The sequence below is a fragment of the Oryctolagus cuniculus genome, chromosome 11, assembly GCF_051225735.1.
Source record: "Oryctolagus cuniculus isolate XC-2025 breed Fujian yellow rabbit chromosome 11, ASM5122573v1, whole genome shotgun sequence".
NCBI classification, from domain to species: domain Eukaryota; kingdom Metazoa; phylum Chordata; class Mammalia; order Lagomorpha; family Leporidae; genus Oryctolagus; species Oryctolagus cuniculus.
This window is the reverse complement of record NC_142877.1, coordinates 8388331-8941386: the sequence shown is the minus strand read 5'-3', so window position 1 is coordinate 8941386 and position 553056 is coordinate 8388331. Positions and strand designations below refer to the sequence as shown.

Here is a 553056-nt window from a genome sequence, read left to right as displayed (position 1 = left end):
TTCTGGAGCACTTGGGCCATCTTCTGCTGCCTTCCCAGGTCTGTTAGCAGACGGCTGGATTTGAAGCAGAGCAGCCAGGACCTAAAGCAGCACTCCAATACGAGATGCGGATGTGGCCAGCAGGAGCCTAACTCTACACCACAGTGCTGGTCCTACCTACATGCAGTTGGTTCACTCCCCAAGTGGCCGCTATGGCCGGTGCACTGCGACGATCTGAATCCAAGAGCCAGGTGCTTCCTCCTGGTCTCCCATGTGGGTGCAGGGCCCAAGGACCTGGGCCATCCTCCACTGCCCTCCCGGGCCACAGCAGAGAGCTGGCCTGGAAGAGGAGCAACCAGGACAGAATCTGGTGCCCCGACCGGGACTAGAACCTGGGGTGCTGGCGCAGCAGGCGGAGGATTAGCCTAGTGAGCCGCGGCGCTGGCCAAATCCTCTTAAGGTCTCTTTTCCTGCTGCTCCCTTTCCCATCATTGTCTGTGCTGCTCTAGAGGTTGAAGGTGCACCCTGCTCTTGTAAGATGTGATATCGAGCCGGCTTTTGACTCTCACCCTGGAACTTCTTTGATTCTTGGACGAGTTTTGCAGCCCCTTGTCTTAACTATTTACTGCTACATCAGATCACCCATAATAAACAGTTTTGCACATGCTTATGATCTTACAGTTTCTTGAGATCAGGAATCTGGGCACCTCTTTCCTGCTCTGTCCTAAGGCTTCAAGGTTGCAGCCAGGCCTGGGATCTCATAAGACTCAATCAGGAAGAAGCACTTCCAGACTTGCTCCTGTGGTCTCTGGCAGGATTCACCTCCCTGAGGGTGGTGGCTTCTCTGCTGCCCTTGGTCAGAGGTCACCCTATTTCTTGTCAGGCCTGTCTCTGTAGTGTGGCAGCTTGCTTTTTCACAGTCAGCCGGTGAGACGGTCTATTTTAAGTGTTCAAAAATGTGAGTTGTGTTTCTCTTGTTACTCTTGATATTTTATATTTATTATTTTAAAAATTTCATTTATTTATCTAAAGGCAGATGACAGGGAGAGGGATAGGGAGAGAGGGAGAGAGAGAAAGCAAAAGAACAAGAGAAGGAGAGAGCGAGATATTTTCTGTCTGCTGGGTCACTTCCCAAATGCCTGTAATGGCTGAGGCTGAGACAGGCTCAAACCAGGAGCCAGGAACTCCTTTCAGACCTCTCTCTTGGGTGGCAGGAACCAAGTACTTGGGATATTATCTGCTTCCTCCCAGACTGGTTAATATCTGGATCAGAAGCAGAGGCAAAACTTGAACCCAGCACTCTGATAGGGAATGCCGGCATCTCAGGTGGCAACTTAACCTGCCATGCCACAATGCTGGCCCTGAATCTGGAGTTTGAATTCTAACTTAGCTATTTACAAACAATATGATCATGAACAATATTCTGAGTTTGTTTTTTTCTGAACACAGATTTGATCTATTGTAGCCACAATGTCACATGGTTGTCATAAGCATTAAATTAGAAATCACATGTAACATATTTGGCATGGTATCTGGCATATCTTATTAATTCTTTTTTTGTGTAATATTGACAATAACAACAACAATAATAAAAGCAAGAATTGCTTTAAAAGATTATATAGTGTCAGTCATTGTGTCAGCAAGTTAAGCCACCGCCTTTGCCACTGGCTTCCCCTATGAGTGCCAGTTTGAGACCCAGCTACTCCCCTTCCAGTCCAGCTCCCTGCTTTCTTGGGAATCTACTGGACACAGGAATACCAAGGAAGGCAAATACATAGAGAATTAAGTGACCTGGGTTTAGGGCACTGGGATTTGCATATCAGCTTGTTACCCATGTGAACTTAAGCAAACTTTTAAATATCTCTAGGTCTTGGTTATCCCAGCAGAAGATGGCCCAAGTACTTGATCCTCTGCACATACCTGGGAGACCTAGAAGAAGCTCTGGGCTTCTGGCTTTGGCATGGCACAGTCCCTACCATTGTGGCCATTTGGGGAGTGAACTAGTGGATGAATGATTTCTCTTTCTCTCTCTCTGTAACTCTGCCTTTCAAATAAATAATAAAATAGTCTTTTAAAAAGCCCCGCCAGATTCAGGCCTTTTTCTGCCACTGTACAGTCCTACACACTGTATTTATTTATTTTTCGAATTTGTATTTATCTCATAAATACATTATGAACATAGTAATTCTTTCCACCATACCTGCCCTCCCACCCATTCGTCCCCCCACTTTCTGCTACCTCTCCTGTTTTATCCAAGAAAAAGAAAAAAGAAAAAGAAAAAAAGAACAAATAGAGTAAGAGAACTGTTCCTCAACAGTCTATACAAGGGCTGTTCTATGTTATTGCTTTCCAAAGATGATTTCACTTTTTTCCCCTTTCTCTTTTTCCTTTCTTCCTTACCCTTCTTTCCTTTTAGAAACTTAATTGTCTTTAAAGAAGAACCCAAGGATGGTACATCTTTTCTGAGCCCTTAGATATAACCATAACTCTTGACATGATCTGTCTCAGGTATGGAAAGCCTTTTGGATCCACTAGCTTGACAACACCATAAGCAAAGTGGAAGTTCTCTCCTCCCTTCAGAGAAAGTACATCTCCTTCTTTGGTGGCCCCTTCTTTCCACTGGGGTCTCACCCACAGGGGCCTTTCATGTTGGACATTTTTTGCCAGAGTGTCTTGGCTTTCCATGCTTGAAATGCTCCCCCTGGGATTTCCAGCCAGACTGGAGTGCCTTAAGAGCTGATCCTGAGGTCGGAGTGCTACTTAAATTGATTGTCATTCTATGAGTCTGCTGTATGGACTGCTTCCCATGTTGGAGCCTTCACTCCTTTTTAATTCTATTATTGTTTCTATACACTTAGTCCTATTTATATGATCACTTGATCTTATCTGTATGGTCACTTTACCACTTAATCCTATCAATTTGGTCTTTATAACACTTAAACTACTATTTTTATCAGCCAGCTTAAAGGATTTTAGGGTCCTATGGCAAATTGTTTAGCTGTACCCTTAAAAGTGAGTCCATAGGAAAATATGTAGGAATATATTGCTTTGCAGTTATGAACTTCATACATTTCAAAATTACAGCTTTAGGATCTTGGTAATTCTTCCCACCGTGCCTGCCCTCCCACCTCCTTTCCTCTTCTCATTCTTATTCTTTACTAAGATCTATTTTCAATTAACTTTATACATATATGATTAACCATGTTACGTATAGAGTTCAATGATTCATATGAAAAAGGAAAATATTATAAAGGAAAAGATAACAAAAATATAGAATAAAAAGCTGTTCCTCAACAGTCAAGAAAAGGACTGTTCAAAATCTTTGCTTCTCAAAGTGTCAGTTTCATTTCTACATGTTGCCTTTTAGGTGCTCTAATAGTTATTGCAGGTCAGGGAGAACATAGAGAATCGTTGCTTTGAGACTGGCTTATTTCGCTAAGTATGATGTTTTCCAGTTTCATCCATTTTGTTGCAAATGAGAAGATTTTGAGTTTTTTTAACTGCTCACCCTGTATTTAATGCAGACCATCTCCCACTGTCATGCAGAACTTTTTCTTCCCACATAAGGGTCCTTGACAGAAGCAAGCAGTTCACAAGAGTAGTGGTAACGGCTGGCCTGCTAAGTTTTAATGGAAAAGACACTATGTAGCTGTATTTCATTAACAAATGTGTAACTTTATCATTCATTGTCTCCCCTCAAATAGAAGACGCTGGTTTTGTCTGAATAGGATATGTGCACTCTCCCCTCCCTGCCCGGCTTACATGCTGTCCAGTGTGATAGGATTAGGAGGTAGCACCTTTAAGAGGTGATCAGTGCCCTTGCAAAAGAGGGAGCCTTCTTCCTCCCTTCTGCCGCAAGAGCACACAGCTGGAGGGTGCCATCTCGGCAGCTCTCGCCAGACACCGAATCTACAGGTGCCTTGATGGTGGATCTCTCAGCTTCCAAAATGGTGAGCAATACATTTCTGCTTTTCTATTACCCAGTCTTGGGTGTTTTTAACTGATCCTGGCTCCTGCTGTGTGAGAGGCACCCCTGAGGGTCAGGCCCTGAACTGCAGGCTGCTTAGAGCATCATTGTCCTTGTCTTCCACAAACGTCCAGTCTGATGACCATGCTGTGCTCTGCCTGCTGTGTCCTTTGGAATGGAGATCCCAGCTGTCCCCAGCACCCATTGTTCCCTTGAACCTTTACGAACAGGACTCGGGTTTTGTCTGGAATTACCGCAGCCCACTAAAGACTGTACCTCCCAGCCTCCGTTGGGCTGCAGGCTGGTCAGCAGAACACAGCGTTCTGTTCCGAGTGGTACGGACCTTCAGAGGGCTGTGGTGTTTCTTCGGTCTTCCCCTTCCCAGCCGCTGCAGTGCAGAACTGAGGGGCTGAAGAGGATCAGCTGTGCTAGGCTGTGAGCAGTTCTACGTGGAGGAAGCCAGTCTGCCAGGCAGAAGAGCCTGAGTTCCTGCTGCCACATAGCTGCCCTGTCAAGCCAGATGCCAGCACTTGGCCAGTTTCCTTGGAAAAGATTCTTTTCTTTAAGCCGTTATAATTTTTGTCTTTGTTACATCAGCTGGATCAGTTCTCTGATTCATACGGTGCTAAATGCCATGCTTAGAAATATGATTGGTTAACTCTTTAATCTTTGAGGGTAACAGAATCAAACTGTTTAGATTTCTATAATAAATGCTTATATGCTCAGGGCAGTATTTGAAACAGTATGTTTGTAACCCATGGAATAATAAAAATAATAATTATATATATCTTACCATCACTACAAAGTCTAAAACATTGTAAATCAAGGGAGACTTCCCTGTCACATCCAAAATGCTTTGGGATAAGGTTCAATGACTCACAAGATTGCAAGCTTCCTTACTCAAATTTGTATCCCTGGCACACAGCCTCATGATAGGAAAATAGAGGTGTACAATTAATGTCTTCTGGACCAATAATTGACAAGCAGAACAACCTGCATCCAGGTCTGGGTGGTTGTATGTGCCCCAGTAAGTGGTTTAACACCTCCAGGCCTGAATCATCTCATCTTAATCCCAAATCATGTGACTTCTAAAATGATTTCTAGCTCCAATATTTGATGATGCTCTGTGCTTTGAGGCAGTTTTCTATATCTTAGAGGTATTTTTTTCTTTGGTCTTTCTTGGGAATTTACTGGACACAGGAATACCAAGGAAGGCAAATATATAAAGGATTAAGTGACCTGGGTTTAGGACACTGGGATTTGCATATCAGCTTGTTACTTGTGTGAACTTAAGCAAACTTTTAAATATCTCTAGGTCTTGGTTAACCCAGTTGTAAGTTGGGAACAGTATGTAGCATGAACATATGTTGCTTTTACCTGTCTCTTAGCCACCATTCCCTCCAGCTGGTAACAAAGGCCCTGCTTTCTCTCAGAAATGTTCTTCCCTTCTCTATCTCTGGTTTGGCAGGTGCAGATTCCTTCCTTGCTCCAGGGCTTGGAACTCTGTCCATCTTACCAGCTCCTTCCAGATCGCTGTGATGTGGTCATATCCCAGATAACCAGGCCTGGACCCCAAGTATCCCATTTCTCCCTTGGTGAATGCTTCAGGAGTGTGTGAATATGACCCCAAATCTGGGCCCCAGCTCTGATTTTTCTGTTTAACCACAGAAATTTTTGGATCATTCCCCACTATTGGGAAAAAGGACCCTTGATCTGTTTGCTGTATGAAGTCCAAGAACTGCTGGGTGTCCTGTGTAGATGGAATGCTGGCAAAAGGGAAGCTGATGTTGGGACCATTAGAGCTGAGAAGTGGACATGGTGAGTTCTGCACCCATGGATTATGGAACTTTGCAGCTTTCTGAGTCAACACTTTCCACCTAAAAGTGATTTTTCAAGTATTAATTTAAAATTTTTAATATTTATTTTTAACTAGGCAGCTTAAGCTGAAGTCTAGTCCCTTGAATCTGAAAAAAAAAACGTTACTGAGAATAGTTCCTACACATTGAGGTTGGGGATTGTTAGAAAAATTAGACGAGGTTCCCCATAGGAAGTCTGGATCTTTGTTAGCTGCCTTAGTTCTTAGATTGGAAAGAGAAAATGCAAACTCTTTTTATTTTTCAAGTATTGGAACCCACTTGAAAAGGGTTTATGATGACTACATAGGTCTGTAGACCTACCACACTCAACACATAGGCCTGCTTTGTCTGTGGGTACCTGCTTGTCTTGTGTTCCACCCTGGGGGACACCCATGGGCAGAGTACAGCCCCTTTCTAAGACTGTTGTGGGCAAAGCAAGGACAGCTGTGGTTAAAGCATGGATTCTGAAGCCATGGAAGCCCAGCTACAAATTCTCCAGTCATTCATCGTTTGTGTGACACTAGTCAAGGGACTTCACCCCTGTGCCTGTTTCCTCTTCAGTGAATGGAGATAAGGATGACACTGTGAAGGTAGAGGGGTGAACGTGTGTGACGGTGAGTCCGGAGTCTTGCATCAAGCAAGGATTTAATTCATGGGAGCCTTCACTTCCTATCATTCATCTTACATCATATTCTAGATTCCTAGATTGCAAACTCTCTTGTGACAGGATTCTTATCTGCCTTGTTTTCTTAGTTTTATCTCTAGCCCCCGCCTGGGAGGGCACAGAGTAGCATAGGATTGAAATGTGCTGGCTCTTTTTTCTCTATCAAATCCTTTTGGCTCAGCTATTACAAGTCACCTGCTGCCTGGATGCCCGAATGCAGCCTGGCTCCTCGTTTGATCCATTCTCTGCTAATTCATGTCTGAGCACATGGTCATTGAGCATCTCTCAGGGGCTGGGCACTTGGGATACAGTCAAGGAACTCATCGTGTGTGGGGCGGAAGAACAAATGGCAAGATCCTTTGTGATGAAGAAGGTTGAATACCCTGGAGGAACCCAGAGCAAGGTAGAGGACAGAACTTGGCAGTGGGCATTCTCTGGACTTGCTCCTCAAAGAAGACATTTTTTTAAAAAAAAGATTTATTTATTTATTTACTTGAGAGGCAGAGAGAGAGAGAGAGAGAGGAGATCTTCCATCCACTAGCTCACTCCCCAAATGGCCGCCACGGCCAGAGCTGGGCTGATCTGAAGCCAGGAGCCAGGAGCTTCTTTTGGGTCTCCCATGAGGGTTCTGGGGCCCAAGGGCTTGGGCCATCTTCCACTGCTTTCCCAGGGCATAGCAGAGAGCTGGATCAGAAGTGGAGCAGCTGGGACTTGAACCAGCACCCACATGGGATGTTGCACTGCAAGAAGCAGCTTTACCTGCTATGCCACAGCCCCCAGAAGACCTTTTTTAATGAGGGCACATTTGAGCAGAAATGTGAATGAAGTGAGGGGTGAAGAAAGATGTGCCATCTTGGGGAGGGGAGGCACAGCAGGTGCACGTGCCTTGGGGCTGGAACTTGTATGGTTTGCTCAAAGAACAGTGCAGCACCAGAGTAGCTGAGCGTGGTGAGTAAGGGTTGAGAGATGAGGTAGAAAAGCTAAGCAGGAGCCTGCTGATCCCGGACCTCGGTGATTCTTTATATTTTAAAGAGATCTTTAAGAAACGTACATTTGATTTTCACATCAGTATTGACATCGCATCAGTAATCACAACTCCCAGTTGTTCTGTGCATAAAGTCTTGCATGGATTAGGAACCTATATGTAGCCTCCATCAGAGTCAATTTTTTTTCTTCAGTAATGCTGATTTTTGAGAAATTTAAAAATGCCTCCTGCATGTTGCCTCAGGGCCTTTGTATGTGCTGTTAACAGTAATATTCCCTTCTATCTTTTGATCCTTTGACCATTCAACACTTGCTTGACTGACTCCTTCCCAGGGGAGCCTTCCTTTAGCTTATCTGAAAATAGGTCAGCTTCTTTTGCAATGCATCCTTGGGATTTCATTTTTCTTCCTTGAAGCACTTCTTTACCACTGCAAATAACTACCAAGTTGAACACTTAATTTAATACCTTTTCCTTCTGACTGTAAGCTTCCCAAGAGCAGACTTCCAGGATGGCTTATTTAGCCATGTCCTCCACTATTAGGAAAGTTCTAGAAAAGAGCACTCAGTCAACATCCATTTATTGAATGAATGATTATTCTGAGGCAACACCCATATAGACCACCTGAGCCTACCTGGGCTCACCTGTATCCCCACCTGCACCCACTTTCACTCACCTGCACACACACACACGCAGGCCACCTACAGGGTGGTTTAAAACTTCAGAGGCAGGAGTGGTAGGTCTTGGTGGGGAGAGGTCAAGGAGGTGTTTGACAAAGTTCCCCAGAGGTGATGTGCTTGGATAACCAGGGTAGGAATTGGACAACCTGTAGTGTGGAGCTTGGGTGAAAATCTCTTGGGTTAGGGGTGAGGTAGGCCAAAATCTGATGTTTAGCATAGGAGAGTTTACACAATGAGAAAACACAGAAACATGTGTCTCCCCAAATGTGACCTCCTTGGATGGAGCGGGGAGAGGGATGCGGGGGCCTGTGAAGCAACACACCATATTCAGCACTGGGGTGACCCCCCCGCCCCGCCCTGGTGCTGTCAAGCCTGTTACAAGGCCTCCTTGCTGAAGAACTGACCTTTTAGTTTATACCTGAGTGACATCGGCTGCAGCATTTCCTGTAATGAGAAGGTGCGTGAAAAAGAGCGTCTTAAACCCTTCCTATCACGTTTAATGAGAGATGAGTTTTTCTCTACACTTTGTTAGCGAAATGCTTCAGACGTGACTTTTAAGTCAGAAGGGAAGCTTCTCCCTTCGTGTCCTCCTGGGGCTCTGCATCCCCCAGGCCAGATGAGCCGACAGGGACGGTGCGGTGAGGCAGATGAGGGTCAGCGACCACTCTGGCACGCTTGTCCCCTTCCTCTCTCCCCTGTGCCCAGGCTCTCAGCACTGGCTCTCGTCCACAGCCCTGGAGGTGCCCGTTGCTGGCTGTGGTTGCACGGCTGCCGTCATCTGCCCATCTTGGGGAAGTGGCAGAGTGAGGCTCAGGAGGGAATGTGTCCCAAAGGTCTGCACGTGAAATGCTGTGAGGAGCATGCAAGCATTTGTAGATCCCAAATCATGGCTGTTTGACTTCTGGATGTGTGTCACCATTTTCCTCTAAGAGGACCCATGAAAAGAGTATCCAGGACTTAAAATATCCACTGCTTCATGTGAGATTATCTAAAGCACCTTTTCAACTGGAAATAATAATAATATAATAATAATAATAATAATAATAAAACCCTTCCTTCTTATCTGGATTTTGTTAAAGCAAGAAAAAAGGTGTTTGCTTGTTCTTTATTTGTTGCCTTTGGGTCTGTTCCTACTTAAACTCATAAGCACTTCATAAATCTTGCATCTGCGTAACGTGATCGTGCACTGTGCTTTTCAGCCAGAACATTTTGTTTTCCAAGGGATGTGGCACCGAGTCCCGTAGTGGCGGTGCTGGGAAAGGGAGGAGGCCCCGCGCCCTGAGCCCTGGCCGGAGGGGAAGGGGTTTCAAAGCCGCATGACTTACTTTCAGTTTTGACTTCTTTTCCAAATTTCTTCATTCTGGCAGATTTTCGGAGATCCACTTCTTTCCCCAAAATGGAGGTGTCTTTGATTTCCTCCTCTGCCCCCCACCCTTTCCTCACACACCCACGGATTTTATTGAAAGTCCAACTTTTCTGTTAGTACCTAGTCAGTATTTTCTTTGACTTGGAATATGGAGAATGAGTTTATACTACCTAAAACCCACTTTATCCTAAAAGGAATATGAGGTGGTACACACCTAAGGGCAGCAAACATAATGAGGTAATAATAAATACATAAAAAATGAAGATCAGGGAAAACAGAAATTAAAATATAAAATCAAGAGTATATAAAACAAGATTTCAGTAATCATAACATTGAGCTTATCTATAGCTGAGCTTCAGGTTTGGCTCCGAGATTCCTGGTAGCCAAAGAGAAAAGGAGGTGGGTATCACAATTGGTGTCATAATTTTCATTAACCAAGAGAATCCAAAGCATTATAAGTCGTTGATATGAAATGCATTTCACACTCCTGAATTTGGAAGGGAGCCTCATGTAGGGCCATGGAGGGAGAGATGAGTTAAGAATGTACAGGATGGTGATTATCATGGCTAGTGTCTCATAGCGTAACAAATGCAAAGGGCACCGTTAAAACAGCTCGGTAAGTGGGACTCCTTCAAGTAACTGTGTTTAAGGACAAGGCACACCCATAGAAAGACTATTAGGAGAATCTGCTCTGTGGCACGGCTACACAGGGACGTGTCATGTCACTTCTATGGAGATTGTCCCTTGTGGTGGCCATCAAAAGACATAATGAAAACCATTTATCTGGATTGTGGAAAGTGCAGGCTTGCTGAGGTCTCCCCTGGGAGCACTGAGCTCACGTGCAATTCACAGGGACACATCTAACCTCCTGAGTAGATCAGTGGCTTAGCTGACGGCGACTGCTTAATTTAGGCATGATATGATGAGGGTCTCCCAGGCGGAGGATTGCTCGGCTGGCTGTGAGTGACGTGCCTCTGGGGTAGGGCCCAGAGCTTCTACTGTGCTTCGGACAGGATGTTAAACACCTTGTCAGGCCTCTGTTTTCTTAATCATTATTAATGATGATAATTAAAATAATGACAATATTCAAGGCAGAGGCAATCAAAGACAGGGATGACCTGTAGAGTTGAATGAGGTGTCATAGAAAGCCAGCCCAGGTTGGAGATGTGGGGTTCTGTTTCTGGCTTTGGCTCAAATGTAATAGGCAACCTCGGCACTTCTTTTGTGTTCTTGGTTTTCCCCATTGTTAAGTGAGGTCTTGTGGTGGATCTCAAACTGTCCTCTCCTGGCAGGTGGGATCAGTAAAGCATCACTAGGGAACTAATTTGCAATGCAATCCTATTCCAAGAAGCCCCTCCCTAAAGCTGCTGATCCTGAGCACTGTGGAAGCCCCACGATTTGTTTCTAGCAAGTGCTCCTGGTGATTATGGTGCCTGCTGATGCACAGCACTGGGCCTGTGGATTAAATTGTCTTCCATGCGTGTGCTAGTTTGATATAAAAATGGATGTAGGGTGGGAATTCAGTATAGCAGTTAAGATGCTCATTAGGATACCCACGTCAAACTACCTGGGTTTGGTGCCCAGCTGTGGTAATGCAGACCCTGGGAAGAAGTGGTGATGGCTCAAGTGTGCCTGGTTTCTTTCTTTGTCTCCAAGTTTCTTTTTCTTTTAAGAGTACCCATCAGCTGGCACCGCGGCTCACTGGCTAATCCTCCACCTGTGGTGCCTGCACCCCAGGTTCTAGTCCCAGTTGGGGAGCTGGATTCTGTCCCGGTTGCTCCTCTTCCAGGCCAGCTCTCTGCTGTGGCCCAGGAGTGCAGTGGAGGATGGTCCAAGTGCTTGGGCCCTGCACCCGCATGGGAGACCAGGAGGAAGCAGCTCAGCGTGCTGGCTGCAGTGCGCCAGCCGTAGCAGCCATTTGTGGGGTGAACCAATGGAAATGAAGACCTTTCTCTCTCTCTCTCACTGTCTGTCCAAAAAAAAAAAAAAAAAAAAAAAAAGTACCCACCAGACTGGATTAAGACCTGCCTTAAGGGCCTTGGTTTAACCTAATCAGTTTTAAAGTCCCTATCTCTTAATATAGTCACACTCTGGTACTGTGGGGTCTAGGGCTTCAACAAACAGATGTTGGGGGTCAGTGGGTGGTTGAGATGGAAGAGCACACCGACTTTAACCTCGGCAGATTACCTAACATCGTCACTAGGCCACCAGGCTTCTGGTTGTCCAGTCTACGTGTGTCGTGCCTGCATCTGCTGGCCCCATCCACATGGCCAGTTCAGCCACTCTCTTGGTCACATTTGCACTATTCCTCGAGCAGGAGAGAGGGACAGAGAGAGGATGGGAGGAGGGGAGGAGGGAAGATAAAAAATAGATTGATGGGCATAGCAAGCCCATGTATCAGGGACATCCCCTGACCAGTTCTTATAGGAGGCTGAGTGAGAACATCTCCAAAGAGTTTGCAATCTCTTTGAGTTCTGTCCAGGGAGCAAGTTCCCAGCCCCTTGTCTCTGGGATTCCTTCACGTTCTCTGAGTGTTCTTTCATTTCTCTCCCTCTGGGGCTATGCATGTGAGTTTGCTGCTTGCAGACCCTTCCCAGGAACCCACAGTTCCCCCAGCAAATAAATCTATTTGCTTTGCCTCTTTCTCCCTGAGTCTCTTAACAAATGGAAAAACATACTTTACCTAATCACATGTTCTTTTTAATTTTTTAAAAATTTGCTACATTCCTGGGTCTTAGCTTTGAAGCTCAAAAGGTGAAACTTTGACACTTTCATCCTTTAGACGTTCTGCAGTAAACCCAGATGGGGGCAAGTTATAGCAACCTCCACTTCCAATCAAGAAGAGCCATGATGTGGGAAAAATTACCAGGAATTAAACACACCTCACTTAACATATCAAAATACTTACCTCCTACATGAGCGTGCATACTTTTGCTTAATAGGATTCCTTCTACCAACAAATAAGACTATATCCCTTGAAAGAATTGAGCTTTCATAGTGAGAACCCAGTAGCTTTAGTTTATAAGGCAAATTCAGGATGCAGAAAGGGGGGAGGGAGCTATTTGAGTTTAGCTGACCATTGTGAAAACAAAAGTAGTTCTTTCAGATGCAGTGTCTGAAATATGGTGCTAAAAATGGAGTATTTCAATATACGAGCTACACTGATATCATACAAACATTATGAATTCTCCCAAGCAAAGTAAGAACATTTTGAGTGCAGAAATGAATTTGTGATTGATAAAAAGGAGGCCAAATGAAGAATGATCTGTAATATTTATCTGAAACCCAACAAAAGTGGTATCTAAATTCTGGATTTCTTTAGTTTTGTTAGTTGTGAATCACTGTAGAAAGAATGTGTGTCTGAGTTACATATGAAGCCTATGGATTATTATATCTTTAAAAAAAGATGAATTCTCTAGGATGGTTTTCTTCTTATGATCAGTTGGGCCTTATATGTTGAGATTAAGGTGCTAAACATATGGTTTCTCATTGTTCCTCATGAATCTTCATTTTCCATTGTCACTTAGCCTTTCCCTAGCATCTATCCTATCTTCTTAGTGTTGCCCAATCTTGTTTTTTTTTTTCTTCTTCTTATTTTCTTATATTCTGTTCCTATTTTCTTCCTCTTCAGAGAGGAACTAAAAGAATCATATATATATAAAATGTATTTTAACAATAAAGGATACCATGCAGGTACTTGCTTCGGCAGCACATATACTAAAAAAGGATACCATGCAGGCTAATATCTACAGATGTAGGACAAGCAGAGCCTGATCATTTTCAAAGCTCGCATCAGGAGGCCCAGGGGGAGACTGAGCTCTGGCAGTGGTTTCCCACAGCGGTGACTTTGCCTCCTAAGGGACGTGTGGAAATGTATGGAAATGCTTTGGGCCCTCACAGCCAGTGCGAGTGGTGGGGGTGTCAGCTGCCCATGATAACGAGTTATCCAGCCCCAAATGTTCACATTCCCAAGGTTGAGAAGCTGGGTCTGTTTTGATCCTCCCCAAATTTGAATGTATGGCAGCATTTTTCATACCAAACAGAAATAAACTTTTTTTTTAAGTCAGGGAAAGGGGCTAGCACTAGCCACCATGGCTGAGTGGAAGCCACATGCTATGAAGTATGTCACTGTCTGCCATTTCTGGTTATACACAAAGCTCACATCACTTATTTCTGTGCTGATTTCATTTCCCTTGGGTAAATTCTCAGGAGTGAGATGGCTGGGTCATATGGTAGGTCTATATTCAAATTTCTGAGGTATCTTCATACTGTCCTCCACAATGGCTGTACCAGTTTACATTCCCACCAACAGTGGATTAGGGTACCTTTTCTCCCACATTCTTGCCAGCATTTGTTGTTTGTTGATTTCTGTATGAGAGCCATTATATCCGGGATGAAGAGAAGCATCATTGTGGTTTTGTTTTGTATTTGCCTGATGGCTAGTGATCCTGAGCATTTTTTCATGTGTCTGCTGGCCAGTTGGATTTCCTCTTTTGAAAAATGCCTGTTTAAGTCCTTTGCCCATTTCTTAATTGGGTTGTTTGTTTGGCTGTTGTTGAGTTTCATGGTCTCTTTATATAATTTGGTTATTAATCCTTTATCAGTTGCATAGTTTTCAAATAATTTCTCCCATTCTGTTGGTTGCCTCTTCACTTTGCTGATTGTTTCTTTTGCAGTGCAGAAGCTTCTCAATTTGATATAATCCCACTTGTCAATTTTGGCTTTGACTTCCTGTGTCTCTGGGGTCTTTTCCAAGAACTCTTTGCCCGTGCCAATGTCTAGAAGGGTTTCCTCAATGTTCTCTAATAATTTGATGGTATCAGGTCATAGATTTATGTCTTTGATCCATGTTCAGTAGATTTTTGCATAAGGTGTGAAGTGTAAGTTAGGGGTCTTGCTTCATACTTCTGCTTGTGTAGATCTAGTTTTCCCAGCTCTTGTCCTTGCTCCAGGGATTGATTTTAGCTCCTTTGTTTGTAAATTGGTTGTAAATGTGTAGATCAGTTTCTGCAGTTTCTATTCGGTTCCATTGGTCTATCCATCTGTTTTTGTCCCAGTACCAGGCTATTTTGATTTTAATTGCCCTGTATTATGTCTTGAAATCTGTTTTTGTTGTATAAGATTGCTTTAGTTATTCAGGGTCTCCTATGTTTCCATATGAATTTCAGCATCATTTTTTCTATATCTGAGAAGAATGTCTTTGGAATTTTGGTTGGTATCACGTTGAATCTGTAAATTGCTTTTGGTAGTTGGACATTTTGATGATATTAATTCTTCCAATCCTTGAACAGGAAGATTTTTCTATATTTTTGTCTTTTATTAATTTTTAATGTTTTGTAATACTCATCTTAGAGATCTTTGACACCTTAGTTAAATTTATTCCAAGGTATTTAATTTTTTTTTACAGCTATTGTGAGTGGGGTTGATCTTGAAGTTCTTTCTCAGCCCTTGTGTTGTCTGTGTATACAAAGGCTATTGATTTCTGTTTGTTGATTTTATATCCTGCCACTTTACCAGACTGTTTAATGAGTTCCAGTAGTCTCTTAGTGGAGTCTTTTGGATCTCTTATATATAGGATCATGTCATCTGTAAATAGGGATAGTTTGATTTCCTCCTTTCCAGTTTGTATCCCTTTGATTTCTTTTTCTTGCCAATTGGCTCTGGCTAAAACTTCCAGGACTATATTGAATAGCAGTGATGAGAGTGGGCATCCTTGTCTGGTTCTGGATCTCAGTGGGAATGCTTCCAACTTTTCCCCATTCAATAGGATGCTGGCTGTGGGTTTGTCATAAATTGCCTTGATTGTGTTGAGGAATGTTCCTTCTATACCCAATTTTCTTAAAGTTTTAATCATGAAATAATGTTGTATTTTATCAAGTGCTTTCTCTACATCTATTGAGATAATCATATAGTTTTTGTTCTTCAGTTTGTTGATGTGATCTGTCACATTGATTTTTGAATATTGAACCATCCCTGCATCCCAGGGATAAATCCTACTTGGTCCAGGAGACTGATCTTTCTGATGTGTTGTTGAATTCAATTGGCTGGTATTCTGTGGAGGATTTTTGTATCTATGTTCATCAGGGAAATTGGTCTGTAGTTCTTTTTCTCTATTGGATCTATTTTGGGGTTAAGAGTTAAGGTGATGCTGGCTTCATAGAAGGAGTTTGGGAGGCTTCCATCCATTTCAATTGTTTTGAATAGCTTGAGAAGAATTGGAGTTAGCACTTCTTTAGATGTCTGATGGAATTCAGCAGTGAAGCCATCTAGTCCTTGGCTTTTCTTTGTTGGGAGGATCTTTATTACTGATTCAATTTCCATCTTGGTTATTGATCTGTTTAGGTTTTTTATGTCTCCATGGCTCAATTTATGTAGGTTGTTTGTGTCCAGGAATCTATCCATTTTTTCTAGGTTTCCTGATTTGTTGGCATACAGCTCTTTGTAGTAATTTCTGATGATTCTTGTTTTATTTCTGTGGTATCTGTTGTTACATTTCCTTTTTCCATCTCTAATTTTATTGATTTGGGTCTTCTCCCTTTTTTTTGGTTAGTTGGGCCAATAGTGTTTCAATCTTGTTTATTTTTTCAAAAAAAAGCAGCTCTGTATTTTGCTGATCTTTTGTATTTTTTGTTTCAATTTTGTTTCTTCTCTAATTTTAATTATTTCTTTTCTCATACTAATTTTGGGTTTGGTTTACTGTTGTTTTTCTAGGTCCTTGAGATGCATTGCTAGCTCATTTAGTTGGTGCTTTTCCAATTCTTTGATGTAGACACCAATTTTTCAATTTCTATTTTGATTTCTTCTATGACCCACTGTTCACTCAGGAGCATGTTGTTCAGTCTCCGTATGTTTACATATATTCTAAAGATTCTTGAGTTGTTGATTTCCAGCTTTATTCCATTGTGGTCAGGAAAGATGCCTGGTATAATTTCAATTTTTTTTGAATTTGCGGAGACTTGCGTTATGGTTTAGCACATGGTCTATCCCAGAAAAAGTTCCACACATTGGTGAGAAGAAGGTGTATTCTGAAACTGTATGATGAAAAGTTCTGTAGATATCCATTAGGTCCATTTAGTCTATAGTGTTCATTAACTCTTTTGTTTCCTTGTTGATTTTCTGTCTGGTTGACCTGTCCATTGCTGAAAGTGGGGTATTGAAGTCTCCCATTACTATTGTATTGGAGTCTGTGTCTCCCTTTAGATCCCTTAACATTTCTTTTAAATAGCCAGGTGTCCTGTAATTAGATGCATATAAATTCTGATAGTCACATCTTCCTGTTGAATTGATCCCTTAATCATTACATAGTGCCATTCTTTGTTTTGACAGTTTTTGTGTCAAAGTCTATTTTGTCTGATATTAGGATGGCTATCCTAGCTCTTTTTTAGTTTTTATTAGCATGGAAAATCTTTTTACATCCTTTCAAATTTAGTCTGCATATATTTTTGTTGGTGAGATGTGTTTCTTGTAGTTAGCAAATAGATGGGTCTTGTTTTTTAATCCATTCAACCAGTCTGTATCTTTTAACTGGAGAGCTGAGACCATTTACATTCAAGGTGAATATTGATAAATAACGACTTTCCCCTGCCATTTCCCCATACATATTCCTATTGTTTACTTTGGATTTCTTTTGTATTTTTACTGGGAGATTTTCTGCTTCCACCTTATTTCATAGTGATGACCATGTTTCTGTGTCTCTGTGTAGCACATCCTTAATTTTCTAATGCTGGATGGGTGGTGACAAATTCTTTTAATTTCTGTTCGTTATGGAAGGTCTTTATTTCACCTTTATTCACAAATGAGAGATTTTCAGGGTATAGTATTTTAGGTTGACAGTTTCTTTTAAGACTTGGAATATATCACACCATTCTCTCCTAGCTTGTAGGGTTTCTGATGGGAAGTCAGCTGTGAGTCTAATTGGAGATCCTCTGGAAGTAATATGGCATTTCTCTCATGCACATTTGAGAATCTTATGTTTCACTGTGGACAGTTTGACTACACTGTGTCGTGGTAAAGATCTTTTCTAGTCACGTGTATTAGAAGTTCTATGTGCTTCCTGTACTTGTACGTCCCTTTGTTTCTCCAAATTAGGGGAGTTTCCTGTAATTATTTCACAAAAAAGGATTTCTAATCCATTATCTCTTTCCATGCCTCAAGAACTGTATACCATAGATCTCCAACAATGTTTTATAGTGTTATAATTTCTCCTTGGTTTTGGCCTGACTACGGTTTCCAGAGATTTGTCTTCTGTCTCGGATATTCTTTCTTCTGCCTAACCAAGTCTGTTGTTAAGTCTTTCCACCACATTTTTATTTGATCTATTAAATTCTTCATTTCTATTATTTCATTTTGTTTCCTTTTTAAAATCTCTATTTCAAGGGGAAAAGTTTTCATTCATGTCATATATGGATTTCTTTAGCTCATGAATATGATTCTGATTACTTCTAAGTAACCCTATGATCAATTTCTTGAATTCCATTTCCAGCATTTTTTCTGTCTCTTCATCTTCACATTCTGGTTTTGAAGTGCTCCTGTGTTCATTTGGGAGCACCGTATTATCTTCCTTATTCTTATTTCTTGTGTTTCTGTGTTTATTTTTAGGCATTTGTGGAGACGCTTGCTGGTCTTTCCCCACTGTGATGGCTTTTATGGATTCTATCTTTGGACTATGCCTCTGTGGCTTAGTGGTGTGTCTGCTCTTTCAGCGAATGCCCAGAGCCATGTGCTGGGTGTTGCCTGGGAGCTTTGTTCAGTGCTCCGGGGTGAGGGGAGTGTCCAAGGTGACACCCAGTTTGGGAGTACTAATCTTCTCTTTTTTGTTATCAGAGGGGAGGGCTTAATCAGCTCTGTTGGTGTAGTCTCATGCTCACCTCTTCTCCAAGGAGGCCAATGCCCAGGGTCTAGCCTCAGTGGGGACAATATTCCTCCACGCTGCCACAGGAACCACACAATGGATCTGTTCAGTCCTCTGTGTGAGCACAGATCCCACAGCAATGACTCTCACCAGGCAATCAGAGAGCCACCCACAGTGACTGCTCAGAGACCCAGCCGCACGCTGTACCCTCCTGTGCAGCCACAATGTTTTCACAGTCCAACTCAACACAGAAGGCACCCACAGTGATGTGCACCCAGCTCCCTGTCAGTTCTTCAAGCCTGACTCAGGCATTTGCTATAGCTGGTTGCTGGGCACACAGACACAAGCTGGTGCACCTGTTACGTATATCCAAAATGGTCTCAGCTAGATAGAGGTCACCAGTGCTGGTGGGTGGCAGAGAGAAATGTGCCTCCCTCCACCTTTTTTTCCCTCTAGGTTGGAAGTACACTGTCCCCCACTGGGCTCTAAGCCTGACTCACTCCAGGCTCATCCTGCAGCTTTATCACCAGTGACTTGGACTGCTGCGGTCTGGTCTCACCTCGCTCTCCAAAGCTGGTGATGAGGCTCTCGGCTGCTGGGGTCCTGAGTTATGTACATCCATACCCTCCACATAGATCCACATGTCCCTCTAATTTGTGTGGAGTTTTTTCTGCACTGTTCTCCCTAACTGTTATCTGACATTGTACTCTCTCTACTTTTTTTTTTTTTTTTTTTTTTTTTTAGCTATCTTCCCCTAAGCTGTAGCAGTAAGCTCCCTCCCTGTCCCAGCACCTTGGAATTGGTTTTTCGCTGTATACCATCTCTTCACCTAGGTAGATGATTTATTTAACCAGTTCTCTTCTGTTGAAAGTTTCAGTTGTTGCTAGTTTTTTACTGTTTTGAATAAAGGGGGTAACATACGCCTTTGAATTAAAAAAAAAACTACCCCCATAGAACTTCAAAAATCTGAAAAGCTATCAAGGAACATGGAAATGCAATTATGTAAGAAGGGGGAGGGAGGTAAGTGAAGAACTTGCTTTGGGTGAAAAGATTTAAAGAGGCACCAAAAACTCTTATGGAGATAAAGTGGAACATTTAGGGAAGAAAAAAAAAAAACTAATGCAAAGGAAAAAAATCTGACAGCACGATGTGCCAAATATCAATCTTTTAAATAAAGGCTGGGTCTGTTATACTGATTTCCTGTTAGCCTTAGGCTCCAACATGGCTCGCCATAGGGCTGTCACTGATCTCGTCCAGCTCTAGGGAGGATGTAATTCCTGTCTGGAAGGAGAATTCAGAAACAATTTTTTTTTTTTAATGAAGATGGTGGTGCTCATAGGATGCTATCTGTGATGTGTTTTCCTCTGAAACGTGGTGAGTGTGTTGGATACAAAAATGGATGCTTGAGGAAGACTGCTTGATTTTGAACTAACCCAGTGGTTGCACTTGCTGTGCAATCTTAGCCAAGATACGTAAGCTCTCAGACCTCACTTTCCCACTGTCCTCCTCAGAAAGGATGATTCATTGTTCTTGTCTCCTCTTTGTTAGGAGAGTATACTGAGTCCTTTAGACCCGTGTCTGGCTCGAGAGGAAGCCTCAGTCAGCGTTGCTGTTCCACTGCTGCACTGTGCGCTTGGAGCTTGGACCCGCCAGCTGCCGGCAGCCGCAGGTGTGCGTGCTCCCTTCTGTGGGGTGCTGTTAAGTCTTTAAAAAACAGTTGCCAAGGGGCCTGATGCTGTGGTGTACAGCTTTAGCTTCCACCGGAGATGCGGTGATCCCATATGAACACTGGTTCGAGTCCTGGCTGCTCAACTTCCAGCTGTCGGCTCATGCACCTGGCAAGTAGCAGAAGATGGCCACAGTGCTTGGGCCCCTGCCACCTGCACAGGAGGCCTGGATGGAGCTCTAGGTTCCCAGCTTCAGCCTAGTCCAGCCCTAGCCATTGTACTCATCTGGGGAGTGAACCATCACATGGAAGCTCTCTCTGTCTCTGTTTTTCTCTACCTCTGCCTTTCTGCCTCCAAAATAAATAACATTTTAAAAACTGAAGAAAATAGTATTAAAAATATAGGCAGTAGTTTAAAATTCAGCTTCGCATAAGTGAATAAAATTTTAGGGTATGGATGTGTCATGCAGTATTTGGGACATACTTAAACAAAAAGAAAATATTTGCTATTTTCCTGGAATTATGAGACCTACCCTAAGAGTTACATGTTTTTATGAAATTCAGTTTTAACTGGGCATTGGTTTTCTCTTTTTCTCATTGGACCACAAAGCTTCATAGGTTTGTGCCTCCTTTGTGACCTCTGTAGGCATTGGTGTCAGGGACACCAGGATGGGGGATTCCAAGCAGAGGAAACAGACCTGTGTGTAGGCACTGATCCGTGTTGTTTTAAGCTCTAGGTTTGAGTCCTTCACACAATAAAACCGTGGGAAGGAATAAAATCCTCCAACGCTGTCTTTGCCCCACTGAGTGAATTCCTGAGCACGTGCTCACAATCAGAAGAGAACCAAATGAGCTCAGAGCACCGTGTGAGCGTTCTGCATCCCATCACGCTGCTGGAATGTGTTTAGATAATCAGGCCCGAGACCATCCATGGATAAGAAGTAGCATCTCTCAGGGCCAGGCCGTGAAGGATGGCGATGGTTTCCTCCCTCAGCTTGGGAGACCTTGCCCTGGCGAGTGGGAGCGTTGCAGAAAGAACTGCTCATGTCGCTGCTGGAGGGAAGACAGCTGCCAGAGCCAGCTTGCTGTGTGCACAGGTGGACGCTTCCCCTCCTGGTGTTTACTGGGCGGGACTGTGCAGGCCTTGGCAGGAGAGGGCGGCAGTCAGCTCCAGCATGGTCTTCCAACCTCAGCACCACTGCCATGGGAGCTGGATCCTTTGGTAGTGGGCGTTGTCCCCTGCTTTGTAGAATGTTCAGTAGCATCTCTGGCCTCTACCTGCTGGATGCCAACAGCTTAGCCCTCCTGCCCCTGCCTGCTCATCACTGGTATGTCAGCCAAGAGCATCGCCACACCTTGCTCAATGATTTCTGGGAGGCAGACTCACTCTCAGTTGAGAAACACTGTACTACAAAGATCTCCACAAGGATGAATTAGGCCACAGGTGCCTATGGACCTCGTGGCAACTTAACTGTTTGAATCAGGTTTTAGAAAATTGGTGGCAGTGTTGGTAGTGGTGGCTGGAACTTTAGGGGCCCATCTAAAGAGCTCAAATTCCATGAACGAAGTTGCTGACCAAATAAAACTCTTCTCAGGCAGGATTTGGGCTAAGAAAACCCAGCTTGCCACTGTTCAAATAGAAAAATTAGCTTAGTCATTATTTTCTTGCTACTAATGGTTGAACTTGTTCCTTGTGCCCAAATTGGAAAGGTCAAGTCTTTGCACACTTTTTGAATTCTCTACGCAGTTCAACTCTGTATCCCAGACAAGCACTTCATAGACCAGTGCTCGGCAGGGATGATTTTGCACCCTCTTTAGGGGTCACATGGCAATATCTGGGGACATTTTTGGCTGTCACAACCTTGGGGATGGAAGTACTACTGGCATCTAGTGGTAGAGGCCAGGAGTGCAGCGAAACATCCCCTAAAGCACAAGACCGTCCCTGGCAACAAAGGATTTTCCAGCTGCAATCCTCATAGTGCTGAGTCAGAGAAACCTGACTGCAGCAGGTGGACTCCGTGGCTCACCACTTCCTGAGCAATCCAGGGGAGAACCTGCCCTGTACTCTGAACACTGAGGGGTTAATAGCACTTATCCTGGATCTGTAACTGGGACGTATCTGCCTGTGGGCTCTACAGAGGGGGATTTCCTTTTCCTTCTATTTGGCGCTTGTGCTCAGAAATAGCAAGACCAGCAGTTCTGTGAGGGTGCGGGTGCTCGGTAGCCTTTCTCTTCTCGCCCTGGGGGTCTGGGTATTTTGAAGAAGTCTACTTGGGTCTCCAGTTTGTACCTGATCCTCATCTCTGATGAACGCCATCAGATAAAGAGATTCTTTTAACACATTGTGGACATGGACTAAGGAAACTAAGTCTGGGGAGAGGTAAAAGCTAGGGGCAGCACAGGCAGAAAAACAGGCCAACTCCATTTCAGTGTACAACCCTACGTCATCTCAGCATCACTATCGAAACACCGTTCCTGATGTTTGTGGGCTTATAGCCGTGAGCCTCCTTTCATCACCTGTGTCTGAGTCAGTCACCAATGAAACCTCCACTCCCTCCCCCTCTTGCCTCTGTTCCCTTTGAAATATATTTGGTCCCACGTTTTCTCCCAGTTCTCCCCGTCTCTCTTCCTTTGTGCGTGTGTGCATGCGTGTGCCCACAATTGTAGTTTCAGTAAATAAAACGGCTGCTTGATAACGTGGAACGGCCCAGCGCTTAACTCTGCCCTTGGAGATCCTTTACATCAAACCAGCGATCAAAAAGTGGAGCAGATAAAATTTGTCATCAGGGATTTCCTACAAAAGAATTACAGTGGAGAAATGGCCCGATCGATACTATGGATTTTCACTGCAGGGGCTGGTGGTCCAATTGCTGTGAGACACTCACACAGATAAAAGGGCATGGCTGCCACTCCGTCACAGACTGCTGACTCAGCACAAAGCGTGTCAGGTATTTATAGGCCTGCGCGGTACAGAATTATCACCTTGCAGTGCCCGGCTCGTGTTCCCTCTGAGATTGCCTTCCTTTATGGGATTGCTAAATGCAGGTGAATGGAAAAATGATGGCTAACAGCTGTCAAAATGCAACAGAATGAAGTACTTAAATCTTTTTTTATCCATTAAAAGGGTAACAACCGTACATATATCACGGCAGAGACGTTGTAATGATATTTGGGGGCTGGTAAACGAGAGGGCAGTAAACAGTATATGTTCTGATCACACGGCAGAGGAAGTAGACTCGGGTAAGGGACATCTTCTCTGAGCCTTATAATTACTTTAATGGCCGAACATTACCTAACCAAAGGAAAACAAAATTGCATTTGTGTCCCCGTCTTTCAGAGCCTCACTCTCACTTTCTGTTGGCATTCAGAAGACATTGAACTGATCCCGAAAACACCTGACCGTGCTCCTTGCATCCTGAAGCCACTGAGGTTTGTTTCTGTCTGCTTCATTAAAGCACGTGGAATAATAAGCACTTGTGTGTGCATATCCCAGCTGTAGGGTCTGGGAGGCAGAACATTCTCTGGTGTCTCCAAGCTCCACCTGAGCTGGAGGAGGAGCCATCTAGTCATCCCCGCTCACTTCGGGGCACCCTGTTCCAGGGTCCCCAGCGGATGCCTGAGACTCAGATGGCGCTGAATTCTAATTCCACTATGCATCTCCTCTCCCATAATATTGTGCTGGTCTCATCTTTCTCTGGATGATGGTGGTGCGAGATGATACAGTTCCGACGCGATGAGATGAAGTGAGGTAAAGCATGCAGGCACGGTGGCGACTGTGTAAGGGTTACTTGAGCACCAGTACTGTCACTGTCGTGTGGTGACGGTCCACCTGATGGTAACTGAGTGGCTACTGAGTGACGATGGGCAGATGCTGTATACAGCGAGGATGCGCTGGCCGAAGGGGTGATGCACGTCTTGTGCTGGCTGGCACATGATTTCATCATGTGACTGAGAGTGGCACACAATTTAAAACTTAGGACTTGCTTATTTCTGGCATCGTCCATTTCATATTTTTGAACTGTGGTTGACCTCATCTAGCTGAAACTCAGAGCGAAGGGCAGACAGCTGGACCTTTGCTCCTTTCTAATCAAATGTTTTCCAGAAAAGTTCTATCAGCAGGCTGTTCCTGTCTGGTAGCCTTAGCTGCCCCTTGTGTAGTTGAAGTGAGCATGTTTGCCCCAATTTCTGCTCAAGGAAGAATCCTGCCAGTCCACCTAGTCCCAGCCATGTGGTTTTTGTCTTACTTTTGCATTTGCTGAGAACCATTTTCTGTAAAGATTCAAAACACCGCTCAGGGTGGCCTTTAGAGCCTGGCTTGTCTGCAGTGCTTTGCTCTGCTTTCCGGTGCTCTTCTTTCCCTAATGCATTTTATTTACATTTTCAATGAGCCGTTTTTGGTGAGCTTGAGTATTAAAAGAAGATTTTCCTCACTCTCCTCAATATTTAAAAAGTACTGGGAATCAATAGGGAAATGAGCCCACAATTTAAAAATTCATCAATAAACAGGTATCTGTAAATTCCTTCATGCTTCATCCCGGGGCACCTGTGGTGGTGCGGGCCTTGTGTAGGATGCCGGAGAAACGCCACGAAGGAAACGGCCTTGCGAGGGAGAAGCTTATGGAAAGGAGGACAAGGAAGATATTATTGAGCAAATACTTAGCGCCAGGTGTTCGGCATACGTTACAGCAATGCAGAAAGCAGCTCCAAAATGCTAAGCCAGCTCCCAAGAGCTAAAATGACTTGTGAGAGCCTCAAAGTCGTGTCCTTACCACCCCCACTTTACAGATGAGCAAACTGAGGCAGCAGAGGGATTGATTAATGTGCCAAGGCCATCTGGCTGGTGTGGGGAGACAGGCTGCCTGACTCCCGCTGTGCTGCTGAGTCTGGAGGCTTCTTTGTTCCGTTCTAATGATAGTCCCAGGAAGTGCGTGTTCTTACAAATAAGAGTGAAACTCAGGAATGTTGAACGAGTCGTCCAGCCAGTGAGTTGAAGAACTGGGCTTTAAACGTGAGGTCACCCCCTCCACATTCTCTGTCAGTTCCACTGTGTCATTTTACAGAGGACCTGCCAGCTAGCCAAGGTCCCGCAGCTTCTAAGTTTCGGAAGACAGAGCACAGGAAGTGCAAGCCGCAATGTGCAATCCGGGAAAAAGAATTTAATTTCAGGAAGTGTACAGTGCCTGCAAGGAACATTAACAAGACTTTTGTACCCAGATCATCCCTGGCCGGTATCAGGTGGGCCTCAGCACTGTAACCCACACCTCCGGAACTGTCCACGGGGAAATCATCTTTGTGCCTGTGTGCGAGCTGCCGTGGACTGGGAGAAATCACGGCTGCTATTGCAGCCGTGTTGTGTGGAAGTTTACTGTCACTGGCAATAAACACAGATGAAAGGAGGGGGGAATAAGAAAACAAAAGGGAAAAATAGAAGCAAAAAAGGCACCGGAGTGAAAAAAATATCCATAAACTCGTTGTTTTTTGTCTCTCAGTTGCTCTGATGTGCACAAAGGAAATAGACGGAATAAAATCACATCTCAGGAACACCAACATAAATTCCCCCTTGCTTTGACAAGTACGTAATTTTCTTCAGAGATGCTCTTCACGTCTGGAGAGTTATGAGGCAATTTCATTCCCATCTGACAAATTTACAAAGAAACATTAGAGAGAAGGGATTAGGAAAGCGAGAAATCTTTATAGACTTTTTCCTCGGGCTGTGTTTCCCTTCCATCTTTTGGCTCTTCCTTGAGGACCATGCATGAATGACTCACACAGTGTGGACCTCATAACCAAGACACTTAGGGGCGAAGCAAAACATGAAATGTGCTTTCCATCAACTAATTGTATTTACATTATTGGGGGACGGGTCTGGGATTGGGGGATGAGGATCCAAGGTACTCTTTGGCAGACATTTGAATCAAGTCCCTAAGGTGTGGATTCAAAGTGGTTTTCTGTAAAATTGGACAGTGTGAAAGAAATGCAGAGGGAGAGGGGGGAGAGAAGGGTGAGAGGAAAGGAAGAGTAAGGGAGGATGAGAGGGAAGGAGAGGGGAAGAGAGAGGCAGAGAGGGCAAGGGAGAGGCAGAGAGGGCAAGAAGGGGAAGGGGAGAGAGGGGAGAAGTGTGGGAAAGAGGGAGAAGATGAGAGGGAGAGGAAGGGTTGGGCAGGGAAGCGGGGGAGACAGAGAGAGAAGGAGGGAATTTAAGAATCCTACTGAGTTGTGAGGAAGATATGCATTCCAGGGTGCATAACAATTAAGAACTAATCATAGCAAAGTAAACATTTTTTCCCCACTGTGGGATTGTAGATTCTAAGACAACTTGGCGTTCTCTCTTCTTGAAATGTCTCTATTGATAATTTCACAGCGTAGCTTTTAGAGAGAGCAGCCATCCCAGAGTGCCCAAGACTGTGCTGGTTGTAGCACTGAGCAGCTCCAAGCCCAGGAATTCTTTGGTCCTGGGAAAGTTGGGATAGTCACCCTACAAGTGATTATCGCACTTCTCAGGTTAAGTGATTTTTTTTTTTTTTGCAGTTAATGTTGTAGAATTTGCAACCTTGAATTGTCACTTTGGGAGACTGTTAACTAGCAAAATCAGTATACACACACATGTGTGCATTCACACATGTACATTCACACGTGTGTGATTCCAATAATTTTGAGATTCCACAAAGAGTCTTTGATGGAGGTCACCATGAGGGCTTGGAGCTTTGAAGGAAAGATCATCATAGTCTCTGGAGTTCTGGAAATGTACCCCTCTCCTGGAGTTCAGATTAAGCATAATACAATGCAGATGCTGTCAGATACAGAGCTCAGATGACAAATGTTTTATAACTGGGACTTAGGGAATGGGGAAAAGTAAGAGATACATAGCTTCCAAAGCCTGAGCTGAGAGCCACAGAGCACTCGTAATGCTACATGTGTCATTTGGCAGGAGAAAGGTGAGACATTTGCGTGTGTATTGGTGTTGTCTGTTTTCCAGAGGCAATCTAGATGCACCCATGACTCACTGGCCACGTGGAAAGCCCGGAGTGGAACCTCACCTGTGTCGTTCATTGCTCCTTCCTGTTCTTAAAGTCTTCCCACTGGCAGTCACTGTGAGAGTCACTTATGTTTAAAATACTCTGTTTAGTTACACTATTTTCCTCCTCTAAAGTGGCAAGAATATCTTCATCTACCTTGTTAAAAAAAACGGTACCTGTATTGCACTGGACTGCTCAGAATCTTCAGGACAGAATAGAAGCCCAGGTGTTTTGTTTGTTTGTTTGTTTTTTGTCTGAAAAATCCACAGAGATCTTGTATTTTGGGGTCTATGCTTAACATCCTAAATTCAAGTGTTGAAATTTAATTTGGGTTTGATCTCTCTTGTACCGCTTATAACCAAACTCTCTTTTCAGTCCGCCTGCTAAGCATGTAAAGCCAGGCTGTCTGAACCACCAACGGCTACTTTGGCCTGAATGTAGAGTGATAAACAGTGGTAGGGTATGTTCATATAGAGAGAGCTTGGTCCAGAGGAACGTGCCACTGTGAGTTTTCAGAACTACCTACCTCTGTAAAACCCACCCTGTACTTTATAGAAGACAGTCTATCCCAATATAACCCATGAGATGTGCAGATGTCTTTTTGCTTACAAGCAAACTTAAGTACAGTGTTGCCAAGAAATTAGATTGATCGTGATGAGAGGTATAAAAATTTAAAATATCCCCCAGTGGGGAAAATTTTTTCTTTTTATTTCTGCATTTGAATCTTTTAAATACTGTAACTTTTGGAGGAAAGTTATTGAGACATAAAAGGAATATTTGAACTGCTTTGGAGTTTATGATAACCACTGTATAATACATTATCTTGAAAGCCTTTATAGTACGCAGTTACAAACTTCCAGGAAATCTATTAAAATGCAGCATTAATTAACATAAACTTTTTATAGTGTTACTAATATTCTGCAAACAACTAAGAGTTTAAAAGCCCTTTTTAACAGGCGTTCTTTGCTGCCTATACCCTGCAATCAGAGTGAATTATCAGAAACACTAAAGGAATGGAGAGAATTGAATTTTCACTGATTGTTCTGGATGGGAACTCACCCTGGGTACGTCTATAATTTGAACAAGTGTAAAGACAAGACACCTGCCAGTTTGATTAGTGCCTCTCTGTAAGATCATGTAACTGACCCAAACAACACGTGATGCATCCACGTGCATTCTTCCGAGGACTGATACATAAGATCTGAGATAACTTCAGAAATCAAAGCAGTTTCCTGGAGTCCTAGGAGCTGGCGTTTGTCCGTGTCCTCTTCCAGGACGGGTGTGGTCTCCCAGGGCTCCAGACTACATTTCAACACTTACAGGTGTGTCAAGCAGCTACAGAAATTGCAGCAGTCCTTTTGTTTTTCGATGTCTGGTTCCTGGTTTCTCTGGCAAATCTCCGAAACCTGAATCTTGACCTTTCTTAGAGTGATGTTTTTCATTTTTGTTTTGAATCCCAAAGGGGAGGAGCCGTCTCTGTCTCCGTGCCCAAAGGGCAAAGCCATCTTTATCCAGGACTGAAATGGGGAGGCACTGGCCCTTCCTTCTCAGCCATCATGCTTTCCCAGCTGTCCTTATCTAACTGTGCTGCTCCCTCTTTGCAGAGCCATTTCTTGTTTATAAATTCTAGACTTGTGACTCTGATCAAAGATCCCCTGTTCTCCCAGGTCTTTGGTGTCGTCTAGGTAGGACTGAGGATGTGCATGTCAGTGCATAGGTTTAACCACACTCCCACTTTCTATCTTCTACAAATAAAATATTTCCCAGGTCCTTTGGATACATAATCCTTCAAAAGCTTTGTCATTCTGCTTTTCCCTCTTCTCACAACCTCACCTGATTCTCATCCAGGATTCTACTGTGACAGTCACAAAGCAGATTACTATGCACAGACATTATTTTCCATGCACATTTCCTCCATGAAGTCTTTTGTTGATCTATTCAAGAGATATTTACTAAGTGTGTATTACATGCTTGATATACCAGTAGTGCTGGTGAACAAGAAACATGAGCTCTCTCCTTTTGTAGTTTGTCATCTGCTTAGGTCAGCCAAACAAAGGGCAAGCAAACAAATGAATGAGAAAATGCTAAGTCCGTGGAGGAAGTGAACTGAGATGTGATTGAATGTGACTGCCTGATGGAGGTAGTTGACGTAGGGTGGCTGGGATGTCGTCAGTAAGGAAGTCCCATCATAGCTGGAGCTTCACAGATGAGAAGAAGCTCATGATATCTAGACCTGGCAATCTAGTGTTCCAGGCAAATGGAATAGCAGGTGCAAAGGCCATGTGGAAGTGAGCTGGGCATGGTCAGGCCAATGCATCTGGATCAGGGTAAACAGAATATATTAGGGGTGGGAAATAGGTAATATCTGTGATAATACCAGCTACCATTTATTGATGTGAGCATTCAACATACATTACTTCCAAACCTTGCAAAAAGCCATGAGGGGAGATGGTTGTTACCATATTTAGTAGGTGATTAAACAGAACCTCAGAGATAGAATGTGACTTGTCCAAGCTGGTGCAGCTAAGAATTGTCAGAGCTGGAATTCAAGTGTAGGTTTGTCTAGTTCCAACATTTATTTGTTCAACAAATAGTACTTGAGTACCTACTATGTGCCTTGTACCTATAGGAGCTGCAGATTCAGTAATGGACAAAATAAAATTCTGGTTTTTTTGTGGGGCTGACCTCCAGCAGAGGGGTCAGAAAAGAACTCAGAATTTAGGGTGTCAGGGAAGACCCAGGAAGAAAGTTAAATCAGGGAAGAAAGGGTGGGAGGGGAGGTGATGGGAACGAGGGTGCTCTGTTACACAGGAGTTTCAGAAAAGTTCTCATCAGTGAGAAGAGCTCTGAACAAGAACAGAGAAATACAGACAGGCCAACAAGTTCTTCTTGAAAGATGGTGCAGGCAGAACAAGTAGCAAGTGGAGAGATTCTGGAGGGGGCATGTGTGTGCCTGTTGGAAGAGCAGCAGGAATATGAGTGTGGCTGGATCCAAGTGGATGTGAGAGTCGGTGGGTATCCTATGAATGCTGGCTTTTACTCGGTGTGAAATAAGAATCATTTAAAAGTACTAAGAAATATAGAGATAAGAAAAGTTTGGTTTGAATGTAATTAATCTTGACACCAGTTTTTTAGAAAACTTTTATTTAATAAATATGAATTTCCAAAGTACAACTTTTGGAATTTAGCGGGTTTTCCCCCCATAACCACCCTCCCACCCGCAGACCATCCCATCTCCTACACCCTCTCCTATCCCATTCATCATCAGATTCATTTTCAATTATCTTTATATACAGAAGATCAATTTAGTATATACTAAGTAAAGATTTCAACAGTTTGCACCCACGCAGAAACACAAAATATAAAGTACTGTTTGAAGGCTATTGCCATTAGTTCTCATAGTACAACACATTAAGGACAGAGATCCTACGTGGGGAGTAAGTGTACAGTGACTCCTATTGTTGATTTAACAATTGAAACTCTTATTTATGATGTCAGCGATCACCTGAGGCTCTTGTCATGAGCTGGCAAGGCTATGGAAGCCTCTTGAGTTCACAAACTCTGACCTTATTTAGATAAGGCCATAGTCAAAGTGGAAGTTCTCTTCTCCTTTCAGAGAAAGATACTTCCTTCTTTGATGGCTTGTTCTTTCCACCGGGATCTCACTCACAGAAATCTTTCATTTAGGTCCTTTTTTGCTGTAGTGTCTTGGGTTTCCATGCCTGAGAGACTCTCATGGGCTTTTTAGTCGAATCCAAATGCCTTAAGGGCTGATTCTGAGTCCAGAGTGCTGTTTAGGGCATTTACCATTCTATGAGTCTGCTGTGTAACCTGCTTCCCATGTTGGATCATTCTCTCCTTTTTAATTCTATCAGTTAGTATTAGCAGACACTGGTCCTATTTATGACACCAGGTTTTAAAAATAAAAAGGCTGTGGAGGTGGAGGGCAGAGGCAGCAAATGAGGTAATGTGCTAATTCAGCTGGGTATCACAATGGCTGAGATCAGGGTTATGGCCATGGAGATTGAGAGAGGGGGCCAGATTTAAGATATATTTGAACAGTACAGCCAACAGATTTTCATGTTGATTTGGCCGTGAGGTGTGAAAGACAAGTCTAGAATGATGACACCATTTACAGCCTGAATTATGAGGAGGATAGAGTTATGATTTATTAAAATGGACAAAACCAATGAGTGTGATCATATTTTGGAGGAGAAATAAGGAACTCTGTATTGCTCTCACATTTTTCTTTTTTTAAACTTTTATTTAATATAAATTTCCAGTTAAAGTGGATTTTCCCCCCATAATCACCCTCCCACCTGTAACCATCCCATCTACCACTCCCTCTCCCATCCCATTCTTCATCAAGATTCATTTTCAATTGTCTTTATATACAGAAGATCAATTTAGTATATACTAAGTAAAGATTTCAACAGTTTGTACCCACACAGAAACACAAAGTAGAAGGTACTGTTTGAGTACTAGTTATACCATTCATTCACATAGTACAACACATTAAGGACAAAGATCCTACATGGGGAGTAAGTACACAGTGACTCCTTTTGTTGATTTAACAATTGACACACTTATTTATGATGTCAGTAATCACCTGAGGCTCTTGTCATGAGCTGGCAAGGCTATGGAAGCCTCTTTGTTTGCCAACTCTGATCTTATTTAGATAAGGCCATAGTCAAAGTGGAAGTTCTCTCCTCCCTTCAGAGAAAGGTACCTCCTTCTTTGATGGCTTGTTCTTTCCACCGGGATCTCACTCACAGAAATCTTTCATTTAGGTCCTTTTTTGCTGTAGTGTCTTGGGTTTCCATGCCTGAGAGACTCTCATGGGCTTTTTAGTCGAATCCAAATGCCTTAAGGGCTGATTCTGAGTCCAGAGTGCTGTTTAGGACATCTACCATTCTATGAGTCTGCTGTGTATCCCACTTCCCATGTTGGATCATTCTCTCCTTTTTAATTCTATCAGTTAGTATTAGCAGACACTAGTCTTGTTAATGTGATTCATTTGACACTTAATCGTATCATTATGATCAATTATGAACTGAAACTGATCACTTTGACTAGTGAGATGGCATTGGTACATGCCACCTTGATGGGATTGAATTGGAATTCCCCAGGCATGTTTCTAACTCTCCCATTAGGGGTAAGTCTGATTGGGCATGTGCCAAACTGCACATCTCCTTCCTCTCTTATTCCCACTCTTATATTTAACAGGGATCACTTTTCAGTTAAATTTAAACACCTAACAATAGTTGTGTGTTAATTAAAGAGTTCAACCAATGGTACTAAGTAGAACAAAAAGATACTAAGAGGAATAAAGTAGTAAGTTGTTCCTTGACAGTCAGGACAAGGTTGATCAAGTCATTGTTTCTCATATTGTCCATTTCACTTCAACAGGTGTCCTTTTAGGTGCACAGTTAGTTGTCACCGATCAGGGAGAATATATGATATTTGTCCCTTTGAGACTGCTTATTTCACTCAGCATGATGTTTTCCAGATTCCTCCATTTTGTCGCAAATGACCAGATTTCATTTTTTTTTACTTCTGTACAGTATTATAGTATTCTATAGAGTACATATCCCATAATTTCTTTATCCAGTCTACTGTTGATGGGCCTTTAGGTTGATTCCATGTCTTAGCTTTGTGAATTGAGCTGCAATTAACATTGAGGTGCAGATAGCTCTTTTATTTATTATTTCTTTTCTTTTCTTTTATTTCAATTTAATTTCCTTTGGGTAAATTCCAAGGAGTGGGATGGCTGGGTTGTATGGCAGAGTTATATTCAGGTTTCTGAGGAATCTCCAAACTGACTTCCATAGTTTGCCCTCATGTTTTATCCCATTTCTCTGTTTATACTGTCATGGCTGCCTTTTCTTTTTATTAAGTGTGTCAGTTGATGTGCAGACATTATTTGACCCAAGGAATGTCAACTTTTCTTTTTAAAAAACTTGTCAGTAATGTGTGCTAATGTGTTTATTAGCTTTGTTCCCTAACAAACACTCTGTAAATTTCAGAGTCTTCCAGTAACAAACATTCATTTTTATTAAACCAAAATCCTAGTTATTGTGGTTCAGGTCAACTCTCCTCCATCTATCTCTTTGTTCTTGAACTTCTACCTACACATAGCTGCTTGTGTTCTGTCACCCAGAGCGCATGGCCATGGAAGAAGTAGGAATGGCACTGCTCCCACAAGTGGCATGGCTATGTATTAGTTGTCATCCTGACCAGCTCAAAACAAATAAGCTAGATCCAAAGTAACAAGCAACAGCATCCAAAGAGGACGAGAGCCCACAGTCCTTGAAACTCAGGGAGGGATAGTCCTGGCCTGAGTTCCTAGTAGCCAAGCAGTTCTTAGGAGCAGCTTTCGCTTTGCCAGTGTATTTCTCCCATTATGACTGTGAACTCCTTGATGGCTGGCCCACATTTACCCAATCTTTTATTGTCAGGACCTGGTGCAGTCCTGTTCACTAGACCCATTTCTGGGTGATTGGTTGAGATGCTTGTAAGACAGTTTCTTTTGAGAACAGTCAATAGAGGAATGGAGAAAATAAATAAAGTCCCAAGGTGCCTATAGAAGCTAGGGAGACTACATGTGTACCTGCTGCTGTGGAGTTGAGACACATGGGTTTTTAAGGTTTTTTTTTTATTTATAAATAGGAAGATTTCATGTATTTCATTTACACACACACACACACACACACAATTTTAAGAGCATAATGATACTTCCCATTCTACCCTTCCTCTCTCCCACCTTTCTTCATTCTTTTCTAATTTTCCTTTTAATTTCTACAATGACATACTTTCAATTTTCTTTATAATCATAAATTTAACCCTCTACTAAATAAAAAAAGTCAACAAGTACTAAGCAGAAAAGCCATTGTTCCCCAGGAGTGTAGACAAGGGCTATAAGCAATGATCAAGTCTCAGAAGGAAAGAACCCACCTAGAATGTGGTAAGTATCCCTCTCCTATCTATGTTCACTAGCTAGTAGAAAAAAAAGACTTTATCTATTTGAAACTGAGACACAAGCAAGACACAGAGAACACCTTTCTTTCTTTTGCCAAAGATAACTCCTGAAATTTTGTTTTTAATCCTCTTGTGTCTTCATGAAGCCAAGTCTTCATACAGGAAACCCACAAACCGAGAGCCACTTGCATGCTGTTTGGGTCAGGGTGGGAATATAGGGAAGAGACATTTATGCAAACTCCCAGGGGATTCTGTCTGCTTGCAAACCCAAATCAAGCCCACACTTCTGCCAGGGGGTGGGTCTTGGGCTCACGGAGGGCATCCAAGGCCTGGGTTATTAAATACTCCACCCCATGAAGGATTCTGGGTGTTCTACCAGTGTTGAGACTGGGATCAGCCAGGAGGTAGGTTCAAAAGAGTGGGCCCCAGTAAGTCCAGCATGAAGGCACTGTTCTCTTGGGTCAGCACAGCAATTCTAAAATTCTACTTACAAGTATATTGACAATAAATTCTGTATGTGCCACTATGGAAAATTCAGGAGCTTTTACATGAAAATCAGAATGTCTGGCTTCTTCTAAAGTGTGGAAATCCTGCCAGTATGGGCCACATCTGCCCTACCACAAGCAGCTATGAAACATCTATCTGCTCACTTTATTTATTTGAGTGAGGGAGAGAGAGAGAGAGCGAGCACACAAGAGCAAGCGAGGGTGAGCATGAGCAAGCTCTCATCTTCTGGTTTACTCCCCAGATGCCTTCGAAGGCTGATGCTGGGCTGGGCAAGAGCCAGGAGCTGGGAACTGCGTCTTGGGTTTCCCACATAGGTGGCAGTATCTCGACTGCTGGAGCCATCATCTGCTGCCTCCAGGGGTATGCACCAGCAGGAAGCTGGAGCCAGGAGCTGCAGCTGAATGTTGAACCCAAGTACTTTGATGTGGGGCATGTTTGTCTCAGCCGCTAGGAAGCCTGACCTCCTGCCCGTTTTATTGGAGACGTGCTCTAGCTCACCTCTGTCCCTGTCCAGCCCAGCACACTCGATTGTCTCACCTGGATGGCTCTTTGAGACAACTGAGAGTGGACTCCTTGTCTATATATTTATGTACAGTGTCCACGGCCATCAGATACACTGCTATAATGCTTCAGATATCATCTTTAATTTAAAGAGCAGCCTGCCCTTTAGATAATCAACTTTGGCTTTTTAAAACCAGAATTGTTAATTATCCTGGCAGTATTTTCTCTGCTTTAGACCTGATAAAGTCACTGTTAAAGGATGTGATTATTTTGTGGGTTAATCTAAAAAATACCCTTTCTCCCTGTTTCCTTCTTTGGTATTTTCTCTTCACTTATATCCTCCTTGCCAACCAATCCAACAAGCAAGAAACCCTTCAGGTGTTTGGGAGCTGGAAAATATTCCAGGAAATGCTGAAAGTTTGCCACGCTGTTAGAGTATAAAAGCTCAGTGTTCAATCCAAAGGCTTTGTGTAGTTTTTTTTTTTTTCCAGTGCAAGTTCCAAGTTAAATTTTTGGATGCTTTATCTTCTCTACATTTTAATGAGAAGATTTTGCTAAGGATTTTTTTAAACAAAGGCATAAAAGTTTAAACCCTTTGCACAATAGAAGTGAGTACTGAAGTGATGTGCTATTTTCTATTTTTTTGAAATACACCAGTGTTCAAATAATTAGCAGGAGCAAGAGTATTGGACAAGTAAATATGGAGTATTATGCTCACCAGTAATAACTATGTCTATTAGAGTTGCAAGCCATGCAGTATCATATGGATTCTCTCCTCCCACTATGTCATTTTGTAGGTATGTGTGTATGTGAGCCTGGGTATATAGTAAACTTTTGGAGTTAAATCATTTTTCCATTAGTTTTTGTTGTAATTACCAAGATTCTTATTGTAATTTCTGATTGATCTTCAATTGGCACTGCCTTGTAACACTTCATGTTGAAAATTCTCTGCCTGTTAGCCTCTTTGTTATGTAGTGAATGATTTATCTATAAACTTTCAACACCCAGGAGTTCAATATGCAGAGGGATAGCTGTGTAAAGGGAAGAATTCTCTATAAAGCAAACAATATGGTGGTGGTTTCAGCGTTTAGGGAAATGAGTCACGGAGCAATCGTACTATGTATGGTTATGTGTTAATTTCTCAGTTTATTTCACATCTGTCCTCCCACTGGATTGTTGTTTCTATGAGGGCAGAAATCACACCTTCGGTGTTTTGTTTCTCTTTAAAAGTAATTCAAAGCATAGTAAAATATGCAAAACCTCAGATGTACCATGTTCGTCACTTCAACGTGTGTGGCTCAGTGGCATGAAGCAGCTTCACACTGCTGTGCCATCGTCACGTCACCACCGTCAGTCCCCAGCACTGTTCATCTTCCGTAACTGAAACTCTGTGCCCATTGAACAGCAATTGCCTGTTACCTCTCCCCCAGCTTCTAACAACCCAGCTCCATTCTGTCTGTGAATTTGACCACTGCAGGAAACTCATGTGAGTGGAATCCTGTGGTTTTTGTCCTTTTGCAACTGGCTCATTTCATTTAGCCTCAGTCTTCCAGGTCCAGGTCTTTCCGTGTTTCGCATGTGCCACAAGGTCACTTTATTTTGATACCCAGAACTTAATTCCATGCTTGAGTGTAGTAGGAAGTAGCAGAGAACCCGTTTTGTGAGTGAATACATATGAAAGAAGAAGGGAGGGAGCCAAGGAGGGAGGAAGAGTCATCTATCATATTCCTCTTCCTAGTTTTGGGACTAGGCCCATAGTAGGTCCTCAGGTACACTTTGTCCCTGATTTCTGACACAGACACAGGAGGGCCATTAAGATACATATTGGGGCCAGCGCCATGGCTCACTAGGCTAATCCTCTGCCTGTGGCGCCGGCTCCCCGAGTTCTAGTCCCGGCTGGGGCACCGGATTCTGTTCCAGTTGCTCCTCTTCAAGTCCAGCTCTCTGCTGTGGCCCGGGAAGGCAGTGGAGGATGACCCTGCATGCAGGTGCTTGGGCCCTGCACCCCCATGGGAGACTAGGAGGAAGCACCTGGCTCCTGGCTTTGGATCGGCGTAGCGTGCTAGCCGTAATGGCCACTTGGGGGGTGAACCAACGGAAGGAAGACCTTTCTCTCTGTCTCTCTCTTTCACTGTCTAACTCTGCCTGCCAAAAAAAAAAAAAAAAAAAAAAAAAAAAAAAGATACACATTGGAACAGGAAACAGTCGCCATTCTCTCTTGCATATATGCTCAGATCCCACGTAGGAAAAGCAACTCTGTGGCGTATTTCCTTGGGCTTGTAATTTGGGTTGCTCTGTGCTCGCGCGCTAATTAACTAGCTGGTGATGTGCTGTTTGTCTTTTCGTCTGTCTCTGAGCTTGTCAGGAGTCAGTGTCAAGCCTGGTGAAACCGGGGGTCACTCTGATAATTAAGGTTTGGAGGGCTTCTTGCCGACCCCATCATGTACCAATCGCTTTCTCTGCCTCCACTGATGGGTGGCTGACATATGACAAAACAGTGGCCTTCTCTCATATACACAGCAGCAGGACACTTTCCCACCTTTTAATGGCTGAGTGAATTTCATCTCAAGCAACCCTGACAAAATGAAAGTGTACTGTCAAAGTTGCTTGTGAAGATGACTGTGTTTAGAAAAGAAGAAAAGTCTTGGTATATCAGAATTGCCACACACACACACACACACACACTCACACACTCACTCTGTCACATGGGGTCTCTATTATTAGCATAGAAACGCACAAATTACAAAGCTTTTTGAATATTTAAATGGTATAAGGAGAAATGGTTTGGAATTCTATATTGTTTAGTTCTATATTGTTTAATTCTATATTGTTTATTGATCTGTGTCTTATCCTTTAAGGAACAATGATGGTAGAGGAGCGTTGTTTCCTTAAAACTAACAATTTCTCCATATTCAGAGCCAAAAAGAATTCCAAGTCTCATGTGGAGTAGGGGAGGAGGGCTCTATACTTCCCTGCTAAGGCTTATCTTGTGCTTCCTTGCAGCTTCTAAATGCAGTGTGACCTGGCACCAGGAGACACCGTAGCCTCCTAAGACCCACAGAATCAGAATCTGCATTTTAGCCAGAGCCCCAAGCAGCTCACATGAAGACAAAAGTTTGAGCTGTCCTGGCCTAAGTCACCTAGCCTTGTGTTTCTCTGGCTTCATATTATTCTTGTTTGAATCCCAGAGGAGCCAGAGTATGGTTAAAACAGACAAAATCACAAACCTGAGGATTCTAATGAGCAACCATGATGGAGCACCGACTTTAGCCCAGTAAATGCCATTAGTCCTTTGAGAGCCGGGGCCTTCTCTACTTTATTCTTCCTTAGGAAGGTGCTTAGCATACAGTGGGAAATTACTTATTTGTTGAATGGTTTAGTCTCCCAAAACCTAGGTTTAACTTATATGTTCACTGTGTTTTCATGTCCTCATTTGTTCTCTCAGTAGATATCTCTCTTGGTAAAGAAGGCTCTGAGATGGAGTCTAGGGTGTGACATGTTCATTCGGAATCAGCACCTGCCACACCCAGAGTGAAGAAACAGGTTGGACAGAAGCCGAAGTTGAACTAGGATGCAGAACTACAACGCCTTGGCCTCCCAGTGGGGAGCTCTGGAGTGGGTATTGCTCCTGAGATGTCCTGGGTGGGGCCACAGTTGCAGGACTTTCCACCCACACTTTGCTTGGTCACTGGGCTGCCATACGAAGGGCATGACCTTGGGGAGGGGCGTTTTGTGCACATGCAGTGCTGGAAGAAGCAGATAGGTGGTAGTCTGCTGACCACACTCTCAGAGCTGGGCTACAAGTCCTTGTTTGAAGGTAAATCTGAGTTGCCCATCTCTGTGTCTGCCTAAGTGAATAAGAGACAAGTAGAAGGATGGACATTTAGCACAGTGGTTATGATGCTGTTTTGAAACCCACATCCCATATCAGAGTGCCTGGGTTCAAGTCCTGGATCCACTTCTGATTCTGGCTTCCTGCTGATGTCACCTTGGGAGGCAGGAAGTACTTGGGTTCCTGCCTTCCACGTGGGAGGCCTGGATTGAGTTCCCAGCTTCTGGCTTTGCCTGGCCCAGCCATGCTCTTGCATGCAAACATTCAGGGGAGTGGATGGAAGATCTGTCTTTCTCTGACTCTCTACCCTTTGGATAAATAAAAATAGATACCCAAAAGTAATAGAAAAGGCAGGTAGGTTTAGGGAAATAGACTCTAGAATTTGTCTAACTGGACTAGCTACTCCTTGAATGAGTTATTCATGTTCTTCGTGGGTCAATGTTCTTATCATAACACAATATTAATTATATTGAGCTGACAAGGCAGTTGAGGAATGCAATGAGAAAAATGGATTTAAGGTAAATATGGGCTCTTTTCAAAAAAAGATTTATTTGAAATACTTTTTTTTAATTTTATTTATTTTTTGACAGGCAGAGTGGACAGTGAGAGAGAGAGAGAGACAGAGAGAAAAGTCTTCCCTTTGCCATTGGTTCACCCTCCAATGGCTGCTGTGGCCGGCGCACTGCGGCAGGCACATCACGCTGATCCGAAGCCAGGAGCCAGGTGCTTCTCCTGGTCTCCCATGTGGGTGCAAGGCCCAAGCACTTGGGCCATCCTCCACTGCCTTCCCAGGCATATTAGCAGGAAGCTGGATTGGAAGCAGAGCAGCTGGGACTCAAACTGGGGCTCCTGTATGGGATGCTGGCATCCCAAGTGATGGCTTAACCTGCCACACTACAATTCTAGCTCCTCCTAGTGGGCTTTTAACTCAGGTTAGTTATTATCATCCATATTATGATAATATCTTATATCATATAGAATTTGAAGTTAAGACATTAAATAATATAAGAATAAAAGGGAGTCCTCTTTTGCCTATACAAGAACACACTGGGAAGATGTAGTGTCATTGAGAGGGAGGACAGTTCTATCCACATGGAATTTAATATATTTTCCTCCTTTTTGCCTCCTCACACGCTGGATGAAAGACATTTGTTTGCGGCCTATGTGCATTTTTCTTTTGTCAGAGCCGCAAGAACCTTGACTCTTGCCTTTAAAGGACATCTTTTGGGAGACAATGTGGTGATCAGATTTGTAATTTGTCCTCTTAAGGGATCTTGGGCTCCTCGTCAGCTGTGCCTGCTCTGTGTAACTCAGCCATCTGCTGACTACTTTCGGGTTTCTCAAGGGCTGCAGGAACACCACTGATGAGTGCAGTAGTGAAGATGTAATGCCAGGTTTAAGCAAGGTTGGTTACATTTGTAAATGAAAAATACTCAAAGCTTTGTTTGACCAAATCGATGCAATAGATCTTAGGAAGAGTAGAACTCTAGCAGAATTTGGAGCTTTCATGAAAACCCCCACGCCAGTGACTGTTCAAGTTCTGAAGTTAAAGGTGCAGTGTAGGCTGGCTATGATGACTACCCCTGGTTCTTTTTGACAACCTCCATTCCCCTCAAGCTAATAGAACTCAAACTCTGTGTACATTAGAATGAGGGTCTATTTTGCATAGACACTAAAATGTGGTAACTTAAAAAGCAGGAACATTTAATTTCAATGTCACAGAAGTAAATGTACATATATTATATAATTATATATGAAATATAATTGTATGTGCATCTATTATGTATGACGTAGATATGAGAGGATATTTTAAAAATTCATGGAAAATATATAGTTATGAAAAAATTTTGAGTCAATTTCAAAATGGTTTTGCACCAAAACATATTTATCTTGTTTTTAAAGATTTATTTATTTATTTGAAAGTCAGAGTTACACAGAAAGAGAAGGAGAGGCAGAGAGAGAGAGAGAGAGAGAGAGAGAGAGGGAGAGGGAGAGGGAGAGAGAGAGAGAGAGAGAGAGAGAGAGAGATCTATCTGCTGATTCATTCCCCAACTGGCCACAATGGCTGGAGCTGTGCTGATCCGAAGCCAGGAGCCAGGAGCTTCTTCTGGGTCTCCCATGTGCGTGCAGGGGCCCAAGGACTTGGGCCATCTTCCACTGCCTTCCCAGGCTTTAGCAGAGAGCTGGATTGGAAGTGGAGCAGCCAGGACCCAAACCGGCGCCCATATCGGATGCCAGCACTGTAGGCAGCAGCTTTACCCGCTATGCCACAGCACCAGCCCTCATATTTATCTTTTAATTCCATTTTACACAAACTTTTTGGTGTATATTTTTGTGTATATGTGTATATAAATATATTTTTATATGTGGCGGACCCCATGACACAGCAGATCAAGCTGCCACTTTGGGGCATCTGCTTCTCATCTCAGGGTTATTAGGTTTGTGTCCTGCCTCCTCTTCCGATCCAGCTTTTTGCTGATTTGCACCCTGGGAATGCAGCAGGTGATAGTTCAAGGACTTGGGTCTCTCCTACCCACTTGGGCATCCTGGTTCCTAGCTTCAGCCTGACCCAATCCCTGGCTGTTGGAGGGATTTGGGGAATGAGCCAGCAGATGGAAGATCTGTCACTCTGCCTTTCAAATAAATAAAATGAATAAATAAACTATAAAAATGCATGTATGTATGTGAATACAAAATGTATAACATATCCGCACAACAGCTGAGGGCCCTTGTGGATTTACATCAGACCACATCTTCTTTGGCTGGAAACCTCCAGTGCCTTTCCATCTCACTGCAGGCCCTCTTATATCTGGCTTTCCCTTGCTGCTGTTGATATTTTTATATTTTTTATATTTTTATATATTTGATATTTTTATATTTTTGATATTTTTAACTAGTTAGTTGAAGTTTAGGCGAGCTGGAACTTTTGTATCCCTGGAAAATAATGCTGTCTCCTTAACTGTCTATTTGATACACCCACCTTCCCAAGATGCACCTGTTGCTTCTGGGACCAGGACACATGCTCAGACCCCTCCCCATTTGCTTACCCAATTGGGGTATCACCCCCTTTTCTATAAAGGGAGGTTTAAGGTGGGATACAGCTCTGTTCCTGCCATGGATGTGGCTTAGAGGTACTGCTCCTGTCTTTCTCTTTCCACTCTGGAACCTACCTGGATCCATCACTCTTCCACCGCGGGGCTCAGATGGACCTTTCCCACTGTCCCACTCTCTGCCTCTTGGACGGGCCTTCCCAATTATAGGTGCCGTTTTCAGTCTTTCTTTTTCTCTAGTTTGTGGGCAATGCTTTGGTTACTCATGATGGGTATTTCTCAGAGCGTGGTGGCCCACACTTGTGTGTGAATGTAAGTTTATTCCCTCAATGCCAAATAAATTCTGTTTCTTTTTGCACATTGTCTCCACTTACTATTTCTATTTCTGCAGGAGGCAAGAACCTGGATCAAAAAATAATGTATTCATTGCACACATCATGGCCGTCTCATCCCCCCTCCTGCTCAGACACATCTGCTGTCCTCTTTACTATTCCCACCTCAAGACATTTGTTCTTGCCCTTTTGCCTGGAAAGCGATTTCCCAAGTATATGGGCAGGGCTTGCTCCCTCTCTGGTGGGTTGGGGAGAGCTCTGGGGCAGTTAACACCTCTGTGAGCATCCTTTGGCCACTGGTCGATGGAAGTTGGGGGTAGACACCTTGGCTGTTTTGCTCCTGGATGGGATCAGTGGGGCACTGCCGTCTCCCAGAGGTCCCACCTGCCATACAGTAACCTGCTGCAAATTCAGCTCACGCTGGCTACCTTCCCTCGCCTGCCTCACTTTCCTCACTCCATTCACTGTGCTTCCTGGGATCACGTCCCAAACTCAGCACTCACACCTACAATTTTCCTCTCAGCTTCTGCTGGGGGAACGTGCTAAGACACCCCTTGTCCTTCCTTTCTCCTGCCCCTGCCAGCATTTGTAGTCTGTGTACCGTGCATCTGTGGTTCTAATGCCCGGTCTGCCTGCCAGTGTTACCAGCATCATCTGGGAGTTTGTTGGAGATGCACCTTCTCAGGGATCTCTGACTTTGACTTGTGTGTGTCACCTGAGGGTGGGGACTTGTTACATGAGACTGCTGGGCTCCATCCCCTGGGTTTCTGATCTATTAGGACTGGGTGAAACATAGAAGTTGGTGTTTTGGAGAAGTTCCAAGGTTTGTTACTCAGCGTTCTTTAGAGAAACTTTAGAGCCAATAGACTACGCATGCAGAAGAGAATTTATGATGGGAATTGGCCCACTCAACTGCAGGTGCCAAGTCCACGATCGGCTGTCTATAAGCGACACCGACCTGGAGTTATTTGACTTACTTACAAATAGAAATTGACAAGAGACCAAAATTCAATCTGGACAAGGTTTATTGGGGGCTTCAGCTCCAACACAAGGAAGCTGTCAGCTTGTGAGAGGTTCCACCTACTGGCTCTCCAACTGGGGCTGAGCAGGGTTTTTTTTTTTCCAGGCTGCAGAGATGTGGCTGCGCTCTCTCCATCATGGCCCTCAGCACACGGCACTTTGATGGAAACCCTGCTTGGTGTTTTGACAGGTGTAGTTGCTTCTTTTGCACGTGTCTCTCTCAAAAGAGCAGTGTTGCTCACTCCCACCTCTCCTGGAAGTCAGAGGTTGTGCAGGGGTTTTCTGGGTATACGCATGGGTTGGGGAAGTCCCTACCAGGGCAGTAGGGAGTCTTTTACAGTTAGGGTCTGGATGCTCCTTGCTGCTGATCGGTTTGAAGCTGAGTGGAATGAACTGTGGTCAGAGATGGATATGCGTTGGGTGGGAGTGGCTTGATTTTCTGAGTTCTGTTTCTTTCCTGTCTCACAATCTGGGGACCCAGGAAAGCTGGTGGCACCATTCATTCTAAGTCCAAAGCCCTGACAACCAGTGGAGCAGATGGTATCACTCCCAGTCTGAGGCTGAAGGGCTGAGAATTGGGGCTGGGGCCACTGATGTAAGTGCAAGAATCTGACTTCAATTCAACCATCTCAAAAATCAGTGTCTCTACAGTCAAGGGAAGGTCAGTGGCCCAGGTTGAAGAAAAGAGAGAATTCAGGCTTCCTCCGCCTCTGTGTTCCATTGGGCCCTCAAAGATTGGATGATGTCTGCCCACGTTGGTGAGGATGATTCTTTATGCAGTTTTCTGATTCAGGGTTTTTTTTTTTTTAAAGATTCATTTATTTTACTTTATTTTTTTTTATTTTTTTATTTTTTTTTATTTTTTGACAGGCAGAGTGGACAGTGAGAGAGAGAGACAGAGAGAAAGGTCTTCCTTTGCCGTTGGTTCACCCTCCAATGGCCGCCGCGGCCAGCGCGCTGCGGCCGGCGCACCGCGCTGATCCGATGGCAGGAGCCAGGAGCCAGGTGCTTTTCCTGGTCTCCCATGGGGTGCAGGGCCCAAGCACCTGGGCCATCCTCCACTGCACTCCCTGGCCACAGCAGAGGGCTGGCCTGGAAGAGGGGTAACCGGGACAGAATCCGGCGCCCCGACCGGGACTAGAACCCAGTGTGCCGGCGCCGCTAGGCGGAGGATTAGCCTAGTGAGCCGCGGCGCCGGCCCATTTATTTTACTTTAAAGTCAGAGTTACACACAGAAGGAGAGGCAGAGAGAGAGAGGTCTTCCATCCTCTAGTTCACTCCCCAGTTGGCTGCAATGGCCAGAGCTGATCCAAAACCAGGGGCCAGGAGCTTCCTCTGGGTCTTCCACACAGGTACAGGGGCCCGAGGATTTGGGCCATCATTTATTGCTTTCCCAGGCCATGGCAGAGAGCTGGATCAGAAGTGGAGCAGCCAGGATATGAACTGGCACCCATATGGGATGCCGGCACTGCAGGTGGCAGGCTTACTGCAATGCCACAGCGCCGACCCCTCAGGTGTTAATCTCTTTTGGAAAGACCCTCACAAGTGCTCCAGATATTGTTTATTACCAGCTATGTGATATTCCTTAACCTAATCTTGTTGTCACACGATTAACCATCACACCAGGTGATGCAAATGTTGCTGACTCAGGAGCCACGTTTCGAGAATCACTGCTCTTAATTAAAGTATTTATTTTTATTTACAGTTAGTCTGTCTCTCACTGAACTATAAGCTCATGATGGCAAGGATTTTAGTCTCTTTACTCTGCTGTCTGAGGTCACTGCCTGACACAGAGTAAGGAGTCACTTTATAGTTTTTTTTTTAAAGATTTATTTATTTATTTGAAAGGCAGAGTTACAAAGAGGCAGAGGCATAGAGAGAGAGAGAGAGAGAGAGAGAGAGGGAGAGAGACAGAAAGAGAGAGAGAGAGAGAGAGAGAGGTCTTCCATCTGCTGGTTCACTGCCCAAATGGCTGCAACGGCTGGAGCTGAGCCAATCTGAAGTCACGAGCAAGGAGCTTCATCCAGTCTCCCATGTGGGTTCAGGGGCCCAAGCACTTTGACCATTTTCTAATGCTTTCCCAGGCCATAGCAGAGTGCTGGATTGGAAGTGGAGTAGCTAGGACTTGAACTGGCACCCACATGGGATGTCAACACTGCAAGCAGTGGCTTTATCTGCTACACCATAGTGCCACCCCCCCCCCCACTTTATAGTTTTTGAATGGATTTATGTTAGTTACACATAAAGTTTACCTGAACCAGTGAAGTGATTAGCATAGACAACAGGCTTCGAGTTTGTTCATTCATTTCCTGTTCTTCAGAACTGTTGCTTTACGTTTGTCCTATGCATGCTGTCAACATTTGTGACAATATGGCTTATATTGTAACTGTTGAGAGAAGCCAACATTTATTGAAGACTTAGTAAATAGGAGACATTGAGCTAACCACTAAAATGTGTTGTGCAATATTTTCCTTACATCAACCCTAGGATGAAGGTATTACTTAATGTCCATTTAACAGATGAGGAAATTGAAACTCAGCTTAACTGACTTGTCCAGTATCACTCTGTGGGGTGGCTTGAGGTGCCAGAATTCAAATCCAGTTCCTAAAAGTCTTTATTCTTAACATACAGCTGTTAAAGTTCTACTTCGGGTGCCTTTTTGCTTTGTGGCCCACCATAGCTGTCCACAGCTGAGTGCTCCTTTGTAACTTGATCCTTGACTTGACTGACTTTGACTGAGTCACGTTTCCAAATCCAAAGTGACACGAATGTCCCTAACTGAAATAGAATTCAGCCAACTCATAAGTATTTTTAGTCATAACTATAGGCCTAACGTTTTCCAGACAGGATATTCTTTGTGTAGCATATTTTATTTACTCCTCATTCAGACCATCATATGGAATATGTGTGCAGTAGTTAATTGTGTGTATTCCTTCCAAGGTCGTTAACATTTGTGTCTATGCTCAGGCCCACCACCCTGCCCACTGCCATTGACTGTCAGTGGATCCTGCCTCAGGAGACCGTGGCAAGAGTTCATGGGTCTTCCCTTTCAGCACAGCTCATGGAATCTGCCTTTATTTGACCTCTCGGATCCGTACTCGCTCCCTTCAGACCACTTTTTCTTGTGGAGGCGTTTGTGTTCACTGTGCCTTCCTGTCTTCATCGAAGAGTGTGTGTATTATGAGGACCGAGAAGCTGAGATGGGCCATGCCGTCACGCCAACTGCACTTGAAAGAAGTCAGTTCCTTAGATTTTTATAGATGTGGCTCTGTGATCACTTGACTGTCTTTATCTCCTGTGGCTCCTGCACCACATTCACACGAACATTTTTCTATTTTAACTTAGATGTCCTCTTAAAATGTAGAGAAAGTAGTTTTTATCTCCTCCATGTTGGTCAAATGGCCTTCTGCTAATGATGCAATTAGTGAAACTATACAAGACAAAAGGGGAGATCTTTCAGTTTTACAAAGTCAATGAAGTGGTAAAATTTGCCACATTTGCTGTATGTGCAAAATATTTCGCATTGCTCTACTGTAGTAATGTGTTTTTTGACCGGCTACTGTAGTTGCTGAAGCTAAATTATAATAATTTGATGACTGTGTGCAAGATGAATTCGCTGAAATACTGCCTTCCCAGTGCCTGTCACATTTGGTTTGGAATGGGAAAATGCTCTCTGTCACCCTTGGTCATACCCAGAATGTGTTCTGAGCCAGAGATTTCTTTACCCTGCTTCTGTCTGCTAGCTTTGCTATAGAATATCCCCATTTTCCCCCCTTTAGAGTTTTGTTTCCTAGTAAACAAACTACAAAGCCCTTTCCTCTTTAAAGAACTTTCTTTTCCTACCTAGTTGAATCCTGAAGGTTACCACTTCACCCAGGGAAGGTGTTTATCCCTGCATCCTTCATGTCCTTCTGGGTTTGTGACATCTCACTCACCAGTGCATGTTTCAGATGATTGTAAAAAAATTGCTGTTGAGTTGAAGTCATGCCATTTGCCTGGACCAATCTCTACCCATCCCATTGGTTTGCTGGAGCTGGCTTGTACTGGTTCTGGAGAGCAGTTTGAATACATGTCTTTCTCCCTTCTGTGTTCAGAGATATCAAGGTTGGCTATCGAGGGAGTATTTACACCATGGAAATTGGCCAATGCTGTCCATCAAAGCCAGTTATTAAACACTTTCTAGCAGAGTGCTGCTCCTTCCTCTGTGTTTATCTCCCTCCCTCAGGCCACCCTCCTCATTTATTAAATACTTTGGTTTCTGGATCACTTTTTTCCTTCCAGTCTGTCAACACCCTCAGAGATTCTCCTATCTCTGTTGAATTAGTGGGTGATCAGTGGGCAAGGGCCAGGGTTACTCAATATCCTGCCATGTGAGGGATTGTGCAGCACAAGGGAAGATTGTTCCACATCCTGCACAATTTCCTTGCATCCTGTGAGACAGTCAGGTGATTGAAAAAACCTGATTACAATGATCTGGACTAGGACCGAATTCCATTTTAAATATAGTACAAAGTATTCTTTGTACCATTTTGACACACTGTGCACAAATTGAAGGATAGAATCATACTCTGTTTTATTTGGACATTCACCAAAAGTCATTCATCATTTAAAAAATCATGTCCCAGACGGCAGTGGTGCCCTGGCATTTGAATTACCTATTCAGCCACCTTATCAGACTGTATTTGAAACAATTGCATTCAGGAGATTCTGCATGTTAGTATGGACATTAGATTATTTCATTAGGTCTTCTAACACAGTTGTGCCTCAGTTATATGAAAATATGTTAATTACTACGTTACATCTTTCATTGTCCTATTTATAATAATGTTGGGGCTTTATGATGAGTTTTTTTTAATCATGCAAGTATGAAGTTTATTTATTTCATCTCAGGGTAGCAAAAGGCTGTTTTGGGTTGGATATTGTTGAGAAGATCTGTGGAAGTCCCCGGGAGCAGTTTTGATTTCCCAGTTTCTAGTGGTGACCGCTTCTGCTGCATTTTATTCCTAAGGATTTGCTTTGAACAAACTCAACATCCAGATGATCCCCCTCTCCTGAAATCTCAGCCGCATATTTGAAGGCAGCCGTGGATCTTTTCAATACTTTCCTTCTCTTACACGTCTTATACCTGACCTTCTGTCTCACAGAAAGTTTCCACAATCTAGACCTCGCCTTTTCCTCCTTCCTGTCTCCTTATTGATGGTTGCATAGTATGCCAGGGACACATCCCCTCTGTTTGTACACTTATGTTCTTTTCTAGTGTTTGATTTTGTACGCAGTATGGTGAATCGTAGTACATACATATTTAATGGTAACCTGGAGGAGGAATTTTTTACTTCCTTTAAAGGATTTTGATACTACTATCAAAGCTGCTTTCTTGAACTCTGGCCAGTCCTACTCCATGAAAAGAAAAGTATATTCACTTAGTGAAACAGGCAGTGTGTTTACAGAGGTGTTTGTCATTCCTTCAGGGCCAAAACTATATCTGTTTTTCCAGCTACCAATTTCGCTTTTTTGTGGTCCTGTACTGCTACCTCCCTTGTCCAGGTCACCTGAAGTCATGCAGTGGCCTCAGAGCAGTCTCCTGCCTTGGCCCTTGCCCTGCCACAGGTTATTTTCAACCCATGTCCCTCCTCTTCTCAAACACTTGAATGCTTCTGCCTCCCCTAGAGTAACACCCAAACATACCCTGGCCCTATGCTCTTGCCACTAGCTCTCCTCAAACGACATCTCCCCCACCTGCTTCTCACTCCTACTAAGCCACACGTATCTCCTCAGGGCCTTGGCACTTGCTTTCTTCCAGGTCTGGCCTACTCCCAGCTACCCACAGGGCTCCGATTTCCACTGCCTCTGCACATGGGTCAAGGAGGACTCCTCAGCCGCTCTCTATAAACTGTACTCCTTTTCTTTCCTCTGATTTACTTTTCTCCATAGCTTTTATTTACTGCTGCCCTTAATAAGTACAGGGCTTATTCTGTTTTGTTTCTCAGCTCTAGTACCTGGCATATTCAATCAGGCTAGACAGTAAATAGTTTAGACTCTGGGCCACACAACTCTGTCGACCTTACTGAACTCTGACACGTTAGCATGAAAGTAGTGATGGGAAGCATACAAATAAATGAGTGTGACCATGCACCAATAAAATTTTATTGATGGACATAGTACATTTGAATTTCATATGATCTTTACATGTGCGGAAAATTTTGTTCCTTTGTCTTAAAAAATGTAAGAACTATTTTTAGCTTCTGGGTCATACACAAAGAGGTTGAGGGCTGGATTTGATCTGCAGGCTGTGGTTCTCTAACTCCTGTGCCAGGTACTTACAAATTGTTTGTTTTGTGAATGAATAACTAGGTAAGGGAAATATACACCATAGCAAATATACCAGGCACGTATCAAAACCCATGTTTAAGCCCAGGCTTTTGGACACGTGGAGTCCAGAATCAAATGTGCCTTTTGACTATGCATGTCTTACTCATTCTAACTACCTTTCAATAGACAAAGGGATTAATGTTGCAAAGTGGTAAAACAGGCTCTGGGTTAGCCAGAGTCTGGAAGCTGTGGGTTAGCCTGTAGAACACCCCACAGATCATCTCCAGTTTATTGTACCCATCTGTAATGCACAGAGGAGGCGTGGGAAGGTTCTGTGCATTCTCAGCTGCAATGGACATCCCAGCTTTCTCTTTGACTTTCAGAGTTTATCTTAATTGAACTCGCAGCACCGCCTTCGTCTTTTTCTGCAAACTCTGTTTGGAAAAATAGACCTTAAGACCCCAGTAAGAGCACTCAAACTCCTTGTAGCAAATAACTTAAACATAACAAATTGAAGCTTACAAAAGTCGGAATTGTAAAACTAATAGGGCTGTTAAAGCCAGCTTTCCTGAAAATTACGAATTGGTTGGCCTGTTTCTTATAATGGCAGATAGTGAATCTTGATCGTTCATCAGCACGCATGTCATAAATTAGGTGCTGAGAGAGGCTGCAAAATTCTTTATGGCATCACAGAAAGCTACCGGAGCTGCCTTCAAATCACATTGTTAGATTCCACTGGTGCCAGCACGGATCCGGCAATGAAAGTTTTAAAATTGTAACAAGTTGTCAAATGTTTATCAACGGAATTTTATGAAGGACTAAAAAGTTATGTACGATACTGCACAGACCATTAGGGGAATAATAATAGTAATAAAGAGACTTTATTCTCATCAAGACTTATGTGGCAGCCAGCTTTTCTCCCCAAACTTGGTTAATGGAGGTTGGGAGAGGCAAATAATTCAATGCTGGAAGTAGAACAGCTTGAAGCATTAGATGGAATGTCTGTATTATGTGTTGAACAGAACAGAATGGATATGTGGGGCTGTATCTCTATAGATATGTAGATCTTGCTGTGTATTTATGGAGAAAGATATTCAGAATTGAAACACAGCCTTAACAAATGCCATGCCGATTGTGTTTTATGGGTTCTGTAGCGGCATGGGAAGAAGGTGAGCACTGGGATTAGCCCGGGCTGCCTTCACTTTCCAGTTCCTTTGCCTAATATTTTGGTGTCTGCTCTACACTGACACTCTCTCTTGCAGTAAAGGAGGGAAAGTAATATAACCTACCTTATCGGATTTTTTTGTAATATTTTTTAAAAATTTTATTTATTTATTTGAGAGGTGGAGGTACTGAGAGAGGGAGAGAGAGAGAGAGGTCTTCCATCTGTTCACTCCCCAGATGGCTGCAATGGTCGGAGCTGAGCCCATCTGAAGCCAGGAGCCTGGAGATTCTTCTGGGTCTCCCATGTGGGTGCAGCGGCCCAACCACTTTCCTCCACTGCTTTTCCAGGCCATCAGCAGGGAGCTGGATTGAAAGAGGAACAGCCAGGACACAAGCAGGCACCCACTTGGGATTCTGGCACTGCAGGTGGAGGCTTAGACCACTATGCCATAGTGCTGGCTCCAGCTTTTTGTAATCTGAAAAAATACAGCATTTGTTTGTCACAAGTCTTCCTACACTTACAGCCAAGACCAAAAATAAAAATCCCATCTAGTTCCCTTATTAGTTGTGTGACTTTGGCCTGGTCACCTCACCTCTCCCCAGCCTTGGTTTCCCCACTTATTTAGGGAGTAATACTTTCTACTCGCTCATCTTGTAGCTTTATGTGAGCATTAAAAGAGATCTGAAAAGATCCTGGTATAGAGACAGCCACATGGTCTGGTTCATTACAAGTCCCATTTCCTTTTCTTTGAGGGTATATTCTTAAAAAAGAGGTGAAGTAAACTGTATCTTTGGAGATACAGTTATTTCATAATAACTAGGTTTTAAAATTTTATTTGAAAGGCAGAGTGACAGGGAAAAAGAGGGAGGTACAGGGGGAGAGAGAGAGATAGAGATAGATAGAGAGAGAGAGAGAGAGAATGAACCCTCTTCCATTCACTGACTCACTCCCCAAATACCTGCAACATTGGGGGCAGGGCTAGGGTGAAGCCAGGAGCTAGGAACGCCATTTGGATCTCTTAAATGATGGCAGTGGCCCGAATACTGGGGTCATCTTCTGCTGCCTCCCAGGTGTATTAGCAGGAAGCTGGATCAAAAGCAGAGGTGGGATTTGATCCCAAATACTCTGATATGGGATGTGGGTATCCCAAGTGGTAGCTTAACCTGTTGTGCCACAACACCTGCCCTAATAACTATGTTGTAATAAGTCACCACTAACATGGCTTCACGAGGTTTTAGAAACTTAATGAACATCACACATTGATATGTCTACTCCATTAGGCTGCAGGAAGCGTGCGTGATTCATACAGACTCCACTACTAGACTACAGGCTCCGTTACAGCAGGGAGTTCAAGGCCTTTGTCCACCTCTGTGTGCCCAGCATGCTTGTCTTTGAGCAAATAGGTCTTCAGCAGGGAGAAGCCATAAACAAACTCAACAATCCACATTCCACTTGTTCCCCTGCACCAAAGCTGGGTGTCTACTTGTCAGAACACTCACAGAAGTGAGGGTAAAGGCAGTAGTGGGTGACCAGTGGGACCTGATGCTCTTCCCTCTGCATCCTGCTAGTGCATCCCACAAAGCAAGCCATCAGAATGCAGGCGTGCAGCCTCCTGGAGCCCCAAGGAGAGCGCAGAGGAACAGAGAGAGTGTCTGCGGGTGTGCAAACCTTCTGGGGCCACCTCCAGCCTGGAGGCTCCTTGAGGTGACTCATTGAGTCACAAATTCTAGAAGCATTTGTTCAACACCGGTGGCACTGCACTGTGCTGAATGCTGTGGCATTCACGCACACGCACACACACCCCTGTTCTAATGTGGCAGGTAATTTATTGGGTATCGCCGTGTGTTTTGTTCTTCCTGATGTATTTCCCCTGCCATGCAGAGAAGGGAGCCGAGGCTTTGAATTTGCCTGGTTGAATTTCAACAAGTCTGTTTAAATGCCTCATTTAGCATTTTACAGCAGCTTGTGTGTAGTAGGGCCAAAGGCACAATTTTCCAAGCTTAAAATCTGAAAAATCTAAAGTCGTTTGAAGGGCACCGTGCTGGAAGGGGTGCAGAGGAGTACTTGTGGGAGGCGCTGGTGTGAGCAGATTGACCCGGGGGTCCGGAGAGCCTCTTCGAGGCCTGGAAGGGGACTTGGGTTTGCGTTGTGGCTGGTTGGATGGCGCTTTCCCTCTTGTGTGGTGTCCTGGAAGCAGCTGAATCGTACAGGAGCTGCCTGCAGGGAACTCCATCCGCGGACACCACTTTTGAGGGGGATCGTGGTGTGCATACTTGGGAGAACAGCGGCTATTGCTGACAAGATCTTTTTTCCCGTGTGTTCTGAGCTGCGTCCACTTCCTGGGGTTCGTGCATGACTCAGGTAGGCAGAGAGTCCCCTCCCAATGACTGAGATTGACTTTCTCAGCAGCCCAACCAAGGGGGCTCGGAACAGATTACACTTAATCTGGAGAACTAAAGAAATGTCCCATTTTACGTACTGGATGTCGCTGACTAAAATTTACGTTTTCACTATGTTTACATTTGTGGCAGCTACTTTTACAGACCACCTACTAAAAGGAAAGCCCCCTGCTAGGTGCTTTTATTCTTTAATTCATTAGCCAATTCAGTAAATAGTTATTGAGCACCTATGTTGTGTTAGAACTCTGCTTAGCCCTGGGGGTATCAACAACGTCCTCTGTGGCATTTAAATTATTGTGGGAAGTGACAAGAGATGAAAAACTAAAGATTTTCAGCATTTCACATGCTACTCACACTTCTGATACCAGATGCATAGTTCCCCCAACCACTCCTCATTTTGAGAGCCCCTTGCTAAATTGGGATTCCAGCACCAGTGTGGCTGGCAATCCTGTTTCAATGGTTAATAGAGGCAGCTGGGTGTGGGTGTTTGCAATGGCAGCCAGCCTAACGCCTAGTTGTCCTGCTCATGACCAAGGGGTCCATCACCAAGGAGACTTGTTTATACCGGCAGAGCCGCTGTGGCTCCTTCCTGGCCCATGTGCTGTTCATGCCTCCATGACTGTGGCTCTGGCTCTGAGAGCCTGACCTGTGTCCCCCAACCACCCCACAGCATCCTGGGGAAAGTCTGGCCTGCAGTAGCCCAGGTTCTTTCAATGGAAGATGTAAATTCAGTCGACTTCCATGACAGAAAATATGTGCAGAGATCTTTACTTAGACCCTGGGCAGGGAGAGTGCAGTGGGTTAGAAGGGTAGCCCTAGGGGCAGGAGATGAGCAACTAGCAGTACATGTGTATGAGGGACTTCAGATAGTTTTAAAATCATTTGTTTTGGTGTAAGATCTTTGAAATCCATGCATAAGTTTTTCATCATACACATTTTCTATGAACTTTTTGAAGATTCCTCAGATAAGGGAATAGGGTGGGGGCACTTTAAGTTCTCCGGCAAACACCTCTGTGCTCTGTGTAAAGGAAGCAGATGGAACACAAGGAGATGGGAGGTGCCTCTGAGGTCTCTGGGGTCACCAGCAGGAGCCAGTGGGGGGCTGTGGTGCAGGCCTGGAGATGGCCCTGCTTCTGGTGGCAGAGAATTAAATATGTTGTTACAAGTGGATGCTGGGCAACATAAAATAGTGAGACGTCTTCCAAAAACAAAACCAAAAGGCAGCAGTGGCGGGCACGTAGCCTCGCTATTAAAATGCTGGTTAGGATGCCTGTGTCCCATGCTGGAGTACCTGGGTTTGATACTCGGTTCCAGCTCCTGACTGCAGATTCCTGCTAATGCAGACCCTGGGAGTGGTGATGGCTCAAGTAGCCGGGTCCCTGCTACTTATGTGGGAGACTTGGCTTGAGTTCCTGACTCCTGGCTTTGGCCCAGACTCAGCCCCAGGTATTTCAGGCATTTTGGGGAGTGAAACAGTGGACAGAACTGTTTCTGTTTGTCTACCTCTCAAATCCATAAATAAAATATTTTTTAGAATAGTAAGAATGCACTGACCTGCAAGCAGTTGTCCAGGGATATCCTGTGATTCAATTCAATCCTGAAATGATCTAGCTGGTGCTAGTGTCAAGTCTCACAGGTTAAGAGCTCCATCCCCAAGACTGAGCTGCCCACTTTCAGATGCCAATTGCGTGTATAGTTTGCTATCTATACTAGCTACCAGGTTAGCCTGGCAGTTTTCTGGGTGCTGGTAGAAGATGTAAGATTACTGGGTTAGAGACAAAAGACTTTATTACTCACATCATAGTGTGCAGCATGAGCTTTGCATTTGCTCCTCAAGACCTGGGTGGTGAAGGAGTTGTCCCGGTAGATCCTCTGCAGTGGGCTGTGGCACAGGTGGGGAATCCTGAGTTTAAGAGATCCCATCTTCAAGGGCCTGCAGGAAACCTGTGCCGCCTTTGTCCTGGTCAGGAAGCACACCTGTCTCCCACCCCAGAGCGAGGCACCATCTCTGTCTTCCAAGGCCGTTGGCTGTATGAAGTTAGGGAAGATGTTCCAGGACACAGACTGTCAGGGCCTCTGCTTATGGGACACGCGCAGTGCCATGGAGAATGGCCTCCCAGCTGAGCTCAGCTCTTAGCTCTATGCAGCATCTTTATCAGTGGGCCAGGTTAGATATTGGAGTTCCAGTTAGATATTGGGGTTCCAGGTTAGATATTGGGGTTCCAGTTTTCCTGACTGTTTAGAGTTCAGGAATGAGGCAAGGGGACTATTGATCATCAAAGATGAGTGAGAAAATGATCAGGGGGTAGGAAATTGCTAAGTCAAGACTGTAAGTTTTAACATTCTCTTGCTTGTAATTTTTTAAATAACTGTTTCTGCACGGCCTACCATGTGCCAAGGCACTGAGCTACAGGCCTACTGCTGATGAGAAAATAGATGGGCAGAAAGTCCACAGGGCAGGCTACAAAGGGGTCAGAGCCCGGAGGCCAAGCCTGTGGCTAGGTTGGGTTTCTCAGCCTGGATGCAGATTGGAATAACCCAGGCAGCCTCTAAAACTTTCCTATGCCTGGCCAGAATAGTGAAATCAAAATCTCTGGGACTGAGGTTCAGGGATTTAGTTAAAAAACAACTCCCAAGTTTATTCTGATGTGTAGCCAGGATTGAGAACATGGCTGTGGGTGAATGAGTGAACATGCCAGTTGTCTCCTGCCCTGGCTGTCATTCTGCCTCCATCAGTTGATTCCATTATGATGGTTTCTCAGCCCAAGCTGCTGTATCCTTGACTTTGTTCTGTGAGGGGCCCCGTGTTCTCTGTGCTGGGACTTGGGTCTGTATTCCCAGGGAAAGGTCTGATTCCAACATGAGATGAATTATTCTTGTTATAGAAAGTGTGAAACAATTTTTCCCCAGCCCCAAAGTCTAGGTTGGATATCTTAACATGCCTTTCATCTGGGCACAAAAGCATTTTTGGGTCTTTGGGAATTGTCCCAGACATATGGCTTACTAGTAGGTTTTTTTTTTTTTTTTTTTGACAGGTAGAGTTATAGACAGTGAGAGAGACAGAGAGAAAGGTCTTCCTTCCATTGGTTCACCCCCCAAATGGCCGCTGTGGCCAGCACTGCACCTATCCAAAGCCAGGAGCCAGGTGCTTCCTCCCGGTCTCCCATGCGGGTGCAGGGCCCAAGGACTTGGGCCATCCTCCACTGCTCTCCCGGGCCACAGCAGAGAGCTAGACTGGAAGAGGAGCAACCGGGACTAGAACCTGGCACCCATATGGGATGCCAGTGCTACAGGTGGAGGATTAACCAAGTGAGCCATGGCGCCGGCCCCTGATTTACTGGCAGTTTATGTTTGTGTAGACATTGGGGTAGGAGTGGAAGCTGGTGTGGGGAGCAACTTGGACTAGACTAAGTTACTGGAATTAAGACTTATTCTATGCATCTGCTCTCCCACAATATGGTGCTGGGAGAGGAGTAAACAGCTTTTACAGAGCTGCCTCCAGTTCGACCAGTAACCTGCAGGAGCTGATCCTACTCCTGATTGGAGGAGAGCAGTGTGCTCAGCGTGTGGGTAGCAGAGTTGGGATTGGTGGAAGAGGACTATAAAGGAGGAGAGAGACAACATGCACCAGGAACATCTAAGGGGAACATCCGGATAACATCTGAGCAGCCCCCGAGAGAGCTGGCCGGCGGTGTGCCGCTCCCCTGCGGAAGTGGGGAAAGTGGCAGGGGGCCCGCCCCTCCACGGAGGTGGAGGGATGGCAGCCAACCCAGGAAGAACCAGCAGCAAACCCGGAAAGGGCCGAGCAGACAAAACAACAGCGCAGGGTCCTGTGTCGTTCCTCCACGAAGAGGGGGAGCGACAGCTGGACTTGGGACTGAGCGGAAAGTGGCTTCAACATCCAGTTCCAGGGTGCCCCGTGCAGGAGTTCAGGTGTCATTTGTGCAGGAGTTCAGGTGTCATTCATGCAGGAGTTCAGGTGTCATTCGTGCAGGAGTTCAGGTGTCACTCGTGCAGGAGTTAAGGTGTCACTCGTGCAGGAGTTCAGGTGTCATTTGTGCAGGAGTTAAAGTGTCATTTGTGCAGGAGTTAAGGTGTCACTCGTGCAGGAGTTCAGGTGTCATTTGTGCAGGAGTTCAGGTGTCATTTGTGCAGGAGTTACGGTGTCACTCGTGCAGGAGTTCAGGTGTCATTTGTGCAGGAGTTACGGTGTCATTCGAACAGGAGTTAAGGTGTCACTCATGCAGGAGTTCAGGTGTCACTCATGCAGGAGTTCAGGTGTCATTTGTGCAGGAGTTCAGGTGTCACTCGTGCAGGAGTTAAGGTGTCACTCGTGCAGGAGTTCAGGTGTCATTCGTGCAGGAGTTCAGGTGTCACTCGTGCAGGAGTTAAGGTGTCATTTGTGCAGGAGTTACGGTGTCATTCGAACAGGAGTTAAGGTGTCATTTGTGCAGGAGTTCAGGTGTCACTCATGCAGGAGTTCAGGTGTCATTTGTGCAGGAGTTACAGTGTCACTCGTGTAGGAGTTAAGGTGTCACTCGTGCAGGAGTTCAGGTGTCATTCGTGCAGGAGTTCTGGTGTCACTTGAGCAGGAGTTCAGGTGTCATTCGAGCAGGAGTTCAGGTGTCATTCGAGCAGGAGTTCAGGTGTCACTCGTGCAGGAGTTACGGTGTCACCCGTGCAGGAGTTCAGGTGTCATTTGTGCAGGAGTTCAGGTGTCACTCGTGCAGGATTCAGGTGTCACCCGTGCAGGAGTTAAGGTGTCACTCGAGCAGGAGTTCAGGTGTCACTCGTGCAGGAGTTCAGGTGTCACTCGTGCAGGAGTTAAGGTGTCACTCGTGCAGGAGTTCAGGTGTCATTTGTGCAGGAGTTAAAGTGTCATTTGTGCAGGAGTTAAGGTGTCACTCATGCAGGAGTTCAGGTGTCATTTGTGCAGGAGTTCAGGTGTCATTTGTGCAGGAGTTCAGGTGTCATTCGTGCAGGAGTTCAGGTGTCACTCGTGCAGGAGTTAAGGTGTCACTCGTGCAGGAGTTCAGGTGTCATTTGTGCAGGAGTTAAGGTGTCACTCATGCAGGAGTTCAGGTGTCATTTGTGCAGGAGTTCAGGTGTCATTTGTGCAGGAGTTCAGGTGTCATTTGTGCAGGAGTTACGGTGTCATTCGAACAGGAGTTAAGGTGTCATTTGTGCAGGAGTTCAGGTGTCACTCATGCAGGAGTTCAGGTGTCATTTGTGCAGGAGTTACGGTGTCACTCGTGCAGGAGTTCAGGTGTCATTCGTGCAGGAGTTCTGGTGTCACTCGAGCAGGAGTTCAGGTGTCATTCGAGCAGGAGTTCAGGTGTCATTCGTGCAGGAGTTCAGGTGTCACCTGTGCAGGAGTTAAGGTGTCACTCGTGCAGGAGTTCAGGTGTCACTTGTGCAGGAGTTAAGGTGTCATTCATGCAGGAGTTCAGGTGTCATTCGTGCAGGAGTTCAGGTGTCATTTGTGCAGGAGTTCAGGTGTCATTTGTGGAGGAGTCAGGTGTCACTCGTGCAGGAGTTACGGTGTCATTTGTGCAGGAGTTAAGGTGTCACTCGTGCAGGAGTTCAGGTGTCACTTGTGCAGGAGTTAAGGTGTCATTTGTGACGTCTGCATCCCAAATGGAAGTGTCTGTTTGGAGTCCTGGCTTTGCCTCCAGTTCTAGTTTTCTACCAGTGTAAACCCTGGGAGGCAGCACGTGATGCTCAGGCATTTGGGTCCTGCCACCCTTGTGTGAGACACAGATCGAGTTCAGGCTCCTGGTTTCAGCCTGGTCCAGCCCCCATTGCTGTGGTGGGCATTTGAGTAATGAACCAGCAGATGAGAGATTTCTATCTGTCTGTCTCTGCCTCTTTGCCTTTTAAATGAATAAAAAAATACACAGTTATAAAATATCGAAAAATATAAAAAATCTGGCTCTACCTTAGCTGTGTGAACTTTTCAAGACCCTAATTTCTCCTTGCCGTGAAGGGGATGAACCTACTTTCCCATGGGTTTGCTTAGCAGATTAAATAAGATGTCTAAAAGAGCACCATGTGTAGGTACATAGTTAAGATTCAATATAGTTGAACTTCTAAATTTACTTACTCCTGAAATCAACCCCGTGAGCACGAACTGTGGACTTGCCCTTTGGGGGACGAGGACAGTGCAGCTCAGAGAGCGCAGCCAGGACCAGGGAAGGTCCTTACCTGTTACATTCTGAGACAACAGGACCCTCTTGGAAGAATGTCTTTGAAAATGAAAGTTCCGTTGTGACCACTTAATAGTGAGTACACTGGGTGCAGTGTCTTCCAAATGTGATGTGTAAGAGACTCTCTGGGGAGGCAGCTGACCTGCAGACCCCCAGCCCATTCGCAGCAATTCTGGTCCTGGCGTCAGGGCTCTCCTCTTCAGTGTACAGTCGGCCGCAGATGCTCTCAACAGGGATTGGTCAACCGCATGACAAGAAGCAGTGTGAGAATTCCTGTTAGGAGCAGCTTCTTGGGAGAGCTGGGCTTTGAAGTGAGCCTTAAATAAAATCTAGGCAAAATAGACATGGGCAAAGAGGATAAGAGAGGACATTTTGTTGGAGGCGGTATGTTATGAGCAAAAGCGGGAAGACACGAATGGTTTATATTTGCAGAAATAACCACATTAATATACGTAGTCATTCAAATTTATTGGTTTTACTGGACTTTAATAAGGTAAGTATTTTCTCATTTTCATGACCTTTTTTCTGGCAAAGAAGCTTAATTAACAAATCTTTCCATTTCTTGAAGGTCTTCTCTCTGGCCCCATGTCTCTTTTGCTGAGCGGTGTACTGCGGTGTATTTAGATTTTGATAATCTACACCATGCAGAATGTGAAGCCCTGAAAGGCAGGCAGGAGCGAGTGTTCTCTTGATTAATGGTGAGGCCATTTAGTTCCAGCAAATCAGCACCTCCCAGGGACAGGAAATTTGGGGTGGATTCCCGCAGCTGCTGTTGTAAACTGAGAGTTAAGGTGGCAGTCTAGGCTGTGAGTAGAAAAAAGTGTACTCCCCTATCCCTGTTCCACTGAAGTTTATTATAATGAAAGGCACCCTTGCATTAAACATTAAGAATTAGTGGCTGCAATTTTTAAAAATGGAATTTCCTACTTCTCTTGAAAAGTTGGAAGACTGGTAGATCATTCAAGGCACTTTTGTCTGCAAGTAACCGATAAAGCCTTACTCAGACCTTCTCAAATAATAAGAACATTTGTTGTTTCCTTCCACATGAAGTTGCAAATATGGCAGCACAGGGGTGGGTGGCTCCTCCTTCAGATGCCCTGAGCGCTGCATTTCTCTCTGTCTCAGGCAGGATGGAGCCAGCAGTTTCCAGCATCACAAGAAGACACACCTCTGCAGAAGAGAACTGTCTCTTCCTGTGTCTTTCTTTGGAAGTCCAGTCATCGAGCTGGCCTTCCTTCACATGTCCTGGGCTAGGAATAAGTCACATGCCCAACCTTATGCTAATCAGAGATTCTCTTAATTGACTTTGATCAATATGGTGAATAGAACGGAAACAGGACTGACTTTCCTTGAGTCGTGTGCAGGAAACAGGTTCCGTGGAGAAGAGACTGGGGAAGATCCTGGGAGGCAGTCCACGGTATCCAGGCCTTTCTGGTTCCATAGTTCTCTCACCAAGAAGTGTGTGGAGCGGGGTCCATCTTGTCCCTGTAAAGGGAGGTTTAGGTCTCCATTTTGCCGTGGTGCCCCTCCCATCGATCTTATCATGTGCTCTGTTGGCCTCACTATTAGGTTCCCTGCAGAGTTTCTGCAGGCATCTGAGTGGGGTGGGTTCGGGGACTGTGCACACTTCAGGCTAGCCATTCTTCTGGTGAGTGGTGTTTTCCGTCAGCACCCTCCAGCATGCTTGCATAATCAATCAGAGAGATTGTTTACTGGCTCCTCTGTCTCTTTGCCCATTAGGCGCTTCTTGTCAACCTTCCAAAGGATTGATCTCTTCTTTCCTGTTGTGGCCAACTCACATTTCACTTTTGGTGATGTTCTGATCCTGTGGGCCACCAGGAAAACACACACAAAAAAATCCTTGGTCCTGTTCAAACAGCTGTGAAAAAGTCTTCAAGAATTTGAGTCTTCCAAAAGCTGGCTCCATAATGAACTGTCTTAGTGAAGAGAGAAAACATACAGTGTCAATCATGGCCAGTGACAAGGTGCAGTTAACCCGGGATCAAATTGCAGCACGAAGGCTGGGGCCAGATGGTCCTGTTATCCTAACAAAGGGATTCGATGGGAGGTGTCCTTCAGAAGGGACACAGCTTCTACATAGAGCTCCAGAATGAAACAAGACAAGGGCGAGCTCTTTGTGGTTTCCAAACAGATATTATAGAGTGGGGAAACTAATAAATGGTGTTTTAAACAGTCATTGCAGTTCTTAATTGGTGACTGGTAAAGCACACGTATGCTATCAGTTTTGATAATTATTGAAGCTGTAGCTACTGGAAAATTCTAGGATGAAAATAATGTAATCACGCAAGATCTCCACTAGGAAATTCAGAATCTTAAATAGAATGGGGCCAATTCATAGAACTGGGGATAATTCAGTAAGAATTTTTAAGGTTCTACACATGCTTCTTCTAAGTGTTAGGGATATAGCAACAGACAGATTGGTTAATGTCTTTGGTCTCTTTGGATTCCATCCTAATGGAAAGAGAGATTTAATAGTAATAATTTTAAAAAGTAACCAGCACATAGAAAAGGCAAAGGTAGAATGATGGATGCTATGAAGGAAGTGGAAAGAAAGCCACATGTTACACATTGGCAGGTGGGGAATAGAAGTGGACGAGATGCTTAGTAAACCCTCCACAACTGGTCTTGCAGAGGAAGTATCCTGATTTGTGGAGCACGCTAATTTCTGTGGTATAGCTACTCCCACCTTGGCAGATTTCATGCTGTCAGTGTGAGCAGGAGTTGTGGGAGGTCACACAGTAGAGGACAGCCCCAGCACACTTCGGGGAGGGTGTTATTCTACTTTCACAAAGGACCGTCAGGCAAGGACTCTTGGAAAGTGGTGCTTGGGCCATAGTGTGAATGATGAGCCTTCCCAGGCCAAGGTGACATGTTGCAAGTACCGTGCCTTAAAATGAAAAGTTTATTTTCCAGGGGAAGAGAGGATGGTGGGGAGCTGAAGTCTAGAAACTGAAAATGGAGTGGTAGATGGGAGTAAGTCTTGTAGGGCCCCAAAGGCCCCTTTTAGACATTTAAATGCCATTGTAATTGTGATGAAAAGTTGTATGAAGTTTATACAGGTGATTCTCAATATCTGTTTAGCAGCAGATCACATTTAAGTTTTCATGGGAGTTTTCATGGGAGGAGTGCAGTGTATGGTTGTCTCAAAGCAGGAAATGATGGAGAAAGGGAAACAGCAACTCTTGGTTTTTCAGTGTAGCTTTTGACTTAACTTCCATCTTCTCAAAGCTGCATGTGACCAATTAGCAAGATGCCTGGCATACATTCAGTACTAGTTAGATGGTAATTATTGTTGATACTGCACCAGATTAATTTGTATATGAGTCTCAAGGAAAGTCGGTGGTGTCTGAGTCACAGAGCTAGGACATCACGGAGTAGGGTTGCAGTTTGTGGAGCTCAAATGTTGCAGAAGGTGTGGTTAAAACCAGTCGTTCTGTCCAGCTTTTGAAATTGAATTCAGGTTGTACAGATATCAGGTTGACATCCCTCAGGGGTGAGACTTGGCCAGATTATAAACCATGCATAAGTCCTAAATTAAAGGGTATTTATTCATTGTCTCTGCTCAGGGACTCACACTCAGCCACCGAAGCAGACCACCATCTGGCACCTTCACCCAGGACATTTTAAGTGCAAGGGTATGAAAGAACAATTCCTCATGGGTCTTTCCCTGTTGCTGTTGTTGGTTTTTCCTCCTCCTCCCTTTGTTAACTGGTGAATGGGAATACTTTTAAAGGGAATGTAGCACAAATAGTGTAGGATTATTTGTAGTGACAGAAACAGAACATTGATGGTTTTAGTAGGTAGAATTTGTGCAGTGCCTACTACATACATGTGCAGTGTGCTGAATACTGTGTATATTTAGTCATGGCCCCATGTGTCACTTTGCATCTTATTTCATTTGTGCTGCTATAACAAAATCCCAGAGACTAGGTAATTTATAAAGAACAAGAATTTTATTTTCTCATAATTCTGGAGGTTGAGAATTCCAAGATCATGGTGCTGGTAGATTTGATGTCTAGAGAGGCCCCAATCTCAGTTTCCACAATGGCGCCTTGCATACTGCATCTGCCAGAGGTGAAAGCCACTTTGTCCTCACATGGCAGAAGGCAGAAGGGTAAAAAGGGCCTGCTAGCTTCCTGCAGCCTTTAGAAGGTGCTCAGCCATTCGCAGTCATTAATCAAGGGACAAACGACTGCTTGTGCCTGTCTTGCTGATTGATATCTACCTCTGTAAATGGTGGATAGCAATGCATGTTTCGTGAGGATTAAAAATAGGCATAAAGGATTTAGAACAATTGCTCACAGATAGTAAGTGCTTAATAAATGTTAGGGAAGTTTTTTTTTTTTTTTCCTCATTTGAGGATCTTACCCTCACTAGAGATGTGGGATTAGGAGAATAGTACCTGGGACAGAGACTCCAATTTCCCCGCATTGCTGACAGATTGTGAGCCCTTCTCTCTAAGGACGGGGAAGGTGGGGTTACTCAGCTTCTCAGTGCCCAGTTTCTTCACCTGTAAATGGGAGTATAAGGTAACCTGTGATGTGTTGGGAAGCTCCTTTGCACACTTAACACAGATTTTGGCACATAATAAGTTTCAGGATTAAATTCAGCAAGGAGGGGCTGGAGTTGTGGTATGGTGGGTTAAGCTGCTGCCTGCAATGCTGGCATCCCATACAGATACCAGTTTCTGTTCTGGCTGCTCCAAATCCAATCCAGCTCCCTGCTAATAGTCTAGGAAAAGCAGAGGAAGGTGGCTCAAGTGCTTGGGCCCTTGCCATGTGGGAGACCCAGATGAATCTCCTGGCTTCTACCTTGCTCAGTCCTGGCCTTTGTGGCTAACTGGGGAGTGAACCATCAGATGGGAGATCTCTGTCTCTGCTCTCCCCATCTCTGTAACTCTGACTTTCAAATAAATATATCTAAATAAATAAGTAGATAAATAAAGCATGGAATGTGGTATGCTTAGCACAGTGTCTAGCATGTAGAAAGGGCTCCATGAAGGTCAGCTGTCACCACTGGTTCATTGTCTCCATCATTATCATCATCGTCATTACATCTAATCTCATCCATAATTCTGCTTGAACATTGCAGTGAATAACACATATTGGTTAACTAACACAGTTAATTTGAGAAACTACAAAAAAGGAGACCTTATCTCAAAGAGAGTATTTTGCCAGAAGTTGAATGCATAGACAACTCTTTTATGAAATTATTTCTTAATAGTTAATTCTCAAGGTTTTACACTTAATGATAGCTAAATATATTAAAAATTTGCCTCACAGGCCTGAGTGATTTAGGATTTTGATCAACCTTACTTGTTCTGGCAATGAATTGATTCAGTTTAAATACTTTGTCTAAAAGTTATTTGGTCTGGAAAATACCAATCTAATTCCCTTTCAACTAAGAAAATTATAAAGAGAGAGATCTAATCAGTGAGTAGAATATAGCCTTAGAAAATGTGTATCAGCATACCTTACCGAAAGTAGAATAAATCTTGAAACTTTAATATCCCCCTTTCTTGGACCTAAATAGGCCCCTTTGGAAAACTATTTTATTGTTTCTCATTAAATTAGAATTGTGCTGAGGTGCCACTATCTACCGTGTCCTATTATTATTAATGTAAAAGAGAAATCACTGCATATTCAGCATTTCCCTGTTTAAAGTCAACAGAAATCCTCCCCACTTTTGTGCTTAACCTGGCTCACTTTTAAAAAAGTTCCTTTTTTCCCATTTACATCTGCATTTAAAGATAGCAATCCTTTCTAGTGACAATTAAGGAAATTTAATGTATAGGTTTGCTCCTGCTCGACTGAATTACCAGCTCTTGCAGAAACTTGGAAAGAGTCACAGAGGCAAGCAGTGTCTCATTAACCTGAGGGAGGCTACAGTCATCTCTGGGAAACAGAATTTTGGAAGCATCATTTTTCAAAACACAAGGAGCTTGATAGTACCCAAGAGAATTCACTCAAACTTTTGGTCCGTAAGTGAGATGAAAGCTAGGTGATGGTTGGTTCTTCAGGCCTTGCTGCTGTTTAGAACCCTCTTCCTGTTCATAATATTTCTCAACAGTGCTACGCTGCAGTCTTGTTGACTCATTTAAGAAGCAGACACAGTGACAAGGGGCCATGCACTGGTGGACAACAACACCCAGCTGACCCAGAAATGTGCGATGTTTGGGCCCAGGGACCACATCTCACCTGGCTGAAGTTGCTGGCATCTGTTACACCATGCTTCTTTCTCCAGTTCCCGTTCATACTTCCTGGCACTTCTTGGCTCTATAGATGGAGTTTTCAATCTGCATCAAAGGCAGGAGCATATCCTACAGCTCAGATCCTATATGCTGTCCCCAGTGTATCCCCCAGATGCGTGTGTTCAAATGTAATCACCTGTATTATAGTGTCTACAGGTGGGGTCTTTAAAAGTGAGGAGGTCATGAGGAGGGGACCCTCATGGATGCAATTAGGGCCCTCATACGTGGGTTCATTTCCTGCTGTCCCTTTTCCCATATAAGGACGCAGCATTCATCCCCTCTGGAGGACTCAGTGGTCAAGGGGCCAACGTGGAAGCAGAGACTGGGCTCTCCCAGTGAACGGGCCCACACCTCCATCTTGGACTTTGCAGCTTCCAGAGCTGGGAGGAACAAAGCTGTTTATATCCAGTATCAGGTATTCTGTGTGTAGCTGCAGCAACTGAATACCATAGCCTCCAGGTTACCAAAAGCACAGAAAATAAACAAACTCTTTTAGCCTATCAGGGAAATCAGCAAAGTTCTCAACAAGGTTTCAGTAATAATTAGAAGCTCCTAATGATATCTCCCTTCTCTGACCCTTCACCTCAGCATGCTCTGCTCTCTGTCCTGTTCACTTGATGTCAGCCACGTGGACCTCCTGGCCACGGCATTCATGCTGCTCTTTTGCCTCTTTATGGCTTTTGTTCAGAGGCTGCCATGATGGTGTGGCTCTCTGTTGGTACCTTTTTTAATAAATATTATTTATAAGGCAGAGTTATAGAGAGGCAGATGCAGAGAGAGAGAGAGACGTCTTCCAGCCACTGGTTCACTCCCCAGATGACCGCAATGGCTGGAGCTGCGCCAATCCAAAGCCAGGAGCCAGGAGCTTCTTCCAGGTCTCCCATTTGGGTGCAGGGGCCCAAGGACTTGGGCCATCTTCTACTGCTTTCCCAGGCCATAGCAAAGAGCTGGATCGGAAGTGGATCAGCCAGAACTCAAACTGGCGCCCATATGGGATGCCGACACTGCAGGCAGTAGCTTTACCTGCTATACCACAACGCTGGCCCCTGTTGGTTCCCTTTTAAAACTTACAGGATATTCCTCCATTCTAGCACTCACTAAGCCCTTTCCCAGCTGTATTTTTCTACCAAATTCCTTATCCCGATCCAACATACCAAATATTCAATTTTTCATTCATTGTCTGTCTTTTCCAAATTAAACCATAGGGTTCATGGTGACAGTGGCTTTGTGTTCCTTGCCACTGTCTTGCAGCGTAGGACAGTGACTTGAAAAACACACTGAACAATGAAGGCCTGAGCACAATGGGTGTGGAAGGAGGCCCAGGGTGCTCTGGGAACTGCCAGTAACTAGAAGCCAGAGCTGGAGTTGGAGGTCAGAACAGTGAGCGATGAGAGTGGAGCAGTAATGACCGTGCACTCAAATAGGGAATCAGAAAGACCCCCAGATCAGTGAGGGGCCAGAAAGCAGGGAGAGGACATTGCACATGGTATTTTCCAGTCACTGTTTTGCAAAGAAGCATTTGTTTTGCAAAATAGTGTTCAGCTATTAATCTTCAAGAGACTGAGAGTGTGACGTTTTACAAAATGACTAAAACAAAAATAGAAACGCTCAAGGATTTGCTTGGATAGAATTTTAACAATCTTCAAAGATTGTAGCTTCACCTGGTCTTCCCCCAAGATACTGGTTTGATTTCAAGCTGTGTGAAGCCTTGGAGAGCTGACCAGAGAAGAAGTTAAAACAATAAGGAAGCTCTGGCGCATGACCACAGTGTCGTCCCGATGGGGTCAGGTTCTGGCTCTGCTGCTTGCTTGTCCTCCCTGTGACCTCAGAAAAATTTCTTAACTTGTCTGAACCTTTTTCTGTCATCTGAAAAATGGTATGAAATATACTGATTATTCCAAGCTGTTGTGAACATTGAATAAAAAATTAAATGTATACCAAATACTGTATATAGTAGTAGGAATTGAATATATAGAAGCCATATTTATTAATTATGCATTGTCAATGATCATGCAAATTAATGTACCTCATTTTTAATGAATATTAAAGGTTAACTTGCTTTCACAAGAAACTATGAGGAGGCAGGCATTGTGGTCCAGTGGGTTAAGCCACTGCTTGAGACATCACAAGGTGAACCAACAAGGGTTGGTTCAAGTTCCAGGCTTACAACTTCCTGCTAATGCAGCTGGGAAGGCAGCTGATGGCCCTAAATACCTGGGTCCCTGCTACCCATGTGGGAGACTCAGATGGAGTTCTGGGCTCCTGGCTTTGACTTGGCCCAGTCTTGGCTGTTGTGGGATTTGGGGAGTAAACTAGCATATGGAAACTGTCTCTGTCTCTGTCTGTGTCTCTGTCTCTGTCTCTCCCTCTATCAGTCTGCCTTGCGAATAAATACATAAGTAAATCTTAAAGAAAATGACTAAAATATAATGTTGTTGCTTTTTGTCATTTTTTAGTATATTCCAAGTGAAACAAAATATGAAATATATGCAATAACATTGAAATGTTTTATTTTTCCTATTAGTATCTCAATAGGACTGTGTTTTATTGCATTAGACATCCACAGGACAATGGATGACCCAGAACATGGCGAGGTGTTTCTATCTGTTGCACTTTCCAGGGTCATGGCTGCTTTGCTGGGGATATTTTCTTAAGTTGTAGACCCCAGTGCTGTCAGTGCCTCTCTTGTGGGGAATCAGAATCTGCTCTGAGACAAGGGAAGAGCATCTCATCATTTTCTTGAATCCTGTGAGTACTATGGATGGCACTTTATTTAATATCTACAGCATGTAAATAAGTTTCAGAGGCATAAAAGCTTCAAAACTAAACGAAAAGGAAAATTTAATAACCAGCAGATTTTTAGATTGTGCACTAAATAATCTGCTTTTCATTCTAAGAAAGGGGAGGAGGAAGGGAGAGTTTAACAGACATATATAACAAATTAAAATCCAGTATCTGGGGGATGTAAATCACATTCCATGAACCGAGCAATGTGGTTCTCATCAGATCTCCTCCAGCCAGGCTCTGCCGCCAGCTGGTGCCTCAGTCGACCCCCTGTGAGGCAGGGAGATTCTCCTGATAAGGGGGCAGAAAACGACACTCAGGGCACGCTCCTCCCCACCCTGTGCCCAGCCCAGTTGGGGTTATAATGCCGCGTCTGTAAAGTGGTGTGTTTGCATGTATCCATCTAGGCCTGGGGTAAAAGGAGAGAAGAATATAAAGGAAAATAAGGAATTCATAGAACTATGCTTATTTCGGGGTCTGCAAGCCAGAACTGGGACCAGAGCGTGGAGAGCAGCAGTTCAGCTGGGGGTGATTTTGGCCTCCAGGAGATGCAGGACAGCATCTGAAGGTGGTTTGTAGTGGTCACACTGGGGAGTGCTAGTGGCATCTAATAGGCAGAGACTGGGGACACAGTCAAACAGCCTACAATGCACAGGACAACCCCTGCTAGGGCTGAGAAACCCTTGTATAGGGTTCAGCTCTCACTGTTGGTGGGTTTGACATGTTAGTCACGTGATTAGGCATCTCCAGGCCTTGGAGTGATAAGCTGGTGTTTCTACTATAATACCCACTAGCTCTGGCTCCACTGGGAAGGTTTAGTTTCTTTCTTTTTTTTTTTTTTTTAAGATTTATCTTATTTTATTTTTATTTAAAAGACAGTTTCAGAGAGAGGTAGAGACAGAGAGAGAGAGAGGTCTTCCATCCACTGATTGACTCCCCAAAATGGCTGCAATGACCCGAGCTGAGCCGATCCAAAGTCAGGAGCCAGGAGCTTCTTCTGGGCCTCCCATGGGGATGCAAAGGCCCGAGGACTTGGGCCATCCTCCACTGCTTTCCCAGGCACATTAGCAGGGAACTGAATCGGAAGTGGAGCAGCCAGGACTCGAACCAGTGGCCAAATGGGATGGGGGCACTTCAGGCTGGGGCTTTAACCCACTGCACCACAGCTCTGGCCCCCAGGGGGAGGTTTCGTTTCAGCATTGTTTTTCTCAGGAGATGATGCCTGTGCTGTGAATTCATTGTGTGCTCCTCATTGATGTCTTTCTCTCTCTCACCTGTCTATCTATGTAAATATTTATATTTGGTGGGAGATCAGTGAATCGGCAAGGATCTCTGGGTGACTGGTTCAGACACATGGCCAGTGGAAGGGTATCAGTGGTGGAAAACCATTCTGTGTCCCAGGAGAGAGACATGAGTGCTCTTTTTTCACACAGATACAAACTTACATCCCACAAAGCTAGTCTGTGGATGAATCACAAGCCCACACCACAGAGTCCCTTCTTCCCCAGAAGTGTCTCTCTGGGCAGGCATGCTGGGAAGGGAGGGTGGATTGTCGCTGCCTCTGTCTGTGCAGCACCCGGGTTGTGGTTAGATGCAAGACTTCAGTCTCCAGGCCTGTCACTCCATCACTTTGTAACAGCATCAAGTTTGCTTTAAAAAATTCATGATGTGGGTTCAGAGGAAATATGTTAGCTCCAGAAAAGTTTGTTGAAGATTGTATTAGATAGACTCTTTTTAATGGACAGGCTATGTGCTTGTGCATTTATACTTTTTAATAGTATATTTTGTGGAAAAAAAAAAAAAGTATGGGAGCTAGAGATTTTTCAGCAAATTTCCCTAAGCTGTTGTTGTCTCTGAACATTTTATGGGAGGAAGAATTTTGTCCTTATTATGCTTGCCTGGATAATCTGTTAAATTATATTTTAAATCAGCATTTCCTCAAATTGAAGAACAAAATATGCTGAAGTCCATCATGGAGTATTACACATGCAATTTACATAAAAGTTACAAAGAAGTCAACACTTCTGTAGACCTAGGGTGCTGCCTGGAGAGACTGCACAAAACCATGGCTGAGATGAATGCTTTGGTGTGCAGACCTCTGTCTCTAATTATACAGAAGCAGCAAAGACACCCGAATGAATAGACTCAGAATCAAATCATCCATGTGAAATAAAATGGAAGCTTAATGTGAAGCTGCTGATACAGCGATTTTAATTAAAACTCTTTTGTATTTTGAGCTTAAAGTTCTCAATTTCAGTATCTTGATGTTTTCCAAGTTATCCTCAAGAATGCAAGTGGCAGCCTAGGGCACTGCGGGGATTCAGAATGGCAGGGTTGCTGAGTGGTTGGAAGTCTGGGGTCCTGGCCAGCCACGCTTATCAGCCCTGCTTCCCCGTCTCCATCCAGAACTTCTCCAGGGAATCAGCTCTGTTTATTATACTCCTGTTCAAGGTTTGTGTGAAGACTGGAATCTATGGCTAAAGAAGTTGAAAATCTATTGGAATAGCTCTTAAAGGTTCCCAGCTGGAAGGACTGTTGCTTTTTGTTTCCTTTTTAGTGCACCTTGCTGCTCCTTTGCCTCTCTATGGCTTTTGTTCAGAGATCGCCTTGATGGTGTGGCTCTCTGTTGTCCCTTTTTTTTTTTTTAAAGATTTATTTATTCATTTGAAAGGCAGAGTTATAAAGAGGCAGAGAGAGAGAGAGAGAGAGAGAGAGCGAGCTATCTTTTATATGCTGGTTCACTCCCCAAACGGCTGCACTGGAGCCAGGAGCTTCTGGGTGTAGGGTCCCAAGCACTGGGCATCTTCCACCCCTTCCAGGCCATTAGCAGGGAGCTGGATTGGAAGAGGAGCAGCTGGAACTCAAACCTGTGCCCATTTGGGATGCCGGCGCTGCAGGCAGAGGCTTAACCTACTACACCACAGCACTGGCCCGTCTACTTTTATTTGATAGAAGGTTACACTTAGTCAGATCAGCTCCTAACCAGAACCTACACACACTTTGCAATTTCCTACCTCCCTTTGTTCCTCCCTTCCTTTCTCCTTTATTTTCTTCCTTGGAATGCATATAAGCAAACCTCAAAAAAATTCACGGAAAATGGAATGAGGAGATAAGTATTTTGGTGCAAAATGTGAAATCCATGCAAATGAGGCATCTTCAAAAAGTTCACAGAAAATGTGTGCTATGAAAAAAACTGTGCATGGATTTCCATTTTTTTTTGCACCAAAATAAACTTATCTTTTCATTCCAGTTTTCCACAAACTTTATGAAGTTCTCTCAGGTCTGTTGAGTATCAAATTCAGTAAGGAAATAAATACATACATGAAATAATTTCAAACAGTGGAAAATGCCAGGAAGGAAATGAAACATGATCCAATAGGAAGAGCCAGAGCAGAAGGTCGACACTGTTTGGACTGTGCTTTGAGCAGGAAAGTGATATAAGCTACTAAGATTTATTTTATTTTATTTTTTGATGTATAATTAATCATTTATTAATTAATTTTTGTTTCTACCTAGAAATCTTTTATTTAAGGTATATAAAATTCATGTGTTTCATAAATACAAATTTAGGAACATAGTGATTCTTCCCACCCTGCCCTCCCTCCCACCTGCACTCCTACCCTTCTTCCTCCTCCCTCTTCTATTCCCATTCTTATTTTTTACTAATATCTATTTTTTTAAAAAAATCATTTATTTTAGAATTAGACAAATAGAAACAAAAGTCCCATCTGCTAGTTCACTCTCCAGATGCCTGCAAGAGGTGGAATGGGATGGACCTGGAACTTGATCCAGGTCTCTCACCTGGGTGGGAAGAACCCAAATACTTGAGCCATTACCTGCTGCCTACCAGGTGCACATTAGCAGGAAGCTGGAATCAGGAGCCGGAGCCGGGTATCAAACCAGGCACTCTGATGTGGTACATGGGCATCACTAGGCCAAATGCCTGCCTCATGATAGCATTATTAATTTTTATGCCCAAGTTGTTCCAGATTGAATGCATGAGAGTCATTTAGAAAGGGCTCCTGTGTCCTTTTGACAAACCCCTCTGTTATTTTGATACCGTGAGGTATGGTCCACCTCATCTTTTAGTTTTCCTATCCCAGTGCAAGAATCGGTCATTTTCCTAGCAATTCCTGTTTTTGTTTTTGTTTTTTTACTGGAGAATGGTACTTAAAAGCCAAGATTTGACCTCTAAGTGTGCTCATTGCTACGGAGGCCCCTTTGCTTCTTGGTTCTCCCAACGGGCAGAGTTAGTAAATACCAGCAGAGTATTCTTTTCTTTGCTTCACAATCCTCAGCCAAACTGTATATAGATTTACTTTTTTTTTTTTGTTATTGATTGTTTCCTCCATTAAGATCTGAATTTTATGAGGTAGGGAATCCATCCCTGTATACTAAAACACGTCTTAGGTAGATGTGACAAAAGGGAACTTGTGAGGCGGAAGTTACGTGTGCTCAGTGACACTTGAGAATTCCTCAAAACTCCCATAGACTTCAGAGCTTTATCAACCCACATGAGCCAGGTTTACCTCCAGCATTGAAGGCATTGCCGCTTCACTCTCTGAACTGTAGACATGCATCTTTAATCAAGGGAAAGCAGGGTTGCTCATGCTGAGGATAAAAAGTGAGTCCTACCCTCCCCCAAAGAAACAACAGACTCCTGTCTTCCCTCTCACATTTCTGGCCATGTGTTCCTTTGGTAACATATCGGTGGAACATTCCACACTATTTAAATTGTTCCCACTCTCACACTCTGTCTTTTGTTCTGAACATGTGTAGATGAATTTAAGGAAGTTAAAAGCCTTGTGGCAGCTATTTGAGTGCATATCCAGGGTCTCAGCAGAGATCTTCTCGATGAGGGTGAGTGTATAAATGATTGTGCGAGGGTTGTGTGTCCTTTAGATTCAAACCTCCTTCCCAGGAGAGGACCAAGGAGAGGAAGGGTTCTCACAACCTCGTTTGTCCTTTCATTTCCTTAAGGACAAATTTTATTGCTCTCTCCAAGTGTTCCTTATCATTTTACTTGAACTCTCCCCACCATGGCATTGGTATTAGAACCAGAGTTAAAAATTCAACCACAGCTGTATAGTTGGTACACTACCTCAGAGAAGAGATTGTGGACTTCATTATTTCATTGGAACTTTGAGAAGGAGCAGCTGTGAACTGTTTTTAAAAACACAGGAACTGTTCAAGCTCTCAGCTTATTTATTGCCAAATCTGCAACTTCTTCTCTTGCAGAGTTTTCATTTTCCCATTTTCCTCAATTCTGAAAATAGTGATTTAGAAAATATTTCCTTTAGGTTTATGCTACTTGGGGTATCTTTATGGAAGACAGAATAGTATAGTAATCTTTAAACAGGGCTGGGACCACCTCATTCTTTGTTATGCTTCTAAATATTCCTATGAAATATTTGGTTCTGTAATTTCTACTTCCTCTAACTGTGGAATAAATAATGGAGTCACAGAGTGCAGATTTTAGATGATCTCTTAAGACAGAAATTGGACATAGTTATCAGTACCACTGGAGGACCCGTATACCACCACACAATCATGTGTAAATACTTATACAGTCTGGGTGTTTATTCATGTATAATAACACAGATAATGTACAATTTATAAAATAAAGAGTGTACACACAAAATATAATCTTATAATATCTTGGATAGGCCTTTAGATTGCTCTTTTTGTTTCTTTTTTTGCCCCAATTCACATGGTTGAATTCACATGTGGCACAACTCCAGATATGTGCCTCCTGGGAAAGTTGTGAAGAAGAAATGAAATTTTGTCTGATTGGAAAGTCGTTAATTCTTGTAAATGATACAGGAGATGATATGGAGGCGATGGACTTGGATAGCAATGAGGAAGAGAATGAAGAGGGTGCTGTGGACTTGCAGATTTTAAACTTACTCAGCTTCCTTAGATTATTACTGTATGGCTTTTCATACAAAGAGGATGAAGATGTCAATCAGAAGATCATATTCTTTTTATCAATCTAAATTAAAATAGTATAAGACTATAATACCTAGTACTTAGAAACCTGCAATTCATCTTACTTAAGATCTCACAAGCCTGATACACTCTAACCTGAACTTACTGACTTTGATAGCTTAAACCTTAAACAGATGAGTATATCCCAAAGCACTCTGTCTCCATTGATGACAAAGATCAGTTAGAACATAATTTTGTTATAAGACAATAAATCCAAAGTGAACTTTATTTCCCTAAGTGGTTCCTTAGGAATGTGATATGTTGAAAATGTATACACGTGAGAGCAGAAAGCAAGGGGCCACTGTGAGGACAGAACATTCTAGGTCAAGGATTAATGCAGGACTCTTTTTTTTTTTTTTAATTTTTGACAGGCAGAGTGGACAGTGAGAGAGAGAGAAAGACAGAGAGAAAGGTCTTCCTTTTCCGTTGGTTCACCCCGCAGTGGCCACTGTGGTGGCGCACTGCGGCTGGCGTACAACGCTGATCTGAAGCCAGGAGCCAGGTGCTTCTCCTGGTCTCCCATGGGGGTGCAGGGCCCAAGCACTTGGGCCATCCTCCACTGCAGTCCCGGGCCACAGCAGAGAGCTGGACTGGAAGAGGAGCAACTGGGAAAGAATCCGGCACCCTGACCAGGACTAGAACCCGGGGTGCCGGCGTCGCAGGAGGAGGATTAGCCTAGTGAGCCGCGGCGCCAGCCTAATGTAGGACTCTTGGTAGAAAGATGCAAGAAGTCTTTTCTTTCCTCAGAAAACAAATAGTATGGCCAATTCTTTGCATATTTTCAGATAGTAAATATTTTTCAACATAAAAATATGCATTATCATAATCAGATGAGTTTTTTTTAAGGATTTTATTTATTTATTTGAGAGGTAGAGTTACAGACAGTGAAAGGGAGAGACAAAGGTCTTCCATCTGCTGGTTCACTCCCCAGATGGCCACAATTGCCAGAGCTGTGCAGATCCAAAGCCGGGAGCCAGGAGCTTCTTCTGGGTCTCCTACGTGGGTGCAGGGGCCCAAACACTTGGGCCATCTTTTACCGCGTTCCCAGGCCACAGCAGAGAGCTGTATTGAAAGAGGAGCAGCTGGCACTAGAACTGGTGGGATGCTGGCACTGCAGGCAGAGGATCAACCTACTGCATCACAGCGCTGGCCCCAAGATTTTTTTAAAAGTTAATGAAATATCAGTCACATGCTAAAGAGAAAGGTCTGATGATCCTCCGCAGACTCATCATCCAGCTTCAACAGTTAATGAAATTTTGCCACATTTTTTTCCTCTTTGCTTCACTAAAGCCCCTCAGCCACACTCCTCTATTTTTCTCTGGTATATGTGGGAGTCTTGAAAAACTTCATGGAAATGTGTAGTATGTAAAAACAATGCATAGATTTCAAAATGTTTTTGCACCAAATAAAACTTATTTTTTAAATTCTGTTTGAAGTCCCCTTATAGTTTAAAGGAACTCCCAGGTGCTGTATATTTTCACTGTAAATTATTCAATTCTGTGTTTACTGAGTAAGAGTTTAAAAAATGTAACCACAAATTAGCAAAAATTTCTTAATGTAATCAAGAACGAGTTATAAAATCCTTGTCAATGGCAGGGGTTTTTAAAGTTATTCGCAGACCTCTCCTGCTCGAATGAGGTGTTGCCTTGGCACTTCCTGCTGAGTACCTCATTCTGCTCTGGGTTTGGCACACAGGTTCTGGCCTGTCATGTGACAAATGGCCAGGTCAAGATGCATAAACCTTCCTGTGAGTGGCCAGACAATAAGCGTGTTCAGGATTCTTGCCCATCATTAGGTCTCTGTCATGGCTACTTAACCCTGATGCTGTGGCTTAGAAGCACACATACATATAGACAATACATACAACAGGTGGAGCTCTGTGTCAATAAAACTTTATTACAACACGCTGGATTTGGATTTTGACTAGTGTTTCCTGACTCTGGGTGTAGATAAGGTAATCTAGCTCTTACCCAAAGAGATTTTGCAAACCCTGGGATCATTAGCACCCTGAAGATTTGCATGTGTTGTGGCTGAGTAGTGATGTGTTAGAACTCAGAGCACCTGGGCTTCCCTGCACAGGAAGAGGGATCTCTGACTCTAACATCTGGCAAATCCTAAACAGGCCACTTCTTGTTGGTTTCATAGCTCCTCACAGATGAAGACAGAGGCATCTCCTCCTCTGGCGTACCCAGGTCACGGCAGGACCAAGTGGTCCTCCTCTGGCATAGCCAGGTCACGGCGGGACCAAGTGGTCCTCTTGTGGCGTACCCAGGTCACAGCGGGACCAAGTGGTCCTCCTGTGGCGTACCCAGGTCACGGCGGGACCAAGTGGTCCTCCTGTGGCGTACCCAGGTCACGGCGGGACCAAGTGGTCCTCCTGTGGTGTACCCAGGTCACGGTGGGACCAAGTGGTCCTCCTCTGGCATACCCAGGTCACGGCGGGACCAAGTGGGACCATGGGTGTGGGAGCGCTCACTGGGCCAGATGGTGCTGCTCAGATGCATGATGTCTTTATCCCCTTTTTGTTGAAAGTCTGGAATTTTGTCCACCAGTGAGTCTTAATTGTATTTTTATTCCTCACCTTCTGCTTTTCTGGATACCAGACACATAACAGTCATAAGCAAGCTCTACATTTACTGAGCACTTCTACCTATATGCCAGGAACAGCAGTACGGAGAGTTTCATATATCTCATTACATTTGATTAATCAGGTATTATTACCTTGATTTTAATGGTGAAGAAACTGAGACTGAGGAGGGTTAGGTTACAGCCTAACACCCAAGGGGAGTAAGTGGCAGAGGTAGAACTTGAACCCACCTCTGTCCAAGCCCATAGCCTTTGATCCATGCTTCTGGTAACACAGTATGTTGTCACCTTCACTTTTTGCGTTATTACCAGCTAGCATTTTTGTGGTTTACATCATGGCTTTCCATCTATGTCAGCCCATTAAGTTTTTTTTTTAATTTGTATTTGACAGATAGAGTTAGACAGTGAGAGAAAGAAACAGAGAGAAAGGTCTTCCTTCCATTGGTTCACCCCCCAACTGGCCGCTATGGCCGGAGCTACGCAGATCTGAAGCCAGGAGCCAGGTGCTTTTCCTGGGCCATCCTCCACTGCCTTCCTGGGCCACGGCAGGGAGTTGGACTGGAAGAGGAGCAACCAGGACTAGAACCCGGTGCCCATATGGGATGCTGGCACCACAGGCAGAGGATTAACCAAGTGAACCATGGCGCTGGCCCCAGCCCATTAAGTTTTGACTATAGAGAATTCATGAACTCATTCACATCACCACCCCAAGTGACTCCTACTCAAACTGAAGAACAGAGCTGAGTTATCCTTTATAAAAGAGATCCTCAGATACACAGCAGATTCATAGAATGACAAATGTCCTAAATAGCACTCTGGCCTCAGAATCAGCCCTTAAGGCATTTGGATCCGGCTAAAAAGCCCATGAGAGTCTCTCAGGCATGCAAAGCCAAGACACCGTGGCAAAAAATGACCTAAATGAAAGATCTCTGTGAGTGAGATCTCCTTGGAAAGAAGGGGCCATCAAAGAAGGAGGTACCTTTCTCTGAAGGGAGGAGAGAACTTCCACTTTGATTATGGTCTTGTCTAAATAATGTCAGAGTTTGTGAATTCAAGAGGCTTCCATAGCCTTGGCAGCTCATTACAAGAGCCTTGGGTGATTACTGACATCATAAATAAGAGTGTCAGTTGTTAAATCAACAACAGGAGTCACTATGCACTTACTCCCCATGTAGGGTCTCTGTCCTTAATGTGTCGTACTATGAGAATTAATGGTAAAACTAGTCTTCAAACAGTACTTTATATATATATATTGTGTGTGTGTGGGTGCAAACCGTTGAAATATTAGTATAGAGTTGATCTTCTGTATATAAAGATAATTAAAAGTGAATCTTGGCTGTGGGGGCCATTGGAGGGTGAACCAACGGCAAAGGAAGACCTTTCTCTCTGTCTCTCTCTCTCTCACTGTCCACTCTGCCTGTCAAAAAATAAAAATAAAAAAAAAGTGAATCTTAATGAAGAATGGGATGGGAGAGGGAGTAGGAGATGGGATGGTTTATGGGGGGGGGTGGTTATGGGGGGAAGAACCGCTATAATCCAAAAGTTGTACTTTTGAAATTTATATTTATTAAATAAAAGTTTTCTATTTAAAAAAAAAAGAGAGCGCCTCAGACTGGGCCAGGTACTTGTGCTGTGAGCTCTAACTACTCCACCTCTGTTTATTTTGTTACGCATATTCCACTCCTGTAACTGAAGTGCTGTCCTGGAGAAAACTCCACAAGAGCAGAAACCGTGTTGCCCTGTTCACCTTTCTGTCACAACTCTGGCCTGTGTGTGCTCCATACAGATCTGTTGAGCAAATGGGTTTCTAAAAATTGTGAGGATTGAAGTTGTATGATTTTGAGTGAGATTTGCATCATAGTGGGTTTATAGCATGTGAGTTGAGTTAGACATGTGAACCATCTAGTGGGAAGCTGGTGGAAATTCCAGAGCAGTGACTATGCTGGCCAGGGTGGCCTTCTAGATACCAGGCCTACTGCTGGCTGCTTAACCTGACCAGTTCTGCTTCCTGTGCAGAGAAACTGGGGAGGCAGCACAGGGCTGGGAGTGCTCAGGCCATTGTGCTCTCTCTCTGGAGAAGAGAGAGACTCTCTCCTACTTGGGACTGTGGGAAGTATATGTGTGTGTGAACACATGCATGTTTATTTGTGTGTGTGCACATGTGGGTATGTTACCTCCTCATGCCATACAAGGAAGGGCCATAGTACAGTGATCATAAAGGAAGGGAAAGAAGTATTGCACACTGAGATGTCTTCAGAGGCTTAATGGGTCATGTTGATGTGCGACGAGTTAAGAAAGGGAGTGACGAGGGTTTCAGTGATCTGGAGTCCAGAGTCAACCCAAACGTATTAAAATTCACCAAGTGAAAAGAATTGCTTTGTAGACAAGATACAGGGAGGCACCAGGCTGCCTATGGAGTTCAACTTTGCGTGTCCCCAGAAGAGGACAGCAGCGGATGGAGGAGAACTGTGTGCAAGGTGGTGAGTCGAGGGTGATCCCTCTCTGCTTTTCCATCCCTAGAATTCACATACCCTATCTCAGGTCTACGACAGTGGTATGCAGAACCCCACCAATTATACGTGCTACCGTTTTGTAGAGATTGTGTCCTAAAATTTTGGTTCTATGCACTACGAATGAGAGGTGGGAACCTAGTGAAACAAGATAATGTTTTCTTTTTTAGTGTACCCTCTTGTGATATTTCTAAACGCAGGTGACTCCCTTCCAGCTTACCAAATTCTAAACAGATCATCGGAATAATTCTGATGTTCCCGGGCGCCTTTTTCACAGATATTCCTCTGTTAATTCCTGAATTGGCTTCCAGGGTATGTGCAGGTCATTCTGCTCATATTATCTTTAATGAAGCTCTTTGCCATTTCTTATCAGCGGAGTCTGGATAGGTGATGCCATGGCATCTGAGGACCCTGTGTGGGCACCTGTGTTAATGTCAGGCCGTGTTAGAGTCACAGAGTGTGCAAGAGTCACTCACTGGACTGGACCTCCATTTTGGGTTTAATTATCTTACCCATTGCAAGCTCAGCTCTTTGTTTGCCATGGTCTATAGGGTAGAGAGAGTGTTGATTCAGTTTCCTTCCAGTTCTTCCAAAGGCCCAGAGGTTAGACTGTTATGAGACTACTGAAGCCAAAGGGCCTTGTAGCAGGACCAAGATTACAGAGCTGGACGAAATTACCAACTAATCCAGCACTTGCTTTTATGCATACATCCAGAGGCATAAAATTAATTGAATCAACCACTCGGAAACACGGGTATTTAGCAGGTGTGAAAGCAGAGAATGCTTAAAGATGAACTCCTGGAACTGTTTTCTTGCTCTATGTGTGAAAGGATGTGTAGGGGGAAGAAGAAATGAACACAGAAGCCCAGTCCTCCCTGGGGAGGGTAAATATGAAATAATGCAACAAGGGCTGGAACACACCCTTTCCTTCTCTAAGCTTGTGTCTTCAGCAATGGGAAGCATTGAGGAGGAAGGGATCCTTTCCCTGGGGAGAAAGGAGTGGGGGGAATGGAGGCCTTGGGGCTTCACGTGGTAGTCCTCCTGATTACTGACACCGCGTGCTCAGAACAGCCCACAGAGCTACAGCCACCAACTCCCGTATTTGTCACTGTCACTTCCAGAGCGCTCGGCATTGTTCAGGAAATTGTATGTGTAAAGTAGAGCTGCCTGCGCCCAACTTCGACAAGGGAGCAGCCTGGCAAGGGGGCTTGAGACTGAAACAGAGGCTTATATGTCCTATTATGTGCCCCAGCAAGAGTCATAAATAATTGTGACAAGTTTTTTTTCCCATCCCATGTGACAGTCCTCGACTCTGCCTCCTTTCCCCACTCCCCTCTGCCTCATAGACTAGACCTGCCAGGCTGTGTGATGATGGATGTCACCAGGCAGCAAATGACAGCTGGATAGATTTTTTAGTTGGTGCTTTAGAGGGAATCAGATATGCTGTATAAAGCAATAAAAAAAGCACACTCACAAGGTGGATTAAAAATAGCTAGCACAGCAGTAACCCACTTTGTTGTTTATCAAAAGTTAAATCTCACAAGGTAAGTCCTAGTGATATGCTAATTTTTCAGGCTCCTGTCAGAGTGACACTGAGGACAGCTACTAAAAGAAAAAAAAAAAGGATAAAGGATGTTGACCATTTCTGTGTGATATTTTTGTTTGTCTAATGAGACAAAAACACTTTCTTCTTTTAATGGTATCTAAGGAGAGAAATGGGCTCCTGGCACCGTGCCATATTGCTGTGATTTTTGTTTTTATTCTTAATCTTGAATTTTCAACGTAAAATTGGAGATATATAAGGTAGGGAATTATTGAGCCCCTATTCAATTAAATACCTTTTTTTCTTTTAGCTTTGCTCATCTTCCTCCCCGCATTCTATTGATCCAGATTCTGTGTAACAAATGGTCTGGTTTCCTAACCACCTTGGAAACGTCAGGTAGGAGTCAACGTAAGTTCTTAGTGTATTTTTGTAAAGAATTGCAGCCTGCTCTGAATTATTCAGACTTTCATCTCAGGCAGGCGGGCTTGGCTACCCGGTGTCTTGCTGGCTGTGTGGGCCACTGGGACGTGGTTCAGTGAAATACCCCAGTCCCTGACCCACGGCCCTGACAGGCTGAGTCGCGCTTTGTCCTTGCATTTCTGTCTGGCCCTGCACCAGGTGGGAAGAAGCTGCCATGTAATTTAAAAGTGCTCTGTCTAGCCCATCACGACTGCTTTCCCCTCTGATTTTTCTGATGAATCACGTTAGGAAATCCATAGTTTTCATGCAGAAGTGTGTGGCAGAAAGAGGGAAGGCAGCACAAAATGTTTATTAAAAAAATGTCTTTCCGTGGGGGTCCCAGCAAAGAGGGCCACGGAGTGGTGCCTGTATCATTCAGATCTGGGGACAATGCAGTTCTGGTACCATTACATTTTTTGTCATATCAACTCACTCGTGTGTTACTAGGTGTTGTTTATTACTTTGATTGTTGTCGTCTATTTTCTATGGCTTTATCACTGAATAGGTTCATTTTTTTTCCCCCAGCAGACATGAATTGATGAGACAAATGAGTGCTGAGAAAACATAATTAAATGGTCAAAGGGCAGGTTTGGAATTCCTGCTGCATGGGTTCAAATCCCAGCTCCTCTCCCTCCCTGAGTGACCTTGGTCAAGTTATTTAGCCTATTTTTTGCCTCTGTATCTTGAGTTGCAAAATGTGGATAATTATTCCCCCATAATAGAGTTTTTTTAGGACTGAATAAATTGAATTGGCTTAGTAAATAAATTTTTGCGATAGGTGTTGAATGAAGATTACTATTGGTTACAATAATAATTATTTAATTATTATAATTAATACTGAGATAATTTTCCTCAGGCCACCTGCATCTTTCACTTCAAATCTTCCCGCATTTAATGTCTGTGTGTTAGATGAGTGGATGTAAGTTATTGTAGGAATGGAGTCCTCTTTAAGAATAAATAGTTTTTAGCATTGATTCCTAGATTTATCGTTGGTAAATCCTCTCAATATAGGGAAGAATATTCTGTATAGCATATCACTGGTACTATTTTTAAAACTATTAGCTCTGCTTCACTGGAAAAGAACCTTCAAGAGATGTTGATGTGGACATGTCTGGTAGTGTACTGGAACACGGCTGATTGAGTATTGGACTGACTGGTAGAGAACCTGAACGTGACTGGTAGAGCATCCAGACATGGCTGGTACAGTAACTGATACATGGACACCTGGTGGAGTACCTGGCAGACAACCTAGACGTGGACAGTGGAGTACCTGGGCATGGCTGATGGTACCTGGATTCCTTACTTGGTTCACTTTCTGTTCTCTCTCTCTTGCCACCACATAGCAACCACCTACAGACCTCCTTGAGTTGTGGACTTCAGTCCTATGCAGGCTCTCATCTGCTTCTAGAATCATTAAAAATATTTGGTTTTGGCCTTCGATTCATAATAAGGAGTACATTTCACAAGTCACCCAGAGTATGCATACATATATAACATAGGGGTTTATGTTTTGTTTAAGCAAATGTCCAATGAAACATTAGTTATCTTTGCCACATGGGCATTTTCTATTCATTTTTATTTCGTTTTTAAAAGTTCTTCTTTTGACCAGGATTGACCAGATTTTTCTGTAAAAGGTCACTTTGTAAATATTTTCTGCTTCGAGGGCTCCAAGTGCTTGTTGCAACTACCCAATTCCAGGGTTGTAATTGAAGGCAGCTGTAGATGAAACAGGATTGGATATGCACTACTGTGTTTCAGAAAAAATAGACACTGAAAGTTGTTTATTTATTTATTTGAAAGAGAGATCAAGAGAAGTAAACAGAAAAAAGAGATCTCCCATCTACTGGTTTACTCTCTAAATGCCTGTAAGAGCTGGGTCTGGGCCAGACCAAAGTCAGAAGCCTGGAACTCCATCTGGGTCTCCCACATGGGTGGCAGGGACGTGAGCCATCGCCTGCTGCCTCCCAGGGTGTGCATTAGCAGGAAGCGGAGCTGTGGTTTGAACCCGGGCACCACAAAATGGAACCATGGGCATGTCAAGCTGTGCCAAATGCCTGCCCTTGGACCCTGAAATTTGAATTTCATATACTTTTCTTGTGTCACAAGATCTTCTTTTGGTTCTTTTCAACTACTTAAAAATGGAAAAACCATTCTTAGCTTGCAGACTACACAAAAGATAGACAGTAGGCTGGATTTGGCTGTGGTCCACAGCTTGCCAATTCCTGCTCTAGTCTACAAATTGATTTTTATGACCCATAAGCTGCAGAGCACTCTTCTGGGACAAGCAGGGATGCAGAGTGTGCTGCTGGAGAGAAAGCATCGGTCTCACGTGGGTTTGTGAGACCCCAGAGTAGTCAGTGGTGCCTGCTGTTCACAGAAGTCCTGTGACTGTGACTGCCAGGCTTCACAGCTTCCTGAGAAGGGTGCAGCAATCCCAGCTGTTGGGCCACAAGACTTTTTTTTTTAAGATTTATTTACTTATTTGAAAGAGTTACACAGAGAGAGAAGGAGAGGCAGAGAGAGAGGTCTTCCATCCACTGGTTCACTCCCCAAGTGGCCGCAACGGCCGGAGCTGCGCCAATCTGAAGCCAGGAGCCAGCAGTTTCCTCCAGGTCTCTCATGTGGGTGCAGGGGCCCAAGGACGTGGGCCATAGCAGAGAGCTGGATCAGAAATGGAGCACCTGGGACCCAAACTGGCACCCATATGGGATGCTGGCACTGCAGGCGGCGGCCTTACACTCTATGCCACAGCGCCGGCCCCGGCCCCCACAAGACTCTTATTTTGCAAAAAATCTCTGGCATTTAAATTCTGAGGAATGCACGTCGGGGAACCCTAATTCAAAGTATGAGTTTGAGAACACCGCTCCCTGTCAGAGGTGGCTAGTATTGGACATAGACATCACAGCTTTGCCAGTAAGAAAGGTCTTTGGCGATTATAATTTCCCAGTTAAGGAACACATTTTGGGGCCTACAGTGAACAGAACACTGTGTGAATCACATTGAAGAAATGATGATCCCAATTCTGTGTTCTCAGGGAGTGGATAGTCAGATTTGAACTTGGTGATAGGCAACAAGCAAAAACTAGTGTGTTCTCAGTCAGACCAAAGGCCTAGGTGTGGGTGATGTCATCGTAGGAGATGATAATGATACCTAAAGGCATATCATAATTTCCCAATTTTTTCACAAGTGTCATTCCAGTGGATTTTAACAACAGTGGTGTGAGTTGGAGGGGATTGCCAGCACATTTTATAGGCAGAGAATTTGCGTGTCTTGTCCAAGATTATCCTGTCAGTGAGATGCCAAGTCAAAGGTCCAGGTCTTCTATAGAATTCTTGGAGTTACACCAAAATTAGTGGGAATATTTTGAGGAGGAAAATTTTGAGTGATGTGTGGAAAGGACTCATGGACATGGATTTTTGAGAGAATCTGGAGGCTGCACAAATGTATGCTTGCATGTATGTGTGTGCACGTGTCGGTGTGTGTGGTTATGTGTGTGCACATTTGTGTGCATATGTGTGTGTGTATACACATGTTTACGTGTGCATGTGTGTGTGTGCTCCCATATAGGTGTTGATTTTGAAAAAGGCACAGACATAGACATGAAAGTCACACATACTAAAGAATCACGAAGCCCTTTAACAGAACTGTCAATAGTGCCAAAATTAAAACAAAATAGCTAATCAGCAAAGTAAAGCTTTAAGCCCTAACTCTCAAGTTAAGTCTTGAGGTCAAATGTAACTCCTAATAGGACTCCCAGCACCTGCTTCCTCTCAGAACTTTTGGAAGCCCCATTGTTTGAGAAAACATTTGAAAACATAAGTGCTATCAACTCCTTTGGCACTAGGTTGGATTTAGCCAGCAGATTTTGAGAGAAGCAAAGATTTGTTCATGTGTGGCCTGTCCCCTAAAACTCATAGATTACAAGTCCCTTCATGATTCTGTTTTCCCCAAGAGAGCTTTCACCAAGATCACTTTGTTTCTTTAAAAAAAAAAATTTAACAGCTGTGAAAAATAAAATTACCTAGTTTGATAGGAGGTAAATAAAAGAGGCCCAGTCAACTCAAGACTGTAATTTGAGAAGGCACCATTGTTTAGACTCTATGAGGGTGGAAACAAGAATAAAAATGAACTCAGGTCGTGGCATTATTTCCAATTAAAAAATGGAAACCTGCTTTGAGAGACCGTGCTGCATATTTACCTCCTGGCTCCAAGTGCTGGGGCTTAGCTGTTCCACACAGCAGCTGCAGCTCCATTAGTGCTCATAGGTGTGATTGTTCTTACTGGCGTGTGCTTATCTTCTACAGTTTTGACAGCGGCCTTTGGTGCATCCGTTACTCTGTTTTCCGGAATTCGTAATTAGGCCTAAGAGCATCTGACGTACAGAATTAGCAGCACACTCTGAGATGCCGAGGGGAACAATGGTCCCTTTGTCACCCAGAGAGCCTTCCTGAGGGCTCTGACTGAAGCTGCCACCACTCCAGTATTTTAGGTTATTTCCTGTATGTCACATGTTGCAACCCGATGTCATCTTGTTTACGTGTCCTCCTACTTGTCTGCCAGCTATGTCCCCTCCACGGCATCTGCCAAGACTGGCAGACCACAGTCCATGGCCCGTGTAGCCCTCTGCCTGTTTCTGTGTGGCCTGTGAACTAAGGATGCTGCTTCGGTTTTCAGACGCCAGAAAACAATCCAACATTGTGGCGCAAGAAATTCAAATTTCAGCCTCCACAGGGAATGCTTTGTTGGAACATACCATGACCACCATTCCTGTGTTGTCTGTGGCTGCTTTAGTCCGACATGGAGTAGACTTGAGTGGTTGAGACTAGTCTGTATGGTCTAGAAAGCTGGAAGTCGTTCCTCTTGTGCCCTGTACACCAAAGGTTAGCCACTCCTGGTCACTGGTCAGTGTTCCGTGAATGTGGAGGAATGGACAAAGAGCAGAGCTTGCTGAGAGTTTTTACCAAAAGACCTTTCCCTGCCACCAAAAATAAGAAGGAGGTGACCCAAATTCAACAAAGAGCTGGACCAAAATAAACGTGAACTCTGAGCTCTCACACAATGATGCAATAAAAGGGAGGATGCGCAGGGCGGAGTGGCCTTGCTCCCAAGTTTGGCTCCACATTTCTTGCAAAGAGAAGGCCGAGAGCCTTCTCAGGAATGTCACTGCCGGGTCTCGGGCTCTCGTTTCCAGGAACTGGATGCTGCCAGTGATCTTTCGGTCTGATAGATTTTCTCCAACCCAGTTCCTCTCCCTCCTGCTTTTTACCTGCAACCTGACTAAAACCTGAACTCCGATTTTTACCACCCCAAACTTGGCTAACCTCCTTTCCCCAAAATGCCAGCCTCTTAATCCTTTTCATAAAAAGGTCTGTGTCACCCAGAGAATACATTCAAAAGAGCCCATGGCACCAAAAGACGATCTGAAAATAACAAGGGGAAAAATGTACTAAACGCATCTGCACACACACAAAGTTGCCAGGGAAACATGACAGCTCCTTGCAAACTGCCAGCGCCATCGCATTTAGAAAGAATTGACAACAGCTGACCTCTGTCCCCGCCTCTCCTGCCTGCCTTTTACCAGGCTCACAGCGACTTGGGGCTTGAATGATACTTTTGATAGGCAGATTTTCAGATCCTGTGCTTGTCAGCCTGGACGAGGGGTCCTGGTTTACAGCTCGACTAAGAGCTAGAAAACCTTTTGTGAGCGTCACCTCCATTATGACCCAGTCTGTGCAACTGAAAGGTGCATTTTCACCTCCTATGGTCCTGAGGAGAAAAATGACATATTTTGCTGCATTACTTAAATATTCCTGCGGAACTCCAAATTAAAAATATCCGTTAATGGTTTATTTGATCTCTTCCTAATTATTGCCCATTGCACATTCGACAAATTATTTACACATTTTAATAATTGCGACTTTCTTTGGAAGTGGCACAAAAACAATTACTTTTTCGAAATTCCACTGTGTCTACGCTTTTGAAACGACATAGCCATTAAAAACAGTCTGTCGAATTAAAGGTTGGGCAATTAATTAAGTGCAAATTCTGTAAAACCGGACCAAGGAGAAAATTCATCAAACCCATGAAATATGACCTATCTTGTCCAAAAGACAAATATGTTTAAACAAAAGATGAAAATTGATGACAAAATTACGGGTAGCAAAATGCACACGGAGCAAATATAAGACAGCTGTGCTTGGTTCCAGCCTGTGGGGTCTACTCTCACAGCATTCATGATTCATTACCATCACCGTCTTGTAAAACTTTGCGGAGTTAATCTCCGAAATACTCTATCTGGGGTAATGAAAGTTCTCAGTAAGGGCTTGGAAGCCCACTCTATTGATGACTTGCTGGCCTTGAGAGGAGCTCCATTAAATGCGATGGAAGTTGGGGATGGTAGCCGAAGGGTGGGTCTCCCTGGGACAGTTGAAGCTCCTGTCGCCTATGTGGTCATTCCACTCTGTTTCTGTCTGGATTGTCCGGTATGGTCTCCCTTCCTCCCTTCCTCACACCACCTCTCAGTATTGAAAGTGCCCATCCCTCTTTTGTCTCGAAAAAGACTCTGCCCATATTAAGACTTTGGCTCCTAGCATGAGCCACAAGCTCTGTGTATGATTTCTGGCAGGGGTGGGGGATCTTTTGTCCACCAAGGGCCATTTGGATATTTAAAACATCAAGTGCGGGCCATGCAAAATTATCAACTTAGAAATGAACCGGCTGTAGATTTATTGAATTTCCAGTCCTGCCTGCTGTGGCTTTGGCAGAGCCAGACCATGGGATTTTGTGGGCCTTATACAGCCCGTGGGCCAGATGTTCCCCACCCCTAGTTAGGTGCTGTCCATCCAGCAGGGGCCACCAGGACACAGAAGAGTGTTTCACCTGGGGTGTACCCATCATGAGGCCCGGACTGGATACTAGACTCCGGCATTCAGGTTCACAAATCAACAGCAATGCTCGTGCAAAGCGGGCGGAAGGGGGAGGTGGGTTTGTGGACTGTGGGGATTGTTACAGAACCAAGGCTGTTATTTCCATATTAAAATGTAATGGTCTCATTAAAGTTAAAACCACTGTTAAAGTTGATTGAGTAAATTAGTTAATTAACCATAGCATCCAGAGCCTTCCTCAGGGGCATACCTCTGTTCTTCAAGATGCAGTACAAACGCAGACTCAGCTCCTAGGATCTTATCCAGGGCAGTATGATAACACTGTCTTAGACTGGCTTATTGCAGAATCTGTTAAAAAAAATTAGAAGCTAGAAGGTGAGGGTGTTACTTGGTGTTAAAAGAAGGTGGAAATAGCTTACCAACGAGAGAAGATGTATTTTATTTTTAAGCTGAAATCTCTGAAGATTTTCTTGATTTACAAAAACACCTGATAAGCGATTTGTGGAGCCTTGCGGCTGGCTCACCAAGGTGCCTGCTTCTTGTGCATATTCTGCCTCCCAGAGATGTTGCCCCAAGGCTGGTGGGAACATTTCAGGAGCCTTTTTTGGGAGCGGTTTTGGGTAAGTGACTCTAGATCAGGGTTGCACTGAGTTTTTGTGAGTGAAAGGGGGAGCATTTAGGAAACATCGCCAATTTGTCTGCCCAAAGCCTAACTTTGAAGTTCTGGTTTGCAATACAAAGGTAACCCTTGACACAAATGGCCAACCAAACTGGTTTTTAAAATTTTTTTAAAGATTTATCTTATTTATTTGAAAGGCAGAGTTACAGAGAGAGAGAGAGAAGACACAGATGGAGCGAGTGAGGTCATCCTTCTGTTGGTTCACTCCTCAAATGGCTGCATCGGCCGGGTCTGGGTCAGGCTGAAGCCAGGAGCCAGGAGCTGCCCCTAGGTGCAGTGGTACAAGCGCATGGGCCATCCTGCACTGCTTTCCCAGGCACATTGGCAGGGAGCTGGATGGGAAGTGGAGCAGCCAGGACCCCAACCTTTGCCCATATGGGATGCTGGTACTGCAGGCGACAGCTTAACCTGCTACGCCATAACTCCGGCATCCCAAACTGGTGGACAGTAATAATAGCCAACTTCCTACAGTGGTTATAATGGTTCAGTACTTGAATATATATATATATATATATATATTCATATAAAGTGCTCAGAAAGATGTCAGGCCTGAGCTTAGATCTCAGTGAGTATCAACCTTATTATTTCTGAGCATAGAGAAAGAAAGTGAAGGGACAGGGATGGAGAATGTCCCAGAGATAAGAGGCTGGACCCTCCCCCAGCACATCACTCCCATGCAGGCTTCTGTTTGGATTGTGAGTCATTAAACATGTCAGGGGTGCCCAGACACTGAGTAACAGGAACCTAGGTTTAACTTGATAATAATAATAATAATAATAGTAATAATAAATTTGCCTTCCTCCAGCCCAGTCCATTGCCTGGTCATAGTCTGGAGAACTGTGCTGGGATGTTGGTGCTATTATCGTGTTCAGCACTTTCAAAGCCAAACATTGTAAGGCCCAGGTGTAGAGGAACTGGAACCAAGGCAAACCAATAAACCAAGGTTGAAGATGACTGGAGTCATTTCCATATTCTTTTATTTTTTTAACATTTTATTTATCTTATCCATATCCTATTTCCCCTAGTTTCTGTCTATTTCCAAATTCTAATCTGTCAATCTGGTGATTGCCACTATGACTTGGTGAAAAGTTGGGAGGGGAACTGTGGATGACAGATATTTGGAAAGGGAGATATTTTATTTTTATTTGACAGGTAGAGCTATAGGCAGTGAGAGAGAGAGATAGAGATAGAGAGAAAGGTCTTCCTTCCGTTGGTTCACTCCCTAAATGGCCGCTATGGCCAGAGCTACTCAGATCTGAAGCCAGGAGCCAGGTGCTTCTTTCTGGTCTCCCACATGGGTGCAGGGACCCAAGCACTTGGGCCATCCTCCACTGCCCTCCCAGGCCACAGCAGAGAGCTGGACTGGAAGAGGAGCAACTGGGACTAGAACCCGGCGCCCATATAGGATGCTGGCGCCGCAGGCGGAGGATTAACCAAGTGAGCCACAGCGCCGGCCCCATTTCCATATTCTTAATTGAATTTGGTACATGTAGCTACACACTGTCAAAGTGCATCTTTATATTTTATATTCACAGTAGTTTCAGTCTGCCGCCCAAAGGAGAACTTGTAGGATTTGGAAATAAATAATTTATTTGGGATGTAGAGTGTAGAAAACAGACAAAGTGACGGGAAGAAGGGAGGAGAGCCCATTTATAATTTAAAAACTATGTAACCATATAAACTGGCTTCCAAGAAGTAAACCAGGTCAGACTCATTATTTTCTAGAATGATTGGTTTGGAATGAAAACCAGATTATGAGACACCTCCTGAACTGATGCTCAGCAAACTTGGGGGGGGGGGTTGACTGCATTTACTGGACGCTTATGTAGTGGCTTAGAAAAGCCAGCGGTAAGGCGTCTGTAAACTCCAACATGGCTTTCAATACTCCCAGGTGCTGTAGGTGCCATGCACGTCCCCCTTGCTGACGTGGTGAAACTGAGGCACGGAGAGGCTAATAGACCTGCCCACAGTTAGCAAGCTGGTAAGTGGTAGTGTTCAAACTTGAAATGATACAGTTTGACTTCAGAGCCCAAAGCCTGGTCACTGTGCCACCCAGCCTCTGTTTATTCTAGTTCCATTCTCTGATAGTGGCAAAGCCCTCTTCTATCTGTGTGCTAACTTAAGAGAATAGCCCCGGAATCAGGTGGCTTGGGATTTTGGTCCCAGCTCTTTTGTTATTGTAGGCATAATCTTAGAAAACATCACTGAAGCCCCAGAGCTTTCCCTTCTCTGACATGGAGATCGCATGGTTCCTGGGTGTGGGGAGGCAGCAGCCATCTTGCCTGTGTCCCCCAGCTCACGTTGGAAGTGCCCTGCTGTTCAGAGAGCAGTCACTGTGCCTGCTTATGGCCTTGTACTCCATTGTCTCTGCTTGAAGGCTTTCTGTAGCTCTAAGAGTTACAAGGGCATGGGAGGGCTGCGGGTGCTGGATGTGACGCACCCAGAGCACAGTTCTGTGTTCCACACAGTCTCAGGCTCCCCGGCTGGGGTGAGTTCCAGACACCACAGGTAACCAGCTCACTGCAGCACCCTCTGTTGGCTTGCTTCCCACCCAGCCACTTCCCCGATCCTTTACTGTGCTCCTGCCTTGACTTCCCAGATAAGTAACTTTCACATCCTCCAAGTCCTCCCTTGAGGACTCAGACACAGATGCTAACTTTCAGGGTTGTTGTGAGCATTCAATGAATTGTTTGCAAACGGTGCGTATGTCTGGTGTGTAGCAACAACCCAGGTAACCCTGTTTTGTTGTCTATTATCACTGTGCCCATATCTGGGAATTGTACTGCAACTCTGAAGCTGTAACATGATATGATGCCGTCTTTTGATGTTTGACTGTTGACAGCTTTCAGGCCTCATCTGTCTTTCTTCCTTGTCTGCTCCACGTTTGGGCAAACTGATAAGAAAGACCAGGGAATCCCTACTTTAGGGAAAGTTTAAACCACTCCTGGGAACCTTCGTGTGGGCCCATCCTTTAACCACCATAAAAATCCCAAGACAGTCCCCTCTCCCTGCCCCCTTGAGGAGTCTTGGATCTTTTTGGAAGCCAGCCCTGCTCCCCCCAGGAAGCCTCACTGTGGCAGCAGTAAGCCTGTTCACATCCTCTTGGTACATGTGTGGTGCCAGGCGTCTTGACATCAGAGTTTTGGGTCAAGTCCCTCCCATTTCTGTGAAATGGTCTCAATAGAAACGGGTCTTCCGATCCCACACAGCTCCACTGATTCCCTCAGGTAACAGGAGCTTCTGGAAGTCTTAAAAATCGATGTTTCTTTAAGGAGCAGTCCACGCAGCAGTGCTGAGGGACTGCCCAGGCTCTGAAGCTCCAGGGCCGAGACAGAGGGCTGAGTCCTGGGTGTTGCTGCCGACCGGGGCACAGATCAGAGAGAGGGAGCTCGCCATGACTTTCCCTGCAGCAAGAATGAGGAGATCGGAGACCCCCACACAGCCTCTGTGTGAAGGAAGCGCACTCTTCGGAGCATTGCGACACACTGGGTGCTGTGGTAGACTAGGATCTTCATGAGTGTTCCAGGGTACAACCTACATCATAACTTGCAGGCAAAACGTTTATTTGGAGCTTGGGCCAATGAGTGGGCTAGAAATACTGATGCCCCCAAATAAAACAAGAACATAAGTGCTCTAAATTCATACTCCACAGGCTGTGAAAAAAGAATCTCCATTTTGTTTTTCAGAATTGCTGAGCAGGTTGACCAAATCCAGGGCAGTGAATTACATAACGTGCCTTACAGCCTCTCCAGCCCTCTATTTATAGCAGTCAAGTGTTGGCATGTATGTGAAAACCCAGACAGTGTGACTCATGATCTTGTGATGTTTAATTTTTACCTGTAACTTAACAAAGATTTCCTCATGAAAACTTCATGGGTAATGAGAAAAACTCTTTCCAAGAATATAAAATCTTTTTTTTAAAGATTTATTTATTTATTTGAAAGTCAGAGTTATACAGAGGGAGAAGGAGAGGCAGAGAGAGAGGTCTTCCATCTGCCTGGCTCACTCCCCAGTTGGCCACAACAATCCAAAGCCAGAAGCCAGGAGCTTTATCTGGGTCCCCCACGTGGGTGCAGGGCCCCAAGGACTTGGGCCATCTTCTACTGCGTTCCCAGACCATAGCAGAGAGCTGGATCGGAAGTAGAGCAGCCAGGACTTTAACCGGCTCTCATATGGAATGCAACACTTCAGGCGGCGACTTTACCCACTATGCCACAGCACCAGCCCCAAATTCACTCTGTTGGTTAGTTTTAACTAATGCAAAATGCCACTTAGTATAAACATTTAAATATAATTAAGGCTAACAGTCAAGAATACTGTACAACTAGTTTCTGGAAACAATATGGATTTATATATTTAGTATATACATGTGTATGTATCTGAAGCATGAATGAAGTTAGAATGTTATGAATAGATTTAGTCGAAAAATTGCTTTAGAACTAATGCATTCGTTCACATGGAGATTACAAAGAGAATGTTCATGAGGGAGACACAGGAGTCATAATTCAGAGTCCTTGTTAAATTGAAATCGTGAGAATATTTGGCAAAGAGAAAACGGCCTGAATCTCAAGGTGTTCAGAGTCTCTCATTGTGAGATCAAGTGAGAGTTAAGTTATTTTTAAGGGAAAGAAAATGGGAAGCGACTGAAATAAAAGCAACAAGAATTTCCATTCCCTCTGGGGCAATGAAGTCTGTGTTCCACACACATTGCCTCAGCATTGCCCTTCTACACGCCCGCAGTGTCTTACTGCAGGGCTGTGGGTCTTCATGGAGGGATTTCTCTTGCCATGGGAACGTTGGGCCTTTGCTTGTGGCTGAAGTTGGTGGGGAATTATGTCAGCATCATAGCCCCTTCTATGGGAACCTTTGTTTTCCTTTAATTTATGCGAGAGGTAGCAGACAGGCACACAGAGCTCCCATGTGGTGGTTCACTCCCCAAATATCTGCAATGGCTGGGGCTGGGAACTCAACCCAGGCCTCCCATGAGGGTGACAGGATCCAATTACTTGAGCCATCATCTGCTGCTTTGCAGGGTTTACATTAGCAGGGAGCAAGATTCAGCAGTCAGAGCTAGGAATTGAACCCAGGTGCTCCCATGTGGATGTGGGATGCGGGATATGGGATAAGGGGTGCAAGCATTTTGCCTGGCATCTTCATGGCAAGGCCAGAGGCCCACCCGGGTGAAGGAGGCTTTTCTGTGTGCTCTTTTCTGCCTCCCAGAAGGGTTCCGTAGCACGGAGGCCAAAAGCAGCTGCCTTCTCCTTCTTGTACCTGTTAGGGCAGGGCTGCCCCTCTCTGTTCACCACCTCACTTCCCCATTCTGCTCATCATGCTTTCTGGGATCACTTTCCCTTTACATCCAGGTTTTGGTTTCTGCTGGAGGAATCCAACCTAAGACACTTTCCAGGAATGAGTTGGTTTGATGTCCATTTGTTGCATCATCCGTTCTTCCCCATAGTTCAGATACCAGCTGTGTGTGTCCAGACAGCGTTATGAAATGCCAGAAACTTCTAGTTAAGTGGACTCTACTTAGAGAGAGAGGGACGTTAGAGTGAATGCCGAGTTTAACTTTGTGACTTCAACTATACACAAGGTTTTTAAAAACTTGATAGAGAGGCCGGCGCCGCGGCTCACTAGGCTAATCCTCCGCCTAGCGGCGCCGGCACACCGGGTTCTAGTCCCGGTCGGGGCGCCGGATTCTGTCCCGGTTGCCCCTCTTCCAGGCCAGCTCTCTGCTGTGGCCCGGGAGTGCAGTGGAGGATGGCCCAGGTGCTTGGGCCCTGCACCCCATGGGAGACCAGGAAAAGCACCTGGCTCCTGGCTCCTGCCATTGGATCAGCACGGTGAACCAACGGCAAAGTAAGACCTTCCTCTCTGTCTCTCTCTCTCACTGTCCACTCTGCCTGTCAAAAAAAAAAAAAAAAAAAAAAAAAAAAAAACTTGATAGAGAGAAAGATGCATTTACCTGGCCAGGGCCGCCATGCTACGCAGTAAATGCAGACCCCAGCTGGGGCAGGAAGTGGGGCCTAGAAGCTGGAGCATCCTCAGGCCGTCCGTACCTTTTGTAAAACATATTCGTGTGTTCAGTGTGATTCTCACATTCAAAGATCCAACATGGTTCTGTTTTTCATGCAATGTGGTTTCTAAATGTAAGCCAACTGCTTTCTGATGTGCCTCACTGAAGGCACAGTGCTTCTTCCAACACTGGAGGAAAACTAGCTGTGATGGGCTGACTCATGGAGGCCCAGTAGGTCCATCTGCAGCACCGGGCTTTTTAAAGTGAGTTTGAAAGATCATTTTCCTACAAATAATCTTTGTTCCAGGCTCTGACTTTTCAACCCGACTCTCATAAGGTGTGACTGCATTCACATTACGGTGCCACATGGGAAGTGCTTTCTGGAAGGGGCGTGCTGAGGAGATACTGCGGGGACACAGAAGCAGACAGGACAGTGCCAGCTGGTCAGATCAGGGATGATTTCTCAGAGCAGGTAACGCTTGGGCTGGGCTTTAAATGACAGACATTTGCCTCATGTGTGGAGGAAGGAAATAGTGTAGCTCTTAACATTCTACCACAGAAATGTCTGCTTTGCCTTCCTTAATCCCAGGACACAGTTCCTGTGGCTTTTACTTTAATTGACAATATAGACTATCTGTAGTGTGGAAGCTTTTGGGAAGAGGAGACCAAGATTCACTCCATCTAATGCTTATTTGAGATAGCTGATATTTGGACAAAACAATTCAGTGGCACTTTTTCCTGCCTGTTGGTTTTGTCTCCGAAGGATGCATTAGCTAATATTGATGTGCGTCTGTGTTCTCTGGGAGGCAGACATGGAGGCAGCCTTGGAGACAGGAGACTCACCAGGGGGACATGCTCACAAAGGACCATGGAGAGGGACCCGGGGTGATGTGAGGCAAGTGTCAGAGTGGAGTGCAGTTCCCATCCTGTGAAGGGGAAAAGGGAAAAGAGAGGCTGGAGGGGAGTCTCTGGGACTGCCGGGCATCTCTGGGGATGTTGGCAAATGAACTCATTTGCCAAAGTTGCTCATCAGAGGTGTCCCAAGTCTCCAAGAAATAGGCCTTCCTCTGTGCCCACTGCACTCAGTTGCTGGCCTGGACCTGCCTCCCAGCAGTAGGAAGTGTGGCCCCTTCAAGAACATTGGCAGTGGACATCAGAGAGCACAGTCTGCGTTGTTTGGTCCGGTATGGTTCCTGTTGTCAGAGATATGAGCTGCTACTTGAAGTGCATAGAAAATTGAATGGGACCAGCGCCACGGCTCAATAGGCTAATCCTCTGCCTGCGACGCCGGCACCCCGGGTTCTAGTCCTGGTTGGAGTATCAGATTCTGTCTCGATTGCTCCTCTTCCAGTCCAGCTCTCTGCTGTGGCCCAGGAGTGCAGTGGAGGATGGCCCAAGTGCTTGGGACCAGGAGACCAGGAGAAGCACCTGGCTCCTGGCTTCAGATCAGCATGGTGCGCCCGCCACAGCGCACTGGCCGCAGCGGCCATTGGGAGGTGAACCAATGGAAAAAGGAAGACCTTTCTCTCTCTCTCTCACTGTCCACTCTGCCTGTAAGAAAAAAGAAAGTTGAATGAACAGATAAGTGGAAAGTGTGTGTTATCAAACAAGTAGGTGTGGATTTCAAAATTTTTAAATTTCATTGTCCATGAGCAGTCCCCTCATATTTCCCGTATCTAAACACATAGCACAGAAGGCACTTGAGATGATTTCAGGTAGTGCAGTAGATTGCTTAGCGTGAAAATTATTTTCTTTATAATTCTCTTTTAGTTCTGGTTGAGGAAACTTAGGTCAGTGCTATCATTTTATAATCCTGCTTTCAACAATAAGCATGCCTCAGGCTTATAAACTTTCTCAGGTTATAATATCCAGATCAAATGGAACCATCTTGTTTTGTTTTCACATGCATTGACCATTACTGGTTTTCCCAGTTTATTTCTACTGATGTCTAATGATACTGGCTTCCAATGCATGCTACTGAAATCAGTTTTTAAATTTGGGGAAAATAAATTGAATTAAGTCTATAAATTGGAATCAGTTTAGAGAAAATAACAGGTAACTAGAGAAGAGAGAGCAGGTGACCATGGGAAAATTGTGAAATGACTGGAATTTGGGTAACCCTGACACAGGTCAACTGAAGATAGCATGCTTGGTCTGTGTTTCTCATCTTGACGTAGAAAATGCCTTCACTCCCTCCCTATTTTAAGCTATACATTTCCTTCTGGACAGGGTCACTGAGAGGACTGTCCAGTTTTACAGCATTTCTGTGGTTTTGCGGTGGAAGATACTGTTAGTTCTCTTACTCCTCCTTCAAACAAATCCCCAGAGGACAAATCTGGCTTGAATTCAGTCCAAACGGGTTGCAAAGTATCGCCACTTAGTGAAGGTATACTGTCCAAGAAAGACACGTCTGCCTGTCATGGTGCTTGCCTTACTTTCTGGAATTCTTCGGGCTGAATTTGCTGCCTTTGTGTCCTCATCTGTCCCAGTCTGGCACCTGAATGCACATGTCTCTCTAATTCCTTCAGAAGACTTTGCTATTTAAAATGCTTTTTAGTGATTTGAGCCATCCCTGGGTCTTAGGGCTGCCTAAGTCCATCAACATAGACGGACTCCTTGTGTCGGGGAGAATAAACCAGGCGGTGCTCAGCGTGAAACTACCCTTGGATTTTGTGGCTTCTCAACAATAAAGGTTGATTCCATGCTCCTGGTTCATCTCCCTTCCAAGCCAGTGTGGGGACGGTGGGGGTGGGGTCTTCTTTCGATCTCCTCACTGGGAGAAGCTGCATAACGGAGGCGTCAGCACCTGACTGCTGCCGGTTGCGACGGCAGAGCAACAGAAGAATGTGCTGTTGAGTGGTTTTCTTCTCAAGGTACTAACATGGAAGTCATATAGCTTCTTCTCCTCCTTTTCCATTGGTTAAAACACATCTGAAGGACATGTTGAAGTTGAAGGGGGCAGGGAGGGATGTGTAATTTCACCATTTCCTCGAAAGGGGAAAATGGCACCGTTGGTGAATAACCTTGAAGAGTACCTCCCACTGGGAGAGATCACTAAGACTTTGTTATATGTTCTAAGGTTTCTGAGTCAGCCTTGGGTCCTGCTTGCCTGACCTTGCCTGCTGTTAGCCATTACTTTTGCTTCCTGAGACTCTCATCTAACATTGTTAATTTTGTTTGAACTCACATAGGACAACAGCTATTGTCCTCCTCCCACCCATGCACTATTAAAACAATGTTCTTCTTTGAAGCAGTTTTTAAAAAGACTACTCATCTATCCATCCAGCCATCCATCTGAGAAGGTACTTCCCCAAATGTTCACCGCAGCTGGGGCTGGGCTGCAGCCAGAAGCTGGGAAATCAAGCCAGATGCCTAGGTGAGTGGTGGAAATTCAACTGCTTGAGCCATGTCTGCCGCCTGCAAGCATGTGTCCCAGTAGGAAGCTGGAACCAGGAGCTGGGACTCAAACCTAGGCCCTCTGATGTGGGACGTGGGTGTCTTGACTGCTAGGTCATTGCCCTCTCCTGTAGCAGAGTTATTGCAGAAAGCTGCTTCCGATCTGGTAGTCTGTTGCTTTGTTGGCTGCTGTGTCCTTGGTGCCTAGAACAGACCATAGAGCACAGCGGAGGCCCAAATATCTGGTAGCGAGAACATTCCAAGACTGAGTCCGGGTGTTTTGAGATGCCTTCCTGCCAGGTGGAACTTCCTGCTGCAGACACCCTTTGGACACCCTGCGGTCGCTCAGGATCCCCTCTGTTGCCTTTCCCTTTATGCCACCTCCTTTCCCTTCCAGAGTTGCCAACAGAGTTGCCATCGGATTCCTTTACTTGTACCTGGAGTGAAAGTGTTGCTTGGTTTTTAGATTCTACTCTTGATTTCTGTCCTGTGATCTAAAACACTTCAATTTTCATGCTCAGAGACCCCTATGGAGGTCACAGAGGGTTGGGACCCTCCTCACCATGAGCTGTGTCACTTTTTTTTTTTTTTTTTGAAAGCAGCAATAATTTCTGTTAGTGCTTATTTTCAATAGTATTTCTTCTTTTTGCCAAAGTATATTTTAATTTGAATCCTTTGGGCCAAGATTTGTTTTTTCGAAATAGATACGTATAGCAACAAACGGTTCACTCCTTTTTCTTACTGAGTGGTATTCTATTAAGTGGGCTCTATTCTACCTGGATTATCCTCTCACCAGTTGCTACATACTTGGATTGTTTTCATTTTGGGCTATTATAAATGATATAGCCATATATTTTCATTTCTACTTAGTGTGGAATTATTGGATTATATGATGAGTTTGTATATTTTTAACATTTTAAGAAACTGCTGATCTGTTTCCCAAAGTGGCTGCATCACTGCACATTTATACCAGTCACAGAGGAAGGCCCCAAGTGTTCTACGTGCTCACCAACGACTGGTATTGTCCCTGCCTGTGGCATCCTTATTTTAAAATAGCATTTTCAGCAACATGTTTGGTAGAAAACACAGGAGGATTTTGTAGTCAAATTCATTTAGGAAATGTTTATGAACTACCTCGCTCTATTTTCAAGACATATTAGCATATTGAAAGCTCCAAAAAGTTCCTCAATAAATGAATCCACTTAAATTTGTTGATCCAGCACCCAGAACCTATTTGACTACATAGCACATTTTCTCTTACAGATGTATATCTATTAACATATATTTACATGAAAAGATTTGAAATCTTTAAGGTGTGATTTCAATGGGAGGAAGCAATAGAAAGGAGAACTTTTCTGTGAATTCCAAGCCTTGCCAGATGTGAGTGTTTATCAACTCCTCAGCAGAATATCTGGTTCTACCCAAAACATTAGCATAGATCAGATATTGGCAAACTATATCCTGTGGGGTAGCACCCTTTATAAATAAAACTTTATTAGAACATGGTCATGTTCTTTCATTTACTTGTTAGAATTTGGGAAGTGAATCACTAGATGGAAGATCTCTGTCCATCTCACCCTCTGTAACTCTGCCTTTCAAATACATAAAATAAATCTTAAAACATCTGATTTAATGCTACAAAGGCAGGATTGGGTGATTGTGGCAGGTGCTATGTGGCATGCACAGCCTAAAATATTTATCATCTAGCCCTTTACAGAAAAACTGTGCTAACCCCTGGCCTGACGATAAGGTGACTTCTGTAAAAACTACATGAACTCAGAGTACATATTTTTGCTTCATCTTAGTAAGTTCTTGTTTTTCCAGTTAATACAGTGAGATGCTATCTCTTTATGTATTAATAATTCTGACTTTAGAAATGACACCAAACCACTCAACAACTTTTCTACTCAAAGAAAGTAGAAGAGGGAAACTCCCTAAAAAGCCATACTTTAGCTCATGAGAACTGAGTTTCCCTTCAGCTATTCTGACCCTAACCTCCAAACACATCACAGCTTCCTATGGAATTTTCTCATGTTCTTTCCATGTAGTACCAAGTTGTCCTGCGAAATAAAAACGTTAATTGCCACATACTCCTCTGTATTTCATGACATCTACTACGGTTCATGGCACGGTAGTCTCCCTTATTCATAATTTTTCTTTCTGTGGTTTTGGCCATGTGAAGTCAGCTAGGGCCTGAAAATATTAAATGGAAAATCCCAGAAGTAAATATTCATAAGTGTAAGTAAACTTTATTATTGCAATTGTTATAATCGTTCTATTTTATTATGCCATTTCTGTTAATTTCTTACTGTGTATAATTTATAAATTAAATTTTATCTTAGCTATGTATGTATGTATGCATGCATGTATTTTATTATAGGTATGTATGTATACATAGGAAAAAGCTTAATATATATAGGGATCTGTGCAGTTGGGGTTCAGTCATCCACCAGGGGTATTAGAACTTATCTTTCCCAGATAAGGGACACTGCTATAATTCCTGCTGAATTACATAGACAGTTTCTTTACAAAGTGGCTAAGAACAGCCTACATTGGGCCTTGTGGCTTTGGATTCATTCCTCTCAGGGAAATGGATGGATCTTTTGAAAAGAGGCACCACGTTTTTGATGTGTGTCATTTCATAAGGATGTTAAAGTGGATCATATAGATACCTGGCTATAATTTCTCTCTTTCAAGTTTTGGGAGACAGAAAGAAACTGCCTTATCATACAAACCAGGGATCTTTGGTCTCACAGTGGATTTGCTTGTGGTTGCAGGAATTAATTTTGATTTCTGAGTTTTGCGTCTCCATTCATTCATTCAACAATTGATAGAACCTACTGAATACACAGCAGAGGGTAGAAGGCAGGCAAATTAGACAAAGGCTCCCTCTTTATGGGGATGGAAAGTCCAAAGGCTAAAATGTAGGATGAGAACAGGTCTCAGAACTGTGTGGTCGTTGCCTGTTATATGTGCTTTGTGAGAATGCAGGGTTGACAGGAGGGGTCAGTTGAGGAGATAGGGTGACCTGGGTGTCATAGCCGAGGACCTCGCTCGAGCCCTGAAGGATGTGATGGGCCAGATCTGTCTGGGAGGGGAGGTGGCATTCCAGGTGGAGGGAGCCCCCATCAGGGAAGGATTTTAATCTGTGGTCCCACCTTGGATTCCGACCTTTTTCCATTGGTTCACCCCCAAAGTGGCCACTACGGCCAGCACGTTGCAGCCGGCATGCTGCGCTGATCTGAAGCCTGGAGCCAGGTGCTTCTTCCTGGTCTCCCATGTAGGTGCAGGGCCCAAGGACCTAGGCCATCCTCTACTGCCTTCCCGGGCCACAGCAGAGAGCTGGACTGGAAGAGGAGCAATCGGGACAGAACCAGTGCCCCAACTGGGACTAGAACCCAGGGTGCCAGCACCGCAGGTGGAGGATTAGCCTAGTGAGCCGCGGCGCTGGCTTTTTTTTTTTTTTTTTAAAGATTTATTTATTTATTTGAAAGTCAGAGTTACACAGAGAGAGAAAAGGCAAAGAGAGAGAGAGGTCTTCTATCCAATGGTTCAGTCCCTAACTGGCCGCAATGGCCAGAGCTGCGCAGATCCGAAACCAGGAGCCAGGAGCTTCCTCCAGGTCTCCCACGTGAGTGCAGGGGCCCAAGGACCTGGGCCATCTTCCACTGCTATCCCAGGCCATAGCAGAGAAAGATCGGAAGTGGAGCAGCCAGGTCCTGAATCAGCGCCCATATGGGATGCCGGCACCTCAGGCAAGGGCATTAACCTGCTGTGCCACAGTGCTGGCCCCCTTCAGTAAGTTTTTTTTTTTAAGATTTTATTTATTTATTTTACAGGTAGAGTTACAGACAGTGAGAGGGAGAGACAGAGAGAAAGGTCTTCCATTGGTTCACCCCCAGATGGCCGCTACAGCCGGCACTGCACTGATCCGAAGCCAGGAGCCAGGTGCTTCTTCCTGGTCTCCCATGTGGGTACAGGGCTCAAGGTCTTGGGCCATCCTCCAAAGCCCTCTCGGGCCTCAGCAGAGAGAGCAACCAGGACTAGAAACCGGCGCCCATATGAGATGCCAGCACCGCAGGTGGAGGATTAACCAAGTGAGCCATGGTGCCGGCCCCATTCAGTAAGTTTAATTTCAAGTAACTTCACCATTCTGGGTCCCAAACCTCTCCTCTCTTAAATGGCAAGAACAATTTCAACATGAGTGAAATAGAAAGTCATGGGAAATCTTGGTAATATTTTCATCAGAAGTGATGGGAGAAAAACAGCTTTTTATGTTAATTCGACTCATTAAAATCTTGGATAAAGATGCCAGATGGAATCTTGGTGGTCACTCAAGCATCTTTGCAAAAGAATATTTGTAAAGAGGTAGGGTGGGGGCAGATTCCATTCCATATTTCTGTCATTTCAGTCAAATATGGCAAATCTGAAATGTTCCTTTCTACCAAACTGAGTGGAAGAAACATTCCCAGTGATATTTTTATATAATGTATTGTGAGTTGAAAATGTAAAAATAAATAAAAAATTCTTTTATTACGTAATTTTCCCCAAACCCAACTGTACTAATTAAGCTTCCATGAATAAACATATTCATAAATAGTCATGTTTGATCAAAATCAAATATAGGGCAAACACTTGTGTTGATGCACTGCTAAATCAAAGTTATTAAATAACATTTGTGCTATACTCTGGATTCCATCCACTAAAAAATGTTTCAGGGGGAAATGTAAAGATGGAATGTTATTTGAAGACGAATTATATCCCAGTACTTCCAGTTGATTCCAGCTCAGTGAAATGCAAATTTTATGAATTCCAATCCATCAAATAGAAATTTTACTATAAAAGGTTTTCATGGAAATAATAGCTGTCAACTATCAATTAATGCACACAGTCCCATTTTCCTTAAGTACTGTATTGAACTTTAATGAAAGGTTACTTATTCTATCAAATTGCTTTATACTTTGTAAGATTAAACTTAACCAAAAATTAACATCAGCATTTCGTGAAGAGAGCAAGCAAACAAACCCACCTAAATGACAGGGGCCTAAATGTTGTTATTGCATGCTGGGAAATACACTAGCACACACATGAAATAAAGGCACAGAACTCAGTGTTTGAACCCAGGTGATCAGAAAACTTAACCAATTCTGAACCGTGTACCTCTCATGTGTCTTTGCCTCCTTACTTGGAGCCATGGGTGGTACATGGACATCATTTTTACCTATGTCCAGAGGGCACATGCTCACCTTGGTAGCAGCCAGCCAGCAAGGGATCCATTGGCTTGACCAGGAGCTTGAACCCACATATGCCAGTTCAAACCTGAATCCTGCCACTCACCTGCTGTGTCACCCTGGTCTAGTGGCTTTGTTTTCTGAGGCTTACAGTCTCTGTAAAATGAGAACAAAAACCTCATCTTTAGGGGTAGGTGTTTAGCACGGTGGTTAAGCTGCTGCTTGGGATCCATGCATCTCATTTAAGTGCCTCAGTTTGAGTCCTGGCTCCACTCTTGATTCTGGTGTCCTGCTGATGCACACCCTGGGAGACAGCAGGTAATGGCTCAATACTTGGGTCCCTGCCACTCGTGTCTTAGAGACTGAGTTCTGGGCTCCTGGAGGTGGCCTAGCCCAGCACCAGGTATCGTGGGTATTTGGAGAGCAAACCAGCAGATGAAAAATATCTCTGCCTTTCAAATAAAAACCAACCAAACAAAAACCCTGATCTTTGCGGATGACTGAGTGTTAAGGAGAAAAGCATAAAGACACAATTTGGAGCATAGCAGGTGTCCATTAGGTGGTAACTGTTCTTATTGCAGAATCAGCCTCGGAGTGGGTAAGGATGTCAGTATCCTAAAGTAGAAAGTCACTGCCCACCCACATCAGAGGGGAAGGTCTTAATGAATTTTTGTAGGTTTGTAAACTGATTCTTAGATCTTAGGGAAGTAAAAAGACACATGGGCTATAATGAAGAGTGATTGGCAATAATTCCTATGACCCGAGCGTGCTCTATACCCTTTGACAGTTCCCTAAACACAGCATTCAAATTTTCCTCCTAAAACCATCTGCATATCCATGTGGATTAGCATCGAGTGATGCTAAATACACGAATAGAGCAGAACCGGGAGATTTGCATTCTCGTCCCAAGTCTGAATACGTGTCCTTGGCTAACCCTTTCTGCCTCGACATCAGGTTCCTCATCTATCAGATGAGCAGTGGGCAGGTGGAAGTGGGCAGGTGTGAATGCCAGGGAGACGTGGGGGCTGTGGCCAAATGGTGAGCGCATGTCTCTCCCGTAGGGCTATCTCCTCGGTTAGCCTTGCTGGAATCAACCTAGTTTGAAGTGTTGGAAAAGTTCATGGAAGAGGTGTATTATGGGTTTAAGACCTGTTTTGCACCCAAAGAAACTTTTTATTTCCCACACACTTTTCAAAGAACCTTTCTTTTGCTATATTTACAAGAAAAATGAGAAATCTTGATATGCCAAGTAATTAGCAGTGGTTCTTTTGAAACGCTGTGCTGTTCCAAGAACTCTCAGGTTTGAGGGCTGCCTGTTTAGAACGCTGGGCTAGATGTTTTCAGAAAACCCTGTACAGATCTGCACTTTGATAATTTTAGGGAAGTCTCCGTTTTCTCTGTCTCCTGTAATCCTGAAAAATGATTTACAAAACCCAAATAGATTTTGGCATGAACTGAGCTTAAATTGACTGCTTTCTATCATGAATTAATATTAAGCAGAGTTTGTCAGATGCTAAATATTTGTTTTAGGAATACGCACAGCCTCCACTTTCATCTGCCTGTAGCTCTAATCTCTGGCCTGTCAGTTGCCGGATATAGCGCTGGATAAATCATGCTCTTTCCAACAGACAGATGCCAGGGTGGCTGTATACAAATGAGCGATGTGTCAATGAACGCCCGAGTTTGGGTTACATCTACTATAAACATCGACATTCCTTTGCAATGAGCCCATTTGCTGGGTTAAGCAGTTACAGCTTTGGAAGGTTTGATGCTTCTGTGCTCAATCAGAGTCTAATGATTTCAGATGTTTGCAGTTAATGACCCATTAGTTTCATTGGTAGAGCTCCTTCAGAAAGGTTTAAGACCTGGGTCGGAACCACAGATGAGCTTTTCTCCTTGGGGACAGCAAGCAGCAGCAGCAAAATGGTGAGAAACTGAATTAATGCTTGTATTCACTGCTTCTCACCCTTCCTTCCACACACACTTGCTTTCTCTGTAAAACATTAGCATCGACCAGTGTCTGAGAAAAGAAGGAGATGGCTGAGAGGAAAAAGAAAGAAAAATTATTGCTTCGTGTTCCTCCAGTTAAGACGTGATCTTCTGAAAACTGGGATTACTGCTGGTACCAAGAAGTGACACTCTTTCTCGGTGTCTGCCCAAATCTCTCTCTCTCTGGGCTTTCGTCCTGTGCGCCTGTGTTTTATTAATTATGTAACACATCGGCCATCTTAGAAAAATGATTAATGGTGCTTCAGATACATGGAAATAAATAAGCCAAGCTTCAATATATGATTATGTAGGCTTGATATAAACCCCAGGGTAGCCATCTTTTACGAAGTGAGTGTAAGGAGTTTAACACCAGCCCAGCGCTACAGTACTTAAAATCTGGCAGCACCGTGAGTTATCGCCAGGCACTGGATGCTGCGTTAGATGAATCTGTAATTTGAAAAGTTAAATTAACCCTGAAATATATTATTTGTTGTCTGTTTTCCACTCAGGAAAGAGATCCCCATGTAAACAGACTTTCTCTTGGTGTCTGATGTAAAGAGTCATTCTGAGGTGAGCTAAGCTCAGATACTTGCTAAATTTATGGGGGCTGTAATTTCTCACAGCACAGAGTCAGTCTTTGGAGAAAGCCACCTACCACCACCACCAAAAATTTTTTGAAGAAAATGCGGATGCTTTCTATGTTGCTTGTGATGTTATCCAACATTTTTAGATGCATTCATTGGCTTCTGTGGTCATTTCCAGTCACCCCACTAGACCGTAAACTACATGAGTCTGGGAATGTGGCTGTCTAGTCCATGGCTCTATCCCCACTGGCTACAGGACTCCTGCCACAGAGCTGTTGCTCAGTAAATGTTCATTGAATGAATGCAGAAAGGAATATATATGGTTCAAAGAAAATGACTTTGGGATTCTGCCTTGTCCTGGGGAATACATGAGAATATGGGATACTGGGTCTAATCTTAACCTGAGGAGACTGGAAAGGCTTCTCTGGGGAAGTACCATTTTATCAGGACCTGTGGGATGAAGAAGAGTGGGAGGGCATTTGGAGCAAAGGGAAGCATGTGCTAAGGTCCTGAGGGAGGGGGAACTTTATGTTTGATAGACACCAAGCAATCCAAGTTGGCTGCAGCAGAGTAAGGAGGGTGAGAGCCCTGTGATTGGAAAGAAAGCGTTGGGTCCAATTACAAAGTCTGTGGAGGGCAGTTTCTGTTTCTATCCTGAGAGAAATAGGATGTCCTTGAAGTGTCCCAGGTTAGCAAAGTGATCAAGCTTAGATTTCTAAAATTTTAATCAAATGAATTAGGAGTAAAATTATTATTTTTTAATAGTCAGAGGAGTCTGTCTTTAGTTTTCCTTGGATTACTTTACAAGAAAGAAAGAACCCAAATGATTCTTAAAGTCGGCTAAAAGAATAAAGAGCTGATGGTTGGGAGAGGAGACAAAAGGTCTGACGAGTCCAGTCCTATTCCAGGGGCATTTTTGAATGAGCCTACTTCTAAAAGCAGAGATTTTTGTATGTCTGACTGGTTTTGTTTCAGATTAAATAAGGAATTCTAAAGTGCCAGGTGTTCAGAATGAAGTTTTTCTCTTTGCTTCATTTGCATGGATCGCTTTTGCAAATTTAAGAAATTATTTGGTTGATGCATTCTTCCTTCAGTTGTATCACAAACTTGCCGCAGCACCTCGTATGTGTCATGCCTTAGCTGCTAAGGCTAGACACGAGCATAACAGTATTCTCTGTGAGTCATGTAAGTGGGGCTCAGAAAGTGTTCGAAGAATGGCTGGGTGATGAGTGAGATGTTCTCAGTCAGGAGTGGATATATAAATATCAGAACCTGGTCCTTGTTCAAACAGGTGGAAGACAAAGAGCTCGGGAGAAAACCCCACCAAAGCATAAGAGGAACGGATCAGAGAAGACACCAGTGAGAAAACATTTGACTGGAGCTTCAGGAATGAATAGGAGTTCCTGAGCAAAAAGCACCGTGTCAGCAATGGCCCATATGCATAATCGCCCACATTTTAGTCATCTTGCAATTTAATAGTGTATTAGTTCTTATTTAATTAATATATTTATTTAAATAGACTTAAGCATTTTGCCTTATCTTAATTAATACTATGAAGCATAGGTTCAACATGTTAAATTTTATCTACATATAAGGAAATGAACATGCTATCGATTGTCTATTCAATGTCTATTTTTCCACTTCTGTTTTTTCTAACAGAACCTCAAATGGGTGATGGCTGCCTGCATGCCATCACCTGCTTCAACGAAAGCTGATTCCACTCCCAGCTCAACAACTAGAACCTAGTAAGTCTAAGCCATTATAAAAATTGTGGTCCCCTCTCCAGTGATTGATTCTGGGGAGGCCACATGACCCAGCTCTGGCCAATGAGAAGCAGGAGAGATGTGTTTGGCATTTAGCAGGAAAGAGTCTCTTATTCTTAAGGAGACACCAGAAGAAGGTGTTTCTGCATCCCCAGAGCTGCAGAAATTCACCTTTCCACCATGACGAGAGGCAGCTTGCTGGTGATGCTCACACTGTAGGATGGCAGAATGGACACATGGAGTCATAGATCCACTCTGCTCTACTTCCATACCTCTCTCTGTGTGATACCAGGAAAGACCAGAGACTCATTGTTTCAGGCTTTGCAGGCCAAAAGGCAAAACCAAGAGCATTATTTGCATACTTATGTGAGTGCAACAAGGGGAAAAATGAACTTCCAATTTTTTTATTAATGAAATTTGAAATATAATTATAATAGCATATTTTTAAATGCTACAGATCTACCAGTGAGACAGATAGGGTTCTTTTCTTTGTAGTTCTCACTCTCATCAAATTGTAAAAACATCCTTGAATGGCAGACCATGCAAAACCAAGCCAGGGGCCAGGGGCCAGATCTGACATAGGCTCTAGTTTGCCAACCTCTGTTTTAAGGCAGTTTTTATTTTCTAGTTTTTACTGGTTGAAAATTATTTTTCCTAAATAAATTCTGCTGTTCATAGCCATGGTCATCCTAAAGTGCCAATAGCCAATAAACATTTCTTTGTGAATCAGCCCAAACCATCCTCCATCCAAGGATGAGCAGCAAACTTCGGAAAAGAATAGTTTACATTCATTAGATGCTTACTGTGTGCCCACTATTGGATTGCAAGTATCTGGTGCGTGTGAGCTAATTTAATCTTTGCAGACTCATTGAGTGGGTAGTAGTATCTCTGCCATTTTGTGGATGGAGAAATGATGTCACATTCTGTGCTAACAAGAGGCTGGTTAGTAAGTCTCTACTGCTCTGAGGCTCTGCTCTGGTCTTTCATTCCTATTTATGTGCAAATGAACCATATACATAAACCTGTTTCTGATTCAAACTTCTTAAACTAACTGGCACATTGTGGGGAAGTCGGATACAGAAACAGATGATGCAACTTTAAAAAAATTATCATTATGTTTCTTTATGGTTAAAGAGCATCTGGAGCAATTTAAGAAGTTAGAAGGGGAATAAGATGTTTTACAACATAATATGCCCCAGGATTGCCATACAAGTGGGAAACGTGTTCGTTGAATAATATCTCCATGCTTGGCTCTTTTAGTGTGCTTTATCCATATCTCACCAACATCACTGTGGTGACGTGGGCTCTTTATTTACTTAGTTTTGTAAAATTTTCTTTAATTCTAGTATTCCCGGGAATAAAGTAGCACTCCAAATAATAATTCACACTAAAAATGGAGAAATCGCACCCTCCACAGGGAGAGAACAAAAATAAAAATGTGAATCATTAAAAAGCAAAAAAAAAAGTGTGTAAATAAATCTGGATAATTATGCATCACCAAAGAAAAGCCGACTCCAAATGGTTCAGCATTCTCATCAGCAGCCTCTCTAATAATCATTGTAAGACTTTCAGTTGTTTCTTTTGAAATAATGAGCAGCACACATTGGAAAGAAAGTATATACATGGGCAACAATTTTATCTAAATACCGAACAAAATGGAGTGACTCACCTTAAGGTTTGCTGTTGAACCCTGTATAGAGAAAATTTTAATTTATAATCTGTCCCTTCCTTTAAGAGGTTAAGCAAGGGGAAAATACAAAAAAAAAAAAAAAAAGTTGCCTTTCTAACTAGACAATACATTTCACCCCAGCCTCCCCTGATGGTGGTCCCATCTGAAATGAACCCCTAACAGTAATGCTTCAATAATTAACCAAATTTAAAGACAATAATTAGGAATCAACTTTGTCATCCTTAAAGCTGTGTGGCTGCCATGAACATTTCTGTAGCTTTCCAATTACATTATAAATCAAAAGCAATCCAAAAAGACAGTGTGATAATGAAAATGCAATAGCTGCATCAGAAATTCAGGTATCAACGTTCTTTCTCTTTGCCGTCCCTCTGTTAATTTATTTTCTCAAGCAACGTAGCCCAGGACACATCATCAGAATGGGTGTCCTTTTACCGTTGGAAATGATTCTTGTTAGCTTAGCCAAGACAGAGCAGAGTGTGGAGTTTCTTTCTGTTCTTCTCACACGTCCTTCCTTCTCTAGAATTTATTTTGAAAGTCCAGAAAAAAGAAAAAAAACATGGATGGTGAAGAAAAGACTGAAAGGGCATTATGCAAAGCAGATGTAAAACAGCCTCTGTAATATCGCATGCTGCTATTGATCCTTTATTTCTGTCTTTTTTTGCCTGTTAAGCCAATCCATCTCGTTCTGCCCCAGACTCGTATCTTTGTTTCCTCTCAATTATGGTAGTTCAACATAAAATTGGATCATCTCAAACATACTTACTGAGAAATAGGAAGAAAGATAAGTCAGATTTTTACTTTTACTTTTTTAAAAGACAATGTTTTTTTCTGTTGGAGTAGGTTAAATTGCTCTACTGTTTGAGCACATTCTATTTTTCTGCTCCTTTAAGAAGTCATCTGTGCTTCTGCTTCTTGGGTAGTGGCATCTACTTCATAACACAAAGAGTAGCTCTAAGTTTTGCTGCATATACATGGCTTTCTGGAATGCTTACACATTTGTGTATCATGTTCAATGCTGGACGTCCTTAACTCTCTATGCTGGACAGAACAAAATCATTCTTTCATCTCCACTTACCCAGATGCTTATTTAAGGATATTATTATGTATAAATGACATTGATCATGAAGATTTTATTTTATGTATTTTTTAAATATTTATTTATTTTAAAGGCAAAGATATGAGAAATAGAGATGGGGAGAGACAAAGAGTAAAAGATTTTCCATTCACTGGTTCACTTCCTAAATGGCAGGAATGGCAGGAACTGGGTCAATCCAAAGCCAGGAGCCAGGAGCTTCTTCTGGGTCTCCCATGTAGGTGCAGGATTCCAAGTGCATGGACCATCTTCCTTTGATTTCCCAGGCGCATTAGCAGGGAGCTGGATTGGAAGTAGAGCAGCCGGGACTCAAACCGGTATCCACATCAGATGCCAATATGGCAGGTGACAGCTTTACCCACTACACCACAGTGCCAGCATCAGTCATGAGGATTGTAAAGTCCATTTAAATTGGATACCTAGTAGGAAGGATCTCAGCCATTCTTGCCCTGTGATCTTGCAGATTTTTAAACATGATCCACTCTGTCTCTCTTTGCCCAAGGCTCTGACCCACTCTGGAGCATCAGACTATTTCAATCAAATCCTTTGGTTCGTCAATGCATCAATAGCTCTGTACTGAGTATTGGCAATATCCCAGGAACTGTTCTAGGAACCAACAACACAATGATGTCCCAGACTGGCAGGCTTCCATGGGGCTTTAGTAGGAGCAGCTATGAATAGAAACTCTCAAAAACCTGTGCAAGTGAAAAGTATTTTGCTGGAAAGTTAAGGAAGCCATCATTGGAAACTGCAATACCTCAGGGTATTTGCAACTAGAAGCTATTCCATTAAGTTGGAACCACTGTTTTACCTTCTCTGAGTGCACTCTGCTCTTGGTCTTCTCTTTTTCTCTAGAGTTTTCTTCTGTCTGAGATCCCCTTCTATCAAGGGGATACTTGGCAGGAAACAGCCACCATAGTCTTGACTTGACGCAATCCGTAGTCCTTGAGCTCAGTCCATAGAGGACATTCTTGAGGGGGACTCAGACGGGTCACGTTTGGTCCACGGATGTCACCGCCTGGGCTAACCATCCCTTTTTGGTGCAATGTGCGATGGCCACACCGCAGACCTGTCTGTGGTCTTTTTCTCTGTACTTGTACCAGACTCTTAGGGCAGGAAAATGTGTGCAGGGAAGGGAGTCGGGAGGTGCCCTTAAATGTGTCTGCAAGCCGGGTGACTGTTCATCTGCAACCGGGGAAGCATTACAGACTCAGTTTACTCTTTTCCTTTGTTGTCACAGTTGTTAGATTGTTCTATGTGTTGTGCAAAGCACACAGTCTGTGTCGCTGGCCCTGTGGGTTCCAGGAAGGATGAAACATGAGTAGAGGAGTTTCCCTCCCTCCATCTTCCCTCTCTCCCTCTATTTTCCCTCCTTGCTTCCCTCCCTCCCTCCCTCCCTCCCTCCCTCCCTCCATCTTCCCTCCTTCCCTCCCTCTCTCCCTCCCTCCCTCCCTCCATCTTCCCTCCTTCCCTCTATGCCTGCCTCTCCCCACCCTTATTTTATTTTACTGCATATTAGGATATTTCTAAAGCACATTAAATTCCCAATATTACAAAAGTAATATATGTTCAATGGAGGGAATTTGAAAAATAGAAAAAAGTCATGAAGACGAAAATGAGGCTCCTCATATTCCATTAATGGCATATCACCACATTTACATGGGAAACAAAAATGGAACCTTATTCAACATGTTTCTTAAAAGTATCTTTTAAAACTGTAATACCCGGAGCCGGCGCCGTGGCTCAATAGGCTAATCCTCCACCTTGCGGCGCCGGCACACCGGGTTCTAGTCCCGGTTGGGGCGCCGGATTCTGTCCCGGTTGCCCCTCTTCCAGGCCAGCTCTCTGCTATGGCCAGGGAGTGCAGTGGAGGATGGCCCAGGTGCTTGGGCCCTGCACCCCATGGGAGACCAGGAAAAGCACCTGGCTCCTGGCTCCTGCCAGGATCAGCGCGGTGCGCCGGCTGCAGCGGCGGCCATTGGAGGGTGAACCAGCGGCAAAAGGAAGACCTTTCTCTCTGTCTCTCTCTCTCTCACTGTCCACTCTGCCTGTCAAAAAAAAAAAAAAAAAAAAAAAAAAAACTGTAATACCCGGGCTGGCGCTGTAGGCTCAATAAGCTAATCCTCCGCCTTGCGGCACCGGCACACCGGGTTCTAGTCCCAGTCAGGGCGCTGGATTCTGTCCCAGTTGCCTCTCTTCCAGGCCAGCTCTCTGCTGTGGCCCGGGAGTGCAGTGGAGGATGGCCCAAGTGCTTGGGCCCTGCACCCCATGGGAGACCAGGAGAAGCACCTGGCTCCTGCCCTCGGATCAGCACGGTGCGCCGGCTGCAGCGCACTGGCTGTGGCGGCCATTGGAGGGTGAACCAACGGCAAAGGAAGACCTTTCTCTCTGTCTCTCTCTCTCTCACTGTCTACTCTGTCTGTAAAAAAAAAAAAAAAATTCCTCAGAAATTTCTATCTACCAGAGATAGCCAGTAGTACAGTTCAGCCTACATCCTTCCAGATTTTTGAGATGTGTATACAAGTCTATATTTTTCTACATAATCAATAAATGTCACTCTCTCATAACCTTTTAAATTTCAGCATGGATTTCTATTAAATAGATAAACCACATAATTCAATTAATTTTAATGGACACTTAAGATAGTTCTGTTTTTTCTTTAAAATTACAATTCAAGTTTGCATAGTTGCTCAGATGTTGACCTACCACCAGGAGTGGGCCAAAATGTTCTATTTTCAGTCAAATAGGAAAAAGATCAAATTTGGTAATTAAGTGCCCAAGACAAATACAAAAATCAAATGAAAGCTGTAGCAAACAATCCAAAAAACCAAGAAACAGAACCTCAGGCCTCTGATACCTGGGAAGTTCCATGAGGGAATTAGAATCAAGACTGTGAGATGCAGTGCTGATGCTGCTGAAAACAGAACAAAAGGAAACCCTGGACTTCCTGTGAAGGGGCGTCTGGGAGTACAGCGGTCAGATCTGATGGTGGAATGCCCAGGTTTCTGGGACCTCCCTGTGGAGGGTGTGACTGCTGCAGCTGCCATGTAGCCTGGACTTCTCAGCAACAATTCATTGCTTCGTGCTGCCAGTCTGTGCACCGGCAGAAGGGTGTTTCCTGGAGGAAGCTCGGCATTGTTACGTTTCCACTGGGATGCAGCCCAGATCACTTTCTGGAAGACCAGGGTGATGTTGCTCCCCAGTTTATGATGATTAATTTTGTGATTTTTCAACTGTGACAGTGGGAGTGGGTACCCACACAACCATTCTGTTTTTTTGCTTGCAGTCCAGTATTCAATCAATTCCTTATCAAGTAGACTTCGTGTTATACCACCCAACTGTAGGCTGATATAAATGTTCTGAGTGTATTGAAGGTGAGCTAGGCTAAGTGTGATGTTTGGTAGGTGGATTAAACGCATTTTCAACTCAGGACCGTTTCAATCTGTGGTGTGTTTATTGGATGTATCCCATTATAAGTCGAGGGCCATCTGTAGCTACTTTGTGAAAACGCCAAATACATAAATTCTAACTTGAATAAAACATACATGATTAGAAGGAGAATGTTTGTTATGAAAGGATTGTTCACCTTTGGGCATGTAAACACAAACATTGCTTTAGCTGAGCTTTGACCTTAAAATCATTGAAACGGTATCTATGGCGTGCACTTTAAAATATACCACTTGTGGGTGTGATATTTAGCCACAAGCATTTAAGAAAAATTAAGGATAAAATTTTATGTTTGTGTCTTTTTGTCATCCTTTTACTCTTCATTACTTGAATAATCTTAAGAAAAGCTACCATCAGAAACAGCTCCCAATCAGTTGTCCTGGTTTGATTTTGTGATTTCAGAAAACCCAAGCAAGGGTCCTGAAAACATTGTTATTTATTTTTCCCTCTCATCACCCCACTCACCTGCGAGTCCTTGAGTGATTTATCCCCAGTATATTGAATCTTTATTCTCCCTATGAGCCTTTATTCACTATAATAAGCTCCTGAAAAAAAGACTATAAAAGAAATATTAAAGGAAAGGAGAGAAAAGAAAAAGTCCTTAACAAGAACTCCCTTTAAGCCAGTCAGACTGCAAAAGAACCCAGGGACATTAGGGGTTCCTGAACTGCAAAACATATTTTCTAGTCTTATGCATTCTAAACCTCTCTGAAGCTCAATATGGCTCCCAAATATACCGATAGCATTAGAAATAGCATTTCCAATAAAAAATGCATAGCAGAGGAGGACATGAAATAACATATTTCTCTTTGAAACCAGGAAAATGCACCATATTTGTCTGGAAATGTGTATGTGAAATTTAAACAACCCCTGAAGACATCCATCCTATTTTTTTGAGTTTGTCCTCCATTGAAATTCTACTCTCCCAAAGTTTGTGCTGCCAGCTCCTAACTTCGCTCTCTGCCTCTCGTCTGTTTCCCTCAATTTCCTTCCCTTTATGACCCTTTTCGGTGGCGCCCCTTGATTTATGGTCATTTGTGTGATTGCACTGCTTTGCTTTATGGCAGTTTATGTCATCCTGGTCTTGTCATAAATGACTACCATAAAGTGAGGTAAAATATCATAAAACATTAGTGAGTCCCTGATACTCAAGGTTCTTCAGAATAAGCCCTGACAGGTACCAACCGTAGGAAAACAAATTTGACCATTTGAAAGGTGCAGCATGTGTTAAAGGAAAATAATAATAATAAAAAAAGTCACTGAGGTTTGCTAAACTCTTTCTGTGTGCCAATTACTGGGTTAAGCTCATTTCATACATTATGACTTAGAATATTCATGACTTCCTTTCTGGAAAAAATTATGATCGCCCCCATTGTACAGATGAAGAAACTGAGGCATGGAACCCTTCAGCACAGCCGATGAGTGCTCCAGACTCTGACTCGGGAGCCTGAGCCCTTGGCCCCTGTGTGACTCACCTGGGTGCAAATAAGGAGATGAGCTGATTGACAGGTGGGAGTTAGCATTTGGTAGACGGTTTTCACGGCGTGTAAATTCTTGTCACCTCCAGACCCTGGTACTCTTTGTGCTGGCTCACAAGCTTCTGCGACACACTCTGATGTGGCTCCTGCGTTTTCTGACCTCCCACATTCTCGACTCTCCAAGTTATTTGCGAAGCTGTTTCCTCCCTGTTCGCTCAGCTGGCCCTGACCTTGTACATGACGGTTTGTCCCCCAACATTCACGTGTTGGAAGCTGGGTTTCCAGTGCAGCGGTGTCGGGAGGAGGATCTGATGAGAGGTGACTGGATCATGTTGCTTTCGCAGGAGTGGGTTAGTGATTGAGAGACTGAGCTCATAGGAAGGCGAGTTCAGTCTCCTCATGTTCCCTTGCTCTCCTGCTTTCTGTCCTCCTCCCTCCCACCTTCCACCCTGGGGTGATGCTGCAGAGACCTGGGCAAGAAGCCGGTGCCACACATCTCCAGAACTATGAACCAAATGAGCTTCCATTGTTCATAAAGTACTCAGTCTCGCGGATTCTACCGTAGCTGCACAACGTGGACAGTACGTGGCCCTTCCGTGTCCCAGTCTGGCCAGCACTTCCTCGGCCGGAAGCTTCCGAGCTCCTTTGACTCCTCCTGTTCCCAACAAGTGAGCCCCGCCTTTGCCACCTCAGAGGCACGCCCCTCCTGTTCCCGACGCTTTTATGTTTTACCCTCTAGTAGGTGGGTCCTGCAGGCCGCTGTCACACTTCCCTGCGTTGCTACAGATCAGTTCCTGCAAACACTCCCAGACCCCAGTTATGCAGCGATTGAAGCAATCAGTCTAGGGTGGGATTATGTGTGTGTTTTCTTAAAGATTTATGTATTTATTTGAAAGGCAGAGCTACAGATGGAGGGAAGGAAGCAGGGAGGGAGGGAGGGAGACAGACACCGACAGAGACGAAGAGAGAGAGATCATCTGCTGGTTCACTCCCCAAATGGCTGCAATAGCTGGGGCTGGGCCAGGACAAAGCAAGAGTCTGGAACTCCATCCCAGTCTCTCTCATGGGTGCAGGGGTCCAAGGATGCAGGCCATCTTCTGCTGCTTTCCCAGGCACGTTATCAGGAAGCTGGATCGGAAGTGGAGCAGCTGGAACTCAAACCAGCCTCCATATGCGATGCTGACATCCCAGACAGGGGCTTAATCCTGTGTGGCACAGCTTAGGCCCTGGACTTGGGGGTATGTTAGTCTCTAGGAGTCACTGCACTGGTTCCTTGTGTCCTGTCTCTGACTTTGCCCTCCCTCATTGGTCTGCCCCTGAACTGGGTGAATTCCTTTCTAATTTAGAGTCTTCACACCACAGCTTTTCTCCCTGCACTGTCTTCCCACTCCCTGGTGCTGGACCTGTCCCTGCGCTTCACTGTGACCTCCTCGGGCTAGTTGATCCTCCACTCTGTCTTTGTTCCCCAACCACTGTAATCTTTCCTCCTGGATCTCGTTTTGTGTGGTGATTTGTTTACTTATGGATAAACTGTTTTTCCATCTGGATTGTCAGCTCCATGGGGACAGGAACGAGCCTCTGAGGTCCACAGCCATACTCCTGGCACCTGGCACAGGGCCCAGAGTGTTGTCATCGTAGATGCTTGTCGAATGGGTACTTGCAGCTTCTAAGTGGAATTGGGAAGGCTGGAAGGACAGATATGTACAACACACTTCTATTGCATATGCTATAGCATGAGCAGTCACATTGCTGGCACGACACGTATGTTCATGGAATACATAGTGGTTGACTGTATTATGGCAACTCACAGAACCTTGGCTCATCAGTTAAGACAGCTGTGTCCTGAGAGGATGGAGGTAGCCTAAGAAAGGAGGAATGGATCATCAGACAGATTAGCACAGCGGTTCCTACTGTCCATTCAATTATTAACAGAAATATTTGAGCATCTTGATTAAAAGATTAACAGGAAAAAGAAAATAAAAATAGGAACCAGGAGGAAAAATAGAATCTGTGTATTTCTTTGTTTGCCCCTTCATGTACTGTCTTCTCCAAAGAATCTCTCTAGGTTTCCTCTGTCACATCCATAGTGAAGTGTAAATTGTAGTTTCCAATATAAACGGCCATTTTCAGTGAGTTTTTGCAAGGAAGAAAATTTCATTTGAGACTGAAATTTGGCATGCCTTTGCCTCTTCATGCTGGGAACTATTTTTTGTCTTTACAAAATGTGATGAGACATAAATCCTGTTGCTTTCATTTCTAAATGGTACTCTACCAAGCTGAAAATGGACTGGGAAAATAGGAGTGCCTCCAGACTAGGGCCAGCCTTCGCGATCCTCGTTTACAGAATGTGCTGTACTACAAGGGAACAATCAGAGCAGGGTCCTATAAAAATGGGAAGCTATTTTTAACTGTACTCAGTTTCCATCCCCTTCCTCTCTTTGCACATTTCTTTTCGCCCTGGCACCGCTTGCTAACTCTGGCGCCACCCACAGAGGAGCCTGGGATACCCAACAGCCAGCATGGGATGTGACGCCGTTGAGAAGGCTGGCAACTCAAGAGCATATGGAGGATTTCAGACGGGTTTCGAGGGATGTTTGGCTCAGGGTGTCCCATGATTGGGAACACCACTAGCACGTGGAGAGAGCCGGTTCTTCGTTGTGTCCCCTGCCTGGCAAGATGTTTGGCATCCCGAGGTTCCCAGAATGACCTGCTAATTGATGCTCCCAAGTCACTGTGACAAATAAAATGTCCCTCCCACCATTGTAAACATAGTCTTATCTGTGTTCACTGAGAACCATCCAGAGGGTGTTTAAAGTTTTCCTAGCCATCTCAAGATGAAAATCCCCAGTTTGTACCTGTGATAAAATGTCAAGGACAAATCCTTTGGTGTTCTTAGGTGGTACTAAGAGCAACTGCAATCGTGAGCACCCTCTCAGCATTTATCACATCCTGGGGACATTCAAAGCCCTTGTGTGAGTTTGTGTCTGTGTGTTGTCCTCCAGGAAGCACCAGTGCTCCAGTGAGATCCGCCCAATAGTTTGGACGAACGTGTCCAAAGACCACTCAGAGTCGCCCTTATAACCCGAAGGTCAGATAACACTGAGATCACGGCAGGAGTCTGTGCTGACCCTGAAGCCTGCTCCTGCCTTTACTGTTCCATTTGCTTTTCTCTCTTCATCTTTTTTCTACTATGTTATTAGTATTTTAAAAGATTTTCTTTTTCAATAGCCTTCTGCTCTTTCAAAATAATTTCATTTGTAATAACAACTGAATTTGTTACATAATGGTTACAATCAAATTTAGATGGTCTGGTTTGGAACATTTGCACTTGTCGTTGATGTAGGGTTGGTGGAATTCACTTTGTGGTGGGAGGGGACCTCAGAGAGATGGTGTTGATCCTTACAGTAGGCATGTGACTGTTAATCATAGGAGAAATGGTTTGCATCAAGATGTTATGGTTGGCCGGCGCCGCGGCTCACTTGGTAATCCTCCGCTTGCAGTGCCGGCACCCCGGGTTCTAGTCCTGGTTGGGGCGCCGGATTCTGTCCCGGTTGCCCCTCTTCCAGTCCAGCTCTCTGCTGTGGCCCAGGAAGGCAGTGGAGGATGGCCCAAGTGCTTAGGCCCTGCACCCGCATGAGAGACCAGGAGGAGACACCTTGCTCCTGGCTTTGGATCGGTGCAGTGCCGGCCATAGTGGTCATTTGAGGGGTGACACAATGGGAGGAAGACCTTTCTCTCTCTCTCTCTCTCTCTCTCTCTCTCTCTCTCTCTCTCGCTGTCTAACTCTGCCTGTCAAAAAACAAACAAAAAAGATGTTATGGTCAGAGTAACTAACAGCACTTTCAAGGTGAATTCTAATCAAAAAGATGCAGGGCAGATGCTTGGATCCTGGCCTTTGGAATCTGAGACGGAGCTGCTGCTTTGTGGGCAGCTCCCTGTGGCATCTTCTGGTGAGGACAGCAGGGATCTCGCATAATGTTTAATGATATGCTCCCGTGCTCCTGTGCTGTCTGCATTTGGGGACATGCAGGGATGAAAAAGCCCTGCAGGAGATTATCCCCGGTGCTGCAGAGGGACACACGAATGTGCCTTGCCCACTAGCACTACTGACACTTGAGTGGGATGACTGTTGTGGGAACTGTCGCGCTGTAGGGTGTTCAGCCACATCCTTAGCTTCTGCCCACTAGATTCCAGCAGTGTCCCCAAGTGCTGAAAGCCAAAACTCTTTCCTGATGCTGCCACTGTCCTCTGGGGGTAGAATTACCATCTGGTTGAGCATCACTGTATTAGAGTTTTACATTGAAAAAAAAAAAGTTTATTTGAAAGGCTGATGACAGAGAGAGAGGAGAGAGAGTGAGCGAGCGAGCTTCTACCCATTGGTTCAGTCCCCAAATGCCTGTAACTGAAGGGGCTGGGGAGGCTGGAGTCAGGAGACGGGAGCTCAGTCTGGATCTCCCTGGTGGATGCAGGGGCCTAACTGCTTGAGCTGTCACTTGCTGTCTCTCAGGGTGCCCATTAGCTGGAAATTTGAATCAGGAGCAGAGCTGTGACTGGAACCAGGCACTCTGATATGGGATGTGGGGGTCTCAAGCAGAATCTTAAGTGTAGGACCAAGTGCCCACCCTATAATAGAGTTTTGAGGCGAATGTTTGGGGCCTCAGAAGGATTACTGGTTCCTTATGGTCAAGAATTAGTATGATCTGGCAAATGCAAGGAGTCCATGATCTACTGCAAATCATTGATATTCAGTGCATGTTTGATGGTTGAAAGATTAAGTAATTCTGCTTAACATGGAGGAGCACCATCGGGTTAGGGCAGTGGAATGGCAGGAAGCAGTGGTGGGTGATGAGGGATTTGTCAACAGGAAGGCTTGCCACACAAAGGAGTGGCACAGGCTTGGACCAGAGGTGAGAGAATGGGGCTTTCAGGCATCCCAGGGCTGCAGACCTCTCACTACTCACCGTTCTCAGGTTATGGGAGGCGCTGGGAAGAAGGGTAGGCTATAAACCCAAGAAGGAAGCTTGGGGTCCAGATTTTGGAGATACTTCAATATTATCCGTCATGATATTGAAAATATTTACCAAGAACAATGACCAGCCTTAGAGAGAGGAAAACTGATGCTGGCTGTAAAAACCCTGTATTGAGAAATTTTAGCATTGGGACAATGTGAATTTCTAAAAATCTTTATATTTTTGTTTACCAAGAAGTCTTATTAAAATATCAACATATGCTTACTGGGAAAAAATAGACTGTAAAGATAAACCATATGGAGGAAATGAAAAGCATTCATGGTTCTCCCATCTAGAGTTCATCACAGTCAATCATTTTGCATTTATATTTCTATCCCTGCCAACCCCAGGAGTGAGCTGGGGACAGGCTGTCCCTGCCCCCTGACATCCATGTAGGATTGGTAAACTCGGGCCCCAGCCTGGTAGAAAAACCTGATGCTCTCCCCAGGATTTCTCTGCATCCCTTATACAATGGTTCCAAGTTCACTTTTCTGCTGAACTGTACTCTTTCTTTGAAAAAAAAAATTATCTTTATGTATCATATACACTAACTCTGTTTTGTACCATATTGACAGGAATAGAACTCAATGCCTTCCTTAAATTTCTATAAATATTTTTTTAACTTTTATTTAATGAATATAAATTTCCAAAGTACAGCTTATGGATTACAATGGCTTCCCCCCCAATAACTTCCCTCCCACCCGCAACCCTCCCCTTTCCCTCTCCCTCTCCCCTTCCATTCACATCGATTCATTTTTGATTCTCTTTATATACAGAAGATCAGTTTAGCATACATTAAGTAAAGATTTCAACAGTTTGCTCCCACACAGAAACATAAAGTGAAAAATACTGTTTGAAAAAAAAAACAAAAAAAAATAAAAAGAAAAATACTGTTTGAGAACTAGTTATAGCATTAAATCACACTGTACAGCACATTAAGGACAAAGATCCTACATGAGGAGTAAGTGCACAGTGACTCCTGTTGTTGACTTAACAAATTGACACTCTTGTTTATGGCATCAGTAATTACCCTAGGCTCTTGTCATGAGTTGCCAAGGCTATGGAAGACTTTTGAGTTCACTGACTCTGATCATATTTAGACAAGGTCGTAGTCAAAGTGGAAGTTCTCTCCTCCCTTCAGAGAAAGGTACCTCCTTCTTTGATTACCTGTTCTTTCCACTGGGATCTCACTTGTGGAGATCTTTCATTTAGGATTTTTTTTTTTTTGCCAGAGTATCTTGGCTTTCCACGCCTGTAATACTCTCATGGGCTTTTCAGCCAGATCCGCGTGCCTTAAGGGCTGATTCTGAGGCCAGAGTGCTGTTTAGGACATCTGCCATTCTACGAGTCTGCTGTGTATCTTGCTTCCCATGTTGGATCGTTCTCTCCCTTTTTTCTTCTATCAGCTAGTATTTGCAGACACTAGTCTTGTTTATGTGCTTCCTTTGGTTCTTAGTCCTATCATTATGATCAATTGTGAACAGAAATTGATCACTGGGACTAGTGAGATGGCATTGGTACGTGCCACCTTCATGGGATTGAACTGGAATCCCCTGGTATGTTTCTAACTCTAAATCATTTAGTCATACAAGGCATTTTTGCATATATCAGACTGTTCTGAAGGTTTATATGAATAGAGGAGGCACCTATCAAAGCTAAACCATGTCAGAAATCATATACTTTTTTTGTAGTTTTTTTTTAACTTTTATTTAATGAATATAAATTTCCAAAGTACAGAATATGGATTACAATGGCTTCACCCCATAACATCCCTCCAACCCGCAACCCTCCCCTTATCCACTCCCTCTCCCCTTCCATTCACATCGATTCATTTTTGATTCTCTTTATATACAGAAGATCAGTTTAGCATACATTAAGTAAAGATTTCAACAGTTTGCTCCCACACAGAAACATAAAGTGAAAAATAATGTTTGAGTACTAGTTATAGCATTAAATCTCAATGTACAGCACATTAAGGACAAAGATCCTACATGAGGAGTAAGTGCACAGTGACTCCTGTTGTTGACTTAACAAATTGACACTCTTGTTTATGGCATCAGTAATCACCCTAGGCTCTTGTCATGAGTTGCCAAGGCTATGGAAGACTTTTGAGTTCACTGACTCTGATCATATTTAGACAAGGTCGTAGTCAAAGTGGAAGTTCTCTCCTCCCTTCAGAGAAAGGTACCTCCTTCTTTGATGACCCATTCTTTCCACTGGGATCTCACTTGCAGAGATCTTTCATTTAGGTTTTTTTTCCCCCCAGAGTGTTTTGGCTTTCCATGCCTGAAATACTCTCATGGGCATTTCAGCCGGATCCGCATGCCTTAAGGGCTGATTCTGAGGCCAGAGTGCTGCTAGGACATTTGCCATTCTATGTGTCTGCTGTGTATCTCACTTCCCATGTTGGATCCTTCTCTCCTTTTTTTATTCTATCAGCTAGTATTTGCAGACACTATTATTGTTTATGTGATCACTTTGGTTCTTAGTCCTATCATTATGATCAATTGTGAACAGAAATTGATCACTGGGACTAGTGAGATGGCATTGGTACATGCCACCTCGATGGGATTGAATTCGAATCCCCTGGTATGTTTCTAACTCTACCGTTTTTGGTAAGTCAGCTTGAGCATGTCCCGAATTGCACATCTCTTCCCTCTCTTATTCCCACTCTTATATTTAACAGTGATCACTTTTCAGTTAAGTTTCAGCACTTAAGAAGAATTGTGTATTGATTACAGTATTCAACCAAAAGTATGAAGTAGAACAAACAAACAAAAAATACTAAGAGGGATAACATATTAAGCTGCTCATCAACAGTCAGGGTGAGGGCTGATCAAGTCACCATTTCTCATAGTGTTCATTTCACTTTAACAGGTTTCCTTTTTGGTGCTCAGTTAGTTGTCACCTATCAAGGAGAACAAGTGGTATTTGTCCCTTTGGGATTGGCTTATTTCACTCAGCATAATGTTTTCCAAATTCCTAACAGGGATCACTTTTCAGTTAAAATTTAAACACCTAAGAATAATTGTGTGTTAATTACAGAGTTCAACCAATGGTACTAGAACAAAAAAAAAATACTAAAATGGATAAAGTATTACATTGTACATCAACCGTCAGGACAAGAGCTGAATAAGTCACTGTTTCTCATAGTGTCCATTTCACTTCAACAAGTTTCCCCTTTGGTGCTCAGTTAGTTGTCACCGATCAGGGAGAACATATGATATTTGTCCCTTTGGGACTGGCTTAATTCACTCAGCATGATGTTTTCCAAATTCCTCCATCTTGTTGCAAATGACTGGGTTTCGTTGTTTTGACTGCTGTATAGTATTCTATAGAGTACATGTCCCATAATTTCTTTATCCAGTCTACTGTTGATGGGCATTTGGGTTGGTTCCAGGTCTTAGCTATTGTGAATTGAGCTGCAATAAACATTAATGTGCAGACTGTTTTTTTGTTTGCCAATTTAATTTCCTTTGGGTAAATTCCAAGGAGTGGGATGGCTGGGTTGAATGGTAGGGTTATATTCAGGTTTCTGAGGAATCTCCAGACTGACTTCCATAGTGGCTTAACCAGTTTGCATTCCCACCAACAGTGGGTTAGTGTCCCTTTTGCTGACTCTTTCAGCCAAAAGAATCACTGTTTTGACCTCTGTGCAGTCTTCCTATCTCTTAGCCTTTTTATATCCTCTCTTCTGCTATTCTTCCTCTGTTTCCTTCTAAGACATGAAATTTAGCTCTAACTTTCATTGGCTGCACTTTCACTGTTCACACCTTGGGTTGAAGCATTTTCTTAACAAAACTGGACTCCTGTGGATGATTTATGCTGTAGGCTGGTAGGCTGTTACATTTTGAAAGTTTTGTGTTTATATATATATATATATATACACACACACACATATATAGTACATATATGTAGTATACATATAAATATATAGTATTATATATAAAAATATATATAGTATTTATATATAATACTATACTAGTATTATATATTACATATATATAGTATTTAAAATACAAAAATACTTTAAATGTGAAAAGATTGTGTTATATTGCTTTAGGATATTTTCTAGACAGATTTTTTTAAACTATAAAAACTAGAGGTACTTTAAACCTGACTCAGATTAGCCAATGGGAGCAGAGAGAAAGCAGTAAGCAGGTGCCCTGGCGCTGAAGAAGCAGCTAGAGGGCTAGAAAGTGCAGAGTCATTCAGCAGGTGGCCCAGAGTGCTGAGTCATCGCAATGCCAGCTGCACCAGCAGGCGGCTTCAGGGCGCACGGCTCCCAGAGCCGCCACAATGTCCCTGGGCTCCTGTTGGATGACATTGCAGCTCCTTGGGTCCTGGATTTGAGACAACTCCTGTCTCCTTTACTTCCCTCTGTTTGCTTACAATCAGCTGTGCCACTCTACCAGGAAAGTCAGTCTCTCGAGGACTTCTGCTTGTATTTCTGTCAATGTGAGGGAGGGCAGGAGGAGAGGCACTTGCTCACCTCTGGGGGTCAAGCCTGACTTTGCTGAGGTGGGTGAAACCTTTGAAAGTTCACTGTTCCAGGAACCTGGGTTCTTTGGGCACATCGCAACCCACAGCAAGGTGTGGCACAGAGTTCTGTGTGCAAGAAAAATGGCTTGTAAGACCAGATTTGCCTTTAAGTCCCCAGTGGGTAGATAATCAAGATTTCATCCAGACAATGAGAAAAATATTTGAACATGAAGGAGCATTTCCAGTGTTTCTTTCTCAGGGAGAACACTTTTGAGGCTCTTCCTCCCTCTCCTCCCCATACAAGGCTGGCTTTCCTTTTCTTTCTTTCTTTTTTTAAAAGATTTTATTTATTTATTTGAGAAGTAGAGCTACAGACAGAGAGAGGGATAGACAGAGAGAAAAGTCTCCCGTCCGTTGGTTCACTCCCCAAATGGCTCAGTGGCTGGAGCTGAGCACATCCAAAGCCAGGAGCCAGGAGCCTCTTCTGGGTCTCCCACATGGGTGCAGGGGCCCAAGGACTTGAGCCATCTTCCACTGCTTTCCCAGGCCACAGGTTGAGAGCCAGATTAGACGAGGAGCAGCCAGGACATGAACTGGCACCCATATGGGATTCCTGGGCCACAGGTGGAGGCTTAGCCTACTGTGCCATAGCACCGGCCCCTGTCTTTCAAAAAGCAAACCTATTTATTTGTTTTCATCTTATTTGAATGAGAGAGAGAGAGAGATCTTCCATCCACTGTTCACTCCCAAAATGCCTGCAACAGCCAGCCAGAGCTGGTCCAGACTGAATTCAGGAGCCAAACACTCCATCTGGGTCTCCCATGTGGGTGGCAGAGAGCTGCGTTCTTGATCCATCACTTGCTGCCTCCCAGGGTGCCTTAGCAGGAAGGGCAACAGTCAGGACCTGACCAGGCACTCGGACGTGGGATGCGGGCGTCTCGAGCAGGGATTTAACTGCTGCGCCAGACACCTGCTCCACAAGCCTGACTCCCAGCCCCTTTTCCCAGGAGCCCCCAGCACCCCTGCCCACTTCTATCTGTGGCCATGCTGCATTGGATTATAATTGTCTTGATGATTTGTCTGTCTCTGTCCTGAGTTCTTGGATCCCTGTAGGCAGGGCCTATGACTCATTCATCTTTATATCTCCAGTGTCTAACAGATGACTTCCACAAAGCAGGCGCTCAATAATTGCAGAGCGAGCAGAGCAAGTGCACGAACACTTTCACTCCCACGGCTTAGCCCGTCCGGTTGTTAAGGTGTGGACAAGAACTCCTTTTAACTTGAATATAGGTTTTCTTCCCCGAAGAGCATATTGATAAAGGACAGCTCGGTTTTCTTCAGAAGAAGAAAAATGATAGAACAGGCCTCTGTGCTATATTTCAAACTTATGTCAACTTTTCTTGAAAAAAAAAAAAAAAACTGTCTGTCCACCAGCGCTTGGATCATTTTTCAAATTTCATGTCATCCTCTTGCAGATGCTGCCCATCCGTCATCGCGGGCAGAGAGTATCCATCATGGGCCGAGCGGGATCGTTTCCACAGCTGTCAGGGAGTGGACACAGCAAAGGTGCCCGTGGTGGCTGGACAGAGTTGTCCAGGCCTGATGGTGAGGGAGCTTCCAGGGGACGGAGGGCATCCGGGGGTCTGTCTCCAATGGCTTCATGCAGTCCCCGAGTGAGACCTCTGTTCTCCCCATCGATATCACAGCCAGGTAAGAGTTATTTACAGAGCGAATGTTTATGTCAAAATGAAGTCCATCTTTCTCATGACTGCTTTCCCATAAACATGGTCATGTATATAGTTTATAAAAAAGTTTAAAAAATGAGTGATGTTTCTTTGCCAAATGTAGAAAAGCATAAGGAAGAAAATAAAAATCCTACATTATTCCACTAGGCAGAGGTGACCATTATTAATATTGTTTTGGTGCATTTTTCTTCTAATCATATTCACACACAGTTGTGCCTGCAAACGCACACAGAGAAACTGTGTGTGTGTGTATACAGTTATTTGTGAGTAATTCTGTGTATTCTTTATGGAGTTTTGTCTCTTGCTTTTCTCACTAAATTATATTTTAACCATTTTCCTGTGTCATTAAGCATTCTGTGAAACATGTTTCTTTAAGGCTACATTAGATTTGATTTTATGGATATGCCATAATTTATTTATCTATTGTTAGACATGCTGATTGTTCTGGCTTTTTGCAATGTGGTATTTTATTTATTGCATTTCCCCTGTCTTTTAGCTATTCTGTGTTTATCATCTATATAATTCTCAAGAATCATAATCTTATCTTTTTATTTGGATGTCAAAGATAGGTAAATGGATTTTTTTTTATAACTCACAAAGATTCAAACTACAAGAAGCTTTTTTGTTGTCTCCTAAATCAGTAAGAGTGATTATATATGTTCACTTTTATAATATAGATTAAATTCTGTCAATTAAGTGAGTGCGCCTGTATTTCTTTCCTGTTTACGGATTTGTTGTGAGTTGATGTACAAGTCCTCGTTTCACATGGGAAGGGCTACATTGAGCCTGAAACGAGTACAGGAGATTTCCTTGGGAGGGAGGCCGTGTGAGGGACGGCCCTGCCGGATCAGAATCCCTGCTTTGCCGTGGCTTGCTGCGTAACTGGAGGCATCTTTTGTCACTTTGAGAGCCTCAGCTTTCTCATCTACGCGCTTGTGGGATGTAATAGCACGAAGTGCTGTTGGCTGGGGCCCTGTGAAGACGAGCGTGGCAGGTGCTCATTGTGAGACGCGTCGCACAGGACACGGCAAAGGCCATCACTGTGCTCTCTCCTGGTTTCTATCTTCAGACAGGTCGGGTGTTAGATGTTTCTTCTCAGGATAAGGATAGAGACGTGGCAGGGCCCTGGCCTATTTGACCAGGCAGTTTGAAAGGCAGTTCTTTTTGAGTAACCTGATGTCTGATTTCTCTTTTTAATTGTTCTTAGCTTATTGAGTTGTAATATGCACATCATGAAATTTGCCAATTTAAGTGCACAATTCAATGTTTTTTTTTTATTGTTTTTTAAGATTTATTTGTTGTTTACATGAATGGCAGGGTGACAGAGAGGGAGGAGGCGAGAGATGTATCTTCCACCTGTTTCAAACCCTAAATGGCCACACCAGCTAGGTCTGGGCCAAGCTGAAGGCAGTCTCCCCCTTGGTGGATGGGCCCGGTTACTTGGGCCATCGTCCAGTGCCTTCTCAGGTACAGTAGCAGGGACTTTGATCAGAAGTGGAGCAGTTCAAGTCCTTCACTCCAATAGGAGATGTCAGCGTCATGAGTAGTAGCTTAACCCAAGATTTCACAGCCCCTGCACAGTTAAATGATAATAACTTTATGGATATGTGCAATCATCACCACCATTTAATTTGTGAACATTTCCACACTCCCCAAAAGGTCCCTCAGACCCATTTTCCGTCACTCTGTGTGGCAGTTGGTATCTACGTTGTCTTCATAGACTTGCCTTTTCTGTACACTTCATAAAGATGGAATCATATAATATATGGCCTTTAGAATGCAGCTGCTTTCACTTAATGTAGTATTTTTGAGATTCACCCAGCTCATCCTATGGATTTGGCCTTTGTTCCTTTTCATTGCCTGCTAGTATTCTGTGGAGTGGATAGACCATGTTTTGCTAATCCATTCACCATTGATGGGCTTTTATATTGTTCCTATTTTTTTCTATTATAAATAATCCTGGTATAAATATTCACACATCCATCCTTGTCTATCTGGGTTTTCAATTCACTTAGATTTATACTTAGCAAAATTGCTGAGTTGTATGGTAATTTATATTTAACTTTCAGATAAATTTTCAAACAACTTCCTAAAAGTGGCACACAATTTCAAACAATTATCCTGCATTCTTGAACATTCTATTTATCAAAAGCCCAAAATATACTCATATATTCTCATCAAACCAGGATCTTTTGATTACACAAACAAGGAGAATATCTAAAAGACAAAGTACCATATAAATATCAGTCAGTATCTGAGCACCTTCTGGAGGTAAGACCCTTGCTACTTGAAATGGACTCTCTGTACATTGATAATTATCAGATGAAATTCTTGTTATCCTCTTTCACAGATCAGTCAGCAAGAGCGATGAGGATCGGTGAGGTTTTGGAGCAGTGCCGTGACTTGCAGTAGCGGTGTCGGGATTTGAACCCAGGTTCATTTGATCCCCAGACCAGCACTATACTGATTTCCAAAGCAAGAAGTAATCCATAAGCTTAACTGGGGTGAGAAGTGCCCTTCACTGACAAGAATTTTAAAATAACTGATTGTGGGCTCCCATTTCAGAGTGCCCGCATTCACATTTTGGCTCTGATTTTTTTAAAGATTTATTTATTTATCTGAAAGTCAGAGTTACACACAAAGAGAAGGAGAGGCAGAGGGAAAGAGAGGTCTTCCATCTGCTGGTTCACTCCTCAGTTGGCTCCAACAGCCAGAGCTGTGCCAATCTGAAGCCGGGAGCCAGGAGCCCCCTCTGGGTCTTCCATGTAGGGACAGGGGCCCAAGGACTTGGGCCATCCTCTACTGCCTTCCTGGGCCATAACAGAGAGCTGGATCGGAAGTGGAGCAGCCAGGACTCGAACTGGTGCCCATATGGGATGCCGGCACTTTAGGTGGCAGCTTTACCCACCATGCCACAGTGCCGGCCCCATGGCTCTGATTTGGTTCCAGTTTCTTGATGAAGCACACCACAGTAGGTAGTGAGTGGTGGCCCAAATATTTGGGTCCCTGCCACCCACATTGAGACTTGCATTGAGTTTCAGGCTCTGACATTGTCCTGGCCTGACCCTATTGCTATTGAGAACATTTAGGGCACGAACCAGTAGATGGATGATCTTTCCCTGTGTGTCTCTCTCTGCCTTCCAAATACAAATGAATAAAATGAAAATAGCTGGTTGTTAATGGCCCCAGAGATATGCTTTCTCTCCCTTAACCACAGACTGTAGTCTTCACTAACACAGATGGAAGGAGAAAGGCCTGTCCGCTGTGCTGTGCGTGTGCAGAGAGAGGATGGAGCGAGGAGGAAGGTGGTCAATGCGAGGAGGTGGCTGCCCATGGTTAAGCGGGCTTCTGTTTTCATGCCTGGTTCCAACACACACCTCTGCCTTTTTCTACCTGGGTGACTTTGGGTGTGTCGGTCAGACTCGCCGGGCCTGTTTCCTCATCCATTCATGCAGGTACCAACTGTACTTCCCAGGGCTGCTGAGCATGAGAGAATAGGAAGTATTTGAAGTATGGCCTCGCAGTATGGGTGCTGTCACCACTGTGCCGTCCCACCAGGTACTGAGAATGGGTCCCTTCTTTCTGTCTCAGTACCTTCAGGCTGCTCTACCAGCACTCTGTAGACTGGATGACTTTTACACTCCGAGTTCTGGAGCCTGGCATGTCCAAGATCAGGATGCCAAAAACAAGAGCCCACTTCCTGGTTCCCAGACAGGTGTCCTCGCATGCTGGGAGTTGCCCTGTGGGGTCTCTTTTGCAAGCGCATTCACCCCATTCATGAAAGCCCCGCCCTCCTGGCCCAATCACTTAGCAAAGACCCTGCATCTGAGTACCATTGCCTTATGGGTTTGGATTCATCAGCACGTGGATTTAGGGGACACAGCCATCCAGTCTCCAGCACCTCCTCACTGCCACCTTCCCTCTCTTGAGTGGCTTGTGAGTAACCTGAGGTGTCCAAGACAGGATTAGCCCTTTGGGAACAGGCCTGAGGGGGCTCAGCAAGTGTTGGGGGCACATGCGTGAGTCACTGTTGCAGGACGGTGCACACGTAAGGAGACAAGGTGGCAGGTGGAGCCGCCCCGTCTGCCTGAGCAGGCGATGGGTGGGACAGCTCCCGTCCCCAGCAGAGGGACAAGCTCACTTTGCACAGGGTTCCCTCCTGAGGCAAGTGCTGCGCATGGACTCCGTCAGGGCTGCCTGCCCTTCCACGTGGCCCCACCTTCTGACTTCCTGTTCCAAAATCCCTCCAACCTCGTGAACCTGCCCTCAGCCATGTGACTCTCATGCCTTCCTTCCGGGAGCAGCCTAGTAATCCTCTCTCCATCCAGTGGTTCTCAACCTTGGCTGCACATTTGGGTCATCTAGGGGAACACAAAGAGATAATGATGCCCACGCACTACTTCCAGGAGATTTTGATTTAACAGGAGGGGCCCAGACATTGGGATTTTTAAAAGCCACTCAGGTGATTCTAATGTGAAGCCAGATTTGAAAATTACTGCTTCTCGCCGGCGCCGCGGCTCAATAGGCTAATCCTCCACCTAGCAGCGCTGGCACACTGGGTTCTAGTCCCAATCAGGGCGCCGGATTCTGTCCCAGTTGCCCCTCTTCCAGGCCAGCTCTCTGCTGTGGCCAGGGAGTGCCGTGGAGGATGGCCCAAGTGTTTGGGCCCTGCACCCCATGGGAGACCAGGAGAAGCACCTGGCTTCTGCCTTCGGATCAGCGCGGTGCGCTGGCCGCAGCGCCCTGGCCGCAGCGGCCATTGGAGGGTGAACCAACGGCAAAGGAAGACCTTTCTCTCTGTCTCTCTCTCTCTCATTGTCCACTCTGCCTGTTAAAAAAAAAAAAAAGAAAATTACTGCTTCTCATTACAAATAAATATCAGGTCACTCCCTACCACCCAGGGGAGCTGGAACTGTACCTGGCTAATACTGGTTTATGGGAGATAATTGTTATATTTTCAGGATTAATAAATAGTTTTATGTAAGCTTTCAATTTAATTATATATTTTTAAAGACATTTATTTATTTGAAAGTCAGAGATACACAGAGAGAGAAGGAGAGGCAGAGAGAGAGAGAGAGAGAGATTCCATCCGCTGGTTCACTCTCCAACTGGCCACAACAGCCAGAGCTGCGCCAATCTGAAGCCAGGAGCCAGGAGCTTCCTCTGGGTCTCCCACACGGGCACAGGGGCCCAAGGACTTGGGCCGTCTTCTACTGCTTTCCCAGGGCATAGCAGAGAGCTGGATAGGAAGTGGAGCAGCTGGGACGCAAGCTGGCGCCCATATGGGATGTCGGCACTGCAGGCGGCAGCCTCACTGGCCACGCCACAGTGCTGGCCCCATACATTATATTTACAAAGATAATAAATTTCAAAATCTCTAATTGTTTGTAGATTTCACTATTACCTATGCCCTGAGGTTGCCCACATCTGTCGGATCTGTGTTCTGTGGTATGGTGCTACTAGACAGGGACACACTACATTGCTTCATTTCCCAGCTTCATGTTCAGTCATGCTACTGACCCGTAGCAGGAAACTGTCCATTAAAGGAGTATTTACATCACGGACATTAGCAAGTGCTCCAAGTTGAGACTTTGTGTATTGTTTTGGTGGTTAGCAAGACTTAAGAAAATGACAGACAAACCCTTAATAATGTGGATTAAACTTAAAAATGTGTTTTATATGTAGAATATTATCAATAGCATAAGAAACTGGGGAAATATTCTTCCAGGTTTTGAAAGTTATTATTTGATTTGATTAAGCAAAAAAACAGCCCTCATCATGGATGGATAAGTGAAATTCCAACATACATTTTTGTATTTTCACTTTAACTTACTCTTTGCTGTAAACAAAAACATTAGCCAATAATTATGTCCCGACTACACTCATTTATCAGTTGTAACCACAGGTTGACGATGGATACAAGGGCTGGGGAGAAAAATCAATGAAAGCATTATGTGCGAATCAATTAACTCTATGGAATTTATAATAAAGAAGTATTGCATATTTTATTATTTGTAAATTGTGTGCAATACATCCTTTATATCAGCAAAATTTTGACAAACTTGTATTTGTGAAGCATTTACCAGCCTATCACTGTTGCCCTCCATTCCTTAACAGAACTGTATATCCCGACTCACTCTCCTTCCCCTGTTCTCTTGGTGAGAGCGTCCTTCTAGAAATCAGATCAGAGCCCACTGCCCCTCATGCGGAGGGTACCGGGGATCTGGAGAGACAGACAGAAGTCAGCTGACACAAACTGCCTGTGCTTTCCTTGTTACTGGATTTCAGCTGTTCTGGGAAGCCAAGTCAGTTCTTCAATCCCTCCTTGACTATACATTGTTCCTAAAGATGAGTATTTAAAAAAGTTCATTGAAAAAATGAAGCAAAAGATAAGTTTATCTATAAGAATACTTAAAATCCATACATATTTTTTTTAAGATTTTATTTATTTATTTGACAGGTAGAGTTATAGACATAGAGGGAGACAGAGAGAAAGGTCTTCCTTCCGTTGGTTCACCCCCAAAGTGGCCATTACGGCCAGTGCTCTGCGCCAATCCGAAGCCAGGAGCCAGGTGCTTCCTCCTGGTCTCCCATGCCGGTGCACTTGGGCCATCATCTACTGCCCTCCCAAGCCACAGCAGAGAGCTGGACTGGAAGAGGAGCAACGAGGTCTAGAACCTGGCGCCCATATGGAATGCTGGCGCCATAGGCAGAGGACTAACCAAGTGAGCCACAGCGCTGGCCATGAGCCGTGGTGCCGGCATGCATAATTTTTTCATAATACACATTTTCATGAACTTTCTGAAGACCCACTGTACATGTGAAATGTTGCAATAAGAACAAAGTATGTGAAACACGTTATTTCCTTCTGTTTTACTGATTGTTCACATGGATAGTGAGGAATGCATCCACATAGGCACTGCCCACATCTTAAAACCTCTGAGAAAATAAGAACTACAAACACCTCTGTAAAGCCTGGGTTTCTTGGCACACCCTAGGATGCTATCCTGGTTCTAACAAGGATGTTATCCTAACGAGCCATTCCCAGACTTAATGGCTGAAAATAAAAATAATAAACATTTATTCTTTCTTTTTTGACAGGCAGAGTGGACAGTGAGAGAGAGAGACAGAGAGAAAGGTCTTCCTTTTGCCGTTGGTTCACCCTCCAATGGCCGCCGCAGCAGGCACGCTGTAGCCGGCACATCGCTCTGATCCGAAGCCAGGAGCCAGGTACTTCTCCTGGTCTCCCATGGGGTGCAGGGCCCAAGCACTTGGGCCATCCTCCACTGCACTCCCTGGCCACAGCAGAGAGCTGGCCTGGAAAAGGGGCAACCGGGACAGAATCTGGCGCCCCAACTGGGACTAGAACCCCGTGTGCCGGCGCCGCAAGGCGGAGGATTAGCCTAGTGAGCCGCGGCACCGGCCATAAACATTTATTCTGTACAGTGGTCTGCAATTTGGATAGGGCTCTATGCGTGAGGCCTGACTTTAGTCCATGTAATGTGAGTTGGGGACTTGGCTGAGAGGAGGAGGATCTGTGTCCAACCTGGGTCTCTCCCATGGTTGGCAAATTGGTGCTGGCAAGCAGGTGTGAATCCAGTGTGGTTGAGGACTTTGACTCTTCCTCATGAGGACCAGGCTTCCCTACGTTATGGTGGCTGGGTTCCCAGGACAACTGTATCAAGGTAGGAGGTCGCATTGTCTTTGATGACCTAGCCTCAGAAGAGACACACAGCATTATTTATGCCGTACTCTATTACGTGAGGCCGACCAGAAGGCCCATCAAGTTTGAGGGAAGAGACGTGGACTCCACATCTCAACAGAGCAGTAGCAAGTTCTGGAAGAGCAGGTAGGGCAGTAAATACTATGTGGCCATTTTTAGAAATGATAAGCCATCACAGATGGAAAGGAAAAGAACTCTCTGCAGAGTGAGTATGCATGTCCTGTTTTGTACAGTAAGTCACCAGGACATGCTCCAGGATTAATCCAGAATCACAACGTGCAGGAGTGGAGTAATGGGGTTCACCTGAGGTGAAGAAGGAACCATGTTTTTTTTCCCTCATAACAGAAGTATCTAAATAACTAAATAATTAGTAATTCCTTTGGTCATTTTTCGAGAGTCACTGAGTATGTGAAACAATGGAAGGTTTCCTTCAGGGAAAGCTCTAGAGATGGCCGATGGAAGTGTGGAAAGGCGAGAGTGATACCGTGTTTGCAGAGGAATAGCTGTACATCTCTAAGATTAAACTCCAAGTCTGTGTGATGCATTCAGTTCTCCATCTGCCTAGAGGCTGTAAGCAGTCAGCGCTCTCCATATCATCTCCCGTGGAATGGATAAAGACAGGTTGTTCACATTAAAATCTAAATAAAATGTGCCAAAGATAAGCACATTCCTCACACTAGGCAGAGATGAAGTTCTAGTTGCAGAGTATGTTTCAAATACCTTCTATTTTTTAAATGAGAAAGAGACCAAATATTGAGTAGACTCAAGACTCCGAGATAAAGAGATAGGCTATTCCTTTTGTTTGATTAGTGAGAGGGCCTGACATGGCTAGGAGTTAAACTCCAGAAGGACTTCTTTAAGAAAACCACCCATTACTAGTTAAAAAGGGAAAGGAATGTTGAATGTCTCTTTAAAAATATTTTGATATAATTTCTGACTTAAAACTTGCAAGAAAGTACAATGTATTCCCAAGTAACTTTTACCCATATCCCACCAGTTTAATATTTATTACTTTTTTAAAAAAGATTTATTTTTTATTTGAAAGTCAGAGTTACACAGAGAGAAGAGAGGCAGAGAGAAAGAGAAAGAGAGAGAGGTCTTCCATCTGACGTTTCACTTCCAAATTGGCCACAATGGCCAGAGCTGCACCGATCCAAAGCCAGGAGCCAGGAGCTTCTTCTGGGTCTCCCACGTGGGTGCAGGGGCCCAAGGACTTCGGCCATCTTCTACTGCTTTCCCAGGCCATAGCAGAGAGCTGGATCGGAAGTGGAGCAGCCGGGTCTTGAATTGGCACCCATATGGGATGCCAGCGCTTCAGTCCAGGGTGCTAACCTGCTGCGCCACAGCGCTGGCCCCAATATTTACTACACTTTTTTCATCTTATTCTCTTTTTAATATATCTGTACCTTCATCTCTGTATGTTATAGACCTATATGGGTAGATCAATGGACATATTCTGATTGAGCATCCCTAATCTGAAAATCTGAACTGACATATGCCACAAGTGAAAAATTCCACACCTGACCTCATGTGATAGATCACATTCAAAACATAGGCACACTAAAAATATTATATAAAATTACCTTCAGGCCATGTCTATAAGGTATATGTGACACATATTTTGTGTTTAGACTTGGATCTCATCTTTAAGATATCTTATCACATATGTGCAAATGTTCCAAATCTAAACTGAAAATTAAACTGAAATTTAAACTTTTAGATAAGCACACTCAACTTGTGTATAGAGATAGATAATCTGTGTACATTAAATATAAATCACATATATAATTTCTTTCAGAACCATTTAAAGATAAATTGCAAGCATGTCCTAACATAATTCAGTTTTTACTAAAAACAAAATCTCAGATTCTCTTACATAATACAAATGTAACTAGAAAATTAATATAGGTATACTGCTATTGAATGTGCAAATATCATTCACATGTCCCCAATAATGTCTTTACATTAAAATCAAATTGAACCTCATGTGTTCTTTTATAACAAAATGAAATCTAAGGTCAAATATAGGGTTGATATCTTGATAGGTTCAGTTTCCTCATTGTAGCTGAAAAATGGGTCAAAGGCATGTCAGTTCTTGGATATATTCACAAACTCACAGGTAATCCATTTGTAGTGACTTCGTGGGCACGTCCGTCTGTATCCTGGAACTCTTTCTGTTTTTGCAGTCAGGGAAGGATTTCTTCTGAGTACTTCTAGAAGATAGCACCATACGTGGTACGCGGTCAACACTTGGTAAATGTTTCTTAGACAATTAAATCTACAATGCAACCAGTTTCTGTGTAACTGAGACAAAGATATTTCAAGGCTAATTCATCTCAGGCTTGAATTTTCTACTAGAAAATTGGAGACTTAGGAGGATGTACAAAAAAAAAAAAAATCTTTGTATTACTTAGATACCACTGGGGGAGTTGTGGTGCTGTTGATAGTAATTGTCACAGTCGCCGTCAAAACCCTCGACGTTCTAACATGCGGCTGACAATGAAAGATTTTTCTCTTGAGCAGAGCAGTCCTTCTGCTAGAATATGAAGATGTCCTTCCAGCTCAAACTGAGGACTTTTTTTTTGTAAACTACAATCAGTGATCTGAGTGTGGATAGCTCATGTGGAAGGTGATCTCAGTAAACGCTGGTAGGAACGTGGAGGTGAGAGACAGGAAAAACAAACAAAAGATGAATTATTAAGCAAGTCAGGATTGTGGGTAATCATGGAGACAGCATAGGAGACTGGTACTGAGTTATTCCAACAGAGGATCAGAGTGCAGAGCGTCTTTACCCACACATCCAATTATCGCTTAACACTCTTCCGAGGGTACTAAGTCCATGCAGATCCAGCCCACCGCAGGTGAAGGGCCAATCAAAACATTCTCTGGTAGCCTGAAGAGACCCTCTTGCAAGGAGTCCCAGGTGCTTGTGTTTGGGATCTGTCCTGCACACATACACAGGCACAAGTGCTTGCCTAGGGCTGTGGATGGAGCCCCCTTAGCATCTGCTCCGCTTTCCATTCTTACCATTTGGAGTCAGGTTTAAGATAATGATAGAAGAATTTGTAAATATGAGATATTTGTTGTAAGAGTCAAGCTTTTCTTTCTTTAATTAAATGAACAGGTAAAAATCTTCCTACAATTAAGCCACCCCAGCATCCGGCAGGAAGATTTAAAGGTAACTGCATCTGCCTTATAGTAGGAGGGAGCGTGAAGCTAAGTCAGTTGCTCCAGGGAATGAGTAAATTAAGTGCTGATGACACTGACAAGGCAGCAAACTACCTTCACTGATTATTTTAATTTTCTCTCTTTTACAGTCACCTAAACACCCATAGCAGTGAATTCAAAGGTAACTAAAAAGTTGTTTTGCACATTTCTAGAAGAATCATAGAGTCACACATTAGTGTACAAAAAGACCTCTACCAAACCCAAGAAAGAGCAGTTGGCCCTAGGTGTGTGCTATGCATGTGGGGGCCCAGGAGGGAGTATTTCCTTCTGCATATGATTGTGTCTGTCAGAGGGGAAGAAAGAGAAGAGTTTACAAGTAGAACCCTTCAGTAAAAACGAGAGAGAAATGTCCTAGCTGATCCCAGCCTTGTATGAAAACATAAAGCCACAGTGTTGCGTGGTAGGAGAGAATGACAACTTCAGGAGAGAGAAAATGAATGGAGAAGGGATATGTCTCTAGTTACAGCCTCTTAAATGCCCACTCTATCTGAACTAGGAACTCAACTTGCTTGGAAATTTAGGCTTCAAAAACCAAGATAAAACCAGACAGCTGAAAGGTGTTTTCAAAACGATGAATTGGTTGTTGAGTTTTCATTGGGATTTAACTAAGTCAGAAATGATGATCAATGTTAAAAAATTAATAAAGCAACAGTTTGAGTTGTGGTGAAGGGTCTTTCCAGGAGAAAATCAATCTAACAAGATGCTACGTAAATTTACTTTTCTGTTCTCACTGTCCAGGGACACACAGGGAGTATTTTGTCAGAGGAATAAGGCTCTGGAGGGAGATGCCTGAAAGAACAAAAGTAGAGACTCACAGCCTTGTAACAGATGTTCTGAGCAGCACTACTCACAGCAGCCAGGAGCTGGAGCTATTCGGATAAGCACACTGTGTGATGTCTGTATGATGGAGTATTATTCACCTGTGAAAGGATGGTGTTCTGGTACACGCTACAATTTGGTTAAATTCAGAAACCATTATGTTAAGTGAAATAAGTCATACATAACAAGTCACATAAAGGATGATTCCATTTATAGGAAATGTCCACAATAGGCAAACCCACAGATTTTGGGGCGGCGGATTCTGTCCCGGTTGCCCCTCTTCCAGGCCAGCTCTCTGCTGTGGCCAGGGAAGGCAGTGGAGGATGGCCCAAGTGCTTGGGACCTGCACCCCATGGGAGACCAGGAGAAGTACCTGGCTCCTGCCTTCGGATCAGCGTGGTGTGCCGGTACAGCGCGCCAGCCATGGCGGTCATTGGAGGGTGAACCAACGGCAAAGGAAGACCTTTCTCTCTGTCTCTCTCTCTCACTGTCCACTCTGCCTGTAAAAAAAAAAAAAAAAAAAAAAACAACCCATAGAGACAGAAAGTAGATTAGTGGTTGCCAACAGCTAACTGGAGAGGGGGATGAGGAGTGACTTTTTTTTTTTTTTTTTTTTTTTTTTTACAGGCAGAGTGGACAGTGAGAGAGAGAGACAGAGAGAAAGGTCTTCCTTTGCTGTTGGTTCACCCTCTAATGGCCGCCGCGGTCGGTGCACTGCAGCCAGCACACTGCGCTGATCCAATGGCAGGAGCCAGGTACTTTCCTGGTCTCCCATGGGGTGCAGGGCCCAAGCACTTGGGCCATCCTCCACTGCACTCCCTGGCCGCAGCAGAGAGCTGGCCTGGAAGAGGGGCAACCAGGACAGAATCTGGCATCCCGACCGGGACTAGAACCCCGGTGTGCCGGTGCCGCAAGGTGGAGGATTAGCCTAGTGAGCCGCGGAGCCGGACATTTTTTTTTTTTTTTTTTTAACAGAGAAAGCGAGGTCTTCCAACTGCTGATTCACTCCCCAAATGGCCACAGTGGCCAGAGCTGAGCTGATCAGAAGCCAGAAGCCAGGAGCTTCTTCCAGGTCTCCCACATGGGTGCAGGGGCCCAAGGACTTGGGCCACCTTCTACTGCTTTCCCAGGGGCATTAGCAGGGAGCTGGATTAGAAGTGGAGCAGCTGGGACTTGAACCAGTGCCCATATGGGATGCTGGCGCTGCAGGCCAGGGTTTTAACCCTCTGCACTACAGTGCTAGCCCTAGAAGTGACTTCCTAGAGGGTATGGGTTCCCTTTCTGGGCGATGAGAATGTTTGCAACTAGATAGCAGTGATGAGAGCACAGCACTGTGAATGTTCCAAATGCCCCGAACTTGTACACTTTGAAATTATCGACTTTATGTCTTTTGAATTTTAACTAAAACAAAAAAGAAAGAAAAGGCAGGGAGAGAGAACCAATAGAAGGGCAGTCTACAAAGCAGCTGACCCAACACACTTCAGAGTTGACAACATAAACAAAACCAGTGAAGGACTGAGGGACGCTCACAGACAGCAAGATCCTAGGGATTCCAGCTAAATGTCTTCTGGGGATCCCGGAAGACAAGGGAGATGTTGGGCAAAAAGCACAGGAAATGGAAAAAAAGTATAGATTTTAGTTTATGATAAGATATCAGCATTAGTTCACTCACTGTAACCCATGGCACACACTATTGTAAGAAGTCAATAAGAAGGAAAACTGGGCGCAGGGAGCATGCACATTCTCTACGGTGTCTTTCCATTTTTCTGTTACGAATAGCCTGGAGGAGGAGCTGCGCTATGATCTCATCCTATCTTGATTACATCTGCAAGGACCTCATTTGTAGATATTCCTCACATCATATTCATAGACACCATGGTTAGAACTTCAACATGTCTTCCTGGCAGACATAATTCACCCCATAACGGAGCGTTTATTCTTTCCCTCCTATGGTAGACACATAAAAACGTTTTCAGAGACCAGCATGATCCCATGGGTGGGCATTTGGAATGAATGACGTGTAGTTTTTTAAAATCTCAGCAAACTTAGGAGGTAGGATCCTAGTCACGCCCCCTCACTTTTTACTCCATTGTGCAGGCGATGGAAGTAAGGCCCAGAAAACATGAGCCAGTTTTTCCTGTGATGCACAGTTGGGAAATGAGGAATTGAAATCTAGACTGTTTTCAAAGTTCTTCCTCACTCCGCCAAATTGTTCTCAGCCTAGACAAGTTTTTAATGACTCCAACCAGGAAACTGAAAGCTAACAGGTTGCTGACTGGAGGCTTCCGAAACATTCTCGTGCCCCTCCATATGGGTCTGATGTCTTCCTGTCTCGCATCTCCTGCCTCTGTCCTCACTGAACCAGGGGCTTGTCTCACACCCTGGTTTCCAAGCCTTTCTCCCCACCTCCCACCACTCTGGCTTTCAAGTTTGATTTACTGATTTCTACTTGTCTAAATGATAAAATCGAGAAAGCTTTTACCAAGTAAGTTTATCATAGAAATGTAACTATTGCAGATATTGTGCAAAATGGTTCTCTCTTTTTTGAAAAAAAAAAATCCAGGCAAATACATTGGTGTCATTAATTTGAATACTAAGTACAACGTTCTGCTTGAAAATCCACACGATGAATAAGAAATCATAATTCTGGCAAGGCAGAGGCATCCTTCAAAGCCATCGTTTGGATAACCCGTTGACGGTGCTGTGATAGTTGCCCATTGATGGCTGATTTAGAGTCTAGCACGTGTGCCATTACCTTTCTGGAGGATATATTTCATGCATGCTCGCATTTTACCAGCAATCCCTGACTCTGAAATGGACTGGGTTACAAGGTTCATTGCATCTTTGGAATTCAGAATGTTGATCACACCCTTATAAAGAACCTACTGTGTGCTTGGCTGTGGCAGCAAAGCATTAAGAAAAGGCAGCTTAGGGTCCTTGCTTTCAGTTTAAATGTGATGGATGTGATTCATTGAATAGCTGGTCTGAGGTATTTAGGCCTCTCTAGGTATCCTGCCCTTGGCCTTCAGTTCCTCTGACACAGGCTAAATGTACTGACCCTTTTTTTTTTTGGCTATGGGGTTGATCATATGACTTGATTTTGACCAATGAGATGTTAGCAGATACTACAATGTAGACATTGAAAAGTTCCTGTGCAGTTGGGCTTGCCCTCTGCCAGGGGTGTGAGAAGAGCTCTGTTAGGTACTGCTGTCCTTCCTCCCAGCCCTGGGATCCACATGTGTGCTCACCTCCTCCTGCTCCGAGGACCTATAGCATGGGCGCAGGTGCCACAGTCAGTGCACAGGGGCCCAAGAGAAAACATATCCTGTGGTTGCCTTTTAAAAAATATTTATTTATTTAATTGATCTGAAAGGCAGAGAAGGAGAAGTTAGGGGAGGGAGAGAGAGGAGTCCTATCTATGGGTTCACTCCCCAAATGCCCACAATGGATAGGGCTGGGGAAAACTGAAGCCAGGAGCAAGGACCTCAATGCAGCTCCTCCACATTGGTGTCAGGGGCCCAAATACTTGAGCCATCACTTGCTGCCTCCCAGGGTGCACATTAGCAGGAAACTAGAATTAGGAGTGGAGCTGAGAGTGAAGCCCAGGCACCCTGATATGGGATAGTTGTGAGACTGTTATGCCTGACCAACCACCCTCCTTGCTATTCTAAGTCACTGGGATTTGATGTTGCCATCAATGATAGAGATGAGGAGAACTCTCCCTCTATACAAATTGTTCCTAAAACCTGTCTGTAAGTACTGGGGCAGAATGACGTTCTGTCAGTTCTGCATCCTCTACTTCATATGCAAAGTTTCCTATTAGTCCCTCCAGCATCACAAGGGAGCCTTGAAAAGATGTATCTGGCGTCTTTGATGAAATGGTTGAGGCATGGCTCATTTTTATGTTTTTAGGGTATTGGTGTTTGTCATTTTTATCCATGCTCATACTAGTACCTTTATGAAATAGAAAGTATGTGGGTGGCTTCGTTTTTTTCTCTTTTCTATAATGCATTCTTGTGGATTTGTTATGCTCTGGGAAGTGAGTTGAAGGGTCTATGAAAGAAGTATAAGTAACATGTCATTTGGCCAGGGCTAGTTGCAGTATAGTCTAGGAAACTGACATTTCTGTCTTCTCACAGTGCTCAATAAGTTAGATAAGAAGGGAAAAATGGGTAATTAGTAGGAAAACTACAGATGTCTTCCACACCAGGGAGTCACAAATCCAAATGCCTACAAGGACTGCAAGATACGGAAATGAGTGCTTCTTGCCATTGGCAACACCAGAGATTGGTGAGAATTATGAAAAATTTAAGAGGTTATCTCCCACCAATAGATGTATAGCTTTGAAATTTCTTAAAATAATCATCTGTGGGGGCTGGCGCCATGGCGCAGTAGGTTAATCCCCCACCTGTGGCACCGGCATCCCATGTGGGTGCCGGTTTTAGTCCTGGCTGCCCCTCTTGCAGTCCAGCTCTCTGCTATGGCCTGGGAAAGCAGTGGAGGATGGCCCAAGTCCTTGGGCCCCTTGCACCCACGTGGGAGACCCGGAAGAAGCACCTGGCTCCTGGCTTCGGATCAGCGCAGTTCCAGCCATTGTGGCCATTTGGGGAGTGAACCAATGGAAGGAAGACCTTTCTCTCTGTCTCTCCCTCTCACTGTCTATAACTCCAACTCTCAAATAAAATAAATAAAATATTTTAAAAAAATAAAATAATTATCTGTGGAATTTGAGTTTTCAACATCCTCCTTGGATGATGCCTGTTACAATTGAAAAATATGTTTCAAGGGTCAGTCATTGTGTATTCATTCTGTAAGATTAATAAACATTAATTTACCATCCACTTTCTCGGGATTTTCCAGGTTGTGGTGTGTGGGTCCCATTCTGTGGTTATTGTATTCAGAAACCACAAATTCACATGTGGCACAAATTGTCTAAGCTAACTAGGTGATGTGTTGGCACGATATATATGACTTTAAAAAAGTTGGTGGGGCCCTTCATGAATCATAAAATACAAATTCATTTAACTAAAGAGTCCCTAGTTTCATGTGACCTATTGTTTTGCATTTTCTCACTCATCAGGTATTTAAAAGCAAAATCACTATTGTGTGAAGGTCTTGATAGTTTTTATGCTACAAAGAGTTCTCACAGGTTGGGAAAGTCTACTGGGCACTGGGGAGTGCAGAAATGATGAGATGAATGTTTCAGAGGCTCAGAGTTTAGGAAGCTCACAGCATAGTAGGGGTGAAGGGTAGTCTAGACATGAATCCCAATTCAAACTTACCTAAGGGAGAACAGGCCTGCATTGGTTATTTGGCCAAAAAACTCAGAATTAAGCACTTAGCACATCCAACTTTGCCTGGATCCAGAGTCTAAACTGTATTTTCAAGAGTTCCATTCTCCCTGTTTCTTGGTTTCACTGTTGGATTTTCTCTGGTCTTCATCCCTCCCGTCGAAGCTCCAATAAGCCTTTACAGAAATTTTTATTTTAGCCATTGATGGCCAACTTTTACTCCCACCTTCCATTTCTTTTTCCTCTTGGAGCCACTGACTTTGTTCTAAGTGGCTGAGTGTCTTAGAGATGGCTGCTCCAGCTCTAAATTTGGGGGTTGGCCTTGATTGTCCAAGCCAATTGTCTTGGTCCCATTCCCTTTTCTATTGATTTAAGGCATGAACATAAGCAACATTCAGGCAAGGAAATGTGAAGTGAAATCCAGGAAAGCTTTTCTTTTCATTAAAAAGAAATACAATTAGGAGACCTTAAGGTATGCTACCTCATAGCCCTAGCCCAGGCAAGAGAAATATTAATAAGGCATGGATTCCTGAATGATGTAGAGGAGACTAACAATTCCAAGAGCAGTCCCAAGTCTAGACTCCTAGCTGCATGATAAAATAATTTTCCATATTTTGAATTATGTAAGGTTTTATGTTATTTGCATCAAAAGCACCTTGGATATGGACTGGGCCTTGGGCCAAGTATTGAGGACAGGAAATATGTAGGGAATACCCTCTGCAGCTACGATGCTTACCCTCTACTGGGGCAGAGGTGGCTATCTTACTCCAGTTTATTAAACTTCTCCCTCTCTGTAAAGTTAACCAAACTGCCTAAAGGGAGTGAAGGAAGAAAGACATGAGGGAAAACTCAATATGTTATGCACAGAGTGGTCCCTGATCAAATGCTGTGGCCTTGCTGGGAGAATCAGAAGCCCTTTGAGCAAATGTCTCTTGTTTCCCAGACACAAATTTACAGTGCATGGCCCTCCCCTGGTGGGCCAGGAAGTCCATCCCTCCCACGAAGGAAAACACACTTCTCCATTCCCACTTTTAAAACTCCAATTATGGGCACAATGAGGATCAGTGGAACCCCACCAGCACTAACAAAAATAAAGCACTTAGCTCATGCAATCTTGTCTCTTTATTTTCAATATCACTTACAATGTAAGCTTTTTTACAAAATCAAATCCTTTCTCACCAATGATATGATTTTCCCTGAAAAGGCTTTGAAGTATCCCGCCGTTATCACTTCTGTACACAAACATTAGCAGAAGCCCCGCTAGGCAGAAGGACAAAAATAATTGTTGAGCCTTCGTTTTAATTTAACCTTTTGTGAATTCCTACTTTAAAAAAGTTCCTCTTGACTTAGTGGCATCATATTGAGATAATTTATGAGGCAGTCCATTCTTGTGAAGACAGCAAATCCCCATGAATCTTTTCCCCCATGAAAGACTGTCTTGGACCCTTCACCCCTTTTAATTTAGGTTTCTTGCTCTCTTTCTTTACCATTTGCATGGGTCCTTTTGTCACCTTAACATTCTTGTCTAATGGTTTCTGTACAATTAAGGCATTATGGAGGTGAGCGTTAATATGTCTCTGAAAATTTATGAAGACCATATGTCTTGGTGTTTGCAAAAGGATGTGCCAGAAATGGGTTAGGATGCAGGTGCTCTGCTCTTCCAGTTGATATGGGAGTGAAGTTCATGATCTTTCATATTGGTGGTGGGAGTAAGCAGAGACCATTGTCAGGAAAGTGTGACGAGACGTCAGTAGCCAGCTGGTATAAATCAGGAGAGAAACAGAGTTGAAGCTGTGTTAATATCAGGTTTGGCATAAGAGTGGCTAAAAACAGGAAAAAGCACTTGATCTAGTGGTTAGGATGGCTGCTTCCATGGCCACACATGAGTACTTGGGTTCAAGTCCCAACTACGATTCCTTACTCCATCTTCCTGCTAATGTAGCCCCTAGAAGGCAGTGGTTATGATTCAAGTAATTGACCTCTGTTGCCCACATGGGAGACCTGAATTGTGTTCCTTGTTCCCAGCTTGGTTCCAGCCCAGCCCCAATCCTTGTAGCCATTTGAGGAATGAATCAGTAAATAGGATCATGCACTCTCTCCCTCACTCTCTGCCTCTCTCTCTCTCTCTCTCTGGTACATAGATGAAAAAATTTTCTTTAAAGTATGGTATTTGTAGAGCCTTTGCTGATTTATTAGCCATGTGACTATGTGCTACAGCCTTTGTAATCTTTAGTTTCTTCATTTGTGAAGTAGAGGTACATTAGAACACAACTCCTTACTGAGGTTCACCTGGCTCACCTGCTCTGGCCCCTACCTTGGTCTCAGCTCTGTCTTCAGCTTTTCATTGGGCTCTCACCACACTGGCATCTTTCGTACTCTCCAGTGTTATGGCCACTACCTCCCACCCCAGGGCCTTGGGCCATGCTGTAAAGTGCTTTCCTCCAATTGCTCACAGGGTGGGCTCCCTCTCTTCCTTCAGGAGCCGGGTTGACTTTTACTTCTTCACATAAATCCTGATCCTAGCATAGTTCCACAAAGGCAGACTTGAATAGTTTGCTGGGGAGGCAACCCTACAAATCAAAAATGTAGGACAAGAGAGTCAGACGAGATGATATTAATGAGAGATTTACCTCTGTGGGCATCCCAGCCTTATGTTGTTGGGGAGACTGTATAAACCTTCCTTAGAGTGGTCCCATGAAGAGCCAGGAAGCTAGGGTGGTTTTCTACCTGTTCTCACCCTTTGCAGGTAGACAGTCACTCTGGTGGGTGCTGATGGTTTGACATTTCCAGTCTCTGCTCCCATATACTGAGCATGACGTGGCATACTCCAGAGAATGCCCTGTGAGAGGGAGATGCAGGTGCTGGGGCTAGGAAGCTGTTGGTATGAGGGAAGACTGGCTGTCGTGGCTATAGGTGACACCACAGGTGGGCCAAGGGAACATGGGTGGGATTCTATCTCCTACAGTCCTCCATTTTTCTCTGTTCCTCCACTTATCATAATTGGTAATCATACTTTCCTTGTGTATTTGTTAAATTGATGTATCAAAGGGTCCAAGAGCCCAAGAGTGATGGGATAGCCTCAGTCATTCAACACCAATATGGCAAGGACATCAATCACACAAAGCTTTGCCCACACTACGTGAAATTTCTACAAGTAGAATTGCTATGTCTAAGCTAGGAGATTAGATCATGCCTTTGTTAGTAACGTTTTTGAGATTCTTCATGGACTCAAATAGTACAGGTTCAAAGTTTAGGAATGGTGGCAAATTAAGTCCTGAGGATCTCAAATATTTTGAGTCTCTTGTTAATGAACCCGAAAAAATATTTTTTTTCTTTTCTAAATTGCATAATCAAGATGGTTTTGAAGGTTTTGATGATTTTGCGTGCCTCTGTGTGTGTGTATGTGTGTGTTTGGGTTGCACTAAATTCCCATTCAAAACTTCCCTGAGTGCTTTTCTGTTTGGTTGACAAGTGTTCTGATCAACACTTTCCAAATCTCTAGTTTACTCAAAGCCTTCACCCTCTCCAGCCAGGATGTGTGACTACAAACTCAAAAAAAAAGGAGAATTTCACATTGACAAATGTAACACCTATGATGGGAATATGCCGGCGAGTGTCTCTCTCCAAGGTTAACTAGAGACAATAATTACTTTCTCCAGAGATCGCCCAAGTGACATGCTGCTGTCTTGATTTCATTGCTGTTTTACGATGTGCATTTCTCGCCACTTATAAATGAAACAAATGAGGTTAGATGGCAAAGATTACGAAGGGAATTAGCAATAATGAGCCTAGTAACAAAAAACATTATTATAGAAAATTGAGTTGACCTTACTTTCATAATTATTCACCTTAATTGTTTTTTGTAGTGTAATTTGAATGAAATTAAATAATACTAGTATTCCCTCTGCCACTGACAGGGGATTTCATGTAAAGATTAATAATTTTCAAAACTAAAGATTTGGCTGTCATTTCAGAGGTCATTGATGCTATTCCAAGAAGCTACTTGCCCCCCACATGACCGTGAACCAACTCTGCCAAGACTGTGATTTACCCTTGGAGCACCTTAGGTCATGTGCCCTGGGGCAACTACTTCTAATCTTCATGGGATTCATTTCTCTCCTGATCCCAGACCCTTGCTCTTCCTAATTTTCCCACCAGAACATTCTCTGTTAGTTATCCATGGTCACATTTATGTGTGAGGGAGCCAGAATTTTTTGATTAACCAGGTGGGCATAATTTGAATCAGAAGTATAAAATCTTCTTAGGGCCCTCCTTGAAGGCATCACACTCATGACGCTGGGATTTAAAGGTGACTGAATAGAGCACTTTTGACTTTTACCTAATTTTGGACAAGAGTGACTTCAAGATGCATGGGTACTTCCTGTGTGTCAGACACGGAGTCAGGTGCTTCACCAGTATTCCCTCAGCTCCTCCTCCTCCTCCTGACCCCTGGTGCCAGTTCTGTTGTCATTCCACTTTGCAGACAAGGGAAGGGAGGCGTCACAGTTAAGTGAGTTGCATAGGTTCAAGCAAGGGGGAGTTAAGTTTTGTGTTCTTATCCCTGCCCCATGAAGCTGAGCTCTTAGTCAATAGGGTGGAACCAAGGAAAGCCCTTCAGCTGGCAATGCTGGTGCTGGCTATCAGGTAACTCAGGCTCCGTCTCTATGTGCTCACTTCATGTCTCTGCGTGTAACAGACTTCTCTCAACCTGAGTTTACACTTGCAAAATTGGAAAAATCACCTAACTTACTGCTGCCTTTGGTACCTTGGATAGAGTAGTGATTCTCTCCCGGCAGTTCATTGTGGTAGTTGCAGCTCAGGGCCACCCTGCAGTACACAGGGCAGCTCTCCACAGAGGGTGAGCTGGACCAGAAGGTCAGTAGTGTGAGGTTAGGTTTTAATCCCTGGACAAAAGGACCAGAGAAACAAGTCTCACACTAAGTAACTAATTAGTCATTTACCTTACTTAGTTGACAGGGAATCAGTTAACTAGCTAATGATATAGACGCTTTGGATTGAATTGACTCACAATTGTTTCCCAATTAATATCTGATCAACTTATGGATAAAAAAAAACTGTGAATTTAATTATTTTATAAATTGGCCTCTTTGTTTAGTGAAATGACAGTGTGTCTACATGTGCTTGCTTGCGTATGTGGATGTGTGTGTGTATACAGGGATATTGCACAGAGAATGAATAACTTTTGCCTTAAACTTTTATATCAGCAGAGCCTTGGACAGTACATGGGTGATCTGCCTTAACCCTCATCACAATACTATTGCCGTGGTCGACCTCATTCACGGATGAGATTCTGTGGATTAGAGACCGGGAATTTGGCCAATGCTGGCAGAGCTCTGGTCGATGAGAGGCCAGAGCTCCACTGGGCCTGTTCTGGCACCAAAGTCCAAGCTGTTAGCTAGGATGTTAGAAGTACCACCCAATCCACAACCCTTTCATTGATTTTTGCTGTATCCATAAGACACATATATTATTATTTTCCTGAATTTTAAAAATTTAAATAAATTTGATCCCCTCTCCCGCCTCCCCGGAATAACCTGAAATCGTGGGTTCTCCATACTGGCATTTGCTATTTTCCTAATAAATGTTGGGGGACTCACTGCTCTAAAACCACACCTGTATCAACGTGAATGTGTGATGATCAAGCACTCCACAAGTGGAAATTGTAATCATGGACTGTTCATCTCGGGAAGGGCCTCTCCGGTAGTTCTGAATGGCAGAATTTGGTAAGATCAGCAACGTCCAGAGTGAGGATGAAGAAGAAGGTGAAAGGGAATGCTTTCCAGGGCCCCTGCGATGGAACACAGTCACCGGAGCGCGGAGGGCAGGTCAACTCCTCTCTGCTGCGCGCTCGTACACGGTATTCAATTTGACAGAGGACCGTGCAGTAGCTTCCAAGTGGGGAAATGGGAATTAGCAACATTCCCTCTCCAATTACTAACTTCACAGAAATGCAAACAGCTCAGCACAGGGACTCATTGTCTGTTCCCAGGCTTTTGGTGAACAAATACATTTGATAGTTGCGACGACACGTGGAGAAATAGGCCCTGATCGTCAATGAACGCTCGAGTTCTTCCATTTTGCTGTCAATAGGTTTAATAATTGATTGTGGGGGAAAACGCAATAGGGTAAGAACAATACCAGGTTATCTCAAGTGTTCTAGAGGAATGATTTGTGTCAAATTAGGTATTTCTTTCTTTTTTTAAGAGCATACACCGTGCCGTTCACAAGGTAAATTGTTACTGATTCAAGCTTTTTTCTTCCCCCTGCATTTAGCTGGGATAGACCCCTGTGGCCAATCTTCTGTGAATAAAATTGCCTGCCTCTCCTAGGAGTGAGTCAGTCTTTCCATCTGCAGACTTCGAGTGGAAGTGCGGCTGGCGTGGGGTCAGGAACATCGGAACCAGAGTCGAAAGAGAAGGAGGTGGATTCTTCTTCCTCCTCGTGATTAACACACTTTCTCGGTCTTTCCTGGCCAACACTTGTAAGTAATGGCTGCATGGCTAATTGCAGTATTTCCTGCACTTCCCCATACATGTTCAGCTTGTACTGAGGCAACACAAGGAAGTGCTTTGGTGAAGTAGATTCAGAGTAGTCCCATCTTGTGTAATTCTTACTATTTTGATCCCCACCCCCAGTGGCCTCGTGAAGTAGGAAGGATGTTTAACTTGGGGTTCCACAGTATGAAGCCAAGTGCCAGCTTCGTCATAATGTTAAATGCACTCTACTGAATTCTGTGATTGACGTCTGCCTTTGCGGCTGTCCTGTGGCCTTGCGGGACGTGACCTTACACAGGTGTTTAAAAATAGCAGGTATTCAAAAAAAAAAAAAAAAAAAACTTGACTAAATAAATGAATTCTTCCCTCTCTGAACTCTGTTTCTAGAGCAGTTGTTTTCAGCCGGTGGTGATATTGTCCCTGAGGGGACATCTGGCAAAGTCTGGAGATAATTTGATGATCAGCACCAGGATGGGTATGGGAGTATTATTTGGTGGGCAGAGGCCACGGGTGCTGCTCAACACCCTGCAGTGTGCAGGCCGGCCCCACAGCCTCTGGTTTCACTAGCATCTGAGGGAGGAAGCTCTAGAGACATCTCCGACAAACCCAGGATGGGAGAGGACTTCTCTGGGAAGCTAACAAGGCTCCCTCGCACCAGCTCTTCTAAGACCGTGGGATGTGTCCTAGCAATGTAGTCACACGGTCGTGCACTTTTGTTCAATTTGCAGATGTAGGTGGCTACTGGGAGTTTTTGGATTTGATTCTGGGGAAGACCTGAGACTTCATTTGTGTTTAGTGGAATATTCACATGTGGCTATAGTTCTCTTTGTGTTAGATAAGACACTGCTCATTGTACTGGTGGAGGAATGGCTCCCAGAATATTCCTAAGCCCCACTTTCCCATCTTTCTCAGCAAAATAATACAAAGGTGAAGCCCGGGGGTCCTCAGAGGATATTTGTGTTTTCCAGGTGTTCAATGTGAGTGGGCAGTGAAGGAAATACAAGGTAGTCTGTGTAGAAGTTTTCTAATAACCAAATGTGTGAACTGAAGTGGAGGATTAATTTCTCATGAAGCCAAGGCAAGACAGGATTTCTTTCCTGCCTGAAATGCACTTGATAGTGCAGTGTATACAAATAAAGGCACTGGGCATTTTTTAAAAAAATGATGTCAAACAAAGTTTATCAGAATTGCTGAATTGTAAGGCATGAACCTATAGTTGCATTGTGAAGCCAGATACATCTATCTAATATGAAGTTACAAGTTTCATGGAGCCTATTTATAAAAATATGAAGCCAATTTCAATGAGCAATTAACCATGTAAAAGGAAAGCTTAAATTATATTACTATTTTTTATGGAAAATACTTTAAAAATCAGGTTACCAAATTGTAGACAACCTAAAATATGGAAAAGACATATATTATAGAAACACTTCAGGCAGTTAATTGAAAAGATTAATAAGAGCTGTTATGGGGGCCAGCGTTGTAGTATAGCAGGTTAAACATCCTTGTAGCATTAGCATCACAAACAGGGGCACTGATTCAAGTCCTGGCTGCTCCACTACTGATCTGACTCCCTGCTAATGTGCCTGGGAAAGCAGCTTAAGATGGTCCAAGTGCTTGGACCCCTACACCCACATGGGAGACCTGGCAGAAGCTTCGGGCTCCTGACTTTGGCCTGACACAGTCCTAGCTATTGTGGCCATTTGGGGATTGAACCAGTGAATGTTTCTCTCTGTCTCTTCCTCTTGTCTCTGTAACTCTGCCTTTCAAATAAACAAAAATAATCTCCTTTTAAAGAGGTGTAGGGGTTCAAGCACTTGGACCATCCTATACTGCTTTCCCAGGCCATAGCATAGAGCTGGATTGGAAGAGGAGCAGCCAGGAATCGAATCGGCACTGCAGGTGGAGGCTTACCCTACTATGCCACAGCCCTGGCCTCCCCAAAATAAAACATTTAAAAAAGATAAGAGCTGTTATGTTTTCTGGACCTTGTGATGCCAGTGGTATTTTCAGTTTTTAGAATTTATGATTTGTTGTGATTTAAAAAAATTCCTTCTAAATAAATATACACTTCTGTACCTTATTTTATATTCTTATGTTTGTTTCTAATTAGGGTTTCCAAATTGTGTAAGCTCCAGAATCTTCCTCTACTTACAGTTTCACGAACCCCTAACCCCGAACAGCTCACATCTTTATGTCCCTAGACTAGACCTTTCCTGTGAGCTCCTTGGAGTGATAAACTCTCATTAAGTCACCTTGACATCAGCTCTGGGAAACCCGGAGACGTCTTCACACTCAGCATGGCCAAGGTCAACCTCACATACAGCTCCCCTGCCCATGTCCCAACCTGGTGTTCATTCAGTGTTCTCCCTCAATGACTGACACACCTAGGACTCTTCCTTCATGCCTGCCTCTTCCCGCCCTGCACCTAATTCATGGTGTCCTGGGACTGTGATCTTTTAGATGTGTCCTACGTTCACTTATTCTTCCAGTCTCTCACCCCCACCACTTCTTGGGTCCAAGCCACCATTGTTGTCCTCTTAGACTCAGAATCTCCAGCTGGTCACCAGTTGCACTGTTGGCTCCCTTCCAAATCACTCTCCAAGGAGTCATCTTGGCAAAACACAAATCTGATCATGCCAGATCCCCTGTGCAAAATCTTCCATGTCTCCCCGGCACTCTTAAAAATTATTAAGCAATCAAACCAAGGTCTTTAAAATGACCCACATAGCATAGGATGATCTGGCTTCCCCTCTTCTCTCTAGCTTCCTCTTGCATTGCCCCTGGCATTCTTCCTCCTTCTCTCTGGTGTTTTCTTGCTCTAAGGTCTTTGCATGTGTTCTAGCTTTGTCACTTCTACCTGTTGTACCCTCTTCATTCTTCAGATCCGTACACAAACGTCACTCTCTATGGGAATCTTTTCTTAGCTTCCTGCTTGGTTCATATCCACAGGATCTCATTAGAGAGGGTGCATTCAGAGCAACTGTAGCTGCAATTGTATATTTGGATTTGACACTTTTTTAAAGGAAAAGCCGTTTCCCCACTAGATGGTAAGTTTATGAGGGCGGGGCCATGTGTGAGTTCTCTCATCACTGCATCCTTTGCATTTGCACAGAGTGGGCAGGCTATAGACTCTGCTGAATGAATGAATAAATGAATTGTAGGATGAACGTAGGCAGTCACAGGAGATAATTCCCAGGAACGTTACCATGAAGACATCGCACCCCATAATTTTAATGGATTGGATCAAAGGGATTCCTCCTGTGAAGGTCAGTCCCAAAGAGGAGGCTCTTAGATCAGACCAGGCCGCAGTATGGCCGTGGCAGAGAGGCTGGATTTTTTTTTTTTTTTCTGGGAAGAGCAAGATATTTTTAAAAAAATGTTTTTAAAAATATTATTTGTTCTTTCAATACTTTTCTAGAATCCTCGTTTTGTCCTTTGTTTACTCCCCTCCATTGTTTCTCTTGCCCAGAATGCCACACGGCCTTTATCCGTAGATTGACAGATAGACTTGAGGATGCCTGCTGTTTGAAAAAGAGACCCTTGCCATTGAAGCACCTAGAAGACCACAGCAAAGGTGAAAGGAAAATGACACGACATGAAAGCCTCTGGACTCAGAAAGTGTGGAGGGCTGGACGGCAGCTACTGTGGTCTGAACCGTGCTTCTGGAAGGTTAATATGTTGAGGTGCTTCCCTCTCCTGTAGCTGTTTGGAGTTAGGGCCTGTGAGACATGATAAAGGTCAAGTGAGGTCATGAGGGTGGGCCCTGGACGGATAGGGTTTATGCCTTGATAAGAAGAGACCCTAGAGTTCTCTTTTTTCTACTGTGTGAGGACAGAGCAAGAAGATGGCCATCAGCAAAGTAGGAAGAGAGTCCACCCCAGAGGCTGACTCTTGCTGGGACCTTAATCTTTGATTTTCCAGCCTCCAGAAAATGCATATCTATTGCTTAAGCAGCACAATCTGTGGTATTTTATGGAAACCTGAGCAGGCTGGGATGGTTGCCCCAAAGATACTGGATCCTAACACTTGGAATCTGTAAACCTTATCTTATTTGAGGGAGGGGGAGGAGTTTGAAAACGTGATGAAGTTAAGGATGTTGAGATAAGGATGTGGTCTGGGATTACTCAGGTAGGCCCTAAATGCCATCACAAGTATCCTTTTAAGAGACAAATCGGGGACCGGCGCTGTGCCGCAGCGGGTTAAAGCCCTGGCCTGAAGCGCCGGCATCCTATATGGGCGCTGGTTCTAGTCCCAGCTGCTCCTCTTCTGATCCAGCTCTCTGCTATGGCCTGGGAAAGCAGTAGAAGATGGCCCAAGTCCTTGGGCCCCTGCACCTATGTGGGAGACCTGGAAGGGGCTCCTGACTCCTGGCTTTGGATCAGCGCAGCTCCAACCATTGCAGCCATCTGGGGAGTAAACCAGCAGATGGAAGACCTCTCTCTCTGTCTCTACCTCTCTCTGTAACTCTGTCTTTCAAGTAAATAAAATAAATCTTTTTTTTTTTTAAAAAAAGAGAGATGGAGGGAATTACACACACACACACACACACACACACAATGCTAAGATAGAGGCCGAGACTGCAGTTATGCGGTTACGAACCATAAGATTGCCAGCAGCCACCAGAAGCCACAGGATCACCTAGGGCCTCTGGAAGGATTTGGTCTTTTGTTCCAGGCTTTTGGTCCTAGAACTGTGAGAAAATGAATATACGTAGTCATCACATTTGTGGCAAGTTGCTGCAGCAGTTGGAGGAAATGGATACAGAAACAATGTTTTTCATTGCATGCATTTCTCTGTGACTTTTCACCTTTATGGTGGTAAGAACTTACTGGTCTACATCAGGGTTGGCCTTTAAGGAGAGAAGGCAAGGGAGAGCCTGTGGGCTTATTTCTCTGTGGAATTTTGGGCCCAAAATCTTGGCTGGTAATAAAGAGCAAATTTGCTTAGAAGATTAGGAGGTTGGTAAACACTACTTGGAACCTAATAAACCTTAGGGAGATGGGTTCAAAGCTTCAGTTCTTCCCATGATAATAAAATCTCTTATCTAGAGTTAGTGAGCTAGTGAACAACTCCAAATCTTACTATTAGAGGTGACAAATTACATTAAGTGTTCAGGTCTCACTAAAGGGTTGATATTTGGGTAGAGGATGCAATAAGATATCATATATAGGGTGCCGGATTCTGTCCCGCTTGCCCCTCTTCCAGGCCAGCTCTTTGCTGTGGCCAGGGAGTGCAGTGGAGGATGGCCCAAGTACTTGGGCCCTGCACCCCATGGGAGACCAGGAGAAGCACCTGGCTCCTGCCATTGGATCAGCGCGGTGCGCCGGCCGCGGCTGCCATTGGAGGGTGAACCAACGGCAAAAGGAAGACCTTTCTCTCTGTCTCTCTGTCTCTCTCTCTCACTGTCCACTCTGCCTGTCAAAAAATAAATAAATAAAAAAAGAAAAAAAAAGATATCATATATAAACTTATAGGACGTGAGCTTTTGGCAGAAGAAACTGTAGCCACAAAGGCCCTCGGTTGGAAATTACTTGGCATATCTCAAAATGTCCCAAAAAGCTATATAATTTGGTGCATATACATTTATGATTATTGCATGTTTTAGAAAATGTTTTTAATCATTACCTCTTTATTATATGATTCTTTTGACCTTAAATCTGGCATGTTGTTAGCATTGACTTTCTCACTTGAGATATCTTATCCATAGCTTTATTTCCAACTTTAATAGTAGATATCTAGGATAAATCATGCTGCATCTCTTCTATTTGAGAAGGCAGGAGAATGTGAATTGGATTTAGAAAGACTTCCATCAAAATTTTTAATATAAGAATATCCTAGTGCTGAGGAGACACCTCCATTATGTGAACATAATTTACATATACAAAATAACTCATTTCCTGATGAATTTAAGTAACTAAGGTATTACTGTATACGCCATTCAGTATCTTGAAATTTTAGCAACTCTCAATAAATTTTTAAACTAAAGGTCACAGCTTTGTTAAGCCACAAAGATTGCATCCAAAATTTATAGAATGTAAGCAAAAATTATTAATTTATTCAAATAATAACAATGGTTGGTTTTTATTTATACTTGCAGTCACACCATCAGTATGGCCTGTGTTCAGAGTTGCTCCAAGAATGGTTGGAAGAAATGTGATTTAGCAAGATTTCTCAACTGTGCTTATGACCAATATCACGCTCTTGGGAGGGGACCAGCTGTAGTCCAGGCCATAGCCTGTGATTCTGGGGAGGAAGCATCAAGTTTCAGCCCACAGGGAATTGAGTCCCCGACCTTGGCCTCATTAGCACCATGTTCTAGCCAACTGTGCTAATTGGTCACACATGGCAAAAGATTTAGCGATAGGAAACGATGTGAGAGTACAGGATTCTTGTATTGAACTGTTTTGATCTGATGGAGAAAACCTTTTACTTGGGGGTCAGCTCGAGTTTTGTTTTGGATGGCTGAGTTACTTTTAGTTTGTGTGCATTTGAGCAACGAAGATAATGATGCTGATCTCAGAAGATTAAAAAAAATAAGTGTAAGGAAAATAACTTCCATGGGAGTGTGTGTTATGGAGTGCAGCATGCAGTAGTTGTTCAGTAAGTAGTCTTCCATGGATCGGTTTAAATCACTATGGGGTGGGCTGATGATGCCAAACACCATAGCGCTTTGCCCCTGCTTGGAATTTTTCCCTATATTTCTTCATTCCCTCTTATCTTTGGTGACACAGCTAACATGCTGAAGGCACCATACAAGTACAAAGTGACATAATGATGTGATAAAAGTAAATCCTAGTTGAGTAGAGCCCTGTGAGTCCAAAGTGTTAAATCTGCTTAGCACTGCCTGAGTGCATCGTTGCAAGGTGGATTTGGCACCGCAGTCCTCCCTTATGGTGGACACCTCAAGCAAGAACAGACAGGCCGGCGCCGCGGCTCACTAGGCTAATCCTCTGCCTAGCGGCGCCGGCACACCGGGTTCTAGTCCCGGTCGGGGCGCCGGATTCTGTCCCGGTTGCCCCTCTTCCAGGCCAGCCCTCTGCTGTGGCCAGGGAGTGCAGTGGAGGATGGCCCAGGTGCTTGGGCCCTGCACCCCATGGGAGACCAGGAAAAGCATCTGGCTCCTGGCTCCTGCCATCGGATCAGCGCGGTGCGCCGGTCGCAGCGCGCCGGCTGTGGCGGCCATTGGAGGGTGAACCAACGGCAAAGGAAGACCTTTCTCTCTGTCTCTCTCTCTCACTGTCCACTCTGCCTGTCAAAAAAAATAAAATAATAAAATAAATAAAAAAAAAAAAAAAGAAAGAACAGACAGCACAGAGGCCGAGGGAGTGTCTTGAGACCCACCTCTGGGCTTTAAGTCCTTACTTAGTAGCTGTGCAACCTTGAGACTAACATTTAACTTCTTAAACCCTTGGTTTCCACATGTGTGAAGTGGGGGTCATAATTATTCTTCCCTCTGCAGATAATTGTGAGACAAAAGCAGAGAACACAGGTGAATGATTTAGCTCAACATACAGGTGGGGCTCAGGAGTGCTCAGTACACTCCTGTCACCACCCTTGGCACTTAAGTGAAAAGTTCCTGCCACCACCACCTTTTTTTTCCCCTAGGGAGACTGTGAGCCCATGAACATTTCTACTCAGAATGTAAACTTTTCTACACGACGTGGGCTCCACACACACAGGTGGATTTTTTGTAGGAATGGTGTGCTGTGTTCATCTCCTGAAAGGTTAATTGTTGGGGTCTGAGCCCAGCATCAGCCTTGGTCTTATTCCAAGGGTTTCCTGGATCTCTTTCTTATCCTTGGCTCGACCCCTTCATGTCACATCAATTTTTCTCTCAAGGGTGGTGCCCTCTCATGGACTCCGCGGAATCTGTACCTCATTTCCTCTCGGTTCCTGGGGCTGCTGACTCCTTCCAGGGGTTGTACATGTTGTGTTTTCTCTAGGCTATGCCATTTTTTTCCCTGGAAGATTTTCCAGTTCATCCCTCCCACTGCCAACACCTCTGCTCCCTTCTGTGTCTTGCATGGACCTTGTGATCACCTTTTTCTCCCGTACAAATGTTGAGCCTTGCAGTTCCCCATCTTCAGCCACTGCGCTGCTTCCTCTTCCTCATCCTGAGGCCTTTCTTCTCTTGGGGTGCAGATTTCTTAGCCTCATTGCGATTTCATCATCAATGGTAACATTTTAAATATTATGATAATTCTTTCCACTGCCTTTCTCTTTCTCACACACACACACACAATCAAGACATCCATGCCATCAGTAGAGAGCAGTGGTCCTTAGTGAGAGGTTAATTTTTCCTGCTAAATGACATTTTCAAGTTTCTGGAGGTATTTTTTGTCACAAACATGGGGATGCTTCTGGCATCTGGGAAGCAGAGCTCAGGGATGCTGAGAATGCTCTACAATGCCAGGAGAGCCTCACCCCCACCCCCACCCCCACCCCCACCCCCAGCCCCACCCCAGCCCGACAAAAACTATGGGGCCTCAGATGTCAACAGTGCTGAAGTTGAGAAACTCTGATAGGCTAATAAAGTCTTTATCTTAAAAAAGTAAAAATCAAAAGACAAAGCAGGCATAGGGCACTTAACAGTAAATAATAGCCGACGCTTACTGGTCACTGGTTACATGGCAGGCCTTGTGCCATCAGCTTTCCTTCTCTGGTCTCATTGGATCCTTGTACTTCCCCTGCGAGAGAGCAACTATTGTGATCCTCACTGCAGCTGATAAAACTCAGGCCTCAGTTGTGTGAGTAATTTAACCAAGGTCACCTAACTGATTAAGAACAAGCTGACACAAGCCCGCGCATCCCATGGGAAGGGCTTCTTGACTTGGATCCACTGTGGTGAGCACTGATGCATTTAGCACCAGGTGTGCCATGCACTGAAGAGCATGGATGCCTAGACTGGGGTGACTCAGTCTGATGTTCAGGTCAGTGAACCCTCTGAAATATGTGCAGTGTTTTCATGAATATAATTTTCTAGGCAAGCGGATATGGCTCAGAGGACCATAGTCTCTCAAAGAGATCAAAGAGATTTGCGACTGGTAGTACACAGAAAAACCATAAGCACCTTGTTCTTGACTTTCAAGGAAAGGAGGGACACAGATGAAGGCTGTGCTCCTGGAAAGATGGGATTCCTCACTAAGGGAGACACAGCTCTGGTTCAGCCTAGGAACCATCATTGGTTGAGCTTGAACTTCCAAGGACTATTAAATAATGGTCACAAAGCAAACTGAATAAAGCCTAAGGAGTGGGGTGATCTCAGTTGATTTTGCTAATATTGAAAATGTGATGGCTTGAGGTGCTGTTCTCAGAGTATTGACATACTCATGGCACACGCCAGTGTTTGCTTGGCTTCACTGATGTTGTCCTCTGGTTCTCATTGTCCACGAATTCATGGCTCACCGCATCCCCTAAGTATTTACATATTTGCTTATCTGTGTTAATACCCTCAATCTGTTTACCTCCAGCTTTGCTGGTTTAGGAGTCACATGGATGTATCTTTATGTTTTCTGACTATTTCTAGTGTGTAGGACATATGAGATGCCCATCTTTTGTCTATCAATTTTGATAAACATTCTCCTTAGTTGCAATCATTTGTGGATTCTGTTTTCCTCATGGATGGACTTTTCAGCTGTAAATCACTATATATTTATTTCATTTCACACTCATACCTTTGGCTTGCTTTTCTTCGTGTATTGGCTGGGACCTTCAGAACAGTGTCTAAAATAACAGTGATGAGACCTGCTTGTTTTATTGCTAGCTTCGACAGTAATTCTTCTGTATTTCATAACTGCTATAGACTGAATACTTATACCTCTCAGAATTTATCTATTGAAATCCTAATGCCCATCCCGAAGCACTGCATTAACAGGTGGAACGTGGGAGGTGACTAGGTGCTAAGGGCAGAGGCCTTATCAATGAGATTAGTATCCTTAATAGAAGAGACCCGGAAGGCTCCCTTCCCCTCTGTCTGCCATGTGAGGACAGATGAGAGACAGCTGTTCATGGACCAGGAGGAGGGCCCTCTCTCGACACCAAAGATGTTGGCACCTTGATCTTGTGCTTCTCACTATGAGGAATAAATGTTTAAAAGTCACTCAATTTAAGGTAGTTTGTTACAGCAGCCGTTAAGAATGAGGCTTGCATGAGGTGTTTATCCTGTGAAGGATTTTCCCTTCTACTGCAGTGCTGCTAATTTCCTATTATTGTAAAAATCATTTAAATGATTCAATTTTGCATTAAAATGATCCATTTTGCATCCATTAAGGAAATCAGATGGCTTTACAATTTTTTTTTATTTCTCGACAATATATTCTTATTGGACACATTTGAAAAAGAAATGGAGGGGGGGGAAATAGTGAGGAGCGTTGGGGTACCAATAATGCTTTGTTCTTAATTTGTGTGTCAGTTGTGAGTGTGTCAGATGACAAAGAAAACTCATTTATCTGTACACTGAAGTACATTTCTTGGTATATATGTTTAAAAATGTTTATATTTCTAAGTTGGCTTTGCATTCCTGTGCCTTGGTCCATGATATTCTACTTTTCCAGAGAAGAATCCTACCTGAAGGACGCTGAGGTAGGATGTTTTCGCTGCTACCTCCTATGCGCTTCCCACAGCTACCTGCAATGTGCTTTTTTGGAAATACATTGGTTGAAATATATTAACTACTCCAACTATTACCAACATGACCTACTTAGACATAAGGTAGGGGAGAAAAAATATTTAGCGTTTTCCATAAATATATATGTCTCCAGATGTACGTGTTCACAGGGAGTCAGAACAAAATAGCATTGCAAATGTTCCATGAGGTCTCCAGAGCCACAAATCAACTGAACTCCACCAGCAGTGTGTCTTCTTCTGGATCTTTCTATCTTTAGCATTTGAGTCTACCTGTGACCAAACAAAGGAGCCAAGAATCACAGTATTTTGTAATAGAGTTTTCTTTTCCAATATTGAAGAACTGGCAGTCCTCTCTTTGCATGGTTCCAATATGCACAGATTTGAGTTACCAAGTTGCAGTTAATAACTCAAATCTCCCAACAATGTGGTTCAATTTTTAGTTACCATGTTATGTTGAGGATGAATTGTTTCATGGAGTACAAACTTCATGCTGGCTCTTTTGTGTACAAATTACTACATAAATCACAGCTGCACAGCATGCTCTGTGACTGATCATACCACTTCTGCCCAGCATCTCTGTAGCTGGTCACTGTATACTTTTGTGTTCATTCCATCCACAGACAGCAAAGTATGTAGTGGTGCTACCTCCTTGTCTCCCGGTGGTAAACACAAGTGCCACTTTATCAAAGCGAATAATCCAAAGAGAGAATAGATAACAAAGATGAAAGAGCAGCAAGGGAACACAAATTGTAATGCTGGAAGTGAGAATTTCGTGTTAGAGGAACTTGCGGAGGTATTTAACAACACTGAAAGCACTTTTCAAAACGCAGATCCAAACTTGGAAGTTAGAGGCCAACCAAGGCAAGGGGAAGACGCTTACTTTGTATCAAACTGAGAAGAAGTCGAGAACTATTAAAACTACTCTTGATCAGTGTTTCACGAGGAAATAAACACTTTAATTTTCAATGTTTATAATGTTTAAATTATAGTGTATTAAACAAAAATTAGTTTTACTATTTTCTATGCACTTATAAAGGACAATAAGACATGTTTTAATGTTTTGACAAACATTTTCAAAGGTTATAGAGCACTTGGAATTTTTACTGCTAATTATTAAGATGACTTGGCACAGCTGCAGCTGGCACAGGTATTTTTATGGTCCCACACTGCTCTGCAAAGTGAGAACAGCTGGTACAATGTGCTCATTGAAGAAGATCTGGAAAATAGAGCAAGAGGAAAAAAAATTACACATAGTTCCATCCTCAAAGGCACTTTGTGTGTGTGTATTTCCACTACTCATTGGTAAATTTTATATTTGTCTTGCCTATTTATGATTACTCTGCTTAAAGAATTCTATTTCCTGCTTTTTGACAGATTTTATTTTTTGAAACAACTTTAAGTTGATAGCAAAATGGAGTAGAAAGAACACAGAGTTCCAATATGTCCCCAGACATTCACAATCTCCTCCATTCAACACGCTCATCAGAGTGGTGCATTTGTTAACAGTCAGGGAACCTACATGGACACATCATTGACACATGTGGTCCATGATGTACATTAGGGTTCACTCTTTGTGTTGCACATTCTGCAGGTTTGGACAGATAAATGATATGTAGCTGACATTATCATATCATACAGAATAATTTTGTTGCTGTAAAAATCCTTTGTGCCCTCCTTGCTTATTCATCCCTACCTTCCCCCAGTCTCTGGCAACCACTGATCGTTTTGCTGCCTCCATTGTTTGGCTATTTCCTTATTATATGACTTTTCTGCATTGATATTATAGGCTTTATTAACAACTGTTTTAGTCTATGTCATAATCTTTTGAATGTATGCAACATAGCTTATTTAAATTTTAAAATTTAACTATGTTGTTTACAGATTTCAGTACTTTCTTTGGTATTTTGTATCCTTTTCATAGGGTTGATTTCAGAACCACAACTATTGGGTCAGAAGCTCAAACTGGAGCCAACGTATGGAATCAGGTTCACAGACCAGTTTTTTTTTTTTTTTTTTTTTTTACAGGCAGAGTGGATAGTGGGAGAGAGAGAGACAGAGAGAAAGGTCTTTCTTTTGCTGTTGGTTCACCCCCCAATGGCCACCACAGCTGGCGCACTGCGGCTGGCACACCGCACTGATCTGAAGGCAGGAGCCAGGTGCTTCTCTTGGTCTCCCATGGGGTGCAGGGCCCAAGCACTTGGGCCATCCTCCACTGCACTCCCTGGCCACAGCAGAGAGCTGGCCTGGAAGAGGGGCAACCGGGACAGAATCCGGCGCCCCGACCGGGACTAGAACCCGGTGTGCCGGGGCCACTAGGTGGAGGATTAGCCTAGTGAGCCGCGGTGCTGGCCACAGACCAGTTTTGTTTTGCCAGCGCACTTGTTTATTTTGTATATTTTACTTTTAATTGAACCAGTAGATACTGCAGTTCACATACAAATCTAAATTTCCTTTTTCTTGAGGAATCAGGAAATTTGTTCATACCAGGTATTCTCACATGTCAGCAGGGAGCCGAACCTGAGTATCTCCTGACACTGTGAACAGTTGAGTCTTTCACTCCTCATGATCAACCAGTGACTTTTAATGAAGAATGAGCCACATCTTACTGGTTGCTTGATATTTTTATTTATAGTCTATATTTATTCCAGAGGAATTTATAGTCTCTCAATAAACTGGTCTATAAATGTGCATGACAAACTTCTGTAATAATCAATGACTCCGAGTTGTAGAGCATTAAAAAGTGTTTTGATTCAAATTATTCTATTTTACCATTTCAAAAGGTAGATTTTTCTCTGAATCACTACACAGTGAGTGATTTAGCTCTATAAATCATATAGTATTTCATGTTTTTCCTTCTGGTTTGAACTTCATACTAGCCACCAGCAACTCTACATTTTTATTTTTAAAAAAGCTTTTTATTTATTTATTTGAGATGGAAGGAGGGAGGAAGAGGGGAATGGTGAGAAGGAGAGAGGGGTGGAGGAAGGAGCAGAGAGAGGGAGGAGAGAGAGAAAGGAAGAAGAAGCTAGAGGCAAATAGAGAGAGCTCCCATCCACTCAAATACCCATCATAGCAAGAATTGGGGCCAAATCTAAGAGCTAAGAACTCAATCCATGTCTCCCATGTTTGTGGCAGGCGCCCACCTCCTTAAGCCATCATCTGCTGCCTCTCAGGGTCTGTATTGGTAGGATGCTGGAATTAGGAGCCAATGCAGATATCAAACTTATGTGCTACAGTTTGGAACACAGGGCTCTTAATTACTAGGAAAATACCCACCATGCATCTTTTTTTTTTTTTTTTTTTTTGACAGGCAGAGTGGACAGTGAGAGAGAGAGACAGAGAGAAAGGTCTTCCCTTTGCCGTTGGTTCACCCTCCAATAGCTGGCGCACTGCGGCCAGCACACCGTGCTGATCCGATGGCAGGAGCCAGGTGCTTCTCCTGGTCTCCCATGGGGTGCAGGGCCCAAGCACTTGGGCCATCCTCCACTGCACTCCCTGGCCACAGCAGAGAGCTGGCCTGGAAGAGGGGCAACCGGGACAGAATCCAGCACCCCGACCGGGACTAGAACCCGGTGTGCTGGTGCTGCAAGGCGGAGGATTAGCCTAGTGAGCCGCGGCGCCGGCTCCCACCATCCATCTTTAACTTTTTGAAGTATTCTGCATAATCCTGAGATGATTCTGGAATCTCACATGGCAGCTTACTCTTGACCTACTCCACCATCTTCAATGGGTCCCCGTAGCCTCTGCAATGTCCCTTGGGTGGGCAGTGAAGGAATCTGTTAGCTCCTCCCACCCTGGCTCCACTCACTTACTAATTCTACTGTGCCCATCTGTGAATACCTTATGTCTGCTTGTTTTAAAGATCCACTTTAAGTGTAGTCTTCTGTCTCATCCTCCAAGGGTAGCATTTTTTCCCTTCTGTATGTCCAGAGCCTTTATTTGTGCCTCTGGCATGGCCTTTTCTGCCACATCACTTTATAGCTCAGGTGGTTGGGTGGTGATTTATGTCTCCTATAAGACTCTTGAGGGCAATTTTGTTTCACTTAAAACTATGTCTACAAGATGCTTTTAGAATCAATTTGATCCCAGGGTCATTTTTGCTTCCCCCAAAGTTTATGTCTGAGTTAAGCGTATGAACAACATTTGAAAGAATAAATGGGAAATTCTCATACCTACATCTCAGTATGAAGAAGAGAAGGGAAGTTAAGTTTTGAATGACAAGATTAGGATGTTACATGACATCTCTTTGAAATAGGGAATCGAGGTAGAACCGGAAGTGATGACCAGGTGTTAAAATGTTGAGAACACAGTGAGTCAGCTCAGCTACATAAGATCACTCATTCTATTCTGTTGACAAGCTCTGTTTTGGTTTGGATAATAGTTTGGGTGTCCCCCAAGAGCCCATAATCTGGGGCCTTGATCCCCAGAGCCTTATGTTAATGGCGAATGGATTAAGATGGAGAGTTGATCTAATTATTATGTGTAGGAGGTGGGGCCAGTGGGGAGTTTTAAGGTCGTTCAGACACTCTTGGCAGGTGATTCTCCTGAGCTGGACCTAGCTGCCCCCTACCTCCTGGCTTGTAGTGTGATTCTTGCTTTGTACCTGTCCCCCCATCCATTGCCTGGAACTGCCCAAAACCATGAGCCAAAATAAACCTTTTGCCTTCCTAAGTAATTCCTCTCGGTGTTTTAGTTACAGTTATGAAGTGTTGAATAGTACTTGCTCTGATAATAGATGAGAAAGTGTAGGAGAGAAACTGGGAGACACAGGGCTGAACCCTGCGTATGTTTTCCTACTGCGATTCTGTCTTCAGAGAAGTTTCCTCTGACATAATGAGGGCTCTGTCTGAGTATGGAGCATGGATATTTACTGGGAGAAAAATTACATGGAGAAATAAAATACCTAAATAAATCAAAGCATGAAGGATGCTTGATAACAACCAGAAATTTTATTCCCCAGTAATTTATTTCCTATATGCATAAATTTGATAAATATTATGAGAGTTGGGATTATATTGTGCTGAAAGTAGCAAAAGCAGATGCCTTATTTTTCTTACCTTGTTAGTAACAAGTCCAGAGGTGTGGATTACTGACCGTGCAGTCTAGACCACTATGTTTTCCTGGGCTTTTTCCTCATGGTCACAAAACTATTGCTTCAGTACCAGTTTTTTGGTCTGCTTTCAAGGTGGACATAAAGAAGGGGGTGAGGACTTCTGCAGCCTGCATTGTCCTCTTACCAGGAAAGCAAACGTGTTGCTGGAAGACTGCTTGTTGTCTTGTGACCACATGCCTCATGTAGCTACACTCAGCCAGAAAGAAACCTGCAAAGGTCAGAGTTCACTGCACATTTCTGTACTCTGGCGAAGAAAAAGTCATTGTTATTATGCATGACGTGAGAGGGGCAGGTCACTAAACAGTAGAAGTCAGAATGTCATTTTCATATAGCCACAGTGTCAGGGGTCCTCCAACATGGCAGTCTAGGACTTTCCTTTCCTTTAAGCCTCAAAATGTATTCGCCAGGCCCTTCTTTGTGTCCCTCCACGCTGGGCATCTGAAAGTCTCCCCTTTGCTCAGACTCTCTTTGCAACAACTGTCCCTGCTCTCACTTTTCACAGCCGAGAGATCCATCAGGAGGCTTCCAAAACTAACAGCCACCAGCAATGATACGTGTTATGCAATTACACCTGGCATAGAGACACAACTCCAGCCAGTCATTTTAAGTAATTTTTCTTCTCTGTTCTTACCACAAGTGAAAATAAACAATTTTTATTTCCAAGAACTAAAAAATAGTATAGTGTTGTTTAAGCCGTTAGTGTCCAGGAATGTCCATATCAGACAGTTCAAAAGACATGGGGCTCCTGTGATGTGAATCTGCTCTGTTTAAATCTACAGTGGCTTTTCTACTTACTGCTTTTTGAATTCTTTATTTAGTGGAGGGCTAAGCTTGTGATTATAAAGCAGATTGAAGTATCTCATTGTAAATATTAAAAGCAAAATAAGAAAGGAGAAGGAGGGAGAGTTGGACTGAGGCAGGGAGGGTATGGTGGGAAGTATCATTATGCTTTTAAAACTGTATTATATATTGTTCCCTTTATATAAATAAAAAAGAAAAATCTATATTGAAGTATCTTTTTTAATATATTTTTAAAATATTTATTTATTTGAAAGTCAAAGTTACACAGAAAGAGAAGGAGAGGCAGAGAGAGAGAGAGAGAGAGAGAGAGAGAGAGAGAGAAACAGAGAGAGAGGTCTTCCATCCACTGGTTTACTCCCCAGTTGCCCACAATGGCCAGAGCTGTGCTGATCCAAAGCTAGGAGCCAGGAGCTTCTTCCAGGTCCCCCTCATGGATGCAGGGGCCTAAGGACTTGGGCCATCTTCTTGTGCTTTCCCAGGCCATAGCAGAAAGCTGGATTGGAAGTGGAGCAGCCGGGACTCAAACTGGTACCCATATGAGATGCCAGCAATGCAGGTGGCAGCTTTACCCATTATGCCACAGCACCAGCCCCTTGAAGTATCTTTAAAAATTTTTTTAAAGATACATTTACCTATGCATTTGAAAGGCAGAGAGATGGGGGTGGGGTGGAGTGGGGGAGTGGAGAAATCTTCCATCTCTGGTTCACTCTCCAAATGGCTGCAACAACAAGGTCTAGCCCAGGCGGAAGCCAGGAGCCAGAATCTCCATCCTGGTGTCCCACCTGAGTGGAGGGACCTAAGCACGTGGACCATTATCTTCCGACTCTCAGTATGCACATTAGCAGGAAGCTGGACTAGAAGTGGAGCAGCTGGGACTCTAACTGGCACTCCGATATGGGATTCTGGCATCATAGGCAGGACCTAAACCCACTGCCCCTAGCCAGCTTGTTTATTGAAATATTTTAAGGTCAGTTTTTCATGCAACCATTACTTCTGTAGGTTTACCTTACGGCATCTGAGTCAGGAAAATGTGACTGAACGTTTTATTCTCAAGATTTATGGTGATAAACTAGCACCAAACTCTGCCATGACTACTGCTTGTACATGCTATCCACTCACCCATAGGCAAATCATATGCAAATGTACTAACCATATGCCAGTCTCCTTTCGTGATTGTCACTGCCACTCGTAGTTCAGCAAGGATTGTGGTGGATTCTCCTGCCAGCTCCGGAGTGGGTGAGCCCACCTGATCTGAACCAATCAGTAGATTTCATTGCTCTTGGTGATGGGCAGTTTCTGACGTGGTGGCTCCTATGCTCCCACCTCCTGGGTTTCACACCCTGTGGGATCCCCTCCCCTAGAGTATGACATGGACTTAGGACTTGCCATTGAAGAATCCAACATGGAAAAGGCGATGTGACTTTCAAGATGAGGTTATTAAAGACTGACCTGTTTCCTACTGCAACCCCCTTTTCCCGTTTGCTTGTGCTGATGAATCCAGCAGCCTGGTTGGGAACTGTCTCATGGAGAGGCCCATAGGGCCAAGTGAAGAGTGGCTTCTGCTCAGAGCCAATGAGGGGCTGAGGCTCTCGTGCCAACTGCCCGCAAGAAACTGAATCCTGCCAGCAGTCACTGAGTTAGGATCTCACCCCACTGAACCTGGAGATTACTGGAGTCCTTGCTGATTCCTTGATTGCAACTCATGAAGGGGCCCTGAGCTGCTGGACCTAGTTATGCCATCATTGGATTTATGACTCATAGAAACTGAGATAATAAGTGCATGTGTCGGTCCGCTGCTGAGTTTTGGGGGTCATGTGTTATGCAGCTATAAACAACAGATACACATTTGGTTATTGCAGTTGGTTCAGGTATGTGCATGTGAGCACCTGAGCCAACAGTAAGCTGACCCTCGACTTTTCTTCCACTGAGGGGAGAGAGAGAGAGAGAGAGAGAGAGAGAGAGAGAGAGAGAGATTATTCTGTGCCAGGTATGGCACAGAAGCCACTCTGTGGAGCTATTGTTTTTATCTTGTGACTTTGTGGGGAGAATGTGTCTTAAAAGAACGCTAAGACAAATCAGGAAGCAAAGCTGAGAGATGGAGAGGTACCAGGTTCTGGGGACATCATTTGATTACCTTCATGAGGCTGTGTCTGAAGCCAGTCCTCTTACACTTAAGTGAGCAGGATTCTTTTTTACTTAAGTCAGTTTCCATTTGCTGCAACCCAAAGAGCTTGACCTGGTACAAATTGTAATTACAACCTCAACTGTCCGGAGAAGAACTCATCACCCTGAAACAGATGCCCCAAGTTTTATCTCAACTGATACCGTGTGGAGCATCTGTTTATAGCTTTACAGAAAGGGAGAAAAGATATGTGCGAGTTTGTGAGTTCAGGTTAAAAAAGTAATTGGAAAGTAAGTAAGTACAAAAACATCTTCAATCAAAGAAACATTTTGTAAGCTGAAATATTGTTCGTTTTTATGATGGTACATGTATATCTTCATATATAAAACCTCACTATCATTAGGAAATGTCACACAGAATAACAAACACACCTTTTCCAATCTGGTTGTAAATATGCAGAATGGAGTTTATTTCACCAAAGCATTACACGCTTCCAACTGATAATATATCAATAAAAGCTCTCACTCCAAGATGTCATTAAAGCCACATTTGTTCATTTCTATTTATTACAAGGGAAAAAAAGCAAAATGAAAAAAGTGGATTTGAGTCATATTTCCTGTGAGTTCATCATTTGCTGGCATATAACACTTGTGAATTTTATTCAATTCATTTAAAATGATTTCTCACATGCAGCCAGAAAGTTAAGGGCGTCAAGGAATTCAAAATGATCAGCAGGCATCCAAGATTTCTCAGGAGACAGATTTAGAATCACAACTAAGGTATGTTTTCCTTAAGGAACTGTATCTTAGAAAAATTAGCTCTAATGAACCAGGATTTTTTCCTAATAAATTCAGCTCATTTGTGTTTTGGAATCAGTACACTCAGATGACCCCCTTAAGATAAGGTTTTTCTTTTTTCTTTTTTTTTTTTCTTTCTTAAGAACAGGTCAGATACAGGCCAAGATCTATGCTGCGCCTTTCAGATGCTCTCCGAACTCATTCTTCTTTTCCTGTTTATTTCCTAACTATGTATGATTACGAAGAAGTCAGCTGGGCTACAGCAGTGGGCACGGACATAAATCTTCACCCAGGATTTGGACTAAGCCCTTCAGTGGTTGAGAATACCCAGATAATTTTCAGAGGAAGAGGAATTTAAAAAAAGAAAAAGAAAACTTAATAATGCTGAAAGCAAAACAAGGTGGAAAGACTCCTCTCAAAATCTCCAGTTGTCCTTGGGGCTTGAAATGCCATGAAAACCATATTCTTTATAAGGATCCTGACCTTTCGAGGGTAGCCTTTGATGAGTCAGATATCTGTCTGCCTTTCATTTAATTTATTTTAAAATATTTATTTGTTTATTGGAAAGTCAGAATGAGAGACACACAGAGATCTTCTAACCATTGGTTCACCCCCCAAATGGCTGTAACAACGAGGTCTGGGCCGGGCTGAAGCCAGGAGCCAGGATCTCCACCTTGGTCTCCCACGTCGGGTGCAGGGCCCCCAGATACTTGACCTGTCCTCTTGCTGCATTCCCAGCTGCATTAGCAGGAAGCTGGATTGGAAGAAGAGCAGCCCAGGCTAGAATTAGGACTTCGATGTGGGGTGCTGCCATCACAAGTGTAGACAACCCGCTGTGCCACCACGCTGGCCCCTGCCTTCACTTTTAGCTCACCTGAGGAGAGGGTTCACGACCTGAGAACCTGGTGGTAGGGCACATGGATGAATCTGAGCCCAGCCCTACACAGCCACTAGCCTGCACACACTCGTGAGCCTGACTTCATAGAGGCCTCTCTCGTGCTCCATTTCTCCCTCCTCCCTGGAGAAGCTGGGAAGCTCAACCCCATGTTTCCTGGATTCCCTTGTGTCCAGAGTTCTGGGTTGCAATTCGGCTTCATTCTTTGGCTGTTCTCAGGGGAGCTTGGGAAGGTGACAGAGGGACCTCCTAGTGACTGCGATGGCTGACCTGCAAGCACTCTCAGTGTGGCTGCAGTCCAGCCTGACACCCTGCTCCTGGTTCCGGGTGAGCTCCATGTGTGAGAGGCAGTGGCGATGGCCGTAGCAGTGCTAAGGTGGCAGCACTGGTGCACGACTTGTTTATTTTCTTAGTTCACGTGACTTTTATTTCATCTTCCTGCCTAGCTGGCTAAAATAATAAATAATAAAGTACCATTTTATTTATTATTTATTTTATGATGGTGGTGATATTTATTGAGTGCCCTTTAATGTTAGGCACTTAGATGCATTTCTTTTTATTTTTTAATTTTAATTTTTAATTAGTTTTTTTTAACAGAGTCAATGTAGTATGTAGATACCATTCTAAGAATATAATGATATTCCCTTCCTCTTTCCCTCCCTCCCCTCCTCCCTCTTGTGACTTTCGAACCAACAGTTTCTCCTCCAGTCCTTCTACCAATTTGATAGTTAATTTCTCGGTCCATTGTATAAGGCTCTAATTTTTCAGCCCTCATTTTATCCATGCCTTTACTGCATAAATTTGCAGTGCCAGCAGGGTGGCCAACCTGTCTTGGATTTTCCATTATTCCCCCAGTTTTAGTACTGAAAATCTTGCTTTCTGGAAATCCCCTCCAACCCTGAAAATCCAAGATAGTTGGCCATTGTAAGAGCTGGCCAAGCTGGCTGGGGCATTCTATCTATCCCAGCCCTTCACAGTGGGCCATAGTATATAGCCTGTGCTGTCCAGTGGGATGTTAGCCAACATCATCAAGGAGGTGCCCTTTGGCTCCTCTGTCTGTACCAGAAAAAAACCTCAAGCTATTTTGCTGGAGAATTGTACATCATGCACAGGCCAACAGCCAGCAAGATACGGAGTGAGCCCAGCATGACCAGAAGAGCTGCCTAATCAGGCCCAGTCCAAGTCTCTGCCCAGCAGATCCAGGGTCTCATTAAGTGTTCATTCTTTCTTTCTTTCTTTTTCTTTAAAAAAGATTTATTTATTCATTTGAAAGAGTTACAGAGAGGGAGAAACAGAAAGAGAGGTCTTCCATCTGATGGCTCACTCCCTAAGTGGCTGAAGCCAGGAGCCAGAAGCTACATCTAGGTGTCCTACTTGGGTAGCAGGCTTGGGCCATCTTCAGCTGTTTTTCTCAGGCCATTAACAGGGAGCTGGGTCAGAAGTGGAGCAGCCAGGACAAACTGGTGCCTATATGGAATTTCAGCATCTCAGGTAGCAGCTTTACCTGTTAGGCCACAACTCTGGCCCCAGTGTTCATTGTTGCAAGCCAGTGTGTGTGCATGTATGTGTAAGCACATGCATACACGCATACACGCATAATTTCCAGCATTATTGTAGTAATAGGTAACAAGTGCATGCCTGACACTCAAATCAACTCATTTCAACTCATTACAGCGTACCCACCCTCTTGTCCAAGGCTTTACTTTCTATAGTTTCAGTTACCCATGGTCAACTGCACTGCATAAATATTAAATGGTACAATAACAAAGAGAGAGAGAGAGAACATTCACTCAACTTTTATTATGGCATATTGCTATAAATGTTTTGCATTATAAGTTATTGTTAATTTCTTACTGTGCTTAGACTATAAAGCATCCTCCTGAGCGTATGTATAGGGAAAAACTTAGCCTGCATAGAATTCAACACTCTCCACAGTTTCAGACATCTACTAGGGATCTTGGAACATATTCCCAGTGGGCAAGGGGGACTACAATATATGCTTGAAATAACCAGAGAGATTTCTATTTCCTGCAGTGATTCCGAATTTTACACACAATTGCTCATTTACTTGTCACAGCCGCCTAATGAGGCAAGTGCTGTTGCTATTCCCACTGGACAGAGGAGGTTCAAGGATGGTAACTAAATATTGCAAGTCCATGTAAGTGCCACGCATTATGTGCATCACCCCTCAGTGCTTGATTTTACATAGGACATGCATACACTAGACATTAAGCTATGTACCCCATGCATATAAACATGTACATGTATCTTTTAAAGTACACAGCACCTTAAATTATTACCCTACACAAAGCAGTTTACCATGTGAGTATTATCCAACCTGTTTAATTCTTAATCTTGCAAAGGACATAGTGTTATTGATCATACATAGCACATTAAGTTAAATCAATTATTGACAACATGCTTATCACCTCCAATATTAATTCTTTTCTACCAACTCGGAGAAATCAACAACCCACTCAGGAATTATCCCTTTTTTCACCCAGAGCCCATACATCTCAGAGGTTCCTCTGCAGAAACCAAGCCTGCATCTGATGTGAGGGCCCCAACCCTCACGTGGCTCATGCACTCCCCTTTTTAGTAAGACATCTCAGTGGACTAGTGAGTAATCGGCACAGTTGCTTCTGGATGTAACCAGAAAATAGCGGGGCTGGAAAGCAACCTGGGATGGCTGGACTTGACAGATGATGCTCTTGGCTCCCAGACTGCACTGACTGACTCAGTTCCCACATCTAGGGGCAAAGCAACATTTCCCCTGGAAAGTGCCCGTGGAGGACAGGTTTAGGAGGCCTGAGGGGCTGGGAGCGGAGGCCCAGGATTCGTGCCGAGAACCTGCAGCTTGCCTGTGAGGGCGGTGCAGCCTCTTCATCTATTGCGATTGGACATGGCCTCATCTTCCGATTTGCTCTTTTCTTCTGCGACAGCGTATTAAACGACAATCTCCAAGAAAGACCCACTCATCTGAACAAAGAGAATTCGCCTCGCTCGGGCCTTTCTTTGATTTATAACCAATTCTCGTTGAGCATGTGGACCCAACAATCAGGAGATCGCTGACTAGCTCGAACAATGAACTTGTTAGTTAACGGAATTAACAGTGTGTTGTTTCACTGTGATGACAGTAATAAAACAGGAGACGTGGAGCCGATATAGTCACAACTGAATCGTAATGGATGAGATATTTACAGCAAAGCTGTTAAAACATTGAATAAAATATGGGAAGAGCAAAAGCAGATGTGTTTTTATTCTTCTGAGTTGAAGCTTATAAGGTAAAAAGATAGTTTGAGTAATAATCACAGGTTCTGATTCACAATGCATTAATAAATATTCATACGACACCAGCCGCTGAAACTTCCCAGACACAGAAATAAAGTGAGAAAGCCTGCTCTTGCCTTGCACTTCGCCAAGTTCAGACTTCCAGACACACATGTCAATATCTCCATTAGGTTCTTGTGAAAGTTCTCGTTTATCCCACCCCGTTCCAGGCCTTGCGGGTGAAACACTCATCTCTCCTTTTCTTCCTGGTGTCACAGTATTTCCCCCACTCAAACCTCAAGAAAGCAGAAAGAAATGATGGTCTATTAATAAAGAAGAGACCTATAATTTAAGGGGAAGATAGAGGTAGAAGGAAATGAGAATTTCTTTTTTGAATCAGGCATAGGTAAATGAGCTTTCTATCCCACTGGAAATCCACAACCCTATGTGAATCCGAATGGTGGGATGTCTGATTTTTGCAACAGCAAGCAAAACATACTAATGTGCGTTTTCTTCTGTCACTACCCTTGTCTTTGTTTTCAGAGGAGCAGGAGATGTTCTGAGGGCACTGGGGAAGGCTGCCACTCTACCCAGACCTGAAACAATTTGGGAAACCTAATTTGGTGGTGAGGGGGCAGTGAGTGTATTGGGATGCTGGATCCAGGTTATGTGTCCCTGTATTGCAGACAAACAGCTGTTGGAAAAAGGAGGGGGCGGGGAGAGAGAGAGAGATGGGACAGACCTTGGATTTTCTGGGAGAGAGGAAGGAAGGTAGGAGACACAGGGTGCAGAGGCACGGACGCCCCCGGCTGGGGGCTGCACCCTCCCGTCATGAGCACCTCGTTTGCTATCGGAGGCTCCTTGATGAATGACCATGTGCGCTGCAACAGGGCTCGCTGAGGTTGCTATGACATCCTTTGTTCCCCATTTCCCTGCTTTTATTGGCGTCTGTATGGACCTTGGCTGTATGCGGAACCGCAGTGCTTTGTGTTGTTTCCATTTTTCCTGGAGCCTCACCAATGCCTGTGTCCTTTTGTCTTTCCGCATGTCACCGAGGCTTCTCTCTGCGCTCGCTGGGATCTTTCATTTGGGTTCCTTTCTTTGCTTTCCCCAGCATGCTCTCTGTTGGCTCCAAATGGGTTTGGTTGTGGTTTCCCACCCCCTCCCCAGCCCTGGCCTTCTTCTTCTTCTGATTATATTTTTCCTTTCAACTAATTTCATCTCTTCACGCTTACATTGTGTTTCTCATGTCCTTGTGTGGCTGGGTCTTCTCCGAAAACACCCATGTGATGTCCTTGCCACTCGTCTCTGACCCCAACTTCTTTGAAGGCAGAGGTCAGGTGGGTGACTCCCAAGGGGGGAGCAGCACGCCAGATTGGGGGACCCCTAAGCCTTCTCTTACCAAAAACCTTCCGGCCAAGAGAGTTCATTCCTCAAAGAACCTGCTCGCACACGAATCCTGGAGCAAATCCTGCCTGTCAGGAGTCCTAGACAGCATCTGTCCTGGGGGCTCCAGATGTGTTACACAATGGAGACAGAGACCAAAGGAGGGCTCCAAAAATTGTGGTACATTTAACATTTTTATACTTGACAAATTCATAAAGGCTCTGTATGTCATTGTGATATGTGCAGGTAAATTAGCAGATTGATAACATTAATCCATACGCACACTGATAGCCTGGCAAACACGAAGCACTAACATAATCCACCACACAAGGTGTCTGAGAAAGCTTGTGGCGTGTAAAAGCGGATATCCCTTGGTTTATCGGCTAAACCCTGAAGGAGTTGGTTGTTCCACCAGTCATTCTCTGTCTTGCTGCTCTGTGCATGACCGAGAAGGCGTTTCTTCCACACTTGGGGTGCTACGAGTTTTAGAAGGCTCACTTTGTTTTTTCTCTAGTAACTTCAGTACAGGAATTAATATCACCGTGCAATCAACTTTTTTTTTGAATAATATTTGGAATGTGCTGCTTATCTCTATTTCTTTCAGATTTTTCCTTCTTTGAATTGGACAGCCTAAATGTCAGCTTTCCCAGAGCTGAACATCCTGTATCACTTAACCCAGGTGAAAAATGACTGCTTGCCAATGACTTCTACATCTATATTAAGACCATGCTGGTTACATAGCACAGTTAAATATAATATGTTCAAAATGCGGAGTGTGGTAGATGCAGGCGTCAATGGTATGCTTCCTTTGAAAATGCAAAGATTGCAGAAAGTGAGCCAGATATGGCTTCTTAGAAATTTGTGCAAATAAGAAATATATAGTTATTACTTTTTTAGGCATCAGGCTGCACCTAACTTTACTCTGTGTTAAGATTACTTATTCATTGACTAATAAAGATTTCCTGCTACAGATAAGATTTTTTTTTCCTGGATAATTGGTAAATGAATAGAGCCAAAGTCTAATAAGTAAATGATGCATCTGATAAATTGAATAAATGATTCAATATTGTTGGCAGAACTGGGCTATAATTTTGTCCCACTTTAAATCTTCAGTGTACTATGCTCCAAGGACCTCATTCTCAAGAAACGAGGGTTTCTTTATGAATGAAATTTATTTACAGCGAACGAAGCATTTGGCTCAGTTTGTGACTTACTAAGATTGGACAGAGTCTGAATTAAGTCTGTGTAACAAGTTCTAATCCCATGGTCCAGCAGCTGAACCATTCTCCCTTAGCTTCTTCGAGAATTAATTTCTCATTACAGATAAATACATTCTATACCACAAGCTGAACAAGCCAGTGCTAAGCATATTTCCTAACAGACATTTCAAAGATGAAGATCCACTCTTGCATCTTCCCTACAGCCACGCAGCAGGTGGAAAAGGGGTCCCCTCGGCAGGCAGCGGGGTGCCGAACTTCTGCTCGATCAGGTTTTTCTGACCACGCGTGTCGGGGCTGCTCTCGTTAACATGCACACATTCACCATGCAACACTGGGCCCCCAGCTCTCACAATGAACCTGACAACCTGGCCAATCAGCTCCGAGTCTACCATGTTGCCAGGGTAACTAATACACAGTCACAAAAACAGAATGATCACAGTGGGAGAAAAATACAAAATGCAGCATTTTCATAGTTAGAGAAAGAGAAAATGCAGGCTGACCCTAGGTTGCAGGAACTGGTACTTATTTCTCCCTTATGTGAGCCCCATCAGTTGAGGGCAACATGCAGACCTCACATGTGTCCATGTATGTTTCGATCCAGTCATAGAAAACACATGCCTCACCTCTGGAACAGTCAGATGAGAGAAAGATGACAGATTATGGTTTGAGATAGGAAGATGAGAAGGTGCAATGGAACAAGCACCTGCCACACTGTCTGAGCACCTCCTGGTTTTGCAGGCTGTACTCAGTGCATGCCCACCCGCTGCAGCATCTAAATGATGCTACCCCGTGCTCCCGCACATCCATCGCTCCTGCGGGCTCACTGGTCTTTCTGTTTTGTCACGTGCCTCCATGTCACAAGTGCCCAAGTGGTTTGGAAAAACACCTCTCACAGGGGCTGGCAGTGTGGCTTAGCAGGTAAAACCGCCACCTGCAGCACTGGCATCCCTATAGGTGCTGGTTTGAGTCCTGTCTGCTCCACTTTGATCCAGCTCTTTGCTAATGCACCTGGGAAAGCAGTGGAGCATGGCTCAAGTCCTTGGGCCCCGGCACCTATGTGGGAGATCCAGAAGAAGCTCCTGGCTCTTGGCTTTGGATCAGCCCAGCTCCTGCCAGTGTGGCCATTTGGAGAGTAAACCCGTAGATAGAAGCTCGCTCTCTCTCTCTCTCTCTCTCTCTCTCTCTCCCCCTCTCTGTCTCCTGTGTCTCTGACTCTGTAACTCTGCCTTTCAAATAAGTAAATAAGTAAATCTTAAAGAAAAGAGAAAAACGCCGATCAGACGGTGCCCATCCCCTGCTGCCGGTCCCTCCCCGCTTCCCTTCTCGGTGCAGGCACGGTTCTCCCAGAGGCCCCCGGGCCCGGGAAGTTGCTTTCCCTCCACCTACCTACCTTTCTGAAGGCTTTCTGCTACAGTCCGCGTTGCCAGGTTTGCTTTCTGTCCCTGGAACGGGCCACGCTCATTCCCACCTGTGTGAGCTTCTGGGGCTAAAGCAACAGAAATGGCTGCCCTCTCAGATCTGGAGGCTCGGGGTTTGGAATCAAGATGCAAGCAGGCCATGCTCTCTGCAAAGTCTCTACGGGGACCGGTTTTGTGCCCTTCTCTAAGCTTCGGTGTCGCCAGCGATCCTCAGCCTCCCTCAGCCGGTGGACGCGTGGCGGCAGCCTCTGCTCCAGGGATCACATGCAGGGCTCCCGGTGAGTCTCTGTGTCTCTTCTCTTCATATTAAGACACTGACGCTGGTCATTGAATTAAGCCTCATGGTAATCCAGTATGGCCTCATCTTAACTGGATCGCATCTGCAACAGCTCTGTCTCCAAATAAGGTCACATTGACAGGTACTGGCAGTTGGGACTTGAGCACATCTTTATCTGGGACACAATTCAACCCATAACATCACTTTGGCACTTCACCTGCAATATCTTTTCATTACCGCATTCTCTGGGTGCCTCCTTTCCATCTTTTTGGGGTCAGCTAAAAAGCCACTTTCTCAGGAGGCTTCTCTGACCACACACTTCAGACTCCCCACCCCTCCCCACTCCCCACCAGCACTGCACTTGATTTGTTTCTCAGACCTTGTCACCACCTGATGGACAGCTGCCTTCCCCTCATCCGCAGGAACACAAATTCCCAGGAGCACCTGCTCTGTCTGTCCTCCTCACTGCTCTGTTCCCAGACTATAGATGAGCAACTGGGACAAAATAGGCACTTGGTAACTATTGTGCAATATAAAATCCCAATTGGAAAATTTGGGAAATACAGGATACTGTGGAAGGAGAGGTCTGAAGTTGAGGGAGCATCAGATACGTGGCAGGTATTTGGCTGCATATTTAACCACTATTTATTGAACATCTATATCATGCCATGCACTGTTCCCAGTTAGATCTTATGTCAGTCGGTTTTTTCTAGTTTAACTGCAGCACCCAAGAGGAGCTTCTTGGGGCGGAAAAGGTTTATCTTGGCTTAGAGTTTAGAGGTTCACAGATCAGGAAGGGGCAGGCCCATGAGTCTGGTGTCTGGTGGAGGCCGGCCAGTGTGGAATGGGTGTGCAGGAACACTCACATGGTAGCCAGGAAATAGAGAGAGAAGCTAGGCTGTACTTGGCTTAGGTAACCAACTACCTCCTGAGAAGGCCCTCTGAGGACATGCCTCCAGTGACCTAAACCCCTCCCACTGGCCCGCTACCCTAAATCCATCAGTCCTTAAGACTTCAGAGTTTAAACATCTGCATGAGTGTGGGGAGCCAAGTTCTCTTCTACCCAGAACACAGCTCCATCAAGAGAGGCACAAGCCGGCGCCGCGGCTCACTAGGCTAATCCTCTGCCTTGCGGCGCCAGCACACCGGGTTCTAGTCCCGGTCGGGGGCGCCGGATTCTGTCCCGGTTGCCCCTCTTCCAGGCCAGCTCTCTGCTGTGGCCCGGGAGTGCAGTGGAGGATGGCCCAGGTGTTTGGGCCCTGCACCCCATGGGACACCAGGATAAGTACCTAGCTCCTGCCATCGGATCAGTGCGGTGCGCCGGCTGCAGTGGCCATTGGGGGGTGAACCAACGGCAAAGGAAGACCTTTCTCTCTGTCTTTCTCTCTCTCTCACTGTCCATTCTGCCTGTCAAAAAATAAAAAAATAAAAAAAAGAGAGGCACAAATCTTTGCCCTCCTGGGACTTGCAGCTGAGTGAGAGCAGAGCTCCTGTTCGGCACCAGCTGCTAAGTGTGAGTGCGGACTCTGCCCTGGGTACCTGCAGAGCACCTGGGATCTTAACCAAGAACCCACAGGAGGCAAGTCCAGGGATCAGCTGTAGTATGTCCCAATGAGGAGACCACATCAGGGCCAAGTTCACCCAGCTGATGAGCAGGGGATACAGACTCTTTTCCAGGAGCCAGGCTTGGTTCCCCACCTTTGCTCTCCCTTCATGCAACTCCTGAAGAAAACACTGTCTTGTGTAATGCTGGCTGGACGCCCCAGCTCTTGGTCGTCAGCTCCCTCTTCCTGATGATCAAATGAAGCTCGGAGAAGCTACATCACTTATGCACATCACACAGCTAACAGGCGCCAGAGTGGGAGGAAGGTGGCTAGGGTTTGCCTCCATGGGCACCAGCGCTACTTTTGCGCCCCTTGTCCCAGGCCTGTGAGTTTGTTTGTGAGCACACAGAGCAGGGGTGCCCCTTTTATCAGAGTTCAGGTTCTAAGGCCCTTGTAAGCTCTAGGATTCAGAGACGACCAGGACTTCCACATTTAGATTCCCACTAAGTGTTGTCCCTAGGTGACCTGGCTTCCAGGGGCTCCTTTGCTTAGCTTGCCACAAGTTCTGCCCTCCTTCTTCTGACAACAGCATCTCAAATTTCCTTTTAGGGAAGCTGCCTCTCTACAGAGGGAACAGAGCTGGGACTTGAACTTGGGCATCACAAGCGGCATCTTAACTGCTGTACCAAACACTTGCCCCAAATGACGGTTTAGATGACATCCAGATCTAGTTGAGACTACCCAGCACTCAAGTGTCCACAAGGGACAGTCAGTACGGTTGGAGAGAGACAGTCATGAAACAGGACCCCCAGTCCATCCCGCGCCTCCATGATGATCCAGCTTCTGTACCTGCCTGGAAACAGGAGGATACAACCTGGCCATGTCTTAGGACTACTGTGTTTTCTCCTTAACCTCCAGAGTCAACTTGTCTTTAAAGGGAAAATTCATGGGAGCCCTTCCTTGTACCCTTAAATCAAAGTCTTTGTCCCAGGAGTTCTATTGCAGGCAGCCCTCGGAGCTTAGCTGGGACTGTTGACCACACGTCCATGTGGCCTCTGAATGATAGTGGTCTCGGTGTAGCCAGACTTCTTAGGTAACAGCTGCTCCTTTTAGAACAAGCACCAGAGATGGGTGGATGGAAAAGCAGCGTGGCCTTCTTGACAGGCTCAGAAGTCACGCAGCGTTCCTTCCACACGATCTGGTAAAGCAGTTATGAGCCTTCCCAGAGTCAAGGGTGGGGGAATTAGACTACACCTCTTCTTTGTTTACTTTACCTCTCTATCCATCTATCTATGTATGTATCATAAACACACACACATACACACACACACACACACAAAACACATGCGTACTTGCAGAGCTCCCCTCTTCTGGTTCACTCCCTAAATGCCTGCAATGGCTAGGGTTAGGCCAACTGACATGGGGCACTGGAAACTCAATCCGGGTCTTCAACACATGCAGCAGGGACCCGACTACTATGTTCATCAGTGATGCCTCCTGCGGTCTGCATTAGCAGGGAGCTGGAATTGGGAGCAGAGCTGCAATTCAAAACAAGCACTCTGATATGGGATGTGGGCATCCTACCAGCATCTTAGCTGCTGGGCCAAATGCCTGCACCTAAACCATACCTCTGAGGGAATAGTAAGATCACGTTAAAGGCCAGCACCTGGAGCAAGAGCTATTGCTAAAGCCATCTTTGGGAAATACAATCTGCCCCATTCATCACTGTAAATTCAGTCATTTACTAATAATATTCATGGCACACCTGGGGAACCAGCATTGAAAAACCCAAGGTCCCCCCTTCTGGAGCCTGTATTCCAGTATGGAAAATATCCGACCTTGGATCTAAGTGTGCAACTGTATTTCAAGTTTTTTTTTTTTTTTAATTTTTCTTGGTAATTTCATTTTCCTTTGATTTCTTAGCAGGTCTGAGTCGGTCACCACAGTTGGTGCCATGACAGTGGAGCTGCCTGAAGTTCGCAGTCAGCAAGGGTGGAGCTCCAGGTGCTGCAGATGCTTGCGTGGTGGTGTCCCCTTCCACACAGGTTGCCGTGCAGGGTTCTTTACGCCACCACTCAGCTGTTTTGTGAGACTGCTGTGGTTAAGAGTAGATAGTGGGCCTGTGAATCCTTATTCCTGGCCATGTGTACACTGCAAGAAACTTCCAACAGCTGTGGCTGGAGGGAGTAAGAACTCCACTGTGCTCCCCCCCCCCCCAGCCACCACCCCTCTAGGCTGTAGAATCCCCATCTTTTCTGAGAATTCCCGCGTCACCACATGCAGCCAGCAGAGTGAAGGCGACAGTGAGCTAAGTGCCAAGCTGCTTAGTACAATCTAACCCAGCTCCGTTTCTTCCTTATTTTTAGCATGAAAACAAGTATAAATAGAAGCCTAATCCCATCTTTTATTTATTTATTTTTTTCTGATTTCTCTTCTACTTGGGAGGCCACTGTCCTAGACAGAATCAGAAAACGCTTCTTTGTCTCACGCCAGCTGAAGGGGGCGGTGCTTCCGGAAGGGACAGGGCCCCCAGTAATGACACAGCCCCCACACGCCGTCCCCTTCAGTGCCCGCTCTTGAGGGCAAAGCACAAGGCACTGATTTCAGTGCTGGGTCTTGCAGGCAGTGCGGCGTGCAACACTGCTTAAACTGCAGCAGATGCAGAAGGGAAGCTGCTTGTGGCTTCCGTCGCTCGGGAGGGGGCACTGCCCCAGATGCGCGCCTGCGTCGGTGGAAGCTCTGTGCTTTGCACCATCCCACAAATGCTTCTGTCCATCCGCTAGAAGGTCCGAGGCTTCCTCGGGGGAGGCCTTTGGGCTTCGGCTGTCTGAGGAACCGGTAAGGAGTGACTGGGTGATGAGCCATCTTGTAGATGGGCCCAGAGCACGGGACGTCCTCCTTCCTTTCTTGCCAAGGGCCACTGGCATTTATTTCTGCACCGACGCATCAGGGAGCAGCAGGGTTACAGCTCCCAGAATCCATGTTCAACCACACGCGTCTCAGCTGTGCCAGGAACTCAGTCTAGGGCCATCTCAGTCCTGGCTGAATCATTCAAATATGAGCAGACGTGCTGAGAGCGAAGAGCTACATGGTGCCTACCCTGCGCCCGGAACGTGTGCCGCGTGGCTGCCTGGATTCGATTGTATTTCCTCATGGCAACACTATGAGGTGTGTACTCCACCTGTGCCACGTCCCAGTGAGAGAAGCTGGGCAACCTGAGCGACAGAGGCTGAGGCCAGGGACCAGGGAGGGCCCCTTGAGTCTGACTGCAGGTGTCAGGGAGGATTCCTGCTTTCAGGAATGTGTGATTTATCAGCAGAGCGTGTGGGCTGTCTCCACTGCTCCGTGACCCGTCCACACCAGTGCCTCACACCAAGGGTGGCTCAGGTGTGATAGGCAAAATTCTAAGATGACCCTCAGTGATCGTTAAAGTCTTGGTGCCCAGGGTGGTGCCATTGGGAGGTGGAGGAACCTTTAAGAGGCGGGGCCTAGAGGAAGGTCCTTCGGTCACTAGGGGCGTGTCCTTGGAAGGTTGCTCTCTTGTTCTCCTGAGAGGTTGTTATAAAAATCTGAGTGTGGACCCTCCTACTCTCTCTGCTTCCTGACTTACCACCCAATGCTTTCTTCAGTGAGCTCCACCATCTGCTGGGGGCCTTGCGGAGGGTTGCGTCATGCTGTTTGAATGCTAAGCCTCCAAACGTGTGAGCTAAATGAATCTCTTTCCTTCCTACGTAGCTTGTTTCAATATTTCATTGTAGTCACAAAAAGATGACTTAAACACTCTCACACTTAGGTAATTCCCTTTCCTTGAGTGTGGGAGAAACCTGTGACTGTGATGATATTCACTCCTATAAAAAAAGATTATTGCATTGTAATTACAACACTTATTGCGTTGACTTTAAGGTAGAGAGGTGGGGCAGGTGTTTGGTGCAGTGGTTAAGGGGCTTCTCGGGACACTTGCATCCCTCCCAGAGTGCGTTGATTCAAGTTCTGGCTCCATTTCTGATTCTAGCCTCTTACTAATTCATGTGCTGGGAGACATGTGCTCAAGTACTTGGATTCCAGATACCCATGTGGGCGACCCAGATGGAGTTCTCAGCTCCTGACTCTGGCCTGGCCTGGCCTGGCCTCAGCTGTTTGGAGAATGAACCAGTAGATGGAATCTCTCGGTCTGCCTTTCTAATAAAACTAAACAAATAATTTTTAAAAGATGGGGAGATTATCCTGGGTGAGCCCAACCTCATCAGGTGAACCTAGAAGAGATTGTTTTCCAGGAGAGACATTGGGATACAAAGAAGAATTCATCATGAAGGGGCTTCTCCCCTGTTGCTGTGCAGAGGGGTGGGGCCACATGGCAGGAAGGTGGCATCTGAGTTGTGAGTGGCCTCTGGCCACCAGCCAGCAGGGCAATGCAGACTTCCATCTTAGAGCCTTAAGGAACTGAGATTTGCTGACAACAACCTGAATGAGCTTGCAGATGGAGCTTCCCCTACACGCTGCAGATGTGGGCATCGCTCAGCCGGCGTGTTGGTTGTAGTCTGATAAGATCCTGGGCGGAGACCCCAGCCCTGCCAAGCCTGACCTTCTGACCTGCTGAACTCAGAGCCAAGGGATGGGGGTGTGTGTTAGAATTATTGCACCACACACGCCTGCCTGCCTGTTCTGTACTTTAGGTTCACTCAAGTGCCACCAACATGTTTCTTTCTTTAAAACAAGTGTACCGTCCTTAGCACTGTGCTGACCTGGGGCAGGTGCTCTGAACCTGGACTGGGGAGGCTGTGCATCTGCACGGGAGCACTGGCCCTGGAGCCTGAAGTTCAACTGGGCACTGTGTGCCAGGGCCCTGGTGAATTGCTTAGCTGTTGTGTGTGAAATGAGAATGGAAGAATGAGACTAGCTGGGCTGCGGATGAGATGAGGTCTGTCTATAAAGTTCCTGGTGTGTAGTAATATCTCAATAAAATGGCGTGTTTCATGAATTAGCAAGTGAATTTTAACCTCAGTGGAAATAAACAGTATAAAATGTCCAAATTCTGTCTTTACTTTCTGAAGATGAGTTTGTGTGATGCTTTTGAAGCTTTTCTGGGCTACTTGGTTTGAAAAATTTTAACTGCATAGCAGGAATGTCTTCTGGCACCATGAAGTCTTGCAGCTCAGCTGTGAATGGTCTCATTCCATATGATTTTTATTTGAATTCCTTTGGGGAAATAATTTTCTAAAAATTATTTATTTGCAAACAAACACACACAGAGAATCAGAGATAGACAAAGAGGTATCTTCCATTTCTGATTCATTCCCTAAATGTCCACCACAGCCAGGGCTGGGCCAGGCTGAAGCAAGGAGCATAGAACTCGATTCAGATCTCCTACATGGGTGCCAAGGACTCAGGTATTGGAGCCATTGCCTGCTGTCTCCCGGGATGTGCCTTAGCAGTACGCCAGATCAGAAGTAGAGCTGGGACTTGAACATGAGCACTCTGATATGAGATGTGAGTGTCCTGAGTGATGTCTTAACCACCGTGCAAAATGCCTGTCCCCGGGGAGATCCGACTCTTGGTATCTGCAGTCAGAATTGGTTTCTCCTTAGAGGAGTTGTCAGATGTTCTTTTCTGAGCATGGCATGTACTGTATCCAGTAACAGACCCTCCTCGTTTCCCATGAGTGCTGTGGATGGAGAAGCTCGCAGGGACACACACAGCATGCCAGCCAGCTCCCGTGTGCCTGGCAGGCCCACAGGCTCCTCTGGCTCGCTCGGCCACCCTGCTCTCTGTCTGGGAGGCTGACCTTTAGGGGCCACATCACTGATTCCTTTGCTCCCTAGTGCCGAAACAAGAGGGAAGAGAGGGGGCTGGGCCCAGTGCTCTTCCTGTGGGGCTGCACTGTCTGGTTTTTTCTTTGTGAGTCCCCTTTGTCTTCAGGCAGCCCTTTCTGCATGGTTCTTCCTTGTTTCTGGTTCTGGAAACTTGTCCCTTCCAGTTTAGGAAGGTGACAGCTCCTTTGACTTCCCCACGTGGCACCCCTTTGCAAATAGGCCTTGGCTGACTGCCCTGGACTTACCTTAATTTGAGTGTCTCTTCTGGTTTCCTATAGGCCCTTGCCTGATACCCTGAGAACACAAGGTTTTATGAAAACTCAGGGCAGAGTCCATGGGTTCTGAGTGCAAATCTCTCATTAGCGACCACCGTGAGCATGGCCACATCTATTTTGGACATTCAGAGGCTCATTCTTTTGCTTCTTCAGTGGGGCTAGATTCTGGATGATGGACACAGGCAGAGGTGACCTCTGTGTAAATTAGGTATTTGGAGAATATTTGTCTTCAGGGAACCCCAACGTACTGCATCTTGTTTTGAAGCAAGCTCCGGTCTGAATCCATCAGAACAGAGGCATACAGGTGCAGGGGCAGGGCCTCAAACAGGGCAATTTTCAAAGGCTCTGCTCATCTCTGGCGAAACCGAGCTGTCCTTTGAATCCCATTTTCTGCAGATTATTTTGGGAACCTCTAGAAGCGGAGGGTGCATGCAGTGCTGATGTGGAACACCGCTGTTTTGCATATTGACATGCATTTTAACCAGAGAAAGGTCAGGGATGGGGACAGCGCTGCTTGTTGGTATGACAGCCGACATTTACCTGAGCCTTCTCCATACACTGTGGTTTAAAATAATTTAGTAAAATAATTGTCATGATTGATTTTTATTTTCTTTTTGCACCCAGAGTTCACTGTTATTGCTCTCAGGCTAGGTAACTTTCAGAAGCTTAAATTTTCTTTTGATGGAAATTCATTTCTTAAGTTCTGGGTGGATGACAAACTTTGATTAAAATCACAAACTCTTTTACGATCCAGTGGCAAAAGCTGGTGAACCCAATTGCTGCTGACATATTCTTTGACCAACATCTGTTCACTGGGTGACATTAGAATAGCAGAAAATGAATGGTTGGGATTTTTTGAGTATAATCTTCTTACTTGTAAATCACATAGTTTCTGAGGATTTTCATGGGGTCTGCAGGAAAGTTAGCTGTCATCATAATCATAACAGCCATGGAGCTTTGCTTAATCGTTCTTTGCCCACCAACAGATGATCAGACCCTACGGAAAGGAGAAGAAAGGGCCATTCATGTTTGGAATGGTTTCCTACTTCCACTGATAAGAAAAGATGGGTACATTCGGAGACCAACACCTGCACTTAGATCCAAGGAAAGAAAGAAATGCCATAGAGGGCCAGGTAAGTACTTGGAAAAAGTACGAAACTTCAGTTCAACCACAGAAACTTTTATTGACCCCTACTTTGTGCCAGGTGCTTGTCAGAGATTCAAAGATGAGCTCCATATTTTGCATCGACCTGCTTGGCATCTCCCAGGAAGGAAGTAACACAGACTTACGTGTAGTGAGTGTTGGCTGACTTGTCCAGCCACCTGTCCATTCTTCCTTCCTATTTTCCATGGTATCATTGTTCTCCATTCTCGGGCTATCGGTTAGAGAGAGGCCGAGCCCCATTTCTGCTCCCAACTCCAGGGCTGGGCATGTGACCAGGCTGAGCCAATCAGCACAGCCAGAGGTTCAGGTACTCATGCCAGGAGCTAGGATTTCCCCTGTGATGGTGCCTACAGTTCAGCTGGGGAGTGTGCTGTGAAGAGCCAGGCTGGGGGCCTCCACACGTCTATTCCCACTTCCTCCTTAGTAACTAGCCCTCATTTTGAGCAGAGCACTCATTCCCTTGGAATCAAACCCTTGCTCTGCTGTCTTTCCCTTGAACACTTGGCCCTGTGAGTAATCAGGCCAATGAGGTGTAAGTGACAACGCCATGAACACGTCTGGAAGGCCCCTGAAACCATGTAGAGGTGGTGACAACTGTGCTTGCTCTCTCTGCCACCTGGCATGTGGATTTGAAGCCTGGAGCTCCAGCTGCTGCCCTGGGGAATGCAATACATAGTAGGCAGAACAACAGTCTCCCAAAGATGTCCTCACCCAAGCCCTGTGACTGTGTCACCTCCCATGGCAGAAGGAGCATGAGGACCGCAAGCTAAGGATCTTGAGATGGGGAGGTTGCTCAGGTGAGCTTCGTGTCATCAAAAAGAGCAAAGCAAGTGGGAAAGAGACTGAACAAGGAGAAGTGCAGCAGAAGCAGAGGCTGCAGTGGTTTGCCCTGAACGTGGAGGAAGGGCCGCGAGCGGAGGAACCCAGGCAGTTCACGGAGACTGAACAGGGACCAGGAGGAGCTGATTTTCTGCTGGAGCCTTCAGCAAGAACACAGCCTTATAACAACTGGTTGTGGGATGGGTATTGTTGTAGGATCCCATTTCAGAGTGCCTGTGTTCACATTTTGGCTCTCTTTTTTTAAAAAGATTTATTTGTTTATTTGAAAGTCAGAATTACACACAGAGAGAAGGAGAGGCAGAGAGAGAAGGAGAGAGAGAGAGAGAGAGAGAGATTTTCGATCCACTGGTTCACTCCCCAATTGGCCACAACAGCCAGAGCTGCGCCGACCCAAAGCCAGGAGCCAGGAGCTTCTTCTAGGTCTCCCACGTGGGTGCAGGGGCCCAAGGACTTGGGCCATCTTCCATTGCTTTCCCAGGCCGTAACAGAGAGCTGGATTGGAAGTGGAGCAACTGAACTCGAACCGGCGCCCATATGGGATGCAGGCACTGCAGGCAATGGCTTTTCCTGCTACGTCACAGCGCTGGCCCCGCAGACACCTGTTTCTTAGCCCTCTGAAACCTGCTTTGCGTTGTGACCCCCAGAACAGTAGGATAATAAACCTGTGTGGCTTTAAGCTGCCAGCTGATTAGTGATCTGTTCCAGCAACAAGGGAAACTGACAGAGAGATTTTTAATAAAAAAAATATTGTTTTCATTTATTTGAGAAGTAGAGTTACAGAGAGAGGGAGAGACAGAGAGAGGTCTTCCATCTGCTGGTTCACTCCTCAGATGGCCACAATAGCCGCAGCTGGGTGGATCTGAAGCCAGGCGCTTCCTCTTGGTTTCCCATGCAGGTACAGGGCCCAAGCATCTTCTACTGCTCTCCCAGGCCATCAGCAGGGAGCTGGATTGGAAGTGGAGCAGCAGGGACACAAACTGGCGCCCATCTGGGATGCTGGCGCCACGGGTGGAGACTTAGCCTACTGTGCCACATTGCCAGCCCCTGACACAGAGAGATCTTGAGAGGAGAGCCTGTGCTGGTTGGCGAGCAACAGGGTAGGATCGCTGTGCTGTGGTGTAACCACGCGGCGAACGTTTAGGTCACCTGTAATGCCGGCACCCACTCCTGCAAAGGAATGTTTCTCTCTCCCCTTTTAAAGATTGTCTTTTATTATTTGAAAGGCAGAATTACAGGGAGAGAGCGAGGGAGAGAGGGAGCGAGACGAGGGTGGGGCAAGAGAGAGAGAGAGAGAGAGAGGTCTTCTATCTGTTGGTTCACTCCCCAAATGGCTGCAATGGCCAGGCCGGCGCCAGGCGCCAGGCGCCAGGCGCCAGCAGCCAGGAGCTTGATCCTGGTCTCACGTGAGTGCCAGAGGCCCAAGCACGTGGGCCGTCTGCTGCTGCTTTCCCAGGTGCACTAGCACGTGGGCCGTCTGCTGCTGCTTTCCCAGGTGCACTAGCAGGGAGCTGGATCGGAAGTGGAGCAGTTGGGACACGGGGCGGCCTGGTGCCCACATGTGATGCTGGTGTCCAGGCGGCAGCGGAAACGTAGGCGCCACAGCGGAACTTCCGTCTCTCTAATCGCCGACCTCCTGCTTCCCGACTTCCCAGGATGCACCTGGCTCGCCCAGGACCAGGGCGCATGCTCAGACCCTTGATTGTCGCCCCAAGCCAGTACGGCCGGCCGCCTCAGGAGCGAGGCTTTCGCCACAGGCTGCGCTTCGAGGTAGCGGCTCCGGGTTTTTGTTTAGTTTTTCCCCCTTCTCTCTCGCGGGCGACCCTGGGGCGCACGCCGAGGGATATCTCTCCTCGGGGTGGCTCCCGCTCCTCACGGCGCGCCTGTTTGTTCTTCCCGCACCGGTAAACCCCGTGCCTGGCCTGCGTGCCGCTGGCCTCTGCTTGGAGCCTTCGCCTGCGGCGAGGCGACGCCGGACTAGAAATGCCCGCGCCCGCCGGCCCACGGCAACACAGGGAGCCCGGGCCGCCCTCGGTGCTGGTTCTGGACTTGCTTCGTGCCGGAGAGAAATGACGGCCGCCGCTCCGTGTTCTCAGATTCCGCGGGGGTCTGGCATCCATTACAGAGCTGTCCTCCTGTGCGCCGTGGTGCCTGCCCCACGGCCCCCTCCTTGACGGAACTGACCCGCACTCTCGCTCCGTGCCCTGCCCAGACCCCGGGCCCGGGACCGCCTCGATGCCCCCGGGGCCGCCGCCCTCAGACCAGACACTGCCCCGCGGAGCCGTGCACCTGCCGGCCTCCCTCCACGCGCAGCGAGGCGTGCTCCTGTCCCTGGGGAACCGTGAGTAGCTCGAAGTTTTCTTTCGATGGCGGAGACTTCTCTGGGCCGTTCCTCAGTCCAGACCTGGCACACTCAACCAGTAGCCCACATGCTAACCCGTACAGCGCGATGAACGGTTTCAAAAGCAAATACGGGAAGCCATGTTCCCGAGAGTGACGGTGCTTTGGAAAAATAAGCAGGGTGCTGTGACGGAGAGAGAGCAGATAAAGGTGGGGTCAAGGATCTGTGCGGCTGAAACCTGAACGCTACAGAGGCGGCTTTGGGGTGAAGGGTGGGACTGTCTGGGGCACATGGCCAGGAGCTGGATGGATTAGAAGGCCAGGTGGCCGGAGCATCAGGAGGAATGGAGAGAGGTGAGGTCAGGTGGCGCCAGACCGAGATAAGGAATTTGGCCTTTCTTCTAGGTGCTGTGGGAAGCCACGGGGGGGCTAAGTGGAAGCCATCGGCTCCGGTGTGCATTTTAAAGGGCTTGCTCTGGATATTGCTATTTTGAGCATGGGAAAAGCCGACCCACCATATGGCATGGTCCAATTCTGTCACACCAACTTCCGATGGTCCCTCCTGGGGCCTTAAAAATTATATTATAGCTGACTACTAACGTTCACAAGAATTATGATCTAGGACACCAGAGCAATACTGCTTTGCTTTGCGTGTGTGGTTTCTACATCAGATACAGTCTTTGCACGAGGCTGATAAATATGAGTACTTGGGAGTATTTTATGGATCAATGAAATATTAATGGGGCTGGAGGTACTTTAAGTTTATTTATAAAGCTGGGTCATCTATAGGTCAAATACCATTATAGCAAATGCAATTGTAATGAATATCTTTGATAAATTTGGTTTTTAAGTCCCAACTCATGTCCTACTTATTTCAAACAGTATGAGTGGTAAGACAGTAATTTCTTACATGTAACTCTGAAACCCCAAAAACAGCCTGAAGGCCCAAATTGGTTTATTTTAATTTTTAAAAGATTATTCATTTGATGGTCAAAATTGAACTAAATGTATATGAGAATATAGATGGTCTTTATTCACCCTGCTGAGTGGGCACATTCATGTTTCACTGTGGAAATATTGGGTTTAATTTATAGGAACTGTCCTACTTTCTTTGGGATTGTTACTTAATAGATCTGAACTGAATTCCCCAAGGTCCAACGGTACCTAAATTTTGAATAAATTCACCCTGAAGAGTTCCAGATGGGGGTTGTGGAACTCCACAACCATTCAGGGTCACTTCTTCATAACACAGGAGAAAAGCCTTTGAATCATAATTGATAATATTAGAAAATAGATGGAGATACTTAAGGAGTATACATGGAGAAATCACATAAATGAAAATTATATATATGTGGGGAGCAACTCGGACTAGACTGAGTTACTGGAATTAAGACTTATTCTATGCATCTGCTCTCCCACAATATGGCGCTGGGAGAGAAGTAAACAGCTTCTGCACAGCTGCCTCCAGTTCAACCAATAAACTGTAGGACTTGCTACTGATTGGAGGAGAGCAGCGTACTCGGCGTGTGGGCAGCCGAGTTAGGATTGGCGGAGGAGGACTATAAAGGAGGAGAGAGACGGCATGCACCAGGAACATCTAAGGGGAACATCTAAGGGAACACCTGTGCAGCCCCCAGAGAGCCGGCCGGCGGTGTGCCGCTCCCCTGCGGAAGTGGGGAATGTGGCCAGGGGGAACTGCCCTTCCACGGAGGTGGAAGGGATAGTAGCCAACCCGGGAAGAACCAGCAGCAAACCCGGGGAGGGCCGAGCAGACGAAAGAACAGCGCAGGGTCCTGTGTCGTTCCTCCACGAAGAGGGGGAGCGACATAATGGTGCCGTGACTCGGACATGAAGCCTAGGCAGGGTTCAGTGTTGCTCCTCCACGAAGAGGGGGAGCGACATATATACACTTGCTCATCCTGTTAATTTTATAAAAATATTTGGTTTGTGGATGGGGTGAAGATTTGGATTCTCCTATAAATTCTGTGAGATTTAGGGGACTAAGATGGTTTCTTCCTTGCATCTTCAGTATCTTTGCAAACCTGGAGAATAATAGCTACTCAATAAATATTTATGAAATGCAATTATTAAGTCAGCTGAGAAACCTGGGGATCAGAGGTTGGGTGAACTACCCAATTGCTGGATTTGGTGGACTGGAACTCAGGTCTTCGACACCCACCCCAGTGTGCTTTCTCCCTTAGCTGTCACGGTCTTGATGAAATGAAAAGAAATGGAAGGCTTTTCTGAGGTAATCAAAGGGATCTCAGCATAAAGGAGGAAGAGGAATGCAAGGGATTTCTGTTCCAATTAGACAAAGCTAACCAATCTGTGTAAATAGCCAAGGGCCTTGTTTCTAGATAAAAGAAGACTCTCTAATCAGTTCTAATCCAAGAGCATCCTTGGCAGTGAGAGATTGTAAAAGCAAAATATTCACTTTGAAAAATGAAACCCATTAAATTCAGGGTATTGTAATTTCCCATTGTGAGACTGTGGTACTAGCGATTACATTCTATTGTGTCTCTACAGTCCTCGTTACTGACTACAGTTAGTATTATTAACTGAGATTCTGAGAATTTCAGCTCTCTGTAGCTGGGGTGCTGTTCTGCTCCTCATACAAAACAATTTGCATATATCTTAGATTCATCCTTGATTTGTCTGTTTCCTTTATTCCCTGTATGCTATTTAGAGACTGCTTCCAAGTGTATTTTGTATGTCACTTCTCTGCGCATGTGGTCCACATCTGGGCAGCTCTGGCTGATTCTTAGCTGCTCTATCTTCTGTCTGCTCTTTACAAGGCAGGCAGACCACTTTCTTAAAAGGTGGAAACTGTCTTATGTTTCCTAGAAGAAGATCCTTAGAATTTGTATGAGAGCAATTCATTAGGAAATAATCCCAGAAAAGAAAAACAAAAACAAAAAAAACAGAAGGGGGTGGGAATGTGGATATGAGGCCAGGAAGAGAAGGAAGCCAAATTAGCTTTCAACATCAATCAACCTTGGGAAGGTAACTTGTGCTGTATCCCATGGGGACATTTAGAGTGTGGGCCACACCTCAGATTGTTTCAACCAGGAGCAAAGGAGCTAAGGGATTTATACTGCTTGTAGCCATCAGCCATTTGGAAAGACAACCAGTTGGGACATAAATTCTCAGACAGTTCAGGCATTGAGTTTGAAGGAAGAAGAGTATTCTCGAACAGCCCCAGAAAATAAATGTGATAATTACTTCCATTCTACTGACAACAAAACTGAGGTATAGGGTAGTTAAATAAATTGTCCCAAACTGCACAATCAGGAGTGGGAGATACAGATTGTGACCCTGGATGTCAGCCTTTGGATCTGTCTTAACCATGTCTTTAGATAATGCCCTAATACCTCACAAACAATAACAGCAAGTGGTAGTAGCAAATGTGTCAAAGGAAGTCTACAAAATTATTAGCTTATAATTTCCCTAAGTGTCAAGGTTATGAAAGTCAAGTAAACACAAGGAGCTGTTCCAGACTCAAGAGGATAGGGGAGTGAGAACTAAATGTAATGGGTGATTTTGAACTTGATCATTTAATTATTAATATCATCATTAGGAACACTGGAAGAACGTGAATGGGATCTGAGGATTAGATGGCAGGGATAAATCATATTAGGTTCCTGATGTTGATGGTTGATTGTTCACGATTGTAGGAAATACACATAGAGGTGTTTGGGGCATCAAGTCAGCAGCTTACTCTAATAGTTTGGAGGGTAAATGATTCTTTTTTTATACTTAACAACTTTCCTGCAATTTTGAGGTGGCTCTGAAATTAAAAAAATAAATCTTCAAGGAACACGTATTGAAATCTAATTATTTGAATAACAGTTCTTAGCTTTGAGTTTCAAGGTAGATATTTAGAAAGAAGGTAGCCTTGAATGTCAGTTATCTAAACATCAGGAACTAAGGCTTACTGAAAGGATTACCAAGTATAAATTAGAGCGGAGAAGTTTAGGTTATGAATTAAAATGCATTTCTGATAACATAGGAGGGAAATCCTTGGAAATCAGAAGAAAGAACTTAGAAATGTGGCCAGGAGAGAATAGGGCAGGGAATTGTTACAGCCTGAATTCTAGGTCTGAAGTCATCTAGGACATTGGGTCTGGAATGCTAGTTTTTATTTGAAGTTTAAGGACAATGTGAACCCTGTGGAAAGGGACTACATTAGGCGCACGGCATGTCTGACATGGCTTCGGACAGGACAACACCATTGATCCGCCTGGGTAGCGTCACACACAGCCCCCATGCTCCAGCCTGGTAGGAGTGCAAGCAACTATTTGTATAAAAGAGGGTGTGGAAGTGTTGTATGAGCCATTAACCCAGAAGAAGACTGGGTTCAGAAAGGAAGTTAAATGACTAGGGCTGAATGGCCGGGGGACAATGGTAAGATCCATGGCCATTAATGACAGTTACCAACACCCAAAATGCTAGAGGGACTGAGCTGCATCTTTGTGGACACCACCTGGAGTGTCCATTGGGCAGGGAGGCTATGGCACAAGTGGAAGTATGGTCAGTTCAGGGGGCGAAGACTAAAAACCATGAGCAGCAGGACCTCTGGGCCTGCATATGTTGCCTTTCCCAACATATGCAGAGTGGCCTTCCCCTGTACGCAGGTGTGTATGGGAAGGGAGAAACAGCCCTGAGATTGAAGAGAAATTCTGAATGGGTAGAAAATAACCCAAAATAAAATTTTTGAAAAAATAGTATTGATGCCTTGAACTGATAAATGAAGGGATTTCTGCTGTCAGTGGAAATGAAGCTTAAAAAGGGGTGGGTACATGTTAGAGAAAATGATTTATATGCACCATCCCCCCTTTCTTTAAACACTACAGTCATACTTACAAATGTCAGCTTCTTTATAGAAAGGAAAAACAGGACCAAAGCAATGAAGAGGTGTGAGGGTGAGATTAAGGGCATCATTTGCTGTCCTGTTCTGGAGACTGATGGCTGGGTACAGAAAAGAATCAGTATTAAATAAGGCTGGAGCAGAAGTATGCCTGCAAGAAGAAACAGCTCAGGCAAAGGCCTTGAAATGTTTTGGGTCACACAAGGAGGCCAATGGAACTGGAATAGTGAGTTAAGGATGCAGTGACCAAGGATGGGGAAGAAGTAGCTGGGGTCGGATCTTGTAGGATCAGTCATGGTAAGAAGGTCTGGCATTAAGTGCAATGGCACTCAGGAAGGAATTTTCAAAACAAATATAATAGAAACCAGTGTTGTAGCTTAGGAGGCTGGTATCCCATATCAGAGTGCTGGTTCAAGTCCTGGCTATTCCACTTCCAACTCCTTCCTGGTGTGTCTTGGAAGGCAATGAAATGGCCCAAATGCTAAGTGCAGTGAATAATCAGGGAATGAAGTGGGTAGATTCAGGATATAATGTGGAGCTAAAGCTGACAGAATTGGATATGTGTGTGTGTGTGTGCGCACGCGCATCTCTCTCTATAGGCAGAGGGGATGGATAAATTAATGATAATTCCTAAGAATTTGTCTTGAATTAAGTCACTGTGATGGGGGTGGGTGGGGGGTGATAGAACCAAGATGGGAAGACTGGGACAGAAAAGTTGGGGTGGGTTGGGGTTACTAATTCCTTTGCCAATATGTGGCTACTCACTCATCTCTAATCAGTACTAAAGAACATGGATATGTCAAGGGGTAATCTCCTCTTCCAACATCAAGGATGATGGCAAAACATACAATAGAGCAGATATAAAACCACATCCAAGGCCATGTGTTTCCAGTAGAAGGATGTAATTTAGTTGGTAATTTATTAGTGGCACTGTTTACTTTTGCACTTGGGTACCTTGCTATAATTAAAATAGCTTTTGAATTTATCTACTGAGCCCTAAATTAAAGACCCACCAAAAGCTCTACATGATGACATAAATCTTCACCCTCTGTTCTCTTAGATATGGACAACCATGTGCATTTTTTGACACATGTAATGCTTGACATCAGTCAAAAGAAGGTACAAGAGAAATACTGCATGTTTAAAGCTGAACTGAGGGGGAAAAAAAGGCTCAGAAAATTCCATATTGCATAAAAGAAAAAGTTAGATTGCCACCAAAGTGAAAGGAAATCAATGGGACGACTTTGGAGACCCGTTTCAATCTGTTGTTGACATTGTTTTCTGGTAGTAATTTTCTCAAAATGTTAACAGTATTGAGTTTGCCTATTGATTCTATTATTTTTGACCTTGCATTAGTGTGGGCTAATCTTACATGCCATAAAATTTCCTTTCACAGCTAAAATTATTGTATGACTCTGGAGGAAACCTCCAATCAGGTCAGACACCCCCCTCAGGATTTTGATGGGCGTATAAACGGCCATAATGAGTTATGTTGACTTCTAATATGCTTTCATGTTGCTTACATTTTATTAAATGGTTTAAGCAGGGTCATCATATAAATGATCAACATATTGACTAGAAACACTCAAGCCTGGATGAATTGAAGGCCACAGACAGCCAACCAGATTGGTCAGTTTGAATTTGAGTCAATAGCATAAATATATATTTGGCTACAGAGTCGAAGTCGACTTCATATTAATTATCCTGAAAACCCTGCCAAATAAATAGCTCCAAAGTTTCCCACTGGAAGATGTGCGTTCTACTTTCCCAGTAGCCCCCTGCCACACTCCCTCCCCAAATAATGCAAACTGAATAAATTCAGCACAATTGAGGACTGAGTAAATGGGAAACCAAAGGCACTTTGAACGGTTTTCCTGGGAAAAGATGAGATTTATTGTTAGCTCTTGGTAGGGGAAATTTGGCAGCTAGGTTTTTAAAGGGCTTATCAAACAGAGTCACCACATGCCATTAACATCCCACCCATTCCCCCACTACCACTTCCATATCCCTCTATGGGAGGGCAAACCACACCATGCTCCCTACCCCACCTCTTGCCTGGGCTGCTGTCACTAAGTCTGCATGCAAAGAAACTTTGGGATTTACGGACACAATGCTAATGGGTTTGCCCACAAACACTTAGAGGAATATTGTTAGAGAAGTTAATTTTCCTCTTAATGATTTAATTATATGCTACAGCTCTGCTATACAAGGATAATAATGTTCCTTGCTTTCCTGCTGCTGCTGATACTGGAGATTTTTGGGTAAGAATGACTTTGTTCTCCTTTAGAGGGGGGGACTGAGTCATTAGGAAAGAGAGGAACATTTTTCCTATGCTACAAATAACTATCCCCATTCATCTATGAGGGAACCAGAGGGATCTGTGAGGTGACAGTGATGAGCAGTTTTAAATGCACTCTGATGTTCATTTGCTTTGTCTTGATTGATCCCATGTAATAATATTAGTTTTAATTTTCACATAAAGTTCAGTGAGGCCACTTGGCTTTCCCAACACAGAGAAAATGGATGAGGCAGGAACTTCAGTTGGGGTCATTGACTCCCAAACCCAAGTTATGTTTTCATAACCTGAGCCTACTTTTTTCATGGCTTAAAAGGCTCCCTGGCTCCCCTGAGTGCACATCATTGTGTTCTACCTTACAATTAGAATCAGTCTGCAAAGGGCACTTGGTGCCTCACTGTGTGGTACAGACAGGTGGGGTTCCTTGGAGTCAGACCCTGAAGTAGAACTGGAAATTAAAGATGCTGATTGGAATCAATGCCTATAAAAGAGGAGGAAAAAGCAAGACAGGGCAGAAGTTGTCCTGATAGAACCTCTGCCTGCCTCACGGCAAGCTCTGGGGCTGGTATTGCCCATCAGAGTGTCCTGTATTGGGCAGAAATAGCCAAGACTTTATGATCCCCCCTCCTCAATCACTGTGGGAGCTACTGAAGAACAGAGGCTGAGCCCTGTTGGCATTCCTGTTCCCCCAGAACAGACAGCCAGGGCTGACTGCTGACCACATGGTTGTCCCTTGGGCACCATGACCTTCCCTGAAGGCTGTTCCTGAGCTTTGCATCTCTGTGTCTACCACACACTATTTTCTGGTATACCTATGGAAATACTAATCACTCGAGAGATACGGAAGGGAGAAGTGAAAAGATTGTATGGTTCTTGGCCAAGACATCTCAGTTGATATTCTGTATCTGTCTTTCAGCAGCTGGGCCACTGGGAGTGGTTAGATACTTACACCTGCAAGTCAGTCCAACCTGTAAAACAGGAATAATGATGCCAGTTTGTTGACTTATGATGAGGACCAGCAGTAATTTCCATAAATCATATTCAGTGAGTTGTGGATATTATTATGAGCCTCTGGAGAAAGCACATATTCAGACCTGGCCAGTAGTCTCCCTATTGCCTACCATTGTGCATGTCTTCTCCGCCTGCTTATAAGTGCGCTCTTCCTACCCAGCACACCCGGAAGCACCAGGAGATTCTATGCACACTCGACTGCTCTCTGGGCCCTTCACTGTAATATCCCATCCAGAATGCTGGGCTTGAAAGAGAGGACTCCCATGACTTTGGAGCATTGCCAGCAGTTGTATCATCAATGCAAGAGTCCTTCGCTGGACTTCACTGTGGAGGCGTGGTGAGAAATCTGCCTGGGACTCATCTCCTTTGCTCTGGGTAGAGGAGGCCCTAGATGACTGTGTGCACCTGCCTGCCTGTGCTCTCTGGACTCAGGTGAGGGCAGAAGGAGATGCCTCCCTCAGTATTATTGGTTGTTTATTAGGTGCCATCCACCCAGTCATGCATTTCACACTGAATCTTTATGACACTTTGAGGGAGGTAGAATCCCTTGCCACATTTTAGTGAGAGAACAGAGGCTCACAAAAGATGAGAAACTTTTCAAGCTCCTCCAGCTAGTGCATGTGGAGCTCAGAGTTGAACCAGGGCAGTCTGACACCAGGCGCAGAGTGTGAGGCAGATGGGGAATGGGAGGGGAGCTTAACACATTTCACTTCTCAGGAAGCTGTGAGGTTTCACAATTGCAGTGTTGGCCTCAGTGCATGGGGACAGGAGTCTCTTTCCCTCATTTTCTCTCCTGAGGCTAAATTCATCTCCAAGTCTCATTTTTCTCTTAATCCAACTAATTCGGACTTTAATTTAATCTTTCTCCAGATTAGATTCCTCAGCCTGTGTGTTAGAGGTACTTGTGTGTTTCAGACACATGAGAAATTAAGTTCACAATTACAGAATCTTAGATGGAAGACATTACTAGCAATCTGCAACAGTTCTCAGTCATAGGACTTCTCCCTTGGATGACTATCAGTTTTTATTTAACTGAAAGGCAGAGTGACAAAGAGAGAAGTGGGTGGAAAGAGAGGGAGGGAGATGAGAGGGAAGGGAGAGAGAGAGGTCCTCCAGCCACTAGTTCATTCCCAAGCTGGCTACAATGGCATCCGGATGGGCCAGGCCAAAGCCAGGAACCATGTGGTTCCTCCATTTGGGTCTCTCATATGCATTACAGGGAATCAAGTACTTGGGCCATCAGCTGCTACTTTTCCAGGGACATCAGCAGGAAGCTGGATCCACCCTCTGATGTGGGATGCCAATATTGCAAGCAACTGCTTAGCAGGCATAATGCTGGCCTCTGGCTATCAGATATATGTTCCCTGTCTTCAGCCTTGATGTCTAGGGAATCAATGATCACCTTTACTGAGATGAGATTGTTTCACATAAGGTAATCACTGAGTGTAGATTTCTTTCTTTAAAAAAAAAAAAAAGATTTCATTTATTTATTTGAAAGTCATAGTTATACAGAGAGAGGAGAGGCGGGGGGTGGGGGTGGGGCGGAGAGGGTCTTCCATCTGCTGGTTCCCTCCCCAATTGGCCTCAATGGCTGGAGCTATGCCGATCCAAAGCCAGGAGCCAGGAGCCAGGAGCTTCTTGCAGGTCTCCCATGCGGATGCAGGGGCCCAAGGACTTAGGCCATCCTCCACTGCTATCCCAGGCCATAGCAGAGAGCTGGATCAGAAGTGGAGCAGCCGGGTCTCAACCTGGCATCCATATGGGATGTCAACGCTTCAGGCCAGGTCTCAGACCTGGAGGCGAATTATTTATGTCATCACTCTGGGAATGGATTTTCTCTCTCCCACTTCCCATTTCAGCCCTTGCCATCTTGTGGACAGGGACACACTCCCTGAGATAAGAAATGAACGGGAGGAAGATGGAGCCCAATGCTCTGTGAGTGTGATTTCTTCTTTCTTTCCCATTCCTCTGCAAGAATATTTAAAAGTCCACGTTAACCCGCTGTACCACAGTGCCAGCCCCTGATTGTAGGTTTCTAAAGCCAGACTCTCTCGGGTTAAAAATTCCACCTCTATTATTTATGAACTATAAGACGTGATTTTAGTTAAGTTTTTAAGCTTTGCTTAAAACTCTCCATCTGTAAAATGGGCATATTTCTTATCTCATGGAATTATTAAGAGAGGTAACGAATTAAAATGCCTGACACAGTGAGTACTCATCAAATTCTTACTACTTTTACATAGTTTTCCATTAAGGCTAAAGGGATAGATTTGAGCTTCTATTTTAATTACACAGTAGGATGAGTTCTTGTTATTGCTTTGTTTCCTTTTTATTTTATTCAGATCATGAAGAGCAGCACTGACTGGTATCTGCTTTCAGCTCTCGAAGGTTTATTTTCAGAATGATCTGTGGTCTTGAAGGGGGAGGTGACGGAGAGTCAGACCGCTCTTGCACCTGCAAAGAGGTCCAGGTAGACTAGATTCCTCAGTGGGAGCAATGGAACTTCCTTCCTCCATGGAAAAGAGGCACCAAGTGATAAACCAAGCGCTGTCTTTGAATATTTCCCAGTGTATTTGTCCCCAGAGGAACACGCCTCGGGGAGATTTATTGTTGGAAGCTTTTAGCCTCGAGCTTAATTTCTAAAAGAATGTATTTCCCTAGAAACAGAGTAGCTCCATTTGAAAGTCATAGGTGCCCCCAAGCTCTGCTCGGAAGATTACCTCAAGTTTCATTTAATACCAGTCTCAGACCTGGAGGCGAATTATTTATGTCATCACTCTGGGAATGGATTTTCTCTCTCCCACTTCCCATTTCAGCCCTTGCCATCTTGTGGACAGGGACACACTCCCTGAGATAAGAAATGAACGGGAGGAAGATGGAGCCCAATGCTCTGTGAGTGTGATTTCTTCTTTCCCATTCCTCTGCAAGAATATTTAAGTCAACAACATCACCTTTCTGGAACACCTGGTCTGTCTTCCTCTTGTAGCACCAGGTTAGTGGCAGGCCTCTAAGGGCCAACTCTGAGACCACGATCAGAGCAATATGGTCATTATTGGTTCCAGGACCTCCCAGGATACCAAAATCCAGGGATGTGCAGTCCCTTACATGAAATGATGCAGTGTTTATATATAACCCCTGCACACCCTTCCATACACTTTATTTTTTAAAAAAGATTTATTTATTTATTTATTTCAAAGTCAAAGAGAGGGAGGGGTAGACACACAGAGATTCTTCCATCCACTGATTCACTCCCCAGATTGCAGCAACAACCAGGACTGGGCCCGGCCAAAGCCAGGAGCTAGGAGCATCTTCCAGGTCTCCCATGTGGGTGAAGGGGCCTAAGCACTTGGGCCATCTTCCGCTGCTTTTCCTAGGTCATTAGCAGAGAGCTGAATTGGAAGTGGAGCAACTGGGGCATGAGCCAGCACCTATGGGATGCCAGCACCGCAGTCAGCAACTTTACCTGCTACACCACAAAGCCGTCCCTTCTGTATGCTTTACATCATCTCTGGGTGATTTATAATACCTAATACAATGCAAATACCATGCAACTGGTTGTTATGCTGTATGCAGGGTCTTCAAAAAGTTGGTGGGAAATGTGTACTATGAAAAATATATGCATGGATTGAATTTTTTTAATTAAAATAAATTTGTCTAAAAATTCCATTTTTCCATGAACTTTTTGAAGTACCTTTGTATTGTTTAGGGAATGATGACAGGAAAAAAAATTGTGCAAATGTTCAGTGCAGATAAAGCTTGTTTTGGAATATGTTTGATCTGTGGCTAATTGAATCCAAGGATGCAGAACCATGGGTACAGAGCTGTCTGTAGTTTACACTGGCAGTAAATCCAGAAAACACTAGTAGAGGATTGGAAAGTTAGACAGATGGAAAGGCAGCTAGTAGAGGGTGTGTTACTAGTCACATTACCACTCCAGGAAACTGGTGTTTCCTGCTGGAGAACGCTGGTAGGCAATGTGGAATCTGTACCTTCAGTGAGTCTCGCAGTGGGTGAGGGCATGGGGTATTGATCTACCAGTTGTCGGCTTCAGTAGACAGAGAGGACCTGAGGGTCGGAGAAAGCTCTCTATGAAAAAGGGCATGAGGCCGCAGTGCCTTAAAGGGGCAAGGGGCTGAGCAGAAGTGGGTGGGCACCAATGAAAATGGCCGCAGGTACTCGCAATGGACTGAATCCTTGGCTTCTAATTTGTTTTCAGTCTGTTCAGGCTCTGTGCTTGGTGCAGAGGTGACACACAAGCAAGATCCAGCTCTGCCCGGAAGGCACTCAAAATCCTGGGAGGGGTGAGTGAGGGAGCTGAGGGAGCTCGTTGAGCCAAATAATTTCAAGCCAGTGAGATTAGTATTATATGAAGTTATATTTATGTACCAAATTTGTGAAATCGTGCTAGCTGTTGACTAAGCTCATGCCTGTATTAATGTATTTGATCTTCACTGGAACCCTACAAGGTGCATGCTATTGAAATCTGGTTTTGATTTAAGGATATGGAGGTAGAGAAACAATAACTGACCAAGGGATGGGCATTGTGGTGTAGCAGGTTAAGATGCTGCTTAGGACACCTACTTCTTGTATTAAAGTGACAGTTCCAGCCCTGGACACTGTACTCTTGGATCCAGCTTCCTGTTATTGTGCCTTGGAGGCAGTGGATGATGACCCAGGTGACCGAGCTTTGCTACCTACGTGGGAGACCCAGATAGAGTACCAGGCTCTTAGTCTAGCCCTGCTTGTTGTGGACATTCAGGGAGTAAACCAATGAATGGAAGATCTCTGTTTCTCTGTGTCTCATCTGCATCTATCCTTCTCCTTTTCACTCTGCCTTTCAAAAACAATTAATATTTTTAAAGGGAAACACTAAGATTTTCAGCTTGTCTCTGGTAAAGTCAGGATTTGAACATAGGCTGTCTGGTTCCAGAGTTCTCTTTTCATCTACTTCTCTCTACATTATATATATTTTGACAGGCAGAGTGAACAGTGAGAGAGAGACAGAGAGAAAGATCTTCCTTTGCCGTTGGTTCACCCTCCAATGGCCGCCGCAGCCAGCGCGCTGTGGCCGGCGCACTGCGCTGATCTGATGGCAGGAGCCAGGTACTTATCCTGGTCTCCCATGGGGTGCAGGGCCCAAGGACTTGGGCCATCCTCCACTGCACTCCCTGGCCACAGCAGAGAGCTGGCCTGGAAGAGGGGCAACCGGCACAGAATCCGGTGCCCCGACCGGGACTAAAACCCGGTGTGCCAGCGCTGCAAGGCGGAGGATTAGCCAACTGAGCCGTGGTACCGGCCTACATAATATTTTCTTAACATTAGCACTATAAGTCCTTGTTCTGGGGGCTGTCTTGCGCATTGTAGTATGTTTTGCAGTATCCTTGGCCTCTAGAAAAAGCCAGTAGTACCTTCCCCAACACCTCCCACCTCTGCCCCAGCTGTAACAGCCCATTATGTCCCCAGACATTGCCAGATGTCCACTGAGGTACAAATGGCCCCATAGCTATCTATTACAAAACAATACGTTTTTACTGGGAATGTGTTTAAAGAATGGACAAGAAAATTCCTTCTTTCTTATTTACTTAATTTTTCCTACAAAATGAGGAGAAAGTGGTATTTTGGAGCTGGTGGCATTTGTAAATCAACAGCAAATTTTCTGTGCAGAGGCAATAGAAGTAGGAATCAGCCTACCAAGTTAAGTAATTTTGTGTTTTTGAGTTCTGTGCTGGGCATTTTTGCTCTTTGCACCTTGTTGCGCACATTCCAAACAGCTGTTTTTGTGATCACATATTTCAATGTTGTCTTGAAACTTGATTAACTGAAAAACTAGTGGAAAGACCATTAGATGAAAGGGACAATGAGTCCATAGGGAACTGTTTCTTTTATTGTTTCCCACTTTCCTTGGGCTATTTTATTTGTGATTTTTTTTCCTGAGTCCCATTGTAAATCACCCTCAATCAATTAAATAAATCCTGTTTCTCTTGCAAGCCTGGTGATTCCAAGCTTTATTTCCCAAATCCTCCTAACCCCATTTTATCCATGTGGCTCTGTGGAGATGGTCCAGTTTGAAAACTGATCCTTGAGATTTGGGGTGTTCTGGGTGAAGACAATGGCTGTAACTTTGGCATTAAAATGTCCTGATTTGTCTCTCTGTTTTCTTTTGGCCAGAATACTCTAATTCAGTCTTCTACAAATTTGACTTTTCAGCTAATCTATGTGATCAGAGAAGCTTCATTTTAGCATTGCAAGTGTGAAGAGTCCAATTTTTCAACTGGCCGTGGAAATAAAATCCCACGATTTGGAAGCTTTCTTTTCAACAAAGCATTTTCATGTGCCTTGTGTAACTTACTGCATAGTACTTTGTTAATCTGCTTCCAATTCTCTATTACCAATGCTTTTTTTTTTTTTTTTTTTGACAGGCAGAGTGGACAGTGAGAGAGAGAGAGAGAGACAGAGAGAAAGGTCTTCCTTTTGCTGTTGGTTCACCCTCCAATGGCTGCCGTGGCTGCAGCCAGTGCATCACGCTGAACTGAAGCCAGGAGCCAGGTGCTTTTTCCTGGTCTCCCATGCGGGTGCAGGGCCCAAGCACTTGGGCCATCCTCCACTACACTCCCGGGCCATAGCAGAGAGCTGGCCTGGAAGAGGGGCAACCGGGACAGAATCCGGCGCCCCGACCAGGACTAGAACCCGGTGTGCCGGCGCCACAAGGTGGAGGATTAGCCTATTGAGCCACAGCGCCGGCGACCAATGCTTTTAATAGTCCCTGATGATGCTCCTAAAACAAATAGTCATCCTGATGTCTCAAATTCTATTGGTGTGCATTTGTGAGGGGTGAATTGCCACTGTGGTCAAGAGCATAGATTCAGGGGTCAGATGGAACTGGATTGGCTCCTGCCTGCATGTTACTTGAGTTTGAACAAATGTGGCAGACAGAATAATGACTCCACAGAAATGCCACCCTGTTTTAATCCTTGAAACCTGTGAACATACTTCCTAACTTGGCGAAAGGGAATTCTCAGATATGAGTGAAGGATCTTGAGGTAGAAAGTAATACTGGATTATCTGTGGGGGCCCCATGTCATTACAAGAGAAATCAGTCAGACAGAGATTAGCGATGCTATACTGTTGGCTTTGGAAGTGCAAGAAGGGCTCACAAGTCAAGGAAGAGAAGCAGCTTCTGGAAGCTGGACAATGTAAGGAAATAGCTTTTCTACTCTAGCTTCCAGAGGGGTGAAATTCCTCCCACACCTTGATTCTAGTCCTGTGTGACCCCTTTAAGACTTTATTTTTCCCAATGAGTAGGCTTAATTCCAGATAATATGGAAGGAGGAGAATGAAGACCAAAGAGCAGACTCTGGAAGGATTCTTGGCTGGGTTTACTGTAAATTCACAGTTAAGAATGGTTGAATGAAAACAACAATGAAACAGTGAGCCACTGGATGATTTTTCCCCCTTTTTTACAAAAGTTTATTTGTAAAGATACAACAGGCTTCAGGATGACACTTCATTCTAGCTATGGGTGACATGAGATGCTATGGCATGGAATGCGGATGTTTAAATAGAATGAAATCAATGTCACCATCACTTCAGGTACAAGGAACAGCTTACTTTTGCTGATTTCTTAATTCCACCTGTGGCCAAGGGACCCTTCCCCATTTTTAGCTTCTTGAGTTTCTTCTGCCCCTCCTTTTGTTTTTGCTTAAAAGCCTGGTCTTTGTCCATCTCCTTGGCCTGCTCCTTGTGCTGTTTCAGGGGCTGCTTCTTGCCACCTTCCTGTCCAGACATGGTACCTGCCATCCCTTCCCCAGATACTGCCACCAGAAACACCATTTCAGGCTTTTGAACTCCAGAATTATAAGATACTGAATTTGTATTGTTTTAAGCCACTAGGTTTGTGCTGATTGGTTATACCAATAGTAGGAAATTAACATAGCAAGCCATGCAATCTCTCTAAACCACTGCTTGGTCATGTTGAATGTGGGTTACTGACAATGTTTATCCCCTAAGGCTGCTGTGGGTGCAAATTAGGGAAATGCTCAGCTGAGTCCTGGGTAGAGTGCACCTGCTTGAAGGTACTGCATTAGTCATGGGTGTTTGATTTCACCATTTAGTAGCAACCCACCATCCTGCCTACTATTGTATTTCCAAAATACCCATTTGTGATAGTTTTGTGTCAACTTGGCTGGGTTCTGGCCCCCAGTTATTGGGTCAAACACTATTCTGGCTATTGCTGTGAAGGTATTTGTGGATGTGATTAATATTTATGGGTGACTTCAAGTAAAGTGGATTACCCTCCATGGTGTAGTTGATCCTTATCCAGTGAGCCCTGGAGAGCAAGACTGAGCTTTCCAGAGAGGACCCCGTTCAGTCCTAAGATTGGAACTTAAAACCCTGTTTTCGGCTGGCTGGCTAGTCCTACAGATTCAGACTCAACAACTACATCAACCTTTACCTGAATTTCCAACCTAGTGACGTGTCCTCCAGACTTAGGTCTACGAGCCCCCACAATTGCCTGAGAAAATGTCTTAAAATTGTCCTTCCCCATTCCACTGCTTCCATTTCTCTGGTGAACCCTGATTCATACACCACCCAAACCAAAAACAATGCACCAGCACAGCAAAGAGCTCTAAAAAGAAAGGGGTGGTAATGACAAGCACCAAACAGTAAAGCTTCCTCCTCATTTTGCTAAGAACTTCGCATTTTCTCATTGACATTTAAAGGGACTACACCTCACTTGTTTTCTTTACCTTTCAGCCAAAAACCTGCAACTAAAATTTGGTAATAACACAGTTGCTTATGATAAAATGTTAGCAGAATTGGGGTGGTTGTGAGCAGGAGCAGGGGGAAGAGGAAGAGGAGGGGGAGGGGGAGGAAGAGGCCTTCATAATGAGGTTTAACTCCAAACTTGAATGTATTACCATTCTAATTTGCATATCATTCCTTCTCTGTTCTCTTTGAATGCCCCCTACCTTATCCTTATCACTTAAGGGCTCACCTTAGAACTCCTCAGTGTTAAAGCAGCTAATTATTTAATGCCTTCACCGGAGAGTATCTGTTTTGATTGACTGGGGCTATGCTGCTACTATATGGGTTATTGATAATTTCAGTACTGCTCTTGCCTAAAAGTAATAACTAGTGAACAATATACAATAAAGAATTACTCGGGGGCCAGCGCCGTGGCTCACTTGGTTAATCCTCCTCCTGTGGCGCCGGCATCCCATATGGGCACCGGGTTCTAGTCCCGGTTGCTCCTCTTCCAGTCCAGCTCTCTGCTGTGGCCTGGGAAGGCAGTGGAGGATGGCTCAAGTGCTTGGGCTCATGCACCCACATGGGAGACCAGGAAGAAGCACCTGGTTCCTGACTTCAGATGGGCGCAGCGCTGGCCGTAGCTGCCATTTGGGGAGTGAACCAACGGAAGGAAAACCTTTCTGTCTCTCCCTCTCACTGTCTGTAACTCTGTCAAATAAAAAATAAATAAATAAAAATAAGAATTACTCAATTGTCCAAATTGTGAAAGCTCATAAATGTGCAAATGTAACATAAGCTATCAATATATAGGAAACAAGAGGTAAATAATCTTTATATGTTATTCCTTTTCTTGGATATACTTTTAAAATTTTCTAGCCATGCTTCTCAGGATTAATATACTGTGTTTCTTATTTACTTTTTTCTTAAACAGGAGGTGAATGTGACCATTTTTTATTAGAAAAATATTTAGATTTTCTCCTCTGAACATAAGTCCATGTGCCTCACTTACTAATTAACATAAAATTCTTCTCTATAAATTATTTTTCTATTGGCCGTAGAAGAAAAGATCAAGTCATTCATGCTGGATCGTTTTCTTCCAATTTCATAGAGAAATTCATTTGCCAAACACGAGGATTTGATCAATAAACAACTTGAAATCCCTGGGAGGCCTTCAAAGGGATTTGGGTTGTCAAACACTGACTCAGGATTTGTTCTAATAGTTGTTAAAAATTACATAAACATAAGTTTTCTTTTCTTAACCTCATTCAACCAAAGAATCAGTAGTAGAAGAGATGACTCGGACCTGTTATTGATTAGTTGCTATACATGCTCTTCCAAAGAAGTTAATCAACAAGGTTGCTGACAATATCAGCAATGTCTTGCTTCTCTCTTGGAAATTATTGCTTACAATTGCAGAGTTGTGCCATACTACTCCTTCCTATCAATAAACTATAGAGGTGAGCTTTTTTGCTCCACACTAATTTTTCTATGAGCCTGGGAACCACTCCTATCTCAAACGTAAGGGCTGTAGTAGAGACAAGCAGGTCTTCTAGGCCAGGAGAGGGAAGTCCTTCCCAAGCACACTTTCCAACCTAAGTGTCTGAATGGTAAAGGTCTTGTCCATCTTGATAACCTGAATTCCCAGCACCAAGGGTAGTACTGGCCCCGTGAACTCTGTATAATAGAAGATTTTTGATATAAATCCAAGGTTATATCCTAGAGAAATTTGGGAGAAATGATTTGATTTCTTCTGTATGTTAAAGTTACACAACCGGAAAAGCACAATTTATAGTAAATGAAAAATCTTTTATCAATGATGATTATTTAGTTTGTGATGGATGTTGAAAGTACAAAAGAAGAAAACAGAAAGAATGGATATGTGACAGCTATTTTCAGAGAACTTAATAAGATGAGCCACATTTACAGATCTTGGATATATAACATTAATTCTGTTAATACTGCCCCATACCTGTTAAATAGTACTTAAGATAAATTACATAAATACTCCATTCAGTTAAGAGTAAATACAAATGACTAATAAATATTTGAAGTTGTTTATTATTAATAAGAAATAGATTCACATTAATATAACTTTCTACCTATTCTATAAACAGATTTTTAAAAATACTCAAAGCTGAGAAATATGTGTGAATCTGCTTGAGGAGGGTAAGCTATAGACAATTTCTACTTCTCACTGTGTGCCCAAGATAGAATTATTATTTGTCTTTTTTTAAAGTTTTATTTATTTGAAAGGCAGAGTCACAGAGAGGCAGAGGCAGAGTCAGAGAGAGAGAATCTTCCATCCACTGGTTCACTCAGCAAAAGGCTACAATGGCTAGAGCTAGGCTGATCTGAAACCAGGAGCCAGGAGCATCTTCTAGGTGTCCCATGTGGGTGCAGGGACCTAAGCACCTGGGCCATCTTCCACTGCTTTCCCAAGCCATAGCAGAGAGCTGGATTAGAAGTTGATCAGCCAGGTCTCAAACTGGCACCCAATATGGGATGCAGGCACTGCAGGCATTGGCTTTACCAGCTACACCACAGCTCCAGCCCCTACTATTTGCTTTATCTCTCTCCTGATGTAGCCCCTGTGGGGACTAGTCTATCAGTCTCAATTTTTAGGACCTTCTCATTAAATTTATCTCTTGGGTCTCTTTATCCCTTCTTGCCACTGTGCATTGGTTGAAGCTACCATGTCCCATCCTGGCATTTCTCCCTAACTTTATTCCTAAAGATTAGCAACTTTCTTCTTTAGACAGATGAATCTACTTCCTTGTTGGAGCTCTGCTGGCTAAGGGAGAAGGCTGCCACACACAGTGATCAACTCATTCTAGTTTACCTGGGATTTTCTCCATTTTAACACTAGAAGTCTCTGAGAAAACTCCTCAGGCCTGGGTAGACTGGGAGAATTGGTCATCAAACTGTGAAATTCAGCATGAGATCCTGTGCCCCTCTTTTCCTAGTGTATGAGTTTCCTAAAGCTGCTATAACAAAGTATACCAATTAGTGGTCTAAAATATCAGAAATAGGATCAGGTGTTGTGGTGTGGCAGGTAAAGCCACTGTTTGGGATGCCTGTATCTCATGTTGGAGTTGCCTGGTATAAGTCCCAGCTTCTTCTCTTCCAGGTCAGCTTCCTGCCAATGAGCATTCTGGGAGGTGATGGCCCTAATACTTGGGTCCTTACCACCCATGTGGGAAAACTGGATAGAGTTCCTGGATCCTGGTTGCAGGTTGACCCAGCCTTGGCTATTGTGGGCCTTTGGGAAGTGAACCAGTAATGGAAGATTCTCTCTCTCTCTCTCCCCCCCCCCCCCCCGCCCCGTCTCTCTCTGCCTTTCAACCAAATAAATAAATCTTTAAAAGAAAACCCAGAGATGAATTTTATCCCAGCTCTGGAAGCTGCAAGTGTGAAGTCAAGGTGCCAACAGTGTCCTGCTGTAGGAGAGATGGCTTCCTTGACTCTTCTAGCTGCTGCTGTCAAGGACAGCAGTGCTCGGTGTACCTTGGCTTGGTAGATGTATCACCCCTGTCTTTGCCTCCCTTGTCATTAGGCTGCACCTCTCCTTCTGTGTGGTGTCTGCATTGAAATTTCCCCCTTTTAAAAACACTAGTTGTATTGGGCTGTGTCCTATCCTGGTGACCTCATCTTGTTTAAATTGGCAAATATATATACATACACACACACACACACACACACATATAGTAGGAACACAATTCAATTTCTAATGCTTAGTTTTGCATTCTTTCATTTTTGGACAATGAACCCTTACTGTAAATCATGAAAAGTAGTAAGTACAGAACTGAGACACTTGTACTTCATCTACTAGGCATCAGTGAGCCATTGATGACTTCTGAACAAAGGAGTGACATACTGTTAGTGTCATTTTAACAACATTAACATGGACATAGTCTGCATGATGGATTGGCTTAGGATGGAAACTGGTTATTGAGCTCATGAGAAATCTCCTGGGCCTAGTGCCCAGCTACAATCTTTGCCTTCTTCTGAGCTCAGCCTTTTGTTCAGGAAACATGTCTCGTACCAGAAAGGTGTGTAGATGAAGGTGGTGTACAGATCTCCTTGCCAGTGCTCAGAATTTGGATCCAGTTGGCCTCCTGCTGGAGGATCCTCTTCTGTACACCCTCTTGTGAAAAACTTCCTTATTAAATAATTGTTAAGAAACCCATTTCCTCATGCTCAATTCGTATGCTGATTTCTCCCTGCTTATCTTGGATCTCTGAGTGTTGATATTCCCTTTTCTCCTCTACTACTTGCTCCCATGCGTCTATCCAAACAACCTTCAGCCTGGAATATGCCTATTTTGAATTTGGACACACTTCCATAATGCCTTCTTGATCTTTAAGATGTATTTACATTTTCTTCCTTGAAAAATTCCTTTGACTTTGATTTTGGCATCTTGCTTTGATCTCAAATTTAGAACTCATAAGCCAGTCATGGGGAGGGGGAACTTGGTACCTACTTCCTTTGGCCTCTGTCCTGTGTGTTAACTTAGCCATTCCTCTCTGCAGACATGGCTTTGAGCTTTGACCCTGTGAAGGGATTTTATTCTCTCATAGTAAACTCTTACAGTAATGACTGGGTAGTTGAAATACCCAATACCAAAATTCTAGCATCTTAGCCTGTTTCATAGCCATCTCTTAGACAATCTCCTCGTTTATGCCTTAGAAATTATAGCCTTAGGAACTAGCTTTCTGACACTAGCTTGTTGGACAAGGGTGGAGACCCAGCCAAGTCAAGTCAGATAGGATAGTCCACCCCCCCCCCCCCCAAATTAGAATGATACAGGGACTGGAGGAGTTAACTGGAATGGGGCCCTCACTGGATGGTCTCACATATTCTGTGTCTATGGTTGCTGTTTTGGAGTTTCCATGATGAGTGACCAGTGTTGAAGGCAGGGATCCATTATCCAGGAATGAGTTTGGACAGGGACTTGAATGAAGTAAGGGAGTAAGCCACATGGGTTTCTGGGGAAATAACACTGAAGGGAATAAGTGTGATAGTCCTGAGGTGGAATGGAATGGTAAGAATGTTTTATAGCTACAGAAGGAGGAAAGGAAGAGGCAAAATTACAGGGTCCAAGATGTAGACAATGGCCAGATCAGGAGGTCTCTGTGATCATGGTAAGGGCTTCTTTTTTTCCTTCTTCTGCTTTTTTACTTTTTTTCTTTTGAGAGGCAGAGAGATCTTCTATCCACTGGTTTGCTCCCCAAATGGCCACAAAGACTGGGGCTGGGCCAGGCAAAAGTCAGGAGCCAGGAGCTGCTTCTGTGTCTCCCACATGGGTGCAGGGGCCCAAAGACTTGGGCCACCCTTCACTTCTTTCCAAGGCACGTTAGTAGGGAGCTGAAAGAAATAGAGCAGCTGGGACTCCAACCGGTGCTATATGGGATACCAGCACTTTGGGCAGTGGCTTTAACTTGCTGAACCATGGTGCCAGCCCCCATGGTAAGGACTTCTAAGTATGATGGGAAACCATGGACTCACATGGCCTGATTTTTATTTTAAAGGGGTTATTCTTGCCACCATATCAAGAAGAAATGTTGGGGAGAGGGATGAAAGAGTGAGAAAAATGAGATGGACCACTTGTACATTCTGTGAGGCCTTTAAGTCTCCCCTTTGTTTTCTCAGACCATTCTTAGGATGTACACACATAATTCTTTATTGATCAGTTGAATGGATTTCTATTCCTTGCAACCAGATTTCTCTTTGATTAGGACAGCTCCTAAGAGCCTGAAATACAGAAGGAGTAATACATAAGAAGAGGAAGGGATGGCTATAAAACATGCAGTGGTGATACTCTTATAGGACCTGAGTAGGTATTATTTGTAACTGGGTAGAAAAAACATAGTTCAATTTATGATAGAAAAACTCATTCTACAGCAGCAGCACTCAATGGGGGATGATTTTCCTGCTTTTCCAGGAATACTTGGAAATAACTGGAGACTTTTTGATTGGGAAGATTGTGCTATTGGCATCCAATGAGTAGAGGCCAGGGATGCTGATAAACATCCTACTATGTATAAGATGGCCCCACAACAAAGGTTTTTCCAGTCCTAAATGTCAGCATTGTTGCGGTTGAGAAACACTGCTCCAAAGTATTGTGGAAGCAAGCATAATGTGTTCAGACAGAAGTATAATTATCAGGAAGTTCTCCTGGAACTTCACGATCTCCCCTCAGTTGAAGGAAGAGACAGGGTAGTGAAAAATATGCTTACCAATTCAGATGCATTATGAGTCAGCTATTGTGGCCCCTCCTCCCCAGTCTCTGCACCTGCCTGGAAGCAGCAGTCTTCTCTGTGAGATGACCAGACTTCCAGGTAGAGAATGAAGGCCTCCCCCAGATGCGTTTCATAACATTTGGGAAGGGACTTCTTGCAAATGTGCATGTTCCCATTTTTTATCCCTTTGTTTTAGTTTGGCAGATAAACTCCAAATATTGCCAAATTGCCATCAATGATTTTCACAGAGGATTTGTGCAAATAAGGCCATCAGATTGTTGCCCAGTACTTGTTGTTTATCTTCATAGTGAGTGTAAGAAAAACTCCTTGCAAGACTAACTTAACAGTTTTTCCCTTTCTGTCACAGGGAAGCCTTAATGTACTTACAAATTCAATTCACTAAATAAATGTTTGTTGAATTCAATTGCAAATCAATCCGTTTTGATTCTTGGTGAAAAGGAGAGAGAGAGAGATTGACTGATGGACTGATTTCAAGGTAATTCACTATCTAACTACCCCAGTGTAGAATAAAGGGTGGGAGTGACCAGGATACCACCATGAGAGTCATACTTCTTAGCTTTATTACTTTCAGAACCTCCATTTATTCTGTTTGTGTGGGAGACTAGTATTATCTCACCACATCTGTACAGCCACTTGGAAGGGAATGGGGGTTGTTAACTGAACATATTTCAGGCATATTTAATCAATCCTTGTTACATGTTCTTACAATCATCCTTTCCCCCCTTACCTTTGAATTATGGTCATGTATTTGATGAATATTTATTAAGCACCTACTACATCCCAGGCATTATTCAGGGTAGTTGAGTTATAATAGAGAACAAAGTAGACAAAACTCCCTTTTCCCCTGGAATTTGAAATCTAGCAGGTGAGGCAGTAATCCATTTAAGAAATAGTGAAACTAGTGAATTGCTTAGAAGAAAAGTGGAGGAGGAAAGAGAACGGTGTAGATATGACTAGGATGGGAAGGAACTTAGTTTCAGATAGGTCATCTGGGAATGGCTGCACTGAGAGGTGGGCCTTTGAGAGAGGACTGGAGGTAACTGAGGAAACAAATTCTAAGATTTCCTGGAGAAGAAAATTCCAGAAGGGTGGAATAGCATGTATGTATTAGTACTCCAAGAAAGAGCTGATGTTCTGAAGCACGTCTACTTGATGTGCCTGGAGTCAGTGAAGGGGAGATAGGTAGGTAATGAGGGACATGGAGCTGGAGGTTTCACAGGTGGTGGTGGGGATGTTGCCTTCTAGGACTAGTGGACAACAGAGGATTCCGAGTTGAGGGGTCCCTCGATAGAGGTTGTGTTCTAAAGGATTATTTTGACTGCTGTGAAGTTAATGAGATGTGGGACAGACAAGTGAGCAGTCTGTTGAGTTACAGGACAAGGAAAGATGTTAGTACGTTAGACTAGTGATATAAAAGTAGACAGAGCTGTTTGCTTACACAGTGTTTTGTTTTGTATTGGTCTGCTTACTTGAGTTTCTCCATTTTTTTTTTTTTTTTTTTTTTTTTTTTTTTTTTTTTTGACAGGCAGAGTGGACAGTGAGAGAGAGACAGAGAGAAAGGTCTTCCTTTTTGCCGTTGGTTCACCCTCCAATGGCCGCCGCTGCAGCCGGCGCACCGCGCTGATCCTGGCAGGAGCCAGGAGCCAGGTGCTTTTTCCTGGTCTCCCATGGGGTGCAGGGCCCAAGCACCTGGGCCATCCTCCACTGCACTCCCTGGCCATAGCAGAGAGCTGGCCTGGAAGGGGGGCAACCGGGACAGAATCCGGCGCCCCAACCGGGACTCGAACCCGGTGTGCCGGCGCCGCAAGGTGGAGGATTAGCCTATTGAGCCACGGCGCCGGCTCGAGTTTCTCCATTTCTAGCAATGATTAGTAATTCATGACGACCATTGACATTTCCTTCACTTTCCTGAGTTTCTGGAGTCCTGTCTGTTCCCAGGTTTCCTTATGATCAAATAGCTCACCTGTGATAGACTGCTACTCTTCATCTTCATATTGATTAATTTCATCTTCACATGCATCGCCTGCATTCCACCATATTCAGCTCAGTTTGCACATAATGAGTCATTTGCAAGCGACAGGTTTTCATTACGAGAGTCGTCTTTGGAGCAGGAGGTGTTGGGCTAGACTCAGGTGAAATGTTTGCTCCGTTCTGCTTAGCACTCTCTCTCCTGAAATGGGATTTGATGGGTTTCCTTGAGCCCAACCACTGTCGAAATAATTACAAAGCTGTTTTCTCTTATTTATTTGCCAATCAACTGGGAATTGTGTTATTGTTTTACAAGAGAAATGTAATTCTAGCAGTCACTACTTTTAAATGAAATGATAACTTTGATACATTGTGATTATCTCACATTCCCACCAAGGACAAAGGACCTTGGTCCCATGAGCCTAGGTTCCAGACAGCATGGGGAGGGGGATCCTCACTGCAGTTACCCTGAATGAACTCTTGTGTATGGCAGTGATTGCTAATTCAAATACTTCCTCCAGTCAATTAGCCAGTGTACCTGGGTGAATCAGCAGGTGTGAAAAAGCAGGAAGTAGGGGGACCAAGCCACACTGTGTATTCAGTGAGAAGCCAGAGCTGTACCACTTGCTGTTTGTCTTCTTGGAATGTGGTCTCAGAAATGACACATTTCCCAAACAGAAGCTGAAAATATGAGTTGTTATAGAATTCCAATTTTTAAATCGCTTTTCACTTTCAGAGCGACCAAGTAAGTTTTTTAACCAGATAAAATCCAGGTTGTCTAGCTGGTAACTCTTGGGTCACAAGGACATCTTGGGACTCCCTGTGTAGGTCATCCTGGCTCACTTGCTGCCCGTGAAGACACTCGTGTAGGATTATGTACAGCTGGGTCTTGCATAGCTAACAGCAAGACATCTTCCTGGGGGAATGGAGGTAGGGTGAGTGTAATCAAGTTTCTGTGACTAAACACCACAGATGGAGTGAATTCCAAACAGCAGAAATTTGTTTCCTGTAGTTTTAGAGTCTGGGGATTTCAAGATCATGGCATCGGTGGAATCAGTCTGGTTCACAGAGTGTGCCTTTCACTGTGCCCTCACATGGACAAAGGCCTGAATGAGCTCCCTTGTGCCTCTTGGATAAACTCCCTTGGACATTCATTCTATTAAAAGAGCTCTTCTGGGGCTGGCTCAGTGACGCAGTAGGTTAATCCTTCGCCTGAGGCGCTGGCATCCCATATGGCTGCAGTTTCTAGTCCTGGCTGCTCCTCTTCCAGCACAGCTCTCTGCTATAGCCTGGGAAAGCAGTGGAAGACAGCCCAAGTCCTTGGGCCCCTGCACCCATGTGGGAGACTGGAAGAAGCACCTGGCTCCTGGCTTCAGATCAGTGCAGCTCCGGCTGTCGCAGCCATCTGGGGAGTGAACCAACGGATGGAAGACCTTTCTCTCTGTTTCTCCCTTTCACTGTCTGTAACTCTACCTCTCAAATAAAATAAATAAAATCTTAAAAAAAAAAAAAAGAGTTCTGCTTTCATGACCAAATCACTCAGAGGCCTCACCTCCTAATTTTAACCTTCACCTATGGAGTTAGGGTTTCCACAGATGAATTTGGAGGTGACACGTTCAGACTGAAGCAGAAGGGTTTTGAACAGGTGGACTGTGGGGGTGGGCTGAGCACTGAGCCCTGACCTGCAAACACCCATAAACTCTAGGTTCTGTACTGTACTGCCCACCAGCTAGTCATTGCTAGTAGAATTTGGACTCAAGCTTCTGACTCCAAATCCTCTGTTCTTTCTGTTGCACTCCCAATATTGCCATGTAGGGAATATTTTATAAGTAGAAAACATATGGCTATTCTTACCAGTGTTCACTTACGGTGTCTGTGTAGACAATTTATTTAGTTTCTATCAGCTCTTTTCCTTAATTTGTTTAATGACATTCGAAGTAAGATTACCTTAAAGGATTATTTAGGAATTACATGCGAGAATATACACAAAGTGTGTAGGATGCTCTCTAGTCATTTATTGTCTTTATGGTTACTCATCCTGGGTGAAATGACTCGTCTTGGGACAGTCACATAGGTATCTGCACTGATGGTTTCATGGACATAGTTAGACTCTACCACAGGGATTGTGGGCCTCCAATTCTCCTTACCAGTGTGACCTGCAGGTGAAGTTTACTCAAAGACTTAAAGGCTATAGTCCTGATCCTACTTTTCTTCAAAATCCAGTAAAAGGCATTCCACTGAGTTAGGCCTGGAGCATTACCTGGCTTTTTTGTTTGTTTGTTTAGATTTGTTTTATTAAAATAAAAGGCAGAGTTATAGAGATAGAGAGGCAGAGACAGAGAGAGATCTTCCATCTGCTTGTTCACTCCTCAGGTGACCACAACAATGGTTAGGGATGCACCAGGCCAAAGTCAGGAGCCAGGAGCTTCTTCTGGGTCTCCCATGTACATAGCAGGAGCCCAAGCACTGGGGCAATCTTCTGCTGCCTTTCCCAGGCCTTTAGTGGGAGCTGGATGAGAAATGCAGCAGCCAGGACACGAACATCATCCGTCCATATGGGATGCCAGCATTGCAGGTGGCGGCTCTACTTGCTACGCTGCAACTCTGGCTCCCATCACCTGGCTTTTAAAGACATTCTTTTTAGGTCATCTTTGCTTGACCACATGGAACTGCCACCATGGAACTCAAGAGAAAGAACACAGAATCTGAGTGGAATCCAATCTGCCCCACAGCTGGTCTGCTCTGCAGCCAAGGCCCAGGCGCATTAACCTCCGAGACTAGCACTCTAGTAATTCAAGCAAAACTCTCTTGAGCTGTTTGTCTCAGTCCCTCACTGTCTCATCACTGTCCTTTTAAACTTATTTTATAAATCTTTAAAAACATCTTCATTAATGCTGATAAGTATAAAAGTTCTGCTAATGAGACAGGGATCTTAGAAAAGGGAACCCATTATTTCCGAGGTGAAAAGTGACTTCAAGGAGAGCTTGCACATACCAGCTTCAAGTCCTGAATACTGAGGAGCATTTAAAGTGGGTAGGCCTTACAGGAGGTCTTTGGAAGCACAGATTCTGATGCAGCAGGGGTTGGCGAGAGCCCTGGATTGATGATTTCCTTACAAGCCCCTAGGTGACCCCACTGCTGCTGATGTGCAGACCAACTTGGAGTTGCATGTCCCTAAAGATATCCATCTTTCTCCCCACTCCCTCTCTTCATCCTCAGTTGTATCTGTTGCCCTTCAAACTTCAAAAAATCCATAATAAATGAGAAATCATATTTTATTCAATATATTTAATTTTTGTTTCACTTGAAAGTGACTACATTTCACTTATATTATGAATTATGAGTTTTTTGTGTCTGTGTGTGTTTGTATGTATGTAGGGGGTGCTTTTATTAGGAAGCAAATTACCATTGAGAACATGATTTTTGTGTTCCTAGATCTCAGTGGCCAAATAATAAATCCCATACTGGGATTATTATTATTATAATGAAAATATGTTCATTTAGAATATTTTTTGTCAAGCACTACACTAGCAGTATTTTGCTTGTGATAACAGTAAGAGTTGGGCACTGTTGCACTTAATTGCTTTACGTGACCAATACAGAAAAGGAATGAGACTCTGAGGAACTGGTCCAGGATCACAGAGCAGGAATATGGTGGAGAGAGCATTGAACCAAGGCCTGGGGTACTTCAAAACGTACAGTCTGGTGGAATTCAGGGTAGTGCCAGTCCTGCAGATGGGTATGCTGTGTCCTGAATGAAAAGAACAGAGGGAAGAGTCTTGTGAGCATCCACCCAAAGGCTCCTGGTCTTTTCTTGCTGCTGGGTTTCTCAGAGGATGAACTGTTTCAGGAGGTTCTCTGGAGTATTGGGAAAGGTTATGCTTACTCCTGGCCGGGAAGGGAAGGGAACTGAATTGTTGAGAAGAGGTTCTTGAAAAGCATGGATCAATCTAGAGAAAAATGTATGCAATGGTATTTCCTTATTCTGAATCTTGCAGAAATGTAAAAGACCTCTGAAATGTAGCCTAATTGCTGGAGTTCTTCTATACTGAGGAGTAAGACAGGGACTGAAGTGACAGTCTGATCAAGCCCTGACTGAAGATTTGGCTATTGGAATGGGCGTCTGGCTAATCAGGTGGTCTCCTAAGTAGAATCAGGCCTGCAGTGTGGGTAGTAAGGATCTAGGGGATGTCAACTTCAGAGAACTTAGGAAGAGGGCTCCCTCCCAACCAGATATGAGAAAGTGGTGAAGCTCTGGCTCCCACAATCAGCCTGAGAGCCCATCACCAGCAGCACTTCAAGGAAATGCATCATGGGCTCTGGAGCCAGACTCTGAGTTTCAAATTCTTCATTGGTATATGGTGCCATCCTTGCAGGCTGTTGTAAGAGTTAAATGGGAATTTTTTTTTATTGTTAGTAGGCTACAGATAATCCCTAGTTTTGTTCACTATAATATTCCCAGACCTAATGGTTTTTAATACAAAGAAGGAACTGAAAATATATGTCCTTCCCCACATAAACACTTGATACATGTCCTGGCCTAGAGTAGGAATTCAGATCCTTGCTAATAGAAACAGGGAATTTCACATACAGGGGAGACTTGTTAAAACTGGGTATGCTGTGGTACTGGTACAGGAACAGATGGATAGACCAATGGAACAGAATAGAAACACCAGAAATCAATCCAAACATTTACAGCCAACTTATATTTGATCAAGGATCTAAAACCAATTCCTGGAGCAAGGACAGTCTATTCAATAAATGGTGCTGGGAAAACTGGATTTCCACGTGCAGAAGCATGAAGCAAGACCCCTACCTTACACCTTACACAAAAATCCACTCAACATGGATTAAAGACCTAAATCTGCGACCTGACACCATCAAATTATTAGAGAACATTGGAGAAACCCTGCAAGATATAGGCACAGGTAAAGACTTCTTGGAAAAGACCCCAGAGGCACACGCAGTCAAAGCCAAAATTAAGAATTGGGATTACATCAAATTGAGAAGTTTCTGTACTGCAAAAGAAACAGGAAAGTGAAGAGGCAACCAACATAATGGGAAAAAAATATTTGCAAACTATGTAACAGATAAAAGATTAATAACCAGAATCTACAAAGAGATCAAGAAACTCCAAAACAACAAAACAACCCACTCAAGAGATGGGCCAAGGACCTCAATAGACATTTATCAAAAGAGGAAATCCAAATGGCCAACAGACACATGAAAAAATGTTCAGGATCACTAGCAATCAAGGAAATGCAAATCAAAACCACAATGAGGTTTCACCTCACCCCGGTGAGAATGGCTCACATACAGAAATCTACCAACAACAGATGCTGGCGAGGATGTGGGGAAAAAGGGACACTAACCCACTGTTGGTGGGAATGCAAACTGGTCAAGCCACTATGGAAGTCATTCTGGAGATTCCTCTGAAACCTGAATATAACCCTACCATACAACCCAGCCATCCCACTCCTTGGAATTTACCCAAAGGAAATTGGATTGGCAAATAAAAGAGCTCTCTGCACCTCAATGTTTGTTGCAGCTCAATTCACAATAGCTAAGACCTGGAATCAACCCAAATGCCCATCAACAGTAGGCAAGACACTGTGGCACAAACAAACAAACAAACAAACAAACAAAACCTAAATGAAAGACACTCTGGCAAAAAATGACCTAAATGAAAGATCTTTGTGAGTGAGATCTCCTTGGAAAGAAGGGGCCATCTAAGGAGGTACCTTTCTCTGAAGGGAGGAGAGAACTTCCACTTTGACTATGACCCTGTCTATATAAGATCAGAGTTGGCGAACTCAAGAGATTTCCATAGCCTTGGAAACTCATGACAAGAGCCTAGGGTGATTACTGACGCCATAAACAAGAGTGTCAATTGTTAAATCAACAACAGGAGTCACTGTGCACTTACTCCCCATGTAGGATCTCTGTCCTTAATGTGTTGTACTATGTGAATTAATGGTATAACTAGTACTCAAACAGTACTTTACACTTTGTGTTTCTATGTGGGTGCAAACTGTTGAAATCTTTACTTAATATATACTAAATTGATCTTCTGTATATAAAGATAATTGAAAATGTATCTGATGTGAATGGGATGGGAGAGGGAGCAGGAGATAGGAGGGTTGCGGGTGGGAGGGAAGTTATGGCGGGGGGGAAGCCCCTGTAATACAAAAGCTGTACTTTGAAAATTTATTAATAAAAGTTAAAAAAAAAAAAAAAACCTGGGTATGCTGGGGCCGGCACTGTGGCATGGTAGATAAAGCATTGCCTGCAGTACCAGCATCCCATATGGGCACCAGTTCAAGTCCTGGCTGTTTCACTTCTGATCCACCTCTCTGCTGTGGCCTGATGGCCCAAGTCCTTGGACCCCTGCACCCACATGGGAGACCTGGAAGAAGCTCATGGCTCCTTGCTTCGGATCGGCGCAGCTCCTTCTGTTGCAGCCATCTGGGGAGTGAACCAGCGGATGGAAGATCTCTCTCTCTCTCTGCTTCTGCCTCTCTGTAACTCTGTGTTTCAAATAAATAAATAAATAAATCTTTAAAAACAAACAAACAAAAAACTGGGTGAACTTAGGGAGACCCAGCAACAAGAATAGAATGCCTCGATGTTAGCTAACATTTAAAGAATGTTTGCACCGTGTCAAATGCTCTTGGAACTAAGCACTTCACACAAGTTAATACACTAGTTTTCTATACAATCCTATGAGGTACAGGGTACCTTTATCACCCCTCCCATTGTGCAGATTAAAACACTGAGGCACAGGGAAGATAATTATCTCAGAGCTAGTAAATGGCAGAGCTTAGACCTAAAACCAGGACTTTTGGCTCCAGAGTCTGCATTCTTGACCTCCATCTACCATTGCTGCTTATTGAAGATTGACTATTTTTATTTTTATTTTTATTTATTTTTTTAACAGGCAGAGTGGACAGTGAGAGAGAGAGAGAGACAGAGAGAAAGGTCTTCCTTTTGCCGTTGGTTTACCCTCCAATGGCCGCCACGGCCGGCGCGCTGCGGCCGGTGCACCGCACTGATCCGATGGCAGGAGCCAGGTGCTTCTCCTGGTCTCCCATGGGGTGCAGGGCCCAAGCACTTGGGCCATCCTCCACTGCACTCCCTGGCCACAGCAGAGAGCTAGCCTGGAAGAGGGGCAACCGGGACGGAATCCGGCACCCCAACCGGGACTAGAACCTGGTGTGCCGGCGCCGCTAGGCGGAGGATTAGCCTAGTGAGCCGCAGCGCCGGCCAGAAGATTGACTTTTTAAAAAAGATTTATTTATTTATTTGAAGGCAGAGTCATGGAGAGGCAGAGGCAGAGAGGGAGAGGGAGAGGGAGAGGGAGAGGGAGAGAGATCTTCCATTCACTGATTCAACTTTCCAGATGGCTGCAACAGCTGGAGTTACACCGATACAAAGCCAGGAGCCAGGTGCCTCCTCCGGATCTCCCACGAAAGTGCAAGGGACCAAGGACCTGGGCCATTCTCTACTGCCTTCTCAGGCCACAGCAGAGAGCTGGATTGGAAGTGGAGCAGCTGGGACTCAAAACTGGCACCCACATGGGATGCTGGCATTGCAGGCAACAGCCCTACTCACTATGCCACAATGCCGACCCCCCCCCCCCCACCTTTTTTTTTAAGATTTATTTGAAGCCAGAGTCACAGAGAGGCAGAGAGAGAGACTTTGTCTTGACACAATGTTTTGCTATGATGCGCTCACAGAAGAGCACTTGCCTCTGAACTTGCACCTTTGGCCACCACTGATTTCCATTCTCCAGATGCTCTGGGTCTTGGGGAAGAGAGCTGCATTAGCTGGGGAGTTGAGTTTCTGTGAGACTGAGAAAGACCATGTGGGCTATGCAAAAATTATACTTTTTAATACTCAAGCAAAATTAACATTTATTAAAATTGTATTTTTTCTAACAGAGCAGTTGTATTCCTGACCATTCAATGGAAAGATCATACATAAAGAAAGCAAAAGATGAGTAGTGTTTAACAACTTTGGTATTGAAAGAACAATTAAGTAAATAATTTTTTACATAAAACAGCTGGATAAAAGTTGGTATTCTGATGTTTTTAAATTTTTCTTTATAATATTTATATTTTAAGTTTTAAACATTTTGTTATTTGTATATATTATTTGAAAGTCAGAGAAAGAGAGATCTTCCATCCAGTGGTTCATTCTTCAAATGCCTGAAATAGCTGGGCTGGATCAGGTAAAAGCCAGGGACTGGGAACTCAGCCTGTGTCTCCCATATAGGTGGTAGGGATGCAAGGATTTGAGCTGTCACCTGCTTCCTAACAAGGTATACCTTAGAAGCAAGCTGAAATCAGGGGTGGAGCTGGGACCTGAACCCAGGTATTCCAATATAGGATGTGGCATCCCAAGCAGTGTCATAACTGCTGTGTCAAATCCCTGCCCTTTTAACCTTTTTTTAATATAAAGTTTTATTTTTGTCACTCATATGTTGAGTTTTTTTGTACATTTTTATACATATTTCTTTTTAAAACTTTTAAATTAGTTTTTAACAGATTCATTATAATTTGTAGATGTAAGAATATAGTGATATTCACTTCCTCTCTCACTTTTCCCCTCCCACCCACCATTTCTTCCTTCTTCCTTTCCTTTTCTTTGTGTGTGTGTGTGTGTGTCTGTGTGTGTGTGTTTTTTTAGTTTTTGAGATAACATCTTTTAAATTTACATTATGGTAAAAAAGCTTCATCCAACACCTAAACATCCCTCACATTTTAAAAAAGATTTATTTATTTATCAGAGTTAGAGTTAGAGTTAGAGAGAGAGGGAGAGAGAGAGAGAGAAAGAGAGAAATATTCCCTCTGCTTGTTCAGTCTCCAAATGGCCACAATGGCTGGAGCTGGGCTGGTTTGTGAAGTCAGGAGCCAGGAGCTTTTTCCGAGTCTCCTTTGTGGATGCAGGGACCCAGGCACTTGGGCCATCTTCCACTGCTTTGCCAGGCACATTAGCAGGAAGCTGGGTCAGAAGTGGAGCAGCTGGAACTTGGCTGCGGCTTTACCTGCTATGCTATGTACCAGCCCCCATCTGTTACATTTTGATGATAAAAATATGTAACTGTAAAGAATTTTTCACTGGTGATGATAGTGAAACATTGGTTATGGACTCCCTGGGACAGCTCTATAGCAATGGAAACATCTGGGCAGTCTGCAGCCTTCTTTCCCTTGCTCCATGTGTGCCTCCCCAGGGCTCTGGATCCTGCCCTTCCTGTCTTTCAGGTACATCAATCTGTTTGTCATCTCCATTTTCATCTCATTCCCCTCCATCAACTTACTCTCAGCAGCCTTTGGACCAAAGTGTCTACTATCCTAGAAATATTTCTTAACTTAAATGTTTATTGTTTTAAAATCATTTGCCATTTCATAAATGATTGAATTCATTCCAATTTATTCATTGACTATGCCATTGTATTTGTATCATTGCCTTATCATTCTTTTTTTTACCTCTGACTTTTGTCACTAGATTGGATTTATTCATTTTCTGTGTTTCTAGAGCAGTTTCATATTTACATACATATTTTTCCATTTTTGGGTGTTTTAAGTTATATATATGAGAATTACTTTTCTAACTACATCTTGAATCCATCAGTTTCCCTTGAATGGGCCAGATATCTCAAGAAGCTTCACTTCTGTCTTCCAGTCACACTTCCTAAGCTTCTAAGTAGTGATCTTTCAGAATTTCAATCTCAGATTCTTAAGAAAAATATTCAGATTACTCAATTATTTTTAATTTTTAAAGTGGATTTTATGAGAGGGCTCATTTGTCACACTTCAGGAGTGTTGACGCCTGGCTATGGATGTATCCAAGGACCAGCGAAGGATCAGATTGAATTCTGCCATAAAAAGTGATATTTTTTCCTTTTTCCTGTTGTAAATTTTAAAATTTATTTATTATTTTTATTGTGTATGTTTATTCATATTGTATATATTTAATGTGATATCTGCAATATAGATATACATGAAAAATAATCACTAACGGTAAGCAAATTAACATATATCATCTAACTTTTTTTTTTTTTTGCTTGTTTGGGTAAGAATACCTCACATCTACTCTTTTAAAATTTTCAGCATAAAATGCAAAATTATTGTCTCTAGCGCCTGCCATATGTTGGATCTCTAGACTTACTCATCTTGTTTACCTGCAAGTTTATGTGCTTAGGCCTACATCTCCCATTCCTCCTCATCCTGGCACCCGGAAACCGCTGTTCTACTCTCTTCACATGAATTCAGCTTTTTGTTTTAGATTCCACAATTAGACTTTACATATGTTGAGCTTATTTCTTGTTCTCCAGTCTTTCTCGTGTGTCATTTTCCTCCGTCATAGGTTCCTGGCTAATTTTTCCATGGTGTATCTTCAGGGCATTCAAAGTGAACCTATGGATGTTAAAGTTCCTGATTTCTTACATGTCAGCAGATGTCTAAGTTTGATTAATTGCAGAGTTCTAAGTGCGCAAAAACTATTCCTTTCAGATCCACTGTCTCTGGCCTACACAGTCTCAGAGGTCTCGGTTGTCAGTGAGATCTCGTGACAATCAGAATTGTCCGGTTTATATATAAACTATTTAGCTTTCCAGTGTTTTTTCAGACTTTTGGCTTTTGTTCGGAAATTTCATCATTGTGTGAATGAGGGTGGGCCTCTTCTTTCACTGTTCAGGGTTTTGACGTGGCTTGGTGTTCAAGGCTCAGCCAATGGAAAGACATTTTTCATTCTCACCTCCAGGGACCCCCTCTACCCCCTTCTTCCACCTCCTCCTTCCTTGTTTTTTCTTTTCTCCTTCTAGAATTCCTTCTTGAGGAATAATGAAAAACTGGGCTATGCCTTCTATCTTTCTTTTAATTCTTTCTACATCATTTTGAGCCAAGAACATCTGCCTGCTTCAAGATCGTTAACTGTGTCTTCAGGGACCATGTTTTCCAGATGAAGTGACGTTTCCAGGTTCCAGGGACCAGGGTGCCATCTCTGAGGGCATTGTTCACTGTTGGCAGGGGCCCTGTGGACACCAAGGCAAGAGTTCTCTGTGTCCTCATCGCTGTTCACTTCCTTCTGCTTCCCCCCCCCCGCCCTTCCCAGCATTCCCAGCTCTGCCCTCCTCGCTGTTGCCCCCTCTGCCGCGGTCTGCGGTATCTTCCCCTTTCCCTCCATCTCCACTCTTCGCTCCTCTCCCTTTTCTCTTCCCCTCTGCCCCTATGTTGTCTGCACTTTGCCTCCTGTCTTTCTCTTCTGGCTTCCACCTGCCCCTCCGCAGGCCCATTTTGCTCCTATCAAAGGCTGTCTCAGCCTCCTGTCTCCACAGCCCTAACCAGATGCTCTCCCCACCACCACCCACCCCACGTCAGGTATCCTTCAGCTTTTCTGACTTCCAGACACTGTTTTCTGTTCTTGCTTTCTAGTATCTTGAATTCATTGAATCATAAAAAATTAATTCCTGAAATTTCACTAAATTTTAGGGTGGAAGAGTGATAGTTTTTATGATTCTAATACCTAGAAGCACCTCTTTACTATATTTCTTTAGACTGTGAGCTCCCAGTGGCAAAGAATCTACCATATTTGTTTTTATTTATTTAATGCCCAGCACATGGTGTTTCTCTTACATGTTTATTAAATGCATGTCATTGCAGATGTTTTTAAAAATGAATTGCATATGGTTGTTTTAAATGATCACCTAAATTAATTAGACTGCCATGTCCCATGCTCAGAGGGTGCTGAGAAATCCAGTGATTATCTGGGCAAAAATTTGAGGATAGTGCTCAACTGTCTATTGGTCGTAGTTGGCTGAACTTGACAGTGGCATTAACCCTTTCTTAGGAGAGCAGATTGGCAGTGAGTAGCAGCTTTGTGGCTTTTTGGTATGCAGCTGTTCACTTTCAAAACTTAATTTAAAACAATAAAAAATGTACCTCGAAATCATTTTCTTTTCCTATTTATTTAATGTGATTTATTCTAAATGCATTTCATATCACCATAAAGTATCGCAGCTCAACCACCACCTGTTATTTTGTAGGGGAAATAAACAAGACCTCTCTCGTCAGATGAGTTAATTACACTGACATATTCACTCCTCCCCAGAGATACCATAAACTAAAATGCTGCAAAGCTTTAATTCAAACAAGCAGGCTGGAAACAAGAGCTATGCAGTGGTGTAATTTTCTCAGGAAGAATCAAAAGCTCAACCTAGATTTGATCTTAGAGGGCAGGATAGCTTGAATTTATCAAATGGAGGCCCAGCTAGGGTCACACAACGAATCTGTAGGTGAGTCGAGCTTGAACCCGTTTCTCAATATTTTGGCGTTGTTTTCCAACCTTTGTGCTTCTGAACATCGTGTGTTCATGTTCCTTACCTGCCTCATGCGGTCATTGCTCCTTCCTCCCAGGCACCTGCATGTTGATAAATGTGCACAAAGAGGCCCTTGCAGCACAAGGGCCACAGTGTGCTTGTCTCCTCTTGCACCCTGTTCTGTAAAAGACCCCACTGCAGTGGGCACAGTGGCTTCCATCTCCCCTGGACCCCAGGCAAGCATGTGAGTCAGGAGGCTATGTGGTCTCTTGGCCCTGGGACCTGAATACACACACGAGGGAAGGATCATCTGAAGAGATGGGAGACTCCGGATAGGGAAGGGAAAGAAGTAAGGCAGGGCACGACCATAGATGACCGCCAGCCTCAGCCGGATCCCATAGGGAGCTCTGGGGGGTATTAATCACACTTCAGACTTTCTTATCAACTGGTGGCACACTCCCCCTCTTGCTGCTCCCTGACTGAGAGACCCTTGCCAGGAGAATAAGCTGGTTCTTTCCCCTGTGAGCAAAGTATCTTCATAGCCTGGGGCAGCTCCTTACCAAAAAAGTCACAGATCCCAGACTTAGGAGTTTGGCTTGAGGTTTTTTTGACTTTGCAGTGAAAGTGATAAACAGTCAGTAAAAACTGCTCTTTCTCAATATCTCCATATATCCTATCGGTTCTGTTTCCCTGGAGAATCCTGACTAGCACGGGTGGCTGCATTCAGAAGTGCAGGATCTATCTCTAACTGAGTGGCTTTGTTCCCTCTAAATGTGGGGCTCTCTAACAAAAATTAGGAGGTGGAGGATGGTTTCTGGGAGACAATTAGCATTCTCTGCTACACATAATGATTTCTGGGAACCTTTGACCAAAAGTAAATTAAATGAATGATTCAGAGCTAAATAAGCAGCTTTATAAACAGTCTTTCCACTTAACTTTTAACAAAATAAATTTTATTCAATATGCAGTGGAAGAAGGGCCATGCTTTGTGCAATGCTGGGCAGCTCCATTCACCGCTGGGCTCTTGCAACCTAGTAGCCCTGGAAGGAAGTTATTGTAATGTACTCAACATAGCATAGGAGTGGCTGGGGTTACGGAAATCTTAAGAGTCATGCTTACTTTGGTCATGTAGTACTGCAGGTCTACAAGTCAAATGATAGTGCACCCTAGGAAAGTGGTGTTTGTAAACTGACTGCTTGGGAGGTAGATTGATAAATCCACAAACCAATTTATTCATTTACAGCAGGCAATAGAGCTGGCACAATAACTCAACCAGTCCCTTTCCCGGTATTGACTTACCTGAGAAGCCAAATTAATTATCAGAAGGTTGCTGTGCTAAGTATGGAATTAGAAAGAAAGGAAATTGGATGGTCTTAAGGGATTGCTCTTACAGGCTTGGATAAGTCCTGATAAATTGCCTCTAAAGAGAAAGGAATGTACCGCTTACTGAGAGTGTGGCTCAGGCCTAACCACCTTCTCCTTGAACTCTGATATTGACGCAAGTTTATCATCCAAGCCTTTTGGTTTACACTTGTCATTATCATGTTACCTGACTTTTTAAGAAAATCTGAAGTGTGTTTTACACTGACATGATTTAATAGTGCTGTGTTCTGTGTCTAGGGAAGTACCTTCATCTCGTGGACAAATGGGAATCCTTTATCAAAATAATTCCCTCTTTTTGATCTTTCTCTTTGTTCCTTGGTCTGTCTCATTTTAGCTCTCTTTCCCCCCCCTTTTTTTTCTCATCATCATAGCATATGTCTTAGAAAGCCGGGAATATGTGCTTACAAAATATACAGATAGGGCCCAGTGTTGTGGCATAGCAGGTAAAGTGGCTGCTTGCAATGCCAGCATCCCATATGAGTGCCGGTTTGAGTCCCGGCTGCTTCACTTCCAATCCAGCTCCCTGCTGGTGGCCTAGGAAGGGCAGCTGAGGATGGACCTAGCTTCAGCCTGGTCCAGTCACAGCATTGCAGCCATCTGCGGAGTGAACCAGTGGATAGACTATCTCTCTCTGTGTCCCTCCTTCTCCCTCTATATCAAGAACATGCAGATAAAATCACACCCTCATTTCATCATGGGTGTAAGAACCCACATTGCAACCAAATCCTGGTCCTTTCAGTTGATGGATGCATGATCTTAAACCAACTTGCTTTGCCTCAGCTTTCCTATTTATAAAATGGGACTAGTAATAAAATGCATGTCGGAGAGTCAGTGTGAGGAGCAGTTGAGTGTGTGGGGTGATTTAGAATGGCATTCCTCAAAGGAAGAGGGTTATGAGAAGCCCTGAGAGCTCCAGGGACCAAGGACCCACAAATCACAAGCATTGTTACCAGAATATCGAGAGACCACTTATTTGCCTTTCCAATGTGTTAGCCTTGGTGTTAATAGGGCCACAGCAACATCAGGTAGAACTGCTGGTGCTGTGGTATGGATCATGGTGGGCACCAGCTATATCAGTAGCCGAGTTTTTCTTTACAGTGATGTACTTGAAGGGGGAGCATAACCAAAACACCAGTGGAATCAAGCAATGATGTTTCTTCATTTAATGAAGTCTTGATATGTTTAATTTTTGTGTGTTGAAATGGAAATATGGACAAAGCCGGTCTGTTGTTTGAAGAATCATGATGGTTGTCTCTAGGCAAGGTGTTTGTATGATTGGCTTGAGAGCTGAAGTAGCTGCAACATGGTTTTTCCATGGAAGAATGGCTGACAAATTATTGTTATTCAGATCTCAAGATGTTGCAGAGATTTTTTTTAAGTAATCAAAACGAGCTATTGTTGCAAGGAAGACAGCTAATGAAATTTGTTGCCAATGATAACATTATTTTCAAGCAAAAATTGGAATTTTGAAAAACTTGAATCCACATTCTGAGCATCACAGCTCCCCAACCTTAAATGCTTTTCTGATGGGAATGCTGGCGATATGAAATAAGTCAGCGTCCTTCTTAACTTGGTAGGTTGATGTTTTCCAGTGTATGCTATTACACAATCATGTATGAGTAAAAGATCCACTTACATTGCAAGGGAGAGTGTGGAATATTTATTGGTATGGTTTCAGATTCCACATTGCAGCAACTTTTTAAAAAGTGGTTTCTTGCTGAATTTTGATGTAGTATCAAAGTATACCCATACTTACCTCAGAAACTTCTTAAAATATTTTATTTTCCAACCATGCATCTGGGAGGCCAGATTTTCCCCTTATACCTGCTTCAAACAGAATGACATAATATGACAAATTAAATACAGATGATATGAAAATGTAGTTATTTTCTAGAACTAGAAGTTAAGCATATACTTCTCATTAAGTATTTGTAAACTATAGTTATATTTATACAAGTGTATGTTATTTATGTTAACATATACTACATTTGCTATCTTTTATTATTATCTTGGCATGAATTTTATGAACACATATTTTGAAACTCTCGTAGTTTTAATTTCTAATATTGTAAACCACATAAGCAAACATACCTTGGGAAGTTCAATAATTTCTTATAAGGGCATCCTAGGACCTAAGAATGGAAGAATCACTGGTTTAGAACTTAACTCTTTTATAATATAGTCATTCATACTACACCTACTTATTGCCAAATTATATATAATTTTAATTATAATCAACCTTTATTGAGGATTTATTAATCTGGGCTACAGACAAATATGCTATTCACTTTGAATGTATAACACAATTTTTAATAAAATGCAATGAGATGGGTACAATTGCTAGATTCATTTTTAAAATTATTTATTTATTTATTTAACAGATAGAGAGAGAGAGAGAAAGGTCCTCCTTCCTTTTGTTCACCCCCGAAATGGCCGCTACAGCCGGAGCTATGTTGATCCGAAGCCAGGAGCCAGGTGCTTCTTCCTGGTCTCCCATTTGGGTGCAGGGGCCCAAGGACTTGGGCCATCCTCCACTGCCTTCCCGGGCCACAGCAGAGCTGGACTGGAAGAGGAGCAACCGGGACTAGAACCCGGTGCCCATATGGGATGCCAGCACCACAGGCGGAGGATTAACCAAGTGAGCCACAGTGCCGGCAAGCTAGTTTTATAGATAATGAAAATGAGGTACAGAGAGGTTAGGTTACTCCACACAGCTGTGGAGTAGCAGAGGACAGTCTGACTCCAGAGATTCTGCCCCTCATGACTTTCCCACACACCAGTGAGATGTGTTTATATAATGCCTCCATTTAAAATTTCCAGGTCCCCCGCCAACTTGATTGTAGGACCAAAGTCCATTCCCCCACTTAACCCAAACAAATCCTTCCAGTACCTTCTAGGAACTCCTGGAAAGGCACCCCTCATGGGGCCACCCACAGTTCCATGAGCAGCCCCCTCTGTATTCTTCTCTCTTCCTCTTGCTAATTAGTGATCATAGGGAATGCACCAGTAGCAGGAATTCCCCATCACTCACCCGATGATTCCCTTTGTGTGGGAGTCCCCACCTCAAACTTCTGGGACACCAGCAAGCACTGGGTTCTATCAGGAGCAAACTTAGGCTTAGCAGAACACATGGAAAATTGAAAATGTGGGGCCATGTCTTCAAATGCTTTTTCAATTTCAAGATATCAAGAGCACAGTGTTGGGCCAGGAGCATGGGGTCTCTTACAGTTTTCTATAGAAAGGGGTTCTGCACTTCCGGTCTGCACCCCTCTAGCCAGAAAGAATCAAACCCACTCAAGAGAGATGGAAGGTGCGGATGCTGTGACATTCTCTCCTACTGCTTTTTCCTCCTCATTTGAGCAACAGAAGCAAAGCCCTTGAACACCTGTTGTTGTGCACAGGTGAAGAAGGCTTAGACTACTGGGTGCTGTTCACTCTTCACAGCTGGACCAACCAGGGGCTGATACTCAGTTGTGGAAATTGATATGTGGAGAGAATAGAGAATTCAATTTTTACTAGTTATTAAGAGAATGAATATTCATCAGGACTCCTGGTTATAGAGATTTATTGTCTTATCTCACTAGACCATGAGAAGGGTGGAGTAGACTAGTTTCAGGTGCAGATCCAGGGCCTTTATGCAGTCTGGACTCCCACTCACAGTCTTATCACTGTTTGTCTGAGTGGCCTTGGCTTTGGACCTGGAGCCATCCATAGACCCACCACTCTGATCAAGGGATATGGTGAAATCATTGCCCCAGAATGTGTCCATTCACGTGGTCAGGAAGGGAGAGGATGTTAAGACCAGCATTCATTTCCAGAACAAGACAGGAGAATGGCAGAGGAGCCGTTTACTCCAGGGGCATGTAACTGATCTGGACAGAACCCTTGTGGAAAAGCAGTGATGCTGCCGAATAGCCCTTTGCAGAAATGTAAACCTGAATGTTGGTAAACATTTAGAACAATGATGGCAAGTGCAGGAGATTCCATTTGCAGATATCTCTGGTTTATTAGGAAGGTAAATCCTGATGTCTTTATCTCAATAGCAAAAATCAGAGCTCCAGAAAAAGGAAGGTAAAACCAAGGCAAGCCTGCTTTCCTCTGAGAGACCTGTGGTGTCATCTGTGGATCATGTTCATGTTTGTGTAGGGTTTTAGAGATCTTCTCAGGGCTTACCAATGCCAGAGTATGATAAGACAGTTCCTCTTTCCAAACTACCTTTCAGAACAAAGTTGATCCAAATAAAGATAAAAAACAAGCCATGACCTAGACATTTTATCAGTCAGATCTCTATATTGCATGATTGATTTATTGCCAAAGCACATCATGTGACAAATGGCACAAGTACACAAGACAGGCACATGAATTGTGAAAGTCAACCCTCTTCTGTGAGCTGGTGGTCTGAAAACGATGAACTGAGTGAGGAATTAGCATGTTTCTGTCTACCTGAGTCCTTTGTTTTGCACCAGATGTAGTGTCTGCAGGAAATGAGCACCCCAAATGGAGATGAAATGGAGGCTGAGAGTGTGGGGTGGGTCCTTTTCCTAAGGGTGGGCAGAACCAATGAGAATTGGCTGATTTGCAGTGATTCAGTGATTTCTTAAAATTCTTTTCAAGGCTGACCTGTTTCTAATTCTTTGAACCGATAGCCTGAAAGGTCATTAATCTGGGCTCAGCTCAAGATGCTCATGCCTAAGATTTCAGTTTCTTAAATGCCAAAGGTATATCGGATTGCTGTTCCAAAATGTTAGTATTTCTGTTCAGGTGTGCAGTGGTTGGTAAAGAGGTACATCAGCCTTTTCCTTCCTCATGGAAGCATTCCCCTAACCAAAGAAGCCACCTGTGTGTGTTTGGCTGTTTGGATCTTTGCCATGGATGAAAAAGACAAACCAATCTCCTACACGTACGTGCTTGTTGTCAAGTGCAGGGACAAGCAGGTATGTGTTTGCTGAAAGGTTGACAGCATCAAGGCTACTTCCTGGAGCCAAGTTGGAGGAGCGTGACAGTGCCGATTTACTCTGTCACTCTTCTCCCCCTCTCCAGAGGGTGGAATCTCAGTTCTCTGCTGTCACAAACATGACATCTTTTGGTTCTCCTTTTTTTCTTTCACCAGTCTCGTTCTTGCCTCTCCCCAACTTACCTTTAACCCCCAAGCACCAGCTGTGCCTAAAACCTCTCTCTATCCTCTTGCCTAGCAGACTTCCAGGTTTCAGTGTAGAGGTTCCTTCCTCAGAGCTCCCTACCTGACTTCCCAGGCCTGAGGCAGGGACTGCCCTCCAGTGTTCCCTGAGTAGCTGGTGCTTGCTTCAGCAACACACTGAATTTCACCCCGTTTACTTGTCTGTCTTACCCTTTTACTGTCTTTTCTTCTTCTTTTACCTATTTCTCCCTCATTGCTTTCTTGTTCTCCCCATTCATTTCATTGCATTCTCCTTGTACATCAGAGATAAAGAATGCAGTCTCTCCAGATCCACTGATGAGTCCCCCTGCCAGTGTCCTGAGAGGCTAGCCATGGAGCTACGCAGACAGGTTCTTGGGAGATCAGAGGCTGAGAGGAAAAGGGTTTGGGGGTACTTTCCCCCCATCTGCCTCCCTTCCATGTGCCCACATGGTGAATGTGTCATTCCAACATACACTACAGGTCTTCTCATGTGTCCCTTTCCTGAAGTCACCTGTTTGGGCTCTGGGGACACTTTTTCTTCTTGTACTTGCAGAGCTGGAGCTGTTCACAGTTCCCGTGTTTACAGTTTGGAAGTTTGGGTGTGTCTCACAGTGCTTCAACACTGTGGCTGTCTGTGTGTGTTATTCAGAGTTCCCCATACTACACAGTTCATCCTACTGCCATTCATTGCTGATCTCATTGCCCTGCCTTCCTTTTGAAACCCTGACTGAACCATCACTACCCCGTCCTCAGCAGTCACTGCAGTTACAGCTGTGTCTTCTATGCCGCTGTAATTCTTAACTTGAACTCAGGGCATCACACGCATAGGAAGGGTGTTGGGTAAATGCCACTGCTGAATCCGGAGCTCCTAGGAGAAGATGGGTCAAAAGTTGTGAATGCCAGGCAAGCACTCATTTCCCTGCACATCATAAAGATGAGACAGGATCACAGTTATTACAGTGGAACATTCTCTCCCTGTTGCGGCAGCAAATAGCCATTATATGTTCCAATGAAAGACTCAGGAATGGGTATAAAAATAACCCACTGTGCACCTCAAAAATTGAAAGCACATTCTTTTCCTTTGAAATGAGATCAGCTTCTGGAAGCTTTCACTCCAACACCCATCCATCTAAAACTTCTCTCCACGGACATGGGTAAAATGCAATTTGTTTCATAATAAGTCTCAGGAGTTTACTTTAAAGACATGATTACCCAGAAGGCAATGAGAACTGTCTACAGTTTCATCTGTTTCAAGAAGATTTCTATCCTAAAGAAAGACAGGATAGTTCCAAAGTTTCACTGGAAATTCTAGCTTGTGAGTTATACAGAAAACGACAATCTTGCATATTTGTGGTTTGCCCTGGGTTGGACCTCATTCCCCCAGTCAGAGTGCTCAAATATAGTGCATAAGACATCCCCTCTCCCTGCCCATCACAGAGCTGGTGCTGTAGCGCAGCAGGTAAAGCTACTATATAGATGCCGGTTTGATTCCCGGCTGCTGCACTTTGATCCAGCTCTCTGCTAATGTGCCTGGGAAAGCAACAGATGATGACCCAAATACTTGGGCCCCTGAACCCACATGGGAGACCTGGAAAAAGCTCCTGGCTCCTGGCTTTGGATCAGCCCAGCTGTGGCTGTTGTTGCCATTTAGGGAGTAAACCAGCAGATGGAAGACCTCTCTCTCTCTCTCTCACAGCACCCTGAAGAGGATGCTCATAGCATCTCCATTTTAAAGGTGCAGTTAGTGAGGTTTCGCAAGAATCAGTATTTCCTTTGCAGCCCAGGTTCTTGGTCACTGTGCCTGCTGCCTTCTAAGCCAACCCTGTCCATCTGGGGTGGGAGAAAGAGGAGTAATCAAGCCAGTGTCTGGGATGCCTCTCCACATGAGTACTTAATTCTGTCCTTACCACAGTGTGCTGTACAAAGATAGAAAAGTTAGGCATAAGTTATATTTTCCTACAAACCACCTCCCCTCTAAGGTCCTTAAAGAGCATGGAATTTTACTGAATCACACTTTGGGGCTGCTCACAACATCTCTGATTTTCTTTAATTCCCTCTGTGTCAGGTTCTTATGTAGGACTTCACAGAAAAGGAAAGACCTGCCTTCAGCAAGTTGTTTTTCTTGTCTAAGTCTTGGTTTCCCCTAGATGGAAATGGGGAGAATGGGTACATCCTAGTTTTTAAATGAAATTTTAATGTGATGATGTGTGTAGAACACTTGGTTTATTACCTTGCATGTAGGCAGCACTCAAGAAAATAAAAAAGTTGCTATTTGATGTTACTGTATCTTGTTTCCGAAGAGTTGAAGCTATTATTGGATGAGCTTTAGTCAAACCCTGGTCAAAATACCACAGAAGTGGAAAATAAGCCTTCACTTATTAGCAAATGGTCTGGTTTCATTGTATAAACCCTGAAGTGTCTGCAACAGATAACAGCTCCTGCTAGTTCATTACAGTCAGATGGATCGGCAGCCCATCTAAAACTATTGTTTTTGGCAGATGTTCCTTAACATTTTCCTGGGTATATAAATAATGATCCCATACAAGAAGTAACTTCCTTTAGTTTCCTTCATGTATATTTCACAAACGGTTTGTTTTGGCAGATAACCCAAGAAGTTGCCTTATCATAGCTACAGGTGGTTTATTAAGACTTCATTTTGGTTAGGGAGGGCACCTGGTGGTACCTTCCTTAAACATCTTCAGGCCATAACTGGGAACTATTAGATGATATTGGCTCTTGACTGCCTATTCTGTGTTTGGGGGCAGGTTTAGAACCAGATTTGGGGTAAAATTTTGGAATTCTGGCTTCAGAACTGGGTTGCCCTGTGTCTTCCATTCCAGCTTCTTGCTGCTGCCTTCTCTGCTTCTCAGACACTCTAAGAATAAAGTACATTTCACCAATGATGTGAGATGGAACCAAGTGCTGAAAGGAGGGGTGGTTTTGAAGCGCTGTCAACTAGGAAAGACGTGTCCAATAGTGAGGGAGCTTGGAGAAAGGAAAGGAAGTGGCACCTTTTTTGTGCCATTGCACTTTTTCTGTTGCTATAACAAAATAATTGAGACCAGGTAATTTACAAAGAATGGAAGTATGTATGGCTCACATTTCCGGAGGCTGGGAAGTCCAGGAGCGTGGTGCCAGCATCTGCCTGGCATCTGGTGAGAGCCTTCTTGGTGCATCCCAGCATGGCAGAGGGCAGCACATGGGGAGAGAGAGGTCCCTCTTCCTCTTATAAAGCCATGGCTGCCATCACAAGGGCACTGCTCATGACCTTATCTCATCCTGCTTACCTCCCAAAGACCTGTTTCCAAATACCATTAACATGAATCTGGGGATTAACTTTCCAATACACAGGATCAGCATTGGCCAGCATTGCCATGCAGTTATCTGAGTGCTGGTTCAAGTCCTAGCTGCTCTGCTTGGTGTTCACTCCCTGCTAATGTACCTAGGAATGCACAGAAGATGTACCAAGTACTTGTTGGGCCCGTGCCACCCATGTGGGAGACCTTCATGGAGTTCTAGGCTTCTGGCTTTGGCCAGGCTTAGCCCTGGTTATTGCAGCCCTTTGTGGAGTGAACCAGCAGGTAGAAGATCAATCAGTTTCTTTCTGTCTCTCTCAAAATGTCTTTAAAACAAGTAAAACAAATCTTATAAAAAAGGAAGGAAGAAATAAAACTTTTAAAAAAAGTTTCCAACACATGAACTGCTGGGGGACACACTCAAGCCATAGCATAAGGGCAGCAGATAGAAGGGTAGACTCACAGGATTGGTTAGTGGTCAGGTACATCTCTGGGACAGGGGGCAGATTTCCTCCACTCTGGGTGCTGTGTTAGCAAGGGACTGTATTCATTAGCACAGAGGTGTGCCCACTATTGTAGGGACCCAGTGTGACTCTGGCTTAAATCAGAGAAGTCTATTCTCTCCCTAAATCGGAGGCTGGTAAGGAATCCAGTCAGGTACCCAGCACTTTCTTTCTTATTGCTCCTCAATTGTTGGGCAACTTTTTGTTTTTCTGGCTCCAAATGGTTCACTACCATGTACAAATTTCAGCCAGGGGAAGAAGTAAATGGAGAGGGAAGGTCATGGCCTGGAATTTGCACAGGGCACTTACCTCAGAGCCCTAACAAGGATGTACCAAGCCCCTCAGTCCCAGAAACCATAAATAAGGCACATCCTGTTTCTGTCTCCAGCACAGAAGGCCAGCTAGCATTTTTCAGAGGGCTATGAGCTCATTTCCTTGCCCACGAATATTCATTACATTTTGAGGAAAGCATAATCATTGTTGCATGTGTGCATTGTTGTGTGTGAAAAACACTGCGGAGTGCTGATGTGACAGCAAAGGAGAACCAGGCAGACTCTCCCATCAGGGGACTTAAGTCTGCTGAAAAGCAGCAATGAGCATATTCAAAAAGTGATTAACTTGTGGCAAGTGTTTGGGAAGAAAGAAATTGGAATGCTTATCCAGAGAACAACCAGAAGGATCGCCTTCAGAGAGATGGCTACCAAAGCTCTTTTATCAGTGTTGTTATAAAGCTGACCCTTGAGAGGTGAGCCACGTGAAACTGAAGCTGTTAGACTACTAGATGGCCGTGAAAAAGGAAAGAGCCACAGCTGTGTGCAACAGTGTGGACACAATTAAGCGAAAAACAAATCACCTAGGACTGTATACCCTGTGATGTCATTTCCCTGAAACTGAAATGCAAACAAAACTGAGTTATGTGTCATTTCAGGGTGTATGCATATGAGAAAAGAAACAAATGCGAAAGGGTGGGAGAATGATAAATACAAAACCCTGCACAGTGCACCCTTGAGCAGGAGAGGGGAGGAAAAGAATAGCAGGCTAATCAAGCTCTAACTTCCAAGTTAGGTAGGTTTGTGAGTTTTAGTTTTGTAACATACATGTTAAATGTGTATTTGAAACTATCAAATGCTGCCTCATAGCACATTTAAAAAACACCAAGGAGAGGCCTTTAGCTGAAGCACCTGCCAAATCTAGGCAGGAGGTATAAATGGAGATGTGAGCATGGTGTGTTCGTGGTGAACAGTAGAGCACCTGCCCCACCTACAGGGGTGTCCTCCCTTGATCTCAGCTCACAGTTGCACCCCAGAACTTCCGTTTTTTTCTTATGAAGGCTGAAACCTACATTTTTGAAAGAAATATCCCAATTTCCAAATACTGGCAATGATTCCCAATTTTGAGAACTCTGTAGGGGCAAACAGTACCTTTGGGGGACATATTGAGCCTCAGAAATAGACAAACTTTATTGCTACCACACTGCCCTACTCTGAAGGCAGACAGACAGGTAAGCAGCCCAGCCCTCCACCTCCCCAGAGTGTCATTTGCAACCTGTCGCTCTGCTGGGGCCTCCACATCTCTCACCTGCAAGCTCTCACCTCTAAGATTGGAACCTGTGAAGCTGGTGTGACCACAGCTGGGACCCGGTGGGCAGCACCTCGCTCGGTGCCTGTGCCGGGGCAGCTGTCTCTCCCAGGGGTCCTCCCCCAGCCTTGCAGGGCTGCCTTTGTGGAGCACTTGTAATACCCCTATTCTCCCTAAAGGGCCTTGGGGGAGGCATGGTTGTACTTACTTCTCCAAGACCACATTCCCCAGATCTGTTTTCTGGTGCCTGCTGTTGGCACTGAGTGCTTTCTGTAGAGGAACAAATTAGTTTGTATTTCTCTTTAGGAAAAACAGTTGCAACTGAAAGACTTTATTTCTACCAGTGGTTCCCTCACCCTTGGCCCCCCCGCCCACACACCTTGAAATGGCCAGCTATTTTCTCATTAACCCGGTCATTCTCAACAAGGTGCATTTGGCATCATTTGGGGGTACGTTTGTTTCTCACAGCTGGGATAGGGATGCTACTGAAATGGGAGAAAGACAACACTGTGTATGGTTGGCTGGCGGGTGGAGGCCAGGGACGCTCCTAAGCATCCTACCATCCACAGGACGGCCTCCTCTCCCCACCCCAAAACCCCAACAGAGAGTTCTCTCTCTAAACATCTCAATAGCTAGTAGCGCTGTGGCTGAGAAGCTCTGCCTCTACAGCATACCCCCACCAAAAGGAACCAAAAGACAAAGATAAATAAAGCTGTGCACCTTGCATTCCTTGTGAATTATGAAAGGTGTGTGGGGGGTGGGTGTGGTGAGGGGTGTAACGAACGTGAATGTACAAACCTGCCCTTTAGCTAGAGCTGGGATTTGTGGCCACTGTTTTGGTTTTTATTAAAGCATAATGCTCACGAGCAGAAGAGGAGATTTGTTATTCTTAGGACAGTTGCACACCAAAGCATGCTATTGTATAATCTGGCATTTTCCCACTAGGGAGCTATGGCACATTACTCACGAGTGACAGAACCAACGAGCTTCATCTCCCACGAGGCTGGCACATCTGTTTAAACGAAGCAGGCGCCACGCGGCTCCACCCCCGCCTCAGCCCCGGGGTGGAGCGTAGGGGTGAAGGTGAGCCACTTTTCGGGCACAGTGAGGGGGAACTAGGCATGGAAGCTCTGTTGAGGCCCACGCCAGAGAGGGAAACGTTGAGTCTCACTGAGTTCTAGTAGTGGGACCACAGGATGGGAGGCAGGTACGTACATTTTATTCTAGATTCCAAGTGGCTAAAATGCCAGCAGGGAAGTCCTGGCTCTTCCTGTGCCTTGGTTTCTCTGAAGATCTGTGCACATCTGGGCTAAGAGCTTGGACTTGGGAGTCAGTTGGGGGTCAGTTCGAACGCAACTCTAGAGCTTACAGTGAGTCCCTTTGGCTCTTGACATCTATTTGAACCTCAGTTTTCTTATCTAAACAGTGGGAATGATAACACTGTCTCATAAAATCACCATCAGGATAGAAGAGACGAGGATTATTAAGCATTTGGTGCTTTCCAGGCAAGTAGCCAAGATCCAGCAACCTTTGCTACCAACGCATCCCTGTAATACTCAAAGATCAGAGGAAGCTAATGTGTCTTCCTTTGCATCTCACCAAGCAGTTGTGAGCTAAAATAAGACTGTGGCTAGAAAAACACTCAGAAAATTAAAAATTCAATTTCAATGTAAAGTCATGAAATTAGTGGAAATATCAGTATAAAGAGTTATAGTTTTTATTGTGTTGATCTTGAGAAAACAGCAAAACAATTACACACTATAATTATAGCCAGTTACGTAGGGAAGCAAATTAGTACTGCTTAAGCTCAAACCTTCCGCTTAAAAATAATAAAAGAGAAAGAAACCAACTTTAGTAACAAAATATCCACAAGTCCCAGCCCAGTGCTGTTTTCCCACAAGGTTAACTTGCCAGAGTTTGGCAGCCTAGTCAGTGATGTCAGCATCAGAAGGAGCATCCCTGACCTGCAGCCATAAATCTCAGTTTCTTTGTCTGTGAAATAGGCAGGATGACCAAACCCAACTCCCAGGGTGGTGCAGAAGAATGAGACCGTGCATGTAATGTGTTTCAGGGGCACCCCTGGCACACAGAAGCAGTAATCATCACTCTCCTTATTAACAAACAATAGAGATGATGCCGGTGCTCGTGCTCCTCCAGAATCTGACATAAACACAGGGCCGTATGTGGTCACTTAGATGTTAACAGGATCTCAATGTTCTGAGAACTACTGGCACTGAAGAATTCAACATGACGTCTGGCTCCTGGATATCACTGGAGAGGGTCCAGATAGACTGGTGACATCCATTTGTAGCTGTAGAAACAGGAGAGCTGTCTGTAGATCTAGAGTTGTGCAGGGATAGAATTCTACAAGCTGAAGGCCCTGAGGCTAATGTTTGTTTTGCACTTTGAGGATTTGTGAACATATAGGGTGGACCATGTTGTGATGGCCCCAAACCAGCAGTTCCCAAGCTATGGCCTGCACCATCGTTATGTGACAGGCTTGCTAAAACACAGGATGCAGGCAGTACCCCTCACTGGGTCTGGCTGGAGCCTGCCAGTCTGCATTTCTAACAAGAGCACAGCTGATGTTGATATTGCTGAACAAGGGACCACGTGCAGAATCCCTGTCCCACAATCTCTCTCTCTCTCTCTTTTTTTTTTAAAGATTTTATTTATTTATTTGACAGGCAGAGTTACAGACAGTGTGAGAAAGAGAGACAGAGAAAGGTCTTCCTTCCGTTGGTTCACTCCCCAAGTGGCCACAATGGCCGGCGCTGCACCAATCCGAAGCGAGGAGCCAGGTGTTTCCTCCTGGTCTCCCATGTGGATGCAGTGGCCCAAGCACTTGGGCCATCCTCCACTGCCCTCCTGGGCCACAGCAGAGAGCCGAACTGGAAGAGGAGCAACCGGGACCAGAACCGGCGCCCATATGGGATGCCGGCGCCACAGGCGGAGCATTCCCTGAATGCCAGTAGCAGTTGTGACAACCAGGAAGGTCCCCAGAGTTTGCCCAGTGCCCTCTGTGGGGTGAAACTGCCCCTGGTTGAGAGCGTCTACTGTCAAGTGAGAGTCTAAATCTAGCCATGGTCACTCCTTGCAGTGATACCATGATTACTACTACCTCTGCTGGGCTTCTTCATCCATGTCGTGGGTACAGGAATGTCAAGGGCCCAAGCAGGAGTCAGGAGAGAATGTGGGGAGAGCATTTAGTACCATGCCTGGAACTCGCTGAGCAATTGGTCAGTGTGAGTCATTACTTTGAAGCCCACCACATCAGATCTACTTAAAGCAACTTTTTCTCTTTCTTTTTTCCAGCAACGATTTTTCACATAGAAATAATCAGCTTGGCTTCTGGTTTAAGTAGACTTTGAAGACTAACCATGAATAAGCAGTTTTAGAAATGTGCATTCAGGGGTGGGTGTTTTGGCACAGCTGGTTAAGCTGCTGCTTGGGATGCCCACATTGCATATTGGAGTGCCCCACTTCTGATCCAGCTTCCTATTAATGTGCCTTAGAAACAGCAGATGATGATTGAAGTGCTTGGGCCCCTGCCACCCAGGTGGGAGACCTGGGAGGAGTTCCTGGCTCCTTTCTTTGGCTGGGCCCAACCCTGGTTTTACAGGCATTTGGGAAATGAAACAGTGGATAGAACATCTCTTTCTCTCTCCCCACCCCCATCACTCTGCCTTTCAAATATGTGAAAATAAATAAAAAGTCCATTCAGACAAAGGACTCCAAGCAGCAGTGCCCTCTGCAGAGTTCCCAAAACTAAGGTCCCAATGCCATCTGGGTGAGTAGCCTTCGACCATGGGCTTGGGGGTAAGGCTACCAAAGCTTGTTCCATCTTGCGGAGCCCCCCTCTGATTTGGTGGTACAGGTGACAGAAGGAGGATCTCTTTCAAGTTTTTCTATTCCAAACAACGATCTGATCATGCCCGTTTTCTTTTCCAACTTTGCTCTAGAAGTGAACTTTGGAATCTGGAGTTCTGCTGCATTCTAAGTTCCCAGCAAGTGCTGTGAAAGAGTGATATGTGCTGGCACACACAAGGGATCACAGATTTCTCTTTGGCTGTCAGCTGTTGAAATTACCCAGCAATCCCAAAATGAATTTCCACTAATCTGACAGTTTTGCATCCCCTGATGTGATGCACTGTATATTCAGCGGTCAGCAGGGACTGTTTAATTGCAGTTAAGCCTGTGCTGCTCATGGTAGCATTGAAAACAGAGCAGTGTATAACGTGGTTAAACTTTCCAACTCTTCAGGCCCAGATGGGTGGGAGGAACTCATTTTTTGGAAACTTTCTACCTGGGAGCGCTTATTAATTAAGCTTTATTGGCTAAGCAACTTCAATTTTTTCACTTTCAAGATTTATAGATGCTAGAATCAAAACTAAAAAATAAATCCCTCTAGGAGGCAGAAGGGGTGGGAGTATCGTATGAAACTGATGATTTCAAGAGAGGAGACACAATGATAGAACACACCACATTTTCTGAGGATTTACAACATGCTAGGTGCCTTGCAGATATGATGTCGCTTTGCTCTTGAAGCATTCCAAAAAGGAGGGACAATACTTGTTTCATTTTACAGATGTGGAAACTGAGGCTTAAGGAGGCTAAGGAACTGCTCAAGATCAGTGGATGTGGGGCGGAAGCCCAAGTTTCTCTGATTTTTTTTTTTCTACATTCTTACACTCTGCAGATTTCCTCAGAGGGGCTAGACATCTTTGGATTTAAACTGCTTATATGTTACAAATGGGGAAACTGAGGTCCAGACTCTCCAAAGTGAACTGCTCAGAATTAAGTTACCCCAGATTCAGGAAATGAGCACATGCTTATTAAAATTATTAATCATAGTTCAGGGTTTTGCACCTTATAAAGTGCTATAGCAATCGTTATTCATATGTAATTTTGTTTTTCAAACAATTCTGCTAGATGAACTGATAACCCCAAAGAACAATATTTTGTAAAGTGCTTCTTTTCACAGTTGAATTTAATGAATTGTCTCTGCAATACAGTCACAAAAGTGGTACTGGAAGGTGCAGTGAACATCCAGCCAGTAAAGACTTAAACAGATACACTTGTTCAGCAGATATTAAGCTTCTGATATGTGCCAGACATCGTTCCAGGTGCTGGAAAGATATCTTTGAGGGGCTGGTGCTGTGGCACAACAAGCAGGTTAATCTGCTGCCTGCAGCACCATCATCCCATAAGGGTGCCGATTCGAGTCCCAGCTGATCCATGTCTGATCCAGCTCCCTTCTAATGTGCCTGGGGAAGCAGTGGAAAATGGCTCAAGTGCTTGGGCCCTGCACCTATATGGGATACATGGAAGAGGATTCTGGATCCTGGCTTCGGCCTGGCTCAGCTCTGGTTGTTGCAGCCATTTGCGGAGTGAACCAGCGAATGAAAGATCTCCCTGTCTCTCCCTCTCTCTCCCTCTCTCTCCCTCTCTCTCCCTCTCTCTCCCTCTCTCTCCCTCTCTCTCTGTAACTCTGACTTTCAAATAAATAAATAAATTATATATATATATGTATGTGTGTATATATATATGTGTGTGTGTATATATATATATACACACTATAGCTTATATATAATATATAATATATAATATATATATATATATATATATAGGACTTAATCTCACACTCAGATATGGGTTGCAATGTCCCAAGCAGTAAGTGACTTAACTTCAATACCAAATGCTGGCCCCAGTACATACAGTGTTGATGAATCTCAAAACTATTAGGCTGAGCAAAAGAGCATGCTACATGATTGTTCGTATAAAATTCTCTAAGATGCAAACTAAAATATATATAAGCTATATATATATATATATAGTTTATATATATATAGTTTATATATATATATACACTATTGCTATAGCACTTTATAAGATGCAAAACCCTGAACTATGATTAATAATTTTAATAAGCATGTGCTCATTTCCTGAATCTGGGGTAACTTAATTCTGAGCAGTTCACTTTGGAGAGTCTGGACCTCAGTTTCCCCATTTGTAACATATATATATATATATATATATCCTTGAGCAAAATAGTCATAAAGTCCCTGCTCTAAGAGAGCTTACAATCCAGAGGGCAGAAGCAGATGATGATTAATAAGATAAATAAGCAAAGTATGTAAGATGTCAGGTGGTAAATGTGAACCAGTGAAATAAAGTTGGGAAAGGAAGTGCTGGGGGAAGGGGTCAAGGTTATGGAGAAGATGATATTTTAGCAAAAACATCAAAGATACAGGAACAAGCTTTCTGCATGTGTGGGGAAGAGCATTCCAAGCAGGGGGAGCAACCACTGCTAAGTGCTTGGCACAGGATGTGTGTGCTGTGTTGAGTTAAAGGAATTGTAAGGAGGGCAAATGGATGAGAAGTCTGATGATGTTTGTGTTATTTTCTTACAGTGTTTTATTTTAAAAATGAAGGTGGTGTTGACATTCAGTGAAATACACAGTTAAAATAGACAGTTTGGCAAGTTTTGACATATGTATAACACCACCACTACCCCCACAGTCATGATGTTGCACACAGCCGGCAGCCCCATGAGTTTCTGGGAGCTCCTTAGGAATCGTGCCCTCCTCAGACTTTCCCATGGTCTCTGCTCACCACCCTACCCTACCCCAATGCAACTCCTGATCTGCCTCCTGAAACTATCTTTATTTTAGTTTGCATCTTAGAGAATTTTATATGAGCAACCATGCAGCATGCTCTTTTGCTCAGCCTAATAGTTTTGAGATTCATCAACATTATATGCACTGGGGCCAGCATTTGGTATAGAGGTTAAATCACTGCTTGGGACACTGCAACCCATATCTGAGCGTGAGATTAAGTCCCATATCTGCTCCCAAGTCCAGCTTCCTGCTAATGTGCACCCTAGGAGGCACTCAAGGCTCAAGTACTTGAGTCGCTGCCACCTATGTGGAAGACCCAGATTGAATCTCTGGTTCCTTGCTTTGTCCTGGCCATTTCTGGTTTGTTGATGGTGAGTATTTGGGGCGTGTTTGGGAGAGGAGCCAGTGGGTAGGAGATCTCACTTTTCCTTTCTTTGCCTTTCAAATAAGTAAAATTTTTAAAAGTATGTATCAATAATTTATTTCTGTACATAGATATGTGTTCCTTGACTATACCAGAGAGCTTCAAAAAATTTGTAGAAATATATTTGTCAGTGAGCTGTTGGGCCATTTCTGGTTGGGGCTTTTACAAATAAAGTTTTATTAACATTCCTGGAGAAGTCTTTGTGTGGGCTGATGCTTTCATTTTGTTTCCATGGTGACTAGCAATGTTGACAATTTTTTTATGTGTTTATCAGCCATCCATGTGTCTCCTGTAATGAAATACCTGTTCAAGGGTGGGCCTTTGGCCGAATGATTAGGACCCAAGTTAAGATGCCAGTGTCCCATATGGGAATACTTGGTTTCAAATTCCTGATTCCAGTTCCTGCGTCTAGCTTCCTGCTACTACAGATCCTGGAAGGCAGTGGTGATGATTTAAGTAGTTGGGTTCCTGCCACCACCCACATGGCAGACTCAATTAAGTTCTGGACTTCCAGCTGTAGTCCAGGGCACCTCCAGCAGTTACAGGCATTTGGGGGAAGTGAACCACACTGGGAGCTCTTTCTCTCTGTGTGTCTATCTCTCTGTCTCTCAAATACATTTTTTTAAAAAGAAATATGCCTGTTCAATTTTTTTGCCTGTTTTTTTTGTATTGGTCTGTTTGCTTTCTTATGATTATTATTTATATAATCATAGTATAAGTCCTTTATCAGATATATGATTTGTAAATATTTCGTTGCTATCAATGGTATGTCCTAATCATTTTCCTAATATTCTTTCACAATTTTGATCATATCCAATTTATTTTTTTCTTTTTGAATTGTGTTCTTGTGTTGGATATAAGAAATCTTTACCTTTGATTATTTTAAAAATTGATCTTTCTCATCAACTAAAATAAAATGAACTTTAAAGCTTAATTATAACGTGCTATTTCAGAAGCCAGGTTATTTATCAATAAGTAGCCATCTGTAATGATTTATTGATAAAGAAATTCAAAAATATTACTTCTGTGACCCTTATTCTATGAAGGTACTTCAAAAATTTCATAAAAAAAGGAAAAATAGAATTAAAAAATAATTAAACATAGAATTAAAAATTTTGGTGCAAAAAATTTTGACATTTATATATACTAGGGGTCTTCAAAAAGTGGATGGAAAACTTATATAGAACTTTGCAGAGATTTCAGTTTTTTTGCATCAAAATACACTTATCTTTTAATTCTCTTTTCCATGACCTTTGTGAAATTTGAAGTATCTTTGCACTTCTAAGGGCTTCCCCTTAACTGCATGCATGCCCAGTTCTCATGGCAGCTTGGAAGACAGGTAGTTGTACTTTGGTGGGAAGAGCTTTGGTGCTGTAGACCTGCGTTTTCTCCTCTACTCTACCACTCATCAGAAAGCCAATTCTGGGCCAGTTGGATTCTCTTTTTTAGCTCTAGGTTTCCAATTGCAAAAGCAGGGAGTTTCTAGATTTTTCTGTACTATCTAATCCTATGTTAACAGTGAATGAAAACTCTTCGATAGTGTGGGACTAGAGTTAGGCAAGACATGTTATGGAGATGTGTACTCTCAGTGTTGTGCAAGTTAATCTTGTATTAGTGCAACCCGAGTGGCAGACATTTACATGATACTGAGTATGGGGAGCCTTCTTCAATTTTAGACTCACATACCTCTCAGCTGTGCCCAAGTCCTGGCCCTGACCTTCAGTGATAGAAGTGGACAAGGCCTGGATAGGGCCAGTGGTGAACCAGCCCAGTGCTACGTACATTTGTGTATGCATTCATGTAACCTGGTTGTGGGGAGCAAACCGGACTAGACTGAGTTACTGGAATTAAGACTTATTCTGTGCATCTGCTCTCCCACAATGTGGCGTTGGGAGAGAGGTAAACAGCTTCCGCACAGCTGCCTCCAGTTCAACTGATAAACTGTAGGACTTGCTCCTGATTGGAGAGCAGCGTACTCGGCGTGTGGGCAGCCGAGTTGGGATTGGCGGAGGAGGACTATAAAGGAGGAGAGAGACGGCATGCACCAGGGAACATCTATGGGGAACATCTAAGGGAACCCGTGCAGCCCCCGAGAAAGCCGGCCGGCGGTGTGCCGCTCCCCTGCGGAAGTGGGGAATGTGGCCAGGGGGAACTGCCCTTCCACGGAGGTGGAAGGGATAGTAGCCAACCCGGGAAGAACCAGCAGCAAACCCGGGGAGGGCCGAGCAGACGAAAGAACAGCGCAGGGTCCTGTGTCGTTCCTCCACGAAGAGGGGGAGCGACACTGGTAATTTTGTTCATTCTGATGTAGGAGATCTGAGATAAAGCTTGAGATTCTGCTCCTCTAACAAGTTCCCTGGTGATGCTAATACTGCTGGTCCATGGGCTATGCTATGAGTAGAAGGAGGTAGGACACACTAGCTTTGTCTAAAGGACCCAGGCAATTCAACAACTGCCGTATTAAAATTCAGTCCCAAAGTGTCCAAATGTCCCATTTTGTCAAAAGAAACACAAAAGCCTGGGATATAATATAAAGTATCCTTATTATTAAATATTGGGCTAATTAGGATTTACAAATCATTGTGGAGTCAAACAGGGCAACCAGAGAGCCAAGTTTGTCCCCATGTGAAACTGCTTTGTCACTTTAGCTATAAATCAAGTTTCAGGAGTTTTCCTAAAATTAAACTGAGAGAAAACGGAAAAAGAATTAGCAGGATCTGAGAATAAATTTAGCAACTAAGCCAATATCCTCACCAAAAACATTAGTCTGGAGATATAAGGAAAAGCTTGGCTAGGCTGGGTTTGAGTTCTTGGGTACCCCACCTGCAAAGCCAGCAGGAAAGAGGATGCATGGGCTCCCCCACTCTCCCCTCCCATCCTCTTTCTCCAAAGCTATTTATTTTTGTTTTACTTTGCCTCTAGCTATCACCTCCTTTCTCTCTGCTTGTCACCTCCTTACATGCCCAAAGTCCTCAAGAATGGGAAACTATTTTGCTTGTCAACCCAGCATCCAGTTTTTCCCCTTCTGATATTAACCCATTTTACTTTGGGGATTCACTCTCCCCACACTTCTAGCTCGAGGGAGTTAACAGACAGCATCCACCCTGCATCCCATGGGCCCTGCCCAAGCCTGGTGATCAGGGTGCTCTGTCATGCAGGCTCCAGGGATTGGCTTCGGAACAGTACACACCTCTGCAGGCTTGCACTGTTTTTTAGGGTTTTTTTTCTTTATTATTATTATTGTTTATTTATTTTTGCCTAGTCTGGGTGATTGGGAAAATGGAACTCTATCCTCACTTACCTTTGATAAGCTGGCAAGGATATTAGCAAACATCTACCCAGTGTCTGCTCTCTACCAGGCACTGCTTTATCAACATGCTTTTATTTGAATGATCTCCTTTTAACCCTCGCAACAATGCTGTCTTGTCTGTACACTTATTGTCCTCATTTCACAAATAGGAAAGCTGAGGCACCGAGACGCCAGAAGTCACACAGCTTGCCAGGAGTGGAGCTGGGATTTTAATCTGGCAGCTCTGGGAGACTTTGTTCCTGCCCAGTGGTATGTGAGGCTGGAACTGCTGTGGTCATTTTTGTAAATTCACAGAGAGAACCTCAATGACCATGAAGGCAATGAAGGAGAAAACAGGGTCCCAACGCCAGGGTCTATAGTCCTGGATTGGCCACTTCATGCCCAGATTCACCCTTTGGACGTGTCAGTTGTGGTACTTAAATTCACCATCTTTTTGGGTGAAGTTGGAATTGAGTCTTTTTGTTTGTTGCAGTTTTTATATCAGAAAGATCATGATTAATACAAAGTGTGACCTTGGGCAAGACACTTCTTTTCTCTAGGACTCCATTTTTTTCTCTAAATTAAAGGATTCATCAACATTCTCTAATTGGATGTTTTCTGAAACATTTTTTTCAGCCTTCATCAATCTCACACAGGCCTTTGTTTCCATTGAGCTTAACTATTTCAGGGAGGAGGGAAACTGTCATGGAGTGTTTCTGTCTCAGGTGCAAATCCCAACTCTGTTATCTTGTTCATTTTCTGTCTCCTGCTACCTTAGCATAAGTTCTATAAGAATGGAAATTGTGTCTGATTTTCTGACTACTGTATCCTTAGTACTTTGAGTATGACCCTAAAATATTTCTAAAAAATTTTTATCTATTTGAAATATAGAACAACAGATAGACTAAGAGAGATCTTCCACCTAATAGTTCACTCCACCAAATGCCCACAAGAGCTGGGGCTAGGCCAGGCAGAAGCCAGGAACCCAACCCTCAATCCAGGTCCTTTTCTTGAGTCACAGGGACCCAACTATACAGCCCACAGCACACCTGCTGCCTCACAGGGTGTGCATTAGCAGGAAGCTGGACGGGAAGTAGAGGGAGGATTCAATCCCAGACATTCTAATATGGGACATGGGTATCCAGGTGATATCTTTTTTTTTTTAAACATTTGTATTTTATTTTTTTGACAGGCAGAGTGGACAGTGAGAGAGACAGAGAGAAAGGTCTTCCTTTGCCTTTGGTTCACCCTCCAATGGCCGCCGTGGCGGGCGCACTGCGGCCGGCGCACTGCGCTGATCCAATGGCAGGAGCCAGGTGCTTCTCCTGGTCTCCCATGGGTGCAGGGCCCAAGTACTTGGGCCATCCTCCACTGCACTCCTGGGCCACAGCAGAGAGCTGGCCTGGAAGAAGGGCAACCGGGACAGAATCCGGCACCCCGACCGGGACTAGAACCCGGCGTGCCGGCGCCGCAAGGCGGAGGATTAGCCTAGTGAGCCGCGGCGCCGGCTCAGGTGATATCTTGATATCTTTTTTTTGTTTTTGTTTTTTTTGACAGGCAGAGTTAGACAGTGAGAGAGAGAGGCAGAGAGAAAAGTCTTCCTTCTGCTGGTTCACTCCCCAAATGGCCACTACAGCCAGCGCTCTGCGCCGATCCTAAGCCAGGAGCCAGGTGCCTCCTCCTGGTCTCCCATGGGGTGCAGGGCCCAAGCACTTGGGCCATCCTCCACTGCCCTCCCGGGCCACAGCGGAGAGCTGGACTGGAAGAGGAGCAACCGGGACAGAATCCGGCACCCCAACTGGTACTAGAACCCGGTGTACCGGCGCCACAGGCAGAGGATTAGCCAAGTGAGCCACAGCGCCGGCCCAGACAGTATCTTAAGACCTGCAGCATCACAGGGCCTGCCCCTCAGAATGTTTGCTTATTTACACACATAATATATATTATATATAAATTAATTACTAAACTCCTATACTGTACAGCTTTACATGGCATGAGCATGGTTTTCAGTCCCTTCTCTAGCATGAAAATGGTTAAGAGACAATTGTCTCTGCTTCATGGTTCTCTTTTTTTTTGGCTTTGCAGACAGAAACAATAGATTAAGAAAGTAGAATATTCTCTGAATAAAACACTGGCTTTTAATGCTTCTTAAAGCCTGTAACTTGCGATCACTTCTAAACTCATGGTAAGCAGTTAAGTTCTTATGATGGATGTATTTCCAGTTTTAAATGATATAAGAGAGGTCTATGTCTGAACTAACTTCCTACTTTACTTATATTTCAATATCTTAGTAGAGCTATTACATGAAATTGATCCCTTAGCTTTAGGAAACAGGATGTGGCTGACACTGTTAAATGCTATTATATAATGCACCATTATTTGTCATTTTTTGTCATGACATCCAGCCCAAGCTTCTCTCTTGCTAATAAACCTCAATTTTGTTTTGGGTGGGAATACGCTCTAACCCAGGCAATAATAAGGCAATAATAGCTGTAACTTAAGTATTTCCTACCATGTTCCCAGCCTGGTTCCAAGTCTGCAATATGAATAGATGAAAACAGTGGGTTGGGATTAGGATCTGCTGGTCCTGTTATCACTGCTCTTGAACTTGTGCAGCCAAGTGTGGCCGTGAGGCTCCTCTGCCCGGAATGAGGCAGGGCAGCAGGAGGACAGGATACCAAGGTGGACTCTGGTTCCAGCTTTGCAACCTTAGAAGATTTACTTAGTGTCAGTGGATAAAGTTTTTTTTTTTTTCTCTCCCCTCCTAAATCTCTGAAATGGGGATAATAATACCTACCTTATGGGCTTGTTAGAAAGTTGGATGAACAAATGCGTGATTCTTTGGACCCTTCCTTTACTTGTGCTCCTAAACTGAGGCAAGTCTGCTCTTCCCCCCATGCCCACGCTGACGCACACACCAGGGGAGATTAGTCAGTGTCTGGAGATGCTCTTCTTTGTCCCAGCTGGGGTTTGTGTGGGACTGGTGGCTCTGACATCTAGTGGCTGAAGACAAGTGGTGAGGCTGAACATCCTTCAATGCGCAGGGCAGCCCCAAAAGTCAGAATCATCTGACCCCATGTGTCAGTAGCACAAAGTTGAGGAGCTCTGGCCTAGACCTCAGCGTCACTCAGAAAATGTGAATGGCTTGAGACCTTCCAGAGCACAAACTCCTGAAGGGCAGGGGCCCTTGCCTGCTTTGCTCTCTGTCCCATGGTTGGCAGATAACAGTCGCTCAGTAAATATGTGTTAAACCAATGAATGGCACATAGGATGACGCTTGGGAAAGCTTTGCCCATGCTTCTCTGGTTCCTTCGTGCGTTGGTCTCAGTCATGACACACTGACAGTGGCACCCATCACACTGATGGAAGAGGGGCAGCGTAGAAGGAACCTGAATCTTGGATGATCTTGCTGGCCACCACACTGGCTGGGACAACCTGATGCCAATGTCTTGTCCTGTCCCCAAATCACTCCCGATCTGGTAAGCCATTGTTTCCTGTAACCTTCAGGCAAAAATATGCCTAACTGACAACCAAGACAAAAAGCCTTGGGTCTTAGGCTACAGACATCATTTTAGTCTCTCAAACCCTTGAAAAACAAAGCAAAACAAAAAAACCCTTGAAAGAAACAAACCCATTGGTTAATTTCTTTCAACAGGCTTTGCTGATTATTAAATATGCAGAAATCAGCATCTTTGTACTTGGCAAGTAAGCACCAATATTTAAGAGGTGACACTCAGTGATCTATTTAAAGCAGAAGTATCAAGGCCGTTGATCTTTCATTGTCTGTCTGTCTGTCATCATTCTATCTGTGGAAGTGCTTGGTAAGTAGCAAATTTACCCTGGCATAAATTTTGGGAGTCTGTCCTAATAAAAAAAACAACTCTTGTATTTAAAACAAGTTTTTTGAATGCCTATAGCATGCTCTGGGGTAAAACAGAGGAAAAGACAGAGAATGGTTTTGTGTCCTCATGGAACAGACTAGAAGGAAATGTGGATTTTTTAGGTGTGAATTCCCAGGGTAGTGAGCACACAAGTCTAAAACTGGGAATCTCCCACTGTGTTGGGGATCAGGAGATTTCTTGAGGAAGTGAGGTGTGCACTGAGATGTGCAGAGGTTGTGTAGTACAGTGGTTATGTACCCGGCTCTGGAATTAGACCATGAGCTCTGAATCCACCCTGGACTTGTTCCTCACTGTGTGAACTTGAATGACTGATTGCTGAAAGCCTTGATTTTGTTGTTGTTGAAGGAGGGAAAAGTAATAATAACCTTTTAAGGTTGAGGTAAGAATTAAATGAGATAATATATGCAAATAATGCACACAGTAAGCCACAAGTATTGTAAGGCTTCCAGAAGTGTAAGCTTTTATAAGTATTAAAAATTAAGTGGGCTAGCACTGTGGCTTAGCAGGTTAAGCCACTGCCTGCAGTGCCAGCATCCCATATGGGTGCTGGTTTGAGACCCGGCTGCTCCACTTCTGATCCAGCTCTCTGCTATGGCCTAGGAAAGCAGTAGAAGATGGCTCAAGTCCTTGGGCCGCTGCACCTCTGTGGGAGACTCAGAAGAAGCTCCTGGCTTCTGGCTTCTGATCGGCGCAGCTCCGGCTGCTGCAGCCAGTTGGAGAGTGAACTAGTGGATGGAAGACCTCTCTCTCTCTTTCTCTCTGCCTCTCCTCTCTGTGTGTAACTCTGACTTTCAAATAGATAAATAAATCTTTAAAAAAAATTAAGTGGTGAGGGAAAAGGAGTAGCACATGGAAAATTATCTTATGGTTTGATAAAACTTACTCCTAGTTTATCTTTGCATGGTGTATGCCTCTGGAAACTGGGGCCTGTGTTTGTACCTGAAGTCCTTTTGAGCAAACCCTGGGCACTATCTCTAGGATCTGTGTGTCTCCCTCTTGGATGGGTCAGCCTCCTTGTGGAATTACGTCACCAACCTGCAGAACCTCCTTCTTGGTGTCCTTACAAGGGGACTTCAAACCCCTCATGGAAAAAAGGATTCAAGGATGTTTATTTGGGTGTAAAAATTTGAAACCAATGCATATTTTTTTCACAGCACATATTTTCTGGAAACATTTCGAAGTCCCACTGTATTATAAAGATTATTCAAACAGAAATCCATGTCACTGTATTTTATCCTTCATGTGGGTAAAGTTGGAGACATTAGCTATTGGATGGCTTGAGGTTCCCCAAATACCAGCTCATGTGAAAGTGATCTGGGGCTGTGAAAAGTCTTCCTTCTGGTGTGCTTGTGTATTTTCTCTCACTACAAGTGTGAGACACACAGTTCTGTGTGGTCTTCTTTCTGACCTCTACCAGGCAAAGTCAACTTCAGTGATCAGTGTCATTGCAGCCCTGATGTAATGATGATATTTGTCCTCTTATTATTTTAGCCTTCTTTTCTCATCACAATTCTATATTTAATTGTCCCATTTATATGAGGGGATTTGAAACATTCTTGGAAAAACCACATTATCTTTTCATTCCATTTTCCATGCACTTTTTGAAGTGCCCTTCTATTTTACTGAATTTAGTGAGCTTCCTTACATTTTAGGCAATGGATGGGTTGCAAATAAAAGCGAATGTGTAATTTTGTGCCTTTGCAATTATGCTTTTGTGCTTCTGAAATTAACCAACAGAGACAGTACTGTGGTGGTGGTTTTGTCATGTACACTGATTTGTATTTTATATACACGTATCCATGTGGGCATTTTGATGTATTAGACTTACAGATATAGGTGTAAACATGAATTCTCAGCTGGAAAAAATAGGAGCATCCAGTGAAAATTTGTGGCTAGATTTAAATCCTGGGGCTGTTCTCTGGAAAGGATACATTAGTGCAAGGTAAATTTTACCAGGAAGAACTAAACCATATTTCTTTTATAAACTGTGCAGCATTATAAGAGAGTTAAGTTTAGATTACTTTAGAATACTTGTGGTTCAGATTCTATGATTCAGACACAATTGTTTCTTTTAAAATTACTTCTCATGACCTCGATATAATTTCAAGGGCATCTAATGCCTAAGGAGTCAGATCAAAGATGCCACTTGAAATTTCAAAATATGATACTAAGTTATTCCACTGTAGCCTTCTGGCAGCAGAGACAAGAGGAGTGTTTCAGTCTTTGAAAACTGGTCTGCCATCTCATGAAGAGCGGTGTGAAATTGAACTTGCAATTAAAAAATAAGCAGCATTTCCCCCCATCCTGCCCACAAAACCTCTCAACACGACTAGATCGAGGGTCATCAGGAAACAGAATGAGGAGAATGCTGCAGTGTTTCAAAGATGCCTGGTAGGAATATTTCTTAATTGAGCCGTGCGTTCGAGCTGTGTGGAATTGTTCTTATTAAAAATTAAATAAGAACAGCAGAGAAGTACATGGGAGGCTCTTCGAGATTACAGCTTCGTGAGATTTACTTAAAAGGCTTTCATTAGGCACTGGGGGTTCTGTAGCGTATTAAAATCTCACCTATACACAATGTATGGTGCTCTGGCTTTTAGCCCCTTTTTGTAGGAAATAGCAAACACTGGAGCTTAAAATGAGAATAGGAGAAGGATATGTTCACAGTGTGTGTTGAAATAAAGGTCTACATTTCCAGATTACTAAATAATTAGCCCCTTTGTTCTCCTCCCTCCCCCCTTCTCCCTCCCTGCCCACCCCCCACCCACCTTCCTTTTTTATTTCCTGCCTTTTGTCAATGCAGGTTAGTACAGGTCCTGTCTGTAGGTTGGTTGCTTATTTTGTTATTCTTTAAAAAAAAATCAATTTTCTGTCTTGGATGAATGAAGAGAAGGTTTTCAGTAGGGCTTCTCAAACTTTAATGTACACACGAGTCACCTGGGATCTTGTGATTCAGTAGGTCAGGGGTTGGGCCTGAGGTTCTGCATTTCTTTTTCAAAGAAGCTTTTTCTAACAGGCACATAACAATTGTACTTATTTGTGGGCTACCTTGTGATGTTTCAATGCGTTTATACCTGTGTAATGTCCAGTCAGGATAAATACAGCTATCTCCTCAAACATTTAATTCTTTATGGTGAAAATACAAAGAAACCTAAAGAGCTTATGAAAACATTTAGAATCCTTTCTTCTAGTTTTATTTCCTACAAAGAAATATGCAGTGCATTAACATTGCCCATTGTCACACCACACTGTATTAGAACCCCAGAACTGCTAGCTTCTGTCTCGCTGTTACTAGCTACTCACTGATCAACCTTTCGCCATCCCTCCCCCAGCTGTTTTTCTCAGCTTCTGATCATCACCATCACACTTTGAGCTTCTATGAGGTCACCCTGCTTTAGGCTCCACATGTGGATGAGTTTGTGCTGTACTTGTCTCTGTGCTTGCCTTATTTTACATGACATAATGACCTCCAGTTCCATCCATGTTGTTGCCAAAGACAAGACTTTGCTAATTTTTTTTTTGGCTGAGTAATATTCCATAATATACCACATTTCCCTTATCCATTCATTAATGGGTGGACACTTAGGTTGTTTCCATTTCTTGCCTATTGCAAATAGTGCTGCAATAAACAGGAGTGCAGGAGTCTCTTCAAGAGACTGATTTCGTTTTCCTGGCATAGTATCCAGCAGTGGGATTGCTGGATCACTTGGTAGTTGTGCTTTTTGGGTTTTTTGAGGAACCTCCATGCTGTTTTCTGCAGTGTCTATACCAACTTAGATTTACACCAACAGTGTGCAAGGGTTCTCTTTTCTCCACATCCTCACCAGCATTTGTTGTTGTTTTTGTTATTATTATTATTTTGTCTTTTTAATAATAGCAAATCCAGCTAGAGTCAGGTAAGATTTCATTGTGATTTTGATTTGCAATTCCACAATGATTGGTAATGGTAAGCAATTTTTCATGTATCTGTTGGTGTTTGGTACCGTAGTTAAGTTGCTACTTGGGTTGCCTGTTTCCCATTTTGGAGTTCCTGGGTTGAACTCTTGGCTCTGCTTCCAATTCCAGCTTCCTGCTGATGTGCACCCTGGAAGGCAGGCAGGTGATGGTTTAAGTAGTTGGGTCACTGCCACCCACATGAGAAAACAGATTGATTTCCAGACCCCTAGCCTTTGCTTGTCCCATCCTTGGATGTTGTGGGCATTTGGGGAATGGACCAACAGATGGAAGATCCTTCTGTTGTCTATGGCCACACCAACCTGAATGCGCCTGATCTCATCTGAACCTTCTGTCTCTGTCTTCTTAATAAATAAATAGAAATTAAAGTGAAGAATTATCTGTTTGGATCTACTGTCCATTTTTAAGTTGGATTTTTCTTTTGCTATTGAATTGTTTGAGTTACTTATGTATTCTGATTATTAACCCCCTTTCAGATATATAATTTGAAAAATTTCTTGCCATTCTGTGGGTTACCTCATCATTCTCTTGATTGCTTCCTTTGCTATACAGAAACTCTTTAGTTTGATGGAATGCCCAAATGCCTGCCCCTGAAATTTCATTTATCTATTTTAGCTTTTGTTTTCTGGACTTTGGGGTCTGTTCCAAACCATCATTGCTCATTTCTATGCCTCAAAGGATTTTCCCTATTTCTTACAAGTTCCCAGGGAAGGCCCTTGCTGCTGACCTGCAGATTATTCTAAAGTAGCAAAGAACTGCATTATTCTATAAATTAAATTAGATTCATATGATTCCTGTACATGTATATGGAGTTAGGGAATGGACTGACTGTGGGAAGATGGGGATTAAAAATAAAGAAGGTGAAGAAGAGTTAAGGAAAAGGAAAACAAAAACAAAGACTGTGCCGTACTCACAAATATAAGCAGTCTAATTATCCCTGTTGGTTCAATTGGATGATTTATCATTCCTGAGTAAGTGATGTCTATAATGTGAATTTTGTCATCTCTTTATAATGTGACTTAGTTTTTGACAAATCAATTGGTGTTCAAAGAAATGAGCTTTTCAGGCACTGAATATGGAACACCTCTCTCTCCCTCCCTTCCTCCCTCTCTCTCTCCCCCTCTTTCTCTCTCTCTCTCTCTCTCTCTCTCTCTCTCTCTCTCTCTCTCATGTCCCTAGTGCTGCCAGTCAGAGCAGTCTGCTCAACTGCTCAATGGAATTCAAAGATAAGTTTATTTTGGTGCAGAAAAATGTTAAAATCCTTGCATACAAAAGATCTTTGAAAAGTTTAAGACAAATGCGTATTATGAACAACTTATGTGTAGATTTCAATATACTCTGCATCAAAATAAACTTAGATTTTAATCACATTTCCTTGCATTTTTTGAAGTCCCTTTGTGTATGTGAGGCTTCACAAATTTTCCCCAAGAATACAAAGAATCTTTTTATTAAATGTAACAGTTTTGCTACAGGTAGAACATACGCTAAATATGGTATGTAACAGAAATTTCAACATTTTGAAGCTCAAAATATGCCACAGCCACTTACCTCATTTTGGGACCAAGAGTTTAGGACAAATTTCTTCAACAGTAAGATTAAATGAAAAGATGCATTGTTGGATAAATGCTGCTTGCTATTTTTTCCTGTTTGAATTTTATTTTCTAATATTTTATTTCACAGCAAATATTCTTTTGAGTTGTTTCTGGCTCATACAGCTCATGATAGTTGTCTTGCCATTTGGTGATATGCATCAAGACTAAAAATCAAAAGTGAGCATATAGCCTATTTTAGCAAAACACAAGGAGCCTTTCATGGATTGTAGAAGCAGTGCCGTCCCAGTGACCCATCATGGGAGTCTCTTTCCAGGAAGTGGGACAGTGTGTCCTAGTCCCTCCTGTGTCCCCATTGCTTCAAGCTGGCACAAAATGTGGGCTCAGCGAACACTGGATGGATGAAGGAAGGGGGAATGAATGAATGAATGAATGAATGTGGCATTTCTCACTCAATGCCAATGGCTTTAAAAACTGATTCTTCGTCGTTTCTATGGGAAACAAAAACAATTTTCTGTTGTCATGTATCAAAATCCTTTGTTCAGTTTGCAATATCCTTCTTTGTAAAAACCTGAATCCAATTCCTCTATTATCACAAGGCTTGAGTTTGCACAGACGGTGATAGAATTGAGGCTACGGTGTAGGCTGTTGGTAGAATTTGTAAAGGGGGAGAATTAACTGTACATCCTATATGTATTTGCAATAAAGTCAGCACTAGAAGTCTTTTGTTCTTATTTAATTGTTGCAGAGTCTGCCTGGCTAAAATGCTCTTCAAAAGTTGTCAGTTATAAAAAATCAGAGGACTTGAGTCCTGGCATTCTAAAAGCTGCCCAATTTAAGACCATTGAAATTCACATAATATTAATTCCAATCATGTCTCCACAGTGGACTTTTGCAAGATCTAAGTAGACCACAGGCTAAGACTCGGGATAAATTATATATATATATATATATAATTGTATATATAATTATATATATAATTGTGTATATAATATATAAACACACATGCATATATATGTATATAAATATGTGTATATGTGTCCATGTATTCAAACACAGATACACATTAGTATATACCATACCAGCATATCCAAATTTGCAACAAATATGCAGAATACTAGACTGAGTTACCAACTATTCCAAATTCTGGGTATTATAATCCTTTTCTTAGTATAACTGACATAATTACTGTTTTCAATGAAATCAGAGATTTTCTTTATGCAATCTATTTTTAAGAAAGAGATAGATATGTGCAATCTTACAGCACACACATACACCTATCACATAATTATATTCTTTCTGAATCTTCATACTCTGGCTGTGATTTCCTTTATGTCTTATTGGGGATTTCATCCAGCAACTGAATGACTAGAGGGAAAAAAATAGAAATTTTCTGTCTGTCAAAAGCATTAGTGTGGTTGGATTACCATTAGCTTATGTACGAGCAGGATTTTTTTCCTCATGCATTTCTCAGAGCTGTACCATCTCCCCATACCTTTTGGTTGCAGATATTCATTTTACAGTTTCTACAGTTGTTTTATTTATCTCTTTGTGTGCGTGTCTCTCTGTACATGTGGGTCTGTGTCTGCGTGTGTGTATGTATTTTGCCACCCCAATGTTCACCTGTTTTTGGTAGCACAGCTCCAGAAGTAACACTGGGGCTCTACTACCAAATCATTGTCCCTACCACCCTGTCAGCACAAGTATTTGGGTGTCATGGGCCCCAACTAGGGTTGTTAGATAAAATATAGGACATCGATTACATAACAGTTTCAGGAAAACAAATATTCCCAACATTGCATGGAATATGTCACTTTGAAAATAATTCATAGATTCATTGCTTACCTGAAATTCTAATTTGCCTATGCATCCCATGGTTTTATTTACTAAATTGGGCAACCAAAATACCAGTCCTCAGCACCAGACCTGAGTCCAACTTGGCCTAAATTAAATCAGCATCTCCCATGGCCCTTGAGAGCCAAGTGTAAGACTTTTGTTGGGAGATGGAGAGAGAGAGATGAAATTTTCTTCCTTTGGATCTGGGTCTGAGGTGTCATGGTCTACAGCTGTTGCTGCATCCACACTGAGATCAGCATGGAAGGAGGGTACGATGATAACTGCACTCTTTTTTTTTTTTTTTTACGATTTATTTATTTATTTGAAAGGCAGGCAGAAATACAGAGAGAGAGAGAGAGAATAACTGCAATCTTGATTGAGTACTTTCTATGTTCTGGATGTTCTTGTAACTGAAAAATACTAGCTCATTATTTTGTTTGCTGTCTTGTGCTTGACTCTGAAGGTGAAGGTTACAGTTAGATTTATTAGTTTGAACCATAACAGCTTTTCTGGTGCAACTGATCAGTTTTCTCCCAACCAGGTGTGATGGCTAAGTGATGACACCAGGGACCCAGGCTCCTTTGCTTAGCCATGATCCCCAGCATGTGGTTTTCATCTTCATGACCATGAGGTGGCTGCTGCTCGCCCAGGCATCCTCTTTATGAGGTCAGAACAAGGGGTAAGAGCCAAATGGCAGTCTCCCAGGGAGGCTCTGTGCTCTGCTTAGGAAAAACCCTTCTCCATATATTGGGTAAGTAGTTAGATATTTTTTGTATTTGCTACAGTTATTGAGCAAATTGACTAGTGAAGCATTTGGACCACAGAAATGGTGGGAAACTTGTTCAAGGTTACACATTAGTGTATTAGGGTTCTTCAAATAAACCAGTTTGTTGAAATCTTTACTTAGTATATACTAAGTTGATCTTCTGTATATATAAAGGTAATTGAAAATGAATCTTGATGAAGAATGGGATAGGAGAGGGAGTAGGAGATGGGATGGTTGCGAGTGGGAGGGAGGTTATCCAAAAGTTGTACTTTGAAAATTTACATTTATTAAATAAAAGTTGAAAAAAACACATTAGTGTATTAGGGGTCTTCAAAAAAAAACCAATAGGGTGCTTGTGTGTGTGTTTGCATGTATATTTGCATATATATGTGTATGCATGTGTGTACATGCACACAGAGAAAATATATTTACACATATTTAATGGTACTTCAAAAAGTTTGGAAAATGGAATTAAAAGATAAGTTTACTGCAAAAAAAAGTTTGAAATCCATGTACATAAATGGTCTTCAAAAATTTCATGGAGGATACATATTATGAAAAAAAAGCAGGCATGGGTTTCAATTTTTATGCTTTAAAGTAAACTTACTCTTAATTCAATTTATCCATGAACTTTTTGAAGTACTGCATATATATAATGTTACAGAGTAATAAAACCAATAGGAGAGAGAGAGAGAGAGAGAGAGAGAAGTCTTGAGGAGTTGGCTCACACAATTGTGGAGCTGGCCAGCCCAAAGTCTGCAGAGCAGGCCAGTCAGCTGGAGACCCAGGGTAGCGCTGACGTAGCCACTCAAGTTGGAATCACAATGCCCTCCTTGCCAGTGAGCTTCAGTCATCTTTCCCTACGACCTTCAGTGATGGGATGAGACCACCGAGTTGTGGAAAGCCATCTGCTTTCCTCAAAATCTAGTGGCTTAAATGTTTAGCTCATCCTAAAAATACCTTCACAGAGACACTTAAGCCAGTGTTTGGCCAAATATCAGGATACCATGGCCCAGCCAAGTTGGCACCTGAAATGGACCAGACAGGCTAGCAATGGAGTCCTGGCACTGCCTAGACTGTTGCTGTAGGCCACCCTTCCCATGACTCACTCAGCTTCTTTGAGGACAAAGCATCACATGAGGGGAAAGTGAAGTTATTGTGCATAGGAAGACTGAATAGCAGCATATCGTTACTCACTTTCTTTACAAATCACTTGATTTTACCCTTTTGTTTGAAAATAAAGCACAGATATTGAAAGAATTATATAGCTTAGGCAAATTGTAAGCTGGACACCCCAGAATAAGTCATCACTCACCTCAAGAAGCAGAACTCTGCTGGCTATCTCAGAAACCCCTTCCTGTAGTTCATCCTGATCCCCTTTCACTTCTGTCCTCCCAGAATAACCATGCTCTTGACCAGGGATTGGCCCAACACCCATTTTTGTGAAAGAAGCGTTATTGGCACACAGTCGCATGCATTCATTTACCTATTGTTTATGGCTACTTTCATGCTACAGTGGCAGAGTGGACTGATTCTGACTGTGAAACATTGATGTATCTGATCAAATCAATGCTTTTTAAGTATGCTTTGCCTCGTCTTCATTTGGCTTCCTGGAGGTTCATAAGGATAGGCAGATGAAGGCTCGATTCGTTATCAGTTTTTAAATATGGAATCAGATCTCTGCTTCTCCCATAGGAGGCCAACACTTTTGTTCTATTATTATTGATATTCCTATTAATGTCATTGTAGCATTAGGAGATACATGATAGATTTTGAACCATGAAAGTTATTATCACATTTCTGCCAGTGAGAGCTTTTTCAGGTTGCTTCCTGTATCCTGCAGACAGGATGCTGAAGTCTGATAGGCTTTGGCTATTCCCACTTGAAGTCTGCAATTCATGGGGCCCTGCCTTTGTTTTTAAAGATGTATTTACTTATTTCAAAGGTAGAATTACATCAAGAGATGGACACACACACACAAACACATGCATACAAGGAGAGAGAGAGAGAGAGAGAGAGAGAGAGAGAGAGAGAGTGAGTGTGAGTCTTCCATCTACTGGTTCACTCCCCAAATGGCTGCAATGGGCAGGGCTGGGCCAGACTGAAGCCAGAAGCCAGAAGCCAGGCGCTTCACCCAGGTTTCCCACATGGTTGGCAGGGCCATCTTCTTTGGTTTCCCAGGTGCATTAGTGAGGAGCTAGATTGGAAGTGGTACATGAACCAGTGCCCTGTGAGATGCCTGCATTGCATGCAGTGGCTTAATCGGCTGTGCTATAATATTGGTCCATGAGGGTCCTGATCTTCACCATGATTTCCCACTTGTGGCAATCATTTGTGCCCTTTGTTCTTGGTATTCAGTTTTGCTGGATATAGAATCCTTGGCTCACTTTCCCCTTGGATATTTCAAGTATGGTAGTCCATTTTCTTCTGGCATTGATTGTTGCTGTCACAAAGTCTGAAGACATTTTTTTCTTTGGAAATAATTCTTCTTTACCTGAATGTCCAAATGGTATTCATTTTGCTTTGAGTAGATTTTGGAGATTGCCATTGCTGGTTAGTAATCTCAGGTATGTGGTGAGTCCTGCAATATGCAGTTTAAAACATGGAGATTTTTAATTTTAGGGGAGTTCTCTTAAATTATGTTACTGTTGAATGTGTTCTGTTCCCTTGTTTTGGTTTTCTTCTTTAGAGAGTCCCCTTTTCCATTCATTTTTGGTTCTTCTGTGCATTTCTTCAATATTTGCCACTTTTTCCTGAATTTTAAAAAATCTCTTTTAAACCTTTTAGTTAGGTTCACATTCTTTCTATCTATTTATTTATTTATTTATTTATTTATTTATTGACAGGCATAGTGGACAGTGAGAGAGAGAGACAGAGAAAAAGGTCTTCCTTTGCCGTTGGTTCACCCTCCAATGGCCGCCGCGGCCGGCGCACCGCGCTGATCCGATGGCAGGAGCCAGGTACTTATCCTGGTCTCCCATGAGGTACAGGGCCCAACCACTGCACTCCCTGGCCACAGCAGCGAGCTGGCCTGGAAGAGGGGCAACCGGGACAGAATCCGGCGCCCTGACTGGGACTAGAACCCGGTGTGCCGGCACCGCTAAGTGGAGGATTAGCCTAGTGAGCCACAGCGCTGGCCCTCGGTTGACATTCTATATTGTGTTGATTCTCTCATATTTATCATGATTTTAACTTTGTATTTTTCCTAGTTTTGATTTCATTTTTAAAATTAAATTTCCTCTGTTCTTTTACTTCGTGTCTTAGTTTACTAGTTCTAATTGACTCTGTGTTTTCCAGTCTTGGCTAATTTCACCATATCATGCAGTAGGCTGTAGTTCTGATCTGTTTGAGGGCCCGTCTTCCTGGCATGCTTTCATCTTTGTAAACATGTTTAGGCTGCTTAGCTCTCTCTTTTCTCTTGTGGTGTTGCAAGGGATCTGACCTCAATATTTTTTCTGTTGTCATTTTTTTTTTTTTTTTGGACAGGCAGAGTGGACAGTGAGAGAGAGAGAGACAGAGAGAAAGGTCTTCCTTTGCCGTTGGTTCACCCTCCAATGGCCACCGTGGCTGGCGCGCTGCGGCCGGCGCACTGCGCTGATCCGAAGGCAGAAGCTAGGTGCTTCTCCTGGTCTCCCATGGGGTGCAGGGCCCAAGCACTTGGGCCATCCTCCACTGCACTCCCTGGCCACAGTAGAGAGCTGGCCTGGAAGAGGGGCAACCGGGACAGAATATGGCGCCCCGACCGGAACTAGAACTCGGTGTGCTAGCGCCGCTAGGCGGAGGATTAGCCTGTTGAGCCGTGGCGCCGGCCTCTGTTGTCGTTTTGATATGAAATTCGTTTTCCTAAACTTTGAGAAGGAGATATGGTTCAGGAGTATTTTTCTCACCTCACAGAGGCTCCTTTTCTGTATTTTCCACACCACGTTTACAAAGAGAGGGGTTTGCTTCCTTAGATCTTTCTGGCTCTTAGTCTAACCCCTCATCCTCTCACTCTTATCTGAACCTTCAATTTTTATTCTTTTCCAGATTTTTCCTCTGTGTGAGGCCTGGACCTTGAGGCAAACTCTGGCTGTAGCATTGAGGGCACATTGATCCAGACAGCTCCCGCCCCTTTCAGAACTCACTCTGGCCTCTTGTCCTCACTGGCTCTGAGTATGCGCAGCACTGCCACTTGTGCCTGCTACCTTAAACAGGCTCACTGTGCTTCCCAGCGAGTCCCTCGGGGCAACACAAATCTTTGATTTTACTATTTTGTTGCTGTATTTGCTTTTTGGAAGAATTTCAAACAATTAAAATACTACTCTGGTCCTGCTACTGCCATCTTCCCCAGTTTGCGCTTTCTCCATACTAATTATTAATGCTATGTGACAAATGACCACAAGTTAAGTGACTTCAAAGGACACTCATGTATGATTTCACAGTTCTGCGGTGGGATACACTGGGTCCTGTGTTCAGGGTCTCACAAGGTAGAAATCAAAGTGGCTGGCTGGGCGGGACGCACCGAGGAAAGGCTTTCTCCCACAGCTTATCCGTGCTGCTGCTGGAGTGGGGTTCCTGGGGTCTCTGCTTTCTGGCTGGCTGTTGGCTGGCAGCCACTTCTGGTCCTACGGATGACTTTCTGGTCCTCTTGTGGCTTCCTCCATTTTCAAAGTCACTGAAGGGGCTTTGAATCCTCCTGGTATTTGGTAATTCCCATTTTGCTCCCAGCTGTAGAAAGCTGTCCCCTTCCGTGTGATTCTGTTACATCTCTGTAGACAGTCTCCCCATCTTAATCCTCACATCCACCAAAATATCCCCTTTCCGTGTTAAGTAGCAGCAACATTATCACCAGAATCACACCAGGGGATGCAGGTTGTGCAGGTCATGTTAGGATTCTTCGTGCCACATCCTCATTCACCTATTTTTAAAAAGCTGTTTAAAATGATTTATTTATGTGATTGAAAGGCAGAGTGCAGAGAGAGAGAGAGAGAGAGAGAGAGAGTCTTCCATCTACGGTTCACTCCCCGAATGGCTGTAACATCCAGTGCTAGGCTAGGCTGAAGCCAAGCACCAGGAACCCCATTCATATCTCCCACATGGGTTGCAGGGGCCCGAGTACGTATGCCATCTTCTGCCTTCCCAGGCACATGAGCAGGGAACTGGATCAGAAGTGGAGCAGCTAGAACTTGAATTGGCTCTCCAAAATGGGATGCTTGCATCGCAAGCAGAGGCTTAACCATGGCACCACACACTACCACCTCCAGCATTCCCTTAGTTTTAATCCCAAGAGTTTACTGAGTTGCTACTATGTTCTAAGTCCTTGAGCTAGGAATACAGCAGTGTACAAGACGAGCGTGTTCCTGTCCCTAAGAGTAGAAAATGAATGCTGGGTGTTTAATGAATGAATGGGTGGGTGGATAGACAGATGTACGAAGGTCTAAATGTACACTCAGAGGAAAGCATTAGAAGACTGAGACACAATATTATTGAGTATGTTTCAAAGGTCCATGTATCATCTTCAATGGAAATGTTGCTCAATTTGTGATGAGGAGACTAATTCATCAGTATATCTGTTATCATTGACTGATGACCTCACATAATAAAAGACCTTGACTTGTGTGTATGTGAACAATTAGTGGTATGGGTAATATATCACACAGAGTATATGGGAAGAATCAGGAGATATAAATGACAGTTACATGGCTTGGTTGGTGCTGCTCATGGTTCCTTTGTTCTGCTGCTGAGCACAGACAAGGAGACAAGGTTGCAGTCCTGGTTGCCAGAATGACTTCAACCTGCCCATTCGGCTTGGAGGAGATTTCCCATTGCAAAAGCCCCTGACCTTTGGTTGTTGACCATGCAGTCTACTTCTGACCTTCCCCATTTCTTGATACTTTCAGGAACATCAGCTGTGTAGGGACTCATGTACACTATCAGAGAATGGTCCTACTCATAATTTTTGCATCATTTTCTCATAATTCTTTATTTCCCAGTAGGTTTCTAACTCTGTATCCAGCCCCTAATGAAATAGAATGATAGTGATCAGTTTCACAATAGATGCTACTACACATGGGACCCTATTTACTTATTCAGAAATATATGTCATAAAGATTGAATGAGAAGCTAATGTTCAGAGCTGGGAAAAGCAATACTGTGTATTAGGGAGAATCAGCATTTGTTAGCATAAGTAAGATTCAGTCTTGATTATAAGTGTCAGTGTGTTAAAAAAACATTGACTAAACCCAGTGTGAAATTACAAGTCTGTAATGCAAATATATTTGGGGAAATGCAAACACATTTATCCGTGCATTAATTCATTCATTCAACAGCAATTTGTTGAGTGCCTAGCTTGTGTCAAGTGCTCTTGTAAGCACTGGAGATACAGTGGGGAAACATGTAGACAGTGCATTGCCCTTTGAGAGCTTCTGTTCTAGTGCAGGGAATCAGCAGGTGCACAAACCAAAGACATCGTTCATTGTCATTTATTAACAGACATAATGACCCTAATGTTGGCAAAGAAATTTGGTTCAGACAAACTCGGAAGGTTTGTAATAGAAATATAGAGAGTTGCACTGTTTGCATATAAATTTGTTCTTTCTTCTGTGGATATTTGTAAGAATTGTTTCATCTGTGTTGGTTCACACATTTTTTTATATGCATTTCAAGATGCCAAGCCATCAGTTGGTGGAATCGATTTACATTGGTACTCAGTAAATGTTTATTGAATGCATGAATATTACTGACCTTAATTTTTATGCAAAAGAATTATTGTTGTAGAGATATTTTATAGATGTTTTTGAATTATGTACTTGCAATTTTATCCTAGCATGAGTGAGGGATTATAGTATCAGAACTATTAATAACACTGCTACAATTTAATCTTTTGGTCTTGGCTTAATTGTCATCTCTTTAGAGAGGTTTCTTTGATCTTTCTGTCTACCAGGTATATGAATTGTTACCTAACATTGCATCCCTTTTAGTTTCTTGAGATTTATCTTAATGCATGAATATATTTTTATTTTTATGTGTAATCACTTGTCACCTTTCTTCCTTGCTATGTTGTAAACTCCAGAAGGGGAGAGGTCAAATCTGTTTTAGCCATGTATCTAACCTTCATTATGACTGGCACACATCAGTCCCTCAAGAACATTTGTTAAAGGAATGAAATCTGTTGCCCCCTCCCTGCTTCATGCCTCTCTCCTTTCATTCAATTTCCTTCTATTCATTCAATGATTATTTTACCTATTCTGCAAAAATTCATAGAGCTAACAATAGCAGATAATTTATTTGCTGAGATTTATAATGTAGCTCAGATACCATGGATGCACAATAGTGGTGATCCTAAAAGATGAAGACAGGCACAGTCTTATCAAGTGTGCACTCTGGAGCAGGCCGTATGTCAGGCTCTTTCCATACATTACTCTCTAGCCTTGCTACAACCTTGCACAACGAGAGCATTGTCCTCACACGACAGAGTAGACTCTTACTATACAAGATCAAGTACAGGATCACACAGTAAAGAGATGGGTAGATGTATAACTACAATGAGAAAACATCAATCTGAATCACAGCCTGTGTCTTTCAACCACTCTTTGCCATCTCAAATTAAAACATCAATTTATAAAGAATCTAGTTGTCTGCATTTCTATAAATGGGAACATTGGTGTTTATAGTGATGTTGCTCTTGTGAGTAATGTTGTATCTTTTGTTCTTCCATCTTGAACATAGTCTTAAAGATAAGAACTTCATCTCATCATTGGAACTTTCCACCCTTCAAATTTCAAGGGATAAATGTCCTCAGAAGAGTTATAGAATGACACCCTGGGGCTCCTAAGGAACACGAGACTCGTGACTGCATCCCACATTGTGTTGTTAGAGGCCACTTCTACCTCCCTAGCTATTCTCCCTTTTCTCCTAGGCATGTGGCCATGTGGGGAACCTGCCTTCCCAGCCTTGGTCCACACACGCTGGGAAAACTTCTCCCTCAACTCCAGAGTTAGAACAGAGGACTGACACCCAAGTGACCATGAAGTTGCATTCTTTAGCCATAAGGATGAGCTGAAGCTCAGGGTAATCTGAGCTGTCCTTAGCTGATCATAGTAAATCCTGTGGCTTTTGTAGGTGCTACCAAAAAGAGACTCTGACATTCTCTGGATTTTTCAGTGAAAAGGTGGGATCTAGAGTGTAGCTGTTGTCACTAAATAAAAAGAGCCCAGGGCTTCTGCAGGCCTCGGTGCACCATGAAAGTGAAACCCATTCAAGGCAGGGATGACAGACAGAAAGACTGTGATTCCAACTTACATTGCTAAAGCTCTGGGTCCATGTGTGCCTGAGTATTTTTTTTTTCCCTTAAGCTAGTTTGAGTTTTCTGTCACCTGAATCTGAAAGAATCTTTTAGAAATATTTATTTGTTTACTTGAGAGAGATCTTCTGACTACTGGTTCACTCCCCAAAAACCCCCAACAGCTGGGGTTAGGTCAGCCTGAAGCCAGGAACCTGGAACTCAATCTGTGTCTCCCAAGTAGATGGCAGGGACTCAATTACTTGAGCCATCACCAACACCACCCAGGGTTTGCACTGGCAGGAAGCTAGAGACAGGAGCCAGAGCAGGGCATTGATCTCAACTACTCTGATGTGGGACACAGACATAGTAACCTTTCTGTTAAATGCCCACCTTGAGAGGACTTCATTTAGCAAAGCCAGAGTGGGGTGATGACATATGACAAGTCATGCTTGCCGATGCTGACGACGCCAAGGAAAGCCTGAAAATTCAGGGACTTAACAACAAGGTGGGGCGTTCCTGCCTTACATCACAGTTGGTAGGGGTTCAGGGGAGCCCCTCATGGCTGTTCCCTGAATATTGATGCAAGTTCCCGCCTGCTTCTGTCCTTGAGCTCTGCATTTGGAGCAAGTAGCCTCTGTGGGCACCGTGGCAGAGTGAGCAAGCCAACCTCAGTGCAGACTGCATCCTTTCCAGGCTAAATCTGCTGGCCACAGCCCAGCCACGCAACCCCACCCTAGCCACAAAGAGACTGGGAAGTGACAGGGGCACTTGGTGACTGATTACAGCTTCCCCTACAGCTGCTCTCTGGAGAAACTCGCTGCTCTCGGGGTTTCCTAATCTCTAGTGAGAACAGAGGTTGTGATTTGCAACCATCCCAGCAATATTCCTGAAGGTGCACTGGGGAGAACGTGCAGAAGGCTTCCTCCTGCGTGGCTATCAGGCAGCTCTGATGTCACCACAGCGCTTCTGTTCACATGGAGAACAGGGCGCAGCCTGATGGTGGCCCACAGACGTCAGCTTCTGCCACGCAGAGAGCTGCTTTGAAGTCCCCCCACGTGAGGGTTCATTCAGCCCAGCACACAATTCCTGCCCCTTACGTGAAGAGTCGCCCTGATGTCCCAGGATTCTCCCACACAGATGGAGTCCGATTCTTCATGCTGCCTTGGACTTCATGGGCTGCTTGGCTACTGCTCCCTCCTTCCTTTACTCTCCAGCGCGCCACAGGAGAAGTTAACTGGCCTTTAGCCTTGGTGGACACATGGATCTTTCTGGTTTCTCACTGGTTTTGTTTGCTTGCTTGTTTGGTTTTTTACATGATAGTGCCCTCCTTTCTTGTTCGCTTCTTTTCTTTGAGTGATACTCACCAGGCACCTAGAAAGTGCCAGGTATTGTGCTGAAAGCTGGAGATATAGAGGTAAATGAAAACTATACCTTTCTCTCCAGCAGATCAAACTGGCTGCTTTCTTATATCCCTCCCTGTCGCCCTCCCTCCTTCTTTCTCCCTCTTTCCTCTGCTTCCTTTTTTTTTTCAAAGCACAGTAATCACTATGTTCCTAAATTTGTATTTATGAATTGCATGAAGTTTGTATACCTTAAATAAAAGGTTTTAAGGTTAAAAATATTTTAAGAAATAATTTAAAAAGCCACCTATTTCAGTATGCATGGTTTACTCCCAGATTATGGCATTTTCCTCCTTTCTTATTCTCCTGCTGTCTTGGCTTGCACGGTTCTGCCCCTGCAGTAGCACTGTGCACCCTATTCTTAAGCCAGAGCCCAGGAGGAAGTATGATTCCCTCTGTGTTCCCAAGATTCCCCACAAACTCCCCCTTGAAATCCCTCCCTCTGACCTTCCTTTTAAACTGGGTGCCAGTGGCAACACTGCTCTCTCCTTGTTGCCTCCCTGCATCTATGTAGAGATATCCAACAGCGATTGACTGGGTTTTTATTAGTTCTCTGGGTACACTTCCCATCTCTCAAGGATCTCTCATCAGGGGTTCTTTGCCAGTAATTACTGTAGCACTGAAGATTTGAAGGAGTTTCCTCTTAGCGCTGAGTGATGGGATTTCTTAATATGACTGCTTTTTATTTTTGGAGGGGAAAATTAAATTAAATGTGCTGCTCCATACTAGCCTTATTTAGTCTGCAAAAACATTGGAATAATTTTGTTAAAATGAGCAGCCTTTTCGATCATTCTGTCGAGTCATAAGAAAATGAAAAGGCTGCTATGTATTTATCATTTCCCTGTGGATATTTGCACAGAATGGGTCAGACAGGAGTGACAAGGGCAGATAATATATACCTAAGGCCAGGGATACCAAGAAGGCGGCATTCTTTGGGGTGGGCAGGCCAAAGCCTTTGGACCAAATAAAACCACTGGCCTCTTTTTGTAAATAAAGTTTTATTGGAACATGGTCATCTTATTTGTTTGCATGTTTGTGGCTATTTTGTGCTGAAGAGTTGAATTGTTGCAATAGAGACTACATAGCCCACATATCTTAAATAGTTACTCTCCCGCCCTTTGCAGGAAAAGTTTGCCAACCTTTAAACTGGATGAACATACTCTCAGGACTTCCACTTTTTAAATTGTTTTGCATGGTAATGCCGTGTTTGCCTGCACAGTCATGCCATTTGTTGGCAAGCATAACTGCGGGTTCACACATAAAGAGAAAAGCTTGTTAACAAGTGGGTGGTCCATCCATACTCTGTCATTCATATTTTGCCCTTAGTTGGCAAAGAAACAACTAAGATAATTGTGGTGTGGCAGGTTAAGTCTGCAATGCCAGCATCCTATATTGGAGTATTGGAGTGCCAGTGTGAGTCCCAGATGCTTCACTTTTCATCCAGTTCCCTGTTAGTGCATCAGAGAAGAAACAGATAATGGCTTGAGTACTTGGGCCCAGATGGAGTACCAGGCTCCTGGCTTCAGGCTGGCCCAGCCCTGGCTGTTGTGGTCATCTGGGGAGTGAACCAGCAGATGGGAGATCTCCCTATCCTCCTCTACCCCCTGGCCCCATCACTCTGCCTTTTAAATTAATAAATAATTTTTTTTTTGCTCACAGCTTAAGAGTAATTTTGGCATGATCTCTAAACCCTGAGTTATTAGGAAGGTGCTTGTATATGAGTGTAGTCCATCACCTGCCCAAGATCCTTTCTAACAACCTAGTCTGACCTCCATACACCACTGTGCAAGAATAATTACCATTGTTGGGAAAGAAGCCTGAGAAAAGGATTTCAGCATTCATCTTGGAGTTGCCAACATCTTTATCTGTACAACAGGACTCCAAATGGTTAATGAAAAATGGGATTGAAAGATAAAATGAATTTTCCAAAAACTTTTGAAAGTCCACTCATGTATCAAAATATCAGGTTGAAGTCATTTGCAACAAAATGGAGGAATCTGGAACACATCATGCTGAGTGAAATAAGCCAGTCCCAAAGGGACAAATACCGTATGTTCGCCCTGATCGGTGACAACTGACTGAACACCAAAAAGGAAACCTATTGAAGTGAAATCGACACTATGAGAAACGGTGACTTGATCAGCATAGCCCTGACTGCTAATGGACAACTTAATACATTATCCCTCTTAGTAGGTTTTTTTTTGTCTGTTCTACTTAATATGACTGGTTTAATTCTGTAATTAATACACAGTTATTCTTAAGTGTTGAAATTTAACTGAAATGTGATCCCTGTTAAACATAAGAGTGGGAATAAGAGAGGGAAGAGATGTACAATTTGGGACATGCTCAAGCTGACTTGCCCCAAATGGTAGAGTTAGAAACATACCAGGGGACTCCAATTTAATCCCATCAACGTGGCATGTACCAATGCCATCTCACTATTCCAAGTGATCAATTTCAGTTCACAATTGATCATAATGAAAGGACTAAGAGTCAAAGGGAGCACATAAACAAGTCTAGTACCTGCTAATACTAACTGATAGAATAAATAAAGGGGAGAGTGATCCAACATGGGAAGCGAGATACTCAGCAGACTCATAGAATGGCGGATGTCCTAAACAGCACTCTGGCCTCAGAATCAGCCCTAAAGGCATTCTGATCCGGCTGAAAAGCCCATGAGAGTATTTCAGGCATGGAAAGCCAAGACACTCTGGCAAAAAAAAACCAACAACAACAACAACCTAAATGAAAGATTTCTGTGAGTGAGATCCCAGTGGAAAGAACAGGTCTTCAAAGAAGGAGGTACCTTTCTCTGAAGGGAGGAGAGAACCTCCACTTTGACTATGACCTTGTCTAAACAAGATAAGAGTTGGAGAACTCAAAAGGCTTCCATAGCCTTGGAAACTCATGACTGGAGCATAGGGAGATTACTGATGCCATAAACAGGAGTGTCAATTTGTAAAGTCAACAACAGGAGTCACTGTGCACTTACTCCTCATGTAGGATCTCTGTCCTTAACGTGCTGTACATTGAGATTTAATGCTATAACGAGTACTCAAACAGTATATTTCACTTTGTGTTTCTATGTGGGTGCAAACTGTTGAAATCTTTACTTAATGTATACTAAACTGATCTTCTGTTAAAAAAAAAAAAAAGAAGAAATTATCAATTCCCAACTTGACTCTCACTGGGATTAAACATGACAATAGGTCTGATCTGATTTCATCATCATTTAAAAAATCATCTATTATTTTTCACTTTATGTTTCTGTGTGGGAGCAAACTGTTGAAATCTTTACTTAATGTATGCTAAACTGATCTTCTGTATATAAAGAGAATTGAAAATGAATCCTCATGTGAATGGAAGGGGAGAGGGAATGGGAAAGGGGAGGGTTGCGGGTGGGAGGGACGTTATGGGGAGGAAGCCATTGTAATCCATAAGCCGTACTTTGGAAATTTATATTCATTAAATAAAAGTTAAAAAAAAAGATAAAAAAAAATCAGGTTGAATGCCTTGAATATGTACTATGTTGTCATATTATATTCCAATTATTATATTTCAATGTTTTTATATTATATTTCAATAATCTTGAAAAGCTACCCTATGTGAAAATATAAATTAAAAATAACTTGAGAAGCTAAAAAAAATAAAAAAATTCTTTTCCATATCCCTTTTGATCTTCCACATGATCCCTAATTCTAACACACAGGTTGGAGATTACCTAGGGCTGACATTGAAGACATGATTTATTTTAATTTAGATGCTAATGTGAATTTTTAAGCTAAGACCGTTTTAGCCTCTGGTGTATGGCACTTAACAATTCCTATAATGTCATGCTGAAAACTTATAACTCCATGACTATTTATGTCAAAACCCTGGATGCTTTAACTGAAAATCAGTTCTACAATTAGATAATAGGATGCACACCATTCTATTGTTTCATTTGAAAACTGACTTAAAGATGAGAAAAAACAAGGAGCATTCTCCCGCTCCCATTTTTCAGAAGGCAAATATCTGACGATTTCCTAATATCCAAAGTATTTGCAGTGTGAAGTTAAGTGCATTCAGGGACATTGAACTCACCTGTAAAAAAATTCCATGGTGAGTTGTAAATTGTTGCTCATTAACAGGAATCAGAAATAAGAGCATGTAGAAAAATAGCCTTTTCCTTCAAGTTATTTGAAAGAGTTAAAGCTAATACAAGCATTCAGAGCATGGAGTTATCTGCCTGGGCCACGGTCAAATGAAAATAAGAGTAGGGAAGGTTGATGCTGATGAGTCCTCGCTGTGGGCAAGAACTGTGTTTGTGGCTTACACCCTTATCCGTTACATGTGTTCCAGCACTCTTTGAGATGCCAGATACTTAAAGCCATTTTACAGATGAAGAAATGGAGAATCTGAAAATTAAGCCTAGGTCCCTAACTGTAGTCCATTGGTGGTTTCTAACTGGAGTTGATATTTGCCCTCCCCCTACCTCATCCAAAGGGGTGCTTGGCAATGCCTAGAGAGGTTTCAGGTGGCAATCGGGTGAGGGAGGAGCAAAAGGCATCCAGCGGGTAGATGCCAAGAGGCTGCTAACATCCTACAGCATACGGAACAGCCTCCATAACCAAGAATCATCTGGTCTCAGACGTCTCGGAGCCGAGATTGGGAATGCTCAGGAGCTTGCGTAATTAAGAGAGGGTTCCAAGTCTTTAAATCTAGAAGATATCACAAAGGGATCCTAGCTAAGCATTTTGTGGCTCCAGTCATTCATCTTTTCATAAACCACCTCTTTCCTCCTCTAAGGTGTGTTCCCCCAACAGCCAGCAGTTCCATATCGTGTATGCACTTGTTGAGAGCGCCCACAACTTTCCCCCAGGTGAGTCCCATGGTCCCTCTCGTGGACTTGCAACATGATCAACACAGGCAAATACCTTTAAAGAACAGAAATACCATTGCTGTCATTCAGTAAGTTGCTCTCCTTTATCCTTCTGTTATTCCATGTTAAAGTCTTAACCTCTTGAGAGAATTTCCTTTGTTTCCTGCCCACAGGAAATAAAGACAAGTGGCAAGTCCAGTTCTTTCCAAACTTCGTGCATAGTTCTGGTGGTAGTTTCACAGGCAATGCAATAGGTGATGCAGCAGGTGATGTTGATGTCTTTCCCCTGTCCCTGAGCTTGGTTTTCTCTGGCCTCAGTCCTGTAATTCAGAGTCCTTTTTTTTTTTTTTTTTTTTTGGGCAGGCAGAGTTAGACAGTGAGAGAGAGAGAGACAGAGAGAGAGAGTTGTAGACAGTGAGAGAGAGACAGAGAGAAAGGTCTTCCTTCCATTGGTTCACTCCCCTAATGGCTGCTATGGTCAGCGCTGCGCCGATCCGAAGCCAGGAGAAGAGCTTCCTCCTGGTCTCCCATGTGGATGCAGGGACCCAAGCACTTGGGCCATGGCAGAGATTGGACTGGAAGAGGAGCAACCGGGACTAGTACCTGGTGCCCAACCGGGACTAGAACCCAGGGTGCCGGTGCCACAGGCGGAGGATTAGCCAAGTGAGCCATGGTGCCAGCCCAGAGTCCACTTTTAAACCTCGCTTTGCATCAACATCTAGTTTATCTAGAGCTAAACCAAGACTGCAACCTTCTCCTTCGAACTGCACCCTCCAAAGGGTTTGACTCTAAATCCCTGACCTCAATCCAGGTTAGAATTTCAGAGCACATGATCAACAGTGCATCAAGCTTATTGCATCTTCCATATCCAGTTCTACTTAAGGCATGGCATTATTTGTAGAACTGAAGCTTTCAGGGAAGCTATTAAGAAAATAGTGTTTTAAAAAAATCTTCTCCAACTTTTGGCACCTTGCTGTGATGTTCCTGTTGCCTCTGAGAAGTGATTTTCATGCTGAGTGTACAGCAGACCAACATACACTGAGTGCCATGCTGTGGGTATGGCGTGGTGCCAGGCACTGCAGGGAGTTGAAGAAACATAAGGAAAATTTCTACCCTCAGGGACTTTGAGCTGTGGCTGGGTAAATAGGACATATGCACACACATGGAAAAATGAGAGAACCAAACAAGAGGTAAATGATAACATGAAGCAGTAATCCACAGGATGGCAAGAAGTATATCTGCTTTTTTTAAAAAAAGATTTATTTATTTATTATTTGAAAGGCAGAGTAGGCAGAGGCAGAGAGAGAGAGATACCTTCCATCCGCTGGTTCACTCCCCAAATGGTTGCAATGGCCGGAGCTGGACTGACTTGAAGCCAGGAGCCAGGAGCTTCTTCCAGATCTTCCATGCAGGTGCAGGGGCCCAAGGATTTGGGCCATCTTCTACTGCTTTCCCAGGCCATAGCAGAGAGCTCAGAAGTGGAACAGCCAGAACTCAGACTGGTACCCATATGGGATGCCAGCACTGCAGACAGCAGCTTTACCCATTAGGCCACAGCACTGGCCCTGATATCTGCTTTATTTTTAAAACAGGTGCATTCCATGGTTAAGGAAGGAGAGAGTTCAAGAGTTTCCATGGGAAAGTGAGATTTGAAGGAGGACATGTATTCTCAGGAAAATTGGAAAATGTGAAAGCTACATGCTAAAGGCTGGAGGGAAAACATTTAATGTGAGTTCAAGGTGCTGTGTACCAGCCAGATGTAGAGTGGGGACTATTGGAGAGTACTCAGAAGTGGGCCTGATGATGTGTTGGGAGCTGGAATTTAGGGGTCTTACATGTCATGTAATGGAATTGGATCTCATTCTTTAGGCAATGGGGAGTCATTGAAGCTTGTATCCAAATTAAAACAGCTTCCCAACTGACCTTGGCCTTTATCCATGGTCTCCATCTAATCAACCATCCAACAAGTAGACAGGATGATTCTTCCAAAATAAAAGTATGATCATGGTGTTCCCTCACTTAAAACCATCAGTTGTTTCCCACTGCACATAAATAGAACCAGCATTCTAAAAGGTTGCTTGTATGATGTAGTAGCCAGATATCTCCAGAGAAATGGAACTAAGAGGAAGTAGATATAGATACAGGTACAGGTATGGTATATGCATAGGTATAGATACAGGTACAGGTATGGGTATATGCATAGGTATAGATACAGGTACAGGTATGGTATATTATAGGTATAGATACAGGTACAGGTATGGGTGTATTATAGGTATAGATACAGGTACAGGTATGGGTACAGGTATAGGTATAGATACAGGTACAGGTATGGGTATATTATAGGTATAGGTACAGGTACAGGTATGGGTATATTATAGGTATAGATACAGGTACAGGTATGGGTATATTATAGGTATAGATACAGGTACAGGTATGGGTACAGGTATAGGTATAGATACAGGTACAGGTATGGGTACAGGTATATAGGTATAGATACAGGTACAGGTATGGGTGTATTATAGGTATAGATACAGGTACAGGTATGGGTATATTATAGGTATAGATACAGGTACAGGTATGGGTGTATTATAGGTATAGATACAGGTACAGGTATGGGTGTATTATAGGTATAGATACAGGTACAGGTATGGGTACAGGTATATAGGTATAGATACAGGTACAGGTATGGTATATTATAGGTATAGATACAGGTACAGGTATGGGTACAGGTATAGGTATAGATACAGGTACAGGTATGGTATATTATAGGTATAGGTACAGGTACAGGTATGGGTATATTATAGGTATAGATACAGGTACAGGTATGGGTATATTATAGGTATAGATACAGGTACAGGTATGGGTATATTATAGGTATAGATACAGGTACAGGTATGGGTATATTATAGGTATAGATACAGGTACAGGTATGGTATATTATAGGTATAGATACAGGTACAGGTATGGGTATATTATAGGTATAGATACAGGTACAGGTATGGGTATATTATAGGTATAGATACAGGTACAGGTATGGTATATTATAGGTATAGATACAGGTACAGGTATGGGTATATTATAGGTATAGATACAGGTACAGGTATGGGTATATTATAGGTATAGATACAGGTACAGGTATGGTATATTATAGGTATAGATACAGGTACAGGTATGGGTACAGGTATAGGTATAGATACAGGTACAGGTATGGGTATATTATAGGTATAGATACAGGTACAGGTATGGGTATATTATTGGTATAGATACAGGTACAGGTATGGTATATTATAGGTATAGATACAGGTACAGGTATGGGTGTATTATAGGTATAGATACAGGTACAGGTATGGTATATTATAGGTATAGATACAGGTACAGGTATGGGTGTATTATAGGTATAGATACAGGTACAGGTATGGGTATATTATAGGTATAGATACAGGTACAGGTATGGTATATTATAGGTATAGATACAGGTACAGGTATGGGTGTATTATAGGTATAGATACAGGTACAGGTATGGGTATATTATAGGTATAGATACAGGTACAGGTATGGGTATATTATAGGTATAGATACAGGTACAGGTATGGGTACAGGTATATAGGTATAGATACAGGTACAGGTATGGGTATATTATAGGTATAGATACAGGTATAGGTATGGGTATATTATAGGTATAGATACAGGTACAGGTATGGTATATTATAGGTATAGATACAGGTACAGGTATGGGTACAGGTATAGGTATAGATACAGGTACAGGTATGGGTACAGGTATATAGGTATAGATACAGGTACAGGTATGGGTACAGGTATATAGGTATAGGTATATTAGTTTATGATGGGAATTGGCTCATATCATTATGGAAGTTAGGACATCTGCTCATCTGCCATTTGCGAACTAGAGAAGTGGGGCAACTGGTGATGTAATTCAGTGCAGGCCTGAAGGCTTGAGCCCCAGGAGCTCTGATAGCTGAGGGGTGGGAGGGTGGATGGCAGTGCAAGAAGAAGGAGCAGATTCATCCTTCTTCACCTTTCTGTTCTATTCAGGACCTCAGTGGATTGGGAGGTTCCCTCCAATGTGCTGAGGGTGATTTTCTTTATCTACTGATTCAGAAGAGGTACCAAGAAAATTTATTCCAGAAGAAGCTCAATCTCTTCGGAAACACTCTCCACCGGCATGCCCACAGTGTTTTGCCTGCTATCTGGACATCCCTTAGCCCATCAATTAGACACATAAAATCAAGCATCACGCATGACCTTGTGTGATCTGACCCCAGCCGCATCTTAAACATCTGTGCTCCAAAATCAAAATGCTCCTGCCACATAGTCTTTTTTTTTTTTAACACATGCATCTTATAACCATCACAGGAGCCATGTACCTGCTGCCCTCTAAATCTTTAAATGATTATTCCTTCTCTGCATTCAGATCTCTGTTCTTATTTTACTTCCTTGAAGTGTGGGGATGTGATTCTGGTGTGTTTTCTCCATTGCTGTTGCTACGATCTTTTTATCTTATGTGGGCTGGTGTGCTGCATTGGGTTAAGTTGTCACCTGGGACAATTACATGCCGTATCAGTGCTGATTTGAGTCCTTGGATGGACCTCTTCTTCTTCTTTTTGTTTTTTTTTTTTTATTTATTTGACAGAGTTATAGACAGTGAGAGACAGAGAGAAAGGTCCTCCCTCTGCCGGTTCACTCCCCAAATGGCTGCCACGGCCGGTACTGTGCCGATCCAAAACCAGGAGCCAGGTGCTCCTCCCTGGTCTCCCATGTGGGTACAGGGGCCCAAGCACTTGGCCCATCCTCCACCGCCCTCCTGTGCCACAGCAGAGAGATAGACTAGAAGAGGAGCAACCAGGACTAGAACCCTGTGCCCATATGGGATGCCAGTGCCTTAGGCCAGGGTGTTAACCTGCTGTGCCACAGCACTGGCCCCATGCATTTTTTGTTTCATAAAATATATGTTCCATAAACTTTTAGGAGACTTTTGTATATTTGAGCTTCAAACAATTTTGCACTGAAATAAACTTTTAATTCCATTTTTCATGAAATTTTTGAATGTCCCAATATATGATCAGTTGGAAGCAGTTGCAGTAATCCAGGTGATTAATTAACAAGGGGTACTGGGAATGATAGGAGAAACTATTCCTATTTACAAACCATTTGTAGGTAGATTTTTTCTTGGTGATCCTTTGGATATAGGTAGTGGGTTTCTGGTTCTTGAGGAAATGAATGGACAGGTAGTATCATTCCCTGAGAGGAGCAGTTCCTGTGTGGAAGGTTATTTCAGGTTTGGATGTGTTGATTCAGGATACCTGAAAATACTTGAACGTTTCCTTTTACAGAGATGTCAGGCTGGGAAATAATAAAGGAATGGGGTGATTGTGGTTTGTTGAATGGGAATGCTATAGGATTGTAAACAAAGGACACAAGATTTGTTTTCCCTCCCAGTGCTTTTTAGCAACCTTCTATATACAACACCTACCCCTGCCAAGGATTAGCTGCAGTCTTAGTTATTAAAAATGTAAGGCCCAGCGTTGTGGCATAGTCGGTAAAGCCACTGTCTGCAAAACTGCCATCCCGTATGGGTGCTGGTTCCAGTCCCAGTTGCTCCACTTTTGATCCAGCTCCCTTCTAATGGCCTGGGAGAAGCAGTGATGGATGGTCCAAGTGTTTGAGCCCCTACTGCCCATGTGGGAGACGTGAATGAAGTTCCTGGCTCCTGGTTTCAATTTGGCTCAGCCCTGGCCATTGTGGCCATCTGGGGAATGAACTAACAGATGGAAGATATCTTTCTTTCTCTGTCTCTGCTCTCTCTCTCTTTTTCTCTCCTTCCCTCCTCCTCACCCTTCCCTCTCTTTGTAACTCTGACTTCAAATAAATAAGTAAATAAATCATTAAGAAGTTTGTAAAAATAAAAATGCAGAGAAAAATCCCAACCTTGAGGAGGCTAATAGAGGAGGAGCAATACCAGGAAGAACCCAATTCAGTGTTCAAGTTCATGGGAAATCACTTTGTCTGCAGGAGAAAACGTGACTTTATAAATCACACAAAAAAATTGAGTGTCATTTAAAATTGTGTTAGATCCTCTGCTCCAAAGAACATTTCAGTACTGCAGAAATTAGTATGAGTGTTGCTGTATTTTATGGCTGTGGGAGATGAGGGGGACATGGCAAGACCAGGTCTTTTTGAAACTCAGAACAAACTGGGGAGGATGTTTCCTGCTCTGTGAAAGAAGAGACTGATCCTCTCCTTTTGCGTTTCTACTGGGAACACCAAGGGGGAAGGGAAGCTGCAGAAATAGCCTAGCATAGTTCTGTGGTGCATTTGGCAGGAAGTTGAGTGTTTTTTTTTTTTTTTTTCCCATGGAGAAGTTAGGAAAAAAGGTGACTTTTATTGCTGAAATTAATTTTATCGCCATACTAACTAGCCCTTTCCTCCCCACTCTATGGCACCACACAGAGATAAGATGGTGAGGAGAAATGCCTTTTCAGACAGCGGCTTCTCACGCTGCTGTGGAATCTCGCAGCCCAATGTTAGGTTTATAAATACATCCTGGAAAACTGCAAAGCTACCAGCAGATACATAAAGAATGAGGAACCTGATTAAGAAATGAGGGTTTGTATTTTTACTGGGTTTTACTTTTAACATAAAGCATCTTTTAAAAAGTTTTATGATTTAGCATTTGTGAATGACTGGATTTTAAGAGAATTGTAATATTTTTTTAGGGTATTTCAGCTCTGTGAGTTATTTCTTATAGATTCAGATAATGACATTATAAATCTTTCTGTGGAGGCAATTACTAAGGCAGAAATGGCCTGGTCCCCATTGGCTTTTAGGTTCAGCTCACTGACATATTACAAGCAGGCTTACCGTGGTCATTAAAACCTGATCTGGGATTTATTGTACCTCTTTAAACTCTCAGTACTTTGAGAAGTATTGAACAGAGAGGAATACAAAGTGAAGTTACAAAGGGGGCCAGCAAGGCAATCAGGAGAAAAGCAGATTTAATTTATCCATCCAAGACCACCACAAGTATCGTGAAAATATCTGAAATTGGAGCATGAAGTTTTTAATAGAGGCAAGGACATGCTTGCTAAGCACAGGTTTCCACCTGAAATAGTTTCAAATATGGTGTTAGAATTGAGAGCTAAAGGACTTGGCTGTGAGATACCCACAAAATGTGAATGAAGACCCAGGATGCTATGGAAGAGGAAGAAAGCTCTCTGGACAGTAATGCATCCACCTCCTCCAGCAACAGAAGCCACTTACAGTACAGGTGGAAACAGAAGTATCTCGTAGATGGTCTGGATTTCCTCATTGTCTTACTTGCTTAGATTCCCTGCCCTTAATCTTTCTTCTTCCCCCAAAATGATACTGGCTTACCTTTTCTCTGAAAAGATGTTGCCCATGGCACTCAAGTAGATGGGTCAAACAGGCACAAGGCATGGGGATGAGAGAAAGAGGACCATCCCTAGAGGCAAGGGCGAGTTCGTCCCAGGGCAGCGCAAAGAGAAAGTCATCCTAAGGAACAGACGGGAGCATCTCACAACAGTCCAGGGACAACCGGGTTAAAAGAGAACAGGCATTGCTGTGGGCTTTTTAAAGACCTCTGAAGGACTGTGGCTCTAAATCCTTTTTAAATTTTACTTTGTTCATTTGAGAAACAGTCAGAGAGATGGGAGGAGAGGGAGGGAGATTTCCCATCTGTTGGTTCACTCCCCAAATGCCCACAACAGCTAGGAATGGGCCAGGCAAAAATCTATGAGCTGAGAATTCAATTCAAGTCTCCAATGTGGGTAGCAGAGACCTGCTGCCTTCCAGTGTGCACATTAGAAGAAACTCAGATATGGGGCGCAGGCATTCCCAAGCAGTGTTTCAACCAAACACCTGCCCCTGACTCTAACCCTTGACTAAAAATCAGGGTTGTCATCCAGGAGTGTGCCATGCATTCCTTTGTAGATTGCTCGTCGAACTACGTGAACTTCTCCTCCCTCTTTGAAATGAGAATACAGAGAAGACTTGAAAAATGCTTTTATCACCTTGTACAGGAAGCAAGCTGGGAGCTGAAAGTTTCGTGTTTATCTCACCATTAATGCTATAGCCTGGCAACTGGTTCATTACCTCTAAGGCAGTGCTTTAGTATAACCAAACAAGCAAAACCTGCAAAATCTCACCCTGTTCTGTGTAAAGCACTTGGCTTCCCATGGCTGGCTCCTTAGTACCCAGGTCTCAGCTCAACTGCCACTGTCATTCCTTCCCAGACCTTATGCGCAGTTCCCTATCCCAAGCACTTCAACATGATTGCCCCTATTGTTTCCTTACAGAGGTCAGCAAACTTGCCATAAAGGGTCAGAGAGCAAATACTTTGGGCTTTGTGAGCCACATAATGCACTCTTCATGGAAACACAAAAGTGGCCACAGATAATGTGGCCAGATACTCCGTTGTGGTTGTGGACTAATGAAACGTTATTTGCAGAAAGAGACTGGGGCTATAATTTGGCAACTCCTGCTTTGACACAACTTATGTCTGAAATTTTTGTGGGATTTAATTTATTTTCAAGATTTCTATGGGTCTCTTACTCCATTAGAATTTGAAATTCATAAGATCAGTGATGAAATCTGAGTAACCTACCACTATGGGTAATGGATATACGTTGGGGGCCTGGCACTGTGGCATAGTGGGTAAAGCTGCCACCTGCAGCACCAGCATCCCATATGGGCACTATTTGGAGTCCTAACTGTTCCACTTCTGATCTAGCTCCCTGATCATATGCTTGGGAAAGCAGCAAAAGATGTCCCAAGTGGTTGGGCCCCTCCACCTGCGTGGGAGACCTGGAAAGTTCCTGGCCCCCTGGCTTAGGCTTGGCCCATCCCTGGCTGTTGCCGTCATTTGCAGAGTGAACTAGTGTATTGGAGACCTCTATCTCTCTGCCTCTGTCTCTCCCTCTCTGTAACTGTGGCTTTCAAATAAGTAATCTTAAAAAAAGTACATATACTTTCCTACTATAACCTGAGCACCTAAAGGCTAGCATATAGTAGGTATTCAAAAAATTATGTTAATACATGAACCAAAATGTTTCTCCTAGGTGATAGTTGTGTTACTTTGCTCTAGTTATTGAAATTACAAAGCAAGTCTATGAAAACTTTGGAAAACAGTATCAATTATTTTGTTTAAAAATAGGTTTATTTGTAGCACAAAATATTGTAGTTATCTTTGTTAATTGGGGATTTTCCTTGGCAGTGTGTTCAAGCCCCTACTTCAGATTCTGTTCAGACTATAATTCAAATCTTTATTCCCCAATATGAGCACATTCTTGTTTGATCAGTTTCATGCAAATATTACAAGTCTGAGTCTTTAATCCATGGTGAACGAAACAGCAAGGAATGGTATGAATTCCAAGGGGTTCAGTCACCCAGTGCAATTTCATTCCTTGTCTCAGTAACCCACCAGCCGGTCTGTGTGTTTGACAATGGCCTGATGTAGCAAGTCTGATGGAGCATTCTTTATCTTGACACACGGAGATGTAAAAATTCTTCTCCTAGAGTCAGAGATTCTTTATTCCCAAGTATGGTGAATTTGGAAGTTGGACTGTTCTGGTTGGGCTTCTGGTGTGTGTGTGTGTGTGTGTGTTGTGGGAGTGCTATCAGGGGGACATCATTCTGACAGAATTGCTTTGTAAAGTTCGCTTTGTGAAGGCTCTTGGCTGAATGTCCTTACAGAAATGCTGCCGTTCGCACTTGGGGTATGGGCTCAGTGTGTGGGCTGGCTTGGAAATCAGTGCTTGGCCTCTTGTCCTGCAACAGACTTGCCAGACTCCTAAGCAAGGGGTCGCTCTAGGGTTCGAGGTGGGCTTTTATCAGAAATCACATGACAGTTAGTTAGATGCCTGCCTTCTCTGGGGCTCAATTTACCACTAAGAAGACAATCCTTAGAATGGGAGAGTTCTTATGAGGCTTCAGGGACATGGGACACCCAGACTGTGCAGCCTATGAGACCCCTGCCTAATGAAGAAGCCTCCTGCAGTCCTGAGCACTCAGCAACAGCCCCTGGGCCAGCACCCTACACATCAGTTTGCGCTTGAGCAGTGATAAGGTTTTGTCGTTGTGGGTAAGCATCTAATCCATTTGGGAGTCATTGACAGACCATAGAGAGTGAAAAATGAAGGAAAGTCTTCCTGGGCGCTCAGCCCACGCATGATTGTCATAGTTATATGTTGATTTTCATCTTCCTGTAACCCTGCTGAGGGGCTGGAGTGGGAGGTGCTGACCTCTCCTTAGGAATTCTAATAGAATTCTAATTCTGTCTAATTCTGATTCTAATAGAATTCTGTGTCCCACTCTGAAATGTGACTCAGAACAGGCATCTCATGATAGGACCCATTCTCCTTGTCATTCTGCCTGGTCCAGGCATAAACTAATGAGATCATCTGTTTAAAGTTTTCTCTGGAGGTGACAAGCAGACATCGAAGATAGGAAATTTTCTTTCCACTAGAGTTGATGGAGCTGAAGCAGTAGACCCTAAGGAGGAGGGGACACGGAGTCATCTCCTCTTCCACACTGAAAGGTATGTTCAAGAAAAGGTAAGCAAGACCCAGGAGGGTCCTACTTCCAACAAGTTTGTGGGAAAATGGAATTAAAGGATACATTTATTCTGGAGCAAGAGTTTTTCCATAACACACATTTTCCACGAATATGTTGAAGGCCCCTTGTAAAATACAGGAAAAGAAAACCTGAATGCCACTGTTTGAACTTCTGAATCCAGCCTTACCCAGACGTGACTGTACTCCTTGCCTCCTGAATGGTGTAAGCCAGTCAGTGCTCCTGTTTGGAGCTTAATCTTCTGATTTGGATTTTCTGTCGTTTGGAACTAAAAGAATCCTGCTAGTATGGTTATCTATTTCCTGTCATTCTCAACTTTAATCTGTTCTCCTAACTTACAGCTCTATAATATGATATAAATTTTTGTTGCAAGAAATACCTTTTAAGTTGCATTTCAAAGAAGTCTTTGTAATTTTCCCCACTCATTTTCTGAGAGTTGAATAAAATGTAACAGTACAGTTCAGATACCCACAGAAATCTCGTATCTCTATATAACTGCTTGTTAATTAGAGAGATGGTAGGGTCCTCTTTTCATGAGCTACTAATTTGTTAGGTTTATTTGGAGTAGACCAAGTATGTGCTTGAAACGAATAATCAAAAAATTAAAAAAAAAATCCCTGGTCGGCTTGGTTAAGAACTACAGGTCTACAGATTCTATGCCTTATTTTATATTGATAGTATTTTTATTGATTCCTGGGTTTGGGCCTTATAAATTATTTTTATTGAAGCATGTTTTTGATAGACACTGGTCTCAGGGAGAATTCAGCTTGGGTCATATGCCAATCACAAAATATTCACTGTGGCCAGAGAAGAAGAAATTTCTGTTTGGTGTAATCTGGGTCTTTTGAGAAATGCAATGAAGTAGCCCACCTCACCCCTATATATAGTGGACCAGGATCTCTCTCGGATAGAAGAAAGCTATCGCCAAAGAAATGGATGCTGAGGAAACAAGATGACTCCATGTCATCCATATCTCTTATCTGATGCTTACGTTTCCTGTGGAATAGCAGTGCATCGTGAGTGTGTTTGGTTTCTGTGTATCATGATCTTTTGCATTCATTGCACAAATATGTAATTCTCATGACTCTGTGCAGTGCATTCTTTTAGCACTATATATTTGAGAATATTTATTTGAGAACACTAAGGCAAACATCTGGTTATATCTGCCATAGATCACCCAGTTAGTGGTAGGAGTAGCTAAGATTAAATACCGAAAGACAGACCCCAGAACATATGCTCTATATGGGACAAGAAACTACACTTGCAGGAAAAATCTCCATAAATAGTTTTCTTGGAGTATAGCCATGTTCATGTGTGTGTGTTTTCTGTGTTTGTTTTCATGTTATAGTGGTAGAGTTAGAGCAGTTGTGATAGAGACCACAAAGCATGAGATATTTATGATTGGGCTTTTAGAGAAAAAAAGTGTTTGCCAACCCCTGTACCAGCCCTCACATCACCTAACATTTTTGAAAGCAGTTTTTTTTTTTTCTTTTTTGACAGGTAGAGTGGACAGTGAGAGAGAGAGACAGAGAAAAAGGTCTTCCTTTTGCCGTTGGTTCACCCTCCAATGGCCGCCGCGGCCGGCGCACCGCGCTGATCCGATGGCAAGAGCCAGGTACTTTTCCTGGTCTCCCATGCGGGTGCAGGGCCCAAACACTTGGGCTTGGGCCATCCTCCACTGCACTCCCTGGCCACAGCAGAGAGCTGGCCTGGAAGAAGGGCAACCAGGACAGAATCCGGCGCCCCGACCGGGACTAGAACCCGGTGTGCCAGCGCCGCAAGGCGGAGGATTAGCCTAGTGAGCCGCGGCGCCTGCTGAAAGCAGTTTTGAGTAATGAAATTCATGGTTCTTGCATAGCCTATTGAATTTCCACATACAGTGAACATCTGTACTGCATTTTGTCTGATGACCATCTCAAACCCATATTTTAGTCTTAAGGAATTTCCCATAACATGTCTCTTAGTGGGAGGTAGAACTCATAGAGTACAAATAAGCTGTGAAGACCAAATATTCATTTTCCTGGTTCCCTTACTGCTAGGTTTGTAACATAAGTCCAACATCTAAACTTGGCCAATCACACTTACCTTGGACCATTAAGCCTGAAATATTACACAAAAAGGAACAATGTAGAGCTCTGATTGTATTAGCAAATGAGGTGCTTAAAATATTTGGATGACTTTTGGATTCTCAGGAAAGGTGCTGCTAACTTCAACTCCGTGAAATAATTCTAGTTTCGTCATTAGTATGTATACTCACTGACAGTTTATCAGGAGACTGATCTTCATGGTTGCTCCCTTCCGGGAATTTCTTTGAGATACGATATTGTGCCTAGCTTTACCTTCTGGTATGTCTCCACTGTGGAATCAGTAGATCTTTTTCATTCTAGCTTTTGTTTAGGCTTCTAAATTTATTTTCATTTAATACTGATGTTTTTTCATTTATATATAAGAATAATATATATTTTTACTGAGTTATTTTACTTGGCCAAATGCTTCATTATCTTCTGAAGAATAAGTTCCATTGATGTTGCCTTAAATATATTTATTTTTATAAAATTCATCCAATTTCTCATTCGTGCCTACTATAAATTTGGAATTATATTTCAGTGTGGGGTAGGGAAGTGTCCTTCCCTCACCTATCAGTTTCATTGACAACTTTAAAAAGTTTATTTATTTGAAATAGGGGGGCGGAGAATGGAGAGAGAGTGAGTGTGAGTTGCTCCCACCCACTGATTACTCCACTTATACCCACAATGTCTTGGATTGGGCTGGACAGAAGCCAAGAGCTGGGACCTCAATTCAGATCTCCCATGCAAGTGGCAAAAACCCAGTTACTTGAGCCATCACTGCTGCCTCCCAGAGTCTGCCTAAGCAAGAAGCTGGTTGGAGTCAGGAGCCTAGGGATGTGGGCAACTTAACTGTTAGGCTAAATACCTGTCCCATCACTGACTGCCTTTATTTTTTTCTTTAATGATTTACTTATTTGAAAGGCAGAGTCAGAGAAAGAGAGAGAAAGAGAGAAAGAGAAAGAGAAAGAGAAAGAGAAAGAGAAAGAGAAAGAGAAAGAGAAAGAGAAAGAGAAAGAGAGAAAGCGCTTCCATCTGCTGGTTCACTTCCCAAATGACCACAACTGCCATGGCTGGACCAGGTCAAAGCCAGGAGCCAGGAGCTTCTTCTGAGTCTCCCATGTGGGTGGCAGTGGTCCAAGTACTTGGGCCATCTTCCACTGACTTCCTGGGCACATTAACAGGGAGCTGGATTAGAAGTGGAGCAGCTGGGACACTAACCAGGGCTCAAGCTGCTATGCCACACACCAGCACCAACACTGACTGTTTTTTATACAGGGAGAGCAAGCCAGCACATAAAACCATGGGACGCTGAAGAAGCAAATGAGTGGATGGGGAAAGGAGGTTGTGCCTTTGTAGCACTTGCTCTATTCTGTCTCGCTCATGCCACCTTCTTTGTTCACTGTCTCGACAGGATTTCTTCTTGAGACTTGTCCACTCAGCATTTTGAACACAAAGGTCTTGAGGCTCTTCTTCTGATGTCTCAGGCTGGCGGGAAAAGACCTTGTGGAAGTATGCTGCAAAGCTCAATGCTCCTATCTGCATTCCTTGAATGACAACTTGACATTCTCTCATCCCCTACACGATTCAGTTGATAACCCACAACAAGGTTCCCTAAGATATGGGAAAGCCCTGTAATGAGGCATATACTGCAATGAGAGGCAGATGGAACTGAGATTCAGGTCATGGTCTTTGATTGTTATATGAGTCTTGTTTACTGTTCATGTAACAGAAAAGAGGGGTGGGTTGTGGTGCAGCAGGTTAAGCAGCCTCCTGGGACACCGGCATCCCACATCAGGGAGCCTCATTTGAATTCTAGCTGCTCTGCTTGCCATCCAGCTTCCTGCTGCTGCACATCCTGGAAGACAGCAGATGATGACTCAAGTGCTTGAGTCCTTGTCACCCATAAGAGAGACCAGGTTGGAGTTCTGGGCTCCTGGCTTGGCCTGGCACAGCCTATGCTGATGGAGACATTTGGGGTGTGCAGAAGTGGATGTAAGATCTCTCTCTCTCTCTCTCTTTCAAATAAATACAATTAAAATAAATATTTTTAAAAGAGAGAAGAAAATGAAGACTTTAAACCACTACATCAGCACTGGGTCTCTCAGCTCCTAAAAATGTGTTTTCTTTTCTTTCCTTTTTTTTTTTTAAAGATTTATTTATTTACTTGAAAGTCAGAGTTACACAGAGAGAGAAGGAGAGGCAGAGAAAGAGAAAGAAAAGGGTCTTCCATCCACCGGTTCACTCCCCAGTTGGCTATAATGGCCAGAGCTGCACTGATCCAAAGCCAGAAGCCAGGAGCTTCTTCTAGGTCTCCCACATGGGTGTAGGGGCCCAAGGACTTGGGCTGTCTTCTACTGCTTTCTCAAACAGTAGCAGAGAGCTGGATCAGCTGGACTTGAACCAGCACCCATATAGGATGCTGGTACTGCAGGCGATGGCTTTACCTGCTACACCACTGTGTCAGCCCCAAAAGTGTGTTTTCAAAACTCTTATTTATTCCACAGATACTCATTGTTGCCTTTTGCCTGGCTGACTACTTCAATGTGATTGCTTAAGAATGGCAGTGAGGCTGCCCTCAGGGGGCTTGTAATCTAGTTGGAGTGACCCCCACAAAAGCTGATAAAAGCAAGGCAATCTGTGGAAGAGTTGTGAACTGCATGTCTAGCTTGGAAGGATGCATGCAGGGCACCCGGGGAGGGAATGTGGGCAGACGGTGGGTGCCGGATGTTCAGGGGAAGCCCCTCAGGGAGAAGTGGCCACTCCACAGGGTAAGCAAGAGCATAGCCCTGCGGGCCACAGAACATGGGAGAGGCACCAGCCAGTGACAGCAGGATAAAGCACAATGTCCATGAGCACGTTACTCAATGGCCACTGCCATCTTGTGAGGCTGATGGGCTTAAAAAGAAAGTGACGAGATCTGGAGACCCCACCTGGGGATGACGCCGCAGTGCCAGGGTGGGTGCCTATGTATGTGTGTGCTCTAGCAGTCAGGTTTTCCTAATGCCATCACACAGCAGCCTCACCTACATGGTCGCTAAATGCTGCGGCAGCTCCGGTTCCAGGGAAACAAAGGGGAAGGTTGCCATAGTAACAGAGGCCACAAGGAACACCGTGAACAGCTCCTCCTCCTGCTCCCCAGAAGGGACGTGGCAGGCGGAAGCAGTAGATGGGCTCTCAGCCAGTGGATTGTCTTCCCAGCTGTGGCCTGCAGGCATTTCCCAGGTACCTCCATCCGTTTGGGAGTCACTCAGTCCTCAGTTTCTGAGCACAGAGGGGAGAGATGGCATAGGTTAGGTGACTTGTAATTATCTTGCCCTTCTTCATTCCCACTGTTCTTTCTCTCCCCATCAACCTTCATCCACACACATAGAATAGGCCTCAACTTGTCTTTGATACCTGGCGCCTGACGACATTTGCCAGACAAAGCTGTAGCACTTCCTGCAGTACTTACTGTAATATGAAAAGTTGCCCAAAATTCTATGACATATCGCTGTTCCCACCGTTGGGAAGAGTGTTTTTTTGAAATATTCATCATGTTCTGATCAATTTGAACAGATCAGGGTATCTGTAAAAAGATAATACTTGACAGCAAATGAATGGAAGCTGTTTTAATTGGACTGAAGTTCCCTTGTGAGAATTTAATGTTTTTTTTATTGACATTTCCAGGAATTCATCCCAGATAAGTTGAAATCTCCTTATGAAATGCCATCCTCTCCTATCTTTTCCTACTCAGAAATTACTCCTATTTTTGGATGTGACTAAAAACTCTTTTAACTTGCAGTTTTTCCACTGTAATGCTCAGCTCTCTTGGATGATTTTCTAGAACTTGGAATACTAGTTAGCCTGTAATTACTCTATTCTCAGTGGTACCTGGGACACAATAAAAAGAGATGGGTTAAGAGCTTAGAATGTAGGGTCAGGTGGAATTGTGTCCTGATGCAGGCTCCTTCACTTACTGTTTCTTACTGTTTAGGTTGGGATCTTGGCCAGGTTACTTGAGTAGCATCAGTTGTTGCAGTTGTAAAATGGAAATAAAAATAGTATCTGTTTCTTTTTTTTAATTTTTATTTGACAGAGTTATAGACAGTGAGAGAGAGAGAGACAGAGAGAAAGGTCTTCCTTCCGCTGGTTCACCCCGCGAATTGCCGCCACAGCCGGCGCTGTGCCAATCTGAAGCTAGGAGCCAGGTACTTCTTTCTAGGTCTCCCATGCAGGTGCAGGGGCCCAAGCACATGGGCCATCCTCCACTGCCTTCCCGGGCCACAGCAGAGCTGGACTGGAAGAGGAGCGACCGGGACTAGAACCTGGCGCCCATATGGGATGCTGGCGCCGCAGGCGGAGGATTAACCAAGTGAGCCATGGCACCAGCCCCAAGTATCTTTTCTTACTGATGATTTAGTGAGTTAGGACACCTGAAGCATTTAGCTCAAGGTTGGGCATAATACCTGCTGCAATGATAGCGTGAGGATGCCCACCTTGTCTGCCCAAAAGGATTATAGCACCTCTGTGTTCTTTCCCCTCTTCCCATATCACACAGGGCAAAGATAGAGAAATAGACTTCATAAGTGATTAAACATTGTTGCTCAGTAGAATTAAACTAATTCTATTAATAGAGTAGTTTATTTCTTCCTTATCCCAATTATCTGTCTCATGTTAGAGAGGGAGGGTGGGGGAGAGACAGAGAGAAAGAAAGAGATTAGAGAGAATGAACATAACTATAGAAAATCCTGATTAGACCAGGTGTATTTACCAGCTCACCATAGTCTGTCAACTGTAAGGCTCTGATGCGAATTTTCAGAAAGGGTGCAATCATTTGGTATGTGGCAGCCACCCTCTACTGCCCTCTTATTCTCCAGTTAGCCAATCCCTTTTATATTCCCAGTTGCCACCAATACCAGGGCTTTCATTGCAGGAAGCAGATGAGAACTTCTCCACCCCACACGGATTTTTCCCATGATACTTTCTAATCTAATACTGCTTGCTTAACAGTGGCAAGTAGCTGGTTCTACAGAAAATATTCCTCAGTAAGGAAGATAAGTGATGCCAACATGTACATAAGTAAATTTGAATATACAGAAAATATTCTCAAAATAGTGACTTAGCCTTTGAAACGATTCAAAGGCTTATCTGGCTAGATCGTATTCTCTTGCTCCTTCAAGCAGGGACATAGATAAGAGCTCAGATCCAGAAGGAAGGAGCTAGGCACGCTCATCCAAAGCAGGATGGGCTTGTGCAGAGAGAGCTCATTCTTGCACTCACTCCAGGTAATACGGGCAGGTCGGTCCATCGCAGATGTCTGCTTCTCTGAGTAGGATTCAAGACCCCTAAGAGGTCTAACAATATTTTCTCTGGGTTGACATATTCCCATGTTTGAAGTGTTTCCCTGATAAATTAAATCACTCTTTGTGGAAAGAGAATGGTGTCTTTACATAGATTCGAAGGGAGTTGAGAGATTCATCGTGGAGACCTTAAAATACCTTGCCTCAATTTGCTTTCCAGTGTGTAAGAATTGTTTTTTCTTTGCTTATCATTAAAAATAAATAAGTGGATCATTTTTGTAAGGCTAAAATAAAAATGTTTGTTGGTGTTTATTGGAACATTAAGGCAGTGATGAGGCATTGCTTATTGAGAATTATGTACAGTAGGAGACACAGATCTGAAGTGTACTGTTCAATGAATTTTGACAAATATAGAGAGAGCCATATAGCCAACACCCCAGTCAAGATGCAGAGCAGAGGTTGGTGGACTGCTACTGTGAGCCACATCAACCCTTTGGAGTGTGTTTTGTGTGCCCTGTGAGTGAAGCATGGTGTTTACAGTTTTAGAGGGCTGTTAAAGAAAAGTACACAACAAAGACCACATGTGATCCTCAAAACCTAACATTTTCAACTCTCTGGACCTTATAGAAAAATTTTCCCAGCCTTCCCTAATACCAGGACCACTCAGTTTCCTTCCAATTCTGCCCGCAGAGAAAAGAACTCTGGTTTCCATCCCCAGAGATTAGTTTGCAGGTTTTTGAAGTTCAAGGAAATGGAATCCCATGAGGGGACTCCAAAACTCTCATGGAGAAATAGTCGCATGATAACATGCAGTTCCCATGAGCCCAACCCCATGTATGGCTTGTTCTCTATGGGGGTCGAGTCCTTTGATGAAGCATTGTGTTCTCACAAGATAGAGAGGCAGAGAGAGAGGTCTTCCATCCGCTGGTTCACTCCCCAAATGGCCACAATGACCAGAGCTGCACCGATCCGAAGCCAGGAGCCAGGAGCTTCTTCCTGGTCTCCCATGTGGGTGCAGGGGCCCAAGGACTTGGGCCATCCTCCACTGCCTTCCCAGGCCATAGCAGAGAGCTGGATGGGAAGAGGAGCAGCTGGGACTAGAACCGGCACCATATGGAGTGCTGGGGCTGCAGGCGGAGGATTAGCCTACTGTAGAAGATTTATTTGAAAGGCAGTATAGCATGGAAAGAGGAAAAGACAGAGAGAGGTTTTTTTTTTTTTTTTTCATTTGCCTATTTACCTTCTGAATGGCTGCAACAGCCATATCTGGGCTGGGAGGAAGCCAGCAACCAGAAACTCCATCTGTGTCTCCCATGTGGCTTGCGGAGGCCCAAGCACTTGTGTCATCTTCTGCTGCCTTCCCAGGTGCATAAGCAGGAAGTTGGATCAGAAGCAGAGTGGCTAGGATTTGAAGTGGTGCTCAGATATGGGATGCCAGGATCACAAGCAGTGCTTAACTTACTGTGAAGCCGCAAGGCCAGCCCCAGTTTAAAAACATTTTCATCACCCCCAAAAGAAGTTCATACCCATTAGCAGTCACTCTTCCATCCGCCTCCTAACTCCTACTCTTCCTGACTCTGGAGAGCCATAGATCTCTTTATGTTTGCACAGATGTCCCTTTCCTGATGTTTCACATAGAGTCATGGAGCGCACCATCTGTTGTCTTTGCCTTCTTACATTTGGCGTGATTTGAGGGTCCACGCAGGTTGCAGCAGACATGGGTTCTTTTCAGGACTGCATAATCTTCCGACACAGGGGTAGACCGTAGTCTTGTTATCTGTCCTTCAGTTGACATCCCTTTGGGGTGGTTTCTGGACCCTTTCTGATAATACTGCAAATGGAGCTGCTATGCACATGCATGAACAGGCATTTGAATACCTATTTCCAGTTTTTTTGGGGCACAAACAAGATCAGTGTCTTTGAAACTGCAGTCTGCGAAGATAAATGGAGCTGTTTGGTGTTTATGATGGTGATGGTGAAAAGCCCTAGGAAGTCTCAGGTGTGTGAATCACTGTGTCCTTTCCCTACACATAATGTAACAGCAGCCAAGTCTCCTTGAGGTTAATATGAAGCAAACATCATTTAAAACTTGCTTATCCATGTGGGACAAAAGTGACCAATAGTTTATTTCAAAGCTCACTGAAGCCTGCTGTAATTTGCTGAATGAAAACCCTCCACTGAGAATCACAGATGCAACACGCTTCTTGTTCCCCTGGCGTTTCCACGTGATGCCCTCGATGCGGTAAAAAAGGCCTCCTTCCTGCCTTCCTTTTCATTTAGGTTTCCAGATGATATGCAGAATGCCCAGTTAAATTTGAATTTTAGATAAGTACCAGAAAACATTTAATATACTATGTCCCAAATGTTGCTGTATTTGTTGCCTATCTGGTATCCAGATTCAACTGAGCAGCCTGTATTTTTATTTGCCAAATCTGGCAACCCCGTTTTTGTTCCCCTGAGAGAGGGTATCTGCTTTGCAGTGATTTTAGGAGGCATTCTGTCAGTGTGGACACCATGCTCACTCGTTTTTCTGTAAGAGAACCATTTCCCTTTTTGTATAAATAATGTAAAAATTTGGAGATAAAGTATCTAGGGCATAAGGAAGGTGAAATGGAGCCTTTACAATGTAAAGTGCTTTCTCCCTGGTCCTAGTTCATTAGTGAAATCTAGTGATTTAAATTACCCAGCTAACCTCTTCCGCTGCTGTAGGATTATAAATCAAGTAGGTGGCTACTACCTGAAGGAGTTGTAGGGTCTTTGCAGCAGGTTCTCATCAAGTTAAGAGGGGCAGAAAATTTCCTATTACTGTGTCTTGCATAAATGGTAATACTTGAACCTCCACTTACAGCATATTACCTCTGTGCAATGCACTTGCTAAAATAAAAGAAACAAAATAGGAACATATTCACTATTTTGCATTACAGAGGAATAAATAAGATGGCTTGAGTCTCTGCACAAATGGGCTGATGCTCTATAATACTCCAAATGCAGCCAGGCAGAAGCAGACTCACTCAGATGCAGAAAAAGTGTTAAAGGTACTTATCTGTCTGTTTTTCTCCCTTATGTTTCTCTGTCTCTGTGCCTTTATTTTGTGTGAAATTTTGGAAGATGAATTCCATTTTCTATTAATTCAATGGCTGTCATATTGTGTTACATCATGCAGCTCGGATCACAACAATGAAATGTTAGGGTTTAAATTAATAATATTGCAACATATCACTTGATAAAGCAGTACGCTTAATCCTATCTAGTCTGCTCAGGTAGCCTGACTTGTGCCCAGTGCCTTGAATCTGCAGATTGCAGTAGAATTACCCAAGTTCAATTGCAAACAACCTGTAATTGGTAGCTGAATACTTGAGCTTCATGGTAGAAAGCATTAATTTAATATGCTGGTGAGATTTAGCAAGCCCAGGTTTTTTGTTTTTTTCTTTTTAATAACACAGTTGGAGGGGTGGAGGAGGGACTTTAAGGTTTCTAGGTAGCATTATCTGGTTCTAGAAATACCCAAAGCAAATGGCTGTTCTGTGTACATGGCTTTACACGCCTTGCAGCTAAGGCCACCTGCAAGATGGGAAGCTGAGGGCAGGCGGGTGAGAGGAAGGGATGGATTGGTGAACCGTTCAGAACCCATTTCACCCCGTGCCCCCCAGTGCCAAATGATGACTGCAGTGTGAAGACACAGCCCAAACTGGTCCAGGCTCTGAAGAGAAGACAACCAGATGCCCACAGAGGCCAAAGCGCGTCAGAAATTCTCCCTGTCCAGAGCAGATTGTTCCAGAGGTGCTTTTCTTTTCACATGCAGATGCTTTTACTGTGGAAACAAGATGAAATAATTAACAACTATTCATTTTAGGGACCAGGAGATGCATTTTGGAAATCCACATAATTACACAGTGGGCAGTGATACAGAGGGGCTCTGGGAGTCACTGTCTTCCTCTTTGCCTGTAAGAGGCTCCCCACCACCCTGGGGAGCCCCTGCTACCCTCCGAAGGCCATATACATTTCAAAAATCACCAGCACAGGGTAAACAAAACAGAGGATTTGTAGGTGGCCTTCATTAGGGTGGGTCGCCAATTGTCAAATTAGTTTCTGCCCAACCTGCAGAGTGCGAATGCAAATCCACCACCCCTGGCGCTGCCTCATTTGCAGTTATTGATTCATGTTTGTGAGTTCAAAAAAAAATAATAATAAAAAGCTGTCTTTGAAGCTTCCTCATCCAGGCTTGGCTTCCTCCGTCCAGGTGGCTCCGAGAACCCTGGCAGTCATTTTGATCTTTGTATTCCAAGCGTCAAGGAGGGTCATCCCAGGTAACTTAAAAGCGAGATACAATCAGAAAGGATTTGGAAATGAAGTCTTTGCCTTGTCACATTAATGCGGTCCTATCAAGTGGCAGTTTATCAAGCGCCACCTCACAAGGCTTTAATGAGCAGGCTGCCTGTTCTTGTACAATACTAATTAATCCCATTTTTTCACACTGCCGTGATTGCTTCATGAAACCCACATTGTTTTATACTCAGTGGCAAAGCGGCTCTTACTGATTAAATCTCCTTGCCTGCGATGGAGCCTGACAACTGAATTATACCTTGCTCAAAATAATAATGGGTATCAGCTAATAAATACGGTTTAACACACACAAAACTATGCAGCCAAAATCACACCACAAAATAGGAGTTTGACTTATAGGCTCAGCAGTGTTTCATTAAACATCTGTATTATAATTCACTGGTTTTCCAACTGATGTAATAACTTAATTGATGAGAACAAAGACAAGCTTATTTATTCACCCAATTGCTTGCTTCTTGACTAACGTTTTTCCTGGTTGTTATTGTGGAAATAAATATGCAATATTCTTTTTATAGAAGTCTAATTTAGGTCCTTTTTTTCCCCTATTGAGAAGTCAGCATCACCATCTGTATCTGACAAGTTCTTGCTGTTTTGCCACAGAAGCAATTTGATCAGATGGGTGGTGGATTCAGACTGGCTGGCCAGGTTGAGAGGGCAGGGATTGGGCCTCCAGCAATCCAATAGTGTGTGTGATAGTTGTCCACAAGTGCCTTCACAGGGGGTGAAAATGTGCTCTGATTGAACACACACATGCATGTGCACACAGACACACACTCAAAAAGCTTACCAGTACCTGAAATGAATTCTACTGAAGCTGGGTTGATTTTGTACATCCCACAGTGACACGGACACTATCATCTCCAGTTTGGGTCCCCCTTGTCTCTCTGTCCCCACTTAAGTGGCCCCAAGGCCAAATACATTTAGTGAGAAAATCACACCCAGCATTTTTTTTTTATGTTCTCTGTAGAAGGTGTGTGTTTGCTGGAGATAGAAGTCAAAAATGGTACGATTTCATCACCCCTGTAGCGTTGGGTTGTGAGTCTTATGGTGTGAGCTATTTAGCAAATATACCAAGAGAATCAACACTCTTGTTTCTCTCTCCATGAGGGAGGTCTTCTAGGCCTGTGCCTCTGTGCTGCCCTTGCTTTGTGAATGTCTTGTTTCAGTCCCACTGCCTTATAAGTGCTTTTTCAGAAACATTCTCAGTCCTAAAGACAGGCCAGTAAACAAGAGAGAGGAGTCCTTGCTCTCACAGAGCCTGCTGGGGGAGGGAGGAAGGATGGAAAAGATAAGTGTAGATCATGCATGGTGTGGATCTGGCTTTGACAAGTGCTCTGAGGACGAATAAAGCATTAGGGACACATACAGTGTGTGTGGTTCACTGAGTAGGCATTTATCAAATATTGATTGTGTCAGCCCAAACTTTGTTATACTGATTCTGCGTTCTTTGGCTGTGTCTACTCTTTCCTTGGAACATGGCTTGAGAAGAAGCAATTCTTTCAAGAAACTTCCCTGGAATGAGCAGTCATCCCCTTGGTCTGCCTTCATCAGGTGTACACTGGCCATATGCAGCTACCACTATGTCTGTACCTCTTTCTTCTGACTCCATATAAATGTCTCATGTGGCAACTGGTTATCTCTTGTTCTTGTATATTTTGATGCAATCAATAGAGAACCAAACAGTTTTCCAAGATCTCTATTTCCTATCTCTTAACACAAATCTTGTTTCTGTATTTCTAAGTGTCTATAAGATACCAATGTGGAGACTACACTGTTGTCTAAAACATTTAAATAATTTCCTTTACTGACCTCTTGTATCGCCATCATCCAAAAGACTCCAATGCAAAACCGACATCCTCCCCAGTCTCTGATGCTTCTGGTGTGGCCGAGGTCCCTCTTCAGACCCCCTCTCTTCAGTTGTGGTGGCTACAAGACCTGGAGCCTCGTTCTTGACTTGACTTTGTAAGCCCACCCTCCTGTTTGTGTTTATTTCCTTCTTTCTTTCCATTCTCTCTGCTTCTCAGGTGGCCAGGACCCCCGTTATCTCTGGCCAGACTTTAATAAAGCAGTTCCGATTCTTGCATCTTGTCCTCTCAATGCAGTCTCCATGTTACTTGCTGAATTGTTTTCAGCAGATCTTCTCCTCCACTTTAGAACTTCTATTGACAATGTGGAAATGTAGGCCAGTATTTTCAGACTGATATATTTTTATATGTTTATCTATTTTGTGTGTGTGTGTTTCCAAATTCTTTTTTTTAAGATTTATTTATTTATTTGAAAGAGTTACACGGGAGGTGGGGGGAAGGGAGGAGAGAGAGAGAAAGAGAGAGAGATCTTCCATCTGCTGTTTCACTCCCCAAATGGCCGCAATGGCCGGAGCTGCGCTGATCTGAAGCCAGAAGCCAGGAGCTTCTTCTGGGTCTCCCACACGGGTGCAGCGGCCCAAGGACTTGGGCCATCTTCTACTGCTTTCCCAGGCCATAGCAGAGAGCTGGATTGGAAGCAGAGCAGCTGGGACTTGAACCCACGCCCATTTGGGATGTCGGCGCTTCAGGCCAGGGTGTTAACCCACTGGGCCACAGCGCCAGCCCCTGTTTCCAAATTCTTATAGATTTAATTAACTTGACAGGGTTTGTTCCACATAAAATTATCTCATTTTGTTACTGTGATATTAATTTAAAATCTCTTATATATTTGATTTATAATTGATTTCTTCCTATTTTTCATGAATGTTTATGTTTATTTATCTTACAATTTTTATTTTATTTATGTGAAAGTCAGAGACACAAATGTGACTCACCCTTAAAACTTATGCAGTGGAGACTCAATTGGGAGATCCCAAGCAGGGGTCAGGAACCCAGGTAGTTCAGCCATCACTTGTTGGCCCAGGGGATCTGCTTTAGTGGGAAAATTGAATCAGGAGCCAGAGACAGGGGTCAAACTGAAACATTCTAATTTGCAACAAAGCATCTTAACTGCTACAATAAATGCCTGCCCCTTCTAGTTTATTTTTAAAGAAACCTAGAAATAGAGATTTTTATGTGAAATCTTATGAGTTTTGATTGTTGACAAATCATTTTGAAAGGTTTTAAACCTTATGCAAACCGAAGATATATTTAATATCCAGTTAATGTTCAGTTTATTTCCAAATTTTAATGTTTGGATCCTGCTTGAATTAGTATCCAGATAGCACAGTCTACATACTGCAATTAGTTTATATCTTTTAATTCTCTTTCCATCTGCAGCTTTCTCTTTCTCTATTTTTCCTCTGAGATTTATTTGGTCTTTCATTTTGCAGAGCTTGTAACAGTCTGGATTTTACTAATTTCATCATCACACTGCAGGTAACAGATTACCTTGGCCCCTGTATTTCCGTAAGTTGATCAGTAGTGGGAGAGGCCTGATCTGATTCCCGGAGCTTTCAGTGGGAGGGAGGACTATTCTGGTAGTATGGTGTGTCCATCAGGAAGCACATCCTGTCCAGTTATAAATATTTCCCCTAGTCTAGCAGCCCTTGGTGATCCTTGACTAGATTCATTCTTCTTTTTCTTCTTGCAAAATGGTGGTATATTCTCATTCAAATGAACTTGTGAAAGTGTTAAGACCAAGCAAATTGCTTTATTAGCTTTGCCTTTATTTCCAGCACCAGCCTAACCTCTCTACCAGTAGGCTTGGTGGGAGCAAATTCTTCCCTTCATTCACTGGCGCAAGGGAACGCACTGGTGCCTGGGAGGGACACACAGACAAGCTGTTTCTGCTTTGGAAAAACATTCACACAAGTAGGAAGCAGGGGGGCCGGCGCCATGGCACATTAGGTTAATCCTCTACCTGCGACGCTGACGTCCCATAAGGGCACCAGTTCTAGTCCCGGTTGTTCCTCTTCCAGCCCAGCTCTCTGCTGTGGCCCAGGAAAGCAATGGAGGATGGCCCAAGTGCTTGGGCCCTGCACCTGCATGGGAGACCAGGAAGAGGTACCTGGCTCTTGGCTTTGGATTGGTGTAGCTTTGGCCGTTGCAGCCATTTGAGGGGTGAACCATCAGACAAAGGATCTTTCTCTCTCTCTCTCTCTCTCTCTCTCTCTCTCTCTCTCACAGTCTGTAACTCTACCTGTCAAATAAATAAATAAAAAATCTTAAAAAAACTAAAAAAAAAAAAAAAAACACACAAGTAGGAAGCAGGGATCAGGTCGGGAGGTAGATATAAGAGCAAATCACAAATGCATTTCCTAAGGACTCAAGATGTCTAAAAGTACAGAGAGGAGATGACTGACTGTGCCCATGAGAGTCACAGATGCTTCTGGGAGGAGAGCATCAGTTCCTAGGAAAGCACACTAGGAGTTTCCTTAAGCGAAGAGATAACAATGACAACAGCAGACATGGAACTACAAATGCATCCTGAGCATTTTGCAAATACTAACTTACTGAATTGCATCTTTACAACAGCCCCATCATTTAACAGGCTAGGAAACTGAGGCCCAGAGTGGCTAAGCGTCATGCTGATAATGCATAGATAGTAGGACACAGAGCATAGGGGAGAATTTTATAGCAAGGTGTGCTGCTCAGGGTTTGCATTCAGGTCATCTCAGAGGACTGTGGTAGCCCACATTTCATGGGGCTGGTCAGCATTTCATGCAGTCCTAGTCCAGATTGGCTTTGTCATGACTTGAGAATCACTGTAGCTTGCCCTTGATCATCACAGGGAATGATATGGTATCAGTGATAACCATGAAATAAAAAGTGAGGCTGACAAGGGGATCTGATTTCTTACCAAGGAATTAGACATGTTGCCAAATCATGCATTCAAAAGCAATTTTAGGGATGGGGTTTTAGCCTAGCAGTTGAGATGCTAGTTAGGGTGCCCATGTCCTATGTTGGAGTGGTTGCTTTAATTACTTGCTGTGGCTCCTGACTCCTGCTTCCTGCTAATGCAGACTCTGAGAGGCAGCAGGGTGACTAGAGTGATTAAGTTCTTGACACCCATGTAGGAGACCTAGATTAAGTTCCTGGATCCCAGCATCAACCCTGACCCAGTTCTGGCTGTTATACACATTCAGGCATTTGGGGAATGAACCAGTGTATACGAGCTCTCTGTCTCACTGCCTCTCAGAATTAAAAAAAAAAATTAAAGAACAAAAAGAGAGTTGGACCTACAAACATGACAGTGTTCCATTAATTATGTCGATTATAATTCACTGATCTCTTAAGTGATTGAATGACTAAAGGTAAGCTTTTCTTTCATCCATTTTCTTCATTACTAAATTAAACTTTGCTCCATTGGCTTGGGCAAAATTAATGTGCACTCTTATTTTTATTTTAAACTCTGAGAAGGGGGATTGTAGGCTCATGTGTCCTACAGTACACCTGAAAAGGAGTTGGAAGGGACTGTTTAAGGTTAGTGGCAGCCAAGTCATGAAATGACGGCAATGAGAGGCCATTTTGTCCATCCCTCTGCCTCTGGGAAATGCCATTTGCTTAAGAGCACTCAGGTTGAAGACCTGCAGTCACTAATAAGAAAATACTTATACTTCTCTTGCCACGAACCCTGGGAAACTGAGTGTGTTCACCTAAATTTGCACTTAACTAAGTCAAAAATGTTAGAGAAATATGTGACAACATTTGATGAACTTCAGGGAGGTAGCAATAAGCTCCTTTCTCCCTACGGATATTCTTCTCATTTTTCAATTTAGGTATTAAAGTTATCTGTGCACTTAAAAAATCAGACTTAGAAGTCTTAAAGGCAAAAAGAATAATTTTCCCCCCTTAGGTAGTTGGACCTGTTAAGAATTTCTGACAAATGTAAAAGAGTTACACTGAAATCATCCAAATCACCCATCTGTATTATTACAAGCTTTGATCATACAAACTTGAGCTGATGTTAAGGGGAAAAAAAGTACCATTCCATTGTTCAGATTTTTTTCCTTGAGTTTGTTTCGTTGATTGTAATTATGATGCGTGAAGTAATGAGCCCATACATGATGGGTGAGACAGAAAGATGATTTATTGTTTGGGGAGCTTTATGCAGGAAAAATATGCAGACAACAGGGAACTCATCTCAAGATGTAATTTATTAGATGCAATTTCACCCAGGTCTTTTCCTTGACAAGGTATGACTGCCTCCTGAATGGCATGGGTTGTTTAGGTATTTTGAGGCTAACAGATGTATGCGAAAGGTTAGATGTTCACTCTACTCACATAAGTGCCAAGGGCAATTTTTGACTTTGGAAACTAGAAAAGGACTGAATAGAGGTTTGGGAGCCATGGGTATTGGGAAGTTGATTAGGGAGAAGCAAATGTGTCTTAATTTAATTAAGACATATTACTGTTGCCATGATTGTTGTGTTGTATTTGGATTCATCACGTCTGTATGGACGGCAGAATACAGCCGGGTGATGTTCACTGCTTCTTTCCTCACCATCAGCTTTGACTGCCTCTGCATGTACATGGGAATGTCCACATTCCAACCAGAGAACATGACTGGGAGACCAGATCAAATGTTCTCAGGAAGCAGACAGTGTACGTTTCCAAACCCCTGTTTCTCCCTTTGTCATTGAAGTGTTCTGTCCTTCCCACTTAATTAATGGATTTGCTTCTGCAGACTTTGAAATGGATCAAGGACACAAGGTAAAACAAATTCATATGGTTTCATACTTAAGTAGACTCATACTTGCTGATTACCTGTGGTTCCAGTGAGGGCGTTTCCTGACACTCTCAGCTCTGTTCCTGGTAATCTGTCCTTCCCTCCATCCCAGATGAAATCCACCCTGAAGGCTTATCAACCCTGACACCACAGCCTCTCACAGAACATCCTCTTTGCTACATGCCTGTAGCCACTGTCAGCACCTAACCAGCTGGCTGAGCTCTTCCTCTCCTCTGCTACTCCATAATCTCATAATCTGCATACCGCATCACAGCCAGAGCTGTGTTGTGTTGGCAGGTTTGACCCAGGTCAAGTGTAAACTCTAACAGTCCCTTGTGCAGGATGCTCCAGTTGCTTCCCATTTCACAGTAAAATACAAGCACCTGCCTGTGGCCACCAAGACCTTGCATGCCCACTTTCTACCTCTGTTCCCTGCACTCTTCAATGACTTTGTGCTCTAACTACATGGGTTTATTTCTGTCCCTCTGCACCATGCCCCTTTTTGCCTTGCCGTACATTTTGCTTAAAACAGTCCATTCAGGGCAAGTGTCTGGTGCGGTGGTTAAAACACTGCTTGGGGCACCTGTATCCCATATCGGAGTGCCTGTGTTCAAGTCCAAGCCGTGCTTCCAATTCTATGTTCCTGCTGATGAACACCCTGGGAAGCAGCAGATGAAGGTGTAAGAACCTGGGTTCCCACTACCCATGTGGGATATCCAGATTGAGCTCTGGGCTCCTAGCTTCAGCTTGTCTCCCCCCCCTGCTGTTGCAGGCAATTGGGGGAATAAACCAGCAGATGAGAAGTCTGGTGTGTCTCTGTCTTTCTCCTTTTCAAATAAAACAGCTTCAAAGAAAAAGAAAACTAGTACTCCTGTGACTGTCTTCATTTCTCCACTCTTGTCTTAAGTCTCCCCGGAAAGGTCTTTCCCGAATCTCCCTCTCCTTTGGTTCCTCACCTTCTGAGAGCAGTCTTTGGTTGTTTTGTACCCTGTTCTGCCTGTACTTCTGGGAATGATGCCTGCTACATGGGAGGAGCTCTAGTACGTGGTGCAAGAAGGAAAGAACAAAGCTAAGGGATGAAGGAAAGTGACCACTGCTGGTCTGTTCTCAGCCATGGCAGCATATTGGAAGAAGCACACGGACATTCAAGCCTGCATTTGATTCTAAACTCTACCACTTGGTTGCTGTCCTTTTGAAATCCTCTAATGGATTAAAAGTGGCTATAAATTCTTGACCACACCTGTCATTCAGAGGTAGACTCTTAAGTGCCTGAGCAGACTGCACCTGGCCATGTGACTTACTGTGGCCAATGGAACATCATTGTCTGTTGAAATGGGTGATGCAAGCTGACACTCGATAATCACCAGCTCATTGGGTTTGGGCCCCATGCCCTGTAAGAAAGCTGGTTTGGGGCCGGCACCGCGGCTCACTAGGCTAATCCTCCGCCTAGCGGCGCCGGCACACCGGGTTCTAGTCCCGGTCGGGGCGCCGGATTCTGTCCCGGTTGCCCCTCTTCCAGGCCAGCCCTCTGCTGTGGCCAGGGAGTGCAGTGGAGGATGGCCCAGGTGCTTGGGCCCTGCACCCCATGGGAAACCAGGAAAAGCACCTGGCTCCTGGCTCCTGCCATCGGATCAGCGCGGTGCGCCGGCCGCAGCGCGCCGGCCGCGGCGGCCATTGGAGGGTGAACCAACGGCAAAGGAAGACCCTTCTCTCTGTCTCTCTCTTTCTCTCACTGTCCACTCTGCCTGTCAAAAATTAAAAAAAAAAAAAAAAAAAAAAAAAAGAAAGCTGGTTTGGCTTATGTGAGAGAGAGCTTGCCGGAGAACCAGAGTTTTCTTACTGATAGCCAGTTGCAACTGCTGACTTGGGAGTGAGACCTTTTAAAATATTGTGGCGTGTCTACCTGTGAAGTACAGTTGTATGAATAAAACTGCTGGAGAACCTGTGCAACCAACACACAGAATTATGAAAATATTATTACATTGTTGTTGTTTTAAGCCATTATGTAATGAGTATAGTTCATCATTCAGGATTATTTGGAGACAAAATTAAAAAATAATCTTCATTATGTTTTTTTTCCTGCCCCTGGATCTTTTTATTTATTTTTTAAGGAATACAAATTTCATAAGTACAACTTTAGGAATAGTTATTCTTCCCACCATACCCACCCTCCCACCCACACTCCCATCCAGTCCAGTTTCCTCCTCCCTCTCACCTTCCCAGTATCATTCTCTCTCTCTCTTTTTTTTTTTTTTTTTTTGACAGGCAGAGTGGACAGTGAGAGAGAGACAGAGAGAAAGGTCTTCCTTTGCCCTTGGTTCACACTCCAGTGGCCGCCGCGGCCGGCGCGCTGTGGCCGGCGCACCACGCTGATCCAAAGCCAGGAGCCAGGTGCTTCTCCTGGTCTCCCATGGGGTGCAGGGCCCAAGCACTTGGGCCATCCTCCACTGCACTCCCTGGCCACAGCAGAGAGCTGGACAGGAAGAGGGGCAACCGGGACAGAATCCGGCGCCCCGACCGGGACTAGAACCCAGTGTGCTGGTGCCGGTAGGTGGAGGATTAGCCTATTGAGCCGCGGTGCTGGCCCCAGTATCATTCTCCATTAAGATTCATTTTTTAAAAAGATTTATTTATTTTATTTGAAAGTCAGAGTTACACAGAGAGAGAAGGAGAGGCAGAGAGAGAGAGAGAGGTCTTTCACCCGCTGGTTCACTCCCCACTTGACTACAAGGGTCAGAGTGTGCCGATCCAAAACCAGGAGCCTGGAGCTTTTTCTGGGTCTTCCATATAGGGGCAGGGGCCCAAGGACTTGGGCCATCTTCTACTGCTTTCCCAGGCCATAGCAGAGAGCTGGATTGGAAGTGGAGCAGCCAGGACCCGAACTGGTGCCCGTATGGGATGCTGGCACTGTGGGTGGCAGCTTTACCTGCTATGCTACAGTGCCAGCCAGCCCCAAGCTTCATTTTCAGTTAACTTTATATACAGAAGACTAACTCTATTAATGTAAAGATTTCAACTATTTGTGCATGCACACATGTGTACACACACACACAAATCTATTTGAGAACTAATTTTACAGTTAACTCTCATAATGCAACTCATTGAAGACAGAGGTCCTGCATGAGGAGTTAGTGCACAATGATTCATGTGTTAATTTAACAATTAACACACTTATGTATGAGAACTGAGCCTCTCCTTGTTTTTCTCCTCTAGCTTGGCAGGTACACTATCCCCCACAGTGCTCCAAGCTCGGCTCCCTCTGGGCCCTTTCTGCAGCTTTATCACCAGTGGCTTGGGCTGCTGCGTCTGGTCTTACTTCACTTTCCAATGCTGGATGCTGGATGCTGGATGCTGGATGCTGGATGCTGGAGTCCTGAGTTGTGGGTGTCCACGCCTTCCACGTACTTCCACCATGTCCCTCCAATTTGCGAAGTTTTCTCTGCCATTTTCTCCCTAGCTCTTCTCTGAGACTGCACTCTGTCCACTTTTTAAAACTCTCTTCTCCTAGACTAGAGCAGTGAACTGCGCTCCACTCTGCCATCTTGGAATTTCCTTGTTCATTGAGTTGTCAGTCGATAACAGGAACTCCGTTATTCTTAGTTCCCTGTGATTATCCTTGCTCTGCACTTGGGTGGTTAAATTTTCCCAGTTGTGAATCTGCATGTGCCTTCTGCTCTCCTGTGGCCATGTAGATTATCCTATGCTCAAGATATGTCTGGGGATTGACCCAATCATGCATAGATGTGGTAAGACTTTAGTCTATTAGACTCCATGCCATTTCTTAGGGTGATGGCGGTAGGATATTGAAGTAGACTAAAAGTGCATGTAATATTTAAAATGATGGCCATCATTTGTTAAACATAGACCATGTGTCTGGAACTCACTGAAGCGTTACACACACACACACACACACACACACACACACACGCTGCCTTCTTTATGTTTGACATCAGCTATATTTTGCAGAGGGGAAGACTGAAGTTCATGTAAGTTAAACAGTTTTCCTTTATATTCAAAGCTAGTACACGGCAAAGCTCAGTATTGGATCCTGAACTGGCTAATTTCAGAAAAACTATCTTCAAAAGGGAGTTTAATGGAGGATGAAGACAACCTGGGGCATTGGGCTACTTAGGAAAGTAGACAGCCAGTGCAGGTACTGTGTGGCTCAGATTCAGTGAACACAGTATCACTTTTAGATATCATAGAACCCCAAAGAGTGTCAGTGCAAGCCGTTGTTCAGAGGAATCAGGAGTCTGTAGAGGAAGGAGGTTGAAGGAGAACCTCAGTGACCTGTGGCTGTCCTAGTCTGTAGGTATTGGGAGTTTAGGCTCTGCTCACAGAGTGTCATATGCATTCTTTGCTTCACCTTCCACTAACTCCCTGAGGTAAAAACAAATGGGATCCCATTACCAGATAAGCATATCAAGTCTTAATAAAGTTATTTACTCAAAACTATAGAATCGATTTTTGGCAGACCTGTGTGTGAATCCAGCACCATGATGCAGTGTTTCTTTCTTTTTTTTTTTTTTAAGATTTATTTATTTATTTGAAAGTCAGAGTTACACAGAGAGAGAAGGAGAGGCAGAGAGAGAGATGTCTTCCATACTCTGGTTCACTCCCTGATTGGTCTCAATGGCCGGAGCTGTGCTGATCCGGAGCCAGGAGCCTCCTCCAGATCTCCCATGCAGGTGCAGGGGCCCAGGACTTGGGCAATATTCTGCTGCTTTCCCAGGCCATAGCAGAGAGCTGGATCAGAAGTGGAGCAGCTGGAACTCAAACCGGCACTCATATGGGATGCCGGCGCCGCAGGCAGTGGCTTTTACCCACCACGCCACAGTGCTGTCCCTGTTGCAGTGTTCCTCAGGCAGAGCGATGCCTCCAGAAGAGGAGAGGCATTCAGGGGAATTAGGACAGCCTTGGGCAGAGGAATGAGCAGGGTGTGTGTGTACTGATTGTGTATGCAGATGTGTACGAGTACAGCATTGGAAACAAGCAAATAATTCTGCAGAGAAATAATAGTAGTTTAGGCAAAAGTTGGGGGAGAGGATAGTAAAACATCAGAGACCCCTATGGTGGGGCAGCATTAAATATAGAAAAAAGGCTTGTGGTGAACATTTCTATTGTACTACTCCAATACCCCATTTCCTGTTCTTTTTGGAATAGCACTCTGATTGGACTCTTGAGAATCGCATTTATTCCACCTGTACAGATGTGGCTGGCCAATCAGAGCCCTGAGCCCTTCAGGACATGGTTCTTATTGGCAAACAGACCCATAAAGCAATCAAGCCAAGGAGTATTGGAATGACACAGGATGAGATATAGGCCTGGAGAGACTGGCAGCTATTTTGATATTGTATGGACCCTGGGAATAAAGCCTACTTGGGGAAAGGCTATGCTGAGAAATGGCAAGACCTGTGCTCTGGGGACAGTGCTCCAACCCAGGGTAGAGTCAGAACTAAACTAGTTCTGCCTGTAGACTTTCCAGTTGCATATGCCAATAAGGCTCCAGGAACAATTAAGCTAGTTTAAGTTAAAGTTTTCTTTTTTTGGCCACAGAGAAAAAATATCTTAGTTTTTAATTTTCAATTTAATAAATGGAAAATTTAAAAATATTTTTGCAAATACACTGGAATTTTTACTTGTAAATCTAACTCATAGAAGCCCAATTAATGGCATACTTGGGGAACAAAAAAGTGTAAAATTTACAGTCACTGTCTTTGAAGTCAACCTACTTGAGTCCTGATCTTGAATCCAGTGGTTTGTTTTAATGATATAGTCAGATTCAGTTACTTTGCAAATATTTGCTGAATGCTTTTCTGTATGCTAAGAATTTATTCCGCTTGAGCATATGAGGCGTTTCTTTTTTAAACAATAAAACAAAACAAAACCCTGAAACTATTAGCTTTGAGATTTAGGACAGGTTGTTTCACCTCACTAAGCTATAGTTCCTTTGTTTGGAAGATGGTAACAATTATGATCACCTCATTGTAAGTGAATGAATGAATGAGTGACACTTTGAGTCATATTTTGTCTCTCAGATAAGACTATTTGAGAAAAGGTTTTTAGCTCATGTGGCATGATTGGGAAACAAAGACACATGTGTCTGCAGAGTAAACACACCCCCGTCTGTGGGGACCTCTGATGAACTCTGAAGGTCATTTCCAAGTGCACAGTACTGGTTAGTACACAGAAAAAGCTGCTGTTACAAGAATTCCAACATTACAATGGCTTTAACCAAGCAGTAAATAGCCTCTCTCTCACAGAGCAGTCTGGAAGGACATCCAAGATCAGCAGAGTGGCTCAGTCGTATCAAGGGCTGGTTTTGTCTTACTCCTTTGCCACCTCTGGGGCTCTGTTGATCTCATCCGCATGGTGTAAATTTCCTTGTGATCAAAAGTGCCTTATGACTATATCTATGCTCCTGCTCTCAGGAAGAAGGAAAGGAGAAAGGTGAGAGACCCTCCTCTCTTGGTATGGACAGGACATGGAACTGGAAAGCATTCCTTTCTCTTGGGCCTGGTTGGCTGGAGCCTAGTGATATGTTACCTCCAGATGCAAGGGAGCCTGGGGAACAGAGTCTTCAGCTGGGTGACCCTGTGCCAAGCAAATGCTATTGGTACTGCTGAAAAGGGAGCGTGAGTGTGGGGGCATCCATTTTACGCTGCCACCCCATATCATCCCATATCTGGGGAAGTAAGCTCATAGTCATTCACTCCAATTCTGTACTTGGTTCTGGGTTGCAGCCATTTCTTGGGCAGCCAAATGGGCCCACATCCATCTGGCCTGTGTGTAAATCTTCTTTCCTTTGCAAAGAGCATTTCATGCGTGGGAAGCACAGAAAGCTAGGGACATTTGCCTCTCTTAGGTGTGTCATTTGCTCCCACATCGTGTGGGGGGGGGGCGGGTATGTGTGTCCTTCCAAAGTCATTCTTCAGCGGAAGGCTACCTCTTTGCAAATCAAAGGCCCACTTATATTTTATATTAGCTTCTGCTTTATTTCATAATTTTTTAAAGGAAACTCTTTCCTCTCACGCAGGAAAATCTAATTATGCAGTGACAGCAGTTGGCTGACTTGGGCACAACACAACATGTCAATTTTCAGTTGCTTACACGGTCTCACAGAAACTGTTAGAAATTGTTTTGAAATCTGGCATACATTTCAGTCATGTTAATTCCTACAACTGTGCCAAACTTGATGAAATTTGGCTCCTCCACGCTCCAGGGAAGGTGGGGAATTGGGAAAGGCAAACTTTTTTTTTTTTTCTTCCTGGCAGTGACATCATCTCTTCATCCTCCCCCTGTGATGAACAGTGTCCTCAGATCAGCCAAGAAGTAATATAACTTTATATTTACAAGACCGTGTGACAAAATGTCTGCCAGAGACTGGAGCAGTGCTATAAAACGATTGAAGAAATACAGATGGCATAATGTTTTTTTTTTTCTTCTAACAGATTTGTGCCAGATGTGTGAATATTGATAATTTCTCTGGGGCTCAACTCAAGGCACAATATAGATTTCTGTTTGACGGGGGAGTGGGAGAGTGAGAACCCATCTCAGCCATGGTATTTACAGGAAATGTTTTGCCTCTTCTTCCAGATCTGTCAAAGCAGAACCAGAAATCCCAAATTTCCAAATAAGCCTCTGAGTCACCCTTTGTCCTGGCCCCAATTTTTATCTCCCCAGTAATTGACAGACTGGAAAATTCGTTTGTGAGAACATGTGGTAGGATTCGGAGAGCAGAGTCTCTCCACTGCTGACAGACCCTGGCAAATATGGAGCATGCGTGGTAGCAGAATATTAGGAAGGTATCTTAGAAAGGTGTCCGTCTCATCTGCTGCCTTCTCCTCTGTAATGAAGTAATACGGATATTTTAACAGAATGATCATTTGCAGTAGTTGCATTGAGGGAACTTGAAGGAAAAAAATTATTTCCAAAGCTTTTCTAGGTTTTTGTTTTATTCTTTCTAGTATTCTACTGTGCCTGAACCCATTTTAAAATACATTCTCAGAGCCAGAAAATTTCAATAAAGCTCAATTTCTTAATCCAACATTGATTTTTTTAATAGCAGGGAGAATCATTGAAAAGATTTAAAAAGAAACAAGAATGTTTATCTTTCCAAGACAGATTCAGTTTTGATCAAATAAGACAATTTCAAAATCAGTATAAAATATTTTTGTATTTATGCCTTGTTGTTTTATGTAAAGTATTTCAAATAACTTTAAATAGTGGAATACATACTATGACGGAGAAAAGATAAGTAGAGGAATTAAAAAGGCAGGGGGGAAGACAGAGTAGATTCTGGGTTGGGAAACAGTTGATGGGAAAAGTTCAGGACTTAATATTTGCTACAGCCAAAACTTAAATTTGTCTTTGAGTTCCTTAGCAGCCACAGCAAAAATGGAAACACCATCAGTTACATCAGAAAGGAGAGACTGCATCAGTTCCTCGGCGGAGGACAGTGTATTCCTAACTTTAGGTCAGAGTACTGGTTTTCACCTGAGGGCTGCTTTTCCTCCTAGGAACGTTTAGCTATATCTGGAGACCTCTTGGTTGTCACAACTGGTGGAGGACTGGTGCTCTGGCATCTGGCGTATGGTGGCCAGGGATGCTGCTCAACATTCCACAATGCACAAAATGGCCCCGTAAAACAAAGGATTATTTATCTGGCTCTAAATGTTAGTCGTCCAAGGTTGGAAAACCCTGGGTTATAAAGTCATTTTTTTCATATGGATGTTGCAGTATTCCCTGTAATACTCCCTCAGCAAGTGGCTTTGGAACAAGGCTGATCTGAGTTTAAATTCATGTTCTGCCACTTACCAGCTATGTAACTTTTGGCAAGTTGGTTAACCTCTCTAAATCTCAGTTTCCTGGAGTCAATTATGTAAATCCTTCAGGGTTGTTATAAGGATTAGCAGGAATAATGTTTATAGGACATCTTGCACCGTGCTTGGCACATAGTAAAAGCTCAATGAATGTTGATCATTAAAATTAATTCCACAGGCAGAGAGGATAACATGGAAGTGTCATTCGCTGAAGAAGGTGATGGTTTAGCGGGGGCTGTGGGATGCATCTCTATTGTGAGCTGTTCGATCCTTCGGCAAACCTAGGAAGGCCTAGAAGTGTGGGTGAAATATACGGAATAACCTTCCGTTAGTCCCAGCCCCATGACAGTTGCAGGCTGAACCCTGATGGGAGCCTGGGGGCCGTTTGTAGTTATTGTTTGAGCGATGCACCATATTCTCTGGAAATCAGACAAGCAGGTGGCAGAATAACACAGGGACCTGTCTGCCTAGAACCTGTGCCTGTCACCTGGGTGTTCACCCAGCCAGCTTCTGATAGACTTGTCATCTAATGCAAGCCATAAAGAGCCACGTTGTGTTCAGTTTTTGGAAACGCATTCAGGTCTCACTGCTTCAGAATCTGGGAGATCGCTTTTGAAATATAAAATAAATATGGGATTCCAGAGTACAAACAAACAAGTTTTTGCTACTATTATGACTTTTAAAAGGTCACTTTTTTGGGATATTGCTAGCTTCCAGGCCAATTTCAAATTCCCATCATTTGAATGTAGGAATACATTTTTTCCAGCGTGCAGCAGCCCAAAATGTTGGTGTTTGTGGTTTGCTTTTACTCCAGGAAGTAGTGCAGGGTCCTAAGTTCACTGTAGCTTATGGCTTCATCATTTACCTCCTTGAGTCCTCTGCAAGAACATGAGACAGTAGAGAAGACATACGGGCTCCATAAAATCTCTCCCTGGATATGACTCATGTCATTTCCGCTCATGTTGCTTTGGCCAGAACTCATCACCTGGCCATTCCTGGGTTCGAGGCTAGGAAACACAGCCCTGCTGGCCATCTGCCACAGCATGGGGGCAGGGTGAACTCTAGCAGACTGCACACCCTCTGCATGATTCCCAGACACTAGTGTGGCTTTGCTAATCGACTTCAGCTCAGCAAAGCGTTTCCATTTTCAAATCAAGGATAAAATACCCATGTCTAGAAACCATCCAGAAGATTTAGTTCAGCCCTTTCCTTTTCAGCAGGAGGAAAAATGTAAAAAGTGGACATGTGACAAGTTTGATAGACTGGTAAAACTCTGAAAAGGCCATTATTCAAATATTTATGGATCCTTTTAGCTAATGGATTCAAATTTATAATGCTGCACTTGTCAACAAGATAATTTTGCAAAAACATTAAAGGCTGAACAGTTCGGTCCCTTCTAACCCTGAGGCCTCTCTTCTCCACAGCAAATGAGCAGCTGTTCTCAATGAAAATGGAACACCCGGGCACACTGGGTTCTTCTGAGACCCACGGCACGTCGTTGCCAGCCTCAAAGCTGTGCCTCCGAGAGGAATTTGGCATGTTATGAGATGTCCAAGACTAGGCTAAGGCATCTATTTTATCAAAAGAAGAAAGAAAGGCAACATGGCAATGTTGCCACAAATACATTTGACAGTAGCTGGATCGCAGCAATGGGAAGTGAATTATAAGCCACTATTCACTATGTAAGGCACTATCTCACATCCCCCAGCGCATCTGGGTTGACATTAAAGAGCATCTGACATGATTTTTGATACTAATATGTTAGCAAAAGAGGGAGTACACTGCATTGTGGGTGGTAGTGGCTATGAAGCAAACTAATAATAGGGTTAAACAGCATTCATGGAAAAAATAGAGAGGTCTAGGAAGCACATATGTTTGGGAATATTTTATACTTGGCTAAAACAAAGTGTACTGAATCAATAGAATTCAACAAAGTTGTCCTGGTGAGCATGATACTTTTAGGATTCAAGACAAAAGTGGACACCTGGCATGATCACCAGAGAGAAGAAACGAGGGTGAAGTTTTGAAAGAGTTTGTTCAGAGAACACATAGTAAAATTGTACATGTTGGTGTGCTGGGGGCCCTTGGATCTTCCAAAATATTCTGGAACTCAAACTGGATTGCTTCCTAGGTGCAGTGTCTACATCCCACTTTCTATTGGAAGACTGACCAGCACGAATATCCCATAAATAATCCCTGACCTCACTTCTGAGTTCAGAGTCAGAAGTTCTTGGAGACCAAGAATGATAGCCACATCCTGTCTGCCAGCCCCATCAGCCACACCTGTGCTGCTGAGAGATACATTTTCCTGGTGACGCCCATGGTCAGCCTGTGCTGCCAGTGGCTGTGGCCATCCCTCCATTCTTTAATGGCCCCTTCTTACTTAAGAGAGAATGATTCGAGTCAAAGCCCAGCTGTGAGGAGCCCCCACAGTGGAGTAAAGCACCCAGATGCCTCCTTACTTCTTCTTCTTTTTTTTTTTTTTTTTTTTTTTTGACTGAACAGCCTTGGAAAAAATTATTTCATCTCCCATCTTCCATTCTAAAAAAAAAAGTTGTGTTGAAAACTTCCCTCCTTCCCCAAAGAATCTAAAAGGCCCTATGTTCCCTCTTAGTAATAGGTTAGGGGGGGCTGGTGCCGTGGCTCACTAGGCTAATCCTCCGCCTTGCGGCACCGGCACACCGGGTTCTAGTCCCGGTCGGGGCGCCAGATTCTGTCCGGTTGCCCCTCTTCCAGGCCAGCTCTCTGCTGTGGCCAGGGAGTGCAGTGGAGGATGGCCCAAGTGCTTGGGCCCTGCACCCCATGGGAGACCAGGAGAAGCACCTGGCTCCTCCTGCCTTTGGATAGGTGTGGTGTGCCGGCCGCAGTGCGGCGGCCACAGTGGCCATTGGAGGGTGAACCAACAGCAAAGGAAGACCTTTCTCTCTGTCTCTGTCTCTCACTGTCCACTCTGTCTGTCAAAAAAAAAAAAAAAAAAGTAATAGTTTAGGGGAAACTCAGTGTCTGACAGGGGGATAATATTAAGTAAGTTTGTGTGTATTCATCTGAAAAGGGGTCTTTTACAGCCATTCAAATCTCTTTACTAAGAGTTTTGATAACCTTGGGGGAAATTTTAATAATTTTGTTAAAATGTTATATTAAAAGGCCAAATAACATATTTGTGTATTTACATAAATGTTGTGCATAGAGAAAATTCTCGAGAACTAATGGTTCATAGGGCAGATTCAGCAGCTGTGTGAAATTCTCTGGTCCTACTACAATGTAGAAATGTTGGGAAGTCACTTGAATATGTAGCTAAATTAGGAATCTCAAGCAGAGTATTCGCTTAATACTGGAGGTTGATGGTTATATAGGAATGGGAGATGAGGGGCTGGTTTGTATGGAGGGGCAGGGCTAGGAATCAGCTTCCTGCATAAAGCCAGAATCTGCCAGTCAGTGAATGGAGAGCGTGAGAAACTCCCCTACCTACCTCCCAGGACCATTGTAAGGTTGCTTACTTATGATTTTCCCAGTGTCATGAGTGGAAAACATTAACAATGGGAAATCAGAATTCCAAGATTTCGGCAAGCATGAATGTGGGGTCCATGATCACATTTTCTACTGGATATGAGAGACAGAAATCAGAATAAAACATAAAATTGGTCTGAATTACCAGGTCCTGGCAGAGGCACGTGTGAATCTACCCACAGGGAGGCATCTTTGACCCAAGGGACTCACTGACCTGACTTCTGAATTCTGAATCAGAAGTTACAAACCACACGAGGCAGTGAACCACCATGGGAAGTGTCAACACCCAAAAAGTGAGAATTTGATCCCTGATAACCATAGACAATGGGATCAACTAAAAGAGGTTTAAACATATGATGTTAAAATATTTAAAGTGATGGAACCATGTATATAGAATTCATAATGAAAGTTTGATAAAGAGTGAGCCTAGAGGAAAGGAAAAGCCCTTAAAGAAATAATAGAAATTATACATGACCATTTGTTGTCATTGTTTTAGTTACTGAGTGCTATGCAGTGTGTTACCCTGAAACTTACTGGCTTAAAAAATAAACATGTATTATCTCATTATCTCTGAATCAAGAACTTGCAAGTGGTTTAGCTGCATTATTCCAGTTCAGGACCTGTCAGGAAGTTACAATCAAATGTGGGTGGGACCTACCTCTTGGTAGGATCCACTTCCAGTGAGGCTCAGCCTCAGGACTGGCAGGTTGGAAGTGATCATGTGTTGGAAGCCTCAGCGCCTCCTGACACTAGCCTCGCCATAAGTGCTTGAGTGTCCTCACAACCTGGAAGTTTGCTGTCCTTGGAGTGAGCAAATAGGTGAAGTATGCGTGGCAACACTGTGACTCAGCCTCGGGAGTCACTCAGCATCACCTCGTCCATGTCTTGTGTGTTAGAATTGAATCACTAAGTCTGGCTCCCATTCATGGCCAGAAGAATTAGGCTCTCTATTTTTAGACAAGGAATATTAAAGACCATCAGCATCATTGAAATAAAAAAATGGTTTTTTTTATAATAGTAGGAGTTATCTGTGGATATAGGGGTAAATGTGATCTTTTTTACCAAAAATTTCTGAAATAAAAATATTTTAACTTTTAAAATGGGAGATAAAACATATATGAGTATAAAGAAGGAAGTTGTTCACTGGAGGCAAGATTATTAACCTTCCTGAGTATTTTCTATATGCTTAGCAATGTTCTAAGTCATTTAAGGTGTTAATTCATTTCCTCTTCACTGCAGTAATCTTATGTATTCACTAATTTTTTTAATCTCTGTTTTTTATTTTTTAATTTTTAAAATTATATTTTATTAGGCAGAATGGGGGAGACACAGAGGCAGAGATCTCAACCCACTGGTTCATTTCACAAATGCTCACAACAGCCAGGTCTGGGACAGGCCAAAATGGAACTCAGTCCAGGTCTTCCATGTGGGTGGCGGAGACCCACCTACTGGAGCCATAACCTACTGTCTCCCAAGGTTCACGTTAGCAGGAAGATGGACCTGGAGCAGAGCTGGGACTCAGATCCAGGTACCCTGCCCCCACATGTGATGAAGGAATCCCAACTGGATTCTTAACTGCCATGCCAAATGCAGGCCCCATCTCCATTTTTAAAGGATAAGCACAGAACACAACTGCTAGACATGTCTGAGAAAAACATACATTTCCATCTACTTCTAGAGTCTTGTGCATAAAACCTTCTCATGCACTGAAGCATACAAAGTATCTCATAAGTGCCGTGGAGCTCCAAATATTTCATGATATTGCCTATCTGTGTTTTGATTTTATAGCCTGCTTCCTGTCTTCTACTCTGTGGAATAACAAAGTGTTCAGGTGCCCTATTGCAAGGATGTTAATTACCATCAACTCAACATGAAGAAGTCAGAGTTGCCCAAAAGGCATTCAAAAAAGCTTAACATATCTACAAGGGCTCCCTGTCTGAGCCCAATCATCCAAAAATTAAATGTATTGAAATTCACAAAAGGATTTGTAATTATTTATTTCTCTAAACAGGCAGAGTAATTACAAAAAATAATGATGCTGCATTGGATGGGAATTTCTTTTCCCTCGCTAGGTGAGCTACCAAAAGGTAGTATCCTCATTTCTCTCTTCCTGAATCTAATCTCAATGCATAGAACTGGTGTCTAACTCTGAGGATTCACAGGGAAATAGAGACATATCAGTTTTTCATTCAATATATTCTTTATAAGCTTCTATATGTGCCTGGAATCATGCTTATAACTAGATATATGGGAGAAATAAGACAAATATGACACTTTCCTTATGGAACATACAGTCAGAAACAACATTCATAAAGATTATTAATGGTTAGAATTAATGTGAATAAACAGGAAGGCTCTCAGCTACCTAAACCATGCTGGATAAACCCAATATATCATACCCAAGATGAGGAAGAACATTGTTTGGCCTGTGATCAAACTAGAATACATAAAGCTGCATTGTTGGAGTAGAAATATACCCTCTTTTTAATGTTATTTTGTTTGTGTCTTAATAAGTACATTCTGTTTTTGCTTCTACTTTCATGATACTGGGAACATTTTTCCTGGTATGTCAAAATCTTATATTTTTCTAAGAGGATAGTTCACAGTATTACCTATAGTGCAATCTAATGTGCAAGACATGCATAGACAAAAGCCACTTAGGAACACACTGAAATATTCAGATTTGTTATTTTGGGGTGAGAGCATTTGTCATGATTTTAAATTTTTTTCCTCTTAGCTTTCTGTTTTTTAAAATACTGTTTTTAAACAAACTCTATGTACTTTAGTTTCTTTTTTAGAAAAATAAGTTGTTGTTAGATAGATGCCAAGTGACATGCTTCTGTTTCTATCTTTGGGGAGGAAAAGATTTGCTGAGAGTGTGCGCATGTTCTAAGGGTGATTTCCTAGGTTTGCCCCTCATTCCAGGGAAGACAGCATGGCAGAGGCAATGGTAGACTGAACACTGTGCTGAATTTTAGTATGAAAGTTGGGCCAATGCAAAAGTGATTGCAAAGGGTCCAGAGAAGATAATAGAATCTGATAGAGGATGGCTCAGTGTTTGACATATTGAAGGTCCATTGTGTGAGTTCAGACAGTGGTCATAATATGGAACAAAGTTTGCTTAGGAAGCCTGATAAATAAGTTACGGTCACTGAGGGTTTAGACAGTTTCATATTTAAAGAGATATTTATGAACTATTGCAGGACTTGGAGTGGCTCTCCACTCCTCCCTGCCCCTCTCATAACAGCCGAGGGAAAGAAATGCGTTCTAAATAAAAATGCGGACACACTTAGGACCACATACAACCTGTTCATTAAAAGTGAATGTGTGAGTTAGCACAAGTTTCAGTTTTATCTCTACCTCTGGTAACTGCCTTAGAAAAGTATCCCAGACGGGTGCAGCTGAATGCTAGGCATCTTGTGACAGAGGGCCTTTGACATAGAAGTGGTGTGAGGCATTTGGATGAGGATCCCGCATACACACCCCAAATCCTTCTCTGTTTCAGGGCTCCGAGTTATGCACTGGAGAGACAAAGGGTAATGCAGCATACTGCTTCTACTATATTTGCATGTTTTGTTTCACTTTGTTTATTTTTAAATTAAAGCTTGTTGACAGCCACCCTGAAGACGACTGCAGTGCACAATTATTCAATTCTGCTATTTCTTCATGCATGCATTATCTGAGATGTCCCGGGGTGCAGTCTACCAATATGCAGGAGCATCTGGGAGTGTGAATACGTACGCACATTGCATGTGTGAGATGAGATTAGACAGCACAATTTTAAGAACATGCGCCTTAAAGAAAGAACTGACCTTATACCACTCACCTCTCCTTACCGGCTGTGTCACACTGTGCAAAAGCCTTACCCCCTTCCAGCCTCAGTTTTCCTCTTCATATGCAAATATTGATGGTTGTCAGTATCATGAGAGAGAGAATATTACCTGGCACCCAGTTAGCATTCAATAAATATTATCTATTATTGCAGTGGACTTTATATTTTATATATTAATATATATTTATGTCATTTTATGTTTTGTTTATATAGATATTATATAGATGCCCACTAATACAAGCCAATGTTTATGAAAATAGTAGTAAGATATGCCTTTGAAGTTTATCCTGTTGCATCTGCATTCTAATAGATTTGCTTATGATTATTTACATTGATTTTTCTACCTGCATTGCCTTGAACCCATTTTATGGAATGAGAATCATCTTTCCTGTATCCCTGACAGATAATGAGAAGGCAAGAAAAGTCTGGAGTGAAGCTGGTTCTTTGTTTGGTCTGACAACCTTTCTTTATTCCCTGAAGCATGGGAGAATTTGCCTAAACTGGTGTGCAGACACCCATCTCTGCCCCAGCCCATCACAGTGGAAGTATCTGTAATCCCTCTTCCTGGGCGTTAGAGACACTTGTATTTCATGTTATCTGCAGACAGGTGTCTTAGAAAAGTGCCTTGGCTTGAAATTGTCTGTTCCATCATCCTGTCCATGGAATAGTACACAAAAAGATTGTTGGGGGGGCACACACACTTTTCTTTAAGTAAATTAGGTTTTCTTTGAAAGGTGTTCTCAGTCTTCCCCATGACAGGTGTGACTCCCAAAAGACACCAAGTCCTCAGAGATAAGTGAGTTCATTCAGTGATAAATGAGCTTCACCCTCTGAGCATCTCCTGGACCACCTGGGGGTGAGATTTCTCTGAGTTCAAGTTTGGCAGAATGAGGAATCAGTGCCCTTATGCCTGTCCCCCACCATGCTGGCACTTCAGGCCTGCTAAGGATGTGTAGTACTTTTAGTGAAAAAAACAATGTGTCCCTCTTCCATAGATGGTTTTAAAGGAAAATGGTTTGATCTTCAGAATTTGATAAGGATAAAACATGACTTCAGTCCCTAAAGAGATTCCCAAGCCATATCAACTTCTGTTGATATTCAGCTGTAAGCTTGCAGTCTAGTTAGAGACTCACTTCCAAATCTGTGATTATGCAGAAAGGCTCACTTCCAACTTGAAGAGGTCCTGTTGTGGAGAAGGATGCTACAATGAGTGCCAAACCTCCAGTTTAGACAGAAATCCCAACATTGATGTTAGAATTATATGAAAATCTTTACTTGCTGTGGAAATGTGAATGGGAAAGAGGACAAGAGCTCAGGAAATGCCAAGGATGGTTTCTGAACAAAAGGAAATCAAAATTCTAGGAAGGAAGCCTTTGACCTAAGTCTGAAGTATGTAGTGTTAGGCCAGGGTGAAAAAAGTGAACAAAAGGATTTTGTAAGTTGAGAATAAAGAAGGTGATGTTTAGAAGAAGGATCCCAATATGTTCAAGTGGTAAAGAGAAACCACTAATTGGTCCCCATGTACTAATATTATGCTCGGTGCTTGCTTAAGAATCACAGGACTCTAAGACAGATTCACATGGTGGTTTGGCTGGAGCATGCGTATAATGGCAGCCTGGGTTTGTACCCAGATATCACGATGTATTAGCTACATCGTCCTAGGCAATTTGTTGGCACCTCAGACCTTTGTTTTTGCTCATGGAATTGTGCCTGCCACTCATGGAGAGTTTGAGAAGGTTCTATGAAGTGGCACATGAAAAACACTTATCTTGGCTTAATAATAAATTCTCAATAAATGCTAACTGGTATGAAATCATGGTTTATAGATGAAGAAACTGAAGTTCGGAGTGATTCAGCAGTTTGTTCAAGGCATCCTTGAGAATTAACCTTACAGTGATTGAAAATCATTTGTTCAAATAATGTCTGGAGCATCTTCCCCCTCCTATGCTCTCTTTACCCTAGATACTGAACAAATAAGCAAAACTCTACAGCAACCTGTGAAATTCCTGAGGGGTCACAGCAGAGAGTAGGGTGAGAATGAGAGTGATCAGGACAGGTCTCCTTGAGGATGGAGCATGGGAACTGAATGTAATGCCCAGTTAGGACAGTAGTTCTTAGCTAAGGGTGACTCTCCTGCTAGGGGGGCATTGGCAGTGTCTGGAGACGTATTTGGTTGTCACGTTGAGGGGTCAAAGAAGGACTACTGGTATCTAGTGTGTGGAGTCCAAGGATGCAGCTAAATATCCTGCAGTGTATAGGACCCACCAGCCCCAAATGTCAAGGCCGACACACTTGAGAAACCCTGACATAGGCTAAGAGCTGGAGGAATGTCCCAGTCACACAGCCAAAGTGCACTGTTTTTGTTAAGACAGACCAGAGGGAAATACCCTCTGACACAGTGTAGCTTGTTCAAACTGATGATCCGCGGGGGTGAGCACAGGTGTTGATGCCTGGGAAGATCTGGAGTTGTGTCTGGAGAGAGGCCAAGTCAAGCTGGGTGGTGCCGCCGAGTCAACTGCATGTGCCTTGGGTGAGAGCAAGGCGGTCTAAGTGGGAAGCATGCATCTTGCAAAGTTGAGGAGGGCTTCAATTCTCAGATCCTCATCCATGAAGACAGCTACCAGCTACCCCCAGAGTTGCTAAACAGTATGCATCTTAAAAGCCTGCATCCTTAAGCTTTATATCTTGGCTATACTTTGTTTCAATCATCTTTAACTCTGTCAGAAAAATATCTCTGGGTGAAATTTTGGTTTGCAACATCTGGGTTGGAGACAGATTGAAATGACCAATTTTTTCACCTGTAAAGAGAGATGTTTGGACACCGTGATTTCTCAGGTCCATCCCAATTCAGCACCCCATGACAGTAAAGGGCAAGATACTCAGGTCGTCCTGGACCACATGGGGCTGTGATGTTAGGGAGATGTCTTCCATCCACCCCTGTATCTTCCACTCCTTGTTTCTCTGCACCTTCTAAACCCAAGCAAGAGTCAAGTCCCAATCCCACTGCCAAGACTCAGTTAAATAAGATGGACGGAAAAGACAAAAATCCTCCTTCGTCCCTGCTGCTCTGTGACTTTGCTTAGCACTTTGAATATTATTAAGTGTTTGAATTTCTTCCTGTGTCTTTTTCACTGAGATGACTGTCTTTCTGTTTCGTTGACAGCTTCTGCAGGACCAAATTGACAGCTCTTTAAAGGCGGCTGACGAAAAGCAGCATTAATTAAGTCATTGCCGGACTGTAATTGTGTTAAGAAGTAAAAATCTAATATGAGAAAAGGTTAGTGAGTCCTCTCTTGTGTCAGATTTTCTACTCCCTATGAATATTAATGTCCTTAATGAAGACAATCTTTGCCTCATCAAGCCGTTGTTCTGCATTCAGGTGCCAAACCCCCGTGCCATTGATTTGTTTTTAAAGAACAAATATGTCAGGAGAGAGTGACTGTCCTGTTTCTTATCAACATCATAGAGGATGCTTTTGTATTCCTGGGAAGAGTTTATAGATTTTGTGTGCATGTACAAGCTCTTGCCAAGCGGAGGGGGCTAGGAATGTGCAGGCAAAGTAAATGAGTTACAGTAATTTAATATGAGTGTTGGGGTTGATAGCATTAGCTCCTTTTCTGTGTGTGTGTGAGCAGTCTTCCTGTGTTAGTGGGGCTACGATCCACAGCCTTGGTGATAAAAATCTGTCCAGAAAAAGAGAGGCCTGCCGCTGGAGCCCTGAAATGAGCCTCCTGGAAAAGCTGGTCCTTCTCGCTGATGCCCCCCCCCCCCCCCCCCCAGCAATCGGGCAGACAATGGCGGTGCTGGTGAAGGCGGGGCCTTGAGCAGCTTGCAGGCCCTGAGCCTCGCAGCTGTGCTGAGCGCTCCGTGTCGCCTGTCCCCCTCTCCCTCACCTCTCCTACTTCCTCCAGCCAAACACAAAATCTCACTTCTCTCAAGAAATCTTGGAAAACAAGGGAGTGACCTTTTACATCTATGCCTGACTATTATATCTATTTTATCTGTATCTATCTATATGTGTTATATATTACCTTTTATATTTGTATTATATCTGTATCTATATATATAAATTTTAATATATTTATACTATATAAATTTTATATCTATATATATTGTATAATCTCATGTCTATATTATATCTGTATCTAATTGTGTATTTATACTATGTATAACCTTATATCTGTATCATATCTATAAACATCTATATTTTATATATAAATTTTTGTACCTATATAAACTATATATGTCTACTATCTATCTATCTATATTTGTATCTATACATCTTTATCTTGAATTCCTCTGTTTCGGAAAGGCCAGGGTATCCTTCCCACCTCTGTCAATATCTCAGTGATTGGAACCTTCCAGTAGTTAGAATTGGGTTGGGTTGGGAGTGAAGAGACTCCAAAGGAGAAGCTTGACTGTGAGCCTGTTGCTTGCCTATCCAGGTCTGTGTTGGTGTGGTGGTTCTGGGGTGGCCCAGGGCTCCAAACCCTCTGCCTTCCTGCTCGCCATCTCTGATCCTCCTTGGCGGGGATGGCTTCTGGGACTGCAGCCGCCAGATTCACTTGCAAGCTTCCAGGTCTGATGATTCTCATCCGGATCATTGTCCTGCCTCTGGTGGTTTGCATGTTCATTTCCTTGTGGGTGGAAGACTGACACCTCCTTTCCTTTCTGGCGGGCAGCCAGGACCTGCCGTTAGCTCCCAAAGTTCACATGGCTCCCTGCTGTGTGGCACTTCACAGCAGAGTCGGGTGCTTGCTTCCCAGCCAGCAGAAACTCATTCGTAACACTTTGTCTTTTAAACAATCCTCTGATTAGGTCAGGCCCACCCAGATAATTTCCCTTCTGTGTGACTCCAAGTAGCTCATTAGTAACCCAGTTACATGATGGATACCCCATCATGTAGACAGGCTGTGTAATGCCAGGACGTGAGAGTCTTGGGGGCCATCTTAGAAAATAGAAATTGAGGCTCATAAAGACTAAGGAACTTAACAGAGCTTCTGAGTGGAGTGGTCTGTGGCCACATGGACATTTTTACGACTGCAGATCCCTTGGTTATTTCCCTGGAGAAGATCATCTCACTTGCCAATATACCTAGAGCAGTTATCCGGGCCGTTGGCTTCACGTACAATGTCAGTTGGATGTAAAATACTAATTACTTCATTCAAGAAGTGTTTATTGAGGGTTTTCTATAAGCTGAGATCTAGATGGGAGAGATTCTGTTGTGATGCAGAATGGAAAAATGGTCTCTCTGGAGCCAAATGGTTCAAATTTGAATTGTGACTATGCTACCAGTTAGGTATGGGACTTTTTGCAACTCACCCAATCTCAGTTTACTCATCTGTAAAATGAGTTTGCTAATAGCAGGATTTAGTTCCTAGTGTTTTTGAGATACATAGCACTCAACCTTTATCATTGTTATGAAACATTTATGTCTATTTTTAATTGCAAACTTTTGGAAGTAAGGGGTGGGGCCTGGATGTTTTTTCATTGTACTTTCAAGCTCTTCCATTAAACACCAAGAAATATCAGAAAATTAATTCCTGTAGAAGATGCTGATAGCACTTTTCTGCCATGAGGCAGATTTTCTCCATCTTAACACAAACGCCTGGGCATTTGGAATAGAGAAAAAAAAAAACCTGCACATTTTCCTACGTCTCTCCAAATGCGCGCGGTGCCGACTGCTAGGCTGTTTCTTCAGAGGGGGAGAATGGAATTGGCTGCAGACTCCTTCCCGGCTGCCAGACCGTGGGAAGTGCGAGAGAATGTCAAAGCTGGCAGTTGACAAACAATGAGATTGTTCCAGAAGGAGGAGGACTGGCCTACACAGTGGCCTTCACAAATGTTTTTCTCAGCTTTTGATGAAGGAGGGGGTGGGGGGAATCCCAGCAAGGTATTCTGGAGCCCTGGGGTCACGCTTGGTGAAAGTTTGAAGTCTCGGGCTGTGCGGACCTTCAGCGTAGGAGAGAGTTCCAGTGTGCAGGTGACACTGCCATCCAGTGTCTCCTCCTAAGAGGAGAGAGAGACGCTGGGAGCAGTGCAAGCCCCGTGGGAGCCCAGCCCTATTTGGTTGTCTTCTCTTCCTGTAAGCAAAACAGTTCTTAGCCTTCTGATCTTTCTCTTAAAAACCTCATCATCATATCTAGGTTCTGCCCCTTAGAAAATATCCCTGCTTGCGAGGGTGGTTCCCTTACCTGTGTATAGCAGTGTCACGATGCACAGACCGTCCTGCAGTTCGCTTTCTCTCCCTTTAACCACGTTTCCGAGGTCCCCTCGTGCCCTTCATGTGATTCTTGCTCGTTCCTTTCTGGCTGCTGACTGTCCTCCACTGAACATCTCTGTTCCGTCTCTGGCTTCTCAGTGTCCTGAGCAGCTCTGCGATAAGCATCCTTTGGGAAAAGAATGAAACCTGGTTTGTCTGTCACTCTGCTTTTGTCATGTGGTGTCAGGGTTAGACATTCTCTGGGTTTTGTTTTTGTTTGTTATGATGGAAGTTTATTTCGTTTACCCAGAGAGTACACATTAACCTTACATCAGGCACAGGGCTAGGTACTGGGGGTATCACACAGTGAGACATTCTCCCAAACAGCTCACGTGGTGCTGTGTATGACAGCGATGTGTACAGGGGATTCTGATGACAAACAGCAGGATGTTGAGTGCAGACGGTGGAGGCGGGAGTGAGAGGAGCTTTCTCAGAAGAGGGTTGCCCATTCTAGTCCTGGGACCGGTCCTCCAGGAAGCACAGGCCCTTCCTTCCCACTTCGTTAGAGACCATGGGTGGATGACGGCTTTGACTCACTTGTCAGCATCACTGAGGGTGCTAACTGGATCCTTATATAAGGCTGTGAAGGGTGAGGAGAGAAGCAATGGGCAAACAATGGATCGTAATTGTTCATATATTAACCATTAACCTAGGATGTGTCTCAGAAATTTTGAAAGGTAGCATATTTTACTATGTATATCAATGCGTGAGTGAATGTGAGAGAGGGACATCTCTCTCCTGGTTAATTTAGTGACTACATTAGTTATGTTTCTAGACATTGAGGTTCCAAATTCTAATTTTATGATTAAAAGTCCTTTTCAATCTTCAGCCCCAAATTTGCTGTCATCACCCTAGGTTTCACTTAGTGTCTGCTGGGTGCTAAGCCTGTAAACAGAAGTGTCTCTTCTTTAATTTCTGCTCATTTTCCCGTCTTGAGCTGTGTGTTTTTCCTCTGAGATGCCAGTAGGTGTGCCCTATGCGACAGCAGTGGGAAGAGTTCAGTTAAGTCCAGGGCCGGGCGTGCAAGGGGGCAGGTCAGAGTCTCTTGGGTCCCACAGTCCCAGTTCTTCCTGCCGCCCACCCTGAGTCTGGCAAATCCCGACATCATATGTGCTACAGTGAAATTATTTCCCAAGCGAGAGAACATCAGAAATGATTCTGCATTGGGAAACTTCCATCTTTATTTTGAAAGGGCTTTAGTGGTTTCTCGCAGTGTGAACTTTCTTTAAAAAAGAAAAACCTGTGATTTTATGGGAGAAATTAGAATATATTCTGTGGTGGCTTTGTTTTGGGTCAATAAATAGAATGGAAGCAAAATCAAGACAAATGTCCTGAGCCGTAGTTTTTCACTTTTCTTTTATGCTCTGGAAAGTTAACTTAAAGCAAACTATTTGTCCCCAAGAGTGGGTGATAGGTATGCGAAAAGTAATTTATTGAAATGTAAATATGTGCATTTTATGCAGACAAGTAATAAAGTCAGGATGAGTGGAAATTTGTTCCTGAAATAGAAGTGCTATTGTTTATTCAATTGACAATGGGGTTCCTGCTCCTCACCAGTTAGATTTTCATGGGTATTGCTTTAATAAATGTCTGCTTAGGTTAAAAAAAAAAAAAAACACACCATCTTCAAGAAGAACATGGAAACATATTGTACTCAGGGATTTTAGAAAAATTTCTTATTTTGAAATGTAGAACAAGAACCTCCATTTCCAAAAAGACAGAATTTTCCCTCTTCCTTCCGCAAGTTCCACGAAAACTCTGGAAACACACCTTGTTCCATGCAGAGAGGTCATCCAGAAGTTCATGAAATGCACATTAAGAAAAACTATGCATGGATTTCAAATTTTTTTGACACAAAAATAGCTTATCTTGTAATTCCATGTTTCTACAAGTACCGGTGCATGCGCGCACACACACACACACACACACACACACACGTGCACACAAAGACTCTGAAAAGCAAGTGGAGAAGGCAGGTCATCACAGGAACCCAGGACTTGGGAATGGCAGAGTGGTGAACCTCCCAGGCTTTCTCAGGGCTTCATGTATCCTCAACTTGGAGCTGAAGAAGCCAGACACCAAGCACAGGGAGACAAAAGCCTGCTCTCTCTGTCCAAAGGACCAGGAGAAGGCAGAGCCTGCTAACAACAGAAAACTTTGAAATAATAACCATTCTACTTCACCCTGGCCCTAATGCATCTGTGCCTGCCAAGGCCAGGTGGGAAACTGAGATCCCCACTCTCACTCATTGTTACAAGGTGTTGGTGTCCAAGAAGCCCAGTGGAGTCTCAGGACTTCCACCACTGCCCAGTAGAAATGATCCCATTACCTCCCCAATGGGATGTCACTGCAGGACCCATAGGAGCAGTCCCCAGGTGCCCCTCCCTCACCCAGTGAAGGTAGTCAGAGGAGCCCAGTGGGGAGCTAGCACTCCCACCTACCCAACAGAGACAGGAGTCCCAGCCTCCTCGTTATTGGTGGCTGAGTGGGGAACCTGGGCTTGTTCCTGGGACGGGAAGGAGGTGGCTATGAAAGGGCACTGAGGGATCCCTGTGGCATTGACCACGCTCTGTGTCTGCATCCTGGCTGTGATTTTGCACTGTAGTTTTACAAGATGTTGCCTCTAAGAGAAACTAGGTCAAGGGTACGAGCTTGCTCTCCGTTGTTTCTCAACAGCTGCATGTGAGTCAGCAACAACCTCAAAATAAGAAAGTGCCGTTTAACAAACGTGGACTGCAGAGGTGAAACGTGCCGTCTGGTCTGCATTCATGGCCGTGTTCACAATCATTTCTTTCTTCACAAAGGGATTCAGGCGAGCCTTCCCGACACAGGGCTGCGAGGGTCTGATGATGTGCCGCTTTAGTTTTTGCTCTTAAGGATTCATTCATCATTTGAGGAAATACCAACATGGAAAGCATTTAAAAAAATCTTAAAAATGGGATACTTGGAGAATCCATATTTTATCACCCTAAAATCAACTGGTAAGGAGTAAATGACAAAAAGGAAAACAAACAAAGACAAAAACAACAAAGAGCATCATTTGTGTCAGGTTCCTATGCAGTGTAACTCAAGGAACTGGCTCCACTGAGAAATCACAGCGATGAGCCAGAGACTACAGCCTCTCTGGGTAATGGAAAGTGGGGCCATATTTCTGTCTGTGTTGCCGTCTCCTTAAATCCCCATGGACGCCATCATCTTTCTGCATTGTGAGGTGGTTTAATGAATGTATTTTCATGGTGTTAGCCTACACTTGCACCACTCTCCATGTGAGGTATTACTTCACAGTTTCTCTTTGTTCTGGTCCAAACTATAAAGTCATTCAGTTTGTATTCTGGTCACCAACCTATTCCGCCTCTCTAGGTCCACACAGGTCACTCAGGCAAGATTCCGAGCCCTCCTGTGTGTGGTTCCAACGCAAGACCAGCTTCGGTGGCACAGAAAGATGCCCCTCGCAGGACCTCTTAGTGCTTCTGTGTGTGCATTGCACAGTCTCGTGGAAAGTCCTCCCTCAGGTCGGCGCCGCGGCTCACTAGGCTAATCCTCCGCCTTGCGGCGCTGGCACACTGGGTTCTAGTCCCGGTCGGGGCACCGGATTCTGTCCCGGTTGCCCCTTTTCCAGGCCAGCTCTCTGCAATGGCCTGGGAGTGCAGTGGAGGATGGCCCAAGTGCTTGGGCCCTGCACCCCATGGGAGACCAGGAGAAGCACCTGGCTCCTGCCATTGGATCAGTGTGGTGCGCCGGCTGCAGCGTGCTGGCCGCGGCGGCCATTGGAGGATGAACCAACAGCAAAGGAAGACCTTTCTCTCTGTCTCTCTCTCTCACTGTCCACTCTGCCTGTCAAAAAAAAAAAAAAAAAAAAAAAAAAGTCCTCCCTCAGAAAGCTGCTATCTCGTCTCTCAAGTGTGAACTGTTTTTGCAGTGGTTGTGAGTTGGTGATGTTTCCAGATTTACTGCAAGGTAGACTGAGGTTTCTCAATTTCAGTTTTGCACGTGGTGACAGTCTGTGACAAAATTTTTACAGATCTTCAATGAAGTAACAGGAAGAAGGGAAACATAGCACGCATTTTACAAGCCACACACTTTCCATTTATACGGCCTTTTATCCAGAGTGTGTTTTTCCTATTTTTATTCCTTAGAATTACTTTTCTTGTATGCACAGGTATTTCTTGTTGATGGTCATTACATCTTGCTTTTTAATTATCTTGCTTTGTAAAATAAAAAGTGGTTGCTGCATGATGGTCTCCGCCTCTTTTCTATGCAGCATATTTGTGATTGAAAACAAATTACCAGGGGCCGGTGCTGTATAATAGGTTAAGCCTTTGCCTGCATTGTCAGCATCTTGTATGGGTGCTGGTTCGAGTCCCGGCTGCTCCACTTCCAATCCAGCTCCTTGCTGGTGTGCTTGGGAAGGCAGTGAAGGATGGCCCAAGTGCTTAAACCCCTGAACCCGTGTGGGAGAACCAGAGGAAGCTCCTGGCTCCTGCCTTTGGATCAGCCCAGTGCCGGCCATTACAGCCATTTGGGAAGTGAACCAGAGGATGGAAGACCTCTCTCTGTCTCTCCTCTCTGTCTGTAACTCTGCCTCTCAGATAAATAAATAAATAAATCTTTTAAAAAAGAAAACAATTGCCAAAAATTTTGCAGACTATCAATTTGAATTTTTAAAAGGCAAACAAATATGATGACTGAGTGAGCTTCCTGAAGTTTCATGGAAACTAGGAGCCCACCTACCCTGCTCATTCTTGGAGAGTCACAAAGCACATTTGTATTTTATAGGCTCTAAAAGTTTAGCTGCAAAGAAACCTTTTTAAAAATTATTTACTTATTTGAGAGGCAGAGGGACAGACAGAGAGGGATCTTCCATCTGCTGGTTCACTTCCCAAATGCCTACAACAGCCAGGGCTGAGCCAGGTGAAGCCAGGAACCTGAAACTTAACTCCGGTCTCCCGTGTATGGCAGGTGCCAGGCAGCCAAGCTGTCACCTGCTGCCTCTCAGTATGCACATAAACAGGTAGCTGGATTGGAAGCAGAGGGGTTGAACCAGGCACTCTGGTATGGGATGCAAGTGACCCAAGAAGCATCTTTTTATTTTTTTAAAGATATATCCATTTATTTGAAAGTTAGAGTCACACAGAGAAGGAGAGGCAGAGAGAGAGAGAGAGAGAGAAAGAGAGAGAGAGAGGGGTCTTCCATCCGCTAGTTCACTCCCCAGCTGGCCACAATGGTCAGAGCCACACTGATTGGAAGCCAGGAGCAGGAGCTTCCTCTGGGTCTCCCACAAGGGTGCAGGGGCCCAAGGACTTGGGCCATCTTCCACTGCCCTCCCAGGCCGAAACAGAGAGCTGGATCAGAAGTGGAGCAGCCAGGTCTTGAACCGGCACCCATATGGGATGCTGGCACTACAGGTGGCGGGCCTAACCCACTACACCACAGCACTGGCCCCAAGCAGCATCTTTACCCGTGTGCCAAATGCTCATCCAGATGCTCTTTTACTTATTGTTAACCCATTCTTAAATCATTCCACTCGAGACTTGCTACATCTTCTCTGCATAATATGTATTTGTTTCGGGGCTGGCGCTGTGGCGTAGCAAGTAAAGCTGCCACCTGCAGTGCTGGCTTCCCACATGGGCACCAGTTCAAGACCTGGCTGCTCCACTTCCAATACAGCTCTCTGCTGTATTGTAGAAGACGGCCCAAGTCCTTGGGCCCCTGCACCCTCGTGGGAGACCCAGAAGAAGCTCCTGGCTCCTGGCTTCTGATCAGTGCAGCTCTGGCCATTGCAGCCAGTTGGGGAGTGAACCAACAGATGGAAGACCTCTCTCTGCCTCTCCTTCTCTCTGTTTAACTGTGACTTTCAAATAAATAAATAAATCTTTTTTCTTTTTCTTCTTTTTTTTTTTTTTTGACAGGCAGAGTGGACAGTGAGAGAGAGAGACAGAGAGAAAGGTCTTCCTTTGCCGTTGGTTCACCCTCCAATGGTCACCATGGCCGGCGCGCTGCGGCCGGCGCACCGCGCTGATCCGATGGCAGGAGCCAGGAGCCAGGTGCTTTTCCTGGTCTCCCATGGGGTGCAGGGCCCAAGCACTTGGGCCATCCTCCACTGCACTCCCTGGCCACAGCAGAGAGCTGGACAGGAAGAGGGGCAACCGGGACAGAATCCGGTGCCCCGACCGGGACTAGAACCCGGTGTGCCGGCGCCGCAAGGCGGAGGATTAGCCTAGTGAGCCGTGGCGCCGGCCAATAAATCTTTTTTCAAATAAATAAATCTTTAATATAAATATATATATCATATATATATTGCATATATATATTTGTTCCACAGTCTACATTTTGGGAAATGCTGCCATCATATTTGAGTGCAGAAAATTGTAGTAGAAGAAATTTATGAGAGTCAGGAATACTTTTATGAAAGTAATGAATTTGGGGCAAGATCATTTGCAACTGAAAAGTTGTCTTTGCTGCTGAAAGAGGTCAAAGACAAATATATAATTAATCTCTGCAAGAGACTGCAAACAGATGACAGCATGTCCCAGGCGGCTGGTGTCAGTGTGTAAAATTGGTAAAGTTCAGACATTAGGGCGTGGTGGGAGTGGGGTAAACAGCAAGCACAAGACCTATTGCTCTTCTTTGGTGGATTGTCATCATGGAAGAAGGTGGAATCAGATCTTTCAGATCTGTAAGACAAATCTGAGACTCAAGTTTTCTCATGAAAAATTTTTCATCTTTTTCAGCATTGACAATTAAGAGCTAAAAACAAAATGTGAACTCTGTGTGTGTGTGTATTATGTAATATAGATATAAAATACGCATTTGGTATATATACTTACAGGTTGCTAACTTACAGCCTATAACCCTTTGTTTGTTAGGAAATTGTTGCTGGGATTCTTTTGCAATAAATATCACAATAGTATCACAATAAAGTATCACAAATAAGTATCACGATAAATAGAGTGAGAAACTGTATTATGTGAAAAATCACCATGATACAACTGGTAATTCTGCACACACTAGGAAGCCATGAATGTTTAGGTTCAATAGCCAATTAGGCCAAGATGGTGCTCTTCTGAATTTCCCTTCCTGAAAGGTCAAATCAATCTCATTTCTTTTTTTGTTGAACGACCAAATCCACCTAGGTCCCTGCCACACTCTTTCTTCCTGTTTCTTTTGCTCTGGGCTCTCCTCCAGCAAATCTTGGCAAAGAGTGATACCCACGTATGCACCTACTTCTGGTGCTGCATCTTGCCGAACATTTGCTGTAGGCAGGCGGCAGATATGGTTCAGCCTCGGAGACTTCTTATCACTGCTGGTCTAGGAGTGGTGTGGGGATGACAGCACTCAGATTTCATGTATGCCCGAGCGTCCATTTGAAACAACTACCACCGCAACATCCCAAGTCCTAGGCAGGCACACAACTCTGGACTTCAGATTAAACAATTTTAAAAATTACAAAACATTATTCTCCCCTATAATTCTTTGGGAATTATCAACACTACCATCTTTAATTGGCATCTGCCCCCCAACTGGATCTGAAAATACTTTGGGTGATTGGAAATGAAAGACTGGCCACTCAGTGTCAACACTCTAAATATTAATTGTGAGAGCTTCCAACACCTAGAAGTTTTCACGCTGGCACTTCCCAGCGGAGGACGATGTTGTTCGCTGTCCCTTCTCCCTGTGACACCCAGGAACACTTGGCAGTGTCTCGAGATATTTTTTTGACTGTCACATCTGAAGGAGGGGCTGCTGCAGGCCTCAAGCTGGGAGAGATAAGAGATGCTGCTAACTCTCATGCAGTGCACAGGATGGTCCCACAACAAAGATTCGTCACGTCCCTCGTATTGATGGTGCCAAGGTTGGAATGCCCGGGTGTGTGCCAGGCTGAGGGGCCACAGCTTTGCATCGGCACCACACAGGACCAGGCTACCTACGGAGACAGGAGGGGGTGGTTCTCTTGTCCTTCAGCACTTGCCAGATGGTGGCATCCTCCAGAACCACCGCTGATGTTAGCCCATCTCGACCTGAATACAGTGCAGGAAATCCCGGTGATGGGTAACGGGAAGCTCTCACCTGGCCGCTGCTTTATAGTTCCCCTTCTTTGTACACATGGGAAAAGATGATGTGTTCCTGGAAGGCAGCTGTGTGCCCTGAAACCATTATGTCAAGAATTTGACTTTTTTTAAGTCCTTAAAAATGAAAAACGAACAAAAACCATTGTCCCAAGCACATGACACCTCACTTTGATTCTCTGTCCAGCTAGTTCCTGGGGTTTGTTATGTCAGGCACAACGAGGAGTGTAGAGAACAAGAGAACCAAGGACTGGCAGGTTTCCCTGCAAAGGGCCACAGAGTGAACACCATGGACTTGCAGGCAGTGTGGTGTCTGTCACCACTACTCACCTCTGCCAGTGTAGCTTGAGAGCCCCAGGACTGTGAGTAAATGAATGGGAGAGGCTATGTCCCAATAAAACTTTATTTACAAAAAACATCCCACTGGCTAGATCAGTCTCATGGCTATAGTTTCCTGGTCTCTGGTCTAGATGAGCGAGACAGGCATCATTCAGGTCAATGTTTGATGAATAAAACTTCATCTGTTTGATGAATAAAACTTCCCCTGGCTTTCTGTGGTCATTTCTCAGAGAACTCCTCCCTACTCCCTATTCACCCATCAGAAATTGCCCCTCTAAGTTTTCTATCTCACCATTCTGCAGTGTGAGCTTCATGGTGCACATGCACCAAACTATCGTGTTCATACTCATATCCTTGTTAAATCTTTTTTATTCTTGCACAAAACCAGTCCTGTCCCTCCCTCCTAGAGCAGTGCTTGGCACAGAGCAATCACCTCGCCCCCCATACTCTGTAAGGAAGCTTACCAGAATGTGCTTAACAGTGGGATTTCAGCTTCTGGGGAGGCATGAAGGGCTCGAGGTTTTCCCTTGGTCACTGTAGACTACCACTGAAGGAACTACTATTTCAAGCAGCTAACATTAAATTATGAGAAGTTTAGGCCAGGCAGTGTTCTAACAATTTATGTGTGTTAACAGTTTTATAAAGAATTAATAGTATCATTCATTTTGTAGATAAGAAAATTCAGAGATTACAAACTTGCCCCAAATCACTAGTCAGTTTGTGATTGAAAGCCAGGGCATCTAATGCTTTCTTAAAATAAAAATATTTCTTTCTTAAAACAAATTTATTTTGAAAGGCGGAGAGCCAAAGCCAAAGTTAAATGATAATGATAATAACAACCCTACTGTCCCCAAAAGCTTCAGAGAGAAATCCTTGAGAAATGAATAAAATTTAAAAATGTGACCTTGCCACCTTTGGCTTGATTTGGGGAACTCAGAATCTGAATCTCCAAATGCCTAAGGCACAGCTGAATGGGGATGTCTTGGAGCTGTTGGGAGGCAGAGCCCGGGCTGGAGTTCTCAACAGGGACACCAGCCCAACACTCCACAGAGTGGCACAGGCAAGTGACAATAGGGCTTTATGGGGCAGTATAATAAATGCTGCCAATTTTTATTGCCAATAAGTACTTATTGCCAATTACATATGTGTGAAACAAGACATCATCCCTGGCCTAAAGAGCTATCAGGCCAGGAGAAGATGAAACAAAGGAATGCCAATGGTTTGTTTGTGTGCAGAGCAGAGTGGGGTGGGGGAGGGGAAGAGCAGGGTTCCAGGGATGGGTGCATTAGTTTCAGGAGTGTGGCAAATAGGATTCGGACTTTATGAGAGGCAGGTGGCCTGAGGACAAGGTTATCATGAATGCCAGTCCTGCAGTGTCATTGAGACAAGCCCTTCTGTGGTTATGTGTGGTCTTAACACTCATGCCCTAACAAAGTGTTTCAGAATATAGAATGGTTTGGACTTCAGAGTATTTGCATATAGATAATAAGATACCTTGGGGATGGAATCCAAACTTGAACTTTATTTATGTTTCATATACACTTTGTATACACCTCCTGAAGGCAATTTTGTGCAATATTTTTAGTGTGCCTATGTTTTTCTTTCTAAACCTGATTTTATTTCTTTAAATTTACTTGAGAAGCACAGGGGGTGGGGGAGACAGAGAGAGAGAGAGAGAGAGAGAGAGAGAGAGAGAGAGGTACCAATAGACCAAGAAAGAGATTTCTAATTTACTAGTTTACTCTCCACATGCCTGCAATGGCCAGGGCTGGGCCAGAGCCAGGAGCCAGGAGCCAGGAGCCAGGAGCCAGGAACTCAATCCAGGTCTCCTGTTTGCCTCCAGAATCTGCATTAGCAGGGAACTGGAGTCAGGAGCCAGAATTGGGAACTGAATACAGGCAACTTAACAGCGAGGACTTCAATTTTTCCAAAATCATACAAGAGAGCCAGATTCCACTCCAGGATCCATGGTTCATGCTGTAAAACACTGTTACTAGAACAGGTGTGACCTGGCTCCTTCCCCATTTTCCAGATGGAGAAAACAGGCTGATAGAAGGGCAGTGACTTCTCTGAGATTTAGACCCTCCTCCGCTTTGCCTGGCTTTCCTCTCCCGGACTGCTAAAAGAATTGCCTTTCTAAACGGAGCTAATGAATACTGGTCAGAGTGTGTTAGGCTAGGAAAGGGCTGGGGAGCAGAGGTGAGAAATTCAAGATATCAGCACAGCCTGGGTATGGCCAACAAGGCACAAGAAAGAGCTGGCTCTGCTAAGTGGGTAGGTGGCAACTTGGAAATGACATTTTCCAGAGAAAAAGGAGATGAAAGAGGTGGAGAAGTAAGGCCATTTTATTATTAATCGTTTCAAATAATTTCAAGCAGGTATTTTCCCCCTAGCTACTAATTTCTAGGAGGTTTTCACTCTTTGAATCACACATTGATAATGGTATTTCAAGTTCAAGGTAGAACATTTGATCACACACTCTGACCTCTAGTCTTGAGGACATATGCTCTGAACTTCCAAAGTCTTCTTCCAGGGGTGGCCATTTGGTACAGCAATTAAGATGCCACTTGGGATACCCACATGTCATATCTGAGTGCCTGGGTTACAGTTCCAGCTCTGCTCCCTTTTCCATCTTTATGCTAATGTGCAGCCTGGGAGGCGGCAGGTGATGGCTTACTTGTTGGGTGCATGCCACCCATATGGGAAACCTGGATTGAATTTGAGGTTTGGCTTCAATCAGGCCTAACCCTGGCTGTGGCAGGCATTTGGAGAGTGAGCCAAACGATGGAAAATAGTGTGTGCTCTCTCTCTCCCTCTCTCTTCTGCTCTCACTCTCTTTCAAATAAAATAAATTTATTAATTAAAAACCTTCTTCCAGAAACAAAGTCAACCATTCCATTAAATAAGTCCCAGATATCCAGGCAGTGTGACCAGAATAATATAGAATTACTTAAAAAGGAGACTTTTTGTGAGAAAATATACTAAGGACATGTAAAGTCACCTGTTTATGTTAGAACACTGAGAGGGGCAGTAAGTGAAGTACTTTGGGGCCACATTGCGGGGAGAGGGCTGTGGGGCTGCCCCTCGGCAGGATGCTACCTTCCCTCAGGCAGCAGCAGGATCTCGCTCCTGACTGAATTCTGGCTTTGAGACAGGCTGGGTTCATGTTGTGTGACTCCCACCTTTTTCACTTGGGACTGCTAATTCTTGACACTAATTTGGATATGATCTTTTATCATTCGTTGATGCTTACTTGGGCCAGGAAAGAATCCATTTTGTTGCCCAATTGAAGAGCTCTTCTTCCTCTTACCTCGAAACTGAGAGGCTTGATCCGCCACGCTTCCCCGGCTCTTGGAATGAAAAATCCCTTATGGGGGGTCTTCAAAAGTTCATGGAAATGCATTATATAAAACAAATACAGAAAACTATGCCTGGATTTCAAGATTATTTTTTTGGCACCATTTTCTGTGAATTTTTGAAGTGCTTTGTATGTTCTCCTGCTTTTCCAGGTCTCAGAAGACCTGGGCTTTGCCTGCCTTCCTGGCTTCACGTCGGTCCTCTCTCTTGGTCTCCCTGGCTCCAGCCTCTTACCTTCTTCCATGTCCGTGAACCAGAAACACCGCTTCCTGCTCCTGCTGTGAGTACTTTGGGGCTGGGATCATCTTCCTTCTTGACTCAGCCTGATCGTTTCCAGTTCATCCTCTCAGTGTCAGCCCTTCTCACCTCCCCTAAAAGGAGCCATCTTCACCTGTCACAGATGAGGGGACTTGGAGGACTTCATGGGAAAGTGGAATTAAAAGTTAATGAGAATTCACTATGAACTTTTTGAAGACCCCTTTTATTATCAAATGCCATTGTTCTCTCCTCTCTAGAACTTACAAAAATTAGAATTAAATATGCATGTGGTTGTTATTTATTTAGAATTCCCAACAGGCTGCCAGTGCCCCATGTGAGTTACCTAAGGCATCTTTAGTGCCCAGTGCAGTGCTTGGCATGTGGTAGTTGCTCAATAAGTTAGAGGATAAATAAATGATGAATGAGTAGATAAATATTTGTTTAATCAGTTGCCTTATCTCACTAATTATGATTTGAGGAAGTAGTAAAAACAGCAACTCAAGCTCTGAATTCTGACATTTATATTAAGATTTACATAAAATATTTGCATTATTTTATGAAATATTGTTTTTACCAGTCTTTGACAAAAAAATTTAAGCAACTAGTCTTAAACATATCAAGATTCTCCTTTATTGCAAAATATCTATCTGTTAAAAGCATATACTATCATCAGAAAACCAGGACAATTTTGTTAGGCAGTATCCCTAGTGTGGTTTTTAGAGCTAGGTTTGCTGGATGTTAGAGAGACAAGAGTTACATGATCAAGTGCAATTGGGAAACTAAGAAAATGTTTGGTTTAAATTTTGTAATGTGCATTATAAAAACCAATGAATGGGATTTAGAATGAGGTGCTAAGTATATCTGACCGCAGAAAATCACCTTGTTTTAGACCCTCTTTTGCAAATGTCATTAAGTGTAAGGGAAGGCGGGTGAATAGTTCATACTATGCCTGCTTTGGGAGAAAGGACTGTTGATTTTGTAGAGAAACTCCACCTTTCCCACAGACCAAATTCTATGGATTATGCTTTTATTCTCTCACTCTTTTCCTCACATGGGCAGCAACTGCCCATGAAACGCCAACTGTGGGTCATGGTTTGACCATCAACACTCACTCTGCCGATAGAGTGGAGGCCTGGTGTTCCCAAAGTCACATTCCACAAGCAGCTCTCACTCGGGGAGGGGAATGGCAGTGGCGTAGGGGTATGTCACAAGGGAAATCAGTGCTTTACATGACACTGGCAATGCAGGAAGTGGAGCAAGGAGAAGCAATGTTGAGATCTAGAAAAATAATCAGATTCCAAAATGCGGCCTCAAAACTGGATGGTTGAGAAAAACTTCGAGGGATTAGCTTCTAGCTGGAGACCATTTTGGAAGATGAAATCAGGACTGTATGTTAGCATGGGGGCTGATGGACAACAAATGACTTCATAATAGTTCATTTCTGAAACCCAGAAGAACAGACCCTGCCGATAGGTCCTCGTGAACACTCTGGTGAGTAATATTTCTGTTCAGTTTAATGACTGTGGGGCATGACTGGTGAATGTGATGGTAAACAGGGTAGTCTTGTAGCCTCAAGTATTTTTAACTAAGCAGAAAGGGGGAATATTTAGGGTATAAAAAGCACATGAATTTTATAATAAAAATAGCATGAGTGTTTGGTAGATGGAGTTTAGGTCTCTCCATGGAATACAGAGTTAAACAGATTACCATATGTTCCCTTCAGGAGCATTTGAAAAATGAAGAGCAAATGTGTTTTATAGAATGATGTTCTTCATAATGCAGATAGCCACTGATTTGAAGCTGCAGCTAAAATAAATATGATACCTTTTGAGTGCTATTCACAGACACTAGTGACCTATCAATTTCCCTATCTCAGGAAAAGCGAACTGGAGGATGACAGCTCTCTCCCAGAAGAATGGTTGATATACATTAAGTGGCTGTGTCTCTGCTTCTGATTATTAATTGTGGCTAATACAGAGCGAGGAGACGTCCCCAGACGATGCAGACACTTCTGGGGCTGGGGAGGTCTGCAGACAGTGGAACGAGGCCCTGCTTTGTTGGTAGGAGTTGCAGATCTGGTTTCTGGGTACACCAATAGACCTTGAGGGCCAACAAGTTAAACTTCAGAGACTACATTTCAGACCTGGAAGGGGTCCTACCAATGTGTTACCATGATTATACGCATTTGCAAGGCCTGTAAAAGCAAACTGTGTGAAGCTCGGTTGGTTAGGATGCTCTCTATGCCATTCCAACTCTCCCTTCCTCATGTTTTCCTTTGAATTTGGTGGCATGGGAATTCTCATCGGCATTTTAAGGTGTGGTTATTGGAAAGGTGAATCGAGGGTGAATTTATGTGGAAGACAATTTATGTGGGAAAGGTCTCCGAAACTTCATGGAAATGTGTATTATGAAAAAATTATGCATAGGTTTCAAAAATCTTCGTACCATCTTAGAATTCCATTTTCCACAAACTCCTCAAGCTCCCTTGTAGGAATAATTGACATGGATTTCTGTCACTTTCATTGATGGTTAAGGTACTGCTAATGCCTGGTGCAGGAATGGATTCAGGAACACTCCTACACCCATGTGCCCATGGAGGTGATGCAAGGGTGGGCAGGTTCTGGTCTAGTGTTAGCACTGCAATACAAACACGTCCCTAGTGTCTGTACGGCACTGGATGGTCGAGGAGAAGTCCCATTTGCAGTGTCAGGAGCTGGACACTAGTCTGGAAATTCCTTCTAAGCATCAGACATGTCCCCTGGTAAGTGGAGAGTTTGATTCTCATCAGCATTTAGTGAAATAGAAGTACTCATTGTTGCCAGTATGCAATTATAAAGGGACCACATGTTATTCTTCTTTTGGATGGAGTTTTTTAAAATTTTCGTAATTCAATTGTTTAAATTTCTTGCTGATCTGACACAGATTACTAATATAGTTGAAGATAAAATAAAACTCAGTACTTAGTATCTCAGTGATAAACTGGTAACTGGGAATCCTTAAGTCCAAGAGTATTTAAGATTAGTCACTATACAGGGCCGGTGCTGTGGCGCGCTAGGTTAATCCTCCGCCTGCAGTGCCAGCATCCCATGTAGGTGCTGGTTCTAGTCCTGGTTGCTCCTTTTCCAGTCCAGCTCTCTGCTGTGGCCTGGGAAAGCAGTAAAAAGATGGCACAAGTGCTTGGACTCCTGCACCTGCATGGAGACCAGAAGGAAGCACCTGGCTGCTGGCTTCATTCAGATCGGCGCAGTTCCAGCCCATGCAGCCATCTGGGGAGTGAACCAACGGAAGGAAGACCTTTCTCTCTGCCTCTCTTTCTTTCTCACTATCTGTAACTCTACCTGTCAAATAAATAAATAAAAGTCTTTAAAAAAAAGATTAGTCACTATACACATAAAAAAACTTGAAATTTCCCTGAAATCTTGCAACTCACATGTGAAAGAAACCTGATAGTGGCTTTGCCAAGTGTGACAATATTCTAAAAATGTATACGACATCACCAATAATGTGTTATAAAGCTCACATAAATATTTGTAAACTATCAATAATAGAAAAAGTTTTGATCAACTATGCTAGGAGAAACACCAAGTTATTTTTTTCTCTATTGAAAAATATTTTATAGAATCTTTGTCACAAAGAGATGATCAAAGAGCATGAAGAAAAAAATGGAAGAAAAATATTTTAGATGTCAGACAGTTAATAAAATATTAAGGTATTTCTCTAGATTTTGTGATATCTATGGTTTGTTAGCTTTTTAAAATTTGTGATTCACCTTGATTTGTTCTCATTCAAATGAATGCTCACATCTTACCTAATTTGATATCAGGGACTTGGATCCCTTGTTTTAAAAGAGGATCCGATTGAATAAACTGGAATATCAACAAAACCTGAATCTTGCTCCATGGCCGGGTGATGCTGAGCACTTCGTCCAAGTTGGTCTCTGTTCCCTCACCTGGAAAATGAGGAGGCAGTAACACCAGCAGGTGGTGTTACCTGCGGAGGGAATATTGAGCGGATGAGTCATCAGACAGGGCTTGCGTAACCACATTTGTGGATGGATGCAGTTTATTCAGAGCCCACAGAGGCTGGAAACATCCTGAAGGAGCCAGGGACCCCCGTGGCCTTAATTAAGCTGCTCAGCACCTGTGTAGAACTTGCAGCTACTGCCCCTGGGGGCCTTGCTGCGTCCAACCACCATGGGTCCCCTCTCCAGGGCCTTGGGAGGATGAGTTGGAAGAGATAGGGTGAGAACAACTTGGCAGTTGTCTCTGAGTTCCTCCCTCCCTTCTTCCCCCCTCCCTCCTTTCTTTCCTTCCTCATCCTGTTCCCCTTTGCATTTTCCTGATAAAATGGGGGGGGGGTGCTGAAGTTGCACTCCTGCTGCCTCTGTGGTTTCTTCCAGGGCAGGGGACAGCGGTCTCTCCATCAGACACCTGTTTTGCAAACATCAAGAGGCAGAAGGCAGAGTGGCTGTGCCTGGCAGGCACTGCGGGGCCCTGGGCCCTTGTGGAAGGCACTTCTGACTCCTGAATCGGGAAGGGTCCCTGAGGCCAAGGCCTTCAGTGGTGGCTTCTTGATTCACCACAACCTGAAGCTTTCCAGGTGCCACAGCTGCAATGCCATTCCAGGACTACAGGGCTGTTCAAGAAGTGACTCCTAGAAAGTGATCCTCCAGGCCTTGCCGTGATGTGTGAGCACTGGGATGCGATGGATTTTCTCTGCAGCCACATCTTGACTGTTCCAGAATGGCAGGCAGATCCAAGTTCCAAGGCAGCTACCTGGAGCCTTTCTCTACCATCTCACCAAATGAGGAGGACCAGAGGGTCACTTGCATTCCAACATGGCTGGAAGTGGCAGGAATTGCCGTTAGCCACCGTGTTTTATATGGAGGAGAGAGAGGTGCTTTAACGGCTGGGACCAAGGCTGACCAGAGCTGTATGCTGTACCTGTATGAAAGTAAAGTGACTTTTGACCTGTATCTCTGGAATCTAAGATTCAACTTCAAGGAAAGGGAAGATGTAAGCCCTCAAGTCAATCTTATGTCACCTGGTGAATGAAGGCTTGACAATTAAAGTGAAGGTTACAGATAGAAAGTCAACTGTACTTCTGTGCACCCCTGACCATACGGACTGAGACCACACACACTAGGGAATAAACGCCACTGTGGGTTGAGTAGTAACAGCTGCTGGTCATGGTGTCCCCTCTGTTCTAACACACACATTCCACTGACTTCCCACCAACACAGTGAGTCAAGATGTTTACTTTCTCCATTTGACACACGGAAGAAATCAGACTTGGGATTTATAGAGGGAGAGCCTCTCAAGTAGAGGAAGAAGTGTGAGAAAAAGAGGTTTGGAAAGAGTTAAATAGTTGGTTGATTGTTAAATGACTGTGTGCTATAAGACCATATTGTCAGGATGGGAGCTGAGCTCTCACAGACTCATAAAGGGAGAGGAGACTCAGCATCTTTCAGAGTGAATGTGGGGTCACCCTCTTCCCTTCCTCGTCAAGGTCATAGTGGCTGCTACGCAAGCCCTGTGTGCCCATCTCCTTCCACGTGGATGCTGCAGAGAGTCCCCCATGAGCTTGGTTGTCCAGGAGCACATGGGCCCACCTCACCTCCACTTATGTTGTTCTTGGAGTGAGCTCAGGGAGATGTGCCCACCTCCATTGCAGTGGAGAGAGATGGGCTGCTCTCCAGAGCAGATGCCTAGGAATGCTTCCTCCTCCAGGGGTATCCTGAGTGGCCACTGCACTGCTCTGGCTGAAGAAATGCAAGATGAGGGTCACTCAGAGCCCCTTCCCGGTCCTGAGTCATTCCCAGGATCAAGGCAGTGCTGGGACTCCATGCACACACAGGGTATTCTTGCCCTATTCATGGAGAACCATGCATTCCCAAACCCCCTGTATATTTCCAGTTTCGTGATTTTTGCCTTATTCAAATTCCTTCTATAGTCGGGCTGTGTCTGCTCACTAATTGTGCTTAACTCATATTGTCCTAAAGTAAAAATATCAATGATATAAAGAATTTAGTGGCAAGTTAAATTTTTCTAAATCTACTGATTCATTCCTTAGCAACTAAAAGTTAAAGGTTTGTTTATTCCCTAGAATGGTGTTGTCCGGTATTCAAGGGATGGGTACTACACGTTAAGAAACCCTTGTGTAATCAACAGTTCTCACACTCACTGTTGTTTACTGATTCCTCTAGCTATTCAGTTACTCACAGAGTGAGTAATTAATGAAATCAATTTTCAGTAGCCATTTACCAAGGGTCTAAGGTGCTCGGGTCCTGTGCTGTTTGCAGAAGGGATGCAGATACTAGTCAGGTGATTCTTTGCCCTGGGGAGTCCGGTGAGGGAGCCAGCCCTGCGAACATGCAGTTCCAGCACAGGGTGAGGGCGGTGTCTCCGATAGGTGTGTAGCAGGGGTGTGGGAGGCCTGGGGAGTTGATTCTCCCGCAGTCAGGTGATGCCCCGAGGGCACACGTGCAGCCCTAGCCCTCCTCCCTCCTGATAGAGTTCATGATGCAATCAGTCCTGGCTGTTGCCAGGTGGTGTGCAAGTCAGCGAGGGAAGGCATCTCTGTTGCGTCAGCTGGTAGAGAAAGTGCCAAGAGGAAACAATTCTGCCCAAAAATGAAGATGCTTCACGCAGTGCTTCCTGCAGCCCTTTCTTTCCCTTCTCCCCTATTTCGTTGGCATGGTTTCTAGCATTATGGAGATTAACAGGCAGGCACTTGACACAGTGGTTAAGGCACCAGCACTCTTTACTGGAGGGCCTAGCTTTGAGTCCTGAGTCCATTCCCAATTCCAGCTTCCTGCTAATATGCACCTTGGGAGGCAGTAGGTAATGGCTCATGCAGTTCGGTCTCTGTCACCCACATAGGAGATCTGGATTAAATTCCCAGCTCCAGGCTTCAGCCTGGCCTAGCCCTGATTATTGCAGGCATTGGGAAGTGAACCAGCAAATGAGAGGTCTCTCTGTCTCTGCCTTTCTACCTTCCATACAGATAAATAAGAATTTAAAACACATAAAATCGATTGTGGGGCCAACGTTCTAAGAGAGACAATCCTACAGATACTAATTTTCCTGTGAGTGTGGCAATTGCAAGGTGTTATGAAAGCATGGAGACTATGCAAAGTCAACTCTGAAAAAGCTAAATGGAAGGGAAGATTCAAAGAATATGAAAAAACTGGTCCAGTGGGGGGGTGCAGGTGGTGGGAAAAGACGGCAGAGGCATGCCAGCACATCCAAAGGCTTGAGATGGGATGAGATTGGCAAGTTTGTGGAGCAAGACGCCATCCTGCACTGGATGCTGGTGGAAGATAAACGCGGGGGATGCAGGAGACGGAACTGGGAGGGGCAGGCGACTTTCCAGATCACCAGGGACCCTGTAGGCAATGTGCTGTCCATCTTGATCCTAAGTGTGAAGGGGGAAAAGTGGAGATTTTAGGCAGGGGAATTTCCCAACTTGATTTACGCCAGGAAACTCTCTGATTGCAGTGTGGAGAATGAATTGGCAAGGGCGTGAACTCGAGCTGAATGCTCCAATCAAGAGAAGGAAAAGTGCTAAAGAAGGTTGACGAAAGTGCTCAAGTGGAGGAGGAAAGCATTCCGAAGGGGTTCTCTAAGTGAATTAATTGCCAAGGTGATCCCCCGGAGAGAGGCAGGGGCGAGGGTGCTGCGGAAACCAATGCCACAGTCATAGTTAGGGTTCCTTTGAGTTCCACGCTCTGGGAAGAGCCTGGAGTTGGGAGCGCAGTAGTGAGGGCTCATCTCCTGCCTTTATTTCCTTGGCAGCTTGTCCCTAGCCTCTCAGTCCTGTATTTTTTTTTTCAGTCACAAAGTGAAGAAAACAGCAACACTGCCCTTAGAGTGTCGGGTTTAAGTGAAGAATTCTTGGAGATTCTGGCGCAGAGTGGGTGCTCAGGAAAGGGTAATATGGGGAGAGAGTGGCACGTGCTCTTTTTCTCCATCGTGCCCGCAGGAAAACAAGCTTTCGCATCAGTTTTTCAGTGTATTCCAGAGAAGCAGCCATACTGTAAAAATATTCCTTCTGATATGCTGCACATTATCGTAAATGGCATTATTCATGGATGTGTCAAAGCCATAAAATAGGAGATTTTGAGACGATCACAGCTGTGAATGATTAATATTTTCATCCCAAGATGCCGCAGAGGTACCGAGGCTATGTTAATTATTACATGCCTCAGCCCCGTACTGTAGGCTTCCTCCCCAAGTGCCTGTTACTTTGCTTATATGCTGTGCAGCTGATGGGACTGGAAAATTCTCCACCCAGAGCACACAGTGGATCGCTGGCAGTTCCTCATGTCTCTCGTAACTGCTTTCTACTTCTGAGGGAGGCGGGGAAACCACCTCAAACCCAGCCGCCGTGATGCGGCTTAAGCAGAAACGTTAGTGGAGAAGTGCCTTATCAAAGACGGCTTTGAGCTTTTCTTTGTGTTTGCAGTTTTTTTTTTTTCCTTTTCCTTAATTTCCTTTTGAAAATTCAGATGCTTCCCTGAAATCATGAATATTTCATCTGCAAACACTATCACCTTTTATGCTATTTTCCATTGGTAGGAAATTTTAAACTCCTCAGAATCGTCTTCCTATTATGATTGAAAATGTATTTTTCCATCTATCAATTGTTTTCTTTAAAAAGCAGCGGCATTTTGACGCAAGGAGAGCAACTTCTCCATGTGAATACTGGTGTGGGCTTCACAGTTGTGTGTCTGTAATGTGAGCAGGTTTACCTCCTGTCTTCCCTCCTGAAACCCCTTTCAAAAATGTAGGTGGATTACAGCAAGCAAGGGCCCAGGACTGAGTCTCATCCTCGAGACGAATTCCTGTATTTCTCTAAGACCTGGCGTGCTCTATACACGGAACCAGTCCCTCCTGTAATTTCTGTAAATCTCTCTGTTCACTTGATTTTGCCAGGATCAGTCTCTGTTGAAAAATCTAGTTGAAGCTGCCAGGGAGTCCACGAAGAGGAAGATCTATTAATTTAATCATTTGTATGAATCATGTCTAAATGATCTCAGCAGAGAAAATGTGTTAGCCATTTAAATCCCATCACTACCTATTATATAATAATTACTGCTAATTCTAGTTTGGATGGGCTGCGACTTGGCTTTCCATCCCCTCAACGTGCAGGGTAAGATGACCTCACCAAATTTAGCTTCTGCAGCCTTTAGGCTCTCTCCTGCCTTCCTCATTAAGGTCTTAATAGCCACACTCCGCTCCCAGCGTCCAGTCTGCCTACGGTCTGTTGTGTGCTCGTAATTAGTATTCATTTGGTGATGGTGGAGTTCACCCTCAGCACAGAGCGGACCCTCATGTTAATCACTGCTGTGACTCCCTCCCTTTCGCTCTGATCTGTCAGCATCGCGTGGCTTGTCCCATACCTAATTTTTTGCCCTTACAGCCGACTGGCACCTCCACGTCGCGCGGTGTCAGAATTAGAAACTTTTGACAGATCTGTAATCACGCAGTTCTCATCAACTCTATGCATGTTAGTCATTTCATTTCCACATTCTAACAGTTAATATGCCTTAATTTCTCTCACTTTGTGAATATTTAATTCCTCCCTTTTCAACATCATTTTTAGGTTGTGTGAATCATTTTCAAAGCCTTTGCTCTTCTCGGAGCACTATCATCTGCATATTTTATGAAATGGCACGGTGGAGTCTCGGAGGGCTCTGGATAAAAATGGAACTGGCAGCCTGCTCATTAGCTGTTTACCTGGAGCCGTGTGAGTCCCCGATAATGGCGAGCTCCCATTTGGATTCGAATTAGGCTTCTCTGACAAATAACAACCAGGAGCTATCTCGGGACGTCCGCCTGCCTGCCTTCCAGTGCTCTCCTCTCCTCCTTGCAGAGAGTGTCTGGAAAACTTGCTGCTGGGGGCCGTCCTAGGCATCTGAGGCCGTCTCCGTTTTGAAGTGGAGACACAAAAGCTTTAGCAAATTAGCACCTGCCAGGAGAGCAGAATTCCCTGGAAAGGACACATTCTAGAGATCGGGTTGTTTGACCTTCTGGAGCTTTGCAGATGCTAGAAGCCAGGCCTCTGTGCGTGGGACTGGGGTGGCCCACGGCCTGGGGCTTAGGGTTTCGAAATCATCCAAGTCCCAGGCAAATGAGGGTGGGCTGGTCATTCTCGCTGTAACTCGCCAGAGGCCCTGCACAGTGTCTCCATCTCTCATAGATGGGAAGGTGCTTGGAGGAACCACTTCTGTGCGTTTCTCAAGGGGGCCCAGGGAAGAGCACAGACCACAGCCCTCGGGGTCCCCTCACCCAGCTGCTTGTTATGGACTAACAGCCTGCATTTAAAAATGGAGAGATTCATATATAAAAACTCGGATTTCCACTTCTGAAAAACCAAAGATGTGGTTCCACTGTGTCCCCCCATCCCCCACCCCATTGTTCATGAAAATAGTTGATCAGCTGATTCTAGACAGCGACTGTCCAGTTAGGTGGAGTGCCTGCTGTCCGGCTTGTCTCTTCCCTGTCTTGCCCCAGCCACATCTGTTAATTCTGTGCCCCTCTGTGGTCTTCGGGAGCATCTGACCTTGTACTTCTGGATAAGAGCTGAAAAGATTGCGGTAGATTCAAGTTCAGGCCTAGTCAGCTGTTTGACCTCAGGCAGGTGAATAGGCATAGTGGGTTTCAGTTTTCTCACCTGTAACTGGGAATGATGAAGATACACTCACACAATAATATGTTGCTGTGCATGTTAAATTATATAAGATATGTACACTGAGGAAATACATACGAACAGCTTAACGTGGATATGGCATGCAGTCAGTCTTTATTAAAAGTGTTTTTCCTTAATATCACTAGATTTAAAGAAAAAGAAACAAAGCTGTTATATAAATATATTAATAGAAATTATGTGAATAAAACAATAAGTGGAAAACATTGTCATTTAGAAAAATACTTTGTATTCTGTAATAATGTATTGTGTAATATGTAAAATAGTGTATAATGTAATATCTGTTGGATCCAATATTGATGCATACCCAGAGCAATTCCAGGTGACCGCCTGGGCCATAAATGAGACATTGGCTGTGCTACAAGAACCAGCGCATTCTTTTCTCAATGTACTGATAATCCTGTGTTCCTCTTTGTGTTACTAAATCCTCTAACACCTATTTGAATTCTACAGGTCTATGCTTTTTATACAAAGTAAATTCCTTTGTAGTAGAATCTGTTTCCTAAAGATTTCCTCTTGCTGAAATGCTTTTATCCGATAGTAGTAGCCTTGTGTCCCTGAGGATTTTATCCCCACGTAAAAATGATATAATATTAATACCTAAGATTTACATAGGATTGTTCTCTTGAGCTGTTCAGTGGTACTGTATGTTCTTAAAGATACGGTATTTGATATTAATGAGGAGCATAACATACCATTGTAAGCACTGTTTTTTTTTAAATATTTTTCCTTTTTTCTGACAGATTACTGTAACATCACATGCTTAGAGTAATTCTAAGGAGATATTTGGAAAGCCTGATAGTTTGTTGAAAAATATTTTTGATTCCAAATCTTTGGGGCCTAGGTTTCACCCTCTAATTGCTCCCTGAAGCTGTCTGGACCCAGTGTCCTCATGCTGTGTATTTTTGAAGAGAGTTAATAAAGGGACTGTTTGCAGAACTGTGGGCAGAGTACAGGAGAGTCACCAGATCCAGGGAAGCAGCCGAGGGCCAGGGCCACAGGGGCGCCTTCGCTGCCTGGGGGGAAGGAGGAGGAGAGGTGAGCAGACACAGAGGACAGAGGGTCACAGCCAGCTGGTTGTGATTCCTCGGGATCACTCCTCCACCCCTGCAGTTTCCCAGTGGAGTTCTCCATTGGCCAAACCCAACGTGAGGCTGAGAGGAAAGGAGGCCTTTGTGGTAGAGTGTACTGCAAGTCTCCCAGGGCAGAGCAGGTGCACCTGGAGCCCAGGGAGCCAGGGAGGGCCCACGGCATCAGATATGGCTCTGAGCGAGTCTTTTCTCTGAGCCTCGGTTTCCTTCCCAGTGAGATAAGGCTGTGCAACACCTACCTCCAAGTGTTGTGTGGGGATGAAGTGGGATGATGCGTGCCGTCACTGGCACGGTTCTCTGACATGTGGTCAGTCTTCACTAGATGACCTGTGCTTTGAATAGAACCATTTTGTTCACAGGGCAAGGTGAGCCAAAGAGGGATTGGGTGCTAGAAGCTTTATGAACTTTGTGAAGTGTTTGAGCCCTGAGAATACAAATGATGATCCCAAAACGAGGGTCGGTTATGATAGATACATCTGTGGTCACTTTTATATGCAGCATAATAATGTGTTAATGAATTAAATGGTGACATGTTCCTATGTAGTTCTATATCATCTACTGAAAGTGGGGTGTGTTTCATATGTGTTACTGGCTCTTACAAAGTTATTAGTTCATCTGTCTCCTGCAATGGTTTTCCTGGGGAAGAGTTTGTTTATAAAGTTTTACTTAGAGATTAAGGCATCCAAATCACCTTTCAAGGTGCCTGGGTTCAATCCCTGCCCCCAGCTATTGACTCTGACTTCCTGCCAATGAAGACCTGGGAATTCAGAGGTGATGGATCAAGTAATTGGGTTCCTGCCACCCATGTGGGAAACTTGGATTACATTTCTAGCTCCCAGCTCTAGTCCAGACCTATCCCTAGCTGTAGTGGGCGTATGAAGAGTCAGCCATCAGATGGAAGTGTTCTCTGTGTGTGTCTCTTTCCCTCTCCCCTCCTCCCCTCCATGTTTCTCTCTGCATCTCAATTAAATAAATTTTAAAAAATCTCTCTGTACACTACCTTCTCAATGTTGTAGAGTGAATATAATATATAATATATACACAATATATTATATATGTTAATAATATATAATGATATATAACAAAAATAATAAATAATAATTAAACATTAGAGTTATGGAGGGATAGCAACTAGGCAGAAACAAAAAACTGGTGGCTTCTAAGTTATGCTGTCTCATATCCTTTTGCAAATAAATGTACATTTTATAGAGAATATTTAACTTAAAATTATGAGCCAAGAATTTTTTTTTTTTTTTTGGACAGGCAGAGTGGACAGTGAGAGAGAGAAACAGAGAGAAAGGTCTTCCTGTGCCATTGGTTCACTCGCCAATGGCTGCCGTGGCTGACGCGCTGCAGCCGGCGCACCGCGCTGATCCGATGGCAGGAGCCAGGTACTTATCCTGGTCTCCCATGGGGTGCAGGGCCCAAGCACCTGGGCCATCCTCCACTGCACTCCCTGGCCACAGCAGAGAGCTGGCCTGTAAGAGGGGCAACCGGGATAGAATCCGGCGCCCCGACCAGGACTAGAACCCGGTGTGCCGGCGCCGCAAGGTGGAGGATTAGCCTAGTGAGCCACGGCGCCAGCCGAGCCAAGAACTTTTTTAAAAATATCAACCCACTATACTCATACTTCATTAATTCCAGAAAATATCTTCGTTATTTTAGCTCCTCAGGGATGAAGACCCATCTTAAGCAATGGTGTCTTAGACTTGGTGAACTGCACTGGGAGACAGTGTGTAACCTTACAGTTCCAGTGTTTAGCAGTGGGACCATCTCCGTCCTGATCCTGGTCCCCATATGGCAGCTGTGGCAGAATGGAGTTGCTCTTAGCTCTTGAAGGAGGCCCAAGCCTCCTGTGACCCATGCCTCCCTAACTCACTGGGACATCATTCTGGGGCTCCCAACTTGGGGTTCCTAGAGCTGTTGTTGAATCAGAATCCACTCTGGAGAAGAACAGAGCAGTGTTGGCAGAGCAAGAGTGAGCAGGGTGAGCCAACGAATGGAGTTGTTGGTTCACTTGAGAGTAATAAAGACGGTTGTGTTGTAACCAGAAGTTGTAATTGGGCAGTCGATGAGCAAGTGGCAAAAACAGTGAACTAAGAGGTGAGGGGCAGCAGGTCTGCTGTGGAGTGAATTAAGTGTGGCAGGTACATGTGAATCTCTTAGGATGGGGAAGGAAAAGGGGACTTCTTGGTACTGGGAGTGTCAGGAAATATCCTCCAGGAACATTTGGTAACCTGTCCCAAAGCAGCAGGTCTCCTGGTCTTCCAACTAATAGTCTGCTTTCAGACTGCATTCTTACTTTGCAGGCACATTTATTGAAGAGGCTATGTTCAGACTGCATATGCAACTACTCTCTAAGAAAACGACTTTCAGAAAAAAAATTTTCCCACTTTTGTTGCGGTTCATGCCAGTAAAAGGCCTGCATAAAAATAGCTACACTGTATTGCTTACATAGAATATTCCTAATAGATGTTTTGGGGACATTAAAATTTCCCCGAGGATTATTGTTTCTGATGGAGGATCCTCCCTATATTAAATTCTGTGTTGCACGCTGGTGCATTCTAGAAAGCAGAGCCCTTTTGTCTTAGATTCTACATCTGAAAATTTGGGGTTACAATAAGAATATTTTGAAGATTCTTTAAGTTCTTTGATTGAAAGACACATTACAAATGTGAGCAATTATTCAATAGTATTTTTTAAAGAAATATAGATCATCCAATCTTGCAAATAAAAGATAATTCCACAGAGGATGTTCTCTATGTCACCTTTCCAATCTGAAATATTTCAAGCAAAGAAGCTTCTAGGCCTCTGTGTCTGTGGCTGCTCCACAATCTAATTGATCTCACTGTCTGAATTGTCCTTTCTTAATTTCACCGCATTACTCATTTACTGTGCTCACTGTTCAGATATCTGCAAGAGGTAGCAGGCTTCCCCCCAGCCTTAGTCAATTAGACAAGCTATTGTTTCTGATTAAGATATCACATCTGAGAGAATAATAGCAATTAGAGTTGGAACAGAGACCCTGTGGGTCGCACAGTCCACTTCTCTGGCAGCTCACGAGAATGTTTTACATTACACTGTAGTTTTATGTGGTTTTCCTGATGTTAGTTTTAAAAACTCCAAACACCCATCAGCGTTAATTATATCCTTGTCCTACATCCCCACTATGACTTAATTCCCTACTTTGCATTGCTGATTCTCATGAATTGGCATTGAATGATGGCTTCTTGATGATATCATCTCATCAAAATACAGGGTCATTGGACATTTGGTGTTTTTAGAAAGGAAACATTATTTGGTGTCATTTGTTTTTTGTTGTGAGTTAGAGGTGCATTTTACGTAGGAAGATTCTTTTGCCAAGATTCCTGAGCGTCAGAATGCCTGCAGCAGAGTAGATCTTTTTGTAGTTGTCTCCTCCTCAAACCAGGCATCTCCATTGCCAGTTAACCAGAGGGTCCTGCTGTGTCAGTGAGAAAGCTCGCTATGTCACAAGCTTTTCTTTGCACCAGGTCCTCCGTCGTAGCAGGTCAGGAGCATGGTCATCGTAGGGGAAAGTGACCCTAAGTTGAGCTTACTAGAAGAAGGAGGAGGAGGAGAAGGGAGAGTGGGAGGGGAAAGAGAAGGGGAAGGGGGGAGGAGGGAGAGGAGGAGGGGGGGGAGAGGAGGAGAAGAAGAAGAAAAGAAAAAGTTGATAGAATGTTGTTGTCCCTGTGCAGTTTAGAGCCTTCCTACATGCTGGCAGTGGGCAAAGCGCTTTCCATGCTGTATGTCATTTAATCCCTAAAGCTACCCAGACCCAGGACTGTCATGACACTCAATTGACAAATGAAGAAAAAGAGGTCAGAGAGGCTTTTACACCTGCCAGTGTCACTGTGCTTGTGGGTCGTAGTGATGAGTAGTAGTTAGGTTTCTATAAATATTTGATATTCAAATCTAATTACATAAATTTTAAACAAATAAGCATTTTATTAATTATACTTAATACGTACATTTTACATATTAAATTTGTTAAATAAGTTGTTCACAAGTTATTAATAAAAATTTAGAAATATTAAAATTTAAAAATAATAATATTATTATTTGCTATTAAAAGCTAGTTTCCTTTTAAAACGTTGATTTTCAAAATGTCTGGAAGCCTTTCCTGCCTTATAGGTGCTGAACTGAATGGGAAATGGATGTGGCTGTTTTTTCTGAATTTACGTTTCCAAACCTGTCTTGTCATTGTAATAACCTGCACATTATCGCAAATCACAATTTTTATTAAATATTTTATTTGTTGAAGTCATCTTATATAAATCCATCTCATCAGGATTTGGTAAATAAATACGGTTTGAACAGTATTAACTTTGTTGACTTTTGTCAAATAAAGCAAGTACATTATTTGTTTTCATTTTAAACAATACAGAGGGAATAAATGATGGGATGGACACATTACTGGTCAGTCTACAGCCTTTATTCCAAGTCCCTGAAATAGCTTCTGCTGATAGTTCCTTGTGTGCTTTTTTCAAAGAAATATTATAAATATTGAAGCAATATGAGTTAAGAGTGAGTGTTTTTAAACAAAACTAGGATGACATTACACATAATGTGCTACAAGTTGTTTCTCTAACTGAAAACAGAATATCAAGAATGAATAAATACTCTAGTGAATATATTTCACTCACTATTTTAAGCCTTGTATGTGTATTAACTCACTTGATCTTCATGATGACCCCGAGATGGAAATTTTCTTATTCCCTGTTTTACACACAAGGAAATGGTAGAACCAAGAAGTTAAATGAACTGCTCAAGACCCAAGTTATTAAAGGGAATGGAGTTGGGATTTGATTATACTTTGGAGAGCTTTCAACATCATGGGACAGCAATGAATGCTATTTCTTTTAACTTGAATATAATAAATTTCACCAGTTTGCAAAATCAGTTCCCTAAAATGAGCATTTAGACTATTTACTTTTCCCCCTATTTTAAACACTATTGCAATGACCATGTTTAAACACACACAGCTTTGGGGTGGGGGGCAAATATTTCTGATTCCAGTTCCTAGAAGTAGAATTTGCTTGGTCAAGGCTGTGTACATTAAACTGAGAGATGAAGGCAACTGTCCTAGAGAGAGTTGTCCAAGTGTTCCTTCCATTCCAGAAGCGTCTATTTAAATCATTAAGCCGTATCTGGCTCTCCCTGAGTTCTTCAGCAGCAGGGAGTTTTGGGCTTTGAGCACAGCTGCTCAAAAGCAGTTAGAAGGATGTATCAGTGAATTCTTGCCATCTGTGGCTCTTGATGTGAGTCAAGAGGATGTGAGAGGTGTGCAGCAGCTATGCACTTCAGCACCACTGTGATATTCACGCCCTCGTTTAGCAGGGGCTGTTTTTCTCCTCCACCTGAACTCCTAACATTTAGACAGTGCTTCTCACATGGAAATGATTTTGTCCCCAAGGAAGTTCCGGCAATTTCATGGAGACATTTTTGGTTGTCACAACTGGGTGGTGGGCAGCTGTTACTGGCACCTAGGAGGCAGAGGCTAATGCTATACAATGTGAACAACATCCCTTTCTGCCAACGGAGGGTTTCCCAATCCAAAATGTCACCAGGTCCGAGATGGAAAAACCCCGATTAGGCTCCAATTCAGTTGTCACCCTGTCTGTGGTACCTTTAGTCCACTGCCCAAGCCAAGAGGAGATGCTCCCTTTTTGGGGCCCCACAGTTTTCCGCACACGTTCTTTTCATTGTAGTGTGCTGTTATTGCCTGGTTATAAGATGTCCCCTGTAATAGATGACCTGCTACTGATGGTTGGCACTGCTGATTCATAATTGTATACTCACCACCAAAGCCAATGCACAATATGCAAGTATTGCCGGGTGTGTAGAAGTATTTGCTGACAGGAAGGGAGAAGAGAGGGAAAGAAGAGGGGAGAAAAGGAGTGAGGAAGGAAGAAGAGGAAAAAGTGAGAGACTGGAAGAAGACAGGAAGGAAGGATAGGACAAAGGGAACAAGTACATATGTGAAGAAAGGAGCTAATTGCATCCTCAGGAAATACCTTGGGAGTGATGTCATACAGCCTGGAAGACGTTACTAAGCCATTTACAAACACTCACTGGGAAGCTGCTGTATTCTAGGCATTGTAATAGGTGCCAGTATGGTGACTCAAACAGACCTTGTTTCTGTCTGCATGGAGTTTGCCCCTCTTGACGAGACAGACGATGTAAAACGCAAAGCGGTTGTGACATAAAGTGAGTCTTGTCAAGGAAGGGTGCAAATGGCTTCTCTGAATTTTCAGCTTTCCTCCCTCCCACGGAGAGCCTTCTGCTCCAGCTACCCTGACCCCTTCCTTTTTCTCCCATCGGCCCTTGCCCTTCCTCTCCTCTTTTCCTGAACACTGGCTGCTCCTTCTACCTGGAATTCATTGTCCACCACCTTCAACTAGTGCAGTCTTCCTTCTGTCTCACAACCCAACTCGATCTCCTTTCTGTTTCCCTGTGGGAAACTTACTCATTCTTCTTTCTAGCTCTCATAGTATCTGTGGTATAACAGTTCAAACATGGGCAGTCACAGACTTGGGGCTTAGAAATGCACACTTAGTTTCCTACAGCTAAAATAAAATTTTTACTCAAAGGAGGCCCTTATTTTCACTAATGGCTAAAAATCTCATCACCACAGGAACTTTCAGATTTAATCAGTAATATTCAGCTTTCTCTTCCTATTTTCCCCATCCACCTTGGTTCTGTAATCAGCAGAGAATTGGAGTCTGATGCCAAAGTTACCCCAGCATCAAGATAGAAGCTTCTAGGGCTCACACCGTCCTCTGACCCCACTGGCCTCCACTGCAGGTGGATTATCCTTTTATGGTGTTTGAAGATCAAGCTTCCTTTAATTTTTTTTAAATTTTTTTATTTTTTGACAGGCAGAGTGGATAGTGAGAGAGAGAGACAGAGAGAAAGGTCTTCCTTTTGCCGTTGGTTCACCCTCCAATGGCCGCCGCGGCTGGCGCGCTGTGGCCAGCGCACCGTGCTGGAAGATCAAGCTTTGGACGCTGCTTCTCACACCTAGAATCACTGCATTTTGTCCAGTTTTTCACCTTCGTGTGAGTCTACCACTCTGGAACGCTTGCTTTCTTCTCACTGCTTTGGCACAAGCTAACAGGAACACATCCTCAGAACTCTGAGTCTTGCTAGCCGGCTGCCTGGAGGCCACGTTTCTCTGGGGCACTGTGCTGCAGCAGTTGCTGAGTAGGGCAGGGCCTCTCTGAGACTTTCATGCTGACTCAGCTTTCCAGGAGAAAGTGAGCTACTTGACCCAGGATTTCCCAAAACCTATCTGGGTCTCTCTCAGCTTCTCCCACCATGGGTGGTTCCCCATGAGGAGAGAAGGAAGAGCTGATTCCTAGACAATGACCAAAGGCTTTGGTCTCCAAAACTCTCCTTCCCCTCACTGTCATTTTTTAAAATTTCCTTTCTGGATGAGAATCAGGCTACAATGTCAGCATAGCTATGCCCCTCTTTTCTGCTGTATTTATGAACCGTAAGTGCTTACCCAGTCCTCTAAACTTTAGCATTGGTGTTTATAATTCTGATAAAACCTTCTTTCGTTTTCTGTCAACCAAGCCTGGCTCTTGAAAATCAGAAGTACTTTGGCTTTCAAGGTATTATTTGTTCTACAAGTTCAATAAATTGCAAATCAGCTTTTTTTGTTGTTGTTTTTGGTCTTTGTATCTGTGTACCTTCCCCTTGAGGGTGTTCATGGAAGTCATAGACGTGGTGAAAGGTGTTGGAAATCCACATATTGAACTCCCCACATCTTGCTGGACTGCAGGGCCTCTCAGTATTCTAACGTTTATCATACTGCATTGCCCGCCTTTGTTTACCCTTCACACCTCACCCGTGAGCTCCTCCAGGAGCAGCTCTTTCATCCTCTCAGGAGCAACCCTCTTGGCGATACAGGCAAGTGCTCAGTTTATCAATAAGCAAACATTTGTTCTGCACCCCTTTGTGCTAGATGCGGGGTCGGCAGTGAGGTCAAGTACTGATCCAGTGGAAGCCAGGCTTTGGAGGTCTTACGTGCTAGTGTGGGAGGTGGATGTTTAACAAATCATCCCATGGTGAATTCAGCAACTCTAACGGCAATCGTTCGTTTTTTTGTTTTGTTTTGTTTTGTTTTTTTGACAGAGTAGACAGTGAGAGAGAGAGAGACAGAGAGAAAGGTCTTCCTTTTGCCATTGGTTCACCCTCCAATGGCCACCGCAGCTGGAGCACTGCAGCCGGCGCACCGCGCTGATCCAAAGGCAGGAGCCAGGTACTTATCCTGGTCTCCCTTGGGGTGCAGGGCCCAAGCACTTGGGCCATCCTCCACTGCACTCCCAGGCCACAGCAGAGAGCTGGCCTGGAAGAGGGGCAACCGGGACAGAATCCAGCGCCCCGACCGGGACTAGAACCCGGTGTGCCGGCGCCACAAGGCAGAGGATTAGCCTAGTGAGCCGCAGCGCCAGCCTCGGCAATCGTTATTATTTTGTTTCTCATTCTAGATTCGAAGGCATGCCATGGGGATTCCTGATTAATTATCTGAGGAAGGGACACTTGAACAGGGACTCGTGGAAATTAAGAATGGAACAGGGAAGGGGAGTGGGAACCACGGCAGTAATGTCTGGGGGAGGAAGGACCTCAGCTTGTTCAGATCACTAAGAGGAGGCCCATTTGGCTGGAAGGAAGAGAGCAAAAGCAAGCGAGAGAGAGAGGGAGAGGGAGAGAGAGAATGAGCTGATGAGTGGATAGGGACCAGACCAACATTTGAATGTTTATTGAATAAATAAATACATGAATGAATGGGCTTAGAGCAGGCTGGAACTTTGACTTCTGCTCTAGTTAAAAACCATGGTTGCCTACAGTCTGTAGTTATGTAATATTGACTCACACAATCATGCATAGTGTAATCATCGAATACCCCAGAGATGGGAGAAGGACAGAGCTGTTGAAAGAATCCATTGCCTTCAGAGCAAATCCCAACTGATTGCATCTCAGCACAGCAAGGTCTCTAAGTGCAGCTGAGGCAGAAGTCTTTGTCCCTTGCCCCTGCCCCCAGGCGGCTTCCAGGCAATGAAGCAACGCTTTAGAAGGAAAGTATTCCACAGCCTGGATCCTGTGTCACAGCAGAGCAAGGCACCTGCTGGGGGAGTGGAATGTTGGTTCAAGTCCTGGAGGGGGACAGGTGGAATCGAAGGGACGCGCAGGACATGCATGTATCCTCAACTGATGGTGAACAAGCGCAAATGAGAAAAGAATTGACTTGGGGTATAGATGTCAGGATGGAGGTGAAACTCTGGGAGGATGGATCCCCAAACCACTGCTTTGCATGAGTAACCCGGAGATGCCAAGGGAACATGGCAGGTACCTGGCCGATTTGGTGTGTGGCAGCCAGCCAGGTGGAACAAGGAGTTTGCCCTCACTTTATTATCATATGGCTCTAATAAACGTCAGATGGGAAAGCTAATCAGACCGATCCCTTGGCCGGGGACTTTTTAAATCAGAGAGAGGTCTGTTTTGGCTCTCCATGTTAAGTAGACCCAGAGACCTGACATTCTGTGTTTATTTGAAATGATAAACTTAATCATGGGCGAAATGTTAAGAGATGACAGAACTGGCCACAGTAAGGTCGCATCGTGTCCCTGCCAAACATAATACAGGCTTTCGCCTTCCCTGGGCTGCCAATCCCTGCCACAGGGGCCCTGCGGCACTTGCAAATGGAGACCAGAGTCTGTCTATGTGATAATTAATCCATGGCGCTCGGCTGAGACTGCCAAGTCTGCCAGATGGCAGTTTGATGACCTGGACCGCCGTTATCTCTAGAGAACGCGCATGGCGTCCTCTCGTTGACTTGTTCTCTGGGAGGAGAACTTGCGCTCCTACAGAGCGAAATGCAAGCGTGGTGAGGCAGCCTAGGCTTCCAGAGCCCGAGTGTTACTGGGAAGCTTTGAGAGCAGATGTGTTAACACCATCGGTAATGTGCAGGGAAGGACTGGAACTCTGACCCTGGCATTGGTGTGCGTCCTGGCCTCACAAGGCTTGGCCTTGTGAAGAAATCTGATGTGTGTTTTGCAAGAACTGATGTCTGTCTTGCAAGAGTGCTCAGGAACACTCCTGTTCATGTTCAGAATCACCTGATTTAAGAAGGCAAGAGAGGCTGCCTCCTAGAAATATCACGAGATTGGGTGGCATGTCTTCCTCTTTCGTGTTTCTTAGGAATGGGCAGGCTGGCGGTTCTTGATCAGTGTTTGCCAGTGTTGCTTGGGTGATGGAGTCTTCTATAGGACTTGCTGAGCTGATGGAGACTCTCCGAACTCCTGAAGGGATGTTATTGAAAGGTTAAACTGGGAAGGGACTTGTGCTGCCGGAACTAAAATGCCCTGCTGTCATATTCACTCAGCCGGGCTCTGCTGTTGAGAAGACGGGCTGTGGGTCATTCCTCACTCTGTGTGGTCTGTCTGTGCCTGTGTCCTTTTGTCTCCTCAAGGAGGGATGTTATTGAAGACGAGGCTGGCGTGACTATCAGGGCACTGACTCTAGGCTGTAAGGAGCAGCACAGGCTATCTGATGTTCTCTAAGCCTCTTGCTTTGAGGAGTCTTGTAGTGAGAACTGCCCATTGCTTTCCCAGCATCTATTCTGCTCTTCCTGTCTTTCAGAGAGATATCTAAGTTTATTCAGGGTGACCGTGAGGCCAGCTAAAAGGCAACATTTCACAGCGAAACTTGAATTTAACATGGCCATGTAATACAGTCTGGACAATAGACGAATGTGAAAACTGGATTGTAGGAGTTAAAAAGAGGACACCTAAATCTTCCTTGTATTTCTCCTACTTCATGTCTTTCTTGTTCCTGGAATATTGATGCAATGCCTGGTGTTCTAGCAGCAATATTGGACTCCCAGGAGGCTCTTAAATTTGAAAGCCTCGTGCTAAGGGCAGAGGAGCAGAAAGAAAGGAGCCTGACCTGCTGGTGGTACGCTGGAGCTGTGGAGCCGTCCCAGAAATGCCGAATGACTGGCTTTGCTCATGTGAGGAGGAAATTGTTCTCTGTCTCATCAGTCACTGCTACTTAGGTTTTCTTTTATATACTTCTGGACTTAATTCCTAAGTGATACAATTCACTATTATGTCAAATGATGGAAATAATACAATTCCCTTCCCTCTGCCTTCGAGCCATTTTTAAGTTCAAGGATCTTGTGTGGGACTCAGACGTTGATGTGTGATGCAGTCCGGGGTCTGGTCTTCGGGGTCATCCTCTATGTGTACTGCGTCCACTGCCTTGTTCTTGCTCTAGTGCAGCCCCAGATCATCAGCCATACGGACCACAGCTGCATCCTCCTTGTTTCGACCACAGAACAACTTTGGTTCTTCTGTCTCTCGCTACTACATCTAACTCAGCAAGACAGAAAGCTTACCCTACTTCCAAATATTTCTCATCTGAATGAAAAATTCTTGAATTTGCTCAGGGCCATTTACTTGGGCCCTAATGAAAGAAATACTGTTCTTGTCACATATGTTTAGCCATTGAGATTTCCATACACCTGTCACATTAACATGACTTTGAGTCTGCCATGAATGTGGTGTCCCAAGTCACATGTAGGCAGATATAAGGTTACATCAATTTGAATCTATTATTATTACAGTTTAGATCATTACAAGTTTCAGTACCTTATTATCGGCATTGATTAGCTTGCAAACCATTTCACAGCAGACAGTTGACTAGTTAATGAGCAGACACGCCATGGTTGACGATTGAAGGAGTAAGATGTTCTTGCAGTAGCCTGCAAATCCCTTTCTTGGAGCTGATTCATATCATTCAGTGTAGGCCAGGAATAGAGAACCTGTGTCCTAGCACATCTAGTGTTGGAGGCCATGGTCATCTGCCAGACCTGTAGTCCACCTTGTCAAACTCACAGGGGTAGGAGTCATTTAAGCCCAAGAGGCCCTCAGCCAGGGAAACTGCTGTCCCTCCTTTTAGTAAAGCATCCGCATGCACAGGAGGGCCATGGTGAGACCAAGAAGTTCCTGCCTGGCATTATACACACAGCTGCCCCTCAGTGTTCCTGGGGCCGGATCTAGGGCAGCCTGCATGTAGCAAAGCCTACCAATGCTCAAGACCCTCATGTAGCATTTGCGTATAACCTACATGCCTCTTCCTATATACTTTAAGGCACCTCCAGATTATTAGTAATACCTGCTATAATGTCTACACATCACCTCTTCATGTAGATTCAGCATAGTACTTGGTACAAGGCAAACTCAAGATTTGCTTTTCAGAATCTCCTGGGATGGTTTTTGGACTCTTGGATCCACATTGGTTGAATTTGTGGATGTAAAACACATACATATGGAGGACAGATTATATATGTACATACACACACACATATACTTTTACATGTAGATGTGCATGTTTATACATAAGTTTATATATAAAAATGGACATTTATATGTACTTATGTTTCTTTTTATTATTGTTAACAATATTTTTATGTTTAGACAGACATTGTTCTTTTAACATTCTTCTTGCCTCTCATAACCTTTAGATAAATAAATTAATAAAATTTATATATGTTTATATATAAATAAATATATATGCTTATGTATATTTTTGAGAGAGAGAGAGGTAACATTCACATACAGTGAAATGTAAGAGTGTGAGCCTATGGATTTTGAGCAGAGTGTATACCCAGAGTGACCACAGCCCCAGGCTAGACAGAGATACCTCCACTGCTCTTGCTGGTTGCTGGATAATGAATTCCGAGGGTTGTTCTGGAGTCTTACACACGTATGCATGCCTGGCGGCCCCTTGGGGTCCTCACGTTGCTGCTGGGGACTTGAACTGGGCAAGACTGGCCAAGGAGGTCAGGGCGGTGTGGCTCCGAAGAGTTCCGCAGGGTGGTAGCCTTCCTCCTGATGGTCTTTTAGGTGGCTACTCTTATCAAGAAACTACATTGGGCTGTTTTCCACTGGAATATTCTGGTGATGGGAACCCGATCATGTGGCCTGCAATAAATCACCCTCATCGCCCCTTGGTATTTTGAAAACTGGTGAAGCCTCTGATTCTTGGCTCCTTACTTTGTATGCAAATGATGAATTATAGAGGGGAAATAGGAAAAAGAAGGCTGTCCCTGGGTTGCAGGTTGGAAGCAAAGTGGATTAGAGCTAGAACACGGCTACTCTTGACTATTTATTGTGACATTGCTCAGACAAATTTGAACCCCAAAGACTCCAAATCTCTGGGGACGTTGTTAGCCTTCTGCTGGAATTATTAAAATGTACAGAAATGTAGGAGCTGCACTTTATAATAATTAATCAGGGTCTGTTGGTTAATAAAGCTCATTCTTTAGTGGCGATGATTCAGAGTATCATCCAAAGGACAGTGTCCTTGTCATTTTGATTAAGAAAGCAGACTTTGCAGGGGAAAGAAGTACAGGAACAGTCGTGCTTCCTCCGTCTCCCCATAAAATAAATATTGAATGAGAATATTAACTCGTTAACCTTGACAACAATTTGTAATTTTCATAAGGGGGAAAAAACTCGCATATTCAGCAAATAAATCGCTGCGGGGATTTCAGGAAAACAAATTGGAGAGAATGAAGAATGCTACCATATGAATTCTGTCATTTTTATGGGCCAGGGTGATTAATTTGTTTGTTTAGGTCCCTCAATTAAGGCCACAAATAGTGTAAGGTGTCGGGAGCAAGTTAACTGCTCCGTCTGGTAAGGGGACAGTCAACTGCGAGTGAGAAGGAAAGGTCGTTTGGGGGAAGTGAGAAACCCGGGCCCCAGTCTGCAGTCTTAATACCGTAAGTCCCACCACCGCTTTACCTGGGGTTAGCTGCTGAAGCTGTAATTTTACTCTATTAATAGTTTAGAGCTTGTTTTAACAGATAACCCCTTTCACTGGGCAACTATGCCGGAAAATCATTAGGTGAAATTAGCAGTACCAGTCACAGCTTTTCCAGGGTTATCTAATTATTTTGAACTCAATTTAACCAGGAATAGAGATAAAATAAATAACCCATGAACTATTTACCTTGCCAGTTAGAAGGCTTCTTTTGTCCATTAAAAAAGAGCGCGAGTGGGGAGAAAAGAAATCAAAAGCGTGTGAGGCAGAACCAAAGCCCTGTTTGCTAATTTTGCAGTCATGTGGGACCCTGGCACATATTTCTTTCCTCCTCTGACCTCTCACACTCTCACCCTCAGGATGTCCTTTGTTGAGCTGCTTGTGTCTTGAGCATATGTACTGTTTCCTCCCAGCTGGCCTGGGGTAAACGTCCCATGTGGGGACTTCGGATGATCTGCATTTTTGTTTGTGAGCTGAGTTTGCGCTCCTTGCTGGCTCAGCTCCCACCCCTCTGAAGGGATTGAGGAGTTAATGTGGCCATTTGTAATTTTGCCTGAACACAGGTGTTTTGAAGGAGAGGCATGAATTAGTATGTTTGTGGCATGGAGAGGGGAGAGTTAAGTGAAATAAGTGGGCATCATATTTTTCTCAGAACAAAACGAGCAAGAGGCAGGGAAACAAGCCTGCAAGTCAGGGGAAGAGCTGAGACCTCTGCAGCACCTTGCTGTAGTGCTGGTGCCAGCGTTGCCACTTCCTGGCAACATGACCTTGACCAAGTCCCTTCATCTCTCAGAGTCTGTTTCCTGTTTTGAAAAAATGGGGTGAATGAATACCTACATTTAGAACTGACATCAAAGCTAGATGAAATTTTTTTTTAAGATTTACTGTTTATTGTATTTGGAATACAGAGTTACAGCAGGGCAGGGCAGGGCAGGGTGAGAGAGAGAGAGAGAGAGATCCCCCTTCTGCTGGTTCACTCCCAAAATGGCCACAGTGGCCAAGTTGTACTGATCTGGAGCTGGGAGCCAGAAGTCATGAGTTTCTTCCACGTCTCCCATGAGGGTGGCAGGGGCCCAAGGGCTTGGGCACATTAGCAGGGAGCTGGATCAGAAGTGAAGCAGCCAGGAATTGAACTGGCAGCCATACAGGATGTTGATGCCAAAGATGGTGTCCTTACCTGGTATACCACAGTGCGGGCCCCAAATGAAACATTTTTTAAATAATGACAATATGTGGGCTGTACTTTTTTGTTTGTTTGTTTTTAAGACGTTAGACTTGGTGAGTAAGTGCACTGTTGTACCATGGGTGGACCCCTAGGAAAGGATATTAGGTAAAAACTGAGGAAACTGGTCAAGTATGGCCTTCAGTTCATAATAATGTGTCATTAGTGGTTCACAAACTGTGAAAATGCGCTTGACAAATATAAGATTTAATAACTAAGGGCCTTTCAGAATCAGCCCTAAAGGCACTCGGATCTGGCTGAAAAGCCCATGAGAGTATTTCAGGCATGGAAAGCCAAGACACTCTGGCAAAAAGATCTCTGTGAGTGAGATCCCAGTGGAAAGAACAGGTCTTCAAAGAGGGAGGTGCCTTTCTCTGAAGGGAGGAGAGAACCTCCACTTTGACTATGACCGTGTCTAAACAAGATAAGAGTCGGAGAACTCAAGGGGCTTCCATAGCCTTGGAAACTCATAACTGGTGCATAGGGAAATTACTGATGCCATAAACAGGAGTGTCAATTGGTAAAGTCAACAACAGGAGTCACTGTGCACTTACTCCTCATGTAGGATCTCGGTCCTTAACGTGCTGTACACTGAGGCTTAATGCTATAACGAGTACTCAAACAGTATATTTCACTTTGTGTTTCTATGGGGGTGCAAACGACTGAAATCTTTACTTAATGTACACTAAACTGATCTTCTGTAAAAAAAAAAAAAAAAAAAAAAAGAAAGAAATTTTCAATTCCCAACTTGACTCTCACTGGGATCAAACATGACAATAGGTCTGATCTGATTTCATCATCATTTTAAAAAAATCATCTATTATTTTTCACTTTATGTTTCTGTGTGGGAGCAAACTGTTGAAATACTTACTTAAGGTATACTAAGCTGATCTTCTGTATATTAAGATAATCGAAAATGAATCTTGATGTGAATGGAAGGGGAGAGGGAGTGGGAAAGGGGAGGGTTGTTGGTGGGAGGGACGGTATGGGGGGGGAAGCCATTGTAACCCATGAGTCGTACTTTGGAAATTTATATTCATTAAATAAAAGATAAAAAAAAAAAAATATCAGTACAACATAAAAAAAAAAAAAAATTAATCTTACAACCTCAGCTTTGTACCAGTATACCGCCTTGATGTTCTCCATTTACAATTTTTTCATGGATAATCACCAAGTATTATGTTTTCTTTAGTATTTACATCAAACTACATTATTTAGATTAACATTGAAAGTTATGGTAATAATTAAAATCTTATCACACTTTATGATATATAAGAATATAAAATATCCCATCTCATTTATTTTGTAAGACTAATTTACTTTTGATTTAAAACACTGGAAAGAAAGGTTCAATGTCTAGAAATAGGAGCATCGAGGTTACTATTTTGGCTTGGCTACCATTTAGTCACAAGATATGTGAAAGTCAAGTAATGAACTTCAATATCCTCATTTGAAAATGAGCAAATCTTACATAACCTCAAATATTCTTTCCACATGAAAACTTTTAATTCTGCTGGTGAAGAGATTGGAGTCCAAATACAATATTAGAAAGTAAAAATCCTAAGTATAAATATCCTAAGTATTCTATTGATGAAACTCAATAATCAAATTATATTCATTGAAATGTTCAGATATCTCTGGTTGATATAGTGTAGATGCAGATTGAGAAAAAAGCTTGCATATTTTCCCCTCATAATAGAGTCATTTCAACTTTTCTTATAAGTAACACTTGGTAAATGAAACTCACCTTTTCTCTAGATCTGTCTAGTAAACTCTTGCCTCAGTATTAGCAACTAGATGAATTCAGTACTTTACCACTTTTTACTAACTAATATTTTAAATTCAGAATGTATCCAATGGAGCAAAACTGGATCACATATAAAAGTAATCCTATTTGAACAATTTTACACTGTCATGCTTGAGAGTGCAAGAAATTACTGGAAAATGAATGTTCTAATTCACTTTTCCCCTAGAAGATAAAATTTGAACACAATCACTTATGAATATCATTTAAAAACTTTCAGTTAATCTTCAAATAAGTTCTGTGGATTGATTTCTGCCCTCTATATGAATGTTCAAAGAGCAATATCATAGGAACTGATTATGTGCAAATTCCTATATCAGGGGTTCACAAATTTTACCAGAACCAGAATGCAGTTATTGCAAGGTTTGGCATTTTAAAACTACATAGAGGAGAGAAGAAAATGACCAGAATTTAAAGGAAAAGGACAAAATATGAATAGAGAGATGGAGATAGAGATGATAGTGAAAGTAATAGTGATAGTGCTAAAGGTAGAGGTAGAGGTACAGGTAAAAGTACAAGTGGAGATAGTTAGGTATCTAGCTAGCTAGTCAAGTAGCTAGACAGCTAGATAACTAACCAGTTAGCTAGATAGATAGAGATATTGTGAGACAGAGATTGTTTTAATGGGGATAGAATAGTTAAGGAAGACTCCAGGTTCAAAAATACTGCAAGCCCTTTGGATAAAATATCACAACAGGGACCTAGAATATTATTTGAGAAGGAAAATTGATTTTGGGTGGTAAGCACAATTATTTTCAAGATTCAGAATAACTCCAGATGAAATAATAACTCCAGATGAAAATGATGATCTGAAGCACCAAAAAGAAAATGAAAACAGAAATGAGCAGAACAGATAATCAATTAGAGGCAATTAGTTACTAGGAATGGTTGTTGTAAACTAGCATGTATAGTATTGAGTTAACTTCAGTTAAACATTCCTTAGACTACTTGCCATGGTCCAAGCATATCTACAGTTATGTACCCATATCTAAAAAATAATCAATTATTTATCTGTTACCAGAAATTGCTTCATCCATTAATTCATCCAACTTGTTTTAGATTTTTTGAGAATTATATTAGCTTCAGCTTCGCAGTTTAATTCCTTCAATGGGACCATGTCCTATTGGGATATATTTTAAGACCAGGCAAACTATTTTCTATGCCAATTCCTGCCCATATTCATTTATACATGGGTTGAAGTAAGTAGTGATACATGGAGTAAAAATATAGAGTGATATTAACTTATAATAAGTAAGACATACTACTGTTAAAGACTTCCTAATTATATATATATTTCTAGATTCAATAAAAAATTAATGGAAAAAATAAAAAAATTCACTCCAGTATGTTATTTGAAAGACCTTATATTCAAAATTTCAATCAACTATTCTTTAATAAAATTTTCCAAAAATGAAAAAAAAAAAAAAAAAAAAAAAAATAACTAAGGGCCTTTGAGTGTCAGTATATGGGGACTCTATCTTGTCTTTGTAATTTTTCTGTAAATCTGAAACTATTATAAAATTTTAAAACTTCATTTTGGACAAGCAAACAACTGTAAATTGTGTAGAGAGTGATGAAGGAGGAGTCAGGCTAAGTTCAATAACGCATCGAGTACAGAACAATGGGTCTAGCTCCCATAGGCGCTCGGAGTGTCAGTGTGGAAGTGTAGAAGACAGCAACGCTCTGCTTTCTGTTGCTGAAGCAAAGCTATTCTTTGGGAAAATTATAATTTCTGAACAAGAGATATACCTAGCACCTTAACAACGTTCAAGATTGTCAAACAGAGACTTCTAAAACCCCTCTTCCTCCTCCTCGTCTTCCTCTCTTGAAGCAATTTACCTAAATTCCTTTTGGAAATGGCACTTAAGTTCTGTGGTTTGTAGAATTGTTGCAGCGATTTGGTGAGACAATTCATGTAAATCTCTTTAAAAAGCTGCTAGCTCTAAATTGCATTATAAATGCCAGTTTTCATAGCTCCCACTCTGCTTAACAATATAGTTCAAATAATATTTAAAATAATACATCAAACATTGGTAAATTGTCCTTTAATTGTAAAAAAATTTAGAGTACTGCCAATTTTTTGATCAATATATAAAGCTGAGGTTAATACCTTTGTACATAAATATTTGCTCCTCAGATAACTTCCTTCAGATAAATTACCAGAAATGGGGTTATTATGAAGTCAAAGGATTGGAATGACGGTAAGCCCCTTGCAGTGTATTGCGAAGATGTTCTGAGATAAAGAATGAACCACTGTACTATCATGCGTCCTGTTAGGTGCTGTTCTTCAGTAGTGCACATACACTTTGGCCTTTTTGTTCCCACTAGACCATAAACATCTTCCTATATTTAAGGAAGCCCTTAATGTCCAGATAGGCCACGCCCCCTCGTCACCCTGCTTAGTTGTTAAAACTGCCAACAGCGTTCTTCTCCATGCTGCCTTGGAGCACAGGTGTCATCTCAGCTCTTCCAAAGACACGCCCGACCTGCCCAGACTCCGAGTGGGCAGCAGGGGCCTGCAATGGTGGGGTTCTGAGCTTCAGGGGCCTGCAATGGTGGGGTTCTGAGCTTCAGATCAGACCCCTGCAAAAGCAGCGGCAGGCGGCTTGAGCAGCAGCCAGCAGGACGGGGAACCAGCGAGCCGAGAGGCAGCCCCTTCTGCTGGACCAGTTCTGCCCATCACCCGAGGTTCATGTGTGGCTGCTCACTCTGAACGTAGTGTCCCAGCTTTCCCACAAATGCTTCGAGTGACCCAATAACATTGTAATAAATTACCTTCTTGCTAAAATCAGCCCAAATATGTCATGGCTGCTTGCAGTGGAGACCCCCTAATGTTTATACACCATTACACCACCCCTCAGAAGGAACTGAGTATTAAAATAGTTTTTATCTCTGTGCATTAGTTAGGTGAAAATCTGACCACTCTTTGTTTTCAAGAATCTGATCATATGTCTACTGTTCACCTGGATTTTGCTCTCGCCTTCATTTTCCCCATAGAATATGCTCCGTTTCCCCTATAATGCATGAAGCTAGCAAATCCCAACAGAGGAAGAGAATATAGAAAGCTTGGTTTAAAACCCTTTATGGGCCAACGCCGTGGCTCAATAGGCTAATCCTCCACCTAGTGGCGCCAGCACACTGGGTTCTAGTCCCAGTCGGGACACCAGATTCTGTCCCGGTTGCCCCTCTTCCAGGCCAGCTCTCTGCTGTGGCCCGGGAGTGCAGTGGAGGATGGCCCAAATGCTTGCGCCCTGCACCCCATGGGAGACCAGGAGAAGCACCTGGTTCCTGCCTTCAGATCAGCGCGGTGCGCTGGCCGCAGCGCGCCGGCTGTGGCGGCCATTGGAGGGTGAACCAACAGCAAAAGGAAGACCTTTCTCTTTGTCTCTCTCTCTCACTGTCCACTCTGCCTGTCAAAAAAAAAAAAAAAAAAAAAACCTTTATGTTGCTTTCTTCCCTCCACATTTTTTGGTTTTCTTTTCTTTCTTCATAGTACAATAGGTAAATATTTCATGTATAATTCCTATGTGATTGCAAATTTTCTGAGGGCTCTCATTCATTCTTTCATTTAATCCTTTAGAAATCCTATGAGACAGATAGTATTGCTATCTCCATTTCATGGATGAGAAAACTGAACCACAGAAAGCTTATTATTTTTTTTTAATTATTTATTTATTTGGAAGACAGATTTACAGAGAGGCAGAGGCAGAGAGAGAGACAGAGAAAAGTCTTCCATCTGCTGGTTGACTCTCCAAATGGTTGCAATGGCTGGAGCTGTGCCAATCTGAAGCCTGGAGCCAGAAGCTTCTTCTGGGTCTCCCACGCGGTGCAGGGGCCCAAGCACTTGGACCATCTTCTACTGCTTTCCCAGGCCATAGCAGAACCCTGGATTGGAAGTGGAGCAGCTGGGACTCGAACCGATGCCCATTTGGGATGCTGGCACTGCAGGTGGCGGCTTTACCAGCTATGCTACAGTGCCAGCCTACCAGAAAGCTTATTATTAACCCATGTAAGATTACCAATCTAGCAAAAGGTAGAAGCCGGGATTATGGCCTCATTACAGAGAAGGAAGTCTGTTTTGTCTCACTAGGCCATATATTTCTTCTGGATTGATTAAAAATTATCAACTATTATGAAACCCCAAGAAGCATGACCACACAAGGAGACCATCACAATCACTGATAAGGCTTTTCCAGAGCCTGTCTGTTATTGGAGATTTTGTTTGAACACATTTATGGGCACAAGATTTCAAGTTCCACAGTGTAGTTGAAATTCAAGATTTTCCAGAGATCAGTGGAATCTACAACTTTTTATATACATCCTTGCTATAGCTTATTAAAATGAGGCAGTGGGGAAAATGCTGAGGGAAGCAGTCATTCATTTACAGCGGGTTTCATTGACTAATGCCAGCGACAGTTTCTATGCTGCTTTTGTTTCTCAAAGTGCTAATAGCAAGATCCTGTCCCTGCAATCCTATTACTGGTGACCGTGGAATATAATCAGGCAGTACCTGCAGGATAAGTCAAAAGATTAAATTAAGTTGGGATTTGAATCCCCACTAAACACAGAATCAAACAAAGATTAGATTTCCGGACCCCAGTCTCCGAATGGCTTTCAAGGGCTTCTCTTAAACAACAACAAAAATATATCATTATTCACTCTGACCACTGGCATGCTAAAAGGAAATGCAGACAGAGAGAGATGAAGGAGGGAGGGACTGCAGCAATATGGACCCTGGTTCTTTATTCCCTAAGCATTTTTGCTTGCTGCAGAGCTTGTTCATTTCCTGACCCACCCTGGAGAAGTCCTGGGTCGAATTCACATGCAGCACACCAAGGACTCCCAGAAATGCGACAATCCCATCTTGATCCATCTGCCCCTGACATTTCAGCATCTGATGTCAAATTAGCATAGGCTCCTTTTGGTTTGGGAAAGCTACCGAGAAGAAAGTCAGAAGAAGCTGTGCGTGTTGCCCATGAAGATGTGAAAACGTTAAAGATAGAGAGAGGGCTGCTTTTTGCTTCCTTAGCTTTCCCTGGTTTTGCTGCTGATGGTCTTGCTGTTTCTGTATATACAACATCATCACTGTTTAAAAGCAGACCAATTATATGCAATTGAGTACTGATGGGAAATACCTGTTCAAGTTCCTCCCTCCCTCTTTCGAGGATTTCCATCAGGAGCCATGTTTTCTGGAACAAATCCTTATGCTGAACTGTTTTTAAAGTTCTCCTGGAAGCTGCACTCTTCTTCCATTCCTTTTCATAAAGAAACAGAGGTTGAATTGCTTTATAATATTAGGAAGCAAGAATGCCTCTGTGCAGTGAAGATGCCAATGGATGCCTTAGGAAAGTTGCAAATCTCTGCACATCAGTAACCTTCAGAGACACATTTGAATCTGATAAATCCAAAGACCTGTCTATTGTGCATTGTATAAATCACTGCTGTCAATTCTTGTAAGGATAACTGAAATTTCTGGATCACAATAGAACTTGGAACATGACGTGCATTGGCTTATTTGATCCTGATAAGAACCTTCTGAGGCAGATTTAATTCTTTGATGAGGACTTAAGGTTGATACAGAGGTGTCACTCATGCAGCTGGCTAGCAGAGGAATTGTTTAAACTCAATGGGCTCCTAACAGTTACATAAAGTCCTGCCTAATCTAAAAACCAACTTATATTATATATTGTCATTTTCTGCCCCCCCCAATATTTACATTTCAAAACAAGCAAGCAAACAGTTTCCGTTATTGGCAGGAAAAATTTATGTCCATTTATTTGAGAGTCAGATTGGCCTACAGTCATCCCCATTTCACCATTATGCTTGCTCCCAATTGTATGCACTTCTGCTCTGCATTTGGTGTGCTGGCTGTTTCCCTTTGATTTCACAGTTACAGTGACTGTCAGTCAAGCTGCCCCACCATTCTTTGGCCAACAGATAGGAACTCAGTCCAAGCTCAACCAAAAGCTTCCATGTCCTGACAATTTGCATCTTGACAGAAGTAACTCACTCCCTGCCTTGTCCATGCAGCACCTTCTTTGCAGTCCTGGATCCTGTACTTCTCTGACCTTGGTCTACAGTTTTCATTTTGGTTTTGTTCTCTGTTATGGTCTCTTCCAAAAAACATCCTCCCCCATTTCTCTCTCTCTCTCTCTAACAGAGAGAGCCAAAATGGCCATTTAATGGATATATCTGTCAAGACAGACAGGTATTGAAGAACACAGAACATTTCCCCATGGGAGTCCTTTACATCCCACCCTAAATTTAAAATAATGGTGAAGGGTTATTTATTGAGTGCTTATCGTTTGTAGGCATTGTGCAAAGTGCTTTATGTGCATTCTTTACCAATGACGAAACTGGTTGACAGAAGTAAAATTCCACCAAAAGGAGGTGGATACTGTTGGAAGAATGTAAAACAAACAGAGCTTCATCTCCAGGTGGAGTTTTAGGAGTGAGAGGATTCACTGGTGCCTCTGACTCAGAATAAAGACTGGAAAAAGGGAGTATCTGCGTAACATTTACAGTTCATTAATGATTTGCAATGTAGACGTCCCTGTAATACTGAAGATCACCTTGTAGGTAGGGATCATGCCTATCTGCCCTGAACATTGCCACCCAGGCTTTCCTTTGGTCTCCCCTCTTTCGCTATTGAGCTCTCCATTCAATGGTCACCTCTCCAGGGAGAACATCCCACCAGGCTCATCTACAATGCTTGCCCCCATCTCCAGTCACCTGCTGTCCCCTTCGTTTTCTTCCTAGCTTATTCCTCTTGCCAGAAATTGTATTCCTGAGGTTGCTTGGGTGTTATGTCACCCCATTAGGATGCAAATCCTGGTGACTATCTTGTTCCCCTTGGTATTTTTAGCATCTATAACTGTTTTTGGCATAGAGCAAACACTCATTCACATTTGATAGAGATGTACACATGTGTTTTCATGAGATTGTAATTCTACATTTACAGCTTCAGAATTGCTGGCTATAGTTTCCATTTTTTCATCTGTTAAATGGGAATGATAAGAGCACCTCTGATTAGAGCTGGCGCTAGGCTTACAGATGTGATGGTTACACAGCATGGTGTTGTGTCCAAGGAGAGGCAAGAGGGGTAGACAGTGGGACACAGGGAAGCCCTCTATGTGCTGTTTCTTCTTTTCCCACCTGCTAATGACAGACTGCATTTGACCCTTGGGTATAAAAATGCAAAACTGTAGTCATGGGTAGAAGGGGTACTTATTTAATATCAGAATTTTAAAACTAACTCAGAAATATAGGAAGTGAGGTATATAGAATTTAATTTCTAACATACTGTATTGATGTAAACTTGCTAGGTTAGGACTCATTGGTTCCACAGCAAACTAAAGTTTAAGAATGTATTCGCTTCACTAAATCAGCCAGGGCCAGTGTGTCTGGGCTCCCTCTACTAGCTTCATCTACTCCCTCTCTGTCTCTCAGCTCTGCTTCCCTCTGGGCTGATGAAACACCTGAGAAGACCACTTCTCTACATCTCTGTCCTCTATAAGATCAAACTCATAGTCTAGCCCCTAGAAATTCTGATGAAACAAGAGGATACCTCCCTCCCTAACACCAGCAAAGTTCTCAGAATTGGATCTTATGGGCCTGGGTTGGGGACACAACCATTTCTATAGTAATCAAACCAGTCCTGGTTTGATGGGATGGGGTTTTTCTGATTAACCAGGCCTGGGTTATGTGCTCCAGCTTGAAGGCAAAGGTGGTGTCAACCACTTGGAACCAGATTGAAAAAGGAAAGGTTCCCTATAGGAGAACTGGAGTCCTGCTACCAAAAGGGGAAATGGAAGTCTGGGCAGACACAATCCACAGACACCCTCTCTGTCCAGGTAGTGCTAAATGGTAGCTTTGAAGGTGATGATTCTGACAACACCACCAATAATAATAATCAAACAGAAGAAAGGGTGACATATCAGAAAACTTGTGTGAGACCCGTCGTCTAGAAATGAGGGGACCAACCATCCAGGTTTATCTGGGGTTTCCATTATTAAACATGGATTAGTCCCAGTCACACAGAGGTGAGCTGTTCACCCTATCCAGAAAGAACTAGTAGACTCATGCCGTGTACTCTGCTTGATGTTGCCTTTGCTTCTTTGACCTTCATGCCCAACCACTCCCTATGCTTTCCCTGAGCATTTTCAAAAGTCCTGATCTAGGTGAACAGTGGGAACTCACAGGTGAAATACTGAGTTTTTAATTGTTTGTACCTCTTTAACCAAACAGGTACAGACAATTAGACAATAACAAGTCTGTATACACTTTAAAGTTGTAGAGCTATCCTATTACACAGTTGCATTGGAAAGTGACCTATCCCTGATGACAGTTGTATGTGAGGTTGGACATCAGAATATTCCCAGATGTCACTATTGACAGAGAAGTTGGAGCAAGCCCACAATTCCTGAATTCAAGTCAGTGTTCTTTCCATTAAGCTCTGCTATAAAAGGTGGGCTGCATCAACAGAAATGCATAAAGAGACTTTGTTCAGCCCAAGAGTGATCTGTTTAGGATCCATACCTTAAAACAGGCCATCCAAAGAGGGATTTGCAAAGGTGTGGACATAACCTGATAAAAACATGTGCACTCATCTGAATTTTAGGAAACTGGTTATTGTCTTCTTGGCTGATCCTCCCCAAGAAAGAGAACAAATGTCCTTGGAAAGTTAGTCCCCTCTCTGCTATTGAGACTGCTAACTATCTATCCCTTTAGAGCCGTCGCACCTGCCATGTCAGGGCTCTGAAGCTGCCCTGCTGCCATGAACCCCCAGTTGTCTTGGCTCCCATCTGCGAGCAGATGAAGGAAGCCTTTCAAGACAAGCCCAAAATATCAATTTAGAGCAAAATAAACACATAAACACACACACACACACACACACACACACACACACCGTGTGAAAAATCTGAACACTTCTATTTCAAAAAGATTGTACATAAAGGAGGATTTGAGTCAGGGAAAAACCAAAGCATTTTGTTTCATAAATAGAATTGGTGTGGGAGTTGATTGTTTTCTCTCCTGAGGGATAAACATTTTAATTTAATAACAGTCAGAAAATGCCTAAATGTTCTTGAGTAAAAAATATGGTGTTCCTAGGAGGGCAGAATCTATTCACTTGCTGAATACTTGGAATGAGGTGTTTCATTACAGTGTTACACAAGAATAGCAACCAAAATTTCTAAGTGTCAAACTTTACTAATAAAAAAAACCACTATTACCACTTATTGGAAATTCTCATGTGCCACATCTGTGTGTCATTTGCTTTGCATATGTCATTCGACATAGCCCTCACATCAAACCTGTGAAGTAGAGAACAGTTTAATCTCCATTTTATAGGTGGAAAAATTGCAGCTAAGGTAAGTTAGTCAACTTACAAGTAAGGGAGGAATTAAAATTCAAGTCTGTTTGGCTTCAAAGCCTATATTTTTATTCATCTGCATTTATCTAGCAGGTCTGTTTGCAACACCTTCCAACAGCCATGCTAGGTAGGTCACAGATTTACAAGAGGGGATGGGATTGAAAAAAGATCCAAAATAGAAAAACAAGTTTGCACTGTATTTATTAAGAGAATGCCGCCACAGCTGAGCCAACAGACAGTGATGTGGTCAGGCCAAGAAAATAAAATTATATGTGTGGAACACACACTTATCCACAGATACACAGGGAGTTTTCACATTAAGTGGAATTTGGTCATAAGTATGGTTGAATGAGTGTTGCTGACCTGTGTAAAGAGTCTAGTTGTTTTACTGTCTGTCTGTCTGTCTGTCTATCTAGCTAAAGATAGATAAAGATATCTAAAGATAGATAAGTAGGTAGGTAGATAGGCTTAGAAGGGCATCACCAGAGAATTTGATGTTGTTAGCTGTTCCATTTCACCTGTAGCATATCTGTTCTGCCTTCATCTTGATCTCATTCCCTAGCCAAAGATAAACTCATTCAAGCCAATTTTTATAAGCAGTTCAAATTCATTTAATAAATAAACACTTATCCTATATTAATGGTAATAATATGTAATAACATGGAGTGATTACCCCATGCTAGGTTCTAGTCTAAGTATACACACACACACACACACACACACACATAGATACATACCGATTAAAATCCTCACTACAATCCCATAAGGAAGGTACTCTTCTTATCCCTAAATTTTTACAAGAAATTGATATACAAATAGGTTAAGTCCTTACTCAAGCTATCACTGCTATAGCAAGTGTTAAAGCTGAGATCTAAACTCTAGTAGTCTGGCTCCAGAACCACACCCTCAGCGTCATGCCATACTACCTCTATACCAGAGAGTGGTATAGAGAGCCAGATAGCAAATATTTTAGACTTTAAAGCCATTGAGTCTCCATCACAACCACTAGTCTTTGTTGTACAACTACAACTGCCATAATAGTACAGAAGTCTGCAGCAACATATAAACAAATAGTCAGGATCTGTGCCAATAAAGCTTTATTACAAAAATAGCCAGTTGGCTGGATTTATCAGACATTGGTCTAGAGTACACACCTTCCATACAATGGCTTGGATTCTTGTTCACATACATAGGTCATTCCAACTGTACTTTCAGTAGAAATTTCCCACGTGTCTTTTGGCTTTTCCACATTTTGATCCTTCTGCTTGAAACATACCCCTTTCCTTTGCAAATTGACAGTGTTAATGACAGGGATCCTTGCTGATATTTCCTTGGGTTTCAATGTACCAGACATAGTGCTTACATCTTTTCTTGCTTATTCTTGTCTTCACAACAACCATATTGGTATTGCTATCCCTGTGTGTGTGAGGAAACTGAGATTAGGTAAACTTCACCATACAGCACAGTGTATAAACAGAGCAGTGACCACAGAATTGTCCGAATCCACAGACCCTCCTTTTACCTACTAAGCACCGTTTACTGAAGTGTGATTTATAGACCATGTACATTAGGATCTTGGGGAGGGGATTGCAAATCTACATTTCACAAGCTTCCTTGGTGATTCTTGTATGTATTCAAACGTAATGACATGTAATGACCATGGCTTTGATATGATGTGACCAATAATTTCTGTCATCCTCTCTTAAAATTTCTAGACTGGACTTGGACTTTTTTTCTGGGTCTTTCCAACTCCGTGTTTGTCCCTTTTGCTATGATTTACTGTATTTTATTATTGCCTGAATAGCTGCCTGTCTCCTCCATTAGTCAATCAACCTCAAAGGCCATGAATAGTACATATAGTTCCCTTTTCCACAGCTATAACCCATTGTGTAGTTGAGCCTCTATGAATATTTACTGACTGAGGGAATAAACTAATTAATAATAGCACTAACTGCATGGACTTTAAAGTGATATTCATAGCTACATTTTCTGTGTCTACTGTGTGATTTGTATTGATTTCCACAAGACTTCTTTGTTTTCCTTTCTTTTGCTAACTATCCTTTTTGTTTGATTTTCAGTATACTTGCTTTCATTTCTGTTTCCAGTTTTGTATTATGTTGACTAACTGAAGAGAGCTAGTGATATGATTGTCCAATAGGAAGATTATCCTAAAAGAGATATTTGCCTATAATGGGTATTTATTAGTACCTGCAATGATCCCAATGAGGAATTATTGGGTCCTCACTTTCAGGGAGTTTTTAATTTAGTTGAATTAAGACCCCAAATGCTATTAAGTAAAAAATAATATATGCAATTTTATGCTAAATGATGTTGTACCAATGTATCGGTTTGTGTCAGTTCAGGCTTCTATAACAAATTATAATATTCCAAGTGTCTTAAAACACATATTTATTTCTCATATATCTGAAGTGCAAAATGAAAGCATTAGCAGATCTAGTGCTTGGTGAGGGTGCACTTGTTGGTTTGCAGATGGTCATCTTCTAGTTGCATCCTCTAACAGAGAGGAAAGCTATGAGTGAGCAGAATCTCTTGTGTATCTTTTTTTAATTAAAAAAAATTTTTTGACAGGTAGAGTTATAGACAGAGAAATAGAGAGAAAGGTCTTCCTTCTGTTGGTTCACTCCCCAATGGCCGCTATGGGTGACACTGCGCCAATCCAAAGCCAGGAGCCAGATGCTTCTCCCTGGTCTCCCACGTGGGTGCAGGAGCCCAAGCACTCGGGCCATCCTTCACTGCCCTCCCGGGCCACAGCAGAGAGCTGGAGTGGAAGAGGAGCAGACAGGACTAGAACCCGACGCCCATATGGGATGCCAGTGCCACAGGCGGAGGATTAACCTAGTGCACCATGGCGCCGGCTCCATCTTGTATATCTTCTAAGGGCACTCATCTATTAATCAGGACTCAATCTTCATGACCTTACTACCTTCCAAAGACTCCACCTCCTAATCCCATCACATTGAGGGTTAGGATTTATACATATAAAATTTGTGGAGATACAAACTTTCAGTCCCTAAAAATTTGTATAACAAAGAAATATTTGTTAAGAACTTAGACCTTCTAGTCACAGTTCCAAGAAGTAGAAAACCTCCCAGTAAAAGATCACAGGAAGTTCATATATTAGAAATATCTTTGGGAAAATGGCAGGGAAAAGTTACTACTTATCAATAGTCACAATGAATGTTAATGGCCTCAACTCTCCAGTTAAAAGACACAGACTGGCTGAATGGATTAAGGAACAAAACCCATCTGTTTGCTGCTTACAAGAAACACATCTTTCCAACAAAGATGCATGCAGACTGAAAGTGAAAGGTTGAAAAAAGATATTCCATGCCAACAGAAACAAACAAACAAAAAAAGCTGGCGTAGCCATATTAATATAAGACAAAATAAACTTTAACACAAAAACTGTTAAGAGAGACAAAGAGGGGCACTATATAATGATTAAGGGATCAATTCAACAGGAAGATGTAACTATTATAAATGTATATGCACCTAATTACAGGGCACTGGTTTATTTAAAAATATGTTAAGGGACTTAAAGGGAGACTTAGACTCCAATACAATAGTACTGGGGGACTTCAGTACTTCACTCTCAGAAACAGACAGATCAACTGGACAGAAGATCAACAAGGAAACAGCAGATTTAATCAACACTATAGCCCAAATGGATCTAACAGGAGGGCAGTTTCAATCATACAAGTAAGAAAGTTTGGTTGATGGTAGTAGAGATCGACAAAAGTAAACAAATGGAAGATATTCTGTGCAAAGAAGGTGGGGAATGAGGCCAAGAGGGTCCTCAAAGATGACTCCCAGTCTTTGGCTTGAGAAGCAGGAGTAGAAGAATATAGGAGAAACACTTTCAGCAGAAAATTGAGAAAGTTCTTTTTAAGACATGTTAAGTTTGAGATGCATGTGTGGTTATCGAAGTGGAGACACCAAATATAAACTAAATGCAGTTAAGAAAACAATCAGAGCCTGGGATAAAATATGGACGTCACTGACCATATGGAGTTTAAGATCAGAACCCTGATGCAATCGCCTAAGGAGGGAGTACAGCTGGGGAAGAGCAGAGACCTCGAGAGCTCTGCCCTGGGACCGGGCAACATCCTGAACCTGTGGTTCTTGCCATGGCCTTCAGAACCAGGGTGGGAAATGACACTTAATCAAATGTTTCCAATGAATTCAATCTTTCCATTGCTATCAGTTAAGTAATTTCTTACCTAATGTTCAACTTTCTTCATTTTATACTTCTGTCATGATGTAGCATACCTTCCATCCTTAGCAATGGATACCACAGGGACTTGTCTTGCCAATACCCACCATGTACATGTACTCTATGTACACATTTGTGGGTGCCAAAGACACACGTCCCTTAAAACACATCCATCAATTGATTCAGACCTTTTAAAACAAAGTAGCTAGAAACAAAGGGCAACCCCGTTTTGTACATACAGCAGCCCAAAGTAAGAGTCCCTAATGAGAACAGCAGCCATCTGGCAAACAAACCATTAAATTGGAGCAAAAATGTCAACATAGGCAAAATATGTGAAGTTGTTGATCATTGACAGACAGCCTGTTGATGGGCATCTATTTAGCTTTCAAAGCAGTCTGGCAGATAGATTAAAAAAATCCATCAGACCTGAAAGGCCTTAACAGGCCAAATTTCCCCAGGGGGGCCTTTCTATATGGTACTTATCATTTTCAGAGCAGTGATAGCTCTGATTGTCCCAGACATCATTAGCCTAAATAGAAGAATGATACCAATGTGGAGAGTCCTCTTAAACACATAATCTGGGGCGCGCGTGTGTGTGTGTATGCGCAGGCACGTGTGCTCGCTTGTGGTCTTGTCCCTGCTACTTGGGCTGTGCTGATTTCCATGGCTTCATTAGAGCTTTTCACTTGGTAATTATCTTCCTGCTGTCACTGGATCCCTTTGTGTGAGTGCACAGAGTGGACTAGCAACACCAGAGTCCATGTGCAAGGCTTGTTTGGAACCGCACCTTCACCCCATTAACCAGCATCTTCTGCTAAGAAAGTTATCTGTGTGCAGTTCCTGGGTCGAACGACACTGGGCCCAGAATGAAGTGAAACTGCTTCCATAGTCACTGGGCTTCCTCACTGAGCCCGTGCCTTTTGGAGAAAAGGTAAAAACCTGAGTTGCCTCCAGCTTGGCAGTTGCTAAAATGAGAAGCCATGCATATGTGGTATCCGAAGAAGCAATTGATTTGTTTCACACATCACCTACCTTCCTCGAAAATTAAAAACACTCACCGACAAAGTGGCAATTGGTCAGGACCTCACGTGGGGGGAAATACAGGAAAAAATTAATTTCAAACTGTGAAACTCAGGCAGTGAGAGCTAATAGCCTGCTTCTGACACACAGCATTCACCTCTTGGTAGACTCCGTAGAGCCAGCATGTGCATGCGTGGGAGTGTGCATGTGTGTGAGGGGCTGGGTATTTCTCTGTTTAATTGTAGTAACCTGGGAAGGCATATGCTGCTGACACTCTCCTCCCTCTCACTCCATGTGCCCAGTGTCAGTATCCTCATCCTACAGGAGGATTTGCTAACCCAGGCCTCCACCATTTCCTACACCAGCAGTCCCGTGGTGATGCAGACACTCTACTGGTGGAAACATAGTAATTAACCACATCCCCCCAAATGTTGGCTGAATGTCTGGCCCCTAATTTGTATACTTTCTGCAGAGGTTTCAGTGTCCTGTGAAATTTATTACCATACTAAAGTCACCTTTTAAATTATGGATCACGATATTGGTATGCTGCTAAAAATGTTCACAGCATTGTAATTTTATGCACTGGCAATAAACATGAAAAATGCATTTTGGGGTTGTTTAACATTAAAAATAATGTTTTGGAAAATAAATTGTAGGAGAAATTTAGTGCTAGGGAAAAGGACCATATTCAGTCCTGGAGATACAGATCCATAATCCAAGAGCGCTTGGATGGGGACCAACTTTGCAGCCCAGATAGGTCAAAAGCGATTAATTTAGCTGGGGTTGGGTATACATGGTGGTGGGATCCACATCTTCCTGCCAACTCCTGGCCTTTAAGGGCTCCCCTTATTGCTCTCTCGACAATGGCAGGGTTTATTTCCAGAGTTGGCAGGTGATTGCTAAGCAATTGGCAGCATTACAACAAATCACTTCTTTCAGAAACAGAAATGATATGGCACAGGCTGGCTTTCTGAAGAGCACATTAGCTTGGTCACTAGGGGCAACAGCTTGTGCACTTGGCTTCACCTGGAGAGTTAATTCAGTGGTTGAAGTCATGGCCATGGTGCTTGGCTGTACTAATGGATGTATGTCTTGTTTTTGGGGCCAGTGACCAACCATGAACAAGTCATCTTGAGAACTATCATGAGTCTGATTAGCCAGGTCTGAATCCCATTGTATGTCTCATTAACAAGTTACTTATAGCTTCTGTTCCTCCTTTCTCCATTTGTAAAGTTGAGATAATCACAGAATGTAGTCCTAGTGTGGTTTTGAGCATTAAAATTAAGAAACACACGCACATACAAAAGTCTGCAAAGGTCACAGTAAGGTACCAGTAATATTGTTGATGATGCTGTTGATGAGAATAGACTAAGCCCATCCTGCATTGCACTATATAAAAATGATATAAAACAGATGATATGAGAAGCAGCAGGAATTGAGCCTAGAGATAATGAATTTCCTTTCTGCTTCTCCCCTCCTTTCTCTGTCTCATAAAATTCCACTCATCTTTCAAGGCTCAGCCTGGCAGGTGAGAATCTTTGCTGTGTAGGCCTTCTTTCCATCCTCACTACTTTACCCCAGCGAAGGAGTGGCTCTCTTCTTGGGTACTCCCATAGATTTTCCCCAGAATTCAATTTTTTCCATTTTACACATTATGCTATATTTAATTGTTTTTGCAACTCTGTCACATAACACTTCAAGCTTCTTTATGCAAGCAATATATCTTATTTATCTATGTGTCCCACCGTGCACAGTGGGACTGCATAAAGACTGCTCACAATAGAACTCATTAAACCAGGTGTCAAACAAATAAGAAAATTCAGGACACATGCACAGGGCTGTCTGACCTTGGCCAAAACTGTTTCTTGAGCCTTCCTGAAAATCAGGATTGGGGCTGAATGTCCATCAAACTTAAGACAGGGGCCAACGCTGTGATGTAGCAGGTAAGGCCACCATCTGCAGTGCCAGCACCTCATATGGATGCTGGTTCGAGTCTCAGCTGCTTTACTTCTGATCCAGCTCTCTGCTATGGCCTGGGAGGGCAGTAGAAGATAGCCCAAGTCCTTGGGCCCCTGCACCCGCATGGGAGACCGGGAGGAAGCTCCTGGCTCCTAGCTTCGGATTGGTGCAGCTCTGGCCGTTGTGGCCAACTGGGGAGTAAACCAGTGGATGGAAGAACTCTCTCTCTCTGCCTCTCCATCTCTCTCTGTGTAACTCTAACTTTCAAATAAATTAATAAATCTTAAAGCAAAACAAAACTTAAGACAAATGTCGAATCCGTACCTGGTTCCTCCCCACATTGGCACAAAATATTAAGAAATAACACCTGCATGAACAGTCTTGCAACCACTGTTGTTTTCTGAGAGATCTGCATTTGGTTTTAGCTGTTACTTGCTGGGCATGGAGGCTGACAGCAAAGTTCACAAGAACAGACCTTCTTGGGAGGGAAGGTCTGTAGAAACACTCCCATTTTCCTTGTTCATGATGCACAGCTAAAAAATTTGAAAAATCTTTTCTAAACTTATAGTGTCCATTTCAATTAGGTGCTATAATGGAATGATATAATGGTATACAAATGATATAAATATTATAAAATGACACAACAAAAATCTTGATAGTTGGATGTGGGTGAAAAGCAACGGTTATAGTACTCATGTTCTGGGGAGTAAATAAACATCATCGGATATCACACTCCAAACAAAGTAAGCAGAGAATGGCTTAACACAGTCATTCTGAAATTTTAGCATGCATGAGAATTGTCCATGAAGCTTGTCAGGACTGCAAATTTCTTGGGTGGTTTCCATACATCAAGATGGGGCCAGGAGATCTGGATGGTTAATTAGTTGCACTAGATGATCGTGTTGAAGGTGGCCTCCAGACAACACGCTAATGATGACTAGTGCAAGGCGAACATTTTGATAATGGAGCCCAACTCTAGAAAATTCTAAGCATGCACACCCCATGTGTTTGTAAGCTTTATTCATTTGTTATTGTATGATATTGCACGTGTTATTAAGAATCACAGGATACCAACTATGCAAGGATGTGAAGGATGTGAAGATAAATAAGTTCCTGTTATTATTTACATTCTCAGTGGATAGCCTTGTGTACCTCTTGGGGTAAATGCATCCCACTTTGGAAAAAGGTGCCCTAAAGTAGTGCTTCTCAAATTTAAATGTACATATGAATATCCTGGAGATCTTGTTAAAATGTAGATTTGGATGCAGTAGGTCTGGGGTGAGATTTGAGATTCTGATCTCTAACAAGCTCCCAGGTGATGCTGATACTGCCAGTCTGGGAGCCACACTTTATGTGGTGAGGATCAATGTGGTAGCTTCTCTATTACTGACCTAAATCCCAACACAATGGCAGCTTTTACTGACCTGGGCAATGTGTAGGTGGTGCATAAAGGCTAAAGATCATCGACCCCCGCATCCCTCCTCCAGATTTCATTCTAGACAACTTGGCGTAATTCTTCTTTTAGATTTCAGTCATGTGAAATAAGTAAAAAATACCCTAAATAAGCTTCCACCACCCCTGGCCCTTTTTGCACTTTTCTAGAAGGGTTCTCTTTCAGCCGATCTCTTAAATTAACAAGACAGCACTCCCTGAAGTCATAAACAATGACTTTCCTGGATGCAACAGTGGGCAAGATTATTCTCCCTGATTAAGCCTTTGACAGGCAGCATCTTTGCAAGGAGCATCATGCCAGGTTTTATTAGTAGATTGGCCCTACAAAGTTTTCTTACCTACAGATGCCCTGGCTCAGCAATCCTTCCCACAGATTGGAGTGAACACGTTTAAGAATGCCATGCTTGGAGCTATCAAGAGTAATAATTAGACAAATTTCCAAATCATAAAGAGATAAGTGTAACATGCTCATCTATGGAGATTATTAAGTGGAAATAGGAAACTTAAATAATTAATTCTTAAAATCATACCAAGAAGGCTAGGTTCTTCATGACGCACAGGCACTGTGATTAGGTTACTGTGACAAGCCCGTTTCAGCTGAGATGGGAATTCTTCAGTGCGCTTATTTAATAGAGCTGAAATGTGTTATAAGGCATGATTTCATTACCATATCCTTCCGATCTGAATGCAGCCAAAACTCCAGAATATGCTGCCTTCTGAGTAATTCCACAGCATGCCATGGACTGAATCCTCAGGTAGAGGTTTCCAGAGGCCTGATGTTCATCCACAGCCAACATCAGAAGCCCTCTTTATGTGTTTTAGTAAAACATGGACCTGTATCGGCTCACATTAGTCACCTGCATGTCACTTATAAATCAATCTTAAGATGCAGCCACGCACTTTAAGAGTCTTAGAAATCATGCAGTAATATATGGAGGTGATATTGTTAATGTTTAGATATGTATGTGTGTCTTTTACCATTTGTGACATGTATTAATCGGCCCTATTTGAAAGGCTCTATTTTGCCAAGCATGCTATTCCCTAGAACCCCCAGAGAAACAATCAAGAACATTTATTTGGAGATAGTTGTTTTTTTTTATAGATTACCTAAATCTGAAAAAACTCCCTGACACAGGCAAGTCATGTAGGCAGATTTCCTTCACAAATGATGGAGAAAATAATAATTACTATCCAGAAGGTTGAGATTCAAATACAATTGATTTTCAGGAGTGTCGTCCAAGGTCAAATTAAATAATACTATGTTTGTTTACTTCTAGATTCTACTTCTTAGCTTTCCCTGCTATTGATATAAAGAAGTATTTCTATCCTCTCTTTCCAACTAGGTTGTGTTGAGAGTGCAATAATGATTAAAAAAAAAAGACAACCAAATAGATGTTGATAGCACAGAAAGTTTGCCATATTGTTCCCATCAAAAAGATGAGGTAGAAGTGTGCTGGAGGGAGTAGAGGGCACAGTCCAGGGAGCACTGCACTGAGTATGCCTGGCTCCACTGGCACTGCGCCCTCCTCTAAGTTATCCACTTACAAGTGAGGTAACTGATAAGCAGAGGAGTCACACACATGGAAGGAGGCTAGATCCATGTCAGGCAAACAAAATCCAAGAAAGTGCTAAGAAAAAATGCATCCAGCAATGGGAAGATTGTACTATTGAGTACTTGCTAGCACTTCTTGTATCTGTTGCTGACTTCAGAGATGAAGAAAATAAACTAAGTAATCACATCTCTTTGTCTGACCTGGCCCTTAGAATTATTCCTTCACAGAGAACTGAAACCGAGTGGGAGAGTCCACCTGAGTCAACTTGCAAGAGGCAGATTAACTGTAGTGCCCTCGTCTTGCATGCAACGTATGTTCGAATGTTTGGTAATCAGCACACAGGCCAGTTATGCCTCTAGGACACTTTTTTGAAGTTCTTTTTCATTAAAACTCATGATGTTATTAGGCATGCTGCCACCACCACCAACAACAATGAAAATCCATAATTACATACACACAGGAGCTACTGGTTTCCATATTTCTTTATAGGTTATTCCTTTAGATTAACATATCAAAATATCTGAGAATATGTTTCCCTAAAGAATCATGGTTAGGTTTTTGTTTTTTAGTTATTCTAGAATTTTCCAAATATCAATGACCACAGAATGCTATCATAGCAAATTACCAGCTTTGCATCATGGGAAACTAGGGGCTCTGCTGCTCCCTAGTGCATGGCCCCTGCCCCTAACACACACACACACACACACACACACACACATATACATAATAGTTTCTCTCCTCTGCCTAGGAGGATTGTTTGAGCAGCAGTGCACTGGCCATGCTCACCAAGACAGCTTCTGTTGGAAATTCTTGCATTAGAGAAGAGTCTCTGAACTTGGAGCCTTAATAAATCTGTTATTCTGGATATCATTATGCTACTAACCATTTTTTAAGTATCTTTTTTCACACCAAATTCTGATAGAGAAGTGCAATGAAACATCCAACTATATGTTAAAAATATGCACCAAGTGCAATCTCAGGTTATGGTGTCTGTACTTCTTCTCAGGGAGAGGAGTTGGGGTTCCTCAGGAAGAATTAGGACATGAGGTTGGACATGACCAAAGGCCCCGCTGGGCTAGGATTTCAGATGCTTGCTCTAATTCGGTATTTGCTGCTGGTTTAAGGTGAGCTGAGTTTGATTTGAGTTTGGTTACTTCCCCTCCCCCTCCAACTTTTACATTTTAGTGAAATTTGTAGATTTATATAAAAAAAAAAACAGTGAAGGTATATAGTGTGTTCCATTTATCCCACACTCAGTTTTCTCTTTTGTAACTGCTTTGTTTTTCAATAATTGATGAACCAGTACTGACACGTTGTTAATGAAAGTCAGTAGTACATTTGGACACCCTTGGTTTTTCTCTTAATGTTCTTATTCTGTGCCAGGATCCCATCCAGGACTCCACACTACACATAGACACTGCTGTGGCAGTGTCTGTCTATGCTGTGTAACAGAATACCTGAGACTAGGTCATTTGAAACTACTAGAAACATATTTCTTACAGTTCTAGAGACTGGAAAGTCCAAGGCATTGGTGGGTCAGGTGTCCAGTGAGTGGTCTCTGCTTCCAAGGAGGCAGCCCATTCCTGTGTCCTCCAGAAGGAAAAGACATTGTGTTCTGTTCGGGCATTGATCCCATCCATGGTGCAGAGCCAAATGCCCCACCTCTTAATACCACCACCTTGGTGATTAGGCTTCAGCGTGAATTTGGGGTGGGTATATACTTGTAAACGATAGGAGGCATTTCCTCAGACTTCGCTTGTTCTTGATGACCTTGGTGGTTTGGTGAAATCCAAGTCATATTTTTCAGATTGTTCCCTTATTGGGATTTGTTTACTGTTTGTCTCCTAATACACTAGCTACATGTGTTGCAGAAGACTATACACAGGGAAATACCATTTTCATCACACCATGTCAGTGGTAAATGCTCTTGCCCTCACTCATCATTTTTGATATTACTCTTGAGCACTTGGCCAAGGTAGTGCTCATGGGGTTTCTCAACTGTAAGATTACTTTCTCTCCCACTCCCTATCCATACTGTGTCCTCTGCAAAATCAGTCTGTGTAGTTGATGCCAGCGAGTGGGAAACTGTGTTCTACCTTCAAGAAGGTTAAGTACTGCATAAATTTTGGGAATAGTTGGAATTCCATGTTGGGGTTTGGTCTGTTATTCCACATCTGTGTGTCTCTGTGTGTGTTTTTATCCATGTAATTATTTGTCATATCAGTGTCAAGTTAGGGGTATTTGTTTATCCTTTGTATTGTAATCCAATACTACTTTATGTATTTTGTGCCCACATGTTTCCAACTTTGGCCACTGGGCTGCAAAATCTGGTGTGAAAGGAGTTCTGTTGGCCTCGCTGCACAGGGCGTGTGATGGTCTTTGTAAGGAGGACGAGCTGGGTTTATTTCACAGGGATTCCTCTTTCCCAGAGCAGGAGTGGGTCCTTGCGGGAGCTTCACCAAGAGAACCTGGCAGTGAAGCCCGTGAAGCCCGTGACTGTAAGGGCTGCCCGTGACCCCTGAGCCCCAGGAGTTCTGGCCCTCATGCTGGTCCACACCCAGCCCCCTGCAAATCATCGAAAACAACCATGTAAAGTTCCTGCCAATGGGGGGCTCCTGCAGCTTGTGCTTCAGGGAGGAAGATCTCCCCCTCTGACTCTGCCTTTGCCGCTTCCCCATTTCCTGGCCATGGTTTGCCTTGAGACATCCTTCTCCGATGGGTCCGAGAATGTGTTGATTTTCAATTCCTCCAGGATAGATGTACTCCTTACATATAAGAGAAAAAGCTAGAAGTCAGGCTGTGTGTTTTATAAAGAGGTATTTGGCTTTGATAGGTGTGGAGATGTTTCTGTGAGGGTGTGTGGGTTCATCACCTGCCTTCAGTGTATCTCATACCCAGCCGGGACACATGATACCCACTTCCTTCTGAAAGAGCTATGAGCATAGACTGTCCATGACTTGTCTGTGGTTCTCCAGTGAGATGGCACTGTTGAGCTTCCGTCTTCACTCTGGTTTGGTGGAAGGTAATTCATGATTTCTGCGGCTCCAGGGATCTATATCCAAGCCTGTCATTTTGTAAAAAGACAGTGACCTTGGGCCAGTTAAGAGAATATGTGAATAAAGATGGTATCCTCAGAGGGACAGATGCTGCTCCTCTGAAGCTCTCTGCCTGCTGAACAAGATGAGCCATCTATTTGGGATAAAGTGTGGATTCTAGAAATTCCCCCAAAGACTGTAGTTGAGGGGCTGGTACTGTAGTATAGCGGGTAAAGCCTCTGCCTGCAGTGCCAGCATCCCATATGGGCACCAGTTCTAGTCCTGGCTGCTCCTCTTCCGATCCAGCTCTATGCTATGGCCTGAGAAAGCAGTGGAAGATGGCCCAAGCCCTTGGGCCCCTGTACCCATGTGGGACACCCGGAAGAAGCTCCTGGCTCCTGGCTTCAGATCAGCACAGCTCCAGCTATTGAGGCCAATTGGGGAGTGAACCAGCAGATGGAAGACTGACTCTCTCTCTCTCTCTCTCTCTCTCTCTCGTGTGTAACTCTGACTTTCAAATAAATAAATAAATCTTTTTTTAGAAAAAGACTGTAGTTGAAGAATGTGTGGCATTAAGCAGTGAGCTTCTTTTAATGTGAGAATGTGAGGCATTTCCCAGGCTCTAACCCTTGGAACGCTGTTTTTCAATCAGTATCCACATGTCACTTATGCTAATAGCCCTTAAGCAGTTTTTTTCTAAAGCTCTTCTGATGCTACTGAACTCAAAGATGCTGCTTAAATGTGAATCCATACAAGAATAGTTTCATGCTCTAGTCATGTGGCTGGTTGTACATTTTCTATCTATACAAAAGTATAACTTTGGGGATCGGTGCTGTGGTACAGTAGGTTAATCCTCCACCTGTGGCACTGGCATCCCATATGGGCGCTGGTTCTAGTCCCAGATGTTCCTCTTCCAATCCAGCTCTCTGCTATGGCCTTGGAAAGCAGTGGAAGATGGCCTAAGTCCTTGGGCCCCAGCACCCACGTGGGAGACCTGGAAGAAGCTCCTGGCTCCTGGCTTCAGAATGGCACAGCTCCAGCCATTGCGGCCATTTGGGGAGTGAACCAGCAGATGGAAGACCTTTATCTCGTCTCTCCCTTTCTCTGTCTGTAACTGTACCTCTCAAGTAAATAAATAAAAATTTTTAAGGTGAATCACACCCACAGATTTATACCTCAGTCACATATATGACCACACCTCCCTGAATGTGCCTGATCTTGTCTGATCTTGGAAGTTAAGCAGGCTCAGGCCTGGTTAGTACTTGGGTGGGAGATTTATACCTCAGTCTCATCTAGTATCACAACAAAGATTCAAAATTTAGGAAAATACAAGATTGATTTGGAAGATGATTCAGCTGAGAACAGACACCTATGAGGATGAAATATAAGACAAGAAGCTTCTGAAATTTTGTTTTATTTTATTTTATTTTATTTTATTTTATTTTATTTTATTTGAACAGGAGTAAGAGATAACACTTCCATCTGCTGGTTCACTCCCCAGATGCCTGCAATAGCCAGAGCTGGATCAAGCCAAAGCCAGGAGACTGTAATGCAATCCAGATCTCCCTCTTGGGTGGCAGAGACACTACCTGCTGCCTCCCACGGTGCACATTAGCAGGAAGCTGGGTCTACAGAGTAGGGACTGAAACCCAGGCTCTCCAAAATGGGGTGGAGTCATCTCAAATGGTATCTTAACCATTCTGCCTCATGCACTCTCCAAGTCAGGCAGGCTTTCCTACGAGGGTATAGATTATCAGGGGAAAGGATGGTATGGTCCATATGAACACGCCAGCTTGAGCCTTCCTTATGTGTCTCAGAACTGAGTTGTGATTCCTTGATTGAAATGGAGTCAACATGAAGATTTCCATGCCACCACATATTTTTGGGGCAAACGCAAAAGGAAAACATGTCCCTTGCCTTCCTATGATTTTGCCTGATATTCATCATTTGATTGCTCACTGGGACTATAACATCTGCTAAAAATCAGAGCTCTTCCTTCTTTTAAAACAGTGGTAGGAAAAAATGGGAATAAAAAATGTGGACATTTTGGTTAATATTCCTAGGTCTTTTAAATCTGGATTCAGGCTACATTACTTTGTGGTCTGTTAGTTCTCCTGGTGAGAAATATGAATTACTGATAATCTGCCATTCTCCATTTTTTGTTTCATTCAGTAAATATTTATTCAACACCTGTCATCTTTGAGATTGTGTGATAGGTGCCAATTTTACGATGCTAAAAAAGATACACGTGATAGTCCAAGCCATCATGGAGATGATAGTCCAACAGAAAGAACATAATAAACAGTGTCTTCTCTTCTAAGTTGACAGTCTAAGTGCATGCTTCAGGCTCAATCCCTCTGCATTTAGTCCCTAGAAATGGTAGGAAAATATAATTTTTAAAGAAATCCATAAGCACACATGAAGATATGAAGTAGATTTCCACTGAAAATGCTCCTTGTCCAGAGGTGGGAAGGCAGAAATAAGAGAATGCATGGTCAGATGACTCAGTGGTCATTCACTGAAGTACCAGGTCAGGATGAATGACCCTGCAATGCTCCCTCTTAAACCAGGAAATAGCTAGGGAGGAATACGCTTGTAGCTAATGCAGAGAATGTGGGAACTTGGCTCAGAGTGGTTGGAAGGGGTGAAACACTCAGAAGAGCAGCTGCATAAATGACTCCAGCCCTCAACTCTCATTAAAATTAAAGTCACAATTTCAGGTACTTCCTCAGTGGGTGACACAAGCAAATGAATAACCTCAGGTACAAAAATGGAGATGGACATTCAGTTATCACCATCTGAGGGAAGCAGAAACCATAAAAAGAAGGGCAGAATTTACAATGGAAGAAACAGAATGAGTAGAGCGACTTCAGAGCTTTCCAGCTATGAGAAAAATCTAAAACAACCTTGGCAAAGAGAGTAAGGACAAGCAGGGAATGTTCTAGGTAGCAAGTACAGCACATGCGAAAGCCCAGAGAAGAAAGCGCATGGGAGTCCTTGGGGAAACTAAACTAAGCCCTCTTGTGTGTCTGGGTTAAGATAGTGAAGTCAGCATGGTGGCGAGAGGCCAGCTGGCAGGTCTTTTAAGTCATGTTTGAAATCTGAACTTGTCATGGGGACAACACTGTCATTTAAGGATTTTAAGCAAAGGCATGAGAAGAGGAATGGTTTTTTTTGATTGATCTGGAACTATAGCTCAGGGGTCAGCAAATTCCCTGTGAAGGACCAGAAAGAAAATATTTTAGGCTCTGTGGGTCATAAGGTCTTACATAATACTCAGCTCTGCGGCTGTAGCGTGAAAGCAGCTTTGAACACATAAATGAGTGAGCATGGATCCATCCCCAAGAAACCCTTATCTATAAACACAGAGAGTGGCCTGGATCATGGGCCATAGTTTGCTAATGCATGATACAGAAGCAATAAAACCTCAGAGAAACCCTCACTCAGTTTCTTCAACTTACTCAGCTGTTGAGGCAGAAGGGGTGTTTTTGTTGTTGTTGTTGTTGTGTTTTTTTTTTGTCTTTTTTTTTCCTTTCCTTTTCTTTTTTCTTTCTTTCTTTTTTTTTTCTGAGTGTAAAAAGAGCAGCATCAAAAAGTTTGGGACTTTTCTTGATTTCTTACACTGAGAGGTTTAAAACTGGAAAAATCTTGCCTCCTTCATCTTGGCCTCATTGTCCCCTGTCACCTGAGTAGCACTTCTCTCACTGCCGCCAGAATGGCTACTTCTGCTGCTGGATCAGACCAATTATTTCCTAAATGGTTTGCATTCACCTACACTTAGAATGCATGGCTTTGAGGGAGGGGGGAAATAATAGTGCTTGGCATTCGTTCTACTCCTCACATCCATTATACGAACAACACCTCACTCTACGCAATTAAAGAGCGTGTGACTGCAAAGCAAGTGTGTATCATGTACATTACCCCTCTGCCACAGACACTATTCAGATATCTGACTTTGAGAGTCCTTGTCTGCCTAGCTAGGTTCTTTTTCCTCGTTAAAAAATATAGTGTAAAAGCATCAACAATATTACTTAAGTAAATCTTCCTATGCATACTCACATCAGTACGTTGCGGAAAATATTTTGGGATTTTTCCCTCCTCTCTTTTTCCAATTTCATTTTTAAATTACCATGGAGACCTTTGAATGCCGGGATGACAGTCAGATCTCGGCCAAGCTAGCACAGTAAGCCTTAGATAACTAAGATAACTGCCTCTTAAAACTTCTCTGGTCTCTCCCAATTCTTTTCATATGTATCAAAATGATGATGGAAATATGAAGAATGATGGTAGTTAACATTTATTGAATGCCCAATCAGCATTATTCTTGAAATATCTCATTTAATTCCCACAACAAGCCTTTCGGGGAGATACTATTAAAATCTCTGTTTTATACCCTGAGGATAATGAGGGTTTGGCAGAGCCAAGCCTTCCTCCCTAGGAATCCGACTGCAGACCCCTCACCCTCCAACACCTCATACTCTCCTAACCTGACTCTCCTGCCTGACTCACCAGGTAACCTTGTTGTTGATAGAATAATTAGGTAACAGTTTCCAAAGTGATACTTTGTTTCTGTATCAGGCCTTTCAGGTTCACATGCATTGTCACATTCTGTTATCTCAAACAGATAAAACAGGTCACAATAGAACTAAAGAGAAACCAAAAATATAATCATATTCAAAGCCTCAGAGACAGAAACCAGTAGAGCTGGGACCTCAATCCAGGCCCTGTAGTGGCACGTGAAATGCTCTTTCAAGACAGTATTGTGGCGCACATAGTCCCTCTTGGGAATTCTCCTTCCCTGGGTAAAAGGATGCCTTCTCTTGGTTAGAAAATTCATGATTTGAGAAGCCCTTGAGGGTGAGCCCTCTACTGTGATGCAGCCCTGGAGGAGGTATTTTGGGTCTAGGGAGCTCCTATATCCCATCCCACAGGATCTGTTTTTAGGAACAGCTGATGCTAGTTTTGCAACCAAAATTAATGCATTGTCTGAATATTTCCAAAATATAAATCTAGAAATATTTTATGTATTGATTCTGTATAAAATTATATCTCAATATAGTATATCACCTGTTCTGTCTAAAGATTTCTTGTTGGAACCCTAAAAAAATTATGCCATGACACTTAATGGAGTAGGCAGATTAAAACCATCTAATTATCAGTGGTACAAAATAGACATATTATATAAATGAGAACTGTGCAGGTATCTGATAGAATAAGAGGAATCCACACCCAAAATTTGGTTTGGATAAAAATAATAATGCCTGGCACTGATGATGCCGCACAAACACCAAGAGGGTAGCAAGAGGTTTATTGCTCGCATTTGGAGGTCCTCTGCGGGAGAACAAGGCCACTTCCCAACAGATCTTCAGTGGCTGGAGAGAACAGTGTCGCTCCCCCTTTTCGTGGAGGAACGACACAGGACCCTGCGCTGTTCTTTCGTCTGCTCGGCCCTCCCCGGGTTTGCTGCTGGTTCTTCCCGGGTTGGCTACTATCCCTTCCACCTCCGTGGAAGGGCGGTTCCCCCTGGCCGCTTTCCCCACTTCCGCAGGGGAGCGGCACACTGCCGGCCGGTTCTCTCGGGGGCTGCACGGGTTCCTTCAGCTAGATGTTCCCCATAGATGTTCCTCGTGCATGCCGTCTCTCTCCTCCTTTATAGTCCTCCTCCGCCAATCCCAACTCGGCTGCCCACACGCCGAGTACGCTGCTCTCCAATCAGGAGCAAGTCCTACAGTTAATTGGTTGAACTGGAGGCAGCTGTGCGGAAGCTATTTACTTCTCTCCCAGCGCCATATTGTGGGAGAGCAGATGCATAGAATAAGTCTTAATTCGAGTAACTTAGTCTAGTCCGGATTGCTCCCCACAGATCCCCCTTTCTTTTTATTTTTTAGCGTTGATACGCGCCTGTCTTCGGTGTCCCGCGGCACACACTCTGCTCTACTTGCTAGAGTTGCCACAGGCTCTTACAAGTCCTATCAGGCAAACCGAATCCGGGTCCTCTCTTCACCATGTTGTGAGGAGGTTTTTAGGCGCTGATGCGTGCCTGTGTTCGGTGCCCTGCAGCGCATGCTCTGCTCTGCCTGCAGGGGCTTACAAAACCTATCAGGCAAACCGAATCCAAGCCTTCTCATTGCCTTATTGTGGGGGAGACTTATTAGTGTTGGTTCGTGCCTATCTTCGGTGACCTGCAGCTCATACTCTGGTCGAGCTTTGCTGGCGCTTACAGCCTTAAATCAGGCAGACCGAATCCAAGCCTCCTAATTGTTGCATTGTGGGGAAGCTTTACTGATGTTAATTCGTGCCTGTCTTCGGTGACCTGCGGCTAGCCGCCCAGGTGCTCATCGCCTCACTAATCGGGCAGACCGAATCCAAGCCTTCTAATTGGCATGTTGAGGGGAGGCCTTATTTTTCTCTATTTCTCTATCTCCGGGCATTCCTACCTCTCCCATTTCACTTCTATCTTCCAGCATTCCCATTTCTCTTTTACTTCACTTCCAAACTTCTGTTTCTCTTATCCCCGCAGCTTCCCGGCACCTCGCCGCTTCAGCCCGCGCGCCTCTCTCATCTGCGTAGCTTCCCGGCTTTGCGCGGCTCGGCTTCGCGCGCTCCGCGGTCTCCACGCTTAACCCTTTCGCGTCTGAACCACGGCCTACGCCAGCGTTCCCTATCTATTCACGCCCCGTGCTCTCTCTGCACGCGGCGGCTTCCGCGAGTAACACAGCGTAGCTTGCGTCTCCACCACTAGCATTCAATCCAAGTTCCCCGGGCTAGCCTGGCGAATTCAACCCAGCGTACGTCTCCGCCCCACGATTTGGCTTCCCGTCCTTTGCTCCCCAGGCTAATCAGACGGATCCCAATCTGGCTTACGTCTCAGCTTCTGGTTTCAACTTTTCGCCCCCTATTCCTGGGCTAACTTGAGAATCCCAAAGTGGCTTTCGTCTCCGCCTCGGCCTGCCCCCCGCGGCTTCAATTTCCCTAACATTTTTCTCTACCCGGTATGTTTCCCCAAGCTTTCCTCCAACAATACTCCTCCCTCATTTCTCCTGGCCTCTCCCCACAGTCCGCATCCGAGTCTGTTTGTTCTAGCTTTCACTTTCGCCTTCGACCTTAGAGATTTCTCCCAGCTTCCCCCCGTAGTCCGTATCCGAGTCTATGCCTAGGCTTTCAATAGCTTCTTCCGGCACCTTTTTCGTCCGGCTTTTCCTAGGCTGTTTGCTAGTCTCTCTCTCCGAAATTTTCCCATTTCTTCCCGTTTCTTCCCTCCTAAGTTTCATATCCGTCCTAGGTTTCCTATCCGAGTCACGGCACCATTATGTCGCTCCCCCTTTTCGTGGAGGAACGACACAGGACCCTGCGCTGTTCTTTCGTCTGCTCGGCCCTCCCCGGGTTTGCTGCTGGTTCTTCCCGGGTTGGCTACTATCCCTTCCACCTCCGTGGAAGGGCGGTTCCCCCTGGCCGCTTTCCCCACTTCCGCAGGGGAGCGGCACACCGCCGGCCGGTTCTCTCGGGGGCTGCACGGGTTCCTTCAGCTAGATGTTCCCCATAGATGTTCCTCGTGCATGCCGTCTCTCTCCTCCTTTATAGTCCTCCTCCGCCAATCCCAACTCGGCTGCCCACACGCCGAGTACGCTGCTCTCCAATCAGGAGCAAGTCCTACAGTTAATTGGTTGAACTGGAGGCAGCTGTGCGGAAGCTATTTACTTCTCTCCCAGCGCCATATTGTGGGAGAGCAGATGCATAGAATAAGTCTTAATTCGAGTAACTTAGTCTAGTCCGGATTGCTCCCCACAAACAGGGAGAAGCCACTGGCTTGGGATTTACTTGGTTGTTGGATAGGGCTGGGGTGAGGGGTCCCTCCCATGGCTTGGGACTTACATGGTTCAAACTTCCCGTCAACACAAAATGAAGGAGCATTGGAGCCTTCTTATGAGTTTGCACAGATGTCGGGTAAAAGAGAAATCTCGGGAGATGATAGGACTTGATATCTGTCAGCAGTCTAATGCCAAAAATGGAGAGGGCACTTAACACAGACCTGTCCATATCCTGCTTCCTTCGTTTGCAGCACTGGTCAGGATGTGTTTTTAAAGACGCTGGTTTCCTTGCTTCTTTTTGCCACCTCCCCTAGCTGTGCACTCCTTGGGACCATTGCTTTATCAGGCTTATTTACCTGTAGACATCTAAAACTGATCAAGACACCTGGCACAGAGAAGTGATCAGTGGGGCCAGCATGGTGGCATAGCAGGTAAAGCTGCTGCCTGCAGTGCTGGCATCCCGTATGGGCGCTGATTTGAGTCCTGGCTGTTGCACTTCCAGTCCAGCTCTCTGCTATGGTCTGGGAAAGCAGTAGAAGATGACCCAAGCCCTTGGGCCCCTGCACCCATGTGGGAGACCCAGAAGAAGCTCCTGGCTCCTGGTTTGGGATCAGCTCAGCTCCAGCCATTGTAGTCAACTGAGAAATGAACTGGCAGATGGAAGACCCCCCTCTTTCTCTTTCTCTTTCTTTCTTTCTTTCTCTCTCTCTCTCTCTCTCTCTCTCTCTCTCTCTCTCTCTGCCTCTCCTCTCTCTGTGTAACTCTGACTTTCAAGTAAATAAAAAAATATTTAAAAAAAGAAGTGATCAGCCGGCGCCGCGGCTCACTAAGCTAATCCTCCGCCTAGCAGCGCCAGCACACCGGGTTCTAGTCCCGGTTGGGGCGCCGGATTCTGTCCTGGTTGCCCCTCTTCCAGGCCAGCTCTCTGCTGTGGCCAGGGAGTGCAGTGGAGGATGGCCCAGGTGCTTGGGCCCTGCACCCCATGGGAGACCAGGAAAAGCACCTGGCTCCTGGCTCCTGCCATCGGATCAGCGCGGTGCGCCGGCCGCAGCACGCCGGCCACGGCGGCCATTGGAGGGTGAACCAACGGCAAAGGAAGACTTTTCTCTCTGTCTCTCTCTCTCACTGTCCACTCTGCCTGTCAAAAAAAAAAAAAAAAAAAGAAAATTAAAAAAAAGAAGTGATCAAAAGCATCCATTAGTTAAGCAAAGTTATAGGAAGCTCTGTGCTAGATACCAGGAATACAGAGATGACAAGTTGCAATTTTCCACTGAAGCCCCCAGGTTTATCACTATGATCTAACCACTAGGTCAGATGGGGTGGCCAAAGTTATATGGCAAGGACACAGAGGAAAAAGATAAGCAAATCGACAGATTACAATATGACATCACAAGCACTATAAAAATCTTCATATTCCCTGCCATTTGAAGTGTACAACTTACCCTGTCCCAAGCACCGTGGTCCTAGCAAACAAGGCCATCAGACTTGGCATCCCTGCATGTCGGCCTAGGCGTGTGTTTTGGAGAATCCAGTGAGAGTCTATTTCTGGCATCCCTATATGGGGAGAGTGAGCAAACAAATACACAGATTTCAGGCTCCATAGGAGCCTCCCAGGAATTTCGAAAATTGTAGCCACTTCTCCTTTTCCCCCATCACTCCACACCATCTCTTATCAGGCACCTACTGCAAATCATAGGTGTGAAACAGTACAGCAACCTAAAAAAAGAGGGGGAAATGCTAACACAATCAAATTTTCATTCCAAACTCTATTTTTAAAAGTGAATCCTATCACTTCTCCCTGCCCATTTTAGGTCTCCACTTCAAATCGCCCCACAGGGCAGGGTCTCTTAAGCTGGTGTTCTCTTGAATGCTAGCTCCACATCAGCTCTGTGAGGACCTGGACTCACTGGTCAGACAAGTCTGAGGAACTGCTTTGTCATGTCCATAGCACATTCCTGACCCTGGGATTTCCTGCATTTTCCAAGCTTGCATGACCACTGAACACTTCTCTGGAATATTTAGCAAATTCTCAGGGAGCTAGTGTTTGCAGAACATGTTCTGGGAAATACTGAACTGAAGGATTAAAGTCTAGACACTGAAGGAAGCTTCGTGTGACTCATCCAGGCTCTCTCAGGCTCTTAAAAAATCTCACCCCTTCACTGCTTCCCCTCTCCTCCATCTCTGCCCTTTGGAATTGAGGTGCACCTGCACGCTAGGTACACAAAGTTCTGTCTTGCGTCTGCTCGTAGCGCTCTTCTGCCTTTCAGCCATACAGCCTTGGCCAAAGTCCTTTGCCTCCTGTAGGTCTTGGCTCATTTGGGAAGTGGAGAGGTTCACACACAAGTGATCTTTAAGCTCCATCTTTCGCCCAACTTGGGATTTCTTTTTCTCAGTTGTCTTTGAGTGCTTATTGCCTCCCTCTAGGCCTCAGGTTTTTTTGGCTGCAAAATGGGGGGAGAGCAGAACATGCCTTGTAGGATTCTGTGAGGAGTGGATCAGGAGCAAGGACTACGAAGACTCGGCGCAGTGTCCTTGGTGCATCCTCCACACATCCCTTCATGAAGCCAGGAAGAAGCCCCATCTACTGCATATAAGGAAGTGAATCCAGAATAACCTAGGCTTGGCCTTCCTTGAAAATGGTACATCCTGTGTGCTCTCGGCTCTGAAAGCCTTTTACTGATTTAAAAAATAATCCGTAAAATGTTCTTAAGAGTATAGTTCAAAGAATGTTAATGTGTTCCAAGGTCAAATAAAAGGAAGGCCAACTGCTATACACTTAATTTTTAAACACCCTAAATAAATACGTGTTTTTCCCTGAGGGCAGAGTCGGCTCTCCTCAGACTCTCACAGGGCGGAATGAGAGGCCTTACGTTATGTTTTCCCAGGAAACTGCACAGAGGGAGCCCAAAGCCCTGTTAAGTGATGGGACTTTGGAAATAATGTTTGCATATGAGACTAACTTGACTGTGTGGGTTTCCTCCGCGGTCAGAGTTGGTGTTCAAAGAGCCAGGTAAGGAGATGGAAGCGCTGCCATCACGGCCTTGGGCGGTGCTGTGGCTCAGCCTGTCCCAGCCAAGCCTGCCTTCTCCCCGTGCCAGAAGGGACCTTTCCTGTCAGAGCCGGACTCTGCCATTCCCCAGCCGCCTGGCCACATGCCCAGGGCCACCTTCCCCTGCTCTTTCTTTTGTCTCACTCTCAGCCAGCCTTCAAGCTCTTTGGAGTCCAGCTCTAAAATCCTTGCCATCCAGACTCCTACCTCTTTTCCCCTGAACTTCCTCCCTTCTTAATTAATTGTAATTCCATCCTTGAAGCTGCTCAGGCCTCAAACCGCAGTCAACCCTGAACCTTTTCTTAGCCCGCATTCCATGTTCCGTCCATCAGCAAATCCTGAAACTCTCCTCTTTAAAGCCTATACAGCCGGCGCCGCGGCTCACTAGGCTAATCCTCCGCCTTGTGGCGCCGGCACACCGGGTTCTAGTCCCAGTCTGGGCGCCGGATTCTGTCCCGGTTGCCCCTCTTCCAGGCCAGCTCTCTGCTGTGGCCAGGGAGTGCAGTGGAGGATGGCCCAAGTGCTTGGGCCCTGCACCCCATGGGAGACCAGGATAAGTACCTGGCTCCTGCCATTGGATCAGCGCGGTGCGCCGGCCGCAGTGCGCCGGCTGCGGTGGCCATTGGAGGGTGAACCAATGTCAAAGGAAAACCTTTCTCTCATTCTCTCTCTCTCACTGTCCACTCTGCCTGTCAAAAAATAAAAACTAAAAAATAAATAAATAAATAAAGCCTATACAGAATCTGATAGCCGACCCTCACCTCCTGCACTCCCACCTAAGCAGAAGCACCATCTTCTTTGGCCTGAAGTCTTTGTTGTTTTTCCAGCAACTTCTTGTCTCCTAATTACTGCCCGTTTTCCTGTAGAGCAGGGCTCTTAACCTTGGTACTACTGACATGTGGGCGCCTGTAATGCTTTGTCGTGGGACCCTGTGGCCATGTCAGGTGTTTAGGAGCGTCCTTGGCTCCTGCCCACCTGATGTCAGTGCCACCAACCCCCCTACCAGCAGTGAGAGTGCTGAAACCCTAGAGCACCTTCCCTTATCCCTCAGCGAAATCTGTAGTCATCTTAGTGGCCGTGGTTGCCACGCTGCCTGGCCTCCCATTAGTGTTCCGGTTCCACTTTCTGCCTCTTTCTGCTTTGCTCAATCTGCTTTAGCAGTGCTGCCAACTGGGTGTGCTCCTACCGCCGAGCCTTTGTACTTGCTGTTTCCTCCACTGGGAAAACTCTTCCCTCGTGTAGCCACGTGGTTTATTCTTCCATCTCCTTAAGGTGGAGCCTCTGTGTATTCATAGGAAGCTGTACATTGCATGCAGCAAAATCGCTGTTTAAGATGACATTTGGCTATTTGGGTGTATGTTCCCACATACTGTTAGATAATAAAGGATTATTTGAAAAAATATATGTAACACATTCCCCACTTTGCTAACAGGAGCACCCAATGTGTCTTTGAAAATATATTATTTACTATTAATAGAGAAAACATTCCCAGGAGGGTAGACACACAAATGTTAGCTGTGCTATATCTCTGTAGAGTAGCTATACAAGCAACTCATTTTCTGAATACCTTACTATATTGCCTAAATTTTCCATTATGAAGCCATCTTATTTTTACAATCAAGGAAAAGCATGAACCTCATTAAAAACAGAACAGTATGGTGATCTTAAGTATTTCTGAATTCAAAGACCAGTTGGGAAAATATGGCAAAGTGGAACATGGCAAGTCTGGGTGTGGCCTGGCCTGGAAACAGTGTTAATGAAAATCAGGGGCAGCTGTTTAGATGCCTTGAGAGAGAGAGGCAGCTGATTAAATGACCTAGAATGTTTACATTTATGGGGACCTTGGCAATCATAGAATATGACACCCTCTTCCTTAATAAGATGGGTGCTCCAGAGAAATCAACTAACCCAAAGTCACGTGGTTAAACAGTGGCAGAGATGGGATTGTTCAATTATTTTTTCATCAAACATTTATTCAGCTTCCACTATATGCTGGATACTAAGGGTAGAACAGTGAAATATAAATATAATCCAGCCCTTGAGTGCAATAGGCAAGAAACACAAGTGCACCACATCCAAATACTATAGCGATGTGGCATCCAGTACAGAAACTGTTGGCCATGTGTGACCCTCCAGCACTAGAAATGTGGCTGTTTTGAGCTGAGAAATGTGCCAGGGATAAAATCCTCACTGGAATTATGTAAAGGATGTAAAACTTCCTTTATGTTCATGTTTTTCATATTGATTATGTGCCAAAATGATACTATTTTGGATACAGGGTCATTCCTCAGTATCCACAGGGGATTGGTTCCAGGACCCGCCCTGTGGATCCCAAACTGTGAATGCTTAAGTCTCTTCTATAACGTGATGTACTATTTGCATAGAACCTGCCCACACCCTCCCATATCCTTTAAATCATCTCAAGATGACTTCTAACACAATGTAAATGCTCTGTAAATTGTTGTTACATTGTATTGCCTGGGGGAATGATGAGGAGAGAAAAAGTCTGTACATGTCCAATACAGACATATTGTTTCAAAGTATTTCCAATCGGTAGTTATTGAAACCAAGAATGTAGAACCTATGGGTATGGAGGGCTGACTGTACTCAGTTAAATGAAATGTATAATTATAATGAATTCCACTTGCTTTTTTTTACTTTTCAAAAACATGGCCACTAGAAAATTTCAAGTATGCATACAGCATACCGTGTGTCACAAGGATACCTTCTCCCAGGGATGTGGGATGTTAGAGTTCGAGTGTGGGTAGGAGACTCGGGCGCGAAGCTCCTTCCTCAGTCTTGGGGCAGAGGAAATCTAGGGAAGGCAGTGCCATGTAAGCTGTGACCTGGAGAGGAAGTGATATTTAGGTCAAGAAAAGAGTGGTGGTGAGGGTGGGGAATAGGGTCAAAGGCAAAACCAAATATTTAGAGAAGATTGCCATTTGCAACATCAGAGTCTTTCATGATTTTCATTTTTATTAAATAGTGAGTTGTAATCCTTTAAAAAAAAAAAAAAAAAAAGGATTTCCCTTCTAATGGAAGACTTTGACAATCCTTTAATTCCAACCCTGAGAGTGGAAGTATGGATTTCAAAGACTCTAGCTTCACCAACATTGTCCTTCCTCCTCTAATTTCTTATTATGAGATAAGCTCATTTCAGGGAAGGGTAAATTCTGCCTAGACCAGAGAAAAATAATGACGTTGAATTAGTTAGATAGATGGCAATGAGTAATCCGCATGAAATTCTTAAATTTGGGCTGAGAAGAGACGTTCGGCATTGGCCAGAGCGTCTTTGAATATGCAATTTATTCTCAGCCAAGAAAATGAATGTGCTCTATGAAATATTTCTGGAAGAACCTTTTAGTGAAAAACAATAGAAATTTGAAGACAGATTAAGGTTTAGTGTCGCAGAAGATTATAGTGTGAACCGGCTGTCCTCACAGGGGTCTGTTAACCGCTGACAAGCTGGAGGAGGGAGAACTGGAAGTATATTTGACATGAAAAATGTGAATTCGCTCTCTGAGTGTTTACTAGCGTTCACAAGTAGCAGGAAATGAGCCATGAAATGTATTGTCAAACATTCAGTGTTCAAAATATAATGCATTACTTTAAGTTGGGCTTTTTGCTTCCCGAGATCCTCGTTCTCAATTTGTCCACCTCCAGGACAGATGAATTGGCCATGTGAGGTGCCCTCCCTGAACTGCAGTGGTAAGCTGGGGCAGGAACTGGGAACTGGCTTTCCGGAAGGCATTTACATCTTCCTTGTCTCTTACTTCCCTGGATTACAGAGGTTCCCCCTCTGCCGATTAGCGGTGGTCACATGACTCGCTTTTCCCCAGCGAGATTTGGGCATTAGTCTAGGAAGAGTGTTCTTCCCACCTGGAGACATAAAAGCCTGTTCTAAGAGGACGACCCTCCACCCCGTTCCTCTCTGTTCCTCCTGCCTGTTTTGACTGATACTGAACTGCTACGTGTGTCGTTGTGGAAACTCTGGAATACTTCCCTTTTGGTTAGAAAATACACACTTTCTTGAGCTCCCCAAGTGCCCCCTTTTGCCTTAGCGTCTTGATCAAACCCAGTGGACTCCCCCCGCACACCTCCCCCCACCATGATTTTAAAGGGGAAAATCTGGCAACAGATTGCAGAGCTTCCGGTTCCGCACCATTCAGTGAATATTTTGTCGCCGCTCCTGGAAGGGCAGTGGTTACCTTGTCACCGCACCGTGAGGTCTCTAGCTGTACACAAGGACTGGGAATAGGACACTAAACAGTAAAGAAGCCTGTGTCAGTGGGACTTCCTTAAGCCACAGTCCTAGCCTGCATTAGCATTGTGCAACACAAGCCATGAGTGTGTGGTGTACCCTTACTCCATTTCTCACAACTCCGTGCCACACTGTTGAGTTTGATACACCAAGCCAAGCAGTCAACCCAGCCACATGTGCACACATTGTGTGTTTCTTTACTGTTGCTAGTGGGGGTCTTTTTCTTTGGTCTTGCTGTGTTTTGCTTGAGGGTCTTGACCTTAGAGACCTGGCTTTGTGTATTCACTCCCAGAATGTGATCTCTTGTTCAGACAATATTTGTTAGAGGAGTGAGTGAATGAAGCAAGGACATTAACTTTATTTATTTATTTTTTTTAGTTTTATATCATTATTACTTTATTTTTTTTTAACTTTTATTTAATGAATATAAATTTCCAAAGTACAACTTATGGATTACAATGGCTTCCCCCCATACCGTCCCTCCCACCCACAACCCTCCCCTTTCCCACTCCCTCTCCCCTTCCATTCACATCAAGATTCATTTTCAGTTATCTTAATATACAGAAGATCAGCTTAGTATACATTAAGTAAGGATTTCAACAGTTTGCTCCCACACAGAAACATAAAGTGAAAAATAATAGATGATTTTTTTAAATGATGATGAAATCAGATCAGACCTATTGTCATGTTTAATCCCAGTGAGAGTCAAGTTGGGAATTGATAATTTCTTTCTTTCTTTTTTTTTTTTTACAGAAGATCAGTTTAGTATGCATTAAGTAAAGATTTCAACAGTTTGCACCCACATAGAAACACAAAGTGACATATATTGTTTGAGTACTCGTTATAGCATTAAATCTCAATGTACAGCACATTAAGGACAGAGATCCTACATGAGGAGTAAGTGCACAGTGACTCCTGTTGTTGACTTTACCAATTGACACTCCTGTCTATGGCATCAGTAATCTCCCTATGCTCCAGTCATGAGTTTCCAAGGCTATGGAAGCCCTCTGAGTTCTCTGACTCTTATCTTATTTAGACAAGGTCCTAGTCAAAGTGGAGGTTCTCTCCTCCCTTCAGAGAAAGGTACCTCCTTCTTTGAAGACCTGTTCTTTCCACTGGGATCTCACTCACAGAGATCTTTTTGCCAGAGTGTCTTGGCTTTCCATGCCTGAAATACTCTCATGGGCTTTTCAGCCAGATCGGAATGCCTTTAGGGCTGATTCTGAGGTCAGAGTGCTATTTAGGACATCTGCCATTCTATGAGTCTGCTGAGTATCTCACTTCCCATGTTGGATCACTCTCCCCTTTATTTATTCCATCGGTTAGTGTTAGCAGGTACTAGACTTGTTTATGTGCTCCCTTTGACTCTTAGTCGTTTCATTATGATCAATTGTGAACTGAAATTGATCACTTGGAATAGTGAGATGGCATTGGTACATGCCACCTTGATGGGATTGAATTGGAATCCCCTGGTATGTTTCTAACTCTACCATTTGGGGCAAGTCAGCTTGAGCAAGGGACATTAACTTTAAATGTGAAAGAAATAGATTTTTCTATTTCACCTGTTTGGTTTTTTTTTTTGGGGGGGGGACAGGCAGAGTTAGAGAGAGAGAGAGAAAGGTCTTCCTTCCGTTGGTTCACCCCCCAAATGGCTGCTACTGTGCCAATCCAAAGCCAGGAGCCAGGTGCTTCTCCTGGTCTTCCATGTGGGTGCAGGGGCCAAGCACTTGGGCCATCCTCCACTGCCTTCCCAGGCTACAGCAGAGAGCTGGACTGGAAGAGGAGCAACCGGGACAGAATCCAGTGCCCGGATCGGGACTAGAACCGGGGTGCCGGTGCTGCAGGCGGAGGATTAGCCTGGTGAGCCGCAGCGCCGGCCTCACCTGTATGGTTTTTATGATCCCCTTTTTGCTCCTTTAACTGGAGTCTATAGGCTATTTTATTCCCCTTCTCTCTTTTCCTTTCTCTCTTACTCTTTAATTAATTCATTCATGTAGTCAGTATTGATAGGAAACCTATTATCTCCTATTCCATGCGCCAAGGAGACAGTGTTTGATGAACTGAACAGAGAACTTACCTTCATGGAGTTTATGTTCTAATGCAAGCTGAGGAAGTCAGAAAAAGCAGCCAATCAGCCAATCATGTCATGTCATCATGTCAGGTTGTGAAAATGCTACAGGAACAAAAATTAAAAGCTCTGTCAAGGTTAGACAGTGATAGAGCTGCCATCACAGATGAGATGGTGCGGTCGCCCCTGCAGGAGGTGCTATTTCAGCAGAGATTTGAATAGAAGAAGTTAAGCCATGCAAGACTGCAGGGAGGAGCAGTACAGGCACAGAGACCTGCACATACAAGGGACACAAGGGGTGGACTTACCCCAACACAGGGAGACAACCCTGGGGAGAGCACCGTGTGGTAGGAGGAGGCTGGGAAGTGAGTTTGGAGACAGAGATCAAGGACTTTCTTTTAAAAAAAATTATTTATTTATTTTTATTTGAAAGGTAGAGTTGTAGACAGTGAGAGAGAGAGAGAGAGAGAGAGAGAGAGAAAGGTCTTCCTTTCATTGGTTCACTCCCCTAGTGGCTTCTATGGCCAGCGCTGAGCCAATCCAAAGCCAGAAGCCGGGTGCTTCCTCCCAGTCTTCCATGCGGGTGCAGGGACCCAAGCACTTGGGCCATCCTCCACTGCCCTCCCAGGCCACAGCAGAGAGCTGGACTGGAAGAGGCGCAACCAGGACTAGTACCTGGTGCCCCAACTGGGACTAGAACCCGGGGTACTAGCACCACAGGCGGAGGATTAGCCAAATGAGCCACAGTGCCAGCCAAGAGATCAAGGACTTTCACTCTCGCTTTCTCTCACTATATGTATTCCCTCCCACCCATTATTATTCTTGTTCACTGTCTCTGCCTATCTTGTCACCATCCACATGTCTGCTCATCACTTGATCCTGTCACATTTTCCAGTCTGCTTTTGGTTTTATTAATTAAATGCCAGTTGCAAGCAGCCAAAATTACTCAAGCTAGTATACAGAGGTGGATTTATAATAAGGATAGTGGGGACTTGGTTTGGAGTCTGGCCCCTGGCCAAAAATCTGCGTGCACTGTTTCACATCCCATCACAAGCATTACAAAGGTATTGCCTACCAGGTTCCTCACAGCAGATGTGGGGCCCAGCTATGCATTGTCCTCTCTGAGGGGTCAGCCCCTTTGGCTGGCTGTGCTTTTAACACATCTGTATCCTTGACCTCAACATCTGCACTTGAAGACCTCTTTATCAGGACCTTTGGCAGAGGCCTTCCTGGGGCACATTTGCAGAGATCCCCTTGTGGAGGTGGCAGAAGAAGCCTTGCAGACATTTTTCTCCTCTCTGACTCAGCATTCAGTATTTTCCTCTGAGAGTCCTTCACCCCTCCCCTCCCAATGGCCCCATGGTCCATTAAGCGGCAGCCTTTGATTCAGGGCTCCTGAGAAGTGAGACGATCCCCTCACATCTATCCTGATCCATTGGACCCTCGGAAGGTGCTGGTCCCTGCGGGAAAACGGATCAGGAGGATTCAGCGCTTCCTGTAGTTTAGCCTCTTGTTTGGAGCACTGTGGAAAATGATTAAAGGCTGGACTGTTGGCTTCCTTAGTGTCTTAACTGGCTGCTCTGATTCCAGGCAGCTCAATTCTTTCAAGACCAGCAAAGTTCTTACACTCTGGTGGTGTCCCATTGCATGCAGACTGCCTTAACTGGCTCATTTAGAAACAGGAGGTTGGGGTTGGCACGGTGGCGTACTGGGTTAATCTACTGTCTGCAGCACCAGCATCCCACATGGGTACCAATTAGAGCCCCGGCTGCTCCACTTAGAATCCAGCTCCCTGCTAAAGCACCTGTTAAAGCAGCGGAAGATGAGCCAAGTGCTTGGGCCCCTGTACTCATATGGAGACCTGGAAGAAGCTCCTGGCTGCTGGCTCCTGGCTCCTGGCTCCTGGCTCCTGGCTCCTGGCTGCTGATCAGCCCAGCTCTGGCTGTTACAGCCATTTGGTGAATGAACCAGTGGATGGAAGATTCTCTCTCTCAATCTCTCTCTCCCTTCCCCCCACCCCTGTAACTCTGCCTTTTAAATACATTTAAAAATAAATCAGTGTATTTTTAAAAAGAAGCAAGTTTATTTCTCACAGTTCTGGAAGCTGGGAAATCCATGATGAAGATGTCAGCAGATTCCGTGCCTGGGCAGGACCTGTTCCTTGAGGTGGTGCCCTGTCTGTGTCCTTGCATGGTAGAAGGAACAAGGCAGCTCTCTGAGCTCCTTCTTAAGGACACTCAGCCCTCATGACTTGATCACCTTCCAGAACCCCAACTCCTAATGCCATCACCTCAAGGGTTAAGATTTTAACACATGATGTTTGGGGAGATACCACCACTCAGACCGTAACAGGTGAAATTTTAAGACAAGCTCTACCTTAGACTCACAAGAGAGAAGAACTGGAAGTCTGTCATTTTATTCTCAATCCTCTTGGCATAATATGGCTGCCTGAAACCCCATACAAAGACTGACTGAACATGGACCTTTTATTTCAAAATTCAAGTCCCTTACTGAAAACAATTACATTGGGTCGAGAGAGGACTTTCATTCTGATCAGCTGTGGCCACAGGCTAGGGGAGTGGGTCCCTCTGCTCTGCAACAGCCGGGATATTAGCATTCAGGTGCAAAGCAGACTGTGTCACCCTCTCGGTTAAAACCCTCTAGTGGTCTTTCATTGCATTCATCACATGTATTAAAAAATTAAAATCCTCCCCGTGTCCTAAAGACCCCTGCCTGATCTCACTTGCCCATACTTGTGCCCCTCTCCTCATTATTTTCAGCCATGCTGGCCCTTGTTCTGTCCCTTGGCCTGAGCTGGCTTGAAGCATGTTCCCATGGGATCTTGGTATTGTTGATTTCTTCTCATAATGCACATCTCAGCTTGACAGTTGTCCCCTTCCAAGATAAGATACCCCTGACCACCCATCCAAAAGTGTCCCCATCTCTAACACAAGTTTTTTTGTTTTTGTTTTTGTTTTTAAAATTCTTATTTATTTGAAAGAGTTACAGAGAGAAGGGGGAGAGACAGAAAGAAAGAGAGATCTTCCATCTGCTGGTTCACTCCCCAAAGGCCAAAACAGTCAGGGCTGGGCCAGGTTGAAGCCAGGAGCCTGGAACTCCATCTGGATCTTCCATGGGTGTGCAGAGGTCCCAGCACATGGGCCGTCTTCTGCTGCTTTCCCAGGTGCACTAGCAGGGAGCTGGATCAGAAGTGGAGCTCTCATATGGGGTGCCAGCATTGCAGACGGTGGCTTAGCCCACTGCACTGCAATGCCAGCCCCTAAAAAATCTTTAAAAAAAAAAAAAACTCCTCTGTTTTGCTTTTGTGTTTAGCATCTCTCATACCGCCCAGTCTCCACCACTCATGAGAAAACCTCAGCTCCACAGGCAGGGATGGGGTTTGTCTTGCTCATTGTTGTATCCTGGTGCCCAGAATTATATCTGGCACAGGGTACATGCTTAATAATATGTGTTGAATGAATAATTGTTTGCTGGATCCCCTCTCCTGCCCATGAGAGTTGGTTAGTGAAGGGACAATTCACAGAGGAAGAAGTCATTACTTCTTGAGTGGGGAAACAGCATTGGTGGAGGGCAGGTGTCTGTGACATCAGACACCTTTAACTGTGCCATATTTCAGAAAGAACTGCCAACAATTGCTAATAAACAGATACCAGGGAGATACGCAAATGCTCTGAGAAATTGGAATTCAAGGTTCATCTTCCCACTGCCTCCAGTCTGTAGAAAGACCCTTGCTCAACACGAGTGATGCTTTTCTTACGAGATTGGAAGGGGCTGAGGATTCCACAAGGAGGTTCTCTGAACTAGTTTATGGAAGCAGAAGTCTGTCTTCTTCCATCCCCATTAATGACAAGTATTTGCAGAGAAATACTAACAATTTAAGAGCCATTACCTTTTTTGAAATGGTTTGTTAGATGTGATTAGCAAAATCCATAGATTGGGTTAGATTAGTTAGCTGGGAGTCAGAGCAGATGACCTGAAGTACTAGGTTTTAATAATTACTTGTAATTTCTTCATTGGATATAAAAATCATCCCACTGACGCTCCCTCTTAGAAATGGGATGCATTGCTTATCTCTGCCTGCTCTTCATTTAGTTTCTGGCAAATGTCATCCCAAATATGCACATATATAAGTGTACACACATACAATATATACCATCCACAAATGTGATATGGATACACTCTGCATGTACATACCAGCTATTCACATTTCTATATCTGACACGGCCCACAAAGGATTTCCCTTCTGTGCACAGAAACTCACAAGAGCCCCGCCTACATTTTTCTGGCAATCTCTGGTCTTTATTTATAGGACTACATCATAAATGTCTCGTGCACATAAATGACTTGTACTTGACATTAAGGATGCATGCAAGTGCCACTCGCTTCAGGGGCGAAGGCATTGCCATTTGTGGAGCAGCTCTCACAGTCCCTGGCCCTGAAACTGAGCTTTCCCTCAACCATTGCTCTGCTCTTTGGAAGCGGAGTTGGAATGGAGGTGGTGGAACACAAGACTTCATGGGTTAACAGGGCCCATTTTTCCTGTGTGAGGCCAATAAATGCTCTCACACTAGTGCCCCCTCCTCTCTGAGGACTAATAATTTCAGTACAGAAAAATAAATGGGATAGCATCTCATGGTTATATCTATGTTAGCATAAAGTGCTTTTGGCTTTCAAGGTGTTCCTATGTCCGAATTCATTGGATCCTTATAAGGACCCTGTGATGTAGACAGAACAGCAACCATAATTGCCCTTTTAGAGATACATAAGAAATGTTCAGAGAGGCTAAGAGATCTGCTTGAGGTCACTCAGCTGGTAAACTGCCAAAGAAGGAAGAGAAAGTCAACCACTTACAAGCTCCTCATCCAGTCATTTTCACTACTCCCTTCACCCTTTAGCCAAAAGGCATATTGTTTCTCCAGTCATTCTCCTAATAGAAAACTCGCTGGCTTAATAGCACATTATGAAACCTGAAGAAGTACCTTTCCATAACAGGGCACAGAAGTCTGGCTTCTGGAGCTACCCAGCCTTATCTGCTGCATTTGGGTCTCAAAAGACCCCGTTGGAAGAGCAGACACAGTTCACTTTAGTTGAGATGACTGCACCAAAATGAAGTTGCACATGAGAAACCATTGGCTTGCATCCCATCGGATTCTGTGCAGAGCTCCATGTGGACCCTCTGCCTGCATGACTCAACTATATTTCCTCCTGCCCATCATCCATCAACATATGCCCTTGCCTGTCCTTACCAGGACTGTGCTTGTCTTACTGAAAGGCATGCCCTACTCTTTCCCATGAGCCTTTTAGGCATGAGGAATGTCTGACTAGCACCCTGGGTGCACCTGGCTCGTCTTGTTTTCAGATTTCTCATACATTTATTTCCTGCTTAGGGACAATGTCCAACTTGGGAAATAGAACTCAATGTGAAGTTAGGGAGACATGAGAAGGAGGAGCAGGAGCCAGGAGCCAGTGAGAGCAGGAGTCTTTGAGGGCTGAAGGTAGCGACCAGTGCAATTTTAAACACTTTAAAAAAATCCATGTCAACTGGATATCAGAAATGAATTTTAAAAATCTCACCCTGCCCAGGGCTGCCAATAGCAAAGAGTCCCTCGGGGCCAAAGCAGTTTAGCCTACAGTGCTCCCTGAACTAAGAAAATCAAGTGTCTAAATCCATATCTTATCCGCCCCTAAAAATGGAAGGATACGTAAGCCAATTTCTATTTTTGGTCAACCCACCGAAGTCAGCCAGATAGGAGCTCCAGTTTTAGTGTAACACTTCTTCCGAGGAAGAGGGGCTTCTATTGTTATGAGATGTACAGGGATACCGTCACGTCCATAATATTGAGAATTACTTGTTTGAGGCCTACCTCTTCCAAAACACGTTTTTTGAAAGTAAAGCTCTGATATTTTTTAGAGAGAATTCATTACGATTACTTTCAGAAGTGGAGTGAGCCCTGCTCCTTTAAGCTGAAAATGGAAGGTGCAAGACAATTGCTCTTGACTTCCTCCCTCAATCAGTGTTTTGTTAGGTGACTGCTTCCTGGCTGTTTGCACTATGAGGCTGTGGGGGATGCTCCCCCCACCCCCTTTCACTAGGGCTCTTTGATGCAGAAAACCAGCAGGAGTGGTGAGGTTTGTTTGCGAGACACTGACAGCTTCGTCCCAGGCAAGAGTCCAAGTGTGAGTGGGTGAGACCAGGTAAGAGGCATGTGGATGCTCAGGCTGACTTGCCCCAAACGGTAGAGTTAGAAACATACCAGGGGACTCCAATTCAATCCCATCAAGGTGGCATGTACCAATGCCATCTCACCAGTCCCAGTGATCAATTTCAGTTCACAATTGATCATAATGAAAGGACTAAGAGTCAAAGGGATCACATAAACAAGTCTAGTACCTGCTAATACTAACCGATAGAATAAATAAAGGGGAGAGCGATCTAACATGGGAAGCGAGATACACAGCAGACTCATAGAATGGCGGATGTCCTAAACAGCACTCTGGCCTCAGAATCAGCCCTAAAGGCATTCCGATCTGGCTGAAAAGCCCATGAGAGTATTTCAGGCATGGAAAGCCAAGACACTCTGGCAAAAAGATCTCTGTGAGTGAGATCCCAGTGGAAAGAACAGGTCTTCAAAGAAGGAGGTACCTTTCTCTGAAGGGAGGAGAGAACCTCCACTTTGACTAGGACCTTGTCTAAATAAGATAAGAGTCGGTGAACTCAAAAGGCTTCCATAGCCTCGGAAACTCATGACTGGAGCATAGGGAGATTACTGATGCCATAAATAGGAGTGTCAATTTGTGAAGTCAACAACAGGAGTCACTGTGCACTTACTCCTCATGTAGGATCTCTGTCCTTAATGTGCTGTACATTGAGATTTAATGCTATAACGAGTACTCAAACAGTATTTTTCACTTTGTGTTTCTATGTGGGTGCAAACTGTTGAAATCTTTACTTAATGTATACTAAACTGATCTGTATATAAAGAAAATTGAAAATTAATCTTGATAAGAATGGAAGGGGAGAGAGAGCGGGAAAGGGGAGGGTTGCAGGTGGGAGGGAAGTCATGGGGGGGGGGAAGCCAATGTAATCCATAAGCTGTACTTTGGAAATCTATATTCATTAAATAAAAGTTAAAAAAAAATGCAGACAGAAGCACATGATGGAATTTTAGCTGTGCAGTCTCCATTGTAGTAACTACTGGCCACATGCAGCTATTTCAATTAAAATTTAAATTAAAAACTAAAAATAAATAAATTAAGTCATGGTATCCCTGCAAAAAAAAAAAAAAGAGGCATGTGGAAGGGTAGAGTATCAACTTCTCTCTTCAAGTGGGAGGGTCCTTCTCTTGTATGTGGGCGGGTCTTGTCTATGAAGTGGCCTGTCAGCCACAAAGTGTGTGATGGGAATGGCTTCTCCATGCAGGAGTGCTGGGAGTTGGGGCCTAATGGGAGGTGTTTGGGCTATGAGTGGGGTGAATACTGATGACAGAGGGCTGCAGGCTATAACCTGGACCCCTTGCTCTCTCTCACCTTCTGCCATGGATAACCTGTGCCAGATGCTATCCCCTGATCTTGAACTTCCCAGCCTCCAGAAGCATGAGCCAATAAGCCTCTCTTTATTAGGTGTTTCCCAGTCTGCAGTATTTTGCTATGGAATCACAGAAGAACTAAGGCAGGTGGCCTCAGACACAACCCAGACTCCAGTTCTGTAGCTTAACAATTTCCTGACTTTGTTGCCTTATAGCCCCATTACCCCTATCAATTCCCTATCTATCTTTTTCATATTCCTTCAGGACCTTGCTCTCTGACAGATAATTTGATTTAACCAGTGGATGACAAAAGTGTGCAAGTGTTGCTCCATAGCTGTCCTGCATGCCCCACCCCAGCACACAGCAGGGACTTAAAGATCAGGCTGTTGGGCTGCAAATGCCCTCCATTCACGCAGTCAGCCGCACAGCCTGTCATGGACTGCGTGCTGCCCAGTGCACGGCTGCCCACTCCCTTGTTCTGTAGATTTTGAAGCTGCCATGCCCATTCTGTTATAAATTATTTGATTTCTCAGCACCTACCTCTTGGTAATCATAAAAATTTGGCAAAATCAAACAAATCATCTCATTAGGACAAGGAAAGGAGCAGTTACTTAAATTCAGTGAATGACGAGTGGAAATTTCAAACCAGCTCCAGATTATTTTTCCTTGATGAATATCTATCATTGCAAAATCTCTATTTTTCCTTCCTTCTTCCCTCCCTTTTCCCCCTTCTTCCTTTCTTCCTATTTTTATTTCAAGATTCACATCATTTGTAAATCTGCAACAAAGTGTTCTTACAGCTAGAAAAAAGAGGATACTGGACTTAAAGAGTTAGAACATAGGATTTGTAACTCAAGGCCTCATGCTTACAAATGTCCTTGAATAAATAATTTAAAATCTCTGTGTACCCTTGACGATTATCTTCATCTTATGGATATAAAACAAACATTCAAAGAAGTTAGCTGGATTGTCCAGTGTGGCGTAAGTGGTAAGTGATGCAGCTAGACTTTGCACACAGGCCTTCTGGCTCCAGACTCTACTTCTTGATCACTATTCTCTAGTGAGAATTAAGTGCGGGTGATGAATACTGAAGAGCTGGATGCTGAACGGATAGCATTTAATCCACGTTGGAGTCAGATGTCTTCTCTACCACCATGCTGAATTTCCAGGTGCACTTCCGGGTCAGCCCTCTTGTTGGCGTTGTCTGCGAAGCCCTCTGGATCAGGGGTGAGTCACCGTCGGCAATGCACTGGCCTCGGGTGCCAAGGAGACCAAGGGAGATGGAGTCGGTGAGACTCAGGAGCCTCCTCCGTGTTTCAACTTGACATTCCCATTTTCATCACTTAGACCCAGTAGATTTTGACCTAAAATTTAAGTTGAAGAAAGCCTTCTACTACTTATACTCTCCACACACCCCATATTTGAAAATCTTTACCAACCTTTCTATGTGTATTCAGTAAGAATCTGAGGTCTTAGAAGTAGCTAAGGAAGGAGAATAGGATTTGGAAAGTAGAAGCAGCCGGCGTCGCGGCTCACTTGGCTAATCCTCTGCCTTGCGGCGCCGACACCCCGGGTTCTAGTCCCGGTTGGGGCGCCGGATTCTGTCCCGGTTGCCCCTCTTCCAGGCCAGCTCTCTGCTGTGGCCAGGGAAGGCAGTGGAGAATGGCCCAACTCCTAGGGCCCTGCACCCCATGGGAGACCAGGAGAAGTACCTGGCTCCTGCCATCGGATTAGCGCGGTGCGCCTGCCGCAGCACGCCGGCCACGGCAGCCATTGGAGGGTGAACCAATGGCAAAGGAAGACCTTTCTCTCTCTCTCACTCACTATCCACTCTGCCTGTCCAAATAAATAAAATAAAATAAAATAAAATAAAATAAAATAAAATAAAATAAAATAAAAAAGTAGAAGCAACATGCCCCTGAGCTGGGCAGAGGATCTGCATGATGATCCGAAGCTGACGCCATTTAGGAGTGGGCTGTCAGAAGCAGGCTGAACAAATTGTCCTCCTTGTCTGGGCCGAGATGCCAAATAGCAGAGTCCTGGTGATCAGTATGGCTGTCGTTTTGCAAGGCAGAGGTTAACACAGTGCTGTTTGGAAAGGGTCCTTTCTGTCTGTGTCCTGCCTGTATCGGTGGATCTCACCATTTTTAACTGGTTTTTAAAGCCATGCTTAAACAAACAGCGATCACTCCCCCTCGATCACCTCTTCAGTGTTCTCTTGCTCGCCGCCATCATCGTTCACGTCTTCTCCTGACAGTCCTGGCACGGAGCCACTGGTGAGTGAAGCTCCTCACTGCCCTGGCTGAATTCTCTTACAAACTTACAAAATGTAGTTCTCACATTTTGAGTAAATACTCGCTCTCCCTTTGGCAAGCTGACATCTCTTCTGAGCCTCTTGCTTGCCACTCTGTTTTAAAACAAGTTGGATTTCCCCCTCGTACGTAACAAGAAGTCTGGATGCAGGTGGTCGCAGAGCCAGGGCATCTCCTCAAGGATATGTGAGGTTGGGATCAGGGTCTCGGAGGTGCACTTCCCTCACTGGTCCTGGTGTTAGATGGTAGCCTTAGGTTTCCCCTGCAGACCCTCACTCAAGGCAGGAGAAGGGGGCCAGGGCCTCTCTTTCTCAGGATGGGTGCAAGTGTGCTCTGTTTCACACCACAGTGGGAATCTTTCATGCTCCTTTGCTGCAGCTGGCAGACTTTGCCTTACACACATGGATCCCCCAGGATAGCAAACGCAAATTCACACATCGATCACCATTGCCCCAGAACATCAGCAGTCATATTGCAGTGGTATTTCTTGTTGTCCTGAACAAGGAGTGATATATATGACTCCCTTCAAACACAAAACCAGTGAGATGCAAAGGCAGGCCAGGCAGGCCTGGGTTTGCATCCCAGCCTTGGTTGTCTTTGAATGAGCTCACCCACATGGACTGCTCTGATCTCAGTTCTCATCTTCCTGGTAGTTCAGTGGCATCTTGTCACCCTGCACTGCTTCCTGCCCAAGCTTGTTCCTGCCGCCCGTCTTGATACCTACCCTTGCCTTGGCCTGAAATGTGCTTCCTTGACTGCCACATGATTGGCAGGCCAACATTCACTTTTAGCTCAAATTTCACCTCCTCTCAGGAGTTCTTTGTACAGAAACCATCTGCATTTTCCCCTCACTCACTCTTGATCACAATACTTTGTTTCATTTCTTCATGGCACTTTCACCGTCTCAGACTTTTATTTGCCTGTTTTCTCTCCATCACTCCTACTGGAAAGTACATTGATGACGGTTTAGATGGTGCCTGACTTAGCGCTCTTGTTGAGCATTTAGATGAGCAACTAGACATGAGTTTGTTGCACACACACACAAAAACGAGCAAATGATTATCACCAAGGAAATGACTGGACTTGTGGGAAAGTGCGTGATTTATTGAAGAAGGTAATTCATTTGTGAAAACATATACAATATGCAGAGGGTATTACAATGTAACAAAGGTCTTAGCTTAACCCCTGCTCTATGTGTGCTGGTCAGGATGTGCTTACTTTGATCTCTTTTGCAGGTGGGTGGAGCAAGTCTATTATTTCAGGGTCCTTGATGCAGCCCTTTGTGCTGTTCTTGGCAGCTATGTTATGCATTCATGACTTAGGACAGAATGGCAGAGCCATTTATATATAAAGAAAAAGAATCCTTCAGTGCTCTTTAGCGTATTGTCTTCCAAGGGAACCCATAGTTCCCATTACCTGCCAAACAAGAGCTAGTGCCAAAGCGATGTAGAAATAAAAGACTCAAAAGAAAGAATGGAAAAACGGGATTAGCATGGAGCAGCACTTCCTGACTGTAGGGGTACAGACAGAACCTTCTGGATACTTTATGCTGGTTTTTTTTGTTGTTGTTTTGAATGAAGACATTGCAGGGACAAAACAAAGCTTCATCGAAAAACCCACCTGGAAAGCAAGTCATTTCATCCACAGAGTGGATGGTCTGATAGAGTGGTATCTTTCCAGCCGTGAACTTTGAAGCATTTCCCACAAGCCAAATGAGATCCTGACAATTCTGTCAGCTGAACAGTTGTCCATTTGTAAGTCCCCTTCCTTGAAGAACATGTTCTGTATATCCTTGCTGACATGCCAAGAGCAAAGTGACATGCCCCCTGTGTTAGAGCAAGAGCAAGGACATCCTGGCTAGTACGGAGCCGTTGTCTGTATGTATAGGAGCTTATTCATGGGCTGCACCATTGTGTTTCAAAATAATGAGGCCACATGTGAGTGGCCTTGAGAGCATGCATGTGTAATCAAGAAAACAAAACAAAGCAACACAATGCACCTTCATTTCTACCCCTCTCTTTACGTAGTCACTTTTCACCTAAGAGAATTTATAAAAAAGGAACATTTTAAACAAAAGCAGTATAAGCATATAATTTTTTTTTTGACAGGCAGAGTGGATAGTGAGAGAGAAAGACAGAGAGAAAGGTCTTCCTTTTGCCGTTGGTTCACCCTCCAATGGCCACCACGGCTGGTGCACTGTGGCCCCGGCGCACTGCGCTGATCCAAAGGCAAGAGCCAGGTGCTTCTCCTGGTCTCCCATGGGGTGCAGGGCCCAAGCACTTGGGCCATCCTCCACTGTACTCCCAGGCCACAGCAGAGAGCTGGCTTGGAAGAGGGGCAACCGGGACAGAATCCAGTGCCCCGACTGGGACTAGAACCCAGTGTGCCGGCGCCGCTAGGTGGAGGATTAGCCTAGTGAGCCGCGGTGCCGGCCAGTATAAGCATATAATTAAAATGGGGCTAGTAATATATTACCTCACATTAAAGGAAAATATTTAAAAGTCAAGTAAAACAAAATCCAAACTGAGTCCATTGCCCTTCTGAGTCTCAGAGCAAGTATGTCAAGAGTTAAGAGCATCCCGTGGGTAGAAGACTCAGCAGATGAGATCAGGATGTAGGGTGTTGCTCTTGTCCCCTCAAAGAAAAGAATAAAATTCTTCAAGGGAGAGAAAGCACAAGGAAGCCACGACACAGGAGTCACTAGATTATGACGGCAAGGTGGTTCTTACTCCACGGGTAGGGTGGGTGCCGTAAGCGGCAGTGAGAAATGGCAGCTGGGAAGAGGTTCATCAGTGCTCAAACCTCAGGCCGTGCAGAGTTGAATTTCAAAAGCTTAAAACCTGACAGTGCTGAGGGTGTAATTGTTAACGTTCTTCCAAATATCTCCATGTAAGATATTATAATCTTGGGGGACATGAAAGAAGAAATGGTGATTTTTTTTAACCAACTGCATTTTCTTTCAGTAATTTGGTGACGTAAATGACATGGATTTTGTATTTGCTTTGGTGCCCTTAAAAAAAGAAGAAGGAAAAGGGGAAAACAAAATTCAGTCTCCTAAGAAGTGGAAAAGTAGTGACACAGGGGCAAACGGAGGATAGGCCATTTTATTCTTGTAGCCACCTGTTCTCAATTCCGATTTTTCTTCTCATGAGAACTCCAGTCAGCTTGTATTTTGATGCCTGCCACTCCACATTCTTCAGGCGACAAGACCATTCTGCAGTCACACCTGCAGTTCTGGACGTGTGGCCTGCAGAGTGAACGCTCTGGAATCAGAGAACTCGTCCTGCTCATGTTCAGTCGGGGCTCAGAGCCTCACCTAGCATCACCCCAGTTCTGTCGGCACCAGTCTTCTTGCATTATTTCACCTGGCAAAGTCAATATAAGGATTAATAATAGCTTTCCAATCTACAAATAAAAGTATGCCACTTTAAATTTTTGGCAGTGAGCTGGCATTTTGTCATTTAATCATTTCACATCATTACACTGCAATATGGAATGTAATGACATGACACTCGTAAATGACAAACACTTGGTCTCTCCTGTACAGGAAGAAATAATGTAATAGGAAGCAAATTATATCCTTAAAGGTGGTCAGAGCTTCACTCCCACAATTTGGGATGAGGAGAGTGGGCAAGGTGAAGAAAGGGAGACTCTCTCCTTCAGGCGTCTGGGTGAGACGCAAGAGGACGGGTGGGTGGCCCCCATCCCGAAGCGGGAAGACTGTTCAGACATCGCCAATGTCGTTGCTTGTGAGGGACCCCCCTGGAAAGATGTGCCCAGTATGCTTGCTGGTGTTGAAGGCCTCTGTGAGATGGGGGTGAGGAGGGAAGCTGAGGTTGGCAGGTGCCAATGTTTTGGTGGTTTGTTTCTCAAGTCTGTGGTAAGTGCTAAAAATAATCAGCCCCTGCCTAATCATTGTTCAGTGTACATCAGGGAGTGGCTAAGGGGGGTTGGGCCAAATGCCCACCCCAGTTATTTTCTAGAAAGCTCCTCCCTCACAGGCTGCCCACCAGGACCTAACTTTTAAAAATACTTATTTTATTTATTTGAAATGCAGATTGCCATAGAAAGAGAGAGAGAGAGAGAGAGAGAGAGAGAGAGAGAGAGAGAGAGATCGATCTTCCATCTACAGGTTCACTCCCCACATGGCTGCAAAGATTGGGGCTGGGCCAAGCCAAAGCCAGGAGCCAGGAACTCCATCCTGGTCTCCCACATGGGTGGCAGAGACTCAAGTACTTGGCCCATCACCTGCTGACTTCTCAGGTGCTTTGGCAGGAAACTGGACCAGAAGCAGAGCAGCCAGGACTTTAGCTGATGCTGCTATGTAGGATGCCAGCATCGCAGGTGGTGGCTTAACCTGCTGCGCCACAGTGCTGGCCCTCAAAGTCTCTTCTCTCTGTAAGATCCTAAAGGCACCCCAGATTCACCACATCCACTGAAAAGTTTGCAATTTCCTGAAACAAACTTCTTTCTCCCCTAGTGTCACTCTCTTATCAAATGATGCCAGCAGCCACCCATCTTTGTAGGCTCCCAACCTAGGCAGCATCCTGGATGGTTTCCTCCTCGACCCCATCATCACCAGTTGCTCACAGGGATATCAGCAGCATGTCGAACACTGGCTCGGCGAGGGTGCTCACAGCAAAGCAGGCTGCCCCACTGGGGCATTCGGATCGAATCCTTCACCACATCCTGTTGTCTCTCTGTCCAGATGACGCCATTTTCTCCTCTGTCCTTTCTGAATGGACCCTCCTCATCCAAGCAACACCCCTCCTTTGTTGGAACAATTGCCTGCACTTACTCTCTGCCACCGTGTTTCCCCCAGACCCCTTTTCCTCCTGGCAACCAGGACATCTGCACCCTCAGGGCTCATCTCTCCCTCACCTGCTGAAGCCCAGCTACACACACCCACTGCTGGAGCACGGCACAGCTGGCTTGCCAGAATGCACCGCGCCCAGGAACCTTAGCCATGCGGTCTCTTCTCACACAATCTCACCCTGCATCTGCTCTGCTCCAGATCCGTTGTTCTTTCTGGCTTTCCCAGTTCTCTTGCTCATGTCAGTCCCTCTTTATATTATATAGGCTTTCGTACCTGCTGGTCCCTCTGTCTGAAATACTCCCTCCCCACTTGCCATAGTCGGCTCATATTCGTCTTTCAGGGGTCAGTGCAAATGTCATCCCCAGGGTAACATGTATGGGATCCTGTGTGTTCGCTGTCACCTCTTAGGGCCTCTGAAGCATACGTGTGTGGGATCTGTGTTTAGGTGCAGGTTCACTGACATAATTATTCAGTAGGTGTCGTCCTCCCTCTGGACTGCAAGTTGCGTGATGGCCAGGGCCTTGCTTGGCTTTGCTGTTGAGTGTATTTCTAGCTGGAACAGAGAATGTCGCACACAGCTGTCCATCAGTCACCAAATGAGACACATTTATTAAGAGTAAATCAGCGGAGGGCCTAGTGTTGTCCCCAGACCACTTGGACACTGCCCTTGCGATGGTGCTTTGTAGTCTTGTTTTTCTGCTGGAAACTGTGATTTATAGAATAATTCTGGACTGAATTTGGATTCCTCCATCACATGGAGATGGGAAAATCATGACGCTTCCTCCACCATCTGTGTAAAGAAAGCTTCTGACAGCCTCCACCCCAGGCTGTATTATTACAAATTTCACACCAGGGGCAAGCAGACTCCAGGAATACACAGGAGTGTGAGGAGGAGGAGGGGGAGGAATCTGTATTTCTGAACCCTGAAACCACAAGCAGTTCTTCGTGCAGGACACCAATGGACATCCCTTCTTTGTGTCCTCGCCTAGTGCATCACAGTGGTAATGTAGGGGAATGGGTATCAACCGGGGCTGCTTTCGCCCCCCAGGGACACTTGGCAATGTCTGAAGGCACTGTTGTTGTCATGGCCTGGTGGGGGTCCCTACTGGCATCTCAGGGCTTGAAGCCAGGGATGTTGCTGAACACCCTCTTGGGCTCAGGATGGCCTCATCACAGAACCCCCTGGCCCCAGAGGTCAGTCGTGGTGGGGGTGGGGGGCTACACTGGTTAGGGGCGTGTAGAAATCTCCCAGCTCATTTCTAACGAGCAGCTGAGCCTGTTTTGGAGTCAGGATTCCGAGGGCACTCACAGGAGGCATTCGCTGCTGGTGTGGACTTGGACTCTTCTGATCTGCACTGTTCACAGGCCAGCAGAAAGCAGCAACCACGGAACAGAGACACATTCGGAAAAGGCAGGAGGGGGGCAGAAGAGTGCTTTGTAAATATTAACCCAGCTGTGGAGGCCACATGTATCTTTGAGTTATGACCTGATAAGCATTTTGAGAGCTTGCCAACTCCATGTTCAAGAAAAACACAGAAAAAAAAATGAGCTGATGATATCCTTGATGCAATTTCCCTTTAAGCACAGCCTCATAAATACCAACTATAGAGTCCAACTGAACTTATTGGAAATTTCCCAAAAACCTTGGAAAATAGACAAGTGCAGGTGGTAAGATATTTACTGAAATGAACTGTCTGTGAATGAAAAATATGTGAGCAAAATAGATATTTTATCTGTCATTTTATTCACAGAAAGAGATCCATTAAGTTTCTCCATTTCATTGTGCCCCTGTTTGGTGAAAGCACTTTAAAGTAGATCTTCATTTTCCTTTTAAAAAATCAGTATGGAAAATAGGGGGCGTGGCACCACCTCCCTCTACCCCTCCATTCCCCTGCCAAAACACAAAAAGTGATTTTTCGAAAGCCTTGGAAGCAACTTCTGAAAATGCCCCAAAATGTCTCATTACTGATGTTCAGTCTGCTAGGTAGAATAAAAAAAATACAGGGAAATTGTTGGTTTGATAGAGATTTGAAAATGATCCTTTTGACATTTTCCAGGCAAGTAGAGTTGGTCACTGCAAACCTATTAATAAGCCACAAAGTCCTACAATGGATCCGTATCAAATAATAATCTGTAAATATTTACTGAGCAACTTTTCACCTGCAAAGTGCTCTGCCTAAGTTAAAGGAGGTATTAAAAAATTTGAGTAAATTATGATTTCTGACCTCAAAGAACTTCACTTTATGGAAGTAGGAGCATTTACATGTAGATAGTTAAATGAATACAGTATTAATTAAATTTTCTATCTCATTGCAATTTAATTACCTTATTCAGCAGAGGAAATGAGTGTATTTAAAACACACACATACAACTTTCAGAGTAAAACAGATAAAGCCTTCCCACCAAATGTTTTCGGGTGTTTCCTGGGCACTTGGGTGCTTGCTGGGTGACCAAGCAAATTGATGACACTTTGCTCATGGTGGGATAGGTGAAGTTTCTCTGCACTGGCATTCATGCTCCAGCTGCAGCATTACCCATGAACTTCTCCACATGACATCACTGGGTTCCTCCCACGAGGGAGGTGCTGTTCTGGTGCCAGCCTGCACGTGCCTGTGAGTGTGTGTGTGTCTCTTTCTGAGTTTGCATCCTATGACGTCATATGGGTGTCCTGAAACTGGGCTTGGTGGGGACGTTTATCTCACGCAGTGGCAGCTACCCATCCTGGCTTCTCTCTTCTAGAGAGCTGGTTCTTGCTTATTTACCAGCACCATTGGGTAAACTGAGAACCCAAGTCCCTGTCCCAAGGAGACATCCATTTCTGAAAGTCTACTACATACATTATAAACTATCAGGGGAAATGCTGGGAAAGAAGGTAGAATAAAATATAAGGCTAGTGGGTGGTGGGAGGCAGCAGCCTCTGCTTTGTGGTTGGTGAAGGCCTTCAGAGAAGGTGGCATTTGAGCCGGGATGTGAAAGGGTGAAAATCTGAGTTCTGTCCTTTAGATATGAATGTTTCCCAAGTCCTTTGTTGACATCCAGGCGGGATCATGAATGAAAAACACTGAAATGAGGCCAGTGAATTGAGAAGCAGCAAACCTAAGTACTCTACAATCACAGACCGACTTGGAAGGAAACACATTGATTGATCTTTGTTATCAGTCACTTGCTTCTGTTGGGCAAAGGTCCAGTCAGGAAACATGAAGTCAGACTTGCCAGGACGAACTGCATCACGGGTCTCAGCAAGCCCCCTCTGCAGGGGCCGATAAAACCACTGATGTGAAGGCTCGCCATCCCCGCCCCCTCTCCATCGCCCTGGAAGTCTCCAGCTCCCCTCTCTCTTTTGGGCAGAGCATCTCTTGCCTCCTTCTTGGCTTTGGACACAGTCAACCTCAAGAGCCTCATGAGTTCACCTGTTACTACAAGGACTTAAAGAGCTTTTATTCTCCTCAGATGCAGTTCTCTCTCTTAAATCCAATTTTACAGATAAGGGAACTAAATTATGAAGCTGTCAAAGCAAATTATCCAGACTTGAAATTCACAAGTGGAAGACCTGGGACTTGAACTCAAGTGTGCCTAGTAGCAACTCAGCATACTTGTCACCACACTTTTCCTTGGTTGACTTAGTGAAAAACAAGGGGAGATTTGCAAATGCTTACATCTAAGTGCTTTTTAAAGAAGCAGTTGTGACCCAGTTGTGAGATGCAGGCTTCCTGCTCTCATAAACTGTTTCATGGTGTCCAATTCCAGTGGGTGCCGAAAGCCTTTCCCAAGACTGCGACTAATTTTCCCGAGGTTAATACTTTCACACCTTTCCTGTGTTTGGGGATCTTTTTCCTCATCTGCTACTTCTGTCCTGATAAAAGAAGTCCATTAAAGGTGAGCTAAAGGCAGTCAAGAGAGGCTTAGGAGAGAAGGCAAGCCACGAACTCACTCATGGAAGTGCTATGGATTTTAACAGCAGTGTCCCCAGTTCAATGTTTCCTGTAGGCCAGAAGCATAGGCATGTTCTATATAGATTAGCTCGGTTAATACAACTCTGGGAGGAAAGTGTTTGAAATCCATTTCACAATTGAGGATAGTGACATAAAGAAAAGCCGTGTGTCATCCATCTGGTCAGACATCCAGGGTACAGTGAGGGTGGGATTCTGACCCAGAGCTCTGCTGTGTTTCAATGCCCCTTAAAGTAATAGGATTTAGAGCATTAAATAGTCACATCTTGACACTGAATATTTTCTTTTTTTTCTTTTTTTTTTTTTTTTGACAGAGTGGACAGTGAGAGAGAGAGAGACAGAGAGAAAGGGCTTCCTTTTGCTGTTGGTTCACCCTCCAATGGCTGCCGCGGCCAGCGCACCGCGCCTATCCGAAGGCAGGAGCCAGGTGCTTCCTCCTGGTCTCCCATGGGGTGCAGGGCCCAAGCACTTGAGCCATCCTCCACTGCACTCCCGGGCCACAGCAGAGCGCTGGCCTGGAAGAGGGGCAACCGGGACAGAAACCGGTGCCCCGACTGGGACTAGAACCCGGTGTGCCGGCACTGCAAGGCGGAGGATTAACCTACTGAGCCGCGGTGCTGGCCAATATTTTGTTCTTTTATCTTCCTTGTTTTCCTCCGTGGTCTGAATGAGAGTATCCAAGCAGGAATATACTGAAGTATTTGAAATTTGGCCTCATTGTAACTGTTTTAAAGCGTAGCAGCTTCTTGACTGTCTGTCTGCAGTGGTAAAGTAAGCCACTCTCTGACTGAGGGAAGAACATGCCCGCCGTCCCTAAGGCTTGTTAATTGAGGACCTACTGCTTGCCAGAGCAAAGCAAGAGGCAGAGTTACCCAAAGAGACACTGCAGCTTCTGGGAAAAGCATTGCAGAGTTGAGACTCACTCTGTCATAAATCCCTTTTCACATATCAATCTTACTGAGAAGAACCTTGAAAATCTTTATGATGCTATGAGGACATCAAAAGTTCATATCTTCTTAGTCTACCAGGCTGGTCGCTCTGGTAAACAAGAGAATGAGGTTAATTTGGACCCTCTGTTCCAGCGGACCCTGTGTTGGCTACTGAGGGTCAGTGGGGGTGCTTGTTGTTGACCAGCATCCTTGCTGGCTTGTCTTGGGATTTAGTTGGAGGTGATAAAAGTTGAACTCACTTATGTGTGGTCTCCAAAGTGGAGCTGTCCAAGATGGTAGCCACTGGCCACATGTGAGCCCGTGATGAAAATCAAATAAGAAACTTAGGTCTTTCGTTACCCTGGCTATATTTCAAGGCTCGATCTCCACATCTGGCTGGTAGCTAGCATAAATGAGTAACACAGAGTGATGTTTCCATCTTTGTGAAAGTTCTATTGGACAGCTGTATTCTAGAGTGAAACTTTATTTTCCTTTAAAAAAAACCTGGAAGCTTAATCATCCCTGAGTTTCTGACATCTTTTCGTTTTCCCCGTGATTTCTCAAACGACACATATAGCTGGGAGCAGCAGTGGTATTACATAGAATTTAAGATAGTGGACTTTGACGCGGGTCAGACTTGAGTTCAAGTCCAGGCTCTGTTATGCATTTTATCTTAGTCAGGTAAACTTCACTGTGCTCACTTTAAGAGAGAAAGAGATCATGTTAGGACTTGCCTCCCAGGGCTGTCGTGAGGATTAAATGAGATACTACCCACAAAGAGTCCAGCCAGTCAAGCATTCAGTGTCATGCTGCTGTTTTTCCTATTGTCAATCATTGCAACTCATCAGTGTGTCCAAGACAAGGATGTTCACACAGTCATCCATAGCCTCTTCTCTTTTCCCAGTTATCTTTAAGTAAGTTGGGTGATGGGACACAATAACTTGGGTCACTGCTTGACTTGAGTAATGCACAGTCTCTGTATAATCTACATCTCTAATTTCCTTTCCCGGAGATTATGAGGGAAATGAGCTCAGCTAGCAGAATCCCAGGGAAGAAGCGACTTGGCCCACTGCGTCATAGCACGGAGTTGCCCTGGAGAGTTGCTGACCGTCAGAGGACTTCCTGTGAGCAGTAATGAACTTGATGACTGAAGTCACTGAGATGTGGAGGTAGTCATTCGTCTCCACTGGAACTCACTTGAGATTTGATCATCTCTGATCATGCATTCATCATCCGAAACTCCTCAGTTAGAATTCTTGAAAGGTAGAATGCAAAGGAGAGAGAGAGAGAGAGAGAGAGAGAGAGAGAGAGAGAGAGAGAATCTTCTATCCACTGCGTCATCACCTAAGTGCCCACAACAGCCAGGCCTGGGTCAGGTCAAATCCAGGAGCCTGGATTTCCATCTGGGTCTCCATTGTGGGCGGCAGGAGCCCGCTCACTTCAGCCATCAACTGCTACCTACCAGGATGCTTTTGCGGGAAGTCGGATCATAAGCAGAGGTGCTGGAACTGAAACTGGTCCTGCAATGTGGGATGTGGGTATGTCAAGTGGTGCCTTAACCCACTGCACTAAAATACCCACATGGACTTCGTATTTTATCCTCAGACAGGCTATACCAAGAGGCCATAACTCTTCAGAAAAGTCATTATAATAGATACATGGACAATAAGCTTTCTTGGGTTTCAAATTTCTGGATATTCGAGTATCCAAAACTTCAATAAGACAGGATATATTTATATATATTTATCTCATAACTGATTTATGGGGAATAATGGATGAAGAGCAAAACTACCTCATTCACTGGCTACTTTTAAATTCCACAGACTTGTGATGGGGAAGAGAAGGAGGCAGCAGCAGAATTGCAGATTGCTTAGGGTCCCCTAGGAAGAAGCTAAGTTCCGGTTCTGCACCTAGCATCTGAGTGGCTCTGAACAAGTCAGGTAAGCTCTCTGAGTCTTCATTTGCTTAGCTGTGAAACAAGGATGAGAACATGTCAGAGGTCTTAGGGTGCTAGATGGCACCTCATCAGCCAGTTCTGGCCAAAATAACCTTGGATGATGGTGGAACTCTTCCTTGTCTGCATGGTTCTGCTATGACAGCTTCTAGACGTGGGTGCCCCGCTGGAGCACTTGAAATGTGGCTAGTGCAAACAAGAAACTGAGGCCAGCGCTGCAGATCACTAGGCTAATCCTTTGCCTGCGGCGTTGGCACACCCGGTTCTAGTCCTGGTCGGGGCGCCGGATTCTGTCCCGGTTGCCCCTCTTCCAGTCCAGCTCTCTGCTGTGGTCCGGGAGTGCAGTGGAGGATGGCCCAAGTACTTGGGCCCTGCACCCCATGGGAGACCAGGAGAAGCACTTGGCTCCTGGCTTCAGATCAGCGCGGTGTGCTGGCCGCAGCTGCCACTGTGGGGTGAACCAACGGTAAAGGAAGACCTTTCTCTCTGTCTCTCTCTCTCTCACTGTCCACTCTGCCTGTCAAAAAAAAGGGGGGGGGACAAGAAACTGAGTTTTTAATTAACTTAATTTGAATTCGTTTAAGTGGTGACATGTAGCCAGAGGTTCCTATCTTGTCCTGCACAAGTCTAGACCAAACGCCTCCATCCCCATGCATTTGCTCTGCACAGACCTCAGAGCTTCAACACAACTCAGAATCCATGGAGGGACCTCGGATCGACTGAGATTGTTTCCCCAGCAAGCAACATAAAAGCTTGCTATCAAAATGAATTTGCTATTGTAACACAACATTTTTTTTTTCATTCTTGGTTTGTGAATCCTGTGTGGCACCTTAACAATAGGGACCTGCTTCCTTCTGAAAGTGCCAGGAGGGTAAATGGATTAAACTTCTGGCTGTCTTCCTCTGCATCTGACTCAGCCAGGAAGTCTGTGTGCAAGGCTGGATGGCTGGGTGTTAACGAGGGGTAGCTCCTGGTGATAACTGGGGGCCCCATCAGCTCCTCCATGCTGGGGGAGCCCTTTGCTCAGAGCCACCCCCTGGTGCCCAAGTGAGCTCCAGCTCTTTGATTTCCATGGCGTCTTCTCTTTCTCTCTTTTAATCTTTCCTACATGGGCTCACCCCTGCAGACAGATTTGAGGCAGAGAGTAATTGTCCACCATGAGTCACTCTTACAGGAAAGGGAGGAAGATGAAGTAGCCAAACGAGAGGGGCAGATGCACGTGTGTTTATGTTTCTGAGTTCTCCACGGTTTGATTAAAATGGTTGTTCTCCTGGCTGTCACCACTGAGTGTGCTTCTCTGTAACGAGGTGCATTAGAGCAGGCAGAATAATGGCCTCGGCTCTCCCAGGCCTGGCAGTCCCTATGACCCGAGACTTGGCAAATGCTTCCCCTTTCATCAGTCAGTGTTCCTGGGGCCGCTCTTCTTCCAGGAAGTCCTCCTCAAGCAGAGGAGAAAGCAACAGCAGCAGCCCCTAGCCCTTTGCTAACCAGTCCCAACCCCCAGCCTCTGTTTGTGTTTGTGGTAGATAATAGCAATTAATTCTTTTATCTACCGAATAAATTAGGTCCTTGCGTCTGTGTACAACAATGCTCTTTCAAAGCTCCCAGGGAGAAGGAGTGTGTCCATGAGCCCTCTCTGTGTAGCACTCCATTAGATAAGTGGGCTGCATCCTCATTTTTCTTACCAAACACTCCTGATGGATTGCACACATTTGCAACGATACACACTGATTTGCTGTCCATCCCCCACACATATCCACAAAGATAATCTGCCGCTGAATAAAGAAGGCTCTTTTTTATCGTGGTATTCATAAACGTGCATCATCACAAGTGCATATGCAGTGCCGGAACAGCAGGCTTTGGGTTCAGCGTCGTTTCTCAGCCAACTCTAGCGGACCCTTACCTTTTTCTATCATGAAGAAAAGATATATAAGGTTAATTGTGTGATTTGTCATTTTATCTCAATAAAGCTGAGGGAGATGGTGATTGAAGAAGCGTGACAGTGTCATATGCATAACTTTTAAACCCTCCAAATTTATAGAAATGGAAAATCATGGACAAATTTGTAGCATGAGCACATTAATGGTAGCAAGTTCTGACTCAACTGTGGTGTGATGGGATGTGTCAGAAAGTAAAGGGCTGTAAGTAAAGAAAATGCAGATCTTGAGACCTGCGGTGGATTTTTATTACTCCTGATCCCCCTGAGCCTAGTAGAATCCATGGCACCACATAACTAGTCAGTAAATGTTTATGAACTGACGTGAATACAACGAAGTTGTTAAACATGGTTCCTCGACTGTTGTGTGAGACATGGTATGGTTCATGGTTCCAAGAGAGATGAGCACTATTCCCATCTTAAAGATAAGGAAACTGAGGTATAGAAGGAATAAGGCATTGGTAAGCCTGTGTTTGGTGAGCTTGAGGTTGATGCCAGCAGTAAACCCCACTAATCCACAGACTCCCGTTTTGTCTCTGTAGCTCAACACACAAAGCATTCGCACAGACGTTTCTGAGGCTTTCTGCTTGCAGATACACTTTTGGAAGTTTCAGAGAAGGGAATGCTGCGAGAGGAGTAGCAAAGCCCTGCGCATTTCCTGTGGAAGAGGTTCTCTGCCGACACCTGTCTCCCTCAGAGTGGGTGATGTGCACACATGTGGACGGCTGTCTTCGTTGTAGAAGGTCGGCCTCCAGAAAGGATTATCTTGACCTTGTGCAGTGCTTCATTTCACCCAAGTTGCTTGCCCTTTTATTTCCAAGATCCTTTTGTATTTTTAATCACCATTTTGATGTGCTAAATGCTCTGAGTGAAAACAGTTAATCAGGCAAATGAAGAAAATGAGTGAAGGACTAGAAAAGTCAATATCTGTGAAATCAGGTAATCTCATCACTGTTGGTGGGAATTCGATGGCTGATACTACTGCAGTGCACCTTGCATGTTGTGTGTGCCTTATCCCCTTTCCAACCCTGTGTAAATAACATTTACTGGGCGAAGGGGAAGTTGACTACAAAATCAATGCCTACTTATTACTATTTTAAAAATATATAGAAGTGTACAGAGTAGAGAAATAAGCATCTTTACCCATAAATTCCCTTTCCTACCTTATCTGGAAAAAAATAACTTGGAGCACCTCGTATAAATTTTTCTCAACTCTTTATTAATGCATACTATAAGAACATGGAAATGGCATCTTAATAAGCCTGCCTTTTAAATGTATCTTGAGTATCTTAAATATATCTCCTATGTAATATGTGCATGACTATCTATGACATAGGTGTGTATATACAGGAGCACTTCAAAAAGTTCTTGGAACATGTGATTAAAATGTTTATTCTGGTGCAAAAAGATTTTGAAATCCATTACTTTTTCATAATACACATTTACTTGAACTTTTTTGAAGTACCTTTCTAAGTGTATGCATATATATGTGCACACATATTTATACACACACATGCACCTATACACACACACATACATGTATAAATACTTTCACATCCCCCATTGGTGAAGTTTTTTCTAGATTTTTCTATGTCACAGACTTCACTGCAATGTTTTTTCAGTACATACTTCTTTCACAATTGTTTGGTAACCCTCTTAGGGAAAGTTCCTGGGAATAGAATTGCAACAGTACATTTTGTCAATTTTAATATTTTAAAAGTAAATACCTTTGTGTGGCATGGCAGGGATGCATCATGAACCCTTGCTTAGAGCATTTAAATCCTAGTGTTAGGATATTGTGGAAAAAATTAGTTCCCAAGCCCAGATAAAAATATAGAGAATGCATAGCATAGTGTCCAGCATCTAGGAAGTATTTTAAAAAATGTTCATTGTAAATGCAAGCAAGCCATTGTCAACATGTGCTGAGACTCCTTGTTCTCTTTACTGCAAATTAACTCTGTGGGAAGACCCAGGCAGACAGGCTGGCTCTGTGCAGGCTGAGAGATAACTGGATGGTGTCACTCACAGCCCCACCCTTGACTAGGAGCTACTGCTGTCTCTGGATGCCCACCCCACCCCCAAACATACACATCCATCACGTGCCACCATGCAGAGTTTATCTTTAGTGCCAGGGTGGCAGCAGCAAGGGGTAGAATCTCTGGGTGAGAGGCCCCGAGTTGTCTTCTGTGTGTGTGGGCAGTGGACTGGGAGTTTGGGGAGGGTTTGTCTGGACTTTCCCAGCAATCAACAGGCAAACACTCAAATGCGGAAGCTGGGGAGTTGATGCGTCTCGCATGTGCCATCCATGCCTGCTCTCAACGTGGTCCCTGCCCCGGTATTTCAGACTCAAGGAGGACAGAGTCAACCCTTGCCCCAAGAAAAATAGGAAGACCTTTATCTCTATGAACCCCTCATCTCCTGCTTTGTTTTCCATCTTTGCTTTCAACAGTCCCACAACACCTGCAGCCCAGATCACAGAGCTTTATCCTCTGCAACCCTGCATGCAACAGTCCTGAGTTCCACTTGCCTGGGGTCCTGGTGGAGACCAGGCTAAACCAGCACATTAACTCAAGATCTGGGCCCAAGAGCAGCTCCACGTGTGTCCCCTTCCTGGATAAAAGAGGCTTGCTCTCAGATCCTTACAGGGCGCAGTGCCAGACTCTGGTGGGGCTGTTGGGGGAATAATAGTAGCAAAGAAGCACATCTTCTGGTATTCTAAAATCACACAGTCCACAGATGTCACAACCTGCCCCTGTGCCTGGAGGCCCTGAATGAGAGTGTTCCGTGTTCTCTGGTTTGATGGTGCTCACTGGTGGTCCAGGTTCCTGCTACGATTTCACACAGTTTATCCCCAACCGTTTCTGGGAGTCAAGAAAGATGAATTTAGTGAGGAACCCGGAACGGGTTCTCTGCTTCTCAGTTGTGGGGGGAGAGTTGGATGAGGGCTGAAGTTGGGGAAGCTCCCATGCGTGTTAGGAAGCCATCTGTATGATCAAAGAATATTCTAGCACCTACATGATGGTCTACAGAAGGCATAATGCGATGCTCCCTCTTATTTTTTAAAATAATTATCTATTTGACAGGCAGAGTTACAGAGAGAGAGGAAGTGAGATGGGGGGTGGGGAGGGAGGGAGAGAAAGAAAAAGAGAGATCTTCCATCTGCTAGTCACTTTCCAAATGGCTGCACTGGCCAGGGCTGGGCCAGACTGAAGCCAGGAGCCAGGAACTCCATCCAGGTCTCCCAGGTCCGTGTAGGGGCCCAAGCACTTGGGCCGTCTTCTGCTGCTTTCGAGCACATTAGCAGAGAGCTAGATCAGAAGTGGTGCAGCCAGGACTCCAACTGGTGCCTATATGGCATGCTGGCATTGCAGGCTGCAGGTTAACTTTCTGTGTCACAACTCAAGCCCTAATATTCCCTTTTAAAGTTGTATGAAAGGGGGAGACACTTGGCTGAGTAGTTAGGGCAGATTGATTGGCAGGCTCCTTGTTTTGGTCTGAAACATGCCTGGTGGCTATTCCAGTTACTTATGGAATGAACCAGCAGTTGGGAGTTTGTGTGTGTGTGTGTCTGTCTCTGGCTCGCAAATAATAATTATAATAACAGTAACCCTTTCCAGCAAGATTATCTGATCCATTTCAAGGAAACACTGGTAAGTCCACATCTGGAACACAACGCTGTGGAGAACCAGTGAGTGGCACACAGGGAGGAAAAAGGAGGAGGATATGAGGGATACAACCAGAGGTTAGGGCTGCTCATTTCTCTACTAAGACCGGGGCATTTATTGAGACCTTAAATGTGTGACAGGTGCTACACTGAGTTGTTTGCACACATGACTCCTTCAAGCCCTGCCATCAGCCTTGTTAGGGAGATAAACGTATTACCCCCAATTTACATCTGAGGAGGGGAGGCTCAGGTGAATCCCCTGGCCCAGTCCCTCAGCAGCTACAGCTGTTGTCCAAGTTCTACTGAAGCGACATGTGTGGCTCTGGCGCCGTGTCAGCCTTGATGTGATGCTGCCCCCATGACTCGCGATCTATCACACTGACGTTGTGTGCAACATACTGGTGCTGGGGCCACCCTTGCTTTGCACCCTCACAAATGTGTTTAGGATGAGGGATGATTCTCGCCTTTGCCACACAGTAAGAAGAATGCCTTATCCTGAGCAAGTGAATGAGCCTGGCTTCCCTGGCTCCCATTTCATTCCCAGCAATGTCCCCAGGGGAGCTTGTGCGTCCCCTCCCATGGGTCTGGTGGAATTACAGCTTTAACCAGAGCTGACACTGTAGAAACAGTAATTGGCAGAATATTCCCAAGGAGCAAAGGACAGTCATTTCCTCAGGCACCCAAAAAGTATAAAGTTGTGAGCTTCCAGAAGCTGATGGCTGGACTGGTCCTGAAGCCTGCACCACCAGAACACAAGTGTAGCCCCACTGCTCCCCTTTGATAGCTATAATCCTGCACATGAAAGCAGGCATAACTCGGAACCATTATTTTAGATGACATCCCCTTTTTAACTTTAAGCAGTGTTCTTTAAACATTTCTAAACTTTCCCAATTCCTCCCCAATACCATGCTATGAATTTGCTTGTCACTGTAAGCTGTACACAAAGAGAGACACATTCGGCAAGCACAAAGATATCAGGAAGTGGTTTTCCTAGCAACAGTAATCATCTGAAAGATCCCAGAACATCCTCTCTATTCATGCAGCATTTCGTGTTTTGAATAGTGCTGACAGGTGAAGTGGATTCATAGTATTTAATACAAAAAAATATCGCTGAGGATTGGTACTGCACAAAAGCTCAAATATCCATACTATTCACAAGCCGCTGAATTCACTGTTTTTATATCTATCTAGATTATTTAGTGAGGCACAGTTGCAACAGAAAATACTCACCTGCTCACCGAATGACTAATCCAGGGTGTATTATGGAAAGTCTGATTCCCTAGACCTCATTCAGGCAACTGGGACACAGCCCTAAATCAAGTCCAGCTCGCTCTATGCAAGACAGTCTCACGGATGGTTTTGAATGATAAAGAGACAGTCCCCTTGCCAGGCCCCTCAGCAGAGGTGTCCAGCTTAAAATAAAAATGAGTCAATGCTGTTGACAAAAATCATCCACCCCCAAGGAACTCTATCTGGTTATTGCCTTAATTCTATCAAAACACTTTCACATCATTCCTCCAGTCCTCACACAGACGGTATCCAAAACAAATTCATTCCTGAAGGTAAAAATACAGAACAAAAAAACAAACAAACAAAAAACAGATCTAAACTCAAGTTGCATCAGACAGTGAGAGAGGGATGAGAGAGAGAGGGAGAGGGAGGGAGGGACAAAGAGAGACAAATGGGAGAGGAGAGAAAGAAAGTGCTTCCAGAGTATGTGGAATAGCTTCATTCACAAGATTCTTTTTATTATTTTTTAAAATTTATTTGACAGAGTTAGACAGTGAGAGAGAGAGAGACAGAGAGAAAGGTCTTCCTTCCGTTGGTTCACTCCCCAGATGGCTGCAATGGCAGGCGCTGCGCCAGTCCGAAGCCAGGAGCCAGGTGCTTCTTCCTGGTCTCCCATGCAGCTGCAGGGGCCCAAGCTCTTGGGCCATCCTCCACTGCCTTCCCAAGCCACAGCAGAGAGCTGTACTGAAGAGGCGCAACCGGGACTAGAATCCGGTGCCCATATGGGATGCTGGCGCCACAGGCGGGAGATCAACCAAGTGAGCCACAGGGCCGGCCCCATTCACAAGATTCTAACCTTTGTAGAGCTTACCTCCAAAGAGAGAGCACTTAAGCAACACAACCTTACAGTCCAGGGGAAATCCATTAGGGTTTTATTATCACCATTATTGTCTTTGTTATCAATAGCCACACACAGTGAACCCACTATAGATCGAAACCTGCGCTAGACATTGAGGGTAAGGGGAATCTCCCTCCAGGTTCAGAGTTAGTTCATGAGGTAGGCTAAGGAGAGAAAGTGCAAAGTAGCAGTTGATGGCTACATGTGCTGAGTTTCAGTCTTCAGCAATAAACAGCTGCACACATGTCCATAGAGAAAGAGGGGCAATGGCTGTAATAGGGCAGTGCAACACTGGCTTTGGAGTCATCGAGTTCTGCATCCAGCTGTGTGACTAAGAGCAAACTTGAAAATATGGCAATTGTGCTTGCCTTATAAGAATGTTGGACAGAATGATTCTGACCATGTCCTTGACACGTCTGAAGCACTTGAAGGAAGCTGCAGTGCACAGGAGCTACCAATCAGAGATCCATCGTTTCATACTCCCCAAATCAACAAAATGTTAAAATCCAACACCTAATATCATCAAGGATGTGGAAACATGGCTACTCTTCCCCACTGCTGTTGGGACTGTCAATGATACACTCAGCTTTAGGGAGAATTTGGTTTTAGCTGATGCTTTTTAAGGTAAATGTGCCCTATAACTCACAAGTTCCACTCAGGTCTATTCATCTGAGAAGTCCTCACGGATACACCCAAGGAGACCTGTGGAAATGAATGTCATCTGTCAACAACTCAGAGATGAGAAAACCCCAACACAAGTAGATAAAACAGTGGTATGTCCATACAACAGTTAGAATGAGTGAGCGAGGATTGTATTTCTCAATATAGCTACAGCTCCTGGACAAAAAGCTGAGCACCAAGATCAGGTTGGGCAGATGAACATGAATAATGTGAGGCCATTTGTAGGACATCCAATGTGGGTGAACTGAAGCCTTTTTTGTAGGGTACATATAAAACATTTTATGATGACATGAAGAGACCATAAGTCAAAAGAACAGGGAACATAGGCAGAGCCTGGCCCATAGACCACAAACATGCTAGCATCAGTAGTTTAAAACTAAGTGGGGTAGGGGCTGGCACTCAGGTGCAGTGGGCTTAAGCCTCCACAGTATCCCATATCAGATGCTCTGCTTCTAATCCAGCTTCCTACGAATAGGCCTAGGGGGCATCAGAAGATGCCCCAAGAAATTTGGGCCCCTGCCACCCATGTGGGAGAACAGGATGGAGTTCCTGGCTCCTGGCTTCTGCCTGGCCCAGCCTGGCTATTGTGACCATTTGGGGGGAAACCCACAGATGGAAGATATCTCTTGCACTCTCTTTCTTTCACTCTGCTTTTCAGATAAACATATAAATCTTGAAAAAGAAAAAGATTTGGGATAGTGCATGGACACTCTTAATATTAGAAAATGTTTTTTAAAAGTGACCTCTGTGAAATGAATAAGGAGGCTGTTATAAAGAGAAAATATTAAGTAAAAATAATGGAAATAATACTCAGATGTGAAGAGTGGTTTTCAGTTGTGGACTGTTTGGTCTGTTAGCAACAGTACACCCAAAGCAGCTGGTTTAATTCCATGTGTGTTCCAAAGTACTCCCCTCTGCTTCCCAAGACTCCTTCTGAGAAAAGTATTTGTCAGACAAATCCAGACAAACAGAACACATACAAGTCACAACCAGCCATTGTCCATCACTCTGGCAAATTTAGCAGAGATAAGAGGAGCAGGAGATTCGAGGTCTCTTCCATGTTTCTGATCCAAACACTCAGGACTTCTGGGGGCCACTGAGTCTATGCATCTGAGCTCCCTCTTGCTCCACAGGGCTAATGCAAGCTGCTACCCTACCTTTGGAGCCTTTACAACTTATTCATGTTCCAAAGATCATGTGACCCTAGTTTCTCAGTGACTCATGAAAACAGAGTGCCTTTTAGGATTTGTGAAACACCTGTCCTTGTTCATGCTCATGAGGTTTATTTTAGAGCTGATCCACGAATGTGCAATTGCATGACCGCAGACCTGTGGACTTACTGAGAAGGGATTGAGAGTGAAAGGCAAAGGTAATAGGTCAGAAGGGAGTCCAGGACCAGAGCTGGCCCCTCTGTGGAAAAGGGGAAGACAAAATTCAGTTCCATTTTGTCCAAATTCCATAGAGTACAAAACAGCACCCTGCTCTCAGTGCTCATAAGCATTGACGCCGAGAGGTAAACACAGAAGATACTGAGAGATAAACCCTTAGAAAGGCTTCTGATCAAAAGTGCATGCATGAGAAGGTGGACAACTAATGGGCAGTTTCAGGAGGAACTAAGTCAAAGAAGGCATTTTGTGATAAATGTGCACAGGAGGGAGAATCGACCAGGGGGACAGTGAGGGTGAGGGTGCAAGGTGATCTGAGAGACTGACCTGCGCTTTACAGCTGCAGGTCAGCTGGACGTTGGAGTTCCTTTCTTCCTCACGCCATTTGTTGAGCACTTGCTAGCGATACAATGGCAAGAAAATCAGGCTTGGCTCTGCCTTTTTAGAGCTTATGGTAGAGTGGGAAATTCGAACACAAATCTAGACTCCTTAATGCAAGTACAAAGACGGAAGTCAGCAGGGAGAGGGGGAAAACGTAAATGACCTCTTTATCTTCAAAAACCCTTAACTAATGTTCAGCCTTTCCTTCCATATGAATTTGGGCAACAAATCCAGTAGAATTAGCAATATCTGTAATTTTGTTCCAATTTAAATTCCAGATTTTTGTATCTCATTACAATTGTTGAAGATGCCCTTAAAATACCATTTGTACTCATCACCACTTCAAAATTACAGTAGTTATTAGACTTTCTACTGGGTCTTGTTATTTAATGTTCTAATAAAGAAGCACATTTATTACTATGCTACATTTTTAAAAAATATTTTGATAACCAATTACATTGAAATCCAAGGTTCTTTGTAATCCTATGTATTTTATATCACGCATTTGATAACATTATTCTGGCTTTTCTAGACTGCTTTAGGGATCCATGGAACAAAATTATTAAGAACCTCTGAACTGATTAAATAATAACTGAAACTGATGACAATTGCAATTGTGACAAGTACTAGAGAGGGGAGGATAGCTGTGCAGTGAGAACAGTGAGGGAGGCCAGGGAAAGCCTCCTTGAGGAAGTAATGTATGAGCCGGGTCATGGAGGAGCTGTGAGTTTGAGTAGCAAAGGATGGAAGAACATTCCAGGGGAAGGGACCAACATGTGCAAACATGCATCAAGGTGGGCAGGGCGGCAGGAGGCCAAGGATGCCGCTATACAGGACAGTGTTTATGAAAGCCGGCTGGAGCGGCGGGCAGAATCAGAGAGCAGGGGCACAAGGCATGGGAGAGGAAACCGAGGTGGTGCATTGCAGGGGCCACATATCACTGGGTTTGGCTACAGGCTAGACTCCCTGTCAGAGAGTCAAAGGGTGAGGCTGCACCTGCCTGTGGAGCTCAGAGCACACACATGTTGACGCATCTGTGATAAAGTTTGGACCTCATCCTGAAGGGAGGAGCAGCCGCTGATGTATCCCCTGATGAACCTGCCCTTAGCGAGCCCAGGCCTGTGGAGCTGGTGCCAGGTTCTCCAGAGTAATGGTGCCCACGTGTGTACAGCTCCGCACACACACACACATGCGTGGATCTGCCATCCTCAGTACTTGCAGTAGACTTGTTCTATAAAGTTGCCCCCAACACTGAATTAGTGGTGTTATTCTCAGGAGGAAATGCACGGTTTGGATCCTCTGAGCTGAGTCACAACACTTTCAGCAACTGGTCAACATATAATCTTGTTTCGTGGCCAACACCGCGGCTCAGGCTCAATCGGCTAATCCTCCACCTAGCGGCGCTGGCACACCGGGTTCTAGTCCCGGTCGGGGCGCCGGATTCTTTCCCTGTTGCTCCTCTTCCAGTCCAGCTCTCTGCTGTGGCCCGGGAAGGCAGTGGAGGATGGCCCAAGTGCTTGGGCCCTGCACCCCATGGGAGACCAGGTGAAGTACCTGGCTCCTGCCTTCGGATCAGCACGCTGCGCTGGCCGCAGCGCGCCGGCCGCGGCGGCCATTGGAGGGTGAACCAACGGCAAAAGGAGGACCTTTCTCTCTGTCTCTCTCTCTCACTGTCCACTCTGCCTGTCAAAAAAATAAAAATAAAAATAAATAAATAATCTTGTTTCGTGTGCATTCTGTTTAATGACACCTCCTTTAGTCGGTGTTGCTTATTCATGATTCCTGAACTCACAGCCAGCAGCATGGGTACCCACTCCTGAACAAGCTTCTCTAACACACATTTTTTCCCTGAAATGTTCAACACAGCCTTTTTGTGCCTCTAACACTAGACCATATTAAATAACAAACTCACCAACACGTAAGCCCATGAAATTTGTGTGGCCCTCAATAAACCAGCAAAAGGACACTTACAGTGTGATGGCTGAAACAGAGGGCTAAGCAGTGGCTTCTCCTGTCTCAGCTGGGAACGGGGGTGTTGGGGGACCCAAATTGCTTGCCACCGTGCAAATTCGCATGACTGTGAAAGTGCTGTGAGTATGGATTTTAGGGTTACAAATACATGGATGATGAAGACCAACCCTATATGTCTCTGTTAGGGGATCAGCTCACACGGTTGAAGGCTGCCAAGACCCAAAGCCATGAGGCAGGGCAGTAGCCTGGGGAGTCCCAGGCAGGAGCTTATCCTGGGCAGAAGGTTTTCTTCTTGAGGGAAACCTCAGCTTTGTCCTTAGGGACCTTCCACTGGTTGGGAAAAGCCCACCCACACCATCAAGGATAATTTCCTTTACAAAGTTGACTGACCGGGGTGGGGGTAGGGGACTAACCACATACAAAATACCTCCTCAGGAACACCTGGACAGTATTGGATTGCATACCTGGGTGCTGTAGCCTAGCCAAGTTGATGCACAAGACTGGCATTATTGATGGCATTGAAAGGAACATGAGATGCAGGCTGCAAGCCATTTGAATTGTTCAGGTGGGAAAACCCTGCTAGCTGGGCCTGCTGTAGGAATGTTTAGAATCCTGCTTTCCCTCCTAGCATTTCCAAGAGCTCTGCACACCCAGCTCTCAGCCCTTGCTCTCCTCAGCCCTGTCCCTCCATGCAGCCCTGTTCCTCCCAGGCAGCAGCAGCCACTGCACTTTGAGAAAGAAGCCCTGGAGCACTCGTAGTAAATTACCCTTGGCCTTTCAGATAGACTTCCTTCAGCATTATTTCCGTTTCCTTAAGATATGGACTAAGTCTGAGAAAGCAGACGTACAGCCATGTTATTGGGAGATTTTTAACTTTAACAGAATATCTGACTTAGAGTAGCTTAAAAATAGTTTGTTTTCATTTTTGCTTTTTGAAACATCTTTAATAAGGACTCTGGAGATAGGTGGTTGCTAGGTTAGTTTAGAGAGGACGTTTGCAAACTAGGACCGACACGTGACCCAGGGGTCAAGTCCACCCTACAGGCTGTTTTTTCTATAGCCCCCAAATTAAGAAGTGTTGCAAAAGAAGCAGTAGCAGCTGAAATAGACACCTTATGTGGCCCACAAAGCCTAAAACATTTACCATCTGGCCCGTCATAGCACAAGTTGAGGACCCCTGGTTTACAAATTGAATCACATCTTCAAGGACTCTGACTTCAACTTCCTGCTCTCCTCCACAGGTGTCTCTTCCCTTAGGGACAGCTCCAAGCAACGTGCCTGAATATGACCAGGCTGAAAGGGAGCAGAACTCTGCCTCTTTACTCCCTCCCTCCCTCCCTTCCTCCCTCCCTTCCTCCCTCCCTCTCTTCCTCTCTCCCTCCCTCCCTTCCTCCTTTCCTCCCTTCCTTCTTTCCCCTCCCTCCCTCCCTTCCTTGCTTCCTTTCTTCCCCTCCCTCCCTTCCTCCCTTTATTCCCCTCCTTCTCTCCCTCCCTCCCTCCCTTCCTTCCTTTCTTCTGCCTCAGAAGGAAAGATCTTTCCCAGGAGGCCCCGCTGGCTGGGACACAGTCACATGGACTAGCTGCAAGGGGGGCTAGGATACAGCATGACGAGTTCTACCCTTCCACTTAGAGCTGGGACTGCCTGTTGGGCTCATGCCTGCCGGCTTCTGCTCCACTTTGCAATGTTGCTCTTCCCCAAAGCTGTTTGTTGCAGCACCAACCTTCTGAGGTGTAAGGACAGGGAACTCCCGACTCTGGTCACAAGTTAGTCAAGGCTAATGGTTCTAACTGACCCGCCCCTCCCCACCCCACGCCATGGGATGTAGAGGCAAGAACTGCCGTGAGATGAGTGGCTGCAGCTCAAATCTAAACTCTTGAGAGTGTTTTATATCTTGATTGGCATGGTGGTTACCCAGGCATAGACAGGTAAAAATTCATTTCTCTGTGACTTTAAAGTTCTGTTCATTTTATTATATGTATGAAATACCTTCATAAAAGAGAGAAAGGCATAACATTACTGCAGAGGGAAAAAGAACACAGGGAACCTGACATTCTCCTTTAGATATCTAAGCACATAAATGCACATACTCACTTTGATGTATCCACGTGTATATCTGTACTGTTGTATAGTCTGTGCCTATATGCATACACACACAGCAACGGTAGCTAGCATAGGTTGGGCTATAAAGACATCTGGTCTGTTGCGAGGGTCAGCAAAGCACGTTAGGGACATCCGAGCTCGTTCTCAGGCAGCCACAGCCTGGAAGAAGCTTTCTCTTTCATCTCGCATCGCCTCTTGTCTGTGTCTCCTGGGTTTGCATGGTCATAGCTAAGACATCCAGCTCCTCCAGCAACAGAGTATGTGGGTACCTGAGAAAACCAAACAGCTGCTCCTTTATGAATCTTCTTTTAATAATCAGTGGAGCTAAAAAATAAAATAAAATCCTTGTAACGGTGACTTTAATTAAGACAGTTTTCTTTTTATGTAACTTCCACCTTTATTTTCCTTCTTGGAACACAAGGAGCTAATTAAAAGTGAAAAAAAATTTATTGTTTGATCAGGAATTCATTTGTTTTGAAACAAGAGAAAACTCTAACATTCAGAAAGAACATATGTGGGTTTAAAATTATTGAGTTCTCTTTCCTTCTTTGGGAGAGGACAAGTGGTCCTTTCTCTGTGAACCCTCAAAGAAAGGATATAGTAGCAACAAGACACAGGAATCAGGGCCCCAAACCATGAGGACTGGGTTTGCAGTTGCAGGATGGGCTTTTGATTGGAATCTATGGGATTCTCTTTTCACTTAACTCAGTGTGATTCTTCTCTGAGAACCTCGTGTAAGTCCTGGTCTTTTGGCTGACTTCTCTCCATAAATGACTTTATTACTTGAGCAGTAAGCTTGTTTATTGAGGAAGATGTGTGTGGTGGTCCCTAATGGAGCATGTCAGCATAAAAGCCCCATTATACCGAGGCAGGCCTGGTCCATCCATTTCACGTGGCACTCTCTCCCGGATTTATTAGTATTAGTGCAGGAAAAGTGAGTGCTCTATGTAGCACAGCCTTTTGAAACTGATGTGCTTCCACCACTAGAGAAGGCTAGAAAAAGAATTCCCTGGGCTCACAGGTGCTGCTACTGAGAGGAACCATAAAGTTCATCCAGTGATGAATGATGTTGAAGTCAGAACAAAATAGCAAAATGTTCTATGTATGGTAAATTCACCGGCGCTCTTTTCCTGGCAATGACCCTAAAAATCAGTGTGTCTATTGGTGAGCAGACTGTTTTCAGTTCTCATTTGTTGATAAGTGGGATGATGAAGATGGTGGGACAGGGGAAAGTTACCCCCAATTCAATTTAGTATTGGAATTTTTTGTCTTGTAAAGGGCCTATCTGTTGGCTCTGCCAATTCTTGTTTAATAATTAGAGCAGGGACCTATATATCCACAAACTGCCTTACACGGAGGTATTTATTGATCTGGAATGTTGATGCAATGAACATACTCCTGCTGTCTTCCCTGTACATTTTCAAGTTACTGTCACCTAAGTGAGAAATGCCGGTGAGGGTGACTTTGGGGCACAACTTCCCCCAGGAAGGAAGGCACATGTTGCAAAGGGAATGAAACACAGCAGCCCAGGTGAAGCAGTGGTTCCTATGGGTTATCTGTACTGAGTCTGGTTATATACTTGGAAGGTGTATTTGATCCCCTGCCAAATCTTTGGAACTACCTGTGAATACCAGATGAGGCATTTGAATTGTCTTAGGTTTGTGATGCCTTGTCTTATCTTTATAAAAAGCTATGATGTATGTTATTTGTTACCCATCAATACGCTACCTACTCCCCAGTCTTACTTAAAATGTACCAGTATTTTTGCTGTGCTGTTGTCCAGTGCAAAGATCATAAAACTTCACCTTAATAACTAAGATTTCTGGGTTAAGTGTGAGAGGTACCTGGCTATAAGTGCTGGTGGACAGTTAACTAAATAATTCAGGAAGATCTTACGGGCCCATAAAATGAAGCACTACAACTCTAGAGTCTTTATCCCCTTCTGTGATCTTAGGAGCACATAAAGAAGCCCTTCATTTGGTGGAAAGTGATCGAAATCTGTCGAACGTGGCTTAGGCAAAACAAAAGGATTTCTTTTTAAAATATTTGCTGTTTCATGGGGTGCAGGGCAGTAAGGCAATTATGTCTCAGGAAAAGGTCTGGAACCCAAACTGAAATGTCAATGAGGTTTTGTTGCAACTCTCAGGGCATCTTCAGCAAAGTGATCCAAGCATGCTGGGCTTCACAAGGCCACTTGGTTCTTTGGGGTCAACATCGTTAGCACTCAACAGTCACAGAGATGTGGCGGCTCTTTGTGTGCTGACAACTGACAACGAAAAAGGAAAGCAAGACTCAGGCCAGGTTAACTACAGACACAAAAGTATCCCCTTCCTACTCTCTGTGCATTGTAACTTCAGCCTGTCTTGACTCCATCAGAATCCGTCTTGCGTGTCGACACCCTTCCCTGCCCCCGAATGGAAGTCCCGTGAGAACAGAATCTTACATTATCTGGGTTGTCGGTATTCCAGCAATGCCCGCTGTGGTGCCTTATAAAGACTTGTCTGCAGCAGTCAAAAATATGCCAATGATCAAAAAATAACAACCATAGGGGCGCAGATTTTAGTGTTATCATGAAGAAGACTTTTATATATTTGGAGTACATTCCACGTGAAAGAAAAAATTAGGGAGAGGTAATGAGTTCCCTGTGGTAGGAGGAGTCCATGCCAATACCAGGCCATGTTGCCGAGGAAACAATGAAGAGTGCATTCGCACATCAGTTCAACAGTAGATCTGTGACCTCAAAGGGCCCTTTAAGCCCAGAAGTTCTATATTTCCATATTCGAGCAGAGCTTTTTAAGAAGCGCTGTGTCTCAAAGAAATGACTAATGGTGGAAACTTGAGGCAGGCGTAAGTTTCCTGTTACAGGCTTCTGACAGGTGCAATCTTGTGACAGCCCTCAAATCACATTACTTTTGCAGCCTCCTTTGTGTCTCATGAGTCTATTCTTAAGCATAGTTTGAATTTCTTCTTGCTTTATTTATTTATTATTATGTTTTGTTGGCACATTCCATCCAAGGGAGACAAAGAGGAAGGAGATTTTAAATTTCTGTCTGGGATCCCTTTAATGTCTCAACTAAGCCTGTTACAATGAGAAATTGTATTAAGTTGGTCTTGTCTTAAGAAAGGAACACCTTCTCTGTTGAAAGCTCTTGCTGCCAGGGGACTCACTGTTACCAGAGCAGTCAACTTTGATTTGTGTATCAATAATGTCGTGTCAGTAGCCAGAGGGTATGGAACAGGGCCTTCCAGAGGCTTTTATTGGTGCTTTTGCTGGAGTATTATTTCAAATTAACTTCAGTCTCTTGGAAGACACTGAACAGTAGAATGCTATTTCCCATTTGTAAACAAAATGGTGAATAATTATGGGAGAAACTAAGACAGGCTGATTTCTAGGAAATGTCACATCTGCAGATCTTAATTTTCTCCAAGCACTGTTGGCCTCCTCTTCCTGTTGCTTGTATCCTCCCAGGTATTACACTGAACAGAACCTGGTTCCAGGGCAATCGGTGGCTTCACAGTCACTCAACAAAATGACTAGAAATTCTTCTGCCATTGCCATACCCAAGAAAAGAGATTGGGAGGCTGAGGGAAACTGCTGAAGCTGAAATAAAATGGGGTGTTTTAAACAGTATAACACAGTGAAGAAATGTTTTGTATGGGATGGCAGAAGTCACAGCCATTGTATAAATTCTGAAAAGTACTGACAAGCAAAAGGGTACACATAAAATCACGTTATTCTGTCACCCAACAAAACCACTGTTTGTCATTTTGTACAGAGGCTTTAAACTCTCTGTGTGTGTGTGTGTGTGTGTGTGTGTTTCCAGGAAAGAGATCTTATGATGTCATCACTTGATGACAAAGGACTCAGTTTGGCGAAATTTTTCTGGAAGGGACCAGGTCCTGGATATTTTCAGCTTTGTTTCCATGAGATCTCTATAGCAGCTGCTTATGTCTTCACTGTAAGATGGAGTCTTTGTCATGGCTGTGCTGCCACAAAGCTATTTGCAAAAATAGGTGATGGCCAGGTTCTGTCCCATGACCGTAGCCCACTGACTCCTGCTATAGGATGATTTTTCTTGAGTGTCACTAATATTTTTTCAACACCATTTTCAATGATAGCCTAGTATATCATTTCATTGATGTACCATAACTTTTTATCTACTTCATTTTTCCTGAACATTGAAGTGTTTTCATATTTTCCATTATTATAAATAATGCAGTAATGAACATCTTATAGCTAAATCTTTCAACATACTCATGGCTATTTCCTTAGTATAAATTAATTAAAGTATCTGTAAAACTAAGGTGTGTACAAAGCTGTCATCGATTGCAGGTTCACTGATGGAATGCAGTTAAGCTTCTGCCTCACAGTTGGGTAATTATTTATTGATGCTTTCCTAATATTGATAGTAAATTCTACATTTAGTTTTAAAAGGGACCCATAAAATTAGTCTCAATAATAACTTTCATAGAGAGACAGGACAGCAATTCCTAATGCAGTGTTTCATATTTCTTTTTGAGTCATCAATACTTTGAGATTATGAAGAAAGCAAAGACTACGTTATGAAGGAAAATGCATATAACCAAAATATTTTTACATACAATTTCAAGGAGTTCAAAGAGTCCGCAGACAGTGAATCTCATGGTAAAAATAAACAAAATCAGTTAACATGAAAATTTACTTTCCTGTAAACATAGACACAAATTTGGTAAGAGTTTATACCCATTTATCTGCCTTCTCTTTTCTAACATACTGAATTCAATGTTCTGTTCTAAATCCCTTAAATCTAATTTTACATATTAGTTTCTGACAGCTAGCGTACCATTTGTGCAATGAAGCAGGAAAAGAAAAAGGGGAAGCAAGAGGGAAGAGGAAAGAGAAGAGGGTGAAACAAGCAGGAAGTGACTGAAGGGGAAGCCAGGAGGGGGAAATGAGGCCTAAAGCGGCTGGTTCTGCCACCACTTCTGAGGATTGAAGAGTAGATAACACAGGGCGCATTAGCACCACACTGGGACATGCCAATCTTTACCACAATGGGAGGCTAAATGTGCCATGGAAGAACAAGAGCTCAGCTTTTCAAGTTCAATTTAAAAATCTGGATTTTTATGTAAAATATCCTAATATTTGAATGGTAGCAATGCACTTTAAAAAAAAAAAAAAGAGAGAGAGAGAGAGCTTTGAGGAGCTAAGGGAAACACATCTTTGAGACTCTGTAGTTCATGGGGGAAGATTCAGTGACCCCTGCTTCAAGTTGATGATTTCTGACATTGCAGCTGGTCACTTTCAGTGCCGTATTGGTGTCTACATGTCCTGTGTTAGACAGTCTGCAAGTTCTGTGTGTTCTCCCAAATGTGATCACATGCTAAAGGAGCATCCTTGTCTTGGTCACTTTCTTCAAGCAGCTATACACAGTGTGCCAAGAGCAAACATATAGAAAGACGCCAGATGTATTGGCTTCTCCGTAAAATACTGCCCCCCCACCATTTCCACCTGCTGAATTTCAGTGGGGGTATAATTCATAAACAGTAAGCAACAGTAAAACGATCCAATTTTCAGTGTAGGGTTCAGTGAGCTTTCAAGAATGTTTGTGCCATGACACATTAAAGATACAAAACACTGAAGTAGCGCGAACAAATCCTTGTGCTTCTGCAGCCGGTTTCCATATACCACAGTGCCAGAAAACCCATGATCTGCTTCCTGTCACTGTAATTTTACCCATATTGGAATTTAACTTAATTAAATCATTCAGTGTGGTCTTTTTGTATCTATATATTTCACTAAGCACAATGTTTTTGAAATTCATCCATGTAAACTAAGGTCCTTCTTTGTTAAACACCAAATAGCATGGAAATTTGTTGTGTACATATACCACAATTTTTTGATGCATTTGCCTGAGGCTAGGCTTTGGATTATTCTGTTTATAAGTTGTTGTGAATAAAGTTGCTACAAGCACTTATGTGTAAATCTGTGTGGACAGATTTTTCAGTCCTCTTAGATAAATACTTAAAAGTAGAATTGCTGGATCACATTCTAAATATGTATTTAACTTTATAAGAAATTGTCAAAAAGTTGTCCAGAGTGCTTGTACCATCTTAAGCCCCCAATTTTAAAGTTTGAGAAGCCACTAGGATGCCTAGAATTAAAGTGACAGACAACACCAACTCCAGGTGCTGCACATCCTCGTCAGCACATCGTGTTGTTCCGTTTTAATGGTACCACCACTGCGTAGAACTCTTTGGCAGCCATTCATGAGGTGAAGTATGTACTTAGCACACGATCCAGCAATTCTACTTCTAAGTATTTACCTAGGAGAAATGAAACTACTACGTGGTGTGGCGGTATATAATTGTGGTTTGCATTTGCATTTAAGTCTGTGATCCAACTGCAGGTTCATTTGGGGCGTGGCATCAGGTAGGAGTTAAGGCTCATCATGTTCTCCATATAAATAGCCATTTGTTTAAGCACATTTTTTGAAAAGCCTATTCTTTTACCCACCAATTTACTTTTGTGCTTTGGTCAAAAATGAGTTGATTTAATGTAAAGGTCTATTTCTGTGCTTTGTAATTTATCCTGTTGGTCTGTGTGTGTATTCGTACATTACACTGCATTGTGTTAATTATAGTAGATTTATAGTAAACCCTGGAAGTAGACAATTTAAGACCTCCAGTTTGTTCTTCATTGTCAAGATTGTTTTGACTATTCTGTGTCCTTCCTATTTCCATATAAAATTTTAAATCAGCTTGTCAAAATCCACAAAACCTCAATGGCATTTTGAATCAGATTGCATTGAATCTATAAATAATTTTAGAGATAACTGACATCTTTCTTTCATTTTTTATAATGACTATGATAGCAAAGATATTTATTAAGCAATTATCATATGCCAGATAGTATTTACATGTGGTAACTTTCATTTAATTCTCACAATAGCCCTATGAGGTGGGTACAGTATAGTTTAGGATCATAATACAGATATGCCACCCATGTGAATAGTTATTCTCATCCATCTTGAAATAAAAATGACTAATATTTATTTAGGCCAAGCAGTGTTGAGCAATTAACTATCATTACTTCATAAAATTTCACCCAAAAAACCTAGCAAGGTAGATATTATTAGTTCCATTTTCCAAATTAGGAAATAGATTCAGAGAGATTGATTGTCTTCTCCAAAGAGTCCAGCCCATAAGTGACACTAAATCCTTGTTCACACCATGCTATGTACTGTAATGTCTATTTTATAATTTTTAACTAATTTGACAAGAGCAGTTTCCTTCTGGGGATTTGTTTTGTTTTGTTTTTGTTGTTGTTGTTAACTAGCAAACAGTAATGGTGTATTTTATAGGGCACAATATGATATTTTGATCTATGTATACATTACAGAAAGATTCAATCAAGCTCATTAACATGTTCATCATCTCACCAGTGTAACATTTGTGTATGTGGTGAGAATGTTATAAAGCTGATTTAACAATTGTGAAATACGCAATGCATTACTATTAACTGTGGTCATGTTGCAGTGCAATGGGTCACTGAACTCATTGTAACTGAAACTGTTCCCTTTCATCAACACATTTCCTTTCCTTATCCCTTCCTTCCCAACCCAGACACTAAAGGCTACCTGTCTACTCTCTGTTCCTATGAGGTCATCTTTCTTGATTCCACGTACAAATACGATCATGCAATATTTGTCTTTCTTGCTTGGCTCATTTTACTTAGGATAATGTCCTTCACTTCCATCCATCTCATTACAAATGACAGAATTTCCTTCTTTTTTAAGGTTATATGGTATTTCATTGTGTAGACATACCACATTTTCTTCCTTGATTCATCCATCAATGGGCACTTAGGTTGCTTCAATAGTTATATTGTGAATATTGTTGCAATGAGCATGGGAGTGCAGGTATGTTTTCAATATACTGATTTCAATTCCTTTGGATATGTAATAGCTTTTTATAACTATACAATGGAAACCTGAGAGAAGCTACTTAGAGAGGTTTCATTTTTTTTTTAAAGCTTGCAGTTTTGGAGGCTAAAAGTCCAAACAGCAAGATGCAGGCTTGGGCAGAGGCCCTGAGGCATAGTGGTGGTGGGAGCACATGGTGAGGCAGGAAGCAGAGAGAGGCTGGGCCCAAACTCAGGCTTCTATCAGGACCTTCTTATGAGAATGACCTTCTGAGGTCACGCCCCCAGTGACCTTCAAACCTCCCCCTGGGCCCCATCTCCTGAAAGTTCCACCAGCTCCCTATAGCGCCACCTGGAGACAGAAGTCCTTAACACATGGACCTTGGTGGGAATACCTAAACTAGTATTCAAACCACATCAAGAGACATAACCAGAAGAGGAATTGCTGAGTGATTTTGTAATTCTATTCTTAGTTCTCTGAGAAATCTGCATACGATTTTCTAAAACAACTATGTAATTTACATTCCCACCAACAATGTACAAGTTCCCTTTCTACACCCTCACCAACAGTTTTCATCTTTTTGAAAATAGCCATTTTAACAGGCACGAGGTGATAACTCATTGTGGTTTTTAACTTTACATTTCCCTGATAATTGGAGATGTTAAGCATTTTTTTCATATAGCCGTTGACCAGTTGCTTCTTCTCTTTCGAGAAATGTCTGGTCAGATCCTTGCCCATTTTTTAATTCGGCTATTTGTTTTCTTCTACTGAGTTGTTTGAGTTTCTCATGCATTTAGTGTATCAGCCCCTCATCAGATATATCGTAACAATATTAAGTCTTCTAACACATGATCATGTGTATCTGTCCATTTATTTATATCTTTTTAAATATCCCTTCCCAGTATTTTATGGTTTTCAGTGTGCAGTTCCTGCACATATTCTATTAAATGTATTCCTACATAATTCGTGTGTTTTGGTGCTACTGTAAATCATAGTTTTAAATCTCACTTGCCAATTTTTATTGATAGTATATAAAAATACAACTGACATCTACATTTTAGTTTTCTTGCCTATGGCTTTAGTAAATTCATTTACTAGTGTTGGTAGCTTTTCTGTGGAATTCTTATGTTCATGATCATACCATCTACAAAAAAAGACAGCTCAAAAATTTCTGTTCCCAGTCTACATGGCTTTTATTACTTTTCCTTGACTTATTGTGCTGCCAAGGACTCCACAACAATTTGAATTGCAGAGGTGAAATCAGACATTGTTGCCTTATCCTCCATCTTAAGGAGAAAGCATCCAGTCCTCCACATGAAGCATGAACAGTGTGTGTTAAGCATGAACAGTGTGTGTTAAGCATGAACAATGTGTGTTAAGCATGAACAGTGTGTGTTAAGCGTGAAAGTGTGTTAAGCATGAACAGTGTGTTAAGCATGAACAGTGTGTGTTTCAGATTGCTCTTGGTGCCCCATTCAGCTTGAGAAAGCCCTTTTGATACAGACTCTGCTGAGAGTTTATATATTGAGTGAATATTGATTTTAGTGAAATTTTTTTCCTGTCTCTGGTTATTAGCATTTTTCTTTCAATTTTCTTCCTTAATATAGTGAATGATATTGATTTATTTTCAAATTACAAACTTACATTAAACCCTAGTTGGTCATGCTGTTATTTTCACAAGATATAATGATGGCTTCCATTTGAAAATATTTAAAAATGTTTATATTTATATTAATGAGATTCATATTTATAGCAATGTTTTTCTTGTATCTCCATCTTTTTGTACCATGGCATTGATGACCTCAAAACATTAGTTGGCAAGTGTTATCCCCTTTATCTTCTGGGTGCATGTAAGATTACTTGTACTTATTCTCTAAGTATTTTATAGAATTTATGAGGGAAATCACCTGAGCCTGGAGGTTTCTTTAAGAGAAAATTTTTCATTACAAATTCAGGTTCTTTTTTTAAAAAGATGTATTTATTTGTTTAAAAGCCAGAGAGAGAGAGAGAGAGAGAGAGAGACCTTCCATCTGCTGGTTCACTCCCTAGACGCCCTGCAAACAACCTAGGCTGCACAAGGCTGAAGCCAAGGAGCCAGGAGCTTCTTCAGGTCTCTCACATGGTGCAGGGGCACAAGCACTTGGGCTCTCTTTTGCTGCTTTTCCCAGGCCATTAGCAGGGAGCCAGATGGAAAGCAGAGTAGCCGGGACTTGAACTGGCATCCTTATGGGATGCTGGTGTCACAGGTGGTGGCTTTAAACACTATGCACAGTGCTGACCCCAAATTCAAGTTATTTAATAGATTCAGGATGATTCTGATGATTCTATTTCTTCTTGTGCCAATTTAAATAATTTGTCTCTGTTAATAAATTTGCCCACCCACTCTAAGTTGTCAAATTGATTGACATAAAGTTGCTCATAATATTCACTTATTATCTATTTAATGTCTGAAGAATCTATAGGGATTCCCCTCTTCAATATCCTGATACTGATAATTCAATTCTGCCATCTGCTTTTCTTGACAAATCTAGCAAAACGTTTACCGGTTTTTTGGATTTTTTTTTTTTTTTACATTTTCACAGGACCAGAAGAATACTAAAATCTTCAACTCGTTTATCTTTTTGTTCATTTATCTTTTTGTTCTATCAGTTTTGCCTCATGTATTTTTTAAACTTTTATTTAATAAATACAAATTTTGAAAGTACACCTTTTGGATTATAGTGGCTTTTCCCCCCATAACCTCCCTCCCACCCACCACCCTCCCATCTCCCACTCCCTCTCCCATCCCATTCTTCATCAAGATTCATTTTCTGTTATCTTTATATACAGAAGATCAAATTGGTATATGCTAAGTAAAGATTTCAACAGTTTGTACCCACACAGATACACAAAGTATAAAGTACTGTTTGAGTAGTAGTTTTATCGTTAATTCACATAGTACAACACATTAAGGACAGAGATCCTACATGAAGAGCAAGTGTACAGTGACTCCTGTTGTTGATTTAACAATTGACACTCTTATTTATGACGTCAGTAATAACCCGAGGCTCTTGTCATGAGCTGCCAAGGCCTCTTGAGTTCACAAACTCCGACCTTATTTAGATAAGGCCATAATCAAAGTGTAAGTTCTCTCCTCCCTTCAGAGAAAGGTATCTCCTTCTTTGATGGTCCATTCTTTCCACTGGGATCTCACTCACAGAGATCTTTCATTTAGGTTTTGTTTTGTTTTGTTTTGTTTTGTTTTGTTTTTGCGACAGTGTCTTGGCTTTCCATGCCTGAGAAACTCTCATGGGCTTTTTAGCCGGATCCAAATGCCTTAAGGGCTGATTCTGGTGCCTCATGTATTTTTTTTTTAAGATTTTATTTATTTATTTGACAGTCAGAGTTACATAGAGAGAGAAGGAGAGGCAGAGAGAGAGAGAGAGAGGTCTTCCATTCATTGGTTCACTCCCCAAATGGCCACAACGGCCAGAGCTGTGCCCATCTGAAGCCAGGAGTTAAGTGCTTCTTGCTCGTCTCCCATGTGGGTGCAGGGGCCCAAGCACTTGGGCATCTTCCACTGTTCTACCAGGCCACAGCAGAGAGCTGGATGGGAAGAGGAGCAGCCGGGACTAGAACTGGGGCCCATATGTGTTGCCAGTGCTGCAGGCGGAGGATTAACCTACTGTGCCATGGCGCTGGCCCCACCTCATGTATTTTGAAGCTCTATCTATAAAGTGCATATATTTTTAGAATATTTTTGGTCTTCTTACTGAAATGACCATTTTATCATTATAAAAGGCCCTTTTTCATCCATGAACTGTACTTCAAATGATATTAATTGACTCACCATAGTTTTCATATTACCATTTGCATAATACATTTTTTATCCATTTTTTACTTTTAGATTGTCTGGATCTTTAGATTTTAAAGGCATTATTTACCGATTCATACTGTTTGTTTTACTTTTTTATCCCTAACATTTTATTGGAATGTTTAAGCCATTTATATTTAATGAAACAATTAATACAGTGGCCTTATTTCTATCATCTTATTCTTTATTTTCTATTTATTCCATGTTTTTCCCCTAGCTTTTCCCCTTTTTTGCCTTCTTTTTGATTAATTCAGCTCTTGAAAACTATTTTGTATTCCCTCCATTGACACTTTATGTCTACTTGTTTTATTTTTAGTGATCTTTCTAGGTGTATTATATGCACCTTCAAATGATCACACTCACACCTCAAATAATAATTACCTAACATATAATAAGAACCTTAAAACAGTATGTCTTTGCAGTTCTTCCACTCAGTCTTTTGTACATGCGAAATGTTGTCATGCATTGTTTACATATGCAGAACACTTAGAGCACATAGATGTGGATTGTTTTCAAGTTGATTATTTGTAACTAAGATTATCTAAAAGAAATGTTTAATGAGAAAAATCTTTCATTCTACATACGTATTGCTTAGATTTCTTGCTTAATGATTCGATTTCCATCCTGCATTATTTTTTACTAGCCTGAAAACTTGTCTTGTGCTGTGCGTCTGAAGGAGACCAGTTCCGTGTGCTCTTATTTGGACGAACACCTTTTCTTCCTTCATTTTTATGGAGTGTTTTCACTGGTTATTAAATCTAGGTTAGCTCTCTCTCTCTTTTGCCATTAAGTGGCAGTGCTTTCTTGTTTGTGGCTTGTGTTCCTGATGAGTCATCAGCAGTGATGCTTAGCTTTGTCCACTTATGTAGGAGGTCTTTTTTCTCTGGATATTTTCAAGATTTTCTCTTTCTCACTGTTTTTCAGAAATCTGATTATGATGTGACTTGATAGGATTTCATTTATGTTTATCTCACGGTGGATTTATGGAGATACTTAGATCTTGGGATTCTTGTATTGTCAAAACATGAGGAAAGGCCTTAAACAATTGCAATGGTAGCAGTATGTCAGAGACACAGGAGCAACCAGAAGAGCTCCCAACAGGCAAAGCTGGAGCACTTTGAGTGACAAAATAAACTCAGTAGAAGTGGGTTGTAGCCCAAAGTACAAGATCACTATCTGTGATGTATGTGAATATAAAGATGTGATTGAATAAATAGATGAATGGGATAAAATAGACAACTCTCCTGTGCGGAAGAATTCCACATGTGATATAGAGACTTTGCCTTCAGCTAGGGGAGGCGTAATAACTCCCTACTCCGCAAACATGAGCTGGGAATAGTAACTTCCTCCCAAAGAACACCAAGTAAAAAGGGGACAGGAGGAGAAAAATCACTTACACTGCAGGAAGCTGCCCACGGTCAACAGTCCAGGGACCAGTCCTGCCGAGAGGTGGCACCCTTGATGTGACATGATGAAAATTACTCTATCTCTGCAGTCTTCCTCCTAGACTTAGAACCCCAGTCTAATCTTGAGGAAAACCCAGTCGAGGGATGCTTTTTAAATAATCTGACCAGTACTCAAAATCTCAAAGACTATCAAAGCCAAGGTGAGTTTGAGGAAATGTGACAGTCATCAAAAACCTAAGGAGTCATAGCTAAATGTGGTAACCAAGAGGGCCCCTGGAGCAGAAAAGAGACATTAGCAAGAAACTGAGGGGATTTGAATAAACTATGGACTTTAGTGAATAATAATATATCAATATTGATCTATCAGTGGGACAAATTAGGTGAACATAAGATGTTAACAGGATGGGACATTGGGCAAGGGTTATATGAGAATTACCTCTAGATTATTGTAGCTTTCTTTTTTATAAAGTGTTTGTTTATTTTCACCTTCTTGAAAAGCTGAGAGAGAGATCTTCCATCTGCTGATTCATTCCTCAAATTTCTTCAATAGCCGGGGCTGGACCAGGTCGAAGCCAGGAGCCAAGAACTCCATCTGTGTCTCCCAATGGGTGGCAAGGGCCCACGCACTTGAGACATCTTCTACTGCCTTCCCAGGCACATTACCAGGACATTGGATGGGGAGCAGAGGAGCAGGGTCTCAAACCAAACTCTGATATGGAATCCCATACAGCAGCTTAACCCACTGTGCCAAAACACCAACCCCTATCCATTGTTGCAATCTTGCTTTGTAAATCAAAGACCATTCTAAAAGAAACACCTTAGAAACATGACACTGGCCTTGAGGCATGAACCTTAGTCTAATAGGAGAAGTTGACAGTAAGCAAAAGATGGCGATAGATGCTCTGGGGAAGCAGGGCATAGGCAGAGAAAGGAGTGTGCAGGGCAGTGGCCTGCTGTTCTTATATGGAGTGGGGAGGACTTCATCTAAAGGTGAGGGTGCATTTGCGGGCTGGCATCATGGCATAGCGTGTTGGGCTGCTGCCTGTGGTGCTGACATCCCATATGGCTCCTGTTCTTGTTCCACCTGCTACACTTCCAAGTAGCTCCCTGCTAATGGGCTGGGGAAAGCAGCGGAAGATGGCCCAAGTCCTTGGGTCTCTGCCTCCCAAGTGGAAGACCCAGATGAAGCTCCTGGCTCCTAGCTTCAGCCTGGCTCGTCCTTGGCCCCTGCGGGCCTCTGGGAATAAATCAATGGATGGAAGATTCTCACTCTCTCTCTCTCTCTTTCTCTCTCTCTCTCTCTCTTTCTCTTTTCCTCCCTCTCACTCTGTAACTTTGACTTTTAAATATATAAATAAATCTTTTTTTTAAAAAAAGTAAGAGAACATTTAAAGAGTAATGTGAAGGATGCAGGAAAGAAAACTATTCCAGTATCAGAAAGAAAGGATTTCTAGACGGTGAGTGAAGGAGATTCAAAGGTCTTGGGGTGGAGCATACTCATCCTAGGACTAGCAAGGAGGCTCCTGTGGCTGGGGCGAAGTGAACAAGTGGGATAACTGAAAGCAAAGAGCTAGAAAGGGAAAGAAAGGAGAGCCACAGTGCAGGGGTCTTGGGTCTTACGGTACTTAGGCATTTACTCTGGATGATGTTAGAAGCCCTTAGACAGTTTAGAAAAGAGAAGTGGCGTGATCAGACCTGTGTTTTAACATTCATCATTCTAGACCCAGGGGAGCATCCAGACTGGTTAGGAGGCTATGGGTGTGATCTAGTCGGGAGGTGACACTGACTGACCAGGATGATAGTTGTGGTGCTGTGAATGTTGGGCAGGTTATTTAGCCACTGGGATTTATGGATGTTTTGGAAGTGGAGAATGACAGAATGGGAGACACCCGTGTGCCAGTAGGGAAAAGCAGGTGTCTGGGGGAAAGAGCTTGGTTTTGGTGAGTTTTTTAGATGCTTGATCTTAGATGCCTTTCTTTTGGTGAGGGCATCAATCAGAGTTCATGGGACAGTCTCATCTGAGGTGTGACATATCAGCATGGGGACAATGTAGAGGGTATTTAAAGACACACGCCTGGATGAGCCTCCTCCGAGGCAAGTGCCACCATGTTCCAAGCATGACTCCTGGTTCTGGGGATTCCACATGAGCAGAAAGAATCAGCTCTTGTAGAGTGGACCTTCTGGTTTTGTGATGCTGTCTCAACTGGGTGGACGTGATGTTGATGCCCGTCTCCAGCTGACTTAATCACATTCCCTCCTAGTGAATGCAAACTGAAGTGCTGGGAGAACATAACTCCAGTACTGGCTGGGCCTGCGCTGATGAAAGAGAGAGCTAGTCTCTGGAGGGCGGGAAATGAGTGAAAGATGCACACAAAGAGGCAAGAGAAGGTTGTCACTTGAGATGAGCTCGGACTGTACTGTCTGTGGTTCCAAGCAATTACCCTCCGCCTTTGGCATCATCAACTGCCCACACTGGTGAGCTTGGAAAAGTTCCTGAACTTTCAACACTTTCCAGCGCTGGAAATAGATCAGGAATGGAGATGGGTGAAAAAATTAGTGGGGTCCAGTTGAAATCTCCCCATTGAGCATACCTTCGGAAGAGTTGTTTTCATTTTGGTCACTCTAGCATTTACTTGATACCAAGGGATATGTTACAAATAAGAACATTTGGATGGGTGTTTGGTCTAGCAGTTAAGATGCTTGCAGTCAGAGTACCTGGATATGATTCCTGCTTTGATACCTTAGCTTCCTGCTAAGGCACACCCTGGGAAGCAGCAGGTGATGCCTCAAGTACCTGGGTCTCTGTCACCCAAGTGGGAGACCTGAATAGGGTTCCCAGCCCTGTGCTGTGGCCTGGCCCATCACCTGCTGTGGCAGGCATTTAGGAAGTGAATCTGAATGGGAGAGACCTCTCATCCTTCTCAATCTCTATCTCTCTCTCTCCTCTCTCCTCTCTCTCCTCTCTCTGATTCTCAAAAATGTAAAAAGGAAAAAAGAAAGTCAATTTAAAGGGCAACATGTACCCAGCCAATTCGGAGAATTAAATGTGATTTTGATATTCCCAGCTGTTTTGCACGGCAGCCTTCTTTGGTGGTACCTTGAGACAGGGAAATCCACTTTCCAGATCACATACCTGGCATAGCATCTTAGGAAGTCCCCCTGGCCCCAATTTCCACGTGGGCAGCCTGGAGCCCAAGCCTGGCCCATGGATTTCTTTCATTTGGTCCACATCGCATTATTAAAATAGAGGAACAACATTTAAAAATCTGGAAAAAAATTAAAAACTAGACCCTTGACTTCTTTTGAAAATCTGGATGATCTGACAGTCAGCAGGCCTGTGTTCTCCCCCCACAGCAGTCAGCTGGAGCTGAGCAGTGGCCGCCCGCTCTGATGAGACAGCGCCCTCACTTCGGCAAGCAAGGGACTCACACAGGTAAGCATGGCCTTCATTCATTTATATCAGTGGTTCCCAACCGGGGCCAATTTCGTCCTGCAGGAGACATTTGACAGTGTCTCAAGACATTTTTAACCATCACACGGGGGTGGGGGGAGTGGGTGCTCCCGGCATCGAGCTGGTGGAGGGCGGGAATTCTGCTCCACATCCTGAGAGTCACAGCAGAGTCCTCTTGGTTGCCAAAAGTCAATAGTACCAGGGTTCAGACACCTGATTTACACTAGCTTCGTGGTGCCTCTAAGCGTGTGCATTTGCAGGTCCAGCTGCCGTCTATTCTCTGAGCCCGGGCAAGACTCATATAAACAATTCCCCAGCCTACAGTCTTCACTCCTCTCGGCTTCCCTGCGTAAAGTGGACAGTAGGGCACAATGACTCTGTTGCAATACTAACACCCAACCTGGGGAGAGTGGTTATGGGCCAGACACCAGACTAAGTGAATCCACATCTAGAAATCCATTTGAGACTCTCAACAACTTTTCAAGGTAGAAACAGTGTTGTGATTATGGACTTTAAATTACAGGGTTGCTGATGACAGAAACCTTTCTCAGCCTTTGGAAAGCTCTTCTTATTGGTACAAACCGGGATTCTGCTCCACATCCTAAAGGTCCCTTAGGAAGTGGGCAGGGCAGCTGGGTTTGAATCCTGGCTCCTAACTGACCAGCCCGGTCACGCTGAGCAGGTGTTAAAACTCTCTGATCCTTAGTTTTCTCACCAGGAAATGGAATACTGGTTATAGAACACATCTTGTTGGATGACTACTGAGACTGAAAGACCTAATGCAATCAAAGTACACAGAACAGCATCCGTCCATAACACACACACAATAGATGCCCATTATCAGAACTGTTAAGATTTTGGTTGCTGTTGTTTGGGTAAACACTCAGGCTATACTAGGTATACTAGTTTATTCCACATAGTCAAAGCATTTCATCCAATTTCTCACTCATTTTCTCTTATTCTCTTCTAGTTCTCAGCTTTTATTTTCTGTGTGTTCTCATTCTCAGACCAACTCTACCCAAGCATTGACAGTTCAGCCATGTGCACTCCATGTCCTAGGAGTTTAGCAGAAAAACTAGGATTCAGAAAAACTCCGAGCTAGTTTCACTGTTCCAAAAGAATTGTCCTTAAACGAACTCTGTTGTGGTCAGGGAGAGGGTTGGGTGAGGTAATCAGCAGCCCTGGGTTAAGTGTCCACCCCTGGGCTGGGGAAAGGGCAGATCCCCTCACCCTGACACATACACACCAATGGACTGAGAGTTGGGGAGATTGGCAGCCCGAAGCAGCACAGGGAAGTGAGTTCACAAAGGAGGAGAATGATCCCAGCAGGCTAAAATGACAGCTCTATGGTTACTCCCATTTTACAGAAAACTATCTCAGTAAGATGAAGTCATTTCACCAGGATACAAGGCTTTTAAGTGTGAGATTAAGAATTCAGACCCTGGCTTCTAAACATCCCGGAACAATTCATTATCAGGAAAACCCATATCAATAGATCAAAAGAAAAATGACGCTGCCATCACAGAGGCTGAAAGGCTTTTGATAAAAGTCAATATTCTTTCTTGATAGATAATCCCTTCCAACATTAAACTTAAAAAGCTATGGGAGAGGGGTCTAAGAAGACGACTTCAAATTGCTGCTAAGGGACTTAGAAGACTTGAAAAAAATGGATAATGGTGGTTTTCCTTTTCCATAAGTAAATCTGTGTCTGTACTATAATTTCAGGAGAGGGGCTATCACTGTCTTTGAAGTAGAAGTTCCAATCCTAATGTTCAATTAAAATATATCAATAAGAACAGCCAAGATTATTCTGCAACGTATCTTAAAACTAAAGTGATTAAAATATGATGGCTGTTGTGCAGAAAAAAAACAGACCAATGGGATAGAATCAACTATGAAATAAATATGGAAACATATTATGCAACAAAAGCAGTATTTAAATCAATCTAAGATTCAACATACGATATTAAGGCATTGGAATTCAATGTGAAAACAAAAATGAAACTCCATCTTCTATACTGCACTGTAGGCCAGATGTTCTAGCACTTGGATGTAAACTATCAAATGAACCCATTGTTACCCAAAGTCATGGAAGAACTTTTCCTATAGTCACGGAACCAAAAAACTCCTTCAAAGAAATGACCCCAAATCCAGAATCCATGAAAAAAAGGTTAATTCCATTGACTCTGTAAACACTGTTTTCAGTGGAATTTTGTCCTGCAACAAGATTTGCTCAAGTCCAAACCCCAGAACCTGTAAAGATGACCCTACTTGGAGAGAGCCTTGGCAGAGGTAATCAAGGTACAATGAGGCCACACTCAATTAGGATGGGCTGTGATCCTACCACTCGTGTCCTCATGAGAGGAAGGGAATTGGACACATGGGGTAGAAGGTCATGTGACGATGGAGTGACGCTGCCACAAGCCGTGGAACCCCAAGGCTTGCCAAGAGCCAGCAGCACCTGGGAGAGACGAGGAAGGCCTTACCTTAGAGTTTTCGGAGGAAACAACCCTGCTGACACCTCAATGCTGGACTTCTGGCCCTGAACTGAACCAAGTTTTGTCATTCCCAGCTACCCAACAGGTGGTCATTGATTACAGCAGGCCTAGAAAACTAACAAGTTTAGAATTCATATGGAAAACATACATCAAAAGTAAAATTCCCTAAAAAGATGGGGAAAATGGTTGCAACTCACAGAAGAAAGTGCTAATTTCCTTGGTGCATAAGGAATTTGTGTAAATTAGTGTTTTTTCAGAAGTCAATCGCTTGATAGAAAATGGACACATGAAACTATGTGATGTGTTCTCATCACTTTGTTGAGAAAGTTCAGAGAAATCATTTGTGTGTAGCACAAATATGGTGCCTAACTGGTGGGCAGTGTCTGACCATTTTTTGTCTACTTTGACTGTGCACTGCATTTTGTCATGTCCTTTCTCATTACTTCAGTGACTAAAATTTTTGTTGGACATTTTTGAGGAGAAGGAGCAAGGGGTAGACTTACATCACACCATGTGGCAAAGCATCATTGGAAAAATTGCCTCAAAATTCCACTCTGGCGTCTTCTGGTTCTCTTTGCTTTTCCTTCTGCTCCGTAGTTCCCAATCCTTCCTCAAACATCTTTCTCTCTTCCTTGCTAATTTAGCTCAGAGTTTGTGTACTTTCAGCCAGCAAAACAAAAGCCACACAGTAAAGGTGGCTCCCTCCTTAGAAAACAGTTCTGGAGCCGACCATTGCTCGTCTCAGGGAGCCTCATCAACCAGGTCACCTTGTCCCCTCCCAGTGCAGTGAACAGGGAGAGACCCAGCTGCTAAGAAGAGGAGGCCTTCCCTAGATGGTCACACATGAAAGAGTTAACACAGCGAGGGTCCACAACAGAGCCATGCCCTCTGTGACAAAGCCGGGGATGCTATGCTGGGTGCCCTACCAATATCATGTGGAAATTCCCGATCCTTGTTGGACCAGGGCTCCAAGAAGGTGTTTGCATTGGGCCCTGCAAAGTGGATCATCCATCCTGACCCAGAAATTCCCAGAGGGCTTCAGAAATTCTGTGGAAAATGTGCATTATGACAAAACCAGGTATGGATTTCAATGTTTTTTAAGCCCCCAAATAAAATTATCTTTTAATTCCATTTTTCACAAACTTGTTGAAGGACTCTAGTATTTAATAAATTGTTACCATTATCATTATTCAAAGCACAACAGCTTTATCTTCCAAGTTGTCCAAGACACAACGCATCTCAAAACTTGATATCCTAAATTAAAAAAAAAAAAAAATAGCAAGTGGGGAAGAGGGGAAAAAAAATAGCTGCATGAACTCCGAAGCCAGGAAAGCTGGCACCATTGCCTTTAGCAAGATGTTATCTGACATCTTTTGGCTGAATGCGTCCTTTCATGGGGTGATTAAACAGCAAATATCTCCGAGCAGCATAATGTTTATTAGACGTTGCTCTGTTAGGGCAGCTTGTGTTTTCCCTGTATTCTGTTTCCGTATTCAAGTGTGTACAATTTGTTGATTTAAATAAAATTTAAAATAAGCCATGCAGCTTGAAGAGCTGCTGACAGGGCCTTGCGGAAAACTTGGGGAGTTTTTTTTTTTAATTATTATTATTATTAGGAAGCAGTTCTGTTTCTGTGTCGTGTTTCTTTGCCTCGTGCCTCTCCCTCAGCCCCCTCCCTGTTCTTCGCACCCAAGGACAGCAACCTGAGAGCTGATATTTTTACTTTTCTGAGTGTTCATCTGGTACTCTGAGTACTTCATCCCCCACGTGGCCAGGGCACCTCTGGGCTGGGCTGTCTCCCACGTTCTAGGAGAGAGGGAGGGAACCTGCCCTGCCAGGGACAAAGGTCGTCTGCACTCCATGCCACGACTCACGCTCATTCCAAGTGTTGGATTTTCCGGAGTGCTGATCATTGCTTCACTCATTATTCTCCTTCACGACATATTTAATGAATGACAAGGTACAGCGAGTGAATACGCTTATATGTCATTGGACAGAATGGCAATGTGGGTGTAGAATAAAAGTACTTGTGATCTTGGCCAAGTCACCAGTCCCTGTGCTTGTGCCCCATGGAAAGCTTCACATGTGGACGCAGGGGACACATGCAAGGAAGTGCGCCACATTCTGGGGAGAAGTGCACCGCCTGGAACCTACGTGCCCATTAGCAAGGGGGTGGCTCAGTAGGGTACGAGACTGAAATGCAATGTGGTGTCAGCCGAAGAAAGTGGATCTTAATGTACCTACCCAAACATACCCTCAGTACATGATTATTCCTTACAGATTTATTTATTTATTTGAAAGCCAGAGCAATACAGAGAGAGAGTGAGGGAGGAATGAGGGGGAGGGGAGAGAGAGAAAGAGAGAGAGATGTCTTCCACCCACCGTCTCCCTCCCCAAATGGTCACAACAGCCTGGGCTGTGCCAGGCCAGTCAGAAGCCTAGAACTCCATCTGGGTGTGTGTGGCAGAGGCCCAAACACTTGATTCGTCTTCCAGTGCTTTTCCAGGCACATTAACACCCGACCGGATCTGAGGTAGAGCAGCTGGAACGCAAACCAGCACCCATATGGACTGCTGGTGTTGAAAACTGGCTTAACCTACTCACCACAATGCCAGGCCCTCATAAGGTTTTTGAAGATTTATTTATTTATTTGAAAGAGTAAGGGCGGGGGTAGAGACAGAGATAGATCTTCCATCCACTGGTTCACTTCTCAAATGGCAACAGCAGGGCTTGTCCACATTGAGGCCAAGAGCTCAGAATTCCCTCCGGGTCTCTCACATGAGTGGCAGGGGTCCAAATACTTGGGCCATTTTCCACCGCCTTCCCAGGTGCATTAGCCAAAAGTTGGATCAGTAGCAGAGCAGCTAAGATTTGCTCTGATAATATGGGATGCTGGCAAATAGTTTAACCTGCTGTACCACAGTGTAGACCCCATCAGCACATGCTTTTGTGGGAAAGTGGCAAGTTACAGAAACATCACGCACCATGGGAGGCTTTTTTTTATTCTTATTATTTATTTATTTATTTATTTTGACAGGCAGAGTGGACAGTGAGAGAGAGAGACAGAGAGAAAGGTCTTCCTTTGCCGTTGGTTCACCCTCCAATGGCCGCCACCGCCGGCGTGCTGCGGCTGGCACACCGTGCTGATCCGATGGCAGGAGCCAGGTACTTCTCCTGGTCTCCCATGTGGGTGCAGGGCCCAAGCACTTGGGCCATCCTCCACTGCACTCCCTGGCCACAGCAGAGAGCTGGCCTGGAAGAGGGCGCCGCAAGGCGGAGGATTAGCCTAGTGAGCTGCGGCGCCGGCCGGGAGGCTTTTTTTAATAACCAAAATATTCTAAAAACAAACAAAAAAACACTTTGTATTTCCTTATAGCTATCATTCACATAAAAAAAATCCATAGGAACTGATTTGGAAAAAGTAGCTATTGATACATGTTACCACAGTGGGGGAAGGGCAAGAGGGAAGGGAGATGCCAAAACTGCATTTTTTAAAGATTTATTTATTTATTTGAAAGCCAGAGTAACAGAGAGAGAGGTTCATCTGGTTCATCTGGGTTCACTCCCCAGATGATCCCACTGGCCAGGGATGGGCCAGGCCAAAGCCAGGAGCCTCTTCCAGGCCTCTCAAATGGGTGCAGATGCCCAAACACTTGGGCCATCTTCCACTGCATTCCCAGGCACATTAGCAGGGAGCTGGATTGGAAGTGGAGCAGCCAGGACTCGAACCAGTGCCCACATGGGATACCACAGTTCCAGGCAGCAGCTTTACCCTCTACACCATAGTGCCAGCCCCCAAAAGATGCATTTGTAAAATCATCCTTTGTATATGACAGGCTAATATTTTAGCTTATTAATTAGATTATAATTAGTGATTAATATTTTAATTAAAATGTAATATGTTAGCTGATACAAAAAATGTGCTATAAAATTCAAGAAATTGATTTTATCTAAGAGAGTATCCAAACTACATTTGGTTCTGCATGTCAGATATATGCTATAGAAATAGAATTTATATAATACAATATCCCAGTATTTCCTCACTTAAAAATTGCAAAGACTATTGGAAAGTATTGTAGGAAAATATGATGGGTGAAGCAAATGCCCATAGAGAGTAAGTCTCACACAGGCCTCAGAGCAAAACCATGACCAAGCAGGGTGGTCCCTAGCCTCCAGGCCATCTATTTACTCAATTCTTTACAAAGTGTGCCCCAAAGACCATGATAATAGAGCTGGAGAAACAGAATCTGCAAACATGAGACTTAGGAATCAGTGGTTTGAAGTCGCTTTGCACACCAGTTTTCAGACCCCCGCCCCCCAACACACACAGTGGGAGGAATTCCCGGCTCAGTGGCCATCCCTCAGGGAGATGGCCCTGCTCCCTAGCACGCTATCATTTTTGTTTGTCACAGCGTGGCCACTGTATTGCTAATTTGTTTACTTGTTTATCTTTCTGACCCAGTGGACTCTCCACGTGACCAGAAACTATGCCTATCTTGCCAAGCCTGGCACATTTGCATCCAATAAATACCCAAGTATCCAATTGGCATCCAATAAGAATCACTAACATCCGTGGATGAATGAGCGAAAGCTGAAAAAGCACATTCCCTTCCGTCCCTTAGAGGAGGAGGCCCCGTGTTGATACTGTACCACCTCTGTCATTCCTGAAATCCCTTTCATAGAAGACAGTAAAGCAAAGAAGTAGAACTGCCACTTACGAAGGGTCCTACCATGTGTAACTGGCTTTAGAAATGTCACTTTCCCAGCCTTCTTTGCTGTTATCATTGCTGCATAAAAAATCACCCCCAAACTTAGGGCACCAAGCATCGACTTTTATGTGTTGTGAGACTTGTTGGGTGACTGAGCTGAACAGGGCACACAGGGCTGGCTATTCTCTGATTCAGAGTCTGAACACTTGGATGGAAGACTGGACTATTAGTGGTGACTTGAAATTATCTGGAGTGTCTTCTTTCACAAGGTTTATGGCTAACACTGGCTGCTGGCAGGGACCTCAGCTGGGTTTGCTGACCACTGCACTCGCCTGTGGCTTGGGCTTCCTCCCAGCATGGCAGCCTCCAGCTGCTTGGATTCTTACAGAACAACCCAGGCTCCAGGTGTGAATGCCTCATCCAGTGAGGCAAAACTGTTTCACTCTTTGTGTTCTATACTCAAAAGGCACACAGAATCGCCTCTGCCACATTCTGTAGCTTACAAGTGACTCACAAAGCTGTTCAAATTCAAAGGAAGAACAATAAGATTCCACTTCTGGATGGAAGGCTGTGGGTGTGCTCTAGAAATGCACAGGGCAGGAGACATTTTCTCTGCCATCCTGGGGAAAAGGCAGCCTAACACACCTGCATAACCATCCTGCAAAGAGGTTGTTGCTAACCTGCTTCACAGGTGAGGAAGGAGCTGCAGAGTTTACAGAATTTTCCGAAGTCTAACAGCTGGATGGCGAATGGCAGAGGAAGGATTCCGACTCAGGTCCATGTGACCCCAGAGCTTCCTGTGGTCACACTCACTCCTGTCAAATCTGGTGGAGATTATATTTGCGTGCTTCTCTCCACCTTCATTGTTTATCACGGATTTGTATCCAGATCTGCAATGCTGTGTCTCCTTGCAATCTACAGGTCACGTCGCTGGGGCAATAGCCCTGCCTCTCAGTAGTTAATAGGCAGCCACCGCAATGAGCCTCTTCTGGAGGTCCAGGGGAATCACTATTAAGAAACCAGAGTTTGATTGGAGTTTGCAGCTTTGAAATGACAGCTGATCCACAGCGATTGTTGACTCCGATGAAAAATGATCCTCCATCTTTGTGACACAATTATTTGGGTATTTACCACCAAGGCCCCTAAATGGGCCCTTTTCGATCAGAGAGTCAGAAATAAGCTGAGGGGGGGTGGGGTAGCTAAATTTAAATGTAACTGCTCACACTGTTTTGCCCTTAGATGGATGGTAGGTCTTTCTCATTATTCACCACACACAGACATGCTACCAAGAGTGATTTGGCAACTTGTGAAGATAAATCACAACCAGGATGGCTGCTGTCACTGTCACGTTGACAACGTGACTCTGGGGGCTGACAGAGTGTGGGAGCAAGCACAGGTCTGGGCCGTGCAGGTGCGAAGTTAGAAAAAGAAGGACCCAGAGAAAGGAAAACAGAAGAAAAGCAATAAAAATTCCACGTCTCTCCCAACATTGTTCCCAAGTGCCATGCTTTCGAGAGAACCAATGTTTCTGTTCGTCTCCAGCAGGTCGCAAGGAAGACAGATGACAGGTTCCCAAGGCAGGAGGGGAGGGAAGTTATGAATTTAACCATCAATGAGAAGAAAGCAGACTCATTGTGTAGCTCAGGAGTAGATGGGGAAAAGTACCAGCTACCCCAAGGATACAAACAGGGTTGTATTTTCCCGATCTGTAAGCTGAGATCATCCCAGAATTGTGTTCATTCTATTCTTTTGCACTCATAAAAGCAACATCTTCTAATAGTACAAATGTTAGCAAAAAAGTCGATAAAAATTTCGTAGTTGTTCCATCCAGACATAACCAATGTAAACATTTCTTTGCTAGCCCTCCAGTTGTGCTTTGTGTATAATGAGGGTACTTCCAAAAGTTTGTGGAAAATGGGATTAGAAGATTTTTATTTATTTTTATTTATTTATTTTTTGACAGGCAGAGTGGACAGTGAGAGAGAGAGACAGAGAGAAAGGTCTTCCTTTTGCCGTTGGTTCACCCTCCAATGGCCGCCACCGCCGGCTCGCTGTGGCCAGTGTGCTGCGGCCGGCGCACCGCGCTGATCCGAAGCCAGGAGCCAGCTGATTCTCCTGGTCTCCCATGGGGTGCAGGGCCCAAGCACTTGGGCCATCCTCCACTGCACTCCCTGGCCACAGCAGAGAGCTAGCCTGGAAGAGGGGCAACCGGGACAGAATCCGGTGCCCCAACCGGGACTAGAACCTGGTGTGCCGGCGCCGTAGGCGGAGGATTAGCCAAGTGAGCCATGGCGCTGGCCAGAAGATTTTTATTTTAAAGACTTTGTGGGTGTTTTAAATTTTCCTTTATATGATAAAGTTTAATATCTTTTCCTTTGGTTATTGTATATAGCCCAGGCTTATTTTTCTGCTGGGCTATGGTCTTTTCACTATTTGTTAAACTCCTTATTTAGTGGAGCCAGTAAGACTTTGACTATAATGGAAATCAAAAATATATCAAAAAAACTAATAAATAAAATATTTAAAAAGCAAAATTGTGTTTCAAAAAAATTTTAGAAGATGTTTATTTTAGTGCAAAAAATAAGCCCATTCTTGTTTTTTTCATAGTATGCATGTTTCATGAACTTTTGGAAGTATCCTCATCCATATTTGCAGACAACTGTAGGTCTGGAGCTACACAGGTGAGCTCAGACACAATCTCGTGTTTTGTGACCTACAGGTTTCCTTTTCATATATCATGAGCTTCTTTCTGTGTCAATAAGTAGACTTCTCCATACCCATTTTAACGGGCACATACTTTCCACTGTCATAGTATTTAATCAGTCCACCATCACTGGATGCCTAACAGTGTGTATTTTTCTTGTTCTAAGTAATAGTACCTGTAAATAACTCTACCAAGCATCCTGACACCTATACCTTTGTACACTTGCTTATTAGAATACATTCCTCCAAAGGCTTATTATGTATTCTTGTAACAAAAGAGGTCTGTCGTTTGAGAACTTTTGACGGAATCATTAAACTCTTGTCTTGCTAACTTGTGCCAAGAATTACCATCCCCAGGTGTTCTCATTCGTTCTGTCCTGGCAAATGTGATGCCTGCCCTGAACATCCCATCTGGAGGAGGACCTGTTCTTATTTTCCAAACCATATTTTTCCTGATATGTAGTCATTTCCTGATATGTAATTATTTCGTATCAGAAAAAAATGTTCATTATTTCTTTGGTTATTTATCTGCCCACTTGTAGACTGCTTGTATCCCTTCCCGCCCGCCATTAAAACGTCAGTGCTTGTTTGTCTCTCTCATCAATGCACCCCCCTTCTGCAGCACCTGCTTGAATAGATTTCAGTTTCTACCTTCATAATACCCACAGTTTTTTTCCCATGTTAAGGCTGACCCCTACTTCCTTTCAACTTTCTCTCTTTATCCATCTTACTGAATTCTTCTTGCTTCCTTAACACACACACATTTTTTCTTCTTTCCTTCACAGGAGCCATTTCTTAGCCTAAAAATATCCTTTTGTTCCTCTCATTCCCAACCCTACTTCTTGCCTGACACTCTTGTTTATCCTTAAACTGCATCCTCCCACTGGGACTGCATGGTTGCTCCTTCTGAGTGTCCCAGGCGCTGCCTGCTTTCTGTCAGTCACCCAAAAGGTTATTCTTGTTCCATTGTCATCTCCTGGTTAGGACCAGCAGCCTAGCACCCAGCACAGTGGCTTGCAGCTTGGCTGATGTGTATTTGATGAATGGTTCAGTGTTGAAGAATTGCTACCTGATACCTGTAAAAGCAACCCATGTCTTTTAACACTGAGACCAAAGTATGAGTTACTCATTAGAGATTGAGAACTATTTGTTTCAAAACATGCGAAGTCTTCTAAGGAATCACTGGAAAAGACAAATAGAAAAGGGGTCACAAACCGTGCAGACAGCTGACAAGGCATCAATATATTTTAGGAATACGCAGGATACTTGGCACCTGACTCCAGAGAAACGTGAATTAAAATTTTACCGGGAGACCATTTTCCTCTTCCAATTTGTAAAAATCAAAAAATTTGAGGATATCCTTAAAGTAAACGTGTGGGAAAGTAGGCCTTCTTGTTTACGAATGGCAGTAATGCACGTTTTCAGCTGCCATTTAGGGCAATTTGGCAACATCCATCACTCTTACAAATGCACTCACCCTTGGCCCCAACTGATCCCTGCTAGGCATTTATTCTGCAAAGTTCCTCCCCTGTGTGAGGCAGGACAGGCATTCAGGGTTATTGGCTGCATGGTTTTTGGTAAGAGCAAAAGTGTAGGAACTCCCTAAATGCCTCTAGACCCAGGACACTTAGTGAATAATTTATGTGTTAGCTTTATACACTTAAATAAATATTTATTTTAAAAATAATTTTTAAAAAGCCAAAGTTATTAACTGATATGTATGTAATGATCAATAAGATCACAGACTAGATTATTAGAGGTGAAGGCAAAGTGAGCAAAGATTGGGTAATATATTACCTTTTGTGTTTTTTTATTTTTTTAAAGAATTATTATTTATTTGAAAGACAGAGTTACAGAGAAAGGTAGAACCAGAGAAAGGGGTCTTCTCTTCTGCTGGTTCATTCCCCAAATGACCAAAACCGCCAGAGCTGGGCTGATCCAAAGCCAGGAGCCAGGAGGTTTCTCTGGATCTCCCATGCAAGTACAGGGGCCCAAGGATTTGGGCCATCCTCCACTGCCTTCCCAGGCCACAGCAAAGAGCTGGATCAGAAGAGGAGCAGCCAGGACTCAAACTGGCAACCACATGGGATGCCAGTGTTGCAGACTGGGACTTTAACCCACTGCGCCACAGTGCAGACCCTACCATTTATGTTTAAAAAAAAAGGAAATGTGTGTGTGTGTTTGTGTGTGTGTGCACCTGTATAGGCCTAGAGCATCTGGTTAGTAAGGAACTAAAGGACAACTGAGGGCAGGGTGGAAGGAAGGTTTCTTACTCTGCATAACCTTTAATGATGAGTTTAGAACTGGATGACTAAATGATCAATTCAAGCACAGGAGAGAGAAAGGACCAAAGAGAAAGAAAGGGAGAAAACCGGGACTAGGGGCGGGGGCAAGGATGAGCACATGAGGTCAGACACAAGCCAGTTAGAAGAAGCTGCTCACGGTGGCAGATTAAATGTCTTCCACTTCCTGTGCCCTTCTTCCCCAGGGGTTATAACAAAGCAGGAGGATGAGAGAGGCAAGCACAAGACTTGTGCCCCTTTCCTGAATTCCTGGTCTCTCTGATTGTTCCGCAGTCATTTCCCAGAGCTGGGTTCAAGCCTGGAGGCCTCATCTCTCTGGATCCCAGGGGACAGATCCCACCACGGCCACGGCCGTGGGGGAGGCATCCACCAGGCTTTCCCTGGCAGTGTGTCTGTAGAGGCAGTCCTGTTCCTGGGGAGGGCTCTGTGATGTGATTGCTGTAGCAGCGACTGTCATAGCTCACTTCAGCAGAAAGGATTAGACTGTCCTGAATATGTCAATCAGATATCAAAGATAAATGAAGTTTGAAAAAATAAAATGTACGATTTATTTTTAAAAAATAGTCTTTGGGAGACACCCAGAATGCACTTTGAAAAATCTAAGGGAAATATGTCATGAAAACAAATCCACTCTCTGCTGTCCAACTTTAATTTTTCACTGATAACACTCCAGTGGGCTGCAGCCCAGCCAATAAATAAAGATTCTCCATCCTTAATGGTCTCCAATTTCCATTTGCTATGATGGAGGGCCTCTCCCAAAGACGTGGCTGCCCCTGCACTCCAGCTCTGCTCAGCCCCCTTCGCAGGTCCCCTGGGTGTTAATGAGCTGGCACAGTCCTCGGACTCTGCCCCAAGGACATCGGATCCCGCTCTTCCAGAAGTGGCGCTCGCCAAGGAGGCTGCTAAGCTGCCTGGACCCTGCTCGCTGGTGGGGCTTGGTGATGTTTGGGGTTTTAATTCACTTTACTAAAATTGCCTTTCATTCACTTGGTGACAGGTAGTTATTTGTTTTCAGGGTTCCATTTGACATTTATTGTTAGCGCAAAACACTAATAATAATAATTAGCGCCTTTTTAGAGTCGTCTGGGGTGTTCGTGCGGCTGTATTGTTACTATAAAACATCCCCATGCGTTGCTGTATATAAGATAGTATGATGGTATTTAAATGTAACAAAGGGGTTTATTATACTCAGGCCAGATTGCAGTATCTCTGAGCCCCCCTCCCTGTGAGCAAGCCAAGACTTAATATCCTCTAAACTTGTCTGCCATGCTAATACCTATCTTTAAAAAAAAAAAAAAAAAAGGAGTAGGAAAGCTTCAGCTCATCATGTGTGGTTTGATTTTTCTCCTGGAAACAGGCAGGCAAATCTAGGGTGTTTGTTCCAGAACGATGCTATCCAATACAGTGGCCACCAGCCGCATGTGACCACTTGCATTTACAATCATTGAAATTAAAGATTTAATTCCTCTGTTGTGACAGCCTCTTCCCGAGAGTTCAAGCAGTTTGTATGGCTCCTGGATACCAAATGGAACAGGCAGCTTCAGAGGATGTCCAGTATTGCAGGAAGTTCTCTTGGCCTGCAGTGCTCCAGATCTTGATGCTAAAAATGTGCCCCAAGGACTAGGAGCATTGGCATGAGGTGGGATTTTGTTTAGAAGCCGTCACCTGATAACCTGTTCTCAGGCAAGATCCACAATGGATGCATTTGCACATTGACATTTGAAATGCACAGAGAACCTAGAAGGGGAATCAGAACACTTTCTGCAAAGTTCCAATAATAAATATTTTGGGCTTTGTTGGCCATATAGTCTGTACTGCAGCTGTTCAACTCTGGTTGAATTGTGACAGAACAGCCACAGACAATATATAAACCAATAGAGGTTAATAATATGAAGAGCGAGGGTGACGAGAATGCTAGTAAGGGAAGGACTTGGAATGGCTGCTTTTTCTCCCCCACTAAATCTGCTCCAACTAAGCAATATGTGGAGAGGCCCCCAGGCTTTGACCTAACACTGCTCGCACCATCTGAGCAGGAATTCAAAAGACCAGAGAAGTGAGCAGCCCTTAAGGGCTGCCCTGTCCCCAACCCATGTTTGCCTTCCACTTGGAAAGTGCATCCATATGAAAACACACACACACACACACCCCTGCTGCAGTCCAGGCCGACCAGTCCAGAAGGGATGTGACCTATGCATACCAGTACTTTTCCCAGTGACATCAACTGGATGTCCTCTCGTTTGTGGCATGTAAGAAAAAGTTCTCTTCTCCACCTTTCTGAAAGGCCTGAAGTTCCTTTTCTATGAGTAAACACGGGAAGACTGGAGAAAAGGACACATTTGTTGATCAATGGGTTATCTCAAAGTTCCCGCCAGATTCAGAATCCCTGCCATGGAAGTAGGATGCACTCTAATTGGTCATTTAAAACTCCAGTTTCATGAATATCTGAGTGGGAGGCAGACAGGTGCAATCAAGGAAGAAGGCAATTTGTTCTTTTTCTGTTTCTATCAAATTCTGGACGAAAAGTATCTCCACTTGATCCACTACCAGGTTCCACCGAGGCTAACATTGAGACCAAGCATGCGAACAGGTAGGGGCAGGTGGCCCTGTGCAATCAGATCCCCCACATTCAAATTTCAGATTTGACATTTGTTATTCTATGGCTTTCAGAAAGCCACAAAAAGGTCCTAAATCTCATTCTACACATATGAAGTATGAAATTAAAATAAAAATGCAACTTGGGGTAGCTGTGAGGAATAAATGAGGTAAGAGCTGTCAAGTGATGGTCCACAATGTGTCGTATCCTAACGACTCGGCAAACAGCTGCTGTAGAAATGATGTCACATCACCTTGAAGCAAGCACAGCAAGTTTTCGTCTTACAGATGATAAAGCTGAATCCCAGAGCAATGAGATAACCTACGTGGGAACACAGAGGTTGTGTAGTAACCGCTTCTGCCCAGACCTGAATGTGGGCATTTCTATCGTCTCTCCCTAGCTGTGCCTTTGATTCTGGAGAACCACTTGAAAGTGTTTTTTGTGGCATCCTTGTCTCCTAGTTTTCCGAACCCTTCTGAACTGCCCTTTAAAGAATTGACCTGTTGCCGAGCCTGGACTTGTCATGCCACCTCCAATGCCACGATACAAATTGGCCTTGCTACAGGACCCTCGCTGTGAGCATCAAGGTGGCAGCCAAGAGTGACCAAAAGTCAACTGGTGGGGCGAATCCGGCCTTCCATCCAATCCAAAGGTCACTTTCTCTTCAAAATCACTCAGAAAATTGTCTCCTTCCAGGGTTGCCTACACATTCATTATTTCAGCCACAAAATCCATTGTGTAAGAGAGTGGACAAACCCGAATTATATTTGCTGCTAAAAATCCTGCAATGCTAGCCTCCACCTCACATGACTGCTGCAGAGTGAAGAATGAAGGAAAAATAAAGGCGTTCTGCAAATTGTAAAGATGAGGAGCCGGCACTGAGGCACAGCAGGTAAAACTGCCACCTGTGGTGCCAGCATCCCACATGGGCACTGCTTCAAGTCCTGGCTGCTCCTCTTCCAGTCCTTCTCCCTGCTATGGCCTGGGAAAGCAGTAAAGATGTGGGAGACCTAGAAGAAACTCCTGGCTGCTGACTTTGGATTGGCCCAGCTCCAGCCATTGCATCCATGTGGGAAATGAACCAGAGGATGGAAGACCTTTTTCTTTGTCTTTCCCTCTGTCTGTAACTCTACCTCTCAAATAAATACACATATCTTTAAAAAATTCTAAAGATGAATAACTCCTGGATTTAACAATTCAACTTGAGAAATTCCTTTTGGAAATAGTTAGACTAGTTTATGGCTAAATAAGCATGAATGTTCATTTCAGCATTTCTAAATCAAAGACAATCTAAATTTTCCTTATGTGGAAGTTGGAAAATAAATTACAGGGTGATCATGGATTGGCCCTAAAGAATGCTGGGGAGATCCCTACTGCTGACTTGACTGTGTTTATTAAGTGAAAAAAAAAAATGGTACAGTCATAGCTTTATAGTCTCAGATCTTCACCTTGCTCCCCACATCCAAAGCATCATCAAGTCCCATCTGCTGTACCCCAAAGTCATCCCCAAGATGTCCAATTCTCACATGACCTAGTGCTTGCCATGTTTACTCCTCACATTGACTATTACTCATTCCTAATTCATCCTCCTGTCCCTTTATTGACCCTGTGAAGTTGTCACATAACAATAACTGAGCTTCTAATAGCACAAATCAGGGGCAGGCATTTGGCCTAAGGGTTAGCCACTGGTTAGGACACCCTTGTCTCATATCAGGCTACCTGGCTTCAATTCCCAGCTCTGGCTCTGGCTCCACTCCTGAGTCCAGCTTCCCGCTAGTGCAGATGCTAGTGGGAAGGGCTGATGCCTCAAGTGGTTCATCACCCACCTTGGAGACCTGAATTGAATTCCCAACTCCTGGCTTCAGCCCTCCTAGCCATTACAGGCACATTGGAAGTAAACCAGTGGATGAGATTTCTCTCTGTCTTGTCTCCCCAATAAATAAATAAAAATTTCAAAATAAACAAGTGAAAACAGATCAGATTGGAACAAAATCCAAAGCCTTTCCTGTGGCCTGCGGGGAGCACAGGCACAGCCTCTGCCTGCCACCACCCGCACTGGCCATCTTGCTGCTCCTTAAACCTCCACCATCATTTCCATCTTTCTGCCTTTGTGCTGGCTGTTCCCTCTGCCAGGTGACTCATTCCCTAGCTCCTGATGGAGCCCGAGCGTTTCGTCTCTGGTTTCTCTTACACCACAGGACCTCCTCACAGGCTCCTGCAGTAACTAAAATCACTGCCCCCGTCCACCATCTTTCTCCATTGCACAAATCATTTATTCTTCACAGCACTTATCGCTCTGTCTTTATTTTACTTATTAATGTGAGAATTTGTTTATGCTTTGTCTCTTCACCATAATGTAAGCCCCAGGAAAGACATGTCGTATAGGCACCTCTATTCTCAGTACCTGGAAAACCACCCACTACTGAAACTCAGTAAGTGTTTCATGAAATAAGCAAAAATAAATCTGTAGGATCACATGCCCTTTATTAATGTTGGCTGTATAGAGAAAGGTGGGATTGTGGATATGTTCTCTATTTTTTTCTATCATTCACATTTTCTGAATTCAAAAGATTAAAAGTTATTCTCAAAATTACTGAAAGCAACTAAATTTAGTTTCTGTTAAATAAAGAAAAGAGAGCTGGCGCCGTGGCTCCCTAGGCTAATCCTCCGCCTTGCGGCGCCGGCACACGGGGTTCTAGTCCCGGTCGGGGCACTGGATTCTGTCCCGGTTGCCCCTCTTTCAGGCCAGTTCTCTGTTGTGGCCAGGGAGTGCAGTGGAGGATGGCCCAAGTGCTTGGGCCCTGCACCCCATGGGAGACCAGGAGAAGTACCTGGCTCCTGCCATCGGATCAGCGCGGTGCGCCGGCCACGGCGGCCATTGGAGGGTGAACCAACGGCAAAGGAAGACCTTTCTCTGTCTCTCTCTCTCACTGTGCACTCTGCCTGTCAAAAAAAAAAAAAAAAAAAAAAAAGAAAAAAAAGAAAGAAATTAAGGGGCTGAAATAGAAATAACCCTTCAAGGAACCAGTAAGAACTGCTCATAGCAAATTTTCCAGTGGAATCTCAACTGATACCAGGTCTTTCTTTTCAAGTCAGTTTTGGACTCCTCTCCAGAAGCCACTGGTATTCAAAATCTAGGAAAAAAAAAAGGATAAAACTAAGTTTACAAGAATAAGCTGCATAAGTTCTTGTGCTGAAACTCAGCAGAATAAATCTAAAGGTAACTTCACTTTCCTTGCCTTCCCAGTGTTCATGGATATTAACATTTTTATTAAAAATTCTTAAATGCCTTATAGGTATAGATGCCTTCTCTTAATGGGTTGCTATTTTAAATCTGTTGTTGAAGTGTAAATCTCTGTTTACCACTGAAGCAATATTGATTATAAGACAAAGGATGTCTTTCACGTGCAAATATTTCTGAGTATGTAAATTCCTGCAGGAAGTAGCTGTCTGTACTTAGCTAGACCTCAAGGAGGTTCTTAGAATTCCAGAGCCCAAGTAGAAAAAAATGATGATGATTTCATCCTGACATGGATGCTTGTGACCCACAATTTATCTGAGAACTTTGACCAAAACTGAGAGTCCTATGTACGCCCTAAACTAAACCTATAAAAAATGAAGTCAGAATGTGTCACAGCAAAGGGAAGTCCTCTATTTGACCCATATGACCATATTTTTTTTTCCAAAAGCATCCAAACTTATAACAGTTAATGGCAAATTGTACATCTGCTTATTCTCCAAATAAGATGTCAATTTAAGGAAATGTTTTAAACCGGGCCTGGTGAATATCACTCTCACAAAAGATTATGATTCTGTGGAACCATTTCATGTGGATAAATGGCCAATTTTATGCAGGCATCTGAAATCATCTTCTACATCCTTTTAAGGATTTTCCAGAAGAAAATATATGTAATATTTTAATTGACTTGCTGGTAGAAGGATTGTAGACTTTGTGGGTAACTTGAAAAGTGTATTTTTTAATGTATCTTGGAAAACTCTGTGGCACTAAACTTAAGGAATGAATTCAAACGTTCCAAAAATATTCATTTGTTTTCTTCCTGAGTTTCCTGAAACAGAGTGCTCAGATGAAATATTTGACTACATGAAACCATTTATTTTGGTAGCATTTCCACCATTAACCTTAGATCATCTCTTAAAGACAGCCAGGAAAGAAACAAATAAACACAGCTCGTTCATCATGAAGCATGATAATCGGACGTTTTATAAACAGAGTGTTTTCTATCCAGAAAGAAACCATGTAATTTTAACAAGGCAGACAGTGGGTGCTACCCAGCCAAGTATAATGAATTCACCTCCAAGTATTTATTCATATTATTGATACTACAATTATCAAATAAGGAAGCCTGAGACTTTTGAATGAGCCAGAGCAGAGGGATGTTGGCTTGGTCTTTACGATGACTCTTTAGGGCTGAAATTTATCCAAGTACAGGGGTTAATTTTGGAATTAAGCAATCCATAAGACCTGACTAATCACCTACTGTGTTCCTAGTCAAGTCTAGGGAATTCAACAGGTGTAAATAATAGACATTGTTTCTGACTTCCGATAAATAATCACAAAAACTGCTTCTTCTCCTCATGCTTCCATAAAGGACTTGAGTTCCCAGGAAGGAACAGTAGTAGAATAATACTGCTAGAATCTTTTTCAATTTCCTCAATTATTGCAAAGTCTCAATGATAAAAATAAGATAACGTACCTTTGTAAACATGGCCTAGAATATGTTCTCTACTGTGGGCCATTTAACCTCAAGACCAGACCCATTCTCTTCTTTCTCCTCCTTCCATCTAGTGTTTGTCTGCAGGTGGGAGACTAAGCCTGTCTTCTAAGGTACAATCTAGGAGTTTATCTTTCTTCCTCCAGTACTGGTGCCTAAAACACATGTGGGAAGCAGTCTCTTCTTTCAGGAAATTGAGTTACCTGAGTCCTATTTTCTACAATAAATGGGTTCTAAACTACAGGCTGGGGAAGAGTGGAGAGTCCAGCTCACGTGAGAACGTGAGCTCCAGGAAGGGCAGGGATTGTGTCTCTTTCATCACCCCTGTAGTGCTAAGATCAGGAACAGAGCCTGCCACATGGTTAGTTGATGCTTAGTAATTATCAGTTCAACAAATTATCTGTTGTTGCAGGGTTGGGCCAAATCCTTCAATCCATTCCATTATACTTTGATCTTCATTTCTCTGAATCTCCTGTCAGTTTCTTACTTGGTTGTGAGTTGGGCAGCAGACAGGTGTGATTTATTGCCCCCCCCCCCCCAAATCACCATCAATCTCAGTGGACCATGAACTGGCTGGAAAACAGACTCTAATGTGCAGTGATCATAGGCCTGCATGCACCATATTATATTGATATTGGTCATTAGTGTAATGGGATTCAATGAGAAAAGAGAGAAATCAGGGGAAACCGTAGGTCCAGAACTTGTGATAATGGTGTATTTAGGCATTTGAGTAAGTAAATGTACTGGGAATCCACTGTCATTGGCTGGGGGAAGGAACCCTGGGCACAATGTTCAGCACAGCCGGCGCTCACTGGAGAGTAGGTGAATGAGTGGTGTAGTGGTGAGGTAAGTAAAAGTTGGCCAGCTGAGCAGAATACAGTAGACATATGATGTCACTGGAGCGTAACAGAGCTGCCTGTGGATTTCAGCTTCCTTCTTTATTAGCTTGATGATTTAGGTATACATTTAGTGCTCCCAGCCTCAGTTTTCTGATCCGACAAAATGGGCACAGTGAGAATATCTTGCTCATAGGAAGGTCGAAGGGATTTTAGTGGACATCATGCTGTGCCAACCAGATTACTGCTGGGAATATCACTGGCTGATAGCTTCAGTTCTCAGCCATATGGGTGTGGGCCCCAGTTAATGTGGGTGCTCTTACTGACGTGTGATGGTTGATCATGGGCATCTCTTTCCCACTTTGTGTGCAGTTATCAACCATTGCAGTCAGCAATTTTTTTCTGAAGGAGAAAGATAGTAAAAACTTGTGGCTTTGCAATCATCTCTATCGTAATTACTCAATTTCACTGTTGTAGTAAAAAAGCAGCCATAGAAAATATGTAAGAAAAAAAATGAGTGTGGCTGTCTTCTAATAAAACTTTATTTACAAAATTAATTGGTATACCAGCAGGCTGCAGTCTGTCCATCGCTGTTGACGTCTGTTCAGTGTGGGACCACTGTGGGAATAGAAAGCAGCTGTTTGCCCATCTTAGACAACCAGGCAGGGGTCACCTCTGTGTGGGGTTGACAGAGGCCTGTGTGGTGACTGCAGCCTGATTGCTCTCTGACATGCCTCATCCTCTTCTCTGTCCCTCCTTCCGTCCCTGGCCACTACCCCCCAAGCTGGGATTAAGTCATATCATTTCCTGCCAGGGATGAGTCAGATCCGCTGAGGGAGGAAAGAAGGCACCCAAGGGTGCCAGGGAATATACCCCCAAACTGGCAGAAGCTGGGTAGTACATGTGGGCTGCATTCTGAGGGTGCTGAACAGGGGAGTGCAAGATCCTGTTAGGTAAAGGAGAGTTCATCATTATGATAGCACGTCCCCAAAATGTAATATCTGACACCATCAGCTACCCTAGAGTTTGTGGAAACTCGATACGATAGCTCTTAGGCATCAGAGAAAGTGGTGATGCATAATGAGAGAAAGAGAAATCCCAGGATTTCCATGGGTGAAAAGATGAAGACGCTCAGAGACGTTAGTGTGCTGGAGCCATGCAAGACAAAAAGCCCCCAGGTATTCTGCCCCGTGAGAGAGCCTAGAGGGCACGGGCAGTGAGGGCCGTGCTGGTGAGAGGAGCACCAGGAAAGCTCAGCAGGCTGTCCGCCATCAGCCCCTACTGGCAATAGGCAATGCCATCACAGTACCACCCAGAGCGAAGTGGCCATAATGAAGACAAGCAAGTTCACACTGGTAGCCTGAGGAGTCTGATTCACGGAGAGCTATGGGGATGGCCTGTAGAAGACAGTGCCTCTACGGGCAAGGTGGGTGAGTAGCCAACATGAGTGTTGGACATGGAGTCCAAGTTGATATTGACACCCAAGTATCATCATAGCACAGATGAAAAATACAAGGGCACATGGAGTTAGGTAGTAAGTGGAGTACTGCCCAAGTTCACGGAAGCTTGTCTAGGTCCCAGAAGCACCCAGTAGTCATTCTCCCAGCTCTCAACTCTATAGTTTTGTGATTGGCACCATCCTGCTTTAATTGTTAGCGGGAGGATGCGAGTTGTCCCAGTGGAAAAAGGCCATGACCCTCATCCAAGAGAGCAGATCACTAGCACCTCTGGGAGGAAAAGTGAAGACAGGACCACTTTTAATAATATAAAGGAGCATAAGTGGCGAATCTTTCCATCTCTCCATTTAAGTCACCACAGAAGTCAGAAGAAGGAAGAAAAAAATAACAAAATAACTGGTTGGTTGACAAAAGTCACAGGAGATAGGAGTGAGAGTGTGGTCTGAAAAGTCGCCACAATGGCGGCCCATTGATCCTCCTGATGTTCTCTTTGTGAGGTTTTCCAAGGCAAAGTTCCCTCGGAACACAGAGCTGCTTATGCAGAGCCTGTGTAAAGAAGTGGATCTGAACTTAAGGGGTGGACTGCAGTGGACACTGCTGCATATCCCAGAACCCCCACTTAGAGATGAAAATCCGGTTTCAGCGGGCACAGGAGAACTGGCACCTGAGAGCTCTGAGCTCTGTCCTGCAGTAGTGCAGTGGGAGACAGGGAGTCTCTCCTAAACTCATTCCTCCTTTCAGCAAGCAACCTGAACTCAGCAACTGATGATGGGACAAAAAGGATCGCCCTTCCCACCCCAGCTCAAGACAATCCTGGAAGGCCATTCAGTTCAGAGCCTTCTGCAGGGTTAGCTGGGGTCAGTATTGTGACTGCAAGCAGCCCGCATTCTGTCTCCTAGTCCTGGTTCCTTCTCTTCCCACAGGTGTTAAAACCAAGACTACTCCCTAATAAGCTTTCACACTAATCTCAGTTGCAGAGTCTGCTTCCTGGGGAACCTGACCTGAAACATGGTTAAATAATGAAAGCTGTCCCTAGGGTGCCTGACATAAAACATACCTCATCGTAGGTGGGTTTACTCCCCTAATATAACTAACAAAATACAAATTTCAATCAACAGTATTAATAATGGTGATAATAACAACACCTGTTATTACTAAGTGCTTACTCAATAGTAAACTAAGTGCTTTACATACATTAACTCATTTTATCCTTTCAACAAGTCCATTATAATCCACATTTTACAGAACAGGAAAGGAGGCACAAGGGAGTTAATTAACGTCCTGAAGTTCACAGCCTTAGCCATTGTGCTGCACCGGCTGGGCTTGGATATGACTCTGAAAGACACGTATTTGTTAGAGGAGTTAAAGATCATCCCTGTGCTTTTGAAGTCCTGTCAGCCTAAGATTTGAACCTTTTAATATGGCAGAGATTTTCCAGTTTTGCAGTTGAACTCCCTCATATTCATTGACTATTTCATCCAAAGTTATTTTGAGAAAAGGAGTAGGTCATTTAAAAAATACATGACCAACAAAACTGGTGCCGGTAACATTCCTGCTTCTTAGAACAGATATCTGGCCGGCGCCGCGGCTCACTAGGCTAATCTTCCGCCTTGCGGCACTAGCACACCGGGTTCTAGTACTGGTCGGGGTGCCAGATTCTGTCCCGGTTGCCCCTTTTCCAGGCCAGCTCTCTGCTATGGTCCGGGAGTGCAGTGGAAGATGGCCCAAGTGCTTGGGCCCTGTACCCCATGGGAGACCAGGAGAAGCACCTGGCTCCTGGCTTCGGATCAGCGCGATGCGCTGGCCGTAGCGTGCCAGCCGCAGCGGCCATTGCAGGGTGAACCAACAGCAAAAGGAAGACCTTTCTCTCTGTCTCTGTCTCTCACTGTCCACTCTGCCTGTCAAAAAAAAAAAAAAATCTGCGGGCATACATGCTTTGTTTCTGAGATCCAGGTCTAGTCCCTCGGTACTGAAGTGGAGCGCTTAGTCCACAGAACCACTATCAGATGACTGACTGCTGTGATAGTTCTTAACTAAGTTCCAGTGAGGATGAGATAATCAATATGTCTGCTATTTCACATCACCAAACTGTACTACCTCACATGTACTCAACTCAGATGAGATGGATACTGGATTTGTATTTATTTTATGTTGCTGGTAACCAGATAACTGCATAACGATTTATTAAGTGTTCAGCGAGGTTCTACTATATGCTGAACACTGTAGCTGGCCCTACCATTAAAAATCCAGTAGTACAATGCATTCTTGAAAGCCTACTTTGTCTAAATACATGGATTTCAAACTTCAGTCATTTCTATACTACATTTAACACTTTTAAAACATCCATATAACATCTGAACTATTCTTTTAAAATTATTTATTTGAAAGAGTTACAGAGAGAGAGAGAGCCAGAGAGAGAGAAGTCTTCCATTCCATTGGTTCACTCCCCAAATGACCACAATGGCCAGAGCTGAGCTGATCTGAAGCCAGGAGCCAGGAGCTTCTTATTCTAGGTGGCTAAGGTGCAGGAGCCCAAGGAGTTGGGCCTTCTTCTACTGCTTTTCCAGGACATAGTAGACAGTTAGGTTGGAAGAAGAGTGACCGGGACTCGAACCAGAGCCCATATGGGATGCCAGCATTGAAGGCTGGGGCGTTAACCCACTGTGCCACATCGCTGCCCCTGAACTATTCTTACCATATTTGTACTCAGCTTCTTTTGCTTAAACAGACTTACTTAAGGAAGTGTACAGCACCACTGAAAGTTATATATTATATATTATAATTGTATATTATAAAATTTTATATAATAATTATATGAAGAGTTATCCATGGAAACCAATATATAACTACTAATAGTTATTTGAGATTAAATGTATATTCTAAAATTCCACCAATGATACAGGTGTCATATTTGGCCTCACAGGAGGAGACAGGAATGAGGAGAAATGTAGAAAATGAATGACTACTTGATGCAGTATGGTGATCTGGTATAGAACATGACCCTAGAACTAAATGGATTTGATGCAGATTTGTTCTGGCACCTAGCACTTACTAGTTACACGATTTCAGAGAAGTTGCTTAACCCCTCTGACCCTCAATTGCCTCACCTGGAAAATGGAGATAATATCGTATGTACCTCATTGGGTTAGGATCAAGATTAAATGAATTAAGTAGCTTAGAACTATGGCCAGGACATCATAAGCACCTCAAAAAGGTTTATCGCTATTGTTATTGTTACAATCTGCCAGTTATCTAAGGGGATTGCATGCAGGGCAAAGGACAGTTCTCAGAGGGCCCCAGGAAAAGCCTCGCAGGGGACGAGATGCCCACCACTCAGACACCGAGCACCATGAGCTAAGTTAGCCTCAAGTTCTTTCTCTGATGAATTCATCTGGTAGACACTCTGTGTGTTTCCTGTCCTCTTGCCACTGGTGACAGCACTTTGAAGTTTCTTTGGAGAGCTGCCTTTTGCTCACTCTTGGTACACAGAGATAGGGTAGGACTGAGTCCATGTCCAGCTCTTGGAGTGGGCTTGTGGGCTGCATGCACTCAGCCATCCACTTGGCCACAGAGAGCAATGTTGGTTTAAATGGAACCAATCAGGACAGATCCTAGGATACTTCAAAGTGTCAGAAAGGCCAGTGTATTGGTTTTCTAGGAATGCTATAAAAAATGGCACAAATTGAGTAGCTTAAACAGTAGCAATTTTTTTTTTACCTCACAGTTTTAGAAACTGGAAGTCCAAAATCAAGATGTTGGCAGGGCTGCCCCTTGGGAAGCCACTAACAAAGGACGTCGTCCAGGCCCCTCTCCTAGCCTCTTGCTGCTCCTTGGCTTGTGGTAACACATCCCAATCTTGGGGCTTTCTCATTGGGTTCTTGGGTGTGTCTGTATTCAAATCTCCCCTTTTAATAAGGGCTCCAGAATGTTAGTTAGATTAGGTCTCAGTCAACTCCATTGTGCTTTGGTGTGACCTCATTTTAACGATATCTCCAATGGCTTTCTTTTCAAGTAAGGCCATATTCTCGGGTATTGGGGATTAGGATCTAGGACTTTTGATGGGACCATAACCAACTCTTAACAGAGAAGTTCTCATTCTGCTGTATTTAAATTGGTAATAGGTAAGTTTCATGTGTCTGGGGATTCCAGGTGGGATGAAATACCGGCCCTGGAAATGGAGCCAACTCAGAGGAAAGAGCAACCGAGAGGCAGACACAGGGTCCTGGTGCCATCACGTGGGCACCTGGACCCAGCTGTGCCTCAGCTTCTCAGCCGTGATTTTTTAAAAGCTAATGTTAGTTAAAATGGGATTTCCATAGCATTGAAATAAAAGGTCCAGGCTAAAATAAAATCTTAAGCCATTTAGTTGTTGTTGTTGTTGTTTTCATTTTGTAAGTTAATACTGGATTTCATAATGGAAAAGGATGGGTTTGTTAAAGAAAGAGAAACTTCAAAACAGGTTTAAGCCAGTTTAGAAAAGCCACCCCTTTTAGACACATCCTTTTATATCTTATGTAGTAGCTGTTAGTGGTTTGTGACATTTCTAGTCTGTCCTGGGTGTTACTAGTACCTGACAGGTCAGGCCTGTCACCTCCATAAAAGCAACGAGCGTCCACAACAGCACACGCTATGGTGTGGAGTCCCTTTGAGAATTACTGATGTCACCCTAGATCTCATCAGCTGCATTTATTCTCTCTTCATCTCTGCCATTCGAGGCTCTTCAAAAAAAAAAGTCTGATGATTTTTACATGAACATAGCTTCTCCTGGCTCCTGTGATTTGAAAACGGTAAACCAAAGCTTAATTCTGGGAGAGTTCATTTGTCCTTAAAGGAAATATAATTAAAATGTAAATCTCTAGGAGGAATACCTAGAAAATTAAGGTCATTGTTGACATTATTAATTAATGATTATCAAATAGTCACTCTAAAAGAATGAGTAGCCTTTGGATTTTGATAGTTTCCATTCTCCTCATTAGGTGATGGTAAAATAAAGATGAATGAATCCTCGCACGGATGAATTAATGATTAAGGCAGTCCAGCACCCAGCCCAGATCTGTATCCGGCAGCTCTCCGCATGCGCCTGTGGCGTTCTCTTGGCTGGCTTGATTCTGAGTAAATGTTCGAATGAGATTAATTCTTGGAGCTTTGATTTCATCAGGAGAAGTCTGATAAATAAAGAAGGAAAAAGACAAAGCCACATTAAATCTCTTCAGCAGTATCCCACTGGGAGTCCCTGGAAGGTGGTATCAAAATACCACTCTAACGAAGTTTCCGAAATACACTTCTGTTATCACACACAAGCATTTTCTAAGGAAGCATCTAATGATGCTGATAAGAACCGTGTACAGGAATCAATGAGGAACCGAGACCTCTTGGTTTAGATTTGGTATGACAGCATTGTGTGTTAAATAAATACCAATAAATTATTAAAACATATTGGCTGTATCGTAACACAGAGCCTGAACAATGTATCATGTCAGCATGTACAGCTCTCGCTCAGGGAAATTCTCTGCTCTTTAATTCAAGCATTGACATCCTGTGCCAGCACAAAGCCTTTTTTATTTGAGATTGACACATGTCTAAAATTGCTTAGATTTTGTGTTGTGCTCTTAATACTTGAAACCGGCAAATGAAATTCTATGCCACTGTGCATGAACAATGCCTTACAAAAAAAAAAAAAAAAAAAAAAAAAAAAAAAAAAAAAAAGACCTCTTAGCCTGAGGGTTCAACTGAAGGATGGGAGACACAAAAAGTGCTTTCACTACGATTGCTTCAAGTTGGGGGAGTAATTACTTTGGTACAGGAAGAGGGAGGGCCATTCCTAACCCCTTGGATAAACAGTATGTTTGTCAGCCCTTAAATTAGATCATTAAATTTAAGATGGTTGTTGTATACGGATCTTTGGTGGTGTCAGCCAAGTGGCTGCTGTGTCATGACGAAGATATGTTAGTCCCCGTCTGCCACCCGTCGGGGAGGGGTTTTTCTCCGACTGTATCCTGACGTGCCTGGGTAGTCGCGGGAAGCCTGATGACCTCTCCCTCTGTAGCTGAGGATAAGCTTCCTGCAGTTTACTTCCCAAGAGCATCCTATGCCTTCTGCTTTGGCTGTGAACCCAGTTTTATTTTCATGGGATTTTCTCAATGTGGCGTTTCAGTCATCAAGTGTTGCTGAACGCTCTTGAAAGTCCCCGCGTTACCGTTGGAGATGGGAAGTCTGGCCAATGCTGGGGCTCCCGGGATCTGTGTGGAAATGTAACCTCATATGGGGCTTTGGCATTTAACAACCCACAGCCACAAGATCTTTCGTAGATTGAGCTTTTGGTGCAATGTTTTTTGCTTCCATCCCAACTGTTGGGAAGAAAAGCAACATTGTTTGCTCAGGATTGGAAATCTTGGCTGGAGAACCAGATGCTGCTGCAGAAGGGCTGCGGACCGAGAGCTCCAGGAGCACACACTCTCCAGGCAGCAGTGGTGACCTTTTCTGCCTGGCTTCTCAGTCCTTGCCCTGTCCTCCCATGCACGGAACAGCTGTCCCAGACTTCTTAGCGTTGCCCCAGGAAGCTGTCCTGTTGCAGGCTTCGGTGGCCTGGCAAGGCTGGTTTTGCTGTCTGGAGTGCCTCTCTGACTGCCCATTGAGAGAATTCCTATCATTCTTTCAGAAGGAGCCCCAGAATCCCTCTGAGGTCTTTGCTGCAGAGGGCAGGGAAGGTGGGAAGCGGCACTCCCAGTCTGCTTGACTCACAGTGAACCTCTGCAGATGGTTTCCACCGCCTCCAGTGCCTGCAGCTTTTCCGCGGAGGCCGATCTGAGCTGGCGGTCGGGAGCTGTTCCTGCGTTCCAGATGCCGGAGGCCGTGCACCCAGACATCTAGCCGTTTACTGTCCATCCAAGCAGCACAGTGCGGGCTGCTGTCCCCGTTGTGCAGATGTGACTCCTGAGCCTCCCAGAGGTGCAGGACCTCGCTGAGGGTCACAGAGCAAGTCAGGAGTCCAAGACTCAATGCCCCTGCCGCTGACCCTGAACACGGCAGACCTCATTATTCAGTTCTCTTAATTGTTTTTGTTTTCTCCAAATCTTGCCCAGTAGCTGATTAATCATTGGCTCTGTGATAAATAAGCAAATATTTGGACCACAAAGCCATTTTTATGCTATATATCCCCTTCCACATTGGTAGACGGAGTGTAAAATGATGTACAATACAATCTTCCAGAAAAGAAACTATTAATGTTGAGGCAGAGAGGGTATTGACAAAATCATAATGATAATAACTGTGAGGACAGTTAACATTTGGTATTTTTGCTCTGTGCCAGGAACTGAGCTAAACCTGGCCTAAGGACCTCGTACAGCTCTGCCAGGAGATGTCATAGATGAGGTTCAGGACAATTAAGGAGCAAATTGCAGATCAAAAGTGGTTGAGTTGGGGTCAAATCTTGAACCCCAAGTGACCCAAAAGCTGATCCAGCAGAGTAACACAGCCACACCGAAAACAAGTAGCTGGTGTACAATCTATGAAATTCTGAAAACATACAGCCTACAATTTAGGTGGTTTGGGTTCTCCCCATGCCTTTCCTACCCACGATTTGGTTGATACAAGGCAAGTGATTTCTCTCTTGGGGCCACGGTTATCTTTACAAATTCCACTCTGGTTCTGAGGCTCAGTAAGCTCAGGGCGAGTTATGCAACAGCCTGCGTGAGCCGCTGTGCTCCTTCCTGTTTCTCTGTCACGAGCCCTGTGACAGCACGGGGATTTGGCAAGTTGGTCACCCTCTGCCTATAGTGCTCCTCCCCCTGGCTCAACCTTCAGGCTCCAACTCAAATGTCACCTTCTAGAGAGAACATCACTGACCTCAAGTTAGCCCCTATCGCACCATCCCACCAAAATTATTTCCTCTATAGAATTTCCAGAAGCTGAAATGATATTAATTTTCTTGTGGTTTTTTAAAGATTTATTTATTTATTTGAAAGAGTTACACAGAAAGAGAAGGAGAAGCAAAGAGAGAGAGAGAGCGAGAGAGGTCTTCCATCCACTGGTTTACTCCCTAGTTGGCTGCAATGGTCAGCGCTGCACCGATCCAAAGCCAGGAGCCAGGAACTTCTTCCGGGTCTCCCACGTGGGTGCAGGGGCCCAAGGGCTTGGGCCATCTTCTACTGCTTTCCCAGGCCACAGCAGAGAGCTGGATCAGAAGTGGAGCAGCTGGGACTTGAACTGGTGCCCATGTGGGATGCCGGCACTTCAGGCAGCAGCTTTTACCCACTACTCCATATCACTGGCCTCAATTTGCTTGTGTTTTTTACAAACTTGTGTGTACACACACACACACACACACACACAGAATATAAGACCATGAATAAGGCTCTGGCTGCCTTTTTCACGTGGTAAATTTATGCCTCAGACAAATATTAATTTATATAAATATTTATATTGGTTTTGTTTTCTTTCAGTGATTTCAAAGAAAACCACCTAAAATTGCAGTGCTTCAACCATCTTTATCAATTTCCAAATACCCTAAATTACCTTTTCATCCCAACCCTTAAAACATACTCCTGTTCTTTGATCCAGAGGAAAAGGGCGATGACCCTCTAATTGCTGAGCCCTTTATCCAGGGGAGCCGGCCTTTCTTAAGCCAGCGAGTCACTGGGATTCAGAAACTGTGTGTTCACACTGGAAACCACCCAGGCAACTCTGCTTGCGTATCCTTGCCTGATGTAGTGTAGTGCAGATCTTTGCATTGCTTTTAATTCCCTTTTAAAGTAATGCATACCATTTAATCAGGGTTCCCTCCCTTTCTGTTGTGAGCGCCATGGGCTGTTTTATAAAACATGAAGGCAAGCAAGAGCAGTTGACTCAAGACCTAGGGAGGGTTCTGCTTACCCTGCAGAGTCTCCTTTGTTTGTGAAACTGCATTGTTTTGTTTCCGTGGTTATATTTAGAGCAGTGCATAAAGAAAGCAAATGGGGGGGGGGGGGATGAAGTGGGATGAATGAGTTTACAAATATTTTAGTGACACAATTAAAAGAGCAGAAAGATGCCATGTTTGAAAAAAAAAAAAAAAGCAATGGGGAAGAGAGCTCACCTGAGAAAATTCAGGACATGGGACTCCTTCAGGCAGTAATGCTGCTTGGCACTGAGCATCGTGCTGTCACCAAGAACTGCCAAGAGTTGAAGGCACATTTCCTAGACGATAGGAAACTACCAAAGAGGAGCCACTTGGAATTTTGTCTCGTAGCTAGAAGGGAAGAGTTTTTCAAGGATAATTTAGACAACAACTTCTTTTTTAAAAACATGTATTTATTTATTTATTTGACAGGTAGAGTTAGAGAGAGACTGAGAGAAAGGTCTTCCTTCCATTGGTTCACTCCCCAAATGCTGCCACACGGGCAGCTGGGCCAATCCGAAGCCAGGAGCCAGGTGCTTCCTCCTGGTCTCCCATGTGGGTGCAGGAGCCCAAGCACTTGGGCCATCCTCCACTGCCCTTCCCGGGCCACAGCAGAGAGCTGGCCTGGAAGAGGAGCAACCGGGACTAGAACCCGGAGCCCATATGGGATGCCGGCGCCACAGGCGGAGGATTAACCAAGTGAGCCACAGCACTGGCCCCGAAAAATATATATTATTATTTCAAATGAAGTAACAGGTGCATTGAAAAATTAATGGCTATCATGACTGGAAGGCTTGTACTGGCACATTTATAAGCACATTACATATAACTCATTTGATTCTCTCATCAGCACTCTGAGCTAGGTACTATTAAGTACTATTGTTATTCATGTAGTCCAAATGGGGGGGGGTGTGGATGAGGCACGGAGATGTGAAGCAGCTTGCCCAGGGTTAAACAGGAAGCAGCAGAACTGACCCTGACAATGACGCTGCCTATCTCCAGAGCCCATTATTTTAGCAACTTCATTATGCCACCTTCCCCCCACCCCAAAAAAATCAATTCTTTTCTAGAATTAACCATATGAAACTTCAAATCTGGGGCATTCTCTGCTTACAACAACTAGCAGTTTCATATGATTCAACCTAACAAAATTATACACAGTAAAACAGGAATCCCTCTTTCTCCTCCCATTGTCCAGAATGGTGTACATCTCGGACTTTCCTTTGCACATACCGGCATTTACACACGTAGATGTATATGATTTGGTGTTGTGTTGATAAGACCTGGAAAATTCACTCCCAAATGCCTCTTGGACAGCCTTGTGCATTTGTATGACTAGATCTGGAGGCCGGGTGTCTGGAAGCAGAATGCTAAATCGTAAACTTTCCTGCAGGGTGTGGCCATTCTCACACTTCTGCTCTCCTGGTATCAGTCTTTCAGAGGCCGGGTGCTAGTTCCTAGGGGGAATGCCACGTTAGCTGAGCCCATGAGGCACAGACGTCAGATGCTAGGTCATAAAGAGCATGAAAGCTTGATCCAGAAAGACTTGTGAAGCAGTAACTGCGGTACGGACCCTCTCTCCTTCCAGAACACAGATATCTGATTTATGAACGTTGCTTCCTGCCTTGGAGAGGTCAGAGATCACTGCGAAGCCTCGGTTTGTTTCTGTAAACCCAGGGAGATGTGTTGATGGGGTGGAGCCACGCCCAGGGGTCTTTGCTGCCCAGAGAAGGAAGGCTGTGTTTCAGTCGATATCCTACACCTACACCGAGTTCTCTCCAGGACTTTGACCCTTGATGACTCAGCTCTCTGGGGTGCCTCTTCCCCTTCAGATGGATTGGCTGTAGGCTCTGGGCTGGCCCCTGTTGCCTTCTCCTTGCTGAAGTGGAGGAAATGGGCCTAAACCAGCCTCCAGACTTGAATGACGAGTTCCACCTGGAGTGAACTGCAGTCAGGCCCGAGCGCCCTGTAACCGAACCTAAAAGTGTTCTCTGCAGCTGAGCAACTGAGCCTGCGCCCATCATAGCAGCTGACCCTTCAGTCAATCCCAATGAAGGCTGCCAGATCATGCCCATTTAAGGCAAACAGCAGACAGCGCCCGTCAGACCCGCTCTGATGCCCTCTCCTGGTTTCCTGGTTATGAAAGCAGCTCACTAGACTGTAAAAGCGGAGGCTTGCAGCCCATCTGTGGCCTGGGATGCTGCCTGGTTTTAGAACTTCTCCTTGCTCAAGCACGGTTCTGTCAAAGGCCTTGATCTCCTCGTTCTTTGACCCCACTGGTTTTAGTCCATGGGGGGCTGCTGCTGACTGACCTTTTGAGTTCATCGGGTGTTCACTGCTGAGACTCAGAGCTCTACTGCCTGCCTTGTTGGAGCCACTTGAGTTCCCTGCTCGTGAGCAGAGACTCCCTCCTCCTGGACACAGTAACACCTGCTCTCCAGTTGTCCACCTGCTCCAGAAACCACACCCCTCTGTTCAGATGGCTTCAGTGGCTCCCGTAGCCCTGACTAAGACACAAGCCCTTCCCGTGACTTGTAAAGTCTGACCTGATATGGCTTCTGCTGCTTCTCAGGTCCAGCTCACACCTCTTGCCTGAGCTCAAAGAGCTTCAGTCTTAGGACCTGTCTTTTCCTTGTGCACCATGTTTATTTCTTCCTGTCCACCCAAAGGTATTAGCCTGCCATTCCTGCCTCCCTAAACTTCCCCTTTGGTTTCCCATGAATAGCTTCATCTTCATATCTCTAAAATTCTGTATTTTTTACTTGTATTTATTTTGTTTCCCCCAGTGAATATTCAGCTATAAAGGTGATCTTTTTTTGTGTATTTCACTGGTGTTTAGAAAGATATTTGCTACTTCTTAGGAACATAGTAAACACTTGATGAAAAAGTGAATGACAGAATGAATGGGTCTTGGATTTCCAGTTTCTAAGAGTTGGTGTTGAGTATTTAGCAGAGCATTGCCTTTGGCCAAGCCTTGCTGGTCTTCAGCGGGCATGCATGTTTGCAGAGGGAAGGAGAGAAACTGGGTAGATCTGAAGGGATGAGCAAGCTCTGTGTTCAAAGACTTTTATTATTACTTTATACTAAAGTGAAATATTTTAAAGCAATGTCAATGACAGTCTAAGGGAAAATACTTAATATTATCTGGAATAACACAGAATGGATAGATTACATACAAGAACAGGCTTGAAATGGTGAATTAAAGCTTGAATATAAAATGAATTTATTTCAAAACAATGTGTTTAGCATTACAGCATTTGTTACTTAAAAAGAAGCTGAGAGATGTGTGTCTGCATTGGCATCATGAAAGAATATAGGAGAAGAACTGGTTATTCCTGAAAGATGGATAACAGAAATGCTTTTATTTCTACTTCATGTGTTTGCAGTTGTTTGAAATTAGCATGCATTACATTCATTGAGTAGGTAAGACACCAAAGGGAAATATAAAAAGCCAGCACAGTTCAATCTGGAAAGAAAAAGTAGAGAGTGACTATTTCTAAAGCAAGTAGAAACAATGATTCATAAACTGGGCAGTGATTAAGAAAACACGCACACGGGGCTTAAAGGTGATGGGCTGCAATCAGACAGTGCAAATCCCTCAACCCCTGGCTCCACGCAGCAGCCTTTGTGGCTTAAGGGGTGCTCAGGAAACAGTTCCTTGAGCTAGTGTGAAGGTTCCCCTTCAGAAAGGAAGCTGAGCAAACCAATGTTTTAATACTGACACATAGCTTCTGTCACTCGAGAGCCCCACTCTGTGACTTATTAAAGCTCTGGGTTCTGTCTTCCTCCTCTGTGTTGGAGATTTCCCGGAGGACTTTACCCCTCTTGCCTCCTTGGGGAGTGCTTGTGAAGTGGCTGCTTGCTTCTCTCCTTCCCTTTGGGAAGCTGACTCTTGGCCAGTCCTTCACTCTCAGCCTTCGAATGCGGGGGCAGAAAAGGCAAATGTCAGAGAAACCTGGAATAGGGACAGGCACACTCCAGAACTGAATCTGGACTGGGGGTGTGCCTGTCCTTGTATTGATAAAAAGGCAGGTGGGGAAAGAAGCTGCCTCTGACGTTAGCTTGTAAACTAGGGAAATTTAGTTCTCACAGTTCCAGAAGCTGGGAAGTCCAAGATGAAGGTGCTGTCACATGAGGTGTCTGGGGAGGACCCGGCTTTCTGGTGTATCCATGGCCGCTTAGTTGTGTCTTCACATAGCGGAAGGGGGCAGCTGGCGCTCTGAGGTCACTGCTTGGTTACTCACAGGTCCCACTCTGCAAAAGTGACAATAAGATGTGTTGACCTATCAGTTTTGTGTGTTCTAGTCCCTTGACCCATCACTCAATGCTAGGCAACCCTTGACAGTCAAAGTTTAAAATATTTTGTGATTCAAAGTTGAGAAAAAGGTAAGATAAAGTTGCAAAGCTGGAGAAGATGGAGGAGGATGAGAGACAGAGATAGAGAAACACACAAGCTGGTGAGGGAGAGGAGGGGGAGAGGGAGAGCGAGGGGGCGGGGGAGGGGGAGGGGCAGGGAGAGAGAGAAACCATGCTGGTTACATGTTAAAGACCTGGGAAGAAAGGCAGTCCAGAGAGTCCAGAGAGAAACAGAGAGAAGGGCAGGGCTGGAGAGGGTGAGAATTCAGAGGTTTGTCAGATGGGAACCTGAGATGACAGAACTGCGGAGAAGACAAATCTGGTTTATATTTTTAAATGATTTTAATGTTTTTTAAGAGAGCTGAGAAACAACTGGAACTTTAAAAAATTTAAGTGTGTTTTATTTATTTGAAAGGGGTGAGGAGAGAAAAGGAGAGACAGAGACAGAGAAAGACAAGCTCCCATCTGCTGGTTCACCCTTGCAAATGCCTGCAACAGTCAGGGTTGGGCCAGGCCTCTGCTGGGAGCCAAGTACTCCATCTGGACTTCCCATGTGGGTGGCAGAGACCCACGTACTTGAGCCATCACCAGAGACATCACAGAAAGGTAGAATATAGAGCAGGTATTCCAGGTGGCATCTTAACCACCACTGTAGGACTGTAGGTATTCTGATATGGTATGAGGGTGCTCCAAATGGCATCTTAACCACGTGTAAAACACTCACCCCAAAATACATGCTTTTTCCAGCACTGGCTTAGGATTTTGTGCTATTTTTAATAGAAGACATTCTTTGTTAAAAAATTGAGAGGAAATTCACTTAAAATAAAATTAGCTGCTTTAAAGTGAGCAATCGAGTGGCATTTAGTGCATTCACAATGTTTGCCATCACCACTTCGATGTGGGATTTTAAATCATCACTTGGTTGGCTTAGCTTGTGCTTCTTTGAATGAGCTTCTAGGAAAGGACGAGGTCATACAGGACCCAAGATTTATTAGGGCTACACTGCATAGGGGCCCTTGAAGAATGCAAAGGATCTGCTCCAGATTGGGGCTGATTTGTTTAAGCCAGGGTTGGCCACTGTGGCCTGCAGGCCAAATTGGGACACACTCATTCATCTTCGTGCTGCCTTGGGCTGCTTTCAGGCTCCAGTCGTGGTGTGGAGTAACTGAGAAGGAGACAGTATGGCCCACAAAGACTAAAATATTTGTGTCCAGTCCTTTACAGAAAAATTTGTTGACCCCGTCCTCCTGTCTGTGAGGGCTGGCTTTGAGAAGGGGCAAAGCCCCAAATCAGGTTAATCAAGAGCAACAAAAATCAACCATGACTTGTTGTGTATCTTGATCAGGTATCTTGCAGTCATCATGTCACTCCTGCTGGATGGGAATAAGCAATGATGAGACGCCACTGAAACACGTCTTATCACGGTTCAGGAGAGCGTGGCTACGAGTGGGGCTGATGACCAAGACACAGGGCTGAGAAACAGAGACAGAGGCTAGGCTGTGGAGCAAGCTCCTCCTGACCCCCTGCAATGTCAGTTATGTTGACTTTGTAGGTCATTGTCCAAATCTGTTAGAATGAGGTTTCTCTTGCTGGCAACCCGAACTCCTACCTGGTTCAGACCCTCATCCTCTTTATCCATTTGGCCTGAGCACTTTCTAGAAAGAGCCACGAATCAAAAAGTATTTCTTGAGCTCTGAAGCCTGCTCAGAACTATGCCAGCCAGTTCAGAAAGAGCTGAGGACCCAGGCAGAAAGGTTCACACCCAGCGAAACAGAGCAGAAAAGCAAGGAGACTCGGGGGAGAGAAACAAGATCAGTCACCCCAGGGCACTCACAGACGTTTGCCCTTGAGAGATGAGCTCTTTGCTCAAACACAGCCACACAGAGAAAAAAATAAAGATGACTACAAGCCAGTTTACAAGGCTGAGGAAGCCGGTGTGCTAGAGATTTTCTTGGGGAGTCTCGGCCCAGGTTCTCTTCCCGGCAGTGCCGGTAACTCACCGTGTGTGTCTTGCTCCTGTCTGTGCATACTGGCCATCCCTCAGCTGCCGTTTACTGAGCATCAACTACAAATGCTAGCACTGGCCTCAAGGCTGGCCTCAGTTTCTCCATCTATAAAAACAGAGAATGATACCAGCCAATGTCTACACTCTCCTCCCTCTCTGACTTTATCAGGAGAATGGATGCCCCCTTGCACTGCGATTCAAGTGCTGCTTCGTCTTTGTATCTGAATCCCATGTCTGGGAACGGGAACAATGATGGCATCTCCCTCATGGGGCTGCAGGGACAGGAAAATGAGTTCATATAGGTAAAGGATTTACTGCAGTGCCCAGCACAGAGTCAGTGCTGTACTCATAGCGGGAGTCTTAAAATTCATGGAAATGCATAATTTGAAAAAGCTATGCGTGGATTTCAGAAATTTTGCTTAGAAATGAACTTATCTCTTAATTTCATTTTTGCATGAACTTTTTGATATACCCTTGTGGAAGTGTCAGTAGCTATTGTTATTATCACCATCATAACCTGTAATACATAATAATTTCTTTTTTTAACTTTTATTTAATGAATATAGATTTCCAAAGTACAGCTTATGGACTACATTGGCTTCCCCCCACCCTCCGATGACTTCCCTCCCACCCGCAACCCTCCCCTTTCCCGGTCTCTCTCCCCTTCCATTCATATCCCAATTCATTTTCAATTTTCTATATATACAAAAGATCAGTTTAGTATACATTAAGTAAAGATTTCAACAGTTTGCACCCACATAGAAACACAAAGTGAAAAATACTGTTTGAGTACTCGTTATAGCATTAAATCTCAATGTACAGCACATCAAGGACAGAGATCCTACATGAAGTGTAAGTGCACAGTGACTCCTGTTGTTGACTTTACAAATTGACACTCCTGTTTATGGCATCAGTAATCTCCCTATGCTCCAGTCATGAGTTTCCAAGGCTATGGAAGCCTTTTGAGTTCTCTGACTCTTATCTTATTTAGACAAGGTCATAGTCAAAGTGGAACTTCTCTCCTCCCTTCAGAGAAAAGTACCTCCTTCTTTGAAGACCTGTTCTTTCCACTGGGATCTCACTCAGAGAGATCTTTCATTTAGGTGTTTTTTTTTTTTTTTTTTTTTTTTTTTTTTTTGCCAGAGTGTCTTGGCTTTCCATGCCTGAAATACTCTCATGGGCTTTTTAGCTGGATCCGAATGCCTTTAGGGCTGATTCTGAGGCCAGAGTGCTGTTGAGGACATCTGCCATTCTATGAGTCTGCTGTGTATCTCGCTTCCCATGTTGGATCGCTCTCCCCTTTATTTATTCTATCGGTTAGTATTAGCAGGCACTAGACTTGATTATGTGATCCCTTTGACTCTTAATCCTTTCATTATGATCAATTGTGAACTGAAATTGATCACTTGGACTAGTGAGATGGCATTGGTACATGCCACTTTGATGGGATTGAATTGGAATCCCCTGGTATGTTTCTAACTCTACCATTTGGGGCAAGTCAGCTTGAGCATGTCCCAAATTGTACATCTCTTCCCTCTCTTATTCCCACTCTTACATAATAATTTCAGAAACTGAAGAGTTGGGCTGGGAAGCGGGCCTCGCTCTGTACTTTACAATAGCTGCCCATTTCTTCACTTGGTTAGAGCTGCCCTCCCCCGATGAGCTACCCTTTGGAGATAGAACCAACAATGATCTTTTGAAATACAATCATGTTAATGGTTTTCCAGATGGACATATTCTCCCTCTTTGTCATGGGCATCACACGCCTGGCTCTGTCTGAGCATAGTAGTAGTACCAGTGACTACTGATTTGGGTGTTCCCTGTGTGCCTGGGTTGTGCTCACCATATGTGTAATATATTACATTTCACTGCAACCCCGAGGAGCAGAGCGCATCCCGGAACTCCTGCTACTGAGGGTCAAAAGGGACCAGTCCACGCTGAGGACTGGCCCCGAGGGACTGTGCTTAGGTATATGTCCGGATGCATACTGCTCACCCTGGTCCTACACCACTTCTTTGTTCAAACCACTACAGTGCACAAAATTTAAATGCCCTTGCCCCAAATGCCCTTTCCAGTCATTTTGACTCAATTAACCAAATAAATTGCATACAAAGAGCCAGTCTTAGTAGACACAATGATCCCGTCTTATTAAAAGTATATATATATATAATATGTTCATGTAACAACAATGCCTATGACTTTCTGAAATATTCATGAGGTTTTCATTTAGATAGAAATGCCCCTTATTCATTTAACCATCAGTTTCCAGATTGTTAACTATTTAGCAGAAAGGTTGGAGTTAGAAGCCACTGCTAATTGATGATCAATTGGGGAGACAAAGCAACTTCGATAATATAATGGAGGTCGATGGGAAGATGGTTTGATTTGCTAAAATGGGATTGACTTGCAGCTTTTCAGTTTATACATTGCATAGAGCAAGATTCACCTAGCATAGATCAGATTTAACCTAATGTTGCTTCCATTCGATTTGATTGAGTAAAACGAGACATTGTAATAGCCTTCCTTCTTCCACTTACCCTGTAAATCTTGCCTTCCATGTTGAAAAAAGATTTTTCTAGGAGTATCTACATTAGTCAAAGAATGCACCTTCTTGGAAGCCTGTCTACCTTCATTAAATGGCTTTCAGAGCACACAATGCAACTGAACAACGTGCATTATTCAAATGGCTTTCAATGTGTATGAGGAAAAAGGAGGTGTGCTCAGGTGGGAGCGATTTTAAGGAGCTCATCTGCACCACAGGAAATTCATTTCTCCTTTGATTCTTATGCCATTTCGCAGGGGGCCTATGTATTTCCAGGACCCATAGAGTTTTTGCGGGGAGTTTTCAGCCACCTAAATGGGAGTCTGGTGAATAGTCCTCACACTTTCAAAAACACAACCAAATGCCTCATACTTTCCTTAGGAACAATACTTTTTTTGCTCCTCCATTCTGACTCCGAGGTGCAGTGAGATGTTTTTACTAAGTGGGATTATTTTCTCCCACGTGGAGTTTTAGACCCTGTGACAAATGTAATGAAATCTGTCAGTCTTTCCTGCTAGTCGCAGAAAACTAGGTGCCGTGTTCCTCTGTCTTATTTGCCGATATTAGGTGAAAAGGGCGGGGGCGAGGGGTGCTTTTAAAATGCCTTGTGACGCTGGCACTTGGATTGAAGACATATGCAATCTCCAAAGAGCTGGATTGAGTAAATGTGGGAGAGAGGAAGCTTTTGCAAAAAGAGCCCCCAGAATCCTTCTTGACAAGCATTTTGCATGCAGTTAAATAGACAAATGTATTCTGCTGCCAGGATTTTGCAGGAATCATACTTGATGTCTGTCACCAAAAAGATTCTTGGGCACTGGTAGAGTGACAAACTATTATGCCTTAGAGCAGTGACTCTCAAACTTGAGCGTGCATCAGAGTCACCTGGAGGGCTTGTTAAGACACAGGTTGCTGGGCCCCTCCTGCAGAGTTTCTGATTCAGGAGGTCTGGGGTGGGGCTGCCGGGCTGCTGCTGCGCTGCTCAGAGCCACTGCCTTAGGGTCATCAAAGATTGGAAGCATGGGGGCAGGCACTGTGGTGCAGGAGGTTAAGTCACCACCTGGTGTGGGGAGCAAACCGGACTAGACTGAGTTACTGGAATTAAGACTTATTCTATGCATCTGCTCTCCCACAATATGGCGCTGGGAGAGAAGTAAACAGCTTCCGCACAGCTGCCTCCAGTTCAACCAATAAACTGTAGGACTTGCTCCTGATTGGAGAGCAGCGTACTCGGCGTGTGGGCAGCCGAGTTAGGATTGGTGGAGGAGGACTATAAAGGAGGAGAGAGACGGCATGCACCAGGAACATCTATGGGGAACATCTAAGGGGAACATCTAGCTGAAGGAACACCTGTGCAGCCCCCGAGACGAGCCGGCCGGCGGTGTGCCGCTCCCCTGCGGAAGTGGGGAATGTGGCCAGGGGGAACTGCCCTTCCACGGAGGTGGAAGGGATAGTAGCCAACCTGGGAAGAACCAGCAGCAAACCCGGGGAGGGCCGAGCAGACGAAAGAGCAGCGCGGGGTCCTGTGTCGTTCCTCCACGAAGAGGGGGAGCGACAACCTGGGGCACTTGTATCTCTTATCAGAGTGCCGGTTTGAGTCCCAATTGCTCTGCTTTCCATCCTGCTCCCTGCCCATGTGTCTAGGGAGGCAGCAGAAAATGATCCAAGCCCATGGGCCCCTGCGACTCCCGTGGAAGACCCCAATGGAGTTCTTGGCTCCGGTGTGTGACCTGATCCAGCCCAAGCTGTTTTGGCCATTTGGAGAGATCTTCCAGCAGATGGAAGATCTCTCTCTCTTCCTTTCTGCTGCTCTACCTTTCAAGGAAATAAGTAGATAAATCTTGTTTTAAAACCGTAAGTTTTTGAAAAGGGGGAGAGGGGAGGTATGAAGATGCAGATTTCCCTGGTGGAGGCTCCATCAAGACTGCTCAGTCCCTGTGCTACTTTGATTTCAGTTCTTGCTGCAGACGCCACAAACCATAAAGCTACAGGAGACCCCCAGAAGCAATCTGCTTTGTGAGAAATGAGATTGAAAAGAAATTCTCTCCTTTCTCCACAATTCCTGGCTTCCTGGACACGTCTAATCACCGTTGCCCTTTCCACTTCCTGCTTGTAAAACTGCGCTTTCTGCAGGCCCATCTTGCTCTCCGTCTGATAGAAACACCAACAGCTTGCAGAATGCATTACAGCAGCTAATGCTTTAGGCTCAGGTAGCAGAGGTGATTCCAGGCAGCGAGCAGAGCCTCCAATTACGATGCCCACGTACATTCTCCACAGATGCGGAGTTGGTGCTGGCAACTATTAACATTTTCTCAGCATTTCAGGGATTTACATTTGACCCCCAAAGTGAGCCAGCTCTGAGCTCCATGGATGCATAACGGGCATTGTGTACCATTGCTAATAAACATTTACAACGTGGCACGCACAGGCCTTGCTCCGTAAGGCTCATTTGGGAGAGCCCCGCGACTGAGCCTGTATTTAGGCCAGCATCTCACACCACATTAAATAGATTGGTTTGTTCTTATTACATTGCTTTGTCACTTGCATTTGCATCTCCAACGGTTTCCACACCCCAGCACAACCGTGAGGGATGCTGAGGTGACCACAACTTCCCCCCATCCTGGGAGCAATCTCTGGGAGGAGAGTATCCAGGCCTGCTTGTCCAACAAAGTTAGAGCAGCAGGAGTCCATTGTTCCTCTCCGTCCAGCCAGCCACCCTACAGCCTTCCTGCTCGGCACCTAGAAACAGCTAGTCAGACAGAAGAGGCAAGTTCAATCTTACCGAAGTTTGAGTGGATAGAAAACTATCCTTTGCATCCTCGGCCCTTTCCTATCTACTCTGCCAAGAGTTGGCATTGCTTGGTTTAAATTTTGGCTGCTATACTTCACGGTACAGAAGTCTCTCTACATATGTAGAAAGGGTGTGTTTATGGATCTACACCCACTGAGCATTTGTCTATTTTTATATATGCATATTGCATAGTAATAGGGATTTTATGCATCGAATAAAACTATTTCCCCCAATTTCACTCGGTTTATCGTTCTGCTGAATAATTCAGCTACTATATGGACTTCATGGACTTTCGCTTGATAAATTCGCTACTCTGAGCTTTCCCTTTCATTGGAATTTTTAATCAGATTGAAACCCATCAGGTTGAGATCAAAGCTGGGAATAATGATGTTACCAATCTCTGTTTTAGCCAAGGGATGTTCCTCAGCGCACACGTCCTCAAATCGCTTAGTCGCTTGCTAAAGTGTAAGAGAATTTATGATGCTAAATAAAACCAGAAAAAAAAGATGTTTTAATAAGATGAAAATCCAAATGTTAAAATAATGAGCCATCTGCATGGGTGGCCCTCTCTGGAGAGCGATGCCAAGAGCTTCACCATCTGTGAAACATTTACCAGCTGTTTCCTTCCCTTTTTTGTGAGAACATAAGAAATCCTTGCAGTTGGTGTTTCTAAGTGATACATCATTGGGAAGAAAACAGGTTTGCCCCACTTCAGGAGGGCTGGACTGAGCTGAATGAACAAAATTAGGCTCTTGGCAACTGCAGAGGTGAGCACCAGTTTGCCACTCTCCTCCCCGCATCTCCTCCTTCTCTGAACCTCAATGGGGGGGGGGGGGGCACCGGTAAGTAAGAAAGGGGCCGGTGAGTGCATAGCATCCCACAAGGTCATTTTGCGTGGAAGGATTTTGGGGAAAGTCTATGCCCGCTCACTCGGCTGCCTGCAAGCTGGTTTTACCTTCCAAGGATTCCGACGAGGTTTGGGCTAAATCAGAATCCGACTGAAATGGGGGAAGGTGTCTAAAGCAGTCCAAATATTGTTGAACACGTCTTTCCTTTTTCTTTCTCTTCTCTGATCACTGTTTCACATGGCTGCCAGTCAGCCCTGTATCCTGCTGCTTGTGCCCTGACAAGCACCTTGCAAGGCTGCCTGAGTTATGTATGGTCTCAGGATCTGAACAGAGTGCCACGCGTGAATTTAGCTCTGCCACCAGCTCTGATCCCGGGCAATGTGCCTGGCAATAAAGCACTCACAGTGTGGGGTGCTGATCTACTGAGGCCTCCCCAGGTTCCTGCTTCTTCACCTCCCTATTCTATCGCCAGCACCTGACAGAATTTTATTTTTTCTCCAGCTGCCATCTTTTCTGCTTCATTTACTGTCAAATGCATTTCAGGGAACATAACCTAACAAGAAGCTTGGTTAATGAATGTGAAGTCTCTCAGATGCACCCCCTCAGGTGTCATTCCTAAGAAGTTTAGCAAAGCTTTAGGTCATTTTTCAAAAAAATTATTTTCCTAAGGCCTTGTGCAATGAAATGGGAGGTGGGGGGGATGAGCGGAGATGCCATGGCTGCTCTTCCCCCATCTCCCACCCCGCTGCACCTCGGTGTTCAGCCAAGCCTTAGGAGGAAATCATCTAGACTCCTGGCTTTGTGCTGCAAAGCCCCGGAACCCCAGCACCAGTGGTATTGGCAACATCGTCTGATGGGCGATTGCGCGAATCAGACCGTGGGGATGTGCATGGCAGAAATCCCATTTCCCATCCAGCAAGGGCGTGAAGGGATCTTTCTAGGTCCTTCGCTAAAACAAAGCTGTCCTTGCTTTCCAAGCCCGGAGAGATTTCCCAGTGCCTCACTGTCATGGTCACCCAGCCACTTGGTGGGTGTCTGCTCTACTGCAGGCACCATGTCCCTTTGGTGAGGCTGAGCCTTGGAGTCGAGGGCAACACTGCTGAGTCAGCGGGTTTTTTTTGGGGGGGGGGCGATTTGCCCCGTATTCACCCACCCAGTTCTAGCTGTTATGATTGGCAGACAGGTGCTACTGGCACCAAGTGAGTCGAGGCTGGGATGCCAGCAAACGTACTGCAATGGGGTCATCCCCTCTTACCCATGGGGGACGTGCTCCAAGACCCATGCACACATGAAACATGGGCAGTACTGAACTCTGCCTACAGGGAAATTCAAAATGTTTCTGGGAAATAGAATGAAAAGATACCTTTATTTTGGTGTAAAAATATTTTTGAAAGCTAGCCATAGTTTCTTCATAACATGCACTTTTCGTGAACTTTTTGAAGATCCTCATGGATTCTAAAATCTTTCTGGCCCCAAATCAAGGGATCATTTAATTCCATGAACTTTCTGAGCTTCTCTAGCGTACTCTGGTTATTTCCTATACATAAGCACCTGCAATAACATTTAGTTTATAAATTAGGCACAGTAGGTGATGAACAGCAGTAACTAATAAGAAAACAGGACAGTACTACTCATGCGCTGTGACGACATTTATGTGAGTGTAGGCTCTCTATTGTTGGAATTTTCCATTTGATAGTTTTCAGATCATGGTTGACTGCAGATAACTGAGACCATGGATCAGAGGGGACTACCGTGTTCAGAACAGCACCCACAACAAAGTAGTAAGAGTCATCCAGCCTGGTGAGTCAGCTGGAGATGAGCCAGGTGGACAGGGTGGAGAGAGGCAGGGGAGACACGGGGACCAGCAGCTGTGCAGGCCAGGAGGAGAGTCCAGGTGCAGTCAAGTGACTCAGTGAATTGCCAGGACAGCCGTTTGCTTTCTGGCTTGGAGAGTTGAGAGGCCAGAGCAGAAACCCCCAGAGACGCAGCCTGCGCCTCGGCTCACGGCCTCCATCCGAGGTGCAGCCCGCCCGAGTAGCACCTTCACCATCAGCAGTCACGTGTCAGATCACACGTCCCGGCAACCCGCCGCGTAGGCTTGCTCGTGCCGTGTGCCGGATGAGGAAATCGCAGACCGGGAGACTTTATCTCCATAGCGGCTGCAACCGCCGAGCACAGGGTGGCGATGAGATTAACGTGCTGACCTCCATCCCTGGACAGGAGTCACGTAGGTTATCCATTTAGAGATCATGATACGCTTTACCTAACACATGCAATGGAGTGGACCATTCTGTTTTGTTAGGTTTGCTAGCTGTTGTGAGCGGTAGCACAGGACCTCTAAAGCTGTTTTAAAACCCAAAGGCACTTATCCTGGGCTTGGTAGTGCTTTCCGCGGTACAGACACCTACGTCTGCTGGGAAACGTACCTTCCTAATACTGTTTGGGTTGCCTGGTATTTCTTAACGCTATGGCACACAGTGTGACAGCAGGGCCCATTAGCACTTACAATTATGACCAGAGTAATTTACAGCATAGGTAAGAGTAGCACTCTGGGCCTCCCTGGTCTCTCCTGTATTTCCCTATCCTCTCTCCTACACTGGCAGCCAGCAGGTATTACCTCCAGAGTATACGAAGGAAATGGAATGAACTCCAGAGACAAGCAAGCAGGCTTGCATTGAGGCTGACTTTCTGGCTGGGTCGTATCTGGCAAGTTATTTAACTTCACTGGACTGCAGCAGTGACATGCGTAAAAGTATTTGGCATTGGTTGTGCGTGTGCATGTGTGTGCGTGGATGTGTCTGTGAACAGTCAGGATGCGTACCTGTATAACACACTAAGGCCACTCCCTGACATATGTAGAATAGCTGTTCAAAAATGTGAATTCTTTTCTTGGATTATCAGGCCTCCAAAAAACAGAGAATGAAATGCAGAACTAACACCATCCTAGTTTAGTATGTTTGAGATGATCTTTATTCTTCTAATAATGTATATAAGTATTTAATATCAATTTTCATGGCTATTTGGATAGACAATGTGGTACAATTTTTTTTAAAGTATGGAGAGAATTGGAGTAAAGTGCACTTGCAAATCTTGGGTCACCAAGTTGGTATTTATGTCAGACTGACAACTTGTATTTGAGTGTCGTATCCTTTGCTGTGCAATGACTTAATGATTATGTGAGAGAGGAGGCAGCAGGGAAGGCTTGTGTTGCCCTTCCCCAGTGGAAGGCTGCACACACCTGTTTGATGTGGTCATGGGGCTTGCTCCAGCCAATCAGACGTGAGCAACAATAACAACTGTCATCTGGAGACCACCTCTCAGGGGCTGGCTCCTCTGTCCCGCTGCTTCTCTGTCAGCCTTGGTCCCAGAGTGAAGGAAGTGTGAGAGAGATGCTGATGACCTGTGACGATACAGAGCATGAGCAAGCACTTGGCCTTGGCAGCAGCCACCGAGATGCAGCCATGCTTGCCACTGCCTCGTAAGCCGACTTTTCCCACATGGAGTCTCCGGCGCCCTGAATGCGGGCCAGTGCGTGCCTATAGCGTGGAAGTTCCCATCTCTTTCACTGCCTCACAGAAGGAGCACCAGAAAACCATTTCCAGCATTCTGTTGTTTTCTGCCCTCGTGCTTCCTTCATCTGAGTAATGTTTACGCTCTCCTGCCTGTGGCTTCCTTTGCCCTGGGGTCCTCTGGGATTCACAGTCCAGGTGCTGCACCAGGGGGAACTATTCCTCCCGCAGCCTGTCCCGCCCTCCAGGACGCCCCTCCCCTGGGAGGGTGAACCTCGTCCATTCTACACCGTATCTGTTCAGATACTCCAATCTGTGCCCAGTGGGGGAGGCAGCCTGGAGTCATAGACCCCCAAGAGTCTGCAGACTCCTGCAGAGTCGATGCCACCAGGGTTGCCTCCAAACAGGAACAAGAAGGCCTTCTGTGCAAGAAGCAAAGGTCAGGGCAGAAAGCTAGCACCTCGGGCTTTCCCATCTGAAGTCCCCAAACCCCAGAGCCCCCCCAGGAGAGAGAGACACTGCCCCCATTTGGTGCAACTTCTTGCCCACCTCTGCTCATTTCTTCATTCACACAAGGCTCAAAGAACAAATTCCTCCAAAAGATAGTGTGCCACGGCAAACCGGTGAAGAATGGCAAGTCTTTCAGACCCTTGTTTGCAGGTAAAGTTTGCTAGATAAATCAAGTAATAACTCTGCATGGTTCTTTTAGTCATGTCCGTAAAAATGAGATCAACAGGGGTTGACATTGTGGCATAGTGGGTAAAGCCACTGTCTGCAGTGCCAGCATCCCATATGGGTGCCAGTTCATGTCCCAGCTGCTCCATGTCCAATCCAGCTCCTGGGAAAGCAGCATAAGACAGCCCAAGTCCTTGGGCACCTGCACACACGTGGCAGACCCAGATGACGCTCCTGGCTCCTAACTTCCAACTAGCCCAACTCTGGCCATTGTGGCCATCTAAGGAGTAAACCAGCAGATAGAATCTCTCTCTCTCTTTCTCCCCTTTCCTCTGTAACTCTGCCTTTCAAATAAATAAATGCATATTTAAAAAAAAAAAAACATAAAGAGGAGCCGGTGCTGTGCCATAGTGGGTAAAGCTGCCGCCTGCAGTGCCGGCATCCCATATGGGCACCAGTTTGAGCCCTGGCTGCTCCACTTCTGATCCAGCTCTCTGATATGCCCTGGGAAAGCAGTAGAAGATGGCTCAAGTCCTTGAGCCCCTGCACCCATGTGGGAGGTGCGGAAGAAGCTCCTGGCTCCTGGCTTCGCATCGGCACAGCTTCAGCCATTGCAGCCAATTGGGGAGTGAACCAGTGGATGGAAGACCTCTCTCTCTCTCTCTCTCTCTCTCTCTCTCTGTATGACTCTGACTTTCAAATAAATAAATAAGTCTTTAAAAAATTTTTTAGGCCAGCGCCGCGGCTCACTAGGCTAATCCTCCGCCTAGCGGCGCCGGCACACCAGGTTCTAGTCCCGGTTGGGGCGCCGGATTCTGTCCCGGTTGCCCCTCTTCCAGGCCAGCTCTCTGCTGTGGCCCAGGAGTGCAGTGGAGGGTGGCCCAAGTGCTTGGGCCCTGCACCCTATGGGAGACCAGGATAAGTACCTGGCTCCTGCCATCGGATCAGCACGGTGTGCCAGTCGCAGCACGCCGGCTGCGGCGGCCATTGGAGGGTGAACCAATGTCAAAGGAAGACCTTTCTCTCATTCTCTCTCTCTCACTGTCCACTCTACCTGTCAAAAAAAATTTTTTTTTAAAACAACATAAAGAAATTATCAAGAATTAAATAAAAATCATATGGAAATGTCTAAACTCTTCAAATATATATGATTTGAAAGGCAGTGAGACAGAGATCTTCCATCTGCTGCTCTACTCTGCAAATGCTTACAACAGCCGAGGTCAGGCCAGGCCAACACTAGGAGCCTGGAACTGAATCCAGCTCTCCCACATGGGTGGAAGAATGCTTCAACCATCACTTGCTACCTCCCAAAGCACGCATTCGCAGGAAGCTGGAGTCAGGAGCAGAAGCAGGACTTCAAACCAGGCACTCCAATCTGGGATGAGGATGTCCCAAGTGGCATCGTAACCACTGGGTCCACCACCCACCCTTTGTATGTCGTTTAGAAATGCACGTACATTTGCATGGGTGTATGAAAAGTGTAAAATAAGCTTTAACAGGAATTTGTATCTCATAAGGAAATGACAAAACCCTCGGAGATGCACTGTGTCCTGTATGTCAGTATACTGCCTAACATGCTGTGCAAACACCTCACACTATAGTGCTTTCACCTGGTGGAAGTACATTACTCTTTCTCGGCACACTCAACACATGGGATTCACTCTGGCTTGCCCCTGAGGGTGGTGTCAATCATCTCCAGCTACAGCCATTAGGAAAGGGGAAGAGGCAAGCGGGAATCACACCCAGCTATTTGGGGAGCCCAGGTGGAAAGTACATCAGCCCCACTCACATCACATCAACCATAACTTCCAAGGCCACAACCCAGCGACCAGGAAAGTTGGCTGATGTGGTCTCAAGCTAGGCAGCTGTCAGCTTCCATAAAACTTGGGCATTATATTGCCATAAAGAAAACAGCAAAAACAGAGCGGGTAGGTGAAAAGAGAACATGTGTTGGTCAACAACTAGCAGTCCTTTGTATACACAGCAATGGAAAAGACCTTGGGCCCAGGTCTAATGGAGTTTCAAATCCTGGCTCCACTGCTTCCCAGCCTGGTGTTATTAGGGATATTTAGCCCCACAGGGCCCTGAATTCCTTGTCTGTAAAGTGAGGATAACAATCACCACTCTCAACGTCCCATTTTATAAATTCTATCTACATACCAATCACCCTCACTAGGGAGAGAAATCCAAATGATCAGCCACGTGCATTGTTCCACGTGTAGCCTAACCAGGGGAGCCAGGCAGAGGGGCTCAGTGCTGACCACTTCTGGGTTGTCATCAGTCATGCCACCGGAGAACAGGCCACACGATGTGAGTTTCTTTCCGACATCGACTGGAAACAGCATTAGTGAGAAAAGCACACCTTGTTGACTGCGTGGGACTCCAAATTTTCCTAAGTGAAATTATTCTTTTGTGAGATCATTCCTCTTCCTCTTGCACGAAACTTCACCAAACCCCTTGGACCTTTGTCCAGTGAGGACATAACCAGCCTGTGTGTGGCTGGCCTTGTTGTTCCTGCTTTCCTCATCTGTGTGTGTTGTTCTGACTACAGTGTGGTCAGCACAGGGAGGAGCCCTGTGGTGATGGCAGTGGAAGTGGAGCACAGCCTTGACTGAACTGTGGGCTCCATTCTGTCATGCTTGTCCTTGGCTCACACTATTGTACAGTCACTGGAATGCAAACATTGTAACTTCGCCCCCTTGTTTTGTCTGTCTGTCCATAAGGTCTTAATGACTTTACACATTCCACTTTCCCAAATAAGACCTAATATCTTCCCCTTTTCCAAAACAATAGATTCCATTCTCTCATCAATGCATCCCATTCATTACCTAACTTTGCCAGTTGCTGCAAGGATTTAATGTGATAAAGATCTTAAACAGATCCTAATCTATCGTAAATACCGCAATAAAAAGTGGCTGCACCACAGACATCGACTGAGTTCTGATATTAACTTCCAGTCCCTCCCCACCAAGAAACAGGTCAAGCCACTTTCCAAAAGTATCTAATGGATTTATCTGTGTCCTTTGGCTTAAATGCTCCGTTATCCAGTCACCCTGCTCCTGTGTCAGAACACCCTACACTGAAATATCAGCAGACCAATTGCAATATCAGGCAATTTCCTGACTGCAATTACTCAAAGGGCACTCCTCAGACGGAAGTCCAGAACAGCCGTGCAGCTACAGAAGCCTGCGTGCATGACGAGCTCTGCTAAACGCCTCCCCTAGTCCCCCGTACTCAGGAATGGAATGGCTTCTCGCCCTCTGCACTCGCTGTCGGACCCCTTCTCCCTCCGCTGAGATCTCTCTCTGTTCAGTTCCTCTTCCAAGGGGGACTGAGGGAGTTTTGGAGCAGATCTTTGAGCATCAAGACAGACGCAGATGGAGAAGGTGTCCCATTGGGCGAGACCACCAGCAGGACGACTCCCTCACTGATGGGCCCCGCACATTCTCTGTCTGTGAAACTCTGAAGTCTTAGTATTTAACAGATTATACACCATGGCATACACTACACTGTTACAGGCCAGAAATTCACAACAAGTAGGAAGTGCTTCTTAAGTTTTAGGCTCTTTACACTTACCCCCTCCACCCAAGCTAATGTTAGAACCTCTTTCTTCGTCTCATTATGCCCAGCAGGAGTCTCTCATTCAGCTGGGCCTGGCTTCCTTGCATTGTCCCTCATTTTCCCATTCATCCACCTACATGTTTTATATTCATGCTCATTGTTTGCAAGTCACTGTACTACTTTTTCAAAATAAAATGATGAGATAGAAAAAACTGACTTTTTCTTAGCTTAAAATTTATTTCAATGTGCAAGGCTTTTTCTGCTTTCCTACCCCACAGAGTGGTTCAGTCCAGATGAGCTACTCCCTTGCTCTGTGACTATGCAAGAGGTACTTAAAGTCCATGTTCTCCATGGAGATTTCCCAAACTGTTGCCACCCAGGTGCACAGAGAACCATTGCCACACAGGTACATAGAGAATCCTTCTTATCTCATGTCTAAAATTTCCTAAAGCAGTTAAAAACTTCAGGGCTATAGGTTATGCATCACAGAAACCAATTAAGAATGTCTTGGCGCCAGCACTGTAGCCCAGTAGGTTAATCCTCCCCCTGTGCCGCCAGTGTCCCTTATGTGTGCCAGTTCTGGTCCCGGCTGCTCCTTTTCTGATCTAGCTCTCTGCAATGGCCTGGGAAAGCAGTGGAAGATGGCCCAAGCACTTGGGGCCCCTGCATCTCATGGGAGACCCAGAGGAAGCTCCTAGCTCCTGGCTTGGGATGGGCCCAGCTCCTGCTGTTGTGGCCATTTGGGGAGTGAACCAGTGGATGGAAGACCTCTTTCTCTGCCTCTCTCTCTATCTCTCTTTGCCTCTGCCTCTCTGTAACTCTGCCTTTCAAATAAATAAATAAACCTTCTTTAAAAAATAAATAAAGCATAAATGAGAGTATTGTAAAAGTTTATGGAAAATGGAATTAAAAGATGAATTTAGTTTGGTTCAAAACAACTTTGAAATTCATGAAAAGATTTTTCATAATACAATTTTTTTCTCACGAACTTTTTGAAGACCCTCAAAGATACACATATTTGAAGTACAACAGACAGTCCCAACTAAATGAATCATGGAAGGACCAGGTTAGAACCATAGCAACTCAGAAGTAGCCAGGAGATAAGATTGTAACTCTCTTCTTTCGGCAGGAACAATTCACCCAAGATAACCAGGCCAGTGCCATCTGCTGCCCCGGGTTACCCTAGAAGTTCCTGTGCATGGGCTCAAATGCTCTCACAGCTGTTGGTTTGGAAGTGCAAGGCAAGCAGATGCAGCTGGCCAAACTTTTATCCCACGGCTGCCAAAGGAATGGAGGGTCTCATCCTTCAGTTTCCATAATGGGAAGTGAGGGCACAGTTCTCATTCTGCATACAATGGGGGGAAGCGGGGAGCCAGGCTAGCAAAGAAATGACAAGCTCCCTGTAGGAGTTGTGTTTCTGCGAAGAGCCAATTAGAGATGGATGGATGGATGGATGGATGGATGGATAGAGATGGGGTGGTAGAGAGAGTGAGTATCCCAGTCCAAGGAACTGAGACTCATGAATGATGTGTCTGAGTACAGAAAAAGAGGGTTGATCTAGCACACGCAGAGAAGTTTCATCCTCCCTTCACGTACTGGCTCTGTGCAGGCCCTCAGCCGCCTAAGGACGCCCACCCGTGGTGCTGAGAGTGATCTTGACTAGTCCACTGACTCTCTTGCTAACTTCTCCCGGTAATACCCCCATGGACACTCCTAGAATCATATTTTACCAGATGTCTTTCATCCTTCAACCAAACACCGACATAAAAGTAGCAACCACCATCTTCCATACAAATCATGACTATCTTATAATACCTTTTAGAAATTATTATCATTGTCATTATTTTTCTCTCACATTCATTCTCTAGATACATTTGGACTTTGTGGTCATCTCTCTCTCTCTCTCTCTCTCTCTCTCTCTCTCTCTCAACTAAGCTCCTTTGGAACAAGAGCAGGTGTAATATTCTATACACCACCTCATAGTGACTCACTCATGGTAACTTGTGAAATAGTAAACTAGTAAATGCAAGGTTTTTTTTTTTTAAATCTTTTTGGCTTCTTTTTCCAGCATTTCAAACTAGTAATATTGGAGAATTCGAGACTTTGGAACAAAATTCCAAGAATTTTTTTAAAAGATTCATTTATTTGTTTTGAAAGTCAGAATTAGAGAAAGAAAAGGCTCTTCCATCCAAATGGCTCATACCCAAGATGGCTGCAATGACCAGCGCTGGGCCTGGCCATGGTTGAGAGCCAGGAACTGGTTTTTTTTTTTTGTTTGTTTTTTGTTTTTTTTAAGATTTTATTTATTTATTTGAGAGGTAGAGTTACAAACAGTGAGAGGGACAGTCAGAGAGAAAGGTCTTCCTTCCTTTGGTTCACTCCCCAGATGGCCACAATGGCTGGAGCTGCACAGATCTGGAGCCAGGAGCCAGGAGCTTCTTCCAGGTCTCCCAGGTGCACGCAAGGACCCAAGGACTTGGGCCATCTTCCACTGCTCTTCCAGGCCATAACAGAGAGCTGGATCAGAAGTGGAGCAGCTTTACTTGCTACTCCACAATGTTGGCCCCACAAAACATTTTATAATCATTCTAAGTTATAGCAAATAAAAAAAATTAAAGGGAGGGGTAGGCATTTGGTTCAGTGGTTAAGCCACCACTTGAGGTACCCACACCCCAAATTGGAGTACCTGGGTTCAAGTCCCAGCTCTGCTTCTGATGCAGCTCCCTGCCAGGGCATACTCTAGGAGGCAGCAGGTGATGACCAAGTACTTGAATTCCTGCCACCCATGTAGGGGACAGGATTGAGTCCCAAACTTTGGCCTTCAACCTGGCCCAACCCCAGCTGTTGAGGCATTTGAGAAGTGAATTTGTAGGTGGGAGATCCCCTTTCTCTCTCTCTCTGTTTCAAATAAATACAACAAATAAATAACAGTTGAAAAGTATGTCAGGGCACTCATTTGGCCTAGCAGTTAAGATCCTGGTTAGGACACCCACATTGTAGATCAGAGTGCATGGGTTCCATGCCTGGTCCTAGCTCCCGATTCCAGCTTCCTACTGATGAGAACCCTGGGAGGCAGTGGTGGGGTTCAAGTGATGGGTCCCTGCCACCCACCTGGGGTACCTGGACTGAATTCCTGGTTCTCATCCTCAGCCTCTTAGCCATTATGGGCATTTGAGGAGTGAACCAGTGAGCAGATTGGGGAGTCTCTCTGCCTTTCAAATAAAAAAAAAATTAAAATAAGAGTTATTTTAAAAATAAATAAATAGGGGCCAGTGCTGTGGCACAGTAGTTTAATCCTCTGCCTATGGCGCCGGCATCCCATATGGGCACCAGTTCTAGTCCTGGCTGCTCCACTTCCAATCCAGCTCTCTGCTATGGCCTGGGAAAACAGTAGAAGATGGCCCAAGTGCTTGGGCCCCTGCACCCATGTGGGAGACCCAGAAGAAGCTTCTGGCTCCTGACTTCTGATCGGCTCAGCACTGGCCATTGCAACCATTTGGGGAGTGAACCATTGGATGGAAGACCTCTCTCTGTCTCTGCCTCTCACTCTCTGTAACTCTACCTCTCAAATAAATAAATAAAATTATGTCTATTTGACAACATATCCTCTGTTTACTTTTAAACAGTGCAAGGGTATTTATAAATAGAAACAATAGAAGAATTCAGATTTAAATAAATCTTACATCTGCTGTTTAGTCACTTGAAGGGAAACAATTTCTAACAAGTGGCAGTGGTCAAGAAAGCTATGAAATTTGGGCCACTTGTCACAGAAAATAACTTGTTAGTTGCTAAACTGCAAGTCCTAAAAGGAACTCAATTAAGGGAGACAAACCAACTCAACTAGGCCCTCTTGATGTGAGAGTAGAATGAGATAGCTGTCAGCTGATTCTGGTGATGGGTGGCAGGCAAAGTGATTGGCAAGCTGGTCTTTGCTTGACATGAAATTTGGCTTTGACTTAGTGAGTGACTGACAGGTGTCATCTGAAAATGTGGATTGTGTATTGGAGGGGCTATTTTGCAATTAAGTGATTGACACATTACAGAAATTGTCCCATAGACAGAGAGAACCAAACAGAGATTTGTTTTGACAAGCATTTCCTTCTTACCTGTTCATTCCGTATACAAAAAAGAGAGAAAGGAGTGGCCCAGGAGTGCTCATGGATTATCTTCCTGGTGGCTAACCAGAAAAAGCAATGGCCACGTGGATGCATGGAAAGAGCCCTGGACAGCGAGGATTCGGGGCAGACGTGTTCGAGTGGAGATTCTGAAACATGTTTGAACTTTGGAAAATAACTCCTCTTTCACTGAGGCTGCTGCATTAATAGGCGATAAGTTTAGAAGTCTTAGTAGTCACCCAGGCCACCTCATGCGAACAGGGCTGCCAGTTAAAACACAGGTTACCCTGTCAAAAACGAATTCCAAAGAATCAAGGGACAATTGTTTTAGTGTAAGTATGTCCCCAATGCTGCATGAGTGTACATACACTGGGAAAAAAAAAAAAAAAAGCTATTATCTGGAATTCAGATTTATCTCAGCATCCTATATTTTTATCTGCTAAATCTTGCAACCCAACATGCAATGAATATTCTTAGAAAGGAAGCCAATGGAGGCAAAACTGGAGCTAGTGTCCTGGTGGCATCTCTTGAGAACCAGGACCCAGCCATGCACAAAGCTTGCTGTAGCCATAGTCTGCTCAGATCCTAATGAAATGCCCTTTTCTACTCTTTCATTCATTTCTGCCCTTTCATGGGTTTGGTTTTTCTCTCTCTGGCAACCAGAGAACTTCTTCTCCTGTTCCACAGCTTCCCTTCTCACTTTGGCTATTGGTTGTATTTGTGTTGGCGATACCACTGTCCTAGCTGTTTCTCAGAGTGAGTCTGATCTCCCATCAGAGTGACCCTTGGCTTTCTTGAATTGGTGATTCCAAACTTTCCTCTTGCTTCTCTAAGCTTAAGTTAGCAATTAGCAGTTCCCTTTGAACCATTCACTTTAAATCTTTAACCATTGTAAAATCTTTTTTTTTATTATTATTTTTTTTGACAGAGTGGACAGTGAGAGAAAGAGACAGAGAGAAATAACTATTGTAAAATCTTATACAGAAATTAAAAGATGAGGAACAATTTAAAATTTTATTATCCTTTTTGGGAAAAACATTGGAAAATACCTCTTCCCATTTCTTTCCTTTTTCAAGAAAGTTGACTACCATCTTTCTGACCGATACAATTTATTTTTAAGCTTTCCTATCTCAAAAATTATTTGAGTCTGCGCTAAACAGGAAAAAAAAAACCTTGGTTATCTCATTAAGTTGTGATTTTGGGGTGTAAGAAACAAACCAAATTATTTAGCTGACACAGAATGCTCCGTTATTTCTTATAACAGTAGGAATATCTCAGAGAACTCAAAACACTGGGCTACCGTCTGCCCTCAGGAAGAGAATGGATTCAAGAATTAGAAAGCCACTGAGGTGCATTCTCTCTCTCTCTCTCTTTCTCTCTCTCTCTCTCCCCTCTTCTCACTCCCCTCTCCCCTCTCCCCTTTCATCTCTCCCTCTCTCCCTCTCTCCCTCTCTTTTCTATGTCACTTTCTTTACTCTAGACCTCCAGACTTTGGTCACTAAAGACACTTCCTCTCTGCTTAGCCTGTTTGGTGGGATATGGCTGTCCTGGGATTTAGATGATTCAGTTCAGTGACAGCAACCAGCTTAAGGTCTCTCTGTCCCAGTTCCCAGGAGACAGAATGCGACTGGCTCACTTGATTCAGGTGTTCCGCCCCATCCAAGTGAGGAAGCAGACAAGGTCACTTAACACAAACATGGCTACTGAGGAGCCATCCCTGTGGATTCAGTCTATTTTCAGACTTAAGAGAACACATAACTCCCAGATTTATGGAAGTTGACAGTGTGCTAGTTATTAAGCTATTATTTCTCAGTTCCCAAGCCCTGCTCTATCTACTGAGTATCTGTGGGGTATGAGAAGGAAAAGCTTAGAAACACTTCCAAAGAAACCTAAAATATGAGCTCCTAAAGTCATCTCAGTGTCTCTAATGTGTCCATAATGTAAATTTATTTCTGGAAATTCTCTTCTATTGAGTTTATTTTGAGGACTCTCCAGGAAACAGAGGGACAACTGAGCATGTATCTCTGAGTACCATAGGAGTGACCACGAGTCAGAGAGTAATGACGTCTCCAGGTCTCAGGAACCAGAGGCTCCAGAATAGATTTCTTGGGTTCAAGCCTTCCCGGGGTCATACCCTAGCCCTGTGACATCGAATAAATAATATGACCTTGATGTATCTCTGTTTCCTCATTAGCAAATGTGAGCTAATGACTACACCTGCTACATATAATCATGAAAGTTGAATGAGGTGATTCACTCAAGATGGTGAGCTATCAGCCTGGCCAGATCCTCAGGATGGAACTAAAATAGGTACTCAGTAAGCATCCACATTATCTATGTTTTTTATCTGAAATTTTGAATATTGAGGTCTCTTGAATTTGATCTCAGAGGCTGTGGGGAGGCAGTATGAGGAATTAAGTCACCTATGCTAGATTCTATCTGTGCACTGAACGACTATGACCCAGAGCAAAGAGAAAATTATGGGGATACCCTAAGCACAGAGCTCAACAAACTATGATGACTTTGGCCATAAGTTCAGCTTTATGGCTGCCTATAAAGCTGCCTATCAAAATACTCCCGACAGATGACCTGTAGTAATGAGGGTGTGAAGGAAGCTGCCTTGCCGAACATTCCACCTGACAGGGACTCAGACCACGGGAGGACATGGCCATCTCAGAAGGCCTTTGCATCCTTTGCTCCTGCCTCCCGACCCTGGCCTTGCCCCTCAACTTGTGGCCTCACCTTTCAGTTTCCGGCCCTCATGCATTCAGTTATTTTTTCAATGAAACAGATTTTGATTAACTCACATATTCATTCAACCACTTATTGGTCAATTTTTAAATTATTCATAGGCCAAATATCTATTGAGCTAATAACTGCAGTTTAGATAATTTATTGGGCTTTTTCTATAAATTCCTTGGTGAGTAGCATAACAGTAAGAACAATGGCATCAGTATGTATTGAAGATTTACTCTATTTAAGGAGGCATAATAAGTATTATATATACATTAGCTCTCTCTTTTTTTAACAAAAGTCATGTTAGATAATATACTATTATGAATAGTAATTGTATAGATTGGGAAAAGTATTTTACAGAGATTAGTAAACGGCCCAAAGTCACATAGCTAGTAAATTATAGAGCCAGGGTTCAAAATCATGTCTATATAACGTAACACACAAACTCTTAACCTCTTCGTGGGACAACATTAATAGGTTATCAAACTCCAGTCTTTATAATTCTTGTTACTAATGAATCCATATGGAAGAAACCATTTTAACTATGTCATAAAGGAGACTACTAACAAAATCACTTACGAAGGTATTCATTCCAGTTAGGAAACAATACAGTAAACCAAACAGCAAAGCAAAATCCATAATATGGTCCTATTTTCCTAGCATAACTGAAAACGTATAAATAGGTCATCATCAATTTGATGAAACCAAATGATGAGCCACAAATCTCTCCATTAAAAGTGACAAAAAATCTAACTCAAACTAGCTTGAAGAATAATGGAAGGCATAGACTTGCAACAGTGAAAAGACAAAGGGCAGGATGGGCTTCAGGTAGAGCTTGATTGTCATCATGGACCAGCTTTGTTACTCTCCATTTGTTTCTTTTTTTTTTTTTTTTTTTATTTTATTTTTTTTATTTTTTTGACAGGCAGAGTGGACAGTGAGAGAGAGAGACAGAGAGAAAGGTCTTCTTTTGCCGTTGGTTCACCCTCCAATGGCCGCCGCGGCCGGCGCACCGCGCTGATCCGATGGCAGGAGCCAGGAGCCAGGTGCTTTTCCTGGTCTCCCATGGGGTGCAGGGCCCAAGCACCTGGGCCATCCTCCACTGCACTCCCTGGCCACAGCAGAGGGCTGGCCTGGAAGAGGGGCAACCGGGACAGAATCCGGCACCCCAACCGGGACTAGAACCCGGTGTGCCGGCGCCGCTAGGCGGAGGATTAGCCTAGTGAGCCGCGGCGCCGGCCTCCATTTGTTTCTTTCTGTCTTCCATTGTATCATCATCTTCTTCAGGCCTCAAATGGACTCCCATTGGCAGTTCCAGAGTCTCCATTTTAGCTGAATCCATTTAAATCTCCATATCGCCATAGCCACACCACACATGCCAGGGTTGGAATGAGTCTCCTCCCACAGTGCTCAAGGAAGAAAGATACTTTGCTTCCCCCAGAAGCCTTAGCGAATTTCTCTATAAATCTCCTTCCTTCTGACTAGGTTTCTGCCCATCATGGATCAAATTATGGGAGCCAGAGGAATGGGATGACATAGGTTGGGATTATTGGCTATAGCTAGTCCTGAGAGCTGAGCCAAGGGTGGGACAGATGTTCATGAAGAGCATTTCCCCCAAAGCAAACGCAATATGGTAGTACCTGAAGGTGAAAGATGAGAAGTCGCAGAAAAACAAGTAGAGTCTAATTGAATATTGAGTGCCCAACCACATCTCCCAGAAGGATGCAGCAGCTCAGTAAAACAGCACTGCATTGGAAAGTTGACTTTATTACCATGTTAAAAGCATTTTCTATACCCATATCAGCAACATTTCTATAAAATGAGTAAATGTAGTACTTTTTTCTTCCCCAAATGCCTCCGGTATCTCAACTATCAAAATGTCCAATGTGCAATTGTTGTCTTTATTTTCCTTTGTATCAGCTTTGTCTTTTGCATAAATGGAAGGTATCAACACACACATTTCAATTAAAATCAGATTAGATGCTGTGTTCTTTACAAGGTGGTATTTCTATTGGAATTCTGTGTTGTTTATTCGACAAATGTGTTTGGCATGTATAAGCTGCCTTGATCCACTTTTCATTTTGTGACATTTTGGGCAGGGGAAAACTGCATGCCTCAGTAGATGACACAGTTGGCTACCAGTGACAATATAAAAATTTGAAATTCTTAAGCGATTTAACATTTTCCCTTCTAGCCACATTATCTATCACAGAGGAGTGATATTCTGGGGGACTCGAACCAATCAGAGGATGGATGTATGACTCTTATGGAACAAATGTATGTATAAATTATCACTCTCTTCTCTCTTCTCCATAAATAGTGATGCTAATAGATCCACAGTGTGAGATAAGGGAAGGGGTGCCATGCTCTACAGAAATTCATCTTGTTAGGGAACGGCAGCATGAAGCAGCCAGATCTGTTTAGACTTCAGCATTGTCCAGCATCTCCTGACTAGATTGGTTGAAAGACTGTGTTTCTTGTCTAGAAGAGGAGCTGGTGTGTGTACGGGGGTGAGGGATCAATAGGCTGCTCAGGGACTAAGCTCTCAGGTGTGCTCAGTCTCCACCATTCCCTGTTTCTTGAGGTCCAGTGCATTCCATCTGGGTTCCCTGCCTGGACCCCAAAGACATTTGAGTTTGTGATCTTCAGGGAATGTGAGCCACCTAGACTAATAGACTGGTGACTCCTCAATCAAATGCCTTGCAGACCTTTGTCCATTCTATAGTTAGTGGAGGTAGAGAGAACCTGACTTTCCTTTAAGGCTTTTTTGTTTTTCAGAATCAGAACTAATTATAATTTTATTTCCACTGGTTCAAAGAGAGTCAACAGCCTTAAAAAAAAGTGCAACAAAATATTTCCAACTTTTCTGTAGTTTTGGTTTCCTTTAGAATTCTCTTATGACTTTTCCTGAACCAAGCAACTTCTTGGGAGGTATATTAAAAAGGTTTAATATTCAGAATATAAATCACATCCCTTGTAAATCACACCACACCACACATTACATGGTTCTGGAATTTCTGTTAACTGCAGCTGCCATCTTTGAGTTGACTGCAAATGCTCTGTATGTTAATTACAAAAGTCCTAGCAAAAATACTCCAGGGCTAATAAATGTTGTGTTTTTGTGTCTTTGCCTGTTTCATATTACAGTGGTGTGGTTTTTGTCACCAGAGAAGGACCAGTGTATGTTTTCTCAATTTCTTCCATTAGTGTTTCTAAACACATTACAGATTGGTACCCTGGGCAGCTGCTCAGCTGACCCACCCTGTGACCCACAGCTGTGGAAGTCAATGAAGGCACCATCTAGCAATCACTGAGTCACAGGATGTGTGGCATTAAAGACCTAACATTGACAGACCTGCAAAGTAATATTTTGAGAGATTTGCTGTACTTCACTAAGTGTATTACAAACTGTCTTTGATTGCCTGCTTTTATTTCATACTCAGTTATGTGTTTCTAGGTCAGGAGTCTTCAAACTATAGGCCATAGGCCAACTGAACCAAGTTTATGCACTTATAAATAAAGTTTTATTAGAACTCAGTCATGTCCACTCATATACATATTGTCTATGGCTGTCCTTGCACTACAGCAATGGAGTTGAATAGTTGTAACAGGAGCTACAGGGCCTGTAAAAGCAAAATATTTACTTGGTGCTCCTTTCAGGAAAATTCTGCCTACCTTTGATCTAATTCTCTATAGTAGTAAGAAAATATTATTACTTTTTAAATGCAGTATCTTCACATGATTAGTTCCCCGTCATAGAAGTTCTTACAATTTCTCTTTGGGACACTTGTGACATTTGTCATATCTCTTCACCGGTCATCTTCAGATTATAAGTTGTTAGGGGAACCTCACCTAGATTCGACATTATCCATCAGGAATGCTTTTGACTACAAGTCACGTGAATGCTTTTGAGCGCTGTGTAACCAATGAAGACTTCCCTCACCTAACAGGAAGCCTAAATGAATAGGAGTCTAGGTTCCACACGGAGGCCCGAGGATTGTGCAAACCCCTGTGGCCCTAGGCTTTACCTGTCTGTGCCGCTCCAGCAGTCTCAGCGTGCTGTCCCTTTGTCCTTGTGCGCATCACTTCTTGGTGCAGACTTTTTGCTCCAGCTCACATCCTTACACCAGTAATCCCAGCACTGTAGAGGGAGCAGGAGCGTGAAGTTTTCTTCTACCGAAGCTCGAGACGTTTAACCTAGAAAAAAGATCACCAGCAGATTTCCACAGTATATTTCAGTGAACAAAAGGCTTCACAGTCTCCCAAAATTTCTCAGTGAACTTATCCCAGTGCTAGAACAACACTGCAAGCCAGTAGATATTCTGTAACTGTGTACAATGGTGGATGCATTGATGCATTATAGACAAATGTTTTCAAATTTAGTTTAATTTGGATCCCATAATGGGTAATCAAGGAAGACAACAGAGCAGAGTCTTTGGTAGTAAAAATATTGGGGACTATCTCTATTTCAAATTTTTCACTTCATAAATGGGGAGATCAGACTCCAAAATTGAAAGTTAGATATTAAATTTTTATGTTTTCTGATTGTCTAACACCCATCCCCATGTTTCTTGTAACAAGTCCTTAATTTGAAGAACAGGCTTCCTCAGTGTGAGCCGGATGAGGCAGGTGGCAGCCCGAGTCCCAAGTGAGAGCATCAGTCCCAGAATTGGCCGCCTCTGCGCCCTGACCTCAGTGCTTGGTTCAGTGCACGGACCAGGGCCACAGAGCCAGGACGAGTGCAAAATTTTGGAGGGATAATAGGAATGTGGTTGCTGCTGCTGATCGTGGGAGAGCCAGGCCAACAGTGAAGCCCCCACAGAAGGCAAACTGGGGGTCTGTGATCTCATTGATGTGGCTGCACCCGCATATAGCTGTGCCTGAACTAGATATTTTATCTTCCCTTTAAAACAACAAAAACCAGGACGTGTTTGGCCTAGCAGTTAAGGTACCTGTGTTCCACATCAGAGTGTGTAGGTTTGATAACCGGTCTCGGTCTCTAGTACCTAACTCCAGCTTCCTGCTAATGCAGTCAGTCCTTAAAGTCAGTGGAAATGACTCAACTAATTGTGTTATTGGCCCCTGGCCTCTCAGTATTGCCCAGCCACAGCCATTGCCGACATTTGGGGAGTGAACCAGCAGATGAGCTCACTCGCGGAGCCCATATGCCTGCTCTCCCACTTTCTCTGCCTCTCAAAAACATCAAAACAAAACAGCAGAAACCCAGCCCGCATAGTTCAAAGTCCTAAAGGGAATTGCATTTGACTCATTTAACTGTTGAGTGTAGGGCTGAGCAGGTTTACTGGAGTGTGTTTATCCTGTGGATCAAGGCTATCTATCATCAAGAGCCTAGGGTTCCCTTACTTTTGTTTTCTCTCTCCATCCCCCACTCCACTCTAAGCCAGCCCTTTTCATGGTTTCTAGATTATTGCTGGTAGCAATTTTCCCCTCAAGTTTCACTGCATGAAAGATCCCCAGCAGGATTTCTGAAATTCCACTCATTGGACCCTTGCCTCCTCAAGAACCAATCACTGCGAACAGTGGGGAAAAGGGAATGTGCTGATTGGCTTAAGCCGTGGAGCTGGGGGAGGGGCCTGCTTTCCAGGCAGGTACATAAATCAAATAGGGAAGTGTTAGATAACCTGCATTAGTCAGCTTTTTGTCGCTTTAAAATACCTGAGAGGAGCTACTTATGAAAGAAGAATGTTTATTTTGGCTCACAGTTCCAGAAGTTTACAGCCTGACACAGGGCAGCTCCTTTAGGCTGGTGTCTGAGGAGGGTGGTAGATGGTGGATCACACTTCAGCGAGACACGGAGCACCACACTGGGCTTCTAGGGCCAACCCATCTCATGAGAACTACCTTCCCAGGGCACACCCCAGGGACCGAAAGACCTCCTGTTAGGCCCACTTTGGGGTTTAAATGTCTGAATGAGCTGGGAAGCCAAGTCATGTTCAAGTTGTAGCAATGCCCTGGTGAAAATCCGAGTTATGTCAGAAAATCTGAGTTATGTCGGTGGGGTGGGTGCTGGGATGAGAAACACCAATGCCATTAGACTATCAACTCCTGGATGTTTGGTTTATGTGCAGCCAAAATTTTTCTCCTTTGTCCTTAGGTCAATTAGGACTTAATGTTCCCTCCTATACAGCGAAAGGTTTGTATTGATGGTGAATGGTGCTGTAGTTGTGGGTAGAGACGGGCCCGTTCTCAACCATACCTCTGACTACCCAATGCCACTTCCATCTTCCTGTTTCTCTTTGATGTTGTTCACTTCCTAATATACTGGATATCTGATTTTGTACACTGTCTTGCTCTTCTCATTAGAAGTAAGCTGCATGAGAGCGGGGATGGGGGTCTGTGTCTACAATAGGACCCAGTCCGTAAAACGTGCTCAGTAACTATTTATTGAATGAAAGACTCCGTGAGTGGATGTATAAATAAGAAGCATCCATGGATGTCGGAGAGAAAGGATCTTCAAAGACGAGCTGGCCCGATATCTGCAGAGACAGCACTGGAATCCCAGGCTCCCCGTGGCAAATCCAATGTGTATTCTGTTCCTCCATCCTGCATATCTCGGTTATAGAAATTCCCAGTCTTCAGCCAGTTGCTACCTCTGAGAATGGCACCACCTGTTTCCCTCGTTTATCTATTTTCTTCAAGCCTTTAGTGCTTACATTTCCTGAAGTGCATCCTGTGTATTTGAATTCAGGTTCTTTTCATTTGCAGCTGAATGAGGAAGATACCAATGAGTGACCTTTTGCTTGATTACTTTCCCCACTAAGGGAATCTGGGCTTTATCCAGGCTCTGTGTCTGCATCCTTTGTCTACATTCACATCTCTCACCAGGTGTTTCTTGAAGTCATTCTCTACAGTTCCAAGCCCAGCGATATGGGCCAAAGTGCATCCCAGGTCTTACTCGCACAGTAATGTGTATCAGCTGCCCGTAGGGTGGTCGATTGCAAGGGGCACACTTGAATGGTGGGGACATTGAGTCATCTCTGTCCAGGTGAGCTGGGTTTTACCAAGGGCACAGTTGGTACCCAGGTGCGGCTTGCTTAGCTGGACTGCATCTTGGAAGGCCTGATGAATTCTGAAGCCAGGAGTGGGTCTCAGCCCTTGCATTTTCTCCTGTGCTCCAGTAGAACTGCTGGTGACTTGTGCCCCTTCTGATAATGTTCCTGAAATCCTTTCCTTCGAGGGGATCACAAACCGTGTTGAACCATGAAGAACTTCACGGAACAGGGCATTTCCTGCAAAGGAGCAGCTCTCCAAAGCACTGTGCTTTGGGGACTCAATAATCAACTATTTAATGTAGGAAATTTGAAGAAACATAAGTATTTGTTAACAGTAGATTTTGTTAAACTGTATTCAAATTATTAAATGTGAAAACGTCTGTGGCTTACTGCATAACCTTGAACAAGTCACTTAAATCAGTGGTTCTCGAATGTGGCCCATCTTCCGTGGCAGCTGCAGCACCTGGGAACTTAACACAAACAAGGCCCTAGGCCACACCCACTCAATCAGAAACTGTGGGAGAAGACCAGGCAGTCTTGCTTTTAAATCATTCTCCAAGGGATTCAGAGGTGGTATGCTCAAGTCTGAAAACCTCTGCCATGAACTATCCAACCTCATCACATGTAAAATTGAAGCCATAATGCTTGGCCTCATAGAGTGGTTGTAAGGATTGAATTCAATAGATTTTGCATATCAAGCATTTAGCACAGTGTCTAGCACTTAGTATGTGTCAATATATGACAGCTGCAATTAATGTTATTATTGTTATTGGATTTCTTTTCTAGGTGGCCAGTGAATCAGTCTGTGAGTTGGCGTGTCTACCTGTGGACTATTATAACATTATAACAATAGCTAATTTATCGAGCTCCTCCCCTGTGCCAGGCACCCAGCTAATCACTTCACAAACCGGGCATTCGATCCTCATTAGGAAAAAAACACTAAGAGAATGCTGCTTGTATTGTCCACCATTTACAGGTGAGAAAACAGATTTGGAGAGCTCACGTTCCTTGTGCAGAATAATGCAGGGAGTGAATGTGGCAGAGCTGGGCTCAGAATCCAGAGCTAGCTCCTGGAGCCCTGGTGAGTAAGGACATCACCAAGCATATTGCCACTTGGAAGTGGGTTTGCTCAAAGGCACTAGAGCTTTTGTACTATTTAGAAAATCTTGATGAAATCAGGTATTCACCCCTACACAAAAATCCACATTATGGCAACAGATTAACAACAGAAGCTTCTGGGTCAAGTTTTTGCTTGAAATGAGTTTGTTTGTTTGTTTGTTTTTGAGAGGCCAGGAGCAAAGGGAACCCTGGTGCTTTCCTCTCTAAAGTCCTCGCTGACTGTTTCTGCCCAGCCACGATGGGCAATGATTGGTGGGTGACAAAGCCAGTCCAGCGTCCGTAATCAGACTTGTCCCTGGGCTGCAGATGGGAGACGTTTCCCCGAGCTCGAAGAATGTCTTCAAGGGTCCATTGGGGAAAATGCCTCCTCTACCTGTGGAAGGGAGATCACCAGGTCCAGATTACAGACAGGAAATGTGGAAATGTGACTTGTAATTACTGCTAAGTATGTGTTAGCAGTTGTACTTACGAATATGGGGGTTTTGGCTCATGATAAATGCCAAATTTATGCCACTTTTCAGTACCACGGAAAATCCTGGCACATAAAATACCAATGACATCCTATTATGCAATTTTTTTAAATGGGGAAAATTATATGTATATCAAAGGAATCTCAGAATGAGCTGCTGAATTTGTAAAATGCCTATATTTAAAAGCCCATCAGAATGATGTTTCGGGGTAAATATATATGTTTCTCCAGTGCAAAGTGTTCATTTTATCCCGGAGAATTGTTAAAGAGACAAATAGGCCAGGAACAAAACCCTTTCTTGTTTGAGCAAAGCCAGCAACTGTTTTTCCTGTAAGAGTTTCTGCCTGGTTTTTGGAAGCAGGACCGCGGAGATAATCACGAGATGTTCCGTTTAACGTAAAACTTCCCGGTGTCCCCAAATGCCAGCGTGAACAATAGCCCCACTAAGCAAACACCAGTTTTGGCTTCTGCCTTTCAGGCGATGTTTACTTTCCCCCTCTCCTTAGCTCCACCCCAGCTCGCTCTTGAAAGGCCTTCTGTTCTGTCAGCCACCATGACATCTGCTGGCGGACACAGGAAGTCATAAATCTGTAGGTTGCCTCTCAACCAAGCCTGCTTAATGCTGGCATTGATAGCAGGGGCTGGGTGCCATCTCTGGAGCGCTGGGCGCACAGAGTCCATTTTCTCCCATTCTCCTCTCCCCGGAGAGTAACCATTTTCAAAACAGCCACTTTTTCATCTCGCGTTTGCAGACCTGAAAGGGAGGCCGATGCAGACCCCGTCGGTAACACGCGGCTCTTGGAAAGGAGCCACGATTGCCGGCAACAATAGGCGCCCCTCGCCGTCCGGGCCGCAGCGAGGCAGCTCTGCCTCAGCCCTGGCCTTCCCCACTTTCTATAGGCCCCGGGCTGCTTCAGGGAGCTGGGCGGAGCCTCGGGCCCTCTGGGCCTCTGCTCCAGCGCTGCCTAAGGGCGGAACGGGCTACCAGGGGAGCTGAAGAGGGTTGCTTACAGCCAGAGCTGCTTCTGTTCTGAACGAATGCAGGAGGAGGTCTGGCTCTTCTCTCTAGAAGCTCACTGTGTCTCAAGCCCTTCACCCGCGCGAGGTATATTCCAGCTCCTGTTACCCCATGCGGGTCCACCTGTTAGACCTTGTGAGAAAAGCAGCGACGTGGCAGCCGCCTCCCCTGACTCCGAACCCACCTGTTCAAGGAGACTCCCGTGGGGCTGCTGCAGGCGCGGAGGTCACGCATGAGCTTTGGCTCCGCCTCCGGGTTTCCCTCAGCCCTGTCAGCGGTTGGAACCGGATCACCCTTCTCTCGCAGGGCCTGCGCTGTGTGCCCTAGGCTCTTTGGCTGCAGCCCTAAGTGGTATAACCCAGAAGGTCTCCCGACTTTGTCAGGTGTCCCCTGTGGGGGTGGCAAAAGTCAGACCTGTCAGGACCCCAGGAACTCAAGGTGTGGTCCAGGGACTCAGCCCTCTGTCAGCTTATAAGAACCATGCACTCAGAGGCCCTAGAACAGACCTGATAAACCAGGAGCTCCGGGAGTGGGGTGGGGCACCTGGGATCGATTTAGGCTCCCTGGGAGATAATATGCATGCAAAGGTTTGCGACCCCTCAATGACATAAATAACCGGCATCTTGTGCTATAAAAGTCCCTGTGGTGGAAGTGCTACCTTGTAATGTGTGACGATTGGGTATACTCAACACCAGAGCCGCACCAGGAGGGTTCGAATCCAGGCCTCCTCTAACTAGTTCCATAACCCTAGCTAAGTTACCTAAACAGTCTGTGCCTCAGTTTCCTCATATAGGACATGGGGACAGCAGAAGCACTTGACGCTAGCAAATTGTTTTAAGCAAATTTCATAGTGTACAGTGCTTAGAGCAGTGTTTGGCACCAGGTGCCTCCTAAACTCCTCTCACATGGCTATTGTCACTATACTATGGTTTGCCTGGCTTCCCCTAGGTGCTTTATTCCCTGCTGTATCCCTAGCACAAGACTCGTGCCCAGCAAGGACAGGTGCTTACGGAGCATTGGTGGGGAAAGTAGATGTTGGGGTTGGGGGGACGCCTGTCCTCTGCCTTCAGTGGTTTGAATCCAAGCTGTGTTGCCTTCCACAGTTTCTGCTGACGATCCCAGCCTCCCGAAAAGTTTCTGTAAGTCAGCGGCCTTGCCTGTGTGGAGCAGTGAGCTAAAGTGACTTGTCTTCCCCCGATTGGGTCAGATTGGACCTCAGCCACATAAAGGTATGTCAGAAAGTTTGTGAGAAAATGGATTTCATGAGTAAGCTTATTTTGTGAAACAAATTTTGAAATCATGCATAGTGTTTTACTGCAGTTATATGAAGACTCCCCCCTCATATGCATGGACTTCAAAATTTATACCAAAATTTTTCTTTAAAAATTTTTCTGCATGTTTGAGACAGAGAAAGAGGGAGAGGGAAGGAGGAAGGGAGAGAGGGAGGGAAAGAAAGCTCCTATCAGCTGATTCACTCCCCAGATAGTTGCAACAGCTGGTGCTAACCAGACTGAAGCCAGCAGCTGGGAATTCAATCTGGGTCTCCCACAGGGGTGGCGAGAACCCAACGACTTGAGCCATCACCTGCACTTCGCTGGAGTCAGGAGCAGAGCCAGGCCTTGAACACAGGTGCTCTGATAGCAGGTGCAGGGGTAGCGAGCAGCGCCTTAGTCACCGGGCCAAAGGCGCACTCCCCAAATATCGTGTAATTTCATCTTTCCGTTAACTTTTTGAAGTTCCCTTAAATCTGCAAGGTCTCTGTGAAAAACAGTGAACAAACATACACTTGTAAAGTATCAAGGAGTTAAAATCAGGACTGCTTCCTAAGTCGGCTATTATGCCAAGTATTCTATCTCTGTTCATGGATCCTCTCGATGCCCTTAATGAAGCTGACAATATAATTACCTCCATCTTCACAGATGAGAAAATTTTTAAAAGATTTATTTATTTGAAAAGCAGAGAGAGCGAGAGAAATATCTTCCTTCCACTGGTTCACTCTCCAAATAGCCAAATTCAGGAACTTCACCCAGGTCTATCCCATGGGTATCAGGGCAACTCAAGCACTTGGGCCATCATCTACTGCCTTCCCATGTGCATTAGCAGGGGGCTGGATCGGAAGTAGAGCAGCTGGGATCGGAACTGGCACTCTGATGTGTGATGCCGATGTCTCAAGCAGAAGCTTGTCCGACTGTGCCACAACACTAGTCCCCACCAAGAAGAAAATTAAGCTTAGAGAGGTGGAATGTGTGACCTACGGTCATAGTCTTAGTGATGAAAGTGCATTGAAAAGACTGACCTCACTGACTCCAAACTCGCCCTGACTTTTCCTCCCTGGTGCCCACCTGGCCTGCACACAGTGCTCGCACGTCCTGCCATTTTTGGGATGATCCTAATTTCAGGCCTTCTACCCCTACTTCATGTAAAGAACACACTCCTGAGTATCAGAGCACGCGTCTTTTATTTTGTTTGAAAGCTCAAGCTATGATAATTATGCAGAGTCAGCTCTACAGCTGCACTAGGGATAAACAAGGAGGAGGAAAGAGGTCTGCGCCCCCAGGTGAGCACACCTGTTGGGAAAGATGAGGCTGGGAAAAAAACAGGAAATACAAAGACTGATAAGGAAGAGTAACTCTGTGAGTATACTGGTAAAAGCAAGGGGAATGGACGAGGGAGAGCCACGGAAGGAGGCAGGGAGCTGAGACTTCGCCCACGGAGGGTCCGCCGTGTATGTGGCACGAAGCTAAGAGGGGGAGGACACTCCAGGGGGCAGTTTAGGTCCTTGCCCTCATAGACCTCACAATTTAGGGGAGTCCCATCCAGCAGATGGTAACTTTGTCCTGCCATTTCTTCACTCACCAACTTAACTGCTAACAGCCAGCACCGGTGGCCCATTTTCCTACAAGGGAGGCCACGAGTGACTCTCTTCCAATGCTGGAGTCGATGGATAAATCCCTGAGCTCTCTCATGCGTTAAGAGGTTATCTCAAAGGTGCATGACCTACACTGAATCCCAGTGGCCCCAACAGTGTAGGCTGCAGGCAGCCGCAGGGACAACCTACCAGATAACACACTCTGTCCTGACTGCTTCCCCTCCCTATTCACTTACCTACTCCCCTTGTGGAGTTTTGAAGGATAATTTCCCAAATAAGCCATGTGCATGCAAATGCTATCACAGGATCCCCAAACCTTTATCTTGGAGCAGCACAAGTAGGACAGGAACCTTATGCAGACAGAGGGCCTGGCAGCAGTCGCAGCTGATTGAACCACTCTAAGCCTGTAGGTGCCTTAACCTGCCTGGACAGCCCAGCAGTGGTTAAGGAGGGAAGACAAGCCGGACTGTTGGGTGAAACCAGTGTTCGGGACGAGTCACTTTGACATAATCCTAGCAAGCAGGGGTAGAATCTCATGAAATTTTAAGGACAATAGGATGCTTAATGCCTAATCATAATAGATAAGACATGCCCCGGATAAGACAGAAAGGTGTTCTCAGGGCGAATTATATCATTCTCTATTTGCTCCTGAAAGTTGAGGGGCACTTTTGGGCACACAGTTCTAATGAGTGCAGGAAACAGAGCTTGATGCACAGTTGAGGTGGCAGAAAATGCACCGGAGCCCAGAACTTCAAGGCTGCTCGTCACATGGTCTGCAGGCTTTCCGGTCCTTACATTCACTTAATGTCTTCCTGTGGTTAATGAAGTTGAGCAATGGCTGCCTGGGCCAGAGACTTGGTCTGATTCCTCTGCAGTAGCAACACACCTTCAGCAGCTAAGGAATCGACTCCAGGGGAGCCATGTGATAGATGTGAACTCTAACAGCTCCTGTGTCCCCAGCCTGTCCACTCAGCAGTCGTCTGATCTAAAATATACCCAATGCTTAATTGCTGCTGCAAAGCCCTGTACCTCATCAAATAAAAATAGTTTTAAAAAAGAGTCTAGGGCCAGTGTTGTGATGCCCCAGATTAAACTGCCACCTGGGGTGCCAGCGAGCATCCCATATGAGCACAGATTTGAGTACCAGCAACTTTGCTTCCCATCTAGCTCTGGGCTAATGCACCTTAGAAAGCAATGAACAATGGCCCAAGTCCTTGGAACTCTGCCACCCACATGGGAGACCCGGAGGGTGTCCCAGTCTTCCGGCTTCAGCCTCACCCAGCCCTGGCTGTTGCAGCTGTTTTGGGGAGCGAACCAGCAGATGGAACATCTCTCTCTTCTGTCTCATCCTCTCTCTCTCTCTCTCTCTCTCTCTCTCTCTCTCTGCATTTCAAGTAAAATAAATCTTTAGAAAATAGAGAGTCCAATACCTTTTTGGAGATTCATCCGTAAAGGCAAACTTGCCAGTGCCTGAGCATCCCTGACCTTTGTCGTTATCAACCTTACATAGTTTTACAAAGCAAATTTCCACCAAGGCAACAAGACACGTTCTCTCCTGAGTTGGTTGAGCAAACCCTCTAATGTTTTCAGGGTGTAAATAGACAAATTGGCATTATCAACAGCCAGAAGGTAGAATTCAGACCGGACGTGATGACCGTCTCCCCTGTGATCAATCCCAATCCGCCTAAGCAGCATCCTTTCAGCTTCGCTTTGCCTGGAAGGTCTCTGGTGCAGCCCCAAGCTGCATACTTTTTACCCCTGAAGCACACGAGTCTTTCCAGTCCAGGCCCTGGTTCCTGGGGGGCCACTTCCAGAGATCGGTGTGAATACTGCCCCCTCTGAGGACCTTAACCTGCCTCCTCGGAGGACCTCAACCTTCCCTCAACTCTGAAGCAGAGCCTGCCATACTCCTCTATCCCAACACCCCCCTGATGGTCTTCCAGTTGTCCTCTACGACCTGGGGATCCCCCTGCCTCAGCTAGTGTGATGTTGTCCCAGGGGTCCTAGGAGGGTTGAAATAACCAGAGATTGCTACCTGGAAGTTCTCACAAAACGGTTCCTGGACAGAGAAGGGTCTAAAAGGAAGGCAATGAATCAGATCCTCCAGGCAAAGTCCTATGGTGCTCTGGCTCCCAAACTTGGCTGCACCACCTGAGGGCTGTAAAAACACTGATGGCTGCATCCCACTTCCACATACTGATGTCATGGCTCTGGGGTCAGACCTGGGCACTGGGATTTTCAAAACAAACAAATTGATTACAACCAACAATTGTTTCAAAACAAACAAATTGATTACAGCCAAGGGCGAGGGTGCTGCCTCTTGATCTGAAGTATTGCGTACCTACACAAAGCCTAAGTGTGCAGCTGAACTTATTTTCAGATCGAACACCAAGGAGTACGCCATACTGGTGACGAACAGCGCCAGCCCCTTGGAAGCCTCCTCGTGTCCACTATCCAAGGTAACCAGTTCCCTGATCCCTAAACAAAATTTAGCTCTCCCTGTATATAAAGAGGAATCATGCTCTATGTTGAGTCTGTTTTGGGGAGACATGCATTAGAAGAGTTCGAATCACACCAAGAAAGCTTCTTGGAAGAGGCAGTAGGGAGGCCCCGGAGGAGGAGGTGGAGCAAAGCAGGGAAGTTGGTGAGGGAAGGACAAGGTCAACTGGAAACAGAGGCACCGAGGTGCTCACCCCTCCCTAGTCCGAGGAGCCCTTCAGGTGCACCCTTCCTGGCAGCTGTGTTCAACCTGCAGTCCAGCCAACCCACAACTGTTCACTGGCGCTGATACCACGCTGGATTTGGGGCATCAAGATGACTAGAACTTACATCTCATTAGGGAACACCGACCATATGCTCTCAATATGAATTGAAGAGATACTTACAGAGAAACAGTGGGACGGACAGTGGGGCAAGGGAGGTGACGTTCGAATATTGAGTCGAGAGGAAAACCAGATGCCGGGTGCAAGAGTGGGTGCAGCAGCCCTGACGCATGTGCAGGAGGCTTCATGGGAACATCCGTGTTCTTCATGCTCAGGAATCTCTCAGGCTACCCTCGTGCCCAGCATGGGTGCGGGCAGGGCCCTCCCTGCCCAGGTGGCACCCCTGGAGTCTTCGTTTTGATTGGGTTGGAGTCCCATGGTGAGACAGGCAAATACACAACAGTTCAATCCATTGTGTGCTTGATGGCTCTGAGTGGATCCAAGAATGGATGTCCTTTCTGTTCCTCGCATGCAGTATGTTCCATGAACTTGATTCACCTGTTACAAATTCACCTTTCCATGGGAGAGGTTCTCATGCCCGGCATCATGTCAGAATCACCTGGAAACTTTGAAAATTTCAGATTTTCTGGCCTCGCCCAGAGATCTGATTTAGTAAGAATTGGGTGGGGCCAGGGCTTCTTTATCTTAAAACATAATAACACCAATCTCCAGGTGAGGTCTGAAGTGCAGCCAGTGTGGGAACAAGTGCTCCAGAAGAGACGGTTGACTCATTCCCATCAGTTCATGCCCCTGCACATCCCGAAGTTTCAGGGTGGGATCCTAGGAAGCGAAGTTCCCAGGAGACATAACATGTCATTAGTCTAAGACACCAGCTCTTGGCAGGCGGTTCCCGAGTGCCAAGGTGTATGGATTAGCCCAGCATTTTGCCAGTTCTAATGCCTACATCGCCTGCCTCACATGTGCCACCCCCGCATCCTACCTAAACGAGTATTTACCCTCTGTCATTCCTTGCATATAGTTCACACTCACCTAAATGAGTTTAAACGTTAGATTGCCACCAGCAATACCCTTCACTGAAACAGAAGCTACCCCCCCAAAGTGAAATCAATGAAATCCCTTTTTTTTAAAGTCTAGCCTGATCCTTGTCCTTCCAAATTTCTTGAAACTGTAATCTGTAGCATCTTGGTTGAATCAGCAAGTGTTGGATATAAATGAGACGCCAGTACCAAACAGACTTTGTCAGATTGAAAAAGAAGTGGAAGGGAGGAACTTTGCTCAGGACGGGATTCAATGTTAATGGCACAGCTACACGGCTTAAAAAAAAATCTAGGTACCACTGTGTTGTGTACCCCATGGGTATAGCCAAAATCCTCTTTGTTGATAACTTGGAATGAATCCCCTTTTGCTGGCATTGCCAAATATGAAAGTTTTGTCTGTCTCCGTTGGGTGTCACTCCGTTGGTAGTGACCGTGTGGGGTGGGGGATCTTGGAGAGATCAAATGAATTGTGAACGATGATTCAACAGCACTGTGCAATCAGTGGCAACCATGCGTTTCGAATGATGAGTAGGATGGCAAAGCTAAGTTTCCTGTAGCCCAGAAGAGCTGTTAAGAAAAATAATTGTGGAACGAGTCACACTTGGTAATTTCCCAAGAGGGACAGCAAAAGTGGGTGGGTAGGTTGTTAGGTGGGAGGTGTCTTGGCCATGCAGACGAGGCCTGTCTTGTGCAGGGTCCCTGGGGTGGAGGGTCGTGAGGAGTGGGCACAGGTAGACTCCACGGTGACCACAGCACAGCGCACTCTGAATCATGCTGCCATTACTGCCTTCCCAGACTCTGTAGTGAACAATACTGAGTCTGTCTGCTTCCAAAAGAGCAAAGGCTCTTTTGGCAGAAATTCCTAAACTGGAGTGAGCGGGACATTCGTTTGTGGGAGTGGGGAGGGGTTCTTAAACCCTTATCTAGAAGTTTCTGATGTAGAAGATTTAGGGTGGTAGTGCTCAACCAGGGGCGATTTCGCCCACAGGGGTCACTGGGCAATGCCTGGAGTCAATGCTTGTCGTCACAGCTGGGGTGGGTGGGTGACACCTCTGGTAGGTGGAAACCAGGGACACTGCCAGATACTCCACAGGGCACAGGACAGGCACCCGCAACAAAGGGTTACCTGGCTCAGGATGCCGGTAGCTTGGAAATCCCTGCTCAGGGGTGAGAGCCAGGCCTCAGGGTCTTTAAAGGGTCTCAGGAGATTCTGATGTAGGAAATCAGAATCGGGATTGGGGAAACTTGTTTCCGCCCAGGGCCATTTGGATATGTATGACACCATTTGCGAGACGTACAAAATGATCAGCTTGGAAATTAGCCTGCTGTAGACTGACCGAATTTTGAGTCTTGCCCACAGTTGTCTTGGCAGGGTCAGACCAAATGATTTCTGGGCCTGATAGAGCCCGTAGGCCGGAAGCTCCCCAGCCCTGTCAGACACTGCCTGTCTTACTCAGCTTTGACTGGGCCCCCTACACCATGCCCCATCTGGGACCATCCCTCCCCCCTCCCCAGTCCCCTCCTGTCCCAGCCTGCACTGCTCGCCCCTCCCCCTCTCTCTCACTGCCAGGGGAGCTCCTGGAGGGCAGGATCCGCTTCATCCCGCTCACAGACGCCCCCCCCTCCCCGGGCACCTGGTAAGGTTGTGAGCATCAGTCCTCTGGAAGCACGCCCTCATTCACTATCACAGAACCCAGTTTTAACATCTTCATGGAGCTCATGACTCGGAAGTGATCCTGGTTGTTTGCTTTTCATTCACTTCACAAATATTTTACTGGGCACTTCCTCTATGCCTTGCAGTGTGCCATCACAGAGGATATAAGGGAACAAAAGAGGCACAATTCCTTCTTCCCCACAGAGCTTATTTTCTAGAGGGGAATCTCAGACAATTAAGGAGATGGAAACTATGTAACATGTGCCATGTGGAAGCCCAGTGTGGGTAAATAAAATGGAGATGTGGGATGGTGTGTATGTGTGTGTGTGTGTGTGTGTGTGTGATTTTAAATGAGACAGTGCTGGGAGAAGGTGGCATTTAGGCAAAGATCAGATAACTGGGGTGATTTATCTGCCTCCCCCACTGGGACAGAATCACCAGAACACAGTAGGTACACAGTAAGTGTTGTTCAAAGGAAGCAAAAAAGAGTATCTGATTGATCAGGGCGGTTGATTTTTATGACCATCCAGTGATGAGCAAGAGGGCAGGAGGGCAGGGCATCCCGGGTAATGCCGGTGGGTGGGCAGGGCCTTTGGGGGTGGGGCGTCGAGTTAAGACTGAGAGGATGGAGAGCATCCTTGCCTAAGGTCCCCGCCCCCTTCCCCGCCCCAGGCAGTCCTATGAGCCCCTCCTAGCACTGCCACGGTCCCTGCCGGTCAGTCACTCTGGCCAGCTTCCCAGCTTACGAGTTGAGCCGTCACCCTGCCCCGGCTCCTCCCGCCTCCCTGCACTTCTCACCTCCTCGCCCCTCCCCTCCCGCCTCCTCCCCGGGGGTGTCCCGGCGCCTGGTGGGCACGCCCGGCCCCGGCCCCGGCCCCTCTCCCCGGCGGGACACTGTCCCTTTAATAGACTCCCTCTGCCTGGCGCTCTGCGGCTGGGGAGTAAATTTCTCCCTGTCATCAGGTCGCGGGAGAGGAGGAGGAGGAGGAGTTTGTTAATGTTCAGTTTGTTCAGCGGGATCGATGTTTGCTGGCATCGCCTCGCCCTGTCTTGTGTGAGTGTGAGTGTGTGTGCGCGTGTGTGCGCGCATGTGGGGGTGCGCGTGTGTGTGCGGGAGGCGGCGAGTGCGCGCGTGTGTGTGTGTATGAGTGCGTGCGTGTGTGTGTGTGTGTGAGTGTGTGTGTGTGTGTGTGTGAGTGAATTCCAGATTTTCCGTCTTTCCCAAACCCGCTCCTGTCCTCTCGCATATCACTCACAGACGGGGATCTGACAGCAGCTACAAACCCACAGTGAGTGATCTCTCCCTACGCGAATCCGCCATAGAGGTCGGCGAGGAGGAGGAGGAGGAGGAAGAGGTGGAGGAGGAGGAGGTGGAGGAGGAGGAGGGAAAGAGGAGAAGGAAGAAGAAGAAGAAAAAGAAGAAGAAACCACTACCTTCCCAGGATTGCCTTTTTCCCCTTATCGTTACGCGCGCGTGTGCGTGTGGCGCGTGTGCGCCCCTCGTCCCTTCCATCTGAACCCGGTCTTGGATGTTTAATAAAGAAATCAAGTGTCTCAACAGTCACCAAAAAAAAAAAAAGCAAAAACAAACAAAAAAAATTCCAAAAGCAAAAACAAAAAAGAGAGAGGAAAAAAAGCAAAAACAAACAAACAAACAAGGCAGAACCAACCTCTACTTCCAACCAGCCGGCACCAGCCAGCCGTGTCTGCCACCCAGAGAGGGGGGTCTCCGGCCCGTGCCGCAGGAGTTGCAGGGGGGATCGTCAGGGGGACAGAGGCCGAGTGACGTCCTAGGAGCCACCGGGCGAGAGGCGGAGGAGACCCAGAGAGGCGAGAGGGACAGCGGGCCCCAGCGCGCGGCTCGGGGCTGGGGCGCCAGAAGTGGGACTGGAGCGAAGTAGAGCGATGCCAAGAAGGAAACAGCAGGCACCCAAGCGGGCGGCAGGTAAGAGAACCGGCTCCGCTCCGGGGCTGCCCGCGCGCCGCGCTCCCCGCCCGCCCTCCCGGCCCCCGGGCGACCCGGGACGCCACCCCCTTCAGCTTTCCGGGCAGTTCGCTCGGGGCGCCCCTCCGAGGATCCGGTCCGCTCTCGCCTTCGCGGGTCTCCCACACCCTCCGCGTTCCGGGCTCCGGTTGGATGGGTGGGGGGAGCTATCCCACCAAGCCTTCCCTCCTTAAACTTTTTTCCCTCCACCCTTCACCCCACCCCTAACTTTCTCCCAGTCCGTTTCTTGCCTCGAGCCAAAGCCGGGTTGAGGATTTGGGGATTTGGGGTGCGGAGTAGGGAGGCGGCCCCTGCAGCCCCGCATCCCTCCTCGTGGTCAGTGCCCAGCGGCCTCTGGCCTCCAGGGAGCGAGTCTGCCCTGGCTGGGGCTCGGGGCGCTGAGGTGCGAGGTTGCGGCGGGCTGCGGCGGGCTGGCTCTGGGGCGAACGGTAGGAGTTTAGCTTCGGTCGCCAAGGTGGGAAACGCAGCCCAGCAAATGGAAGAGCATTTGAGTATGTTTTTCGAGAGGAGCCACTTTCAGAAATCTCAGGGACAGTGTACCTTGTCTTGGGGGAGGAGGGGACAGGAAATGGCCATAGAAATTCGAGCAGCTGCAGATATTCTAGGCCCAGAAGAGTTGCAAACTTTGCGGATTGACTAGTGTGGTGGGCACTATCCCACCTGAATCCCCTCCCGTCCCCTCCCCCACCCCCAGATAATAACAGGTTAATGGACCAGTACAATAAGTCTTCCGTGGGATTTTTTTTTTTTCCTTTTGGGTTGCTTAATTGCTTTTTTAATAGTATGCTGGGGTTTTGTTTCTCGGAAGTGTAATATGAAAGTTCATTTTTCTCCTGCCAGACCCACCCACTGAAAAATCAGCTTTCCACTTGATTGCTAGTTTTGATTTGACACTTGATTGATCACCTGTCATCTCGCTGCCTTTGATCTATTCATTCTTGATATATATCAATAAATCACTCACCATGGTAACTCAGAGTGCCAGTGACGCAAGCCTTGCCCTCTATATTCAGAGCCAGACATGCACAATTATTATCTTGTTGGGCTTTTAATGTGGGCGTTTTTATTTCTTTGTGTCCTTTAGTTGAATCAGGGTTTTAGTGAAAGCTCAAGTTTTGCTGTTGGTGGTTTTTTTTTTTTTCCTTTTTGTCTCTGCGCTCCTGCTAGGGCAACACCACAATCACTGTGTTCCAACTCAGGCGAAACACAGGGAGAAGTTGGGTGGAACGCCTGCATAAACTTTGCAAAGTCACCCTCAGAAGGAATCCCAAGTCAGGAACTGGGGGCAGAGGGAGTGGTCTCCAGGTCCGAGTGTGCCGGACCCCGCGTGCACCTCGGTCCCTGCCTGTTTGCAGGGTGAGTGGCCATGCAGTGCTCTGAAGTACCCTCAGCGATTTTCCCTTCCCAGGCAGGCATTTGTAGGTGACTGGGCTGGTTCAAGTTGCGGTCTCCACGCTTCGATTTGTATATTTGCAGTCGCTTCCCTACCAGCAAGCTTCTTAGAATATTTCAGTGCTGTGGATTGGGAACTTGCCTTGGCAGTGGGGCTTGCTTGCTTCAGCCCCAGATACCTCTCTTGAAAAGAAATTGTCTTTCACTCCTGTCCTTTCTGCTTTTGCCTTGCTTATTTTTGAAAACTTAGACTGCTTTGCAGGCTGACAGCGTTGGGATGTGCAATGGCCTTCGAGCCTCAGGAAGTCTGCCTGCTGCATCTAGTTCTGGCAACGTTAAGTTCAAGTGTAGCTAGATTATTGGAGATAACATCCTTATTGTCGTCCCGAAAGAGAGCCCTGGGCTACAGTCCAGGAAGAAGTGATACTGTGCTGAAAATTACTTTTTTTTTTTTTTCCTCCTTGTTGTTCCGGTAAAGGCCATCAACAACTAGGCAGTAATTTAAATTACCAGAATAACTGGACATGTCTCCTTTCGTAAGCTCATTACAAAAAGTGCATTGCTCAGAATTGCACTACTTTGATTATAATTATCCTCCGGTCAGTGAGGATCCAGGTGTAGGTAGCATAACGCTGTATCACATTATTTAAATTAGATCCTTTTCATTAAGCGGCATCTACGGATGGGTCCTGGGTTGTCTACTCTTTGTAGTGCGGCTGTAGAAACTTGTGGCTATAGTTTCAGTTTTCTGGCCTATTGTATTCCTAGCGTTTCTTTTTTTAAATCTGTTTGTTTTTATGACTTTCGGTATATTCACTGGGAGAAGTGGGAGCCCTTTGTAAGGTGAAAGGGAATAATTTATCTTGTACACAAGGAGGACACTCTTACAGTGTATCTGCTCACATATTAATAAAGCAGAGAGTTCTTCAACCAGTGTTTCTTCCACTCACCCGAGGTCATCAGTGCCCTGCTCTGTCTTCCACAGGGGTGCTTAATTCACAAGTAAAGTTCGCCACTTTGGGATTCTTTAACCGGTTCACGTCCAGGGAAGGGGAGAAGGGTGGGGTGGCGCTCCAAGATTGTGGCCACGCTAACTTTTATCAGGGGTTAAAATTAAACACAATGCACAACTGTAAGTAATTACTGCCATGGACGGATGTTGAAAGCTTGATCTCCAGCTTGATTAATGAATAATGGAAGATAGAGAAAGCCTGGGAGTGAATCAGAGCTGAGGCTCTCCTGGAGTTCTCTTTTCCCCCAGAATTGTTCGAGGCCATTTGATTCCCTTGCATTATTAGTTTTTAAGTCCTGTTGTTTCAAGGAATCAATTACAGAACTTTCTAATAAAGCAAGTTTCCAAATAGAATAAACAGGATGATGTTAGAAGCGATGGGGAATTTTACTCTGTTGTATTCCTCCCCCTGGGTCGGGGGTGGGGGTGGAGGAGGGATGTGAGGTGGAGGCGAGTCTCCCGAAGGAAACAGCTAAGTCGGAACATTTCCCTCCGAAATGTTATTCTTCCTGGCTTTATAGAGCCATGCGATTCCACCATGCTATGACTTAAGGCGAGAAACAAAGTTTAGAAAGCAGCCTACAGTAGCCCCAGGGGTTGTGCATGTGGGAGTGTGAGGTTTGCTGCCTCACATGTATATTTCACTCACCATTAAAATGCACCCATTTTTACCTGGAAATATGGCAGGATTCTCTACCAGCGTCTTTTCCCCCTATGCATTTCAGGAAAGATAAAGAAGATAGTGGGAAAGCAAAATAAGACAGATCAGTGTTTGTATTTTGTGGGATGCCGAGTGGTTAAAAATTTAAAATTGTAGACCATATTCTAACTCCTCTGTTCTCTATAGTCTGTCTCAGCTCCTGTCCGTATACACGTGTAAAACATATTTTATTTCACCATCCTGAACTATTGTCTTTATATTAATGCCAGCCAATTGCAACAGAACACAAAATCTCCTGTGACTGCCTGCATGTGAATATCTAAGAGATGTAAGTTACAGGATTGCCTGTGCCCACTGAAAGGGCTGGGGGTTTCCTTTTTTCCTGACTTCTGGAAGCTTTCTGATAAACCAGATCTGGGTAGCGTCTTGCGGAAGAGAACAGCTCCCTCAATTTATTTTGTTTATTTAATATGGAGATGAATAATGCAGATTTTGTTTTCATGAATGTCCTTGTGTGGCAGTAAACATTAGACTATTAGCAATCATTACTTAAAAGTTGCAATTTGCACCTTAATAGCACAGGTTATTTACATGGAAAACGCATTCAGCAGGGACAATTCTGAGTACTGCAGTGGAGGAGAAGTGACCTGAGAGATCTCTCTCTGCACCTCCTGAGAATGATGACTCTGGATCAGTGGGTGAAGTCCCAGGAACCTGAGCCTGCAGAGCGCAGGAAGGGGCAGGCAGCTCGGGGTGAAGCTGGCCTTTAATTTACTGGCAGGCAGGACAGGATTCAAGAGGACAGGAATCAAGGTAGATTCTGGACCCTGACTCCCTCACTTTCTTTAAACATCCTTCAGAAAGACAAGTTCTCATCTCGCACACTTAAATATCTCGTGCTGTAGATTCCTTTAATACTCAGTGTGATTTTAGCAGATGAATGAAACACACATGCACACACACACACACACACACACCACAAAGCCCCCAGGACCCCACCTCAGCAATACAGACTATTATGGCTCTTCTTGGTATTTAAGGCAAAGCTCTGAGAAAGAAAGAATGGATACCTTGAAATCGCATTGTCCACACAGCGTCCTGGATGGAAATTGATTCCTTAAGTGGCCCTTTCCCTATCCCCTCCCGGTTTCTTTCTCCTGCCTCTCACCTCACTCTGAAAGACCCAGATTGAATGGGACATCTCAAAAGCCCATTTGTTTTAGGCATTTATTGATTTCATTTTTAATCTGCCATATCAGGACATGATACATTAACCTTAATCAGCAGATTGCAAGTGACAGGGAGTTCTAGTGGAGCTAGGTAAAGGGGAGAGGCCCCGGAAAACTTCTTGACGACGAAGTCTTCTCCAAGGCTTCCCGGCTTAGCTGCTGGATGCTACTCTGGGGGAGGATACAAACATTCCTCAGAATCCGTCGACATTTCTTGTCCTTCCACCTTCCATGTCTTTTTTCTGCCAGTCTCCCCATTCTATGGCAACCCCTTTGGGAAACTTCACCCTCAACGAACGCCTCCACGGTGGGTGGAGATGAATCGCTGAAGCATCTTCACTGTGTGGCCCATTCGCCAGCCCAGGTTTCTTCATCCCGTTTCATCCCAGCCGACTTCTCACTCATCTGTCGGCTTCTCTCCAGCTGGACGATACCTGGGCTGGGCTGTTTCTCTTCCCAGTGGCTTGAGAATTGCGCTCACAGTGGAGCAGGTTTTAAAGTGGGGGGTGGGGTGGGTGCTGAGCCTGGTGTTCTTTAAGGCCATTGAAATGATGCACCTCGGCTCATCACTGCAGCTGAGCTTAGGAAAATCAGCCAAAAAGAACTAAGGCCCTGCTGCTGCTTTGCTGGATCTGCAATTAGCAAACACGCATTAGATGTCCAAAGTCAAGCTTCCCTTCCATCACTGTGCCAACGCCATCAATTTCACTTAGGAATGTCATAGTCCGGAAGCCACAGGCACTGTTTCAAAGGCAATACCTGCATTCACCCAGGTCTCCTTTAAAAAACACAGACTTGTCTAACAAATTCTAGGTTCAGACCAGGCATACACAGAGTATCATTTTCATCTGATGCAAAGTCGGTTGGAAATACATTAAACTAACAGTTAGAGGGTGTCTTGCATGGCTTCCCTGAAGCGGTGCTTTTTCATTACATATTTAATTACAATCAAATTGAACGACTTTTATAAAAAAAAGAATCCACAGTGGTATTAAAAGACGCCTGGCACACAAATAATTTTATGGCTTCACAAGTCAAAAACGCTGTTATATTTTTATTTCTTTGGGAGAAATTTATTTTAATTTTCTGATGTTGTGATAAACACAGACTGCCTTTCACTGTAGTCTGCAAGCAGGGAGAACTCATTCTTTTACCTGGGTCTTCTGTGCACCCTGCAAGCGATGTTCAGTTCCGCTGTTCAGTAATCAGTATTTAAACGTGCTTTTTTAAGTTTTCCAAGTCCCGATGAAAGTTTGAAATTCTCGTATTCCTTGGGGTGACCTTTGACAAGCGGCTCTTCAATTAGGAAGAAGCTTAGTCATTCCAGCCACATCGGAAAGGGCCTCGTTGAGAATGCTTGCCTGATTACCAGGGTATTGCAGTAAGGGGGGAAGAAAAGGATACCATCCATTTATAGGCCTCCAGCATATGACACCGTTTTCACTGGATTTATAATTTCATTCCCCCCCTACAGCTGACCTTTCTGTCACTTGTTGGGAGAACTTTTTTCAAAAGAAGAAATAGGGATTGCATGTAAAGTGGATTTCAAGGTACACCAGGTCTTTAAGAAAGGATCGTTCAAAATAGAGACTTCGGAGCCCAAATGTCGCTGCTGGACTCTCCGCAACCACATGGTCTTGCCCCTGACTGCGCGTTCATCGGGTGCGCGGCCAGCAGCGTGGCTGTATTTGCAGGGCTCATTTTGCCCGAGAAATCGTCACGAGGGTTTGGTTCTCCGGTCAGTCCTGAAGACGTTACGTACATGCACAGACACACAGAAAAAGAAATCCGAGATGCACGTGGGAATGGCTGATAGATTTGTTTCCAAAGCAAAGGCCATGGATGGAATGATTAAATAATTCGGAGGCATTTGAAAGTCATTAAAATGGCCATTTAGAATTTCCAGTTGTTGCTTTTCTCCATCTTTTGCCTTCTCTCTTTAGAAAAAGCTGAATGTCCTCTGGGTATCTTCAAATATTCTGGGATGCCAAAGCAATGCCAAAAATAATTTGAAATTTTAGAGATTAAAATTCAAGAGGCACAGCTTCATATTCTTACTGCTAATAGATATCAATATTATTTAGCTATGGTTAATGAGAGGGAATGCCCAATGCAAAAGTTTTGGGGATAATGAGCTTAAAGAAATTACATAGGAAAAAAAAATACCTGAATCCTATTTGAAAGCCTTTGTCTTGAATTTTGCTCTTCTAAATGAGAATTCCCTTTCCATCTGTGTTATTTTAAAAAAACAGTTTCACTCCCCCTGTATCTACTTCTCCAACCTGGAACAGGATATAATAAGCTCTCTCTGGATGCACAAAGATGTCGGATATTATAATGCACATCCCTTTAAAAATAGTTTTAGATAACCACATGTGGGCATGCAAACCCAGTGAAAATCACCACGAAGCTTTGCGAGATGGCCGACTGAGGGTTCATGGTCGCAAACTTTGTTCCGACAGGGTAGGAAGAAAATCACATTATATTTACATTACACATCTCTTCTTGGCAAATGACAAGCGGTGAAGCGAGGATGATTTTTTTTAAGGAGCTTTTTAGCTCTTTTGCATCTCTCTCCAAAGACTAATTTAATTGAAAAGCTGTAGTGTCCATTTATGCTAAAGGGAAGGTCTTGTGTTTCCATGAAGCTGTTAGACACGAAGGTATGTTTTTTAAAAAACAGAAGACAGCCTTCTGCAGTTTCTGTGAGGACAGAAATTAAGATCACTGGTCTTAATTAGTTGAGTGCTTTCTGAACTGGATGAATACTCTGAAATCACCCCTGAGCTTTCTTCTTAAAGCCACATCTAAGCCATTTCTATGGAAATTATATAGCTGAGATATTAAGGTGGGCAGAACACAGTGTTTTTAATGAAAATAGTTAGGAACGAAAGACAGAATGAGATAAAAACAGAGTTGGCAGCAACCATTCCGTTTATAATGAATTTGAAAGAAACTTTCATAGTGCTTTACTGCATCATGAAACATCCGTGAAATCTGGTGACCTGGGAGGTACAGAAATGGGACGCGGGTCAAGGTTGTCCATGGGGGAAAACGATTTGTATAAGCGAGAGCAGCGGCGTATAAATATGCCTATACAAGCTGCGTGGGGCTCACTTTAAATCACTTCAATTTATCAGATCCTTGGAATTTGCTATGTATTTAGGAGCCTCTCTCTCACACCCTAGGGAGGTAGGAATAGCTTCTGGGCCAACGAGATGCCGTAGAGCAGAGTTCAGTCTCTTCCAAGCGTGCGGTACCATTCGGTACAGAAGAAATGCCAAAATGAAAAGCTGTAAGTGCGTTTTAGATCACAGCTGCCCTTGGCCATTTCCCTTTATTATAGAGTTGGGGACATTGCTTTCGCGCTGCTTCTTGTTCTGGGCCTTGGGATTAGATTTTCGGCTGTGGATGGAGCGGTGGAGTCAGTGGAAGGGACTGGGTTCTGACTGCAGCTCTGCCCCCATGCTCCTTCCCCAGCCCTGGGCCAGCCCTAGGGAGAGACCCCCTCTCAGGAGAGGAATGGGAGCCCTGGAGTCAGGCTGACCCACATTCACATCCGTAGGTTCTCTTTTTGTTGGCCGCGTGCACGTGGGCAGGCTGTTCAAATCTCTGTCCTCTGCTTTCTAGTCTGTAAAATGGGGGCAGTCATAGGTCTTCTTGTGTCTTAGTTTGTTGAAAGGATTCTGTGATACCACAGCTGAAGGATTGCGTGGAACCTGTTAGGTGCCACACCGATGTGAGAGAATAGTGTATTTTCACTCTGAAGAGCCAGACCATGGAATATGTGTACCCGAAGGGACATGAGCGACCCAGCAAGTATCATGGGACCAAGGGTCTGGGCGTTGAAAGAAATCAGACGGGGGACATTTTGACTTTTAGAACAGGAGATAGAACGGCTGAGGAAGTGTCTGAGCCTCTTCTGCAGGGGGGGCTGACGCTGGGCTGTTCGGAGCCCTGCCGCCAGCTCCCCCTCCCAAAGATGTTTCTTTCCGGGGAAATAGTAAGGAAAGAGCCGCAGCAAGCGCGGCCACAGCCCCCGGACGCCTGGCACCACTGAGCGCTCACCGGGAGCAGGCACTCCACCGCGAGCTACGTGCGTTGCTCTTCAGTCACTTAGACAGGTCCTACTATGTGCCAGGCCCAGTTCTACGGGCTGGAACCTGAAGGTGAATTTCCAGGTGAATGAATAAGTCCCAGGCGATCTTGCTCTCCACCTGGGGGAAACTAGAGACCCGACAAGTAAACTTACGAAGGAAAAGGCGATTTTCACATAGGAAAAATGCCCCAAGATGCCCACATTTTATACAGGCAAAACCTTGAGAGCAGGAATTGAGATAAATTCCATGTAGATGGTTGGGGGAGACCTCCCATAGGAGGAGACTCTTGCTCTGAGCCTTATCCCATAACATGTCTTTGCGCGGATGCCAGTAGAATCCGAATTTTACATGCAGGGTAACTCACTCAAGGTCATGGAGTGGCCAAGCTGGGTTTTAAACTCAGCTCTCCCTCCAGGCACTTGAGGCACAGTGATCGTTTATCTAGAACAGCCACAGTGATTTGCAAAGGAAGAACTCTGTTTCTGTAATGCCTCCACCTGTGGGGGATACGGAGCGAGAGCGAGGACACTGCCTTTGGAGATGTCTCCAAACAGCACCTCTGGCTCTCGCTGTCCTGGTTGCCACTTTCTCCAGAGTTCTTCTGCGTGTGAATATGAGCATTCATTCATTTAACAGATATTAACTGTGCACCCACTATGTGCCAGACATTGTTCTAGGTGCTGGGGATATAGGAAAAAAAATAGACCAGTCTCTACCCTCATACAGCTAATTTTCTTTTAGGGGAGACAAAGAGCTAAGGAATACATAAATATATACTCTACTGAGTAATGCTAATTGCATTTCATGAAAATAAATCAGCAGTAATGAAGTAGAGGGATGGGAAGGTTGCCACTTTATATGGGGTGGTGCAGGGGAATTGCTCAAGTGGAGTTGATCGGGTCACAGAGTGAGAGACTAGCCAGCATGGAGCTGGGGGAGCAATGCAGGCAGAGGAAGCAGCAGGAGCCAAGGTCTAAGGCCCGAATGGAGTTGCACTGAGGGCAGGCTGAGATAAGGCAGAGGGAGGCGACCTGGGTAGGGGCAGATCTCGCTTTGATTCGCGGTAGGGAAGGGGTGTGATCTGGGTGGGTGATTACTGGTGCACGGGCCCTTGTTTGTGTTTCAAGGTGCTGCTGATCTTGGGTAGGTGCACCTAGCCAGTCCACCTCGCTGGTCTGCCAGTCATGGTGAGTAGGATCCGAGGATGCCAGAGGTGGCATCTTGGGAATAAACGCCTGCCCAGTCTTTACAGAGACTGGCTGGTGCTGGAAGGGACGGCACTGGAGACGCTGAGCAGGTGTTCAGAGTCAAGCAAACCTGGAGTCCCGTGGCAGCTCCTCCATACTTAACTCGCCAGCTGTATGCTTGGAAGCCAGGCCCTTGATGTCACTGCACCTCAGTTTCTTCATCTGTAAAATGGGAATAGGAACACTGCTCATCTCACCTTTTCCTTGTGACAATTAGATAACGTGACGTGGATAAAACCCCTGCAGCAGGCCTGACATTTATAGAGGATTTGCTTTATCAATGAATATTTTTATTCTTCCTTGTATTGTTGTTGTAGGAATTCTGGGAGGAATCTAAGCACCTGAATTAGCCCTTGGTACCTCTCTGGCATGAAATAAGTATTTCCCGATGAATGAATAAATGAGTCTGTAAACGAATGAATGATACTTTCATCAGCCTGTGACTTTGTATAGTAATTACTTTCAAGTGTAAGGATCTCTCACCCATCTACAGTTTTTGGCAGGCCTCCATGCCAGTCCTGATCCCAGCTTGACTTCGAATGTGTATCAATTTAGGAAATGTTAATGACAGAGAGATTGTGACTTTAGTAACACACTTGTATTCTGTTCATCACGACACTGGGAGCCCTCGGTTGGAGAGCGGCGATGTCCTTGGTGAGAAGAGATTGTTTATTCATCTCGCCGAGAGGGTTTCCTGATGATGTGAAGGGCCATGGCTGACCCAGGTAAACGGGCAGCATCTCCCTGTCTCCGAGCCCTGGCGTTCAGCAGCCTGTGGTCTGGGCCAGCGCCTCCAGGTGCTCCGAGCCTCCCAGGACTTGGCAACGCTGCCCTCCCCCACCAGCCGACCTGCCTCACTCATCCCCTCAGGCCCAAGGCTGCCAGAGCTTAGGGGTTGTTAAGCTAATGGGAGAAGGCTACGGGGCGGTTTCCTGGTAACACCTTCTTCATTTTTAATTGTCACCTCCAGATCAGAGCTTGAGAGCAGGAGGCAGGAGGCTGGCTGGGCGCCTGCTAAGGTGTATCTTAGGGCAGAGGTGTGGGATCCTGGAGAGCATTTGCCAGTGTTGCTGCCTCAAAGCCTGCATCTCAGATGCCATTGAAGGTCTGCTGGCCGGGCCTGGGGAAGGGACTGGGACTGGACCCTGGTCCCTAACTGACCATGCTTTCTACGCCTTCTACGCCACTTCCATTTAGAGTGGCGGGTGTGAGAGACGAGCCAGCAGGTCAATCCATCGTCTCAGGCAGTGATCTTTCCAGGGAAGGAACAGAGCAGAAGGGAGTGAGGTGTGCTGTTTTGGAGGAGATGGACAGAAAATGCCCCTCTCTCCCCAGGGACACCCAGCGGGAAGTGGCAGGGGGAGAAGCCATCTCTATGAGGGAAGGCAGGGTGAGGTGTAACCAACACTGCAGGACTGGAGCTGGCGGGGGCTGTGGGGACAGCGGAGGAGAGGGCTGCAGAGCTGCGGTGAGGAGCCCGGGTTCCAGCTGAAATGGGAGCCTTGGGGGGCACAGGGCAGGGGAGGGGTCAGACTGGAGTGTCCATGGGATCACCCTGGCAGGCCCTGTTATTGATCAGGGACCAGGGCTAGAAGTAGGCTGACCATTCAGCCTTTGCTCCGTCAGAAACTTGATGCCTGGCACCAATGGTTGAAGAGGGGTAGAAGACAGCGAGGCTGCCGGTGGGGCGGGAGTGAGCGGAAGCATCTGCCGAAAGCTGCCCGGAATCTGACTGTGTTCATCCTTTGGCTGATTTCTCTAATCCTCTCCTCCGTTTTTCTCCTCTGCCTATGCACATGGATCTTACTGAAAACTGTTGTTCTCTGAGCCACAGTGGAAGCAAGGCAAGGTGGAGCTGCATGTATTCTAGAATGTACTATAGAAAGAGGCCACTCTTCTCCAAGCACATTTCCTGGAGCCCTGGAATCACCTCTTCCCACATCTGCCCAGTCACACAGTGTAGGACAGGGCCGGGAAGGCCATGGAGTCAGACAAGGGGTGGGTGTCCCTCTGACAGGTCCTTCCTCCCTGTGACCAGAGGCACCTTCACCTCCCTGAATTTTGGTTACCTCATTAAAAAACAAACCTGAAGAAGAGGACTCATCTCAGTGGGTCTTATGAAGATTAATGGAGATAAATCAGACAATGCGCTTAGCATGGTGTCCTGTGCGTGGTGGGTGATCAGTAAGCTTTGGTCATTATATTAACAACTTAATAATCCTGCCCATGCCTTGATCCCCCTGGTTGGTTAATAATCCTCTCCATGCCTTGTTCCCCCTGGTTGGTGGTATAGTGATAATAAAAATCCCTCTTTGGGTCATTGGGAAAAGGATAACACTGGTAAAGTACGTGGAAGTGTCTTGTACCCAGAATGCACTTGTGATTGAAATCACGACCTTGACCCTAATCCCGTGACCTGGAAGGGCAGAGGTTGGGTCTTGTTGATCTTGTGTCCACGATGCCTGGCACATAGTGGGTGTTCAGTAGACACTCGTGTGGCTTGAAAGAATGAATGAAGGCAATATGCTTATTTGGAGCTAACGTAAGGAGAAGGAGGGGTAGCTCTAAGTGGAAGGGGTGGGGACCCCTAGTTCAAGCCTGCCCCTCCCACCTGCCGGAACGTGCAGTGGCTTCACCTTTACCAAGGGAAGCAGGCCCATCCTGGGGCATCTTTAATCCAGAGTTGTGCCAACCCCCGACCTCAGGGCATTGAGTCACAGAGTGACAGTCCGTTCTTCTCAACACCACTGCAGCCCCTCCAATGAAGCCAAGGAAAAATCCTCAGTGCGGCTTGAGCCGGTGTGTAGCCTGTCTCCCATTCTTATTTATCAGAAAGAGCAGGCCTCAATTTCGGGGTGTTGGCAAGCAATAGAATGCGGTGAAGTCATGATAGTCCTGCATTTTCATTGATGACCATCAACTTATGGTAAATAATATTGGGTTTTTTATATGGACCATGACTACGGTGACATAATTTTTCATTTAACATTAAAATTAGGAGTGTGCATCTGGTGCAGTGGTTAAGATGCCATTCGGGATTCCTGTATCCCGTATTAGAGTGCCTGTGTTCAAGTCTCACCTCTGCTTCTGTTCCAGCTTCCTGCTAACATGCACCCTGAGAGGCAGCCGATCATGGTGCAAGTACCGGGGTCCCATGAGGGAGACCCAGATCAAATTGCAGGCTCCAGGCTTTGCCCAAGCCCACACCTCGCTGTTGTGGGTGTTTGGAGAATGACCCAGCAGATGGGAGATCTCTGTCTGTTTGTCTCTGTCTCCCTCTCTGTCTCTGCCTTTCAAATAAATGAAAATAAAGATTAAAAAGCCAAGAAAATTAAAAAAATAAAATTAGTCAATAGAAGAGGGAACTGTCTTAAAGAACCTTGTAAAGAAATCAGTGATGGAGGGAGAGTGTTGGACACCATGAGCCTGGGGTGGGTGACAGGCGAGCACACTACAGATGTCAGGGCATGGGGCAGGGCAGAGGAGGCAGAGCCCGGGCTGCCAAGTCACGCCCAGGTCATAGAAACGCCTGCAAAATAGAGGCATTCATTAAAACATCAAAAAACTTTGAAAACCAGAAGGAGTGCTGCCTCCTGGCGTGTCAGAGGGAAGCCCTGGAAATTCTTTACTCTCCCAGGAAGTTTCGCAAACGTGGAGGCCCTGGGACTGATGTCCGGTTTTTATCCAGAACAGAGCAGTGGTTTGCAACCTGTATGAGGCCTGCTGTTCCCTTGGAGCACCTGTGAACATGCCAAGTCTCAGATTCCCGTGCTGGAGTCTGGAGGTTCTGCCATCGAGCAGGGGGTGAGGCCCAGGAATCTAGGAATCTGCGTTTCCTGGCTAGAAATGAAAGGATTCTCCCAGATGCGGCGACTCTTCATTTTGTACGCTTTCTAAAATACTGGAAACTCTGTGGAATAAGCGAGCAGAAAATCTGGTTTTCTTCTTTGGAATCTCCTGTACTTCCGTGTTGTCTTTTCCACATTTTTCTCATCCTTTCTTCACTGCCCCTCCTTCGTTTATGACGCTTGCGTCCCTCTTTTCTCCCCCTAATTCCTCCCGGGCAGTAGAGAGCCAAGCCCTTTGTCTCTCGCACCTGTGCTCCCGTGGGTGAATACAGTAAGGATGACAGTGATGGTGATTAGGACACCGATCATGATTGCTATCGTCATAATGGCTGCCACGCACTGACCTGTGTACTGGCTACACCCAAAGGACCAAGCTTAGCCATAAGCTAACATTTACCAAGGACAGACAGATTTTTGCTACAGTCTCTCCCAAGACATCGCTTAAGCTGGATGTTATTAACATTGGCCCATTGAATAGGCTAGGAAATTAAGTTTGGGAAATTTCAAGTAGCTTGATTATGATCATAAACTTTTAGATAGGAAATTGGACCCCGAGTCTGCCTATCAGAGCCCAACTACTCAGTGTGGTGCTTTGTGACTTCACACAGTGTTTAATGGTTTGCAGCAGAGTCACATAAATAAAGGTTCATGGTTTCGTATAAATACGAGGAGGCCAAGGGCATGAACTGAAATTCATGTTTCCTTTACATTGTAGTAAATCAGTTGCCTCCAAGAAAAAAAAAATATATAAAACCATCCTGCTTATTTAAGTCTTAAATACTGTCTGTAAAAATTGAGCCTAGGAACGTTAAAAAACAAAAAGGATTTTCAATATCTCTTTACTTCCCACAATGGCATTTCTATAAAACTATTGCTGTTTTATTAAACAAA

General features: G+C 44.2%; 1 protein-coding gene and 3 long non-coding RNA genes across 29 annotated transcripts in view; 3 read left to right on the top strand and 1 right to left on the bottom strand.

The window, feature by feature from the left end:
- Nucleotides 1-105477: 105477 nt before the first annotated feature.
- Nucleotides 105478-150834, top strand: LOC127487354 (uncharacterized). Of its 5 annotated transcripts, none has more exons than XR_016215749.1 (6): nucleotides 105478-105599; nucleotides 106172-106232; nucleotides 107538-107667; nucleotides 107906-107991; nucleotides 126684-126918; nucleotides 150309-150834. It is a non-coding gene; the product is annotated as an uncharacterized LOC127487354 (long non-coding RNA). The 5 variants fall into 5 exon arrangements; XR_016215748.1 differs by lacking the exon at nucleotides 150309-150834 and adding an exon at nucleotides 129304-131771; XR_016215750.1 differs by lacking the exons at nucleotides 126684-126918; nucleotides 150309-150834 and adding an exon at nucleotides 118210-118490.
- A 38624-nt stretch (nucleotides 150835-189458) lies between these two features.
- LOC149123313 (uncharacterized) lies at nucleotides 189459-460911 on the top strand. Of its 5 annotated transcripts, XR_016215741.1 has the most exons (4): nucleotides 189459-189858; nucleotides 324941-325054; nucleotides 339954-340081; nucleotides 460831-460911. It is a non-coding gene; the product is annotated as an uncharacterized LOC149123313 (long non-coding RNA). The 5 variants fall into 5 exon arrangements; XR_016215738.1 differs by lacking the exon at nucleotides 324941-325054; XR_016215742.1 differs by lacking the exon at nucleotides 324941-325054 and having other exon boundaries at nucleotides 189459-190429.
- A 33743-nt stretch (nucleotides 460912-494654) lies between these two features.
- Nucleotides 494655-535584, bottom strand: LOC103352236 (uncharacterized). 4 transcript variants are annotated; one of them, XR_016215745.1, is made up of 4 exons: nucleotides 534143-535575; nucleotides 522798-522966; nucleotides 497991-498101; nucleotides 494655-495888 (listed from the first exon to the last, which is right to left on the bottom strand). It is a non-coding gene; the product is annotated as an uncharacterized LOC103352236 (long non-coding RNA). The 4 variants fall into 4 exon arrangements; XR_011379825.2 differs by lacking the exons at nucleotides 494655-495888; nucleotides 497991-498101; nucleotides 522798-522966 and adding exons at nucleotides 524461-527274; nucleotides 529973-530146; nucleotides 533293-533486 and having other exon boundaries at nucleotides 534143-535584; XR_016215743.1 differs by lacking the exon at nucleotides 497991-498101 and having other exon boundaries at nucleotides 494657-495888; nucleotides 534143-535570.
- TSHZ2 (teashirt zinc finger homeobox 2) overlaps nucleotides 526621-553056 on the top strand; it is a 481149-nt gene continuing 454713 nt past the window's right edge. Inside the window, exons 1-5 of one of the 15 annotated variants that reach the window (XM_089307009.1) lie at nucleotides 526621-526758; nucleotides 529492-529617; nucleotides 533556-533716; nucleotides 536818-536956; nucleotides 537930-538616. In XM_089307009.1, the coding sequence (XP_089163135.1) occupies nucleotides 538577-538616 (40 nt within the window). In that variant the 5' untranslated portion in view covers nucleotides 526621-526758; nucleotides 529492-529617; nucleotides 533556-533716; nucleotides 536818-536956; nucleotides 537930-538576. The other 14 variants (XM_089307006.1, XM_089307005.1, XM_089307017.1 and 11 more) reach the window with 14 other exon arrangements.